This window comes from Epinephelus lanceolatus, chromosome 12, assembly GCF_041903045.1.
Source record: "Epinephelus lanceolatus isolate andai-2023 chromosome 12, ASM4190304v1, whole genome shotgun sequence".
Lineage (NCBI taxonomy): Eukaryota > Metazoa > Chordata > Actinopteri > Perciformes > Serranidae > Epinephelus > Epinephelus lanceolatus.
This window is the reverse complement of record NC_135745.1, coordinates 26,388,599-26,951,940: the sequence shown is the minus strand read 5'-3', so window position 1 is coordinate 26,951,940 and position 563,342 is coordinate 26,388,599. Positions and strand designations below refer to the sequence as shown.

Genomic DNA, 563,342 nt, shown 5'->3' with positions numbered 1-563,342 from the left:
ATTCATGCAGGAACAACTTTCTTTCTGCTTAACTAATAATAACATAACATTTAGCAACTCACATCAAAACAAAGTACACCTGAACTAAAGTTTAAACGCAACACTTTTGTTTTTGCTCACAGTTTTCACAATTTTGAGTTAAAAATCTCAGACTTTTTAATGCACTCAGCAGGTATATTTCTGTCAAACGTCAGTCCCAAATTTGTTAAAATCTGTGTTTGTGAGCACTCCTGTTCCAGAATAATCCATCCACCTGACAGGTGTGGCGTATCAAGGTGCTGATTAAGCAGCAGCATCACTACACAGGTGTGCCTTGAGATGGTCACAGTAAAAGGCGCTAAAATTTATCCCACAACACAAAGCCACAGATTTCGTAAGTTTTGAGGGAGCATGCTGTTGGCATGAAGACTGCAGGAATGTCCATCTGAGCTGTTGCCCCTGAACTGAATATTAATTTTAATACCATAAGACGTCTCCAGTATCATTTTCGCCCACCCAGACAAACAGCCCCACATGTAACCACACCAGCTCAGGACTTCCATATTCAGCATCTTCCCCTGCAAGATCATCTGAGACCAGCCATCTAAACAGCTGATGCAACAACTGGTTTGCACCACCAAAGAATATCAGAAATCTTCTCAGGGAAGCTCATCTGCATGCTCATCATCCTCACCAGGGTCTCGACCTGGCAGCAGTTTGTTATCATAACCAACTTGTGCAGGTGTAAGGATGGTTGGATGCACTGTCAGATCAGGGAAACACCACTGGAGACGTCTTATGGTAGTAAAATGAACATTCAGTTTGAGCCTGGTCTCGCTGGGCAGTGACTTGCGGCATCAGAAGCCAATAGAAAAGGCGTCCTTTAATGTCAGCATGATATACAGCCAGTTGCCGTTATAGCGTAATGGCACGTGGTTGTGTGAGGGGGAAATGCAGTGGAACAAGGACAAAAGTTAGGGCAGCAAAGTCCGACTGGGGCGGACGAGAGGGGTGGTGGATGTGTCCAACAAACACTGACTTTCACCCGAGAGAGCGGTGTTTGTGTCCTGCAAAATTATAAAGCCAAACCCTGTTCTTTTTTCCTAAACCCAACCATGTATGTTTGTTGTTGAAGGGAGAAAACGTCAATTTGTAGTGTTGTACCTACGTAATGCTGTAAACCTTAAGTTTCCTGTGAAAACAGAAGTGTATTTTGAAAGAAGACAATGCATGTAACAGGCAGAATTTGACACAGCGACCCAGAACATCAACAACCAACGCACCCAGGGTACCTTGCACGGCGTATGTGGATGTGGAAAGTCCATGACCAAACGTCGATATGTGACGAGGTCGGAGTGAGGATGTGTTAACAGGAAACAGCTCTGGTGGACATTCCTGCAGTCAGCATGCCAGTGGCACGCTCCCTGAAAACTTGCAGCATCTATAGCATTGTGGATGGATTATCTTGGAAAAGGAGAAGTGCTCACTAACATGGATTTTTAGAGAGATACATCTACTGAGTGCATGAAAAAGTCTTGGATCTTTAACTTAAACCTGTGAAAAATGGGAGCAAAAACAAAAGTGTTTAAATTACAGGTAAGAGGAAAAATGTGTAATTTAGATTTAGTGGCTAACTGTCCCTTTCAGTGCTGAGGAACCAGTAAATTACAGTATAATATCACACTGTAATGTTCCCTGTAACCATGCCAACTGGTTTCAGCTAATTAGCACAAGAAAGCACAACCTTGGGAGTCGTATCTCTTTCCCTTGAAATGAACTAACACAACAAAAGGGCCTGTAGCATGGAGGAGGTTTCATATTGTAATTTGTGAAATGGTGTTAAGTGTATTTTTACCTAAAGGGGTTGTTTTTATCCACTACTACTGAAGGTGCAGTTAATTAGGTTGGGTAGAGGTGGTTTCTGTTTCTGTGCTTAATTACATCAGTGTTTGGTAAAACCACATTTGCAACTGTGATGTAACCCCGTTCCTGCAAACACCAACATGTAATACTGCACATATTTGTCTTTTCTGTTTCTCATTTGGGGAAGAACACAAGTTTCTCTTATCAAATTATTTTTTTGTCATACATTTGTTGACATCTGTGTGCAGAGTTGATCAAATTATTTTGAATGTCACTGATCTACCAACAGTGGTGGAATGTAGCAAAGTACATTTAGTCAAGTACTGTACTCAAGTATAAGTTTGAGGTACTTTTAGGCTACTTTACTGTAGCCTACGCATGTGGCCTACGCTGTTGTGAGCATTCATACCTGTGTGGTGGTGTGTCTGTGTCACTCTGCAGTTACACCTCCAAAACTATTTGGTGGTGTGGTTTCTGTGAAGCGCTGTAAAGTTTAGCTGATGCAAAATTCAAAGTAAACACACATTGAACTATACACATACAACATGCTAATGTTATTAGCACAAGCCTAACATGCAATTTATACTTCTGTGTTGAATCGGCGCCATAGCTACGACGTAGGCTCCACGTCGACTTAGAGCCTATGCCGCAACCTATGCCGTAGCCTCACGTGCACCTCCCCAGAATTGTAACTACGCGTCGCGGTGACGCAGACCTCCTGTCTATTTCTGTAAGCTGAAACTATTTCCCTCAGTGGACATGAAGCTTTTATTTACTTGTATTTCACAGATAAGAAACAATAAATTGTGAAGACAGTAAAGCTTTCACTAGACTAGAATTATAAGTCTTGTGTGTGATTTATACTTCAGGATTTATCCAGGTTTCATATGAGCAGAGGAAATCTTTGTTTGTCGCTAGGCCAATTTATACAATGTAAAATGCCATAGGCTTGTGCTAATAACGTTAGCATGTTATAATTGTTTGGAAAATGTGTTTAGTATATGACAGTTCTTTTGTCGATGAACCTTGTGGGTTGTAATGGAGCCAAATTGTGTGACGTTACCTTTGTTAAATGTAGCTGATTTTACATGAGAGGAGGAAAAGATAGCTAGCTGCTAGGCTAATTTATACAATGTAAAATGCCATAGGCTTGTGCTAATAACATTAGCATGTTGTATTTGTGGGGAAAATGTGTCCAGATAAAGACAAGTGTTTGTCTGTGAAAGCTGCGAGTTATAGTGAAGCTGATTTGTGTACTTGTGTTTGAAATTGTCTCTATTAAGCCACGTTTAATGTGTGTTTAATGTGTGTTTTGAATCAACTAAACTTCACAGTACTTCACAGAAACTCTGCCGCCAACTAGTGTTTTGGAGGTGTAACTACAGAGTGACACAGACACACCACCGCACAAGTAAAAATGCTCACAATGGCGAAGAAGATGTGCATAGGTTCTACGCACAACTATAAATCTGGCTTAAGGTGTTTTACATTGTATAAATTAGCCTTACAACTAGCGGACCTTTTCTCTGCTCTACTCATATGAAGCCAGGATAAATCACACACAAGACTTAAAATGCTATTTTTGTGGAGGCTTTATTGTCTTCACAGTTTATTGTTTCTTATCTGTGAAATTAAAGTAAATAAAAGCTTTGTTTCCACTGAGGGAAATGGTTTCAGCTTACAAAAATAAACAGGAGGTCTGCATTGCCCTGACACGTATTTCTGAGGTGGTGCACATTGGCAAGGCAGAAGTGTGAATGCCCACAAACTATATGAAAATCACAAGCTCATCTGAAACAATTAGCCCTATTTCATGAAGCAGGCTCAACAAACTCTGAGCCTAATCCAGATCTCCAGGTTGACTGAGCCTGAGGTGAGAAACTGAGTTTTCGGTTCCAGAAAAAGCTGATCAGAATTAGTTCAATCAACTCTGAGTATGTTCAGCCCGAGGGAAGCGTGTTTACGCTGAGTACCTAAAGCCATGGTTTTCAGTGGCAGAAAGCAGAGTTAAAAGCAGAGCCATTTACTTCATCCCAACTGATTCTGACATTTTAATGACCGCAAATTTAGACTTTGAACAAAAACAACAAAAAAAAAACAACAACACCTTCCTCCATCACCATCTATCACAGTAACTGGTAGATAATAATAGACTAGAGTGTGGCTACTCTTAATTATGAATTAAATGTAAATGCCAGCAGTTCAAAGTGATTGTGGGAGGATGTGTGCTTGTGAGCAAAGAACAGTCAAACAAGTTAGAGGCAACATGCTTTTTATTTCAGGTCGTTCAGATGAAAAATGTACAGCTGGAGAACTTTGAATAAAAAAAACTGATGTAAATGAACAGAAATGGTTTAGTATAAAAAGAGGGATATTTCAAAAAGAGTTCCTCTAAAAGAACATGTGCAGTTCTTAAAATATGAATGACAATCAAGGCCTCTCTAGTAAAATTCAACTTAATGAACATTTAAAAACACATATAAAAAAAACAGTAATAAAAAGTTGCATCAAACGAACAGCTCCTAATGCAGCTGAGTCTGGACTACAGATTATGACTTAATGTTAAATCAGGCAAAAGCACTGTACAGTTAACTATCAGTTTTGTTTTACAAACAAACAGTAAAGAATAAAACAGGAAAGGCTGCACACACACACGCACTCCCTGAGGCAGAGGTGTAAGAGATACAGGCTGTCAGGCATTTTATTCCCATCCTTCAAAGCACTTTATGTTTCAAAGGTTTTTGGGACAGTACTTTTTCTCAAACCGGGCTACATCAAACTTCCGCAGGCAGCCTTTGTAGTTCATGTAGCGGATCTTTCCGAAAACGGGTCTCTCTGCCCAGCCCTGGTCGTGGATGCCACAAATAGACCACATGCAGCCTGCAGGAGGAACAGACAGTGAGGAGAGCATGAATTTGGGAGGGATGTAAAGTCAATAAATCAGTGTTATACTATGAATTTAATCTACTTCCTCACCGACAAACCCATTGGGGTCCTGGCCGTCCAGCTCGTAGCGATCGTTTAGGTACAGAGCGATTGAGAGCGCCTCCTCTGGTGACGTGGTCCACTCCAGAACCTTTTTGGCCCAGTACATCCTCAAGAAACCGTGCATCTTCCCCTCAGCGACCATCTGGTACTGATGGAGAGAATTCAGTTCAGTTTGTCTCTATTAGTCATATGTAGGTTCACACAGGGTCACTGATACAATAAAATATACTGGATGAGAAAAGAGGTCAGCTCAGTGATAGAAGTACAAATCGCAATAAGGATAAAAAAAATAATGAGGATATAATACAATAAAAAAGATAGTAGATAAAAATTAAAAATAAAACAAGACATGAAGATAAAATAGGTAAAAATAAAGATAAGATAATAAAGAAAGCATGGCTAAAAAATAGAGATAAAATGAATATTAAAAAATAAGTATGAAGATAAAATGGCTAGAAATAAGTATAAAATATATAAAAAAGTATGATAGAAAAGAATAAAGATAAAAATAGCTTAAAAAAAGAGATACATTTAGATAAAAATTAAAGATAAATGAATTAAAAAAATGAAAAGAAGCATGAAGACATAGCTGAAAAAAAGGATAAAATAAGATAAGAATAAAGATAAAATAGCTAGAAATAAAGCTAAAATCAGATAAAAATAAAATATATAAAAATAAGGATTGATAAGAATAAGGATAAAAAAGCTAAAAAAAAAATAGAGATAAAAATACAGATTAAATAAGATTTTTTTTAAAAAGGTACAAATAAAAGTCAAAATAAGATAAAAAAGATTCAATACATCAAAATAAAGATAAGAATAAAGATATAAATAAAAAAACATAATAAAAAACTTTTACTTTTATAGGAAGAATTTAAGTAAACTAGCTAGACATAAAGATAACGAGATAAAAATTAAGATTTAATAAATAAAAATAAAGGTAAAGTTAGATAAAATTAAAGATAAAGTAAGAAGTTCAAAAATAAAAATGATGTAGGACAAGACAGTGTGTAAGATAAGATGTAATGACATAAACAATGATAGGAAATAAAGAGCAGTAAGAATCAAAGCCCAACATGGCCAGGTGAGCACGTGACATCAAATTCACTTGAATAAGAAAAGTACCTGAGCAGCGTTCCAGAGTTTGTCGTGTGTCTTTGCTTTCTCCAGCTGCTCACGCGTGTAGAGATATGGCCTCTTGTCTTTGGCGTGATCTTTCAAGGTCTTCTGAGCCCACTCATACGCACCTGAGAAACACACGACATTTTTAAAATCATAATCAAGACAGAGTAATTCAGCCTGCAAACAGATCTGAATGATGTCACAAGTGGGACTCTTATCACCACAGAGTGAACAGGATGTGATTTAACAAGATGTAAACTGACCCTCCACTCTGTCGTACTTCTCGTTGTAGAAGCAGAAGTTGTCCGTCAGCTCTCTGCGCACCACCAGCTCCTCGATGAAGGAGGAGACAGAGACACCTGAAGACTTCGCGCTGCGCTGAACTTGGCATGCGACGCGCTGGGCTGACAGGTGGCCTGATGGGAGGAAGAGGAGACGAGAGGATGAGAACGGAGGAAGATTAAGATGGACAGATTAAGGAGGCCACAGTAAAAAAGGTCAGAGATGGTTTGAGTAAATTTTATTCATGATGTTTTACTTCTTGGTATCTGACAGGTTTAGGGTTTTGATCTATTTTTAATCCTGCCTCTGGCATTTCCTCGCTGTAAATCCATTACATTTCTGATTGTGTTTCCTCACCTCCTGTTATGTCATTTTAATTTAATGTTGTCATTTTTAAGCCTTTATTAATTATGAAGATTAATTAATTGATTATAAAGACTGATTAAAAGCAATTCATCACTTTGCGGGTGGGTAGAGGTGGGGGTTGTATTGTGTGAAGCACTTTATGTTAAATTTTACTTAAAGCTAACCTATTCTGTGATCTGGCGTCACAGTCATTCGCTTTGACCTCAACAAACAATGTCAAATATCTCAGGTACTAACATAGCAAGCCATTGTGAATGAAAACACAGGTATATAGATGCTTTCTGGACGTCAGTGATGACCATACAACCTTTTCATATGCTCACAGTGGAGAGTTTGATAGCTCTCGAGTTATGAATCAAATGAGACAAAAAGAAACACTTTCTGTTCTGGTATAAGAATCTAATTAGAGTTTGTACTTTTTGAGCCAAGTGTTCAACAAGAGTTTTGTAGGACAATCTGCTATCTCATAAATTTAAATTTGAAAACAGATCAGAGTTGACACACCAAAGCTGTTGTGAAATGTGTAGAGTTTGTCTTTTGAGGCCGAAATGAGTTTCCTCTGTGGGGTGGCTGGGCTCAGCCTTAGAGATAGGGTAAGGAGCTCGGACATCAGGAGGGAGCTCGGAGTAGAGCCGCTGCTCCTTTGCGTCGAAAGGGGTCAGTTGAGGTGATTCAGGCATCTGATCAGGATGCCTCCTGGGCACCTCCTGTAAGAGGTGTTCAAGGCACATCCCACTGGTAGGAGGCCCCGGGGCAGACCCAGAACACACTGGAGGGATTACATATCTCGTCTGGCCTGGGAACACCTTGGGGTCCCCCAGGAGGAACTGGAAAGTGTTGCTGGGCAGAGGGACGTCTGGGGTGCTTTGCTTGGCCTGCTGCCCCAACGACCTAGCTTCAGATAAGCAGTTGAAAATGGATGCATGGAGGTCTGAGGGGCACTAATATTGATCCTTGTGGGACACCAATCAACTATTCTGGGACTTTATTTCTCTTTCAGAAAGTTTGAGCAGTAACTGAACTATGACCCAGCCTAAAGCTTGATTGCTGTGGCTGAAGAACTTTATTTTCCTCCAGAAAGACACAGAAATAGGAGTTATCGACTGATTCTTGCAGTGTAAAATATTGATTTATCAATACATACTGATACTGAATATTTTAAACTGTCTTAATATCCAGTTTTTTGCTACATACGATACAACTTTCTTGATCTCTTTTCTCTCTGACAGTGAGTTCACACACACACACACACACACACACACACACACACACTGCCTTCTTCTTTTTTCATGGTACTACTGACCGAAACGGATCCAGGGGGACAGCTGGCTCAGGGCAGCACTGTTTGGGTCGTTGCGTTTGGTGTCAAACAGTTTAAGGCGGACATCGATGAAGGACTCCAACATGGCCATCCCTCCTTTGGTGCCTGGCTTAGCCCACTCTGGCACTGCTACCGTTCGGTCAACCGGCAGGGAGGCCAGGGTTTTATCCCAGTCTACTGGCTGTGAGGTGAAGGTGGGAGAAAAAAGAAAGAAAAAAAAAATCAGCAGAGGTCACAGCTGACAGTGATGAGCTACAATATACTCTAGTTTTGTACAGAACTTCAAACATCAAAAGCGGTGAAGTTGTGAGTCTTTCACCTTGCTCAGACTAGTGAGGCATATCAATCAGCGCTGCAGTGGATGTGCACACCCCTGCAGCCTTAATATCAAGTGCTGGGAAAGAAATTTTTAACTTTTGTATGGTCTACTGTTTATATTCACTTGGCAATAAATAATGTGCAGAGGAGAGCAGCGGCTGGAGGTTGAAAGGAAGTGCTTTATTGCAGCAATCTGACTTCCAAACTCCTCGTCAATGAGCTCACTGACAGCTTACCTCCCCTCGTACTAAGCTTTAAAAACTCTCCCAAAGCAATAAATATATTGACGAAAGACAAATTATGATCATGCTGTCATAACCAATCCAAAAGTCCTTGAATGTGACATAAAAACATAAACTTCTTTTTTCTCTTTACTAAAGCATATTGACTTTTTTTAATCTGGCTGTGTCCTTCACTGTGACTGCAGCACTTACTTTGGCGGTTCTTGTGGCTGTGTGGGGGTGTTTCTCCACCAGAGGAAAGTCTGTGAGGAACTCCGGCAAAAGCTTTGTGAGTTTCCCTCTGATCGTCCTGGCGGCATACTCAAGTTTAGGTGATGCTACCCAGCAGGGGACAATATTGTGAGCATCAACCTATAAAAAGGAAAATAAGGTTTGTCGCTCATATAACAGATAATGAAGAAAGACTGACAGCACACATGGGCACAGGCAGTACACGTAAAACGAGAGGGAGGTCTATTACATCGTCTTTCATATCCATTTCTGCGTGAGCAAATGTGATGAGGACAACAAATAAAGCAAGGAAACAATCAGTGGATGACTGGGGAGAGATCAAACAGAACTGGAAACAAATAACCAGAATGCAGGGCATCCCATAAACACTCTCTCCCTGCAGAGTTTTTACCTGTATGAGAGGGATGTCCTTTGGAAGAGCCTTTTTCACACCCTCCAACCACTGCAGGGGCTCTCTGAGGGGGGAGAAGTCTGTCACCACTGCGCCCAGGCTGCGGTCTGACACAAAGCCGGGGAGGACGTCAGCCGCTGAACCGTGCAGCAGGTGGAACTGGATGTCTAAGGATTTGCATTCCTGTTTGGTGGGAACAGAAATATAAAGTTGAACTAGTCTGCCCTCTAAGTGCCCCCAAACCTTCACCCATTACACATCTAATGTTATCTGTAATGATAGATATACTTAAAAAGATTATTACCAGCTGTGACAACACCGAGACGGCTGCTATTTCTTTCTCCTTGTGAGTCTGTGAGTGTGTGCCATCATGGCAAAACGTGCTCCTAGTGACACCTATTGTAGCAAAAAAACTACTACAGAAGCCATTTTGAGTATCTTGGTGTTTATACATTTGTCTTTTCACAGAACTTAAGGTGAAATTGGCGTCGCAACTGTGCATGATGCAGTTACAAAACTTTGAGGTTTGTAGTTGAGATCACAATTAAGGCTGAGTTTGAAGATGGTTGTGGACAAAGCAAGAGCGCTGAAGTAGATGGGTACGAGGTAGGGAAGGGGCCACTTTTCTCCGGCATGTATACGCCTTAATCAGAGTAAAACTAGACAATGCATGTGCGCATGCTCCACACCACCTGCGCTATTGTTGTAGCCCTCCAACAGCATACGGCGTTCTTGTCTGCCTCTCAAAATCACCATGATTATTAAGTGATGTAATAGGTCAGCCGGAAAGGGGGCTGTATTAACCTGCTGAAACGACGCATATCGCCACCTAGTGTTGAGGAGGAGGACACGTTCCCGTCAGTAATTCGATTTTCTCAGTTGCATGTAAACTGGGACAAGGACAGAAGTCCGATTAGACGCCAAAATCGAATTTTGAGCATAGCTCGGTTAAGCTGTGCATGTAAACATACTAACTGTCACTCTTGGCCACGCTGTGCCATGCCAAGTCACGCTGGAGATGGACCTTCTCGGGAGTAGGTCCAAAAACCAGGCCGACCGCCGTCATGCTGTGACACCTCGCTGACTGCATTCAACTCCCAGTGTTCCCTGTTCTCCCCCCAAACAAGCTGTGTGTGTTGCAAGACTCTACTCCCCCCTGTCTGCAGAGACAAAGGCATTTTAAAACAATCTGTATGTTCAGCTCTCAGTACTTTTGTAGCTTCTAACTGAATCTCTGTGGTTTGGAGTTTAGTTTCTCTCCTGCGCCCTGTTTTTACTTTAGATATCTGCTTTGTTTTACTGTTTATTTTCGCTATCCCCCGTATTAAAAGTTGCTGCTTGAAAACTCAACATTTCCTTATTTTGCTGCTTCACCATAAAAGTTTTTACATAACAAAATTATAAGAGACTTTTACTGTGAAGAATTTATAGGAAATGAAATGTGTTAAAACTGGCTCAGCGGAATTTAGTTTGCAGCTTTTCATCAATAAAGGCAAGTCTACTCAAACAGCAGGGAGGAAGAGTAAAAGCAGAAACAGCCACAGTGAGATGTTGATGAAGAACTGCAGACAACAGGCTCTTACTGCAAGCCGTTGATCAGCCCACTGCTTTGAAACATCACTCAAAACAAGCCATCATCAGTTAAAGGCACACCTTAAAGATGCAGAAAAATTGGTCCACGCTTTTGTTACCTCTAGGCTGGATTACTGTAACTCTCTATTATCAGGTAGCTCTAGTAAGTCTTTAAAAACTCTCCAGCTAATTCAGAATGCAGCAGCACGTGTACTAACAGGAACTAAGAAACGAGATCATATTTCTCCTGTTTCAGCTTCTCTGCACTGGCTCCCTGTAAAATCCAGAATTGAATTTAAAATCCTACTGTTAACTTATAAAGCTCTAAATGGTCAAGCTCCGTCATATCTTAGTGAGCTCATAGTGCCATATTATCCCACCAGAACACTGCGCTCTGAGAACGCAGGGTTACTCGTGGTCCCTAAAGTCTCCAAAAGTAGATCAGGAGCCAGAGCCTTCAGCTATCAGGCTCCTCTCCTGTGGAATCATCTTCCTGTTACGGTCCGGGAGGCAGACACCGTCTCCACATTTAAGACTAGACTTAAGACTTTCCTCTTTGATACAGCTTATAGTTAGGGCCGGCTCAGGCTTGCCCTGTACCAGCCCCTAGTTAGGCTGACTTAGGCCTAGTCTGCCGGGCACCTTCTCTCCTTCTCTCTCTCTCTCTCGTATTCTATTACTGCATCTTGCTAACTCGGCCATTCTGGATGTCACTAACTCGGCTTCTTCTCCGGAGCCTTTGTGCTCCACTGTCTCTCAGATTAACTCATATCGCAGCGGTGCCTGGACAGCGTGACGTGTGTGGTTGTGCTGCTGCCGTGGTCCTGCCAGATGCCTCCTGCTGCTGCTGCCATCATTAGTCATTAGTCATACTTCTACTGTTATTATACACATATGACTATTGTCACACATGTATACTGCCAGATATTGATACATACTTTCAACATATTGTACCACAGTAGCCAGAACTATAACTATAATATTATTACTTTCAATAACGTTGTTGTAAGCTACTGTTATTACCTGCATCTCTCTCTCTCTCTCTCTCTCTCTCTCTGTCTCTCTCTCTGTCTCTCTCTCTGTCTCATTGTGTCATGCAGATTACTGTTAATTTATTATGCTGATCTGTTCTGTACGACATCTATTGCACGTCTGTCCGTCCTGGAAGAGGGATCCCTCCTCAGTTGCTCTTCCTGAGGTTTCTACCGTTTTTTTTCCCCGTTAAAGGGTTTTTTTTGGGGAGTTTTTCCTTATCCGCTGCGAGGGTCATAAGGACAGAGGGATGTCGTATGCTGTAAAGCCCTGTGAGGCAAATTGTGATTTGTGATATTGGGCTTTATAAATAAAATTGATTGATTGATTGAAAGAAGGTAGCCCTGTTGTAATGGAAATGCAAATCCCTGGGGTGCTAGGCTGATGACCCAAGCCAAACCAAGCCAGCTCATGACTGTTGAAAAGGGGTTTAATTTGCAGATTGCTGTATTGCGTCGGATCTCATCACAAGATGGTCTCTAGTTTATTTTAGTACTTGTTTGCTATGGCTGCAAATACTGATCATTTTAATCACTGGTGATTCTATAAAATGTTTTTCAATTGATCAATAATCATTTGGTTGTTTAAATCTTATGAAATAACTCAACGTATCTGTCTCGATTAACCAAAGCACGTCTCCATATTGTTGTTTTAGCCAACCTACAGTTTTATATGATTAAGTCTGGTCTCTGCCACATTCTTGAGTGTGCTTGATTAAGGGGATGTATTGTATATGAATGCACTCACCCAGTGTTTGCATGCTTTGGACTCTGTGTACCATGGTGCACTGAGATTTATGACCAACTGTAGGCCACTAACTCATCACTGTATCCTGTACACTCAGGTTGGCTGGCTCTCTTTACAATTTCATAGACTTTTTCATTGGCATTTTCTTGTTTACAAAGCTATTCTTGGCCTACTTCCAGCATATGTATGTGTGTGCATTAAGCAAAAAAATTTAAAATGGCTCTGCTCTCCATTCACAAAATATGTTTATATTGTCTCTACCACGTACGTACAGAGTTTGGCAAGCGAGCATTCATGTATGCAGCTCCTTATGTGGAATCTTCTGCAGAAGGACTTAAAAGTTGCTCTCAATGGTTCCTCTCGGCTGTTTTAAAGCTCTGTTGCCAATGCCAGTGTGTCTTAACTGGTCTTTCAGTGTTCTATGTTGTCTGTCTGTAACTTATATTTCTGCCTGTCTTGGCCAGGACACTCTTGAAAACGAGATTTTTAATCTCAAGAGTTTTTTCTGGTTAAATAAAGGTTAAAAAATTAAGGAAATTAAATGTAAAGCAGTGAATCCTCACGTTTGAGAAGTGTGAACCAGAAAATATTTGAATTTTTACTTGTTGATTCACCTTGGCAATCAAAATGTAAAAAAATGTTAGTGATAAATTTGCTGTCATGTAACTAACTAATCACTTCAGCTCTATATTTAACAAATAAAACGAAAAAATGACAAATCTCAAAAGACCAGATGTGGATTCTGGAAGTAACCAGATTCTACCCAACTTAAAAGCCACGGATCTTTGCAGAGCCTGCATGTGTTTGGTGGTACTGTTTGATCTGGTTGACATACAAATAGAATAAATGCCTTACGATGGATTATTTTTCTGTCAGTTATGCTAATATAGACAAAACAAGTGCACTACTGCATTGGATTTTGGATTATTAACTTTTGAAGATTGAGTTTTAACAACTGAAACTTGATCATATGATCAGGTTTCATGGGAGGGAGGATATTTGAACCATGGGCGTGGAGCTGCACAGAGCAGGCTTACATTGAAGGCTGCTTTGGAATAAAGTGTTTTTAGTAAGGTTTTCCTCTGGGATTTTTTTTCATATCATGATTCTTGGCTTGTGCTTTTGAAAACAATATCATAAAAGGCATTACCTTTGCGATTTCTTCCAGGCCTTTCAACATGAAGCTGTAATGTCTCAGAGTAGACAGTTCAGATTTTGGGACATCCAGGCAGAAACAGACGTGCAGAGGAAGGTTCTCCTTCAGAGCCAGCCGCTGGGCATGGATCAGCGCCCAGTTGTCTAAGCCAAAGGGAGAAACACCCAAAACATGTAGCCAATGGAAACATGGGAAAGAAAACTCATGTTCCATATACTGGTAGTTGTTTCAAGTGTTTACCTTGTACTCTGTGGTCTCTTAACATCCAGTACAGGACCCCCTCTGAGCCCTGCTTGATCTTCTGACTGTCTGATATAAAACGAAGGCGCTTTTTGTTGAATTTCATCTCCTTCATCTCAGTCCTCTGCTGCTTCACTTGGTCCTTTAGCCAGCCCCCTGCAGCCTTCTCCTTCACCTCCTTCATCATGGGGGCCACCTTCTGCTGCTTAGCACTGGGCCCGTCAGCTGCAGCAGAGGCTGACTTGCGTTTTTTGTCGGACATGATGGTTTGAGTGGTGATTGACTCGGTGAATACTGAGATGGGTCTCTGATGAATGTGGGCAACGAGCCTCAAGTATCGCCTTGGAGAAATGAAGAAGAATGAGCTGCAGGAAAACAACAGTGATAATGGTGAAAAACTCAAATTAACACTGCGTCCAGTGGCAACACATTACAGAAAACAAGTATTATAAAAACAAGGTTATGTTTGAAACACCAGCCGCATGTTAAATGATAGACAGAAGCCAACAACCAGAAGCTATTCATTTCATACAACCTGGCGCTTGGGAGGTCCAACTTACCTCCTACAGATGCAGCGTAACATGCAAGGAAAAAAACTTTAAAATAAATCTGGCAGAGGTGTTTTAACGCTAGCTTAATAACAGCAGACGAAGCAGCTAGCTTTCTGTGAGCCCAGTTAAGAAAACACGTAAGCGAGCGTCGTATTTCCTTTTATGCAACCAGTTATATGAGCACGCTGGTGTTTAGGTTTTGTAACACTGTTTTGGTGGGCTTCAACTACTTTACCCACAATGCAATGGGGTGTCTCTACAGCGCATGCGTGTGACCGTTTACGCTCGGGGGAGGATCCTGTGGTAGCGTAGCCTCAAAAGGGACGAACAGCTAGCACGACTGTTGCTAAATACTATTGCATTTTTCTTTGCACTCGGGGCAATTTGTTGTTTTAAAGTATGAACGAAGGTGATTTTACAGCAGCTCGGGGGAGAAAACCAGCGGTTCTCGACAAAGTCGACATGTCATTAGGTAAGGTCCTCGATAGTAAACACTAACGTTACTAAAATAGAGTGTAAGCTAATGCTAGCTACTAGCGGGTGGGAGGTTGTCTGTAGCTAGCTAGCTAGCTAAATACATCTCATTTGAGCATTCAGGCGCCCCTGTTTACTCTTACACATGTGATAAATTTAACAGATGACATCATCCGGTTGAACAAAAAAGAGCAACAGTTGAAAAGGAGACAGGGCCCAGCGACCCGCCGACCAGTCAAGAAGAAAGGCCGTTTAACCCAAGCAAAGGGACTTACATCAAGAACTGCTGGAGCTTTCCAGAGAGGTGTGTGTCAGTGCTTTCTCAGTTGTCATTTGCTTGATTTGTATGCAGACAGATAAGTCTAATTATTTGTACGAACAGATAGACAATCCGTGTGTTAATGTGTAATCAGTAACTATAAAGCAACTTCCACAAATACTAAAAAAGATTGTAAACTCTAAAAATGACTTTGCAATTAAGATAAGGTAAACTTTATTGATCCCTCACTGGGGAAATTCACATTAGATAGATCTATTATTAAATGGATTTGCAAACTTCCACAAATAAAGTAAATATCTGTGAATAGGCTTAATAAATGCACAAATAAATTAAAAGCATTTGTGACTATCTTCTTAACATTTACAGCTTTCAACGGATATTTGTGAATCCAGTTTTTATTTGTGAATCTCAATTCTATGCTTGTGTATTTGTGTTTTATGCTCACTGTGTGGTATGTTTGTTTGTTGTTGTTGTTTTATGCGCAGATCTGTGTATATTTGCAAAATATTATGGTGAGTTTACAAACCTTTTTTACATTTGTGGAAGTTGTTTTATATTTACAGATAACGCATTTACACGCAGATTGTCTGCTCACACAAACATTTAGACAAATGGATCTCCGTACGTCGGTAACCTTTTGCGTTTTTCTGATGAAACAACTCTGTATGTTGCTAATGTTATCTTTACCAGGAGGTGGCGTGCCCCGAGGAGGAGCATCTAAATTAAGAAACAGAAGAGTCCCTCCCCCACCTGTACGGCGAAGGGGTCAAGGGGTTATCACAGGACTGGCAGCCAGGCGGCCAGGTGCCCTGCTGAAACGAGTTGGCACACTCAACAGAGCAGCAATCAACCAGGTAATATAATACTGGAGTGCACACAAGACAGGGACACATGTCTGGGCACTGGTGGTAGCCTCTGGTTTTGGCTTGAATCGTCACTGTAGGCTGCTGGCAAATGAGTAAGAGGACATGTGCTCAGATTGTAGGAATCATCATTATAAGTCTTTCCTTTTGGACTGTGTCATTGTAATGATGTGAGGTGTCTGTATTGGAGGGTATCTGATTGTTGGAGCACCACATCAACTTATATTTCTCTATGTAACTTCAGTAGGAAGATGCAGACTCATATACAGTAGTGCTTAAAAAGTTTCTGGCTGCTGAGGCCACATCTACACTAATATGTTTTCATTTTTTATTTTAACAGCATTTTAAAACAAAAATAATCTCTGAACATGTGTTTTAGGACCATTTCAGGAATCCCAGTTTCTGTCTATACAGACACGCAGGAAATATGCAGGTCACCCGGCCATTCATGTACACTAGGTGTGTGGCAGTGTAAACAGGAAGCAGACTATCTACTTTGCATTTGGTTGCGTAGCTTCAGAAAATACTACGTAGATAGTAAAAAGGAAGACCAGAGATTACTTTGCCTAGACCAAGGACGAGGTGGATCTGTTACTGAATATACCATGATGAGTATAAGGTGGTCTAGGTGGTAGAAAACAGGTTGTGAGTCATTGCAAAGCAAATTCAGCAACATATTAAAGGGATGACGGAAGTATTATCTATCACAAGAGGAAGCCATGGCAATGAGAAAGGAGAACCCACCCAAGAAGGGAAACCTACTCTAATTAAGAGTTCTAATATGTTATGTCTATGGAAAGTTTAATTTGTGATCATGAGCAACTCTTTCTCAAAGCCACAAAGCAGAGAAGTAAGTCTCAAACGTGTGATGTCTTAAGCCCTTTTTCTACTGCACAAAAAACCACTAACAGCTGTTGACACCTGGTTTTGTAACGTAATAGGAAAAGTTACAACCAACATTCACTCCCAGGTCAAATGACTGTGCTGTAATCAGCGGTATTCAGCTTTGGCTCTGATTGGCATTAATGGAAACATTACACCGGGTGAACGCGCTAATTTTGGCGATGATGCGGCACCATAAAATACCATCGGTCTCTGCCCAGGCAGCGCTCAAACATTGATCTAAATTAGTCTGTACCAAATTTGAAAGACAGACTGAATAAATATTCATAATATTAAAAGAAGCAACCACCATGAAGTTTTCACAGGCCCCCATGCTGCTGTCTGCTGTTTACTAACCTGCTTTCTGGTCTGTCCGTGACATTGAATGTGACACACGAAAAAAAAAAACACACACAAAGACATACTAGTCTGCTTCAGAGCCGTGCACACAGATCACGTCTACTGGCCATGGGAGAGGAGTCAATCACTTATTTTTAGCGGGTTTATTCATGTTGAAAAACTTGTGTATATGCGCAAATATTGGTGGAAAATGAGTGACAGAGTATAAAGGATGGAGCAGCTCCGTAGACAATGAATTTTGTAGACCCACAGAATGTGTTTTTTTTATGCCCAAATAAGCTTAACTCTATTGTAATGTTCTCAGTTCTGAAATAGAGAACTGACCCATACACTCAGAACATTCCCCTGGGTGCTCTCAGTGTCATCTAAAACATCTTTCCCATTTCATTGTCTATGGAGCTGCTCAAGGGGTGGGGGAAAATTGATACAGCATAGTGCTGAGATATTTTTGTGTGGCAATATTGTATCGTCACACAGTCCCAAGTATGGATTTTTTTTTCTTTATATATATTATTAATATTACAAATACAAGTTAAAGTTTTGGAGGCCTACTTGAATAATATAATCAATTGCTTTTTCGGTCCTCTAGATACATTTTGCTGCAAAAAAAAAAAAAAGAGAGACGAACAGACTGAAAACGTCACCTTCTTAGATAAAACAGATGTTGACAAAGTTTTCCTTTGGGGACATAATTTACAGTTGAAAAATTGTAATAAACATACATATACACATATAGCATTTTGCAACATATTAAAAATCTCAGTAATATTATATTGTGGATCTAATGGTGATTCCTACCCCTAAGCAGCTCTAGACGTTATACCCTATGACATCAGAGATTTGAGTTTAAGCACTCTTGTTTTTAGATTTGGGTGAGAGTTTCTCATTTTTAACATTATTTTTAGACTCACTTAGACTCTAGGATAAACATGTATGAAATTTGAAAATGGTTTAAGCTCCCCTTTAATGTTCTGAATTGATATGTCATGACTGATATAGACTCACAAGTCAGTCTTTAGACGCTTTGCTTAACTAACATTAACATGTTTATCAGAAGGCGGAGATCTCTGATTGTCTGGTGGCGAGACTATGATTGATAAGAATCGGGAAGTGAATGTGGGTGTCTGCGCCATCATTTCCAAAGGTTTCCGTCTCTGCCTGTACAGACTAAAATGCAAACCTGGAGTTTTTATATTCAAACGAAGTCAACTGCATTTTTTAAGGTCTCGAAGTGGACACAAGGCGTAACTGTAGCAATAGGTAAGCATTTTAAACCAAAAACGTATTGGTGTGGTTGTAGCCTGAGACTCCATCTCTTGAATACAAAGTGTGATGGGGAAATAATGTTTAACGTAATGATGTCAATGTTTAGCCTTGTTTAGGTTGACAAACAACCCTCTGTCCTGCTGAAATGAGAGGTATAAAATGCACCAGCCACCACACCAAGGCACACTAAACCTAAAAGAAAGAAAAGGAAATGATGATTGAACATTGAGAGCATAATGATACCTTATCTATGTGCTGCTGATACTGCACTAAAGCTTGACCAGCTTCAGCAAAGACCTTGTACATCACTAGCTGACAAAGACTCAAGAAAGACACAGTTCAAATACTTCTCTAAGATGTCTGCATTTTTATTTGTTGCCTTGGTAACCAACACCAGTCTTGCTCCTCTAGTATACAATCAAACACACCTACAGACCGTACTCCTCCTGCTTTAATGACCTGGATCCACATTGACCTTCATCATGCCCAGAGGCAGAGTTTTCTCCACATCCTATCGCCTGGCAACAGACATCATTGTCTGATATCCGGAACAGCGAATTTGCTGCCCCTCCTGTTGTCTGCTCTAGATGAGTCAACCTTAGAGACTTTTCCATTTGTTTCCCATCATCCCGGAGTTCTTATCTAGTCGAGGCAAGAAGGGTTTGATAAGAATCTCGGCAGATGCAATTGTGACTTTGAACTACCGCAGCACCCCACATCCCTGATTTTCTATTAAACTTCAGTCAGTTATCATTAAAGCCGTGTTTTACATACTTAATATTCAGTTGTGGCGTCTCACTTGGGGAGTCATTACTTTTTTCTTACTCTTATCAAAGTTATCTTTAAATTCTAATTATTTCCAAACCACATACAGAAATTCAAGTCTGATCTCTCACACAGTGAAATTCAGCAGATATAAATGCAGAAGATGATTGTGGTGAATGGGTGCTATTATGGCTCAGACACACCAAACCAACATCAAAGAAGTAGTGGCAACTAAGGCTGAGTGTTGCATTGCCTCACGTCACCTGTGTCTCGGACAAAAAGTTGCACTTAAACGCTTCTAAATAGACAAGTCTTACAATATCACCTGACATGTTTTACTTCGCTCCACTACACTCTTAAAACTCTGGCAAAACCAGTATTTTGGCATGGATACACAGTGTGGACTTAAAATGATGTTAGTTTCAGGTGGATACATTATTCATCCCACCTGGAAATTGCTTAAAGTGGACACAGTTTCAGACTGAAGATGGAAACGGAGTGTAATGAGTTGTCTGATATCTGACAAATGTCTTCCTTTCCTTTTAGTCCCAGACACACCAAAACAACTTAAGAGAACTAGCAGTGAAGGCCCCTGATGTTGCCATGTCTCAGCCAAAAAATTGCACATTTACACACCGTAAAGATTACAGCTGACATACGTTTTGTGCCTGCTTAATAGGAATCACGCTTCCATACCAGCAGGCAGTGGTAGTCTGTATTCGTCATTCAAAAACAGAAACCGGAAGACCGTCTTGATGCTAGTTAGCCAGTTAGCACATTAACAACACAATCCACTGTAGAAAGAACAGAGCATATTTACTGTGCGTCGGTGAACAGTAACACAAACCACCATGAAATGTTTCTGCTGAAGAACTCAATAGCTGTGTCTCAAGGCTGTGTGACCAAGGCTGTCTCATTTCGAAGGCTTCATCAAATGAGGCTGAGAAATGCAGCCTTCTTTCCCGGAATTTGGAAGACGCGTTGGATGAGTCCTTCGTGGCCCAGCCTATCCCAAGATGCATTGCGCGCCGGTGACGATTATATATTAAGTTAACTAACAGTTTTTAACTAACGGTTTACTGTTGTTAACATTTCTGTTAGCTAGTTTACCTGATATTGGTCCTCCGTCAGCCTGAAATATATCAAACGGTGGTGTCTCTGGCAGTGAATCATCCCCTCAAGTACTAAATAAAAAAAAAAAAAAATCTATATATATATATATATATATATATATATATATATATATATATATATATATATATATATATATATATATATATATATATATATATATATATAAATAAAATAATAACAATCTTTGGGTCCATGATTTAGTGCTGCCTAACTTACTAGCTTACTCCTTCTTTCGTCAAGTGCAGCTGGTTGCTAGGTAACAGGAACGCCAACTGGTTGGGGTGAGAACAACTGGTGATGCAACCAGGAATTCATCCACAGACTAGACCGTCTGGTGCTCTGCCATCTCTGACGCCGATTCAAAATGCTGAATTGCCTGAAAAACAGCCGACTAGAGCCAACAGTGTGGCACACAGCAAAAACTTGGGTGGCAGATGCTCACCGATAACAAATCATTGACCAAAGGCCGATCATCTGCTTGATGTGTCCTTAATTTGTATATTAGTTACTCCACCAGTGTTACATTGGATTCATGAAGATTTCTTGCATACTTAGACAGTGAACAAAGAATCCAAAAACTGAGAAAATTCTTGATGAACTGAAGTAAAAGAGGTCTGCGTGTAACAGCAGCAAAACTATATCAAAACATACATTTACATACAGACTTGTTGATCCAGTTGAATGGTCAGTACTTTCCAAACCTAAGCATTTTCACTAAATCCTTATTATTTGAAACACTTGGAACAGCACAAGGGCGCTACTCGTCTTTGTGTCGATGTGTTTTAGAAACTGACATATTAGCAGAAATGTATGTGCTTGGAAAGTACAGAACATATGACTGGATAAATAAGACTCGGATTGTTCTGCACGAGCTGTGCGAGAGTTAGTAAACAGATTTTTTGATGTACTTTTGCTGTTGTTAAACGTGGTCTCCTATGACTTCAGTTCATCAAGAACTCTCTGTTTTTGGATTCTTTGTTCACCAGAGGCATTTTAGAAAAACAAAGTTTTCCTCATGAATTTAGCGTCACCTGGGGTGAGTAATTAAATGATCATTATGGGGTTGATGTGTTCCTCGAAGAGTTTCACGATGAAGCTACTGTTCTCTTCTGTCTCATTACTTTGAGGTTTTTAGTATCAAGCCACATCCCACTTGATTTCAGACAGCAATTCATAGATTCAGCATAGTGCATTTATTTAAATCAAGGCTCAATGGTGGTTCTTAAACATGGTCAGAGCTTAAGTCATCCTCTACCTTAAAATTGGCGTCTGATTGTGCATCACTCATGTTCAAAAGTAGCATGAACTATCAGTGTTGTCTTATTTTTAGAAGTAGTGCAGCTTTTAAAAGTTTTGCCTTTGGTGATACCGAATCCTTCTACAATCCACTGCACCTCTGTTTTCAGAAAGCAAGACAGAAAACAAAGCCCTTCATTCAACGCACTGAAGCCCCATACAGGAAACCAGAGGTACAGAGGCGGCCGTACAGGCAGCCTGATCCACAAAGAGTCCAGAATGCAACAGCGGTCAGGAGACCGTTTCAGCTGCGACGACGGTGAGACCATTTTCTTCTTCTGTACAGTCGTATGGTGTGCTTGTGTGTAGCTCTCTCTGAACACAAGGAGAATTGTGGGATTGGTGTCTTTAACTGTCATCACACACACATACGACTCCAAAATCTGGAGAGTAGTTCCACTTCAAACATGTTTAAAGGAATAAAGAGTGATCTAAATTTGCTGCTTCGTGTGGTGCAGTGTGTACCACATCACACACACACACACACACACACACACACACACACACACAGTACACTTTGATAGATCGACACTGAACGTAGCTGGATTTCAATCCTGTGTTTGTGTTGCTCTCATGCAGACCACTGCCGCCTGTCCAGCAGACTCAGAGGGAAGCACGACAGGCCACGTTTCTTTTCCACAGAGGACTCAAGGTACATGTTGGGTTGTGTGTGTCATTGAGAGTTGCTGAATGTGCTGTATATTTTGATTAAACTAAATGCATCATACATTATCAGCATGTGTAGTATAAAGCGTTTTTCTCAGCATTTTAAGTCTTATGCTGTGTTCCAGTCAAAGTCAGAGGCTGGAATTTACCAGTTGAAATTTCCAACTTTCAACCTCCTGAAGGGGCTCTATCTATGTTCAAGTTCTGAGTTGTCTGGAACGCAGCATTAAATCTGTCTCAGACTAAATCACTCATCAATAGACCATTATGTTTATTCTTTGTATCCACTGCTCTGTGTTACAGGTACAGGCCCAGGTGCAAAAGCCAAGTCCTCGCAGTCCTCCAGTCAGAACTCGGCAGTGAGTATTCTCAGAGTTTATTTTGGCTCTAGTCATAAATGTCTAATTGTCTGTGTTCCTCAGTCGTATGTGCGTGTGTGATGAAAAGGAAATCGCACTGAGGATATGAATCATTTGGAGGGGAAAGAAGACCATTGTTTTCCATTTTTAGAGCCAGTGTCTGTGTTTGCGTAATACAGTGCAGCTCCTCTGTTTGTCCACCAGGTGGCGCACATCGACAACCAGCAATGGGATCTTGACCGTTTCAATTGACAACCCCACAGCCAGGACTCAGCCTGAGTAAATCTCACAATCTTTGCACACTGGTGTCAGATCATGTTTGTTCCCACACATGCATCATTTTATTAATACCTAGTAACAGTTGTAGTCGTGTATTTTACGATATACATAAAGACATTTGAAGATATTCACGTTGGTTTTGACCTTCACACCAAACATCACACACGAGACGCCTGCAGATGAAACTGACTGACTGTTTGACTTCCTCGTAGGCCTCCCACTGCTTGGACTCTGCATCCTCCAGCTGCCATTTCTGCTCCTGTCAAGGTGGAAACAGCGGAGAAGAAAATACCAAAAGGAGTGCCTCTGCAATTTGACATCAACAGTGTTGGAAAACCGGTGAGAGCATGCTGCTTAAATTCTACATACTTAAATCAGGATTCTTGCAAACTCTTAAACTCTTAAAAGGCATTCAAATCATTAATCTAAGAATGAGGCCTTAATTGGTATTAAAATACCCTAAATGAATCTTTAAAAAGTCTTAAAAATGCCAAGATATGGAACGTAGGATTTTATTCATCTTTATTTTTCCCCAAGTTGCATTGTAAAGTTACAAAATAATTGGTAACATCTATTTTTATGCCTCTGTGCCGGTGATAGCTGTGGCCAGAGGCATTATGTGTGCGGGTTGTCAGTTCCACTTTCCCATTCTCATGAACACTTTATCTCAAGAACGTCTCAAGTTCAAATTTAGCACAACTGTCCACATGGACTCAACAATGAACTTTCAAGACTTTGGGGGTCATGGGTCAGAGGTCAAGGTCATTATGACCTCATCTGTCTCATTCTCATGAATGTGATATCTCGGGAGCAGCTTTAGGGATTTTTGTTTTAAATTTTGTGCACAGAGTTCCGGGACTCAATCATAAGCTGATTAGATTTTAGTGGTCATGGGTCCAAAGTCAAGGTCATCATGACCTTGCGTCCATCTCATTTTGTGTTATCTAAAGAAGGCCTTGAGGAGATTTCCTTAAATTTGACACAAACATCCACTTGAACTCAAGAATGAACTGATTAGAATTTGGTGGTTAAAGTCAAAGGTCACTTTGACCTCACATTCAGGACTTAATACGCTAATCATGATGAAGTTTCACACAAATGTTTTATAGAATAAAATGATGGAGTGATGACATTTCATATTCCAAAGGTCAACTTCACTGTGACATCATATTGTTCTGCAGAAACACTTCCTGGCCATTACTCAACGTCCTATCTCAGGAACAGAAGGGGAGACATTTGGTCAGACACTGAACTGGTGACACTAATCTTGAGTGTCCACCTTGAAACTGTGCTGATTGTACAGATCTCCTGTGCTGCCGGGGAAAGATGTGTGTGTGTGAAGCGTCCATGTTTTCACAGACATGGATGTATACTGTAACTGCAAGTTGACGGCAAAGTGGTATTCTAGATTTAAAATAATTTAACGAATGCCTTTTGCATTAACGAGGAGAGGGAGAGACGCTGTGCTGCTGCCAGAGGAACCGCTGAATGAGTTTCCTCTGAGCAGTAACTCACTACAAGAGTCTGAGAAGTCCGGACGCCTCAGTTTATTCCACACTACTGAAGCTGCTCCTCTTTTTGGAACCACTGCAGAGTCAGTAATAATTTCGGTTGAGTAGCATCCACTCTCAATCAAATCCTCCTCCTCTATTGACACTTTTAGGACAATTCTTAAAACGTACATGTTTTCAATGTACTTTGGTTGTTTGTAGTGGTTTTCATATTTTAGTATTTTAAAATCTTTTTTACGTATGTAACTGTTCTTACCGCTTTAATTCTGTTTTATCCACCTTATTCCTGAGGGTACTACTGCAGAAATGATTATGGGCGCAACTTCCAGTGAGATAGCAGAAGTAGCAGTAAGTCAGTTAGTCCCATAGACTGTGGTTAGTCCCAGTAGCTACTCTTGGTGGCTAACCGCCAACGCTGGTTCTTTTCGAAAGTAATTTGCCTTCAGTTTCGCAAATACTGATTTATTTCTTAACAAATATTTAACTAAACTTAGCATGTTCTAAAATGTCTTTACAGAGCTTTGGTACCTGTTGCACTGTCCCTGTCTGTAACAACCAACAACCAGTCTAAACTCAATTTTGTCTTCGACAACTGTGTGTTGAACATATAACCAGAACAAAAAGGGATTGTTCCTTTTGCCAAAGGTACCGTTGATATGAGAAATAAAGCCACAAGAGTTTCACGAGACATAGCAAAGAGAATGACACTGACAGGTCCGTCACTCAACGTCAGTACATGATATCCCTGTCTTTCCCCGTCTGACTTCATTCTCAACCTACATTAGAAAATTGCTTGTTTTAAAATAAACTCAGCAACAAACCTTGAAATATGTATTTAGTCATTAGGGCTGAGAATGTGTTACTGATTTACCGTACTTCCTTTATGTCATAGAAAAAAAACAAACGCCAAAAGTTATTTCTTTTACGACCACTTTATATGACTATTACTGATGACTGCTGCTACATTCAGCTTCATGTTTCACTCAGAACAGTTATAATAAATCAGAAGTTAAAAAAACGTGTAAACTGCGTCGTTAACGCTGGGAAACATCACATTTATTCACTTTACATGGAGCTACAGTTAATACTGAATTATGTTAAATCTTTGCCGAATGTGTTAGTATCTCTTATTATGTCATCATAAATCATCTTTAGAAGGAGCAGATGTTTACCTTAAGCTAGCTCGGGCCATGTTAAAGTGAACAATATTTTAACGAAACAAGGCAAGCCAATTGCTAGCGTGCTCGGTTGATTGAAAAAAAAAAGAGAACAATGCTTTGAGATGGCTGTCAGAGATGGCACAAGTATAGATAAAGCTATGACAGGTGGTGTGTTCCATATTTTATTTCCAAATTGCTCTTGGAAAGAATAATAGAGTACTGTAAACAAACTGTTACCATTGGAAACCGCCAGTTTCGGTTCAACGCTGGACGTAGCGCACATAATTCACGCAAGGTATCACGGGGGCTAGGAATAAGGTGGATATTTGTGTGTCATTCCTTTATTCTGTACAGCACTTTGGTCAACTGCGGTTGTTTTTAAATGTGCTACATAAATAAACTTGATTTGATAAAAGTTAACATGTTTCCGGTGTCCTTTTCTTTCCACAGCAAACATCGATCACCCTCAATGAGCGATTCCGCATCCTAAAAGATCGACGCACCGCCACGGCACACATCAGCAAAGGCAGCCGATTTGTCACTGTGGGTTAGCCGACAAGAAAACAGGCAACGAGTAAATAACACTCCGAAGACCTTTCGTCCTGCTCAGACCCACACAGTGAACCCCACCTTTGTGACGGATGGGACGTGCGGACCCACTGACTGACTTTACTAACAGGAGGGAGGTGACAGTGGGGCGACAGGCACAACGGCTCGACTGTGAGAACTCAAGTGTGCAGGTGTCAGTGGAAGGGTTTGTTTAAAATAAGTTCCCATTCATTGTCGATATCATTGTACTCCGCTGTTTGTATTGTGGATGTCTTTACTGGGAAGGAAGGAGCTTTTTTTCCTCCACTTTGGACTGGAACAGGTGACACTATCATGAAGGCTGCTCGGAAGTATTTCTTTTCAGAGAGGACCGCTATGTATCTGCTCGGGTGGCACGTTTGTCTCTATACCTTTTTTGTTTTTTTGGAATTGTTTTGTAATGTTTCTTCAAATAAATGAGTTTCTCTTTAAAGATTTGGTATACAGCTTCACATCAGTTCGGAGCACACTGTGTGAAATGCTTTGTCTTCTCCTGTAATCAAACAGCGCCATCTGGCTGTCAGATATAAACCAGCCACCTTCTTTCTAGTAGGTAACTCAGCTTTTTTTTTCAACCTGAACTCCTGAAATTAGGGGATCAATCCTGACATTGTTTGTCCTGTTTTTGCAAAACTCCCAGGATATGTGTCGTAACAGTGGTTAAGTACGTGTTTAAAGTTATTGTGAAACAGCTGAATAGAGGTGCCACAAGCTCCAAACAAGCACTCTGGCCTTGTGCAAATTTGGCTGTAAATCAGTCACAGTTTGTCCAAACATCACCACCCAATGGATATTTTTAATAAAGCTGCTGAAACATGCCCTCAAATGTTTCTGCAATTGACCACAAGGGTCGTCAAAGGAGAGCATGGCTCAGCAGAGATTTGGTTGTAGATGAGTAAGCGTCTCTCTGATTGTCAGAGAGCCTGTGGGTTGTTAATGCAAGTGTTGCGAACTGTCAAAAGGTTTTGATAATTCCCAGCTTTCAACTTATAAAGGTCCATGCCGGCTTGAACCCCTGAATCACTGCTTGCGGTCATATATTCTCAGGTATTGTGTTTAATAGTTTTTAAGACTATAAAGCAGCAGGCTGCAGTGGAACCACTCAGGGCACATTCACGCTGTCAGTGTACGTCCTTTTTCTTTCTTATTTCTCTTGGACCCTTACAGAGAGGCCTTTTCTTTAAAGCAGGGGTGTCAAACATATGGCTCAGAGGCCAGAACTGGCCCGTCAAAGGGTCCAATCCAGCCCACTGGGTGACATTGTGTAGGGCTGAGAGGTGCCAGGTTTCAGGAGCAATTTAAACAGCGAGTAGCTTTCGTCATGCTTAATGCTGCTTCAGAGGCTTTTCACCCTGACCAGGAGACAGTTCTTTTCTTTCACTGTAGTTTGGTGTGGTGATGTCGGGATTACTACAAAGGAGTGGAAATGTACAGAAAAATGCACATGTAATAATAAATATAATGAGTAGTCGACTAACTGAATGTGGAAAAACTGAGAAATATTGTTGAAATTGCGTTTATTCCTCTGAAGACCTCACAGGCTGTCTGTCATCCGTTTTGTAAATGATAGGCGTTTTTAAAATGTTTACTGGTTCGGCCAACCTGTGATCAAATCGAAGAACTGAAATGAGTTTGACACCCCTGCTTTAAAGAGTCAGATCCTTTTTGTTAAACCAGAAACAGCCCCAAAATCCCTATTGCCAAACCCACCAGACTCCATTTAAAAAAACTAGTAATTTTACTGTGTATAGAGCCAGCACATTTTCACATCTAAGTCTGTGAACTAAGGGTTATTTTAACCAAACCAGACCTGGTGGTTGTTGGAACAGTGAAAAGACAAATCAAGATGGTTTTTGTGGGATTTATTGGGCTAGATTTATCGACTCTGGATGAAGTGTGTTTTATAGTGATAAAATTACTGATTTTATAAATGGAGTCTGGTGGGGAGCTGTTTCTGGTTCAACAACTACTCTTTAACAAACAGCTCTCTCTGTAGGGATCCTTTCAGTAATGTTGTCAGACACTTATAAAAACAATCTGAGTCTGTCAGTGCCAAAAACAAACACTTATAGGAGACATTAATTGATGGTGTGCAAATGCCTGGTGTTTATATTGCAGCTTTTTTCGCTGCTGGTTGAAAAATGCTTAAGTCCTTTTTAATGTGGCCATGAGAAGTACTTGAGTACCCAGAAAACACACGTACACACTTGGCATCTGTAAGTGTATCCTGGATCTTGTTCTTGTAGAACAGTGGTTCCCAACTTAAGGGTCTCAACCCCCACTAGGGGCCGCCAGAGCATCACAGGGGGGTTGTGAAGCCTTCTCGATTTTATATGCGTAAGAAAACGTTTTAAAAAAATATACATAATAGGCCTATGTATCAGCATTTCATTCATTTCTGTGAGGAAAACTAAATGAAATTGTCTGGGAATAACCTGCAAAAATTAATCCAAATAGCTTGTTTAACAGTTAATTCTACAGTTTATCAGCTGTTTTGTACTGTTACATGAAATATCCATAAAATATGTCACTTAGTCAGGGGTACTGGATGATATGAAGGGGGCCCCTTCAAGATAAGGGTTGGAAACCACTGTTTTAGAGGGTAAAAAGAAGATCCAGCGCTTTATCATGAGCAATTTGAGCTTCCAGATGTTGGCACATATTTCACGTAGTGTTCCAGTCAATTGTAAAAGGTTACAAATGTTCTCAACACTAGACTGTTTTACACTGCATTGTTTTAATAAACCAGTTTATGCAACTTTGTAAGAAAAGAAAACGGACATATTTTGGAATCTGAATATTGCTTTTATTTAAATACATTAAAATTTGCAATGTAACAAAACTATTGGCATATGAAATTCAAACACCATTTAAATGAACAAAACATGGCTCACTTCATTTTTCTGTGACTAGTGTCAGTAACACTAGGTTATTTTTCCTCTCTGCTCCGCATCATTTCACCCCCTCCCTCCCCCTGCCCCCATTTACACTGTTCACAGACTATCTTACAATAAGAGTGCTGAATAAAAATGAGGTAAGAAAGTGGTTTGAAGATTACAGATCATGCAGAACATGCCGAACAGCAACAAAATATTTTGTGAAGAAGGAAGTAACAAAAAAAAAAGAAAAAAAAAAGAAAAATACATGAGTGTGCATTTAAAAAATAATCAATTTACACAGCTTTGCATCTTTGGTTACAAAGTAGGTTGAATGATTTCACAGCTTTTCCCCCCCTGGACCCCTCAGGAAAAACATCGGGAGAAACTAACATGAAGGAGGGGGGTGATGGCAATACTAATTCACTTTGTTTAGTTAAAAACTACTGACAGAATTGACTCTTCATCAAATACCTCCTGCAGGCTCACGTTAAGATTTGATGTCAGCGGGTGAAGAGTCACCCATCAAGGCTCTTAATACTTTATACTATACATTCATACTAGATCTTGTCTTGAGCTATGAATTGGCAACTGCAGCACAGAATTTGAGTTAGTGTTAAACATTTGTCTTTTTTGCCTACATTTTTAACAATCAAACATTAAGCATTGCCCCTGGGAAGTACACAGAGGCGAGGTCCCTCCCCTTCCGGTGGACCGCCATGGGGTCTTATTTCAGACAAAATTATGTACAGTAGTTATTGACATGAGACATAACTTTTTTTTTTTTGGTTAAAAAAAAATCCTGTTTGGATTGTGCCATGACGTTTGTCAATTTAAAAGAAAATTTTGTAAGACAAGTGAGTCACTTTGTCGTAAAGCTGTTAAAAGTGTAACCCTGGAAAATATTTGTGATTACAAAGTCGGGTGGGTGATGTCGTAGCTTTCTCTCTCACTGAAGCTACGATGCCCATGTGTTTTGTACTGGGATATACTCACAGGACAACTTTAATTTACAAAACAGTGTGTAGGTCCCATAGTAAAAATGTACGTACGAACTAAAGTCAAAAATGCCGTGCTCCAAAAAATATTCGACAGTTTCTACAGTCCAGCTTCCACCTCACCATCTGCATCGCCAATTTCCTGTCTCCAAAATGTTCTTAAGTGTGGGTCAAAGTTTCCCCATCAAGGCCTCATTTTGTGTGTACGCAGTGTTCATAAATGAGACCCCACGTCCTGTTTGTTCTTTAGCTTTCTGGCTGATAAATAGATTAGGAGTTGCTGAATAAAACTCATCAGGTAAAGTCAGAGAAATTCAGATACCAATACCAGTATTAGAATCGCCTCCAATACCGCATAAAATGCTGGATCGGGTATTGGCGAGAATGCAAGTCTATGCACTGATCCAATACCACAATGTATTGATAAACTTTAAACTAGTTTTATAAGTGGAAAAGGGCAGATTTTGCGCCGCTCTGAAACACTAGCCTACAAAGCAAGTTGCACTCTGCAGCCACTGGAAACTACTTTTTTAAAGCGACAGGGAAGAATTGACTTCCAATAAACAGCATCATTCAACATTTTTTTTTGTTGCCAGGTCAGAAATGTACTTGCCCAACGTCAAATTTTACTTGCCCCAATAAAAAATAATAAAGACTAAAGTGAATTTTTAGGATCTTTTTCGGAAAACTGACGCACCCTTTGAAAAACGTCCATTTTATCTGCCTTGCTCTCAAACTTTCGACAAACTGCACAATACTTCATTGGAGTTTCGCCCACATCCTCTACCACCACCCAACTACACTCCTGTTTCCAGGATAATTTAAACGCTCGCTTGCGCTTCAGCTCATGAGATTCGTCTTTACTTGCCTCTATTTTCTCGCAAGCTCTTGTGCAACTCTTGGCAGAGATGAGATGGAAGCGAGATGGGTCAGTCCATAGCTATTTCCATCATCAGCTCCAGAAAAAAAAACACCATTTCTTTAAGTCTTATTCACCACTTGCCTGGCTGGGCAGGGAGTAGCACTTTCAGATCGGTACTTGGTATCGGCTGATAAATCGGCAAGTTCAGGTATCAGAATTGTGAAGGAAAAAAATGGTATCGAACATAACTAGGTACAACGTTACAATTGTGGAAGGAACATAGCAACAGGGGTCTTATTTTTAAAACAATGCGTAGGATTCGTAATAAAAAATTATGTATGGACAAAAACCAATATGGTGTGTGCCAAAAAAGTTACACAAGTTACCTAAACAAGATGGCTCACTCCTTAGCTACTTCCATCATCAGCTCCGGGGAAAAAAACAGTTTAAGTCTTATTCACCACTTGCCTGGCTGGGCGAGTGAGATGCTGAATTTACTAGCCCGAAGTAGCATTTTCAGATCGGTCCTCTGAATCGGCTGATACATTGGCAAGTTCAGGCATCGGAATCGGGAAACAAAAAATGGCATCGGAACATCTCTAGGTAAGACAACGTTAGAAAAGTGCAAGGAACATGGCTAAGTTACTTAACTAGCTAGCTAGCTAGCTAGCTGGTGTCAGTAGCGTACATTGTTCGAGATGAGACAGTTCACTGAGCGGTTTCACACAAAACTATATGGTACTATGTAGGGCTGTAGGATATGGAAAACAAATCATATTACAATTAATTTGAAAATGGCAATATGAGTCATGATTTTTAACAAAATAAATGAAAATGTGATTTTTGTTGGGGTCTGTACCAAACAAGCAAGTTCCCTTACATCTGGAATATGAGTTGTATGCCAGGGCATCTCTGCAGCACAACATTAACAATTTATTTATAGTAGTATGTTTTTATTTATTTATTTTAATTCATTTTACATTTATTTAAAAATTGCAACTCCTGCAATTTCAATATATTCTGATTAATTGTGCAGCCATGGTACAACAAACTGCGCCTTTATTGATTTGCAAAATTATCTTCTAAATTGACAAACATTATTTGTCATTCATGGCACAATTTAAATAGGAGCAAAAATATTTGTCTCTTGTTGACTACCATACATATTTTTTTTCTGGAATATGGTCCCATGGGAGACACCGGAAAGGGAGGGACTTTGCCTTTCTATGGCCAATCTGTTGAAACACTGTAGAAGAAAAAGGAAACAAGTCACCGGGCTATTGTTAGATGGGTTTCGTGAAATTGTTCATTTATGAAAATAGCAGCCCTGTAATAAATAAAACACTTAACAGTAGAACTCAAAAGACTGATGCAAGAGTTGATGTAAAAGTAACGGCAGCGGTGTGGCGCTCCGAAAAAACAAAACAAAAAAAAAAAAGACTCTCTCTTTCTCTCTCCCACTTCTTACTTTACAACATGAAACAGCAAGGCTAAAAATACCCCGTTACCCACTCAGTTATCTCATTTAAAAAAATAATCGCTCTCTTTTTGACAATCCCTCCCGTTTGTCCCTTATGTGAGGCAAAGCCCTCCCTTTCCACACCCACGGGTCGAGCAGGTTTCAGGTCAGGTCGTGGGCCGGTCTGGCTCGAGCCTAGTCCAAGAAAAGACATCCTGTTCACGAGCTTGGACGCAGCAGTCAACCACTCTGGGAACGTAGCCAAGATGAAAACAAACACCCCGACCTTCCCTGATACTCTGGCTCTGCACACTTTCTCCGTCTAAGTCTCTCTGTCTTTCTCTCTGATGATTGCATTAACACTGGAAAGGCCCACAGTACAGATGCATACACACTTACATTCCGACACCGATTCACAGTCGCACTTGCTTGCTAACGCACCCTGACACGCACACACACACACACACAAGCACTGTACTTTGTGGTCAAGCTGGTGGCTAAGAAGACAAAGTTTTTTTTTCTTCTTTTTAATTTCACATACACTAATCGTAATAAGTTGTAGAGAAGATGCTCTTCTTTTTTTTTTTTTTTTTTCTTGCCCTAAGCAGAGCAGATGCACTTCAAGCGGAGGTGACGTTGGGTTGCATTTGTTGCTGGCCGGGGTCGAGCTGAGGCTGCGTCTGGATCTGCTGGGGTTTGGGGTGGTGCTGAAGCTGGGGGTGTGACTGCGGCTGAGGCTGAGCTTGAAGCGGAGGCTGGGCCTGTTGCTGAGGCTGGCTGAGTCCTTGCTGCGGGGGCGTGGCGCCAGAGCTGGTGGCCGAGTGGGCGGGCAGCTGAGACAGCTGCTCGCTGTTGGCCAGGGATTTCAGCACGGCGTTCTCCCTCTCCAACACAGAGTTCCTCTCAAACAGCTCCTTGATCTGCTCCTTTAAGACCTCCACCTCTTCGCGCACCGCATACATCAGATGGCTTTTCACCAGGTCCTGCAGGAGACATGAAATGTGCCACTGGGTCAAAAACATAAAAGGACCTGACCGGAGGCAGCAGAGTCACACAGAGGCTGATGTTGTCACACGTAGGACACAAGGACATCACAGTGAAGCCCGAGGCTAAATTTGTTCATGTGTCCATTCTAGCTGTGCGTGTTTATGCTTAAAGGCAAAGACAAACAAATATAAAGACCCTACGGTTCTTACAACCATGAAAATAAGTCAAGACAGGCTTTAGAGCTGGATTAAGTGCTTTCAGACCTAGAGTTGTCTTGCTTCGGTCTGAATCAGGGACTAATTTCGTTGCATAATTGCCTAGAGTTGGTTCGTGTTCTCACGGCAGCATTTACAAGCAGACCACTTCTTCAAGAAGGTCTCGGTCCGGTTGTTTTGGTGCACATCTGAGTGCGATTGCTGTGTTCACACCTGCCCAAATGAACCGCACTTAGGGGGGCAAATGAACTTGAGTTCGACTGAACCGAACCAAACATGGCAGGTGTGAAAGCAGCCTAAAGGTCAACCACAATGACTTGAGTTCAGCATCATAATAGTACAGTTTATTTGTGTATATATTTTGGACCCTGATGTCAGCGTCTTTTCATGTTACTGAATATCTACTGTGTACACTTTAAAAGGCCCAGTGTGTAAGATTTAGGGGGATTTAGTGGCATATAGCGGTGAAGATTTCAGATTGAAACCAGCTGAAACTTCTCCCAGTTAGAATTCTTTCAGTGTTCATTGTTCAGGTTTTTACCAGGAGCCAAATCATCAGCAGAGGTCTCTTTCTCTCCAAAACAAACATACCAGGTTATTTAAATTGGTAAAAGGCATGGAATAAAGCAGTCTCACCTTGCAAATCAGTGTTTCTTACATGCAGTTTGGCAGGTCTGAGACAGCCGCTAACCTAGCACTTGTTAAGCTGCGGTCTCCTTTTTTCTGTGATAACTTAAGATCCAGACGTTCAGAAGGTTTCTACTGGGAGCCGAATTATCCGCAGAGGTCTCTTTCTCATTAAAACAAACGGACTTGGTGATTTAAATAGGTAAAAACACTGGATAAAGCTGTTTTACATTACAAATCAGTGTTTTTCCTATGCTATTTGACTTGTCGGAGATGGGCCACTAACCTGGTGCCTGCTAATGTGTGCTCCCCCTTTCCTCTGATAACTTAAGATCCAGAAATTGAAGTTTTTACCAGGAGCCGAATTATCCAAAGAGGTATTTAAAACGAATGGTGATTTAAACTAGTAAAAAACACTAAATAAAGCAGTTTTATGTTACAAATCAGTGTTTTTCCTATGCTATCTGGCTTTTCAGAGACAGGCCGCTAGCCCAGCACCTGCTAATGTGTGCTCACTTTTTTTCTCTGATAACTTTAGATCCAGAGGTCCAGTAGGTTTTTACCAGGAGCCAAATTATCCACAGAGGTCTCTTCCTCTCCAAAACAAACAGACCCACTGATTTTAACAGGTAAAAACAGTGAATTAACAGCTTCACGTTAAGAAAATGTGTTTCTCCGACAATGCTCGTCGCGAAGGGGCTGCTAACTCTAGTGGTGGCCACGAAAACGCAAATAGCCCTATCTAGAGCCAGTGTTTGGTTTGTCCGTTCTGGGCTACTGTAGAAACATGGCGGTGCAACATGGTGATCTCCAGAAACAAGGACCTGCTCCCTATGTAGATATAAACGTCTCATTCGAAGGCAGGCTTTGCTATCAAAAACGACATTTTGGGCCAAAAAACAAAAAGAAAATCTGTCTGGAGCCACAAAACATATTTGAGCCTCACCCTAAAGGTAACACAGCCTTTTAAGTTGAATTTAGCCTCTCAACATTACTAATCTAAATAAGCATTCACTGATATGTTTCAGCACAAGGTGGCTATTTTTGATTATTTGGTGCTTAAACTTTGCAGCATCCATAGATAGCCTAGGTAGGAAGACTCAAGACTACCTAAGCCATTACTAGTGATGTACATACCTATTATATTATATTCCATTTATGCCAATACATCCCCCTGAATCCTACACACTGGACCTTTAAGCCAAAAAGTGAGAAAAAATTTTACCCAGAGAAGTTCATGATCCGTGTTAAATGGATTACTCACCATTGCCTGTTCTATTTTATTATCAATGGCAGCAACATTGGTTCCCGAGGCCCTGTGAAGAAGAAAAGACAGATAAAGTCATGTTAGGATTAATCTCCAAGGTTCCAGGATTCAAACCTCCTGAGGGGACAGAGTCATTTCTCTACTCTCAGCACATTTCTATACAAATAAATTACAAAAGGAATCTTAACACAGACACACTGGTGCTCAATGAATCCAGGCAGCCGCCGTCAGATCACCACATGAATCTGGGACAGATTATATAAAATGACCTGTCACCATGGTCTGTACATTATAACTCTACCCTATGTAGGTCAGGTCGCAGACTTTGCAGGAGAAATGAGAGAAGCTTGGCTGCAGGCAACACAAGTTAGTGCAAATAATGCATCACTGCCATATTTAGTCTAGGTGTGGCGATGTCTCCACAGGAAGCATTTGATATTAATAATATTAATTAACACAAGCACACACACACACACACTCCCAACTCCCTCTGAATGCACAGCTCTAATGGAGCCATACGCTCGTGGGAAGACCCCTTTAAATTCAGCACAAATTAAATTAAGTTGTATTTCCGGCGCACTTTAAACAGCAGCTGTAGTTACATCCGCGGAGCAGCGTCCGGTGCGTCTCGTTACCTGCAGCGGGTCCGGTATGAGAGCAGCGGGCCGCAGGTGGCGGGTCGGGCCGGGTCTCCGGGGCAGCACGGTGGTTTGTAAGAAAACGTGCACGGCATGGCGCTGACTGCTGCGGCTTAAGCTACATCGGTGGCGGCGGGGGAAAGAAAAGGGCCACCGGAGCGGACCGGAGGCGGTTTAGTGGGGCAACTGTGACCACATTTAGAATAATGAAACATGAACCGACTGGTGGAGAAGTCAGAAGGGCTGACAGGAGGCGGAGAGACACGTCTGACACCTCTGCTCCGCCCGCCCCACAGTGACTGGGAACAGGAGTAACTACACTGTAACTTCAGGGGGATGTATGGAGGGCGACACGTGCCAAGTGATAGCTTTGTTAAATTAGCCCATTCAGAAATGGGCAGATAGATAGATAGACTTAATTGATCGCTAATCAGCAGCAGTTTTTTTTAGGCATTGCAAAGGAGTAGTAAAAAAAAAGTACATTTCACACTAGGAAAAAAAATGTATGTACATCACTAGAAAAATACACCTTAGCACACTCTATAATTATAAGATATATATCTATAGCATATCTATAGAATATGCAATATAGAGATTATACTATAATACACTACAAATATACAATACAGCCATAGATTAACACACTAATGATATATACATTAAACGAATTTGTAAACGGTATATACATTAAACGAATTTGTGAACAATATATACATCAAACAAACGCCTAAACGATATATATACATTAAACTAATTTGTAAACGATACATCATTAAACAAATGTGTAAATAAACACACTTGTAAACGATATATACATTAAACAAATTTGTAAACGATATATACATTAAATAAAACTGTCAACAATATATACATTAAACAAATGTGTAGAAATCCAATAATGGTATTGGTGCAAAGTCTAAAATACCCCTGAAACAAAGTTTTGTGCAGTTGTAGCTCGTTTGTCTTTGTCGGCCACCATATCATTGATATAAAACTCAAACAAATGAGAAACTGCAGTTCGGAGAGAAAAAATATGTTAAAGTTAATTTTGAAACCGTCACCATCGAATATTTTTCCACCAGGGGGCACTGACAAGCTCATTTTTAAAACTAAAATATGTCACTCAGTTAATTAGAGTTTTGACCAAGATATACGAGTATATCTAACAAAACAATTTGTTTTACTGAAATATTAATCGGCCTTTTAATTTGCTGGCATTAAAGAATCCAGTATCAGTCGGGAATCCTAAATGTAGGTTTACATCTGCATAAAGTGTAGGACCAATGCCACCGTGAGGTAGACACCAGGTTGACTGTAGACTCACCCTGAGGACACAATGTTCTGTTCCTTCACACCATCCAATTTATGTGTGTGAGGCCAGAGGAAGCACTCTGTAGATTGTTATCAGCAGTCTGTACCGGGGAAGGAATGTTCCCCATACCTCCGCTGCTATGAAACACTGTCACTCACATCCCTGTCCTACACTGCTGCCTTTGATCCCTGTCAGATACGACAATGTCTAACATGAGCTACAGGCAAGTAGATCACACATTGAACATGTTGAAAAAGATACACATGGTGTCACTCAGCCATAACCAACAGACATCACTAAAGGGAATAAATTACTAACAAGAATGCAGATTTCAGCAGCCAGCACTCAGTCATTAGTGTCTCTTTGTGTCCCTCATAGACCACATTATGTGACCCCCCACGAGTGGTTGCATAACCAAATGTTAGGAAAAAAACTGCCTCAACCTCAGCCTCACCCTGCGCCAAATGTGGGTTCAATTTAGACAAGGCCCTCCTATAGTTTCCCTCCCTGACAGGAGTTTTCAATAGGCCTGGAACCCAGAGGAATCTCACTCTGTGAAATACAGACCCTGGATGGACTCTCTGGGCTACACCCTTGTTGCTTCACCCAGTACAGACAAAAACATGCTTTACTATTAACAGACTCACACTCTGGAGTAGGACTGGATATCATTTAAAAAATTATCATACCAGTACCCTTAAGGCCCAGACACACTAAACAGACATCAGAGAAAAAACAGCAACAAAAAGTTGCACTTGAACACACCACAAAGACTGGCCAATCAGAACGTTCTGTGCCTGCATGGGAGGAAATAACTCTCCAAACCAGCAGGGGGCATTAGTCTGTGTTCCTCATTAAAAATAGAACGACTGATGAATGACAGGATGCACTGACAATGCTAGTTAGCCAGTTAGGACATTAACAGCACATGATGATTAAAGAACAAATGATATTTACTGTGCGCTAGCAAACAATAACAAACAATTACGAACCCTTTGTGCTAACCATGAGTTAGCCATGAGAGCTCAATGGCTAAAAAAAAATCTGACCCAATACAAGGAGTTTATTTTGCTATCATGCCTTCTTGCGTCATTTGTTTGCTTTCCTCTCGCCCGTTTCTCTTCCTGTGCACTGAGTTGAACTGCCAATCAGAGTGATTTCATTTACCGACTGGCTCCGCCGTCTTCAGACGCCGTTTCTATGTGCTAAATCGGCCAGAAAAAAAGCCAACAAGTGCCAACAGAGCGCAAAAACTAGGACGATAGACGCTCCTAGAGGACCCAACGTTGACCAACCACTGACCGTCGCCTTGTTGTGTCGGGCCTTTAAAGTGATAAAAGATACCAATAGAATACTTAATTCAATGCCCAGAATGTGAATGGGGTGGTGTATAGTATAGCTAAACTTTGAAACGTTTTGGTAGTATTCAGGCACAATGAACTCCGTCAAATTCACTGCACTCAACTTCACCACACCACAGACTGTATGAGTTGGAGCTGCTGCTGCAGGAGTGTGAGCTCTTTGCCGGGGACACTTGGAGATAGTCGGTCTGGCCAAATACACAGTGACAGGGCTAATTGTTAACATCACACTGCTAACCTTACCTGAAAGGTACAGGTAGTGATGGGTTTAACGTCAGACCTGAGCCGTTTTGAGTTTGTTGGGACCGTTTCATGGCTCAGTGTTGGATGTTAGCGCTGCTGCAATGTTAGCTCAGGCTAATGCCGCAGACTCGCAGGTAGGAGAGTGGCTCTGGTGACAGCAGCAACAGAAAGTTTGGTGATCTGGACTGGGATCAGACCCCCGGCGCATAAAGAACAGAATGTAGGTATCGTTTGACTGGAGACGTTACAATAACTCTTGATACTGGGTTATTTCGGTTGATACCTTAAGGTATCAAGTACCATATCTAGCCTCCTAGCAGTGCAACATATTTTTTTAATGAAGTAGAGCAGGTAGGCTAATCAAATAAGTAAGGCTAACCTATAGGACTGAGATATGAACAATCTGCCACTCCCACTCTCTTTCTTATCACAACATTAAAGATTAACAGTACACATGAAAAATGAACTCAGCCAACGTTAGCTTGCTAACTACATTTTCACCTACAGTATCTGCAACTTGTGTTTGAAAAGGTCAGAAGTGGAGTTTATCAGTATTATTCGGGAGAAACAGAAGGCACTTTCTCATGTGACTGTTGTCTTTTTTAGATTTTGGTACAAAAAGTTTGGTCAGATGTGGTCTGGGACTTTCGTTGGAGGCTGCCTTTTGTTCTGGGTTTTACTCTGTCATCATCACATCATGGTCAAAAAACAGGTGGTGCTTTTATTTTTTTCTTTCAGGCAGCTGGCAAAATGGCATCTGTGGTAGAAGAGCTTCTTGCACGCCCTCAACCCCAACACGCAATCCCCACATTTACAGCGGACCAGTTTAAACGAATGTAGAAGACGTAAAAAGTGGATTAATGGCTCGACAGTAGTTTTAAAAAGTACTCGTTCATTAAATTTTTTTTTACTTATGTGCGTTACTTGTATTGCCCACCCCTGCTCTAGTGTCATTTAGGCATTTGTTAACCTCTTTTTTTAAGACACGTAAAAGCTTTAAAATTCACAAGTGTGGTATTTACAGACATATTTTATGTCCTAGAACAAAACATAAAAATTTCTTAAGCACATATTAACCACAGACCTTATCTATAACCAAAACCCCATTCAAAAACCCATTCACTTCGAGACGGGAGAACCGGAAAACCAGAGCTTATTCATTTCCTGGTTTTTAGGACTCATTCCTGCAGCACTCTGTATCAGAAACTATTTCCTAGAATGCGATCTGATGTCTTCAATTTGCTTGTTTTGTTGACCCAGAACTCTAAAGCCCCAAATCATTCTGTTTAATACAATAAACAATTATTAGATTATTAGAATTGTTTCATTTTCTGCCAGTAAGCTTCTAAACTAATCATCTCAGCTCCTTGTCATGTCAGCCTGACAGCGATGCTTTGTTGTAGTTCCTCATCCTAATGACTGGGAATTTCCTCTCTGCCATTAACCCTTTGAACTCTGCACTAAAAAAATGACCCGCCGGTGCCTATGTAGGTATTTTTACTTATTGTGATGTCATTTCTGGGAGTATCTTCAAATATTTCATATCTGTACAGCCTTACAGCCCTAAGGTTATGTGAGCAGTGAACCATTATAATTGACAAAAGTATTGAAATTGTGTCATATAGTAAAAGATAGAAAAAAAAAACGGACATGATTTTTCATCAAATTTGACAAAATAAACACAAAACATATTGATCCAAAAGATCTCTGAATGTGGAAACCTGAACAATATATATATTTTTGGACAATAATTTTTGTAACACTCCATAAGTTATTTGAACTGTGTACATTATTTAATTTTAATGATATGCTTATCTTTATGAGCAGAGTGCAAACATGTTTTAATGCAGTAGTTTCATACATCATTCCTTTGGCACCGGTTTTGCACCACAAAACTGCAACATAACGATGTCATCACCAGTGTGTAATATTATGACATGGAAGATAGAAGCCTTAGTCTTCTGCTACGGTTTTTATTTTAGATTGATGAAGTAATTAAGGTTTTATTTAACATCTGTATATACATAATTGTGCAAACGGGGAAAAACCTGCACCACCACGCATTGTAACCATGTTTACACACGTAAGGTAACGTAACACAATGTAATGACATAATAACGCTAAACAGAAGCCTCAGCTTTATGCTGCAAAAAGAATAAATGCTGTAACTATTATGGTTTTTATTTTGGATCAATTCTAATAGGATCATACAAACAATGATCTCCTGTGGTAGTCTGTTTTTATAGTGTTTAAGCAGGGGGGGTATGAAGCATTTCTTGGAGGCAATACTGCAATGACCTGACACTACAGAGATCAAACCAGGGAATAAAAAAAGAAATACAACTCCCATGGGTGCTGTCAGCGGGGCATGTGACGAGCTAGTGATGGGCTGGTAACTAAGGAGACTGGAAAACATCAACAACTCAATAATAGCTGTCAGTGTGTGAGATAGATTTTCACAGTGCCAGCAGTGCAGCAGTTCTGCTTCCTGGAGTCAAAGATGAGTTTGTTAAGTCATGATGGTTTGGGCTGACACTCTTTACTTCACTAGTTGCACTGAAGCGAGCAGGAACAACTATCAAGTCAAAACCATATTAGGACACCATCTGGCGCTCCGAGCAGAACTTCCAAGAACAACTGGCACTGGGGGCAGAATCTGAAAACCACAATATGCCTGGTAGAAGCACCGCTCCCGACACACATGATCTTGTTTAAGCCTCCAGATCTCACGTCAAAGCCGAGAACTTGTTTGAGTGGCCTACTTAAAAACAAAACATGTGAATGCACGGTAAAGCCTCCTCCTGTTTTCCCAGCGTTACAAAGCAAACAGTATATACCTCCTGATGTGAGTAAGGTCAAGCCCCAGAGGGCAAAGGGCCGGGCCGAGATGAAACAGAATGCTAATGAGGGTTTGAACTTGCACCGCTGCTGATTATGCAACCAACGCTTCTGTAATCTTCACCTTCCACATTAACATGACTGACTTTTATAAGCTCTGCGTAGAGTTTGGTGCTCCCCATATGATGTTAGCTATAAAATAGGAATGTCAATAAAAAGTCCATTAGCGGCTGAGCAGTTTACACTCGCACAGAGCGTGGGCAAGTGGAGCAGCGAGGGTGAATAACTCATCTCAACATTGAATAGTTCTCATTCCTTGCCTCTGGCAGAACTGCTGGCAGATTTAAGAGCTGTAGTAGGTTTCCTTCAGCAACACAGGGAACACAAAGCAAAGTCTATTTTACTCCGAGACATGACGAGACAAGTTCCCAGCTTAAGAGGCAGGACCTGATCATATGCCCAAGGACAACAGGTGCACAAGTCAGTCTTGCCTAGACACTTGTGACGCATGGATACCTCAGATTTTAAAGCTTAAAGGGACGGTTTACCCCAAAATCAAAAATACATATTTCTTCTCTTACCTGTAGAGTTATTTATCAGTCTAGATTATTTTGGTGTGAGTTGCGGAGCGTAGAGATATCTGCCTTGACTTCAAATCAATATCATGATTAATTAAACATCTTACCTCGATTACAATTATTGAATGATTATTTTGTTTTTAACACTCCGCAACTCACACCAAAACAATCTAGACTGATAAACAACACTACAGGTAAGAGGAAAAATATGTATTTTATGTATCTAGATCTCAATGTTCTCTTTGAGGTGTGGGTTTGTGATGCAGATGTACAGGGATAGCTGACAGTGGAATCAACGTCACACCTACACATCGCATGTCGGGGCGTCTCCTTCACACTCAGATGTGCATATATTTACTTTCACTTTATCCCAGACCTGCCAACTTCCGATATTTATGTTACAGTATATGACACAGCTGTGCACGTAGCGAGCAGTCAGCCTGCAGAGAATAAATGAGGAAGTGTGAAAGCAACAACCAAGCAGGCATCAAAACTGTTCCAATAATGGCAGGACTCTGGTCCAATTACAGAGTGAGCGCTAGATGAGACGGTCTCATGAAGGATTTATTTTTGAAGTTTACATTTTTGCACAGGAGCAAGTATGATTGACAGGATAAGAGGCAAATTAAAGTAAAACTAAGTACACAAAAAGCTGAATATGGGTTATCCTGTTTCCACAATGATAGTCTTTTTTTCATGGAGGCAAAAACAAATTAATGTTGACCTAAATTTCAATTTAGGACACAAAATTCAATAAATCACACCAATTTTGCTCATCACTGAGATATCAGTGGCTCAATTTTGGTACCATCTGAACATGAATATTCTGAGTTAAGTAATCTTTTAAATAAGACTAAGGGTCTACAGCCATGCTGGCAGGTCTGTGGTTTTCCGTTTCCACTGTGAAAAGTTGTGGATGGTACCAATGGAACCGTTCTGTATCGTCCCCATTTTTGGTCCCCCCTCTGTTGGGGTACCTAGCACACAGATCTGGTACTAAAAGGTGGAGCTGTGAACACTGCAGTCTGTTGATTGGTCAATAGAGGACGCTCACTCTGCTCAGGGCTGAGCTGTGGCTGGTTTTGAGGCTCATGTAACCACTGTTCATACCGTGGAGAGTTTTATTACTGTAACTATAAATGAAAGGATATTTTGCTGCGTCTTACAGCAACTGGAGTCGGAGGAAAAATCAACTTAATTCACTGGGCCGACTGCCGGCGACTTTTAAGGTGGAACGTTAACTTGTAATGTTACTCAATGCATGAGCTGACAACGTGAAACATACATATACAGACATTTTTAGTAATAAATGGATCTTCAGAACACTATATCTTAACTATGTTAATAGGGATGCACTGAAATGAAAATTTGTGGCAGAAGCCGAAGCCAAATAATATTAAACGCTTGGCCGAGTACCGAGTACCGAATATCGTTGTTTAGTTGTTCATTAGTTTTTGCAGATGAACCCCCTCCAGATTAGTGTTGTCATGGTACCAAAATTGGGACCCACTGTGCCATACCAATGAAAATACCATGGTTCTAAGTAGTATCACGATACCACAGCGAAAATGAGGCAGATGTGCCTTTTGTCATTTATGAAAAGATAAATCACTTTTCTATAATACATCAATGATATTTCAATGGAATAAATTACTTATTGACTTATTCATACTTACAAAACTTACAAAAACAGCATCAATCAGTGATTAACATAGGGGGGATCAAAATAAAATAAATAAATAAATAAAATAAGAATCAACCAGCCACCCTCCTCCCCTGACGGTCCCTTCATAAGTAAAGAACAGTCCCTAAAGTGCGGTGAGGTTTGTGGACCGTGAACGGCTCGTTCCTCCTCTGACACATCACATACCTGTGTTCGGCTGGCTCGGCTGTTCAGGTACTTCTGGGCAGTCCACACGCCAAGAAGAGGATATTATTGGAGCTGACTTCTCCTCACCGGTAAGCCAATGGCCACCATATTTGACTGGAATACATTACTGTCTGTGTCTGTGACCCCCGTTCAACCCACAATCGGTGGGATTCGCCTTTCGTTTCTGCTGGTGGTTGAAATCTGTAGGCTGCTCGCACAGCGTGTTGAATGATTAAAGCCTATTTTGCTCGCTCAAAACTATTTTTAGTCGCAAATGCGAGTGCGGTGACGGTGACTGCCGACATTTTACTCCGCCCGTCACGGCACGCTGTTTGATTGCGTTATCAAAACCGCGCCACTATTATTCGGCCTTGCTTTTGACTTATTCCACCGAATACCGAATGTGTGGTTTTTTGCAATATTCGGCCGAATATATTCAGTTACCGAATATTCAGTGCATCCCTATATGTTAATTTTGTCCGGATTATATGGACTGCATATATTATAATCCTCACTTGGAGAAAAAAAAAAAACGTTGCGGAGCGTCGTTCCTGTAGACTATGGCAACACTAAACCCCTGAGCTTGCCTGAGAAGGACTGTTTTATTTTGTTCTGAAAATGTCGGCGTGCAGCCTCGTTCTGTGGACGATAAACAATGCGTACACTTCCATGTGTCACTGGTGATGAAGAAATACAGTGAGTGCTGGACGGAGCAGTGAGTGACAACAACCCCGCCCACATTTAGGAGTACTGTTTGTGGTGGAAACGCCAGGGTCTTGGTACCATTTCTGAAGGGTACTTTTAGTTCCAGGTACCATACCGAAAATGTTTGGTGGAAATGCGGCTTAAGACAATGACGACGATGTTGCTCCGCAGCTGTAGGGGATGTAAATGAAAACACATTTAACATCATCACTCAGATGTGCCGATCATCAGAATACCCACGGTGAATCTAATTGAGAAACTCCCCCTGGTGCAAAACTTTTATGTTTTATTATTCTTTTAATTTTGTATTTTCAGTTCACAGCACAAGAGCTGTTTTCAGTTTTATACCTTTTTGTGACCTGTTGCCTTTTGGGAAAGTGTTTGTTCAGTGTAATACAGGGGAGCTGAAAGGGTTCCTTATTTCTAAAATGAAAATAGCTTACCAAAGTTGCCAGTGGGCAAAATGTTACCTCCGTCCCCAGCAAGAGGATTTTATCTCCCGTTCGCACTTGCACTACTGTCTGCTCAAAATAAATGAAAACAAAGTATCCTTATTTATTTGGGGTTTATTTATCTGCTGTATCTAACCATGATTTCTCTGTAGTGTTACACCCTAATATGTGCATTTTGTTAAAGTTCAAAACATTTATGTACTGTACAGTTTTCTCTTTGAGAGAAAATATGGAGCCCAGATTGATGAGGAGAAAAGAATATAAAAGGAAAGACAGAACAGGATGACACATTACAAAAGGTGCCAGGAACGCGTGCCAAGTGAGCCACGAGGATGACCATATGGGGGACTTTTATTTTGACAACACAGTCTTCAGCAATGCATCTCGCAAAGTTCTACTGTGCAGTCGATGGGGTTTCAAAAACAGAGTATAGATGAGACGGAAGTAGTGAGTATAAAAGTGTGTCTGTATGTCGTTTCCTCTACATTGCAGGAAATGTGCTGTTGTATAGCTGTCATCAAGGTTATCAAGAATTCAATTTCCATATTGGGAGTTATAAACAACCACGAAAGGATCTGTTGGAAATGAAAGGTCAGTGTCTTCTTTTGCCGAAATGTCTGATGTGATCCCGAATAAACCTAAATAAAGTGGGCTGATTAAGGGTCAACACCAAAGGCCATCGCCAAGATCTAGCAAACACACAGTCTCAAACAAAGCCCTGGTTAACTTTGCTTCCATGGAAACAAAAGCAGCCTTTGGCAGAGCAGCGTATCCACAACAGCAACACACACAAAAAAAAAGAAGTGAAGCATGGGGCTCATAACAATCTTACTATTCTTCTGCTGAGAGTGGAAATCACCTTAAATTTGGCAAATGGAGCGATCAGAACACTCAGAGTGGAAAGACGTAAAAACAGATATTGACTCAAAGTAATAAGACTACACACAACATGGCCGTTTAGATAATGCCATCACTATGTCGATTTACCTGTTTGCATCTTTATCTAACAAAGGCAGCCAATGGACTGAAGTTACTGTGTGCATGTTTGTGTGCGTGAGAGTGTGTGTGCAGTTCCTTGGTGGCTGGTGATGGTGTGTCAGTTCTATATTTCTCTAAAAACAGTTTCATTTCCTGTCTCTCAGATATAGTTTCATGTGCTTCCCTTTTCATTTTGGTAAAAGGCCTCATAAAAACGATGAAGGCCTTCTCTCACAGCCACAGGGTAACAGAGTGTCTGTACGAACACAAGGCCAGAGTCTAGTGTCAATTACCAATTCAAGAGCTCAATGATGACTCTGAAACGCAGCCGTGATTAAAAGTCACTTGACAGAAACAGTGACACAGCGGAGAGAGTGTTGCACTGCAAACCAGGCCGTACGAAGACTGTTATTTCAGTCCCGTGTTACAGATAGCATGCACGCACTCTGCAGCCGCTGTCATCCGCTTGAAAGCAACAAGCTGAGAATGTTAAAATGCTTTATTTCTAATAATAGAATCAATTTATTAGTTTGGGACATTCTCTGTAAAGTATAAAAACATTACTAAACAAATTACCCTCTGAGATCTTGGGACGTTGAAACCATAATGAAATCTAATACTGTGAGCAGCATGAGCAGTCAGATGATCAGACAGGTTGTAAATAAACAGTTTACTTACTGGGAAATGAAAATTCACGTGTCTGTTTGAAACATCTGTTAGACTGCAGCACTACTTCCTGCTTCAATCATGATCAGGCTATCTGTAGTTAAAGGGATAGTCTTCAGGTACTTATCCATAGTCAGTGTATTACTACAGTAGATGGCGGTCGGCACGTCCTTAGTTTGGAGAAGCAGGCAGAAGCACTGACACAAAAGCTAAGCAACGTACTGCGGTGGACAGGGGCAGCAGCAACACGTGCCATAAGCGTGGGATCATTTTGAGAAGGTGAAGGACGAACCCAAGGTGATATGTAAACTCATCTTCACTGGTCGACTACAAACATGACGTATCATCTGAAACATGGAAGTAGCTACATGCCCATTAGCCCACAGCGTCATTAACAGGCGGCTCGCTCAGTGTGTGACGTGCACTTGTAGATAAAATATAGGCCTATATTAATGAAGGTTCATTAGTACGGTTTTGTATTTCTCTGTAATGTAGCACAGTGTTAACAATGTTACTGATACTATTCTTTCTCACACCTTCAACTCAAACCATTGTGTTGCCCCGCCCAATATATATCATTTAATAATTAAATTAACATCGTAAACATGTGGGCGACTAGTCGACTAATGGCCATAAATGACGACTATTGGTTGACTAGGAAAATTCTTAGATGGGGGCAGCACTAGATTTTATTTCAAAGCACTTTGTAAATGGATTTCAAAAGGTGCCATATAAATAAAGTTTATTATTTCACCTACAATTAGCTAATATCAGCTGACATATGACCTTGAGCAATTTATATGTCAAAGTCTGAACCATGCCTTTGGTTCTTCCAGGAAACTGTGAAGGATATTTATTATTTTCTGACATTTCATAGACGAAATGATTAAACGCTTAATTGAGAAAAAAATTATAATTTAGTGCTAAACATAATTAAGTTCAGCTGTAATTCAGCTTAACTTGTTTACAATCTGTTTAACAGTCTGCCCACATGTGTTGGTTGCCCTTTTGGATTTTGTCCTATTGTTTCTCTGCACCCCAAGATCTCAGCAATTACGCTGCAAGACAATAGAGATGGTGCCAAACTTGCGGCAGTAAACAAACCAGAATTTTTCAGTGACACCGATAATATATGCAATCACAGAGAGCGTCAGAGAAAGCAGCAGAGACAGAAGTTGTGGGAGAAATTACAGAGGGACGTAGATGTTGTTGAGAAGCCTGTTGGCCAATCCTGCACTTGCTGCCAGGCTTTGTTTCCAAACTCAATCCATGCACGTGGAGAAAGCAAAGCTCGCTGCTACTGAACACTGCACACATGTTGTTAAACTCTTGCACGTCTGTCCAGCCCATTCCAGTATAGTACTGTACCTATCACTGTGGGCCTTTGAGTCCCTTAATCTGCTGCCAGACTGGAAGGCCTGGTAGAAAGCCTTGGAGGGGTTCCTGTGTCAGCAACATTCAGGGGAAGAGAGAAGAGACAGAGATAGCCAAGAGATGAAACAGTGAAAGTAGACGAAAGTTCTGATTCCTAGAAATGCTTCCTTGTGTAACTTCATACCCCCCCCCCAGAAAACTCCTGCGCTCGTGAGTCGTTCGCAGGAGAAGAGGCTCTTAGCTTTCAATGAGACATATGGAACATTTAAACAGAGTAAAGCAAAGGGACTGAGGAAAAGGAGTCTTGACCTCGATGCAGGAATGTGTGTTCAGAGGTGGGACAGCTTCATAAACTTTAAGAGCCACCCTCAGGCCATTTGTCTACAGTGTGTTGGCCATCACTCATGCTCAGGTTGTTTTCCTAAACACACACACACACACACACAAATCAGCCACTCCCTCTGGTTTTCAGCTGAAATATTTAAATCCCTCTCAGCTGTTTCCTTGACAAATTGAAAAGCTTAAATTTGTTGACCTGTCATGTTGTAACATTTAGCTTTAAAGGGACAGTTCACCCTAAAGTCAGTTATTTTTCCCTGTAGCTCTACTTTTCAGTCTACATTGTTTTGGTGTGAGTTGCAGAGTGTTGGAGATATCGGCCATAGAGATGTCTGCCTTCTCTCCAATTTAATGGAACTAGATGGCACTCAGCTTGTGGTGCTCAAAGTGCCAAAAAAGATGCATTTGAAAAACACAACATCAATGTCTCTACAGAAATCATGACCTGCTTACTCAAGATAATCCACAGATCTTGTTTTTGAGCAGCTTCATGTGGGATCTATTTTCTTTCTACCGAACTACACCCGTCATGCGCCCTCCTCGGCTAAGCTGTAACGTTAGCTTGCTCGTTGGTGCTAGGTAAGCTAGCAGTAGATGCCAGCTTCCTTCTGAGTGGTGATGGGGTTGACAGGTGTAGTTCAGTAGAAAGAAAACAGTCCCTAGTAGAAATGTCAGTTTTGGTTAATTTAGCTTTTGATAGCCAAACACCTATTGACCAGTAACTAACCAGTTAATTAAAAAAAATAATTATAATAATGAGAAAAACAAGAGGATTTTTGTTTTCATCTGCTGATTCATTGATTCAGTGAGCTTTAGCAACACATTTCAAAATGCTGTTCATTTTGAGGTGGTGAAATTTTAATGTTTCCTGCCCTAAATATCTTGCCTTTTATTTTATTTTCTGTTGGCTTTGCTGAGAGACAGTCAGCCAGCCACTACCCATGCAGAAACTTAGTGCTCACTCCCAACCCTCTGGTCTCAAAGCTAGCCTTTAGCCGCTCCGCTCTGCGAACTATACCTGGGTCCATGCCCCAGTTAGGTGGGACCTAGCTAGCAAGCAGTGCTCATTTGGTTATTACTGCTGCTGAAACATAGTGGCCCACTTTGCCCTCGGTAGCCTCAGTTAGTAAGCGACTCCATTTTGAGCTGCAAAACCCCTTTAACATTATTAACTATGTTAGCACCACTAGCCGTGCTGACATTGCTAACGATGCTAACAGAGCTAATAGTGCTGATAATGCTAAAGGGGATTTGTGGCTTAAAATTGAGCCACTTACTTATGGGGGGAGACCAGAGGATGGCCACCATGTTTCCACACCAACGTTGTTGGGTCAGGACAGCGTTATTGCTGCTAGCTTACCCGTGTGGTGTGCAGTGCAGTTAACTGAGCAGCAACATTAACGTAAAAAGTGACATGAGTAGCTGGTCAAAAATATTCTCTGCGGTTAACCAATTAACAGTTAGCCCATGACATCCTTAGTTGCTACATGAAACTGCTCACAACAAGGTCTGTGGATTATCTTGAGCAACCAGGTCATGATTTCTGGAAGAGACATTGCTGTTGAGTTTTTCAAATGTATATTTTTGGCACTTTGAGCACCACAAGCTGAGTGCCATCTAGTTCCATTATACTGGAGAGAAGGCAGACATCTCTACGGCTGATATGTCCAACATTCAGCAACTCAAACCAAAACAATCTAGATTGATAAACAGCACTACAGGTGACAGGAAAAATCTATTTTGGCATGAACTGTCCCTTTAACATTACCTCCTCGATTCCTGGTGATTACCTAGTAAGTACACTGTGTTCTATGCCAAGGGATGTATATTCGGGAAAGGGAAAGGAAATCCCCACTGTGACCCTACATACACATACACACACTCACACTCTCACACACACACACACACACACACACTCATTTAATCTACTCCAGGCTTGTGCCTTTCAAAACTAACTGCGTCTCTCCCACATTCACACAAATGTAAATGCACACTGACAAGAGCATATGCACACAATACGCAACTGCGCACACAGAGGAGCAAGCCAGGGCAGGCAGAGTCTCACACACACACACACACACACACACACACAGACACATATACACAGACACATACATATACACATATACATACACATACACATACACACACACACACACACACACACACACACACACACAGGAATGAGGAGTTGATTTACAGCATGTGTGTGAATATTAGAGCAGCCAAGGCTCTTTTCCTAGAAATCCCTGGCACAAACTCCCTTTGTCACATTACCTCATGACCAAACACTCTCACAAACCTCCCCCTATGCTTCTGCTTAATTTTACTTTGCGGGCAGCGGCCCTAGAAAAACCTCCGCAGACACACACGTGTGGCGAGCACACACCTTCACAGAAGACCTCTTTTTTCTGAGCTAGAACTCAAGAGGTCTGTGTGAGCCAGCTATCGACTGAAATCATGGAGGTCAGATGACTTGGAGTCCAGCAACCTCTTCATGAATGAGGTAAGCACTGGAGGAGTCATCATTCCTTGTTTTCAAGTAGCGAACACTCGGCTCTCAATGGCTCTCTTTGTGAGTCTAAAATCTAACATGTCAATATCCATTTATGAAAGCCCCTCTTTGTAAAACAACTAGTCAATGTGTCGAGCAATGGCGAAGCTGCTGTCTCCCCCATAAACCCCGAGTATGGGGTGTGAGGAGGACACAGAGTTAAGGGAGTGACCCACCAGATATGTCCAAACAGAAGCTAAACCCTCTTTTCTTTTTCCACACCTCTCTTAAGACACAAAAGCAAACCTGACACAAAAACAACACTTGCACATGTTCAGACTTTCCCAAAACTGCCCCAAAGCAAAAGTATGACCTGGCGGCAGACTAAAATAACCTTTTGGGCACATTCTTGGCAGTTAATGTCACACATCTAGCTGGAGCACGACACATGGTTTTTCCTTCAATGTGCCTGCGCTGCAAACCAGCGGCCATGTCAAAGGTTAAGTTTCACGGCGCTGAACCTCTTTAATAACCTCGCCCACTCAATGAGCACGAGACAACCCACAGTAGCCTTAAGTGATGAGCAGATGGGGGGTTGATTTCTGTCGGGAAAAATGTGCAAGTAAAACTGCGAGAAGAGAAAACAGGAGAGAGTGAAGAGTGAGAGGAAAGTACACAGAAAAAAGTGTTACAGTAGAGTTTCACTTCTGCGTCTGGGCGTCATGCATTGGCTTGGAGAAAACCAAGGTTGACTTGGGATGTTTCTTTTTTTGGCTTCAGGAACGATGCCAAGTCAAAAATCCAAAACAAATACAACAATGGAAATGTGCTGCGAATAAAAAATGTGCTGCAGAAGGCCAAAACAAAAATATTAATAGCAAACACGCTGCAAATACAGAAATGATGGAAAGTCAAACACACAAACCCCAAAAACAAATGCAACAAAAAAAGCTGCATATCTAGTTAACGCAGCAGAAGTTCTACAGGCTTCTAGGGGGAGCACTGAGTGGGACAGCTTGATTTTTGACCAAAGACAGTGTGTCATAAATCCTTATTACTCTGAGGTGGCAATTTGTCCACAGTCTTTTTAAATATTATGAAGGAGCAACAGACTTGCGTACTGTCATTCAGGTCAGCGCTCCCCCTACAGGGCTGGAGAGCTTTTGTTATGTTGATTGGATGTGCAGTGTTTTTCTGTTGCATTTGTTTCTTAGTTTGTGTATGTTTGTGTGACTTAACATCCATCTGTATTTGCAACATGCACGCTGTTGAGCGGCAACCTTTGCGGCTGAAAAATGAAGCCAACACGGAAGTGCTACAAACTGCAGTTCCTCTAATGGCCACTTGAGGCTGACACCAAAAGCGAGTCAATCCTTATAGACCCCCATGTTAAAATGCAGAAAATAAAGCAGAAATAAACATGTTTACAGTCTGGTAAAATAGCTTAATTTCCCCATTCGTAACAACTGTTTGTGGGGGTGAATTTTTATATAACTAGATTAAATGTTTTTAAGACTTCAAGTTATGCATAATTAAGAGTGTGGCCTCTTTGCATGACAGCTGGGTGCCTTCCATTGACAAGTTGCTGCCACAGCTAAAACATTGGTTAGGTCACATAGTCATGGCGTAATCCCAGATTCACAGAGTGTAGGAGTTAGGGCTGGGCAATATGAAGATATTATATTGTTATCGAGATATGAGACTAATTTGGATATCGTTGTATCATGATAAAGCATAAATGGTGCCCCCCCCCCCATTTTAAAGTATTGCGATGTTTTTGTGTGGCAATATCGTATCATTACACAGTGCCAAGTATCTTTTTTTTTTTTTATTATATAAATCATTGAGTTTACAAATATAAATTCAACTTTAGACAGCCTATTAGACCCCAGATTCACAGAGTATAGGTGTAGCTGTAGCTTTTGCTATTTCAATGTGTTTTCAGTTCACTAAATTTAATTGTAACATTCTGGTCGCCTAAAAAAAGTCTTGTTCAACATTCAGCTGTACTAAAAGACTCTCTAAGGAGTCAGATATTCAGTTTTTCTGGTGAGGACATTTGTTTTCATGGTTTTAAGCCTGTTTTTTGCTAGCAAAAATTAGCATTAGCATTATCACAGTATTAACCATAGCTGTAAATGCACCATGCTAACCAAGCTAGCAGCTAGCATTAGGGTTATCTCCAGCCTCTTGTCCAAATATGGTCATTCCGGCTCCAAAAATCCAAAATGGCGACGGCCAAAATGCCAAACTTAAGGCATTAAAGCATTAATTTTGTACAGTCAGTGGATTTTGCTTTCTGCAGCACATTCCTAATTGTTTTGGAATTTTTAATGTGTTATTGGATTTGGCACAGTGTCTGAAGCTACAGCATGTTTCTGCTAATGGAATTTTTTTGGGCCATTGGAGGCCTCTGTACTTTAGTGTGCTTGGGCAAAGGAAAAAGGGCTGAGAGCTAACTAGCAAAGTGTGGATAGCAGTAGACGGACATGTAGAGTTACTGGTGGTCAGAGGGTGCAAAAGGGGGGAGGTTAGAGAATGGTGTTGAAAGCTCTCACTGTTGTAGCTCATGAGGCTTCAGGTTCTCTACACCATCCATCCATCTGCCATAGAGCAAAAGTAGGTCAAAACTATTTAGATTCCAGCTGCCCTATGGGAGTTTCTTTCAGCAGGTTCTGGGTTGTAGATGAGGGAGATGGCGCACAGGGAGGACCCAGAGCCATTGTATGATTACAGCATGGCCACCAGAGGACACAGGAGCTTTGGATGGTGACAGCTCACTAGCATAGGTTAGTGACAGGACACCCAGAAATGTTATCTTCGTGACGACCGCAGGGACCTAGTTCAACTTTCTGATGCTGGGCCACAGTTCCCCATAAAAGTCCCTTCTGCCAGGGTAGTTTCGAGGTACTTCCAGGAACCATCGGTGTGGAAACTGGTCAAACATTAGCTGCTTTGTGTACAGAGAGCTGTCGGGCTACAGACGAGCACTGTTCGTAGCATCAAAGGATTTTTATTGATATTTTTTATAACAGGATTTCTGTTTTAACAGAAAAGTGAACAGTTAAGCTGCCAACTTCCCAAAACTGAAAAACTAGAGATAATGAGAGAAACTGGGTGAGTAGGACAGGAAGTGAGACACACTAAACTGAAACTTAAAGCTTATTTTGTAATTCTATCATTGCCATGATGTATCAAAGGGGATCTCCAGCAATTTTATATCAAAGTGGGTTTATAGTAGGCCCTAAAAAATATAAAGATAGTTAAGGGTTTTTGTGATAACAATATTCTTGACGATATGACAAATTAGTAAAAAAATAAAAAAAATAAAAAAATATATATATTATTAAATTATATATTATATTATTAATTGTATTAATCTAAGAACACAGAATTACAACAAAATAAGTGATATAGTTTTACATGTCAACCAACAGTTTGCCTTCAAATATTCAGTAAAAACTAAACAAAAATTATTAGTTATATATATATATTATCAATAGTTCAACATAAGGCTGGGCGATAAAACGACTGTGTACGATATACCGATATATTTTCAAGCAAGATATACATTTAGACAACGCCATTTATATCGATATAGGGTCAAGTTGCGTTACATGACGCATGCCAGTGTGCATCTCTCCTCTCTCACACTCTCCGCACAGCCCGCCCCACTCACTCACAAGTTATCCAGCAACACTTTTTAGAGACGTAACCTGACATGCACGTTCCAGAAATGTAATGTGTCACAGTGACGCAGACCTCCAATCTGTTTCTGTTAGCTGAAACCATTTCCCTCAGTGGAAATGAAGCTTTTATTTACTTTAATTTCACAGATAAGAAACAATAAATTGTGACAAGACAATAAAGCCTCCACAAAAATAGCATTTTAAGTCTTGTGTGTGATTTATCCTGGCTTCATATGAGTAGAGGAAAAGTCCACTAGCTGCTAGGCTAATTTATACAATGTAAAATGCCATAGGCTTGTGCTAAAAACATTAGCATGTTGTATTTGTGGGGAAAATGTGTCCAGATAAAGAAAAGTGCTTTGTCAGTGAATGCTGCGAGTTATAATGAAGCTGATTTGTGTACTTGAGTTTGAAACTGTCTCTATTAAGCCACGTTTAATGTGTGTTTTAGGTGTGCTTTGACTTGCAACTAAAAAAATGTAGCCCATTTCGTACAAAATACCGAGATATATATCGTGTATCGCCAGTCAGCCTGTAAATACTGAGATATGGATTTGTCTATATCACTCAGCCCTAGCTGAACAAAATAAAATCTACCACAAATTAAAAATGTAAATAGTTCCCAAATACAAAATAAATGTACCGTGGGATCTGTTTAAATCAACAGGTGATTTTCTTCTCTTTTAGCAAAATCCTAAATGATTGACTTGTGTCACCCTTAAAGCTATTTTAGAAATAGTTAGCTGGCCCATCAAATAAGGAATCTGAGGACATAAATTTGCATTTATATATATTAAAAAAAAAATTAATAAAAACATTCAAATTAATATACCATAAAAATAATTGCCTTTCTGCCCAGCTGGTGAAAACCAGAGGTATCAAACAGCTAAAAAGTGAGTCTTGGTAATCCTTCAAGTTACTCAAGTACCACTTTCCAAAACAAGATAACAAGCACATTCTCAGCAGAGCTTATCTGCAGCACAGTACAGCACATCCCCGGTTAAACAAGCCATTAAAACCTTGGACTGGGTCGGTGACGTTTCTCTGCTTGTCAGAACAATGGAGGGGCCTCCATACCTGGGGGTGGGGTGGAGGTGATGACTGAAGCAAAGCCTACAGACATACTGACTAGTTAACGTCGGCCCCACCAGAACAATACATCTTTCTTTTTGAAAATAGCTCTGAGGGAGAGGAGAGAAGGCAGGGTGACTTGTGTACACAGAAACACATAAAGACACGGCCAGTTCACAGCAGGAGCGGAACATTATTACAGTATTGCTCAATACACAAGGTGCCATTTTATTAGGTTCAATACAGCAGCACTGCAATAATTCTTTGCTTTTAAAAGATTATAATGGTCAGTTTTTGTTCACTGTTTTAGAGAGGTGTTACTTTTTGGAGCGCCGTTGAACAGTGCTGCATTTTACTGAGGAATATTGGAAACAGGGCAGCCCGACAATCCCGATTATTTTTGGTCAATACTGAGATCATGATAATTTAACATGCTTACTCATTAACTTTGGAAACATTGTGTATTTAATGAACTTTAATAAATACAAATATAGTTTAACTGTAGGTGGCTCATCAGCCATTATTTTTTTACTGAAACACTTAAGACAGTGATATACTGGCATATTGTCAATAAGACTGTCAGTCATGCTCCGTGAGATGCTTGCACTCGTTTACAGAGCAGACACAATGGACTAAAATGCACACGTAAAGACACACTGTAGCAGGGCTCAGGCACTTTGACCAGCTCAATAGGCTGCACCTGCAATAGTCGAGGTGGTCGGCAGATATTTTTTGGCATAAAGTCACTATAGGGTCTGAAAAGTTGCTAAATCTAGCAACAAAGTCACCAAGTCGGGAACACTGAGCGCACCATGGAAAGGAAAGGGGTAAGGGTGGGGGAAAAATTGATACAGCATAGTATCAGGATATTTTTGTGTGGCAATATTATAACGTAACGGAGTGCCATGCATCTATTTTTGGCCTAAAAAAGTATTGCTCGGCATTGGGTTTTACTAAAAGACCATCTAAGGAGTCCGATATTCAGTTTTTCCTGTAAGTAAATTTGTTTCAATGGTTTTATTGTCATAATGTTTTAATGGTTCTCCACATGGCTGACAGGTTTTTTAAAATGGTGGTTGCTGGTGCAGCATTGGCTTTGTTCGACCAAGCAACTTACACTTATGTCACTCGTGGTTCCTCTTGTGCTAGGAGAGTACCTACTCTGAGATAGGAGCTAAGAAAGTCTTTCAAAATGGCGTTCTAAGGGTGCTTTCAGACCTAGAGTTGTCTTGCTTTGGTCTGAATCAGGGACTAATTCTGTCACAAAGTTGTATAATTGTCTAGAGTTGGTTTGTGTTCTCACAGCAGCATTTACAAGCAGACCAGATAAAATCTCTTGATTGGTTGATTTTAGCGCTGCTGATTGTGGACTATATTGCTGTCATTGTTCATTTTAGTCAAACCATACAGTTTGAAAACGAGGCGCGGCTCCAACTAGAAAACAATGTTCTGATGCATTGGATGTGCTGAATGTGCATATTAAGGCAGTACAGGAGGAGGTGCACATTAGTAATCCTCCAGGACTGTAACATGCTCATGTTTAACCCAAACAATGTGTCATGTGACTGCAGTTGGAACACGATCTCACCACAAACGAACCGCACCAGAGTTCGTTTGTAACCGGACCGAGACCACCTCTTCAAGAAGGTCTGGTTGTTTTGGTGCGCACCTAAGAACAATTACTGTGTTCACACCTGCCCAAATGAACCACAATAAGGGGGCAAACGAACTTGAGTTCAATGGAACCGAACCAAACAGGGCAGGTGTGAAAGCACCCTAAGAATTATGACTGTTCCTACGCTGCATTCAAACAGGGTGTTGTTTGACGTGTTAATGAGAGAGTCCATATGAACGCCCCCGTTGTGGTATTCAAGACTTTGTAAGCTGAAATTTTCTGAGAGCTCAGAGTTCATGAGTTCATGCTCATGACTTTCCATGTCGTAAACACAAGCTCACAAGTTCCATTTGGTGTGGGCACAACAAAAACAGGGGTTCTCAGAACTGGGTCTCTAGAACTATGAAAACGTTCCTCTATAAACTCCTTTGTCTTCATAATCTTTGGAAGCAAAAACTGTAATTGAGAATAAAACTCTACTGATTGCCCAGCCCTAATTAGAAACACTTTTTAATGCAGTTTCAAAAAAATACTTAACGTTAGAGAGTGACCACTTACAGGTGACTGTATGGCTTGTTTAAAGAGGAGATATGGTGCTGGACAGCTAAAAAAGGTGCAGTATTCCAGCATGGCTTCCAGGTTTAGAACTCTATTACGGAGGCCATAGATGTCCTACAGAAAAAATGTGAGTACTTCTACCTCTGTGAGGCACTCTTGATAAAATGTGCCCACCAAATGTCATGATATGACCAGAGAGCCCCAGTGCGGAAGCAGCGAGAGAGCTGAGGAATATTAAATGAATAGAAGGTGGAGAGCAGTGTGAGAGACTGTGACTGAAAACAGGATACAGCAGTAAACCAGAGGTCAGGGAGGGGAGGGAAAGACCCTGTGCTGCATGTTGTCTCTCTGTGTCACTCTCTCACACATACACCCACACTTCTTCCACTATGACTTAAAAGGAGCGAGCTGTTAATGGCAAATTCGTCAAAAAAGTAAAGCCTCAGTTCCTCTCTGAGTCCCCCCGCCTCCACCCCCTACGTGGTGTACACACACACACACAAGCACACACTGAGTCGGCCCATCCCCTTTTACAGACACACCCCTCGTCCACCCACACACACAGTCTCTCGATTCATGTTGGTTCGCTGCATCCCTCCCCTCTCTGACCTCCTCAGTCCAATTTTACATAAGCTCCCATTACTCCAGGACAATAAGCCATCCCTCCCCAGCACGGGTTCAGTTACACACAGACTACAGATGCAATGCATTTATGCAAATGATCCCGCAAAATAGAAGCAAACTCCTCCGTGAGTGCAACAAAGACGTTAAGACAATCCACCAGTGTTATTTTACGCCTTCAGTTGTTGAAGCCATCTGGGAGACATTAAGCTGAGCGAATCATATTCGAAGTATGAGAGCAACATCAAATCTGTAGTCTATCTCTCCACTGTTTTGCTTTAATTACTTGCAGGGAAAACTACAGGGTGGAGGAAGACGGGGACAAACATTAGGACCTACCAAATGGCCAAGATAGGATTTGCAGGTTGTGCAAGCTGTGGAAAGTCTACACGAGATGGAGTCAAAACTGCGACACATAATATCTTTCTGTGCTGTGCAGATTATAGATATTAGCTCCTGAAGGAGTCCATTCGAGGAGTGTTTTTGCTGTGTGTGTGTGTGGCGGAAAGAGACAAAATAAACAGTGCAGTGTAGAAATTAAGCAATAGACACAAAAAAAAGCTGGGAGAAGGAGGGAGAGGGTGGGTGTGGGGGTGTAGCAGGCATTGCTAAAATGCCTGGTGAAGTGAGGCACAGCAAGTTTCACTTTGCAGCTTCCTCCACCTCTTATAAACATGCCACAGTTGCTGCTGCAAAGGAATGTCATTCAGCACCTCGTGTCGACATGAACAACTGTCGTGCCATGTCTGTCAGTCAATCAGCGGGGTGCTAGGTACAAGGCAGCGATCGCACTGATGCTGCATCGGTGGTTAAAAAACAAACAAACCAGCCATGGCTCTGAGTTGTTGGACGTGCCCGCAGCTCTGACAGGGGGGGCGTGCATGTTGGTTTAAGGTCCCAAACAGAATACACAGGAGTTTTTTTGCCCACATTATTGCAAAAGAAAAGGGCCACGACGTGACAACGAGCACAGTTGGTCGACACACCCCACTGTCATGTCTCTTATCTGCAGAATAGGGGCACAGTGGAAAGACTACTGCTCAATGTCTGATAGGGCTTAGCTGTCGTAAGAGGCTCCTGCTGTTATCAGCCTGGGAGCTAGGTCCTCTCACAGGCAATACATAGGTGCTCCAAAAACACAGCGCCTTCAGTCAGCTGCATTGTCACAAATCAAAATAAGTTTAATTTAAATGGCACAAGGGACATTTATCCAAAGTAATTTGGGTTTACATTATCTGAACCTTCAGCTCAGTCGCCAGAAGGATATGCTGTACTTCTCAAACCACAAATACGTTACATTTGCATGTTTTATAAGCATCATTTCTTTCTAAAGTGACATCTTGTATGTACTGACTTGATTTAATCTGGAGCTGTAGAGCAGTGGTTCCCAACTGGTGTGTCATGGGTCCAATCTGAATGGACTGCAAGTGACTCATGAACGTGTCAAGTTTGTAAAAAACACTTTATTTTGAAGTACAGTGAATTTCCAGCACAGAGGTTTAGTGAATAAGGGACAGCTGCTTCACAGAGACAGTAAACTAACTTGACGACATGGCCAAACCAAGTATGATGCTGAATGTATTTAACTGTGTGGAACTTGAATTAATAGCTTGACCAGTTGGGATCCACTGGTGTAGAGGATAGTGGATGGCGTGACACCTAGGCGAGACGGCTGCCAAGCTGCAGACAACGGTTCGAAACCAACAAACATCAAAACCGGGTATCTTTTCATAAGTCATTGCTGTGTTCCCTGCAACTGCAGTGTGTCTGTGTCACACTGCAGTTACACCTCCAAAACACTAGTCGGCGGTGAGGTTTCTCTGAAGCGCCGTAAAGTTTAGTTGATCCAAAACACACATTAAACACACATTAAACGTGGCTTTATAGCAACAGTTTCAAACACAAGTACACAAATCAGCTTCACTATAACTCACAGCATTCACAAACAAACACTTGTCTTTATCTGGACACATTTTCCCCACAAATACAACATGCTAATGTTATTAGCACAAGCCTATGGCATTTAACATTGTAAAAATTAGCCTAGCAGCTAATAAACTTTTCCTCTACTCATATGAAGCCAGGGACAACAGCAATGTTTAACAAAGGTAACGTTACAAAATTCAGCTCCATTACAGCTCACAAGGTTCACTGACAAAACAACTGTTTTATATTAAACACGTTTTCCAAACAAATGTCGCATGCTAATGTAATTAACACAAGCCTATGGCATTTTACATTGTGTAAATTAGCCTAGCGACGAGCGACGATTCAACGCAGAAGTATAAATTCCACATTAGATGGCAAACTGTAAATCAAAGATACTGTGTGAAGTGAATGTGTTCTAAAAACGACAGGATTTTAGCTACTGTACTTGATGTGAATCTGAACACACCCAAATGACATATTATGATTATCTCCCATTACGAACCTGGATAATATCCAATTATAAATCAGAGAAAAAAGGCGCTCCTTGTCACTGCAGAATTTCCCCGAAAATCACCATGTTACAAGTTTTCTTCACGGTGACGGCCGTCCGTACACCCATGGGTAAACTGCAAACAGGCACTGCTAGAAGCTAATTCAGCAAAGTTTTAAGCAGCCATTGTGCCATAAAGTAAACATAACAGGCTAAAAAACAGTAACATTAACTGTGGATGTTGCACTATCACTATGATTGCACAGTTGTCTTGATTTTGTCTGACGGGGGGCCCATAGTGTCAAACCCCTGCTCTCAAGTGTCAAAGTTGCTTCTGACACTAGCCATGCGTTTTACTGACATCACCCCTTGGTCCTCAAACCACTCACACATCACACTCTCTGTGGGTGCGTAAAGCCACTAAACAATTGAGGTTTGGTGGGTTAATGGCACAGAAAGGACAAAAAATAAAGTTGTGATCATACGCTTTTCCCTTTAGTGCGAGGCACACTCAAACAAACTGTTTAAGTGATTGTCCACCCACACGTGAGGAACAACGTAGTGCCAGCGTTCTGCAGTCTCTATCTCCTGTCTGCTTTGCATTCTGTTATATCTGTGAGACTGTAAAAGGAAACCACCAAGAGATTTCAGGCACTGTATCATTTCCGCTCATGTGTGCCATCTACAAGTGAAACTAAGTGCTAAAACTCGGGATTTAAAGGGACAGTTCACCCCCCCCTCCCCAAAAAAATCAAAAATACATATGTTTCCTCTTACCTGTGGTGTTATTTATCAGCCTAGATTGTTTTGGTGTGAGTTGCTGAGTGTTGGAGCTATCGTCCATTTTTTCCTTTTATGGTGTATGCTTTTCATTTCTGCTGGACTATTATTGTAAAGCGGCAATACTTGTGAAGCTCCTGAGTCCAAGACTAATTTCCCCACGGGGTCAGTAAAGTATATTGACTGTATTGTATCAGACCTAGATGGCACTCAGCTTGTGGTGCTCCAGTGTCGAAAAACTGTATTTGAAAAACTCAACAGCAATGTCTCTTTTCAGAAATCATGACCTGGTTACTCAAGATAATCCACAGACCTTGTTGGGAGCAGTTTCATGTAGACACTATTTTCTTTCTACTTAACTACACCTGTATCACCGCGCAGAGAGAAGCGTACATCTACCGCCAGTTCACCTAGCACGCCAGAGCTCAGCCGTGGAAGACGCCATTAACATCTCATGCTGTCACAAGCAGGAGCCTCTTGTATATGAGTAGATACACAATTCCTTCTGCACGGTGATTCAGTTGAAAAAAATAGTTTCTACATAAACTGCTCACAACAAGGTCTGTGGATTATCTTGAGTAACCAGGTCCCGATTTCTGGAAAGAGACATTGCTCTTGAGTTTTTTAAATGTATTTTTTGGCATGTTGAGCACCATCTAGTTCCATTATATTGGAGAGAAGGAAGACATCTCTATGGCCGATATCGCAAACACTCAGCAACTCACACCGAAAAAATCTAGACTGATAAAAAGCACAACAATTTAGAGTGAAATATGTATTTTTGATTTTGGGGGTGAACTGTCCCTTTAACAGAGAGATTACTTTTGGAAAGGAAGCCATAATAACTCATAAAAAGATGCCACGTGTTCACAAATATTTTGCCCCTTACTGTCCGACACACTAACTTAATTATCCCTAAAGAACAATACCACATTTCAGTTCTTAAACCTCTGCCAAAATGTCTGCTGTGGTTTATATTTATGAGAATGAATTTTTAGATGCAGTGTGACACACACTTTAAGAGGACGTCATCATCTCAGATATCCATTGTGAATAAACGTCTATAACTAGCTAAGAAATCAAAGAACTTGCCTGAGTCTGTCCGAGCTAAACATGATTCAGTAGCATAATATCTGCAGCACAAAGCTAAAACACTTATTTCAGCCAACATGGTAAAAATCCTCTGTAAACACATTCCTGAGGAGAGCCCGACGGGGATGTGAGTGGAAATCGTGATATCATAAATGTGGCAACACAAAATCAAACACTCTCCACAGCGTTTGTATTAGACGGTCTTTTCCGGAGCAGGAACTAACTTATTAAAAGGTCACGCACGCAGCACGTTATAAAGCCAAGTGGCCACAAGTAGTTTAAGGCTAACAGAGAGCTCTGCGAACACATCTCTGATGTTTGTGGCCAAGGCCGTCGCCTCAGATGCCATCCTGCAGGCTGAGAGCTAAAGTGGGAGGAGAAGGAGGCTGGAGACCAGCGACAAAATGCTTCCACACACACAAATTCACACCCTTGCACACAATGAATCACAGTGTTACAGGAGTCATGTGCGCATTTAACAAGTTGTTGCCTGTGCAGTGGAAGCCATGGATGTTTACCGCAAGTGTGCTACGCTTCTCTGGCTTCTCTGGACTCTAATGAGAAACAACAAACATTAAATTTCCTTCCTGTGTGCCACCAAGTTTCCTTGTGTGCCACTTCTCTCTTCCTTCTACGCACCCCCCTCCCTCCAAACCTCCCTGAAACAAAGGGGGAAAACCCTGCTCATCTGACAAACTGGATGACCAACACTGAAACGCTCACTGCCTCTGCTCACAACCTTCTTGTGATCACAGTTAACCGCCAAAAAAACGCCCGTTATGACAAACTTCTCTCCTCCTGGACACTGAAATAGGCATGTTACACTATGTGACTGTTCAAAGTCTGTGTACTATTGTGTGATAATGTTGCACAATCATGGTGATGATGCTCAACAGGGATGAGAATTTTCAAACACTTGGAAAAACTGGAGACTGTTACCTGTCCACATCCCCGTCGACAGGTATGTGGATTCCAAACAGGCTGTTGACAGTCGGCGTGGCAAGCTGCAGGCTCTCAGGCATGAGGGGCTTCACCGGTTCCTTCCCAGAGACGACAGGAGACTGTGCGTTGACGAGACCCTCTGACTTCCCTGCACCTGCACCGCTGCCACCCTCTACATGTCCAAATCCAGCTGCTGGGAGGCCCTGCGCCCCCAAAGCCACTAGAGTCCTGCTGTGGGGTATCTGACCCGGAGGCAAACTGGAGGTTGTCACATTTGGCATGGCTGCACTGGAGGCACTGGGCACAGCAGTGGGCACAGTGGTGGGCACACTGGAGCTCACTGCGCTGGCAGGCACGTTTTGTACACCGGAGGATGCAGGGTGGAGGCTGTGGGGTTGAGGCTGTCCGGCGGCTGTGTAGTGACCCACAGTGGATCCACCGACCAGCATGGAGCCTCCGACGCCTCCCATTCCTCCGGTCTGCTGCTGCAGGAGGACTGCAGCTGGCTGTCCGGGAGGTACAGATCCTCCCCCTGCTCCTGCGACATCTCCAACCTGACTCGGCAGTGACACCGCTCCAGAGGCTGGAGGCAGGACTGGAGCGTGTGCTTGTCCCACAGGCTGAGGCCCTGCAGACTGGCCGGTGGAAAGCCCTGGCTGCTGCTGCTGATAGTACTCCGTCTGGTTCTGTAGCAGTCCAGAAGACTGGCCGGTCAGGTGGTGGCCCATAGGAAGCTGCTGCTGCTGGGGAGGGTAAGTGACGGTCTGGGCTGTAGGCGGCATGATGGGGGACTTTTGTATGTGTACGACAGGTTGAGGCAGGCCGTTTTGTCCTACGGGCAGCACGCCCTGGGGAGCAGAAGGCTGGAGACCCACTGTTGGCTGAGCTGGGACAGCTGCAGGCTTGCTGCTGGAGAACGCACTCTGCGTGGCCGACCCACTGACACCCTGCTGCCGGGCGCTGTAGTGTGGATGCTGGATTTGTTGCTGCTGCTGCGGTGGCGTCTCCACTGAATGCATGCGGGATGAAGGGACAGAAGCGTCCGCCACAGAGCCCAAACCCTGACCTGAGTGTGTTGCCGGGGCAACCACAGATCCTCCCGTTTGCCCGATCCCACTGTCTCTGTCCGCAGCAGGGTCCAGTGCGGTCGCACTGGCATGCCTAATGCTATCTACAGTCCTACTGACAGCAGAGCCCTCAGAGTCCTTCTCGTAAAACTCTGTACACGTCCACCTGCCTCTTCGAAAGGGTTCTCCGGTACCATGATCGAGTTTGATGACCCTGAAGCGTGAAGTGCAACTCACTGTGGAGGTGGCAGGAGCAGGAGCTGAACTGGTCACTGCAGCAGGTTGGGATGTGTTCACTGACACACTGGTTGCAGGAGCAGGCTGTTGCTGCATTGCCCCGGGCTGACTGATGGGGGCTACACCAGTTGCAGCGCTGATCCCCGGCTGCTGCTGCTGCTGCTGCCCACCTTGAGTCGAGCCCGACACTCCCACCTTCCGATACTCCCCCATGGCGCTGCCTGACAGCGCAGACACCTGACCGACTTGAGGTATGTGTGATGGTGCCATAACACTGATCGCCTCTGGCTCCCCGACATTATTCAGGGCTTCTTCGGATGAACTCCTGTCACACGCAGGCTCGTACTCAGCCCGTGACATGTCGTAGATCTCTGACGACACATCTTCAGTCCGCGACTCGTCTGGGTCGTCCAGACTCTCCGTGTCGTCCGCGGCACCTATAGCCGCCACCTGGGCCTGAGTCACACTGGTGATCTGGAAACAGCTCTTCTTCTTGGCCGGCATTTTCGACATATTGACAGCCTGATTCCGAGTCCCGTATGGCTATGTGTATCCTCCGTCAGAAAGGGACGAGCTGGGTGCAGCCTCTAAGAGCTTAGATCATATTAAACAGCACACTGGGGTCTATTTTACTTCTCGCTGTGATCAAGATGAATCTACGCCATCTCTCTTCCTCTCTCGGTCTCCTGTTGCGTTTCATGAGCTCATAACGCAACGCCACACTTTGTGTCGTCTTGTCCAGCAATGCGGCTCTAGACGCTGACACCAGCCGCCCGGAGGATGATCGACCCGGGGCTTTCAGTCGGTCCGGACCGGCCTGCTAATGTCCCGGCTGTGCAGTTGTCAAACGGCCGTTGTCGCAGAGAGTGTTGCCCAGCTGCAGGACCTACTTTAGGCTGAGGAGGGCCCGCAGCCCTCCACTCACCGAGCTAGCTAGCGAGTCAAGCCAACTGGCTGCTGCACACTCCCCCTACGTCGGAACAAGTATGTGAGACATCTTCCCGAAAGCGGTCCTTCGTGTCCACTCACCTCGGCAGCTCACGGTCGGTCGGCGGGGACACTCGGGGTGAAGCTAATGGCGGTCGAGACAGAAACCCGCTGTTTAATATCACGCTTTAAAACAAATGAGAGTCTAAACAGCGCCTACAGTTACCTCCCTCTCTCAGTCACTCTTGACAAGATGGCTATGTTGTATGCAACCGCGCTGCATCGTGGGTAGGTAGAGTGCGTAAGGATGTTTACGTACAAGGCGTTCGAGAATCCCCCGCTCGTGCTGCCTTAAATTACCCTCGCGAAAAGCAGAATCACAAAGCGCGCACAGGAAATTAGACCATAGCTGATACAGTGAACATTTTCTAGAATATTTTTTCAACCAGTAAACAAGTTTCCATCCCAACTAATCTCTCTATAGTTTTTTTTTAAATCATATTCATTATTAGTTTCTCTCTTGGTTTTTTGTTCGGCTCTGGTGCAAAAAAAGCTGCTGCTGGTTATAATTTTTCAGTCAAAATGCCAAATATTCTACTGCGGTGTCAGTATTTGATGCTTTTCTCTGTTTTATTTCACTGTTAATTAAATATTACATATATTATTTATTTTTTAATGTTTAGTTTGGTTTAGTTTAGTGTGTGCAATGACATTAGTCATTTACAAGAAACGAAAACATGGTTGCACCAGATTTAGCGAAACACTTATTTCCATCTGTAGTCCTATACATAACAAGTAGATGCTATGAATAAGAATAGAATTCAAGGTGCAGTGCAGACTACAGTAAATCCACGTGCCTAACATAATAGAAGCAGTATGTACACACTGCACAGTACAAAATACAGTATAAAAAAACACAGCAGCTACCTTGTAAAGTGACCACGTTTCTGGTGCTGATGCCTTACATAATAGAAACAGTAAGTCTGTCTATCCAATGACTGGTCATTTTTTTTTCAAATTAACTTTTGAAAGCAATGCATAAACACCCATCAAATTTCTGTTACACAAACTTCGTCAATAAAACTGATTCTGATAATAATAAAGAGCCTAAATAAACAAATTCAAGACATCATCTTGGATTCTGGGAAATTGTGACTGACACTATCCGGCTATAACCTCACTACTACGTCCTCGTTCTTCACACTTTCTGTGTCATGCCATGTTGGATACAAGAGTCAAGATTCAAGAAGTTAATTATCATATGGACAGGGAAAAAAACAACGGTTGACACTGCACGATGAAATTCTTAATTGCCAGAGCTTCACACAAAACAATAGTAAAACTAGACTAGACTAAAGTTATATTTTAAGAAAAAAAATAAAATAAGATAAACTTAACATAAAATGAAAATAAAATAAATGAATAAGCAGAAACAAAAAAGTTTCAAAAACCAGATTTTAATAGTAAAGATCAAGTTCAACATGTTTTTCTTCAAAAGAAAACTTTAATTCTAATGTTATTGTTTTGTGTGAGGGGAGACTTGCAATTAAGACCCCAGATTTGCTGTTTTGTTGATTTGATTTAAAAACATTCATTTACGAATACGCACCACAGAAGCACAAAACTGATTCGATGAAGGATTTTATGAAAGATTTAATTTTATTTTCAAGGTCAGGGCCCTGAGATCAGGTTATACAGCATAACTTACCTTACAGCTCCTATCAAATCTGGTCATTTTGTCTACTTTATTTATCATATTTAGGGACTAATTTCCAATTAGATAGCACAAACCAGATGCTAGTCATGGCAACAAGTGAGGGAAATAGTAATAGAATTTATTATTATCAAGTATACACATACCGTGAGAATAACTGATGTTACTGAGAATTCTCCCTTGTTGTTTGACTTTGAGTTGTGAAGCAGGTTTTTACGAAAAATCAAAAACAAGACACTGAGCGGTGATACATTTTATATTGCACCTGGGTTACTTTCTTAAACACGACAGCAGCTGTCAGAGTGCTAGGTTGCTGCGTAGCATTCATTTAATTAGGCTGTTACCAAGTTACTCCTTTTAACCATAAATGACAGACTTTATTGGAGTGCACTTGAAGGCATCACTCTGGCTCCCTCTCTATGTATTTGTATGCTGCAGTGTTACTGTATACCAGATATTATCAAAGTTCTCCTCCTACTGGTTGTACAGTAGCCTAATAAAGAGAGATTGCAGGATCCTATAGTTCTCACTCTGTGGAGGAGCTTTGTTAAAAATTCCTTGTGTGCACTTTTATAAAGTCATGGAAAGTATGAGAAGGATAATCACTGCTGCAGGGTTATACTACAACTCAGTAACAGTCCTGCAGACTTTCCAAATGTATTGAGCATGGAAAAGTTGATAAGAGTTCTCCAGTTTTCAACAGTTTCAAGATCATTGATTCAGAGCTGTAATTTAGTGCAGCATTAATTTAGTGTATCTGCATTCACATGACCTTCAACACACCTTTTTTACATTCATTTGAACTGCACCATTGATCTTTTTACAATGGCCCCTAGTGTTTTTTTGGTTGGGGATGCGAATGACAGAGCAAGCAGTAACTCTTGTGATCACCACAGTACTTTGTATTCATTACCAATCGATCAAGTGTGTCTTTGAAGGCAGTGCGTTCTGTAGGAATTGACTAGAGGCTGATTTATCAAGCTGTGGTTAAAGGAATACTATGCATTGTGCATGAGTAAGTCAGCACTGCATTGCATCTGCAGTGTTTGGTGAGGAGAAGGAGCGAGCTCTGTGTGGGCTCTTTGTGATCTCACAAGGTCAACAGGAATTTTTAAAAAAAAATGAATGGTATCAGTTTTGTGTGTTTTTTTCACAGAGGCAATTACAAACCATTTTTTTAATAATATTGATTAAATATCTTTTTTTCTGACTTGTTTTTCATCCCTCTGCACCAGTGAAATATACTGTGGAGGAGTCATGAGTGTTCACACACCATAGGGAACACTGCCCCTGCTGGCCAAGGAGTGAGTGGTTCACTTTGAAGGGTGTCAAGGTTCTTGTTTCCTTTTTTGGTTATCTTCAATGAACCCTGAACTCACCACCAATCACATTGACTTTATTCACCTAAACCTATTATTTATGTCAGTAATTATTTACCAGCACATTAATAGCAAATAGAAACTGTCTGTCATCGTCAAAAACTGTTCTTAAAAGTGATACTACTACTACTACTAATAATAATAGTAGAAATACAGGGTGATAAACATGCTTTGGTGTAGCTGTATAGTTAAAAACATTTACACTCAATTAAATCAAGATCAGACATAAGGCATTTAAACAGCCATAATGTTGGCAGAGCATCTAAGTTTAAAGTATTTTATAGATTATTCCATGTATACAAAGTGCACTGAAAGATAATGACATTCGTGCTAGTCCAGTTCTGATTAAAGGAGTGTGAAGCAACAACCTATTCTGTGGACAAGTACCAAGATTATGTGAGGACAGACTTAAGAGTGATGAAATACAGGGTGGAAGCATCTGCATCAAAGCTTTATAAATGAACAAATACCAATGATGTTCCCGCCTCACAGCCAAATGTGGCCAGCCAACCTTTCAGTAAAGGTGGCTATCCATCTATCTAGGTATCTATCTATTCAATAATTGATCATTATCTTTTCAATTAACTTCTTTTCTTTTATGTTTCAGAGTGGTTCTACAAAAGATCCAAAGTCAAAGACCTGCCACACCATATGTGAGGCCCCCACCTCTCCATGTTGGTGTTGTGGTATGCAGAGACGTAAAGAAGTGCTAACATGGGTCTTCGATGACACTGGCAAGGTGAGGCCAGCTGCCTCAAACACCAACAAGGTGGCTGTCATCAGCGATGGTGCATCAGTTACCAGAACCACCTTATATGAAACGTACGCATCAAAGGTCACCACTGGGATGTTGTACATTATTCGAGGCTCCAACGTAAGGGCAAAATCAGCCTTTTTCCACTGACATAACAAAAGAGACGAAGAAGATGAGCTCATCAGTCCTGGTTCTGTGCTCACACAGCTCAGTAATGTGTGACCGGTGGAGGGGCTTGTGACCATTGAAGGAGATGTGATGTTCATGTTATTGTTGTGTGTGAATAAAATTTGTCATTAATACTAACATATTGTCCTTGTTTTCAGCTGTCCTCCATAAAATGGACACAAGGGAGGACAGTGGTGGCGAAGGAGGTCGGCTATAAATTGCATAAATAGGGTTTAACCCAGCTAATGCCTCGGCAGATCAGTGTGCCGGGTGTTTAGGAACCAAACCAAGTCCTTTATGAGTGGTGGAGGAGGTATTTAGATAATTAACTGTACAAAAAAATGTATGTAGTGTGTTCCTGCATCCCAGATCTTCTTCCGGCTGTTTCTGGGAACCTCCAGTAAACCAGCAGCAGATGATTGCAGTGTTCTTGGAGGCAAATAGCTGACAGTAGCGCACTAGCTATGTTAGCTACATCACTAACATTAGCGAGCCTTTCATTTTCCCTGCCTGGATGCAGATGGGAACCAATCTAAACACACATTATAGTCTCTATTTTAACATTAACAAAGAACATGTTTTCTTGTGTTGACCTTTTTAAAGTGAAGAGTAGGCTACTTTCTTATGATCATGATGTTAATAAGCAGACAGTGTTAGCTAGCTAGCATGCTAGCAAGGTGATAAGCTGTACTTCCAGGTTAAATTATGTTACACAGGGAAGTCTCCACAACTATTAATTAAGGAGTAAGCCAAATAGATGCTTGACAAACTTGTATTTACAGTTCCCCATGATGATATATGTCTTTCACCACGTAAATATTTCAGTCAATATAGGCATAACACGCTCCTTTACAGAGCACTGAGCAGCAGTAATTGGCCTAAATATCCTGATTCCCTTTACTGGAGACAAAACTTTATTTCTACTACACGTAGATCATAAACTCATACAGTCACGTCCATAATTATTTGGACAATGATACAGTTGTCATCATTTTGGCTCTGTACACCACCACAGTGGGTTTTAAATGAAACAATGAATACCTGCTTAAAGTGCAGACTCTCAGCTTTCATTTAAGGCTTTTTTCAAAAATGTAGTATGAACCGTGTAGGAATTACAACCATTTCTTCACACAGTCCCCCGACTTTAAGGGCTCATAAGTATTTGGACAAACTAACATAATCATCAATTAAACAGTCAGTTTTAATACTTGGTTGCAAATCCTTTACAGTCAATGACTGCCTGAAGTGTTGGACCCATAGGCATCATCAGATGCTGGGTTTCTTCCCTGGTGATGCTCTGCCAGCCCTTTACTGCAGCCGTCTGCACTTCCTGCTTGTGTTTTGGGTGTTTTGCCCTCAGTTTTGGCTTCAGCAAGAGAAACGCATGCTCAATTGGATTCAGGTCAGATGATATGACTTGGCCATTGCAGAACATTCCACTTCTTTGCCTTAAAAATGTCTTTGGTTGCTTTTGCTATATGCTTCAGGTCATTGTCCAACTGCACTGTGAAGCATCGTCCAATGAGTTTTGAAGCATTTGGTTGAATCTGAGCAGATAATGGTGCCCCAAACACTTCAGCTTTCATCCTGCTGCTCTTGTCAGCAGTCACATCATCAATAAATACAAGAGAACCAGTTCCACTGGCAGCCATACATGGCCATGACATAACAGTACCTCCACCATGCTTCACTGATGAGGTGGTGTGCTTTGGATCATGAGCAGTTCCTTCCCTTCTTCCTTCTCTTGTCTTCCCATCATTCTGGTAGTTGATCTTTGTTTTATCTGTCCATAGTATGCTGTTCCACAACTGTACAGGCTTTTTAGATGGTTTTTGACAAACTCTAATCTGGCCTTCCATGTTTAAGGCTAACCAATGGTTTGCATCTTGTGATAAACCCTCTGTATTTATTCTAGTGAAGTCTTGTCTTGCTTACAAGAGCAGCAGGATGAAAGCTGAAGTGTTTGGGGCACCATTACTTGCTCAGATTCAACTAAATGCTTCAAAACTCATTGGATGATGCTTCACAGTGCAGATGGACATTGACCTGAAGCATATTGCAAAAGCAACCAAAGACATTTTTAAGGCAAAGAAGTGGAATGTTCTGCAATGGCCAAGTCATATCATCTGACCTGAATCCAACTGAGCATTCGTTTCTCTTGCTGAAGCCAAAACTGAGGGCAAAACACCCAAAACACAAGCAGGAAGTGCAGACGGCTGCAGTAAAGGGCTGGCAGAGCATCACCAGGGAAGAAACCCAGCATCTGATGATGCCTATGGGTCCAACACTTCAGGCAGTCATTGACTGTAAAGGATTTGCAACCAAGTATTAAAACTGACTGTTTAATTGATGATTATGTTAGTTTGTCCAAATACTTATGAGCCCTTAAAGTCGGGGGACTGTGTGAAGAAATGGTTGTAATTCCTACACGGTTCATACTACATTTTTGAAAAAAGCCTTAAATGAAAGCTGAGAGTCTGCACTTTAAGCAGGTATTCATTGTTTCATTTAAAACCCATTGTGGTGGTGTACAGAGCCAAAATGACGACAACTGTATCATTGTCCAAATAATTATGGACCTGACTGTATAAAGCCGACCCATTGCAATCGGTTGAGGGATATTAACGTTATAGTCCTGTTTGTGTTTTTAAAATGTCGGCATCCAATCCTAATTTTCTCGTACAGCAGCTGAGGGCGGTGGGTGTGGGAGGGAGATGCAGCGCTTCTCAATCTCCGTTCTTGCCTGTACTTGTGTTGTTGTGGACTTGTGAAACGTCATCAGTCGCAGCCCAAGTACTGTTCCAATTCAAAGTCCGCATCCAGCCAAGTACAGTGCAAATGCGTGGATGTGAACTTGCTCTGCCTGTTCCATCTGGGATGCATCGGGAGGTAACTTGTGTGGACTTCTGAGTTTTGACAGCCAGGTATCCCAGAATGCATTTCTCACAGACCAGTGGCAATGGCTGTCCTTGGGAGTTTGTACTCCCGAATCGAATTTGCCAAGTCCGAACTCCCAAGTGCACAATTCCAAACTTGGCATACTTGGTATTGAGAAACGGTCATTGTGAGTAAGATGTCTGTATCTGTGTATTTGTAGTGTATGTTTGTTATGTAATGCAGTTTTGTCTGTATGTTTTTGTTCTGTATTTGTGTCTGAGGACCCCCTTGAGAATGAGATGCCCCATCTCAAGGGGCTATCCTTTCAAAAAATTCAAATCCACACACATCATACATACACGTGTCATATAAATCCATCACATGCTACAGGCTGACTTTGACCTGACCTGAATGTCACTGATCTACAGTAATTCTGCAAATGACACTGCTCACAGCAGCCGCTTCATTTTCCACTGTGCTTCAAATCTCTTCTATATTCCTAATCTTTAAATCCATATAAGTCATATCGCATGCATATTATGTTTTTAAAGTGCGCTTATTTTCATTGAGTTTTTATTAAAATTGCAGAGGCATGACACTTGGGGAGAGCTTGAACATTTAAGCAGTGTAGCAGATATTAAAATAACACCTTAATTTGTTTCATTAAGAGATTATTTGTTTCTCAATTTGATTATTTTAACATGTACTTACTTATACAAAGCCAGCTGGTGGAGCTGCCTCTGGTATTATTGAGCCATGTCACAGAAATATCACTTCAAGTCAGTATGAACGTTGTGTTGGTGTGGAGAGCAAATCATCAGGTAAGAAATAAAGTGATCATCTGCACTGTAATCTCCAAGCCATCCATGACACAAAACTTTAATGTGAAGTCTACACAAATGCTCCGGACTGCCAAAGTGATATAAAGCTTTATGTTCACTTCACACAAGTGGATGTCATGACCGTTACTTTTTTTCATATATATTTTCCTCGCCTAAAACCAGGAAATGAGTTAGCATTTTAGCGCTCCCGGTTCCCTCATCTGAAGTCAATAGGGTTTTTTAGTGGGTTTTTGGCAAGGTGCCTGAAATAAGGTCTGTGGTTCACACAAGCTTAAGAGATGTTGGCATTAATTTGTTTTTATTATCTCTCTTGGTTGACATACACTTTTAGTAATGAGTTGATTTCCAAGCGTTTGGGCTACGGCAACACTAAACCTTAGCGCCTGCCTTAGAAGGACTGAATGCACAAACCCACTATTTTTAAGTATCCCATGGAGAGACACTCTCACTGCAGCCTGTTTTATTTTGTTCTGAAAATGTCGGCATGCAACCCTGTTCTGTGGACGATAAACGAGGTGCAGACTTCCATCTGCGTCACCGATAATGAGGAAATACAGAGTGCTGGACGGAGCAGTGAATGACAACAACCCACGTTTAGGAGTACTGTTTGTGGTGGAAACCCTAGGCTCTAGGTACCATGTCTGAAGGGTTGCTTTTGGTTCCAAACGTACCATACTGAAAGTGTTTGGTGGAAACAGGGCCTAAAAAGTAATCTTGCTCAAAACATTTAAGAACTGTGTTGCCATTAACATTTTGCCTTTTGGAAATCAGGTCATCTTTTTCTTGCTTAGCTATTCACAGTTAACAAAACTTCGACCAGGGGTGCCCAAACGTGTGCATGCACCTGTCTATATTTCTGAATATATTGGGGGCATTTTGAGCATAGGCCTCCTTGACTACTGTTGGGATGCGTCCCCCCCAGCTTATGTTATCATTACTGCCCTGTCATGAGTAACACAGACATAGCCAAGGAAACAGGCTTATTATTCACCATCAGTGATATACTTCCAATCAGGCTCCCACCCAGTGGTGTAAGGAAGTTACGATGGGCCCCAGTGGACGCTATTGTGCATGTGCTGTCTTGACACAAATACAGATTTAACATTAGACAACATCAACATACGTATCATCCAGCAATCCTCAGTGCATATGTGACAAAAATATCAAAGAAAGTAAGAAATTAATAATTTCATTGAATAGTTTTTATCGTATATTTAAAGATCTTACATACAATTTTGTTTTAGATAGCTACTGACTATAAAAGAAAATCAAATTTCTGACCAAGTACGTCTGACTCTGCCTCCATAGGCGGTGCTGTGTCCTTTTTAATATAGTGCATATTGAACTAGTTCCGGTTGACCTGAAGATGAAGCTAACGATGCTAGCTGGCAGAGCATGAATGTCGTTTCCTCGTCCGTCCAGAAGTGCGTCTTCTGCTTCTCGGTCGCCATGGTGTTTGTTTGTTTTTCGGGAGTTACTGCACTGCTATGCTGAACTGCTGCCACATCATCTCCTCCTTCTTCTTATGGCTGAAAGCCCGCGAAAGAAAAAGTGGTGCATGCGCAGAACACAGAGTCCATCTCCAGCCAGACTAAGTGGATACATGCAGCAATAGTTTGATTTTCAATTGAATCATCTAGGTGTGTTAGTCGAGCTACGGATAGTCCAATTTCAGTCGGACTAAGCCAATAATTCCATTTTCTAAAGCTGCATGTAAACGTACTGTGAGATCGGGGCCTGGGTCTGAAAAAGGGGCGATTGCTCTGAGACAACAAGGGAGGCTGAACTTCCCCTAAAACTTCACAGAAGAAATGGTCAAATATGCACTATTGAGTTTACTTTAAAATAAGAATTTACATTGCATTAAACGTGTGCTAGGATGCGTTTCACATCATGACTATGATGTTCATATGTCAGCTGTTTATCACCAGTTTTCAAACGCAACCTCCCTGTCATACATTCTCGTGTCAGCACAGTGGACACGGAGCCTCCAAGCATTCCTATGAGACAGCGCTGAGCAGGTTTTTTTCATGCAGCAACGGTCATTTGATAAATGCGACAAAATCGTCACTTCCAGGGAGGCTCAGCTTCCCTGGGACCTAATGGAGCGGTAGGCAGGAGAGGACGCTCGGTGTATGATGATGATTGGAGGAACTGTCTAAAAGGCTGAACCCCTTTGTGATTGACAGCACTTCGCATTTCGAGCTTAGTTCCATCCGGATATTTTTGCGAGTGGAGTCTTCTGACCGAGTGCCGTCCGGAGTTCCTTATTTCCATAAGCGATGTAGCTAATTTTCACCGTTTGTACAGTACAGTTCAGGTGTTTAAACCCATCTGAAAATCTTTGAGGTGTGTTTTACTGTGGTTCTGTGGCATCAGTGTGGTTGAAAAACGGCTTCAGTTAAAGGTTCCTTTTATAAGTTACTGCCTCGCTACAATATGACAAATTTTATGATGTAAACTTAAAGTGAACTTCCCCTGTTTGAAAGACCTCTATGCTAAGCACCCTTGCAAGGGCCCTGCTCTCTCTCTATGGGCCCCTCCACCCCAGGGGCCCCAGCACACTGCCTGCACTGTCTATATTTACGCCCCTGCTCCCACCGTTTAAAAATGCATGCATTAATGTGTTGAAACTGAGATAATTTTGGAATCCATCAGCAACATGCACCTCAGGGCACACTGTCTCCTGCACCCACTGACGGCTACACTAACTAATGTGACAGTCTTTCTACAACATGAATATACACTGAATGAATGAAAGAATGAGCGACTAAACGCTTCAATCAGTAAATCTCCATCCGCCTTTATGAGCACCCCGGCATTCCCTCAGACAGTTGACTCTTGGCTGAGCTGATAAGTCCTTCTTTATTCCGCCGCCTGCTGCCATAAAAGCGCCGGGGAGCTCATTGTGCGGAGTGATCTGATACGGACTACACCCAGCCGCTGCCTCACTGCCCTGGCTTTCTTTGCTGCCCCAGCCTTGACGTTGGTGAACGTCGAAGTGCGGGTTAGATTGGAGACTCTAAATTCGCCTGTAGGGTTTTTCTCCACATTTGGCTGTCTCCTGCTCGGCAACCCGAAGCTGTAGGGATTTTTATATAGCACCAGTTTCTTGAATATGTCTTGGCAAAGCTACGTGGAAAACCTGATGGCCGATGGCAGCTGTCAGGATAGCGCCATTGTTGGATATACGGACGCCAAATATGTTTGGGCAGCACATGCCAGTGGTACTTTCAACAATATCACGGTAAGAAGGGCTAAATGAGGTAATTGAATTTAAAGTGCGGTCCCGTTTGACAGTGTTGTTTATGTATCACCCACGCAGTCGCTCGTCAGACGGAATAGCGTGAAAAACCGCTACCTCTAAATGACTAGCAAGCTAACGGTACCGTGCTAGCTTGTGTGCTAGCTAGTTTACCGTTGGCCTGTCTCGGTTATTTCTTGCTATGCAAACGTTGCGGGATTAGACCTCGTGTTGATCAGATAAGACTTCACTTATTGTGGCTTTCACGTACCATAAAAGCATAAACCAATCAGTTACCATTAACAGGCAGTAATAAAAACGTCCAGGCGCTGCTTTTAATAACCTAACGCCAATTTAAAACCAGCGAGTAGACGGTGTCTGACTTACGAAAACGTGCATGCTTTTGTGTGCACGGCCGCTTTGATTAGCTAACGTTAAGCTGCTGCTTTACCGGCTACCTGTGGTTATAAGGCTAAATAGCTCCGGTGGACGTTTGGTCAGCTTACTATCAGGTTCCCTTATTATTAAAGCAAGTATTCTAGCCGCATATTCATACATGCATTTGTATCTTTGATGGGAATGACAATGTGTTTTTTTTTTTTTCATTCATTGAGAGGGACGGCATGAGAGCTAGTCCGGTGCAAAGACGTCACTTTACTTCCGCTACTTACTGCAGGGATGAGATGTGGTCAGTCCCAGAAACTGAGGGACTTGTATGGAGATAGATTTGTCTCAGTGTTATTTCTGTGAGCAGATCGACAATCTGGGTGCAAGTGTGTAATCTGTTAATATAAAGCAACTTCCTCAAATGCAACAAAGGTTTGTTAACTCAGAAAAATATTCGGTAAATATGAAACAGATTTACAATTAAAACAAAACAGACTTCAAACATAAAAAGACTCTTGCAGAGCATTCTGCAGAGAAATTGCAGAGAAATCTGCAAGACCAGAACTTAGATGCACAAATAAAAACTCGATTCACAAATATCTGTTTTAAAGCTGTATTTATTTGGAAGATATTTACAAATGCATTTAATTTATTTGTAGAAAAAATAAATGTATTGACATATTTTCTTCATTTGTGGGTTTAGTTTGATTCGTTTTTATAACTGCAAAGTAGTTTGTTTATTTTTTTAGTTTACAACCATTTTGGTATTTCTGGAAGTTTGTTTCATATTTACAGATTACACATGGGGATTGTTGATCAGTTCTCACAAACAATCTAGGATCTACTATCAATAGACAGGCGCTGATTTGCACACTTTCTTGAAACAAATGCAGTATCTTAAATATGAACAAGTCATTTTATGATAGATGATTTTACAATGGAATTTTGCTTTTTAATCAGTTGTTTAATGAAGAAGGACTACTATACAACTATTCAGATACAATATACCAATCAGGGACTGTTCTTTATTTATCAGAGGAAGGTGGCTGGGGTCTGACTTTGTTTTTTGTTTTTTGTTTTAATTTTTTTTTTTCCACTTCGACGCTCCCCAAAACTACAAATAATTTTCCTTGAGCTTCCCTGAGTGACTGGCAGAAAATGCACGAACTTCCCTCAACCATAAATTGGTTATTAGATTGTTAAAACATCCCCTTTGGTGTTTGAAAGTTAAAAGTTTAAGACAAAATCCTGGAGTTGAAAACAGCCCATTTTTCACTCTTGTCATCCATGGTGGTTGTAGGGTTCCCACAGTCGTGGACAACTTGGAAGAATCATAGGCTTTCGCAAGCACATTTTAGGCATGGAAACGCCATGGAATTAGTAAAAATAATTTAAACGTTTTAGAAATGTGATGGAAATTCATTGTTGCAGAAATCTTAGGTGGATAACTTTCCAAGTAATGTAGTGTAGCGGCAAGTTTATTTTCTGTAGCTTTTCGATGTAATGTAGCTCTAATATACATATCAGGAACGCCAGGTAAGTGGGGCAAGGCTTTTTTTAAATTTTATTTCGTTTTTTAAAAATAAATCTCACTATTTTAAGCGAAGATTTTTATTGTTTGTTTGTTTGTTTTTCTAATGAAAGCATCCATCACACATGAGGTGTCCAGGGACTGTCGGAAATGAGAACACCAAAAAATTTCTGTTTTTAACAGTTTCTGGCTATGATGAATAGAGTACTTTTGGCCATTATTAAACAACATGTGCCTTCCAAATGTATGTTTTCTCTAAAAAACTTGTGGTAAAATAGAATTATTAAAATTGTAAGCCAAAAAAAGTCCCTCCCCAGTGCTTACAAAATTCTTTGACATGCCTCCTCCTTTTTGCACCACCCCTCCTACCTTACAAATAGTGAACAGTCCCTAACCCCAAAAGAATTTTCTCTACTTTTTGATGCCCTCCCATCTGGTACATATTATTTAGGAATGCAGATCACTCTGCCTTGAACAGTGTCACCCCCTGATCCAGTTCAATCTCCATTAGTCAAGTTTGTGTTTTCTTTAATAGACGTATGAACTCCAGAAAAGGGGCTTTGTTTCAGGACAGCATGGTTTCTATTCCTGTGGCAACATTTTATTGGAGTTATTTCATCAGTGATAATTGATAAGAAGAATGTTTTGGGCATACCACAAAAGTTTCTCCTAACAAAGAAGTTAAAGAAGCTTCATTTAAACTGATACAATAACTCTATCCAGTGAACATTTGCAGATGTAAATTTGCAAACTAAAAACTAAATTCTTTGTATCTGTAAAGGAAATGGAACAATACTTGTCAACGCTTTCTTCCTAACAAAACAAAAAGGCTATTAAAACAATGAATGCTAACTCCTGATGCATGGGTAGATGATGTCACCGAGAGAAGAAAATAAATCCCCTAGATAGTAAAGGTTCACTATTTCATTAAATTATATCATTTATGTTTTTATTATAGTGTAGCTAGTATAATAAAGACTTTTTTTTACCTTAACAGAGCATTGGAGAATTCATGCCCTTTCTTGTGGACATTTTTGTGTCTCTTATACTCTGAGGAATTATGTCATGTCACTGGAAGCATGTTATATGTATCTGAGGGTCTGACTGACATTGTCCCAATCCTGTGGGTTTCTGTGTTTTTCAGTCTCAAGAAATTGACGTCCTTATCGGCAAGGACAGGGAGACCTTTTACACCAACGGTCTCACCCTGGGCTCAAAGAAGTGTTCTGTCCTCAGAGACAGCCTCCATGATGACGGGGACTGGACAATGGACATCAGGACAAAGAGCTCAGGAGGCGAACCTACATACAATGTCTCTGTGGGAAGAGCTGGAAAAGGTAAAAGTGTAGTTTTAAAATGCCATCGTCATAGCTATTAAAGTTCTGTCTTCATGGGTTAAAACATAATGTTTTTAGTGGAGAAACATCACAGGGCTATAACAGCTACATCACATGAGTTTTGTAAGTTAAGGAAGTGCAGACTGACAATCAGGGAGATCATTTAAAATAACTTCCTCTCCTGGCCAACGTTTGCTCGGTCCAGCTTCTTAAATGTTAGAATTTGAAGCTTTCTTTGTCATGCATGAATAGCTTTGGATTTTTGGACTGTTGGTCAGAGAAAACATGACATTTAAAAATGTCACCTCAGGCGTTGGTAAATTATGCAGGGCACTTTCCACTATTTATTTATGTTATATTGACAATATAATTCCTGCAGATTATTAGATCATGACGATAATCCCTAGCTGCAGTTTTATTGCCATTAAATTCTCTGTCATGTCAGATCTAACTGCCAGAATTATTCACCTAAATCGCTTTATTGAAACAGGGCCACGACATCATATGACGCCCTGGGGCTAAGCTTATAGATGCAGACTTGTGAAGTTAGAATATTTCCTACATTTACATAACAGTCAGCTTTTCATTATAAACGTCATGTAAACCAGGGTTTGCCTACTCCAGTCTGTTTGCCTTTGTGATCCTTGACGTCTGAAATTGCTCCAGTGTTTCTCACACGCTCCTCAGCGATCTGACATCCAAGACTCGTGATCATTGGCTACAAAATAGCTCTGTTTTCACAAGCCGTTTTTAGTCTGTACAGTTGTTCATAGCTAACAAAGCTTTGGCAGACTTTATTAAAGGGAATTCTCATTTGACGGTCCAAACTACAGTGTCACATCGTGAGATAGGAAATGTATGGACACTGCATCGTGTCAACTGATATTGTGAAATTCTGGGCCAATACTGAGTTTAAAATAACAATTTGGCAGATAGGTGATAATTATGTTTTTTTTGTTTGTTTTGTCTATTATTTATTTTCATTTTTTGTGCCAGAGAAATCATTATGAAATAATAACTGGACTGCTTTGGAGTCAATTCGCCCCTTGGTACACTGTCAATGAATGAGCATAAACTCTATCATACAAATTTATGAAACAGCCTCCAATGTAACCTTTCACATAAAACATCTTTAAAAAACTGCTTCAAAAGTGTTTTTTACAATATATAATGGATCATAATTCCCTCTGTAATGTCTGTTTTTATATTGCTGTGAAAAAAATTAACAAATTTCCCCTCTTAAAACATCTGTATTTATTCAAGTTTCTCACCAAAACTAAGTTTTACATGATTACATTTGAACACCTCATGATAACTTTATAATTTACCTTCCCCCAATATATTTTTCATACATTTTTTCATACTTTTTTTTTCTTACTACCTGCTGCTAACAGCTAATGTTAAGGCCTCATTTCCACTTGCGTATATGTACGGAGACAAGGCGACTGGAAGTCCATACATTCCTATGGGAGTCTCTGACATCCGATGTGCTTCCCCTCCGCAATATTTCGAGTACGTTAAAAAATTTGAACTCTTGCAGTGGATTTCGGAGAGACCATATGACAGTGTACTAGCTTAGCTAACATGCTGCTAACTGGCTAACAGGCTATTTTCTTCAGTTTAGTTACCTGTGATCGTCAAGTTAGTTTGTCTGTTTTTAAAAAGAACCTGTTGATCTAGTTTTAACACGTTGTGAATCAGACTAATGTTGTTCTGCTAAAATATGGTTAGACACTATACAGTCAGATCGTCATTATCGGTCAATCAATTCAATTTTATGAAGCCCAATATCACAAATAACAGTTTGCCTCAGAGGACATTACAGCATACGAGATCCCTCGGAACTTTGGACCCTCACAGCAGATAAGGAAAAACTCCCCCCAAAAAAACCCTCAACGGGGAAAAAAGACTCATTATTATGACTCATTCAGCTGTTCATACATCTTTTTAATTAGATATCTCATAAAACATGCCACATACCTGGCAGGTGCTGTTTTTGTCCCAGTATTGTTCCAACCACATGTTCCAGACTACTAGATGGCAAAAACCAGACAAAATTAGCCTCCTCCACGGCTACAGGTAGTTTCTATCAGGTTTCTAGTCATCCATAAAGAAATGCACTTCAGTGCGTTGGACACTAGAGGCGTCATCCGTATCTTTACAGATCTACGGACACTAGTCGCATACGTAAGTGGAAATGAGGAGCAAGTAGCTCTCCTCCTGCTGATTTGCAACACGGATTTAGCTAAGAAATTGGTGCATCCCTAGAATCACCTATTGCAGTCTATGGTAACAAAGCAACCCTGTTAGCCCTGTATGGCACACTGTTGAATATCCCTGGACACTTCTGGTGATGATACTTCTTACTAGGAATGCTTTTCCCTTACCTTTTTTTGCTTTTTTTAACTGTCCCTTTTCTATCTCTTCTCTTTCAGTTTTGGTTCTTGTAATGGGCAAGGAAGGGGTCCATGGAGGCGGATTGAATAAGAAGGCTTACTCGATGGCAAAATACTTGAGGGATTCAGGGTTTTAATGTTTTCAAGCTCACTTAGATAAAATTGAGGGACAAAAAGAAGAGAAAAGAAATATTGCTGTTAAGATTTCTCCTGCAAGCAGTCAAAAATGTCTCGGAAACTTTTAATAGCAATGAAGAGTGGTAAGATACTGTGTCACCTTTGTCCCCCCCTTCGTCCTGTAGGGGGAGACTCTTCAATTTTGTTCATTTCTCTTTTGTTCCTTGTGTGCTCCAGTATTGGTTTTAGTCATGGGAAAGGAGGCAGTCCATGGTGGAAATCTTAACAAGAAAGCACATGGAATGGCTGGCTACCTGAGGAAGTCTGGATATTAAGCAACCTCTCCACCCATCCATCAACTTAGCAGCTCACTCCCTCCCAACCGCATTGTGTTAACACTACTACTTCCAGGATTAGATGGCATACGATGTTACTTCCTCCCCAGTCTACTTTTATAAACAGCCTTCTGTTTGCTTATCTCCTTCCACACTCCCTTTTTTTTATATAAACCCTCCCCACTTTAACATTGTACTTCTCATGTTTTTGGCACTACAGTAATGGCATGTTCATTAAAATGTTTATTAACCAAAAGATTGTGCAAAAATAAAAGTGTAAACAAAAAAAAATTGGACTCGCCTTGTTTAACATTCACTTAGCAACTGGCTAATATTCCAAGGGGAAGTACACATGTAATGGTGGTGATAGTTTGCATAGTTTTGCTTTTTGAGCATTACTAAAGATGCCAGTGTTTGTTTCTTTAGCATGTGGGCATTTAAAAGTTGCATGCATACCCTCTTTAGCATACAGATCCCAGCCCTGTCCTCTCTCTGTCCCAGCATAATATTCCAGCCAAAACCATCTTCTCTTCTGCCTCCATCTTTCAAGCCTCCATTAAAGAAAAGACGAATTTCCTCTGACAAAAGTCCTGTATGTGTGTACCACCCTCAAGCACAACGTCCTCTACCCTCCATCACATGCTTTTGCTGTTGTACCTGAATGTGGTCTTAAAAGTTAATGATGTGGTGTTGGGCTATTGTTTGAGTTGTAGTGTAAGGTCAGCATTGCTGAGGTCTCAAAGATATCGTCATGATAACGTCACCACGTCCTGGAGTCTCAGTGGACATTCCACCTCTGTGACAGTCAGTCGGCTTCTGCCATTTGTAAATTTTTCTGTAAATCACAACACATGCCTGTTATGTGGAGTTCTTTCCCCCCCGCCCCGCCCCGCCCCACCCCGCCCCATCCCCTTTGGACCAACTGTCAGTATAAAGAGGATTATCAGAATGACTTCAGTTTATTCTGATGGACGATTGTTGGCATCACCTGTTGACTGTAAATCATTAAGACGACTTCAGATGACTGTAAAACATTTAACTGCTTCCTTAGAGTTTGGCACTACTTAAACTTTTCATCACTAATTGATTTGTCGCTAACTTCATGTCCATTAACCAATGAAACGGCAATGTCATTTTACTACAGTATGAATGCATTTTGACTGTACACCGAGGCTGTTGGGCTCCGACGCCTCGGAAATTATTTGCCTTGTGCTTTAGTCATCAAAGGTGTATTCACAAATTGTCATAGTACGGTACTTAGAAGTATATTTAAAAAAAAAAAAAATGATGCTGTGTACACTAAACATATTGAAAATGGTGTTGGTTGGAATAAGAACATTTGTAAGTTGTCTTGTGAAAAATTTTCTGAGAATAACTGTGTACTCTGTGCCATAAAATCGATCTGATCTGTTGCTACTACAAGTTGAATTTTTAACTGCTGCCCCGGCAAGAAGTAACTTTTAATGGCACTTTCCTAAGGGATATTTTGGCATCAGTAATCTCCAGACTTTGTGGAATATGTACAGAATTAAACGACAGGAAAAAAAAAAGTTTGCAATATTTTGTCTTTTTTTTTTTTTTTTTTGAGTTGGAAATTCCTTCTGCCACAAAATCTGCTATTTAAAATGCCATGAATTGATGAGACATCTTGTTTACAGACAGATCAAATAAAAGTTATTCCAACCAGAGGTAAAGCCAGTATGTCCTGTCTGTTGCCTTGTGAGAACAAACTCATGTTGGCTGATTTAGGAGTTTTAATCCATCTGCACGACGTCCGCAACGATGCATACATCTTTTTGGACAGGTAACAGTGTGGATCTTTTAATATCCTCCGGAGACTTTGTGTCCTCGCGTGGGGACATCACATTTTGGGTTTACTTGACCTTATACTTCATTCTACTTGACTTAGACCTATTGTGCTCGTCTGTGGACACTTTTTTGTGCCATCTAGTGAGAGTAACAGCATAATGCGCTAATCCATGCAAAAACAAGACGTCAGCCCAGGGCTCTAGACTTTATTAGTAGGAGCACTGTTGCCCCTAACTGAAAAATTTTAGGAGCACAAGCAGAAAATTTAGGGGCAGACCTTAAAACAACCTGCAATGCAATTATTCACATTTCTGGCCATTTTTAACTGTATCTTAAACTATTTGTAGTCTATATAACATTGGACAGTGGGAAGTGAGGATTCTTAAAATAACATCTGTACAGATGTGAAGACCTGACTATATCTGACTGATCTTTAATGAAAGCTGTTGTCTTGGGTTTTTTTCCCTCTAAAAATATTAACCTTATAGTTAGACACTGATATGATGCTGATTTACATGACAATTCATATAAAATGGAGGCCGAACCATGGACATATTACAGAAGTCCTTGAAAGCATTTTAAGAAATCAATCTTTCATAATTAAAACAATTGGAGACTGAGAACAAACTGATATACGAGTCTGATAACATTTTAATGTATCGATATCATATCAGACATCATCATCATCATCATCATCATCATCAAGGCTAATGGAAACTGTCAGGAAACTGTCCACCTGAATCCAAATGTCCACACTTGCAGACTCACTAACTGTGTGGGCGTCTGGGATTGCTGAGGGCTGTCCAAATTCACAATTCAACAAGTCCACAAGGGGTTTCAAGACTTCAGCAGACTTGACACTGATTTAATAACCCACAATTCATTGCAATATGGACATGACATGTTTTTTCAATTGCCGAAAACGTATGAATGTGTAAAACAGTTATTGATAGTTAGGCCTATGAAAATGCTACTTGAATTGTGTAGGCCTGAAATAATATTCAACCACATGGTGATTCAGAAATATGTATAAGTCTAATGTGTTGAGGGACTGAAAGTGCATTTTATTATTTCAGCCTATCAGGCTGTGCAGTGTCATAGCCTTCTGCTAATGTCAGTAATGCCCAGTTTATTGAGTTATAGTCCTGACCTTATTTACAAACATTTCTGTTTTTGATCACATGTAGCCTGTTATATAGAGATGAATTAATATTTTTTGTTCAGTCACAAAAAAGGCTATACATGGTTTTTACATCTTGTTATCTGCAGCGACATGAGCAGACACTATTCATCAACTTATATGACATATATATATATATATATATATATATATATATATATATATATATATATATATATATATATATACATATATATGAATATGACAGCAGCTATAGTTGAATGTTTTTGATTATTGTGTTGTTTGAGGACATTGGGACTTAGTTATAGTTGACAGTGTTTTTTTTTATATATACTTATCAGATCCTACTGATCCCAAATATCTAGGAGAAATTAAACATGCATACCAAACCAAAGTTCAGGTCTCAGGAGGACATACACTCTTAGTGAAGCACCACTCATAGACCATTCCTTCTCTGAACTAACAGACTCCACTATTCTCTGATGGGAGAACCTCTGTGCCGGGGGGGGGGATGTAGTTCGTCTCCCTGTGGATCTGACTTTTACTGAACACCAGAAATAACCAGCCTACCAATTGTTTCTTTGCAGAAAGATGGAGGAGGATGAACCACATTTTTAATAGACTGCAGGCTGTCATTGATGGGGAGGTAATTACTCTGAAGGCACTCTGCCTCCTCCAGTAGTGTCAGACATTCAATAAGTTGTGGACATGAGCACTTTTTAAAAAAGTTATAAAACACACTTAGGTTAAAGTTGTCCATAACTCATGGATTCAGAATAAATACAAAAAAAAAAAAAAAATTCCACTATCAAATATAATTTAGGTGCCAGCCTTCTGTATTACACTAAAGGAGAAATGACAATTGACTGGAGGAATAAACTACTGACTTTTCAATTTTATACCTCCGTGCTGGATGTAGCCATAGCTGGAGGCATGTTTTCAGGTTGTCTGTGTGTCCATCCATCTGTCGGGACGCAACTCAGGTATTTCATCAAATTCGGCACAAACGTCCACTTGGACTCAACCATGAACAGATTAGATTCTGGTGGTCAGAGGTGAAGGTCAATGCGACCTTGCATCTTTCTCATTCTTGTGGACCTTATATCTCAAGAACAACTTGAGGGAATTTCTTCAAATTAGGGACAAACGTTCACTTGGACTGAAAATAAGCTAAATAGAATTTGGTGGTAGAAGGTCAAAGGTCAAAGTCAGTGTGACCTAATAAACCTTAATTGTTTTGGGCTATAACTCCTAGGTATTCCTTTGCTAATCTGAAAAAAACACCACACACATATCTAACAAGATAAAATGATGCGATGATTACATTTTATAGCCAGAAGGTCGAAGGTCAACTTCACTGTGACATCATACTGTTCTGCAAAAACACATCCTGTTTACACTTCCTTTTTCCATGGATATGTGACACAGAATGGCATGGTGATCTGAGGGCTCCCAAAGTTGCATAATTGTTCAATATTCAGGAAAAGATTCTTCAAGAAAAAAGAAATACTACCTGGGGTAAGTTAACTTTAAATTTGTAAAATGGTAAAAATTTATATGGCAGTTATATGCGAATAATCAAATGATCTGGTTGTATTTGTGGAGGGAATACTGGGTCAGGTAAGTAAGTAGGTAGATAGAAACAATAATATGAACACCTTTTTTAATCATTAACTTCCCTCCACCACTTCACCTCCTTCAATGGTCACAAGCCCCTCCACCGGTCGCACATTACTGAGCTGTCTGAGGACTGATGAGCTCCTCTGCCTTATCTTGCAGCTGCTGGGGTATTTCTGAGGGGGCTGACCTGAGGAATGATGTTTCTTTTGGGACTTTAATGGAAAACGGTGGTTTTTGCCCTCTTAGGTTGGAACCTTGAATAATGTATGACGTCCCCGTGGTGACCTTTGATGCATATGCTTCATATAAGGTGATTTTGGTAACTGGTGCACCATCGCTGATGACTGCCACCTTGTTGGTGTTTGAGGCAGCTGGCCTCACCTTGCCAGTGTCATCGAAGACCCATGTTAGCACTTCTTTTACGTCTCTGCATGCCAGAACACCAACATGGAGAGATGGGGGCCTCGCATATGATGTGGTAGGTCTTTGACTTCTGATCCTTTGTAGAGCCATTCTGAAAAAAAAAAGTTTATTTGAAAGATAATGATCAATTATTGGATAGATAGATAGATAGATAGATAGATAGATACATAGATACATAGATACATAGATAGATACATACTTAGTAGCTAAGAATAAAAACATGACAGTGAAATGATAGTCTAGTTCCTGGACTACCACAGAGAGCTGTTACTACAGTACAAAGTAGCTGTCCTAGCCCTGGGTCAAGGGAGGGCCCATAAGGCAGGCATGTACACAGACAGACCCCAGGTGGTGCTCAAGCACCTTCCCTTTTAGCCTCTGACTAGAAAAAATGCCTTTTTGCCAGACAGTTCTTCAACTTCTTTTTCTGTTTTTTCTTAATTAAATCACTACTGCATGAGTGTACAAGTACTGAATTAGATATGTAAGTAAGTAAAAGGTGAGTTACTTTGTGTTGTCTTTTTTTTTTTTTTTTTTTTTTTTTTTACAAATAATAGGGCCATCTATAATCTGCTGGAATAATTTGTCAGAACACACATGGAGGCCTTTGGACATCATCTTGTTCTGGGTATTAGCAAGGCACACAGTGGGCCTGGTGATCTCTTCTGGATTCCTGTCAGTCAGACCCCCTTTGATTGAAAAACATGTGAATGAAATGAATGATATTTAATCAAAATTATTTAATGAAATGAAATCTGAAAAACTCGATTTTATGTGACACATGTAAACAGTTTCCTAACAGCTCCCCTTTAATGTATTTTTTTTTTATTATGGTAGCAATTTTAACAAAAAAAAAACCCAAAACAAAAAAACACATGAAAACATTTTATTGGTAATAATTCATGCGATAGACCCCAGAATTAAAAATGAAGTTGGCTGTACAGCATGAGTTTGTGACAACAGGCCCAACAGTGGCTCGTTAAGGTTTTACACCCATATATGACAATAAGTTCAAAGTGTCGCATGTCCATTTGGCACTCAGTTAGGCTTGAAAAAGATAGCCATAGAAACAATAACATGTTAACTGCCTACATTGTTTGTCAGGACAAATTAGCCTATTGCTAGTCATTTTTTAAATGTATTTTTATGACACACTTTTCTATGTGAATTTTTTTTTTTTTTTTTTTTTTTTTTTTTTTTACAGGGTGAAGAAGGCTAAACAGATGTAGGCTTAAGCAAATTCAAATTGTATGACTGAAAACCCCAGGACAAATATGATAAGGGACTGTTTGTTATTTGGGGGGAAGGTAATTTTTAAGCACTGGGGAGAGACTTGTGTTTTTTATTTTGGCTTAGGGGAGGAGCCAACACAGTCTCAGTCTGAAGTCGTCAAAATCTGGTGTTTGGGCAGTGACTTGCGGCGTCAGACAGTGATGAAAAAAGGCGTCCTTTAACGTTGGCACGATACATGGCCGGTCTGGTGGCGTTGCGGAAATGCAGCAGGACAAGAACCAAAGTTAAGGCCGCAAAAGTCCAAGTAGGGTAAGTGGGAGGGGTGATGGATGGGTCCAACAAACACAAACCTTCACGCAGGAGAGCAGTGTTTGCATCCATAAGATTCCAAAGCCAAACCCTGTTTTGGTTTTCCTGAACCTAACCACGTGCGTTACTTTTTGGAGGGAAAAAAAAGGTCAAATGCATTGTTGTACTGTCGCAGTGCTTTTATTTTGAAAGAGAAGGTATGTTAACAGTAAATTTCCCATGAAAACAGAAATTTATCTTGAAAGAAGTAATGCATGTAGCAGGCAGGGGGGCTGGAGCCTATCCCAGCTGACACTGGGTGAGAGACGGGGTACACCCTGGACAGGTCACCAGACTATCACAGGGCTGACACATAGAGACAGACAACCATTCAAACTCAGATTCACACCTACGGACACCACCTCTTTGGACTGTGGGAGGAAGCCAGAGTACCCAGAGAAAACCCACGCTGACACAGGGAGAACATGCAAACTCTGCACAGAAGGGCTCCCCCACCATGGGGTTTGAACAAGGAACTCTCTTGCTGTGAGGTGACAATGCTAACCACTGCACCACCTTGCTGCCACTAGTATGTTCAATATTTAAAGATATAAAATATGTATAATGTGAGTATGTAAAGTGTGTAATGAAAATACAGTCAGGTCCATAATTATTTGGACAATGATACAGTTGTCGTCATTTTGGCTCTGTACACCACCACAATGGGTTTTAAATGAAACAATGAATACCTGCTTAAAGTGCAGACTCTCAGCTTTCATTTAAGGCTTTTTTCAAAAATGTAGTATGAACCGTGTAGGAATTACAACCATTTCTTCACACAGTCCCCCGATTTTAAGGGCTCATAAGTATTTGGACAAACTAACATAATCATCAATTAAACAGTCAGTTTTAATACTTGGTTGCAAATCCTTTACAGTCAATGACTGCCTGAAGTGTTGGACACATAGGCATCATCAGATGCTGGGTTTCTTCCCTGGTGATGCTCTGCCAGCCCTTTACGGCAGCCGTCTGCACTTCCTGCTTGTGTTTTGGGTGTTTTGCCCTCAGTTTTGGCTTCAGCAAGAGAAACGAATGCTCAGTTGGATTCAGGTCAGATGATATGACTTGGCCATTGCAGAACATTCCACTTCTTTGCCTTAAAAATGTCTTTGGTTGCTTTTGCAATATGCTTCAGGTCAATGTCCATCTGCACTGTGAAGCATCATCCAATGAGTTTTGAAGCATTTAGTTGAATCTGAGCAAGTAATGGTGCCCCAAACACTTCAGCTTTTATCCTGCTGCTCTTGTCAGCAAGACAAGACTTCACTAGAATAAATACAGAGGGTTTATCACAAGATGTAAACCATTGGTTAGCCTTAAAAATGGAAGGCCAGATTAGAGTTTGTCAAAAACCATCTAAAAAGCCTGTACAGTTGTGAAACAGCATACTATGGACAGATAAAACAAAGATCAACTACCAGAATGATGGGAAGACAAGAGAAGGAAGAAGGGAAGGAACTGCTCATGATCCAAAGCACACCACCTCATCAGTGAAGCATGGTGGAGGTACTGTTATGTCATGGCCATGTATGGCTGCCAGTGGAACTGGTTCTCTTGTATTTATTGATGATGTGACTGCTGACAAGAGCAGCAGGATGAAAGCTGAAGTGTTTGGGGCACCATTATCTGCTCAGATTCAACCAAATGCTTCAAAACTCATTGGACGATGCTTCACAGTGCAGATGGACAATGACCTGAAGCATACTGCAAAAGCAACCAAAGACATTTTTAAGGCAAAGAAGTGGAATGTCCTGCAACGGCCAAGTCATATCATCTGACCTGAATCCAATTGAGCATGCGTTTCTCTTGCTGAAGCCAAAACTGAGGGCAAAACACCCAAAACACAAGCAGGAAGGGCAGACGGTTACAGTAAAGGGCTGGCAGAGCATCACCAGGGAAGAAACCCAGCATCTGATGATGCCTATGTGTCCAACACTTCAGGCAGTCATTGACTGTAAAGGATTTGCAACCAAGTATTAAAACTGACTGTTTAATTGATGATTATGTTAGTTTGTCCAAATACTTATGAGCCCTTAAAATCGGGGGACTGTGTGAAGAAATGGTTGTAATTCCTACACGGTTCATACTACATTTTTGAAAAAAGCCTTAAATGAAAGCTGAGAGTCTGCACTTTAAGCAGGTATTCATTGTTTCATTTAAAACCCATTGTGGTGGTGTACAGAGCCAAAATGACGACAACTGTATCATTGTCCAAATAATTATGGACCTGACTGTATGTGCCTTATACCACGGTACAATGGATAAAACATAAAACTAGCTTGTAAAGTTAGAAATATAAAAATATGTGTATAATGCTACAATGCACAACACAGCATTTTTGTAGGAAAACATGCCAAAAAAAAAATCACCAATACTACACCATTCATCATAACCAGAAACTGTAAAACAAGAAATTACCATTGGTTTTTCAAATTTCCAACAGTCCCTAAACACAATATGTGGGACAAATGCTTCCATCAGAAAAAACATTCACATATCTGAGCTTAAATTAGTGATATTTCATCAAAATCACTTTCGTCTATAAAAAAAGTACCAAAAAATAAACCGTTAGGACGAACCAAAGAGTGTAAAATGAGGCTTTTTTCAACTCCAGGATTTTGGTTTCAACTTTTAACTTTCAACTTTCAAACATCAAAGGGTACGTTTTTAAAAATCCAACAACTAATTTATGGAGGAGGGAGGGTCATGCATTTTTCTCCAGTCACTCAGGGAGGCTCAAGAAATTTTTTTGTACCTTCAAGGAGGATAAAAAAAAAAAAAAAATATCACACCCCAGCCACCTTGATAAGTAAAGAACAGTCCCTAATTAAGCCTGAGAACCTTGGGAAGACTGTAGTCCTCTACATTTAGTACTACTTGTGGTCAAACTGTGGTAAGTGCTTGGTGTGGGAAGGTGAGGTCCACCAATGAACACCTGGCCCTTAATTGCTGTATTGACAACACCTGCTGTGCTCAGGTGTTTGATTAGGACCAGACCTCACCTTCTGCTCTGTCTCTAAAAGTGCCTGTGACGAGGAGAGTTCAGCATTTGCATCACACTTCTGAGGCTCTCTGCCTGTGTTGTGTGCAGGGCGTTTTCTTTGTTCTAATGGCGTGTGGAGAAAGCGGGGGCAATAAGAATTTACTATGTTTAGGAATTTTAGTGGTTGCTAGTTCATTTTGCCATTGCACAAGACTGACAAGGCTTAAAGCATTGGATAGATTAAGAGGAAACTCGACGCTTAGCAAAAGTCAAGCTGAAGGAGGTGATCTGTGCCATGGAAGACTCTTAATTGGGCAAAATTCATTGCAAGCTGATGAACTCAAAGGAACAAAGGCCACTGAAAACGTTCTGGATGTTGATACAGATTACCAAGAAGACATGGGTATGTAGAAGTGAAATTCTTATTGCAATCCTGCATGATTGCATACTGTTAAATGTGACTTAATATTTTGAAGTCCTATGCATTCATTGAACACCTTTTTCACCTTAAGGCTTGTAGTTGAATGTGTGTATCACTATTTAATGGTGATGTACCTATTTGAATTTTCTGAAAGGTTGGGGGGAGCCCAAGCAACCCAAAGGACAGGTTAGTGGCGTTTCAAGGCCAAATTCAGAGACAGACAGCGCAGTAGTGGAACGACTCCTTAGAATGGAACCAAAGGTTGAATGCACAGGAGACTCCATGAAGCTTCAGGTTCAAGATGCTGCCTCTACCTGTGGATCTCTGTTCTTTGTGGACAGAGGTAAGTCTCATGGAGTCACAAGTGCCTTTATACTGCACACAATACTCGAGAGTTTGCAGAGCAGTTTCATGCACTTTTTTTTAAATTCCTTTCTGTTGCTTTAATTGCTCAGGAAGTCGCATGTCACCCCTGCCTCTGTCCAAGTTGCCATCAAGCTGCGGATACACTATCAAGTCAACACGGAGCGATTTGGTCTTGGTCGCACCTTACAATGGTTGCTTTGTCGCTCTTGAGGTGAGATGCCTTTCTCTGAAAGCACTGCACAACCTGAACCATGTACACTTGTAACATTTTCTTCCTGGTTTTAGGAGGATAGCTACATTCTTCCATTACGTTGGTGTGGGTTACCAGTGAGGATGTCATGCCCTTTGAAGAGGCAGTCTTCACCTAACCCTCCGATGGTCACCTGCCACGCTGAGGGCATGGTTGTGAAAACAACATGGACGGTCTCTGTTGCTGACCTTAACTTAAAATGTAAGTTTGTGTTTTTCTTAACTTTTCAGGATAAGTCAACCTTAAAGGCATAACTGCTGTGAAAGGTGTAACAAATGATGGCTACACCAGTTTGGTTGTGTTCCTTCTACTCAATGTTGGAATGATTACAGTGGGTAAAGTCTCTGAAACTCTTCAGTACAAAGCACACCCCAGGCAATGATGCAGCATAAAATTTTCTGGGCAGTGACATTAAGTTGACCAGGATCAGACACCAACATGGCTGTGCTCAATAGCTAATGCAGTCGTTTCATATTTCCTGCATATTCAGGATGGGTTTGTGGATTTGGAGCTAAATGTTGTGCCTGGGGCATGTCATGTATTAATCATACTTGCTACCTGGAGAGGTTGGAAAAATGTTTTCTCCCTGTTCCAAAATCAAACCCAGAAAAAAGTAGGGTGGTCTAGCTAGCTACTGAAGATGTAGCCTACTGAAAGTATGAATATTGCCTTACCTCCCCCAGAGATCCCTTCTTGTCCAGGTACTCATGCACATGGGTGAAGCTAAACACCATTCTGCACTCAGTGATGCCACACAGCTGGTTCAATATCAGCAAAGTTTCCCTTAATATTCATTATCTTCTGTGTCAATCAGCAGTAATGTGGTGGCTCACTTTTACACTGATCTGTAGCCTATAGTTCGGCTTTAGCTTCTGTCTTTGTCTTTTTAACCTGTAGTTGCTGCTGAGTCACTTTGACATCCTGGATATATTTTTCAAACACAGACTGTAGACCCCTCTGTCTGCTTATCTCTGGAATCACTATTTCATTTTTCCAAAAATATGATTAATTCTTCAGGGACTGTAGTTAGTTACAGTGTGGGCTCCTTACTACTCCGACAACTTGTCGGTGGGGCTTAGCAAAGGATCAATTGGCATATTTTCTGTTTAGTCTTTCAGGAAACTACTTGATTCCATAACTTCTCAGTTTTTCTAAAGTTTGATTTTCTGAGTCTTAAGTGATGGGGCTAAACTTGGATTACTGAGGGTGTTGAAGCTGCTTCAGTTTGTCCAGTGATAGATGGATTAGATGGGCCTCTAATCAGGTTAAGAGTAGCTGCTACAGAAGTTGGAGAACGGCTATCTGCAGCGTAGCAAGTTATGGCAACACGGCTCATTGGCATTTAATTTATTTTGAGGGAAAGAAATTTCTGCCCTGTGACTGTCTGTTTACCTTTTTTGCAAATTGTCCCTTGCTGTAATGTATTGCGCAACAGTGAATGGCAACTGGGAGCCGCTGATGAAGGCATCACCCAGATGTGGGTTCAGTGTGGTTGTACATCCTGAAGGTGTGGTCATCTCTGTTCGCTATGCACCCTGCCTGGAGAAAAAGGTATAGTACAAATTTGAATCTACAGATTCCCCCCTTTTCTTTTGTTTTATTTAAGTAAATGTTAAGTATAATTTCAACTTCTGTGTTTCAGGATGGAATGTACACCCTTGAATTGGCTGGAGATGGAGAAACCCAAATTTCCTGTCCATCACTGTCACCAGCTCAAGCTGAACAGCCCAAAAAGCCTGGCAAAGTGGAGCATCCCTCCACCCCTTCTCTGAAAAATCCAGCACAATCTGTTCTCCAGGTGCCGAAGATTCCAGAAGCACCAAGCAAGAAACCAAATCAAGAGCCAAAGGATGTCTATCCACCTCCATTACATTCCTACCCCAATTTCTTTTACCCCTTTCCTGGAAAACCAAACACAAATCCTGCACCTACTGTACAGCCATCCCCACAAACTGTCCCTCCTGCAAAGGGACAAGTGCCCCAACCATTCATTCCTTCACCATTTTATCCCTGGCCAGCCCAACCAGAAGTGCCTGTTGCGAGAGAGGGCAAAGATAACCCAACTATTGCTCCAATACCTCCTGAGCCCGAAGCCCCACAGGGCCAAGTACACCAGCCATTCTACCCCTACCCCTTCTACCCTCGGCCAGTTCCTGAAAAGCCAACTGCTGCTCCAAAACCTCCACAGCCTGAAGCCCCTCAGGGCCAAGTAAAGCAGCCATTCTACCCTCAGCCAAAGCCAGAAAAGCCAACTGCTGCTCCAAAACCTGAAGCCCCTTGGGGCCAAGTACAGCAGCCATTCTACCCATACCCCTTTCCCTTCTACCCTCAGCCAGAAAAGCCAACTACTGCTCCCAAACCTCCACAGCCTGAAGCCCCTTGGGGCCAAGTACAGCAGCCATTCTACCCATACCCCTTTCCCTTCTACCCTCAGCCAGAAAAGCCAACTACTGCTCCCAAACCTCCACAGCCTGAAGCCCCTCAGGGCCAAGTACAGCAACCATTCTACCCCTTCCCCTTCTACCCTCAGCCAGAAAAGCCAACTACTGCTCCAAAACCTCCACAGCCTGAAGCCCCACAGGGCCAAGTACAGCAGCCATTCTACCCTCAGCCAGAGCCAGAAAAGCCAACTGCTGCTCCCAGACCTCCACAGCCTGAAGCCCCTCAGGGCCAAGTACAGCAACCATTCTACCCCTACCCCTTCTACCCTCAGCCAGAGCCTGAAAAGCCAACTGCTGCTCCAAAACCTCCACAGCCTGAAGCCCCACAGGGCCAAGTACAGCAGCCATTCTACCCTCAGCCAGAGCCAGAAAAGCCAACTGCTGCTCCAAAACCTCCACAGCCTGAAGCTCCTCGGGGCCAAGTACAGCAGCCATTCTACCCCTACCCCTTCTACCCTCAGCCAGAGCCTGAAAAGCCAACTGCTGCTCCAAAACCTCCACAGCCTGAAGCCCCTCAGGGCCAAGTACAGCAGCTATTCTACCCTCAGCCAGAGCCAGAAAAGCCAACTGCTGCTCCCAGACCTCCACAGCCTGAAGCCCCTCAGGGCCAAGTACAGCAACCATTCTACCCCTACCCCTTCTACCCTCAGCCAGAGCCAGAAAAGCCAACTGCTGCTCCCAGACCTCCACAGCCTGAAGCCCCTCAGGGCCAAGTACAGCAACCATTCTACCCCTACCCCTTCTACCCTCAGCCAGAGCCTGAAAAGCCAACTGCTGCTCCAAAACCTCCACAGCCTGAAGCCCCTCAGGGCCAAGTACAGCAGCCATTCTACCCTCAGCCAGAGCCAGAAAAGCCAACTGCTGCTCCAAAACCTCCACAGCCTGAAGCTCCTCGGGGCCAAGTACAGCAGCCATTCTACCCTCAGCCAGAGCCAGAAAAGCCAACTGCTGCTCCCAGACCTCCACAGCCTGAAGCCCCTCAGGGCCAAGTACAGCAACCATTCTACCCCTACCCCTTCCCCTTCTACCCTCAGCCAGAAAAGCCAACTACTGCTCCAAAACCTCCACAGCCTGAAGCTCCTTGGGGCCAAGTACAGCAGCCATTCTACCCTCAGCCAGAGCCAGAAAAGCCAACTGCTACTCCAAAACCTACACAGCCTGAAGCCCCTCAGGGCCAAGTACAGCAGCCATTCTACCCTTGGCCAGAGCCTGAAAAGCCAACTGCTGCACCAGAGCCAGAAAAGTCATCTGCTGCTCCAAAACCTCCACAGCCTGAAGCCCCTCAGGGCCAAGTACAGCAACCATTCTACCCCTACCCCTACCCCTTCCCCTTCTACCCTCAGCCAGAAAAGCCAACTACTGCTCCAAAACCTCCACAGCCTGAAGCTCCTCAGGGCCAAGTACAGCAGCTATTCTACCCTCAGCCAGAGCCTGAAAAGCCAACTGCTGCTCCTGAACCTGAAGCCCCTCAGGGCCAAGTACACAAGCCATTCTACCCCTTCTACCGTCAGCCAGCCCCTGAATATCAGCCAGCTGCTGTTCCAAAGCCCCCAGCAACAGAAACTCCTAAGGGACAAGAACAAAAACCTGCTTATCCACAAGACCCTCAACCAGAGACTCCATATATGCCACCTGTCTACTGCCCTCAGTTTTGCCCACCTGAATTTTCTAATTGCTGTCCACAAATTGCTTTTCATCAACATCTCCATCAAATTGTTCCTGCTGGTATTGGCAGTGAAAATGCACATTTACACTATCCATTACTGCCATTCCTCCCTTCAAAGGTGTATAATGGGTTTGGCAATGGCTTGAGTTCTGCTCCTCCTTCTCAAATGCCAACTAAAGCTACCACAACTTCCACCTCTGCACCTACTTCATCTCAGTCCCTTCCATATGGAAATGAGAAGCAGCCACCAGATGGCAACCCTGCTGTACTCAATATTCTCAGCATGCCTAACAATCCTGAGCAGCCAATTTACCCTTATATTGTCCCAAACTCACTGTATCCTAACTGGCCATATCTGCTGCAAAATTCACCACAACACCAACCACCAGCTCACTACAATATGCCCTCTAAACCACAGACTCCAGGAAGTGAACCAGTAAATCCATTGCTACAGTATGAGCCACATAACCTACAGCCACCAAAGCAGCAAAACGGCCAACTACTGACCAGTTTCATGCCTTATAATGGTCAGTATCTACAACAGCAGCAAAATCAACCGACAGCGAAGGAACTACAACCATCTAACCAAAATCCCAGTGACTCTAAAGAGCCAGTGCCTCCTAAAGTCCAAGGTGAACTTGATCCTTTTCTGATCCCATACTACATGCTTCAAGATGATCAATCAAAAACTCAGGACAAGTCAACAACCCCCAACCCCTTGCAGCCATCTTGGAGTGCCTCAAGGAAATCCCCTAAACCTGAACAGACTGTGCACCCCTATTCTGACCCAAAGAGTTATGTGCTGCTACAGCATGGCCCACCAGGTAGGGAGCCCAACAGGCTAAATGAATCTCCACTCCATTTCAGATACCCAGCTGGTGATGCAGACTTCCTGGCACAAAATCCTGCAAGGCAACACAGTGGTAAACCCCAACATCCTGAGAATTCAAAGCCCCCACATGAAAAACCTCAACACCCCAAACAGCCAGGGAAGGAAATATCCAGTCCCTTCCCTAATGTCAACTACATGCCAAGGTCAGGTAATAACTCGGATGTACCATTTTACTCTTTGAATGGCCCTCATTTTGCACCTTTACCCCAGGACCCCTCTGTCAGCACAACACATTTAAATCCAAAATTCAAAGGCTTCTGGAGGTCTATGACACCCCTGGGCTCTGGCCAAAGGATTCAACCTCTTGCTCCTGGAAAGTCATTTAAACGAAGGAGCTCCACAGCTGACGACCAAGCAAAGGGTATGTTTATGTGATTTTTTTTTTTTTTTTTTTTTTTTTTTTTAATAAAAACTTCTAACCCAATCTTTGGTACGAATGTGTGTCTCTTGCAGGACTGAACCAACCTATTCAGAGAGAGGCTGGAAATTGGAAGTTGCCTTCAATGTGAATAAACAGTTCAAACTTGAGACTATCAAGAGTTTTTTTTTCTTTTCCACAAGTAATCATAGGAAATTTCAGTTTCATCTGAGGATTGCATTTTTTTTTTTGGGGGGGGGGGGGGGGGGGGGCAAAATCTAAAGCTGGTGAGCAGTCAAAGAACTTTTTCTGGCTTGTTTAAAGCTGAAAGTTTACTTTCAGTCCTTGTTGGCATTATATCTGCTTTTTTAGGATCAAAAGGTGCATTGCCCTTGTTGAACTTATTTATCTTGCTTATTTTGCCTTGCCATGAACTGGTCCTTCCTGAACATTGACCCATCCATGTAAATACACTTACTAGAATTTCCATGGTTTAAGTACAATCCTAAAATCTTTGCACTCGTCTCTGAAAAGCTAATTTCCAAGTTCAGTTTGTACTGATACTACTTACATTCATAGTTCAAAAGAAAAGCCTTTACCAAATGTATCTGCAGTTTAAGGTTAATGACTCTGATGTGAAACATTTAACAACCTGTTGTCCCTACAAACTGCCAGACTTTGGATGTCAAAAGAATCTGTAAACACGTTTAAAATATTGATGGGACAAATTAGAGGAATACTTTTTTTGCCACTTTTTTGTATTCGTAGAAATGTCAGCGGGTTCACACAAATGTCATGGATGCGTGTCAACCCAACTGGCAAACAGTGCTTTGTTTCGCAATTGCCCTTAAAGATGTGGCATGAATGATTAAGTGAATTTGGGTAGCAGTACATTCATTCAAAATCTGTTGTGGAGAGTATCGGTGTGTCCTCGTTGAACCTGCAAAAGGCCATGGGTAACTATCTTTCATTGACTGCTGCTATTAAAGGGGAAATCCAATGTTATTTCATTGGCCTAGGAAAATGTATCTGAACATGAGCTACTCTCTCAGAGCCAGAAACTACAGGAGAATGTCTCAAACTTGTGATGTCAACAAATAAAAAGGCTGGAGCTACTCCAGAGACAATGAATGGGAGCCTGATTTTGTAAACCCACAGAATGTTGATCTTTTTTTATACCCAAATAAACTCTTTAAACATGTTTAAATTATGTGCCCGTATTCTCAGAACATTCCCCTGGGTGCTCTCAGTGTCAGGAACATCTTTCCATATTCATTGCCTGTTGACAAAAACTTGACATTACAAATTTGAGTTTTAGCACTCTAGTTTTCGTATTTGAGTGCTGGTTATGCTGAACAATTTTATTGGACTTTCTTAGGCCATAGGAATAACGTATGAATTTGAAAAAGGGTGATGTGCTCAAGCAGAACTGTTTCAACATATTTTAAAGCAGTGGTTTCCATCTGGTCCAGCCACAGGGTCCAGATTTCTCCTTCGTCATAAGGTCCAAACTGTTTAATACATTCGGCATCATACTTGTGTTTGGCCTTGTCATCAAGCTAGCTGGCTGCCTCTGTCAAGTAGCTGTCGATTAGTCACTCCCTTGACAGCAGAAAATGGCACTTCAAAATAAAAGCTCTGTGGTGGAAATTCACTGTACTTAAAAATAAAGTGTTTTTTACAAACATGACGAGTCACCTATGGAATACAGAATGGACCTGTGACCCACCAGTTGGGAACCACAGTTTTAAAGGGTGCATGATGACCAAAAAGTAAGAACACAAAAAGCTTTGACTTGAGAAATTTATTCAGCAGCATTGAATACAATTTTTATCATCCATTTTTACATATATTTCAACAGTTGTTTTGCAGTGCTTAATGCCTGTGCGTGATTTAACAATTACAAATAATGGATATAGCTTAGTGTATCGGCGTTAGACAAGTTCATTTATCTACTATAGTCATAAATTACTCTAGTGCCAGTGTAGCTGAAGGCAGCATGAATAGAGAGTCTATGGGAACCAAATATTTAGAAAAACCTGATCCTTCCCGGACACACTGGCACAAGATTAATGGGGTCTACTTGAGCTGCAGGGTTGTCAGCAGGTGTGACAGGTACATCTCTCTTCATCACAACATGAGGAATCTCAGCACTGACTGAATCTGAGGAAGATCCCAAGTCTACAGGTGGAGCAGGATCTGCAGCAGTTGGATCGGCAGCTGGTGCGGCAGGATCTGCAGCAGGTGCAGCTGGATCGGCAGCAGGTGCAGCAGCTGCACCGGCATCAACCACTGCAGGGACTACAGGCACAGTTTCAGCAGACTCTAAAGATTCTGCAGACAGAAGGCTGCTCAGATGTGGGTTGTGGAGAGCGGTCAGTTTGTGGTGCCTCAGACCGTGCTTGGGAGACAGGCTGTCTTTGTGGACTTGGACCACTGGTGCAGTGCCATTGGCATCTACAGCAGGCATCTGAAAAAGTGTATGCATCAACAGAGGCTTAGGAGAAAACATCTATATAAATGTAAAGTTTGTAATGTATTTTTGTCGATCAAAAACTATTCAGAGAAGTTAAATGAAGTATTTTACCAGATTTACAAACATCTTGCAGCTCACTGTGTGATCATTGCTCAAACCTTTGGCAGTACAAAGACCACGTGACTGGTGGAGAGAAGAAAAACAACTCAGGGCTAAAAAAAAGTGCATATATTAAATTATCTCACTTCTAAAAAGTTTTTCTCCTGGGAAACTATACTGATACTTTGTATACTTACAGCCATGGGGTCCTGCAGGGGCTCGCAGACATCATCCAAGCATATAGCCTCAACTACAACATATTCTGCACTATAGATCGGCCCACCAGACACAACCTGAAACAAGGTATCGACAAGGATTTACACTAATTAAAACACGCACGTGCATTCAATCTTGTAGGAAAAAAATCAGAACTGTATAGATCATGTTTGGGCCCACCTGTGATGTCACCCGTCCAACCTCTGCAAGAGTGTATGTTATGTTCTCAGTCATGTTGTTGAGGGTTACAAGAGAGGTTTGGACAAAGTCCAGCGCCATGGTGTCATTCAGGGGAAGGAGGATAGGACAGCCCGCGCAGAAGTCCTCTGTTGATTCTATGTTATCAGACAAAGACACGTGCAGGTTTTGTGTGTAGGATGACAGTTGTGTGGCATCTTTTGAACATGCGTGTGAGTCAGTGTGCAATCAGGAAGTTTTACCTTCTGTTTTACACTTGAATGCTGTAACAGTCAGAGCTCCGCCGACCTTCTTCAGCACCACGTCACAGTCTCCTTCTACTGCCTGATTGGAGACGAAGAAGGACATTTTATATTTTCATTTCACGTTCTGAAATTATAAGTATGTTGACATTTGGTTGAATTCGCGTATCTCAAGTATGTGAAATTCAGGGTACTGATGGTACGGAGTCTCACCGTCAATATTTTTGGCCTGACTGTGCAATTGGCAAGAGGTGTGGGATCCAACACATGACAGTCTGTCTCCAGCAGGTCAAGTTCCAGCAGATATGTGTTGTCTCCATCAGGCTGAGGAGGGATAAAATAAAATACTTTTATTATTATTATGATCTGAATCTACTGCGTCAGACAGTTATTTGGCAGAATTCAGCTGTGTGTTGTCTGATCGCCACATAGACAAAAAACCCTGAAGTGAAATGTTCTGGTGTCATATTTGCATTTTGTTTCAAATTACAAAACGAAAACAAAAAGAAATAGAGCACAGTTGAAAAGTGGATTTTTAAATCTTTTCTTATGCAAATGTTTGCCTGCAGAGGCAACACACAGCAGCTGGTGTGGAATTTACTTAGAATGGGCCCCTGGGCGCAGATAGGCAAAAGATCTCGCCACCTCACCTACATAGGAACAAGACACACAGACTTTGGGGTGGTTTTATCTCTCTCTTTTATTTTTTTTACTGTTTTGTTTCTCTGTGGTAATTTTGTGCCTTTTTTGGTTGTTTAGTGTCTCTCTGAAGTCATTTAGTGTCTCTTTTGGTCATTTTGTGTGTTTTTGTGGTTATTTATTGTCTCTGAAGTCATTCTGTCTCTTTTTTTGGTCGATTTTTGTCTCTTTATAGTAATTTTGTGTCTTCTTTGGCTTCTTTTTCTATGTATTTTAAGTCATCTGGTGTCGTTTTTGGTTGTTTTGTGTCTCTCTGAAGTCTTTTTGTGTATTTTTGGGGTCTTTTTGTGTCCCTGAAGTCATCTTGTTTCTTCTTGTGGTTCTTTCTTGCCTCTCTGAAGTCATTTTGTCTCTTTTTTGGTTGTTGTTTTTTTGTCTCTTTTTGCAGTACATTTGTGTCATTTTGTTGTGTCTCTCATTTTGTGTCCACTTTTTGTGGTTGTTTTGTGTCTCTGTGAAGTCATTATGTGTCCTCTTTGGTTGTTTTCTGTCTATTTTTAGTCATCTGGTGTCTTTTTTGGTTGTTTTGCATTTGTGTCTTTTGGCAGTTCCCTTGCATGTGTTTGTAGTTGTTTTATTTTCTTCTGTAGTAATTTTGACTCTCACATTGGCCAGTACATGTTAATTTGAGTGACATTTTGCAGGTGAAGTAGGCTCCATTAGTAATCCAACCATGCTTAGGTGGATTGTGTCTTAATTAGGGTGCTAAAAATAACCACACACACAATGTAAGAAAATATGTGCAAAGTTTAAGGAAAGTAAAGAGGCACCTTCACCTAAATGTACTAATTTGTGTATAATGTGCTACCTTATCTGAAATAATGCTCACATTTTACCTCATCTTTAAGCTCGGCAGGTTTTACAGGATGTGTTTTACCTATTCAAAGTCACACACATCACAATTCACAGTTTAATTTTTCAGATTATGTGAACCTGCTATCCAGTAGCCATGAGGAAATAAATGTGACTGTTTTGTTATCTCATGTTCCTTCAAAGTTTAAAAACAGGAGAAGAGAAGTAGAAATCTGTACAAATCTTTCTGCCTGTAACAACACAAACTCTACACCTGCTGACTTACCTGTGTATAGACCTTGATATCCTCGATCCTGTTCAGTACATACTTGTAGCCGTGAGCGTGCTGGCTGTTGAGGTAATCCTGAGCCACCAGAGCTGCCTCCTCTGCCTCAGGGGAGTCGCAGAGAGGTCGCACCACACTGAGCTGAGCCCATACCCCCGCCAGTAGTCCCAGAACCAACGACATGCCGAGGAGCTTCATTTCTGCGAGAGATGCACAGGCGATCAGGACGTATCAGGAACGGTGAGGTAGAGCTGGTGCAGCCTGCAGGTGTTTATATCCTGTACTTTAAACAGGAAAACAGAGCCAAGTTAAACACCACGATCATCCCTCCTGTCTCCTGCGTCACACGTGGGTCATACTCTGTTTTAGGATTGCTGCCAAAACAAATGGAAGCTGACAAAGTCTAGTGGGGGATGAGCAGTCTGAGTTTAAATCAGTGCTGGTTCTATGTGTTTTTTTGGCGAGATATCTAAAAACATCTGACACTACCTGTGATTTCCAGTTTACAGCCGTGCCCACATCTGACACCAATGTTTCCTGAATTAAATATCATACAAAACATGTGAAGAGCTTCACGTTCAAACACCCACAGGGCTATTGTGCAACCTGCTGTCAGCATGGACTCAGTGACTTGCTCGGTGACACTTTACCAAAGAGGATATTTGCCAACAGGAAGGGCATAGTTTGGGGACACTCGAAGCCGCTGCCCACATATTTGCTCGGAACCGTTTGCACAATACGCTACTGTCATTCCAGGTCAGGACGAGACTGCAAACACACTGATGAAAGAATTACTTGTAAAAAGACAGTTTGAATATTTTTGTCTTTATTGTTTTGTTTTACTTTTCTATTTTTTAGATAAAAATGTTTCCAGTCTCTCCAGAATTCTTTCACGACTTTTACAGGAATATACCAAGTTTCATCCTGCCGCAAAAGGGCGAGGTATTCAGACACCTGAAGTGCACCTTTAACATCGATTTCAATGTCCGGTGTCCCCGCGTATTCTTAGTGCTGTGAGGTTTAGCAGACACTTGTAATGTAGTCTGTTACTGAATACAAAATAGGTGGCAGCTTTGTAAATGGCAATCTAATACACTGGATCACAGAAAATTTCATCTTACCTAAATAATTTTGGATTGCTTCAAAATCAAACCTCAAAAATATAACATCCATCTATTCATCCGAGTGAAGCGCCCCAGACGTCCCTCTGCCCAGCAACACTTTCCAGCTCCTCCTGCGGGACCCGAGGCGTTCCCAGGCCAGATGAGATATATAATCCCTCCAGCATGTTCTGGGTCTGCCCCGGGGCCTCCTACCAGTGGGACGTGCACGAAACACCTCCAACGGGAGGATTCTCCTCTGAGAATTGCCACCTTAACGCGGTGGAGGGGTTTGCGTGCCCCTGTGATCCTGGGAGATGTGTTGTCCTGGGCTAATAGCCCCTGGTAGTGGTCTTTTTTTCTGTTCTTTGTTAGTGCACCTGATCTTATTGACTTGTTATTATTCGGTGCTATACTTCTCTAAACAAAACTGTTGCCAAGTAAAATAATTTAGAAACTTTGTTTGGACCTTCAAACACATTGAGAAACCCTACGTCACTCCGATGACGTGTTTAGGTAAAATGGGACATTCATTCAAATCTATTTATCAGTTCAGTCATTAACTCATTCAATCATTCATGTAACCTGTGGCTATTTCTTAAAGTATATTTACCAAATTTTCTGCCATGCTTTACCTGTTCTTTAGCTGACTGTTCCCATGGTGCCATATCTTATCTTACTATATAATGACGAAAACTCTGTCTGTGTGTGTGTCTGTTCCACTTTTTTTCTCCTCACTAATTTGGTCAATCCATGTGAAATTTGGCACAGTGGTAGAAGGTCATGGGAGGATGCGAATGAAGCACTATTACATCAGTTGGCCAAAGGGGGGTGCTATCGCAACTGATTGAAATTGCAAACTTTGAATGGGCATATCTACCGACTGCCGACGACTTTTAAGGTGGAACGTTAACTTGTAATGTTAAGCAATGCATGAGGTGATGACATGAATCCATCAACACACCTTAAATTTCACTGTGACAACTTTGACCATTACTTTAGTTTTTATATGACATACACTTTTAGTAATGAGTGGATCTTCAAGCATTCATATATTAATTTCAGATGGGTTACGTGAACGGCATATATTCTAACCCTCACTCGGAGGGAAAAAAAGCATTGTGGAGTGTTTAGTGTTGGACAACACTAAACCCCTGAGCTTGCCTTAGAAGGACTAAATGCACAAACCCACTCTTTTTAAGTAACCCATGGAGAGAGACTCTCACTGCAGCCTGTTTTATTTTGTTCTGAAAATGTCAGCGCGCAGCCTCGTTCTGTGGATGATAAACAACGTGCAGACTTCCCTCTGTCTCACCGGTGATGAGGAAATACAGTGAGTGATGGACGGAGCAGTGAGTGACAACAACCCCGCCCATATTTAAGAGTACTGTTTGCAGTGGGTCTAGGTACCATGTCTGAAGGGTTCCATAGGTGCTATAGTATACTTAAGTATACTTAAGTGTTCATATCAGTTCTTTTAAAAGTTGTTTTCATCTTTTGTCTGTTTTAATTTTTGACATGTAAGGCACCTTGTAAAGCGCTTTATACATGTAGATTATAATTATTATTATTTTTTTCATCACAAAATCAACATGCCGCATGGCTTTTCTTGCAAGTTCTGGAGCTAGTTCTTTTTTGTTAAACCTTATTTCTCCCATTTTACCTGATGTCCCACCTGACCTCACTTCACCCTACATAGAAATCGCGTTAATGTGAAATATATGAATCTCATTGGTCGGCGCAAGAGTGACGCAATCCACAGGCGACACTCTCAATGTGCAATGGATTGTATACATGTCACGATGCTAACTGCGCTGCAGGTTTAAAGGCTCAGACAGCCAAACGTTGTGTCTTAAATTAAAGGTACATTAATTCTCCAGAAGGCAGACAGGCTGGATTTTATCACACATCAACCCGGAAGTGACATTGATACAGACGAGGCAGTGACGGTAAGAAAAAGTGGTCGTAGCTAACAGCTAGCATCTGTTAGCTTCAGTTGTTGTGTCAGTACCTCACGTTAGCTGTGTTAGCTAAATTAGCAAGGCTGTTTGAGTGGATACACGCGCCGAGAAGAAATCATATCAGTAAAACTTTGAGCTGTGTGTGGTGTTAAAACCTGGGGGGAATTAAATACTAATGTTTACACTGTTAGAGTGAAACGAAGCTCCCAAGCTGCTGTGACTTAACCTAGTTGCATTGGTGGGGAAGTCTTCAGGTCCTTTACTCATGTAAAAGCAGCAATGCAACCATATAAAGGTACTAAGGTTAAAGTAAAAGTCCTGCTGTCCAAGCCTTACTTAAGTTTAAAAATGCATATTATTTGATTGTTATTCAATTCAGTACAGTAGAACTTATTTTATACCAAAGGAAATTCTTGTGCCAGAGAATGTTTAGATTACAGTAACACTAAATACAGTTACCACAATTTAACGTTCACAACCAGAGCAACCAGTGCGTTCCCAGGTCAGGGTCGCTCACTGGGCCCAGTTTTAGAAACAACTGAGCAGTGGTTTTTAAAGGGCCAATGTGTAATACTGAATATTCTACCCATTAATATGTTTATACAAGTGTATAATCGCTATAAGTTTGGTTTTCGTAGCCTTATAATTATGCTTTTATATATACAGTACAGGCCAAAAGTTTGGACACACCTTCTCATTCAATGCGTTTTCTTTATTTTCATGACTATTTACATTGTAGATTCTCACTGAAGGCATCAAAACTATGAATGAACACATGTGGAGTTATGTACTTAACAAAAAAAGGTGAAATAACTGAAAACATGTTTTATATTCTAGTTTCTTCAAAATAGCCACCCTTTGCTCTGATTACTGCTTTGCACACTCTTGGCATTCTCTCCATGAGCTTCAAGAGGTAGTCACCTGAAATGGTTTTCCAACAGTCTTGAAGGAGTTCCCAGAGGTGTTTAGCACTTGTTGGCCCCTTTGCCTTCACTCTGCGGTCCAGCTCACCCCAAACCATCTCGATTGGGTTCAGGTCCGGTGACTGTGGAGGCCAGGTCATCTGCCGCAGCACTCCATCACTCTCCTTCTTGGTCAAATAGCCCTTACACAGCCTGGAGGTGTGTTTGGGGTCATTGTCCTGTTGAAAAATAAATGATCGTCCAACTAAACGCAAACCGGATGGGATGGCATGTCGCTGCAGGATGCTGTGGTAGCCATGCTGGTTCAGTGTGCCTTCAATTTTGAATAAATCCCCAACAGTGTCACCAGCAAAACACCCCCACACCATCACACCTCCTCCTCCATGCTTCACAGTGGGAACCAGGCATGTGGAATCCATCCGTTCACCTTTTCTGCGTCTCACAAAGACACGGCGGTTGGAACCAAAGATCTCAAATTTGGACTCATCAGACCAAAGCACAGATTTCCACTGGTCTAATGTCCATTCCTTGTGTTTCTTGGCCCAAACAAATCTCTTCTGCTTGTTGCCTCTCCTTAGCAGTGGTTTCCTAGCAGCTATTTGACCATGAAGGCCTGATTCGTGCAGTCTCCTCTTAACAGTTGTTCTAGAGATGGGTCTGCTGCTAGAACTCTGTGTGGCATTCATCTGGTCTCTGATCTGAGCTGCTGTTAACTTGCGATTTCTGAGGCTGGTGACTCGGATGAACTTATCCTCAGAAGCAGAGGTGACTCTTGGTCTTCCTTTCCTGGGTCGGTCCTCATGTGTGCCAGTTTGGTTGTAGCGCTTGATGGTTTTTGCGACTCCACTTGGGGACACATTTAAAGTTTTTGCAATTTTCCGGACTGACTGACCTTCATTTCTTAAAGTAATGATGGCCACTCATTTTTCTTTAGTTAGCTGATTGGTTCTTGCCATAATATGAATTTTAACAGCTGTCCAATAGGGCTGTCGGCTGTGTATTAACCTGACTTCTGCACAACACAACTGATGGTCTCAACCCCATTGATAAAGCAAGAAATTCCACTAATTAACCCTGATAAGGCACACCTGTGAAGTGGAAACCATTTCAGGTGACTACCTCTTGAAGCTCATGGAGAGAATGCCAAGAGTGTGCAAAGCAGTAATCAGAGCAAAGGGTGGCTATTTTGAAGAAACTAGAATATAAAACATGTTTTCAGTTATTTCACCTTTTTTTGTTAAGTACATAACTCCACATGTGTTCATTCATAGTTTTGATGCCTTCAGTGAGAATCTACAATGTAAATAGTCATGAAAATAAAGAAAACGCATTGAATGAGAAGGTGTGTCCAAACTTTTGGCCTGTACTGTATATATATAGCAAGGGCCTTGCTTTAGACAGGTCGCCATCTTGCGCCGCCATGTATGTACGGCAGACCGAGCGGACAATCCAGCCAGAGAACGCGTTTCGCGTGTATAAATAAACCAACGAAGACAGCGGAAGGAAAGAAGAAGGAGGAGGAAACAGCAGAGAGTGTTAGTAGTTCGTCGATAGAGAGTAGTGAAAAGTTTTTTAAGTTATAAAGTTTGCGAATGGACCACACTTACCACGCAACAGGAGAGAATGAACGCGAACCGTCATCTGCGAGGAAAAGAAGATGCAACTTCACTCCTTGTGATGCACTCTCTGCGGCGCTTTTCCTCCTGGTGATATATCTCCCCAATGATGGCAGCAGTAGCACCGAATCCCATTCTGTGCATTCAGCCTCTCTTCTCGCCCGCTCAGCATCAAACACATGGAGTTCCTCATCTGTATGCTCTGGCTCAAACAGGTATGGCTCTGGGTCTGTGTCTGCTACAAGAAACTCTTCAAAATCGCGTTCGCGAGCAGAGGTGGGAGGGGGTCCCCACTCGGTATGGTAAACTAGTATGTGTGTATTATGTGTGTGTGTGTTACGCCAGAAGAGTCAGAGTTTGGGACGGAGTCTTTTACCCCCTGGAGTGTTACCAGAGTTTCTGGAGTGCTCAAATAAACGGGCCTTTTTCCCGAACGCTCCTCTGGTCTCCTGTTCGTGAGGGATTCATTACAATATCGTAACATGGTTTAGATTTCTAAATAAATATTCACCTCGTCGCTAGATAGACCTACTCCTGAAAAACTCGTGCGCAAGGCTTTTTGTCCCTACGAGGCCACCGTCATTTACCCGACAGGAGGGGTGAGCGAGTGAGCCCTGCAATCTAGAATTTGACCACTGATGTCACTGTTTTCAACCCATTTTACACACTGGCCCTTTAAACTATTTGTGCCCAAAGCGCTTCAAAGGGCAAGTCGAAATCTCAGGCACATCTGTATTTATATCTGTGTACAGTAGCTTCTATAACATGTGTTATCACTCTTATCAGGACAGAAGATGATAAAAATAAGACAGGTAGCTTAGTGATGCTGTAAATAGACTGCACTTGTACAGCACCTTTCTTGCTTCCGACCACTCAAAGTGCTTTTACACTACTGAGTCACATTCACCCATTCACACACACATTCACACACAGGTGGCCGAGGCTACCGTACATGGTGCCACCTGCTACTCAGTAACCATTCACATGCTCTCACACACCGATGGAACAGCCATCAGGGGCAATTTGGGGTTCAGTATCCTGCCCAAGGATACTTCAACATGCAGACTGGAGGAGTCGGGGTCGAGCAGCCGATCATCCTGCCGATCATCAAGGAAGTGACCGGGTAACACTTTGTCTCAGCAGCTGGAACTCACTGAACTTTTGTGTTTGAATACTTAAATTTTGACACAAAGTGACCTTATTTGTCTAAATTCGAGGTAGGCGACCTTTGGCCCCGGGTGCAGCTCTCCAGTGTCCTCCTTGGCTGAGCTGTAACGCTGGCTGGCTCAGTGATGCTAGGTGACCTAGCAGTCGATGCACTTTTTTTCTGTGCGGTGATGCGATTGGCGGGTGTAGTTCAATAGAGAGAAAATAGCCATGATTTCTGAAAAGAGACATTGTTATTGAGTTTTTTAAATGAATTATTCTGGCACTTTGAGCACCACAAGATGAGTGCCATCTAGTTCCATTATATTGTAGAGAAGGTAGACATCTCTACGGCTGATATCTCAAACACTCAGCAACTCACACCAAAACAATCTAGATTGATAACCAGCACTACAGGCAAGAGGAAAAATATGTACTTACTATTAGGGTACAGGTATGTCACATTTATACTCAAGTGCAGTCATCAACTTTAATAACACATCCATTCTGTATTGCAGCAGGCGTTTGGATTCTGCATCACTCTACTGAGGACGCCGCCAGAAGCAGGAATAAACACAAGGACAGCTGAGTGAATCCTTTCAGCGTGTGGCTGAGCCTACAGCATCCAATAGGAGTACTCTCCCTACACTGGCTCCACTGGTAGCAGCTCACCTGAAGATTCAGAGGAACCTGAATCTAAATCTGAAACAGTCGTTAGAGACTGTGGACCATGACCTAGACAAAATAAAACCCTGTTTCAGCACTGCTGCTTATGAGGCCTCTGACTCTGCTGCTGCTCTTCCAGCAGCTGAAAGGATACCCACACCTCCACCTCACGTGACCCTCCCCTTTTCACTCTAATCAATTTCCCCGAGATGCACCGAACACAGAGCCACTGCAGAAAAGAAAAATACCTCAAGAGGAGAAAGGCATTCATGTCCTCAGTCAAGGGAGTTTCTCATTTCTCCAGGCGAGCCAAGAGACGCTTGTATTGTAAATTACAGCTTTGGATGTGGAGGAAGCGAAAGGAGAAATGCAGTTTAGTTATGTTCAGAGCAAGAAAAAGAGCTTGTGGGATCAGTGCCGGACCCTGCCTCAGCATTAAGACACAATCACAGAAAAATAAAGTCCCAGCACGCCACACGTCAGACCTGGAAAACTCAGTCAGAGCACCAGCTCTTGTGTCACCTCCTGGATGTGATACTGGAGGTTCAGAGGGCACGCTGAGAGAGGAGAATGGCTCGCTGAATTCATGTGAATCTGTAACTCCGTCAGAAATTGCTTCCAGTTCCTCACAGAACCTGGTTACGGACACAAATATTTCTGCGGGCAACGTCAGTCAAACGGTGCCTACAGTGACAATGCCGTCAGAGAAAACGGAAACTTTGGCACAGCTCAGTGAAATTACAGACCCTTTAAAACTTTCTGACACTGTCAAACCCCTGTTGACTTCAGACAGTGATGCACATGGCTTAACTGCACATTTTAAAGAACGAAGGGTGACGGCACCAGCCCAGAGGGTGGAGGCTGACGGCCCATCAGGACAATGCACTGCTGTCACAGACCAGGCTACAAACAGAGACACTGCTGAGAGAATCACCAGTAAAAAGACCTCTCATACTGATTTAAGTCTACTGACGAAAAACATCCATGGTACATCATTTTTCACTTTCATCAGTCTTTCCCATTATTTTTGGTTTTCATGTCTGTGTTTCGCAGCTCTTTGAGACGACACTGTTTCCATGTTTCTTCAGAATTTCTTGACGACTTCTACAGAACACACGGAAGTTTCATCCCATTAAAAAAGAGCGACGTGTTGAGACATCTGAGGAGGAGGTTTAACACTGATTTCAGCGACAGGTAATGCCTACCAAACACTACATGAATTTAAAAATACTTTAAAAGACTCAAGTCTGACACCTTCTCACATCTAAAGACAAGATAAGTTTTTTAGTCACACACTATGAGGTTTTGCTAAGACTGTGGATTTGCAGGGTCACTAAAGCCTGGTTTCCACTGAGAAGTACGGTACAGTTCAGTTCGGGACGCTTTTTTCCCTGTTTCCACTGTGAAAAGTTGTGGATGGTACCAATGGAACCGTTCCGTACAGTCCCAATTTTTGGTCCCCCCTCTGTAGGGGTAACTATCACACAGATCTGGCACTAAAAGGTGGAGCTGTGAACACTGCAGTCCTTTGATTGGTTAATAGCAGATGGTCACTCTGCTCAGGGCTGAGTTTGGCTGGTTTTAACGCTCATGTAACCACTGTTGGTACTTATATGTAGCAGATGTCATTTTGAAAACGTGTTCAGAGGCGGAGCATTAAGAGTGTTTAAACCCCGGACTCATTGCATTGTGTTTTTCTACCTGTGCAGGAAAAATTACATCTTCTCAGAGGTTACCAAATATGGAACTGCGATTGTTCAGACGCCCGTTCCCTCCTTCCAGGTGGTCTACAAGAAGCACACTCTGACACTGGATGACTTGTCCACACTGGCGGATCAGAACTGGCTCAACGACCAGGTCGTCATCTCACGCAGCAACAAGACGTTCAGTTTTTCATGCTTTGAGCGAAAAGATTAACATTTGTACGTTTTGTTTCTATTTAAGGTCATGAATATGTACGGAGAATTGATTATGGAATCTGCCCATCACAAGGTAATCTTTAATTCTGTCTACCTACCTACCTACCTACCTACCTATATACCTTCATACCTACCTACCTATCTGCCTACCTACCTACCTACCTATTTATATACCTTCATTCCTACCTACCTACCTATTTATATACCTTCATTCCTACCTACCTATCTACATAGGACCTACCTACTTATATACCTTCATTCCTACCTACCTACCTACCTACCTACCTATATACTTACCTACCTATATACCTTCATACCTACATACCTACGTACCTACCTACCTACCTACCTACCTATATACCTTCATACCTACCTTCCTATCTACATACCTACATACTCACCTACCTACCTACCTACATACTCACCTACCTACATACCTACCTACTTATATACCTTCATACCTACCTTCCTATCTACATACCTACATACTCACCTACCTACCTACCTACATACTCACCTACCTACATACCTACCTACCTACATACCTACCTACCTATCTACCTACTACCTACCTACTTATATACCTTCATACCTACCTTTCTATCTACATACCTATCTACCTACCTACCTACATACATACATACATACCTTCATACCTACCTACCTACCTACTTATATATCTACATACCTACCTCCCTGCCTATATACCTTCATACCTACCTACCTATCTACCTACCTTCCTATCTACATACCTACCTACATACCTATCTTCATACCTACCTTCCTATCTACCTACCTACATACCTACCTACCTACATACCTATCTACCTACTACCTACCTACTTATATACCTTCATACCTACCTTCATACCTACCTTCCTATCTACATACTTATCTACCTACGTACCTACATACATACATACATACCTTCATACCTACCTACCTACCTACTTATATATCTACATACCTACCTCCCTACCTATATACCTTCATATCTACCTACCTATCTACCTACCTACCTACCTTCATACCTACCTTCCTATCTACATACCTACCTTCCTATCTACATACCTACTTACCTACCTACCTACCTACATACCTACCTTCCTATCTACATACCTACTTACCTACCTACCTACCTACCTACCTACATACCTACCTTCCTATCTACATACCTACTTACCTACCTACCTACCTACCTACCTACCTACATACAGTACAGGCCAAAAGTTTGGACACACCTTCTCATTCAATGCGTTTTCTTTATTTTCATGACTATTTACATTGTAGATTCTCACTGAAGGCATCAAAACTATGAATGAACACATGTGGAGTTATGTACTTAACAAAAAAAGGTGAAATAACCGAAAACATGTTTTATATTCTAGTTTCTTCAAAATAGCCACCCTTTGCTCTGATTACTGCTTTGCACACTCTTGGCATTCTCTCCATGAGCTTCAAGAGGTAGTCACCTGAAATGGTTTCCACTTCACAGGTGTGCCTTATCAGGGTTAATTAGTGGAATTTCTTGCTTTATCAGTGGGGTTGAGACCATCAGTTGTGTTGTGCAGAAGTCAGGTTAATACACAGCCGACAGCCCTATTGGACAACTGTTAAAATTCATATTATGGCAAGAACCAATCAGCTAACTAAAGAAAAATGAGTGGCCATCATTACTTTAAGAAATGAAGGTCAGTCAGTCCGGAAAATTGCAAAAACTTTAAATGTGTCCCCAAGTGGAGTCGCAAAAACCATCAAGTGCTACAACGAAACTGGCACACATGAGGACCGACCCAGGAAAGGAAGACCAAGAGTCACCTCTGCTTCTGAGGATAAGTTCATCCGAGTCACCAGCCTCAGAAATCGCAAGTTAACAGCAGCTCAGATCAGAGACCAGATGAATGCCACACAGAGTTCTAGCAGCAGACCCATCTCTAGAACAACTGTTAAGAGGAGACTGCACGAATCAGGCCTTCATGGTCAAATAGCTGCTAGGAAACCACTGCTAAGGAGAGGCAACAAGCAGAAGAGATTTGTTTGGGCCAAGAAACACAAGGAATGGACATTAGACCAGTGGAAATCTGTGCTTTGGTCTGATGAGTCCAAATTTGAGATCTTTGGTTCCAACCGCCGTGTCTTTGTGAGACGCAGAAAAGGTGAACGGATGGATTCCACATGCCTGGTTCCCACTGTGAAGCATGGAGGAGGAGGTGTGATGGTGTGGGGGTGTTTTGCTGGTGACACTGTTGGGGATTTATTCAAAATTGAAGGCACACTGAACCAGCATGGCTACCACAGCATCCTGCAGCGACATGCCATCCCATCCGGTTTGCGTTTAGTTGGACGATCATTTATTTTTCAACAGGACAATGACCCCAAACACACCTCCAGGCTGTGTAAGGGCTATTTGACCAAGAAGGAGAGTGATGGAGTGCTGCGGCAGATGACCTGGCCCCCACAGTCACCGGACCTGAACCCAATCGAGATGGTTTGGGGTGAGCTGGACCGCAGAGTGAAGGCAAAGGGGCCAACAAGTGCTAAACACCTCTGGGAACTCCTTCAAGACTGTTGGAAAACCATTTCAGGTGACTACCTCTTGAAGCTCATTGAGAGAATGCCAAGAGTGTGCAAAGCAGTAATCAGAGCAAAGGGTGGCTATTTTGAAGAAACTAGAATATAAAACATGTTTTCAGTTATTTCACCTTTTTTTGTTAAGTACATAACTCCACATGTGTTCATTCATAGTTTTGATGCCTTCAGTGAGAATCTACAATGTAAATAGTCATGAAAATAAAGAAAACGCATTGAATGAGAAGGTGTGTCCAAACTTTTGGCCTGTACTGTACCTACCTACCTATCTACCTACTACCTACCTACTTATATACCTTCATACCTACCTTCCTATCTACATACCTATCTACCTACCTACCTACATACATACCTTCATACCTACCTATCTACCTACTTATATACCTACATACCTACCTCCCTACCTATATACCTTCATACCTACCTACCTACCTACCTTCATACCTACCTTCCTGTCTACATACCTACCTTCCTATCTACATACCTACTTACCTACCTACCTACCTACCTTCCTATCTACCTACCTACATACCTACCTACCTATACACCTACCTATTGATAATCATATTTCATTTGTGTAATCTATTTCTCGGTCAGACGCAGTGACTCTCTGGAGACTCCCAGTGGATACAAGGACTTTTCCTAAAATGTTTAACTCTTTCTTTAGTTGGTCGATATACTTAAACATGATAACAATTTTGACCAGGCCTAGGTCTATTTTTTTAAAGCTTACTCAATGTGTTGAGTGTCATAAACTCCAACTGGTCCAGAATTCAACTGCCCATATCACTACTAGATCCCCCTCCCTAGATCACATCACTCCTGCTCTCCAGCAGCTTCACTGGCTTCCTGTTAAATATCACATCGATTTCAAGACTCTGCTTCTTACCTTTAAGGCCATTCATAATCAAGCCCCCTACTACCTGTCTGAACTCCTTCATATCTACACACCCTCCCGTACTCTTAGATCCTCTTCTGCAGTCCAACTCACATCACCATCTGCCCACTTGACCACCATGGTTCAAAAGCCTTCAGCCGTTCTGCTCCCCCACCTCTAGAACTCTCTCCCCCACGACATTCACAATATTGATTCCGTTTCCAGTTTCAAATCTCGTCTGAAAACACACCTGTTCAAGCTGGCATATTCAATCTAAATTTTTGAATTCTAGAAGAGCTGCAGCAGTGTGAAGTGCAAATAGAAAGTATAAGTGTAAAGAGAGTGTCAGACCTGTATCAGGGAAGTCAGAGCTAGTTAAAGGCTAAAATGAACAGATACATTTTTAGCTTTCTGTTAAAAATATTTAGCAAGCTAGCTTCCCTGATATCTATAGGTAGTGTGTTCCATAGCTTTGGAGTGTAACTGTTTTAGTTTAGTTGTTTAGTTTTACATTTTTTTCTCCTTTTGTCCCCACTCTTAGGTCCAATTCCTCAACAGCTTCTTCCACAGACAGCTCATGACTAAAGGATATGATGGTGTTAAGAGATGGACGAAGCAGGTCAAGATGATTTCTCAGTGTTTGTAGTCGGATAAAATCATAATAAGACATGACTGACTCATCAAATGAAAAGAAAGCGGAGTGAGTGGCTTTAACTCCGTCTTTCTTGCACAGGTGGATTTGTTTTCTAAGAGTTTGCTTCTGGTGCCGATCCACCTGGAGGTTCACTGGTGTCTGGTCACAGCTGACATTGTCAAAAAGAAGATCTGCCTCTACGACTCTCAAGGGAACGCACTCCAGAAGGTTGCGAGGGTAATTTCATGTATTTCTTTGTCACTCTAAACAGTGTACACAAACGTTTCAGTTGATTTTCCTGCATGTTGTTCTTAAACTGTTTTTCTTTGTGCTTTTACTTTTGATAGAACATCCTGAAATACTTGATGACAGAAGCAAAGGAGAAGAAGCGAGCAGATTTTGAACGAGGTTGGGCGGTGTCGTTCGATGAGGTATGTTCTGTTGGTGTTACAGCCCATAATGATACAAGCTGGTGACACAAAGGAACAAAACAGATGCTGACGTGATGTCTTGTCTCCCCCTGCTGTCCTTTTACAGAAAATCCCCCAACAGACCAATGAAAATGACTGCGGAGTTTTTGTCTTGGAGGTACCAACATGCGCCTCAAGCTTAAAGGGACAGTTCACCCAAAAATTAAAAATGCTTATTTCTCCTCTTACCTGTAGCACCATTTATCAGACTGGATAGTTTTGGTGTGAATTGCTGAGTGTTGGAGATATCAGCCATAGCGATGTATATTCTTTTAAATATAATGGAACTAGATGGCACTCAGCTTGTGGTGCTCAAAGTGCCAAAAATACATTTGAAAAACTCAACATCAATGTCTCTTTACAGAAATCATGACCTGGTTACTCAAGATAATCCACAGACCTTGTTGTGAGCAGTTTCATGTGGGAACTATTTTCTTTCTACCGAACTACACCTGAAAACCGAATCACTGCTCAGAAGGAAGTGTGCATCTACTCATGGACGAGAGCAGTGTTGGGCAGTAATGCGTTACTAGTAATAATATTAATTTTCCACTAACAAGAAAAATCTTAGTAATATTATAACAGTTAATCACATCACATCAGCAGACTCATTTTAGTAATTGGCACACTGCGCTGGTATGTCACAAAGCAGCAAGATAGTTCAAAAATACTTAGCTTAGTGGCTGGATATATTCCCATCACTTGGATTTTGTTGTGAGGAAAGATGACAAGAACACTGATGCTGAAGGTAGTCGGACTGAAACTCTTTCCACTGTGAAAAACACGTCCTCAGACCTCCAATCTGAAACACCTCGGCTACTACGACAGACCGCACCATAATGTGAAGCTCCAGGAAATACACCCCACCAAAGGTTAGCCGTCCTCTGCCACGGAAGTCGGCTGCAGCTCTACACTGGCTAAACAACCAAAACTGGATTTTAATCATGAACAGCTGCAGGCTACAAAGAAGTAATGAAGCTTGTGGTTGGATATGTTGTATATGAAATGTTGCTCCAGGAGTGAATCTCCGTCTTTCAGGCAGAGCTTTGGGAAAATACCGATCCCAGGCAACCAAAAACCCCAGGTAATGGAAGCTATCTAGCCTTAGCTACATGTAACGGTGATTACCCTGACATTAACAGAGAGGAACACATCTGAATTTGGGGAGATTTGCAATTACCAAGTGTAAAAAATCATCAAAGTAAATGTAATTATTTCCAGCCTCTGAATGTAAGCGTCTCCATCTCCCAAGCTAGCTTGCCAATTTGTAACACACGTGCCCGACAGTTATGAAAATTAATTCAGGGATAATTGATTCATGGATTTTAAATCAGTAGAAGTGTGACAACAAAAGTAAGGTTGTAATGAGTTATTTGTTTTCGGAGTAGCTGCAATTTTATTAGCAAGTGGTCACACTACTCATTACTGAGAAAAGTGAAATTATTACTAGTAATGCGTTACTGTGCTCATCACAAGTCTCAAGCCCATGAGTAGATGCACGCTTCCTTCTGAGCGATGATACGATTGGTGGCTGTAGTTTAGTAAAAAGAAATGTGAAATATGAAACTGCTCACAACAAGGTCTGTGGATTATCTTGAGTAACTGGGTCATGATTTCTGGAAAGAGACATGACTATTGAGTTTCTTAAATGTATGTTTTTGGTGTCTTGAGCACGACAAACCAAGTGCCATCTAGTTTCATTTTACTGGAAAGAAGACGCACCATAACCTAAACAATCTAGACTGATAAATGACAGGTAAGAGGAAAAAATATGTATTTTTGATTTTGGGGTGAACTGTCCCTTTAAGACGCACGACTTCAATCATTATGGCATCTGACTGTTTAAACTGATCACTCTGATTTCTGTCTCCTTCACAGTATTCAAGATGCCTCGCTCTTGGGAAACCTCTGCAGTTTTCACAGAAGGACATACCAAAGATTCGCAAGAGGATCTACAAAGAGCTCTGTGACTGTAAGCTCCACGAATACGGCTGACGACGATCTTACAGTTGTGTGTCTGTACTGTTTATAATTTGTGCTGCTTCTACTTTATGTAGGAAATCAACAGTCTGCACTTGTCTCTGTTCAGGGCCTCAGCAGCAGCTCTAGAGCAGCCACAGCAGACCCCTGTAGGAGTGTCTTATATCAGGTGCACTGTTCATGGTACATCATAATCTTTGTACGATTACTGTATTTATATGATGAATATTTAAACAGGCATGTTATTTAAGAAAACGTTCTTTATATCCCTGTTAGACCTTGACTTGGAGTTTACACATCTACAGTGCCCCAACAGAGCCTTATCGAATGGACTACCTGTGGAAATGGATATGATCTGTCACAGTCCTCGTTGTGTTTAGGTGTTAGAAATTTTCTAATGAATTAACACACTTCATTTGCACATTTTTTACATCTAATTTTGCTTTGTTTGATATTTGGTTGCCTCAGAGTTTACCTGTTAGAATCTACAGAGCCCCCAAAAGGTGATGTTTTTTGTTTTGTGCGACACAAGTTAATTATCTTCTGAGAACAAGATAATTATCTTGTGCACATGAGTTACTATCGTTTGGGAACAAGTTATTATCTTGTGTGCACAAGTTATCTCATGGGAACAAGTTATTATCTTATGCGCACAAGTTAATTATCTTGTATGAACAAGTTATAATCGTGTGGGAACAAGTTAATTATCTTATGGGAACAAGTTATACATTTCTGGTAACAAGTTAATTATCCTGTGCACAGGCGTTACTGTCGTTTGGCAACAAGTTATTATCTTGTGCGCACAAGTTAATTATCTTGTGGGAACAAGTTGGCTATCTTGAGGGAAAGAGTTATTATTTTGTGGGAACAAGTTATTATCTTAAGTGCACAAGTTAATTATCTTGTAGGAACAAGTTACAATCGTGTGGGAACAAGTTAATTATCTTGTAGGAACAAGTTATAATCGTGTGGGAACAAGGTAATTATCTTGTGGGAACAAGTTATACATTTCTGCAAACAAGTTAATTATCTTGTGCACACGTGTTACTATCATCTGGGAGCAGAAGATAATTATCTTGTGGGAACAAGTTACAATTGTTTGGAAGCAAGTTATTTTCTTGTGAGTACAAGATAATTATCTTGTTGGAACAAATTACACTCATTTGGAAACAAGTTTTTATCTAGTGCTTACAAGTTAATTGTCTTGTGGGAACAAGTTGTTATCTGGTGCTCACAATGTAATTATCTTGTGGGAACAAATCATTGTCTTGTGCTCACAATGTAATTATCTTGTGGGAACAAGTTATTATCTTGTACTCACAATGTAGTTGTCTTGTGGGAAAAAGGTTTTTGTATTGTGCTCTCAATGTAATTATCTTGTGGGAACAAGTTATTATCTTGTACTCACAATGTATTTATCGTGTGGGAACAAGTTATTATCTTGTACTCACAATGTAATTATCTTGTGGGAACAAGTTTTTATCTTGTACTCACAATGTAGTTATCTTGTGGGAACAAAATATTATCTTGTACTCACAATGTAGTTATCTTGTGGGAACAGTGTTGTTATCTTGTGGGGTGGGAACAAGTTCTAACTTTCTTTCTACTTTAAGATGTTATTTTGTGTGCATTAATTGTTATTTTGTTCCCACACTATAATAAACTTGTGCGCACAAAAATTAAAAACAAACATTTTTTGGGACTTGAGGGGCTCTGTAAGCACCAGATGACTGAATAGGAGCTATATGTAGTTTGTTTGTAAAGAAAGTTGATACACTGGAATTGGTGTCCAAGTAGTTATTTTTGTTTGCATTATAAATATATATATGTTGAAGTTTTAAATAAAAAACAGACGGTTTCCAAACATGTCACAGACTTTATTTTATGTTTGTATTGTACAGATTAGGTACTGTATGCACCACATGCAGAATAGCCTTCATCAGTTTATATCAGGATACGTGCACATTTGTAAATACATACTTTCCTAGCTACTACTATACTATGACTTTTTTATTACTTATTATCCTATCACTTTATTTATGCCAACCAATACTGTGACTTTTTGTCTGACATACAATACTGTGACTTTTTATTGCATTTTGACTTTTTTTTTTGACACGCTACACTATGACTTTTATTTCATACACTCTATAATATAAAATAGATTTTTATCAGATACTTAGCTATAACTTTTTTTTAATGTACTATACAATGACTTTATGGACATACATTTTTTATGACACTTCATTTCTTTTTTATAACTTACTATGCTTTGACATTTTACATGACATACTACACTATAACCTTTTTTTTGACAATGTCAAAAAAAAATAATGAAAAAGGTCAAAGAATGTATGACATTTTTTCCATCATGCTATACTATGACTTTTTTAATAGTTTTTCAACATGTTATACTATGACTTTTAACGTTTTTATTCTACATGCTATATGTTAACTTTTTTCCATCATGTTGTGCTATGACATTTCGAAGTATTTTCGACATGTTATACTATGACTTTTTTTTTCAACATGCCATACTATGTCTTTTTAATGATTTTTTCAAGATTCTATACTATGACATTTTTTCATCATACTATACTTTGACCTTTTTACCAGTTCTTTCGAGATGCTATACTATGACTTTTTAAACATGTTCTGATCCTGCTATACTGTGACTTTTTTTCATCATTCTGTACAATAACTTTTTTAACGTTTTTTTCTACATGCTATGCTATAACTTTTTTGACACTGTTTTCTTGACATGCTATACTATGACTTTTTGACTTTTTTCATCATACCATACTATGACTTTTTAAACATTTTTTTTCAACATGCTATGCTATGACTTTTTTTCATGATACTACCCTGACTTTATTAACAGTTTTTTCCGACATAGTAACCTAAAAATTCATAGTATAGAATGTCGTCCAAAATCATGAAAAAAGGTCATAGTATAGTATGTCGTCCGAAATGATGAAAAAAAGTCATAGTATAGTATATCATTCGAAATCATGAAAAATTGTCATATTATGATATGTTGTTAAAAATCATGAAAAAAAGTCATAGAATACTATGTCGTCTGAAATCATGAAAAAAAGTCATAGTATACTATGTAGTCTGAAATCATGAAAAAAACATCATAGTAAAGTATGCTGTCCGAAATTATAAAAAAATGTCATAGTATAGTATGTTGTCTGAAATCATGAAAAAAAGTCATAGTATAGTATGTCGCCCGAAAACATGAAAAAATGTCATAGTATAGTATGTTGTCCGAAATCATGAAAAAAAGTCATAGTATAGTATGTCATCCAAAATCATGAAAAAATGTCATAGTATAGTATGTTGTCCAAAATCATTAAAAAAGATCATAGTATAATATGCGATCAAAACTCATGAAAAAATGTCATAGAATAGTAAGTCGCCTGAAATCATGAAAAAAAGTCACAGTATAGTATGTCGTCTGAAATCATGAAAAAAACATCATAGTAAAGTATGCTGTCCGAAATTATAAAAAAATGTCATAGTATAATATGTTGTCTGAAATCACGAAAAAAAGTCATAGTATAGTATGTCGTCCGAAATCATGAAAAAATGTCATAGTATAGTATGTTGTCCGAAATCATGAAAAAATGTCATAGTATAGTATGTTGTCCAAAATCATGAAAAAATGTCATAGTATATAGTATGTCGTCCGAAATCATGAAAAAAAGTCATAGTATAGTATGTAGTCTTAAATTATGAAAAAAAGTCATAGTATAGTATGTCGTCCAAAATCATGAAGAAAAGTCATAGTATAGTATGTCGTCCAAAATCATGAAAAAAAGTCATAGTATAGTATGTAGTCTTAAATTATGAAAAAAAGTCATAGTATAGTATGTCGTCCAAAATCATGAAAAAAAGTCATGAGTATTTTAAGAGATATTTCGACACATTATAGCATGACTTTTCTGTGATAGATAGATTTTTCTTTTTGGATGACTTTCGATGAAATGTGTAACTGACTTTTTATGTCATGCTATAATCTACAGTTCTAACAGAAACATGTCTTCTAAGTTTCAAATAAAATCAGACGATTTTCAAACATTTTACAAAGTTTATTTTAGTTATCATCGTACAGATCAGATACTGTATGCACTGCATGCAGAATAGCCTTCATCACTTCATTCTAGGACACATACACAACTTCTTAACTATAGACAGGTATTTTATTGATATCCAATAAATTATAACTGCATGTAAGTAGTGTCCCTGAACAGTTATAAAATATATACTGATTAGCAATCAGTGCTCCAGAGAAAAAGTGGAGATTTAAGGCACGAGACAAACTCTCTAATGTGTGGTTTTCAGTATGAGAACCAGATCAAACGTACATATATACTGTAACAAATATGGAGCAATATGTAATATTTATTACCAAATAAATCTGTTCACAACAGACACATTTCTATTACTCACCTTGTCAGTACACTAGATATAATTGAATATAGTGTCACACATATTGTATAGTTAGTGCAAGTGCAATTTTTTCCTGTCTCTTCTTGTGAACTCCTTTATAGAGGAGAGATCAGAAAAACAGTCATGGGGTTTCACCAAAAAATCAAAATTCATCCAAATAAATACATGAATAAATAAAATGGTCACAACAATCTCACTCATTTTAAAAGGATAGTTTGAATCTTTTGAAGTTGGGCTGTATGAGGTACTTTTCAATAGTCAGTGTATTACCTACAGTAGATGGCAGTCTCTCCCTTTAAGATGAGTCAGCAGAGAAAGCTGAATTCTCCTTCTTCAATATAAAGCATCACAGACCAGCTGATTTGCTGTGTGCACGTTTTGAAAACACATTACATGATTTTTGGGTACTACATTTAAAAATCTTCTCCAGTGTGACCTCTACTGCGAGCAAGTATAGTCCAGTTTGATCATAATCAACAATCAGGGGCCTAATCGTTGATGTGGAATCCCCACTCAATCTCCGGCTCATCATCGAGGCGTATCACAAGGTAGGACACCAGCTGGAAGAGGTTCTGCCACAGGCCCAAGAAGAGGTACAGGTAGAAGTCACTGACGTCCATTTGGCAGTGTACTCCCGAGTGATTCATATCACACACGCACTCAAAACTGTTCACGTAGTTGACACAGAAGCCTCCATTCATACACGGGTCGGAGGCACATTCATCCACATCTTTCTCACACCTGAAAGGAAACGTAAGGACAGAGGGATTAGAGAACAAAAACAAGAGAGGCACCATGTAAAACATAATTCTAGTAAGTTATGGTTATCTTTGACACTAAATAAATGAGCTCCTAAAGTTCTGAAAGGTGATGTTTTATATTTTGCCCCCAATAAACTGATGTTCAGAGCACAGAACTTTTATCTTTCCCCTAAGTGGCCACTGTGGTGGGACATTACAATAGTTGTGAAGGAAATCTTAAATCAGAGGTGATCTAAGTTTTGATGCCTGAGTGCCTTTTTAGGGAGCCAGCTTAAAATTGACCACTGTGCAGAAACAGTACACACACTACGACTTTTGAAAGACTTTTTGTATGACATATTATACTAAGACTTTTTAATGGCTTTTTAAATGACATCATATAGTCCTACTATGACTTTTTTGATATACTACACTATGACCTTTTTTTTATATATATATACTATAATATGACCTTTTTCATATAGTATGACTTTTTTGATAAACAATACTATGACTTTTTTGATATACTATGACTTTTTTCATATACAGTACTATGACGTTTTTACATACTATACTATGACCTTTTTATGACATACTATATACTACGACTTTTTTCATATACAGTACTATGACTTTTTTGCATCCTGTACTATGACTTTTTATGACATACTATATACTACGACTTTTTCCATATACTATGACGTTTTTTCTTATATTATAATATCACTTCTTTCATATACTATGACTTTTATGACATATTATACTATGACTTTTTGATATACTACACTATGACTTTTTCATGACATACTGTGCATACTATGACGTTTTTGATATACCATACTAAAACTTTCTTATGACATACTATACCCTGACTTTCTTGATATACCATACTATGACTTTTTTTTAATGACATACTATACTATGACCTTTTCACGACACTCTCATTTACTTTTTTCATGATATGCTAAACTATGACTATTTTTACTTTTATAATTATTTGTTACATTGTTATTATCAAAATTGTGATGCTAGCAGCTTTAAGAATGGGCTCAGTTAGGTTTTGTCAACTTTTCCTGGGTGATCACCCTGATTTTAGGTCCCAGGATTCTCATGTGTAGAGGCATTTAAAATGAATTTCATGGAAATTCTGCAATGTTAAAAATCTAACAAATTATTAATTAAATTAATTTAATTTAAAAAATGTATCAAGGACATATCAAACATCAAATCTGAGTGGCCCTGTCTGGATATCTAGTGACCCCATGTGGAGCCAAGAGGTGCTGATCCGCAGGGTTGAGAAACCGTGAGGTCAGCAAAGAGGACTAAATATCATTATGCATGTCCTACCACTGTCCTGTGAAACCAGGCAGGCAGTAACAGGTGTTGTCTGCTTCAGAGCAGTTCCCTCCGTTAAAGCAGCTGTAGTTCCATCTTGTACCAGTGCAGGAGGATACAGGCAACTGAGGAAGTCTTAAGAAATAAAAGAACATGTCAATGCCTTCCAGTTTGGCACTGGTGGATTTAATATTTTCATACTTCAGGGAAACAATGGAAATGTGTTTATTTTGGTGTTTTATGTAAAAAAGCACTTACGGATTTGTCTCAATGTACCATGGGATTTCAGGAATTTTGTCCCTGTAAGAGACCAGTTTGTACATCAGAACAGCTCAGAGCTCATTAACCTGTTACATATGTGTGCTACTGTAAGTTTGGTGTCACAGAGATATTAACTGTCGATGCACTCACTCGCAGTACTGGCCCGTCAGATTCTGAGGGCAGAGGCACGAATAGCTCTGGAGACCTTTGAGGCATGTGGCACCGTCACTGCAATTGCTGTTTTCACACATATCCACCTCCAGCTCACACTGTTTACCGCTGTACCCTGGCTCACACACACACTCAAATCCCCCACGTAGGTCGATGCAGTTGCCGTAGATGCAGGGGCTGGAGATGCAGGTGTCTGTTGGGTCTTGACACAGTGGCCCCGTCCATTCAGAGGGACACGTGCAGTGGTGCAGGTCAAACAGGTCCTCACACACACCCTCGTTCTTGCAGGGGTTAGGCGCACACACACTGGCTCCCCAGCAGCCGTATTGTGGGGTAGCATCTCTGTTTATCCTCATAAACTGCTCCTCCTGAGGTCTGGGCAGGTTCAACTCTGTGTCCAGGTGGAAAGGAAGAGGAAGGCCTCCAATCTCCAATGGGCCCAGACAACCAGACAGGTTCACTCCAGCGTCCAGGCTCAGTCCCCCCAGGAAGATGTCTGCTCCCTCCCTGAGAAAATCCAGGTCCTCTGCAGCTGTTTTGGACATGCTTGGCTCCCTCACGCCTCCGTCCACAGCCATGATCCACTTGGAGGTCGGGAGCGTCTGGTTCTCTATGCTGAGCTCCACAGTGTGCCACTCTCCATCACTGACTGGACCCTGGCTTTGAACTGTCACCCTACGGGGATCCTCGCCAGCCCCAGACTGGAGCTCCATGACCACATGAGAGTCCAGGAGGGAGATGGTGAGGTAGTCTGAGTCCTTCTGTGCATGTAGTAAGGTGGCAGTGGACTGTCTTGTGCGGAAGCTGAGGGTGACAGTGCCAAGGCTGCGCCTAATCTTCCCGTTGCTCCGACAGTGCAAAATGCTGCTGTCAGCCCGAAATGTCACATTAGACAAACCTGAAGGAGAGAAATGGAAGAAGTTCATGAATTGAAATTAAATTTTACTATTCATTTAAGTCATTTCAAGACGTAGTTCCAGTTCTTAACATAATTATCCCTGTTGGACATTAAAGCCTCTGAAAACCTGAAAAAAGTCACTTAATACCACTCTGTAATGCAGATACTGCAAACGTTTCAAGTCTGCTGCATTTCTAACCATGCCCAACGGTGATGTCGTGGTGTCCTAAAGTACACCTGGGGTGCGTTCAGCCCTGATAAAATATAATAAAATGTTTATCTAAATGGAAATGGCAGTGCGTTGAACACCCTTTTGTGTTATGCCAGCACACTGCCTTTTAATATGGCGCCATTTATTCACTTCAATTCAAAAGGGCTTTATCAGTGTGGGAAACAGGTTTACACTGCCAAAGCAAGTGTGAAATAAAAATAAAAAATGTACATAAAAAAAGATCTACCACATAATTATTTTTATTCATCTCAGTGCTCACTGAGTAACACCTCTGACACCCACCAAACAAGAAAAAGCTTATCTTTTTATAGAGGCATGCCCTCTACAAGCCAAAAGATGTACAGCATTAACATGGAAAACTGGAATACTACAGTTCAGACAGGTCACCAGACTATCGCAGGGCTGACACATAGAGACAGACAACTATTCACACTCACATTCACACCTACGGACAATTTAGAGTCACCAATTAACCTGCATGTCTTTGGACTGTGGGAGGAAGCTGGAGTACCCAGAGAAAACCCACACTGACACAGGGAGAGCTGGCAAACTCCACAAAGAAGGGCTCTCCCACCCTGAATCTGAACCAGGAACTCTCTTGCTGTGAGGCGACAATACTAACCACTGGACCACCGTACCACTTCAAACCACTGAGACAAGCATGGACCAAAACATAAATACAGAGATGAAATGAAATGAAAAAGAGGAGAGGAGAAATGGGGCCTTTGAATGCATAGAAGTGAGATTAGTTAATATGCTACATGTGTGTACAAATACAGCCACTCAATGGCATGAAAAACGCACACACAAAAAGACTTTGGCAGCTACTCTGGCTCATCGGCTTCCCTCCTCTTCCCTGTGTGAACATGTGACATCTCCAGGAGGACTTGTCATCATAAACTTCCACAGGCATGTAGACTTAATCTGAGCGGGGATTAGCACGTCTTAGAGGAATCCTGTGCAGGATCCCTGCCTCAACTCTGTTCCCTTCTGTAATCAGCCACGTTGTAATTAATCAGCACTGCACCGGTGAGACCGCACAGAGTCCCTGCAGTGGATACAAACCGAGATCAGAAATGGGCTAATGTAATGAAAGGCTCACACGTTTACTATAGATCCTTTTCTGGGCAAAGTTTTTACATGAAAGTGGCTGCTCACATTAAACTATTAAACTAAATATAGCAGAAATCCTATTTTTGGTCATTCTTCGAGAGTCTCTGTGTGTTTAAAGAAGAAATAGACAAGTGTTTTTATTTAACTTATCATTATGAAGTAAATATTGATTGCACATTGTAATGACTACAGTATAATGACACCATCTGTGTCTAGACTGATCCCTATGAGGCTCACTTTCACTATGCAGTTCTGTTTGTTGCCAGCTACAATCTACCGAGAAAATGTAGGCTTGACTTACGGCACAGAAGAAGTGCATCAACTGGGGCTGCTTGATTATGGCAAAAATCATCATAGGACTTTAGGGGCTCCATAAACTTCAAATATAACTCAACTGACAAACACAGAGACCCTGTGCTGTTGGCAGAGCAGCTGTAGACTGTGATCACTCTGAGCGGCATAAATGGGAATAAATCACAATATAAATATGTTGAAATATATATCTCACTTTTTTTCTGATGGTCTTAATAAGGTTGCTAAATTTGTTGCTCGTCGCGATTAGTGATAAAGTCACTAAGAGGGTCTGAAAAGTCACTAAATACTGCAAGAACGACACCAAACTGGCAACACCGAGCACACCGCTGTGAAGGTAGTGGGTACGCTGGATTTATAACACAAGACGAAACAAGAGCATCGTGAAATGGAAATCTAATAGTCGTTTTATTTTGATTATCTTGTTCTGAGAATTGTTGGAAGCCAAAGTCACAATTGAAAATAAAATCTGATTAACTGCTCAGCCCTGGCATCAACCACTGCACAACCAAAACAGGAAGAGGTAGCTATCGGTAGCTAGCTTGTTCTTTGCAGTTACAATTCCCAGTAGCAGAAATGACATGAGGTGGATAAACTAATGTAACTGGGGAAACTATGGTAGTTGATGAGCTCAAAAGAAAACAGAAAGGGATCCAGTTGTCTCTGCGACAGTGGCGCCAACAATCATATCACTTGGAAATGCTGGGGGGCACACCAAGTCCACCACGTTCAATGTTGGGTTGTCGGTATCGTCCTATTTTTTGTGGTGTGTCCCGCACCGTTGGCACTACTCGGCTTTTGTCAGCTGATTCATTGTGTCGAGTCAGCATTGAACCTAGCAGAGCCTGTCAGTGAGAGAAATCACTCTGATTGGCAGTTCAGCTCAGCGTGCAAAAAGAGAAACTGAAGTGAGGAAAGTAAACAAACAGCATAAGAGCAATGACTCCCAACGGATTCCCAACTGATTCCCGACTGTCACTCGCAAATGTGTCAAGATTGTAAAAAATACATTTGTTTTTCTGGCACAGAGCTTTTATTTTGAAGTGCTATCTCCTGCTGTAGAGTGACTGACTAACGGACAGCTACTTGGCAGAGACAGCAAACTAGCCCGACGACATGGCCAAACGTAAACATGATGCTGAAAATATTAAACTGTGTGGACCTTGATCTGATGACTAAGGAGAAATTAGGACCCTCTGGCTGGACCAGTTGGGAACCACTGACTCAAGAGGGTGTGACATCAAGACTAACTTGTTATATGTTATTTTATTTTTTTTTATTAAGGTTGTTTTTTAGCCATTGAGCCCTTTAGCAGAAATGGCTTGTAAATTTTTGTGTATTGCTGACTGCTTAATCATCGTTTTGAAACCGCCCTGTGGGTCTTCCAATTTCCCTTTTTGATTGTAGACCACCGTCGCCTGATGGTGTGGAGTTATTTCGTCTCTTGCAAATGCAGAGCATATGTGCTAGTTGGCCATCAGCTGGAGTCTTTTTCCAAGGCGGAGGTCACGTGAGGCAATGCAACAGTCTGCCCGCATCGCCACTAGTTCTTAGATGACGCTTTGGTGTGTCTGGATCTTAGGACAGGAATAGTACAACAACAGATCATCATGTCAGGACACTTACACTCAAAGCCCTGAGAGCGGGGTTGACAAACAGCAGTGGCGGGACAGGGAGACAGCTCACACCATTTCACCTCCTCACAGCGCTGCCCTGCTGTGTTGGGGGGGCAGTTACAGATGAAATTGTCCCACATGGAGTAACACACTCCCCCGTTGAGACAGGGTTTGACCTGGTGAGGAGAAAACAACCCAAATAAATCATGTCTATCCTCCTCTAAGTTCTACAGTGTCCTCACTTGTTATGGGTGCAGATAAGCAGTAAAAATGTGTCACTAGCTCATTAAGGACGATGTGCTGAACATGATAGCACTGATATAACTCACAGCACAGGCATTGTCACTGCTGCATCCTTGTGCGACATTGACGAGTTGCTTCAGGCTGTAAGATTCCACAGGACTTGCAATGGGATAAAACTGCAGCCGTTTGCTGTTAATCCTCAGATCCTGAACACATCCTTTAAAGTAGCCACCGAACGAAGCAGAGGCCCTTGACTCTGGAAGCCCCCCAACAAAAACCAGATCCCCAGGATGTACCTGGGTGTACCTGACGGGCATGGATCCCTGGCTCTGGGCTGACTGGAACAACGTGGCTGCCATTCCTTCCAACTTCACAGTCACCAAATGGAAATGCCCGTCACTGACCGCACCCCGACCAACGAGGGTCTCAAAGTTGTTGACCTGAACTGTGACCCTGCCCTCTTCCAGCCACAGACGGAGGTACTGGCTGGTGCTGTTGGCCAGGATAAGGAGCAGGCCGCTGGACTGTCTGGTGCGAATGAACATGGATATAGTCACAGCGTCTCCTGGGTCATCGTCCAGTGAGAAGGAAGCATAACTCTCCATGTCTTTGCTTCCAAACCTTGCTGTGATATACTCTGCACGGGTACAGGGAAGAGACAGAAAAGCAATAAAAGTCAAACAAAACCTGATGAAAATTACATCGTAAAGGAACAGTATGACATTTTGGAAAATATGCTAGAGCAGTGGTTCCCAGCTGGTCCAGCCACAGGGTCCAGATTTCTCCTTAGTCATTAGTTTGAGGTCCAACAGTTTAATATTTTCAGCATCATACTTGTGTTTGGCCATGATGTTGAGGTAGTTTGCTGTCTCTGTCAAGTAGCCGTTGAAAGTCACTCAATCTACAGGAGAAAACAGCTCTAAAAATTCAAATCTCTGTGCTAGAAATTTACTGTACTTAAAAATAATGTGTTTTTTTTTTAACACATTTTTAAATTAAGAATAGACTCGGAACCCACTTTTGGACCTCAACCCACCACGCACAGGTACAGTAAGTAGCACGCCTTGGCAACTTGGGATACAAGAGCTGAGTTTAAGCACACATGCTTACCCAGGCACCAAGGCCAAGTGTTTTAAATAGTAAGGTTTTAGTGGAAAATGCAGGTGTCTGGGAGGTGCTGAGCATGTGACAGGATAAATGAGACTTGGATTATACTGCACGAGTTGTGTGAGAGTTTGTAAACGGATGTTTTGATATAGTTTTGATGTTGTTGAACATGAAACTCTATGACTTAAATTCATCAAGAATTTTCTCTGTTACTGGATTCTCCGTTTACCATGGAGGCATGCAAGAAAAACAACGTTTTCTTCCCGAACTGAATATAACACATGGTGAGTAACTGATGAACACATGGGTGAAGTATTACTTTAAAAGAAAGGCTGTATGAAGGTGCTGCTTGGGATTCTGAAAGGATTATAGGTGACAAGAAATCTATGACAATTAGTGGCTCTTATCCTGCATTCTTTGTTTTTCTCCCCCAATGATCAATCATCAAACTGCTTCCCCTTTAGTTAGTTAATCATTGAAAAGCTGACAAATGGAGTAAGAAATGGTTACAGGATCCACACCTAGTGAAACTGGCAGAGGTGGGGAAAGAGAAGACATTTAAGTTAGACTTCAATTTGATTGTTCTGTTTTCCTGTTGTTAAACACGGTCCCCAATGACCTTCACAAATTCAGTAAAACACAGGATGAGTAGTTAAAATACACATTGCCATTTTGTGGATGAAATATTCCTTTAAGTGAATAAAACTCAATTTTGTATCAGTGTAACTTAATAAAAGCTTGTTTTGATAGACAGGTGTCTCCCAGCATTGTTTCGATGATGAAGAGTGCTCTCTGTTCATTGAAAAGAAGAAGCTGCTGAGGAAACCAGCTGACGAAAATTGCTCTGCGTGGCGTGAGTCAAGGTGAAGTTGTGCCAGGTGAGCTGCTGAAACCCACGTTTTTTTAATCCTCAGCCCAGGTGTTGCTGCATGCCTCCTGATTGCATGACCGCGTGGCTGAACATGGTGCTATTTGTGCTGGCTCTGTAAGCTCCTTTAAAGTCTGCTGGCTAATTTTATCATCCTGCTGGGCGGCTGGCTGACTTTGAGCAAATCACTGAGACTTCTGCACTGAGGAGACTAAAGTTGAACTTGACTTAACCTTTACCTGTTGTTACAGCATTTCTCCTTGTAATTCTGTCTGAAGACGTGCCATTTAAATGCAGGTGATGTAGAAATACTCTACACGCGCAGCATTTCAAAGTCAGTCAAAACATTTCTAGATATATCTGTTCACATATCTGCTCACACAGTTGAGCATTTTGTTGAATGCAAATCTAATCCTCATTTAAAACATATAACACCTTCAGCAATGGGAAGTTAAAGGAAAAACAGCTTGGTATGTTTCGAAAAAGAATGGGTGGCTGGAGAGTTTTGAAAATCTGAGAGGAAAATACAAATTTGGAACGCATGAATTTTATATATACCTGCAATTAAGGGAATATTAAAAAAAGTGAAATCAAATCAGATTCTTCAAAGGAGGTGTATGGTGTTATCTGAATCCTAATTAAAGCACATCAGGAAAGTAACGTAATAATTATTTCAGCATTATATTGTTGAAGAAACAACTCGAATGACTCGAGGTCACTCTCACAGCCTTAGCGGGTTTATTAAAGACACAACTTACAACTTCACACACCGCAACAATGAGACAGCCGCGCAGAACAGTACACCAAACATTGTTATACTCCTCCTTAGATAGACATCATGCCTAACTTTCTGTGTGTGTGTGATTTCCATTCAGGGTTGTTCAATCTAAGTAAACTTGTTTTGCTGACCTTAACCGTCAGACATTTCTGGACCTTATTGCCACCACAATATCAAGGGCTGAACACAAATGACAAACATTTAACTTAGGGCGCATTCACACCAGGATAGTCCGGGGGACTTGGTTCGATTGGGAGGGGAATGCTGAAAAATTTCACACCTTCATTTGGTCCAGTTCACTTTCACACTGGACTTTTTAAACTGCCTGGACAACGTCACGCAGTTACAACAGCTGCTCGTTTGGGGGCGGCATTGCCCCGAAACGACCACTGACTGTCACTTCCTCTCTTTGGTTTGCTGGATAGTCCGTTTGCATTTCACACTGTAAGTGAACCGCACCAGGGTTCACTTGCAAGTGAACTGAGACCCCCAGTTTTCAAGCGGACCAGGGTTCACTGGTTTGGTCCCCACCAGAGTTCGAATGAGCGTTTACACCACTCCAAACGAACCAAACTATCCGTAGAAGCGGACCAGGGTTCGTTTAAAAATTGGCATAACGTGGAAGATACACCACTCAACCACTATTTCGCGAATTCTCATGCAAGAATCTGATTGGTTCCTTTGTTACACCGACATCGAAAAGTTAGCATCTCCATAGTTGCCAGAAATATTTCTAATCTCATGTTTTTTGGAAATCTGAGAAAATAACTGTGTTTTGGGAAACGGTATGTAAAGAGCTTAAGCACATACTAGGATATGTATTATCTCTGAAGAAAATGTTACTGCTAGTGATAGATATTTGATCAAAATATTGCTAGTAACAAGCAAGAAAGCTATGACTAGGAACTGGGGTAAAGACACACCACCAATGAAGGACCAATGGCTAACAACTGTGGAAGAAATCTTTTTAGTGGAGAAACTGACACATACTGAGACTACAAGAAGCGTAACTAGAAAGAAAACAGGGAAAATGGATTCTATACAAGACTCTAAAAGACAACACTGGACTGGAATAATAATCAATAGATGCACTAATCCGTAAGGCTGTAAAAATGTGTATTTACCCAAGCAGTTTTTGTTTATTTTTCCAACTATTTTCCTATTTTCTTAAACTGTTGTAACTGTTGTAACTGACATGTCAATGTCAAAAATTGTATTAATAAGTGAAAAAAACATATAATGCCAATGAGACCAACACTCTCAAAGCAATATGCACATAAGCAGACACATCATAAATCCAATTCATCATCCTTGTTTGTCATAGCCCTGCTATTTGCTAAGGCAATTAAAAGTTAAGCTCTTATTTTGAATAGTAACTTCAAGGAATACTTCACCCCCCAAATGACCATTTGTATTGATTAATTAATATTAATTACTCACCCCATGTTATGTGGAATTCGTCAAGAAAAAGTAGTTATTCATGAACTAAAGTAAACTATATCAAAACATCTATTTACAAACTCTCACACAACTCATTCAGTATAATCCAAGTCTCGTTTATCCAGTCGTATGCTCACTACTTCCCAAACAAACAGTGCTGTCTGACAGGGAACTGAATGGAAGGTGAAACTTATCAATGCTCTCTTCAAAGCCAGACTCCATTGACAAAAACAGTAATTTAACCTTGCTGAACATGAGAGCTGCTGGTCTACCGCTGCCTTAATCTGTCAGTCAGTTTGTGTTATTGTGTGACTTTGGTGTTTTAAAGGGTTAGTTTGGATTCACCAAAGTCATGACAAGTAACACAAAAAACACAAACAAACTTCAGATCAGGGCAGCAGCTCCTGGGTTCACAGCAAAGTAAAATTACTGTTTTTGTCAATGGAGTCTGGCTTGGAAGAGAACATAGATGAGTTTTACTCCCCATTCAGTTTTCCGTCAGAAACAGCTGTCTGTTTGGGAAGTACTGAGCATTTGACTGGATAAATGAGACTTGATTTATACTGCACAAGTTGTGTGAGAGTTTGAAAACAGTTGTTTTGATATAGTTTTGCTGTTGTTAAATGTGGACCCCAATGACTTCAATTCATTTTCTCAGTTTTTGGATTCTTTGTTCACCATGGAAGCATGCAAGAAACATTTTTCTTCACAAACTCAGGGTCACATGAGGCAAGTAACTGATATACAGATGGTCATTTGGGGGGAAGAAGTATTCCTTTAAGTTTGCTCAGGTTTTCTTAGAGGATAGAGGCAAAAAGGAAAAGAAGATTTGGGGAACTGAACCACAGCATTGGTTGCATTTATAATAAATATTTTTGTAATAATAATAATGATAATATTAAATTAGAAAATAGTATGCATTGGTGCTAGTGTGTGTTTATGTCTTACCCTCTGCACAGTTGTTCCCTTCATAAGGCCTGTGGCACTCACACATGTAGCTCCTCCAGCCCTGGGTCACACAGCGCCCTCGGTTCTGACACGGGCTGTTGTCGCACTTGTCTTTGTCACTGCATCCCACAGTGATGTTTTCCTGGGCGTCTGAATCTTCTGACACAGTAGCAGGCAGCACCAAGTGTGAGTCCACAAACACATCTCTGAAGCAGCCCAGAAAAGCAGGCGGGTAGTCTGCTTCATCAGCTGCTCTGCCCGAACCCCAGCTCCCCCCGACTGCCCCTATGAAGAGGCTCTGACGAACTGTTCCTGGCTCTGGGAGAGCAGAAGCATTCTCAAGCAGCTGGACTTCAGCTCTGGAGTCTTTGGTGCAGCTTCCTTCAGTGCAGAGCAGCCTGATGAGGCTGACCACACCGCCCAGTGATGCTTCCACCATGTGCCACATGTTGTTGGACAGATACTCCGGCAGCTCCTGAACCAGTGTGCTGGAGCCTTGACCTCTCAGGCTGCGGAGGCAGAGATGCCCATCCATCAGTCCGATGCTGAGGAGCAGGTCGTCCACTCTGCGCTGCAGAAGAGTGCCGACCGGTCTCGTTGTCCTGAAACTGAATGTCACATTTAGAGGAGCCTCTGGGTCTAGAAGCTTGGTCTCTATGTACATGTAGCCTCTGGACTCAAATGAGAAGACTGTGGGGGTCTGGCATTTAGGGCCTGTGAAGCCAGCAAGGCAGATGCATGTAAAAGTGTGCTGATCATTGATAAGTAAGGGAGAGCATATTCCTCCATTCTCACACTGGTTACCATCACAGCCTAAAAGTGCAGTTGTGCAGTTCTCGCCCCCAAACAGGCGCCCGTTTCGGCTTTGTTGGGAGCAAAGGCATCTGAAACCTCCATTGTGGCTCTCACATAGACCACCATTTTGGCATGGCTGCTGTTCACATCTGCCGATGTCCTCTTCGGAGAACGTGCCTGGAGAGACAAATACAATCCAATATTATTTCTTAAAAACAATCAGAAATGAAGCTGATGCAAATTAAACATATGTCAGTAAGATTCAACACACACAGTTACAAATATGTGTGTAGAAGCAATTAAATACTCAGAATGAAGATGAGAAACCAAAAAAAATCCAACAAAAAATAAAATTCTAAAATCCTAATAACAGTAGCTGAATTTAAAGTTTGGATAAATCCTGAATGTAAATCAAAAAGCATGTTGTACATAACACTTGTTGGACACCTCAGTAAAACATTTGCACATAATCATATCATCTCTGATTACAACATAAATACTGTATCCAAACTTTACCTGCATAAAGCAACCATAACATCCACACATGCACGCTGAATTTCAACATTGTCCTCAACAAGTCCTCCAAATGACTAGATATTTGTCAATATCTTCATTTCAGGTCAAAGACAGGTGTGGAACACTTGTGTGTGCAGCTCCATCCTCAGCTCTGCTCCTCCGTGCATGTATGTGTTCACTGAAATGTTCGGAGCAGCGCAGGCCAGATAGGAGGGATTAGGCTAATGCACTTACAATGTCTTACACATTAAATGTGTTGGTGAAGGGAGGGGCTCATCCAGGAGGCTAATTTGAGCAACTCCAAAAATCCTCCCTAGAAAGAAGTCTGATGTACACTTATATAAGTGACAGTGAGGAACATCTGATGAAAACAATGAGATGTGAGGGTTTTGGAGCAGATGTTGAGCAGAGGCACACACTGGCATTAAATGACTCTTTATCATAACTTCTGTCTTCGGTTGAAGGAAATATTCCCACAATTCAACTGTAAATACGCACCCCAAAACATGGTCACAAACATAAAATACACGTGTGCACATGCACGTACACGTGTACTACACAGCGTGTCTACAGTTGAGTACTATTTGGCTGTGGCAGTCAACTGGACCGAGGCCCAGTCTGTGAAAGAAGTGAACTGGTGTTTCTAATCTGGGAAGTATCTCTGTCATTAAAACGTCCCTGACGTCATCACGAGTAATTTCTCTGAGGAGCCTTAAGAGCATTCAATCAGCTCATTAGTGATACTTAATGTGCTTTTAACTGTTAATTGTTTTGCAGTTGCTCTGGCTCAGGTTTCACAGTGGCAATCACAGTATGTTACAGTCCAGGATTTAAGTCCATGATCTAATGTGTGAAATCGAGACAGAACAACTAAATAAAGTGCAAGTTTATCATATGTTTTTTTTTTTGTAAATATGTCTAAGTATGCAAATAAAGCCATATTTAAATCAACAGATAGACTCATATAATTAACCTCAATTTAATGAAAGACCAGCTGTGGAGTACATTATTAAATATTTTACTTAAGTTAAAGTAGTGACACCACAATTTAAAAATAATATGTTACAAGTCAGAAAAAAAGGAGTCCTGCGTTCAGCATCTTAAGTAAAACTCTGTAAGTACTTTCAACAAAATGCACTTAAAGTTTAAAAGTAAAAGAAGTCAGCCTCAGTCAGTGTTACATTGTTACAGAAGCGTAAGAGGCACATCCACTTGGGAAAAAAATCAGCTTTTTTTTTCCTGAATTAAAGACATTATCATCTCAGAATTTGAAGGAAAAAAAATTGGGGAAAAAATATTTGAGGGAAAAAAATTATACGTACAACATGCAGGTTCAAGGCTGTCCAAAAAACAAACAAAAAAACAAAAACAGGAAAACAAAACAAAACAGTGTAAATGGGGGAAAAGTAACGCCTGTACACTACTCCATGCCACGCAAATTCAATAAAGACAGTGTTTTGGTCCTAGGTAGGACTGAAACGTTTTGTTCGAAACGTAGGATCAAAACAATTTAATTGAAAAGCTGTCTTTATTAAACTTGTGTGGCATGGAGTACAGGCGTTACTTTTTTCCTCAAAAAAATAAATAAATAAAATAAAACAAAAAATTGCCCTGTCTTTCTGGAAAACATGGAAAAACTGCTCTTTCGTCATGGGAAAAAAAGTCAGCTTTTTTAATTAACAAGATAATTATCTTGGTATTTATGAGATTATTTTGGATGAATGACTTTATTTCGAACCAAATATATATAAAAAAAAACATTAAAAAAAAGACAAAGATAACAGTGTCCGAAAAGAAGGTAGACATAAAGTGTATATGTACCTACTCCTTTCCTACATGTCTTCTTTTAACTCATATATTTATTTCAACAAATTCCCAAATTTATTTACAACTAATATACAACTATCCCCAGTCCATTTACCACCCAATTAAGTAAAAAAATTTTTTTAAACTATTACATAAATAGGTAGTAAACCCAGTTTGTTTACAGTCCAAGTACCACCCAGTGTTATATAATATAAATAAATATTCACTCCCCTAACACAACCTTTCCTTATCTATATATCTGCCAAGAATATCTTTTTTGTATAGTTTTTTAAATTGATTTATATTTGTGCTTTGTTTCAACTCATCATAGAGCCCATTCAACAAGTCCACTCCACACTTTTTAAATTAAATTCTCCTCATATATTATAACCACCCCTCCCTGTCACAAAACATTTTTTGAATGTTGCCCAAAAGTGAATTATTTCTCGCTTTAAACATGATTATTGCAGTTTTAACCAAATCCAAAAATGGCTAAAAATGCAAGTGACTTGCAGTAATTACGCAGTAATTGCAAAATAAAAAAATAAAAAAAATGCATGAAAACATTTCTCATAATTATAGGATAATAATCTTGTTAATTCAGAAAAGCAGGGCAAATATTTTTTTCTCAAGTGACTGTGTATCGCTTCCGTACATTACTATATATACTATATTATCATTAGTGATGCATTGACATGTAAAGCAGCATATTAATTTTGTGACTGGCTGGGGTAGAGGTAATTATTATACTCTTTGTAATCAGCAGTGTGTTTTCATTTATGGTATGATCACATAACTGGGGTTAAAACGTTCTGCTGCAATGTAACTTTAGCTGTCAGATAAATATTGTGGAGTAAAAGGTATATTTTCCTTTGTGGAGTAAAAATATAAAGTCACAAAACTTTAAAATATTCTCTTGAGTAGATGTATTTAGTTGCTTTCCGCCACTGTAAAAGATTTAGATCAACTGGTTGGTATAAGCAAATGAAAGAGCGCTGTTAGCCTCCAGACTACATTACCCATGATACCCTCGTGTCATGAACCCTCTCGTGAACCTGAAGATGCTGCTCGACAACACGTCCTCCTCGTTAAATCGCGTTAGACTTTTCATGCGTTACATCGTATATTAATAAATGCATCAAAGCCTGTTCTTCCGTCGTCGTTTATTTAATTTTGACTTCTGTTTACGGCTTTAAACGGGAGCTTTAAAGGACAAAAGCCGAAACAGCCAATGAGCGAGCGGTTTGTTACGGTGTCAGATATTTATGGAGGCCGGGGAGGGTGGGGCGTTACAGATACTCAGGAAATTATTATTCCTCCGTTTATTTTTTCACATTACGTGTGTCCGCTGAAGTGTACCGGGCTTTAAACGCGTCTCGTGTCTCTAAGGTAAGATTTTCTTTTAATTAAAGGTCCCGATATACACGTCGATTTCCGGGGTAGCAGTGAGGGTCGTTTGTCAACACTCTCCTCGGAGGGGGGGCCCGACCGTCAGGCTGATAACATAACGTTAGGGGTCCTTGAGGTGGAGAGCCAATTTGTAAATACGACCGTGTTGACCGTTATAAATGCAGGGTGTCAGTGCGGTTACTAGCTTATTATTACATCTCCCTGAGGCCTGTAGTGTCTGTTGAGTCCAGTGTTGATAACAGTTAGCTACTGTTTGTGCTTTGTTTTAATTAAAGGGAGAAATATACCTCAAACGTTCTCCATAAGTCGTTGTTGTGCGTCTTTTAATGCAACATGTTCATATCAGCTTCAGTGCTAGTTGTGTTATTAAAGGGTAATCTAGGTATTTTCAACCTGGAGCATATTTTCCAATGTTGTGTCTCTAAGTGACGAAGTGACTAACAAACCATGGCACCGGTGACACAGGCTGCAGTGTAACCTATCAGGGCATTTGGCATCATCGCTTTGCGTTCACTAAGGGTGCTTTCACACCTGCCCTGTTTGGTTCGGTTCAGTCAAACTCAAGTTCGTTTGCCCCCTAAGTGCGATTTGTTTAGGCAGGTGTGAACACAGTAATCACACTCAGGTGTGCACCAAAACAACCAGACTAAGACCTTCTTGAAGAGGTGGTCTTAGTCCGGTTACAGACGAACTCTGGTGCGGTTCGTTTGTGGTGAGAACATGTTCCGACCTGGATCTGAACCAACTGCAGTCACATGACACATTGTTTGGGTTAAACATGAGCGTGTTACAGTCCTGGAGGATTATTAATGTGCACCTCCTCCTGTACTGCCTTAATATGCACATTCAGCACATCCAATGCATCAAAACATTGTTTTCTAGTTGGAGCCGCGCCTCGTTTTCAAACTGTATGGTTTGACTAAAATGAACAATGACAGCAATATAGTCCACGATGAGCAGTGCTAAAATCAACCTGCGTAGTTGTCCCTCCATTGTGACATTAGAAAGTGTCACATTTATCTTGCAAGTGTACTCTTCTTCAACGTTTGGTTTACTTCCTGGATTTTTCCCGCATGGGAATTCTGACCAATCAAGAGCAGCTTTCTCACACAAGGCATTTGATCTGGTCCGCTTGTAAATGCTGCCGTGAGAACACGTACCAACTCTAGGCAATTATGCAACTCTGGAACAAAATTAGTCCCTGATTCAGACCAAAGCCATTCTCGGAACCCATCGGCTGTATTCAGCATGTGACTTCCGGCAGACGGCGATACAGCCTCTGGGTGCAGACCCCCGATTTTTTGGCATAACGGTTTGATTTGGGTGGAGGAGGCGAATTTCCCTTTCCGACTTCCGTTTATATGTAAGTAAATATGCTGAACCACTGCGATGGATTCAGAGTCTGCAGTGACGCCAATTATGTTCTGCCTCGTTAGTTCACCACACGGACTGTTTAACCTGGCAACAACTCCAGCTGGCTCAAACGTGATTGGTCAATATCACGCGGACTACAAACAGCCTACAACCGGAAACCAGGGCTCTTCCACTCTTCTTCCGGAGGCAAGATCTCCGGGGTTTGCCTACAGACTCTACATTCACTGAATGTAGAGTCTGTATATAGAGACTAGACCAAAGCAAGACAACTCTGGGCCTGATAGCACCCTAAATGTGCTTGTTTTTGTCACTGGCAGGCTCAGATTGTTTCTGACAACAAATCAGAAGTGTCTGACAACATTATGGAGAGGATCCTTACAGAGATAGACCTCATTGTTAAAGAGTCGGATCCTTTTTGTTTAACCAGAAACAGTCCTAAAATCACCATCACTAAACCCACCAGACTCCATTTAAATAAACAGTAGCCTGATTGTAGTGTGTATAGAGCCAGCATGTTTTCACATCTAACTGGGTGTATTAAGGGTTTACTTAAACCAAACCAGAGCTGGTGATTGTTGCAACAGTGAAAGACGAATCAAGATGGTTTTTGTGAGTTTTATTTTGTTTCTGTTAACTTTAAATGAAGTTTGTTTTACAACGCTGGTTATTTATATGGATTCTGGTTTGTTTGACGATAGAGATTTCAGGGCTGTTTCTCGTTAAACAAAAAGGATCTTACTCTTTCACTAAAAGGTCTATCTGTGTAGGGATCCTTTCTATAATGTTGTCAGACACTTATAATAACAATCTGAGTCTGTCAGTGGCAAAGACAAGCATTTTTGGTTGATGTAAATTGACCATGCCAAACACATAGTGGTTAGATTACAGCCTGTTGCACAGCTGTCAGCTGCAGCGTTCTCTCTCAATACTGGACCGATTTCAAAAGTTGTTTTTCCCATTAGTGACTTAGACAAAAAAACATGGGGAATTAGACCAAATCACAATGTTTACAACAACTTCTGGGTTGAAATGAGCAAACGCTGCCTCACTTTGTTAGATTTCTAGCCACCTAAAAAAAAGGCCCACCTAAAAATTCAATATCAATTTAAGGGTAAGCTATATTTACAATATTTTCACCAGGTAATGTTGCTGTCAGAGTGATTTCAGATGAGGAATTGATGCCGTTATCTCAAAGCTCTCAGACTCCGTTGATAAAAAATAGTAATTTTACTTTATTTTACTTTGGTTTCTGGTCTACTGCTGCCTTGGACACTTTGTGTTTAATGTAAAGCAGTGAAAATATCACAAATTTAGTGAACACTTAAGCTGATATGGATTTTTTTAGGTGGCTGATGTATGTTTTGCAGCAGCCCCTGTCTACAGCAGTACATTGTATAGCTTCCGGTAGACTTGGTTTTTCCAAAGACAATAGCAAAACAAAACAGTACATAAAATAAGCACAGCAGAAACACCAGATAGGTCAGACCTTTGAGTTTAACTATATAAATGTTATGGCTGAAAGTGACAATAGAAATAAACAAGTCTGCTGATTTCACAGATCTCCGCAATTCAAATCAGTTGCTAGTTGTCTACCTGGAAGTTTTATTGCAGCGTCACGATGATTCGATCTATAGGGTCCAGGTTGGAAAATAACTTACCCTTTAAAATCAGGTACATTACGGTTCTAATAATCCTATCAAATCTGAATCAAACCCCAGTCACTGAGAGAGTTATGACTGATGTGTGTTCAATCTAATCGTTGTCTGTATTCCCTTTGGTTTTCAGGAGTGACTCATGGTCACCCAACAGACTCAGTAATGAAGAAAAAGCCTAATAATCCTGTGCGTCCCAAACGCAGCAGGCAGGTTAGTGCCAGCAATGAATGTGCCACAGAGCCGGGTGCTGTGCTTGGCTCCACTGCCCTAGCAAACTCTGAAACTGTCCCAGAATCAACCTCACAGATCAGGCACCTGACTATGCCGCAGCAAAGCCACAACCTCCTCAAGTTCTTGAATGAGGACCGGACCCGACAGAGGTTCTGTGATGTGTCTGTGTCTGTGGGTGGGAAACTCTACAGTGCCCACAAGGTGGTGTTGGCCCATGGGAGCAGCTACTTCCACGCTGAGCTGTCTAAGAACCCTGCTACAGCGCATGTGACTCTGGACCATGTGGAGGACTCTGTGTTCCAGCAGCTGCTTGGCTTTTTGTACACCTCTGAGTGTGTTGTCACAGAGACGGACCTCCCCGCTCTAACTGAAGCAGCTCGATTTCTTGACATGATGGATATACTAAAGCTGCTCTGTAAAGAAGGGGACAACAACCCAGTACGAGCGATCCAAGCACAGGATGAGGTAAGAGGATCTCCTGAAGTTGAAATGACTTCAGGTGACTCGCCAGATGGTGACACAGACACCCAGAGCCCGTGTGATGCTCAGTGTACCATGAGCAGCCGCCCCTTTGGCACTGAAGACCTGCACAACGCCGTGGCTGAGAGTCAAACTGAGGCACAGCAGGAAACCTCGACGGAGAAAGAGAAGACGGCAGCTCAGAGAACGGCTACCACGCGGAGATCAGCTCGGAGGAGGAGAACACCCACCAAGTATCTGAGAGACAACGTGGAGTACACTATCGACACTCCCGAGGAAAAACAAAGCAGCGTGTCACCAAGAGAGCAAGATGAAGTAAGAACGGAAGAAGCAGGAAAAGTGGTTGTGGAAAACCAAGCGCCCAAACTGGACCTGAACGAGACATCTAAAGCATCTCAGGGGGAAGATGTCGCAGACGAGGAGGAGGAGGAGGAGGGAGACATGAATGAGGACGTGGTTCTCCAGAGAAAAGTTGTTGAGGTTTGCGCAGCAGACAAGAGCGCAGGTCAGCAGGGTTCAGATGTAGAGAGGACAGAGCGCCAGGCTGATGGAGAGGTTGAAGTCAATATGCCAGCAGGAAGCTCTACCCAGAGTCCAGTGTACCCTGAAGGTCTGGCTCCAGTCATCATCCAAATTTCCAGCAAGAAGACTCTCAAGTGCCCCAAATGTAACAAGACCTTTGACCGCGCAGGTGGGTCTTAGATTAGAGCTGCAGCGATTAATTGATTATTTGTCAAACATTAAAATAATCGCAAACTAATATGATAATCAATTAATCATTTGGATAATTTTTAAAGGAAAAAACAGTAAGAATTGTCCGATTCACACTTAGTGAATGTGAATATTTCCTGGTTTCTTTACTCCAGTATGACACTAAACTGAATATCTTTTGGTTGGGGACAAAACAAAACATTTAAGGACATCATTTTGGGCTGTAGGAAACACTGATCGACATTTTTCACCATTTTATAGACCAAACATTTAATCCATTAATCCAGAAAATAATCGATAGATTAATCAACAAATAAAATAACAATAAGTAGTAGCCCCAGTGTAGATTATTAGTGTTATAATTCATGTAGTAGAGGTGCAAATAATATTTATTTTCATTACTGATTAATATGTTGTTATTTTTATTCTTTATTTTCAATTAACAGCTTCATCATTTGGTCAATGAAATTTCAGAAACTGGTGAAACATGCTCAACACAATTTACTACAGTGCAAAGATTATTTGCTTCCAATCAAAAAGATATTCAAATTGCAATCATATAAAATAGAAAGAAAAACAACAGCACATTCTCACATAGGCTGTAACAAGCAGATGTTCGGCATTTTTGCTTGATAAATGACAATTTTAAGAAATGTTTATTAGTTTTCTACCTGTTCTTCCTGTCCCCAGTAAAAGGAGGATTAGACTGAATCATTTAAACAGCAAATTTTCATTTTGTCTGTCATCTGTCGCCACTGACAGAAACTCTGAAAGCTGTGGTTGTGTTTGGCGGAGTTAAGGCTCCCCTTCTGTTTTATCATATTTAGAAACACAGCAGATTTCCTTCAACGGGATGGACACTCAGTTAAATTCATAGTCATAGCAGTGCCATGACATTAAAGCAATACTTCAACCCGGAAAAAGATTATTTGTATATCAGTCTCTCACCTCGTGTTACATTGAATTTGTGAAGGAAAATTCTGTCATGACTCCACGGTGAACAAAGAATCCAAAAACAGAGAAAAGTCTTGGTGAATTGCAGTAACAGAGGGCTGCGTTTAACAACAGCAAAACTATGTCAAACATCTGTTAAAAAACTCTCGAACAACTCTTGCAGTATAATCAACACATTCTCATTTGGACCTCGTCACACATTGACGTTTGGTCATAGACTTTCCACGTCCACATGCGACGTGCAATTATATGACAGGAAATTTACGTTGATACAACACTGCGAATTGACGTTTTTTTTCCATCAACGACAAACACACATAAGCCCCTTTTACACTGCCAGATTTTCCACGAATGTTGGGCCGTTTTGTCGGCAAGCTGTGAGCGTTTAGACACACAGAGCCTTTAAGTTTAAACAGAACGAGGCGGCCTTCCGCAACGGGAGGGGCTGTTAAAGACTTGTGGGTCACTGTTTACGTCACACGCTGAGCTACACATTTTGTTACTTGCTGACGCCCCCCATTGCCCCGAAAATGGTGCATTCTGTATAAACAAAAGTAGGTAGGCGGCATTTTGCCGCACTCCCCGATTTTGTTTTTATACCGCCAATGCTGAAAAAAGACTGATTGGGCTTTCCTGCAAATTTGCACAATTCCTATCTAAACAGGGCTTTAGTTGGGTTTAGGAAAGTTGGTGAAAGTCGGTAGTTGTTGGACCCATCCACCACCACTCCCAACGCCCCACTCTGACTTTAAATTCATCAAGAGTTTTCTCCATCTTTTTCTCTGGTTTTTGGATTCTTCGTTCACTGTGAAAGCATGTGAGAAAAGCAAAGTTTTCTTTATGAAATCAAGCTAGCACAGGGTGACGCATTGATACACAAATTATTATTGTGTAGATAAAGCATTCCTTTAATTACATCAATGTCTCGCGTGTTACTGAGACAATACATTAACTGATGCACCGTCCTGTATATTTTAGGGAAGTATGAGAGTCACACCAGAGTTCACACCGGAGAGAAACCATTCCAGTGTGACATCTGCCTTCAGCGCTACTCCACCAAGTCTAACCTGACCGTACACAAGAAGAAGCACGCCAGCAACGCTCCCTTCCAGAAGAAGGAGCACAAATGCCCCTTCTGTAACAAACTCCATGCCAGCAAGAAAACCCTGGCCAAGCATGTGAGGAGGTGAGACGCTGCAGTGACACTATTTTATGCTCGTTTGTTCAGATATTTCATTCTTGACCAAAGTGGTCGGCTGGCTGACATTAGCATCCCTAGAATCATGTTGCTAGCATGGCTGAAAATTTACAGTTTAACCTCCTAACGCATGAGTGGTACTGGGTGTAGTATGAGTAGAAAGTTTCAGTCAGGGGGGAGATTTGTAGTACACTTTCTAGTGTGGTGAAATTTGGAAATATACTGTATGTGTTCATTTTGGTTGCTTTGTGATTCCTAAGTTTGAAAAAACAAATCTAGAGCTAACTCTTCATAACTTCTCTATGATGTGGTTGCTACAGTCATATTATATAATGATGAGGTCATGTATTTTTACTGTCCTGCCAGGCTTCATCCAGACCACATCCAAGAGTTTCTTACCAAAAGGAAGAGGAAGAGTGAAGGCTGGAAATGTGCTGTAAGAATTCGTAACAGTCATAGAATTGCCTGATTATGCAAGTTGATCCTAAGTAGATGATGAATAATGATAAATAAATACATTTTGCAGTTAATACATGTTAATTTGAACTCTGTAACCTTTGACTCTTCTGAATTAGATTTGTCTGAAGACTTTCAGCCGCAGGCCTCATCTGCAGGAGCACATGATCCTGCACACCCAGGAGCGGCCCTTTAAATGCTCCTTCTGTGACGAATACTTCAAGTCCAGGTTTGCCAGGCTGAAGCACCAAGAAAAAAATCACTTAGGTGAGAAATTTACAGAGAATATTAATACTTAAAGGGACAGCTCACCCCAAAATCAAAAATGCTGTTTTTCTTTTTACCTGTGGCGCTATTTATAAATCTAGATTGTTTTGGTGTGAGTGGCAGAGTGTTGGAGATATCAGCCGTAGAGATGTCTGCCTTCTCTCAAAAATAATAAAACTAGATGTCACTCAGCTTGTGGTGCTCAAAGTGCAAAAAATACATTTGAAAAACTCAACGAGATGTCAACATTAAGCGCACTGGCCTCGGCTGAGTTTCAACGTTAGCTAGCTCAGTGGTGCTAGGTGTGCTAACAGTAGAACAGTAGCACACTTCTTCCTGCGCAGTTATATGGTTGGTGGGCGAAGTTTGGTAGAAGGAAAACAGCTCACAACAAGGTCTGTGGATTAACTTGAGTAACCAGGTCATAATATCTGTAAAGAGACATTGCTGCTGAATTTTTAAAATGTAAAGCCCTTAGGTCTTCAGGTGATCTGCTGCTTGAAGTGCCCAGATCAAGGCTTAAAACTAAAGGCGACCGAGCATTTTCAGTGGCTGCTCCCAAGCTCTGGAATAGCTTGCCATTGCATGTTAGACATGCAGAATCCCTGGGAAGATTTAAATCATCGTTAAAAACTCACCTTTTCTCGTTAGCTTTTGAACCCGTTGTGAGCCAGACTTGACTCTGTGCAATATACGTATGCTCTGTCTCAGGTTTTTTTTTTATGTGTAATTGATGTTGTTTCTAACTGTTTGTTGGTTTTTATATTTGTTTCTGTTTTTTTTTGTTTGTTTTTGTATTTTGTATCTGTTTTTATATTTTGGTATTTATCATTCTATTTATGTGGTATTGTAATTTTCACAGTGTTCTTGTAAAGCACTTTGGTGACTTCTGTCTTTTTAAATGTGCTATAGAAATAAATGTGACCTTGACCTAAAGCATTTTTTGAGCACCACAAGCCGAGTGCCATCTAGTTCCATTATATTGGAGAGAAGGCAGACATCTCTACAGCTGATATCTCCAACACTCAGCATCTCACACCAAAACAATCCAGACTGATACATATTAAAACAGAGAAAATTTAAGATGTCATTAAAACCTTTAAATGATGTCACAGCTGTTACTGTGAATCATGTTTCTGTAGCATTCGATGTGTAAAAGTTGATGTAAAAGTTTGTATCCTTTCTCATATTATGTATATCTCAGGTCCTTTTCCATGTGAGATTTGTGGCCGACAGTTTAATGACACAGGCAACAGGAAGAGGCACATTGAGTGCACACATGGAGGCAAAAGAAAATGGACCTGCTTCGTTTGTGGGAAATCTGTAAGAGAAAGGTACGTCTCTCTGTCCCTACACTCCCCCAACTTTTTCCTTATTTCCAGAACTCTTATTTTGTAAAATCATGTCTTACCTGCGCTGCTTTATTGAGAGATGTGTGTTTTTTTCCCCCTCTAGGACCACTTTGAGGGAGCACCTGAGGATCCACAGTGGGGAGAAGCCTCACCTCTGTAGTATCTGTGGCCAAAGTTTCCGTCATGGCAGCTCCTACAGGTAAGGCTGCGGAGATTTGAAAAATATGAATGAATGAATGTTTCAAGCTCTTGATTTTTAGAGCTGCTTTTAATAAGCAAACTGTACCTTTGGACAGGCTCCACCTCAGAGTCCACCATGACGACAAGCGCTACGAGTGTGACGAATGTGGGAAAACCTTCATACGCCATGATCACCTGACCAAACATCAGAAAATACACTCTGGTACGGTATAAGAACGACAACGGTTGCACTACCTTTTCATTCCGCTTTGTCTCATTCACACATTTGATTTTGTTTCTTCTTATAACGCAGTAAAGTCAGAAATACTGTTAACCTTTCACTGTCTGCAGTCTGCATTTACTTTAACTTAAAGGGATAGATTTTTTTAAGTAGGGTTGTATGAAGTACTTATCCATAGTCAGCGTATTACCAACTGTAGATGACAGTCAGCACGCCCCCAGTTTGGAGAAGCAGACAGGAAGACAGCCAAGGAAGCTAAGCGATGAACTGCTGTGGACAGTGGCAGCAGCAAAACATATTTAAGCCACCACAAAATCCACAAAACTGCCTACAAATCAATAACCGTTTAAGTGTACACTGTATTTAAAATATTTTCACTGTTTAACCTTGCTGTTCGACAGCCCTCTCTGACGGGCCACTGGACTGCCTTCAAGCCAGACTCTATTAGCGAAAACAGTAATTTTACCACACTGAACACAGGAACTGCTGGTCTACACCTGCCTGCCTCAATCAGTTAGTTAGTTAGTGTTATTGTATTACTATGGTGTTTCAAAGAGTTAGTTTGGACACACAAAAGTCACACAGTAATGCAAAGAACTGATTGTGGCAGCAGTTGACGACCAGCTCCAGTGTGACAGTGACGTTAAGGGGTGAAGTATAGTGCACACTTAATGGAAAGCTAGAGCACTAAAGCACTGAAAATCTTGTAAATTTAGCAAACACTTAAACTGATTTTGATATTTTTAGGAGGCTCAAATATGTTTTGCTGCTGCTGTCCTCATCCACAGCAGTACATTGCGTAGCTGCTGTGTCAGTACTCCTGCCTTCTTCTCCAAACTGGGGGCATGCCAATTGACATCTACTGTATGTAATACACTGACTATGGATGAGTACCTCGTACAACCCCTCTTCTAAAAATCCAACCCTTGTGTATTACAGGTGAGAAAGCACACCAATGTGAAGAATGTGGGAAGTGCTTCAGGCGCCATGATCACCTGACGGTCCACTACAAAAGCATTCATTTGGGAGAGAAAGTGTGGCAGAAGTATGTTATCATACAAATCAGTTATTCTCTGTTTGGCATAGGTGGTAATATTTCCCTTAGCTGCTCTTGTGTTCTTGCTTTCTGTCCTTACTAATAATGACTTTGTTTACAGATACAAAACGGCTTTGCATCAGTGTGAGGTTTGCAAGAAAGAATTTAAAGGAAAGTCCAGTCTGGAAATGCACTTCAGGACCCACTCGGGTATGGAAACAAAAACGTCAATGGATATATTTGCTTGAAAACACGTATGAGAGCAGAGAGTGAAGTGCTGTAAAGTTTGGTTGATTCAAAACACATTAAACATGGCTTAACAGCGACAATTTCAAACACAAGTACACAAATCAGCTTCACTATAACTCGCAGCATTCACAGACAAACCCTTGTCTTTATCTGGACACATTTTCCCCACAAATACAACATGCTAATGTTTTTAGCACAAGCCTATGGCATTTTACATTATATAAATTAGCCTAGCAGCTAGCAGATTTTTCCTGTTCTCACATGAACCCAGGGACAACAGCAACATTTAACAAAAGTAACGTTACAAAATTCAGCTCCATTAGAGCTCACAAGGTTCACCGACAAAACACCTGTCTTATACTAAACACGTTTTCTAAACAAATATAACATGCCAACATTATTAGCACGCCTTGTGGTATTTATCTAAATGTGTTTTTTTGAGCTTCTCTTTTGTCCACTCGACAGGTGAGAAACCCCACAGATGTCCCGAGTGCAACCAGACATTTCGGATCAAGAAGACCTTGACAAAGCACATGGTGATTCACTCAGACGCTCGTCCTTTTAACTGCCCCCACTGCAGCGCCACTTTTAAACGAAAAGACAAGCTGAAGTACCACGTCGACCACGTGCACAGCAACCGCTTTACTGAGCAGCCCCTCGGCACACTCAGCGAGGTCAAAATAGTCACCATTCCTTTTGAGGAGCCCTCTAAGGTATACCGCGCTGAACCCAAGTCAACCCTCCAGAGCACCCCTCCTCCTACAAACGTCTGCGTGCCCGTCACTTTAGTTCCTGTCCAGATGGCAGCAGGAGCACAGGGTAACCTCAGCACTCACAGAGCCTCATCCATCTCCTCCCAAACTCACAGTGTGGTGAACATGCAGACTCAAGGACAGCAGCAGAACTCTGGCTATCAAGCCGCCACAGAACTGGCGTTCTTAGAAAAGTACACCCTCACTCCCCAGCCTGCCAACATCGTCCACCCAGTGAGGCCCGATCAGATGCTGGACCCCAGAGAGCAGTCGTACCTGGGGACGCTGCTGGGACTGGATTCAGCTTCCTCTGTGCAGAACATCTCCAACTCTGAACACGCACACTGATGCTCCAGCAAAACTCAGCCCTCAAGGCACAGTCCAACAAACTTTAACACTCATTTAATGACAAGAACAGAAGCTCCAGTATTCACCACTAAAATGTGTTCACACTTTAAGAAAGAGGGCGACTATGTTCTCCCTGTAAAATAATGAAATATAATACAAAAACTACACAACAGCTCTAGAGTTATTAAGCTCTGTTACGGCACAGGATGTTCAGACAGGAAACACTGACACCACACAAATAAATGCATTTGTGTGACGTGTTAAAAAAGAGAGAAACTGTGGATTTAAACAGGTTTTTCTGTTGTCATGACTTTTACCTTAACTCCAAAAAAACACAGAGGTAAAACTGAAAAAGACAGGTGGGCTGTTGTTTTTTTTTCAGTGTATGAAATGAATAAGTATATTTTCCACAAATGGATGTTGGATGATTTTATACAGTGTGTTAGACTCCATCTTTTAAACATTACTTCACCACTTGTCAGCAGGTTCCTGTCAACATGAGTCTCTGGTTCTTACTGAATGGTTTGATTTTTGAGTTGCACAGATTAACTTGCTTTAATTGTATTGTATTATATTGTATAGAGACGGAGCGGTTTGTTTTTTAAGGGGTCAGATAAGTTGCAGAAAAGTGACTGACGACAAGTTTGATGAATGAATCACTGAAATCATTTCTCAGTTCTCATGTCTCGATTTTAGTTGTAGTAACTTATGATAAATGGTTGCTCTTTAAAAAAGATGGCCTAAACAATTAATTGGTTTACCAAATAAATGAATAGATATCCACAGGTTAATTGATTCTAAAACAAGTCAGTACCGGCAGCCTTTTAATACTGAGTAAACCTAAAATGTGGCCTTATTGTAATTTGTGTACTGCCTGTACAATGTGTCACTTCAAAATCATTGGTGCGCACAAGTTATTTATTTAATGGGAACGAGTTAATCATCTTGTGCGCACAAGATAAAAAACAGATACTCAGAAAAAGATCACGTTTTGGCTTAAAATGCACAGTTTGGTTGCCACAGACACGGCTGGAAATGTTCAGATATGTTTTTCAAAAAATACCCAGTTGTGTCATGGCAAACGCGGTTGGAAAAATGTCCCAACGTGATGTTGAAAAATACCCGGTTTTGACCTGGAAAATATGACTGGAGATGTCCTGACATGTCATTAAAAAATACCCAGTTTCATCACAGCAAACATGGCTGGAAATGTCCCAACATGATGTTTAAAAATACCACGTTTTGTCCTGGCAGTCACGGCTGGAAATGTCCCAATATTGCGTGAAATAATACCTGGTTTTATCACCGCAAACACAACTGAGAATGTCCCGACTTCTCATTAAAAAATACCTGGTTCTGTTGCAGCGAACACCACTGGAAGTGTCCCAACATACTGTTAAAAAAATACCCGCTTCAATCGCAGCAAACATGACAGGAATTGTATTATTAAAAAATACCCAGTTTTGTTGCAACAAACAAGGCTAGAAATGTGTTGTTAAATAATACCTGGTTTTGTCACAGTAACCGCAGCTAGAAATGTCCCAACCTGTTCTTAAAAAATACCTGGTTCTTTCACAGAAAGAAAAACGCCTGAAATATTTTGTTAAAGAAAGATAACCCGGTTTTGTCGCAACAAACAAGACTAGGAATGTATTTTTAAAAAAAATACCTGGTTGTGTTGTGGCAGTCACAGCTAGAAATGTCTTGACATATCGTTAAAAAATACCCAGTTCTGTCGAAGCAAACATGGCTGGAAATGTGTTTTTAAACAATACCTGATTTCGTTGCAACAAGTAAGGCTAGCAATGTGTTGTGAAATGATACCTGGTTTTGTCGCAGCAACCACAGCTAGAAATGGCCCAACCTGTTTTTGAGAAATACCTGGTTTGTTTGTCTCAAACAGTGGTCTGCTGCTGTCGGCTTCTTACACCATCCCCTGATTTGAAACCCACCTTATATACATGTAATGTGAACTACGTTAATTTTTAAAGATTGATATGTATGAAACATAGAAATGTTCCTGCTGGGATTGTGCACCCCAAACTGGGTATTATAAGACAAAACATGATCTTTTCCTACCCATAACCAAGTGGTTTTTGTGCCTAAACCTAATCACACATTCACCACAGCATAGTAAAGTTTTAACATCTCTGCTACATAATAACATGCAAATGTAACATATCCGTAGTTTACAGAAATGTACAAGCCAGAATTGTATTCTGTCGACTGAGCTGCGGAGGTTTTGGGTTTGTTATTGTGATGCAACAAGGGAAGATTTTTTTTCTTTTGCTGTGTACGTACGAGCACAATGATTAGAGGTCACTGTACTAATGTATGTGCAAGAACCTCTTTTTAAATACACTTGTTAAATCATGTAAAATGTGATTTAAAAGGCATTTTGTTGATCGGAAAATAATCTGTTTTTAGGAACTAAGGAGCAGAAAAAGAGATGGAGATTGTAAAGACAAATGTTAAGATATCACATGTGGTAAAGTAACGGCTGCATCCTGGTGTGGTTTTGCTGGTGGATTTCAGATATGTGACAGCTGCACAGTGGACATTTGTCCACACACTTAATTGTTGGATTTCATCTTCACATTCTGAAACAGTTGTGATGCTCTTCTCAAACTCTGTGTCATGATCAATAAAATCAGTTGTAAAAATATTAATGTTTTTGAGTTATTCGGCCTGTAACAGACTGGCAGCCTGACTAAGATGTACCCTACCTCAGAGAGTCACCAGTCACCTGTAACCTTGAACAGGAGACGCTGATATGGATATTAGATTGACTGATGAATTTGGGGCCCTTTGGACACAAAAACTTCAACACAATTTAGAAAGAACAGCGTTGAAACCTCAGCAGAAGACTTTATTGAGGCCTGCATGTCAATTACACACCATATTTAAATGTTGAGTTAATTTTTGCAGCTTTAAGCACAGCATTGCTTCTAAATGATGTAAGCAGATTAATATAAAAACACAGTGTGTAACAGCATAATCGTAACTTAGTCGTCTCTGAAAGGTTTCCAGGCTGTTTTCAGTCGGTGGTGAGCAAATCCAAAGGTGGCAGTTATCTTCCTCTTGGTGAAACAGCTTTAGCAAATGTCCTGGTGACGGGACAGAAACAATATTGTAAAATATAATATAAATAAATCACTGCATCGCTATAAATGTAAAATGAATAAACAGAAGTACTGTCAGCGTAAATATCTACTGTTTCTTTAACCCATTGAAACCTTCTTTTAAAAACATGGGAAGAAGGAAGAAGAGCAACATAAGGAGGAAAGAAAATTAAAAACAAGAAAATTTAAAAAAAAAAAAAATAAAGTTAAAACAAACTAAAAAGGAAATGACCTTGAAGAATGCTTAAAATTAAATAAATCAATAAATAAATTAATAAACATAGTTTTTTCCCCCTAGTTTGTTTGATTGTTTTTTTTCTACATCTAAAGCTATTAATTTTTTTGCAATTTTGGGACATTTCTGACCAAGTTGCTTATTGCCGATTTTTTATTTATTTATTTTTTTCATGTTTTTGAAAGGAATCGCATCAATTTGCTCAGGGTTCAAAGATTTAAATGCTTGTAAAAGCGATGTCGCCTCAGCTTTCGAATGGTTAAAAAGTAGGACACTACTTTTTACACTCACCCTCTTCAGGTCCCACCAGTCACAACCTGGAAAAAAAAATAGCATTAGCATTAGAGACTCAAGGCTGATGTTCACTTTGAACGATCACTGAACAAGCACCGTTCCCTCGCAGTGAAAGGATCTGAGAGGCTGGGCCACACTGCCTACCTCTACCTGTGCGTGAAGGCTACCTCGCTAAACTGCTGGTGTGTCCACACAGACAGCGTTGCTGCTGCGGCGCTACTCCCTGCCACCCCATCTTTCAATTTAATTTGCCTTTCGTAATTACCATCAATATTCTATAATTAAAGCCTTTTGTCAACAGATGAAGGGACTCTGTCCACAGATACGCAAGAGAGCATTAAATGTGAAACCATTAGGGGTGGGGGGAAAAATAGATACAGTATAGTATCGCGTCATTTTGCATAGCGATATTGTGTCGATACACGGATGCCACGAAGTGTCATCTTTTATTATGTAAATCATTAATCTTTGCAAATACACGTTTTAATACAACTTTTGGTACTAGAATAATAAAATCAACTGCTTTATCAGGCCACTAGATGGTGCTGATATTTTTTTCCTGGTGAGGTCAGCAGAGGTCTCAGTCAGGAGCATTTGGCAGGAGGTTCATCAAAATCTGAACACTTGGATTTTTTAAATGCAGAAGGAAAGAAGGAATTGGATATGACACTTGCGATTTGCAAACAGTGTCATATGAGACTAAAATACTAGAATACTATGAACATGAGGGCTCACCTCACATGCCGCCATCCAGAGATAGCGTTACTCATTGATGGGCAAGCTAATGCTAAACTTGCTCTGCCGAACAATCAACCAATGCTGGACACACTTAGGTCAACAAAACTACCATCCAACTCTGAGAGAGCAACAGAGAAGAACACAGCCAACGCCAACTTCACGTGCAAAGATCTGCGTTCATACAGCGCTGTTGAAAACCAAGGCTTTTGTTACGTGCTAAAAACACGTGAACCCAGGAATGTGACTCTGTCCTGACGGTTTTTCACAGACACAGCTGTACATAAGCTCTGCGTAAAGCTGAGGAATCTTTGAGTACAGCGGGAATGGTGGCATTAACTTGTGACATCTGGACTTCAAGGTCAGTGGATTCATATGTGACTATAACGGCACATTATCTCACAGACTGAAAGTTTATCTTAAGTTTTCCTTTGGGGAAATAATTTTCAGTTAGAAGGTAACAAATTGCATTTTATCGCAATATATTGTATTGCAGTGCTCAATATTGCAATAATATCGTATCGAGAGTCCTCTGGCGATTCCCACCCCTGGAAACCAACCAGTTAAAGGAAAATATTTATATATTTTTTCATGTCTGTGAGTTATTCTGTAGTGAAAGGTGCTGGCATGATGTCAATGTGATTATCAGTGGATCGTTTTTGCTGCTTGTGCTGACATAATTTGTAAAAAAGCTTAAAGTGATACTTACATCTGGAAAGTGTCTTTCTTCCATTATTGCAGCGAGCCACAGAATAATGAGTCGTCCACCATCGCTCCTGATGCACACATTCCAATCTCGCCTTCTCACCCTCTTTTATATATTTAACTCCAGCAGGTATTAATTCAGGATAGTCACCAGTGTCCACAGAACAGAAGGCAGCTGCACAAAAGGAACAATAAAAAAAAAAACTGTTAACTTTTTTCCAGCTACACTCTTTGACATCCTTTAGACTCGATTTGTTTTTACCTTTGCAGGTGGGTGTTTCTGACCATTTCCCGTTGCTGTAACACACCACACTCTGTGGACCCGTTCGTTTGTAAAATGCAGCACACTGGTACCTCAAAAACATTGGATTGTTTTCCACAACATCACCATTAGGAACTACGGGGTGATTTCCACAGGTCCTAACTGAAATAAAAAATAAATAAATAAAAAGGTTTATTGAAACAAATATGTCAAGCCGGTAACTTAAAATTTCGCCTCATATTATGATTCTCTCAGCTTTTTACTGGCTTCCTCGCTGACGGACCTAATCTCTCCCCACATCACACAATACTGTTGCCATGCCACGGCTGTAGATTCATCGCTGTAATTAACTAGTCAGAAATTGTTTTAAAAAATGAACAAACATTTTTGACCAAATAACTCTGAACTGACTCTTTGGTAAGTCCCGCCTCTGGATGCAGATTGGCCAATCATAACGTAGCATTGGGCCGGCTCAGACCAGGGTCAGACAACAACACAGCTGTGCTCCTCTAATGCAGTCGTGTCAGATTTCCTTTATTTTCAGGCTGGTTTTGTGGATTTGGAGCTAAATGTTGTGCCTGGGGCACGTCGTGTATTAATGATACTCATTACCTGGAGAGGTTGGAAAACAATATACGTTTCTTCCCTGTTCCAAAACCAAAATCAAACCCTGAAAAGTGTAGGGTTAGCTAGCTAGCTACTGAAGATATAGCCTACTGAATGTATACACATGCTGCTTTTGCTTTGTAATGATTATAACAGTGAATAAAGACCCACCCTGCTGTACAGGAACCAGTGAAGGGAAGCAGGGAAACTTTGCTGATATTCTACCAGTTGTGTGTCATCGCAGTGTGTTTGACTTCCCCCAGAGATCCACGCCAAACACCGTTCATCGACACACACTGTGATGACACACAGCTGGTTCAATATCAGCAAAGTTTGCCTTTATATTTATTGTGTTGTGTGGCGATCAGCAGTGATGTGGTGGTTCACTTTTACACTGTGATCTGTAGCCTGTAGTTTGTTATTTTAACCTGTAGTTGCTGCTGAGTCAGTTTGACATCCTGGATATATCCTTCAAACACAGACTGTAGACCCCTCTGTCTGCTTCTCTCTGGAATCACTGTTTCATTTTTTCAAAAATATGATCATATGTCTTCAGGGAGTGCAGTTAGTTACAGTGTGGGCTCCATGCTTACATCCATCACAAAGGGGCGGGGCTTAGCAAAGAATGCACCTGCCACATTGCCATTGTGAATGTTATAATCCTGGTTCAGCCATGTAAACCACTTTAGTTTTGAAACCTGGTGTAGAATTGAAGTTTTTTAGATTATGTAAGAGAAAAAATGAATCAACTTATTTACTTGTTGTGATCTGAAGTTGAGTCTCTTTCTCTTCGGAGCTGCTAGCAGACCCTGTAAGATACAGCGGACACACCAGTTAGTATTGTGTTTGTGTGTTAGTGTTTTTATGCAATTCTCTCAGAACGTCTAAACTTTTTTGCCGTCATGATCATGCTTCCCAAAATCTAAACATGTTGTCTTTGACAGAGGAAATGTAATTCTCTTTGATATTTAAGATTATATATTCTTCATTCAATGTAGATGTAGTGTGTCCCCCACCTGCAGATCCACCATGTCCAGTTCCTGGTCTGCTGCCTTAGTGGAAAAGAGAAAACACATTGGATATATGTATGGAGAGAGCCCACATCAATGGATTTATTCATTCATATTTAATACAGATCAATAACCTACCTCCACCCACAGGCTTTGTCCCACCGCCAGTAGATGTAGTGTGTCCCCCAGTTGCAGATCCACCATGTCCAGTACCTGGTCTGCTGCCTTAGTGGAAAAGAGAAAACACATTGGATATATGTATGGAGAGAGCCCACATCAATGGATTTATTCATTCATATTTAATACAGATCAATAACCTACCTCCACCCACAGGCTTTGTCCCACCGCCAGTAGATGTAGTGTGTCCCCCAGTTGCAGATCCACCATGTCCAGTACCTGGTCTGCTGCCTTAGTGGAAAAGAGAAAACACATTGGATATACGTATTCTATGGAGAGAGCCCACATCAATGGATTTACTCATTCATATTTAATACGGATCAATAACCTACCTCCTGTTCCCCCCACTTCAGAGCCACCCTGTCCAGTACCTGGTCTGGTTTCTCTTCCTGCGACTAAAAAGAAATGTCACAAATATATGGAATATTTTTACAGACCAAAAAGGAGGTGGTTTCCTTTAACGGAGCTCTGTACAATATTTGAGCATATCTATGATTCAGAGGTTGACTGCACACAGTTCTCAACATATTTTGGTGAAGGTAAACAGAAACTTTTTCTCGTTTACAAGAAAACTCCACAGGGCACCTTTAATTAAGTCACACTAAAACAATGAGCTGACAGCTGCTGTAAAGCTACGAGTCATACCTTTCACATATACACAAACTCATTTGATCCATTGTTGATTATAGCAGCTTTAAGAGCAACAAAATATTAAACATATATTGAATATAGAAAAATATTGATTAATCTTTAATGACAACTCATACAAAGTATCTTTATCACTTCATGTGTCAACACATTGTCCACTTACTGCACGTTGGGCCTGCACTCCAGTTTCCAGATATGCAATAGACTGACTTTTCGGTGCCTGCTCCATCTAGGGTGTATTCATCTTCACATTCATACTGCACTTCTGAATTTACAGGATACAGCTCCTTGTATGTCTGATGAATGATGACTGCATGGGGGATTTTAGGGGGCTCATCACATGCATGGGTACTTTCTGTAAATGAGAAGATAAATCATGAGCAGGGACAGGAGAAGGTAATTGTTGTCATTGGTGACATGGACATTTTTTAACAACAACATATTGGAGTAAGACATCAGACAGACTTACTCTCACAGACCGGCACAGAGGACCATGTTCCATTTATACATTTGGCTGTGGCGTCCAGGTCTTTGTAATCATATCCTTCGTCGCATGTTATCCTGATTGTTTGTTCGTGCTTATACCAACCATTTGTGTTGGCAGAGTATTTTGCGTTGGGGATAGTTGGTGGTATACAAGCGTTTTCGTCTGAGGAAAGAAGAACAAAACTAAAATCAACATGTTAAGACTTTTTATAATGATGTTTGTGAATTATGTTTTTTTAATTTAATTTTATTTATTTAACCTTTATTTTTAGTGCCTAAAATGACATACCCAAATTAAAATGACTGTAGCTTCTGAACCGCTCTGACTACATACATGCATGAGGTCTTGCCAGACAGAAAACTCTCTGAAGTTTCTTGTGAAAGTGTCAGAAACACTCTAGGTGATACAGAGACAGAGTAATGGGCCTCTGAAGTCAGTAAAAAATTCAAGATTTTGCCTAAAAAAAAAAAAAAAAAAGTTTTTCAGGATGAATAACTGTCTGTGGCTTCATCTGAGCAGGTAAATGACACTATGGGGCTGTAGGCACAAACATTGTACCTTATTGAAATCAGGTGTGATTATGATAGCTGATGTTGTTTTTGACACAGAAACACCATAAAATATCACCAAGTAAAGCCATATGAAACAATGTTATTTTTGAAAAGTCGAGAGCTTCCTGAATCCGGCAATACCAAACATCACATGATTTGATGACGTAGTGCGCCTGGGAGATACCATTTAACAGAGGAGGGGGGAGCGAGGACGTTGGCATCCTGGCGGAGTTAGAGAGGTTAACCAGGAACTCCCATTGAGACTGAAAATCTCTTTTACAAGAGAGACCTGGCCGAGGTAGTAGCCAATCGAAACACATTTAAAATGCAACAAATTTAAAATCTAATGCAAAAATCCACACTAAAACAGCTAGTTGTGATGTGAGTCAACGCACCAACGCAATTTTTGGGTAAACAGAGGTCTTCTCCAGGATGGCTTCGTGACGAAAGGAGGCAGTAAACTCACTATCGATGTGCCAGGGGTGCACACCCTATTTTTTATGTGTGCTTAACTAATATTTACAATACACATGTTGGCTCAGTGCCATGTGAAGTGGCAACACATTACAATCAGGGGGCCCCCTCACCCAATCCTGCTTAGGGCCCCCAAAAGTCTTGGGCCGCCCTGAGCAACAACATTACATTTGTATTTTTATCATGATTCAAAGTCGAGTGAACGAACTTTAATATTTTATTCGTAGGTTTACAGTATTGTATTACATTTGACATACAGGCACCTTTAAAACAGCACCATCATGCAGGTATGTGAAAGCCATTTTCATGGTAGCTGATTCCTATGTTTTCATTAAATCTGTTTACCTTTTGTTTTCATTTTATCTTGTATGCATTCTTTGCAGTGTGCACAACTCTTTACAACCACCTTGAATTTAAAGGTTTCAAAGCCCCTTCAGACAATCAGACATAGTTATGAAACACTCACCTATACATTGTGGCTCATGGGACCATGAACCATTATGACATGTGCTCGTTGCCCACCAACCCTCCACTGCTGGTTTCAGTCCGTCATCACAGCCATAACTGAGCGTCATTCCATGAAAATAAGCTTCTTTTTCAGGGACCAAATAACCACCGTTCAGACGGGGAGCGCGACAAGGCTGAGCTGCACTTTGTGCTGAAACACAACCACAAACAAAAGCACATATTAAACACATTTTCAAATTAAAATGTCTCTATGTGACAGAATTGAATGCTCTTACCATTCAGTACTCCTGGAAACCAAACCAGGAGAAATCCAAGATATCTCACACACATTTTGTCAGGAATTAAATCGCTGAGGACAAAGCAGAGTGAAGAGCCCAGTTCACATATAAACCAGTTAATAATTGTAGAGGAAGTTAGGAAATAGTAAACATTACGCTGGGTTACTGTCATCCTGCTGGACACACAAATGTACAAACAAGCTTTGTGTACTCTGTTCAGATGAGTCAGTGTCTTGATCAAATCAGGTTCCTCACAAATTTTCCTCATCGCCTTAATCTCTTTTTCATGTTCCTCGGGTCATTTCTGAGCAGTTTTTGTGGTGTGGCATGACACATTGTCCTACTGGGGGGGGGGGCACTGCCACTGGGGAGTTATGTTGCCATGAGGAGGTTTGCTTGGTTCGTGGTGTTTGTGTGGGTGGTGCGTGTCAAGTGGTATCCACGTGAATGCCAGGACCACAAGTTTCCCAGCAGAACACTGCATTGCAACAAGATGATCAATATTATTAACTCCACCTGTCAGTGGTTTTAATGTTTTGGCTGATCAGTGTATCTAAGATGAGGGTAAATGATAATCTACAAAACACTGCTCTTGTTATGTGACGTTTGTTGATTTGTTTCAGAACAGCCCCAAATGATTAGTTTTCTAGACAAATCTATGACCCTGTTTACAGTCCAGATTTCAAATTGATTTCCCGGACGGCTGTGATCAGAGGTCAGCATGATGAGATAACGACGCACAGTCTGATGACACGCTTCAGAGACAGAAGGGCAGGCTTCAGAAACAGATGTGAAATTTTGTAAAGATACGTTCAGTCATAAAGCAAACATAAACACGGCATCCTGTCCCATATACGTTCTTCGTCATGTGATATTTACCTTGTGGTCGCACAGTTTGTCTTTGAGTTCCAGCTCAAATGCTGGTTGCCATCTGCTGGATCCCCATGTGCTCTGCATTGTGTTATTCAGTCCTACAAATCGGGCTTTTTAATGGAAGACATTTTGAGATGTCACAGTAAAGCACAGGTACGAATAATAATGGCTGAATTCCATTTAGCAGCTTTAGTTTGCTTGCTCACTGTCCCACTGCCATGGCTTACTGGGACACTTCAATACAACAGAGACATTGTTAAAGTCCCCCTCCACTCAAGAATGTGTTCATGTCTACTGAATGTCTGACTTTGACTATACTGATTTGTTTCCATGCAAAGTTTCTCACCAGAGAGATGTTTTCACATTCCTGTACTGATGGGGGTGATGTCTGTGCACTTCCCTAAAATCTGAGACTCAAACGTCAACACACATATCGATGGTCGATCATAGGGTTTCCGCGTTGAGATGCAACGTGCAAGGTACCCTGAGTGCGTTGGTTGTTGACGTTCTGGGACGCTGTGTCTTCAGCCTGTTACATGCATTGTCGTCTTTCAAAATACACTTTGGTTTTCACAGGAAATGTACAGCTTGCATACAGTCTCTTTCAAAGTAAAACGCAATGTCGGTACAACACGACAAATTACATTTTTTTTCCTTCAGCAACAATCACGCGTGGTTACATTCTGCCAACATGCACATGGTTGGGTTAAAGAAAAAATAATAATAACAGGGTTTGGTCTTACGGGAAGCGAACACCGGCCTCCCGGGTGAAAGTCAATGGTTGTTGGACCCATTCACCACACCTACTGCCCACCCTACTTGGACCTCCACCAGCTTAACTTTCGTTGTTGTCCCACGTTTCCTCCTGATTCCACCAGCTGCTTATCATGCCGATGTGAAAGTATGGCTTTTTTGTCTGTGTCTGACGCTGCGAGTCCCTGCCCGAGTCCCGGTTTTCGACGACTTAAAGAGTGAGACCAGGTTGCAACCATATGCCTATGATGTATAAAAAGGCTTGGATGCAGAGGGGACTTTGATAATTCGTTTGAAGATAGATTAAGGAAATAAAACAATAATTGACAAATGAATCTATCTGTTGAGAATATCCCACAGTGTGTTTCTATTTAGTGACCTGTCACAGTTTTTAGAGCAGGGATAGTGCCAAGATTACAATTGTAAAACAAAAAGTTTCAATAAATCTGTCACATAATAATGTGTGTTTTGTAGAAATGTACGATGCCAACATTTTTTCTGGTCACTAGGTTGGGTCATGAAGCCCAAATTACTTGATGCTGAATTAGATAACGTGCCCTCTTGGTCTGATCTGACTGATAACATTAAATCAAAAATGTTACAAACTTGGCTCACAGTTTGCAACAAAAGAGAGTCTACACAAACAATTTAAGGTAAAAAGGTGATTTATTTAAGTAAACCTACTTCAAAATAAGAAGTAAAGCATGTTGTCGTGTCGTGAGTCAGTGCTGTCAGTGTGTGTGTGTGTGTGTGTGTGTGTGTGTGTGTGTATGTGTATGTAAAACAGAACAAATGAACCAAAGGCAAACCAAACTACACCATGTTGGCCATGTGGCAGCCAGCTGCTCAGTCAGAGGGAGAGAGAGAGCAAGCTGACAACTGAGGCCTTTTATCCACCTTATTTTCACACACGGAAGTAAATAGTGATCACCTTCCGTTTTTTTATGCGTGACTTCCGGTCAGCTGCTTTCCCTCATGCTTTCCCTTACCGGAGCTAACGGTGCAAGCTAATTTTTTTTCAATTTTCAGTTGTTTATGTTAGTCAATCAGTTAGTTAGTTAGTTAGTTAGTTAGTCTGTGTATTTTGTATAACGTTAGATAACTGTGCCCACGTTTCCGTTATAACGGAAATTTATTCCCTCTAAACGCGAATAAATCGCACGTCAATCATAAACTATGAACCAAAAAAGCACAATCTATCCCGAGTGAGACAAACTGCTTGATCCCCGTCTCCAGTGTACCAGCAGAGAACCTGCAGAATCGAATCAGCGAAAAAACACACCGGGCTAAGCCTCTCTACCTGAGCAGCTGAAGCTGCGGCTCGCACCCTCGACACACAGACACACAGACGGTGCTTCTGCATGCCAGCCACACGTGTGCGCAACTGTGAGAAATAAATATGTGAGGTGTACGCTGCTTTTCTATCCTTTTTTTCCCTTTTCTTTCTTTCTTTCTTTCTTTCTGTCAGCGACATACACTCCTAACACAGGACGGGTTGTTTTAATTGACTGAGTTGATCATTAAGCCATAGTGATGCGCGGATCGGCTCTGATAGCACCTGAATCAGCATGTACGCATCAACCATCCAGCCGTTACAACATGATTGAGCTAGCAAAGCAGTTTTGTGTTGCTATGTGTGGTATTTATTCAGTTTTGGGAAATCACGATGTCTAGAAAGCATCAGTGGCTGCAGCTGACAGGGACAGCTAACGTTAACACTAGCAGCAAAGCTAACATCAGGATCGTCATCCATTAAAAGCCTCCTGTTGTCGGATACGACATGAAGCTACTCCAATTAGCTCAATCATGTTGTAACTAAGACATCTGCTGGAGAAAATATTTTTTTCACGGGCCACTTTGTGAGTTTAGTGAGTTATTACAGACACGGCTAACGGCTAACAGCTAACGGTTAGCCCAGCTAATCTACGATAACCATGTTATTAATTACACACAGAGAAAATACTAATGTTTGTTCAGTCATTGTGTTTATAGACTTTACAAACATCAGATTAGTCTAAACGGTGATATAGTGACGTGAAAAATGTGATATATACATACATATAGCTAAACTCAGCAAGGTAAACAACAAGGGGATTCCCATTTACACAGTGGTAAGAGTGCTGGACCAGAAGTGTCGCACAAAAAAACGGAAGCTGGCTGCGTTCTGTTTTGCCTCCGTGTTTCCGTGAAAAATAAGGTGGATAAGGTAAGACCACACCCTCAGGTGTGGCCAGGAAGATTGGACGGCCCACCTCTTCAACCACAAGGAAGAGCTGTGAAGGAACAGACACATTAGTAAGGCCGTCACAAAAATAACTAACTTAAAGTCCTAAAAAAGTTTTTAAAAGGTTACAGTTTAACATTTCGTTAGGGCATGTCCATCAAATATCCACCATATTTATGTGTTCAGTGAAAAGACAATCAACTCCTGCATTATGTGGGATTGTTTGTTTTTATTTGATTTCAAATATCAAAACAAAAAGCCAAAAACTGATTATTAAGAAGTCCAACAAACACTTTGTCGGCATATTTAAATCACATTTTCAAAAGTTTCCAGTTAGTGATACATTGACGTGAATCCAAAGGCTGCTGAATCTTCCCCTACATCAGTGATACTCAATTTACGGCCCTGGTACACTGGTGTGTTGTTTTTAATTAACTGAATTTGATGTCCTCAAATCCTAGAAACACCCCTGCATACATCTGACCAGTGCGGAGCCCCTGCAACCGGCCCAGGCCTCCTGTTATTCTTTTTAAATATGGCTGCTAGGTAAAGCACGTTGAGTTTCCCCCTTACACGATAAAGCCTTAACAATAATTCTGGTTACAAGACATTACAGAGATTAAACAATTGTTATAATGCTAAAAAATATGTGAATGAATTAAAATTAAAATTAAAATTAGAAACAGATATGAAATGTGCTTCTTTGAAAAGTAGATTCAGGACTAACACCCATCCTCTTTAGCTCAAACCAGAAAACTATATAAATTATACACCACATTCAACTTCTTTTCAGCTTTAAACACAGAGAATTTGCTCCCACATTATGCAGGCAGTTATAGATCAAAATTAAAATCAGAATCGTTTTGTTGAACCCAACACGGTGTGTGACAGCATAATCATAACATTACTGTCTCTGAAAAGCTTCCAGGCTGTTTTCAGTCAGTGGTGAGAAAATCCAGAGGTGGCAGTCATCTTCTTCTCGGTGATACAGCCTCAGCAAACATCCTGTTATAAGACAGAGGCTTTAAAACCCAATCGCCAGAAAAAAATTGTCATTTTACGTTTCTGCAAACTAAGGATAAGTGACATTTGCACATTACTATATAGCAGAGACGTTAAAAAAAATGCTGTGGTGAGTGTGTGGATATGTTTAGGCACAAAAACCACCTGGTTATGGTTGGGAAAAGATCAAGGGAGCTTCCTTGGTCCATTATTATTCTCACTTTACATGCTGCCACTTGGTGACATCATTAGAGAACACAATGTCTGTTTCCATAGTTATGCAGATGACACCCAACTGTACATCTCTGCTGAGCCAAACGATGCTGCAGCCATAAACTCCATTAGTAACTGTCTTTTGGCAATAAATAAATGGATGAGCAATAATTTCTTAAAGTTAAATGAAGACAAAACTGAAATCCTGCTTGTCGGCTCTAAAACAAAAAATATGGGGAATTAAACTTCCTGGATTAAATGTGAGGTGACAAGTCTTGGTGTGATCCTTGATTCAGATCTTACTGTGCGTTCACACCAAACGCGATTGACGCGATGTCATCGCCCGTAATGCGAGTATCGCGTCGCTTTATCACAAATGTCACCTTTTTGATCATCGCTTCATCGCTTCAATCGTGATGACGCAACCCTCCTCCCGCAATTTTCTTCACCTCCCGCTATTTTCTCATCAACCATGGCTGAGTTAACTACCGTAGCTGCTCTTTATCTGTTGTGGACATCTGATTTGGATCGGAGACCCAAACGGCACCGTGTCTGGGTTCACAATATCCTCCAGAAATGCACACAGCTGGGTGAATATCATCACCTTCTGCAAGAGCTGCGTCTGGATGACGGTCGTTTCCAGCGGTACTTCAGGCTGACGCTGGCCCAGTTTGAGGACCTGTTGGCCCGTATCGGTGTGAGGATCTCCCGCCTGGACACCAACTACAGGCGCTCCATCCCAGCTGCGGAGCGCCTGTCCATCTGTCTCCGGTTAGTTGCTTATAATTTCTTTATAAAAATGAACGCTGATTGGATGTTGCGGTACAGCATCACGCGATGTCGCTTGAAAAGTTCAAATTTTTCAACTTCATCGCGTCGCTCTTATCGCCTGAAATGCGTCGCCCGAAGCGACATCGCGTGTCATCGCGTCATTTACATTGATTTTGAATGGAAACTTGTGGCATTCATCGCATCCATCGTGTTTGGTGTGAGCGCACAGTTAGCCTCAAGTCCCACATTAACAAGGTGATGACAACACCTCAGAAACATAGCCAAGGTACGACTGTTTCTGGATGAAAAAGACGCAGAGAAATTGATTCATGTCTTTATTTCAAGCCGCCTCGACTACTGTAACGCACTTTTTACTGGCCTCCCAAAAAACACCACTGAGATACTTCAGCTGATTGAAAACTCTGCAACTTGGCTACGAACCAGAACCAAGAGGAGAGAGCACCTCAGGCCAGTCTGAGCTGCTCTGCACTGACTTCCTGTTACATTTAGAATTGATTTTAACGTCCTCCGCCTTGTTTTCAAAGACCTACATGGGCTGAGACCAAGCTACATTGCTAACTGCCTTGTTAACTATTTGCCTCCAAGAACACTGCGATCATCTGCTGCTGGCTTATTGGAGGTTCCCAGCAATAGCCGGAAGAAGATCGAGATGCAGCCTTTGTCAATTATGCCCCCAAACTATGGAACACACTACCTATAGATATCACTAAGTATTTTTGAAAGAAACCTAAAAACATATCTGTTCATTTAGCCTTTAACTAGCTCTGACTTCCTAAAACAGGTCAGAAACTCTTTCTATTTACGCTTCACTGCTGCAACTCTTAAAATCTTACTTGATTTTATGATTTATAGTTTTACAATTTACAATAATTTTGTTTTCTCATAAAATGTCCAGTTTGGGGTGCACAATACCAGCAGGAAAAGCAGCAATGTCTTGATAAAAAAATGACCGCCTTTTGTGCCTGAAAGCTGCTGGAAACACAGCAATGACTCGCTAAATCACAAATAGTTTTGTAGGTTTTTTTTCGTCTCCAGCTGTGGTCTGTTGCTTGGCAGGCGTCTTTACCTTGGTAACACAACATCCCCTACACTTCCAGATGAAAGGTCAGTTCACTACATCACTTTAAAATTGTTGATACTAGCTAGATAGCATGTTAGCTAGTTAAACATTGTTGACTTCCACTTTATTGCCAATGTAATTATTTCCATATTTAAAAGGAACCAGCAAAATATGGAGTGATACTCTAGGTAATTTTGGGGCAATATTGCAACAGCAGATATGGCGACACTCTAGCATTTTTTATATTACGATTTCTTGTTGCATTTTAATTGGCGACTGGCCGTGTATTATGCAGACATGAAAGGACAGCTTTTCTTGTCGGTGCCTGGCACTGGAAGTCACTGACCAAGCGCAGGATTTCAATGACTTCAGAGTAAGAGTGGGTTGCAGTTTCTCTAATGGCCACTTGAGGCTGGCTCCAGAAGCCAGTCAGATTCATTATATGGTATATGAATTCCCTACAACTCACTTATATTTCTGTTAGCAGGTATGTTGCCAGGCCATGTTGCCCTAAAAAGTAACCCAACCTCATGTATGTTCTCAAGTCAACATTGTTGTATTCTGTGTTACATGGTGTTGTCCTCAGACCATCATGTGGGTACTGACCTCCAGTCATCATAGCATTTTATACAACAGTTAGTTCCAGCCCTGCAATCTGATTGGTCGAGAGACAGTAAAACCCTGATGATACTGGAGTACAACATCACGGTTATTTCACTGTGTATGTATCACTCTGCCTCACAGCTGATTGCAATCAACAATCAAATTAAAACTGACGGTTAGTGTTAGTTAGGCCAGCAGTTGCGTTGTAGGCTAATTAATTCATCCACTGTCAAACAGCCCAAAATATGGATTTATTTCCTAAAATAAGTTTTGAATTTAACTATGAATGGTCATCAGAGGAAGATGAGGGAGAGGAGAAGCTGAATCCATCTGAGCACACATCCAGGTTTGTCAGTGTTTCATCAGCGGAGCTCAATGACTTGGAGAAAAACAAGAACGAAGCTAACACTGTGAGGCAGACAAAATGGGCCGTCAACTGCTTTCAAACTTGGCTGCGTGCAAAAGAAATGACCATCGACTTCCAGTCCATTGAGAAAACAGAGCTGAGTGAAGTTTTGAGGGAGTTTTATGGCTCAGCGCGGACAACCAAAGGAGAGCTATATGGGATCAGCAGTTATCTCGGACTTTGCGCTGGTCCAAACCGCTACATCAGAGAGCCTCCTGTCAGCCGTTGGTGGAATTTAATGCAGGATTCAGAATTCACGCCAGTTAATAGCGTTTTCAAAGGAGTGGTCAAGCAGATCAGAAGAGCTGGAAAAGACAGAACAACACATCATCCTGCGATGACACCTGAGGACCAGCTGATTTTAAAGCAAACTCCAGCACTTCAGCCGGACAATCCCAAAAGCCCAATGGAGAAGGACAGGGAAAATAAGAGAGGTGCTATGTGCGAGGAGCCAGGTAACACCATCTGCCCAGTTGCATTCCTGGAAAAGTATTTAAACAAACTTCCACCAGATGCAAATGCCCTTTATTTGAAGCCCAGGATGACAGCAGCTCACACAGACAATATCTGGTACACTAAAGCTCCGCTGGGAATAACGTCACTTGTACAGATGCCGCTGGAGATTTGTAAAGAGGCAGGGACAACAGCTATCTACACCAATCACAGCCTCAGCGCGACTGCCATACAGAAGCTGTCAGATGCGGGTCTTGAAGCGAGGGAGATCATGACAGTGAGTGGGCACAGGTATGATGTTGTTTTAACATAGCCTATGTGTAAAGTTAGTCTTCTAATTAGGAGTCGGGCCCTAAAATATAACTTTTGTCTTGCAGGTCTGAGAGGTCGTTAAAAAGCTACTGGAAGCCATCCATGGAGAGCAGGAAACGATGGAGCAACATACTGTCACATACTGTGCCTGTGAAGCGACAGTCCACCATGCAGTCACCAGAGACTTATTTCACTGGCTGCACAATTAATGGAAATGTGCAGATAAATGTGTATAAAGAGTAAGTGCCTGGCGCACCATGTCTGCGTTACATAGCAATAGTGACAGCGGAGTCCTGAGGGAACTATTTTTGTTGGCGGACGACAAATAAAATGCTTAAATTATCTATTTTGTCCTCATTTTTCAACATTTCTTCATCAGCCTTGCTTATGTAACTGTTGAACTGTTGTATAAAAGCAATATCACACTTGAGCTCGTGATGCTATACTCGTATATCATCAAGGCTGTGATTGTCTTTGGCCTATGACCGAATCACAGCCGTGACGATATACAAGTATAACATCACTCCCACTCGTGTGATATTGCTTAAATAGATGTGGTCTTCATAGAAAGTGTTACCTTTAAAAACAAAAAAAAGCCAGTATTTCTTTAGGGAGTGCAGTCAGTTGGTGTAGGCTCCATGTTAGCTCTGACAGCTTGAGGGACCATCATAAAGGGGCGGGGCTTAGCAAACCACCAAAGAGGACATTCTAGAACTGGACAGAAATCACTGAGTACCAGTGAGTTGGAAAAGTCAGGAGTGACCAGAGGAGCTTCAGGAACACCACAAGTACCAGATGGTTTTAAGAAGTTGCAAGCAACCAGAGGAGCTACCACCATGTTTGGACTGTGTGGTATTCGACTAAAGGTTTGTTTCACAGATGACTGACACCATCCTCTGTAGATTTTTTTTTACTTGTTTTGAGGCCTTGTGAACAGAAAAAACTTTTCTCCCAGGGCACTGTACAGACCAGTGCTTCCAGTTGTGAGACCAAAACCAGACCTTAACATATTTATTTATGAAATATTTCTTCAGATAGTGACAGTGTGGCTCCATGTTTTAGAATCCATGTTAGGAATCCACGGTAACTCTGACAGCTTGTGGAACCATCATAAGGGGCTTAGCGTTCTAGAGCCATTCTGTTCTGACTCACGGAACTGAATCACTACATATACCAGTGAGTTTAGAAAGACGCAAGCAACCACAGGAGCTACTGAATCAGAACAAGTACCAGACAGTTTAGAAAGTCACAAGTGACCAGAGGAGCTACCACCATGTTTAGACTGTGTGGTATTCGACAACAGGTTTGTTTCACAGATGATGGACACCATTTTCTGTAGATTTTTGACTTTCTGTGTGACCTTGTGGACAGAAAAACTTTTCTCCAGTTTGCTGACTTGTACATATTTTGTGTCAACTGTACAGAAACATTATTTTTCCTCTTTTCTGTCGATGTTCAACGTATTTTTCTCTTTTCTCAACAGACAAATAAAACACCTGCAGAGGAACACATGGCAGATACAAGCAAACCCTGCTCCAGCTCTCACATGAGGTAGGAAAACTGATACTTTATGTTCACATAAAATCCCAATATATCACCTTGCTTCGGTATCACAATATATTGAATGATAACCCCTGTATCGTGATACGTATCATATCTCCAGACTCTTATTATTTAGTGTATTGTATGATTTCATATGTTGTAAGTGATTAACCTCTTGAGATCATTCTTGCAAATGATCACTGATTTATTTCTGACTAAAAATGATCTGTTTTTCTCTTTACTAACAGTGATGCTGCCACCTCTGCTCCGGTCTCAGCGAAGCCAGCTAAGACCAGAAAACATAAAAAGACCAGGAGGATAATGAAACGCCTCTTCCGTCAGAGCCAGGTACGAGTGACAGAACATGTCAGAGCATCGTGTTAAACTCATTTTAGTCAACTGTAACATTCATATTTAGACTTTTTAGTTGTAAGTAACCACAAGCTGGAAATGTTTGACATCTTTCACTCATTATTGTTTTCTTTTTACTCAACAGAAGACACAAAGGACACAAAAGGACACCGAAGGACTAAACGAAAGGTAAGAAATTGAATCCTGAAGACTTTTTTTTGTTTCCAAACCTGAAACCAAAACCTGCCAAACTTTGGCAAATAAAAATGAAGTTTACATTGAAATAACAAACCATGTTTCTCTCCTGCACCAGTGACCCCACCTCAGCAGTGACATCAACAGAGGTGAAACTGAAGCCGAAGAAGACTCCTTGGTGGACTCGGCTGTTTGTTCGTGTCAAGGTATGTTTCACAGAAAGAGCCAGAACTCAATGTTAGCCACAGAGTTACGAGTCAGGACTGAATGACAGCGCTGTACAAAACTGTGTGTCTTTGCATCATTGGATCATGAGAGTTTGTTTTTCCTCCAACAGGCTGCTGAGGATGACAACGACGAAGGACAGAAGGAACCTAAGACAAGGTAACAACATTGATTTAATGCTGCTACTTAAAGTACTACCTCTCTGTCTCTACCTGTGACATAATATCATCTTTTTCCTCATGATGATCTCACTTGGCGACAATATGATTGTTTGTATATTTGACATACATGTTTGCCAACAGTTTCTGTGTTTCTTCTTCCTGCAGCAGTCCTGAAACACCAGACGAGACCACCACGGAGCAAGACACCACCGAACAAGACGTGGTCTCAGTTCAGGACATCAATGAGACAAAGGAGGACGAGACCAGTGAGGACGGGACGACCCAGGAGCAAGAGACAACCAACCAAGATGTGGTCTCAGTTCAGGACATCAATGAAAAAGAGGCAAAGGAAGAAGACACCAGTGAGGATGAGACAACCCAGGAGCAAGAGATGAAGACACTTCCTCAACAGGAAGGGGTGGCACCACTTGTCTCGGGGGAGAAGAAACTCTTTTCACTCTCTGGCGGGCAGTCACACCTGTTTGACGATGACTTCTTGCTGCCTGGGTTGCCCGACAACGCCATGACGACAGAGGACATCATCGATGTGCTGATGGAGCGATTCTACAGGTCCTTTAAAAACTACCTCCATGTGTGCTGATCACTTTGAATCAATATCTTAGATTAAACTAAAGGACAGTTCAGTGTTTTGATCATATCAGACTTAAATGCAATATATATATATATATATATATATATATATATATATATATATATGAACACATAGCAACCAGTGTTTGGCAACTGTCGCCGTCCAACATGGAGGTAAAACAGGTGTTCAAGAACATCCTGTGAAATTCATCTGTTGCTAAGAGTTTCTGTCATTTTGTCTACCCTAATTATTTTTCTCCCTGCTGGTTAATTTGCTCAAACCCTTTCAAAAGACTTAGATCAAATGTGTAGCACACTCCCAGCTCATCATTACATCATATCATTTTTGTCTCTCTGCAGCAACACAGCGAGTGGCGTCAGCGTCAGTGGTGGTGTAAAGGGGAGCAACACATCGATCAGCTGCTTCGGGTGAGTACATCTGCATGAGAACCAGCGTGAATCTGAAAATGAGCCCCAGATTGTGACTGGTCAGTGAAGAAATCATGATGTTGATTTGTGTTTTAACTGGTTGTGTTTGTGTGTCAGATTTCCAAACATTGGGCAGAGCTGTTATATGAACTCCAGCCTGCAGAGTCTCCTGACGCTGGAGACGTTGGTCAGGGACATCAGCTGCCAGGAGCCGATCTGGAGTTCAGTTCCTGAGGCCCAACTGATGAGGTACAGCAGCCCTGCCACGTCACACGCCATATGATGTCACCCTCAGGTTGGAAGAACAAAATGTAACACATGTATCTCTTCTTTTTCACCCTCTGCAGAAGATTCACAGCGATCAAAGAGGTCCACACTTCCACAGGCCCCATCATTAAGGTGGCCCTCCTGCGCTCATTTAAGGAGGAGGTCTCGGTTCAGGCGCCCGAGTTCAGCGACTCTGAACAAAAAGTGAGTCCGCTGATTTCCATTTCCATTATTTCACCTCCCCATAGTTTCTCCTCTGTATCTAAACTCCCCTGTGTGTTTCTGTGTTTCTCAGGACGCTCATGAGTTCCTGATATCGGTCCTGAACCAGATGTGGAGCCTGTTCCCTACTCTGCAAAACACTGCAGTCTGCATGGGCAGGAAGTACACCTGCCCTGTGGAGGACCACCTGGTGTTCAAGATGGAGAACACCAGGACATGCAAGCGGTAAAACATCAACATCACAAAAACACTGTCCCCCTAACAAGAGAAGCCCCTGGTCTGGTCCAGCAGGAGGCCTCATCTTGACCTCTGTGACCTTATTTTTATGTGTACTGTTCCTTTAATGTGCAGGTGTGGAGCCGAGTCAAAACGTCAGGAGGTGTACACCAACCTGTCTCTGGATCTGCTTCCTGGAGGGTCTGTGGAAGACATGCTCCAGGAGTACCTGAAGGTAAGATCCACCTGTCCTCCATCAGTCACATCATCACTGACTGAACACACACGGGTTCTGTGTGTGTGTGTGTGTGTGTATGTGTGTTTACCAGTTTATAACACACAGCCTGTTGTCTCTGTTCTGTAGGAGACAGAGTTGAAGTACAGATGCGAGTGCGGGGGAAACACATCGGGCCAGAGGTTGGCCTTTGAGACCCTGCCAAGGTGAGTGACATCATCTCCATCAGACATGATCTAACACCTGAGTGGTTCCCAAACTGCGCTCCAAGAGACCTTTGAAGTTCAAAGCACTGTGATATCTTTCTAACCCTTTTTCTTCTTCTTCTTCTTCTTCTTCTTCTTTTTCCTCTTCTTCTACAGAGTGCTCATCTTCCACCTGAAGCGTTTCCGCTTCACTTCGTACTACGAGGTGGAGAAGGTCAACTATCCTGTCGAGCTGCTCAGAGACCTGGTGGTGTCCTGCAAACAGGATGGCGGCTGCTACAGCTTAGTCAGCGTCATCAGCCATTTGGGCTCCACTGGAGAATCAGGTAAGACCTTCTGTAGCCCTATGAGTAGTTCAGTCATTTAACTCTGCCACTTAGTGGTTTAACCAGGCAATTACTGTGACTTCACCTGTGTTACTGCGTGTTAGAAAGCTCAACCAAATCATTGTTTAAATTGGGAAAGAGGGAAGCACATATAAAAAAATATACAATCACAGTTTCTGGAATCACCTGAAGTAAGTTAACCTTCTCTGCTGCATCTTAAAGTGTTAACAACATTCTCTCTCCTGATAGGACACTACATCAGCGACGGCGTCCATCCAGATGACCGTCCGGACGAGCCCACTGACCGCTGGCTCAACTTCAACGACTCAGTGGTCACTGAAACATCAGGCTGGTCCGTCTGTGAAGAGCGGCAGAAGACAGCTTACATCCTGTTTTACAAGAGACATGTAAGAAGACAACACTGTTGACATCCTTCACTGAGGTCCAGAAATAGAAAGATGGTTTGAAATACATGTATGTACTGTCTGTATTTTCAGGAGTAAAACAGGAGCTGGAAAGGTGGACACTCTTGAAGAACTCGTAGGACTCCAGGAAGGGAACATTGTTGGATGAGAGGAGGTAGTCTAGAGCTGTCCTAAATACCAGTTTTGGGGCATTGAAGTTTCAGTGATAATGTCAGTGATTAATCGAAGCTTCCTCTGCTGCAGGAAGGACATCGCTTCTGTCTCCATGCGAGGAAGGAAGGTAAGTATGTTTTCATTTCTCCAGGTGGTGAACGTGGAGGTTGGCGATAGAGGACCATGACGACCACTGAGGGATGGACAACAACCTAAGGACAGAAGAAGACGCCCCGTGACCAGGAGCAGCTGGATATGTCACAGCCCTCAGGAGGAAGGGCCACCGTCCCCCCAGAGAGCCAGGTTCCTCCCAAGGTTTCTTCCTCCCAAAGGGAGTTTTTCCTTGCCACAGTCGCCCCACAGTTGCTGGACAGCAGAACCAATCCCTCTCTGCTCGTCAGCAGTGACACCATGTTGGAAGTGATCTCTGACAGAACTGTTATTGTCACGCTGCAGAGACGGCTTGGTATTGTTCCAACGCGGCTTGCTCTCTGGGGAGGAGTGTAAGGCCTTGCCTACACTTAGACAGATGTTGTGTTATGTTTTGGCCTGTGGTGGCACGGTGGTGCAGTGGTGAGCACTGTCACCTCACAGCAAGAGGGTCCCAGGTTCACGTCCATCAGGCAGCTGGGCCCTTCTGTGTGGAGTTCACATGTTCTCCCCGTGTAAGCCTGGGTTTTCTCCAGGTGCTCTGATTTCCTTCCACAGTCCAAAGACATGCACATAAGGTTAATTGGCGACACTAGATAAAATATTTTATATACATATATACATATATATGTATTATTTGTGTATATATGTATATATATAAAAACTAAATGAATAAAATATATAAATAAATTAACTCTTTGTATTTTCCTGCCTGTCAGTACCAGTGTAAGTCTTACAGTCTAAATGAGGCTCAGTGAACAGGAACTTTGCTTTAATGGTTCTCTAACAGCCTTTAAGTGTTGTGGTCAAAGTGACTATGTGGTTTATGTACAGGCTGTGTCACATGAAGGTGTTTGCGGCCAATTTATTGAGGGAAAGTGTTTTTTGAGTCATGGTCCCTCTATGTCACAGTTTGAAATACATGTTCTAAAATAACATTCAGTGTTTGTACAGGTCCACACAGGGACTGTTCTGATACTACTATCATAATGTTGTAATAGTTTTTCACGACATATATCGGCCGATAATGGGACATTTTTATTCTTATGCGATAAATAGGGTCGATAATATGAAGCCAGGCTGCTTTCACTTATTTAACAAGGGCAGTGTCAACACACCCGACACAGTGGGTGGAGGGACATGTGCCTTTAAACTTCGTCTGCGAGTCACCAATAAACACAGTTAAGAAGAAGAAGAACAACTGCAGCACGCTGTCTAGAGGCAAAACATGTCGCGATGTGGACGTCTTTTACAGTTCCAGGGAAGGACAACAGGATTGTGGTCTCATCTCCGAAACCCCACCAGATCAACAAACTTCCTGCAGCTGTTAAACAGGTTAGACACAGTGAAGGACCCCTGAGGTCAACATCCATGAGAAGGTCTCAAGACAACATCATATAACAGACAGTAAAGGTATGTTGACTTGAGAACATACATGAGGTTGGGCTACTCTTTAGGGCAAAATGACAACATACTTGCTAAGAGAAATTAAAGTGAGTCATGGGGAATGCATATACCATATAATGAATCTGTATAACAAGAAATGGTGATATAAAAAGAGCTGGAGTGTTGACATATATGCTGTTGCAATATTGCCCAATAATTGCCTGGAGTATCCCTCGTTAGTTTGCTAGTGCCTTTTAAATATGAAACATTTTACATTTGCAGTTAAGTAGAGGTCAACAACAGGGGGCATCTATCATCATTTCTTGTTGATGTGTTCAAATAAGTCTTTTAAACTGCAGGCCCTGTTTTGTTTTTGTTTTTTGTGTCATTTTGACTGTTTGTTTTTTGTGCATTGTTGAATTTTAGGTAGCCTTTTGTATCATCTCAGCCAGGGCATCACAGATGAAAAATATTCTTCTGGCTAATTCTGGCATTTTTTTTTTTACCACGTGTGTTTATTAATTTGCACTAAACTAAACTAAACTAAACCTAAACCTTAACCTTAACCTAAACCACATCTGTGAGTTGGGCTCAGGTGAGTTCAGGACTACCATAAACAGCACACATCCAAGAAGGAGGTGAAACACCAGGCAGGCAAAATTTATTCCAAAGTGAGAGTAAATCAAGGTTTGGCTTTCACTTTCACTCTCACTGGCGAGCACTAAGGGAGAGGATGGGCATGAAAAGTGATGCAGAGTTGACCTGTTGTCTGTTGAACAGGTAGGTGGCGTAGCTTTGGTTGCTTGCAAGGTAGCAAATAAAATTATGTGTAGGTTAAATTACTCATCACTGGTTCAGTAGCTACAGTACCTGTACCTGTACATCTGACACTGATCACACCCTTGAATCCCATGAAATCAATGCTGCGCAGATGAATTGCGTGTATTACAATTATCGTCTAACATCATTGTGTCTGATAAATTGGTCTTCTTTGTCATAACATTATATATGCTACAATAAAGCTTAAAGCTGACGGCACAATTAAATCATATCAACACCAAATTGATAGTCTGAATAAAATCATCCTGATATTGAGCTGTGTTAGAAATTAACAGCTGCGCAAAAATATACCTAGTCTCCCTCTTTAAAAAACAAAAAGGAAAATCCCTCAAACACCATGAAGTGTAGACATGACAGGCTACTTTCCACATTTCCAGCAGCAAAGCTGTCAATTAGGCCCATTATCTTTAACAGGGATCATTTCCTCCAACAACAAAAAATGTTGGCACTAATTAATGGTGCTATTAAGTGTCCGCAAATGATCAGTTTCTTTCTTATGAAGGGGTGGGATGAAATTTCGACTTCTTTCCACTCCTTTTTGAACAATCTTTTCATTGTCTGTTGTTGTTGCTTTCTTTTCTCTTTTAATGTTCAAAATAAACTTTCAAATCAAAATCAATCAAATTAATTAAACTTCCCGTCATGACTGGGTTGCACTTCTGTCAGCTGAGTCATTTTTTTCCGAACAGCTGATTGGCCAGTGGGTGGTGCTTTTTATAGAATCAGGTTCAATCCTGAACTTACCCTGCTCCGGAGCAGGATAGCCGTTCAGAGTAAGTTACCATGGTGATCTACCCCGATAAGAACTGAACCGGCTTTGTGAGACCGAAAACCCAGGGTTAACCCTGAAGTTACCTCGCTAAGACATAATCCTGCTTTGTGATACAGGCCCCAGGTAAGGTGGATGGGGGCTCACGCAACAAACATTTTGTAAGTTACACATGACCATGAATATATTAATTTAATTGAACTAGTCCATACCCGGGGATGTGTTATGTATAGAGGAATAAGAAATCAAAAACAGAAGGCTATATTAGAGGAGATGCAAAATATGTAGGAATGAGAGGCAAAATCTGTTTCATTAAGGGTAAAGGTTTACAGATGCAGCCTACAAACATTACAAACTAAACATTGCACTGTGCACTTTGCACTGTTTCTTTAATTTTTTCTCCGTGTTGCGTGTGTATGTGTGTACCTGTGTGCCCGCACGTGCCCCCGTGCCGTCAGCCAAAACTATGCTGCACGTATTTTGCCATAAAGCATGTTTCTAAATACAGTGTGCATTGGTTTGACACGGCCCACGCACGCACATGCCTCCACGCCATCAGACACACAAACACAGACGCGCGCACACAGACACAGACACGTGAAATTGCATGTCCCAGCCATAAACTGTGGTCTGAGTGCAGTCTCCGCGCATGCGCAACTCGCGCTGCTAATGGTGCTCACAGTATGAATGGGTAGTGGAAGATAAATGCGAATATAAACAGTGGAAATGTGGGAAAAATACAAAAACAGCATTGTGGCTGTCTGCACATGACCAAGATGAAAGCCTATGTGCAGGTTCAGAGAAATAGGTCAAAGCAGTGAGGAAGAAAATGGATGATGACAGAATGACGGTGGGACAGAGGTTTCTCCATTTAATAGTAGGATGACGCGTATAAAACGTGCAAATGTAAATGTAGAATGCCAACGTTTATCACAAAAACAGTAAAACACACAAAATCATAGAAATAAAGTAATGCATAAATGAAAGGAGCAAACAGTAGTGCTTCATGGGAGAAACCCTGGTGTAAATGTCATGTGTTTCTTATAAAGTAGATTTAGGAGTTACACTCACCTGCTTTAGATCCCACCAGCTACAACCTGAAAAACATCACACAGAAGAAACAATAAATATGAGGCACAGCTTACTGACTTCTCACAGCAAGGTGACGGCCAGTTAACTGAATTGATGCTCCTTTTGTTTCTAATAACCTTTCCTCTCCATCATACAGTACACAGTACAGAAGGTTTTAATGAATCAGATTGTGGACCGTTTGTAATGTTCTCCACCAGTTCTTTCTTTTCTTTGGCACAAAGCAAACAACTCATTTCACAGTCCAAGTCTATCTGCAGTTTTTGGGGCACTATCCCCCCCAGATACACAGCAACATCTCAGTAAAAAGAAGTGATATTTGTGGTACTATACCCGCGAGAAACACCTCAATGGGTCGCTAAAAAACAACCTTGTTTTTTGTTTGTCTTTGATACATGTAAACGTAACGTAACTCTGCAGTTACACCTCCAAAACACTAGTCAGCGGTGGGGTTTCTGTGAAGTGCTGTAAAGTTTAGTTCAATCAAAACACACCCAGAACACACAATAAACACACATTAAACACACATTAAACGTGGCTTAATAGAGATAATTTCAAACACAAGTACACAAATCAGCTTCACTATAACTCGCAGCATTCACAGACAAACACTTGTCTTTATCTGGACACATTTTCCCCACAAATACAACATGCTAATGTTATTAGCACAAATCTATGGCATTTTACATTGTAGAAATTGGCCTAGCCGCTAGCTGACTTTTTCTATACTCATATGAAACCATGGACAACAGCAACAGTTAACGAAGGTAACGTCACAAAATTCGGCTCCATTATAACTCACAAGGTTCACCGACAAAAAAAAACGGTCTTGTACTAAACACGTTTTCCCAACAAATACACAAGCTAACGTTATTAGCACAAGCCTATGGCATTTTACATTGTATAAATTGGCCTAGCGATGAGCGGAGATTTCCTCTGCTCATATGAAGCCAGGATAAATCACACAAGACTTAAAACAGCTGTGCGGAACTTTATGTTTTCGTTGATTATAGCGCCCCTTTGGTTGAAGCGGTTTGACACCCACAGCCTGGTGTCGTAAAATTCCGACTGCAGCCGGCATTCAGCTTCATTCGTAAAATCTTGACTGCAATCGGCAATTACCGCATGCATTTGTTTTGGAGAGCGAGAGGCAAATCATACATGTTCTGGTGTAGCTCTGAATTTCTTATAAACTGAGGACAACTGCCTGCTGTATATTTGTGTTCATGGTCACAGTCACAGATAATTTTGTGGCATTTGTTGTAACGTTACTAGACAAAAGCGGTTCACATCAGCTAACGTTACATTTAGCTTGCTTATAACTTCCATGTCGTCATATATTTAAGTGAAACAACGTCTAACAAGTTGCGGTATATTCTCTAAATAAAAACAAAAATGACATACCTTAGGAAAATGGCCAACTTGAGATCAGTTTTAAAACCTTTCAAATTTCTCAGCTCTCTCCACGTGGTGAATGCCCGACCGAGGTTTACACGCGTTTGGGTTCGAGCCCTATCACTGTTCCGTTTAGCCTTCTTCGGTTCTTCTGTTCTTTTTCTTTTAGATGGTGCTCCTTCTTTATCCGACATGACACCGAAGTACAACCAAGTCCTTATAGATACATCTGGTAAAACTGTTATGTGTTCAGCAATGCCTGTTGTGTACCGCTTACTTGAAGAACACTCTCTGTAAACACGGCTCTTCTTCTTCTCTCTCAATTTATTGGCGGATCGCAAACAACTTCCAGATGCATACCGCCACCCACTGTACAAGAGTGTGCAATGTGTCCGAAATCATTCACTACTCCCTACTACATGTTATTTAGCCTATTTCTTAAATCCTACTCGTAAACACGGCTCCTTCTTCTTCTGTGATTTAATGGCTGTGGGCCGCTGCGGGCGTGCAGACTTACTTCCGCCTCCGGGTGGCGTATTCTAGTTTGCTGACTTCCGCTGTGTCCGACCCCTGCCGAGGCTACGCTAAATAGCCATATAGAGAAAGGCTTTTTTGTCGCTGTTGGGTTCAAATAAATATGCAGATCTTCAAGGGGGGGTGATACGAACTAGGGACAGTTTTATAAATGGTAAAAAGTTCTGCACAGCTGCTTTAAAATGCTATTTTTGCAGAGGCTTTAATGTCTTCACAAATGATTGTTTATTATCTGTGAAATTAAAGTAAATAAAGCTTTGTTTCCACTGAGGGAAATGGTTTCAAGTTACAGAAACAGACAGGAGGTCTGCGTCGCCGCGATGTGTAGTTACATTTCTGGGGAGGTGCATGTCAGATTACTGTGTAGGGTACAGCGTTGGCTCTACGTCGACGCAGAGCCAATGCCGTAGGTACAGCATTGATGCGACCCAGAAGTATAAATCCTGCATTAATGTGCAATAAGTTTAAAGTGATACTTACATCTTGAAAGCGTCATTCTTCCATTATTGCAGCGGGCCACAGAATAATGAGTCGTCCACCATTTATCCTGATGCACACATTCCAATCTCGCCTTCTCACCATCTTTTAAGTATTTAACTCCAACATTTATTAACTCAGGGGATTCATCAGTGTCCACAGAACAGAAGGCAGCTGCACAAAGAAACAAGAAGTTTGTCAACCTTATTTTTCCCCCACTTAAACTCTTCAACAGCCTGTAGATTTGACCTGTTTATAGGCCTACCTTCACAGGTGGGTACTTCTGACCACTCGCTGTTGTTGTAACACTCCACTCTCTCTGGACCCACTTGCTTGTAAAAAGCAGCGCATTGGTACCTCAAAAACATTTCATGAGTTTCCACAACATCACCATTAGGAACTATGGGGTGTTCTCCACAGTTGCTGACTGAAAATAAATAAATAAATAAATAAATGAAGAGGTTTCTGGAAACAAAGGCTGTCCTGTTAGAACCTTTTATAAGGGGACTGATGAGTTACCTTCTGTGACTGAAAGTTCAGTCTCACTGTCATTTGAGTGAGAGCTGGCAGATGATCCTGTTACAGGTGCAGAGCAGAAAAAGGTAAACATATTAGTGTCATTACAGATGAATAATGCCTAATAACTAATGTAATAGCCAAACTCACAGCCACACCCACAGACTAGAACAGTGATTGGATCCATGACTGATTTTTACTGACATTTATTTCACCTTGTCTCTCACAATCAGTTCTGCTACAATCACCTCACAACATACCAGCACCTGATGGACTATCACCTGATTCTGCAGTTACCCTCAGCTCTGAAGACCTTTCAAGCTTCTTTCGGCTCACTGTTTTGGTTTTACAGCTCACATCTTGATTATTTCAATTTCATCCTACTTAAGTGCTGTTTTCAGTGGAAAAAACTCTGATAAACCCAACAAATACCACACCAAACCACAGGCAGACAAAGCTACAAATTTAGCAACTAGCTGGTGAACATGGCGGAGCGTTTAGTAGCTAACGAGCCACATATTTACCTCAGGAGTGGGTTGAGACCAAAACAGAGCTTAAAGGAGCAGAAATATAAGCCCAGTATTGCAGTCTTGTTTTAACAACCAGGTCTCACTCGGAAGCCGTTGAAAATCGGCACTTGGTCAGTGACTTTCAGCGTCAGACACTGACAAAAAAAAGCCATCCTTCCACAATGGCATGATATTTTGGGCTGGTTACCTTTATTATTAAACGGTGCCTGGCGGTGTCAGGGGGGAATGCAGTGGTTAGCATTGTTGTCTCACAGCAAGACGGTTCCTGGTTTGAACCCAGGGTGGGGGGGTTCGAACCTAAGGTTGGGCGAGCCCTTCTGTATGGAATTTGCATGTTCTCCCTGTATCAGCGTGGGTTTTCTCCAGGTACTCCGGCTTCCTCCCACAGTCCAAAGACATGTATGTTAACTGGTGACTCTAAATTGTCCGTAGGTGTGAATGTCAGCATGAATGGTCGTCTGACGCTATGTTTCAGCCCTGTGATAGTCTGGTGACTCTCTGCTGTCCAGGGTGTACCACGCCTCTCGCTCAATGTCTGCTGGGATAGGCTCCAGCCCCCCTTGCGACCCCTGACAGGATGACCGGTTACGGAAATTGGATGAATGAATGAATGAATGTATCAATTCAACATTTCTAATTTGGGGAAGGCCAATGACAATCATTAATTTGTCTAGATCTACCAGAAAACCTCAGATCATACAACCCTCTTTCGCAAATGTCACAATTGTTTCCTGGACGTGGGTGTGAATGTGAGCGTGAATGGTGTTCTGTCTACTCTACTACTTCTTCTACTCTGTATTTTCAGCTAGCTAGTTGCTAACTTTGTCTGCCACTCGTGTACAGTAGGTTTATGAGAATCATTCTCTGAAAACAGCTGCCTGCTGCTGCTGGAAGCAACACTGATGAGAGCGTTGAGGAAATAAAAAGTTTGAGGCCCAGAAAACCAAAACAATGGGATGAAAGAAGCTAAAACACTGAACGGAGATGAGGGGAACTACAGAGTTTGGGGGTAATTCTCTATGGTTTTGTTACTACGAGGGACTCCTTTCACATTCAAGTAGGCATGTGATCAATTGTTAGACTAAGAATAATATAGCAGTTTTAAAGATGTGAAAGCAATGTGCTATCAAAATAATAAACGAGGGTCCCACCACAGATCAATCAGGGCTATGAACGCATGATGGGCAGATATATCACTGACAGAAACACAAGGTTGAGAGAATTCTTTAAGCCCCTTCCTAACAATTGTTTTGGTTGCTGGAAACAAATATATTTCATCACTTCAACAACACATATCTCAGCATATTGTCTACTCACTGCACGTTGGGCCTTCAGTCCAGTTTCCAGCGATGCAAATTATGTTTGTTTTGGTGTCTGCTCCTTCTACAGTATATCCATCTTCACATTCATACTGTACTTCTGAATCTGCAACAAACACTTCCTGGTATTCCAAATGAACGATTACAGCATGGGGGATTTTCGGGGGCTCACCGCATGCGTAGATGCTTTCTGTAGATAAGAAAATAAATCATCCATAAACATTAGTAAGAGTACTCAGACAGTCCGGCACAAACTCAAAACATTTAAACTGGTATTGTTCTGGTAATTGTGTCATTTTCCAACTGGTATAAAACATTTCACAGATGTCTTACTCTCACAAACAGGCAGAGAGGACCATGCTCCATCTATACACTCAGATGTGACGTCCCTGTTTTTGGGTTCATATCCGTCATTACATGTTATCCTAATCATGTGTCCTTCGTTGTACCAGCCATTCTGGTTTTCAGTGTATTTCCCATTGGGGATTGTTGGTTGCAAGCAGGATTTTTCATCTAAAAACAAAAGAGAAAACAACACTTTCATAATGACCTTTAATTATTTAGTGGCAACAAAATGGATACTTTCTAAACTACCAGTGTTGAGTTCATATTATCACACATGGTTATACATTATGGAACGTGAGATGTGTGTGGTTGTTGGGTCACTCTTGTTGAGAGTACACAGCAGGATGGAGACGGATATTCTCTTAACTATTCTCCACATTTGAGCTGCTTCACAACAACCCCATTTCCTGGTAACACTTCCTTGTTATGGGTCACATGGCTCTTAATTAACCAATGAGAAGCTACAAGACTTAAGGCCTTTGCACTTTTTCAAAATTGTCACGTCTAAAAATAAATACAACCTCACATTGTGTCAATGTCTGCACACTCAGTCCGTTATTAAAATTTTCTAAACAGGTTTGATTTTCTGCATTTTTTGCAGCCGTGTGCATTTTTTTCTGATGATGGATCAAAAATGGAGCCTATCCCGGCTGACATTGGGCAGGGGGCGGGGTACACCCTGGACAGGTCGCCCGACTGTCACAGGACTGACAACCATTCACACTCACATTTAGAGTCACCAATTAACCTGCATGTCTTTGGAATGTGGGAGGAAGCCGGAGTACCCAGAAAACCCACACTGACATGGGCAGAACATGCATCAGTTTCGAACCATGAACCCTCTTGCTGTGAGGCGACAGTGCTAACCACTGCACCACCACGGTGCCCTGGTGGCCTGTAACCCTACAATTACATCAAATGTCTTGTTCATTAAAGGTCAGTAAAGCATCCTTATTAAAGCAGTATGTGAAAATGGCCTAAAGGATGACAAGTTTGAGTTTTACTGAATGTCTGCTCTCCATTGTTATCAAGTGTAATCCAACTGTCTGTGTTGGCATCTTTTTTCAAGATGTTTTTTGGCTGTACCAACATTCAGAAATGTTTTCTGCCATTTTTATGCAACACATTCTCAATCCTACCTTGTCACATATCACCGCTGGGTCTGTGGGCTTACATGTCTACATATTACATGCAAAAAACACTTTATATTTACATTTATTTCACCATACAACAAAAGCATGTGGTTAGTCATTGGCCTACTTGGGTAACAGGGGCCTCACTGTTATAATAACGTCCACTTTTTAACAATCAAATTCCTCCCAATGTTATATCAATCAATCAATCAATTTTATTTATAAAGCCCAATATCACAAATCACAATTTGCCTCACAGGGCTTTACAGCATACGACATCCCTCTGTCCTTATGACCCTCACAGCGGATAAGGAAAACTCCCCAAAAAAACCCCTTTAACGGGGAAAAAAAACGGTAGAAACCTCAGGAAGAGCAACTGAGGAGGGATCCCTCTTCCAGGACGGACAGACGTGCAATAGATGTCGTACAGAACAGATCAGCATAATAAATTAACAGTAATCCGTATGACACAATGAGACAGAGAGAGAGAGAGAGAGAGAGAGAGAGAGAGAGAGAGAGAGAGAGAGAGAGATGCAGGTAATAACAGTAGCTTACAACAACATTATTGAAAGTAATAATATTATAGTTATAGTTCTGGCTACTGTGGTACAATATGTTGAAAGTATGTATTAATATCTGGCAGTATACATGTGTGACAATAGTCATATGTATATAATAACAGTAGAAGTATGACTAATGACTAATGATGGCAGCAGCAGCAGGAGGCATCTGGCAGGACCACGGCAGCAGCACAACCACACACGTCACGCTGTCCAGGCACCGCTGTGATATGAGTTAATCTGAGAGACAGTGGAGCACAAAGGCTCCGGAGAAGAAGCCGAGTTAGTGACATCCAGAATGGCCGAGTTAGCAAGATGCAGTAATAGAATACGAGAGAGAGAGAGAGAGAGAGAGAGAGTGAGAGAGAGAAAGAGAGAGAAGGAGAGAAGGTGCCCGGTGTATTATAGGGGGTCCTCCAGCAGACTAGGCCTAAGTCAGCCTAACTAGGGGCTGGTACAGGGCAAGCCTGAGCCAGCCCTAACTATAAGCTTTATCAAAGAGGAAAGTCTTAAGTCTAGTCTTAAATGTGGAGACGGTGTCTGCCTCCCGGACCGTAACAGGAAGATGATTCCACAGGAGAGGAGCCTGATAGCTGAAGGCTCTGGCTCCTGATCTACTTTTGGAGACTTTAGGGACCACGAGTAACCCTGCGTTCTCAGAGCGCAGTGTTCTGGTGGGATAATAAGGCACTATGAGCTGTCTAAGATATGACGGAGCTTGACCATTTAGAGCTTTATAAGTTAACAGTAGGATTTTAAATTCAATTCTGGATTTTACAGGGAGCCAGTGCAGAGAAGCTAAAACAGGAGAAATATGATCTCGTTTCTTAGTTCCTGTTAGTACACGTGCTGCTGCATTCTGAATTAGCTGGAGAGTTTTTAAGGACTTACTAGAGCTACCTGATAATAGAGAGTTACAGTAATCCAGCCTTGAGGGAACAAAAGCGTGGACCAATTTTTCTGCATCTTTTCAGGTCAGGATAGGCCTAATTTTCGCAATATTACGCAGATGAAAAAATGCAGTCCATGAGGTTTGTTTTAAATGAGAATTAAAAGACAAATCTTGATCAAATATTACTCCGAGGTTTCTTACGGTAGTGCTAGAGGCCAGAGCAATGCCATCTAGAGAAACTATGTCATCAGATAAAGAGTCTCTGAGTTGTTTGGGGCCAAGAACAGTAACTTCAGTTCTGTCTGAATTTAACATCAGGAAATTGGTGCTCATCCAAGTTTTTATGTCTTTAAGGCAGTTATGGAGTTTAGTTAATTGATTACTTTCTTCTGGCTTCATCGATAAATACAACTGTGTATCATACGCATAACAATGGAAATTTATAGATAGATTTCTAATGATGTTACCTAAAGGAAGCATATATAGAGTAAATAGGATTGGTCTGAGCACAGAACCTTGCAGAACTCCAAAACAAACTTTGGTACGTAAGGATGATTCATTATGAATGTCAACAAACTGAAAACGATCAGATAAATAAGATTTAAACCAGCTTAGTGCAGAACCTTTTAGGTCAATTAAGTGATCCAGTCTCTGCAGTAGAATTTGATGGTCAATTGTGTCAAACGTCACACTAAGATCTAATAAAACAAGAACAGAGACAAGTCCTTTGTCTGAAGCAATCAGAAGGTCATTTGTAATTTTAACTAGAGCTGTCTCAGTGCTATGATGCACTCTAAATCCTGACTGAAATTCCTCAAATAAATTATTATCATGGAGAAAATCACACAGCTGGTCTGCGACTACTTTCTCAAGGATCTTTGACATAAAGGGAAGATTAGATATTGGTCTATAGTTGGCTAACACCTCTGGATCCAGGGTGGGCTTTTTTAGGAGAGGTTTAATTACAGCTACCTTAAAAGACTGTGGTACATAGCCTGTTAACAAGGATATATTGATCATATCTAATATAAGAGTGTTAACTAAAGGAAAGACCTCCTTAAGTAGCCTAGTTGGGATGGGGTCTAAGAGACACGTTGATGATTTAGATGAAGAAATCACTGCGGTCAATTCTTGAAGAGAAATTGGGGAGAAGCAATCTAAATATATATTAGGTCTTACAGCTGTGTTTGAGGTTAGATAGGTACTATCCGAGGACAGGAGGTCATGAATTTTGCCTCTAATAGTTAGAATTTTGTTATTAAAAAAACTCATAAAATCATTACTGCTAAGGGCTAAAGGAATACAAGGCTCAGTAGAGCTTTGACTCTCAGTCAGCCTGGCTACAGTGCTGAAAAGAAACCTGGGGTTGTTCTTATTGTCTTCTATTAATGCTGAGTAATAGTTTGCTCTGGTATTGCGGAGGCCCCTCTTATAAGTTTTGAGACTGTCTGTCCAGATTAAACGAGATTCTTCCAGTTTGGTCAATCGCCAATTCCTTTCAAATTTTCGCGATATTTGTTTTAACTTACGGGTTTGAGAGTTATACCAAGGAGCGAACTTTCTTTGCTTTTTTAACTTGTTTTTAAGAGGAGCTACAGAGTCGAGTGTTGTTCGCAGCAAGCCTACGGCGCTATCGACAAAATGATCAATTCGGGAGAGGTTAAAGTCGGTACAGGAAACCTCTGTTACTGAGGGACTTGGTATTGAATTTAACGACGGAATAATCTTTTCCTTAAATTTTGCGACAGCACTATCTGATAAACATCTAGTATAGTAACTGTTGCTGAGTGGCGTGTAATCAAGTAAAAAGAAATCAAAAGTAATCAGATAATGATCCGATAGCAAGGGATTCTGTGGAAAGACTTTTAGGTTATCAATTTCAATTCCATATGTCAGAACTAGATCGAGGGTATGGTTAAAACAATGAGTGGGTTCATGTACACTCTGACTGAAGCCAATGGAGTCTAATAATGAGATAAACACGGTAACCAGGGAGTCATTATCAACGTCGACATGAATGTTAAAATCGCCTACAATAATAACTTTATCTGATTTAAGAACTAAACTGGATAAAAACTCTGAGAATTCAGATACAAATTCAGAATACGGGCCAGGAGCATGGTACACTATAACAAATAAAAGTGGCTGCGAGGTTTTCCAGGTCGGATGTAAAAGACTAAGAACGAGGCTTTCAAATGAATTATAATCTAGTTTAGGTTTAGGGCTGATTAACAGACTAGAGTTAAAAGTGGCTGCAACTCCCCCTCCTCAGCCACTGCCTCAAGGAATGTGGGTATTATTATGACTGGGAGGAGTGGACTCATTTAGACTAACATACTCATCTTGACACAGCCAGGTTTCGGTGAGACTGAGTAAATCAGTATGATTATCTGATATTAATTTGTTTACTAACACTGCTTTAGACGATAGAGATCTGATATTTAACAGTCCGCATTTAATTCTCCTGTTTTGTCTTTCTGTCACAGAAGAGGTTTTAATTTTTATGAGGTTGTTATGCACAACTCCTCTTTGTTTAATTTTAGATTTAAATAATTTAGGTGGTCAGGGGACAGACACCGTTTGTATAAAACTATGAAAACTATGGCTGGGTAACTGGGAACTAGAAGTTCAGAGAGGCGTATAGGACTGCAACTCTGAGTCCTGATCTCAACTCTGGGTTGTCAGCGATTTAAATTACTAATAAAGTTTGCCAGGTTCCTAGAAATGAGAGCAGCTCCATCCAAAGTGGGATAAATTCCGTCTCTCCTAATAAGACCAGGTTTTCCCCAGAAAGTTTGCCAGTTATTAACGAAACCCACATTGTTTGCTGGACACCACCTGGACAGCCAGCGATTAAATGATGACATGCGGCTAAACATGTCATCACTGGTCAGATTTGGGAGGGGTCCAGAGAAAACTATGGAGTCCGACATCGTTTTTGCGTATTCACACACCGAGGCAATATTAATTTTATCCACCTCCACCTCAGTTTTGTCCTCAGCGGGTGTGTCGCTGAGTGGGGAAAATCGGTTGGAAACGTGAACAGCCTGGTGGTGAGCCGTGGGCTGTCTGTCCTGTTTCAGTAGGAAATATATCTCAACACTGAAGCTAGATACTCTCACAAAAACGTTATCTGAACTTTAAGCAGTTATAATGTTTACCATCTTGTTGCTTCATAGCATGCTAACATAATTAGCATGTAGCACAATGTCCAGCTGAGGCTCATTGGATTATCATTTGTTTTGCAGTTAGACTATTTAGTTATAGACCAGATCTTAGGACAAATTAAATAATGGAGCCCGATATTTGGACCAAAGTAGTGGACTGACAGAGTGACACTACCATTCATGGTGCAACGCTGCAACCATGGGGACAAAAGGAAACAACAGTAGACATATTTAGGAACACTTACCTATACACTGTGGTTCAGGAGACCATTCTCCATTGTGACATGTGCTTGTTGTCCACCAACCCTTCACTGCTGGTTTACGTCCTTCATCACAGGTATAGGTCAGCTTTGTTCCGTCAGAATAAGTCTGTTGTTTTGGGGCAAAGAAACCACCATCCAGTCTGGGAGCACTACACGACTGTGCTGCACTTTGTGCTAAAACACAACGATAAGGAAGATTACTAAACAGTAACTGTATTTGTTGTTAAGAAATTAAAATGATCATATGTTAAAGTATTTGATATCCTCACCATGTAGCGCTCCAGGAAACCAAATCAGAAGAATAAATCCAAGGTATCTGACGCACATTTTGTCAGGAACGAAGTAACAAAGTAGAGCTGAGATCCAAGTCCAGATCAGAGCCAGTTAATTATTGTTGGGGACATTTCCCGAAAATGTTTGTGGAGTAAACACTCGGGCATCATGGTGCTGCTCTGGAGCCAAAAGAAAAGATGGACAAATAGGCTTCATGTTCACACACACTCCCACAGAAAAGGAGAAAAAAACATGCGAAAACAATTCTCGTCTGTTTCCTCTTCTTAAGCGCACACAAAGCTCCTGGATCCACAAAAACATTTCAGGCAGATTTACTTGAGAAATGCAAATGATTCATTAAATGAGAAAGAAACAGGTTGGATCACTGCAGATTTACATCAGTATCTTGTTGAAACGAGGCTTCTTACAAACATTATTTTATAGTTTCCTGTTCGGTGTTGCTCTTTGACCTCAGATGATACTGTTGATTTCATCCATTCATTTACTGTCACATTATGTGCTTCAAAGAGCAGCACAGGTTTTTTGGATTTATTGTTCAGTGAAAAAACAAACAACTACATCATTATATTTAAGTATTTTTTAAATTTTTGTGTTTCAGATCAAGCCAAAAAGCCCAAAATTGATTTTTATGAAATCCAGCACACGTTGTTGGCATATTCAAATTTTATGTATTTATTCAGTAATACATTGACTTGAATCCAAATGCAGCTGCATCTTCAATCTTCAATTAAACAATTGTTGTAATAAAAAAATTAGAAACAGAACTTTGTTTATTTGAAAGGTAGATTTAGGAGTAACACCCACCCTCTTTGGCTCAATCCAGAAATCAATATAAGCAATAAAATATACATTTTACACCACATTTGAATCTTTGTAGCTTTAAGCACACAGAGAATTTGTTGGTACATTATGTAGGCTGTCACAGATCAAAACAAAAAGCGAGAAATCATTTGATAAACAACACAACACAGTGTGTGACAGCATGGTCATAACTTAGCCAGCATAACTTGTTTTCCATCAGTGGTGAGCAAATCCAAAGGCAGCAGTATTCTTCCTCTTGGTGCTGTAGCCTCAGCAAATATCCTGGTTACAAGACAGAGGTTTGACAAACAGAAACAAACAGAGTCAAATATAATGTGAATAAAGTGATGCATAGTTGTCTTTCATGTGAGAAACATCAGCGTTCTTTAAAAAGTAGATCCAGGAGTTACACTCACCCTCTTTAAATCCCACCAGTCACAACCTGAAACAGAAAGAAAAAATAAACAAAACATTTTCTCAGTTTTTCTTGTTACTCTTAAGAAGACAGTCAGATGACTTCATACTTTTCTTGTCATCTTAAAGATTTTCAAGCAAAGCTAACAAAAACTACGGCCACCACCTTAAACTCCTTCACACTGGCTACGGTTACATGATGGCTTCTCCTTCGGAATGAAATAAATCTGAATGAAATCATTCGGAATTAAAGTTTTTCCAGGTAGTTTACATGGGAAATATTCATTCCGAATGAGGGTTTACATGGGAGATCAGTTCAATCGCCTTTATTCAGGTCTGCGCAAGGTTTGGGGCAGGGAAGGTTTCTGATTGGATAGGGGGCGGGGCGGATGTTACGTATTTACGTTTACCAGAAGAAAACACTGTAGTCCTCGCTCCGGATAACAAGATGCTTGACGCCGGCGTTCTTAGTGCCTTTTTCGGGCGTGTTTTGCTTATATTCTTGAAGCAGCAGTACGACAACAACCTTGTTCTGCTAATGCTTCGTCTGTTGAGGAGGAGAAGGGAGGTAGAAGACCGTGCTGTGGCGAATGGAAACCGGTGAGTGCTACGAGTCCGACTGCTCTATCTCAGCCCGTTGCTATGCAGCCCGTTGCTATGCGCGCTATATACGTCATCGCGCCAGAAGGGCAAGGAAACGAGCATGCGCAGAAAGACCGGAATGAATTTAAAGAGGAATGAGTGTATACATGCACACAAAATTCTTTCATTCGGAATGACAAATGGAATAAACCACCCCCTTTAATCGGATTTAATTTTCAATCGGAATGACCATTTTTCAGTCGGAATGACTGTTTACATGACCACTTTTAATCGGAATGGCCTTTCATTCAGATTAAAAGTGGAATTAAACTGTCCATGTAAACGTACTCACTGTGATGGCTATGCCTGCTATCCCGCACACTCACTGTCTCAAGGCCCGCCTTCTACGACTTTATGAATCCTACTTTACAAATACCCTTTTTCCATCGTCACTTTTGGCCACAACGAGTGAAGCCATGCTGCGCCGATCTGTGTTTCCATTGTCAGTTTAGACACGCTGTGCCACGCCAAGCCACACCAGAGATGGACCTTCTCAGGAGTAGGTCCAAAAGCCGGGCAGCCGGCCCTCAAGCAGGTAGCGGTGATGTCTCGCCAAATGCAGCCAACACCCAACGTTCCCCGTTCTCCCCCACGAACAAGCGTGTGTGTAGCAAGACTCTACTCACCTCTGTCTGCAGGAGACCAGAGAAAGGTGTTTTTAAAAGTCTCTGTGTGTGTTCAGCTCTCAGTACTTTTGTAGCTTCTAACTGAATCTCTGTGGTTTGGAGTTTAGTTTCTGTCCTGCGTCCTGTTTTTACTTTAGAGATCTGCTTTATTTTACTGTTTCATGTTCGCTATCTGCCGTGTTAGAAGTTGTGTGAAGTTACTGCTCGAAAACTCAACAACATTTCCTTATTTTGCTGCTTCACAATAAAAGCTTTTAAAACAACAGGGGACTTGTATTGTGAAGAATCGATAGAAAAGTCATTCCTGGCTGTTGGTGACTTTTCAATGTGCTAACTTCTGTGGAAAAAAGAATACATTTTTTGTGTTTTTATTATTATATCAGGTAAATGACATGTTTAACCTTCAGGAGCTTTTATTGATAGAGCTTAAGCATTTAAATAATAATAATTATGGGTGGATTGTTCAGACATGGACTGTGAGAGAGTTCCACCCTGTTAGGGACATATTCATAGGTACTACAAAGTGTTAATTATGTAAATATTTAACAATACTTAGTTTTTATAACACCTTATTGTCCCTGTCCCTTATTCCATCATATAAGTTTGTTTTCTTCTTTGAATAATAATGAAACAAGAATTGTTAAGTAGAACGTGTGTTCGTTGTTTAGGACCATCACAATTTTGTACCCGATTTACCCAAAAGGGTAAATAATAGCAAATTTGCTCAAAAAACATATGTATGCTGTTAATCCCTTTCAGCTCTGCAAATTAACATAAAAACATGCAAAATATTTAACAAGGTTGTTATGTTATTTAAAAAAAAAAAGAAAAAAGTGACTAACAGGGTGGAAAGGACACTTACAGGGTGGAATTATCAACAATGACTCAGTGAGTTTCAACAATGATTTTATTAAACACACATTAACATTAACATTAAACACATTAATTCATTCATTTATTATTATTTAATTCACTAGAGACTTATAAATAATAATAATAATAATACATTTTATTTATATAGCACTTTTCAAACAAAGTACAAAGTGCTTGACAATAAAAGCAGAGTCAAAATTCAAACAAAACAAGGCATATCTGGCTGTAATCCTGCTCCAAGGCCATTTCTCCCTCTCTTTCCTGAGATACTCTGCTCTTCTTTCTGGATCAGCGTCTCTCCTTTCTCTGTAGCAATGCTGCATCTCTGCTGCACTTAGTGCTGGAGCCATTTCCTAACAAATACATAATTTAACTTTATATTATCATGTAAATTGTATAGACCACACAATATTGATCAATTACTGTTTAAATGCATACTGATTACACACAAGGGGGTGTGATCAATTGATAAGACAAGAAAAGCCAAATAAATGTTGAATAACTTATTATAGTTATAAAGTGTAAACCTTTAATACATACTGGTAAATTACATGAACAGTTTAAATGACATTTGAATATGTTTATATCAGCATTAATATGCATTTCTTTACATTTTGTAATAGATTTTCCACCCTGTTAGGTGCATGTTCCACACTGTAACATGGTGGAACATGCACTTAACAGGGTGGAATTTTGTCAACCAAATGAGCTATAGCTCTGTGAGGCAGCCATCTATAGTTAGCTAACTTTGCACACAAACAGTACTTTAGTATATATATCAAACATGTTTGTGATTATTTCAAAATGTTGCTTACTTTCTTCACAATTTAGCATGATAGGGTGGAAAGTTAAGAGTAGGACATAAAGGTTAACATCATAAAACTTGTAAAAAAAAAAAAAAAAGAAGACATACAGAAAGTTGGGACTCACCTCTCTTTGTTCTTTTGAATTCCCGCCAAAAGAGTGATCGCACTTCCTGAATGTGGCTTCATGGGAATTGTAGGTTTTTTTTGTTTAGAAGGTGAAAAACCACAAACTTCGATTTCGAGGACACACAGTAAATTATAAAAATGATAAATAATAACAATTGTTTCCATTGATATATATTTATAAGTAGAGAGATTTTAATTTGATTTATACAATAATAAAGGCACATTTATATTTATTTATAATTATATCGCAAATGTGTCTCATTGAAACTGAAAATTTGCTTTGGAGACCAAAAAAAAAAGTAATTAAAATTAAAATAAATATATTATATATATTTAATAAATATATTTGTGTTAATCTTACAAAGAAGACCTCAATCTATAATAAAAGCTTTTCACCATAAATATTTCATTAATTTTAAATAAAATATTAACATTTATTTCCTGGGGACAGAAAAGTCACCAATATCCAGGAATGACCCTATTACTGAATTAGCGGAACTTTGTTAGCGGCTTTTCTTCAATTAAGACAAATGTAATAAAACTACAGGGAGGAAAGTGAAAGCAGAAACAGCCACAGTGAGATGTTGATGAAGAGCTGCAGACAACAGGCTCTGCAAACAGCTCAGCTCCAACAGGTTAACATCTTTTACCTGCCCTGCTGTGGAAAAACACACAGCAAAAATAACAGGGGACCTTAGCTGTGGATCGAGCCCAGTCTCACTCCGAAGTTGTGGAATTCTGGCGCTTGGGCAGTGATTTGCGGCATCAGACACCAACGAAAGAAGCTGTCCTTTAATGTTGGCATGTTATGCGGCCAGTTGCCGGTATAGTTTAGGGATGCCCGGCGGTGTCAGAGGGAAACGCTGTGGGACAAGGACGAAAGTTAAAGGGATAGTGCACCCAAAAATGAAAATTCAGCCATTATCTACTCACCCATATGCAGAGGGAGGCTCAGGTGAAGTTTTAGAGTCCTCACAACACTTGGGGAGATCCCAGGGGAGAGGGTGTAGCAGCACAACTCCATCTAATGGAGGCTTACGGCGCCCCAGATTCAAACGTCCAAAAACACATAATTGAAAACACAAAATATCTCCATACTGCTCGTCCGTAGTGATCCAAGTGTCCTGAAGCCCCGACATAAAAAGTTATTTGGAAAAATGTCATTTGAACTCTGTTTTTAGCCTCATTGTAGCCTGCAGCTCTAACTGCCTCTAACTTTTTATGTCAGGGCTTCAGGACACTTGGATCACTACGGACGAGCAGTATGGAGATATTTTGTGGTTTCAATTATGTGTTTTTGGACGTTTGAATCTGGGGCACCGTAAGCCATCATTAGGTGGCGTTGTGCTGCTACCCCCTCTGCCCTGGGATCTTCGCAAGGGGTTTGAGGACTCTAAAACTTCACCTGAGCCTCCCTCGGCATATGGGTGAGTAGATAATGGCTGAATTTTCATTTTTGGGTGCGCTATACTTTTAACGCATTGAAAGTCTGAGCGAGGTGGGCGGGAGGGATGATGGATGGGTCCAACAAACACCGACTTTCACCCGTGTTGCTTCCTGTAACATTGTAAAGTCAAATCCTGTTCTTTTTTCCTAACCCTAACCATGTGTTTTTGTTTCAGGAAGGGAAAAAAAACATCAGTTAGCAGTGTTGTACAGATGTAGTGTGTTTATTTTGAAGGAGACTGTATGTAAACGTTAAATTTTCTGTGAAAACAGAAGTGTATTTTGAAAGAAGAAGATGATTATGATGAAACTGGTGATTTACACCCCTAGTCCTGACCTGACAACCCATATTGGTGAACACTACCTAAGCCAGCTAAAGCCTTCATCACGGTATTAGAAGTACAGTGCTAAATCAGTGACATTTTGGGAACTGCGGTTACTAACTGTGGTTAGATGACCAATTCCACTTCATGATTGTATGCTGAATATGTGGCTTGCAGGGGTTTAGCTGAGCTTAGTTGAGCAGGGATTTATTTGTGGATTTTAGTGCAGCTTTTAACTTAATGAAGACACATATACTCCTGAAAAGGCTAATTGATCTTAACACTAACACAGGTAGTTCTCTGGATCAGAGACTTTCTCACCTGGCGTCCACAGAGAATCTGTGTCAGGGGGAACATGTCAAATGTGTCCACAAGGATGTGTTCTTTCCCTTGTGCTATTCTCTGTGTGTTTCCTCATGAATTCATGATAAATGAGGAACATTTTAGATTGTTTAAATATGCTGAAGACAGGACCTTAGTTGATCTTATACAGCAAACAGACCCATCAGGTGAAGCTGCCTACCTGGCCCACACTAAGGTCCTTCAAACATGGTGTCACATCTGTAAGTTAGAAATTACTGTGGCCAAGAATAAAGAATTGATTATCTGCGCAAAACAAGATTTGAAGACAGAGCCGATGCCTTTAGCTTTTTGTCACGTTTCTTGGGCCACTCCTGAGCAGCTTCTGCAGTATGGCATGGTGCATTTTGCTGCTGGGGGGGGGGGGGGGCACTGCCATCAGGGAGTTCCAGTTGCAGTGAGGGGGGGTTACTCAGCCCACAGCAGTGTTTGGGTGGGTGGAGGGCGTCAAGTGGCATCCACATGAATGCCATGACCAAAGGTCTCCCAGCAGAACCTTGCATTGTAATAAAATGATCAGTGTTACTCACTTTAACCCGCCATTGGTTTTAATGTTTTGGCTGATCTGTGTATTTAAGAAGTCCTTCATCCCCAGACTGATGAGTTTTAAACCACAGACAGACAATGAGCTGATTAAATGTGTTAAAGTGTTTTGTAATGACTTGATACGCTTGTCTTACTGACTATTGGTCTGCTTTTACAATGTTGTCTTTTGTGTTTGGTGAGCTGACAAATTTCCACCCATGGTGGACAATAAAGATCTATTCTATTCTATTCTATTCTATTCTATTCTATTCTAGCATGAAGACTATACTATCTGTCAGATAGTTAGTACTCAATCAATCAATCAATCAATCAATTTTATTTATAAAGCCCAATATCACAAATCACAGTTTGCCTCACAGGGCTTTACAGCATATGGTTCCTTAGCTGGCAGTGATTTGGAGAAATCTGTGACCTTATTGTATTTCTTGTTAATCTGTAATGAGTTTAAAGTGATACTTACATCTGGAAAGTCTGATTCTTCCATTATTGCAGCGAGCCACAGAATAATGAGTCGTCCACCATCGCTCCTGATGCACACATTCCAATCTCGCCTTCTCACCCTCTTTTATATATTTAACTCCAGCAGGTATTAATTCAGGATAGTCACCAGTGTCCACAGAACAGAAGGCAGCTGCACAAAAGGAACAATAAAAAGAAAACTGTTAACTTTTTTCCAGCTACACTCTTTGACATCCTTTAGACTCGATTTGTTTTTACCTTTGCAGGTGGGTGTTTCTGACCATTTCCCGTTGCTGTAACACACCACACTCTGTGGACCCGTTCGTTTGTAAAATGGAGCACACTGGTACCTCAAAAACATTGGATTGTTTTCCACAACATCACCATTAGGAACTACGGGGTGATTTCCACAGGTCCTAACTGAAATAAAAAAATAAATCAACAAAGAGGATTCTCTTAACAAATATTTCAAGCTGTCATATCAGAGTAAATGATTCTGTCAGCTTCTTACTGGCTGCCTCACTGATGGAACTAATCTACCCCCAAACCACTCAATACAGATATTGGTAAATGGCTGGAGAATTATTGCTGTAATTTACTGGTTAGAAATGAATGAAATACAATATTTTTGACCAAATAACCCTGAATTGGTGGAGATATTACCCAGTGCATGTGATGTACCTGCCTCATTGCCGTCTCAAATGTCTTAATCCTGGTTCAGCCATATGATCAAATAAAATCAGATTTATTCATAAAGCACATTTAAAAACAACCAGAGTTGACCAAAGAGCTGTAGAGTAAAATAAGTAAAATTACATTACAGCAAAACATGCACAAATAAACAAGTAAAAAAAAGAAAACAAAGCATAGAATAGTGAGATCTGACAATAAAATATAAAAGTTAAAACACAACCTTAAGGACAATCAAAGGCCTTAGAAAACATGTGGGTGTTGAAAAGGGTAAGCTGTTCCAAAGCTTTGGGGCAACTACTGCGAATGGACTATCACCCTTCCCCCTTAGTCTGGATCACGGGACTGCCGGGAGCAACTGGTCTGAGGATCTGAGAGATCTAGTGTTGGAAAGGGGGCAGAGGGGCTCAGCAATGTATCTGGGTGCCAGGCCAGGTAAGGCTGAAGATGAAGATTAGATGCCAAGGGCCCCAGGTGGTATGCTATACCCCGGATGGACAACTTTAGTTTTGAAACCTGCTGTATAAACACAGTTTATCATATCATGTAAAAGAAAAAATGAATCAACTTATTTACTTGTTGTGATCTGAAGTTGAATCTCTTTCTCTTCGGAGCTGCTAGCAGACCCTGTAAGATACAGCGGACGCACCACTGAGTATCACACTGTGATGTTTTTATGAAATTCTCTCAGAACGTCTAAACATCTTTGCCGACAATACTGTTGTCCACACAATTGACACTGAAGATTATATTATATTATATTCTTCATTCAAGTCTCATCCAAATCCAAACCTACCTCCACCCACAGGCTTTGTCCCATTGCCAGTCAATGTAGTGTGTCCCCCACCTGCAGATCCACCATGTCCAGTACCTGGTCTGCTGCCTTAATGGAAAAGAGAAAACACAATGGATATACATATTCTATGGAGAGAGCCCACATCAATGGATTTACTCATTCATATTTAATACGGATCAATAACCAACCTCCACCTTCAGGGTGTATCCCACTCCCAGTAGATGTAGTGTTTACACCAGCTGTTCCCACCTCTGCAGAACCGTTCTGTCCAGCACCTGGTTCAGTTTCCATGCCTAAGTAGAAAACATTATTGTTATACAAAATGTACATATACGTATTCACTAATTTTCCGCAAACGCTTTTCTTGTTGGGGGGCACAAGGATGCTGGAGCCTATCCCAGCTGACATTGGGCGAGAGGCAGGGTTCACCCTGCACAGGTCACCAGACTATCACAGGGCTGACACATAGAGACAGACAACCATTCACACTCACATTCACACCTATGGGAAATTTAGAGTCACCAGTTAACCTGCATGTCTTTGGACTGTGGGAGGAAGCTGGAGAACCCGGAGAAAATCCACGCTGACACAGGGAGAACATGCAAACTCCACACAGAAGGGCTCCCCATCCCCTAGGTTCGAAACCAGGAACCCTTTTGCTGTGAGGCCATGGTGCTAACCACTGCATATACACCGATCAGCCAAAATATTAAAACCACTGACAGGTGAAGTGAATATATTTGATTATTTTGTTCCAATGCATTGTTGTGCTGGGAAATCTTTGGTTCTGGCATTCATGTGTCACCACCTGACATGTTCCACCCAGTCAAACACTGTTGCAGACCAAGTACCCCCCCTCGTGGCAACAGTACTCCCCAATGGCAGTGGCCCCCCAGCAGAAAAAAACAGCCTGCCACACTACAACAACTGTTTAGAAATGGCCTGTGGAGCGTGACAAAAAGCTCAAGGTGTCAACCTGACATCTAAATTTCCCAGGTCCCAATCTGCTCAAGGATTCTTGTGATGTGCTGGTACCCCAGATGTACCGATAATCCAAGGTGGGGCCTCCTTGGATCGGACTTGGCTCTGACCTGTCGAGGCATGGACACAGGATCTCTGGGAGTGTCCTGCGGTGTCTGGCACCAGTGCGTTAGCGGCAGATCCATTTAGTCCAGTGGGTTGTGAGGTGGGTTAATGGCACGTGCCACAGATGCTCATTCAGATTGGGATCTGTAGAATTTGGAGGCCAGGTTGACACTTTGAGGTCTTTGTCACATTCACTGGGCCATTCCTGAGAAATGTTTGCAGTGTGACATGGTTGGTGCATTATCCTGCTGGGGGCCACTGCCACTGGGGAGTACTGTTGCCATGAGGGGGGTACACAGGGCCGCCCCTCCCTAAACGCAGAACACGCACTGTGCATAGAGCCTCATCTTCCATAGGGGGCCACATTTTGCGCAAGGGGACACATTTGCGCAATGGATGCGCATATGCGCTACCGTGAGACGCGCGTAGAATCAGCTCGAGGAAGGAGAGCAGAGACCTGTAATATGACCGTGCATGCGTCGCTGCAATGATTGACAGCACTCGACATCTGACCAATCAGAGGGGTGCGCCGGCAGGCACTTGCAGAGCTGCAGCAGGTGAAGAGTTGTCGACATGTCGTCCAAAAGACAGTCAGGAGCGAGCAAGAGGGGAAAAAAAGGCAAAACGAGAGGAAGCTCGTGCTTCACGTTGAAGGTGGGTGTTGTTGAAATAAAACTTTGTCGCACAAACACCTAAGCTGCTACTCATTAGATAGGAATTTCTGTCTCCAGTCTCTGTCTAGACTGGAGAAATTTTTTTCTTCCAGCGGCCCTGATTAACATTTCTTGAATGTCTTGTTAACGCCCTATGCATTCACCTCTGATGAAAAGGAGTAGTAAAATGACCAGTTGGTGGTCGTATATATTGATAGGCTATAAACTTTAGCCTTTATATAATATATTGGCTAAAGTTTATAGCCTATCAATATATGTTATTAATATAAGTTTTCAACTCCTTTTTGGAGGTAAATGTCGCCATCTGTTGGTGAATTTAATTCATAACAGTCAGCTTTTGAGGAGAGAAATACTGATTGAAATGAGTGTGTAACTGATACATTTGTTGACAGAGGGAACTAAACTTGAATGCAAAGTTTGAAATATCACTCCAAATAAAATTTCGCTTAGGGCCCCAATTTGGTAAGGGGCAGCCCTGAACCTGCATGTCTTTGGATTGTGGGAGGAAGCCAGAGTAAACAGAGAAAACCCACACTGACAAGGGGAGAACATGCAGACTCCACCTGGAGGGGCTCCCCCACCTTGGGCTCGAACCAGGAACCCTCCTCCTGTGAGGTGACAATGCTAACCACTGCACCACTGTGCTGCCAATTAATCAATCATTAACTAATGATTAACAATTATGACATTTGATTGTGAGGTACTTAAATAGTTAGTTCCTCATTTGTTTCCCATTACTTCTAAATTTTGTGTACATTATTTCAAAATGAATCGGCTGAAATTAAAGCATAGTGGCAAATTAAAATGTAAAGAACTAAATTACACACTTACACTGGGTGAAATGTATTTTTCCATTAGTGCACTGAACACGGCTGCTGTAATCCTGCTGAATACACGGAATATGTTTCTCCTCTCCTTCCTTTAAATACTCAACTCCAGATAGTCTAAAATTGGCCCCAACATGTTCAGCAGGATCCAGGACGCAGAACGCCTCTGTACAAAATTACCAGAAAAACACATGTGTATCATTATTTGGGCAACATCTTTCATAAACCTTTGAAATGAAGAATACTGGTATTGACTTGTTTATACCTTTGCAGATGGGTAGTTGTGACCAAGTCCCATCACTGTAACACACCACGGTGCCTAAACCGACTTGTGTGTAAAAAGCATTACATTGGAACTTTATATACGTTCGATACCTTTCCACGACATCACCGTTTGGAACGTTCGGGTATGCTCCACAGTGGTCGACTGAAATACCACAAAATAAAAGAGGTTATTTATTGCTGTCATAGTATCTCAGTGAAATGGTGATCACAACTGGATAATCTCCAAAGGCTGTTTCATTACAGTAACTGGTCAGCATGGGAAGAAGTATTTAAGAAGTTGCATTGAGTAACATAAACTAAGTCTGATACATGTGATGAATCTGAATGAGTCACCTGTTGTGATTTGAGGTCTACTGTTTCTCTCATTCGAGCCAGAGGTGCTAGAAGATTCTGTGAGATACAGAGCAGATAAAGACACATAAGTTAGTTTCACTTTGTCCAGTATCTGGTAATAATAATAAAAAAAAGCATCTTTATCGCTGCATGTCTTAGCACATTGTCCACTTACTGCATGTTGGGCCTTCAGTCCAGTTGCCATAGATGCAAAAGATGGACTTTGTGGTGTCTGCTTCCTCTACAGTATATCCATCTTCACATTCATACTGCACCTCTGAAACTGCAGCAAATACCTCCTGGTATTCCTGATGAATGATGACTGCATGGGGGATTTTAGGGGGCTCGCCACATGCATTAATACTTTCTGTTAAAATTGGTATATTAGTCATGAAAAAGAAGAGTTAATAAAGGAGCTCAGATGAGTGGTTACTTGCTTGGCTCAGTTAGCTGGTGAGAACTTAAACGTAAGAATAACTTGTCTTTGTTTTACAGCTTGTTTGTACAGAACATCAGACTTACTCTCACAGACCGGCAGAGACGTCCATGTTCCGCCATTACATTTGGCTGTGACATGTCTGTATTTAGGTTCATATCCTTCATCACATGTTATCCTGATTATTTGTCCATCCCTATACCAACCACTCCGGTTTCCTGTGTATTTTGCATTGGGTATATCTGGTGGCAGGCAGGCTTTTTCATCTGAGAGGAAAAAAGAAACAGACATATATTTTACCATGGTTTTCTAGAAGGCCATTATTTGCGTGAATGTTATCTCCAAAGATTCACTGATGCTCTGCTGCCTTAAAATCAGGGCAAGGTGACAAGGGACAAGGGTTGCACCTTGTCACTGATTCTGTTTGTGATAGTCATGGACAGGATCTCAAGGCACAGCCTGGGGGAGGAAGGGGTCCGGTTTGGGGACCTCAGAATTACATCTTTGCAGACGATGTAGTTCTGTTGGCTTCATCACACTGTGACCTCCAGCATGCACTGGGGTCAGCACCTTCAAGTCTACCCACTCTGTGAGGGAGAGAGTTACTGCCTCAAGTGAAGGAGTTCAAGTACCTCTGGGTCTTGTTCATGAGCGAGGGTAGAATGGAGCTTACGATGTATATATGGTTTGGCACAACATCTGCAGTGATGCAGGCGCTGCGCCGGACTGTTGTGGTGTAGATGGAGCTAAGCCAGAAGGGCAAAGCTCTTGATTTACTGGTCCATTTACGTCCCAACCCTCACCTAGGGTCATAAGTTTTGGGAAATGACCGAAAGAATGAGATCATGGACAGAAGTGATAGTGCGTTGCTGGGGAGAGGGATGTTTGTAGTACTTTGCTTAACCTGCTGTCCCTTTGACCTGGCCCCAGATATGTGGATAAAACGGATAGATGCTAGCACTCAACATGAAGTCCTGCTGAAGCTGATGAAAATATAAAGTGTTTTGCAGGTATTTAGTTATCATGGAGCCCCAAAGGGTACCTGGGGATGAAAAGATGAATATAACCTTAGATCGGCACATGTGAAAGCTTTACCTCAGGAAATGTCTTGATGGTTCAGAGCATCACAACATGAACACACATCACCACAAATCTGCACCTAAATTTTCACCTTCACCCAGCCCTTTGCATGTTGCACTGCTGCAGCAGGTGGCACGGAGAGCACAAAAGTTTTTGGGGCTGCGTGATAACTAAAAAAACATAATAATTTTATAATAAGCTTGTTGGAAGGAAAGTATGTATCTATTATTTTTATCCATCTATTTTTTTCTCTCCTTTAGTTATAACCAAATTATTTGAGAAATTAAATGATGGTGTTAGATGAGAAGTCAGAGGATCATCAAAGTTATAACAATTCATCCGACAGACTGACAACAACGCTGCAACCATGGGGACAAAAGGAAGCAACAGTAGACATGTTTAGGAACACTTACCTATACACTGTGGTTCAGGAGACCATTTTCCATTGTGACATGTGCTTGTTGCCCACCAACCCTTCACTGCTGGTTTACGTCCTTCAACACAGGTATAGCTCAGCTTTGTTCCGTAAGAATAAGTCTGTTGTTTTGGGGCAAAGAAACCACCATCCAGTCTGGGAGCACTACACGACTGTGCTGCACTTTGTGCTAAAACACAATGATAAGGACGATTACTAAACAGTAACTGTATTTGTTGTTAAGAAATTCAAATGATCGTATGTTAAAGTGTTTGATATTCTCACCATGTAGCGCTCCAGGAAACCAAATCAGAAGAATAAATCCAAGGTATCTGACGCACATTTTGTCAGGAATGAAATCACCCGATAACAAAGTAGAGCTGAGAGCCGAGTCCAGATCAGAGCCAGTTAATTATTGTTGAGGGAATTTCCCGAAAATGTTTGTGGAGTAAACACTCGGGCATCATGGTGCTGCTCTGGAGCCAAAAGAAAAGATGGACAAATAGGCTTCATGTTCACAGACACACCCACAGAAAAGGAGAAAAAACATGCGAAAAAGATTCTCGCCTTTTTCCTCTTCTTAAGCGCACACAAAGCTCCTGGATCCACAAAAACATTTCAGGCAGATTTACTTGAGAAATGCAAATGATTCATTAAATGAGAAAGAAACAGTTTGGATCACTGCAGATTTACATCAGTATCTTGTTGAAACGAGGCTTCTTACAAACATTATTTTATAGTTTCCTGTTCGGTGTTGCTCTTTGACCTCAGATGATACTGTTGATTTCATCCATTCATTTACTGTCACATTATGTGCTTCAAAGAGCAGCACAGGTTTTTTGGATTTATTGTATGAATTCAACATTTAAAATCTGGGAAAGGCCTGTGACAATGATTCATTTGTCGAGAACGACCAGGAAACCTCAGATCAACTGATATATAAAAGTCTCTGCAAAAATGGATTATTTACAGACAAATTTCACAATTGCTTTTTCGACGTGTGTGATCAGAGGTCAGTGTTGTGTCTGATTCAATTATTTATCCAGCTTGACACATAGTCAGAGCTGCTCAGAGTCATTAAAGGTCTGTTACATTTTATATTCAGTAAACCTGCACATTGAATCATCTCATGTACAGTTGCTCCTGGAGTGTGAAACTGAACTCAAGTTGCATTCTTACAAATATCTTACTTGTTCTTTTACTAAACAAATATCTTCAGATAACAACAACATTTTATCATGTAGTTCGTTTATTGTATTTATGAGAAGTCCATAGCTGCAACATCGTACAAGAATACTGGGAATACACATTTCAATAACATTCATCAATTCTGGAAGAAGGAGTCGGTGCCATGTTAAGAATTTTTAACTATTTAATTGAAGTTTGTGTAGAAGAACACTATCAGACACAAATGATTATTTACAGCAGAGTATTTCTAGATGTTATACAACATGTCTAAAGGGACGTTTGAGCAGTAAAATAATTATCTGCTGCAAAGGAGGAATTTAAGTTGAATTCACATTTTTAAAGTCAAGTAGTCACCACATTTCATCCACACAGTCACCACATTTGCAGTCACAAATAACACTATAGTACAATCATTATAACAAAACTTTACATCTGTTTAATTTTCACAACGTGGCATAAACTCCTGTAATATTCCTTTTTAGCCATGTTAGCAGCATGGCTCTACAGATGCATGTCCAATAATTTTTAAGGAGGGACTTGTGTTTGTATTTTGGCTTAGAGGAGGGACATACAACATTAAATGATTGTATGTTGTATTTATGTTAAATACCCTCTGAACCAGATCCCGCTGGCAGGTTTAAAAGGCATGTGTTCTTTAAAAATTGGCAAATTGATCATAGCCAAAAACTGTAAAAACAGAAATTATCGTCTGATGCTTAAAGTTCCTACGGTCCTCGACATATCACGCATGGTGAATCTAATAATGTGCGCCATGCCAGGTTTATGATATTGCCACTGATGTGTACAGTTTATTTGGGGAAGCAGTCATTATATGCACATGTTGCTAATGCCAGCTGTGTGCCCCCGTACATCAAGTAAATGAACCTTCAGGAATTGTTCTGAATCAGGATCAGTGTTGGTGACGCATCCACAGCTCCTCCTGTAGCATTTAAAAATCAGCTGCTAACTTGCCAGACAAAGAGTCAATGAAGCACTGACACAGACAGTGAACTTTGTGAATCTGCCAGCCCATGTGTCTGCGAACTCGCCAGTGATACTGTCTCAAGTACATTTGTATAAGATAAACATTTCCTTTCTGCTATATCCATACTTAGTAAAAGGGCTGTACTAAACAAACTGTAGACAAAATAATACACAGATCTCAGTTAAGATTTTATTCAGATGACTGTAGGTCATATAAACTTTATTTTTTTTCAAAGTATTGATCGTGTCATTAAACTGACTGTTAAAGAACAATCAGCTCCAAAATTGTGTGTATGAATCTTCAATAAAAAAGTAAACAGAAAGGAAAAAAATGGGTGTAGTTGTTCTCTGGTGGAGGAATTTGGAGGACGGAGGAAATTTCCAACTTGGCTTTAGTTGTCAGTCCAGCAGTGATTCCTCTGCTGTGCTTTACCAGCAAACTCCCTGATTACAACACAAAAAATAAGCAATGATGTTAACATGTAATTAATGACCATAAAACTGATCAAAATAAGGTTACATTTTATTACAACGTAATTCTTTGAAAAGTAAATCAAAGACGAACACTCACCCGCTGATGGTCATAAGTAGAACAACCTAAAAATAATCCAATAACAGAACAGCAGTGAATATTTCAGTTGTTATATTCACACACATTTTTGTTATTTTGAAGTTCTGCATGGCTGAACCGACTGAGGAAAATCTGTTCTGCTTTATTACACAGGCTATATATCAGGCTGTCCACAGGCAAATCCTGGTTCTTTTATTGACAACACAAAACCTAATGTCAGGCTTATTCTTTAAATAATATGGTGTATGGATTTAATATGTTTGTTTTCCTTCAGTATTCTTCTTCAAACTGTCTCACTTTAAGTGATTTAGATCTGAATCACTTTAGATCATGGAGAGTTAATATTAACATATTTTATCTGACAATAAAAATGCTGAAACTAAAAGTATTGTGACAAACTAAAATGTTAAGATCTTACTTATATACTTACATGCTGTAAAAGTTATTCTTCCATTAGTGCACTGAAAACGGCTGCTGTAATCTCGCCAAACACATGGAAAATACTTCTGCTCTCCTTCCCTTAGAAATTTAGCTCCAGATACTTGAATAAAGAACCGAACATACTGAGCAGGATCTAAGGTACAGTGTGCCTCTGCACAAAAAAACACAGAAAGGAAATAGTATGTATAGTTATTTGGGAAACATCTTCAATAGACTTTCAGAATGACAAATTGTGGCACTGACTTGTTTATACCTTTGCAGAGGGGTAGTAGTGACCAAATCCTATCACTGTAACACACCACGGTGTCTGAACCAACGAGTGTGTGAAAGGCTTTACATTGGTATTTCAAAAACATTCGATACTTTTTCACCTCAGCGTTTGAAATGTTTGGGGATGCTCCACAGTTGTCGACTGGAATTTAAAAAAGAGGTAACATTCATTACAGTGTTAAACCGGTCAGAAAGGTAGAAAGTATTTGAAAAGTTAAACCAAATAAATAAATCAAGTCTGATACATGTGATGTAAAAGATATGAATCTGAATGATTCACCTGGTATGAGTCGAGGTCGCCTGTCATTTGAGCCCGAGGTGGAAGAGGATCCTGTGAGATGCAGAGCATATAAAGGTTGATATACAGGACAGAACACACAGTTAGTATCACTTTGGGGTGTTCTTTGGCATCACTTTATTTCTAATTCAGAGTAACATTTAAACAATTCATCATTACTACTTTTAGAAAATTTACGACGGAGTATTAGGGCCACACTGAAGAAAAAAAAAATCAGAGATTTCGAGAATAAAGTCGAAATATTACAAGAAAAAACTCGTAGTATTTCGAGAATAAAGTCATAATATTACGAGAATAAAGTCGTAGTTTTTAAGGAAATAACCAACAACAAACAGAATATCAGATTGTCTTTCATGCTGTTGTAAGTAGCCTACTTAATTAGGTTCGGGAACCGGCAGCGTGCCGGTTCTGTGTCAGTCGAAACTCCGGGCCCAGCTCTGCCACTGATTGGCCAGTCTGACATCCTTCATAATACATATAGAACGTTAGTGAAAATGAAGACCAAGACCCAGTCTCAGTCTCCCAGTGGGACAAAGAAGAAGAGGGAGTTTCGAAAAATGAATCTGAGAGAGGAACTCGTGAGCCAGGACCTGAAGGAGTTCCAGAGCAGTCCATCGCTGCTAGCTGCTCTACAGCCCTGTTAGCTGCACTGCTGACACAGACACAGCTCCCTCTGATTTAAGCTAGTCACCTGTTGATAAACCAAGGCGGCCTCTTCTTCGGCGTTATCCAGCCACGAAAGTTGGACAGCAGGATCGCTACTTCAATCGTAGATGGTATGAGGATTACAAATGGCTGGAATATTCATATCAATTATGCATATGGAATAAATACACTTGCTGTCGCATTTTGGATGTATTGTCTGGTTATTGGCAGGCGCATGGGCGCTGTCCGGTTCTGAATCTGTCACCTTTGCACGTGAAACATTTTTGCCATTGCCTTGTGGTCACTTGTATTAGGCTTAACTACTTTGTTGGATATTCTTTGGCCAAATTCAGTTAAAACCACTTTTGTATTGAACATGCTTGTGCTGTGTAGCCTATCATAGCTGCTTTTATTGAAAAAACAAGAACCTTCTTATAAAGTAACTGAAGTCATGAAAATCAATTATTTTCTTAGCACCCCCACGTATCGGTCAAGCTCCCCCTTAGCCCCGGGAGAGAAAAAATCCTGGCGCCGTGCCACAGCAGGCACATTAATATTACACTAGCCTAAGCACCCTGTGTGCGCTCAGAGCTGTGGCAGAAGTTACGCACCAAAATCTGGCGGAAGAAAAATAATAAGACGAAAAATAAGTAGGCTGTGTGTGACTTATGGCTGATGAAGTGGTGGGTGATCGATGTGCCTGACATCGATTGATTTAGTTTCAGCACCGCAGTAGTGGCCAGCTCCTGTTAAGAGTTTCTTAAAGAGCGATCTCAAGTAAAATCTTAAATGGATGCACAAAGTGAAAAGAAAGCAATAGCCTAATTTAAAAAGTTGCCTCTATTGAAAATGCATTTAATCTCTGATTTCTCAAGACAAGTTCTGTAATGACCTTGTCCGCTTTCATTCTGTTTATATCTTAACAGGAGCTGGCCACTACCGCGGTGCTGAAACTCTAAATTAATCGATGTCAGGCACATCGATCACCCACCACTTCATCACTGTCCCCATCACTGTTTCAACATCTCCTTGCTTAGGCTAGTGTAATATTAATGTGCCTGCTGCGGCTGGATCTGTGAGCGTTTGGTGGCTAAGAAGAGTGTTAAGAGTGGGTCAGCTCGATCTTACAACTCCTCCTTAGTGAAAGATCTTCTTAAGCTAAGAGCGATCTGGGAAACGCGGCCATTATCATGTCAACATACAGGGAACATGTGTCCAGAGTTTATGACATTTAGCGGGAGAGCTAGAGCCATTTGACTAAAGCTGACGTTATTACTGCTGTAGCATGATGTTATTAGGCTAAATACTACATTTCTAACAGTGTCTGAGCTGATTTATTGACACAGCATGCTTGTAGGCTGCTGTAATGTTAGGTTTACAGAGGAAATAACGGGATGTGACTTAATGGGGTGAAAATATCGTTAGTGAAACAGAATCAAGCGTTAGTTAGGGGACAAGAGTAAAGAGTCACAAAGACTCATGTATGTTAAAAGTTACTAACAACCGGTGTATTTACTGTAGGCTATGTGTCCGGAGTCCTTCGCCTGTGGAACGAGTAACGTGACCACTAACTTGTCCCCAAACGAAAGCATGTTTCTGTTAGGCCTATGTGTTTCACTAACGTTCTATATGTATTATGAAGGATGTCAGACTGGCCAATCAGTGGCAGAGCTGGGCCCGGAGTTTCGACTGACACAGAACCGGCACGCTGCCGGTTCCCGAACCTAATTAAGTAGGCTACTTACAACAGCATGAAAGACAATCTGATATTCTGTTTGTTGTTGGTTATTTCCTTAAAAACTACGACTTTATTCTCGTAATATTATGACTTTATTCTCGAAATACTACGAGTTTTTTCTTGTAATATTTCGACTTTATTCTCCAATTTTTTTTCTTTAATGTGGCCCTAATACTCCGTCGTAAAAATTAAAGACTGTTAACTGTAAAGTAAATGCCAAAAGGTCCATGACCTACCTCCACCTGCAGGACGTGTCCTGCTGCCAGCAGATGTGGTGTTTCCCCCAGCTGTTGCAGAACCACCCTTTCCAGCAGCTGGTTCATTTTCTCTGCCTAAAAGCATGTACAATTATTTAGGGAACATCTTTCATAGAGTTTAAGAACTAAAAATATTGGTATTTGACCTGTTTATATCTCTGTAGATGGGTGGCTGTGACCAAGTCCCATCACTGTAACACTCCATGGTCTCTGGTCCAACTTGTGTGTAAAAGACATTTGTATTTGTCACTGGATGACAGTTAAGCAGCCTAATGGCCGGTATACACTGTGCGATTCTGGGCTGTCCCAGACAAAAGATGGCCATCGTGGGAAAAACTTGGCGATATCTTTGGTCGTGGCTCTAAAACGGTGGTCTTACGTCGCACTGAGACAGGTTCAAGGACAGCCGTTGTCAATGTCTTGCTACCAAAGATAACCTGAGATAAAATTCTGATGGTGTCAGAAATTTAGGATGACTATCTCACAGTGTGACAGCTGCTACGACCTACGTCTACTAATCAACCAATAGAAATGCAGCACGAAATGACACAATGGTAACCGCGACACCAGCCCTAAACCCAAACAAATGATCGCTTGCCATGGAACTACCAGAAAGAGGAAAGATTGGTGGCGCTGTGGCAGCAACAGCCTTGTTTATTTGGTGTTTCCTCCAGCTGCTATCATGACCGCGAGAAAAAGACGCTGCATGGAAGGAAATTGTGGAGGAACTGTAACTTCCAGGTGAGCAAGCTACCTATGGTGGCGCAGATGGATGACGTAGGCTGATGCGGTGCACGCTGATGATGTTGCATATTGACGTACGTCGTAACCTGCGATTCAGTAGTAAACGGCAATTGTACAATCTGCACACATCAAACTTGACTTGGTACCAAAGTTTATTAGATCCACGTCTCACAGTGTGTCATGCAATGGTCTTATAAGATTGCGAAAATCGCACAGTGTATAGAGGGCATTAAACATGAATACAACACTAATTGGTTTAACTGACTAATATTTCCGGTGCCGACTAGCGAGGGGGCGGACATTTAATAGTTTAGACAACTAATCACACGCATCCCTAATATATAATATGTATGTATGTATATTTGTATTTATTCATGGTTAGTTTTTGTTCTTTTCTTGAGATATATTACAAAACAAAACTGGTTAAGTCGGGCTTATCCTTTGAATACTTAAGCTTTAGTTTCCTTATGTTGTATCAATTTATCTTTCTGTTCTTTTCTATCATAATAATTCTTCTTTAATCCCACTTAAAAAGTGAATATTCATTTATGTTATCTGACCATAAAACAGGCTGAAATTAAAAAAATTTAAAAGCAAATTAAAATGTAAAGAACTAAATTACACACTTACACTGGGTGAAATGTATTTTTCCATTAGTGCACTGAACACGGCTGCTGTAATCCTGCTGAATACACGGAATATGTTTCTCCTCTCCTTCCTTTAAATACTCAACTCCAGATAGTCTAAAATTGGCCCCAACATGTTCAGCAGGATCCAGGACGCAGAACGCCTCTGTACAAAATTACCAGAAAAACACATGTGTATCATTATTTGGGCAACATCTTTCATAAACCTTTGAAATGAAGAATACTGGTATTGACTTGTTTATACCTTTGCAGATGGGTAGTTGTGACCAAGTCCCATCACTGTAACACACCACGGTGCCTAAACCGACTTGTGTGTAAAAAGCATTACATTGGAACTTTATATACGTTCGATACCTTTCCACGACATCACCGTTTGGAACGTTCGGGTATGCTCCACAGTGGTCGACTGAAATACCACAAAATAAAAGAGGTTATTTATTGCTGTCATAGTATCTCAGTGAAATGGTGATCACAACTGGATAATCTCCAAAGGCTGTTTCATTACAGTAACTGGTCAGCATGGGAAGAAGTATTTAAGAAGTCGCATTGAGTAACATAAACTAAGTCTGATACATGTGATGAATCTGAATGAGTCACCTGTTGTGATTTGAGGTCTACTGGTTCTCTCATTCGAGCCAGAGGTGCTAGAAGATTCTGTGAGATACAGAGCAGATAAAGACACATAAGTTAGTTTCACTTTGTCCAGTATCTGGTAATAATAATAAAAAAAGCATCTTTATCGCTGCATGTCTTAGCACATTGTCCACTTACTGCATGTTGGGCCTTCAGTCCAGTTGCCATAGATGCAAAAGATGGACTTTGTGGTGTTTGCTTCCTCTACAGTATATCCATCTTCACATTCATACTGCACCTCTGAATCTGCAGCAAATACCTCCTGGTATTCCTGATGAATGATGACTGCATGGGGGATTTTAGGGGGCTCGCCACATGCATTAATACTTTCTGTGAAAATTGGTATATTAGTCATGAAAAAGAAGAGTTAATAAAGGAGCTCAGATGAGTGGTTACTTGCTTGGCTCAGTTAGCTGGTGAGAACTTAAACGTAAGAATAACTTGTCTTTGTTTTACAGCTTGTTTGTACAGAACATCAGACTTACTCTCACAGACCGGTAGAGACGTCCATGTTCCACCATCACATTTGGCTGTGACATGTCTGTATTTAGGTTCATATCCTTCATCACATGTTATCCTGATTTTGTGTCCATCCCTATACCAACCACTCCGGTTTTCTATGTATTTTGCATTGGGTATATCTGGTGGCAGGCAGGCTTTTTCATCTGAGAGGAAAAAAGAAACAGACATATATTTTACCATGGTTTTCTAGAAGGCCATTATTTGCGTGAATGTTATCTCCAAAGATTCACTGATGCTCTGCTGCCTTAAAATCAGGGCAAGGTGACAAGGGACAAGGGTTGCACCTTGTCACTGATTCTGTTTGTGATAGTCATGGACAGGATCTCAAGGCACAGCCTGGGGGAGGAAGGGGTCCGGTTTGGGGACCTCAGAATTACATCTTTGCAGACGATGTAGTTCTGTTGGCTTCATCACACTGTGACCTCCAGCATGCACTGGGGTCAGCACCTTCAAGTCTACCCACTCTGTGAGGGAGAGAGTTACTGCCTCAAGTGAAGGAGTTCAAGTACCTCTGGGTCTTGTTCATGAGCGAGGGTAGAATGGAGCTTACGATGTATATATGGTTTGGCACAACATCTGCAGTATTGCAGGCGCTGCGCCGGACTGTTGTGGTGTAGATGGAGCTAAGCCAGAAGGGCAAAGCTCTTGATTTACTGGTCCATTTACGTCCCAACCCTCACCTAGGGTCATAAGTTTTGGGAAATGACCGAAAGAATGAGATCATGGACAGAAGTGATAGTAATGAGTTTCCTCTGCGGGGTGGCTGGGCTCAGCCTTAGAGATAGGGTGAGGAGCTTGGACATCCGGAGGGAGTTCGGAGTAGAGCTGCTGCTCCTTCACGACGAAAGGGGTCAATTGAGGTGGTTTGGGCATCTGATCAGGATGCCTCCTGAGCGCCTCCCGTTAGAGGTGTCCCAGGAATGTCCCATTGGTAGGAGGCCCCAGGGCAGACAAAGAACATGCTGGAGGGATGTAATATCTTATCTGACCTGGGAACACCTTGGGGTCCCCAGGAGGAGCTGGAAAGCGTTGCTGGGGAGAGGGATGTTTGTAGTACTTTGCTTAACCTGCTGTCCCTTTGACCTGGCCCCAGATATGCGGATAAAACGGATAGATGCTAGCACTCAACATGAAGTCCTGCTGAAGCTGATGAAAATATAAAGTGTTTTGCAGGTATTTAGTTATCATGGAGCCCCAAAGGGTACCTGGGGATGAAAAGGTGAATATAACCTTAGATCGGCACGTGTGAAAGCTTTACCTCAGGAAATGTCTTGATGGTTCAGAGCATCACAACATGAACACACATCACCACAAATCTGCACCTAAATTTTCACCTTCACCCAGCCCTTTGCATGTTGCACTGCTGCAGCAGGTGGCACGGAGAGCACAAAAGTTTTTGGGGCTGCGTGATAACTAAAAAAACATAATAATTTTATAATAAGCTTGTTGGAAGGAAAGTATGTATCTATTATTTTTATCCATCTATTTTTTTTTTCTGTCCTTTAGTTATAACCAAATTATTTGAGAAATTAAATGATGGTGTTAGATGAGAAGTCAGAGGATCATCAAAGTTATAACAATTCATCCGACAGACTGACAACAACGCTGCAACCATGGGGACAAAAGGAAACAACAGCAGACATGTTTAGGAACACTTACCTATACACTGTGGTTCAGGAGACCATTTTCCATTGTGACATGTGCTTGTTGCCCACCAACCCTTCACTGCTGGTTTACGTCCTTCAACACAGGTATAGCTCAGCTTTGTTCCGTAAGAATAAGTCTGTTGTTTTGGGGCAAAGAAACCACCATCCAGTCTGGGAGCACTACACGACTGTGCTGCACTTTGTGCTAAAACACAACGATAAGGACGATTACTAAACAGTAACTGTATTTGTTGTTAAGAAATTCAAATGATCGTATGTTAAAGTGTTTGATATTCTCACCATGTAGCGCTCCAGGAAACCAAAAAAGAATAATAAATCCAAGGTATCTGATGCACATTTTGTCAGGAATGAAATCACCCGATAACAAAGTAGAGCTGAGAGCCGAGTCCAGATCAGAGCCAGTTAATTATTGTTGAGGGAATTTCCTGAAAATGTTTGTGGAGTAAACACTCGGGCATCATGGTGCTGCTCTGGAGCCAAAAGAAAAGATGAACAAATAGGCTTCATGTTCACAGACACACCCACAGAAAAGGAGAAAAAACATGCGAGAACAATTCTCGTCTTTTTCCTCTTCTTAAGCGCACACAAAGCTCCTGGATCCACAAAAACGATGATGATACTCTTCATCCATCCATTCATTTACTGTCACATTATGTGCTTCAATGAGCAGCACAGGTTTTTTGATTTATTGTATTAATTCAACATTTAAAATCTGGGAAAGGCCTGTGACAATGATTCATTTGTCTACCATGAAACCTCAGATCAACTGATATATAACCCTCTCTAAAAAAAAAAAAATTGATTATTTAGAGACAAATTATACAATTGCTGTTTGGGCCGGTGTGATCAGAGGTCAGTGATGTCAATAACAGTATATCTAAAAACACATATTTAATTTTACATGTTTAAATCTGATGATTTCTAAAATGACAGCTTGACACATTGTCAGCTAAATCTGCTGGCATGCTAACAAGCTAACGCGAGGCCTTTTTGAGGCATCACAGTCCAATATCCACCATATTAATGTGTTCAGTGAAAAAACAAACAACTACAACATTATATTTAAGTATTTTTTTCAATTTTTGTGTTTCAGATCGAGCCAAAAAGCCCAAAATTGATTTTTATGAAATCCAGCACATGTTGTTGGCATATTCAAATTTTATTTTCCAGTCAGTAATACATTGACTTGAATCCAAATGCAGCTGCATCTTCAATCTTCAATTAAACAATTGTTGTAATAAAAAAATTTAGAAACAGAACTTTATTTATTTGAAAGGTAGATTTAGGAGTAACACCCACCCTCTTTGGCTCAATCCAGCAATCAATATAAGCAATAAAGTATAAATTTTAACACCACATTTGAATCTTTGTAGCTTTAAGCACACAGAGAATTTGTTGGTACATTATGTAGGCCGTCACAGATCAAAACAAAAAGCCAGACATCATTTGATGAACAACCCAACACAGTGTGTGACAGCATGATCATAACTTAGCCAGCATAACTTGTTTTCCATCAGTGGTGAGCAAATCCAAAGGCAGCAGTATTCTTCCTCTTGGTGCTGTAGCCTCAGCAAATATCCTGGTTACAAGACAGAGGTTTGACAAACAGAAACAAACAGAGTCAAATATAATGTGAATAAAGTGATGCATGTAAATAAAAAAAGGGAAGAACAGTAGTTGTCTTTCATGTGAGAAACATCAGCGTTCTTTAAAAAGTAGATCCAGGAGTTACACTCACCCTCTTTAAATCCCACCAGTCACAACCTGAAACAGAAAGAAAAAATAAACAAAACATTTTCTCAGTTTTTCTTGTTACTCTTAAGAAGACAGTCAGATGACTTCATACTTTTCTTGTCATCTTAAAGATTTTCAAGCAAAGCTAACAAAAGCTACGGCCACCACCTTAAACTCCTTCACACTGGCTACGGTTACATGATGGCTTCTCCTTCGGAATGAAATAAATCTGAATGAAATCATTCGGAATTAAAGTTTTTCCAGGTAGTTTACATGGGAAATATTCATTCCGAATGAGGGTTTACATGGGAGATCAGTTCAATCGCCTTTATTCAGGTCTGCGCAAGGTTTGGGGCAGGGAAGGTTTCTGACTGGATAGGGGGCGGGGCGGATGTTACGTATTTACGTTTACCAGAAGAAAACACTGTAGTCCTCGCTCCGGATAACAAGATGCTTGACGCCGGCATTCTTAGTGCCTTTTTCGGGCGTGTTTTGCTTATATTCTTGAAGCAGCAGTACGACAACAACCTTGTTCTGCTAATGCTTCGTCTGTTGAGGAGGAGAAGGGAGGTAGAAGACCGTGCTGTGGTGAATGGAAACCGGTGAGTGCTACGAGTCCGACTGCTCTATCTCAGCCCGTTGCTATGCAGCCCGTTGCTATGCGCGCTATATACGTCATCGCGCCAGAAGGGCAAGGAAACGAGCATGCGCAGAAAGACCGGAATGAATTTAAAGAGGAATGAGTGTATACATGCACACAAAATTCTTTCATTCGGAATGACAAATGGAATAAACCACCCCCTTTAATCGGATTTAATTTTCAATCGGAATGACCATTTTTCAGTCGGAATGACTGTTTACATGACCACTTTTAATCGGAATGGCCTTTCATTCAGATTAAAAGTGGAATTAAACTGTCCATGTAAACGTACTCACTGTGATGGCTATGCCTGCTATCCCGCACACTCACTGTCTCAAGGCCCGCCTTCTACGACTTTATGAATCCTACTTTACAAATACCCTTTTTCCATTGTCACTTTTGGCCACAACGAGTGAAGCCATGCTGCGCCGATCTGTGTTTCCATTGTCAGTTTAGACACGCTGTGCCACGCCAAGCCACACCAGAGATGGACCTTCTCAGGAGTAGGTCCAAAAGCCGGGCAGCCGGCCCTCAAGCAGGTAGCGGTGATGTCTCGCCAAATGCAGCCAACACCCAACGTTCCCCGTTCTCCCCCACGAACAAGCGTGTGTGTAGCAAGACTCTACTCACCTCTGTCTGCAGGAGACCAGAGAAAGGTGTTTTTAAAAGTCTCTGTGTGTGTTCAGCTCTCAGTACTTTTGTAGCTTCTAACTGAATCTCTGTGGTTTGGAGTTTAGTTTCTGTCCTGCGTCCTGTTTTTACTTTAGAGATCTGCTTTATTTTACTGTTTCATGTTCGCTATCTGCCGTGTTAGAAGTTGTGTGAAGTTACTGCTCGAAAACTCAACAACATTTCCTTATTTTGCTGCTTCACAATAAAAGCTTTTAAAACAACAGGGGACTTGTATTGTGAAGAATCGATAGAAAAGTCATTCCTGGCTGTTGGTGACTTTTCAATGTGCTAACTTCTGTGGAAAAAAGAATACATTTTTTGTGTTTTTATTATTATATCAGGTAAATGACATGTTTAACCTTCAGGAGCTTTTATTGATAGAGCTTAAGCATTTAAATAATAATAATTATGGGTGGATTGTTCAGACATGGACTGTGAGAGAGTTCCACCCTGTTAGGGACATATTCATAGGTACTACAAAGTGTTAATTATGTAAATATTTAACAATACTTAGTTTTTATAACACCTTATTGTCCCTGTCCCTTATTCCATCATATAAGTTTGTTTTCTTCTTTGAATAATAATGAAACAAGAATTGTTAAGTAGAACGTGTGTTCGTTGTTTAGGACCATCACAATTTTGTACCCGATTTACCCAAAAGGGTAAATAATAGCAAATTTGCTCAAAAAACATATGTATGCTGTTAATCCCTTTCAGCTCTGCAAATTAACATAAAAACATGCAAAATATTTAACAAGGTTGTTATGTTATTTAAAAAAAAAAAGAAAAAAGTGACTAACAGGGTGGAAAGGACACTTACAGGGTGGAATTATCAACAATGACTCAGTGAGTTTCAACAATGATTTTATTAAACACACATTAACATTAACATTAAACACATTAATTCATTCATTTATTATTATTTAATTCACTAGAGACTTATAAATAATAATAATAATAATACATTTTATTTATATAGCACTTTTCAAACGAAGTACAAAGTGCTTGACAATAAAAGCAGAGTCAAAATTCAAACAAAACAAGGCATATCTGGCTGTAATCCTGCTCCAAGGCCATTTCTCCCTCTCTTTCCTGAGATACTCTGCTCTTCTTTCTGGATCAGCGTCTCTCCTTTCTCTGTAGCAATGCTGCATCTCTGCTGCACTTAGTGCTGGAGCCATTTCCTAACAAATACATAATTTAACTTTATATTATCATGTAAATTGTATAGACCACACAATATTGATCAATTACTGTTTAAATGCATACTGATTACACACAAGGGGGTGTGATCAATTGATAAGACAAGAAAAGCCAAATAAATGTTGAATAACTTATTATAGTTATAAAGTGTAAACCTTTAATACATACTGGTAAATTACATGAACAGTTTAAATGACATTTGAATATGTTTATATCAGCATTAATATGCATTTCTTTACATTTTGTAATAGATTTTCCACCCTGTTAGGTGCATGTTCCACACTGTAACATGGTGGAACATGCACTTAACAGGGTGGAATTTTGTCAACCAAATGAGCTATAGCTCTGTGAGGCAGCCATCTATAGTTAGCTAACTTTGCACACAAACAGTACTTTAGTATATATATCAAACATGTTTGTGATTATTTCAAAATGTTGCTTACTTTCTTCATAATTTAGCATGATAGGGTGGAAAGTTAAGAGTAGGACATAAAGGTTAACATCATAAAACTTGTAAAAAAAAAAAAAAAAAGAAGACATACAGAAAGTTGGGACTCACCTCTCTTTGTTCTTTTGAATTCCCGCCAAAAGAGTGATCGCACTTCCTGAATGTGGCTTCATGGGAATTGTAGGTTTTTTTTGTTTAGAAGGTGAAAAACCACAAACTTCGATTTCGAGGACACACAGTAAATTATAAAAATGATAAATAATAACAATTGTTTCCATTGATATATATTTATAAGTAGAGAGATTTTAATTTGATTTATACAATAATAAAGGCACATTTATATTTATTTATAATTATATCGCAAATGTGTCTCATTGAAACTGAAAATTTGCTTTGGAGACCAAAACAAAAAGTAATTAAAATTAAAATAAATATATTTTGCATGCATTATTTTGTGTTAATCTTACAAAGAAGACCTCAATCTATAATAAAAGCTTTTCACCATAAATATTTCATTAATTTTAAATAAAATATTAACATTTATTTCCTGGGGACAGAAAAGTCACCAATATCCAGGAATGACCCTATTACTGAATTAGCGGAACTTTGTTAGCGGCTTTTCTTCAATTAAGACAAATGTAATAAAACTACAGGGAGGAAAGTGAAAGCAGAAACAGCCACAGTGAGATGTTGATGAAGAGCTGCAGACAACAGGCTCTGCAAACAGCTCAGCTCCAACACGTTAACATCTTTTACCTGCCCTGCTGTGGAAAAACACACAGCAAAAATAACAGGGGACCTTAGCTGTGGATCGAGCCCAGTCTCACTCCGAAGTTGTGGAATTCTGGCGCTTGGGCAGTGATTTGCGGCATCAGACACCAACGAAAGAAGCTGTCCTTTAATGTTGGCATGTTATGCGGCCAGTTGCCGGTATAGTTTAGGGATGCCCGGCGGTGTCAGAGGGAAACGCTGTGGGACAAGGACGAAAGTTAAAGGGATAGTGCACCCAAAAATGAAAATTCAGCCATTATCTACTCACCCATATGCAGAGGGAGGCTCAGGTGAAGTTTTAGAGTCCTCACAACACTTGGGGAGATCCCAGGGGAGAGGGTGTAGCAGCACAACTCCATCTAATGGAGGCTTACGGCGCCCCAGATTCAAACGTCCAAAAACACATAATTGAAAACACAAAATATCTCCATACTGCTCGTCCGTAGTGATCCAAGTGTCCTGAAGCCCCGACATAAAAAGTTGTTTGGAAAAATGTCATTTGAACTCTGTTTTTAGCCTCATTGTAGCCTGCAGCTCTAACTGCCTCTAACTTTTTATGTCGGGGCTTCAGGACACTTGGATCACTACGGACGAGCAGTATGGAGATATTTTGTGGTTTCAATTATGTGTTTTTGGACGTTTGAATCTGGGGCACCGTAAGCCATCATTAGGTGGCGTTGTGCTGCTACCCCCTCTGCCCTGGGATCTTCGCAAGGGGTTTGAGGACTCTAAAACTTCACCTGAGCCTCCCTCGGCATATGGGTGAGTAGATAATGGCTGAATTTTCATTTTTGGGTGCGCTATACTTTTAACGCATTGAAAGTCTGAGCGAGGTGGGCGGGAGGGATGATGGATGGGTCCAACAAACACCGACTTTCACCCGTGTTGCTTCCTGTAACATTGTAAAGTCAAATCCTGTTCTTTTTTCCTAACCCTAACCATGTGTTTTTGTTTCAGGAAGGGAAAAAAAACATCAGTTAGCAGTGTTGTACAGATGTAGTGTGTTTATTTTGAAGGAGACTGTATGTAAACGTTAAATTTTCTGTGAAAACAGAAGTGTATTTTGAAAGAAGAAGATGATTATGATGAAACTGGTGATTTACACCCCTAGTCCTGACCTGACAACCCATATTGGTGAACACTACCTAAGCCAGCTAAAGCCTTCATCACGGTATTAGAAGTACAGTGCTAAATCAGTGACATTTTGGGAACTGCGGTTACTAACTGTGGTTAGATGACCAATTCCACTTCATGATTGTATGCTGAATATGTGGCTTGCAGGGGTTTAGCTGAGCTTAGTTGAGCAGGGATTTATTTGTGGATTTTAGTGCAGCTTTTAACTTAATGAAGACACATATACTCCTGAAAAGGCTAATTGATCTTAACACTAACACAGGTAGTTCTCTGGATCAGAGACTTTCTCACCTGGCGTCCACAGAGAATCTGTGTCAGGGGGAACATGTCAAATGTGTCCACAAGGATGTGTTCTTTCCCTTGTGCTATTCTCTGTGTGTTTCCTCATGAATTCATGATAAATGAGGAACATTTTAGATTGTTTAAATATGCTGAAGACAGGACCTTAGTTGATCTTATACAGCAAACAGACCCATCAGGTGAAGCTGCCTACCTGGCCCACACTAAGGTCCTTCAAACATGGTGTCACATCTGTAAGTTAGAAATTACTGTGGCCAAGAATAAAGAATTGATTATCTGCGCAAAACAAGATTTGAAGACAGAGCCGATGCCTTTAGCTTTTTGTCACGTTTCTTGGGCCACTCCTGAGCAGCTTCTGCAGTATGGCATGGTGCATTTTGCTGCTGGGGGGGGGGGGGGCACTGCCATCAGGGAGTTCCAGTTGCAGTGAGGGGGGGTTACTCAGCCCACAGCAGTGTTTGGGTGGGTGGAGGGCGTCAAGTGGCATCCACATGAATGCCATGACCAAAGGTCTCCCAGCAGAACCTTGCATTGTAATAAAATGATCAGTGTTACTCACTTTAACCCGCCATTGGTTTTAATGTTTTGGCTGATCTGTGTATTTAAGAAGTCCTTCATCCCCAGACTGATGAGTTTTAAACCACAGACAGACAATGAGCTGATTAAATGTGTTAAAGTGTTTTGTAATGACTTGATACGCTTGTCTTACTGACTATTGGTCTGCTTTTACAATGTTGTCTTTTGTGTTTGGTGAGCTGACAAATTTCCACCCATGGTGGACAATAAAGATCTATTCTATTCTATTCTATTCTATTCTATTCTATTCTATTCTAGCATGAAGACTATACTATCTGTCAGATAGTTAGTACTCAATCAATCAATCAATCAATCAATTTTATTTATAAAGCCCAATATCACAAATCACAGTTTGCCTCACAGGGCTTTACAGCATATGGTTCCTTAGCTGGCAGTGATTTGGAGAAATCTGTGACCTTATTGTATTTCTTGTTAATCTGTAATGAGTTTAAAGTGATACTTACATCTGGAAAGTCTGATTCTTCCATTATTGCAGCGAGCCACAGAATAATGAGTCGTCCACCATCGCTCCTGATGCACACATTCCAATCTCGCCTTCTCACCCTCTTTTATATATTTAACTCCAGCAGGTATTAATTCAGGATAGTCACCAGTGTCCACAGAACAGAAGGCAGCTGCACAAAAGGAACAATAAAAAGAAAACTGTTAACTTTTTTCCAGCTACACTCTTTGACATCCTTTAGACTCGATTTGTTTTTACCTTTGCAGGTGGGTGTTTCTGACCATTTCCCGTTGCTGTAACACACCACACTCTGTGGACCCGTTCGTTTGTAAAATGGAGCACACTGGTACCTCAAAAACATTGGATTGTTTTCCACAACATCACCATTAGGAACTACGGGGTGATTTCCACAGGTCCTAACTGAAATAAAAAAATAAATCAACAAAGAGGATTCTCTTAACAAATATTTCAAGCTGTCATATCAGAGTAAATGATTCTGTCAGCTTCTTACTGGCTGCCTCACTGATGGAACTAATCTACCCCCAAACCACTCAATACAGATATTGGTAAATGGCTGGAGAATTATTGCTGTAATTTACTGGTTAGAAATGAATGAAATACAATATTTTTGACCAAATAACCCTGAATTGGTGGAGATATTACCCAGTGCATGTGATGTACCTGCCTCATTGCCGTCTCAAATGTCTTAATCCTGGTTCAGCCATATGATCAAATAAAATCAGATTTATTCATAAAGCACATTTAAAAACAACCAGAGTTGACCAAAGAGCTGTAGAGTAAAATAAGTAAAATTACATTACAGCAAAACATGCACAAATAAACAAGTAAAAAAAAGAAAACAAAGCATAGAATAGTGAGATCTGACAATAAAATATAAAAGTTAAAACACAACCTTAAGGACAATCAAAGGCCTTAGAAAACATGTGGGTGTTGAAAAGGGTAAGCTGTTCCAAAGCTTTGGGGCAACTACTGCGAATGGACTATCACCCTTCCCCCTTAGTCTGGATCACGGGACTGCCGGGAGCAACTGGTCTGAGGATCTGAGAGATCTAGTGTTGGAAAGGGGGCAGAGGGGCTCAGCAATGTATCTGGGTGCCAGGCCAGGTAAGGCTGAAGATGAAGATTAGATGCCAAGGGCCCCAGGTGGTATGCTATACCCCGGATGGACAACTTTAGTTTTGAAACCTGCTGTATAAACACAGTTTATCATATCATGTAAAAGAAAAAATGAATCAACTTATTTACTTGTTGTGATCTGAAGTTGAATCTCTTTCTCTTCGGAGCTGCTAGCAGACCCTGTAAGATACAGCGGACGCACCACTGAGTATCACACTGTGATGTTTTTATGAAATTCTCTCAGAACGTCTAAACATCTTTGCCGACAATACTGTTGTCCACACAATTGACACTGAAGATTATATTATATTATATTCTTCATTCAAGTCTCATCCAAATCCAAACCTACCTCCACCCACAGGCTTTGTCCCATTGCCAGTCAATGTAGTGTGTCCCCCACCTGCAGATCCACCATGTCCAGTACCTGGTCTGCTGCCTTAATGGAAAAGAGAAAACACAATGGATATACATATTCTATGGAGAGAGCCCACATCAATGGATTTACTCATTCATATTTAATACGGATCAATAACCAACCTCCACCTTCAGGGTGTATCCCACTCCCAGTAGATGTAGTGTTTACACCAGCTGTTCCCACCTCTGCAGAACCGTTCTGTCCAGCACCTGGTTCAGTTTCCATGCCTAAGTAGAAAACATTATTGTTATACAAAATGTACATATACGTATTCACTAATTTTCCGCAAACGCTTTTCTTGTTGGGGGGCACAAGGATGCTGGAGCCTATCCCAGCTGACATTGGGCGAGAGGCAGGGTTCACCCTGCACAGGTCACCAGACTATCACAGGGCTGACACATAGAGACAGACAACCATTCACACTCACATTCACACCTATGGGAAATTTAGAGTCACCAGTTAACCTGCATGTCTTTGGACTGTGGGAGGAAGCTGGAGAACCCGGAGAAAATCCACGCTGACACAGGGAGAACATGCAAACTCCACACAGAAGGGCTCCCCATCCCCTAGGTTCGAAACCAGGAACCCTTTTGCTGTGAGGCCATGGTGCTAACCACTGCATATACACCGATCAGCCAAAATATTAAAACCACTGACAGGTGAAGTGAATATATTTGATTATTTTGTTCCAATGCATTGTTGTGCTGGGAAATCTTTGGTTCTGGCATTCATGTGTCACCACCTGACATGTTCCACCCAGTCAAACACTGTTGCAGACCAAGTACCCCCCCTCGTAGCAACAGTACTCCCCAATGGCAGTGGCCCCCCAGCAGAAAAAAACAGCCTGCCACACTACAACAACTGTTTAGAAATGGCCTGTGGAGCGTGACAAAAAGCTCAAGGTGTCAACCTGACATCTAAATTTCCCAGGTCCCAATCTGCTCAAGGATTCTTGTGATGTGCTGGTACCCCAGATGTACCGATAATCCAAGGTGGGGCCTCCTTGGATCGGACTTGGCTCTGACCTGTTGAGCCATGGACACAGGATCTCTGGGAGTGTCCTGCGGTGTCTGGCACCAGTGCGTTAGCGGCAGATCCATTTAGTCCAGTGGGTTGTGAGGTGGGTTAATGGCACGTGCCACAGATGCTCATTCAGATTGGGATCTGTAGAATTTGGAGGCCAGGTTGACACTTTGAGGTCTTTGTCACATTCACTGGGCCATTCCTGAGAAATGTTTGCAGTGTGACATGGTTGGTGCATTATCCTGCTGGGGGCCACTGCCACTGGGGAGTACTGTTGCCATGAGGGGGGTACACAGGGCCGCCCCTCCCTAAACGCAGAACACGCACTGTGCATAGAGCCTCATCTTCCATAGGGGGCCACATTTTGCGCAAGGGGACACATTTGCGCAATGGATGCGCATATGCGCTACCGTGAGACGCGCGTAGAATCAGCTCGAGGAAGGAGAGCAGAGACCTGTAATATGACCGTGCATGCGTCGCTGCAATGATTGACAGCACTCGACATCTGACCAATCAGAGGGGTGCGCCGGCAGGCACTTGCAGAGCTGCAGCAGGTGAAGAGTTGTCGACATGTCGTCCAAAAGACAGTCAGGAGCGAGCAAGAGGGGAAAAAAAGGCAAAACGAGAGGAAGCTCGTGCTTCACGTTGAAGGTGGGTGTTGTTGAAATAAAACTTTGTCGCACAAACACCTAAGCTGCTACTCATTAGATAGGAATTTCTGTCTCCAGTCTCTGTCTAGACTGGAGAAATTTTTTTCTTCCAGCGGCCCTGATTAACATTTCTTGAATGTCTTGTTAACGCCCTATGCATTCACCTCTGATGAAAAGGAGTAGTAAAATGACCAGTTGGTGGTCGTATATATTGATAGGCTATAAACTTTAGCCTTTATATAATATATTGGCTAAAGTTTATAGCCTATCAATATATGTTATTAATATAAGTTTTCAACTCCTTTTTGGAGGTAAATGTCGCCATCTGTTGGTGAATTTAATTCATAACAGTCAGCTTTTGAGGAGAGAAATACTGATTGAAATGAGTGTGTAACTGATACATTTGTTGACAGAGGGAACTAAACTTGAATGCAAAGTTTGAAATATCACTCCAAATAAAATTTCGCTTAGGGCCCCAATTTGGTAAGGGGCAGCCCTGAACCTGCATGTCTTTGGATTGTGGGAGGAAGCCAGAGTAAACAGAGAAAACCCACACTGACAAGGGGAGAACATGCAGACTCCACCTGGAGGGGCTCCCCCACCTTGGGCTCGAACCAGGAACCCTCCTCCTGTGAGGTGACAATGCTAACCACTGCACCACTGTGCTGCCAATTAATCAATCATTAACTAATGATTAACAATTATGACATTTGATTGTGAGGTACTTAAATAGTTAGTTCCTCATTTGTTTCCCATTACTTCTAAATTTTGTGTACATTATTTCAAAATGAATCGGCTGAAATTAAAGCATAGTGGCAAATTAAAATGTAAAGAACTAAATTACACACTTACACTGGGTGAAATGTATTTTTCCATTAGTGCACTGAACACGGCTGCTGTAATCCTGCTGAATACACGGAATATGTTTCTCCTCTCCTTCCTTTAAATACTCAACTCCAGATAGTCTAAAATTGGCCCCAACATGTTCAGCAGGATCCAGGACGCAGAACGCCTCTGTACAAAATTACCAGAAAAACACATGTGTATCATTATTTGGGTAACATCTTTCATAAACCTTTGAAATGAAGAATACTGGTATTGACTTGTTTATACCTTTGCAGATGGGTAGTTGTGACCAAGTCCCATCACTGTAACACACCACGGTGCCTAAACCGACTTGTGTGTAAAAAGCATTACATTGGAACTTTATATACGTTCGATACCTTTCCACGACATCACCGTTTGGAACGTTCGGGTATGCTCCACAGTGGTCGACTGAAATACCACAAAATAAAAGAGGTTATTTATTGCTGTCATAGTATCTCAGTGAAATGGTGATCACAACTGGATAATCTCCAAAGGCTGTTTCATTACAGTAACTGGTCAGCATGGGAAGAAGTATTTAAGAAGTCGCATTGAGTAACATAAACTAAGTCTGATACATGTGATGAATCTGAATGAGTCACCTGTTGTGATTTGAGGTCTACTGTTTCTCTCATTCGAGCCAGAGGTGCTAGAAGATTCTGTGAGATACAGAGCAGATAAAGACACATAAGTTAGTTTCACTTTGTCCAGTATCTGGTAATAATAATAAAAAAAAGCATCTTTATCGCTGCATGTCTTAGCACATTGTCCACTTACTGCATGTTGGGCCTTCAGTCCAGTTGCCATAGATGCAAAAGATGGACTTTGTGGTGTCTGCTTCCTCTACAGTATATCCATCTTCACATTCATACTGCACCTCTGAAACTGCAGCAAATACCTCCTGGTATTCCTGATGAATGATGACTGCGTGGGGGATTTTAGGGGGCTCATCACATGCATAGATACTTTCTGTTAAAATTGGTATATTAGTCATGAAAAAGAAGAGTTAATAAAGGAGCTCAGATGAGTGGTTACTTGCTTGGCTCAGTTAGCTGGTGAGAACTTAAACGTAAGAATAACTTGTCTTTGTTTTACAGCTTGTTTGTACAGAACATCAGACTTACTCTCACAGACCGGCAGAGACGTCCATGTTCCGCCATTACATTTGGCTGTGACATGTCTGTATTTAGGTTCATATCCTTCATCACATGTTATCCTGATTATTTGTCCATCCCTATACCAACCACTCCGGTTTCCTGTGTATTTTGCATTGGGTATATCTGGTGGCAGGCAGGCTTTTTCATCTGAGAGGAAAAAAGAAACAGACATATATTTTACCATGGTTTTCTAGAAGGCCATTATTTGCGTGAATGTTATCTCCAAAGATTCACTGATGCTCTGCTGCCTTAAAATCAGGGCAAGGTGACAAGGGACAAGGGTTGCACCTTGTCACTGATTCTGTTTGTGATAGTCATGGACAGGATCTCAAGGCACAGCCTGGGGGAGGAAGGGGTCCGGTTTGGGGACCTCAGAATTACATCTTTGCAGACGATGTAGTTCTGTTGGCTTCATCACACTGTGACCTCCAGCATGCACTGGGGTCAGCACCTTCAAGTCTACCCACTCTGTGAGGGAGAGAGTTACTGCCTCAAGTGAAGGAGTTCAAGTACCTCTGGGTCTTGTTCATGAGCGAGGGTAGAATGGAGCTTACGATGTATATATGGTTTGGCACAACATCTGCAGTGATGCAGGCGCTGCGCCGGACTGTTGTGGTGTAGATGGAGCTAAGCCAGAAGGGCAAAGCTCTTGATTTACTGGTCCATTTACGTCCCAACCCTCACCTAGGGTCATAAGTTTTGGGAAATGACCGAAAGAATGAGATCATGGACAGAAGTGATAGTGCGTTGCTGGGGAGAGGGATGTTTGTAGTACTTTGCTTAACCTGCTGTCCCTTTGACCTGGCCCCAGATATGTGGATAAAACGGATAGATGCTAGCACTCAACATGAAGTCCTGCTGAAGCTGATGAAAATATAAAGTGTTTTGCAGGTATTTAGTTATCATGGAGCCCCAAAGGGTACCTGGGGATGAAAAGGTGAATATAACCTTAGATCGGCACATGTGAAAGCTTTACCTCAGGAAATGTCTTGATGGTTCAGAGCATCACAACATGAACACACATCACCACAAATCTGCACCTAAATTTTCACCTTCACCCAGCCCTTTGCATGTTGCACTGCTGCAGCAGGTGGCACGGAGAGCACAAAAGTTTTTGGGGCTGCGTGATAACTAAAAAAACATAATAATTTTATAATAAGCTTGTTGGAAGGAAAGTATGTATCTATTATTTTTATCCATCTATTTTTTTCTCTCCTTTAGTTATAACCAAATTATTTGAGAAATTAAATGATGGTGTTAGATGAGAAGTCAGAGGATCATCAAAGTTATAACAATTCATCCGACAGAATGACAACAACGCTGCAACCATGGGGACAAAAGGAAGCAACAGTAGACATGTTTAGGAACACTTACCTATACACTGTGGTTCAGGAGACCATTTTCCATTGTGACATGTGCTTGTTGCCCACCAACCCTTCACTGCTGGTTTACGTCCTTCAACACAGGTATAGCTCAGCTTTGTTCCGTAAGAATAAGTCTGTTGTTTTGGGGCAAAGAAACCACCATCCAGTCTGGGAGCACTACACGACTGTGCTGCACTTTGTGCTAAAACACAATGATAAGGACGATTACTAAACAGTAACTGTATTTGTTGTTAAGAAATTCAAATGATCGTATGTTAAAGTGTTTGATATTCTCACCATGTAGCGCTCCAGGAAACCAAATCAGAAGAATAAATCCAAGGTATCTGACGCACATTTTGTCAGGAATGAAATCACCCGATAACAAAGTAGAGCTGAGAGCCGAGTCCAGATCAGAGCCAGTTAATTATTGTTGAGGGAATTTCCCGAAAATGTTTGTGGAGTAAACACTCGGGCATCATGGTGCTGCTCTGGAGCCAAAAGAAAAGATGGACAAATAGGCTTCATGTTCACAGACACACCCACAGAAAAGGAGAAAAAACATGCGAAAAAGATTCTCGCCTTTTTCCTCTTCTTAAGCGCACACAAAGCTCCTGGATCCACAAAAACATTTCAGGCAGATTTACTTGAGAAATGCAAATGATTCATTAAATGAGAAAGAAACAGTTTGGATCACTGCAGATTTACATCAGTATCTTGTTGAAACGAGGCTTCTTACAAACATTATTTTATAGTTTCCTGTTCGGTGTTGCTCTTTGACCTCAGATGATACTGTTGATTTCATCCATTCATTTACTGTCACATTATGTGCTTCAAAGAGCAGCACAGGTTTTTTGGATTTATTGTATGAATTCAACATTTAAAATCTGGGAAAGGCCTGTGACAATGATTCATTTGTCGAGAACGACCAGGAAACCTCAGATCAACTGATATATAAAAGTCTCTGCAAAAATGGATTATTTACAGACAAATTTCACAATTGCTTTTTCGACGTGTGTGATCAGAGGTCAGTGTTGTGTCTGATTCAATTATTTATCCAGCTTGACACATAGTCAGAGCTGCTCAGAGTCATTAAAGGTCTGTTACATTTTATATTCAGTAAACCTGCACATTGAATCATCTCATGTACAGTTGCTCCTGGAGTGTGAAACTGAACTCAAGTTGCATTCTTACAAATATCTTACTTGTTCTTTTACTAAACAAATATCTTCAGATAACAACAACATTTTATCATGTAGTTCGTTTATTGTATTTATGAGAAGTCCATAGCTGCAACATCGTACAAGAATACTGGGAATACACATTTCAATAACATTCATCAATTCTGGAAGAAGGAGTCGGTGCCATGTTAAGAATTTTTAACTATTTAATTGAAGTTTGTGTAGAAGAACACTATCAGACACAAATGATTATTCACAGCAGAGTATTTCTAGATGTTATACAACATGTCTAAAGGGACGTTTGAGCAGTAAAATAATTATCTGCTGCAAAGGAGGAATTTAAGTTGAATTCACATTTTTAAAGTCAAGTAGTCACCACATTTCATCCACACAGTCACCACATTTGCAGTCACAAATAACACTATAGTACAATCATTATAACAAAACTTTACATCTGTTTAATTTTCACAACGTGGCATAAACTCCTGTAATATTCCTTTTTAGCCATGTTAGCAGCATGGCTCTACAGATGCATGTCCAATAATTTTTAAGGAGGGACTTGTGTTTGTATTTTGGCTTAGAGGAGGGACATACAACATTAAATGATTGTATGTTGTATTTATGTTAAATACCCTCTGAACCAGATCCCGCTGGCAGGTTTAAAAGGCATGTGTTCTTTAAAAATTGGCAAATTGATCATAGCCAAAAACTGTAAAAACAGAAATTATCGTCTGATGCTTAAAGTTCCTACGGTCCTCGACATATCACGCATGGTGAATCTAATAATGTGCGCCATGCCAGGTTTATGATATTGCCACTGATGTGTACAGTTTATTTGGGGAAGCAGTCATTATATGCACATGTTGCTAATGCCAGCTGTGTGCCCCCCGTACATCAAGTAAATGAACCTTCAGGAATTGTTCTGAATCAGGATCAGTGTTGGTGACGCATCCACAGCTCCTCCTGTAGCATTTAAAAATCAGCTGCTAACTTGCCAGACAAAGAGTCAATGAAGCACTGACACAGACAGTGAACTTTGTGAATCTGCCAGCCCATGTGTCTGCGAACTCGCCAGTGATACTGTCTCAAGTACATTTATATAAGATAAACATTTCCTTTCTGATATATCCATACTTAGTAAAAGGGCTGTACTAAACAAACTGTAGACAAAATAATACACAGATCTCAGTTAAGATTTTATTCAGATGACTGTAGGTCATATAAACTTTATTTTTTTTCAAAGTATTGATCGTGTCATTAAACTGACTGTTAAAGAACAATCAGCTCCAAAATTGTGTGTATGAATCTTCAATAAAAAAGTAAACAGAAAGGAAAAAAATGGGTGTAGTTGTTCTCTGGTGGAGGAATTTGGAGGACGGAGGAAATTTCCAACTTGGCTTTAGTTGTCAGTCCAGCAGTGATTCCTCTGCTGTGCTTTATCAGCAAATTCTCTGATTACAACACAAAAAATAAGCAATGATGTTAACATGTAATTAATGACCATAAAACTGATCAAAATAAAGTTACATTTTATTACAACGTAATTCTTTGAAAAGTAAATCAAAGACGAACACTCACCCGCTGATGGTCATAAGTAGAACAACCTAAAAATAATCCAATAACAGAAGAGCAGTGAATATTTCAGTTGTTATATTCACACACATTTTTGTTATTTTGAAGTTCTGCATGGCTGAACCGACTGAAGAAAATCTGTTCTGCTTTATTACACAGGCTATATATCAGGCTGTCCACAGGCAAATCCTGGTTCTTTTATTGACAACACAAAACCTAATGTCAGGCTTATTCTTTAAATAATATGGTGTATGGATTTAATATGTTTGTTTTCCTTCAGTATTCTTCTTCAAACTGTCTCACTTTAAGTGATTTAGATCTGAATCACTTAAGATCATGGAGAGTTAATATTAACATATGTTATCTGACAATAAAAATGCTGAAACTAAAAGTATTGTGACAAACTAAAATGTTAAGATCTTACTTATATACTTACATGCTGTAAAAGTTATTCTTCCATTAGTGCACTGAAAACGGCTGCTGTAATCTCGCCAAACACATGGAAAATACTTCTGCTCTCCTTCCCTTAGAAATTTAGCTCCAGATACTTGAATAAAGAACCGAACATACTGAGCAGGATCTAAGGTACAGTGTGCCTCTGCACAAAAAAACATAGAAAGGAAATAGTATGTATAGTTATTTGGGAAACATCTTCAATAGACTTTCAGAATGACAAATTGTGGCACTGACTTGTTTATACCTTTGCAGAGGGGTAGTAGTGACCAAATCCTATCACTGTAACACACCACGGTGTCTGAACCAACGAGTGTGTGAAAGGCTTTACATTGGTATTTCAAAAACATTCGATACTTTTTCACCTCAGCGTTTGAAATGTTTGGGGATGCTCCACAGTTGTCGACTGGAATTTAAAAAAGAGGTAACATTCATTACAGTGTTAAACCGGTCAGAAAGGAAGAAAGTATTTGAAAAGTTAAACCAAATAAATAAATCAAGTCTGATACATGTGATGTAAAAGATATGAATCTGAATGATTCACCTGGTATGAGTCGAGGTCGCCTGTCATTTGAGCCCGAGGTGGAAGAGGATCCTGTGAGATGCAGAGCATATAAAGGTTGATATACAGGACAGAACATACAGTTAGTATCACTTTGGGGTGTTCTTTGGCATCACTTTATTTCTAATTCAGAGTAACATTTAAACAATTCATCATTACTACTTTTAGAAAATTTACGACGGAGTATTAGGGCCACACTGAAGAAAAAAAAAATCAGAGATTTCGAGAATAAAGTCGAAATATTACAAGAAAAAACTCGTAGTATTTCGAGAATAAAGTCATAATATTACGAGAATAAAGTCGTAGTTTTTAAGGAAATAACCAACAACAAACAGAATATCAGATTGTCTTTCATGCCGTTGTAAGTAGCCTACTTAATTAGGTTCGGGAACCAGCAGCGTGCCAGTTCTGTGTCAGTCGAAACTCCGGGCCCAGCTCTGCCACTGATTGGCCAGTCTGACATCCTTCATAATACATATAGAACGTTAGTGAAAATGAAGACCAAGACCCAGTCTCAGTCTCCCAGTGGGACAAAGAAGAAGAGGGAGTTTCGAAAAATGAATCTGAGAGAGGAACTCGTGAGCCAGGACCTGAAGGAGTTCCAGAGCAGTCCATCGCTGCTAGCTGCTCTACAGCCCTGTTAGCTGCACTGCTGACACAGACACAGCTCCCTCTGATTTAAGCTAGTCACCTGTTGATAAACCAAGGCGGCCTCTTCTTCGGCGTTATCCAGCCACGAAAGTTGGACAGCAGGATCGCTACTTCAATCGTAGATGGTATGAGGATTACAAATGGCTGGAATATTCATATCAATTATGCATATGGAATAAATACACTTGCTGTCGCATTTTGGATGTATTGTCTGGTTATTGGCAGGCGCATGGGCGCTGTCCGGTTCTGAATCTGTCACCTTTGCACGTGAAACATTTTTGCCATTGCCTTGTGGTCACTTGTATTAGGCTTAACTACTTTGTTGGATATTCTTTGGCCAAATTCAGTTAAAACCACTTTTGTATTGAACATGCTTGTGCTGTGTAGCCTATCATAGCTGCTTTTATTGAAAAAACAAGAACCTTCTTATAAAGTAACTGAAGTCATGAAAATCAATTATTTTCTTAGCACCCCCACGTATCGGTCAAGCTCCCCCTTAGCCCCGGGAGAGAAAAAATCCTGGCGCCGTGCCTGCACAGCAGGCACATTAATATTACACTAGCCTAAGCACCCTGTGTGCGCTCAGAGCTGTGGCAGAAGTTACGCACCAAAATCTGGCGGAAGAAAAATAATAAGACGAAAAATAAGTAGGCTGTGTGTGACTTATGGCTGATGAAGTGGTGGGTGATCGATGTGCCTGACATCGATTGATTTAGTTTCAGCACCGCAGTAGTGGCCAGCTCCTGTTAAGAGTTTCTTAAAGAGCGATCTCAAGTAAAATCTTAAATGGATGCACAAAGTGAAAAGAAAGCAATAGCCTAATTTAAAAAGTTGCCTCTATTGAAAATGCATTTAATCTCTGATTTCTCAAGACAAGTTCTGTAATGACCTTGTCCGCTTTCATTCTGTTTATATCTTAACAGGAGCTGGCCACTACCGCGGTGCTGAAACTCTAAATTAATCGATGTCAGGCACATCGATCACCCACCACTTCATCACTGTCCCCATCACTGTTTCAACATCTCCTTGCTTAGGCTAGTGTAATATTAATGTGCCTGCTGCGGCTGGATCTGTGAGCATTTGGTGGCTAAGAAGAGTGTTAAGAGTGGGTCAGCTCGATCTTACAACTCCTCCTTAGTGAAAGATCTTCTTAAGCTAAGAGCGATCTGGGAAACGCGGCCATTATCATGTCAACATACAGGGAACATGTGTCCAGAGTTTATGACATTTAGCGGGAGAGCTAGAACCATTTGACTAAAGCTGACGTTATTACTGCTGTAGCATGATGTTATTAGGCTAAATACTACATTTCTAACAGTGTCTGAGCTGATTTATTGACACAGCATGCTTGTAGGCTGCTGTAATGTTAGGTTTACAGAGGAAATAACGGGATGTGACTTAATGGGGTGAAAATATCGTTAGTGAAACAGAATCAAGCGTTAGTTAGGGGACAAGAGTAAAGAGTCACAAAGACTCATGTATGTTAAAAGTTACTAACAACCGGTGTATTTACTGTAGGCTATGTGTCCGGAGTCCTTCGCCTGTGGAACGAGTAACGTGACCACTAACTTGTCCCCAAACGAAAGCATGTTTCTGTTAGGCCTATGTGTTTCACTAACGTTCTATATGTATTATGAAGGATGTCAGACTGGCCAATCAGTGGCAGAGCTGGGCCCGGAGTTTCGACTGACACAGAACCGGCACGCTGCCGGTTCCCGAACCTAATTAAGTAGGCTACTTACAACGGCATGAAAGACAATCTGATATTCTGTTTGTTGTTGGTTATTTCCTTAAAAACTACGACTTTATTCTCGTAATATTATGACTTTTTTCTTGTAATATTTCGACTTTATTCTCCAATTTTTTTTCTTTAATGTGGCCCTAATACTCCGTCGTAAAAATTAAAGACTGTTAACTGTAAAGTAAATGCCAAAAGGTCCATGACCTACCTCCACCTGCAGGACGTGTCCTGCTGCCAGCAGATGTGGTGTTTCCCCCAGCTGTTACAGAACCACCCTTTGCAGCAGCTGGTTCATTTTCTCTGCCTAAAAGCATGTACAATTATTTAGGGAACATCTTTCATAGAGTTTAAGAACTAAAAATATTGGTATTTGACCTGTTTATATCTCTGTAGATGGGTGGCTGTGACCAAGTCCCATCACTGTAACACTCCATGGTCTCTGGTCCAACTTGTGTGTAAAAGACATTTGTATTTGTCACTGGATGACAGTTAAGCAGCCTAATGGCCGGTATACACTGTGCGATTCTGGGCTGTCCCAGACAAAAGATGGCCATCGTGGGAAAAACTTGGCGATATCTTTGGTCGTGGCTCTAAAACGGTGGTCTTACGTCGCACTGAGACAGGTTCAAGGACAGCCGTTGTCAATGTCTTGCTACCAAAGATAACCTGAGATAAAATTCTGATGGTGTCAGAAATTTAGGATGACTATCTCACAGTGTGACAGCTGCTACGACCTACGTCTACTAATCAACCAATAGAAATGCAGCACGAAATGACACAATGGTAACCGCGACACCAGCCCTAAACCCAAACAAATGATCGCTTGCCATGGAACTACCAGAAAGAGGAAAGATTGGTGGCGCTGTGGCAGCAACAGCCTTGTTTATTTGGTGTTTCCTCCAGCTGCTATCATGACCGCGAGAAAAAGACGCTGCATGGAAGGAAATTGTGGAGGAACTGTAACTTCCAGGTGAGCAAGCTACCTATGGTGGCGCAGATGGATGACGTAGGCTGATGCGGTGCACGCTGATGATGTTGCATATTGACGTACGTCGTAACCTGCGATTCAGTAGTAAACGGCAATTGTACAATCTGCACACATCAAACTTGACTTGGTACCAAAGTTTATTAGATTCACGTCTCACAGTGTGTCATGCAATGGTCTTATAAGATTGCAAAAATCGCACAGTGTATAGAGGGCATTAAACATGAATACAACACTAATTGGTTTAACTGACTAATATTTCCGGTGCCGACTAGCGAGGGGGCGGACATTTAATAGTTTAGACAACTAATCACACGCATCCCTAATATATAATATGTATGTATGTATATTTGTATTTATTCATGGTTAGTTTTTGTTCTTTTCTTGAGATATATTACAAAACAAAACTGGTTAAGTCGGGCTTATCCTTTGAATACTTAAGCTTTAGTTTCCTTATGTTGTATCAATTTATCTTTCTGTTCTTTTCTATCATAATAATTCTTCTTTAATCCCACTTAAAAAGTGAATATTCATTTATGTTATCTGACCATAAAACAGGCTGAAATTAAAAAAATTTAAAAGCAAATTAAAATGTAAAGAACTAAATTACACACTTACACTGGGTGAAATGTATTTTTCCATTAGTGCACTGAACACGGCTGCTGTAATCCTGCTGAATACACGGAATATGTTTCTCCTCTCCTTCCTTTAAATACTCAACTCCAGATAGTCTAAAATTGGCCCCAACATGTTCAGCAGGATCCAGGACGCAGAACGCCTCTGTACAAAATTACCAGAAAAACACATGTGTATCATTATTTGGGCAACATCTTTCATAAACCTTTGAAATGAAGAATACTGGTATTGACTTGTTTATACCTTTGCAGATGGGTAGTTGTGACCAAGTCCCATCACTGTAACACACCACGGTGCCTAAACCGACTTGTGTGTAAAAAGCATTACATTGGAACTTTATATACGTTCGATACCTTTCCACGACATCACCGTTTGGAACGTTCGGGTATGCTCCACAGTGGTCGACTGAAATACCACAAAATAAAAGAGGTTATTTATTGCTGTCATAGTATCTCAGTGAAATGGTGATCACAACTGGATAATCTCCAAAGGCTGTTTCATTACAGTAACTGGTCAGCATGGGAAGAAGTATTTAAGAAGTCGCATTGAGTAACATAAACTAAGTCTGATACATGTGATGAATCTGAATGAGTCACCTGTTGTGATTTGAGGTCTACTGGTTCTCTCATTCGAGCCAGAGGTGCTAGAAGATTCTGTGAGATACAGAGCAGATAAAGACACATAAGTTAGTTTCACTTTGTCCAGTATCTGGTAATAATAATAAAAAAAGCATCTTTATCGCTGCATGTCTTAGCACATTGTCCACTTACTGCATGTTGGGCCTTCAGTCCAGTTGCCATAGATGCAAAAGATGGACTTTGTGGTGTTTGCTTCCTCTACAGTATATCCATCTTCACATTCATACTGCACCTCTGAAACTGCAGCAAATACCTCCTGGTATTCCTGATGAATGATGACTGCATGGGGGATTTTAGGGGGCTCGCCACATGCATTAATACTTTCTGTGAAAATTGGTATATTAGTCATGAAAAAGAAGAGTTAATAAAGGAGCTCAGATGAGTGGTTACTTGCTTGGCTCAGTTAGCTGGTGAGAACTTAAACGTAAGAATAACTTGTCTTTGTTTTACAGCTTGTTTGTACAGAACATCAGACTTACTCTCACAGACCGGCAGAGACGTCCATGTTCCACCATCACATTTGGCTGTGACATGTCTGTATTTAGGTTCATATCCTTCATCACATGTTATCCTGATTTTGTGTCCATCCCTATACCAACCACTCCGGTTTTCTATGTATTTTGCATTGGGTATATCTGGTGGCAGGCAGGCTTTTTCATCTGAGAGGAAAAAAGAAACAGACATATATTTTACCATGGTTTTCTAGAAGGCCATTATTTGCGTGAATGTTATCTCCAAAGATTCACTGATGCTCTGCTGCCTTAAAATCAGGGCAAGGTGACAAGGGACAAGGGTTGCACCTTGTCACTGATTCTGTTTGTGATAGTCATGGACAGGATCTCAAGGCACAGCCTGGGGGAGGAAGGGGTCCGGTTTGGGGACCTCAGAATTACATCTTTGCAGACGATGTAGTTCTGTTGGCTTCATCACACTGTGACCTCCAGCATGCACTGGGGTCAGCACCTTCAAGTCTACCCACTCTGTGAGGGAGAGAGTTACTGCCTCAAGTGAAGGAGTTCAAGTACCTCTGGGTCTTGTTCATGAGCGAGGGTAGAATGGAGCTTACGATGTATATATGGTTTGGCACAACATCTGCAGTGATGCAGGCGCTGCGCCGGACTGTTGTGGTGTAGATGGAGCTAAGCCAGAAGGGCAAAGCTCTTGATTTACTGGTCCATTTACGTCCCAACCCTCACCTAGGGTCATAAGTTTTGGGAAATGACCGAAAGAATGAGATCATGGACAGAAGTGATAGTGCGTTGCTGGGGAGAGGGATGTTTGTAGTACTTTGCTTAACCTGCTGTCCCTTTGACCTGGCCCTAGATATGTGGATAAAACGGATAGATGCTAGCACTCAACATGAAGTCCTGCTGAAGCTGATGAAAATATAAAGTGTTTTGCAGGTATTTAGTTATCATGGAGCCCCAAAGGGTACCTGGGGATGAAAAGATGAATATAACCTTAGATCGGCACATGTGAAAGCTTTACCTCAGGAAATGTCTTGATGGTTCAGAGCATCACAACATGAACACACATCACCACAAATCTGCACCTAAATTTTCACCTTCACCCAGCCCTTTGCATGTTGCACTGCTGCAGCAGGTGGCACGGAGAGCACAAAAGTTTTTGGGGCTGCGTGATAACTAAAAAAACATAATAATTTTATAATAAGCTTGTTGGAAGGAAAGTATGTATCTATTATTTTTATCCATCTATTTTTTTCTCTCCTTTAGTTATAACCAAATTATTTGAGAAATTAAATGATGGTGTTAGATGAGAAGTCAGAGGATCATCAAAGTTATAACAATTCATCCGACAGACTGACAACAACGCTGCAACCATGGGGACAAAAGGAAGCAACAGTAGACATGTTTAGGAACACTTACCTATACACTGTGGTTCAGGAGACCATTTTCCATTGTGACATGTGCTTGTTGCCCACCAACCCTTCACTGCTGGTTTACGTCCTTCAACACAGGTATAGCTCAGCTTTGTTCCGTAAGAATAAGTCTGTTGTTTTGGGGCAAAGAAACCACCATCCAGTCTGGGAGCACTACACGACTGTGCTGCACTTTGTGCTAAAACACAACGATAAGGACGATTACTAAACAGTAACTGTATTTGTTGTTAAGAAATTCAAATGATCGTATGTTAAAGTGTTTGATATTCTCACCATGTAGCGCTCCAGGAAACCAAATCAGAAGAATAAATCCAAGGTATCTGATGCACATTTTGTCAGGAATGAAATCACCCGATAACAAAGTAGAGCTGAGAGCCGAGTCCAGATCAGAGCCAGTTAATTATTGTTGAGGGAATTTCCCGAAAATGTTTGTGGAGTAAACACTCGGGCATCATGGTGCTGCTCTGGAGCCAAAAGAAAAGATGGACAAATAGGCTTCATGTTCACAGACACACCCACAGAAAAGGAGAAAAAACATGCGAAAAAGATTCTCGCCTTTTTCCTCTTCTTAAGCGCACACAAAGCTCCTGGATCCACAAAAACATTTCAGGCAGATTTACTTGAGAAATGCAAATGATTCATTAAATGAGAAAGAAACAGTTTGGATCACTGCAGATTTACATCAGTATCTTGTTGAAACGAGGCTTCTTACAAACATTATTTTATAGTTTCCTGTTCGGTGTTGCTCTTTGACCTCAGATGATACTGTTGATTTCATCCATTCATTTACTGTCACATTATGTGCTTCAAAGAGCAGCACAGGTTTTTTGGATTTATTGTATGAATTCAACATTTAAAATCTGGGAAAGGCCTGTGACAATGATTCATTTGTCGAGAACGACCAGGAAACCTCAGATCAACTGATATATAAAAGTCTCTGCAAAAATGGATTATTTACAGACAAATTTCACAATTGCTTTTTCGACGTGTGTGATCAGAGGTCAGTGTTGTGTCTGATTCAATTATTTATCCAGCTTGACACATAGTCAGAGCTGCTCAGAGTCATTAAAGGTCTGTTACATTTTATATTCAGTAAACCTGCACATTGAATCATCTCATGTACAGTTGCTCCTGGAGTGTGAAACTGAACTCAAGTTGCATTCTTACAAATATCTTACTTGTTCTTTTACTAAACAAATATCTTCAGATAACAACAACATTTTATCATGTAGTTCGTTTATTGTATTTATGAGAAGTCCATAGCTGCAACATCGTACAAGAATACTGGGAATACACATTTCAATAACATTCATCAATTCTGGAAGAAGGAGTCGGTGCCATGTTAAGAATTTTTAACTATTTAATTGAAGTTTGTGTAGAAGAACACTATCAGACACAAATGATTATTCACAGCAGAGTATTTCTAGATGTTATACAACATGTCTAAAGGGACGTTTGAGCAGTAAAATAATTATCTGCTGCAAAGGAGGAATTTAAGTTGAATTCACATTTTTAAAGTCAAGTAGTCACCACATTTCATCCACACAGTCACCACATTTGCAGTCACAAATAACACTATAGTACAATCATTATAACAAAACTTTACATCTGTTTAATTTTCACAACGTGGCATAAACTCCTGTAATATTCCTTTTTAGCCATGTTAGCAGCATGGCTCTACAGATGCATGTCCAATAATTTTTAAGGAGGGACTTGTGTTTGTATTTTGGCTTAGAGGAGGGACATACAACATTAAATGATTGTATGTTGTATTTATGTTAAATACCCTCTGAACCAGATCCCGCTGGCAGGTTTAAAAGGCATGTGTTCTTTAAAAATTGGCAAATTGATCATAGCCAAAAACTGTAAAAACAGAAATTATCGTCTGATGCTTAAAGTTCCTACGGTCCTCGACATATCACGCATGGTGAATCTAATAATGTGCGCCATGCCAGGTTTATGATATTGCCACTGATGTGTACAGTTTATTTGGGGAAGCAGTCATTATATGCACATGTTGCTAATGCCAGCTGTGTGCCCCCGTACATCAAGTAAATGAACCTTCAGGAATTGTTCTGAATCAGGATCAGTGTTGGTGACGCATCCACAGCTCCTCCTGTAGCATTTAAAAATCAGCTGCTAACTTGCCAGACAAAGAGTCAATGAAGCACTGACACAGACAGTGAACTTTGCGAATCTGCCAGCCCATGTGTCTGTGAACTCGCCAGTGATACTGTCTCAAGTACATTTATATAAGATAAACATTTCCTTTCTGATATATCCATACTTAGTAAAAGGGCTGTACTAAACAAACTGTAGACAAAATAATACACAGATCTCAGTTAAGATTTTATTCAGATGACTGTAGGTCATATAAACTTTATTTTTTTTCAAAGTATTGATCGTGTCATTAAACTGACTGTTAAAGAACAATCAGCTCCAAAATTGTGTGTATGAATCTTCAATAAAAAAGTAAACAGAAAGGAAAAAAATGGGTGTAGTTGTTCTCTGGTGGAGGAATTTGGAGGACGGAGGAAATTTCCAACTTGGCTTTAGTTGTCAGTCCAGCAGTGATTCCTCTGCTGTGCTTTACCAGCAAACTCCCTGATTACAACACAAAAAATAAGCAATGATGTTAACATGTAATTAATGACCATAAAACTGATCAAAATAAAGTTACATTTTATTACAACGTAATTCTTTGAAAAGTAAATCAAAGACGAACACTCACCCGCTGATGGTCATAAGTATGACAACCTAAAAATAATCCAATAACAGAAGAGCAGTGAATATTTCAGTTGTTATATTCACACACATTTTTGTTATTTTGAAGTTCTGCATGGCTGAACCGACTGAGGAAAATCTGTTCTGCTTTATTACACAGGCTATATATCAGGCTGTCCACAGGCAAATCCTGGTTCTTTTATTGACAACACAAAACCTAATGTCAGGCTTATTCTTTAAATAATATGGTGTATGGATTTAATATGTTCGTTTTCCTTCAGTATTCTTCTTCAAACTGTCTCATTTAAAGTGATTTAGATCTGAATCACTTAAGATCATGGAGAGTTAATATTAACATATGTTATCTGACAATAAAAATGCTGAAACTAAAAGTATTGTGACAAACTAAAATGTTAAGATCTTACTTATATACTTACATCCTGTAGTAGTTATTCTTCTATTAGTGCACTGAGCAAGTCTGCTGTAATCTCGCCAAACACACGGAAAATGCTTCCGCTCTCCTTCCTTTAGATATTCAACTCTTGATAGTTTAACATTGGGCAGAGGATCTTGAGCAGGATCAAGGACACAAAATGTCTCTGCACAAAATTAACAGAAAGGGAAAAAAACATGTAAAATGACTTAGATAACATCTTCAATAGACTTTTGGAAAGGAAATTATTGGATTTGTTTGTACCTTTGCAGACGGGTAGTGGTGACCAAGTCCTATTACTGTGACACACCACGGTGTCTGAACCGACGAGTGTGTGAAAGGCTTCACATTGGTATTTCAAAAACATTCGATCCTTTTGCACAACATCACCATTTGGAATGTTTGGGGATGCTCCACAGTCGTCAACTGAAATTTAAAAAGAGGTAACATTCATTACAGTGTTAAACCGGTCAGAAAGGAAGAAAGTATTTGAAAAGTTAAACCAAATAAATAAATGAAGTCTGATACATGTGATGTAAAAGATATGAATCTGAATGATTCACCTGGTATGAATTGAGGTCGCCTGTCATTTGAGCCCGAGGTGGAAGAGGATCCTGTGAGATGCAGAGCATATAAAGGTTTATATACAGGACAGAACACACAGTTAGTATCACTTTGGGGTGTTCTTTGGCATCACTTTATTTCTAATTCAGAGTAACATTTAAACAATTCATCATTACTACTTTTAGAAAAGTAAAGACTGTTAACTGTAAAGTAAATGCCAAAAGGTCCATGACCTACCTCCACCTGCAGGACGTGTCCTGCTGCCAGCAGATGTGGTGTTTCCCCCAGCTGTTGCAGAACCACCCTTTGCAGCAGCTGGTTCAGTTTCTCTGCCTAAAAGCATGTACAATTATTTAGGGAACATCTTTCATAGAGTTTAAGAACTAAAAATATTGGTATTTGACCTGTTTATATCTCTGTAGATGGGTGGCTGTGACCAAGTCCCATCACTGTAACACTCCATGGTCTCTGGTCCGACTTGTGTGTAAAAGACGTTTGTATTTGTCACTGGATGACAGTTAAGCAGCCTTGTACATGAATACAACACTAATTGGTTTAACCGACTAATATTTCTGGTGCCGACTAGCGAGGGGGTGATATTTAATAGTTTAGACAACTAATCACACGCATCCCTAATATATCATATGTATGTATGTATATTTGTTTTTATTCATGGTTAGTTTTTGTTCTTTTCTCAAGATATATTACAAAAGAAAACTGGTTAAGTCGGGCTTTTTCTTTTGAATTTTTAAGCTTTAGTCTCCTTATGTTTTATCAATTTATCTTTGTACGGAGACCAGGAGGTGACATGCATATGTTATTTTTTTTAAAACGCATGTGCACTTTCTAATTAGCGCGCGTGCGTTTTATAAAAACAATAGTTTAAAAGGCTGTGCGTGCAACATTGGTCCATTTGGAAGAGGGGAAAGCTACGGAGCAGAAGGAAGTGCTTGTTTTAAATGCTCAGGTGGACCTGATTAATGTGAACGATGAGGGAAGAGTGAAGAAATAAAGAAACATCAATATGTCATATGAAAGTTTTTTTTTCAACATATTTACTGAAAAGCTACACTCAAATCTAGGTTACAAAACCTGTACAGATGCTTCTGCCAGAACCACAGTATAAGAACATACAGTACAGGCCAAAAGTTTGGACACACCTTCTCATTCAATGCGTTTTCTTTATTTTCATGACTATTTACATTGTAGATTCTCACTGAAGGCATCAAAACTATGAATGAACACATGTGGAGTTATGTACTTAACAAAAAAAGGTGAAATAACTGAAAACATGTTTTATATTCTAGTTTCTTCAAAATAGCCACCCTTTGCTCTGATTACTGCTTTGCACACTCTTGGCATTCTCTCCATGAGCTTCAAGAGGTAGTCACCTGAAATGGTTTCCACTTCACAGGTGTGCCTTATCAGGGTTAATTAGTGGAATTTCTTGCTTTATCAATGGGGTTGGGACCATCAGTTGTGTTGTGCAGAAGTCAGGTTAATACACAGCCGACAGCCCTATTGGACAACTGTTAAAATTCATATTATGGCAAGAACCAATCAGCTAACTAAAGAAAAACGAGTGGCCATCATTACTTTAAGAAATGAAGGTCAGTCAGTCCGGAAAATTGCAAAAACTTTAAATGTGTCCCCAAGTGGAGTCGCAAAAACCATCAAGCGCTACAGCGAAACTGGCACACATGAGGACCGACCCAGGAAAGGAAGACCAAGAGTCACCTCTGCTTCTGAGGATAAGTTCATCCGAGTCACCAGCCTCAGAAATCGCAAGTTAACAGCAGCTCAGATCAGAGACCAGATGAATGCCACACAGAGTTCTAGCAGCAGACCCATCTCTAGAACAACTGTTAAGAGGAGACTGCGCGAATCAGGCCTTCATGGTCAAATAGCTGCTAGGAAACCACTGCTAAGGAGAGGCAACAAGCAGAAGAGATTTGTTTGGGCCAAGAAACACAAGGAATGGACATTAGACCAGTGGAAATCTGTGCTTTGGTCTGATGAGTCCAAATTTGAGATCTTTGGTTCCAACCGCCGTGTCTTTGTGAGACGCAGAAAAGGTGAACGGATGGATTCCACATGCCTGGTTCCCACTGTGAAGCATGGAGGAGGAGGTGTGATGGTGTGGGGGTGTTTTGCTGGTGACACTGTTGGGGATTTATTCAAAATTGAAGGCACACTGAACCAGCATGGCTACCACAGCATCCTGCAGCGACATGCCATCCCATCCGGTTTGCGTTTAGTTGGACGATCATTTATTTTTCAACAGGACAATGACCCCAAACACACCTCCAGGCTGTGTAAGGGCTATTTGACCAAGAAGGAGAGTGATGGAGTGCTGCGGCAGATGACCTGGCCTCCACAGTCACCGGACCTGAACCCAATCGAGATGGTTTGGGGTGAGCTGGTCCGCAGAGTGAAGGCAAAGGGGCCAACAAGTGCTAAACACCTCTGGGAACTCCTTCAAGACTGTTGGAAAACCATTTCAGGTGACTACCTCTTGAAGCTCATGGAGAGAATGCCAAGAGTGTGCAAAGCAGTAATCAGAGCAAAGGGTGGTTATTTTGAAGAAACTAGAATATAAAACATGTTTTCAGTTATTTCACCTTTTTTTGTTAAGTACATAACTCCACATGTGTTCACTCATAGTTTTGATGCCTTCAGTGAGAATTTACAATGTAAATAGTCATGAAAATAAAGAAAACGCATTGAATGAGAAGGTGTGTCCAAACTTTTGGCCTGTACTGTACATGTCAAACATGTAAAACAATGGACTACACAATGAATTAGAACATGGCACTCTTAAATAGGCCTATTTGATTCTGACTGGTCAATCAACAAAATTCTGCTGTGTTTATTTCTTGAGGTATCACCGCTGCCCTGCTGCTCATTGCTAGGGGCGCCATAGCAACGGCCTTAGACTGAGGAGCATCAAAATCAGTTAATGTTAGTCCACACAGGCCAAATAGGATCGGAGTGGAAACGGAAACGTATCTACTGAATGTATACACATGCTGCTTTTGCTTTTTAATGATTATAACAGTGAAACAAAGACCGACCCTGCTGTACAGGAACCAGTGAAGGGAAGCAGGGAAACTTTGCTGATATTCAACCAGCTGTGTGTCATCACAGTGTGCGCAGATGAACGTTGTTTGACTTCTTCCACAGCCCCCCGACAGTCCAGTTGCCAGTCTGGGTGCTGGGAGCGCCACGGGAGTAAAACTAAACACTGTTCATCTGCACACACTGTGTTACCTTGATTTCGTTGCTGTGTCAGTCTGACATCCTGAATAGGCTATATCCTTCAAATGTCTGAGAGTATTTCTCCAGGGAGTGCAGTTAGCGACAGTGGGAGCACCATGCCAGTCTAGCTCCGAAACCGAAAGTTTGTCGGCCTTAGCAACAGTAACTAAAGGGGGCGGGCCTTAGCGAAGGGTGAATTCAATATTAATTATCATTAGGCTGCTGTTGCCATGGATACAGAGTATAGACACATTTCTTTTTGCGAATTTTGAATCAATAAAACGTGCTTTAATCATTATTTTGTGTCACATCACTGAATGTTTTAGTAGTAAGCCATGTTCTAAGCGGGATAATGTAGGTTATAGTGAGCCGGTGACAGCTGAAAAACCCCCGCTGCGCGTCGGGGTTCCATTCCCCTGTCGGGAGTTATTTTTCAACAGTCACCGGCTCACTATACATTATCCCTTACTTAATGCATTTGTCTATGCGACAGATGGTATCCGTCCTCTTGATGTCCGTCCTCCTGCTGCACTTGGTGGGAGTATGAGGCGCCGATAGCCAAGCGCACCCGCGTTTTAATAAAATGAGCATGCGTTTTGTAAAATGCGCGCGCGAAATAGTAATAAAACGCGCGTGCCTTTCATATATATATATATGTACATAAAACGTGTGCGCGAGTTAAAAAGAGTGCGTGCGTTTTAAAAAAAATAACATATGCATGTCACCTCCCGGTCTCCGTATCTTTGTGTTCTTTTCCATCATAATAATTCTTCTTTAATCCCACTTAAAGTGATTTAGATCATAATCACTTTAGATCCCGAAGCGTGAACATTCATTTATGTTATCTGACCATAAAACAGGCTGAAACTAAAACAAATTTAAGAGCAAATTAAAATGTAAAGAACTAAATTACATACTTACACTGGGTGAAATTTATTTTTCCATTAGTGCACTGAACACGGCTGCTGTAATCCTGCTGAATACACGGAATATGTTTCTCCTCTCCTTCCTTTAAATACTCAACTCCAGATAGTCTAAAATTGGCCCCAACATGTTCAGCAGGATCCAGGACGCAGAACGCCTCTGTACAAAATTACCAGAAAAACACATGTGTATCATTATTTGGGTAACATCTTTCATAAACCTTTGAAATGAAGAATACTGGTATTGACTTGTTTATACCTTTGCAGATGGGTAGTTGTGACCAAGTCCCATCACTGTAACACACCACGGTGCCTAAACCGACTTGTGTGTAAAAAGCACTACATTGGAACTTTAAAAAGGTTTGATCCCTTTCCACGACATCACCGTTTGGAACATTGGGGTATGCTCCACAGTGGTCGACTGAAATAAATGGAGGAGGTTATTTATCATTTTTCATCATATTTTAATGAAACAGTGTTCACAGCAGCAACAACACAACCTGTTGTAATAAATAAACATTTTACAGTCAGCCTGTGTCGAATCGACGCTGTACCCTACTCCGTAGCCTGACGCACACCTCCCCAGAAATATAATTGCACCTCGCAGTGACACAGACCTCCTGTCTATTTTTGTAAGCTGAAACCATTTGCCTCAGTGGAAACAAAGCTTTTATTTACTTTAATTTCACAGATAAGAAACAATAAATTGTGAAGATAATAAATTCTCCACAAAATAGCATTTTAAGTCTTGATTTATCCTGACTTCATATGAGCAGAGGAAATCTCTGCTCATTGCTGGGCTAATTCTAACAATGTAAAATGCCATAGGCTTGTGCTAATAACGTTAGCATGTTATATTTGTTTGGAAAACATGTTTAGTACAAGACAGTTGTTTTGTCGGTGACTCTTGTGAGCCGTAGTGGAGCTGAATTTTGTAACTTTACCTTTGTTAAATGTTGCTATTGTCCCTGGTTTCATATGAGAAGAGAGGAGGAAAAGTCCGCTAGCAGCTAGGCTAATTCATACAATGTAAAATGCCATAGGCTTGTGCTAATAACGTTAGCATGTTGTATTTGTGGGGAAAATGTGTCCAGATAAAGACAAGTGTTTGTCTGTGAATGTTGCGAGTCATAGTGAAGCTGATTTGTGTACTTGAGTTTGAAACTGTCGCTATGAAGCCATGTTTAATGTGTGTTTAATGTGTGATTTGAATCAACTAAACTTTATAGCGCTTCATAGAAACCCCGAGATGTAACTGCAGAGTGACACAGACACACCGCCGCACAGGTATAAATGCTCACAACGGCCATCTTACTATTTTTATTGGGACTCATCCACATCCATAGGGGGGGTTGGGTGGCTTGATTGACTTCTTTGCCAGGGGTCCCCCCAAAGTCTAGGATTGGTAGTGGCTACAAATTCAGCTTTTTCATTACAGTAACTGGTCAGAAAGGGAAGGACTGAAAAGTCCAATTTAGTAAATACAGAAACTAGTAAGTCTGATTCATGTGATGTAAAAGGAGCCATGAATTTAAATGATCTACCTGTTGTGAATAGAGGTTTAGGGTTTCTCTCAAGTGAGCCAGAGGTAGAAGGTCCTGTTTGATACACAGCAGAGAAAAGTAACAAAGACACGCCAGTTAGTGTCACTGCATCGAGTGCCTGATAATAATTAAGAAAAAGGGGGAGGAAAAGTATCTCACTGTATATCTTAGCATATACGTCCACTTACTGCATGTTGGGCCTTCATTCCAGTTTCCAGATATGCAAGTGATGGACTTTGTGGTGTCTGCTCCCTCTACAGTATATCCATCTTTACATTCATACTGCAATTTTGTATCTGCAGGATACACCTCCTGGTATTCCTGATGAATGATGACTGCGTGGGGGATTTTAGGGGGCTCATCACATGCATAGATACTTTCTGTGAAAATTGGTATATTAGTCATGAAAAAGAAGAGTTAATAAAGGAGCTCAGATGAGTGGTTACTTGCTTGGCTCAGTTAGCTGGTGAGAACTTAAACGTAAGAATAACTTGTCTTTGTTTTACAACTTGTTTGTACAGAACATCAGACTTACTCTCACAGACCGGCAGAGACGTCCATGTTCCACCATCACATTTGGCTGTGACATGTCTGTATTTGGGTTCATATCCTTCATCACATGTTATCCTGATTTTGTGTGCATCCCTATACCAACCACTCCGGTTTCCTGTGTATTTTGCATTGGGTATGTCTGGTGGCAGGCAGGCTTTTTCATCTGAGAGGAAAAAAGATACAAAAACACATTTTCACCAAAGTGACAGTGCTTGTATAAAACATCTGACAGACTCTCACAGACTGGCACAGAGGACCATGTCCCATGTACACATTTAGCTGTGGCCTCTTAGTCTTTGGCTTCATATCCTTTATCACATGTTATCCTTGTCATGTATCTGTCCTTATACCAAACGCTTTTTGGCAATTGATATGTCTGAAATGCCATCACGTGCATGAATAGTATCTCCAAGGACTTATCATAGCAACAAATATCTTATAGCAAAAAAGACTTGCTGCTAAAGGAATGCTAAATGCTAGATGAGAAGTCAGGGGATCATCAAAGTTATAACTATCATCCTCAGGGGGACATGAATGTGTGTACCAAATTTCATGGCAATCCATCTGATAGAATATTTGAGTCTGGACCAAAGTAGTGGACCCACAGACTGACAACAACACTGCGACCATGGGGACAAAAGGAAACAACAGTAGACATATTTAGGAACACTTACCTATACACTGTGGTTCAGGAGACCATTTTCCATTGTGACATGTGCTTGTTGCCCACCAACCCTTCACTGCTGGTTTATGTCCTTCATCACAGGTATAGGTCAGCTTTGTTCCATCAGAATAAGTCTGTTGTTTTGGGGCAAAGAAACCACCATCCAGTCTGGGAGCACTACACGACTGTGCTGCACTTTGTGCTAAAACACAACAATAAGGACGATTACTAAACAGTAACTGTATTTGTTGTTAAGAAATTCAAATGATCGTATGTTAAAGTGTTTGATATCCTCACCATGTAGCGCTCTAGGAAACCAAATCAGAAGAATAAATCCAAGGTATCTGATGCACATTTTGTCTGGAACAAAATCACCTGATAACAAAGTAGAGCTGAGAGCCGAGTCCAGATCAGAGCCAGTTAATTATTGTTGAGGGCATTTCCCGAAAATGTTTGTGGAGTAAACACTCGGGCAGCATGGTGCTGCTCCGGAGCCAAAAGAAAAGGTGGACAAATAGGCTTCATGTTCACAGACACACCCACAGAAAAGGAGAAAAAACATGTGAAAAAGATCAGAATAGAAAAAACAGAATATCTAAAAACACATGTCTAACTTTATATGTTTAAATCTGATGATTTCTAAAATGACAGCTTGACACATTGTCAGAGCTGCTCAGAGTAAACCATTAAAGGTGTATTACATGTTATATTCACTAAACCTGCACATTGAATCATCTCTACTGCAAATACATATTTCAATAATATTCATAGATTACAGATTTCCTCGTGAGGAGGAAGGAGTGGCTGCCATTTTAAGAATATTTGAACTATTCAATTGAACTTTTAGTGGAAGAACACTATCAGACACAAATGATTATTTACAACAGAGTGATTTATATGTTGTACAACATGTCTTGAGGGGATCTTTAAACATTCTTTTAGATAGAGTCTTATCTTATCAGACCGATTCTTATCAGAATTTTTTGTAAGCATGGAGGAATTTTCATCAAAACGCTATAAAATAAATTGTGGTGTTCCTCAAGGTTCAATTTTAGGTCCCACACTTTCTAACCTCTACATGTTGCCACTTCCATAGTTATGCCGATGACACACGAATTGATGATAGCGTTTCCCCAGTTATTATAATGTTCTCTCTCTCTCTGTGCCATATAAGCCTATATAAATGTCTGATTGATTGATTAATTTTCCGTAACCGCTTATACTGTTAGGGGTCGAGGGCGGGGCTGGAGCCTATCCCAGCTAACATTGGGCGAGAGGTGAGCTACACCCTGCACAGGTCACCAGACTATCACAGGGCTGACACATAGAGACAGACAACCATTCACACTCACATTCACACCTATGGATAATTTAGAGTCACCAATTAACCTGCATGTCTTTGGACTGTGAGAGGAAGCAGGAGTACCTGGAGAAAACCCACTCTGACACAGGGAGAACATGCAAACTCTGCACAGAACAGCTCCCCCACCCTGGGGTTCGTACCAGGAACTCTCTTGCTGTGAGGCGACAATGCTAACCACTGTATCACCATGCCACCCTGTTATAATAACATCTCACTCTGACCTCGTCACATATAGGCGTTTGGTCATGGAGTTTCCACGTCCACATACGGCATGCAAGGTACCCTGGTGCGTTGGTTGTTGACATTCTGGGACACCGTGTAAAGTTCTGCCTGTTACATGCATTGTCGTCTTTTAAATTACACTTCCATTTTTACAGAAAATAAACGCACTACATTGGTACAACACCGTGAATTGACGTGTTTTTTTCCTCTAACAACAAAAGCACGTGGTCAGGTTTAGGAAAAAGAACAGGGTTTGGCTTTAGAATCTTACGGGATGCGAACCCTGCTCTCTCGGATGAAAGTTGATGTTTGTTGGACACATCCACCACCACTATCGCCCGCCCCACTCAGACTTTCACCTGCCTTAACTTTCGTCCTTGTCCCATCACGTTTCCCCCTGACGCTGCTGGGCGTTGCTAAACTACAACAGCAACTGGCTGTGTATCATGCCGACGTTAAAGGACGACTTTTTTTGTTGGTTTCTGACGCCACAAGTCACTGCCCAAGCACCGGATGTCATCGACTTTGGAGTGAGACCGGGCTCTCAAAGGAGGAATTTAAGTCGAATTCACATTTTTAATCACAATCATCCACACAGTTACCACATTTGCAGTTACAACTAACACTATAGTACAATAATTAACATGACATAAACTCCTGTAATATTCCTTTTTAGCCATGTTAGCAGCACGGCTCTACAGATAGCGATGTTGATTGGTCAGGTGGTCCTCTACTTTGGTCCAGACTGAAATATCTCAGCAGGTGCGATGGATTTCTGATGAACACATTCATGTTCCCCTCAGGATGAACTGTTTGAACTAGTGCCATTATTTAATTTGTGCTATGACTTGGTTCATTTCTAAATATATGCAAAACTTAAGACATTCTCATCAGCCTCAGATGTACTCTGTGCTTTGTGCTAATTAGCACATGCTAGCATGCTAACAAGCTAACATGGCAAACATTGTACCTGCTTAATGTTAGTATTTATCATTGCCATTATTAGCATGCTGATGTTAGCATTTAGCTCAGAGCATGACAGATATAATCGACCATATTTACACAGTATGTGCTATAGTAAGAAACAGACTGAAGGAAAATAAATCTACATATGCGTGTTACACAGATTTTCAGAAAGCCTTTGGTTTTGTCAATAGAGACCTTCTAGCGTACATATTGATCAAAACAGGTGTAGATGGAAAATTTTATCAGGCAATTCGTTCTCCTTATAGTACACCCCAAGCTTGTGTGAAAGAAAATGATAATCTTACCCACTGGTTTCCCACACCATCAGGGGTTAAGCAGGGAGATATGCTGTCCCCCACTTTGTTCGCTGTATATATCAGTGATTAAGCCAATCAAATTAAACAGTTAAACTGTGGAGTCAAATGTGGGAATGAACATGTCTGCATACTGTTGAATGCAGATGATATTGTTCTGATTGCAGAAACAGAAGTGGATTTGCAAAGAATGCTGACGTGCAAGTAATTGGTGCAAAAAAAGGAGACTTTCGATAAACGATCAGAGAACTGAAATTATGCATTTTAGAACCCCAGCCATACAATTTCAATTAGTGACTTTCAATTTCAATTTGGGCAAATAAAATTGAATTATACAAAATATTTTAAGTATCTGGGCCTTTACTTGGATGAATTTATGTATTTTTCAAAAGGAACATCTTTATTGGCTGAATCAGCAAATTGGGAGTCACAGGGAAAACAAAGACCCTGAGGGATATTGGTTTCTCCACTTACTCCAAATTATACCAAACTTGTGCGTGTCCCGTTTTAGATTATGTTGCAGGAGTGTGGGGATCTCACTTGCAATACCCCAAAAGTGAGGCTGTGCGTAATAGAGTGATGCGGTACTTCCTGGATGTACGTGAGTTTGCACCAACCCTGGCTATCATGGGAGATATGGTGTGGGAACCCATTGAAGTACGGTGGAGTGTGCATATGGCACATCTTTGGAACAGAATCATAAGAAAGATTTTTGAGTGGGATATCATGACTAAGGGCGTATGGGCGAGTGACATGTATGATATCCTTGTTAGAGCTGGGTATGAAGACCATTACTATAATAAAGAAAAATTAGATATTAGCTTTGTTAAAGATATTATTTTTCAGCAAGTAAAGGACAGATGGGCACTAGATATACGGTGTAAACCAAACCTTGGTACTTACTGTGAGATAAAGCATGTTCATGGTCCAGAAAATTATATATTGTATAATTTTTCAATAAAGAAACAGTCATTGTGTGCTCAAATTAGAGCTGGGATACTTGCTCTACATATTGAGACAGGCAGATATGTAGGCACTGCTGAAGAGCATGAATATATAGTCTGTGTGATCTCAATGAAATTGAAAATGAAATGCACTTTGTATGGTATTGTCCCATTCTATCATTTTATTAGGCAGAGACTCTTTAATAAGGTAGATCCAGAAAATGAGTTTGTGTGGTTGGATGACTCAGAGAAACTGAAACGTCTTTTTCATCATGATATTTTTTCATTTGTTTCATTTCTTGAAAAGGCCTGATCATTGAGCAGGAGGGCCATGTATATGTAACAGGGAAAGATCTTATTTGTTCATGTATGTACATTCAGCATGTGTATCGGTGTGGCATGTAGTATAAGTTATGCTGTATTACAGACAGGACAGACTCTGTGTGTGTGTGTGTGTGTGTGTGTGTGTGTGTGTGTGTGTGTGTGTGTGTGTGCGTGTGCGTGCGCGTGTGTCGCGGGCCATGTCAAATACATTTTAAGCACTGGGGAGGGACTTGTGTTTTTTATTTTGGCTTAGAGGAGGGAAATACAATATTAAACGGCTGTATTTTGTATTTATGTTATGTGCGCCATGGTTTATGATATTGCCACTGATGTGTACAGTTTATTTGGGGAAGCAGTCATTATATGCACATGTTGCTAATGCCAGCTGTGTGCCCCCCGTACATCAAGTAAATGAACCTTCAGGAATTGTTCTGAATCAGGATCAGTGTTGGTGACGCATCCACAGCTCCTCCTGTAGCATTTAAAAATCAGCTGCTAACTTGCCAGACAAAGAGTCAATGAAGCACTGACACAGACAGTGAACTTTGTGAATCTGCCAGCCCATGTGTCTGTGAACTCGCCAGTGATACTGTCTCAAGTACATTTATATAAGACGAACATTTCCTTTCTGCTATATCCATACTTAGTAAAAGGGCTGTACTAAACAAACTGTAGACAAAATAATACACAGATCTCAGTTAAGATTTATACAGTGAACATTTCATTCAGATGACTGTAGGTCATATGAACTTTATTTTTATTCAGAGAACTGATAATGCTATAAGGAGTTCCAGTCATAAAGACACAAGCTGACTGTCAGAGAACAATCAGCTCCAAAATTGTGTGTATGAATTTTCAATCAAATTGAAACAAAAAGGACAAAAAAATGGGTGTAGCTGTTCTCTGGTGGAGGAATCTGGAGGACGGAGAAAATTTCCAACTTGGCTTTAGTTGTCAGTCCAGCAGTGATTCCTCTGCTGTGCTTTATGGGCAAATTCCCTGATTACAACACAAAAAATAAGCAATGATGTTAACATGTAATTAATGACCATAAAACTGATCAAAATAAAGTTACATTTTTTTACAACGTAATTCTTTGAAAAGTAAATCAAAGACGAACACTCACCCGTCCATGGTCATAAGTAGAACAACCTAAAAATAATCCAATAACAGAACAGCAGTGAATATTTCAGTTGTTATATTCATACACATTTTTGTTACTGAGGTCTGATTCATTGAAGTTCTGCATGGCTGAACCGACTGAGGAAAATCTGTTCTGTTCTTAAAGGACACTTTAATCATAGTAATTATTATAATTTATAGTTTTTAGACAACAATGGAGCTTTATTACACAGGCTATATATCAGGCTTTCCACAGGCAAATCCTGGTTCTTTTATTGACAACACAAAACCTAATGTCAGGCTTATTCTTTAAATAATATGGTGTATGGATTTAATATGTTCGTTTTCCTTCAGTATTCTTCTTCAAACTGTCTCATTTAAAGTGATTTAGATCTGAATCACTTAAGATCATGGAGAGTTAATATTAACATATTTTATCTGACAATAAAAATGCTGAAACTAAAAGTATTGTGACAAACTAAAATGTTAAGATCTTACTTATATACTTACATCCTGTAGTAGTTATTCTTCCATTAGTGCACTGAACACGTCTGCTGTAATCATACCAAATACACGGAAAATGCTTCCGCTCTCCTTCCTTTAGATATTCAACTCTTGATAGTTGAACATTGGGCAGAGGATTTTGAGCAGGATCGAGGACACAAAATGTCTCTGCACAAAATTAACAGAAAGGGTAAAAAAACATGTAAAATGACTTAGATAACATCTTCAATAGACTTTTGGAAAGGAAATTATTGGATTTGTTTGTACCTTTGCAGACGGGTAGTGGTGACCAAGTCCTATCACTGTAACATGCCACGGTGGCTTCACCGACGAGTGTGTGAAAGGCTTTACATTGGTATTTCAAAAACATTCGACCCTTTTGCACAACATCACTATTTGGAATGTATGGGTATGCTCCACAGTCGTCAACTGAAATTTAAAAAAAAAGCTATTTAAGATGTAATAGTATCTCAATGAAACAGTGATCACTGCAGCAACAGGACAACGTATGGTGATAAAAGGAACACTGTATAATCAGCTTGTTATTTTGTTGACCTAAAACCTCGCTGACTGGCTTTTTAAATTTATTAAATCCTTATTTTTCCTATGTCAAATGTGTCATTCCCTGCACTGTGGTCCTTGTCACCAAATCTGACTTCACTGTGGTGCAGCAGCTGCAGCTCACGAAAAATGGGACGTCCGCATAGGGGCCAGTGTTGACCCTCTTTGATATGGGTGGATGACGTAGAAAGGTCACACAGACCAAAGTGGCCACTCGCGGACATGCTGACACAGAAACTGAACTGGCCTCAAGGGGTATAGGGTTTGGTTGGGCACCAGCTGCGTACCAGCCCTGCCAAAAGGTAACGTATAGCGTATAGAGTAGCTTATATGGCACTGCATCACGTTTTCTCTACTGGAGGGGCATTCTAGGGTGGGCACTAAGTTTCCAAGGTAACTCCATCCAGCCACCATGGGTCTGGGTGGTGTTATTAGTGGTAACTGTCATATGTGCAAGGTGCAGAGCGGTGGAGATTAGCCAGCCAGTGGGATACACACAGGGACTCACATGCACATCCACCTGCAGCCGGACCATCAACCACAGCAAAGTCAGAGAGGCTTGGATTACAACACACACACACACACACACACACACACACACACACACACACTTCATTCTCTTTCTGTAGCAAATAGTGGTTTACTACTACATTATTGTTCTGAATGCCCAGTCCTCAGTCTAGCACCAACTAATCAAAACCAATATCTTTTTTCTGAATAACCAGTGGTTATATAAATTCAGCTTTTCATTACCGTCACTGGTCAGCAAGGGAAGAAGTATTTGAAAAGTTAAACTAAGCAAATACATAAACCAAGTCTGATACATGTCATGTACAAGGAGCAATGAATTGGAATAATGAACCTGGTCTGAATGTTGGCCCACTGTCTCTGTCAGTCGAGCCAGAGGTGGTAGATGATCCTGTGAGATACAGAGCAGATATATATGTACAGAATGGAAGACACACCAATTAGTATCACTTTGGGATGTTCTCTGGTATTCATTTATTTCTGATTATGAGTAATTCCGAAACAATTTTCCCATTATTCTTTTTAGATAATTAAAGACTGTAAATTGTAAAGTAAATTAAACTTTCAATGAATGCTCTAAATGTGAATAACTTACCTCCACCTGCAGGTTGTGTCCCTCCACCTTGTCCAGTAGTTGGTCTGGTTTCTCTGCCTGAGAGGAAGAGAGCAAACTCATTAGATATACACACAGTATATATTCTTCTGAGTGACTGGATTATAGAGATAAATTGTTATTCATTCATCTCTAATTTGTGTCAGTAACCTACCTCCACCTTCAGGTTGTGTCCCACTGCCAGCAGATGTGGAGTGGTTGGTTCACATTTACACTGTGATCTGTAGCCTATAGTTCGGCTTTAGCTTCTAACTATCTTTGTCTTTTTAACCTGTTGTTGCTGCTGAGTCAGTTTGACATCCTGGATATATCCTTCAAACACAGACTGTACACCCCTCTGTCTGCTTCACTCTTTAGATTTTTCAAAAAAACATGATAATATGTCTTCAGGGAGTGCAGTTAGTTACAGTGTGGGCTCCATGCTTACTGCGACAGCTTGTTGGACCATCACAAAGGGGCGGGGCTTAGCGAAGGGTCAGTTATTGATCCAAAGTTAATATTTACTTTTCCATCATTATTTCTTATGTGAACGTGTTGTGTTAATTTGTTAACAATGTGTACAATATACATGAAGTATAAATTGTATGAAGTTTACTGAAACTCTTAACACTTAATATATTGCTCAATTTCAAGTTCAAATTTGGAATAAAATATAAGCCTGTCTCTAAATTTTGTTGACTGTTGTTTTGAGTACAGTACTATTTTTATGGGGACTCGTCGACATCCATAGGGGGGTGGGGGGGCTTACAGTAACTGGTCAGAAAGGGAAGTACTGAAAAGTCCCATTTAGTAAGTACAGAAACTAATAAGCCTGATGCATGATGCATCCTACTGCATATCTGAGCACATTGTCCACTTACTGCACGTTGGGCCTTCAGTCCAGTTTCCCGAAAAGCAAAAGATCAACTTTGTGGTGTCTGCTCCCTCAACAGTATATCCATCTTCACATTCATACTGCAGTTTTGTATCTGCAGCAAAAAAGTCCCGGTATTTCTGATGAACGATGACTGCGTGGGGGATTTTAGGGGGCTCACCACATGCATGGATACTTTCTATAAAAATGAGCACAATGGTCATTAAAAAGAAGCATTAAGGTGGTCAGATGAGTGGTTACTTGATTGGTTTGGTTGGTTTTAACACTCATATAATTCTGGTCACTGTTAATTTTACAGCTTGCTTGTATAAAACATCTGACAGACTCTCACAGACCAGCACAGAGGACCGTGTCCCATGTACACATTTAGCTGCAGCCTTTTAGTCTTTGGTTTCATATCCTTTATCACATGTTATCCTTGTCATGTATCTGTCCTTATACCAAACGCTTTTTGGCAATTGATATGTCTGAAATGCCATCACATGCATGAATATTATCTCCAAGGACTTATCATAGCAACAAATGTCTTATAGCAAAAAAGACTTGCTGCTAAAGGAATGCTAAATGCTAGATGAGAAGTCAGGGGATCATCAAAGTTATAACTATCATCCTCAGGGGGACATGAATGTGTGTACCAAATTTCATGGCAATCCATCTGATAGAATATTTGAGTCTGGACCAAAGTAGTGGACCCACAGACTGACAACAACACTGCGACCATGGGGACAAAAGGAAACAACAGTAGACATGTTTAGGAACACTTACCTATACACTGTGGTTCAGGAGACCATTTTCCATTGTGACATGTGCTTGTTGCCCACCAACCCTTCACTGCTGGTTTATGTCCTTCATCACAGGTGTAGCTCAGCTCTGTTCCATCAGAATAAGTCTGTTGTTTTGGGGCAAAGAAACCACCATCCAGTCTGGGAGCACTACACGACTGTGCTGCACTTTGTGCTAAAACACAACAATAAGGACGATTACTAAACAGTAACTGTATTTGTTGTTAAGAAATTCAAATGATCGTATGTTAAAGTGTTTGATATCCTCACCATGTAGCGCTCTAGGAAACCAGATCAGAAGAATAAATCCAAGGTATCTGATGCACATTTTGTCAGGAACAAAATCACCTGATAACAAAGTAGAGCTGAGAGCCAAGTCCAGATCAGAGCCAGTTAATTATTGTTGAGGGCATTTCCCGAAAATGTTTGTGGAGTAAACACTCGGGCATCATGGTGCTGCTCTGGAGCCAAAAGAAAAGGTGGACAAATAGGCTTCATGTTCACAGACACACCCACAGAAAAGGAGAAAAAACATGCGAAAAAGATCAGAATAGAAAAAACAGAATATCTAAAAACACATGTCTAACTTTATATGTTTAAATCTGATGATTTCTAAAATGACAGCTTGACACATTGTCAGAGCTGCTCAGAGTAAACCATTAAAGGTGTATTACATGTTATATTCACTAAACCTGCACATTGAATCATCTCTACTGCAAATACATATTTCAATAATATTCATAGAATACAGATTTCCTCCAACTCCTGCCTGTTACATGTATTGTCTTCTTTCAAATTACGCTTCCATTTTCACAGGAAATAAATGCACTACGTCAGTACAACACCATGAATTACACGTGGTCAGGTTTAGGAAAAAAGAACAGGGTTTGGCTTTAGAATCTCACGGGTCATGAACCCTGCTTTCTCCAGTGAAAGTTGATGTTTGTTGGACCCATCCAGCACCCTTCCCAACCGCCCCCCCCCCCTTGGACTTTCGCCTGCCTTAACTTTCGTCCTTGTCCCATCACGTTTCCCCCTGACGTTGCTGGGCGTTGTTAAACTACAACAGCAACTGGCTGTGTATCATGCTGGTGTTAAAGGATGACTTTTTTTTGTTGGTTTCTGACGCCACAAGTCACTGCCCAAGCACCGGATGTCATCGACTTTGGAGTGAGACCGGGCTCTCAAAGGAGGAATTTAAGTTGAATTCACATTTTTAAAGTCCAGTAGTTGATTTCCAAAAAAGAGGACACTCGGCCCGGCTACGAGATAGCCTACTTAAATGATATTCGCAGTTTACTCAAAGATGCCTTATAATTTTAATATATTTAAAGTTTATATGTATGGATAGAAAATTCAGTTATGTTACAAAATAATATCTCTCAAAGACAGAAATTCAGATAGGCGCCTATAGATAGGGGACATATTCACACACTAGAGGGTCCCGACGGGTTCGGTCAAAAATGTATAAATTGTATTCGGGCACGGGTTGGATTCGGTCAGCTTTCAGTGAAAATGTAGTGTAAAAATAAATAAAATCCTATTGTCTGTCCTGTAAGCCTATAATAGCAAATTAGCTAGCTAATGTTAGTTCAAAGCCAGAGAAACTTCTCTTTTAACTGGAAGGTTAGATAGCTTACTATTCAAGCTAACGTTTTTGTGTTTGTGTATGAATAAGTTGATTCTCGGTGTATATATTCTGGGTCGCTTTTTGGCATCAAAACAATGTTTCTGATAACAATGTTTGATAGCAAATGTTTAATAACAACTAACATTCATTACAGACGCGGTGACGTTTGCTAGCGATATGTTTTTGCATTAATGAATTAACTTACTTAACTTATAGTTTGAGATATGTAGTTTGCTGCAGAGCATAGTAATTTATGTGAGTAAATAAACATATTCCTTTTACATCAACTCCCTATTATGCTCATGAGTTATATGAAACTTCCCCAGGAGCACTGTTAAAGTATTTTGGAGGAGGCACTGACTCAGCCCAGGGGCAGTCCACCTCCTCAGGCTCAGCCAAGGCTAATGAAACAGGTGAGGGAAAAACTGTCACCATATATATTTAATTTCTAGTCAAATTATCTCATTAAGATATACTAATATAACAAGACACAATCATATGACAAGGGACATGTTTTTCGTCTTAAATCCATCTCCATCCTCTGACCCATCCACTGTGCCCACTGCCCCCTCTGTGTCTGCTACAACCTCAGCTCTACCTGGTAAGTTAACAACAAAAGAGCCTTTGTAATTGCTCAGTGTACTGCAGAACATTCTGAGATGAATCATTTTGTCCAAAAATATTCATTTAATTTCCCTATATTTTACTACTTATTTATTTAGAAAATAAGCAGCATAATTTTCAAGTGTAATATGACATCTAACATGGCTAGCTTTTGTTGTTGTTGTTGTTGTTGTTGTTTTTCAGCCTTTGTAATTTTATTTTAATTATAAACCATTTTTGTTACCTTGTTTCAGGTGCCTCTGTTCATTTACATCATTATTTAAGGATTTGTTTGATATATTTTTAATTTTATTTAATACTGTCTGTTTTTGTACATTTGCTGTTGCAGTTTATTTAAAACAAAACAAAACAAAACAAAAAAAAAAAAATAATAATAACGCAGATTGTGTTTACAGTAAAGACTGGTTTATTTTGTTACTTTTAGTTGGCCTAGATGACATTTGGTATCCCACTTAGTACTATATCACTTTGAATATTAAGTGTAAATCAACCCCAGGCTGCTCTTGTAGCTGAATTTGCTACCATTTCAGATTAAAAACCATAGATGGGTAAAACATGCCAGACTGCTCTTTGAGTTTTTATGTATTGATTCTCTGTGTGACCAGTAGGGGGAGTTGCTGACTTTGCCAAATATTAATTGAAAGATTTTTCTGAAAGTTTGCAAATCTGTTGTCTGCTTCCATGGCCTTAATCACTGTGGATTACAATCTAACTACAACAAAAAGTTCTCACCTCTAGTTTTACAAGTGATGACCAAGTAGAACATGATATAACTTATAGTAGGTGTGTGAATGATCAATAATCAGTATTATTGGCAGTAATAGAGGGCCCCAAAATCAAATTTTGCTTAGGGCCCCATGGAGGCTTGGGCTGGCCCTGCTAACATAGTTGGAATGAAATATTAACAACAATTAGGGACTTTCCTAATTTGAGGAAACTTTTCAAAATCTCTGTGACACCAAACGTGACATTACCAAGACATGCAGACATACCTTTATCTTGTTGTCTTTTCTCCTCTTCCTCCTTCTTTCTTTTTCTTTTTTCTGCCCCTGAAGGGTATGTCCTTTGTTGCGACATTATTAGCCACCTGCTCCTAGCTCTGTGGATGCGCAGTGCGTACTGCAGGGCTGGATGCACACCTTACTAGCGGAGCTCTGACATTTAGTCTAGAGCAGAGAGGCAGTAGGAAACTACACTCTGTTAACATAATATTGTCTTTTTGTACAAGAACGTACAATTGATAATATATGAATCATCATCACTCACACATGGAAAAAAATAATAAATTATTATTTTCTTTTTTTGTTTTTGAAGTTAATTGCTCTCGGGGCCCCCCTAGTGGTCACAGGGCCCTAAGCAGGTGCTTAGTTCGCTTATGCCTTGGGCCGGCTCTGTGTATCTGTGTGGCATGGAGTATAAATTATGCTGTATTACAGACAGGACGGACTGTTGATTTCTTTCTTTGTTTTACAGGAGATGTGTCATATAACCCCATATGGGATGGGCCACAAGGGTGGCCTGACACAAAAATAAAATATCATTCATTCATAATCAGTACACTTAGAGACTGTCCGTCTTTAATGTGTGTGTGTGTGTGTGTGTGTGTGTGTGTGTGTGTGTGTGCGCGCGCGCGCGCGCGCGTGTGTCGGGGGCCATGTCAAATACATTTTAAGCACTGGGGAGGGACTTGTGTTTTTTATTTTGGCTTAGAGGAGGGAAATACAATATTAAATGGCTGTATTTTGTATTTATGTTATGTGCGCCATGCCAGGTTTATGATATTGCCACTGATGTGTACAGTTTATTTGGGGAAGCAGTCATTATATGCACATGTTGCTAATGCCAGCTGTGTGCCCCCCGTACATCAAGTAAATGAACCTTCAGGAATTGTTCTGAATCAGGATCAGTGTTGGTGACGCATCCACAGCTCCTCCTGTAGCATTTAAAAATCAGCTGCTAACTTGCCAGACAAAGAGTCAATGAAGCACTGACACAGACAGTGAACTTTGTGAATCTGCCAGCCCATGTGTCTGCGAACTCGCCAGTGATACTGTCTCAAGTACATTTATATAAGATAAACATTTCCTTTCTGATATATCCATACTTAGTAAAAGGGCTGTACTAAACAAACTGTAGACAAAATAATACACAGATCTCAGTTAAGATTTTATTCAGATGACTGTAGGTCATATAAACTTTATTTTTATTCAGAGAACTGATCATGCTATAAGGAGTTCCAGTCATAAAGACACAAGCTGACCAGCTCCAAAATTGTGTGTATGAATTTTCAATCAAAATAAAACAAAAAGTTAAAAAAAAAAAAAAAAACTGGGTGTAGTTGTTCTCTGGTGGAGGAATTTGGAGGACGGAGGAAATTTCCAACTTGGCTTTAGTTGTCAGTCCAGCAGTGATTCCTCTGCTGTGCTTTACCAGCAAACTCCCTGATTACAACACAAAAAATAAGCAATGATGTTAACATGTAATTAATGACCATAAAACTGATCAAAATAAAGTTACATTTTATTACAACGTAATTCTTTGAAAAGTAAATCAAAGATGAACACTCACCCGCTGATGGTCATAAGTATGACAACCTAAAAATAATCCAATAACAGAACAGCAGTGAATATTTCAGTTGTTATATTCACACACATTTTTGTTATTTTGAAGTTCTGCATGGCTGAACCGACTGAGGAAAATCTGTTCTGCTTTATTACACAGGCTATATATCAGGCTGTCCACAGGCAAATCCTGGTTCTTTTATTGACAACACAAAACCTAATGTCAGGCTTATTCTTTAAATAATATGGTGTATGGATTTAATATGTTTGTTTTCCTTCAGTATTCTTCTTCAAACTGTCTCACTTTAAGTGATTTAGATCTGAATCACTTAAGATCATGGAGAGTTAATATTAACATATGTTATCTGACAATAAGAATGCTGAAACTAAAAGTATTGTGACAAACTAAAATGTTAAGATCTTACTTATATACTTACATCCTGTAGTAGTTATTCTTCTATTAGTACACTGAACAAGTCTGCTGTAATCTCGCCAAACACACGGAAAATGCTTCCGCTCTCCTTCCTTTAGATATTCAACTCTTGATAGTTTAACATTGGGCAGAGGATCTTGAGCAGGATCGAGGACACAAAATGTCTCTGCACAAAATTAACAGAAAGGAGAAAAAAACATGTAAAATGACTTAGATAACATCTTCAATAGACTTTTGGAAAGGAAATTATTGGATTTGTTTGTACCTTTGCAGACGGGTAGTGGTGACCAAGTCCTATCACTGTAACATGCCACGGTGGCTTCACCGACGAGTGTGTGAAAGGCTTTACATTGGTATTTCAAAAACATTCGATCCTTTTGCACAACATCACTATTTGGAATGTATGGGTATGCTCCACAGTCGTCAACTGAAATTTAAAAAAAAAAGCTATTTAAGATGTAATAGTATCTCAATGAAACAGTGATCACTGCAGCAACAGGACAACGTATGGTGATAAAAGGAAAACTGTATAATCAGCTTGTTATTTTGTTGACCTAAAACCTCACTGACTGGCTTTTTAAATTTATGAAATCCTTATTTTTTCTATGTCGAATGTGTCATTCCCTGCACTGTGGTCCTTGTCACCACGTTTTCCCCTGCCGACAATGAGCCTCACAGGGAGAGTAACATTTTGGGTGAAACTGAAACTAGAAAGCTGCTGCTGGGTCTGGAGAGAGTGTCTGTCAAATATCCAGCTGAAATCTGACTTTACTGAGGTGCAGCAGCTAAAGCTCATAACAAATAGGCTGCACATGGATGTCCCTCATGGGACATGGGTGGATGACAAAATTAAGGTTGCACAGACCAAAGGGGACCCTCGCGGACATGCTGACACGGAAACTGTGAATTGGTCTTAAGGGGTATAGGGTTTGGTTGGGCACCAGCTGTGTACCAGCCCTGCCAAAAAGTTTGCTAGCTTGTAGAGTAGCTTATATGGCACTGCATCACATTTTCTCTACTGGAGGGGCATTCTAGGGTGGGCGCTATGCTTCCAAGACAACACCATCCAGCCACCATGGGTCTGGGTGGTATTATCAGCAATAACTGTCATATGTGCAAGGTGCAGAGCGGTGGAGATTAACCAGCCAGTGGGATACACACAGGGACTCACATGCACATCCACCTGCAGCCGGACCATCAACCACAACAAAGTCAGAGAGGCTTGGATTACAACACACACACACACACACACACACACACACACACACACACACACACTTCATTCTCTTTCTGTAGCAAATAGTGGTTTACTACTACATTATTGTTCTGAATGCCCAGTCCTCAGTCTAGCACCAACTAATCAAAACCAATATCTTTTTTCTGAATAACCAGTGGTTATATAAATTCAGCTTTTCATTACCGTCACTGGTCAGCAAGGGAAGAAGTATTTGAAAAGTTAAACTAAGTAAATACATAAACCAAGTCTGATACATGTCATGTACAAGGAGCAATGAATTGGAATAATGAACCTGGTCTGAATGTTGGCCCACTGTCTCTGTCAGTCGAGCCAGAGGTGGTAGATGATCCTGTGAGATACAGAGCAGATATATATGTACAGAATGGAAGACACACCAATTAGTATCACTTTGGGATGTTCTCTGGCATTCATTTATTTCTGATTATGAGTAATTCTGAAACAATTTTCCCATTATTCTTTTTAGATAATTAAAGACTGTAAATTGTAAAGTAAATTAAACTTTCAATGAATGCTCTAAATGTGAATAACTTACCTCCACCTACAGGTTGTGTCCCACTCCCAGCAGATGTGGAGTGTCCTCCAGCTGTTCCCACCTCTGCAGAACCACCCTGTCCAGCAACTGGTCTGGTTTCTCTGCCTGAGTGGAAAAACCTTATTATTATACCAACAGTATACTCCAGAGAGGTATTTGATAAAATGGGTTAGGGCTGACTCTTGAAAGTTGGAGATTTAAATCATCAGTTGGAGACGACTGAGTCAACTGAGATTGCTTCAAGTCGAGCAGTTAATCTTTGAGAGAAAGAAAGAAACTGCCTCACGACGTACTTGAGATATCACATTCACAAAAATGAGACAGACAAGGTCACTGTGAACTGTGACCGTTGACTGCAAAAATCAAATCAGTTTATCCTCGAGTCCAGGTGAATGTGCCAAATTTGAAGAAATTCCCTCAAGCTGTTCTTGAGATATTGCCTTCACAAGAACAAGATAGATGCAAGGCCACAGTGACCTTAATCTTTGATCTTCGACCACAAAATTCAAATCAGGTTATTCTTTAGTCCAAGTGGACGTTTGTGTCAAATTTTAAGAAATTCCCTGAACGTGTTTCTGAGGTTTCATGTTCACAAGAATGAAACAGATGCAAGGTCACACTAACCCTGACCTTTGACCACCAAAATGCAATCAGTTCATCACTGAGTCCAAGTGAACATCTGTGCCAGATTTGAAGAAATTCCCCCACGGTGTACTTAAGATACCACATTCACAAAAATGAATCAGTTCATCCTTGAGTCCAAGTGAATGTGCCAAATTTCTTGAAGCTGTTCTTGAGATATTGCGTTCACAAGAACAAGATAATTGCAAGGTCACAGTGACCTTGACCTTTGACCACAAAATTCTAGTTAGTTTATTCCTCAGTTGAAGTGGACATTTGTGTTAAATTTAAAGAAATTCCCTTGACATGTGTTACGTTCACGAGAATAAAACAGATGCAGGGTCACAGTGACCTTGACCTTTGACCACTGAAATCCCATCATTTCATTGTTGAGTCCAAGTCAACATCTGTGCCAAATTTGAAGAAATTCCCTCAAGACCTTCTTGAAAAATCTCGTTCATGAGAATGAGACAGACAAGGTCACACTGACCCTAACCTTTGACCACCACAAACATATCAATTCACAGTTGAGTCCTTGTAGACTTTTGTGCCAAATTTGAAGACATTCCCTTGAGGCGTTCTTAAGATATTGTCTTCATCAAGGATGGGATGGACAGATAGACAACCTGAAAACATAATGCCTCCGGCCACGGCTATCGCTGGTGCAGAGGCATGAAGATGATTTGATATTAACATGAGCTTTGGATGGTTTTGGAAGTTATAGAATAAAATACCTGGACAGTGACACAATGGCTAGATTTATGCTTTAGTTATTTTCTAACAGTGCACTTCAGTTTACAAGAACAAAAGATTTCAGGATGTTGAATAATCGATAACTTTGGGAAACAAACTTTCTACCACAAGTTTAGCTGAAGTTGAAGAAGTTTCCCCAAACCAGATAAATAACAATATAAAGCGGCTATCACCAGTCAAAACTCTGATATAGTAACATCTCGTTATATGTTTAATGACATGCCTCTTGCCTTATAGAAGATAGAGCCATTAGGCTAGTTAGGCGTGTTAAATGTCTGAGTATCAGGGTGCTGCCCAAACGAACTGCACTGAACTAAACAGGGCAGGTGTGAAAACAGCAATCGCACTCAGGTGCGCACCAAAAACTGGACTGAGACCTTCTTGAAGAGGTGGTCTCCGTCTGGTTTCAAACGAACTGTGGTGCGGTTCGTTTGTGGTGAGAACATGTTCTGACCTGGATCTGAACCAACTGCAGTCACATGACACATTGTTTGGGTTAAACATGAGCATGTTACAGTCCTGGAGGATTATTAATGTGCACCTCCTCCTGTACTGCCTTAATATGCACATTCAGCACATCCAATGCATCAAAACATTGTTTTCTAGTTGGAGCCGCGCCTCGTTTTCAAACTGTATGGTTTGACTAAAATGAACAATGACAGCAATATAGTCCACGATGAGCAGCGCTAAAATCAACCTGCGTAGTTGTCCCTCCATTGTGACATTAGAAAGTGTCACATTTATCTTGCAAGTGTACTCTTCTTCAATGTTTGGTTTACTTCCTGGATTTTTCCCACATGGAAATTCTGACCAATCAAGAGCAGCTTTCTCACACAAGGCATTTGATCTGGTCCGCTTGTAAATGCTGCCGTGAGAACACAAACCAACTCTAGGCAATTATGCAACTTTGTAACACAATTAGACCCTGATTCAGACCAAAGTAAGACAACTCTAGATCTGAAAGCATCCTAGGTATGACTACAGGCCCATTCACAGTGTTTGGGAATGTGGAGCGATCCAAAGCTTGACAGGCCTGCCATGCCTATTTATGGGTTCTACACTATGGCTGGACCACTACAGTATAGGCAGGATTAGTGAATGTAAAATCGTTTGCATTCAGTAAAAACAAACTTTATCACTTACTGCACGTTGGGCCTTCAGTCCAGTTTCCAGAAAAGCAAAAGATCAACTTTGTGGTGTCTGCTCCCTCTACAGTATATCCATCTTCACATTCATACTGCAGTTTTGTATCTACAGGATACACCTCCTGGTGCCTCTGATGAATGATGACTGCATGGGGGATTTTAGGGGGCTCGCCACATGAATCGCTACTCTCTGAGAAAATAGCACAAAAAGCACAACTGTCATCAAAAAGAAGAGTTAATGAAGGAGCTCAGGTGAGTGGTTAGTTGGCTGGCTCTGTTAGTGTAGCTGGAGAGAACTCAAACGTAAGGATTTTGTGTGTTATTAGTTTTAAAGCTTGCTGGTGTAAACATCTGACAGACTTACTCTCACAGACCAGCACAGAGGACCATGTTCCATTTATACACTTGGTTGTGATTTGCCGGTCCTTGGGTTCATATCCATTGTCACATGTTATTCTGAGTTTGTTTTCATCCTTATACCAACCATTTTGGCTTGCTGTGTATTTTGCATTGGGTATATCTGGTGGCAGGCAGGCTTTTTCATCTGAGAGGAAAAAAGATACAAAACACATTTTCACCAAAGTGACACTCTATTAAACCCCTATTTTTAGAATGCCATTAACAATAATAATAATAATAATAATAATAATAATAATAAACTTTATTTATAAAGCACCTTTCATATGAGAAATGCAGCACAAAGTGCTTTACAGTAAGGGCAGTATAAGCACAGAAAGCTTCACATGAAAACAGACAGAATGAACATAAAACTGATTCATAAAATCACAGAATTGTAAAACTATAAATTGTAAAATCAAGTAAGATTTTAAAAGAGTTGCAGCAGCATGAAGTGTAAAGTGTCAGAAACAAAACTGGGACACTCTGTTTTCATTGTTGATTTTTTAATTGATAATTGATAAGGATGAATTTGATAGTTATCAATGCATTAGTAAATTAACGTTTTTTAATATTATCTATTAAAGCCTTTGTAAATAATGACGGGTCTTTATCTAACGATGTGCCATATCATCTCGTCCACAATAATACCGGTATCATTTCACAGCAACAACAACCATGTCTGAAAGCGAAAATATCTCAGACTCTGCCGTGGTTCCAAAAAGAGGAGCAGCTTCAGTAGTGTGGAACAAACTGTGGCGTCCTGAATGTTTTATGAACAGCCCTGAACTTCTCAGACTCTTCTAGTGACTTAGCGCTCAGAGGGAACTCATTCAGCGGCTCCTCTGGCAGCAGCACAGCGTCTCTCCCTCTCCTCTCTCACCATGTGCACACATCAAGTGATTCTGTCATAAACCTTTGGTAATGTAAACCTACGTGACGCTCAACAAATACCTACATATATGTGAATGTGTGATAGTTGTGGTATCATAACAGCCTGTCACAGGTTACAGTGTGATGATTAGAGGAGAAATGGCAGATCAATCATTTACAATTTTACTAAAAGAAGGAAATCACCTGTTGATTTATATATATATATATCCCGGGGAACATTTTTTGTATTTGGGAGCTGTTTAAATGTGTAATTTGTGGTAGATTTTATTTTGTTGAACTATTAATATTGTATACAGAATCTGAATCTCACTCTGAGTTACTGTTGTTGTTCACAAACGAAAGAAATGAGAGATCATTTTTGTTTAGCTTTTACTGAATATTTGAAGCAAACTGTAAAACCATCACTTATTTTGTTGCAATGCCATGTCCTTAAATTAATAATAAAATATTTTTTCACTAATCTGTTGTATCGTCAAGAATATCGCTGCCCCCCTGCCACCCCCCTTTAGAACACCACTGTTTGTTACAGCTCAGTGAAACCTGCCTTCAAAGAGTAGCTCAAAACCCTCTGAAACTCCACTGGTTTCACCTTCTGCAGTGACCTCTGTCACAGCAGGGTGAAGGCCGCTGACACTAACAGACTCAATCAGCTCATCAGGAGAGCTGGTTCTGTCCTGGGAGTGGAACTGGAGTCTTCAGTGGAGGCGTCAGAGAGGAGGGCACTGAGAAAGCTACTCAGTATTCTGGACAGCGCCTCTGGAGTCCTACCAGAGCACACTCAGTCATGGATTGAGACACAGGAGATCATTTCTACCTGTGGCCATCAAACTGTATAACTCCTCCCCCTTCTGTAGGGAGCTGATACGAGGACACTCACTGCAATATTCACCTACAGTAGGTGCACTATTACTTTATATAATGTACATTGATACTTTTTAATATCTTGTGCAATATTATTCTTCAATATCATGATCACTTGTCAGAGCAGTGCGATATCATTTCCTCAGTAATGTGCAATACTACTGCTTGTTGTTATATTCAGTATAACACTGATTATCAGGCACAGTCTGTTTTTTCCACCATTTTAGTTGATTTTTAGTAACTTGCACTTATCCTACTCCTACTGTTACTCTGTTGGGCACTGGTTTTGCTTTTGCTCCTTGAAAACACTTCTTATCTTGTATATTTTGCCAGATATTTAATACTCTGTTGTTCTGGTTGTTCTAAAACGGCACAGCTCATCTCAGGAGGAGCCTTTCCTTCCAGTCAGGACATTTACAGCAGCAGGGATATCAGGAGGGCCCACAACATTATAAAGGACTGTACACACCCCAACCACAGTCTTCACTCTTCTGCCATCAGGCAGACGCTACAGGAGTGTGAAATCCAGGACAACAAGACTGACCAACAGCTTCTACCCACAGGCCATCAGACAGCATGAAACACAACTGGTTGTAACTGGTTATGAATCGTTAACGTTGGGATAACTGTACTTAGGGTTACAGTAATATGAAGTATTCTCTGGCACAAGAATTTCCTTTGGGATAATTAAAGTTCTACTGAATTGAATTGAATTAACTGTTGGCTGTATTGTTGGTATTTTAGTAAAAGCAAAACAAGTGGAATTTTCCTTTTAGCTTTAAAACATGCTCGGATTGCTGCATGCTTATTACAGTCAAAGTATTTAACAGTGTCATTCTGATTATTCATTTATTTTTCATTCTTGGATATCAGTATTTAAAGGCTCAACATGAAACAGTATCACCCAGAAATGTAACAGCTACATTTTTTACTCTACGGTGTCACACAGTAACATATGGACGACTTAATTTTAAAGTATTTAAAAAATACAATAAATATAAAGAACATGAAAGGTGACGTGCAGTTTACGCTGAACACCACCTCTGCACACTTTCACCGACTCGTTCAAACAAACTGTGATTATGAAACACTCACCTATACATTGTGGCTCATGGGACCATGAACCATTATGACATGTGCTCGTTGCCCACCAACCCTCCACTGCTGGTTTCAGTCCGTCATCACAGCCATAACTGAGCGTCGTTCCATGAAAATAAGCTTCTTTTTCAGGGACCAAATAACCACCGTTCAGACGGGGAGCGCGACAAGGCTGAGCTGCACTTTGTGCTGAAACAGTGATACGTAACAGAGCACTGTGGTGAGACGCCTCTAAAAAACAAACTAAAATGATAGACAATAGAAATTAATGTTCTTACCGTGCAGTACTCCTGGAAACCAAACCAGAAGAACAAATCCAAGATATCTCACACACATTTTGTCAGGAATTAAAGTCCTGTACGACAAAGCAGAGTGAAGAGCCCAGTTCACATCAGGACCAGTTAATAATTGTCGAGGGCATTTCCCCAAAAAAGTGATGTGGAGTAAACAGTCTCTGTAACTGTGAATGTGACATCATGCCGCTGCTCTGAAGCCAACACACTGATAACATGCAGAGAGCAGATACATTACAAACACACACAAACTGCATATGAATTTCATGTGAGATATATAGTGTTTGTCCAAAAGATGAGAATAAAATCAACATCATAATTATGTGGTCGTAAGTCAGATATGACAAACACAAAGTATGAATTATGATAATACAAGACAGTGCCTTATTATTACGTCAGCACCTTAATCTGATTAAAAAGTCAGCTTTCTAATTTCTAATGAGATCATATAAATTTAAAAATCTGTGTAATGAGATTATAGTTACATTATCAAGGATTACTTGATTACTTATTTGATTACAGCTTTAAAATATGGCAATTTTACAATTATAAACTTTTGTTTTTCATGGTAACCAACGCTCTATTAACTCTTGAGAAGCACGTCTGACATACGGATTTTCTTTGGCAGCTGTAGCTCAGAAGCAGAGTAGGTCATCCACCAATCTAAAGGTTGTCTGTTCGATCCCCAGCTCCTCCAGTCCGCATGTCAAAGTACTGTAAAACGACAATTAAAAGCCTTGTCCTAATTGACCGTTGCCAAACAGTTATACAATTTCTTCAGATGTTTAAAAGCGGGTTGTTGGCTACCTCAAATTATGTCTCCATTCCTCAATTACCCTGTAAGTTATTCATATTTTTTTTAGTCCGTAAAGGTCCTCAGATCAAATTAATCACAAGGGTTTTTTCATAAAAATGAATCCAAGTTATAAGTATTCTTTAAACAGGATGAAATGGTGTTGTGCCCTCTGATGCGCTGTCTGTCGGAGCGAGATCAAATGAATCATTCATATTTTTATATATTATCTGAAGTCTAATTTTTCAACACATAATATTCATACTGGTTTAAATAAACAATTTGATGGTATTTCCTGATCTTTGCTGAGCAACAGTTTTGTGTGAAATGAATATAAGACCTGTCCCAAATATAGGTCTGTTGATTTCATTGAATTAAGCAAATTATAGCCTGGGCTATTATTTGAAGTTTTACGGTATCCTCTGGCAAGATAGTGAACCCCAAATTCCTCCGTATGGCTGTTCCATCGGTGTGTGAGTGTGTGTGAATGGTTACTGAGCAGAAGGTGGCACCATGTACAGCAGCCTCGGCCACCAGGGTGTGATTTTGTGTGTGACATGTAGTGTAAAAGTGCTTTGAGTGGTTGGGAGACTAGAAAAGCCCTATACAGGAGCAGCCAATTCTTAGACAAGTGCTCCACAGTGTTACCACTTTTCCACTAAACTAGCTCCGGCGCTAGAACCGGTTCCATTCAGGATTCTTGGAAACTTGGCGCTATCGAACATCAACAAAGACTGTTGCAGAATGAACAACAGAGGTCAATACAAGTAGCAAAATGGTGGATCGCACTGATGACATGCGACGTTCTTTTGTTCTGCTCTAACAGACATTTGTTTTTATCCAAAAACAAGCATGGATCACTGCACTTTATTTTTTCCAGATGACGTCTCCATAGTTGTGTATTTATGTAACAGTTTCATTAGTGATGGATTAGTATAGTTCTGGGATTGGGCGTAGGACGAGACAAACATGTTGCTTCTTCCTCCTCCTTTTCGGACACGAAATGTTAATTCATGTTTCTCATTGTAAGTCTGTTCAGGTTTGTCTCTGTCTTGTAGGTCTTTTTAGACAATATATTCTATTTTATTATTATTTTTTTTTAAATGGCCAAAATAAATAAATCAAATCAAATAAGGAAAATCCAGGCTGTAGAATATGGCACACCCACAGATGTTGTCATACTTCACATTTTAGGTTAACAAAAACCTGCTATTTTAGGACCAAATTGTTGGACTTCAAACCAATTTATTTTTGATCTAAATGCTCAGAATGGTTCAAATCTAGGTGCAGGAAACAGAATGGAGCCTGTTTCATGTCGGTGTGGTGGACCTGACGGAAGACAGACATAACTGTGTTGGATCGAGATGGACGATTCAAGCAGCAGTAGTCTCAAATTTGTTGTGGCTGCGTCCATTTTTTTGTAGCACAAGGTGCAATATTTTCGGTGTTTCATTCTGACATACTTTAAAAGTAATCCAAAAGTATTCAGATTGGATTACATTTTTTCATAACCCAATGGCGATACTGATTCCTACATTGTCGTGTAATTCGTATTCAGTAACTGACGAAATTTCAAAGTAGTCTGACCCGGCCTTGCTTCCCAGCAAACGTTGCAGCATTCTGGAGTGTTGCCTCCATGTTTGTTTGCACAGAGCAGCGCCTGCAACAGTGATTCATTTGTTTAGAGTCAACATTTCAAAATGATTTCCCGGACTGCTGCGATCAGAGGTCAGCGTTATGAAATACCAAACACAGTCAGGCCAAAGGTCAAACTGAAACCACAGAAAAGAAATAACTCTTTGTGTTCTTTGTATTCGAGTGGAGAACAAAAACAGACAAGGTACCATCCTCTATATAAAGTGCTAACATAACTCATACTGATGATTATAATGTGATCATACAGTTTGTGTTTGACCTCCACATCAGGCTGTGATCGCCATTTGCTGGATCCTCGTGTGCTCTGCACCCCCTCAGAGCAGTAACAGCTCTGCAGTCTTGATGTCTTTCTGTCTGGGGCCAGACGTTGCCATGCAGTGTCTCAGGAAACATCTATGAACCTGAAGACAGAAATATATCTTATAAAAAATGTGTTTATTTGTAAAGTTGATTTACATTTGTTCACACTTTATAAATATTGTTTTTATCTGTAGGTCATGAAACACACAAGACAACAGAAACATGAAATACGCAGCTTTTTCAATTGATTTATGTTGCATTAAAAAACATTTAATAAAATAAAATTGAGTAATTTGTGTCCAAATGTAATTATTTTGACTGCTGCATCATAAGACTCATTGAGTTTGACATATACAATTTGTTATTTAAAGGTCCAGTGTGCAGGATTTAGGGGGATATATTGGCAGAAATGGAATATTATATAGTAAGTATGTTTTCATTTGCGTATAATCACCTGAATCAACCTCATCAGATTCTTGCCCTTCCAGTCCTTTTTTGTCCTTGACCTCTCCTGATTCTTTAAATTTATTTATAAGAGCTTGAATACCACATCTTGTGTATCCAGTTTGTTTGCTGATTTCCCTCTGAGAGTGACCTTGCTGATGCAATATCATGATTTCATGTCTGTCAAATTCTGAGATCTTCGCAAGCTTCCAAAGACTTACACTCTTGCAACATGCGTATGCAATGCTGAAACATGTCTTGTGCAAACCTCCTTGTTTACAGGACAAATATAGAAGTTAACAATGACATTAATTAGGGTTCCATTCCATTTAGGTTTAAGAGAGCCAGGTTCCTGCAATTGTTCAAATGTAAAGACAGGTCACTTTAGCCGATAGAAGCTGCTTTTTCTGATTATTTTTCTGTTTTTTTTAATACTGCATAGTACACATTTTCTGTATTTTCTGGTGGTATTCTAATGAAGAGACCAAGAAATAATTATATACAGTCATTATAGCATTGCTGTCAACGCGTGAATAACAAGTTAACTCAAATTCCTTTTAACGCCACTAGTGTTTTGACTCCTGATTAACGCATGTACCTTCTATAACTATGACCCTTGGCCTATCCATTTGGGAAATCAGGAAGTGATGCAGCAGTAACGTGATGGATGGCGAGCAGAAAAAACCTCCGTGAGCCAAGCTGAATTAAAAAAAGTTGTCTTTCGAACAGTTCAGCTTCAAAGCTCTGCCAGATGTTTTTTAGCAAGACCAAAATTATTTGCATCTACTGTCGATGTGAATTGAGTTGCCGCCGGAGTACATCAAGCTGTTTAAAAAAACAGGGGATGCTTAGTTAACCTTTGTGTGTAAAGTTGGACACTACATTGTGTTAATATTACTAAATGATATTGCATTCAGGTCAATATGTCCATCGTGAGTTTACCATGCTTTCAGCATGCAGTCAATTTGAGGTTATTCTGGAGAATATTCTGGACAGTATTTATCATTGTTTTGGATGGCTGCAATAACATTATAAATAAACTAGTCCATACCCATTAGTAGCTTTGTCACCTTCTACCTATGCCAGTCCTCAATGCCTATGTGCAGTTTAACATAGATTGACCACGTCAGTGAGTAGAAAAACGTGGGACAGACAGAATGACTGACTGACAGTTTCCATGATTATGTACAGCATACCATGACTTAGTCATACCAAAAATTAGAAAAAAACAACAACATTCAGCCACAGGGGGAGCCACAGCGATCGGTCGCATTTTAGCCATTTTTAAGCATTTTTCTGTTGTTATAGCGCCACCCAGTTGCCAATTACAGTTAAATTTCTCCAGTCACCTTGAGGCGTCCTCTTCTACATGTCTACCAAGTTTAGTAAAAATCGATATGGCGGTTAGGCCTAGATAAGAAATTAGCTCTCTAGCGCCCCCATTTTGTTTGATGGGGTCAATAATGGAGGGGTCCCCTCAGATTATGTGTGGTCATATGCCTACAAAGTTGTGTGGTGATCAGTGAAACCCTTGAGATGTTATACACCTTTATGTGATGAGCCACGCCCTCCACAATATTCATTGCCTTATAGAAGCTCAGTTTTAGTAAGTTTTCGAATTTTTGCCAAGAGGGAACTTTAGATATTGGTCCCTAGATTATGTTCACTGAGTTTCATGCAGATCGGTCAAACTTCCTAGGAAGAGATCGATTTTAAGTGTTTTTCAAAAAATTCAAAATGGCAGAAAATCTATATAACCGGAAGTTATGGGTTCTTGAGGCAAATTTGTTCCTCATGAGGAGAGGCATCTCTGTGCAAAGTTTCATGTCTCTACAACATACGGGGCATGAGATATGCCCATTCAAAGTTTGCAATTTCAATCGGTTGCTATAGCGCCTCCCTTTGGCCAATTGATGTAATATTGCTTTATTTGCATCCTCCCATGACCCTCTACCACTGTGCCAAATTTCACATGGATTGACCAAGTCAGTGAGGAGAAAAACGTGGAACAGACACACAGACAGAGTTTTCATCATTATATAGTAAGATATTTGCATATGGCAGGCATATTTGTCCACTACCATGCTCATACGAGTATTAAAAACTTAATATCCCTTTAAGGTACATTTAGAGCAGACAAAAATGGACGATTCATTTGCAATTAATCACAAGGTGACTATGGACAATCATGTGATTACTCACAATTAAATATTTAGATATATAGTATTCTGAATACACATTTTGTGAAGCTATTTTTTAAGGGATCAGGAGTCTGAATGCCTGACTGTAACCACACACGGTTTCAGAAAGATTCGTCTCCTGGTTCAAGCAAGGACAAACCTCAACAACATGCTGATGATCTGCAGTAAATTCTACAATATTAACTGTTTTATTTTCTCCATGCTGAAACTAACACACAGAATTATCTTTGCTTTAAAGGATACTACAGTAATTATATTAATTATAGTAATTGCTAAATGTATGCATTTATGGTGCATGCTAAGAAATGTTGCAACCTCATTGATTTTGATAAACACACACACACACACACACACTCATATTCCCTTTTTTCTTCCTTTTGATAAGTCATTCTCTTTAGGCAAAGTTTCTCTAATGCAGGCTTAAAAAGAAACGCAAAAGTCACTCTCTTTGATCCCCACCCCCCTCCTCAAATGAATCTGTGGCATGTAGACAGTTCTAACAAAAACAGGAAATGTTTACAACCACTTTACTATAGTCAGAGCCATTTTAACACTTTTGAACTTGCAAAGCTGCACCGAGATAACTTCATGGTGAAACTACACCAGCAACACAGCAGCAGTGCTCAGGGACCGAGAAACAGGCTGCAGTGTAACCACATGGGGCATGTTTGCACCATCAGTGTATGTCCATTAAAAGTGTTTGTTTTGGCCACTGACTGGCTCAGATTTTTATTCTAATGTCTGACAGCATTATGGAAAGGATTCCTACAGAGACAGACCTTTTTGTTAAACAATAAGATCCTTTCAGTTTATCCAGAAACAGCCTTGAAGGTGCCACCACCAAACCCACCAGACATTAATTTAATCTTTGTAAAACCCTCTTCATTAAAGTCGACAGAAACGGAATAGAATATACAAAAAACATCTTAATTTTTCTAACTACTATTAAAAATCACCAAGTCTGGTTTGGTTGAAATTAACCCTTAAATCACCCAGTTAGATGTAAAAACATGCTGCCTCTATCTGCGACTGGGCCATTTTGCGGCTGTTTCTGGTTAAACAAAAAGGTCTATCTCTGAAGGGATCCTTTCCATAATGTTGTCAGACACTTGTTTGAGCCTGTCAGTGGCAAACACAAATACTTTTAGTGTGACTGGTTGGTTACATTACAGCCTTTTTTGCCACTGCCTGCTGCAGCCCTCTCGCTCAGTACTAGACCAGTTTTTAAAATTTGTTGTTCCCATAAGTCACAGACACAAAAAAATGGGAAAATAAGGTCCACGTTGAAAAATACTTAACTTAACAGGGTTGTTTCTGGATATTTAAGCCCCGTTTCCACCGAGCAGTACAGTTCAGTTCGGATTGGTACGCTTTTTTTCCATTTCCACTGTGAAAAGTTGTGGATGGTACCAATGGAACTAATCCGTACTGTCCCCATTTTTAGTCCCCCCTCTGTTGGGGTACTAGGCACACAGATCTGGTACTAAAAGGTGGAGCTGTGAACACTGCAGTCTGTTGATTGGTCAATAGAATCAAATCTCAATAGTGCAACTTTGACCATTACTTAAGTTTTTATATGACATACACTTTCAGTGGATCTTCAAGCATTTATCTTATAATGACGAAAACTCTGTCTGTGTGTCTGTTCCATGTTTTTCTCCTCACTGACTTGGTCAATCCATGTGAAATTTGGCACAGTGGTAGAGGGTCATGGGAGGATGCGAATGAAGCAATATTACATCAATTGTCCAAAGGGGGGCGCTATAGCAACCGATTGAAATTGTAAACTTTGAATGGGCATATCTCATGCCCCGTATGTCGTAGAGACATGAAACTTTGCACAGAGATGCCTCTCCTCATGAGGAACAAATTTGCCTCAAGAACCCATAACTTCCGGTTCTACAGATTTTCCGCCATTTTGAATTTTTGGAAAACCACTTAAAATCGATCTCTTCCTAGGAAGTTTGACCGATCTGCATGAAACTCGGTGAACATAATCTAGGGACCAATATCTAAAGTTCCCTCTTGGCAAAAGTTGGAAAACTTACTAAAACTGAGCTTCTATAAGGCAATGAATATTGCGAAGGCATATGACCACACATAATCTGAGGGGACAAAATGGGGGCACTAGAGAGCTAAGTTCTTATCTAGGTCTAACCGCCATATCGATTTCTACTAAACTTGGTAGACATGTAGAAGAGGACGCCTCAAGGTGACTGGAGAAATTTAACTGTAATTGGCAACTGGGTGGCGCTATAACAACAGAAAAATGCTTAAAAATGGCTAAAATGCAACCGATCGCTGTGGCTGCAATCTTACTATCAAATTCACAAAATCTCTGTCTGAATACATTGCTCTTCTTAATGGGTTCAGTTGACTATTTAATCTGCAATTTCCTATGACCTGTATCCCAAACACACACCATGTGAAACTGTACGTGGGCAACTGTGCACTCAATGGGTATGGACTAGGATATATTAATTTCGGCCGGAGCGTTATTCCTGTGGGCTACAGCAACACTAAACCTTAGCGCCTGCCTGAGAAGGACTAAATGCACAAACCCACTATTTTTGAATATCCCATGGAGAGAGACTCTCACTGCAGCCTGTTTCATTTTGTTCTGAGAATGTTGCCGTGCACCCTTGTTCTGTGGGCTATAAACGAGAGTCTGGTACCATGTTTGAAGGGTTACTTTTGGTTCCAAAGGTACCATACTGAAAGGGTTTAGTGGAAATGGTGCTGTAGGGGCTCTATCCACAGTGATGTTGCATTACAGGCCTCTGTACTTGACCTTTGAAAGCTCAATGAGTCAAGTCATTTCTGATCACGTCCTCTGTTTCAGCTGTCAGTTTAAGCATGTTTATCAGCTGAGTTACTCTCGTTATTGTACATATTCAGTACTACAACCCAACATTTCCTGTGGCACTGACAGGATTGCTCAACATGCTTCAATTTGAGCTCCAAGGCCAGAAGGCCTCGCTGGACATCATCATCGAAAACCATCAGAAACCAATTACTGACCCACAAAGAGTACTGTATCTCTGCTGAGGGCGACTTTAGCAAGTGACGCAGGATCGAAGGGTAGGATGTTGTAAAAGAGGGTCTGGATGTAATTTGTCCTCGTCTGTGTGCGAGGGCCCTCAGTCTCCTGAGAGGTCCGTATCGACTTTTCTTTCCATTATCTGCTTTACCAATCTCGTCCTGTCGTTGCTGATTGATGAGGAACCTCACTTGTCTGTTCTCCCTCGCTTGCCATTCGTCTCGCCACGCTACACCTTCCCTCGACCTAGATTCTCTCTGAACACCTTATTCGAAGCATCCAATTCCAATGCAGTGAAGTGAAAACCAGTGAGCTGAAGGAGGATATAATGAAGACACTTCTGTGCCAGTGAGTGGAAAAAAGCTCCTGTTGATATAAAATTAATTTCTCTGGTAGAGCTCGAGAAAACATGAATCATGATATCATGAGATAAATCTTCCATTTTATTTAATGCCTTCTAATTTGTGCAAATTGCCTCCAGATTCTTCATATTTGACTTTTCTGCATGTTTCAGCCTTGAAAGCAGCTCCTTAAACACCCACTGTGTGGACGAGCTGTGCGGATAAAGCGCTCATTACTCTTCATTTAGGAAACATCTCCTACAGACTTCATCTGCCAATACAGCTGCAGAATAATTACTGAGCTTTCAACACTTCATTTGGAGCCAGGATACTGAGGATATTTGCTACAGACGCCTTGCAGCCAGCCTGCATTTTCTGTTAAAGATAGTGGAAGGAATGCATGATGCAAAGCGTATGCTCCATTAAAGCTAAAGTTAATATATCAAAAGTTCATCCTGACCTTACAACAAAAAGCTGCCAGTCGAAGTTAACGGAAAAGTTTTTTTTTTTTTTTTTTTTAGGCTTTTAACGCTTTTTTTCCCTCCGCTAATCTTTGAGCAGCAGAAGGAGCGCTGGCTGTGGGCCCTGGTAAAGTGTAGTTCATCAGATGAGTATTTATTACCACGAGTGTGTCATACACTCTCATCACTCCCCCAAAACACACACACACAGAAGCACAGGGATGTAAAGATGATCACACGGTCTTTCAGAAGTGTGTTGATACCTCTAGCCACACGATGCGAGTCTGGAACCACCGGCTGACGTGCCTGCCTGCCTGCATGGCAGTGCGAAGCAGCAGATGGAGGGAAGGCCGGCGGGGGTGGTGGGGGAGGCAGTTGGTGCTCTCCCTCCGGAGCGGTTGCTGTGAATCTGCACGCCTCTGTGTGGAGCCTGAGAAGCAGAGGGCCATGGGAACGACGCATCTTCCTTCCAAGAGAGCAGCTGATGAATCCCACAACAAAGGCTTCCTGTCAAAGCATCGATGTGAATCAAGCTGCAATCTGTGATCTGTGAAACTCTAAACAGCCTCGAGTTTAACATCCAAGTGTTGGGTTGTTTTCACATATAGTCCTTTTTAAACAAACCGAACTCAGTCCGCTGAAAGAGCACCAAAAAGTGGACCAACAGAAGAGGGACTCTGATAGTTTAGTATTCACATTGTCAGTTCATTTGAAAGACGACTCAGTCCTCCTTCAATTCACACTATAGCCTGTATAATATATATATTGACACAGTGTTGTTTTTACCTTGACTTGGCACTGCAGTGTGGTTTTGAAGCCCCTCGCTTTCAGATGAACTTAAAATTGGAGGAAAACCTATAATCTGGAGACGTGCGGCATCTTCTGTGGACCAAACTACTCCTTGTCCTACGTCCTTACAAGCGTTGCAGGTCAACGCGGTTTTGTCTGTTTTTCAAGCGTCCCAGTACAATAGCATGTGATCTAGAGGGCTAAATACAATGGCAAAGAGCAAAGCGAACCTGGAGCGCTTTGTGTTCACAAAGCATAGTTTTACTGTGTATTCACACCAGGATAGTCCGGGGGACTCAGTTTGATTGGGCAGGGAATGCCAAAAAATTTCACACCTTCATTTGGTTCAGTTCACTTTCACTCTGCACTTTTTAAAGCGGACCAAACCACCTGGACGTCACACAGTTACAGCAGCTGCTCGTTTGGGGGCGGTATTGCCTGAAACGACCACTGACCAGGAAGAAACAAAGCATGAGAAAGAAGAAAACCCTACTCATCGATTGGCCAGGACCGAAAACGGAAATCCATCCCCTTCAGCCAGCTTGGTCACCACAAAAATAATGGAGCAACACCAAATTTATGCAGTCTTGGGATTTCTGTTTTTACTTTGGTGTTCAAACCTAGTTATTTTTTCACAAGAAGCGGCCCAGTATGAGCAGCAGGCGAGGCAGTGAGTTATCCAGCATGTTGCTCTGTACATGAGACGAATGCAGCAGTGCCGAAAAAGTGAACCACACCGCAGACCTGAAGTGAACCATATCCAGCCAAGGAGCAGCCACGACAAATCCTTTGTAACATAGGTCAACATGTCAAAGGAGTTACAAGACTCTGTTTACTGATTGGCTGTGGGTACTCTCAAACTTAAAGCCACAGTGTGTAGGAATTTCTCCCATCTAACGTTGAAATCATATATTGCATTCAAACAGATGGCGCACTCTAGCGCCTCACTGTTACAAATTAGTTGCAATTAGCTGCAATTAGTAGCCCAGGCTATTATTTGCTTAAATCACTGAAATCACAGGCCTATATTTGGGACAGGTCTTTAATTCCTTTTACACAAAACTGTTTCTCAGCAAAGATGGGAAATATAATCAAATTGTTTATTTAAACTAGTATGAATATTGTATAAAAATTAGGCTTCAGATAACATATCGAATATGAATCATTTATTTGATCTCGCTCCGACAGCGCATCAGAGAGTTACAGCACTTGAGGATTTTGACACCTGGCATTCGGACACACCACCATTTTATCCTGTTAAAATAATACTCACAATTTGGATTCATTTTTATGAAAAACCCTTCTGATTCTTTCCATCCGAGGACCCTTACGCACTAAAGTAATATGAATGACTTACAGGGTAATCAAGGAATGGACACATAGTTTGAGGTAGCCAACAACCTGGTTTTCAACGTCCGAAAAACTTCTATGAAGACGATGAACTACTTGGGGATCAGACCAGACCTCTAATTGAGACAGGCCTTTATTTGTCCAAATGTGTAACCACACTGGGCTAGTAAAAGGGACTGGGCCTTTAATTTAGACAAGGCTTTTAACTGACCTATGGCTAAGTCCCGCCTTCAAACGCGATGAGCCAATCACAGTGCATATAGCCATTCATTCTCTGCCTGGACGTTCATCGAAATGCATTACAGAAAGTCAGTTTTGTTCGGTTTTATGAGCTTTTTCGGAAATTTGAAGTTTAGAAATGGTCAAACGGTGTGCATGGGGTACATGCAACTCTGACACAAGGTATCCTGAGAGGCTGGGCGATGAGGTGTAATTTTTACACTTTAAACCACATTTCAACCGAGAAAAGTGTCTCCTTTGGTTAAAGTTGTGTGGTAACGTTAGACCACAACATTAACTCAACATGAATAAGATTAACAATGATGTCTACATCTGTTTTAAGGTAAGTCAACATCGTGTTGAGACAACATATTTTCACTTTGCTGCAAAGAAATATAAAGTTATCTTTCACATCTCTAGCTAACGTTAGCTAAAGTTAGCCTAACGTTAGCTCCTAGCTGCGTTGTTCATCATGTCACCTTGTTTGCTGGGAGTTCATTAGCCTATTTTGTTCTAGTTTTGTACTTTGGTGATTGTACATCATTGTTAGCTCTAGTTAAGCTAACGTTAACTTCTGGAGCTTAGCTTCATTAACTTATCTGTAATGGCAGAGATAACAAAGGTTGGCAAACGTTATGCTGAATGATTCAGTGTAAATACTGTAGCACCAAACTAACGGAGAGACACTCTTGGTAAAGATGGTAAAAAGGCCGTTATCCTTTTCTCATATTCTGAGCCAAAAACCTTCACTTCAGTGGCACTTTAACTGTGGCAATGAGATGCGGTTCACAAGCGTACACTGTGACTTGAAATTTGGTTTGTAATTTAAGCTTTTCATTGACCTTCTCAACAATAAAATGATTAATATATCCCTCCAATGTGTAGTTTAGGCCCTTTTGGTTACTTCTCAATGACATCTGATCGTTATGTCTCCAAAAATCATCAATTGCCTCCTGCGAAATGCCTTGTACTGTGACACCTGCCATAGCGCCGGGTCACTGAATGGTGATAGTTTGTCCAAGTGAGTGGAGGGGGGCGTGGCTTAGCCATAGGTCTATTGAAGTGTTACGGTACTTTAGTGGTGCTAATTCCAAAGCAAATGTGTAAGTAATGAAATTAATAAAAAGCTACTGACCTTGCCCCGTTGGTAATCCAGCCTCGTTTCCTGTTTCCTAAAGAGGAGACTCCTCTTTGTCGGTCGTCTTTAAATGTATTCATTCTTTTACAATCAAATGAAACCCATATGAAACTACATTGAAATATGATTAATAAAGTGAACACTAATCATCTACAATAGGCAAAACACAGATATTCATTTCTCTGAGGCTTTATTGTCTATTTTCATGTGACGACTTAAAGCAATACTTTCCATCATTTCTCTCCTCTAGCACAACACCAACAAAGGAACAGAAAACTTAAACAGGGTCATTGCATGACTGAGAGATGTGCTGATCCATCAGAAACTGAGCTAGGGACCTGACTGCTTGGCTGAGATCATCTGGCTGTTGCAGAGCAGAGTAGAGTAGTATTAACATATCACTTACCTGCATCCTCCTCTCTGCTCAAAGAGCTTTGGATCTGATAGGTTTTATCATATACTGTATGTACATTCAGACCACAAACACCCAAAAGAAAAGTAAAAGTGTAAAGGAAGTCTCTTTCCCCAAACTCAGTGGCCGTTTTGTTTGTACCGAGAGTCATTTTCACGTTTCTCTCAATCTAAACAGTTCTGAGTTCACAATATTTCCCTCTTAACCACTGACAAAAATGAAAACCTCTGACCTCGTCCTGTTACTTAATATCTCGTTTAAACTGTTTCCACAGTATGTTGCCTTTTTTTTGTTTGTTTTTATACAAAACATATTTTGGTATTTTTGTTGAACTACATGAAAACATTAGAAAACAATTACAACAAAAACACACACAAAAAAAAATCCCCCAAATCTCCTCTCCAGTGTCCAGAGTAACATATCCAGCGCATTGCATCAGGAGGAAGTGTCAGAGGAAGTTCACTGGATAACGCGTTAAAATGGGGGATCAAGTTGGAAGATGGCAGCTCGGATGAGAGGGGCTACCTCTGTGAGAGGAGGGCCGAGGAGAGTTGGAGGGCCGAAGAATTCATTTGTAGGATTTTCGGAGATGGACGCTGTGATCTGGGCTCAGAACCTGAGGTGAGATTTGTGTTTCACCATGTATCTGATAAACGAGAAAGAGAAGACAGGTGAGTCAGTGCAATGTCATCATCGTCAAGAATTAAACATAATTCTATTAAACAGCTGAATAATAAGTAACAGAAGCACAGGAGACAAACAATAGCTGGGTTAACATTAGGGATGCACCGATATGGATTTTTTCAGCCTGTACTGATAACTGACAATCACCTGCTTCTCATGGCTGATAACTGCAACAATAACCAATAATTTCACAAGGCTGAGATGTAGTGATAAAATATTGCTGATTTAATATTCCATAGCTCTGACCTGACCAAATCAAACTGTCGCTAACACAACAAAAACAAAGAACAGTTCTGACTCTTCATAGCTGCCGACATTAGGCTGTCACAGAGGGAGACTTTCCGGGGTATAAGTCGTCTAAACAATTAACCGTCAGCCCTCTTGCAAGTCCACACCAGAAATATTAGTCGGTTGAACCAATTACTGTTTTATTCATGTACAAGGCTGCTTAACTGTCATGGAGCCGCCCGCCACTAGTGGATGCTACAGAGCTGTCAGACAGCTGTCCCCCTCCCCGAGGTAATGCACAAGTAGGCTGGAGGTTTAAAACAGCACGGTGGGAAATTGGAGAGATGTCCTCTCACAAAACCAGTGCGGTGTGGCAGTACTTTGATCTAGAAAATGAATTCAGCAGCAAGTTATCTTTTTTGAGATGTGTATTCAAATAAACACAAGAAGTTTGTGCTCTAATTAAAAAAAAAAAAAAAAAAGGGATCAGCACTCAGTGAATAATCCTCCTAAGCCCTACGATAAGCTATTATGGCAAGGCTTAACTATACAGACCCATGAGCAGTGATAACTAACATGTCTTTGGGGTCATCGGGTGGGAACCTCCTTTCACCGGTGTTTCGTCTAGTTAGTCCCACGACACCTCCAGGAGGCTAGACAGTGATCTCTGGCGTCCCAGAGACACTCCCCTAATGCCAGGTCTCACTGCTCCCCACACTAACCGAACAACCTCCTTTACCTTACCTATACTACCACAGAGGAGGTAGACCCAGGGAAGGAAGCCTTGTTAGGCTATCACACTCCCCCGCCGGGTTAGGCTGTACAGTCTACCTCCCCAGGACGAGCCCTCACAACAATGACACCTCCAGGAGGCTAGACAGTGATCTCAGCCCAAACAGCACTGCCACCTTCAACCAAGCCCAGGCTCCGTTTATGCGAGCTCCAGGCAGAAGCAATGCTGATACTACCTTTACTAGCACATTCACCATACTCTATTTCACACGCTACATAGCATAACTACAATGTAAGCTAAAGTTAAAGGAGATAAATGAACTCACAGGATCAGCAAACACACTCACTTTGCAGCATGGTCTCAAACAAAATGGATTCAAATAGGCCACTCCCACACTTAAATAACCTTCCTCTTCCTGGATTTCCTCCTTACTTACACATGGCTTTCTCAGCCCAAACAGCACTGCCATCTTCAACCAAACCCAGGCTCTATACATGCGAGCTCCAGGCAGAAGCAATGCTGATACTAGCTTTCCTGTCACATTCACCATACTCTATTTCACACACTACATAGCATAACTACAATATAAGCTAAAGTTAAAGGAGCTAACTGGACTTACAGGATCAGCAAGCACACTCACCTTGCCGCATGGCCTCAAACAAAATGGATTACAATAGGCCACTCCCACACTTAAATGCTTCCTCTTCCTGGATTTCTCCTGACAGGAAGTGGATCTCGCCACCTGATCTCAAGGAGTTATGTGCCCTGCTTAGTAGTTCCCCCTGCTGGCCCCCAGCTGACATTATTTCTTCTGTAATAGATAAACTGGCTGCATTTAATTGCTTCATCTGACATTTCCCTCACTGTCTTCCTCAAATTCTGTCCCCGCACTCCGAGTTCCCCCAGGATTGAGACATTTGATCTTGCTATGAATCCCCTACACCCCACTTCCACTGGACAAATCCCAGTCTTCCATCCTCGCTGCTCAGCTTCTGCTCCTAAGTCTGCATATCTAAGCTTTTTTCTTTCATAGGCTTCTTCCACTGAGTCTTCCCAAGGAACTGTCAGCTCAATGAAATAAACTATCTGTTGACTCACTGACCACAACACTAAGTCAGGCCTCTGCCTGGTACAGACTATTTCCTGAGGAACAACAAGCTTTCCCCCTAAATCTACTTGCATTTCCCAATCACAAGCACCTTCTAGGCGGCCACACCTTTGCCTCCTCACTAACTTATCCCTTCTGTATTTCTCTCCCTCACGGACAAACTGAATTACTAAGCCCCTATCCTTAACACCTTCTGAATTCACCTGTCTTCGTTTCCCTTCGATGCCTGCAGCTAAACATTTCAACACCTGATTATGTCGCCATGTATATCGGCCTTGTGACAAGCCAACTTTACAGCCTGACAAAATATGCTTTAAAGTTGCGGTACGTGAACACAATGGGCATGATGGGTCCTCATTTACCCACAGTTTTAGGTTCTGGGGGGTTGGTAACACATCGTATGTAGCCCCTACCAGGAATCTAATACGATTCTCCTCCATACTCCACAGGTCCCTCCAACTAAGCTTCCTCTTCTCTACACTTTCCCAATTCAACCACTGTCCCTGTTTAGCCTGTGCCACTACCTTTGCACCCCTTACTATCTCTTCCTGTCTGCGTATCTGTTCTACAACCAGCTTTCTTTTATCTTTGAGGCCTGCTGTATTCCATACCGGTTTACCTGAGCCAAGCCCCAGGCCTCCCCGGCCAAACTGAACATTACCTACAATCTCTGCATGTCTAAGAGCTGCCTCTGCCTCCTGAACTGCCGATCTTGGGTTCCACTTCCTCCCCTTGGTTGGATTTGGAACCACACTCCTAACTACCACGTCCTTACTCCCAGATAACAAGAGCTCTGTCCTGACCTTGGTACATTTAAATTCCTCTGTTAAACTAGATACTGGCAGCTGAAGTATCCCTTTTCCATACAATGCAACACTACTTAGGCACCTAGGAGCGCCCAACCACTTCCTAATGTAGGAGCTAACCGACCTTTCCATTCTCTCCACAACAGATATTGGAATTTCATAAACTGACAATGGCCACATTAACCTAGGATATAGCCCAAATTGCAAACACCACAGAGATGTGATATTATTTGTTAAGTAAATGTTGTCAGATAATGTGCAGGTTTACATTCATACTGCACGGAGCAAAATGCCTCATTTCAGCTGAAATTTAATATAATTTAGATGTTGTTTTATTAACTTTAAAGTGAATTGCTATCATTTCTGTCGTATAATATGCAAGGTTCAATGTGCCCCACATTTCAGAGGCAATTTATTTATTTTAGATGTTATTTTAGTGGTTAACTTTTGATTGAGTTGCTGTCATGTTCACATTCATACCGCATGGTGCAAAGTCTCATACTTCAGCAGCATTTAAAATCTGACATGGTTGTTGGAAGATTGTGATTAAAGGCTTCAAAGGGCTTTCAATGCATACAATATTTTATGGTACCTTCCTTCCTAAGAGTCTTCTTCTGGATCTGTGAAAGACGTCCACACTGCGACATGTTTTGCCCTCCTGACACCATACTGCAGTTCTTCTTCTCTGTGTTTATTGGCGGCTCATAAGCCAAATTTGAAGGCACATGTACTGCCACCCACTGTGTCGGGTGTGCACATGCTAAGTCATTAATGACATGTTAAGTCATTAAAGCAGTCTGGCTTCATATTATCGCCACTTATTATCTGCTATTATTTTAATTATCAGAATATTGCATGATTATAAAACTGTCCATTATTGGCTGATAATTTATCGGCCCAATATATATCGTGCATCCCTAGTCAACATAAACATATGCAAGAATAAAGATGCACCTGTCGAGGGTTTCCCAAAAGCGCAGGAAGACGGGCCGGTCCAGGTGGCGCCTGTGGCGGCTCAGCTCCAGGACGGTAACATCCCACTTCTGCACGTTGGGGTCTGTCTTTGCCTCATCATACTTCAAATGAAAGGCTCGAACTGGTGAGGAAATGTGCATGCACACATTTATATAGATGAATCCAGGTTTAGGTTGGAACAAGCTGCTGTCAGTGCAGTGACACCTCAATTATTTATTTATTCAACCCATATTTAACCAAGTAAGTCCTGTTGAATTCAACAATCTCTTTTACAAGGGAGACCTGGCCAAGACAGCAGCACACAAAAAAGTTACAGCCAAACAACCACACAATGAAAAAAGGTACACAGTAACGTAGAAATATTAGGACACCTACGCACAATGACAAGACCCAACCGACTCATTCATCCTTTTACTTATGAGCTTTAAAGTTGGGTAAAGAGACCAGTTCACGTCTTGAGATCTCAGACTGTAGCTACAGTCAGATCTCTGTTCAAAGTACAAATGTACAAAAAAAATGTTGAAAAATTGCAATAAATCAGAAATGAAAACAATAGTATAATTTCCTATTAGAACAGTCATATGTCTGCCTTTGAACAGTGCCCACACTGATTTGTTTGCTTATAGTTTGCTGGAGGATTTGTTTCATTTTATATGGGCATGCGCAGTAAATTTTAAGTGACACGTAAGCAAAATGGCTTGATCACGTGACTTCCCGTGTAAAGCCAAGACATCATCGGTCACACATCGCTAAAAGGGGATTTCAAAGGTCATTATACTTCTTATTTGACCTCAATTGACCAAGGGGAAGCGGTATAATTGGATATTTTGGATCAGATTTTTGAAAAAAGCATCAAATCTTGCAGCGGTCTCCCTCGCACATCTTACCGGGGAAGCGACGCAGCATTCTTGGGGAGCAGCCTGTCACTGCTTGTCTTTTTGCAAAGGTGCTACAGTGGTATTCTGTAATGATTTTTCAAAAATTGCTCAGAAACCTATATTTTGACTTTCCCTGTTGTGAATTAAGCCATGAAAATAGAGAAATTATCATTCTGGAAAAAATAACCACCAGGTAAAAATGTGTGTTTTTTGCATTTTACAATGGGTTTCAATGGGGCCATCAGGAGGACAGGTGCCAATGTTGTATACAGTGCATTTTAAGGTGTAGACAGGAGATCTTCCATGAGCATGATGTGCCCTGGAAAAGTGACCTAGGAATTTTATAGCATGATCACAGCCAAAATGACAACCAAATGAAACTCTGGAGAGTCCATAAAATGGCCCATCAGGACCTGAGGGTTTTAAATTTACATCAGTTCAAATATTTAGATTTGCATTTTGACCAGCATGCCAACAATAGACAGACCATTGTCCGCTGAGTCATTCTGTCTACATGACCAACCACTCTATGATGACTTGTTAAAGTATGGGCACATTTTTGAAAGAACTTTAAGGTCTGTGTCACTCACTTTTGGCGAAAATGTCAACAGGAGATCCATCAGGCAGCAGCCACGGCCAGCCTTTGAACTGCCAGGCAGGACCCTGCACGAACACAGCCACCACTCGGTCCCTGCAGGAGGACACATTCACTTGAGTTCGGTACCATCCTTATTTGAACCAAAACTGGCACCTGGAATTCACTACCTGTACCCACGGGTACTCCTCCTCTGTACTTTGCTCTCTCTGTTACAACAGAAATAAAATTTAGCCACCGAGCTCTTTAACAGAAACATTTAATGATGGTTTGTCTTGTTTGCTGGCGCACAGTAAATATATTCTGTTCTTTCAACACTGGATTGTGTTGTTAATATGCTAACTGGCTAACATCAAGCATCAAGATGGTCTTCCAGTTTCCCGTTTTGAATGACGAATACAGACGACTGCCTTCTGCTGGTATAAAGGGGTATATCCTCTCACACAGGCGCAGAACATACATGCTTGCTGGCCGTCAGTTTGGTGTGTTAATGTACAACTTTTTGGCCGAGACACAGCGACGAGAGGCGACGCACCATGACGCTCTTATCGGCACTAGTTCTCCCACGTTGGTTTGATGTGTCTGGTCCTTAAAACTAATACATAAGAATACAAAGAGGCCATTATTATTTTGTACTAATTAGATTCTAACACAGATTCTAAAATATCCTTGAAAAACAAAGCTTGTGCATGAAACACAGGCTGCATGTATAATCCTGACTCATATTTGTCAAACACTAATGACTCAGTCCCACAGACGCTGGTGTCAAGAGCTGAGCCATCTGAAGAGTGGACTAATATGTGGCTGTTTCATGATGTCACTGAAGGACACAACCAGCTGTACAACTGTGACTTGTCGTTCCTAGAAAGACATTAAGTATTTTTCCTCAAACATTACAAGCTCATACGTGTAATGAGGACAAAGCATGTTGTAAGCTTCACAGATTGTAAAGCCACCTGAGACAAATTTGTGTCACTGGGCTGTATAAATAAATTGACAAGTAAAAGAAGCAAGTTGAAGTTATGCCAACCCCAGATCCCTCGCTGGTACAATCCATGTACAGCATTTAATTACATACGTGTATGTCTTTGTGTTTGAATGTGTCGGAAAAAGTCCACAAAGGTAGAAAACCATTTAGAGTGTGTATGTGTGTGTGTGTGTCTCAAAACATTGCTGAATAGGCTACACCACCCAAAAGGACATCCCACTCACGGTCCAAAGCACAACAGAAAAGTACAGCCTGCAGTATGAATCGAGCATGGGAATGGCCATCGTATACTTCCATCACAATGTTACCCCCCAAGAAAGGACAAAAATGGATCTATGGTAGAAAGGGATGGTGCTTAAGAGGTTAAACGCTCACCAGTCTTGTGGAGCCAGTTTGAGCGGCTGATCGATGATACGGTACGGCACAGTGACACTCAGCGTTGTGCCTCCGGGCTGGATCTGGTCTTTGCGCCTCTGAAGCAGAACCTCATTATCACGCTGGATGCCCTGCTTCTTCTTCTCCTCTGACGTGACAAACCTGGTGCGGCACAGAAAACAAGACCAGGTCAAACCTAGTATATGGCTGGACCAAGTATGAACAGCTAGAGAGCTTGTAGTTTGAGACAAAGACTTTTAGTTTGAAAGAGGAAGCGGTGGCATATACACAGTCACAGACTACTGTCATGACATTCCCTTACAGCGCCAGTGCCCCAGTTGTCCCTCTCCCCAGCAACACTTTCCAGCTCCTTCTGGGGGACCCCAAGGTGTTCCCAGGTCAGATGAGATATGTAATCCCTCCAGCATGTTCTGGGTCTGCCCCGGGGCCTCCTACCAGTGGGACGTGCATGAAACACCTCAAGCGGGAAGCGCCCAGGAGGCATCCTGATCAGATGCCCGAACCACCTCAACTGACCCCTTTCAATGTGAAGGAGCAGTGGCTCTACTCCGAGCTCCCTGAGGATGTCAGAGCTCCTTACCCTATCTCTAAGGCTGAGCCCAGCCACCCCACAGAGGAAACTTATTTTGGCCGCTTATATCTGCGATCTCATTCTTTCGGTCACTACCCAGAGCTCATGACGATAGGTGAGGGCTGGGACGTAGATGGACCAGTACATTGAAAGTGTCGCCTTCCAGCTCAGCTCCCTCTTCACCACGACGGGCCGGTGCAGTGCCCACGTCACTGCAGAAACTGCACCAAACCGCAGATCCATCTCACGCTCCATTTAACCCTCATTCGTGAAGAAGAAGACCCCGAGATACTTGACATCCCTCGCATGAGGCAGTAACTCTCCCAGCTAAAAGGGGGCAATCCACAGTTTTCCTGCAAAGGCCTCACATTTGGAGGTGCTGACTCTCATCCCAATCACTTCGCACTCGGCTGCAAACCGTTGTGTCTTCTCTCAGACTTTTGGAAAGATAACTTTCAAAATACACATTCACATGTTAATTTTAGTTTTGATTTCTCTTCTGGAAATGTATGGTTTCATGGTGATACCTTTCTCCCCTTAAATGTTCTAACTTATTCACAGGTATGTCCACATACTTTAGATCCTGCAGGAGATCCTTGGCATTGAGCATTGTGATGAGTGAGGTGGTGGCGGCGGGGATGATGACGATGGGTGTCCGGGACCCTGTGAAGAAAGTCATGGAAAAAATGTCTTAAAAACTGGTAGTGACGGATAGACAGTCAAATAAAAAGACAGTTATATGACAAGGAAAAAATTAGGTTGTATAAATGTGTTGCTTTATATAGTATCTAACTAAGTGAAAGCAGTGTACCTTTCTTCTGATTCGGTGGAGGTCTGGCTTGTGAAACTAGAGAAGAAAAAGACAAGAAAAATGTAAAAATGTTTGTATAAATGCAAACATGAAGATGGCATTACAGTAAAAAAAAGGCAAAAAGCTGTTTTACTGTTGCAGGTCTGTTACTCCTGATGATTATTTTTCCAGCAACAACCATAATAAGTATCAGAGGTCGGGCTGAATGACTTTAGTAATTACGATACTGCACTACAAGGTGCAAATATTACATGCTTTAGCCGGAGGTTAAACTACATGATTCTGTGAAATTATTTACTGCAAACTCACTCACTTAAAAAGCTAAAATAAAATCAAAGAAAATAAAAAGAGCCTGAGGCTGCATGTAGACCGTTTAGTCTGCAGGAGGTGCACACCTTTCTTTGAGCTGCCCTAAAGTTTGAATGTCTTTGGAGCAGATGTGTCACAGTCAAACCATCACTGACAACAGACAGACTGACGCTGCTTTGTTTCGCCCTCACATATCCTGCCAAAGAAAGGAAGAAAAGGCTGCAGAGGAGCATCCTGAGCCGAAACAGACATGTGATTCTTCCCTCCGAACAAAAGTCCCTTTCACAGAGGCAGTTTCATCTGGAAATCATGTGCATATTTTTTATGCTATGGTCATGTGTGGCAGAGGTCGCTAACACAGAAACTGTGACCCTGCGGTTTTATGCTCAAGGCCGAATGAAGCTTCCTGTAATTTTCCTCTGCGGCTGAGTGAAAGAAGAAGCACTGCTAAGTCAAGGTCAGCAATATCAAGAGTATGAAATCTGGTGATAGGCAACGACAATATTAAAGGATATTTTGGTCATCTCATGTATCTTACATTTACCATCCCACCTTGGGTAATGATACACGGACACAAGCTTTTCTGCTGACATTGGAGGGGGGGCACATATTAAACGGGAGACTAAGGTTCCTCCCCCTGGGAAATTTTAAGCATCAATTAATTCATTTCCTGCATTCTAGTGAAGTTTATGCACCTATTGACTGTGGAAATGTCTTTATTCATGTAAAGGAAAACACAAAATTCTACTTTTATGGACTTAAAAAGCTCATTCGTGTTTCAGCAAGATTTCTGCCAATGTTCAAAACTTTCTGCACATTCAACAGACATCCTACATATCTGTGTTCTCTGAGATTTCAAGAATAAAGTCGTGACATTTTGAGAAAACAACTACCTGTTCCATAGTCTGCTGTTAATTACGTTACTGCTCGGGTGTGTGCTGCTCTTTAACCGAGATGGAAAGTAAAATAAAGCAAAATAAAGTTTGCTTCACCACCTCTGATAATGTGAAGCTCACAGCTGCTTCCCTGAGCTTTTCAGTGAAGTCGCCACGCTGCAGTCCAAACTTTTTACAAGCCAAATTACTTGCGGGCTGCAGCAGGCTGGACTGTCAGGAAATGCTAAAACATGCACACGTGACTCTAGGCCCTCTCTGTCAGTTAGCACTAGGCCGTTGGTGAGCGTCTGCCGCCCTCCTCGGTGCTAGTTGGCCTTTTTTCCCCATCGGCACAGTGAAGCTCTGACAAATCACTCTATTTGGCAATTCAGCTCGAGCATGGGAAGAAAGACGAAAGTAATGCAACGTAAGAAATGTAAACAAAGAGCTAAAGTCAAAACCAAAACAAACTTGTTCCATAGCTAAGATTATTTTTCTTTAGTCACTGAGCGCTTTAGCAGAAACACTTCCTGATGGTTTGTGTTATGTTCTGTTTTTATAAAATTGGATTGTGTATTTAGTTAATTTGAGAAGGGACAGTGCAAATTAATGATTACACTTGGTATAAAAATGTGATGTTAATATGCTAACTGGCTAACCAGCGTCAAGATGGTTTTCCAGTTTCCCTTTTTTAATAAGGATTACAGACGACCACTGTCGGCTGGTATGGAGGAGTACATTTCACGCAGGCGCAAAACACACGCGCTTGTTGCTCGTTAGTTTGGTGTGTTAATGTTCAACTTATGGCTGACACACAGCGACGAGAGGCGATGAAGCAGGGGCTTTCGTTGCCACTAGTTCTCCGACATCAGTTTGGTGTGTCTGACTCTATTCTTTGAATATTACAACTTTTTTTCTCATAAACACTGAGGCTTTTCTTGTAGTAATATAACTTAATTCTTGAAGCCTTAAATTCTTATTTTTTTTTAAACAGTGGCCCTGATATTCTGTCGTAGTATACAGAGTAGAATTCCACCTTATTTTCCGGCAGATTTGCAGCCATATTAGAGCAGCTATTGCCGTGTTTACTCCTGTCCTTCCTCTTCAGCTGCCGCCAGCTCTAACTGCACTGTCCGTCAGAGCGGAGTCTCAACATCGCTTCTTTCTTGGTGTGTCTGACTCGTGTTCTAGTAATTCTTCAAAATTAAGTCCTGAGGGGGACATATTCACTACTAATAAATATTGAAAGGGCGTGTCCACTGCCAACCTCAAAAACCTACACCTAGGGGTGTCGGTGGCTTAGGCCACAAGGTTGTTGCCGCAGTGGCCCGGGTTCGACTCCAGCCTGTGGCCCTTGGCTGCATGTCAGTACCCCTCTCTCTCTCTCTCCCCCTTCATACTTAAGCTGTCCTATATATAAAGGCAAAAATGCCCCAAAATATCTTTAAAACCTACACCTACGCATGGACATTTTATAAACAGTAGCCACAGATCAAATGAAACCCCCTGGAGCTACCGTCTTTAGAGTGTGACTGATTGGCTGAGGGGTTAATGTGGTGTTTTCCCCTCTCTCTTTGTCCCTGTAGATGCTGGTTGGTCCAAATGATGGATACACGCAGACAGCTGCCTGACATTTACTGACAGCCAATGCTGGGAGGGAAACCTCCCCCAGCCAGGACGGCCAGGAGTTGGTAATCAGGCCCGTGTCAGTCAGGGTCAAGGATACAGAGAATAATGACAGAAAGCCAGGGTGCTACAGGAGACTTTTTCTAATTTTCTGAACAAAATTTATTAAATTAAAATACGTTTTTTTGAAGGGTAACAGAACATTTAACATTTTTTTGACCCTTGAGAAATTTAGCAGAAAAAAGGAACTAACTGAATCTGCTTATTGGAAGAAAAGCTGCTTTGTTGCAGTACATACTGTAGTTATTTTATCCAGCAGAGGGATTTTCCTGCTCTTTCAGAGTGACAACTATTCATGAATGTTAGCAGATGCAGAAGGGAGCAGATGTTGCATGACATTTAGCACACTGAAACCACTTGTGTGTGTCAGTAAAAGTTACTCAGTCGCAAAACACTGTTTCCCTTTTCAATTAAGAGCATTAAGACTAATCGAGTCAACACAGCTAGATTTCTGGAGGAGAAACCCAATTACACGGCAATGCATTTAGCCAGAGTTCCCGACCACATTTTATTATATTTAAACTTAGCAATAGAGCTGGACTATAATCAAATTACTTTGATTCTGCATTATGAGTAAAATGTCAACATCATCAAAGCTGTGTTATTACAAAAAGATGACTTTTACTCAAAAAATAATGGGTGAAAGTTGGCAACATCAGCTGCCAGGGGTCGTGACAGTCCTGTGAACTGTGGTAGGCGTGCATAAAACTCTTGGCATCATGACCTGAAATGTCTCCTGACTCCAGGTGGCCAGCTGGCTCAGGCCATCCCGTAGTGAGTTTAACAGTTGCCTCTACCTGAAGGGCAGACTGAGGAAGGACTCTGCACACTGACCGGCCCTCTCAGCTTTTGCTTGGTAACAAAGTCTCATCTCTGGTTCTGGTGTGTTATTATTCTTGCTCAAATGTCATGCAAATTATGTCCTAAAAAATGGGATGTATCAATCAAGCAAACAGATTTTATTTTTGGGTAGGGCTGCTCCTTGAAAGTCGCAGATTCGAATCTCTCAGTCGGATACTCCTCAGTCGACTGAGATTGCTTCTGGGACTGTGTTAAAATAATTGAGTCATCCGATTCAAATCGATCTGCATTTGAATGACCTGTAATTGATTCATAAAACCAGAGATCGATCTTTAAAAATATATGTTTTTCCCCCACAGATGTGTGACGCTAAGTTATTAACGACTGTAGTATTGAGAAGCTGAGAAGCTCCAACGTCACTGGCTCTTTCTATGTTTTGGTGTCAGCAGCCTCTCCTCCTGCTGTCTGTGCGTCAAGGCTGCTGATGCCGCAGATGAGACAGAGCGGTGAAGATAGAGATACGAGTTGACCACAGACATGCTTGTTCCTGTAAGTGCAATAAATCCTCTACAAGGAAAAAGCCAATACTTACTCAATACAGCTGTTTAGCAACATGTAATCGTTCAATCTGCTCTGTCTGCAGTCTCTCGTCCAGTGCCACTAATATTATATTATAAACAAGTCAGTGTGCTGTGCAGTGTACTTCTAGGGACATTTTGGTCCCCAGATTTTGCTGCAGAGTGAGCGCTCCTTACTTTCACGCTACTCTTTGGTCCAGGCTGCTGAGGATGGATGTGATGGAGCAGCAGAGGAGGAGAAACTTTCCAATATAGGGCCCCAAGACAGTATTATGTCCTCTCTACTGCTTGTTTTACAGCTCATGGTTACTTAATATGATACAGTCTTTGACTTGTGTTTGATACCTAGTGTCGGCATATATGTTGTTACACATTTCCCATCAGCCGTTGGCTTATTTACCAGATTACATGAATGCCGCTTTAACACTGAACGTCCTGCTGAGCCCAATCAACTTAAAAACTTTATACGTAAAAAAAAAAAAAATGTGGAAAAAAAAAAAAAAAAAGTTGAATATTTGGATTAACCAGCCAAATCTGATTCGACTGACATAATTCTGTGTTGGGTACAGCCCAAGGTGGGGCGCTAAAGTCTCTCACCATGCATCCTTTTTTTTTCTGACAAAGAATTCAACCAATTTTCTGTTCTATAATTAAAAAAGTTCCCAAAAATTATTCTCACTTTCTCCCTCTGATACAGACCAACATGTGGACTTCAGGGGCAGTTATGAAAACAAATGAGCAGTGTGTAGCCTTTAAAAAAACAAACAAAAAAAAACAACACTGTAAGTAGACATATGCATGAAAGTACACCACCAACCTGGACGAGGGACAGGCTGCAGCGCTGGGGTCTGGGCCTTCCGAGCAGATGCTCCTTCCTGGAAAACACGACAGCACCCAAAGGTCATAATCAAAAACATACTATCCCTTTGACCAAGTAAACACTGCAGAAACAAAAATGTTGCTAGTTGTGTTGGTGTGCATGTAAAGGCCTGACCCACTGAATGGTGATGATTGATTCAGACTGCTCAGACACACTCACTGACTTAGAGACATATTTGAGAGTTTAAGTCATAAAAACAGTCTGAGAGGAAAATGTAGATTAAGAAAAAATGTGGGAAAAGTTCTGTTTAAAAATGGTGACCCAAACAGTTTTTTTGTTGAGCACTGCTCACTGTCAACTCCCGCCAGGTCACCGTTGATTCCCTGTAGGGAAGCAAGTGTGTGTACACGCGTGCATGTATCTGTGTGTGTGTGTGTGTGTGTGTGTGTGTGTGTGTGTGGTAGGTGGAGAGGCCGGGGCCACACTAGGTGTCACAGTCTAGCAGTAATCCATCATCGTGTGACATGTTTGCAGGCTGGAGCTAACGCTGACGGAGGAGCTACAGAAACATACTGACCTTGTGGAGTTTGTGAAAACCTCACAGAGCGGCGTGAAGCCAATAAATTGCTTGTGTTGTCTGATCAACAGTCTAAAACCTAAAGATACTCAATTTACAATAACACAAAGTGCCAGATAATAAACATTAATGGCGTAGTCCTTGGCTGAGTTGTAATGTTGGTTAGCTCAGTGGTGCTAGGTGAGCTAGCAGTAGGTGGACGCTTCCCTCTGCACGGTGATACAGATGGCGGGTGTAATGTAGCAGAAAGAAAATAGTTCCTACATGAAACTTCTCACAACAAGGTCTGTGGATTATCTTGAGTAACAAGGTCATGATTTCTGGAAAGAGACACTGATGTTGAGTTTTCAAATGTATTTTTTGGTACTTTGGTGCAAACAGTGTGTGGGGTGAGTGAATCAAACGCTACTAAGTGTGTGTGAGAAACTGTCCATTCAACCTGCTGAATAATTTTTAAAAGACAACACGCTGACACCATCAGTAAAGCAGCTGCCAGCTGTCACTTTCTCACATCACACATGATCTTGAGTGAATCTGCAGTTTGACGTGCATGTGCTTGAATTCCAAGTGTCTCACATGTCAGACATCAACCACTGAAAATTAGGGCCAATATCTTTTTTCTTGTCCTTATGTAATCAATCAATATTTCAGTATTTTCATATTCTTCTCCTCACTTTTTGTGTATTTATGCAAAATTCAGTAAGTATTTTGTTCTACATTTTTTTCTTGACGAACGTGCAGGCCAGGCTTTCTTATTATTGTCAAATAATTCATTTATTCATTCCTTTGTTCAAAGAGGAGATTATGTTCCTGTTTCACTATTCTATAGGGGTAAAGGGAAAATACTGTTAATGCTTCATATGACTGAGAGATACGACAAAAAGTTACTTACAAAGATGTTTGAAGCTCTTCTAATGCATACCATACACTAGAAGACTTCGTAAAGACTTTGAAAGACTAAAGTTCTACAAAGCGCATTTATACTTGTGCGACAGCTGTATGCAGAGTCTACGCCGCAGCCTACTCATGTAGCCTACGCCGTTGTGAGCATTTATACTTGTGCAGTGGTGTGTCTGTCACTCTGCAGTTACACCTTCAAAACACTGGACAGTGGTGAGGTTTCTGTGAAGCGCCATAAAGTTAAGTTGATTAAAACACACATTAAACATGGATTAATAGAGACAATTTCAAAAACAAGCACACAAATCAGCTTCACTATAACTCGCAGCTTTCATAGACAAACACTTGTGTTTTGCTGGACACATTTTCCCCATACATACACATGCTAATGTATTTAGCACAAGCCTATGGCATTTTACATTGTATAAATTTGCCTAGCGGCTAGTGGACTATTCCTCTACTCATGAGGCCAGGGACAACAGCAACATTTAACAAAGGTAACATTACAAAATTCAGCTCCATTACAACTCATAAAGGTTCACTGACAAAACCACTGTCTTATACTAAACACGTTTTCCAAACAAATATAATGTGCTAACATTATTAGCACAAGTCTATGGCATTTGACATTGTATAAATAAGCCTAGCAACAAGCGAGATTTCCTCTGTTCATATGAAGCCAGGATAAATCACACGCACAAGACTTAAAATGCTACATTTTTTCTTGACGAACGTGCAGGCCAGGCTTTCTTATTATTGTCAAATAATTCATTTATTCATTCCTTTGTTCAAAGAGGAGATTATGTTCCTGTTTCACTATTCTATAGGGGTAAAGGGAAAATACTGTTAATGCTTCATATGACTGAGAGATACGACAAAAAGTTACTTACAAAGATGTTTGAAGCTCTTCTAATGCATACCATACACTAGAAGACTTCGTAAAGACTTTGAAAGACTTAAAATGCTATTTTTGTGGAGGCTTTATTGTCTTCACTATTTATTGTTTCTTATCTGTGAAATGAAAGTAAATAACAGCTTAGTTTCCACTGAGGGAAATGGTACATTTCTGAGGAAGGTGCACATCAGGCTACTTTGCAGAAGTATAAATCATGCATAAAGACTGAATTTTCAGTGACACACTATAATATTTTGCAAAGACTGGGGATCTTGCAGGGTCACTATTTGCTAGACTACAACTAGATTCCTTTTGAGATCATTTTCTGGTAGAAAATATTACGCCAAACTCTCTTAAAGCAATGTGACATTAATGATCCCTTACATGTCCTTTCTTACATGTAGAGACATCTTATGTTGATGACAGTATTCTTGTTCATCCAGCAACAAAATTATCCATAAATGGCATTTGCGTACAAACCATTCATTTATTTATTTTGTTGCTTCAACTTGCTTCAAGCTTCTGTTGGTTAGCTGTGCCACTTTAGTGGAGGGAACCGTGGGTATGAGAGGTGAACTGTTTAAAAAAATTACGATTTCTCACTAAACTAAGTGCTGGTTGGTGGATCAGATACATGTTTTTGGTATAAAGGCGACATAAAGTGTTAAAAGTGAAAAAATATTTGAGTTGGGTCATGATGTTGCTGAAAAATCTAAAAAGCAAAACTTTTAACTGTTACACATGCTCTGTTATTGTGCTCATGAGCTCCCTTGAAAGACATTATTCAAGCTGTGTTATAGCAAAGAAAAAAAACCTATGAAGGAGCTAAAAGGCGTCGTCCCCATCCTGTCAACTGATGGCAGGACAGTTCATCCCTGCCAGTCAAAGCAGCTCTAATGTCAAAACAGAGCACTGAGAAAGCAAAAGCTCTGCACCAATAAGATAAATGAAATACAAAGATAAATAGCTGTTAGTGGGCCCCAAGGTCTGCTGTATCAAATCTATCTACTCTCCTCCCATCCCCCAAGCTGCAGGGCAGAGTCTATCAGCAGCACTGCACGATCACTGTCAGTTACAGATAAAGTGCTTGTCAGCAGCTCTGCAGCAGCTTTGGTGCATTTATGTCCTTTCCAGTGATGGTAAACGTCGCACCAAGATATGCTTTGCTTTACAATAGAGTATTTAAAGAACTGAAATGTGTAAAGAACCGCCCATCAGGCTCTGGATGAAGGTAAGGCTGTAGTGAGTAGGGCTGGGTATCGAAGTAGGATACTTTTTAGGCACTGACCGGATTGCCTCAATACCATCGAGTGTTGTCGTTCCGTACCAAATTTCGATACCTAAGGGGTTAATCTCATCAACGTCAGTGAGACAGTGATCATGCAGCACGTATGATTTGCTAATATTCAAAAGTGCTGGTGATTGGCTGTACTGAGAAATCCAGGAAAAACACTAGGTTATGTCACGGGTTGCGCCTAGACACGGGGGTTATCACAAGTACGTGTTGTATTTTGAGAGGCTGTGTGTGTCTTCGTTGTCTACGCTCACTTTCTTGTTCACAAAGGAGGCCAAAGCTATTTGCTGAGGAGGACAAGGCGACTGAAGAACAGAGACCGCTGTCAGCAGCAGTACAGAGAAGGGTCAGGCAGAGATAAAGCACTACAGAGGCTCTCCTCCTACGCTGACCTCAGTGAGTCCAGTAACCTGGTAATGGGACATGACGGACATTCTGCCAGTAGTTTCTGACTTGGCACAGCAAACATGTTCTACTGACGGGGACAATATCAGCCAGGAGCGGGCTTGGCGGTTGCCTGAAAAAGCAGACATGTTGATTGATTTTTAAGAATTTCTGAACAATGTAAAGATCTTTCGGTGGATTTATACTCATACAGAGTGGATATGACGCATCAGTATAAATCCTACTTTAAATATGCAGCAGTAAGCCTTATGTACTGACTTGCAACCGTTCATTTTTCACTGTATTGGTCACATTTTGCTCCTTTGTGCTCTTATATACTGTTGGAGCTGCAGTGGCTCAGGATACAAGGCAGTTGTGGTAATCTGACAGTTTGATTTTTGCTCAGTAAAAATGTAATTTAATGATGCTTCATAAAATTGGTATCAAAAAAGTATAGTTCAGGAACCCGTGTCAAAGTCAAGGTATCGAAATTTTAGAATGATACCCATGCCTAGTGGGGAGAGAGGGCGGACCCACCGATCTGAGTGGGTTAGTGACAGTGAGGAGTGTCAGCATTTTACCCAAAGTTGAATATTTTCCAACTTTCAGCGACCATGATGTTGGACAACCACAGCTCCACCCACCTTAGTCTTGGCAAGGTGCTGGAAACATCAGTAAGTCCAAATTGTATGTTCTGAGGGGATATAATAGACTGAAAGCTCCAGAATTAAAGCAACACTTACCTTTCTGGAAATTCTACGCTTTTCTTTGTTTATGTTTAAATGCTACTAGTCCATACCCATTAGTAGCTTTGTCACCTTCTACCTATACCAGTCCTCAATGCCTATGTGCAGTTTCACATAGATTGACCACGTCAGTGAGTAGAAAAACGTGGGACAGACAGAATGACACACTGACAGTTTCTGTGATTATGTACAGCATACCATACCATGACTTAGTCATACCAAAAATTAGAAAAAAACAACAACATTCAGCCACAGGGGGAGCCACAGCGATCGGTCGTATTTTAGCCATTTTTAAGCATTTTTCTGTTGTTATAGCGCCACCCAGTTGCCAATTACAGTTAAATTTCTCCAGTCACCTTGAGGCGTCCTCTTCTACATGTCTACCAAGTTTAGTAAAAATCGATATGGCGGTTAGGCCTAGATAAGAAATTAGCTCTCTAGTGCCCCCATTCTGTTTAATGGGGTCAATAATGGAGGGGTCCCCTCAGATTATGTGTGGTCATATGCCTGCAAACTTGCGTGGTGATCGGTGAAACCCTTGAGATGTTATATACCTTAATGTGATGAGCCACGCCCTCCGCAATATTCATTGCCTTATAGAAGCTCAGTTTTAGTAAGTTTTCCAACTTTTGCCAAGAAGGAACTTTAGATATTGGTCCCTAGATTATGTTCACTGAGTTTCATGCAGATCGGTCAAACTTCCTAGGAAGAGATCGATTTTAAGTGTTTTTCAAAAAATTCAAAATGGCGGAAAATCTATATAACCGGAAGTTATGGGTTCTTGAGGCAAATTTGTTCCTCGTGAGGAGAGGCATCTCTGTGCAAAGTTTCATGTCTCTACAACATACGGGGCATGAGATATGCCCATTCAAAGTTTGCAATTTCAATCGGTTGCTATAACGCCTCCCTTTGGCCAATTGATGTAATATTGCTTCGTTTGCATCCTCCCATGACCCTCTACCACTGTGCCAAATTTCACATGGACTGACCAAGTCAGTGAGGAGAAAAACGTGGAACAGAGACACAGACACACACAGACAGAGTTTTCGGCATTATATAGTAAGATTAATAAGCTGATGGCACACTAAAATGTAAGGGGATTCCACCAGAAATAAAAACTCATAATTATACCATTCTCATATGATTCTAAGAAAACTCCGACCAATCACTGCATTCGGACCAAGCCTCAGTATTATCTTCCTTGTTTGTTGCCAGTCACCAGTACTATCTAACGTTAGCATTTACGTTATATTATAAAACTCATCAGTCATCACTGACCCCGGATAAGTTTCAAAACACCGGGGTTGCGTTTGACTGTGCAGGACAGGTAACGTTATGTTTAGTTTGCTTCTAATATAACATATAACGTTATATGACAACACAACATCCAGTTGCTAATAGCTAACGTTAGCGTACTGTAGCGTAGCCTCTGAAACATTAACTTCCTTATGCGTTTCCACTTACTAGCAACGTTAACACTACTATCTTATGTTAGCACTGTAACCTTATTCTAAAACTCATCAGTCATCACTGACTCCTGTTGAGTTTTAAAAATCTGGGGTTACATTTGACTGTCTTGGTTGTAACGTTACACTCGCTCTCTTCTTCCATGTAACTAACAGTACCTTGCCAACGCCTACGTCTATCATAGACGTAATGGAGGAGGGGGGAGTAGGCCTTTGGAGGGAGGTGGAGTTGTGGGTGTTCAAATTGTTTCTAAGTGCTGTGTGAAATGCAAGAAATGTCAGAGTTGCTTTAATTGAAAGCCTGCATAGGTGTAAGTGTGTGGAAATCTTTTCTACCAGTTTGAACTCTTAGTGCCCCCCACTCAGCACAGACTAGACACTCAGCGCCTCATCACACTGCTAGCAATAGTAGCAGAATGTAAATAAACTGCGCTTCTATTAAGAAGAACACAGCAGTTTTGGTGGTTGCTTGTGGTTGTGGTTGTGCTTATTCCAACAGCCCTAATGAGGGACTTTCCAGGCGAATGGCAGCCATCAGACAAAAAATAGTATGTACAAGACAGTTACTTTTACAGTCAAACAATTAGGGACACTTTATCTTCTGACAAGATCGGTGCGTAAAACGGTAGCAATACATTGTCGACTTCATGAAGCAATCTATCAGGAATGGACTCTTGAACATATCCTAATGGCTAATAGGGCTGCAACTAACGATTATTTTCAATGCTGATTAATCTGTGGATTTTTTTATCGCTTCGGGTTTTTAACGGTGAAAGACACCGCAACTCAAAAGCCCTTTTTAAATAGGAAACTTGGGCACCTCGGATCAACTCGCCAATCCGGCTGTGTGTGTGTATAAATGCTCACAGCTTGCCGAAAATCTGGCAGTGTAAAAGGGGCTAAAGATATTCAGTTTACTGTCACAGAGGAGTAAAAAAAAACAAAAACAAAAAACACAGAATATATTCAAATTTAAGAGGCTGGAATCAGATAATTTTAACTTTTTCTACAAAATTTCTCAAAATGATTATCAAAATGACAGAATAGAAATTAATTTTACAGTTGACAACTAACCGATAATCGATTCGTCTTTGCAGCTCTTTTTGCCAACACAGCGCCTTGCTTGATATCGCTGCACTCGAGTTGAGCCACTTTCAACTTATTTTGCCAAATGACCCAGGGCCATACTGTTTCTATTTATTGACCATGTTAAGAATATAGCTCCCAGGAAATATAAATATGTCTGCTGAGGAAGCTACTTTCTAATTTTCCTGTGAATAGAAGATACTATTTTACCTTTTCCCTTAACTGTCAGCTAATAAAGAGATTAAACTTAAGCCTAATAGATGGTGGACATCTGAAGGGACCATGAAGGCCAATGAGCACACACACAAAAAAAAACAACCCTCCCCTCTTCCCCCACCCTCCTCATGAAAAAAATATTGCTCCGAGTCACAGTGTGGCAGAATTAAAATGACAATGTCTAAATATGAAAATTCAGGCATTGCAGACCACCACGGCTGAATGAGCGTAGCGGAAACATTGGTGTAATTATCTGTGTTCTAATTATCCTCCAATACAAGAGACTGGCAGGAGACACATTAAAGACTGTGACTGAACAGGCTTCTGAGTTGCTCTGTCCATCACTGCACGAGTAAACTCAATCCTGATGTCTAAGCAAACCTTTCAAAATTTGTTTAAGTGCTGACATGAAGGCTTGCTTCTCCCCCTTCTCCTCTTACTTCATAGCAAATTGCGATAATGCTTTATTCCTCTTTCTGGAGAGTGGGTGTGAATACAAATAGGTCAGCAGCCCAACCCCCCCTCCACCACCCCCCTCCCCTTTAACAGGGCAGGCAGCAACAGCAGCAGAGACGGCATGATGTGGTGAGAGAACGTGCTGCCACCAAGCCTGGAGCTGCCTATCAGAACAAAAAACACACTTCCTCCTCCCCCGCTGCTCTCAACCCTCCAGCCCTCTCGCAGACAACACAACGACAGCCCACAGGAGCTGCTGAATGAGGAAGGTGAGAAAAGGAAAGTGGAAAAAAAAGGAAAGCGAGGCACATGGTAGGGGGGAGGGAGGTTAACATGAGAGCATGTGAATTAAAGAGGAAGAGCGAGAGGAAACAAGGATCCGCGAGGAAATAGAGGCTGAACAAACGGAGAGATGCGAGGCTTGTGCATCATCCAGAGATGATCTCGATCTATCCGCTGCTGCTTTGATATACAGAATACGACAGGCGAGGACAGCGAAAGGACCCACAGCTGCAGCTAACTGTCAACCACTGACTCTATACTCCCTTTGGCAAAAGGCAGCAGCAGCAGCACCGTTAGCATCAAGCCTCTGGGGACAATGCGCCAAGGCAGATGGAGAGACTGCAACACTGGAGCTCTGACACATGTTCCGTCCATGCATGCACACGCAGATACACTTGTGCATGCATGTGGTAGTTAGCTTCGAGTGGCAGGAAGAGGACCAAATTTCTCCGTTCTTCTGCGTAACAGCCACATGTGGGCTGGGTTAAAAGAAGAGGATGATTTGTCATACGTTGAGAGGGAAATAAATGAGGACCTGAGTCGTCAAGCTGGAGCTGTATGTGATTTGGCTACAGGGACGAAAGGAGCAGTGACCAAGAGGGCAATTTGTGAGTGAGGATTGTAATTCATCACAGTCAGCAATGATGGATGGATTAAAATGGGTGAGTTTATGCAGTTAAGATGCAAACGCACATCAACACAATGCTGAAAACAAAAATTCATGCTGCAAAATACGAGCCCAGTTTTTATGCACAGTACAGGATGTGAAGGGTGTGCCTTTTTTTAGGAGGAAATGATCACTTCTATTTCTGTTGATGCATGCAAGAGAGCTAACAGAAGTCTTTTCAGTGCTCCTGTGAGCTCTCACAAACCTCTCTTTGTCTTGTTGGGGTCCTTTAAGAGGGTAGTCTGTAATTCAGTAAAAAACTGAGAGACCACACTGCAATTGAGGGTGCTAGCAGCACGCAAACAGACTGTTCTCTCTAAAACCATTTCTCATGTGGATGCTGTTCAAGAGCAAAAGAAAGTTGAGCTGAGAAAGCAAAACATATTCTGTTTATTCTTGTCCTGAGAGCCATGTAAGATATCCCTTCAACAGAATACACAAGGATTATGTAGCCAGAAATAAAGTTCAGTGTACAATCAGTAATCATGAGGCTGTGAAGGGAAACTTCTATAGTGAACAGTATATGGAGTTTATTTTGTTCTGCATTGGCCTGCTGTGCTTCCCCACTGAGTGATAAAAATTTTCGCACTGTCTGAGAGGTTTTTGCTTGGGAGTTTGTAACATGCTGATATCGACACTGACATAGAAAAGCCGGTTGATTCTTCACAATTTGTTACAGCTAGTATTTTACAGTCCCTTTGGGATGTCGCAATGTAGCTATCACAGCGATGAATGTAAATTCAGCGAGTACCCGCGGATTCTGCTGCTGGACCGGAACTCTCACATGCACTGTGACAGGGCTAGCATCACACCTCTAAAAACACCTTAAAAACAAAGGCCAACTGTTCCTATGTGGGTGTGAGATTATGATGCAAATGTTAACTGCTGCAGCGAGGCTTCTGCCCAAGCAGCAACCTATGAAGAGAAGGGATGAGATCACATTGTGCTGTGTTAGCTCATGCTAACCAGGCAGGGAGAGGAGGGCGAGAGTGGCTCACAGAGTCAATGACAGAAATGGCTGATGGTCAGCAATCATCAGCTGCTGCTGATGCTCCACCATGTTCACCAGCTGATCGCTGACATCGCACGTCTGCCATTTACTGCCGGGCTGTGAGTGTGCTGTTTGTTACTGGGGCTGTTGTTACTGAAAACATCTGCCCAATGAGAGCGGTGACAGTGAACCGCTGTAAAACCAAAGTGATGTAACACCCCGTTGAGTTAAGGGGAAGTGCAGATTTGGGTCATTGACCTTTCACGTGTTATTAATTCATCTTTTGCCAATATAAAAATATTGAGTGTAGGGATGCAAACAATTAATCGATTATCGATTAATTGTCGATAAGAAATAAATTCATAAATTAATTGCAATTAATTGCGTTTTTAAACCCGTAATTCCCCGCCACTCCGCGTGAGGGCGCTCTTGACGCCAGACGTACTTGATGCACACATGAGAAGCAGGGCTCTGACGAGAACAACATAAACACGAAGCGGCATGATGAAGCGGACAAGACGGAGTGCAGTGTGGAGCCATTTTAAGTTGGTTAATGACGACAAAGACGCCAAATGCACAATATGTGGTAGTATTTTAAAGTACAACAACTCCACAACTTCGTTGAATTACCACCTGAATACGACACATTCAGTCGTGCTACATGGAGCGAGTGGATCGACGTCACAGCCTACAATCACCACAGCGTTGGGACGGACGGTATGTGACGCTGGGAAAGCGGAGGGCATCACTCAGCAAATATGTAACATGGTTACAACAGACATGCTGCCAATAAACATCGTTGATGGACAGGGATTTCAAGAGGTGATAAACTACATCGAGCCAGGGTATAATATCCCCTCTAGAACGATCATAACTACCCACATGGAAGCAAGTTACGTGAGGAAGAAGGCGGAGTTGAAAACACAACTTGCAACCGCGAATGTGGCCCTCACAACCAACTGTTGGACTTCCTTAAATACAGAAAGCTACATCACAGTTACATTAAAGTAGCCTACATATTATTGCATTCTTCTATTCAGGAATGTATTATTTAATTTTCTATTCAGAATTTAATTTTTTGCTGCTAAGAGACAGTGCACTCATTTATTTTCATGTTAAAGTAGCCTACATATTGTATTCTTCTATTCAGGAATGTATTTTATGCTGCTATTAATGTTTCCCATGTCACAGATGAGAGAATGCCCAATTTATTTTCATGTTAAGTAGCCTGCGTTATATTTTGATATTTACTGTTCAGAATATCTTTGATATGCTACCAAAATGCTATTACCTGCCCTCAAGTGTATCCCAAATATATCCCAAAATAAATCTTTGCTTAAGGAACATGATTTGCATTTTTTCTGTATTTCATAAGGAAGATATAGCTTTTTATGTTATGTATAGATAGAACCTATTGATTCAGAGGGAAATTCAGCTTCTCAGGAAAATCGCCGCTTATCAATTAATCGATGATTGATCAATAAGATGAAACTATCGATTTGCTCACACATGTCCCCTTTTTCCTCTGTCTGATAGGCAATCACCAGCCGTACAGCATTAGAGCGGACTCACATCTTACAACTGGCTTGTTGGACAACACCACTGTCTGTGATGAGAGATCAACATTGGGTCCAAGGCCCTTAAGGAACCCATCACACACACACTTCACATTTTCTCAAGGGATCAAGGACTGGTCAGAAGCTGCTGACAGTAAGCCTTGGGAGCGTGACACCTGTCTGAGTGAATTCCTCCTGCTGAAACCATGCAGTGGAGACGACGCCACTGCTGTACACACACAGCTAAATTTCTCTATCTCCTCACACTGTTGGGTCTGTTGGTCTTTCTGGTCCAACAGGTGTGGCTGCCTAAGCTCACAGGTATGCCACGGTGGAGAGGCCATCCTGTGGTGTACGGAGGGGGTGAACTGCATACCACCAAAGCCAAATGGAACATGAGCGCCCCACATTCAGCGTGGAGGTTTGTCATTGTCCCTCAGTCGACTTTCAAAACTGATACTAACAACAGCTCCCCTGAGAAGGTGGGTGTCTCCTCACTTCAAGGAGACCCAACTTTTGAAAGCACACCAGCAGCCAACACTAGCCAAAGTGTAGAGGGAGACCTTCGTGACAATGTAACCCATGGGCCTTTCACTTATATCATCAACGAGCCAGACAAATGTGTAGACAGCGGACCTGCGCCTTTTCTGGTGTTGCTTATAGCCACTGAGGCTAGGCAGGTGGAGGCAAGAAATGCCATACGGCAGACGTGGGGGAACGAGAGCGTGGCTCCAGCTCTGGGATTCATCCGGTTGTTTCTGCTGGGGAAAAATGAGGGAGAGCTGGGACTTCTACAGCAACGGATGCTAGAAGCAGAGAGCCGGAGGCACCACGATATCATTCAGCAGGACTTTCTGGATTCCTACAAAAACCTGACCATTAAGACATTGATGGGAATGAACTGGGTGGCAATGCACTGCCCAAAAGCCGGCTACGTCATGAAGACTGACAGTGACATGTTCGTCAACACGGAGTACCTCATTTACAAGTTGCTCAGACCAGAACTGCAGCCTAAGAAGAACTACTTTACAGGCAATAACATGAGAGGCTTTGCACCCAACCGAAACAAAAACAGCAAGTGGTACATGCCCCCTGAGCTGTACCCAGGTGAGAAGTATCCCACCTTCTGCTCTGGGACTGGTTATGTCTTCTCTGGAGACTTGGCGAGGAAGATCTATGGCGTATCGCTGAGAGTCAGCCGCCTGCATCTGGAGGATGTGTATGTGGGAATATGCCTGGCCGAGTTACGAATCGAACCCACTCCTCCGCCCAACGAGTTCCTATTCAACCACTGGCGGGTGTCTTATTCCAGCTGCAAATACAGCCATCTCATAACATCGCATGGGTTTCATCCCAACGAGCTACTTAAATACTGGCATCACCTGCAGAGCAACAAACACAACGCCTGCATCAACCCAATGAGAGGAGGCAGGGCACACTCAGGCAGAGTGTACAAAGAGAGACCAGCACAGTAACTGACAGATATCAATGAACTCCACTTGTCACAAGCTCCTTGTTAGATGCAAATAATGTTTTAATCTCAGACCGTTCTATTCTTAACATCAAGGGATTAATCCAAACTTTATCCACATACTCACTAAAATACAAATTCTACATTAATGTTGTGTGAAAACCCTACAGCTATTGCCAATTTTGTATTAAAGAGATTAAAATGTTTCTATGTTTGGGACAAACCACTGGAGATTTTATGTACAGTTATATTTTACAACAGAGTGAGCTGTGTTTCTCTGTGGTGCAAAGGCTACTTTTTTGTAATGATGTGAGATCTACTGTCTGTGTTTTATATATGCTGCCTTACAAGTACGGGCCACTCTAAAACTAGAGTGGACAGGGTACAGTGCCAATAAATGTTTCCACGTGTGTAGCAAAAAGTCAATCAAGTCATTTCAAAAGACATGAAAACATGAAATCAGATACTACAGATTGTTGCATATTGACTTGGGAATTCTTGTGTGTCAAATGACCAGAATGTATTGCCATATAAATTCTGGAAATTACATATAAAAGTGCATTTAAGGTCAAAGCACGAAGTTCCCCTTGTTACTTGAGTGATGTACTGTCTCATGATAAAAAGAGTTACAATGGTAAATGATGACGCACCTCTAGAGATGCTTATCTTAAAAATGATAAGAGAAAAAACTTTCCATTCGGTGGTTTATGCTGATCCTCTTCAAGATACCAAAAAGAATGAGCAATATTTTTTTTTTCATAGACTGAATACTCTATTCCTGACATTTTTAAAATGTGGTCACTTGTACTGACTTCATTTAGAGGGTAACTTGGGTAAAATTTAACCTTGACCATATTTTCCTCTGTATTGGTGTCTAAGTGACTAATGGGAACAACGATTTTCGAAACTGTTGAGCAAGCGCTGCAACCAGCAGCTGTGAAACAGGCTGCAATGTAATGTGAATTGGCAATTGAACGCTGTCAATTTAAGTCCGCTTAAAGTGTTTTTGCCACTGACAGGCTCAGATTGTTATTCTAAGTGTCTGCAAACATTATGGAAAGGATCCCTACAGAGATAGACGTTTTTGCCACAGCCACATAATTGCTCTCGCCAAACATACCAGACTCCATTTAAATAAACAGTTATTCTATCAGTGTGAACACACTTAATTAAAAGTCAACAGAAATAAAATAAAACAATCAGAAGCCACATCTTGGTTTATCTTTCAACTGTTCCAACAATCAGCAATTCTGGTTTGGTTCAAATAAACCCTTAATTCACCCAGTTAGATGTGAAAATATGGTGGCTCTATACACGTTAGAATTACAGTTTATTTAAACAGAGTCTGGTGGGTTTGACCATAGCAATCTCAAGGCTGTTTCTGGTTAAATAAAATGGATCATACTCTTTATAAATAGGCCTATCTCTGTAGGGATTCTTTCCAAAATGTTGATAAAATTACTGTTTACTGAAATGGAGTCTGGTGAGTTTGATGATCGCCATTTCAGGGCTGTTTCCGGTTAAACAAAAAGGATTCTACTCTTTAAAGGGGTTTCACTCACTCACTTTTGTCTAAATGAGTGGTAGGATGTTCAATATGTGACATTTCTCCAATACGAAGCTCGGGCTGACCTGCCTACAGCTCGTGAGCGCGCTCTTTATTTAATAATAGGGCACTCAAACCGCGTCAAACAAAGTCAAAATACGTCCACTAAAAGTGCATTTTTTTTAAACACAGATAGGCTCAGATTGTTAGTATAATTATCCAACAACATAAGGGAAAGGAGAAATGAACGTCTGTGTTTACCTTTAGCTGGAATCGGACATGTTCGTTGTGGCAAGCCAAAACACTTTCACTCTCTGAGTGAGTGTTTTGACTTGCCACAACAAACTTTCTGAATTTTTACCCGATTTTGACCAACTGGATCTGGATGAGCCATTTGTATTTGATGATCGCCCGTATTTATTTGAACACGGAGTACACGGACGCAGAAATCCTCTCTCTCTGAGGAGAGAGAGGGCGCAGCAACAGGCAGAGGAACATGTCTGAATCCAGCTAAAGGTAAACACAGACGGTCATTTCTCCTTTGCGTTATGTTGTCGGATAATTATACTAACAATCCGAGCCTATCTGTGTGGAAAAAAATGCACTTTAAGTGGACGTATTTTGACATTGTTTGACAGTGTCCCAGTGCCCTATTTTTTAATATAGCGCGCACTCACGGGCTGCAGGCAGGTCTGCCCTAGCTTCGTACTGGAGAAATGTCAAATATTGAGCATCCTATCACTCATTTAGACAAAAGTAGATCGGAAAATAGGGCCCAGGTTGAAAAAAACATTAGTTCCCTTTTAACAAAAAGATCTGTATCTTTAAGCGCTTTCCATAATGCATTCAGACACTTGAAATCTTCACTTGAAATCTTCACTTCAACAATCTGAGCCTAAAAACAAACACTTTTAGTAGATGTAGTACATCGAAGGTGCATAATTGCCCCAAGCAGTTACATTGCAGCCTGTTTCACTGCTGCCTCCACACTTGATCAACTTTAAAAACTTCTCATGTAGGCAAAAAAAAAAAAGAGAGGTCACATTGAGGCTTTGATTGGCAGCTGCTCTAACAGATACCAAGAAATATAAATGGGTATTTCCTCCACGTATGCAAAATGAAACTCACATGCAGAGAAGCTCTGGCTTACAACACTAACGGCAAACGGCTTTTGGAGTTTTGTTCTTACCGTCACTGACTTCAGGGTCATGCCGTGGTAGGTGCCCATGGTGTCGATCTTGAAACCCTCCGTTTCTAAGAAAGCAAGTGTATAAAATATAATGATTTTAAATATGTAACAAGTTTGCATCTTTCAATTCTTACACTCGCTCAGGGCATATTGTCATTTAATTTTATTTATAAAGCTCAATACCACAAATCACAATTTGCCCCAAAGGGCTTTACAGCTTACAACATGCCTCTGTGCTTGGACCCTCACATTTGATAAGGATAAACTTCCCCCAAAAAGCAGGATTTATACTTCTGCGTCAAATTGACGCTGTACCTACGGTGTAGGCTATGCGTCGACGTAGAGCCTACGCCATATCCTTCGCCGTAGCCTGACATGCACCTATGGCAAGCCATTTTAACATTTAATCGCTAGACTGGATATTCATTACTGATATCTGCAATATAATTTTGCCTAGTCAAAACTCTTATTCAAGATATCTGTAATTAGATTTTGCCTAGTCTAAACTCTAATTACAGATATCTGTAATTTAGTTTTGACTAGTAAGATTCAAACTATTTTTGCCATTCATGTGTATGGGGTTTGTCATTATAGATATCTCCAATGTAGTTGCGGATATCTACAATTGTTATTTCGGATATCTGCAACTGAATTGTGGATATCCGTAATTCCAGTTTGAGATATCTACAATTTAATTTTAACTAGTCATAATTCAATTTCAAGATATCTTTAATTATCATCAATTGGAGATATCTACATGGTCCTTTCTAGATATCTTGAATTGCGTTTCAGATAGTCAAAATGACGTTGTAGGTATCTTGAATTCGAATTATGACTAGTCAAAATGACGTTGTAGATATCTGTAACTGAATTATGACTAGTCAAAATGACGTTGTAGATATCTCTAACTGGAATTATAGATAGTCATAATGTAATTGTAGATATCTATAATGACAAACCCCATACACATGGCAATGGCAAAAATAGTTTGAATCTTATTAGTCAAAACTGAATTACAGATATCTGTAACTGTAGTTTTGACTAGTCAGAATGACGTTACAGATATCTGTAATTCAGTTTTGACTAGTCAAAATGACGTTATAGATATCTTAAATTAAAATTCATACTAGTCACAATGACATTACTACTAGTCAAAATGGCTGTATTTGAGTAAAGAAAATCTCAGCACGTCGCTAGGCTAAATCATACAATGTAAAACGCCATAGGCTTGTGCTAATAACGTTAGCATGTTACATTTGTTTGGAGAACATGTTTAGCATATGACAGTTGTTTTGTCAGTGAACCTCGTGAGTTGTAATGGAGCCAAATTTTGTAACATCACCTTTATTAAATGTTGCTGTTGTCCCAGGCTTCACCTGAGTAAAGGAAAAGTCCACTAGTTGCTAGGCTAAACTATACAATGTAAAATGCCATAGGCTTGTGCTAAATACATTAGCATGTTGTATTTGTGGGGAAAATGTGTCCAAGCCATATATAATATGTGTTTTTGGTGTGTTTTTGAATCAACGTAACTTAATGGCACGTCACAGAAACCCCACCACTGACTAGTGTTTTGGAGGTGTAACTGCAGAGTGACAGACACACCACCGCACAAGTAGAAATGCTCACGACAGCGTACGCCACCTGTGTAGGTTATGGTGTACGCTCTGCACATAGCTGTCGTACAAGCATAAATCCCGCTTTACTCGAAGCCTGACAAAAAGGATTATCATGTAATCTCATGATTCTCGTATGAACTCGTGACAGCACAAAAATTCAGCTATCGTGAAAGGTAAACGTTTAATACCAGGATTGTACGTCTGGATTCTGAAACCTCTCTTTATTTTTATTTTTTTAAAGAATAGCTTAGAGCATTAAGGTTTTCCAACTCAACACTTAGTCAGACCTGTTTTTTAATTATGATCAGGTGGAACCCACACAATAAGCTGATTACCTTTCATAAAGATATAGGTTTTAATTATGCATGCAAACAAAGCTGTAATTTATATGCTCCAGATTCATTCTGGTTTGGCCTCTCTGTGTATCAGACAAAGGCTCCATTCACCGCCCTTGAGGCATCCTACACCTGATGATGCACAGAGCAAACAGGAGCAACAAGTACTCGTTTCAGCCTTAAAGAGGACCGATTATGCTTTTCCTTATTTTCTCTCATATATCATGTTAATGAGGGACTGGGGAGGTTGTCTGGCAACAATAAAAACGTAGCAGCATTCAATTTAAAGGGGGAAAAAAAAGGCAGTGCGGTGCACCTCATGTTTTGCAACCTGCAAAACACTTCCTGTGTGATCGGGGCCTAAAGCACATAAATATGTTGTGGTAGAAACCCAAAGTACAAGTATGAGCCTGAACATTAATATAAAACTCTGTACTATGGAACCAAGAAAGCTGTGGTTTTCTCTTATTTGCTTGAACCAGCAGGTGTCGGATTTTGCCTGAAGCATACAACCTGCTGATAATGGGTGAGATGGTCTATAGAGAAGCATGTCTATCTTTTACAAACACATAAAGTTGAAAATCACTGGAGTGGTTCTTCCTGAATCCAAGAACTCCACTGCTCCATGTCAACACATTATTCCATTATTGCATTAACACTTCCTGTCTTTGACTGACATGTGTGACCCCCACTTACAGGTGACATGTGATCTGTATCTAGGTAATTATGTAAATGACATCAGATCTTGGGCTTTTAACTTTACACCTAAAATTAATGACTGCTGTTGTTACCTTGATTTTATCTGCACTGTGATCAATATGTAAATTATTTGTGCAGCGAAGCAATGCTGCTGTATGGGCTCTATTCTTTTTCCTGCCTGACATCCAATCACACTTCTGGTTTTGGAGGCGGTCTGATTGATGCAATGTGCTCTGCTTGCGTCACACCTCATCTCTCATTGAAGCACGTTCATTATTTCCACGTGTAAATGGGGTGAATTGAATCTAAATTTCGCACAGACTTATGCTCAGGCAACTCTGTGTATTCCTTAACTGCTCCACACACCTCGTCAAACACACCCCTTTTGTCAATGTTCAGAACTAAAATTAGCTACAGGAGCACAAATCAAACTCACCCTCTTTTCCTTTGAATCGCTCCTGATCGTATCTGTTGTAGGCAGCTGGGACAGGCTGCTTGTTCCTTAGGGACGGGTCCTGGAAACAACACAAAACAAACAATTCATTACTTTACACACCTGCCAGTTCACCGCTAAATCAAAACCTTAGGGGGCGATCACACAGAAATGAGACGCTAGAGACGCGGACGCTTCAAAGACGCTTGAAACGCTTGAAGCGCTTATTCAATGCGTGCTACCTACTGGCATCTGACGCTCAAAAGACGCGTTTCATCTCGGTGTGATCGCTCCCTTAGTAGTCATCTATAGACTTGCTGCACACACACACGCACGCATGCACGCACACCGGCATTTATTTTGACTTGTGTCTGACCAAATTTAAACTTTCTTGAAATATATAAAACGCACATATGTCGTTCTTACCACTTGAGTAGTGTTCTGTGCTGGTCTCTGCTCTGGTGCTCGGCCTTCTTCTCTGGCTTTCACTGACTGAAGGATGGCGAAGATGTTCTTGGAGAAGTTCTGCAAAGGAGCAATATAGATGAGGATATGGTGAGTTCAGCACCGCTGCACAAAAGAATTGATTTTCTCCTCATTTGGGGAGAGGTGGGGGAAATAATTGATTGTTGGATGCATGGCAATAGGGACGAGGACAATTTGACAGCAATTCACAAATGCTGATAATCGATTATCCAAATGTATGTTAATGATGTGAGGCTAAAGCCTAGTTCACATTACACTATTTTCACCGCGATTTTGAGGATCTTGAGAGCCACCTTGGGTCGCAGGTGAGTCGGCAGATAGTCTGCCACGATGAGTCCTCATGTGTGAACAAGCCTACGAGCAAGTCGCCCCCTTGTCTGTGACTGGGACTGGATATCTGGCATGCTAGAAAACTGGAGAAGTCTGACACGACTGACAACTAGCATCAGCCAATGAGAGGCGGGATACATCCCACGTCAGCACGCAGGAGGACGGAGGTAATGTGAGGAGGACAAGCCATAGGGTTGCCAGGTCCGCTTATTAGCCGCGACTTTGGGCTTGTTTTTTTTTTGTAACGTCTTACAAATATTGGTAGTCGCAGGTTGCGTTTTTTTGGGCTTGTTTCTAAAGTGGAGTTGCTCTAAACGTCGTCTTTCTCTCTATATATATATATATCTGTTGCTTCTTTTGGGCTTGTTTCCATAGCCCTGGTTGCTTGTTTCACCCAGAGACAAACATTAACAGAGCAAAGCAGCGATCAGCAGTAACGTTAACAAACAAGACCGGCTGACCAACACACTGCAGCATTTAACAACTTAAACAAAATCTGTGGAGATGAAAATAACTTTGCTCAGTCTTTACCCAGAGGTGACAGTGCAGCAGAGAGGCTGCTCTCCACTGCTCCACTGCTAGAGGCGTGCACACCGCCATCCCCTCATTTTTTCATTTTCATACACTCGAGAGACAGTTACAGGCTCTCAAATTAATTCATCCATCAGCATTAATGCTGTTTACATGTATTATTCAACAGTACTTGAATTGCATACTATTTCCTGTTAAACGATCAGTATGCAATCACTGGACACTACGCCAGCATAAATATCCCACAGTGGGTTAGTGAGCAACCACAGATGGATACAGTCCAACTGAATCCAATCTTCATTGGTCGACTACAAACATGACGTATCATCTGAAACATGGAAGTAGCTACATGCCCATTAGCCACTTAGCACAATCATTACTGCTTTGCCCACAGCGTCATTAACAGGCGGCTCGCTCAGTGTGTGACGTGCACTTGTAGATAAAATATAGGCCTATATTAATGAAGGTTCATTAGTACGGTTTTGTGTTTCTCTGTAATGTAGCACAGTGTTAACAATGTTACTGATACTATTCTTTCTCACACCTTCAACTCAAACCATTGTGTTACCCCGCCCAAAATTCAGAATTTAATAATTAAATTAAAATAGTAAACATGCGGGCGACTAGTCGACTCATGGCCCTAAATGACTATTAGTCGACCAGGAAAATTCTTAGTCAGGGTCAGCCCTTCTTTCAAGGTGTCTATTTAATATCACTAAAGAAGACTGTGAATACACAGTTTAGCCTGATATCATGAAGAAGTTGAAAGTAATATTAATCTTTACCAAGAGATTTCAGTCTTTATTGTATAGGACTGTCTACAACTACAGTGTCTTCTGGCAACACAGTTGACCTTCAGAGCATCATATGCCTGAGCTCTTCAGTGTGTTGACAGCATAATGTCACACATACCAAACACCATGACAGTGGGACACCACACAATCATAAAATGTTATGAGAACAGATTTGAAGTTCCTCTTTGCACAGTGGTTACGACAGATGCCCATCTTAGAAGAATGAACATGAATATGGCAACAACAGAGAGGAAGAGATGAATTATTCAATTCAGCATTCTTGGTGCAGACATTATACGCTGAAAGTGATTTATAGGGTGACACAATAATTACTCTAAGCCTACAGCCATTCAACTCTATAATGGCTTTGAGATGACTGCATCAAAGTTCTTCAGAGGCTCAGCCAAGACACATATTTCAAGAGTACATACACACTGGATGAAAAATATTCTGTTGCTGCCATCTAGTGGTTGAGATTTTCACTTTGTTACACACAGGGTATTTACACAGTTGGGCTGTCTGAAAGTTTTTCCTACATCGAAGGCCATCATCCCTGAGAGTTCAAGGTGTTTGGTAAAATAGGACAGCTGCTTTCAAACTCAAGTGTGTGCAGTAAAGTGGACTGAAGTTAAGCTCAAAATGGAGGTCGGAAATGTGTTTATTTACCCATGAATTCATATAAACCCTTTTTACACAGGGATTCTGCATTAATGCTGCAACAAAAACTCTTCACTAGCCAGCACTACTTTTTTTTTTTTTTATAACACAGAACCAAATAACAACGGCATAGTGCCACCCCAGTGTGTGGGGTTAGATAGCATGCTGTTGTGAAAAGCAAAAGAGGTGAGACAGGAGTTACGTGTAGCACAACAGCATCAGCCTTCAGAAGGGGTGGGTGATTAATCTAATTTTATTTCCAACTATGATTTTGGCTCTTAACAGTTATTAAAACAAAGAAACTGAGATAAAAAAATTAATTTAAAACATAAAAGTGTTGTTTCACAATGCAATTTTTGCCATAACCTAGCAGACCTTGCCTCTTGTGTTACATATACATTAATATAAGCATCTGACGGTACTTTCTAAACAATAACAATGGCATAGCATAACACAGCAATAACAATCATTTACTGCTCGGAGGGTAAGGGGCTCCTGGACCTTATTGTTTTCCCAATATGTGGACATTTTCAGTTATAGTTCTTTTTTGAGTTAGCTGCTAACTGCTTTTAGATCTCCCGGTAGTGGGCTGTACACATAAAGACGTCATCAAAACGTTAATCCCATCCTGCCGACTCAAACTTTTCACACAGACATCAATTTGGCACCGTTACCACCTCCACTGCCGGTCTAAAGGCGAAACAACTCTGTCCCCTCATTTGGTGTTTGTGCCTTTTATACAGAACGACCAGGCAGAATGATGGCGCAACTTTCCCGCCTTGAACAGGCAGTGCAAAAGGCACTACTAGGCCACATCACAGAATCTGTGAGTCTACATGAGTATGAATCTTCTCAAATGAGAGATGTGCCTTGTTTGAGACTTACAGTAAAGTCTTCCTTCCCCCAAATGACTGAATGACAATCTTGGGCATAAATAAAGTATCTGGACCAAGTTTAGACCCAAAACCAAAAGTTATGCAACACTACACTGCAATGCTACAACACTGTTCTGGGTGGAGAGCAACGAAGCAGACACTTTCATCCCACAAAAGGTCAGTGCAACAATGCCTTCCTGACTTATATATTATGTGTGGACTTTGTTTGCTCATCAAATCAATGACCCAATCAGGACAGCAATTAAGGTCCAACATTGAGCCAAAGTGCAGATAAGAAAACAGGAAAATCCAATTTCCACGTTCTGATCGAAAGCTGAATTTTACTAATTTAGACGAGCAGACAGACATTTTAGGAAATAAATTAGATTGCTGTAAAGACAGAAAGCAGACTGTTTCCTGAGCAATATCACTGTGATTGGATATCATTGGCTCAAAGTGGACTCTGACCTTTCCAGTGCTCTGGAGAATGGTTGTCCTAGTCCTCCAGACCCTCTCTCTGCTGACAATATCTCTGGTGACCTCCCCCTCTGCGTCCACAAAGCTTCTCTGCTTCAGGGTGATGTCATCATCCAGATCTGTTTTGATGGTGGAACGTTTCTTGGCCATAATCTTGGCCTTGATGGCTGCAATCTTCTCCACGGACATGGCCTCAGACAGTGATCTGGAGGAGAGGGAGAAGTTAGGATCATTTGAACAGCTCACAGCTCTGATGAACTGGTCTGTGGGTGTCATATTGTGGTAAAGCAAGGCATATGTTGTTGCTTTATCAGAAAGCACATTGTGTTTAAATGCAGCTGGGGCAAATCAGTTCTACCTGATTTGGTCGGTCTGCACGATGCCCTCTTTGTGGCCCTCCAGACGGGCAGCCAGACGCTCCTTGTCCAGACGCACTCGCTCCTCATCCTTCAGAGGAAAGCAGTGTACACACTTTTAGCAAACTACAGAATAAAACAAGACATCATACCTGATGCCTATGATTTACCAGGTAAGCCACGACAAATACGTTTTGTTACTGCAACAAAAAGCATGTAATTCATTACTTAACATAGAAACAGACGGCTTAATTTTGGCTGATTATGTACTTACTAAATGAGCAATCAAATGCTTTAATAAGCAAATTCCATGGGGGTGATGATAAATTCTTTAAACCCTGTTTATTAAGCTGTCTTTAACTTAATTTTAACAGCCATCCTAGACAAAATAGTTCTGTTCTTTTACAGTGTCATAAAAAGTTTGAGTCAATGATATTTTATTGTGGTGAAAAAACATGTCAGGACAAAAGCTCCCCACTCATATTCTGTGTTTGTACACTACAGCAGAACCTATTTATTTCCCACCTGTTACTATTGAGCAACAAAACATCACTGTCAGTAACACACTCTCTATGTACTGGAACTGTTCCTGCTTGTGTAATACAGATAAGGGAGCAAATGCTCCAGAGCTGCACTGACTGACCTGTGAGTACAGTGTTTAAACTAAGCAGCTGTTGGAGTTTACCTCAATCCTTGGCTTTTTGGCTTCAGAAGAGACCTCATCAGCTGCTCTTTTGACTAAAAAAAGCACAACAGTGGTATTGTGTCACTGCACAAAGTCCATTTGGTTTTGTACTAACTTTACCTATTGAGATAATACCCCTTTAATAAAAAACATCTGTGAAAATATGACACGGTTGCAGCAATAGTATGTAACAGACAGCAGCAAGATTCAGTGTATTAAGTTGTATACAGCTCTTCAAACTTAATGCTACAAACATGGTGTGAACTCACCTTGCGTTGGCCTTTGCAAACCTATTTCTATGGGTGCACTTCTGTCAATACTCGTCGATGTTGCTGCGAAAAGACAAAATCAGAAACAGCTTTAATAAGTTACCAATCAGAGCAACTACAACCACGCTCCCCCCTCATAAGGCTCCATTAATGAAAGCTGACATTAATGTATAATGTTTTAGTAAAGGGATAGTTCGGATCTTTTGAGGTGAGGTTGTATGAGGTTATTATCCCTACTATTACATACAGTAGGTGTCAGCCGGCAAGCTCCCAGTATGGAGCAGCAGGCAGGAGTGCCAACACAGAGGTTAAGTGCTGTACTGCTGTGGACGGCAGCAACAAAACATTTTTGTCACCTAGAAAACGTTCCACCTAAAAATATCAATATCAGGCTAAGTGTACGCTACATTTAAAAGATTTTCACTGCTTTATCTTACAGCCAGATTTCTATTTCCGACGAGGAACTAGAGCCTTTCTATCAGTCTTTTCAAAGCCAGACTCATTGAGAAAAACAGTGATTTAACATTGTACAGGAGCAAAAACAGGAAGTACTCGTCTACCGCTGCCTCAAAAGCAGTTTTAAGTCTTACAATGACACAAAATGAAATAAGTGATTGAAGCAGTGGTAGACAATCAGCTTCATGTTCAGAAAACCAAAATTACTGTGTTTGTCAATGGAGTCTGGTATCTTTGACAAGAGCTCAGATGGAGAACTGAAGTCAAAAGACGGGCTGTCTGACAGAAAGGTAATGCAGTGAAAATACTCTCAATATAGCATACGCTGGAAGTGACACAAATGTTTTTCAGGTTGGCCTCAATACATTTTCCTGCAGCAGTACATTGCTTAGCTTCTGTGTCGGCGTCCTGCCTGCTTCTCCAAACTGGGGGTGGACTGACAGACATCTACTGTAGGTGATGAACTAACTATGGATAAGTACCCCATGCTGCCCCACTCCAAAAAAAATCCTACCTCTCTCTTTAATGCAATGGACAATTAACATTCTGCACACAATAGAAACACAACACACAATCCCAGTAGATCTCCCAAACGTTACTTACAGCTCTCCCCGTTGAGATACGACAGCAAGCCTTTTCGATCAGGTCGTCTGACAACAGGGATGTTCTCTGTCTATAAACAACACACAAACATGTCACCCAAAAACACTTTTTAAGAGCATTTGTGATTCTTTTTAATATGCTGCTTATGACAACACAAGAGGCTAAAATAGTGGATTGTTTTAAAATAATACTGGTGCTGACAGGTTAAGGTAGTTTGATAGTTATTTCAAAGTACTTACTGCAGCTCGTCGCACATAGGATGGATGTGGGAGATGCACATTGTTGAGCAGGAACAAGATAGAGTCCAAAGTATAGTACTCTTTGGGCTGGCCCTCTTTACCAGTACTGAAGGTGCAAACACAGCAAAGAAAAATCACTCAAACCTTATTTAACCATGCAAGCATTTGAGTAAACTATACACAGCCTGCTACAGACTTAACATGCAAGTTTGTCAAAAGTGCATTAAGTCTATAACTTGAAGTAAATATAGTTTAATTACTTGTTCAAAGTAACGAAACACTGGTTCTGACACCAAATGAATACGGAACTATCAACAGTTATCCGGTTAGCTAATGTACTAATCCTTCTGCAGCCTAATTTCTGCCTTACATAAGCAAAGTTTGCTTTCCACACGGATAACAAAGCTGCTTGTAGTCATGACTGTTACTGAAAACACCATCTTTCCCCGCTTGATCCACTGGACCCCTGACTCCATGGGAACACAACTTAATGCTAGCTAACGTCGCTAGTTAGTTAGCATCACATCACTGCTGCAAGTTTAGCTGCGGCTACACATCTCTCATAAACACACTTTAAGTTTAAAAAATATAAACTGAAACGCGTAGAGGGTGGAAAAGAGGCCGTGTGGTATATGACACAACACTCAAGTATCACGCCAAAGTAACAGAAGACTGCTTAAAGTTGTAAGGAAGGGTACAACAGCGAGGAGAGGAGTTAGGTTAGCATCTTAGCAGCTAGCCTGCGAGCCTTCCGCCGTCACTAGCACCACAAGGCACCGCTGAGCTCCAGCAGCGGGCCCGCAGGAGCGGTTTAAAGATACTGTAGCAGCGACGTACCCCCAGATTATGTAGTTGGTCTTGACATTTTTCGGCCAGGAGAACTCTCCAAATATAACTTCATCTCCTTTGGCGACGATTTCCTTTTTCTGGATGTTATACTGACGAAGAACACTCAATACATCCGCCATCTTCACTTGTCTTGATGTAGTGTGTTTGTAACGTTAAGGCCCCCAGTTATCAACATCATGTGGCCTCGCAGGATGCCTGATCTTAATCTAAGTTTGAGGCCGAGTGTCAGAGATGGCACTTTACACATTTCCCCATGTTTGTTAGGTCGAATTAAATAAACAGAGTAGAGACAGTTAATTCTTTATTTTAATTTGATGGTTTGTCAGATACCAATACTGGTGCAGTCCCAGTGCCTTGCTCAAGGACACTTCCACAGTATGGACGCTGTAGTCAGTGATATGCCCACTAAAAGTAATGGTAGTTTCAAAGAAGTCACTTACTTGTCATATAGACAGACAGGCAAGTCCCAGGTCAATACTGACAAGTCCCAATTCAAGCCCCATGCCAAGAAAGCAAAGCCCTGAGTCAATTCCGAAGTCAAAACTGACAGGTCTCAAGTCAAAACTGACAGGTCCCAAGTCAAGTACCATGTCAAGACAGGAAAGTCCTGAGTCAAGTCCCATGTCAAGACTGACAAGTCCCAAGTCAAGTCACATGTCAAGAAAGCAAAGCCAGAGTCAAGTCCCAAGACAAGTTTTACAAGGCCAAAGTCAAAATTGACAAGTCCCACGTCAAAACTGACAGGTCCCAAGTGAAAACTGACAGGTCGCTAGTCAAGTCCCAAGTCAAGACTAACAAGTCCCAAGTCAAGTCCCTTGTCAAGAAAGCAAAGCTGTGAGTCAAGTCCCAAGTCAAAACTGACAGGTCCAAAGTTAAAACTGACAGGTCCCAAGTCAAATCCCATATCAAGACAGGAAAGTAATGAGTCAAGTCCCAAGTCAAGACTGACAAGTCCCAAGTCAAGTCCCTTGTCAAGAAAGCAAAGCTGTGAGTCAAGTCCCACGTCAAAACTGACAGGTCCCAAGTGAAAACTGACAGGTCACTAGTCAGGTCCCAAGTCAAGACTAACAAGTCCCAAGTCAAGTCCCTTGTCAAGAAAGCAAAGCCCTGAGTCAAAGTCCCAAGTCAAAACTGACAGGTCCCAAGTCGAGTCCCATGTCAAGACAAGAAACTCCTGAGTCAAGTCCCAAGTCAAGACTGACAGGTCCCAAGTCAAGTCCCATGTCAAGACAGGAAAGTCCTTAGTCAAGTCCCAAGTCAAGATGTACAAGGCCAAAGTCAAAACTGACAGGTCCAAAGTCAAGTCCCATGTTAAGAAAGGAAAGTCCTGAGTCAAGTCCAAAGTCAAGGCTGACTAGTCCCAAGTCAAGTCCAGAGTCAAAACTGACGAGTCCAATGTAAAGTCCCATGTAATAAAGACAGGCAAGTCCTACGTCAAGACTGACAAGTCCAAAGTCAAGTCCCATGTCATTAAGACAGGCAAGTTCCAAGTCCCATGTCAAGACTGACAAGTCCAATGTAAAGCCCCATGTAATAAAGACAGGCAGGCTTTGTACTGACATAGTAAAAAAAACATTTGTTCAAAGTTGTTCCATCTCTGATATTTCCGACCTGCACGTTTTACACTCTTTGAATAACATACTTTTGATCTTTGGGGGACGGTATCAAGTATTTTCAAGTCAAAAACCTCGTCCAAGAGAAGTCACAAGTCATTGGTGTTAAAGTCCAAGTCGAGTAACAAGTCTTTTTTGATTTTGTCGAGTGTCGTCATCAAACTTGTGATTGAAGTCATGTGACTCGAGTCCACACCTCTGAATACAGATAGCCAAACATAGGACGAGATGTAAAGAGCAGCAAAGTGTTTATTAGGGGTTTACAATGCCACTACAGTCAAGTACTTACATGTTAAGCACGATGGATGCAACAGACAATATGATGGAAAAGAAGTTAATCATGGTGGTCAAACACTTGTGTACTACCATACCTCATAACAACTATCTCTTGTGTCAGACTCTCAACTACAAACGCAACAACGATCATATTTTAGCTTTACAGCATTTTGACCAAACAGTGGACATTGTCTTACCATTGAAAACAACAGTATCGGCATGTGTGGACCAAAATCCTTCACAGTAACATGGTCAGGAATTTATTCCTCGACATAAAGAGTGAATTACACCAGAATCGATGAGTGACGTTTAGTGAATGCCGTCAGTAATTACAATTACTCTTGACTGAAACAAGAAGCACCACTGTAGTCGTTTGCTTGCCTTGACCCCCAAACTGAATTGGCCCCTTACCCTAAAACTGTGAGCAGCAGCGTGTGTTTATTCCGTTTGAAGAAATATAAAGCATTGTACTTTAAATCTCTACAGTTACATGTTTTACAAAAGTACATTCAGTTCCTTTTTATTCCGGGAAGGTAGCAATTATCTGTTAGTTTTTGCATAACGGACATTCTTACATCAAAAATACAGAAATATTACAGTGCTAGCAGATTCAGTCTCGGTAAACAGTTGTTAAATAGCTTTCATTTGTCCTTCCTGGACGTAACAAGACAGTAAAATCAAAATCGTGATGCATAGAATCCAGACTCAAATATGAGAAGAAGTCCATTTTCCAATTTACAGTATACTGACTTTGCAGCCCCGAACATTGGTGCTATTTTGTCAAGAAGGAAAATCCCACATAATCACCCCCCCAAAAATGTGTCATCACATTTAAGAGCACCAAGGATTTTTTTTAATAGGATAAATTCACCAAGAGCAGAAGAGTTTTAAAATAAAATTGGCTTAGGGGAAAACAAATGTTAATACAACTAAAAATCGTATCTAAGCTAAAGGCAAGAGTTGTGTTAATGGAATTCTAGACGTTAATATTCCTATAAAATATCATCCGACCAAATAAATCAAAAAATTTGAAAAGCCAACAGAATACACTTCAGTTCTTTCCTGACATTTGGTGCTTTGCTTCAACTCCTCTCTTTTACAGCATATCTGTTAGTCATTTATAATAATGCTACATGAGACGGAGGGACAGGCCTCTACCATCATACCAAACCTGCTAAAAATCATACTATAGATACATACTAGAATCAGTAAATCCTCTTAAAATAAACCTACAGTTGCACTAAGCCTCAAACATTCTGACTCTTACGCTGTTCCTCTCTTATCTAATCTGCCAACGTCTCGCTATAGATGAGTGGAATTCATAGTTCAATGGGTTAGTGTCTCACCAAGAGCCATCAAAGCACTTCACATATTGAGCGCTGTTTGCACTTAAACTCCTGACAGCATGATATGCAACGACATATCATGTCTTATCACTTCCTTTTTTCTCAAATTTCAGAAAAAAAATATATGCACATAACATTTCCAGAGTGTTGTCCAGCCCGCTGGACACTTTGTCAAGTGACTCTTAAGCGACATAATACAAAAAGAGAACTTGGAATTGTAAATGTCAACATCTTTTGGATTAGTGCTGTTTTAGGGCACTCTACATGGTAACTGAGCCGCGTCGGTACACTTTGTGCCTTCCTTTTTGTGCTCTAACAACATGATTCAGAGTCGGTCCCCGATACTTTATCAGATCAGATCCTGGGCTAGGTTACGAATGACGCTCAGGGCTCCGAGGTCAAAGCCGCAGATGCTCAGTAAACCCCTGTCTTCTGTGTCTGCGATGGCGTGTCCAATGGAGGTCAGCCCACACATCACCAACTTGGAATTGGCTCCTGATTTCTGTTGGGAAAACACACATATAGAATTAGTTTAGGTTTGTTTTGGTCATTTTTTAATGCAAATAGCATGTGATGTGTTAACATTTACCCCTTGTCTTGTTTTAAACTCTGCTCACCCTGATTTTAGAAGAACCTGCAAGCCTTTTTAGGGCGCATTCACACCAGGATAGTCTGGGGGACTCGGTTCGATTGGGCGATTCACACCTTCATTTGGTTCAGTTCACTTTGACACTGCACTTTTTAAAGCGGACTAAACAGCCTGGACAACGTCACGCAGTTACAACAGCTGCTCCTTTGGGGGCGGTACTGCCCAAAATGACCTCTGACCAGGAAGAAAAAAAGCATGAGGAAGAAGAAAACCCGGCTCATTGATTGGCCAGGACTGAAAACAGAAATCCATCCCCTTCAGCTGGTAGCCAGCAACTGGGATAAATAGTCCTCTGACCATACATCAATAAGTGCTTGCGCCTCCTCCCTTCTCCACGTCTGCCCACGAGACATTTTCCAACTTTTTCTATTTTTACCTCTCCTTCTCCCAGTTCGCACTGTTGGCTTTGGGGTTTTTTTCTACCCAAAATGCACTGCGCTCTACGTCACTTCTTCTCTTTAGTTTGCTTGATAGTCCCTTTGCGTTTGCATCTACTGTAAGTGAACTGCACCAGGGTTCACTTGCAAGTGAACCGAGACCCCCATTTTTCAAGCGGAGCAGGGTTTGCTCGTTTGGTCCGCACCAGAGTTCAAATGAGCATTCACACCACTCCAAATGAACCGAACTATCCGTGGAAGCGGACCAGGGTTCGTTTCAAGTGGACCAAATAGTGCCAGTGTGAATGCGTCCTTAGAGTCCTAGGGCTATGTAAATCCCTAGGTGGTGTTGTCCTTTAAATTACTTCTCTAACACTTAAAAGCTACTTTTAAATTGCTCTTAATTATTTATCTTGATCATCATCTTCTCAGATTCCTCCAAGCAGGTGGGAGAAGCACATGGAGGAGGCTCATGAGAGGAAGCTCGTAAAATACCAAGAGCTGGTGGAGCAGTGCAGAAGCTGAGGCTGGCAGGCTCTCTGCGAGCTAACCGAAGAGGGCTGGGATTTGCTGGGTGCCCAATCTGTAAAGCCCTGGCAGGGCTAGGAGTAGCCAGAGCAATAAGGAGGGCCATTTGCCCCATTACTGACGCCGCAGAGGAAAGCTACTCGGAGGCTTCAGATAAAGAGGGCAAGCCTGTGGACTGCTGCTGCTGGGAGTTAATATGGGACTTGATCAACACTGGATGGGTCACCTGGGTAAGGGGGTCTGATGTTGAAAGACCCGAAACTCCTATGACCCCATGAACATCAGTGATGATGCATTCCAGCACATCCTAGAGATGTATCTTGAAACCACTGATGCAGAAAGGATCGTTTTGTGGGTGAAGTATTTTTTAAAATTTCTTTGTCACTGATGAATTTGGGCTCAAACTGCTCCACTTTCCTTATTGTGATGAAGACATAATTTCAAAGGGAGCAGATGACTGTTTTTCTAACTCACATATTTACAGAAACGGATGGTTTTCTATCGCTCAGCCCTATTACAACTGTCTATCTATTAGAACAATCCACACATTTATGACAAACTGCGTCCTTTTCAAATGCCATTTCATTCTGGTAATGAAAGCATAAGAACATCAGCATTAATAAAACTGCCTGATTAAGTCTGCACCCATCAAACTGCACATTCATTTTACCTGGTGTTTGTGTAAGCCCATTTTCTAAAACAATATTTATCACAGAAGACATTATTCGATTAAAACACCCTCGCCAAGCAGACACAAAGGAATAAATGTACTTGTCTGTGCTTCTTTAGAGACTCCACTGGGCTGGCTGTAAATGTCCACAAGGGGTTGTTGGTCAGAATGATGAACACGTCTACAGCTTTCCCATTCTCTGTGGCCCATGTGATGGGAAGGGTGCAATCTGTGCTCCCACCTGGGATCTGGAACATACAGTACGGTGGAGAGGTCAGAAGCAGAACTCAAGAGCGAGATATAATCAGTGAAGTCAATATAAACACAAAGCTTATTTGCAACTGGACTGTCCAATATTTGTTAGACGATTTAGCCCCGTTTCCACCACGCAATCTGAAGCTGTTCAGTTTAGTTCGGTACGTGTTGTTTTCATTTCCACTGTGAAAAGTTGTGGATGGTACCAATGGAACAGTACAGTCCCCATTTTTGGTCCCCCCTCTGTTGGGGTACCTAGCACACAGATCTGGTACTAAAAGGTGGAGCTGTGAACACTGCAGTCTGTTGATTGGTCAATAGAGGACGGTCACTCTGCTCAGGGCTGAGTTGTGGCTGGTTTTGAGGCTCATGTAACCACTGTTCATACTGTGGAGAGTTTTATTAGTAGACTGTGACTATAAAATGAAAGGATGTTTTGCTGCCTCTCACAGCAGCTGGAGTCAAAGAAAAAATAACTTAATTCACTGGGCCGACTGCCGGCGACTTTTAAGGTAAAACGTTTACTTATGTTACGCAATGCATGAGTTGACGACATGAATCCATCAGGACACCTTAAATTTCACTGTGACAGCTTAGACCATTAGTGTAGTTTTCATTGTCTCTCTTGTATGACATACAATCTTAATAATGAGTGGATCTTCAAGCGTTTAAAAATTTGTATTAATTTCAACTGGCTAATGTGTCAATATGTGCTAACTGCATATATCCCAATCCTCACTTGGAGAAAAAAAGAGTGTCACTGAGTGTTTTTCCTGTGGGCCAAGGCAGCACTAAACCCCTGAGCTTGCCTGAGAAGGACTAAATGCACAAACCCGCTATTTTTAGATATCCCATGGAGAGAGACTCTCATTGCAGCCTGTTTTATTTTGTTCTGAAAATGTTGGCATGCAACTTTGTTCTGTGGATGATAAATGACGTGCAGACTTCACCTGTGTCACCGGTGATGAGGAAATACAGTGAGTGCAACCCCACCCACATTTAAGAGTACTGTTTGCAATGGTAATGCCTAACGGACCTAGGGTCTACGTACCATGTCTGAAGGGTTACTTTTGGCTCCAAAGGTACCATACTGAAGTGTTTGGTGGAAACAGGGCTTTAGTAACAGATCCTGTGTGGTGGTAAAATTCCTTTATTCTCTAAGCGTACGATTGTGATTTAAACAGAAAATCTATTAAAATGAGCCTTTGATTTCAATAATCAAAATCATAAGCAGAATTTCCTACATTTCCAGTAGCCAGCAGCTGCACTTTTCGAGACATCATGTCCACTGCCAGAATCAGAGATGACATAAAAACAACAACAGAACTGGAAAGTCCTCCTGCTTCACTGACGTCAGCATTAAGGGAACATTTTACCTTCCTTGTGACTTATGTAAACAATAAACACGTGGTTCAGAAAAACTACAGTTTGTAGGCTCTGCTAGTGAGGTGAAAGTAAATGTGAAGTAAGGATCTGGTGGATTTTTACAGGTGAGGAATCAAGCTGTCATTGTAAAGTAGCCTTCTGCAGTCTAGTGGCTCTTCTTTTTGTCCCCAACTGACTGTTGAAATAAGTTATTATATTTTAAATACATTATTAAAATGTGTGACCATATGGCCTTAGTGTGGTACATTCCAAAAAATGCAGTTATGTGTCACTGGAGAACATGTAGCCTATGTTATTAAGAAGACTTCAAAGGTAAATGACAGTTGTCAGGACATAAAACCAATGATCAAATCAAGACGTTATAGCCTAGAGGGCTCAATTGTTTATTATTTAATCGAAAAACGGAATCCAAGAGAATCGTGGCTTTGGAGATTTGTGACACCATTATCAGAACACATGTGTACAGACCCATACATGGAGTCTACTCAGCACATGATCACCCTGCTACTACTTGGATTAGGGATGCACCGAAATGAAAATTTGTGGCTGAAGCCGAAGCCGAATATTATTAAACGCTTGGCCGAATACCGAGTACCGAATATCGAATATCATTGTTTAGTTGTTCATTAGTTTTTGCAGATGAACCCCCTCCAGATTAGTGTTGTCATGGTATCAAAATTGGGACCCACTGTGCCATACCAATGAAAATACCATGGTTCTAAGTAGTATCACGATACCACAGCGAAAATGAGGCAGATGTGCCTTTTGTCATTTATGAAAAGATAAATCACTTTTCTATAATACATCAATGATATTTCAATGGAATAAATTACTTATTGACTTATTCATACTTCAAAAACAGCATCAATAAGTGATGAACATAGGGGGGATCAAAATAAAATAAATAAATGAAATAAGAATCAACCAGCCACCCTCCTCCCCTGACAAGTAAAGAACAGTCCCTTCATAAGTAACGAACAGTCCCTAAAGTGCGGTGAGGTTTGTGGGCCGTTACTGCCAGAAAGAGAGAAATGTGAAAGGCTCGTTTCTCCTCTGACACATCACATACCTGTGTTCGGCTGGCTCGGCTGTTCAGGTACTTCTGGGCAGTCATGACACCAAGAAGAGGATATTATTGGAACCGACTTCTCCGTCGCCCGGTAAGCCGATGGCCGCCGTATTTGACAGGAATACATTACTGTCTGTGTCTGTGACCCCCGTTCAACCCACAATCGGTGGGATTCGCCTTTCGTTTCTGCTGCTGGTTGAAATCTGTAGGCTGCTCGCACAGCGTGCTGAATGATTTAAGCCTATTTTGCTCGCTCAAAACTATTTTTAGTCGCAAATGCGAGTGCCGTGACGGACAGATCGCCACGCTACCGTCATTTTATTCCGCCCGTCACGGCACGCTGTTTGATTGCGTTATCAAAACGCCGCTATTATTCGGCCTTGCTTTTAACTTATTCCACCAAATACCGAATGTGTGTTTTTTGGCAATATTCGGCCGAATATATTCGGTTATCAAATATTCGGTGCATCCCTAACTTGGATTCAGTGCAGCTGCAGCCTTGTTAAAAGCACCTGTGCAGTGTGTGTTACAACAAACCTGGAAGCCATGGACATAACGTGTTGTTTGTTGCATTTCAAAGTAAAGACTCTTGTGTGTGGCGTATCTGCTTATTTGCTACCACTATCAGTAACTGTAATAATTCATTTCTAATTCTTTGTTGCTCTGACTTACCTTAACCAGTTCGAATGTTGCTTGTGCCAGAGTCATGTCACCAGTGACGGAGCATGGAACCAGAGCTCCTTCAGAGTAGGCCAGCACATGTGTGTCTGCCTCTGTCCTTGCAAAAATCTGTGCCAGACACAAGGGTCAAAAGAAAAGCATGACATCAATACTACACACAAAACACACACAACTACAGACGCTTCAAGTATCCTCACGTATTAAAATTGGCATGCCTCTCCGTTAATAACTCCCAGAGGGCCTGTGGATGAAGATAATCGCACTGCGGAAGGTATGTCACAGGAATCCATAGTATGTGTCAACAGACCAATTCCTTGACCCAGGCTTTCCCCGAAAGATGGAGCTGCACGAGCTCTGCTCACAGACGCAGCTGTTCCAACTGGGAGAGCAATTTACCCCCACACTGCGTAGCTATCTCGCTCTATTATTGTCTTACCATGGTAATAGCTGCAGCGGCAACTGCAGTGCTGACAGACGTCCCTGGGACAATGCTGCTCAGCGATGTGCTCACGTCTACTGCCACTACAAAGCATTTACCCACAGGCTCCACATTCTGGGGATAAAATCACAACAGAAGTGTTAGCTCACGCTGTTGATTGCAATCTTCTTTGATGGTTTGTGAGATGCTGTGAAAATACAAAAAGAACCTACCATAAAACTCTTGTAAAAGGCAGCGTCCATTGCTTTGAGGATGCTGCTGTCTGGCTCCCATTTTGTTTTACCCTGATAGCCTTGGCCTCTTTTGTAGTTTTCAGAAGACAAGAGTATGCTGAAAGGGTGGAGCTTTGCCTGGTGATTTCAGGACAGGCATTCAGTACTTCAACACTGACTTAAAAACACAACTGTACATCAGTAAGCAAGATCTATGGGTCCTACCTTCGTGAGTGCCGTCTCACTCTGGATTCTGTCGCATACAGCTTGTGTTTCTGAACTTCCTGGTTCAAGAACTTTGTTTGACGTCATCTTACCCAAGATCCTTAGCAGTGATTGGAGAGGCATTTCCTTCAACAAAGCTCTCCATACCTTCAGAGGGAAAAAAACCCCCACATATCACCCTTCTCAGTTGTGCTGATTAGAAAAAATAATTTCCAAATGACAGACTGCTGTGATTCTAAAGCAGGGGTGTCAAACTCATTTTAGTTCAGGGGCCACATACAGCCCAATTTGATCTCAAGTGGGCCGGACCACTGAAACCACTGCATAACACTTCATTTTTTTCTTTCATTCTGAAAACATTCTTTCATTCACCAAAAAAACAAAGAAAACTTATGTGCAAACTTTACAGTATGTCTTTTTTTTTTCTACTTTCAGCCACTAAAGTAGAAGCTATTGAAGAAGCAGGTTAAGTCATCCCTGCTTAGTTCTGTCTCAGCAGCAGGGTGTCACTAATACTGTTTTAAGACAGAAGTCTGATACAGATTCTTTTGTACTAAAGGTGCTAGTTGACAATATTTTACACAATGTTCAATATCTGTAAATATGACCATAGACAGTACTTATTGTTATGTCAGAGAGCTGTATTCTGGTCAGAGTGGAAAAACCTCCAAGGCAGTATTTTACATTAAGTACGCGCTCACTGTTTAAATTGCTCCTGAAACCTCTCAGCCTTGACATGTGCATCAACATTAAGGTGCAGACACACCAAACCGACATCAAAGGACTAGCGGCGACGAAAGCAAACTGTTGCGTCGTCTACGTCGCTTCACGTTGCCCTGTGTCAGTTGCATTTGAACACACTACATGGACTACATCCGACGGCCAAGTGGCATGTACGTTCGGCACCTGCGTGAGAGAGAGCGGAGTGAGAGAGTGGTACATCCTGACAGCTGAGGGGTTTCCTATCTGTGCAGCCGAGCACCGCAGCACCTCCACGGACTATTACATCCAGACGGTCCCGGTGTTTCCTCTGCAGGCTCAACTTCACTCAGCTGCCTGACAAACCTGCTGCTTCTTCCCACTTTAACCTGAATAACAAACCAGGGCTCGGTGCTCCGGTTGGATCCAAAGCTCAGAGACTAGCGAAGGCTAACTGGCTGCTTCCCTCCAGTCATGCTGCGGCTAACGCTCTGCTAGCCGCTCCCAGCTAGCCGCTCCCAGCTAGCTGCTCCCAGCTAGCTCCACTTTGTTATTCAGGTTAAAGCGGGAAGAAGCAGCGGGTCTGTGGGCAGCTGAGTGAAGTGGAGCCTGAGGAGGAAGCACCGGTTAGTCCTGGTTTCACTACAGGCAGATTCACTCGCTACAGGGGCGAGGAGATAAAACCTTAACAGCCAATCAGAGTGACCTCTCTCACCAACAAGCTCTGCCGGCGATTCAACATGCTCAATCGGCCGAAAAGCTGCCGATGCCTACGCCAAAGTGCCGACAGTGCGGGACACACTGCAAAAACTAGGCCGACAGACGCTCACCGACGGCCCAACTTTGGTCGGCGGCTGACCGTTGGCTTGGTGTGTCAGGGCCTTTAGGTGTGCAAAGTCACATAGATGGCCGGATTGGACCCTTTGGTGGGCTGGTTCTGGCCCCCCGAGATTTATGTTTGACACCCCTGTACTTAAGTGTTGGAGGTTAGAGCTCCACCAGCACGAGCCACCCCACTCACCTGTTTGGACTTCAGGTGGTCTGTGAGCAGCTGTTCCCTCTCCAGTTTGTGTTCCTCTATTAAATTGATGACCTCTGTTTCATCACAACTGTGCTTCACCTTCTCCACCACTTCAAGATACGAAAGCACTTTGACAACCTCTTCTGAGTTCTCTTTGTCAGAGTACGCAAGCTGGACTTCCTTCCATCCTTTTGTTACATATTTACTGATCAAGGCAATGGCTGAAAACACAAGAGGCATGAATACATCAGTCTTACTCAAGTAGTCCATTTTCATCTTAGTCATGATGCAGCGTTAAAACTCACATCTTACAAATTGTTAGGCAGAACAGGTTTACAAATGTTCCACAGCAGCAGCGCAGTAAATAAGAAGCTAGTAAAGGTCATGGTTATGCATACTGATAACTGGTATTTAACTCCGCTGCCTTTCTAATTTGCAGTTGTCGCTGCTCGTTGCTCATCCAGTAGTCACAAACACTGCACAATTTTCAGTGTAATTTTCTGAAAATATCACAGTCAGTTGGTTCTCATTAGACCATCTCTAACGTTGATTTAAAGGGTAACAACCTAATCCCATTATCCTGTGTTTTAAGTGACTAATGGGAACAACAGTTTTTGAAACTGGTCCAGTATTGAGCGTGATCGCTGCAGTCAGCAGCTGTGAAACAAGCTGCAATGTAACAGGGCAATTGACCCTTTGCTAAGTCCCGCTGCTTGTAATGGTCTGTCAAGCTGACAGGGTTAGCATGGAGTCCAACTTGCAACTAACTGCACTCCCTGAAGAAATATTATCAAATTTTTGGAAGCACAAAACAGTGATTCCAGAGAGAAGCAGACAGAGGGGTCTACGGTCTGTGTTTGAAGGATATATCCAGGATGTCAAACTGACTCAGCAGCAACAACAGGTTAAAAAGACAAAGATAGTTAGAAGCTAAAGCCGAACTATAGGCTACAGATCACAGTGTAAAAGTGAACCACCACATCACTGCTAATCGCCACACATGACAATGAATATAAAGGCAAACTTTGCTGATATTGAACCAGCTGTGTGGCATCACAGTGTGTGCAGATGAACGGTGTTTGGTTTCCCCCATCCCACTGCCAACACCTGGAACTCTGCTGGTGGACTTCTGCCATTGGATGGGCAGGGATCTCCAGGGGATGCCACACATTGTTTATCTGCGCACAATGCGATGATACACAGCTGGTTGAATATCAGCAAAGTTTCCCTGCTTCCCTTCACTGGTTCCTGTACAGCAGGGTCGGTCTTTATTCAGTGTTATAATCATTAACAAGCAGAAGCAGCATGTATTCAGTAGGCTATATCTTCAGTAGCTAGCTAACCCTACACTTTTCAGGGTTCAATTTTGGTTTTGGAACAGGGAAGAAACACATGTCTCCTTCCAACTTCTCCAGGTAACGAGTGTCATTAATAAACAGCGTGCCGCAGGCACAACATTTAGCTCAACCGCACAAAACCATCCTGAAAAATAAAGTCAATCTGAAACACTTCTATGGTCTATGGAACACAGTCACGATGTTGTCGGACTGTTTTCGGACTTGGCTGATGCATCACTATGACTGGCAAGTCTGTGTTCGAGGGGCGGGACTTAGCGAAGGGTCAATTATGTACCGTTACCTTACATCTGCTACAAGAGCTTGTTTTTGCCACTGACAGGCTCAGATTGTATTATACGTGCCTGACAGTACAGGAAAGATTCCTACAGAGACAGACCTTTTTCGGAACTTTAAGGATCTTATTTCATATCAAAAAGGTCTATCTCTGTAGGGATCCTTTCCATAATGTTGTCAGACACTTGTAAAAACATTCTGAGTCTGTCAGTGGCAAAAACAAGCACTTTTAGAGGATGTAAACTAACGGTGCACCAATGCCCCCAGTGGTTACGCTGCAGCCTGTATGCTGTTACCGACTGCAGCCCTGTCGCTCAGTAATAGACCAATTTCAAATAAAGGTTTTCCATTTGTCCGTTATACACCAAAAAATACTTCCATAGAAATTCCTAACAACTACCTAACCACTGCATCTTGCTTTTCCAAGAAAACAAAAAATACCATCTTGTGAACTTCACAAGTTATTTACAACAAGGCAGGGATGTCGTAATGAGAAGCAGGCAGATTACATTTTTGCTCATCCCCTGTAAACAGCTGTGAATAATGTTGGTCTGTGTAAACTCACCTTCATTAGCTGGTTTAGTGTGAGAGAGCCTCAGCAGATCCTGATGTGACCATCCCTCTCTCTGTTTACATTTGGTCACAGCCACAGCCAGACTCATGGCATCTTGCTCATTGTACCAGTCAGACACTGCTTTCCTCAGCGCACGTCCCCAAATACCACACTTCATGCCATCTTTCAACTCCTTCTTGTTCTGGATGAAAGAAAACAGGTGGGCGGGGTCCCGACAGACTTCCTTAAGGGCTTTGAAGGCTGCCTGTCTGGTCTTCAGCTCCGAGTGCTGGGAGCACAAAGCCAAGGCAAAAAAGGAGGGGCCGAGTCTGACAGCTTGCCCATCCTGAGTGAACCTTTTTATCTCCTCCACCACCTCGGCACCTCGGCCCTCCTGCAGCAGGGACAACAGAGCTCCGGCGTTTTCCATGCTGGCGTGACCCTCCTCTCTGGCAGTGTATAGATCTCCCTCTGAGCCATAGCAGAGGAAGCGGCACAGTCTGGCCTTGTCGCCGACCTCCCAGGGACAGCCACCACCTGTTAAGTTCAGGGTGTGGTTGTTCGATGAGGATATCGTAGTACTTCCCGATGGCTCCATTGTAACACTAGAGGAGGCCTGGAACAGAAAAAGAGAATTTTATGAACATATATTCACTGGCCACAGTGACTAATAATAATCAGTGGGCTAAATGTGTGTAAATATGTATCAGAAGGGAACAAACAGGAATACAGGGAGGTCATCAAGGACTTTGTCAACTGGTGTGAGCTCAACCTACTTTGCCTCAACACCAGCAAGATGCCCCAGACTACACCAGTGAACATCCAGGGATTGGATATTGAGGAGGTGGGAACGTACAAATATCTCACTGTTCACCTCAACATTAAACTGGACTGGTCAAACAACATGGACATCCTGTACAAAAAGGCCCAAAGTTGTCTTCACTTGCTGAGAAGACTGAGGTCCTTTGGAGAGTACAGCCCACGATTGTGGACATTTTATGACACTGTGGTTTCATCTGCAATAGTTTACGCAGTGGTCTGCTGGGGAGGCGGAGGCACGGAGGTGTTATGTGATCGTACTTCTTGGTTCTGGTTAAAAGTCTAGCAGCTTTGAGAAATTATCTTGATTTCTTTTTTACATGTATGACCTACAATAGAAGGTACAATAAGTAGTACAATAAAGCAATCCATTGTCCCGTCACTGCTTACTCCTTTTAAATGTTATCATCCCTCACACTGACTGCCAATTTGATGTGTCACACACTCATAATTCCTACATGCAAACAGCTAAAAATAGGTTCCCCTAGAAGGTTCATTGATTAAATTTCATTTTTTTAGTAGTTTGCCTCATTATCAGGAAAAGGGTGTGCACAATACACTGATAGAGTCAATTAAATTCATTCAAAAATTCAAATTCATTTATAACTGTTTGTACTGGCCCATTCACTTATATATGTACATATCCATATTCTTTATGTTTATACTGTGCAACATGGCTGAGCACTTTACTACTGTGAAACATCTATCTATCTATCTATAGCTCAGATTTAATAGAGTAATACTAGAGTTAATTTTGCATTGATGTTACTGGTGTGGGGATTAAGCAACATGGGACATCAACTCATGCAACTTTGCAACCTCACCATCATGCCATCAGTTTGAGCTCCAGTAAAGTGCTGTAGAGCTCAGCAGCCAACCAGAGAGCCTCCATGAACACTACATAACGTTAACTCCGCTAGCAACAACACTAGTTGCCTCAGTGCACTGACAAAAATAACTTAAAGCGGATTACAGGACATGATACACATCAGACAGATGCAGGCCACACTGGGCCATTGATAGACGATGCTAGAAAACCCTAACTAACTAACTGGTTTGGCGACACTGGGTAAGCTAACGTTACCAGTTGAGGTTTGCTAACCTAGTTAAGCTACCAGAGGAGGGCAGTCTGGTCAATGCGAAGTTAGCTAACATTAGCCCACTGGATTAGCCCATTTAAAAATGTTATATTCATGATAAATAGGTATCTAGGTAGCTACGTAGTAAAAAATACCCAGCCTACTCCTAACGTCCTTCAGCTGCAGCTACACAGCTGTGTTAGCCACCCGGTTTCCTCTAACCACAAACTATCGGGTCCCACAGCTGAGCTTTTCCGAGCCGGACACCGGAAAGCGGGGCTAGCCGCTGCTTCATGCAGCCCGCCTGGGATGGGCAGCTGGTTCCAGCTCCGCTAACCTCAATTAAATGTGTTAGCATTACTGCGAATATACGATTTTATGTTAACTAAAACATCTCGAGCAACAAATACATGACAGATGACGAACTTACCACAGTATATGTGCACAGTACTCAAGTTTTTGATATGGCTAGATGCAAAGAGGCCTCCCCTCTGACCGACAGTGAGATAATCAGGGATGGTGCCGCGATGGATGCTGGGATACAGTGTGCCTTCACACACCCATCACACAAACACACACACACACACACACACACACACACAGCCACATCTCTCCCTCTCTGAATAGATTTCATTTGGAAGTAGAGAATTGTCATATTTGAAGTACAAATGTTGAAACGGCAGAGTATCTGTTTTATGAGTGTGAAACAGTTCAGAATTTATGGAGATCGCTTCACAACTTGTTGTCCTCCAAATCTATAAATGTGGATTTCTTTTCTTGTGAAAATATTCAGATGGGAGTAACCCTCAAAAAAAAAAAAAAAAAAAGAATTTTTGGTTAACAGTTTGATTATTGCAACAAAATATTACGTACAAGTCCTCCCCCTCATGGTGTGCACTTAAAAATGAACTCTCTCTGCTTCAGAGTTGAATTAATAAGACTGATAATGCCCAGGCTAAGAAACTGTATACACTTATGGAAACACTTCAGCTGTGCTAAACCCCTTGTACTTTTTGTTTTATTTATTTATTTATTTTTATTTCTATTCACTTTATATCTTCTCCCTTGTCATGTATGTCACACAACTTTTATGGCAGTTTTTTTATATATCTGGCACAATGCAGGAGGTGTGATTTTCTTTTTGCTTTGACATGAGTTGGACAGTTGGACAGAAATGAGTATGTCGCTGTTATATACTGTTCTATTGTTCTATTATCTTCAATAAAGAATAAAAAAAAAATCTCTCCCTCTCTGTCTCAGTTCAGTTCAAATGACAGCGAATGAAATTAACAACTGATCACTTGAAAAACAGTACAGTACAGTATTTAAATCAGTAAACAAAACAGGATAATATGTACACACAGTACATATATAAACACACATTTAATACCTGTGGCTGCTGAAAGCTGAAATACATTCAGTCCTTAGCTGAAAATGCAATAGTTCATCGTAGTAGTGTCAGTAGCAGCAGCAGCAGCAGTAGTAGAGGTAGCGGTATCATTAATATAAGTATTAAAAGTACTAGTACTAGTAGAAGTAGTTGTAATAGCTGTAGCAGTAGTCATAGTAATACTAATAGGCCTACTGCTAGCAGTATTAGTATCAGTTAGTAGTATTACTTGTAGTAGAAGTAGTAGTTGTGATAGCTGTAGTAGTAGTAGCAGTAATCATAGTATTACTACTGCCAGTAGTAGCAGTAGTAATACTACTATGATTACTGCTACTACTAGTAGTGCTACTTCTAGAAGTAGTAGTAGCAGTAACAGTAGTACTCCTGGTAGTGGTGACAGTAGTAGTAGTAGCAGCAGGAGTAGTAGTAAAAGTAGTAGCTGTAGTAGTACTTGTAGTAGAAGTTGTGATAGCTATAGTAGTAGTAGCAGTAATCATAGTAGTATTACTACTGCTACTACTGGTAATAGTATTACGAGTGGGTGCTAGTAGGATGTAGTAGTAGTAGTAGTAGTAGAGAAGAGGCGAGATATTTATTGTTAGCAGTATTACTACTACGAATTCTCTTATTATTTAACAAGACCTTATGATATAGGTCTATACAGAAGCTGTGTTTGTGCTTTATAAGCATGCACTACAGGGTCCATTGTAATAGTGTGATCCGGGACCCATCGCAACTGATCCTCCACCCATCACAGTACTTCAATTTTTTTAATATAGTTTCCAGGTAAAATATCTATTCACTGACCCTACTCACCACCACTACCTGGTGGTCACAAGCAGTAAGGTTTATACATTTAATACCTCTGGTCCAGATATATCCTGTGTACTTTATTAAGTAGTACTACTGCCTCTTTGTGTACTCTTTCATTCTTCATCTCATTGTTTCCACCCTCTGTACCTGCTCCTTCTCCTCTCGATGCTGCCAGTTTTGAGCCACTATTTCCATAATCAAATTAGAAATGCCACAGGTAGGTAGGCTACAGGACATGGAGACAGGCACAGAGGAGAGGTCAGTGAAGTCAAGTGCTGACCCACTGCTCAGTATGAGGACTGTCTGGTCTCTGACACCATCCACTCCATGAAGTGCTCATGATTTCAGCAGCCATCCTGTAAATGTAATTTCATTCTTCAAGTATTGTTGAAGCTTTGATAAAGCCAGGCTGTAAAGGCCTATTGGTGGACACAGTTACTATGGGGAACATTTTGACATGTCACAGTAAATGTGCAGGTGTAAACAGTAAAATTACAGATGGCTGAATTCCATTTACAGTAGGTGCTTCAGTTTAAATTTAAAATCAGCTGAAAAGACAAACAGAGATGAAAAGAATTACCAATTTTACTGTTTTCTTACTCTCGTAAATTGAGGACTTCAGACAATCTAAACATTTTTATTTGTCGTGAAACTGACAAGAAAGGATTTCAAACAGACTGAAACTGAATGGATATCTCGCAAACTTATTTAGGAACACCTTTTTACTTTCTTCACTCTGTTGTCATATACACACAGGCTTGAAATACACACACGTGCACAAATAGGACCTATACATGCATGAGGGTTCTGCCCATGGACAGGCGCCCTGAGCAGTTGGGCAACTCAGTGCCTTGCTTAAGGTGCCAGTTCGTGCCCAGGAGGTGAGCTGGCACCTCTCCAGCTGCCAGTCCACACTTCATATTTGGTCCAGACGAGGATTTGAGCCGGCAACCCTGCGGTGCCCAACCCAGGTCCCTGAGGCACTGCCGCCCCAAATTATAAAACGGACATGTATTTTTTTTGTAGGAATTTGTGAGGTTATGTGATATACAACAAACAGAGCAATGCAGTTAATAACAAATATCATCATAACCTATCATTGTCATAAAGGCTCATTGTTGTACACAACCAGTAGCTCAAAATGTAATATTGTTCTCCCAGTCACCACTGGGTGGCAGTAGCACATCAACTGTAAGGAGACAGGATATATTTTTATGACAGCCATGAAGACAGATAAGAGTTTTTGCATTTAACAATTTTATGATTTCACTACAAAATAAAGTCTGTACTTTTGTAATGTCTCATGATGCATACATGGCAAAATCATTCAGATTTCCATAAACATTAAGTGCAAAATCACAAATTACACAACAGCCCTGCAGTCATGTGCATTACTGTTATATAAAACCATAAATATTAAGTTTATTTTTTATACAAGCCAGAAGCACCACATGGTACAGAAAGTTCTGGTACAGTTTAACCTCTGGTGATGTCCACTGCTCACTGTGCACCAGATGGCACTGCCTGCAGTGTGTTATGTGCATTACTCTGGCAGCTTTCAGTCTTGTCAGACACTGTGTTGTTAAGGTGACATTGTTGAGCACAGGGGAAGTGCCACAGTGTCTGTCAACAGCAGTTCCTGAGCCTGTGTCTGTGCAACGCTTTAAACCATCAACTTGCGTGATGTCAGTTCTTGAGCAAGAGCTAGAGCTCACACTGCAAACTGATTGGTTTTGAATCATGCTGCATTAGATCTCTGGTGCTCCTTATCTTCAAGGCCTTTCTGTGCCTCCCAAGGCCTCTGTGCTTAGAAGCTGCATCAGACAGGACTTTGTATTGCTCAGACTGAATGAAGCGTGGGAAGGAGCCGTTCTCCATCAGGCTGTAGATTTTCCTCTGTGCCACAACAAAACATGTTGGAGTTGGCTGCTGGAGATTCTGGCTGATGATCTCTCTTGTGTGGAAATCTAAGTTTACCTGCAAAGATATGGAAAGGAAAACAGCTAGAATAACTGAATGTAGATTTTAATAGTGCAGCACATATGGCTTAGTGTGTGCAGCCACCTGCATCTTTACCACAGTCAGAAAGTAACTATTTAAATGCTGGGTGCTGTGGTTGATGTGCAGTAAATGATACAGGTCAGCCTTTTTTTAGGACTTGAACCTTTTTATCAGAAAATTGCACTTGCCCTGTTCAAGCCAAAAAAGTATGGCCTCACAGTTGTAAAATTACTTGGATATTCTGCGTCACTCCATAGAGCAGGAGTGCGAGAGACTTAGCTGTCAGAGTGGTTTAGCACTTCGCTAGCTTGAATGGGGATAAAATTGTTTAATTGCGTGGTTCTTCTAGACTTTAGAAATGTTACTGGATCAAATGAAATTCTGATGGTAAATAACATTCATTTTATGGCAACAGTGACGCCCCACAAAATATATCCACTGATTTACAGACATCTCTTTCCCAGTAAGTCTGTGAGAGAAAGTCTTTCTGGGCCCAGTGGCATCATGTGACAGATCCCGACATTATAGATCCACAGTTTGGCCACTTTGTCAAATCGGCATCAAAGTCTGGTGCACTTACTGGGGGACTTGCTCGTGACAGGTTGTAAACATAAATGGCGTCCTACTCAGTTGAGTTGTAACTTTAGCTAGCTCAGTGGTGCTACATGAGCTAGCAGTAGATGTATGCTTGGCAGGTATAGTTTGGTAGCAAGAAAACAATTCCTTCATGAAACAGCTCACAACAATGTCTGCAGATTATTTTGAGTAACCGGGTCATGATTTCTGGAAAGAGACATTGCTGTTGAGTTTGCAAATATATGTTTTTGGCACTTTGAGCACCACAAGCTGAGTGCCATCTAGCCTCATTATATCTAAGGGGAACTGCCCATTGGTTCGACAGCCCATTGTTCCGACCATATTAAACTCATTGTTCCGAAGTCCGTTCCGAAATCATCATGATGCCCTGTGGTTAAGGTCTGGTTAGGTTTAGGCACAAAAACCACTTGGTTAGGGTCAGGAAAAGATCATGGTGCGGGTTAAAATGAAAAAGAAAGTGACAAACACATAAGCCGTGAGCCTGCTCCGCCTCAAGCCGGACAGTCGGACTAAAGGGATGTCGAACCAATGGGCTGTCGAACCAATGACATGGACCCATATCTAAGAAAGGGCAGACATCTCTATAGCTGATATCTCCAACACTAAGCAACTCACACCAAAAAAATCTAGACTAGGGTGACCATATTTTGATTTCCAAAAAAGAGGACACTCAGCCAGCCTTGACATAGCCTACTTAAATGATACTCGCAGTTTACTCAAAGATGCCTTATAATTTTAATGTATTTAAAATTTATATGTATGGATAGAAAATTCAGTTATATTACAAAATAATATCTCTCAAAGACAGAAATTCAGATAGGCCCCAATAGGGGACACATACACACACTAGAGTGTGGCGATCTGAGCCCGACAGTCCCCGACAGATCGGCCGGGTTTGGTCAAAAATGTAGCTATAAATTGTATTCGGGCTCGGGTCGGATTCGGTCAGCTTTCAGTGAAAATGTAGTGTAAAAATAAATAAAATCCTATTGTCTGTCCTGTTTATTGCTTGGGCACTGTTATTTACGTGACAACACCTGAACATAACACACACAGACACACATTGGCTGTTTGTTTCTACCTCTCCCCTCTCTGGAAGTCTCGGACCTCCAGCCGCCCGCCTCCGCCTTGATTAAACGCTGAAAATAAAATAAAAGAGGGAGACAGGTTTTTCCTATTTTATCTTATTTTGTTTTATTTCTCCCTCTCCTCTCACTGGAAGCATCGGACCTCCCACCTCCCGCTGCTGTCTTAAACACGAAGGTCTGCCTCTCCGCAGCTGAGCACCCACGGCGCACACCCGGCCTGTTAAATAGCCTGTAACCACTGTGTGACACAAACTCAGTGCTTAGGTCATTAAATAATGTCGGGCTTGGTTCGGATTCAGACAGAAATATGCTGCCCGTGCCGCACTCTAACACACACACACACAAACACATGGAAAACCGGACATTATCATCAGTTTATAAAAAAAAAACCCAGACGCCCCGGACGGGACGTGAAAAGTGGACATGTCTGGGCAAAAGAGGACGTTTGGTCAGCCTAGAATATGTATGTTTGAATTTAGGGTTAACCGTCCCTTTAACTTATGTGTAAACAACGTTTTTCATATGCTATGCTTGTATTTGGGTTTGAACCCATTTTGCTAGACAAAAGTTCTCCCCTTATCATTCTGGCCCCTCATAGAGTTTGATTACCTGTTTGGGAGACTCGGCCTTGACAAACTCTTTATAAATACTCGCTGCTCTCCGTGTCAAATCCTCTTGACTGTCAGAGGTTTTGAACTCTTGACAGGCGAGCCAGAAGTCCAGGTTTTCCTCACAGAACTCTGATTTCAGAAAGTCCCGAAATGCTTTTTGTCCACCTTTTACACAAGAGAACATAACCTCATTATCAGGAAAACAGAAACCAACCATGACATTAGTTTTGTTGCTTGAAAGCAGATGGAAATTACATTTCTTGGAAAGGAGTGTCTCAAGGGATTCTCCCAGTAGGCTTGTTTCATTTGTTTCCTGTCTGCAGACAGGGGAGAAGGACGGCTTTTGTAATTTGTTCACATTTTAAAGAAAATATTAGACAGCACAATATTAATATGCATTATGGCTAACTTAAAAGTATACCTGTTGATTTTCCTCCATGGCATTGGACTCTGGATGAAGTTATGCATTCTGGATTTCCATAAGTTATGTCTACAAGAGAGGAGGAGAGGTTAAAGGAATATTTCCTGCCCTAAAATTGTGATTTGTATATCAATTACTCACCCCATGTTAAATTGAATTTGTAAAGAAAACTTTGTTTTCCTTGTATGCCTCCATGGTGAACAGAAGATCCCAAAACACAGAAAATTCTTGTTGAATGGAAGTCATAGGGGTCCACATTAAAAAACAGCAAAACTATATCAAAACATCTGTTTACAAACTCTCACACAACTTGTGCAGTATAATCCAAGTCTCATTTATCCAGTCTTATGCTCAGTACTTCTCAAACAAACAACTCTTTCTGATGGGGAACTAAACTAAAAGTGAAACTTATCTATACTGCCTTCAAAGCCAGGATCCATTATCAAAAACTGTGATTTTACTTCAACTTGAACACAGGAGCTGCTGGTCTACCGCTGCCTCAATCCATAGTTTGTTTGTGTTACTGTGTGACTTTGCTGAACCAGAGCTTACAATTGAACACACCAAATTCACACAATAACATAAACAAACCAACTGATCAAGGCAGCAGCCAATACTTTTTCTCTCCGACCTTGTCACATATCAGTGCTTGGTCATGGACTTTTCATGTTGAGATATGAGGTGCAAGGTACCCTGGGTGCATTAATTGGTGATGTCCTGGGATGCCGTGTCAACTTCAGCCTGTTACATGCATTGTTTGTTTTTCACAGGAAATGTACACTTTGCATACAGTACATGTGGATATGTTTTGCCAACACATACACGTGGTTTGGTGTAGGGGAAAAAAGAACAGGTTTTGGCTTCACAATCTTACGGGAATTGAACACTAGCCTCCCGGGTGAAAGTTGGTGGTTATTGGACCCCCCCTTAACTTTCACTGTTGTCCTGCTGCGTTTCCCCCTAACATCGCTGGGCATCATTTAATAATAACAGTGACTGGCAGTGTATTATGCTGACGTGAGAGGATTGCTTTTTTTCATTGGTGTCTGATGTCAGAAGTCACTTACCAAGCCTTGGTATTCGATGACTCAAAGACCAGGTTGCCGCAGTAGACCAGCAGCTCCCGTGTTCATCGAAGTAAAATTACTGTTTTTGTTAATGGAGTCTGGCTTCACTTTCAGTTCAGTTCCCTGTTGGAAAAGGGCTGTCTGTTTGGGAAGTACTGGGCATACGACTGGATAAATGAGACTTGGATTATACTGCATGAAATGTGTGAGAGTTTGTAAATAGATGTACTAATATAGTTTTGCTGTTGATAAAAACACAGACCCCTTTCACTTCAATACATAAAAATGTCTCTGTTTTTGGATTATTTGTTAACCAGAGGCATGCAAGAAAGACAAGTTTTCTTCATGAACTCAGTGTAACACAGGGTCAGTAAATGATATGCAGATGATTATTTGGGAGGTTAAGTATTCCTTTAAGAAAGTCCCAAGTGCATAAAACAAAGAGCCTTAAAAAATAAGCCTTATTGCAAATGAGAAATACTGTACTTACATTCTCTTTGTGTCCTGGAGGTCCAGAGATGTATTTGAGAGCCCGTTCATGGTTGATCTTGAATCACACTACCTCCTCTGTGAAAGATAATTTCAGTATGCATGCTGATGCTGCTGAATCCTCAGAAGAATTTTCCTCATAGATTTCACTCAAATTTCCAACCTCACAGCTTCACCACTGGCTCCTGACTGCCTCGTCTTACTGATGAGGGTCAAAGCCAGAGTGGAATCCGACTGTGATGTCATGACACCACATTTCTCTCATAACTACAGGTCTCAGCAGGTCTTCTGTCTTTCTATCTTTAACCTCTGTTGACACACAGCCTGATTGTTGCGTAATTAGATGGAACCACATGAATACTCAACGTGCGTCAAACCTTGTGCTCTTCCTTAATGTTTAATTATAGAACAAAACTATGCTGTGTGCTCCCATTCTCCACAGTTAAATGCCTCACATAGTCTCTATGGTTTTTAGCTCACCAATCAAGTCTGGGCTATTCTTAGTCACAGGTCAAGTAGTCATGAGTTTCTTTTAGCAGTTGAGCTTTTTCTTTTCCTTCTGTGTGTTCTTTTTTCACAGCTTCTGGATTACCTCCCATCCACTATCAGTGCTCGTTCATTATTTTTGACATTTATCAATTTTAGCTGCTTGTAATGCTGTTAATTTCACAACATTACACTAGCAAATTTCAGCAGCAGGGCAATACAATGTGTTTTACATACAACCTGCAAAATAAACATATTATGAAAGGACGTTTAAAAAGAATTAAAATCAGCCATTAAAGAGGCAAGAGAACAGAAAATAAAAAGCTATGATAGAACAAGACAGGTATCAAATACAAGAGTGAAAGTTACGGTGCATCTATGAAATGAATAATTATTTGATTTCATGAAAGGCAGCGGCAAACTGAGAAATGTTCAGCCTTGATTTAAAAAAAAAACATCACAGTTAACATTTTAAAAGGGTTTTCCTTGAAGAATTTGTCATGATTGTATTCAGCCTCAGTTTACTTGGATCACTGATATAATTGTATCTGTGTATTTGAAACTGTGTGTGCTGAAAGTGATATCATTGCCAGGGAGAAGATGTGACAGAGTGAAGGCTGTTTTCTGGGATTTGACAGTTCAATATCAGCAGTAGAAACCTGGGGTCGATTAAAATTGGTATTTACAGTCTTGTGGTTTAAAGGCCTAGTCTGAAATTGTCATCATATAGACCCTTTTAGGGCTGATGTCACATTGACGGCTGGGTTAAGATAAGACTGCGGACATCGCCAAACATGACACAGCTGTGGTGGTACAGGTGCAGCTGGAAAGGCAGCAGTGTGTCCCTAAAAACAACCAGCTTTGAGTCTTTGAGTGGCACAAGTGCCACAACTGGTATTGTTGTTTGTTAGTCCCAAACATGTTCTCCTGGGTCAAGGTCCTGTGTTTGTTTGACCCATTCACCTTAGCAGACTTTCACACTTTTAAAATAGCCAAGTGCATCTCACACAGACACTAAAGGTTGACCCCAGCGTCATTATAGTGACGTCGAAGATACTGCCCAAGTGGTGTATTTTGACACCCTGGGAGTGAGATTTAGCTGTAGTAAGTATTTCCAGGGAAACAAATAAGCTAAAACATGAACGTTATATTCAAGTGCACACTATCTTTGGAGCCAGAGCAATTGCCTACACTTGTTTCTTTCTAACCAATCTGATAAGTAACATGTTAAGAATAGCAGCACTCAAGCAAATTGTCTGAAAGCAGCTTCATCCAGAGATAGGAAAATGGAAGGAGATTATTAATAACAATGACAATTACAAAAGTGAGACACACTTGAGATCCCACAGATAACTCGGAGGATTATGAATTCAGTTAATCTATTTGAATTTAGATGGAATGAGATGAGGTAAACGCTGAGCATCGGAGGTGCACATTGCACATTGAGATGTCATATGAATAAAGAGAGGAAAGAAGAAGATACATAATATGAGCCAAATCTGTTTCTTTGTTTCTGATTAATGCAGTTGGATGATTTCTCAGTTATCATAATTTTTGTGTCCTTGTTGGAAAAAAGAAAAATAAAAGCAAATTCATCTCTCCCTTGTTTTGTCTTACTTACTTGGCACCAAAAGGAACATTAAAAAAATGAAATGACAGATCAGTTTTCATTTTTATTATATAAAAAGCGTCCTTTTATGTGTTGTTTTTGTTATATTTCCTTAGTCTCTGAGCCAGATATTGGACATTCAATCCTGCTTAATTTTGAACTTAATATTGATCTACTGTTAACTCAACAGGCATACAGAATAATTTCATAACACAGACGGCACACGGTCAAATAGTAATATTCAAGTGGATGATGATGACGATGAGGAGGACCGCACACAGAATGTGGAGGACAGTTCCACTGCTTCATGCAGCTGCAGTGCCAAATGAAAGACAGGGAAGGAGTGGTGACAGCCAGATAGGTAACTCCAGTGGAGAGAGGCAAAGGAGGAAATGTGTCTGTCCATTTCATCACGTATTGCAAACTTCAGTGTGCAAGGTTTCTATGTGTAGCCTAATGATTTTTATCGGATGACAGATTAAAAAAACGATTCCGAAAAAACTGACTCAGTGTGCAAAGGTCTTAATATTACTTAAAATATTGTATATTTTATTAAATGGGTGTCAGATTTTCTAAGTATTTCCAGACCAAAATGGAGCATTGACCATACTGAATGATAACTAACAATATAACAAGACGAAGAGTCTATAGCTGGTGGCTCTGTGAGACTAATTTAGCACAGCCCTGCTTTGAGCTAAATGCTCACATCAGAATGTTAAAATGCTTATTGCAACAATGCTAATATGCTGATGCTAAGCAAGTAATGTTTACCATGTTTGCTATCTTAGTTTAGCATATTAGCATGGCACATCCTGATTTTGCCAAGTGGTTATTGTCCTGAGAACAACATTTTTGGATGATAGCAACTACTTTATAATTTTTAGCATCAACTGATACTTTTTAGCTAGCTAGTTAATGCTTTCTACTTATCAGTTGCTTGATCATTTAAGTTAATAAGTTCTGTCACTGCTAATTTAAAAAGGCCACCATAAAATAGGTGTTCTTGACTTATCGTGCGCCTTAGATTGGTTCCCCATAAGCCTCACTTTCATTGTGCAATAGGCCTACTTTCTGTCACTGGGCACAATCCTGGAAAAAAAAATAGGGCTACATATAACGGGCTAGTGTGCAGATTTTAGCATGCTAACATGCCACAGCCCACTAACTCCAGCAGCCAGAAACAAACATCTATGACTCACTGTCCCTTCGACAATCCAAAGAAAAAACACATTGTCTCGTAGTGGCCTTTCTAAAATGAGCAGGAGTGAAAGTTAAGGTTAGAGTATTCTGTTATGATCATGGAGTTAGTACTAAGCTTGCTAACTGTTAGCTAACCTTTGCAAGCTAATGTGAGTTTATTTCCATGGTGGCAAAACACTAACAATCAATCTAAAAAGCAAATATATGTTTTACTGTCTGTAGTAGCAGATGAGTGTAAACTTAAGTAAAACTTTCAGGTTGGGTCTCATCTTGTAATTTGGGCCTCTTTGCACAGCCATTTTGTATTTATTTTGCAGGGCACTGGCGGCAGGGCTCTCTTTGATGACATCACAAATGTTGATTGGCTGAGGCAGTTGTTGTCCCAGGGCTATCGTACAAAATGTTGCTCTCAGGACAACTTGGCAAATTCAGGACGTGTTGTTAGGATGCTGACATTTGCTAATTTGTACTTCACACAAAGTGCAGCTGAGACTGATGGGAATGTCTTCAGGTTGCACATAAATGTCTTCAACAGATTTCACAGTGTTACATTTCTCACAAACATGTTACATAATGTTTATCTGCTGAGGGCATCAGAGGAAAAGTCATTAAGATACATCTTCTGTACAAAACTTCACGTGAATGCATTCAGTGGTTGCGAGACACTCACGTCTAGACCAAAGTGGTGAACCGACAACCCGAAGGACTGACATTTACATCCCAACAGCTACGTCACCAGCAGGGCTGAAAATGTTTCAGTCACAAGCTCAAAAACTGGAAAACTGCGGCTTTAACTGTTGGTAATGACAGTCAGAGCTGTGTCAGAATCTGAAAGTGAGAAGTACTTCCTCTTATTTCTGTCTCTTCATCAGAAAGATATCCCCTCTCACCTGACACTTAATGGGACAGGTTTAACCAGTCACTGGTCTCATTAAAATGTGTACAGATCGTTCTTTTAACAGACAATCTTTGTATCAATGTGTGTTTTACAGTATATGGAATGAATACGACCTGTTGAACAGAAGGTCATTGTTAATGCGATACTTCAAACACCACACAAACCAAAACACAAAACCGGTATAGACGAGATTGAACCTGAAAGCACCACTGACACAAGGTCTTGATGTACGTGAATTAAAATGTGGTTGAGGAACAGGCTGGGCTGTGTGTCAAACAGGAAGTAGCGGTGAGAGTGAAAACCTGCAGCTTCATAAACACGTCCAAAAGTGAGCTGTAAAGTTTTAATAACCTGTACTTTGAATGTGCTAACCCTGTGAGAGCACTGCTGTCTTCAGCTATGTGTCTGCTCCAACACCATCAACAGAGAATGTTTCAATCAGCACGTCATGACCTCAGCGTTGAGGACTATGCTGTAATGTATGACTATACCAAGTAGGTGAGACATTACTAGTATACTCACTTTTAAAGTTATCACTACAGTTCCCATTTTTTATGTGTGACCCCATGTCACAGCTTGTATTTCTACCACTTGTGACCACAGAATGATTTTCACCCTGTAATTATTAAAGGTTTGAAATAATGAAAAAAGAAAAAAAAGAAAATAATGCACAAATATTCGTGTGTATCCAACCCAATAAAACACAGTAACTCTACTTGCCTAAATCTAAAGACACTTAATCATATTTCTTTTCTTAAACTGACCTTCGTAGCTTTACATTAATTACGTAACTTTAAGGATGTAACATCACTCATGGGGTGATAATTTGTAGAATATTAAGCCCCTTTTACATTGCCAGATTTTCCGCGAATGTTGGGCCATTTTGCCGGCAAGCTGAGAGCATTTAGACACACAGAGCTGGATTGGCGAGTTGATCTGAGGTGCCCAATTTTCATAGGGTAGTCATATTGGCGGAACCTTCTTGGTTTAAAAAGACAGAGGCGGCCTTCCGCAACGGGAGGGGCTGTTGATGACTTGTGGGAGGAGCTGTTGATGACGCCACACATGCGACCCACTGGTGATGGATAAACAGGAAACAGCTGATAGCAGCAATTGGGAACTGCCCATTGGCCTGACAGCCCATTGGTCTGACATCCCATTGTTCTGACCATATTAAACCCATTGTTCCAAAGTCCTGTTGTTCCGAAATCATCATGATGCCCTGTGGTTAAGGTCTGGTTAGGTTTAGGCACAAAAACCACTTGGTTAGGGTTAGGAAAAGATCATGGTGTGGGTTAAAATGAAAAAGAAAGTGACAAACACATAAGCCTTGAGCCTGCTTCACCTCAAGCCTTTCCCAGCTGACCCAGAGCTGGTCGCGGCGCACCATCAAGGGAGAAATACGCCCGTCGGGAGCCGTTCAGCACTGCGGAGAGCTCCCCACACAACCCCGACCCCAGAGTTAATAATAGGAGGTTATGGTGTTTCATTCTCTTCTCTCTATGGCACTTGTATCTCGACCAGTAGCCTACTTTTGTTGCGTTTGCTGATCCTCTATGGTACACAAATACAGTATAGCCTAGTATAATCACATATCAATGGGTTGTCGGACCAATGACATGGACCCCAGGAATTAGCGAGCAGCTAGTAGCAAGAGGAAAATGCAAACCTGACAAACACTGTAAAGATGAGCAACTGGGGAGACAAGGAATTGCGCGCCCTCCTTGCCCTCGCAAAAAAAGAGGCCATTAACCATCAAATGACGGGGACGGTGACGAACGGGCCGACTTACGAGAGAATCGCCGAAGGACTGACCAGCCGCGGCTTCCCTCCCACGTCACTGTTTACGTCACACGCTGAGCTACTGATTTTGTTACTTGCTCACGCCCCCCATTGCCCCGAAAAAGGTGCATTCTGTATAAACAAAAGTAGGTAGGCGGCATTTTGCCACACTCCCCGATTTTGTTTTTATACCGCCAATGCTGAAAAAAGACTGATTGGGCTTTCCTGCAAATTTGCACAATTCCTGTTTAAAAAGGGCTTTAGATTAGAACTGTTTTCATATATCATACAAACTGCTGTATCAGGATATGTCACAAACCTAGATCTGCGCTAAGCACAGCACTATCCAGTGTAAAGGCCTTTGCACACAAAGTCCTTATTTTTTTGTATGTCTTTTAATCTGTCGTCCAATAAAAATCGTTAGGCACAGAAACCTTGCACACTGAGTCCTATGCACTTTATTGTTGTAGTTGTTGTATCACTATTGAATACCAGGCAAATGGGCCATTTTTAAACATGCAGTGATTACAAGCAAAAAAAAAGGGGGGGCTTGGTGTGTGTACCAGGGCACACTGGACTAGCATAAGACCAAGTGGCAACCTCCGGGGCAGTTCTTTGAATGGCCACTTGAGGCGGGTTCAAGAAACCAGTCAGTTGCAGTAGACCTCCATGTTAAAATGCACAAATTTACAGCAGAAATAAAAATGTTTACAGCCTGGTACGAAAATAGTTTAGGTCTCTATAGCTAATTCCCCCCTTCATGACAACTGTACAGAGGTGAATTTTAACATAACTCACCCATTTATGTTTTATTAAGGCTTAAAGTTACGCACAATTAAGGGTTGGACATTTTAAGTAACAAACTGTCTCCCAATAGTGTCCTTGGATTCTCAGTCAGATCCATCTCTCACTTCTGGACAGCACAAGCCTCTCACCCAAATACTGTCACATCTAAAACCAAGATGGCGACGACTGAAATGCCGAACTTAAGGCTTCAAAATGGGAGTCCGCAAACCAATGGGTGACATCACGCTGGCTATGTCTATGGTTCATCTTCAACCACTACGGCACTAATTTAATGAGGCAAAACATCTATTGTGATTTTAGCTGCTGCTCTTAAATCAATAAAAAATATACATAACTAGACGTAACTGAAATATTCAGTCTGAAAACTCCATTTTCAAAACAAGAAAATATGATGTTGCAAAATTAGATTAACATATTTCACTCGATACTGCTTACAGATGCCATAATCTATTCTTCTGTCTATTTAAAATCCTGCTTATTTGCTCTTCCTAGTTTAAAGACATAGAAAATGTGCATTGGAAATATGTTGAGAATGAGACCACATGACCATGTTTCTGTAGCTCATATGATCAATTATAAAGGTCATTGCTAAGGAAGTTGTGTAAACACATGCAGAGCAGAGACACAAAACAGAACATCTAGGTCTGTTTTGGCATGAGCATTAAACCATTACCTACATAAAACCAGTGTAATCACACCTTTTTAGGCCACAGGGGATGAGAATATTCAAAACACCTGTCACTGTGTGATGAATGAGTAAAACACAAAGGAGGTCAGGTCATCTTTGATCATCACCATCATTATTTTTAGCTTGTGAAGCCTCCATGACTTTCACGAATGATTCAGCAAATTTTGCAGCACCCAAAACTGTGTTGTTCTAAATCAGGGAGTTATATAACCCCTCTATACTGTCGATGTAAATATAGAGCCTGGATCTGCATCATAGGCTTTGAGCATTGTGGGCACTGGGGTATACTTGTGATCACATATTAGTTTTACATAATACAGCTCTGGCAGCCAAAACCAAGGTTGAAAATAGTTTTACAACCTTTCATTTGCAAGTCAGGGCAGCGTGGCGGCTCAGTGGTTAATGTGTGGACATATTGTTGGGTTTACCATGTTAAAATTAAAGTCAAGTGGATTTTCCCTTTCTCACAGTCTCACAAGACCTGCAGGTTGGGCGGACTGGAGACTCTTTATGTGCCCAGGTTGTTTCCCTGTCTTCCAACTGAGGCATGCTGGGATAGATTTGATAGATTAAAGAGGTTTTTTGAGCTGTAAACCAAATGATATGACTGTACTGTGATGAAACACACAGTAATGCTGGTGTTAATGTTGGTATTTCTCACCTTTCTGTAAAAAATTGGCATTTTATGGGTAAAAATGTCTCAACACAACATCTACTGTTTAAGAGTAACCCTGAACATTGCAAGGCCAAAGCTGACATAAAGGCAACATGTTGGGACTTTGCCATGGCATGAAATTTATATGAAAAAAAAATGTTTAAGTTTGTAATCAACTCCTGCCTCACACATCCATGAAGCAAATGTTTCCAAGTGTTTCCAGCAGCCCCACTGATAGCAAGCGCAACGATTGGCACACAAAGCTTACAATCATGACATCACTAGAGTTGGGTTGATTTTCAGTTTTGCCAGTCGGCAAACCAGCTGAAACGGCATTTGTCATTTGTCAACTTGTACATTGTTTGTTAACGCAAACATTTGTGTATTGTATAGGGTCTAGAGAGGAGACATGGCAGAGTTAGTCTCTCAAGAAAATAAAAACTGTACTAAACATAAGTCCTGTGTTAATGACCCATCCACCATCCCAACCTCCAACCTTTCGGGGCTGCTACATTAGTACACTTCAATGTAATACACTATGTACCTTACATACTTCTTGCGTGGCCGGATGGATGGGTCCAACACTGACTTTCACCCGGGAGAGCGGTGTTTGTGTCCCATAAGATTATAAAGCCAAACCCTGCTCTCCTACTGTGTGTGTTAGTTGTTGGAGAAAAAAAAAATCAAATTGCGTTGCTTTACGTATGTAGTGCATTTATTTTGAAAGAGACTGTATGTAAACGGTAAATTTCCTGTGAAAACTGAAGTGTATTGTGAAAGAAGACGACGCATGTAACCTGACAAGGTGTCCCAGAACATCAACAACCAACGCACCCACGGTACCTTGCATGTCGTTTCTGGACCGTGACCAAACATCGATATGTGACGAGGTTGGAGTGAGAATGTGTTGGTAGTGTTGTCTCAAATAGGGTTGCCACCTTGGATTTGTGAAAAAAAGGGACACTCGACCAAATGTTTGAGGCGGAGGGCTCGGCCATTATTACCAGTTCAGACTGACCAATGAACATGAAATTCGGACATAGGAGACCAGATTTGCCATCATTCCATGTCCTTCTATGTGCCTGTATTTTATATTAATTTTTATATCAATAAAAAAAACAAATCAGTGTGACTAAATTTTTACATTTTTGCATGTATCTCACCATAGCAAGTTGGAAGTTGACATATTCTGCCATATCTGAAGAGGGGAGACTCTCTGGAATCTGGCAATATAAGAACCATGATAGTGGGACATTCTGTCACTTCACAGTTGTCCAAAACATGTGGTTTGTGCCAGGCGGACATGATTGACAGTATTTTTTCATTATTGCAAGAAATTCCATTGACTCATTCACAAGTCAAAAATGTGTTTCATCTGAAAGAAACATGCAATATTTACATCTAAGATCATAGAAAAATAGTCAACCAAGTGCAATGATATCCTCCACGATAATATTTGCCACTTTGATTGCAGTAAAAATAAAAAAAAACAATTGGGCATTGGGGGGGCATGTGTCCCCCTCAATCTATATGGTGACTACGGCCCTGTCATGCATGTATAATTAGGCTGCAGTTGTCGGGGTGCACAAAGGTGAAGTGGCTGGTCTTGTCATACAAAGTTTGATGGAGTGTCAACTGGACAATATGGAGATATTTGCATCTTGAAAGCTGGACTACAAATGTGGATAGACAGGGAGAAACACACGCAAGCCTAAGACGTGGTAAGATACGATATTCCTCACTATATGAAGTGACTGATAACAAGATATGTATAATGGATTGTAAAGAAATTCGTCAGGATTTTATTTGGTAGACAATTGATCTGTATTTATAGCGTGATGGGATGACAGCACAATGATGTGTGTGGTATCATTGGAAAGCTCTGCTCCAGTGCTTTCAGGTGATATGCGTGGCATTTCTGTGCGACCCTGCATTCGCGAGTAATCCATCCAAGAGTAATGTGTGTGCAGAGCTGTATGAATGCTCTGTTATACATAATTTTAGTGTAACTTTATAATTTTTTTTCTCTGTGAAAACATTCGGAAAGCTACGATTCCGCTGTTTCACGTGATATGCGTGGTTTCTCGCTATGACCATCTCAAGGAAATTGAATCGAACGCAACTGGACTTGGTTTTGTCTTGAGGCGGAGGGCTCGGCCATTATTACCATGGCGCACGGTCGCGGAGAAAAACCATAGAGAAGAACAGGTGTGAATTTGGACGCACTATGCGTCATTCTGGATGGACTCCTTGGCCTGCTGCTGCTGCATTTTCCCCAAAAAATGGGACAAATTGTGTCCCGGGAGAGATTTTTTTTTTCCCGGGACAGCTGATGAAAAAAGAGAACAATTCTGGGAAAAACGGGACGGGTGGCAACTCTAGTCTCAAATCACACACTGCACTTTTACACTTAGCAGAAGTGATGCCGTTTTTTTTTTTTAATGTTAGCGATAATGCTCCACTGTCTGTTTGCAATTTGCTGTTTAAAAAAGATGAGGAAAGAAGCGGTTAACCACTATCTCCGCCCACACATAACCAAACTTATGCCACAACATAAATGCTGATTAAAATGTGCTGGCGTAGCTGCGAGCAAGTTAGCTAGTAAGCTAACGTTAGCACTTGCGTTATTGTTTGCAGCACCAAAACATTACAGACCCAACAATCATTACTGATGCCTTCTATTCAACAGCAGTATCAGTACTTAGTGTGAAAAACGTTTAACTAACATCGGTATAATGCAGTGGTGTTTACTGTAGCCAGCTCAGGCTCCTTGTCGTCCCCAGCCGCCTTGTCAAAAGTTGAGAATTTTGTGACATGGTGTAAGCTACATCACAAAGATGGTGACTGCTGAAGAAGAGTGTGCATCATTCTACACTCAACTTTTGGTCCATTTTGAGTGCGCCAGTACCCAGCCAGCATTTGTATGTGGGGCCTATGTTGTAGTGAATGGGCTGAAAAATTGACCCTAAAAGGGACTGTCCACGGGTTCCATATTGGCCCCCATGACATTTCTTCACATGGGTGGGTTTAGCCAAGTATGTCCTGGATAAGATGCCCATTTTGGACCCATAACCACTTTGTAGCCAAGTAGCCCATGTGGGCCCCACCTGGGCAAACCCATCCATGTGGGCAATCGGCATGGGGCCAATATGGAACACATGGACGATTCAATATAGGACCCATTTTTCAGCCCATTTACTACCCACATGAGTCCCGCATACAAATGTTGGATGGGTAATACACTTCATTTTTTCATACTATGCAGTGTGAATGCACTTACTGATTCTACTTCTACTTTCTTCAAATGCTAAAATTGATTCTGTCTTAAATTCATGACGATTTAATGGGTTGAATCACTGTTGGAATTTTTTAAACCACATGTTTGATTGAGGTAGATTTATATCTGGCTATAAATCTCCACATTGGAACATTTTTCACCTTCCTGTGACACAGACCTGAAACAAAGCCTCTCTTGTTAAACTGGCTATCCAGTGACCTCCTGAACACAGCCCATGTGGTTCTTAGAGGATGATCCTGTCTCATGACACTCACTGACTGAGTGGTATCTGTAGAGAATATCCTCAAAGTTTTACATCAGTAATTTGCATTTGTGTCAAACAGTGCGTGACAATCCGAACATCCTGTCTCTCAGTTGTGACCTCATTTTATCAGTCTCAGCTTCTCATGATCATATGACTAATCTATCGCAGGGTTATCATGTTACTAACAAACAGAGCATTGCAAATGAGGAAATGATGACTAGTCAGGCAGCGGTCCATCCGCGTCAGTTTAACACCTCAGTCTGAGTAAAAAAACAGCTAACAACCTTGTGTGAGAAATAAAAAGGATGTTCTCATCCTGCTGAAAGCCCTTTTGGCAAAAACACCAAATTACTGCCTTTATACTGACAATTTGATGCCTATTACTCTTTAAAAGCACAAAGAGTTTCAGTGGCATTATGTGTATGTTCACCTGCCTCAGTCTGTGTGTGCCTGAACAAACACAGGGATGCACAATTGAGATTAAAAGAGGATGTGGTAGAGCAGTTGGGTCTTTATACTTCTTCCATATGTCTGTAACCTTTATCAGAGTGATACTGGATGGTTTGCCATTTAGAAACTTCCCTTTTAGTGGATTTGTTTTTTGTGTGATATAAATGCAGTTTCAGTTTTAAAACTTTCTGCTACATTAGGAACGATTCATGAGGGAGACGCCTGATTGTTGTCCTGATAAATGAAAGACTGGCTTCACAAAAGCTGAATGAGTTGTACAATGTGCTCGAAGCACATTCAAAAGGCCGGTGACGCATCTGATGTAAGCTGCTGCGTAGGTATGCGAGAGCCCGTCTCGCTGCGGCCCCAGCTGTTAACCCTTCAGACCTCACTAATCAGCATAACAGGCTCATACTGAGCTACCAGATTCAGTTTGAACCCACAGCGCTCTGTATTCGATTCTAGTGGAATTTCCCGAAGACACCACGTGTGTGAGGCTGGATTTTGGGGAAATGTGCAAGAAATGATCTATAAAATAACTTTTGTTTTTTTTTTTAGTTGGTGTTTCACTCATAGTAAACAACTTTTACTGTAGTCTAAATACAAAATATAAAGTACATGTGAAAGTGTCACTGTGAAATAGGCCTAAGATGGTTTTTCTAACCTTAAGGGAAACCTTTAAAGGGAAAACAGTTTAAAAGGGCTTTCAGTGTTTTCAGGCCAAGGACCCTTTAGCTCGAAGAAAGTCGGACCAGGACCCCCTACTTAATATTGTATAACACTGAGTTGCGCTTGCCCGTAGCTGCCAAGGGTGCGTTCCATTTGTACTGGGACGTCGCAATTTCCAAGTTCCCAGTCTGAAATTTCAACTGGAATGCCCCCTGTTGTTGAATTTCCAACGTTAAAAGTTGGAGGAACCTCTCCAGCCCCGACCTCAAAATCCCATATGGCTCCTTCGCGCCTTTTTTGGCTTCAAAGCCCACCACACTTCCTCAGGGCCTGGCAAAGTGCCGCACAGTGATTTAGCACTAGCTAGCTCACATGACTGCACGACGAGTCACATTCACCCATTCACACACAGGTGGCCAAGGCTACCATACAAGGTGCCACCTGCTACTCAGTTTTTAACACACTCACACACCGATGAACAGCCATCAGGAGCAATTTGGGGTTCAGTATCTTGCTTAAGGATACTTCGACATGTAGGCTGGAGGAGCCGGGGATCGAACAACCCGCTCTTCCGCTGAGCCACAGTCGCCCCCTAGTTAATATTGTGTCCTGTAAATGAAGTGTATTTTCCAATAATAACCAATACTGGATTCATGTTAATGAGTATTTGCAGACATTTAGATTTTTGGAAGAAAGAAACAACCCAGTAACTTAAAGATCGTAATTTCATCAAAACGAATATTTAAAAAAAAAAAAAAAAAAAACTACATCCATAGAACGTCTAGAAAGTTGTAGAATTAAAGTCTATATTTTCCTAAAAAAAATAATTACAGAAGAGAAATAATTGTTTTAGAAATTTTGACGGTTAATTTCAGGTTAATTTCAGATATTTTAACAAATTCTCTAGAAACAGCGTTTCTGGGACTGTGATTGTTCCGGTTGTAGAGTTGTCAAATAGTGTCGTGAAAAAGTAAATCTACTGAATATATCAAATATCTAGTACAGTCGAACTATCTTGTTATTATTATTATTGGTGGGAAATTATAACAGAGGAATATATTTGCCGTTTTAATATCAAGAACACTTTTGTGTTTTTGTGTGTATACAGGACGTTGTTGAATCAGGGAATCCGGGTGTCCACCACGAAAAAGGATCCTAATTGGCTAATTACGTTAGCATTAGTGACGAGTAGAGCTAAAAATGCTTTACGGAGATTGTTACAATGTGTTACAGGGCACACAAGAGAGGATTCATAATTTATTATTATTATTTTTTAATTACTATACCACAAAAGACTCTTCACTTGACTTCGCTGTCTTCAGTGTCTATTGTTTATGAACCTGGCAACCTGTAGAATTGAAGAGTGGAGCGAGAGCTACTGACCGGGAAGTATGAATCCTATATCTATTACCTTTAATTTAAATGATCAAAATATAATTTGGTGGCCCCCTGCAGTTAATCTGACCCCCTGCTGACCCAGGGGTTAAAGGAATGATTGGGACATTTTGGGAAATACGCTCAATCCTTTTCTTGCTGAGAATTAAGTGAAAATAGGCCTACTGAACACCAGCAGCTGGTTAGCTCAGCATAGAGACTGGAAACAGCTAACTCTGTTCAAAGGTGCTCTGTTTTTGTGCACTTTAAACAAATCAGATGCAAACTGGAATTCCTAACCCTCGGGCTGAGCCAGGTTAGCTGATTTATGCTAAGCTAAGCTAACCAGCGTCATGACTGTAGCTTCATAGTGACTGTACAGACGTGAAAATGGTATCAATCTTTTCATCTGACTCTCAGCAAGATAACAAATAAGCATATTTCCCCAAATGTCGAACTATTCCTTCAGATAAAGTTAGCACAACAAGGACACACAGGCCTAGTTGCAGACGTGTGGGCTGTGTACAGTGTTCAGTATTAGAGAGCACAATGAATATGTCTGGTACACTGTGCTGCTGTAGACATCTCTAAAGTCATAAAAAACACAGGGCAGTAAATATGAGTAAGTATATGAATGAGCAAAAAATGAATGAATTATTGAATGAACTGGTGACTAAGTTGCCTCGTGGATTCTCAAGGTGATGTATCTAAAGCTTTATGGGAACTGGACCTCATTTGTTTATCTGATAAGGACAGATCTTAGTCACTGCAGAGCTAGAGTAAAATATTTTTTTACACAGACTTCAAAGCAAATCCATATATTTTTATTAAATATATACAAATCCACATTAATATTCACATTTACACAACGTTTTTACAAACTGTGGAATACAACACAACATATAGCTTATGACAAATTATTATAAATGCAAGATCTCAGTGTGACAACACTGATGTCAGAATGTAATATTAAAAAATATCAAATGCGGAACGCTGTGCATAAAAACCCACATCTACATAGCATCTACTCAGCCATTGCTTTAGTGAAATAACAATAAACTCAAGATGGTGTGCAAGTGGAGGTAACACACAGCCTGTGCACTTGCATCTTGGGTGGAGCGTGTTGTTTGCGCCACATACACTTCCTGGCGCCTCGCACAGAAAGTCCCTTGCATTTTCACTATAATCGTGACATCTCTGGGAAGTCCTCTGCTTTACCGCGGCTATCACAGCTTCTGCCAATGTAGCCGTTTTTGACCTCAACTCCTCCTTTTCAAACCAGCTGGTTGTGAACGAACTCTTTTAACGACAGAGCTGCCTTCACCCCTCTAACAGTCATATGTGGCCAACCAGAAAGCATGTCTTTTCCATCTAAAGAGAAGCCATGAATGTGTCGAAAATAACATGTCTTTGGTGCTTTTGGTGCTCCCAGGGCGGGCAAACACACACCACAGTGTCTCTCAGGTAGTCCAGCATCAGGCTCAGTTTCACAGTTTCTACAAACACAGTGTCTCTGGTGTCCACTGTCTCTACATCTTCACCGATTCTGATGTGGAGTCCAGTAAAGCCTGATAGAGCTCAGACCTGAGGAAACGTGGGTAAGAGTCCCTCTCCATTAGCCCGTAGACGATCCTTTGGGCATCGCCGAAGCACACTGGGGTGGGCGTCTTTATGTTCCGCCTGATCAGATCTCTGGTCTTGTGATCAATGTTGATCTGGATGTGAAGGAAAGATAATAATGAGGATGATGACAAAAAAAGCAGCAGGGTTTTTTTTTGTAGAAAATAAAAGTGTGAATCTGTCATTAAAAGGCCTCTGGGCTTACCTCTCTGGGAGCCTCAGCTTGAATGTAGCGTTTGAAGATCTTTTTGGCCCTGGAGGACATCCTGAAAGAAGACTTGATCTTCTTATAGTCCTCACACACCAGCCAGAACTCAATGTTTTCATCACTGAACTCTGACTTCAAGAAGGCCTGGAATATCTTCATGCCGTCTAAATGGGTAGGAGAAATGAGCAGTTAGCCAACGTTGAGGAAGACTGTGAGACTATGAAACTTGACTATGGGACTACGTATTGATCAACTTACATTTGGATGATAGAAGTCTGTCTAGAGACTGTGACCACTGAGACATCTCCTCATAACAAAGCCTGCAAAACAGAGCGGCACTGTTACTTACATGTGCAACAGGTATGTTAACAGTTAAAGTGTTTGTAGTGGTAAAGTTGTCTTCACTTACCCCTCAGTGTTAGTGGTTTGAGACGATTTACACTGCAGCCGAGACTTCAGGTTTCCTCGCCTGGTTAACCAAACACAAACCAACAAGACGTATTTACTAACGTGTTCTTCTTATATTAAAAATTTTATCAGCAATGACACAAAAAAATAGAAAAAGTGCTTCAGTTATGATCGAATATTTACCTCTTCTTGTTATCAGCGTCCATGTTGAGTTCCTGCAGCTCCCTCTGAGGTGATGCTTCTAGACTCGGCATGGCAACAATGCCTTTTATGAATGTGACTGTGTGTTGGGCTGCGACTGTGTCAGTTTGATAAAACCGCCTGACTTATATATGTACAACAGAAGTCTGAAGTGAGGTTGGTGAGTAGCGTCACAACATCATGCTGAACTAACCACAGAAAAAGAGGAAGTTGGAGATGACGCAAACATGTGCAGACTGCATCGGCACTCTGTGTGTACTGTACTCAGACCTGCATCGTTAGTTGTTTGTTTTAACGTCTGGGGATGCAAATGGGGCAGTGGAAAATTCAGCAGCAGATAAGCAAATGCTTTAGCTTCTATTCCAGGCTTACACAAGCAACAATGCCCCTGTTTCAGGTTTTGGAAACATTTGGTGAAGTATACGCTGAGGCTGTTTCTCACTCAGTCAAATTAAACTGACACACAGGTAAAGATGTGCTCTTAAGCTTTGTGGAGTATCAGCTTATGAAAAACTTTTTCATGTGACGACAGTCCGAAGAACATTAGAGTAGAGTAGAGAAGCAGTAGCACCTTGACAATAGCAGCTATTCTACTCTTGACATTATTAACGACAGACAATGTTAGTTTGAAAAAGGAAAAACAAGACATTCTTTTTTGTGCAAAAGTTGAACTCATAATAAAATGCATCTTCACACATTTGCAGCCTTAGGGTGTGTTCACACCTGTGGTTCAGTTCATTTGGTCCACACCAGAGGAAAAACCATAACACACTGCTGCATGTTAGTTTTGGTTCAATTCCTGTTCACACTGACCTTTTGCAAACCAACCAAGAGGAGTAAACATGAAGTTCTACCAACTGACCGGTAACTTGCTGATTGGACATCCGACATCATCAGGACCTACAATCTGACAGATGTTTATGCAGCGGCACTTTAATGCTTCTGAAGTGTTTATTATTAATGTTCTTTGATTTCACAAAGAGCTCATAGAGAAATAACTGATGGTGAGCATTGCTAGTAGGCTATCATTTAGGTTCAGGTTACTTTATTTGTACCCGTAGGTAGGTTTGTTCTGCAGTAAGAGCATTTAACATAGAACAGAAGACATAAGGCCACACAAAAACAGGACATAGGAACATAAAACATAAAAGGCAAGTACTCAGAAGGCTTACTGATCAGGATTTGCAAGAGCCAGAAGTAAAACTACTGGAGTGCCACAATAAAAGACCTGATTAAGAACATGATGCAAGGGACAATAAATAGTTAAGACAAATCAAAATTTCCAAAGATGGTTAAGAATAATAAATAGATAAATAAATAAGAAAGACGTGCAAGGGCTGCCCCCTAGTAGTCGACCAAACTTTAGTTAATCAAACAGGTCATAAGTCAGCAAGATTTCTTTGGTCGCTTAGTTGCGAAAAAAACAAATGTGAAACTCTACTAGGAGCTGCGCCTTTTCAAAATAGATCATAACCTATATGACTGGAAGAGGCTACGCTCATCAGTCAGACAGAGGTCACGTTACAAACCAATCACAGCCGACAGATATCTTTCTCTTCTTCTGTAAATATTCAGTCTGATAAATACAGAAAAGTTGATCATGTTAGTGCAGGGCTACCCAGAGCTTTACATCTGTCCCATGGACGATAGGCCTACACACTTATAAACAGCGCCTGGAAGAAGATCAGCTCTGCGCTCAGGATTCAGGTCAATAGGCCATACAATGCTTGTTAAGGTTACTTAGCAACCTCAGACACAACCTTCCACCACACTCTTGAAAGCTGGCACAAAAAAGGCACATGAGTAGAGCCCAGCACCCGACCTCGCATTTTCCAGGCGGTTAAAGACGCAGCATGTGTACGGCCTCTAATTTCCAGGGCTGGTACCTGCAGTTATTCCACACGGGTAGGAAATCAGCTACCTAATATAATCTTACCTAACATAACCAGTTTCTTTCATTTATCACAAGACTCCACAGATTCAACATGCTGAAGTGGCCAAAAAGCCACCGACAAGGGCCAACTGCTGTCAACAGTGCAGGACACATCGCATAAACTAGGGCAACAGACGCTCACCAATGGTCCAAAATTGACCAACGGATGATTGTCAACTTGGTGTGTCCCTCAAATCTGTCTACCAGCATCACTTCTTACGTAACTCTCAGGCGTATCAGTCAGCTAGCTAACATTAGCAAAGTGAATAACTGCATTTATCAAAATGTTAAACTACATCTTTAACTTGTTCACTTGGTTAGTTTAAGCTAGATATTGCTCTATTACTGAGCCACGGACTAAACAGCCTTTTCCTCTTTTACCTCTGTTACACTGTGTTTTAGCATTTAGCACCATCCTGTTCAGCCAGAGTTACATTTTGAAGCTGTTCTCACATTATGGTACAATCAAATTAAACTCAGTGTGTTCTTTGGCCTCATAAGTCCCTAACTGAACCTGTCTACATGACTCAGCCGAGAGTATTTTCAAAGGTAGGCTATGCAGGAAATGTCAACTGTGATGTGAGAGCCAACCCGTTTTGTGTACTTAGCGTTTTGCCTCGCTACTTTTTGTTGACACTGTGTTTGCAATTTTTGAACAGCTTCCTGTTGAATGTGGGCTGCTGGTTTGGCAACTGGTCGCTACCTTGTCAGAGAGTCTCGACCTTACCTGTGTGCTGTTCCCAAGAACTTCCCAAAAAAGGCATGTTAAGAAGACAATAAGAATACAGGCAGAGAGCAGAGGCTCACACCACCACAAACTTCTAGTGGGTCACGAGTGATGATTAGGAGTGAATATTTCTGTATGATTCCATACATTTCTTTTAGGAACGTTCTACATAGTATACCTTTAATAATCAAGCAAATCAATTCGAGTCCTTGCTGTAAGTCAAGGAATTCGAGTCAAGTCATGGGTCAGCTCAAGCAAGTCATATCACACAAACTGCACCCAGTGGTGGAATGTAACTAAACACATTCACTCAGGAACTGTAAGTACAGAGTCTTTTCTTCTCATGCCACTGTCTACCTCTGCCACACTACATTTATCTGACAGCTTTAGTTACTTGTTACTTTACAAATTAAGATTTTGCACTCAAACATATGAACATTTTCAAGTACAGCTGGAACTATGAGTCAGTTATTGAATTCACAGAAAATAAATTTTCCACTCTTTTGATAATCATCTAATTGTGTTACGTTGAGGTTTGAAGTGTTGGCTGGACAAAACAAACATTACAAATGTGTCACTTTGGGCTGTGGGTAAGTGTGACGCTATCTCTCACAATTGATTTCTCGATTAATGGAGAAAATAATAAGCAGATTAACCCATGATGAAAATAATCATGAGTTAATAGTTCATAATAAGCTCCACCTCAACAACAGTAAAATCCTGCTTTCACATTAGTCACAATCATCTAATGAGATCATATGAATATGGGCATGAATATCAGCCGACAGGTCCTCCGCCACTGCGATATATTTGTCTTTATATTTTACAAACAAAACATCTCAACATCTAGATTAAATTTAAAAAGTCAAGTCCTTTCAAGGGGGCGGCACGGTGGTGTGGTGGTTAGCACTGTCGCCTCACAGCAAGAGGGTTGCCGGTTCGATCCTGGGTGTGGGAGCCCTTCTGTGCGGAGTTTGCATGTTCTCCCCATGTCGGCTTCCTCCCACAGTCCAAAGACATGCAGATTGGGGATAACTCTAACTCTAAATTGTCCATAGGTGTGAATGTGAGCATGAATGGTTGTTTGTCTCTATGTGTTACACCTATGTGTCAGCCCTGCGATAGTCTGGCGACCTGTCCAGGGTGTACCCTGCCTCTCGCCCAGTGTCAGCTGGGATAGGCTCCAGCCCCCCCGCGACCCTCAAGAGGATGAAGCAGTTAGAAGATGAATGAATGAATGAAGTCCTTTCAAGTGATCTGCCTCAAGTCAAAATCAAGTCTCGAGTCATGGCATTTATACTTGTGTGGTGGTGTGTTTGTGTCACTCTGCAGTTACACCTCCAAAACACTAGTCGACTGCGGAGGTTTCTGTGAAGTGCTGTAAAGTTCAGTTGATTCAAAACACACATTAAACATGGCTTAATAGTGACAGTTTCAAACACAAGTACACAAATCAGCTTCACTATAACTCGCAGCATTCGCAGACAAACATTTTCCCCACAAATACAACATGCTAATATTATTAGCACAAGCCTATGGCATTTTACATTGTATAAATTAGCCTAGCAGCTAGCAAATTTTCCTCTTCTCATATAAAGCCAGGGACAACAGCAACATTTAACAAAGGTAACGTTACATAATTTGGCTCCATTACAACTCAAAATTTTCACCGACAAAACAACTGTCTTATACTAAACACGTTTTCCAAACAAATACAACATCTTCACAATTTATTGTTTCAGGAGGTCTGTGCCGACACGACGTGTAGTTACATTTCTGGGGAGGTGCATGTCAGTGACCCCACCTTTACCAGTAGTATGTTAAGATCTGAGTTTTAATTAACCTCATTTATTCCTTCAACAAGTTGTTCATAGAAACTTGTATTTCAGGCCTCTCTTGTATCTTTTGCTCTGAATTTTGCTCTGGGTTAATTTGAACCTTCTTATTCTGCTTATGACTTGTCACAAATCATCAACTTTAATATTGTCTTTCATAGGTGTAGATATCAGCAACATGTGTATTTGTCCCCTCGTAACAGAGGACTTCTATTCTGATAAAATTAAAGATATTTACACCTTAAACTGATGCAAAGAAATGCAGACACTGGTGCATAGAAATTCACCAGATGTTAAGTGTTTGATGCTCAAAGTTTCCAGAGGGAGGACCACCAACCCCCTGTTTCACATGAACCCCCCAGTGTTGACACAAACCTTCTCCCTTCCTATCTTTGGTTCCACTTTATAGCTTCTTGCCATCACTTGATCTTTGAGAGAGGAGACAGACAGGAAATATGGGGGGAAACAAAGTGGGGGATGACACAAAACACAAGTCGCCCGCCGGAAACAAACTAAGGACACTGTGGTAATGTGGTGACACAGCCGCCCCAGTGTTTCCATTTTTGGTGTGAGCCTTGTAGACACTTGAAGTATGCAGCCATCTCTATGTCACTGAGGTTAAAATAAGATATCTGTGGCTCAGTGTGCTTTATCTAAAATCTTAGCTCTAGATCAAACCAGTTTGTCAACATCATGAAGTGAAACCGCTAGCACGCTCAGTTCTTTCTCAGTGCTGTGAGCCGTGTCACTGAAGACTGTTTTATTCACTTCCTGTTATCTTAACAGGAAGTTTTAACAAAACAAAAGCTTTCATCTGTCTTGTGGACTTTCCTCTGGATTTTCAAAGAATTTTTAAAGAGAACACAATCAGACATCTGTATTCATGTTTCTAAAAGGTGTAGTCCCTACCTGCTATGGTTCAGTACCAATGATATAAGCAATATGGCACTGAGCAGAAGTTTTTAAGAGGAAATTGTAGCAGTTTTTTATGTTTATATACCCTTCAGTCGGGTTTTACAGCACATCACGGTACTCGAGCTGTCCCCAGTTATCTGCTATTATCAAATTAAATTTGAGAACTTCAGCATCTTGATATGAAAAAGCATCAATCACAAAGCTGCTCACGTCTCCAAACCTGGTACCCTCTATTGGTACTTTAAGAAACACACCACTTTCATCAGTGAATATCTAATACCCTCATGCATCATGTAAGTTCCTGCTCCTCATACATGATGCAGAATATCTGAACATTTTCAGCCAACGTGGTCCAATTTGTTCCCCAGTCGTGCTGTTGCTGTATATAATAACATCCTCGACCTCGGAGAAGGATCAAAACAGTTGGCAAACCTGCTTCTCTCAGCTCATGAAATTTTTAAAGAGGAGTGTTCATCCTTGAGATAAACCTGAAAACTTTCATGCACGCTCCTCTTACATCTCACATGGGCTAATTTAGTGCAATTCTCTCGACTCAGACAACGGGAAGTGTCCCACAGTTGCTCAAAAATACAGTTCAGTTGTTAAGGGTTTTTTAAGCTGTGTTAAAAATGGGTCCAGATCACTCATCCATCACTTCAGCAGTTACCTGCAAATCTTTGGCTCAATTTGAAGCTTTTACTGTGTCATTTTGAAGTGGCACAGAGTTAGATGTTAAAGGGCCAATGTGTTAGGGGGATATATTGGCAGAAATGCAATATAATATAATAAGTTTAAAATTTAAAAATTTCTTCAGTGTAAAATCACCTGAAAATAAAACTTGTTGTGTTTTAATTACCTTAGTATAAGCTATTTATATCTGCATAGGGAGCAGGTGCATCCCCATTTTAATTTGAAACTGCTTTATTCAGTGTTTTACTAGTTTAAATCACAAGATCTGAAGGGAAGAGGCCTTTGCGGATAATTCGGCTCCCAGCAAAAACCTTCTGAATGTCTGTATCTTAAGTTATCAGAAATAAAATGTGAGCACACATTAGCATGTGGATGGCGAGCCGCCTGTCTCTGATGTGCCAAATAGCATCGGTGTGTGTTTTTACCTGTTTTAATCACCTGTATTGTTTCTTCTGGAGAGGAAGAGACTCCGCAGACAGTTTGGCTCCCGGTAAAAACCTCCTGAACAATGAACACTGAAGGAATTCTAACTGGGAGAAGTTTCAGCTGGTTGCAATCTGCAATCCTCACCACTAGATGCCACTAAATCCCCCTATCTTTTACACATAAAACCTTTAATGTCAGCATGTTATTTTGTGACAATCCATACAGCAATTGTCAAAGCTTTTACTAAAAAACACATGTCACAGTGGTTTTAGAAGAAAAGTGAGGGGAGCATCAACGTCCATGAAATTTCATGGCAATCCATCCAGTAGCTGTTGAGATATTTCAACCTGGACCAAAGTGGTGGACCAACTGAATCATCATAATAAATGTTTACATTGTACATTTCCGCAAAACATGGATATGTTACAATTGCACATTATTATGTAGTAGGTATGGGGAAACTTCCAACAACACTGTGGTTAACGTGCGTTTAGGTCCTGTTAGGGATTGTGTTGTGTTTTGCTTATGGTGCGCTGTTGTGTGCTGATGTTATGTGCAACACATAAATGGCTAATGTGCAGTACTGTTATGTTTTTATGTTTTTATGGCATATATATTTCTTCTGAACTATTATTGTAAGACAATAATACTTGTGCAGCTCCTGAGTCCAAGATGAATTTCCCTACAGGTAGACAGTGGAGAATATCATATCATATTCTATCATATCATATCACATCGCATTGTATTGCATCGTATCAAATCGAATTGAATCGAGTCGAATCGAATCCAATCGTATCATATCCATATCCATATTCTATTATATGGTATCGTATTGCATTGCATCGTATCGTATCATATCATATCGTGAATTGAATCGAAGTGAATTGAATCCAGTGGTATCGTATCATATCAAATCAAATTGAATTGAATCCAATCGTATCGTGTCGTATCCAATCGTATCGTATCCATATCCTTATTGTGTCATATCATATCGTATCACATTGCATTCCATCGTACCCTATCATATCATATCGAATTGAATCGAGTTGAATCAAATCCAGTCATATCTCATCCATATCCATATTGTATTATATCATATCGCATTGCATTGCATCGTATCATATCGAATCAAATTGAATTGAATCCAATTGTATCGTACTGTATCGTATCATATCGTATCGTATCGCATCATATTGTATTGTATCAAAAAACACTTGTTTATGGTTAGGAAAAGGATCACAGTTTTGGTGGCTCATTCTCGGCAGGAAAGACAGTGAGGGGTTGCCTAAAAACATCCATGTCTGGTGGCTACATAACCCCAGGAAATGCAGCACTGGCTCACTAAAAACCACCAGTTTTGATGTTTGTTGGTCTTGAACAGCAGTCTGCAGCTTGACAGGCAGTGGTCTCGTCCAGGCGTCACGTCATCCACCATCCCCTCCACCTCCAGATGACAAAGTCAGCTCATATACTATGTCACTTTACAAACATTAATATGATACGTATGAAACTTAGAAATGTAACATCTGTAGTTTGCAGAAACATACAACCTTTTCTTCTGCCGACTGGACTGGGTGGATGGACTGACTAAGTCATGTAACAAAAAGCGAAACACATTTTTGAGGGGAAGTATCTTCAGAAAATGTATTTCCACAGGATAGACTGCAGTCTGACATTCTCTCAACACTTTCGCTTTTCATCTTAAAACCCATAACTTAATTCTGACTTTCATTTCATTTCAATGGTTTCCTGCCTTTGTGCCTCAGTCTACCGTTGCTGTCTGCACCTACAGCTGCATTAAATCATAGAGTAACTCTGACAACAACAGATGCAACCATGATTTTCACAGTGAATATTGACAGTATGTCAAGAGTATCTACAAGCTGTTTTTCATACTATTGTGAAACTACTGAAAACCATGGCAACACTTTTCAGTGTGTTTAAGAATGTAAAACATATTTTGCAAGAAATGCAGAGAACAAAAAGTAAACGTAAAAACTGGAATGGACCTTTCAGAATGGAGACTTAAACGTAGATTTTACATAACATAAACACATCTTAGGAAAGCTTAGAAGTCGAAATATGGTATAGATTGTTTGGTTAACATGCTGCAAGTGATGACATTTGAAATGTGAATAAAAATATACCAAGTGAAGTGTTTTAAGTAAACTTAATGGGTTGCTTTTGAGCCACAGGTAAGTACTGTTTTCACCACATTGTCTATGTTCGTGTTAGTTTGTTCGACAGGAAATGTTTTGTGTCACGAGGCAGCTGTTGAAGGCTTGCGGCGGAGACACAAACTGTTATCGCAGACATTTTCTTTATCGGCTGCAGCACCCATCTGTGAGTTTCCTCCATCAACTGCTCTCACTCTGAGAAATACAGCCTTGCTCACTTTCTGTCATTTTTATGTCTTCCTCACTTCCTGCAAGTGATATCTGCTGCAGTGTCGCTGCAGTTGCTTCATAATAACGATGATGCAGATTAAACACGCGGTTTTGTCAAACGCAATCTTCTTACAGTACCCAACGAACTTAACCCTTCTCCCACAATGAGGTGAGCACAATCAGGCTTGTCTAAACTAGAGGAAGTTGTGGTGAGCTGTCTGCACAACACAGTGTGATGTTCGGCAGCTCTTAAAATAAATCCCCCGTGCGTTTAATGCCACCAACACAAACAGAACAAAATGTGTGTCTGACACCCTGCAGTCACATGGAGAAACCACGTTGTGCCTACTTCCACTTTCCAAACACAAGAAACACATCAGACAATAAACACGTTAGGGTTATACATGCAAAAGGGAACAATGGAGCTGCAGCAATGTTATGCCTCTTTTAATTCAAGTCCTGTGTGCTGAGTTTATCCTCCACTGTGGGTTTGAACATTGTGTCCAAATGTAGGAGCGCTGCTGTGTTGTGCTCTTTTGTATTTGCATGATTTTTACATAGACGATTACATCAGCTTGTGAAATCCAACATGTCCTGGCTTGACGTGACAAAGCAAAAACTAGACTGATAAAACAGCAAATATTATCGTAAACTGTTTGGCACTTTATGAAACTCTGCATGGCGCAACATAATCTTTCTTTGAAAGGAGATTTAGGCCTTCATAAAGGACAATGAGCTTAGTTAGAGAGGATTTTCTCGTCACATTAGATGCAAAGTTTTGATTTGAATCCTCTCAGACACTTTTTTCTAGGTGAATGAACGGAACTCCACTGAAAGTGCACTCCCGCCCACGCCACCCCCCGTGTGTCTGGCAAATTTAACTTGAGACATAGTTGATTCATACAGTTCCTCTTCAAAGTGTACAAACTTCTCCTGTGTGCAGCTGAGATGTCATAGAGGGAGGAAGTGTGAGGTGGGTTTTGCCTTTTTTTTCCAAACTTGTGTCTTCCTGTTTACTGAATGATGCTGCATGCAGGACTCTGTTGCCATCTGGTGTATTTTTTGACCAATGACCATATCACAGTGTACACACAGAGCCTCCTGTGACAACAAGATAAGGTGCATTTGCATTGAATTCAAAAGGACCACACCCAAAAGCCATTCAACTGAGTATATTTAGTTTTTAAGATGTTTCAGAAACTTACACAAGAAAACACAGAACTGAGAGACAGATGCTTAAGAATACACTCACATATTTATTTGCATGTGAAAGTTGAATTCTTAGAGGATATTAAGATTTATATTTGCATAATCAATTAAAGCGTTGATAATACTTCACAATAAAAGAACTCTTTATTATTAACCTCATGGAGCGGAGGGGAGAAAATAGATAATTAAAGCAGAATTATGTGCACAATCTCTTTAAAGACTTCTCTTTTTTACCTTTACATAATTAAAGAGATACAGTATAATACAAGCCGCAAATTCTCTTGAGCTGCAACTGTCTACTGAATCACACAGGCTGAGGAAGAAGCTATTTCTGCTACACTTGGGATCTGGATTGTATGGCGTAAACCTGTTATCCACACTGAAATCAAAGAGTGCTACAGCAGATCAGAGCTGGAGGGGAGATTTCGGGAGTCTCCATCTGAAAGGCTGTCAGTTTTAAAACAGTCACCTTGAATCGGTTCTCCTCAGGAGTCCCTGATAGATGTCAGATTTGAGGAAGCGCGGGTAGCAATCCCTGGCCATCAGACTGTAGATGAGCTTCTGTGCCGTATCAAATGAAGTCAGGGAGGGCTGGGAGATGTTCTTTGTTATGTTTTCTCGGGTACTGCAATCTATGTTGATCTGGAATCAAACAATATTGCCCATGGGTGTCTTAAAGCAACTATTTTTTATCGTCATTCACTTTAATGTTCTGTGGCGGAAACAACTGCTGAGTAAAGTGTAACTCTGGTGTTTTCCAACCTGGATCCTATTTTCTCACATTTTTGTGTCTAAGTGACGACTAGAGCAACAGTTTTCAAAATCGATCCAGTATTGAGTGAGGCTGCAGCGGGCAAACAGGCTGCAGTGTCAACCATGCGGGCAGTTGAGCTCTGTCTATTTATATCAATGAAAAATTCACCCAGTTAGATGTAGAAAAAATGTTGGCTCTATGAATGCTAAAATGACTGTTTATTTATTTGTCTGGTGTGTGTGGCGATGGTAATTTTGGGGCTACAATCCTTTTTGTTTAACCAGAAACAGCCCCGAAATTGCAATTGTCAAACACACCAGACTCCATTTAAATAAACAATAATTTTAGTGTCTATAGAGGCAGCATTTTTTCCACATCTAACTGGGTGGATTAATTCTTTATTTCAGCCAAAACAGAGTTGCTGATTGTTGGAACAGTGGAAAGACAAACTGAGATGGTATTTAGTGAGTTTTATTTTGGTTCTTTTGACTTTGAATTAAGTGTGTTTTACAATGATAAAAATTCTGTTTATGTAAATGGAGTCTGGTGGGTTTGGTGATTGCAATTTTGGGGCTGTTTTTGGTTCACCAAAAAGGATTCGACACTTTAACAAAAAGGTCTATCTCAGATTTTAGGAAGTGCTGGGTGATAGACCTTTTTGTTAAAGAGTAAGATCCTTTTAGTTTAACCAGAAACAGCCGCGAAATTGCTATCACCAAACAGACCAGACTTCATTTAAATAAACAGTAATTTTAGAATGTATAGAACCAGCATTTTTTCCACATCTAACTGGACGGATTAAAGGTTTATTTGAACCAAACCAGAGTTGGTGATTGTTGGAACAGTGGAAAGATGAACTGAGATGGTATTTTATGAGTTTTATTTTGGTTCTTTTGACTTTGAATAAAGTGTGTTTTACAATGATAAAAATTCAGTTTTTTTAAATGGAGTCTGGTGGGTTTGGTGATGGCCATTTCAGGCTGTTTCTGGTCAAACAAAAATGATCATACTCCCTAACAGAGAGGTCTATCTCTTCCATAATGCTGTCAGACACTTAGAATAACAATCTGAATCTGTCCGTGCCAAAACCAAACACTTTTAGTGGACGTAATTTGACAGTGCATAATTGCCCCATGTGTTTACATTGCAGCCTGTTTCACAGCTGCCACCTGCTGCTCTCTCGCTCAGGATTGGACCAATTTAAAAAATATTGTTCTGATCAGTCACTTAGACACATTAACATGGGAAAAGGCTCCAGGTTGAAAAATACCAAAGTGACCCTTTAAATAATAATAATATCTGCGGTTTTACCACCATAAAACACACATCTTTACAGCAGTCACTATATCACTATGGGCCTGGTAAATTCAGATTACAAATAAATGCTCTTTGTGCATTTTTGCAGTTTGAATTCCTAACAAAAGCCTGCAGTTGTTTACCTGTCTGGGCGCTTCTGTTTGGACAAACTCTGAATAGATCCTGTTGGCAGAGGAGATCATCTCTGGCACCGTCTTGATTTTTTTATACTCCTCGCAGGCGAGCCAAAACAGAATATTCTCCTCGCTGTATTCGGACTTCAGGAACTCTCGGAAAGCTATCTGGCCAGCTGGAAATCGCAGACGACAGTGAGCAGGTAGGAGGTGTACATATGATGAAATAAATGCACAATCAGAGGAGACTCTCACCTTTACAACTGAGGACTTTGTCCACGGACTCACTCCAAGTCTCAACATCATCCAGTGGATCCTTGGGAAAGCAACACAATCTACCCTTGAAAAGAGCATCGAGATCTATCACTAGCCCAGTTATCTGTTGACTCCACAGCACATAGCACCTGCAAACCACACTGGCAGGCCAAGTTATTTAGTATTTATAGTATGCAATATGTAAAGATGACTTGTAAACACTGTAATGCATTGAGTGTCTGACAGCAAGCCTCTTCAGGAATAATGGCACAATGCAAAGTGAGACTTACAGTGAGTGAAAACCTCCTCGGTATTTTCCACATGGCTGCTGTAAGCTGTTGCCTGCTGAAAATGGTAAAGGCCCAATAATCAAATATGCAGTAACTCACTTTATCGCCATCTCCTCGTCCTCTACGAAAGGGAGACAGAGATAAGATCCTGCCAGACTGAAGATGGGGTTGTGATTGTTTGGAAACGAGGGAGTCAAGTGACTGAACAAATCTAAATGACCCCCCCCCCCCCCCCCCCCCCCCCAACCACACACCCAACATGAATGGAATATATGGAAATCTGTATGCAAAGTGTTGATGTTGGAAGAGACAAGGCACCCTTCCATGTCTGTCGCACCTCGAGGAGGAGAGAGCTCAGCTGTGATTTAGGCTGATTGCATCTGATGTCCAAAACAGTGGCCATCATTAACATGAATGTGACAGGTAGTTTATATTTCTATATAAATGAACTGAATTAAGATGATTTAAACCCTACAAATTCTAGATTACAGAATATTTCATTGATTCATTCCTTAGTAAGAAGTATATTATAGTTTTTTTATTTTTATTTATGAGTATTATCAGGTATTTAGTGACATGATTACCCGCTGCGGTGGAGCACTACATGTCAAATTCAGAATAAGGTTCAACTAAAGCAGTGAGTGATGATCAGGAAGTGCTGGGAGAGATCCTGACCATAAACAAATAGCCATAAACAAATTCACTATTAAGGAAAACTCTCATCATCCTGTCATTTGCATATCTGCAGTGTTCCTTCATCAAGGTGACAAAAAAGCATAAACAAGCACTGATTCATCAACATGTCTCATACTTCAGTCGCTGGAGGTGATCACGGACCCTTGAAACTGAAAGGTTTTGATTTGAACAGAGATTTTGCACGTTGGTAGATTAGTCTGGGCCTCGGAATACAGAAAAGGGATGATGTGTTAGATGAAAAATGAGTTGTGTGCAACAAATTTCAAAGCAATCCTTTAGCTGTTAAGACGTTTCACTGTAAACGATAGATGTGAATCTCATGGTGGTGGTGGATGAAAAGGCCAAAGTCACCAAAGTCATGTACAAAATTTTGTGCCCATCAGGCGACAACCTCCGGGCCTGAAAAAGGGAGCCAGCATGGAAGTGCCAGAAACAGCAGATCCTTGAATGGTCATGTGAATCCATAGTGTCACCCAGTGGTTTGCGGACTCCCATTCGAAGTCTTTAGTTTGGTAATTTGAACTTTTGGACCCAGAAGTGGCCAGATTTGAAGGCACCAATGTAATTATGAGATGGTGTATCATCTCTATGCAACAACTCTCTGTACTTCTGTTCTGATTTGCAGCTTTTCAGGTTTATTTTGTGGCTGAATACGATTTGTAGCTTCTTAAAATATGAATATGTTCAGTAACTTGCAAACTGCAGCTTCAGCTTAGCGTTAACTTTAATTTGTGCGTTAACTTTTAATTTGTAACTTTAATTTTAATTTGTCTGCACATGAGAACTTCAACACATCTCTTGATTTTTCTCACCGCAACCTTATTTCCGGAGTCTGTCATAAAGCTGCCGTGCTTACTGCAGCATCTATAGCTGCAACCACTGAGGCTCATACACAACACTGTATTCATAATAAATACGCCACTGTAATAAAAATAACCAGCGCCAATTAATCAGTTAATAAGAATGTGTGTGTCGGGGGGCATAAGCACGTACAACAAGCAGCGACCAACTGTCCGATACCAGCACACATGAGGACGGAAACAGAAGGCTCGGTGGGGACGGAGCACCTGCTGCAGCAAGCAAACACGCTGTCTGCGGTCATTTTGACTTGATCAGCAGACTTCACTACAAGCCAATTGGATGTAGAAACAGGTGACATGCTTTACTGTCTAAAAACAGCTGCCGGGGATTTGACCAGTGGAGTTGCAGGTGACAACATCAGCCAAAGTCCGGCCACTTCACACTGCCACAACTTTTCTCTGCAATGTTCTAAAACGGTTTTGTCTCGTCACGAATCATTGGCCTAAACTGGGCTTAAGACGCTAAACAAGACTTATCTTATCTGACCAAAATGTTACCATTAATTTAAATGAACTGAGATAGCGACAGCTACAGCTACACTATACTCTATGAATCTGGGGTTACGGTATGGTTACATTACTTTACCAATGTTGTCGCCATGGTAGTGACTTTATTATGGGTAACTTTAAGTCTTAATAAAATGTTAATAGATGAGTCATATAAAAATTCACCCTCGCACAGTTGTCATTAATGGGTAAATTAGCTATAAAGACTAAAACTTTTTTTGTACCAACCTGTAAACGTGTTTATTTCTGCTGTAAGTTGGACATGTTCAACACGGGGCTCTATAGGGACTAACTTACTTTTGGAGCCAGCCTCAAGTGGCCATTTGAGGAAGTGCAGTTTTTCGCATTTCGACAATGGCTTCATTTTTCAACCCTGGGCGTTGCCTCTTGGTCACTCCCCATAGACTTTTAGGCCTCTAGTTTCGCAGACCGGGCGAGGCGGAGGCGCAGCGCACCTGCGCTTCGCCAACTGGGTGTGGCCAGGCGGATTTTGCAAGTTTGGCACACTGTGCGCGCTGGTGCAGCTACTCCTCTTTCCCACCTCCGTCCCTCCTACCTGCGTAAGTCGGAAAGAGGGAGGAGAGAGGGCGTGGAGTGGGTTTTACACAGCCAATTCACATCAAACCAATCGAATGAGTCCCTCTCCTCGCCCTTAAATGCGCCGCGCAAAGGCATAATGAGAGCTTACTCAATTCGCCATGGCAGAAGACAGCAACAGCGTCAGACAGCCAAACTTCTCCCCGGAGGAAACTGATGTTTTGGTCCGGGAGGTCAAAGCTCGTAGTGTCCGAATATATGGAACTGCGAGCAGACCTCCACAGGGTTCCATTACGTGTGCCAAACATACATCAGATGTGACGGGACAGTCGATATAGAAATACATTTATGTGCTGATTGCAGATAGTTGCATTGAATAGTGGTTTTTGTGGGTATTTACTGCATTGTTAATGTGCCTAACATTCTGGAAGCCTGCCTGTGAGTTTTTGGTGACGTGTGTGCACTTGGCTGTCCACCGGTCAGCCAAAGTTCCGCTACACCGGCTGTGCTCCGCCTGCGCTGACAGTAGACCTGGTTTCAGCTGGCGAGCTTTTTAGCGCACTTTCGGCGAAGCCTTTTGGCACGAAACTGTCACTGTGCCAAGCTGGATCTGTCGACACCTCCCCCTGCTGCGCCGCCACACCCATCTCAGCGCACCTCGGTCTGCCAAACTACCAAACTGAGCGCACCTCGGGTTGCGCTGCTCAAAACTAGCTCTGCGTGGGGTTCGCCACCCTGCGCTACCCTGCGCCGCGCCGGGAAACTGGAGGCCTTAATATAAAAAAAACAACAAAATGTCAATCTACTGGTGTTAGTGGAAAAGCCCAGGGATCACCACAGTTAGTGGGATTCATTCTCTGAGGAACATGAATGTGTAGAGACTTTTATGACAATCCATGCAGTTGAAATATTTCAGTCTGGATCAAAGCAACGGACGACCAAACAACTGAGAGACAGAGGAACATTACCATTCACAGAACCATCCCACTAACAATCTAATTCTTCTCTTAATGACATTTTAGTTTGTTTTACTCTGTGTTTTATTATGTGTAAAGGCTTTTAATTTGTTTCATTCAGGTTTAAATGTGTTTGGTTTTATTGCAAAGCACTTTGTAACCGTGCTTTGAAATATAAATAAGTATTATATACTTATAGTAGTATAATTATTATTATAACATGAATTATTATTATTATTATTATTATTATCATTATTATTATTATTTTAACATAAATAAAAACATCAGGTAAAGAATGAAATTAATTTTTCACCACACATATTCTCAGTGTTGTGATCAGCTACTGCTTCAGATGAGTCAGCAGCAGTATGCACAGTGTCTGCTGTGTGTTTTTAACTCCCGTCAAAGGATGTTTGATTTAGATGATTTAGTCCTCACTAAAATATACTCACTAAGATAAAGCAGAATGCGTAGCAGACATTTCTACATTTTGTCCTTAAGAGCATATATATTCTGTATAATTACATATTTTTGTGATTTGAAATAGGTTAACAAAAGAAAGATATTTCATCATTGCTCAGTGACGTGCAGTGGTGTCCCCAGGATGTTTTTCACAGGGGTGGCCAGAGGGGGCCACTGAAAATCTTAGGATGGCACACCAAAACCAAAAGCCATGACCAGGAAATCTCTGATGCTGTCCCAGTATAGGCTGTAGGCTAACTGGAAACTGTGTCAGTATGAGAGTTAAGGAATAGCGTGCTGATATACTTTGACTCCTTATTTTAAAGTTAACGTTGATGTGCACAGACTAATAACGATACAGTGAACATTTAGATTTCCACAATCCTGTTTAACGTGTTATGTATTTTTCTTATATTTATTTCATATTTCTCTATATTTTTCTTTATTTCTCTGTAATTCTATTATATTCCTTTATATTTCTCGTATGTTTATTGTATTTCTCTATATTCCTCTATATTTCACTTATATTTATGTTATATTTATGTTATATTTCTCTATATATCTCTTATATTTCACTATATTTTTCTTTATTTCTCTATAATTCTCATATATTCCTTTATATTTCTCTTATGTTTAATGTATTTCTCTATATTTCTCTTATATTTCTTTATATTCCTCTCATATTTCTCCAATATTTCTCTATATTTTTCTTAATTTCGCTTATATTTTCTATATTTCTTTATATTCCTCTTATATTTCTCTGGTATATTTCTTCTTCACAAGTGGGTCAGGAATCTGCTTGCCCAAAGTCAGTTATTACTTGCCCCTATACATTTTTTTTAAGTTTATTTATTAATTTATTTTTAAGCGGTTCTCAGATAACAACAAAAGCTCTTTACCCGCTGTCATTTTCTTGCAAGTGCACAACTGGTACTGCACATGTGCAACTTTCAACAGAAATGAGAAGGAAGTGAGATTGCTCAACTTCCATCATCAGCTTCATAAAAAAAAAATATATTTTTGTTTTGTAATTTTTTTTAAAAAAAATTTTGGTTAACCACTTGCCTGATCGGCTAAATAAGTTACGAGATTTACTAGCTCAATGTGACATTTACTCTGCTAGGAGATTTGTTCTTCAACAGGCTTTAATAGACTATAAAACTTTAATTTGAAGGAGCACATTGATTGTGAGGAACCAAACATTTATCAGGAACAAGCCTACAATGGTTAAAAATGCCACACAGAAGCCTCCAACACTTTTTGGCTATTTTTGTGGGAGGGGAGGCACCAGCACCACTGGTCACATGATCATGAACCACATGTGGAGGACCTACCCCACTGCCTTGGGTCAGTTGTGCGTATCCAGGTTGTGTCACACAGTAAATTGTAATACATATATCATGATATGCATTTTATTAACCTGTCTTGACCTTGCTGACCACTGGTGGAGATGCGATGGGCCCAAACAAACCAAGAATGTAAATCACAGCAGGTGATGGAAAACACCCAGGCTGCCCCTATTTGCATGTGTGTAGACGCACCAGCTCGAGGGATTTGTTTTACAAAAAAGGCAGGAAAGATATGAGGACTGTGCTGAGGAGTGTCGTCTCCATGCGCTCAGTGCAGATCATCCGAGGTGCTTTGTCTCACTGTGGTTTTAGGCTTTTATGCTCTTGAATCAAACGCTGAGCGGTCAGTGTGACTGTCTGAAGAGACAAACACAGCAAAGGCTGATTTTGTAAAAGAGATTTGCTTTCATACTCACATCTACAATGAAACATTGTAACAACAAACATTGAGTCTCACTGGTGATACAGCAGAGCGTTCAGTCCAAGTTGCAATTTCCCCACTGTGCACAGGGTGGCACTCTAGTCCTCCCTGGGCTCCATATCTCTACAATTGTATCCACCTTTCTGTTTAACTGACAGCATTGAATTTGTGTGTTTCTCTTTGCTCTAGGTCCTGCTTGTTTTATTCATTCAATCATTAACAGGGTTTTGACCCTTCTCCTGCAGGGTGGGCGTTGGTGTAGAGTGCAGATGTAACCAAAAAAAAAAACGATTTTGAATGAGATTTTAAACCCTGAGAGTAAATCAGTAAGCATGCCTTTGATTTAATTAAAAAGTCTCATCTCTTTCTCTCGACTCGTATTGTGAAAACAGTGAGCACCAGGATCCTGAAGTGACCTTCGTTTCTTTCTTTCTTTACTGTCTTTCACCCTTTCAGCAGTAAATTGTGTCCAATATCTGAAGGCCCTTAAATAATGTATCAAGCCGATAAAAAAACTCTAGGCCAAGCATCTACTCAACCTCAGTGGAAAACACAATGAGGAAAATAGTCGATTTAATAGTAGATTTTTTTTCCTGCTGACAGGCAGTGGTCTTCCTCACAGAATTAATCTGAATGATATTTAGCCTTCAGCCTGCAGAGGTTCTTAAGAGTCCACCACCTATTCATTGATAAACATGCGGGTGCTTTTAGAATTGAGGGAAGTTGTCTATCAGGCATTCAGCTGTATCTCATTTTCCCCACATAATAAACACGTGTCTGTAAATATGCTCCTGATACTTCAGCTGAAACACAGTGTTTAGAGTGGAAGGTACAAAGTCTCACCTTGAGACTTTCATCAGCTGAACGTGGCCCTCTGATTGCAGTCGCACTGAAATTTTATTCGGGTCTGTCAATATCCTGGCAGGCCAGCAGCATTAAGTGCAAACGGGTTTGTAAGGGGAAAATTTCACAACTCAATATCTGAGCCTGGGAGTCAGCAAGTCTGTTACTAAATTTGGCTCACATAGAGTTCGATAAAAGCTTCCGAGATGAGACAAACTGGTTCACAAAATGGGAACTTGTGCTGTAAAAGTTTGGATACTAGAGTCCAGTGGCGGATCTTCCTATGGGCGACAGAGGCAGCTGCCAACAGGGCGCTATCCGGGAGAGAGGGCATAATGGTACAGTGAAGTATATGTACAGAGCTTAAGAGTAATAGAAAATGAAAAGCAAAAAACTTCCAGGGCGCAGTACAAAACAAGAAAATGCGTGTGAATGCTGACAGCTCAAATGAATCCAACAACACTGCTGAAAATGCAGAAATATGAAACAAATTGCCTGAAAGATATTAAAACCCAAAAGCATTGGCTATACTGCTGGAAAACCTGAAAGCTACAATGTAAAACTGGCAGAAATGGAAGCTGAGTTCAATTACATTGGTTTTCATAATGTAAAGGAGCTGAAATACCTTGCTAAAAAAAAAGCTGGGAGCTTAAATGCAATTCTTTTAAATGACTGAAATTGGCCGAAAATGCTGAAATAAGTAATGCATTGTGTTTTAAAGACATAAAAAGCAGAAAGAAGTTGAATAAGACCAAACTGAAAAAGCGGAAATAAGAAATTCATTTCATTTTTAAAGGCATAAAAAGTAGGGGGGAAAGCTGAATAGGTCTAAACTGAAAAAGCTGAAATTCAAAATGCATTGAATTTTAAAGATATTAAAAGTAGAAAAAAGTTGATTAAGACTATAAATGTCTTGAAATGTCTTTAAAGACCTTAACATTATGACATTTGATTGGTTTGGGTAGCTGAAAATATGCACCATTCAAAGTTGAATTACTTCTTGACCTGTTTAAAGCTTAAATGAAGTCTGCAGATAACAGTATGCCGAGTAGTAAATTTTCTAGAGCCCAGTGGTGGATCTTCCTATCGGTGCCAGGAGCAGCTGCCTCTTGTTACTTTGATTTACAAATTCGAAAAGGAGCAGGAGGAAGTAAACTTATTAAATCCAGCCCCTTCTCTATAAGTCATTGAGCGAAATGAAACAAACAGATTCCTAATATAGATAAATTTAGTAAATGAGGATGATATGAAATGACACAAAATCAACAGTATGTATAAATGGATTAAGGCAAGAGGTAACACTTTTGGCAATACTGAGAGAGTATGACTGGGGACGCAGGGATACGCAAAACCATTTATCTAACGAAACCTAAATTAAGATCAAAATAACTAAGTCTCCTATTCAACATAAATTCTTATCACAACACAGCAGCTGCATCAGGTGAGGGACATTTTGCCTACTTTTCAGCAGCGTTGACTCAGGCTGACGGTTCTCAGGGGACCCCGAACTGTTGCTTGTGGCTCCCGGGCTTCATGGCACTGTTTCCCAGCAGAACGAAGCCAACTGGAACACAGTGATGTAGGGCGGTTGAGCCTGACTGCGATGTCCTTCAGGTGGCCCTCAAACATCGGTTATCTTAGGCTGTGGTTTGGCGAATAACTTTGGCAGGTTGCTGGCAGCGCTGGGTCCAATGAATCTTTCATGGACTTCGAGGTGAGACCAGGGGCAAATCCATAAACCTTTGACTCTCAGAGTGGCCCATCTCACCTCTGTCTATTTACTTACAATTTATGTTTTGGGGGAGTTCAGCAGACTGTTCCTCCTACAAAAATAACCGATGTATATGTATATAATAGTGATAACCAAATATCTATCTTACAAAAACCTGTCTTAGTATATAGTTTAAATTACCAATTATCCAATTATAATAATACCAATTATATATGATATATATTTTCTTTGCCTTACAGTTTTTTTTTTAATATCACTTATATATCTTCATCAACTATCTTTTTATACATATATATAAATAAGTATTAAATATGAGTATGACACAAAGGAATTGGAAGGGGAAAAAAAGCAAATTTGCACATACCGTAATCTGTCATTGTTTAATTTTCCACTATTATCGTTTGTTAGCTAGCTATTTATTTATTTTTTATTTTTCTTTCGCTCTTGTTTGTGATAAATGTTAATTATCGGAATTAATTGGAGAGGGGATGGGGGTGCCAAATGTGCTAGGCCCGGCACTGCTAGAGCCCGAAGGTGCAAAACTACTGCCAGACTTTGACAAAGATTGAGGAATGTTTTTTTTTTTTTTTCAAAAAGAAACCCATTCAGTTTGAGAAAATCTGTGTAAAACTCCACCATTAGACACCTTACAATAAGCCTTTTTGTTTTAAACTCCTCTTAGGCTGGTATTCATCTTGTTTTACAAGCCTCATATCTCCAGGCAAAGTGCTTTTTTACTCTTTTGTTTCCCTTCAGCGGCTCCACAATACATCTTTAACTTGTGGATGATTTCAGAGGCTTTTAGCACAGACTGAGTCACAAATTTAAATACCAATGGGAAAGAAACGAGAAATCTGCCAGCAGAATTCTTAGCGGGCAACTAATCTTAAGCTGTGATGAATTTGGCAGGCCAGCTGAGCTCCTACCTTTGTTAACACATCATTACGTTTTCCCCTCTCTTCTCCGACTATTTGTGTGAGAGGACAGCAGGAACTGCAGCACGCGCACGCCGCCGCTGCCGTCTACATAGATGCATAATTAATGTGAACTGTGAGGCATTCAATGCCTTTTTTTTTTTCTTTTTGTAAAATGATAGTAATTTGGGCTGAGATGGACTTTATCCTCTCAAGGCTACTAGAAACCCTGACATCTGTGTTAATGAGATAAACCAACTGTGTGTGTGTGAAGCTTTATGCTGTGCTCATGTGTTTACTGTCATTTCTCTGCATACACACTCAAGAGTTTGGGAGGAACTCAGTGGGATCACAGACAGTTTCCAATTAATGCGTATTTGTCTTTGCAAGAAGTATAGCTTGTGCATACATATACAGTAACATGAATAATTCTGTGCTGGAGTGGTGGGAGTTGATAAGGTCTATTAATTTTTCAGCGATTTGGAATGGGGAGCTACACATGATCACAATTTTCCCACTAGTGTAATATGCACACATTATGTCTCCATTTGTCACACTTGGATGTGATCATTCACACAAATTAATGACACCAAGGGCCTCATTAAAACTGCTCCTATAAGAAAGTGTTTATTTGAGTTCAGTATGTACATTTTACAACAGCAAGGCAACACATGAGCATATATAGTGATACATAAATTATATTAGATGGTAGCAAACTGAAAAACAGTAATCATAATTAATATAATGTCATATTAGTATTCAAATAAGATAAATGCATTGTCTGTGTGAAAATGGGATACATTTGAATTCATAACAGAAATGAGAGATATAGTGTATCCCTCATTAAAAAGTTTCGGTGCTTTGCAGTTGCCGTGGTTGCAGGCTTTCACTGCAAGTTAGTCTGGAGGGGGTTGGATAGCGCGGGGGATAAAAATCATGAATCCACTTTAATGAGATATGGTCAAATTAGCTTGTGTGCCATATCAGCTGAATTAAGGTTGTTTAAGGTGCTACTGCTGGATCGGAAGACAAAGCAACTGAAGTGTACTGTGTCTGAGGTCGGGAGAGTGGCCTCAGCGTGGCTGGCTGTGCAGCTGGCTGGATACTGACAGCATCATGTGGAGGCACTGCAGTTCAGATTCAGTCTCTAAAGCCCCGTTTCCACCGAGCTGTACGGTATGGTTCAGTTTGGTGCACTCGTTTTCCGTTTCCACTGTGAAAAGTTGTGGATGGTACCAATGGAATTGATCTGTATCGTCCCCATTTTTGGTCCCCCCTCTGTTGGGGTACCTAGCACACAGATCTGGTACTAAAAGGTGGAGCTGTGAACACTGCAGTCTGTTGATTGGTCAATAGAGGACGGTCACTCTGCTCAGGACTGAGTTGTGGCTGGTTTTGAGGCTCATGTAACCACTGTTCATACTGTGGAGAGTTTTACATACATTAGTTAACTATAACTATAATCTATAACTATTTTGTTCTGAAAATGTCAGCGGGCAGCCTCGTTCTGTGGACGACAAACAAGGTGCAGACTGATAAAGGAGGAAATACAGCCAGTGCTGGACGGAGCAGCGAGTGACAACAACCCCGCCCACATTTAAGAGTACTGTTTGTGGGGGAAACGCAAGGGTCTAGGTACCATGTCTGAAGGGTTACTTTCGGTCCCAAAGGTACCGTACCAAAAGTGTTTGGTGGAAACGGGGCTTAGCTGTTCCACTTTTGTTCAAGTTCGGCTTCAAGATTTGCGCTTTGCCTCCGAGAAAGAGAATGAATGGATTGGTCCATAAGTGCAAAGTGAATACTCTGGTTTTACACCATGGCCACGGAGAATGCTCAGTTCTGATTGGCCAGAGGATGTCTGTTATTTTCAGATGACCACGTGCCTCTGATGTAGTGGCCCCATAACATTTCTTAACTTGTTGATATAGCTGAAAGGGTAAAGGTGTCAGCTGTTATCCAGCTGTGTAGTATAGTACTTACAGTTTGACATCTTGGGAAATATGCTTGTTCAGTTTATTGCCAAGGCGAGGAGAAGAAGATGATACTGATAGCACTCTCATGTCTATGGTTAATATTAAGCGTAACCTGCCCACCACTGCTCTTTATTTAAACAGTGACTTCCTGAAGTCTCCGTTCACACTGACGACAAGGCCCCAGGAAGTTACTGCACACAGTACAGGAATCCTTCATCCCCCAAATAACAATACACAATCCTCTAAAACACAGCAGTGTTTGTTTTTTCACTCGTAGGTTTTTACACAGAACAAAAATGATATAAAATGTTAATTAGCTATCTTTAGAAGTGTTGATAGGGAGATTTGTATTGTCTTTTATCATTGCACAGAGCCAGGCTAGCTGTTTCCCTCTGTTTCCAGTCTTTATGCTAAGCTAAGCTAACCAGTTGACCAAAGCTGCATTTATCTACAAACATGAGAGTGGTGTCAATCTTCGAATTGAACTCTCAGCAAGAAAGCAAATGAGCCTGTTTCCCAAAATGTCAAACTATTTCTTTGAATTGTTCACCACTGGCAAGCTGCCATGACAATATGTGAGTGACATGATCCACTGTGACATCAGTGGTTATAAAAAATAACACTCACTGCAGAAGCAAACCTGTGGATAATAAGCCTCTGCACCAAACATCAAGTTTCAACAACTGTGCTGCTAATCATGGATCATCTCCTGTGTAATAATATCATCATTCACAGAGTGAGCGACTTTGCAGTTACCACTACCAGGCCGAAGGTTCGTTGGTGGCCTCGCCCCTGTCGTTGAACACACAGGAGCGTGACCTTCTGCGAAACATAGTTGCCCCCGGGCCTTTCCTCCTGGTGAGACGCATATAAATGTCAGAGTGGAGGAACCTGGGGTAGGAGTCCTTTTTCATCAGGCTGTAGACTTTCATCTGGGCCGCTTCAAAACAGGTCTTTGTGGGATGTGCTATGACCTTCTGAATAGCCATCTTGGTGTTGTAGTCAATGTTGACCTGAGTGAGAGGAAATTATAATACAATGAAAATCATGCAGGATAATAATGTGGCACATCGACTGCATACAGGAAATCTAGACTTAAGGAATGCCAGCCCTCACAATGAAAATGGCTGCACATGTTTGTGCAAGCAGCTTATTACAACCCATATTTACGTTTATTGTTAGGCAGCGTCCCCTATTGGCCGTAGTAATTATGACTGTAGCAAAGGAGGAATTCAGGTAATGTAGTATAAGGCGCAACAAAGTCTGGGACAAGGTCGGGGTGGGTCCAACAAACACAGGACTTTCACCCAGGAAACTATTGATTTTTTTTTTTTTAGGTGCTCCATAAATTAGGAGTTTGAAATACGTTTTACTGCTGCTGCCATCCACAGCCACCAGACTCCTTTGACGGAAACAGTAATTATAATTTTAATAGCACCATGTTCCACCTCAAAGCTCAAATTGTCCAGGCTAGCACTTGTCAGCGTGTGTTTGTGTATGTGTGTGTGTGTGTGAGTGTTGTCAGAGCTGTTACCTAAATCATTGCTATCTAATGAAGGCTGAGTTTTCATCTGAAAAACATGGGAAAGAATGTAGGTCGACCTGCACTTTAAGTAACATTACGTACAAGGTAACTTCCATACCCCACTTAAATGACCAAACAAACGTACCTACTTTAACTCACACCGTGATTGATTATCGAAACCTAACCAAGTAGTTTTGTTGCCTTCAAAATAAAAGCTTTGTACTGTTAATTCACTGTACTTAAAAAAAAAAAGTGTGTTTGTACAAATTCAACATGTTTGCGAGTCACTTGCGGTCCATTCAGAATGGACCCATGACCCACTTTTGGACCGCAACCCACCAGTTGGGAACCACTTGCCTAAACCATTTCACAATGTTAACCACGTGTTAAAAACTGTGACAGCAGTTCATGTGCCTGTGGCTGCTGCTCTCCAACAGTCATGGCAAAACAACCTATGGCTTCCTGTAAGTACGAGGATGTGTTTTGTTTTGTTTTAGATCTGAATCCATGATTTAGGTTTTTTGGTTTGTGCTTGAACAAAGATTAGAACAGCACAATAACAGACCATGTGTTGCACATGGGCCTGAGTAGATTTGTTGACAACACATCAAATGGTGACAAGAAGAAAGGGGGAAACCCCGAGGTTCACAGTGAGAGCAGTGTTAAGTACTTGAAATGGGGAAAATCAACATTTGCATGTTTTCAAAGATTACACACACACGGCATCCAGAATGAAGTTTCATATTTCATTACTGCATACTTCATTTATTTGAGATTGTCAGGATGCTTTTCAGTGCTTGTTCTCTTGAGACAAGTATCAACGTGACATTCTTGGATTTGATGTTTTTCTTTTTAAAGGTGGAATCATCTGAACCAGAGCCAACATCTGTGTTATTTATGGCCCTGTTTTTTCTGGTGATAGATAAGACTGAGACCTGATAAGGAGACATTCTGTTTTGTTGGCACCAAGTGACCTACAGCTAATTTGAGTTTATAGCTCATATAATCAATCACTGATACAAATCAGCTCCCTGGATATCATCATGGATATGGATGTTAATTATCTGGCGCAGGCTTTTGTGAATGAGTTGTTTGTTTAAAAATACTAATTAGGACAATGGTAGTTATGGGAGTTACTGGCTGTGAATTGTCTTTCGGAGTTTTTCTTTAAAAGATTAAGAGCGCCGAAGCTTCTTACACAGCAATAAAGATAATCAACAGTAGCACAGCTCTGAAAAATATTCATGTGTGTCAAACTGCGGCTCCCCAGCATCAATATTGAAGGTTACATTCATTTACATTTGGATCTCTCTGCAAATCACTCGAGCTGGTACACGCTTTCATGTTAGTGCAGCATGCCCCATATTTACACAGACATTCATCTTAGACTGAAAGTGTGTGGGTGACACGCTCTCCAGCTCTGCAGAGGAATGTCAAAAACCTCAAACCAGACGCTAAACTCTTAACGGTCAGAGTCAGATCTGCTGCGGGCCATGAAAGCATATCGGTTGGTGGTCGCATCATCCTTGCAAGGGGAATGGAAACCTTTGAATGTGCGACTCTTGCACAGAAATAACCCGAACTGCTTCGCAGCGGTGCATGCACTAGATGCATGACCTCAGCGAGCTGCTGCTCCTAACGATTGTTCACAAAGGTCAACCTGCTGCAGGCTCATGACTATGCAGTGCTTAAGAATTCGCCCACTGTTATTTTTATACAGTGACATAAATATTTCAAACCTCCAACAGCACTCAGTGACAAAAAAACAAAAAGCCAAGGAAAATGTTAAACCGCAGAGGTTGAGTCCTCACAGCTCCATTTTATAGCCCATTATGCAGTGCTACATCTGTGCAGTTTATGAAAAATAAACATGCCACTCCGTACCTCTTTAGGGGCCTCCGATTCAATATACACCGTATAAATATATTTGGCTTTGGACAGCAGCTTTGTCTCAGAATCAATGTTCTTGTATTCTTCACAGGCCAACCAGAATTCAATGTTTTCCTCGCTGAACTCTGTCCTGAGGAACTGAGAGAAGCTTTCCACTCCATCTGATGAAGAAACAGACAGAGACACATTGTTGTTTACCAGAGTGACACAACACAAAGATGGGCCACTCTTCAAAACAGAATCAGTATTTTTCTGAGCCTGTTGGCTAAACACAGCTCAGATTTTACTGTAGCAGGATATGTTGGAGGGACAGTTCACCCCAAAATCAAAAATGCAGATTTTTCCTCTCACCTGTAGTGCTATTTATCAGTCGGTTGTTTTGGTGTGAGTTGCTGAGTGTTGGAGATATAGATATCAACAGTTAACCACTGATCACCAATCCACAGAGAATATTTTTGACTTGTTATGAATGTCGGTCAATAGATTCATTTTTCTACTCTTCAGTTTACTTCACTATGCACATCTGGGGTCTGGTAGGAGCTAAGTAGCGGCGCCGCTCACTCTGCGATTACTGCCAGTAATGCCGTCCTGACCCAAAAGTGTTGCTATGGAAACCAATTTTTGTACCAATCCTCCGGTTTCCCCTCAGGTTGCCCCGGTAAGTAAGCAGCTCAATTTGAAGCCACAAACTCCCTTTAGCATTGTTAACTTGGCCTATGTTATCACTGTTAGCTCTGTTAGCACCCTTAGTAGTGTCAGCATGGCTAGTGGTACTAACATACAACGCTAAAGGGGTTTTGCAGGTTAAAATTGAGCCGCTTGCTCACCAGATGACCAGAGGGGGGCCACCATGGTTCCGCAGCAATGCCGTCCTGATGGCAGTACCAGCAGTAGTCATGAATGAGCAGCGTTGCTTGTTGGCTCCCACCTGACCCAGGTGGTGTGCAGTCCAGAATGGCCAAGGCTAAGGTTAGCTAACCAGCGGAGACGGTAGGCACTGTTTTCATGCTTTGAAATGTGGTGCTAAAGCTCACTGAGTCAATGGAGTGGCGGACTGAAAGGAAAGGCCTCTTGTATTTCACATCATTTTGTCTTGTGTTGTTGTTGTTGTTGTTGTTGTTGTTGTTGTTTTCATAAATATTAGCCGATTAGGTACTGGTTAATGAGTATCAGGCTTTCAAATGCAAAATTAACCAAAGCTGACATCTGGTGTGCTGTTAGTGACAAAAAAATAATTGAAAAACTCAACAGCAATGTCTCTTTCCAGAACTCATGACCTGGTTACTCAAGATAATCCACAGACCTTGTTGTGAGCAGTTTCATGTAGGAACTATGTTCTCTCTACCAAACTACACCCACCAAATGTATCATTGCACATAAGGAAGTGTGCATCTGCTCATGGGCGAGAGGCTGGTGCTCATGACTGCATGAGATGTAAACATAAATGGCGTCCTCCTTGGCTTAGCTGTAACAATAGCTAGCTCAGTGGTGCTGGGTGAGTGAGCAGTAGATGCATGTGTCCTGTAATTTGGTAGAAAGAAAATAGTTCCTACATGAAACTGCTCACAACAAGGTCTGTGGATTATCTTGAGTAACCAGGTCATGATTTCTGGAAAGAGACATTGCTGCTGAGTTTTTCAAATGTATTTTTTGGCACTTTGAGCACCACAAGCTGAGTGCCATCTAGTTCCATTATACTGGAGAGAAGGCAGACATCTCTACAGCTGATATCTCCAACACTCGGCAACTCACACCAAAACAATCTAGATTGATAAACAGCACTACAGGTAAGAGGAATATGTATTTTTAATGTCCCTTTAGTAAGGCATAGACTCTCCATAACTTCATCATCCCATAGTTTCTAAAATGCCCATACTGTACCAATAATTTCATTATGTAGAAACTTAAATATACGTAGACAGTATTATTGTCTTCATAATGTAGCAGTGACTGTATGAACATTCCCAAATGAGCACATACAGTGTAACACAGTGTTTCAGTGAAGTACTAAAGTGCAACTTCTGTGCTCATGAGGAAGTTGCAGTTTCTGTATTGCTATCTGTGCTATAACAAACATTAAAAGATGTAGTGAAACTCTCACTGCTCTCTCCATTAACTATTTATTGCCTCCAGCACTTCTTTACAGTTTACAATTCAAATGGAGCAAATTGTTTGACAGCAGAAGAAACTGCTTTGGACGGCGCTTCGACTCAACGTTCTTGAGAAGTTTTGGGTATTAATCTGACCTGAGTGCTTCAGCAGTTCTTCAAAGGAGTCGCTCCATTGCAAAGCTGCCTCTGCTGTGATGCTGCAAAGAAAAAAAAAAAAAAATCAGAGACACGGTCAAGTCTCGCCTAACGATGCTGCGAGAAATGTTTTGGATTCTCATGACACGTCTAAATGCCATGTTTCTGTATGTGTGCAATGAGTCATGGAGGGTGCTGGAAAGCGAGGTTAAAAATGAATAATGCTTGTCAAACACAACAACGCACGTATATGAAATTAATGGGTTTTGCCTCACTTGCTGGGTGTCGTATTTGTCTTTTTATGGGGACTGACGTTTTCATGAGAGCCTGACTTGGTGAGAAAAAGGCTTAGTCGGCTCTTCCTCTCCTTGTCTTTCTGTCTGCAAACAGAGGAGAAAATACATCAACTTCCACAAACTGTTTGTACATGCAACTGTGGCACGGTTCACCAAATCAGCAGCTTATCAGAGAATTACTGCTCACAGACACAGTTCTAAAGTGGCTTACAAGACATGCTATAAATTACACAATGTCTTTGTGGTCCAACACAACTTGTGAGACAAACTTTGCACGTGTTTAAACAAAGAGACTCATCAGCTATTGAAAGTCAGCGTACATGATGTCAGCTGTAGTGACATTCAAAGTTATATTAAAAAAATACAAAACTATCTATTATAATGGTGTTATGCTGCTTTTGAGAAACATAAGGTGTTTTTTTAAATACAGAAATAAACTGCTGCTTCAGCTCTTTTCTCATGATAAAAGTGGCACTACTCACATTTCTGACATTCACTAACATTTACTAAAACACACTGTGAAATGACTCATTCCCAAATCAAGTAAACACCCCAAAACAACCAAGTTTCACACACCAACCTGCTAGTATCGTCCTTCATCTTTGGTGCATGCAAGTCCTCTGGACCAAGCATTTTGAAATACGCTTCCTCCTTTGGGGCCATGTAGTTGAATTGAGGAAATAGAAAAAGAAGCGTCTCCATGCTGTTCTTTCTGTGGCTGGTTTGCGAAGCGACAGGCCACAAATAGCTCTCTGACTTTTTTTTTTTTTAACCTATCACCCGACGAACCACCTCGTCTTTTATAAACCCTGCTCGCGTTTCATTTCCCATAGCTTTTGCTCTACTTCCTGTAATGGTTGTAACCACTTACTGCTAACAGCTCCATCAGTGATACAGAAACCCCCCTTGGGTTCAACATCCTGTCAACTTTTTACTTAGAAATTTAAAAAAGACAGCTGGTTTACGCTCATTCACAGATTTTTTGGTTTGTTTTTGTTTGAGTTAATATCTTACAGTTGTACAGTAACAAATTCTACTGGAGGTAAAAATGACCTGATGACCCAGGTGACACAAAAACAGCTGGTGGGGGGGTGGGGGTGGGGGGGTGCAGCAGAAATGTCCCTGTCAATATTTTGAACATGTATATTTGTCCCCCCTAATAAAAACATGAAAGTGGCAGAGGACTTTTATTTTGACAAAATTAAAGACATTTCCTTCATTAAAGCTCCAGTAGGCAACACTGTTTTGGTATAATTGAGTAAACATTTTATAATATCCTCTAAGCATAATGTAAATCAAGTGGTCTGAGGCAAACAATAGGTTTCTGCATCTCACCATGGCTCTGTGTTCAGCCTCTAAAGAATCAGTATCGTGCTGATGTACATCAACCAATCAAAGGTCAGCTCAGACCACTGCATTCCTATCGGCTGTTCCACTGCATATGCGCGTGCCCGTGCCGTCGGGAGATTGGGAGAGCAAGCGGCAATGACGAACAGTGCACCAGGTAAAATAGCTATTCCAGCATTGGCTACAACTGCCTACACGGCTAAACAACCCAAAAAAAGGAAGACAGAACTCGGTTCCCCGGAGCCCCGGAGGGAGGGGAAGGGTGAGGTGGGGCCGAGCCCAGCCGGAGGGCGCGAGGGTCGGCCGTGGCAGCGGAGCCGAGGGCTCTCCGCGGAGAGTAATGGGGAGGGCTGCTGCGCGGTGAGGGAGAGCCGAGGCTCCCAGAGAGGGAGAAATAGAACCAAGTAGGATAAAATACTCGCGTGCTCGTCTGGTAGGAGGGGCTCAGGGCGGAGACGAACGAAACCGAACTCAGATGAGACTCAAAAATCAACTGTTTTCAGGCTTTCTGCCTACTGCAGCTTTAATTGATGCAGGAACATTCACCAGAAGGCAGGAAATTAAACCCACTAACACCCACTAACATTTGCACCTTTTGTATTTAATGGGAAAGATTACAATCAGCAGTCACTCACACTTCAAATGACTCTGCAATAGTCATGGGGATATATCAACACCAGCTCTGACTGGCTTTGATCGGCAGTGATGACATAAATAGAAATTAAACTGCATAAAAAAAGCACCTTTCCAGTCTCCAGTCCGACCACTCAAAGCGCTTTTACACTACGTCACATTCACCCATTCACACACACATTCACACACTGGTGGCTGAGGCTACCATACAAGGTGACACCTGCTACTCAGTAAGCATTCACATGCACTCACACACTGATGGAACAGCCATTGGGAGCAATCTAGGCTTCAGTATCTTGCCCAAGGATACTTCGACATGCAGACTGGAGGAGCTGGGGATCTTACCGCCAATCTTCCAATTTGTGGACGACGCACTCTAACTCCACAGCCGCCACAGACATGATGAAAAGACGACACCCATGATGACGCGCTAATTTTAGCCTCTTTGCCCTTCCTTTGTGTCAAAGTGTGTCGCTTGAACATCGTTTGTTTAGTCGGCACCAAGTTTGCAATGCATTTGTATCCCAACTTGTCAAAATATCGCCACTAAATATGACGCACTAGGTACCCTGTTGTTGATGCTCTGGAAAAGTGTGTGAACGTACACTTCAAAATACACTTCCATTTTCACAGGAAATGCACAGTTTCTGCTCGTTAAATGCATACAGTCTTTACAGTCTAGTTGCAGGCGGCATTACAACCTGACGCCACCTGGTGGGGTTACAAACTGTCGCCTCCTAGCAGTGTGTCATATCACCGCGAAAGGTGCTGAGATCACTGACAAAGCAGTGGTATTTGACAAGCTGGGAACGGGATGGAGTTTGAGAAAGAGACTGAATAAGCAAGTCATATAAAAAAGAAGTAACCTCAGTAACATTTTCACTGGCCTCCATGCTGCTTTCTACTGTTTACTAACCTGTTTTCTGGCCTGTCCGTGACATCAAATATGACACACGTGGAATAAATTAATACAAACAGACAGGCATATTTATCTGTTGCAGACCTGTGTACAGTTTTTCACTTATTTTTTTCTTGTGTTTAAAAAAACCTGTATACATGCGCTAATTTTGGTGCTGAAACAAAACCTATTCAGTGGTGTTTATACACGCTCCTCGCTGCAGTGGTATTATATGATTGACACTATTTAATGAATCAAGCTTGCTGATAAACGTGGTCTTTAAATGTGGATCCTGGGCATTATGAGACAGATCAAGCTTATTCTGTGATTCCACCTGCACCACCAGCAAGGACAGACACTGCAGAGATGGAAAGAATGAAATGTAATGAATAATAAAAAGTGTCTGCGCAGAGTCCAGGCTTAGCTCTTTCCACAGCATCAGAGCCTTAATGGAGAAAGACAAACTCACGGTGACACAGTGGAAAGCAAAAGGGAATATGTGCGCTGTGGGGCAGACGGAGACAAATGTGATGTCTCTGTTAGAGAGAGACTGAAACTGTCTTTGAGGATACCAGCAGAGGGTCTTGACAGTGTTTATTTAGGTCTGACAACCAATGAATAAAGTGCTGACAGAAAAACAGCAGGTGTACCATAATGAAAAAGTCATGGTTAGCTCAAAGGTCCAGTGTGCAGGATTTAAGGGGGTGTATTGGCAGAAATTGAATATAATATGAATAACTATGTTTTCATTAGTGTATAATCACCTGAAACTAAGAATTGTTGTGTTTCCTTACTACAGAATGAGATGTTTATATCTACATATGGAGCAGGTCCTCTTTGATGGAGTCCACTGTGTTTCTATGGTAGCCCAGAACCGAAAACCAAGCTTTATATAGGACCACTCTCTTTTTCACGTTTTTGTCTCTACCACCCTTGTTCTTTTAATCTGCTATTTCACCACTAGATCTTTAATGTATATATCTTCATCAAAGTTCACCTCAGCTCAAAAATGTGTGTTTTGCTTATCGTTAACATGTACCAGAGTCCTGCACCGGGTCAGATACCCACTGATTCCCGACTGCGTAATGAGTTAAAATACGCGGGTAAAAGATGAGGTGGCAGCCAATGTTGAGTTCACGACACCCAATGAGGATCATTTAGGTTTTATGGTGGTGGAAGGAGCATGCTAAAATGTTTCCTTATCTGGGAGTGATTGCGCAGAATGTGATACCGTGAGGACAGAAACAGAGGGTTCAGCGGGGACAAAGCACCTGCAGCAACAAGTGAACCCGCCGTCTTCGGCCATTTTGACTTGACCAGCGGACTTCACTACAAGACGATTGGCTGTTGGAACATGTGACGAGCTTTACGTTCTAAAACCATCTGCTGGAGATTTGACCAGCTGAGCTGCAGGTGACACTATCAGCCGGCTTGAGTCGAGCTCAGAGCGGCCTGTTCACACTGCTGCAACTTTTCTTTGCAACGTTCTAAAACAGTTTCATCTTGCCACTAATCTTTGGCCTGTACTGGGCTGTAGATCACCAACAACAGCCAGGTTTGCTTCATATTTCTGTGGTAATGTTCACAAAATTTGGAAAAAGTACAAAAAGGTTGGTTTCTGACATAATTTTACGATAACATGAACAATCGTTAGCCACGAAAGATAAAGGCTAATATTTCTTTGTTTATATTATCTCTGTAAAGTTGTGTTCACACCAAACATGATGCAAATTTTCACGTCACATTAGTCGCAAGTCTGAACACTAGAATATTTTGTGTTTACTTGCTCAATATGTGTGAAAAACTTGCATCATACGTGGGTAAAATCAGTGAATTGATTAATAAACTTCTGCCTGTATATCCTTGGTGTCATACGTCTCTGGAGGATCTCAATGCTGATTGGCTATAGCGGAGCGAATTGATCGTTGAAGTTCAGAATTTTCTAAATTGCAATACTAGCTTAATTCATGCCACTTGATTTGCTTATTTCATGTCATTTGCATCGCATCCATTGCACCGCCGATGGGAATTTGCATCTAATTGCATCTTTACGTTGTATTTACATGTAATTCACTTGCGCCAATTGTTTTATTTGCATGTGGTATGAACACAACATAAGCGAGCTGCCTTTAAGTAACTTTTTGATGTTATTTATCTGGATATGTAAACAATGTCTAACATCCCATTGGGAATGTATCCTTCTATCACACACTGCAGTCCTCGTGTCTACTTCTTGAGGCTATCTAATACACACTGTGGTACCCAGAACCAGCATTGCCATGTTTGTTTCTGTTAATCTTGTCCGACCTAGCAACAGTACAATTACAATTGGCTTTGCAGCAAACGTTGTTGGGAGTAAATGTCAAAACCCCAAGATCAAGAAGAAGAAGAATCTCGGCTATAGCGTTGCTCTTGATGACCAGCCATTGTCGCTTGTTGATGGATTTTGTCCTCTTCCTGGAAACTTGGTTTCAAAGTATGAGATTCCCAACTGTCACCATATCACAGAGAATGTCACACCAAAGGTAAACAGCAACAAATTAGAAGTGGCAGAGGAGGCTGGGATTTAATCTGTACAAATTTCAAAGCGAAGCAATATCATATAAAGTAAATATCAAGATGTAATGGATGCAAATAGATGCAAATGAACCTGCAGTGGCGCAAACTGAGGCGAAGATGAGTCCACACAAGTTGAAAATGCCTCGACTTGATTAAAGTTTTTGGCCATGTGTTAAACTTTGTGAGTGCAATTCATGAACTATGCAGACGAGAGAAAAGGAAATAAGGGTCTGGAGGTAAACTGTGGAAAGAACTTAGTTCCTGTTAAGTTTTGAGCTGTCACACACCCGCAGCACAGACACACTCTGCACACACACAATTAGTGCACAGGTCACTCCTCAGCTAGCAACCTAGCTGCACAGTCCAGCAGTCAAAGTCAAAAGAGCACAGCAAGGTGAAAAGTCTCTTTACTTGTCATACACTCATGTAACTTCAGGCTAGCGAGCCTTCCTCCACATTAGAAACAACACCCACTGATTAAAAGAGACAAATTCTGTTCTGCACAGGCATGTGTGCAGCTACAGCCCAGTGGGCCGATAAACTGAAGCTGCAGTATCCTTTCCCTTCAGGTAAACAGCGGGCTGCTGAATCACTAAAACCAAATTAAATAGCAGTCATTTAGCTTCGCGGTATGTATTTGCCTCTTGTCAACATACCAGATGAGAGAACCAAGAAAATCAATACACACACACAGAGCCAAGGAGGTTCTCCCGCCAGCTGGGCACAAAAGATTAGCATTGTGTTATTTGATCATTTTGAAATAATATTCCCATTTACAGTTTTAATTATGTAACTACCAGCACCGAGCCCTATGTTTGGTTCTGCGTGCAATGCGATTATACATTGTTAGCAAAGACTGAAGGAAAAACAGCTGTGCTTCTGCATTTATTGCCAGAGAAGAGGTTTGTCTAAAAGCAATTTAGCTCAGGGATAAACAGTTTGTCTGAAGTGCCACTGAACTAAGCATTAAATATTGTCAGTTACGCTAATAGGAAATCACATGGTGTCTGGTTAACTGTGTGTCCAGCACCGCACAACGGTCCCCATTGTTTGTTCCTGTATTATGGCATCACTAAACACAACTGTACATGTGTAGGTAGCGATAATATGCAAATATGTCTTTATTATTTTGTTTTGGATGTTGTTTGGTGAAAGGGGAAGTGATAGAGTTGAAACTGCTGACGCGAGTTAAGGGGGAAGGAGGGTGTTGTTACTTCCTGTCTGTAAACATCTGTTCACGTAGGTCTAGTCTGCCTGCCTGGCAAGTCTGCACAAAAGAAAAAAAAAGATACAGACTCCAGAGAGCCAGCATGACACACACACACACACACACACACACAGAAAAAAAACAGAAACACAAAAACAAAGTTAAGGTTTGAAATTTCTTTAAAATAATTTGCAATATTCCATTTGCCTTCATGCATTCAAATGCCAAATGAACACTACGCCTCGGTGGGATTGCTTTCATCTAAAAATGGGACACTGCAAGTGTGATGAAGAGAAAGGCATTTGGGTGCTGAGCGGAGAGGCTGGGCATCGATAAGGCCTTGATCTTTCCCGAGAGGGTACAGTATGTCAAACCGGGATGGATGAATGAAGAACGTCTTCTATTTCCGTTCATCATTTGCCACATTAGATATTCTATTTAATGACATCAGCTTTGAATTATTATAAGCTTCTATCCCATTTTTGATATCAAAAGTGTTTTATCCACTCGTTCATTTATTGAATGATTTAAAAAGAAAAAAAGTTTTGACTCAAGAAATGTATGTCAGCCTGGATGTGTCAATTCACCGTTCACTCAAGCGTTATTTCAGACTGCATCGTAATTATGGGTGAAAGTGTGTCATAGACCAAACAGGCTGGGCGTGTTGAGCCACTGTAACAGGTTAAAAATGTTTTTATGGTTAGGTCTGGGTATAAATATGATGTGGGTATGAGGTTGGTGTGGTTAAGGTCTGAGTGAGAGGGGCATTCTGCACCTCATGATTTACGTCTGGTGTAAATATTCAGAAAACAGTGTGCCTTTAATGGTAGATGGGCGTGTATCACATCTGACCTTTATATAGTAGACTAGAGATTGTGTCCTGGGTCATCACAGAACTGAAATCAGTCTTTTCCCCTCTACCCAACAACCAACCACAATCTTCTTGTATCCTTAAATCTATAGTATGCAGGCATTGTCCGTTAATGTCTTAAAACGCAACATTCAAACTGGCCCCCCCACCCTAAATTGCTTGAACGTACACTGCAAGCTACTATCGTAGCCTGAACTCAAGATCTGAACTCACGTTAAAAAAATGCCTCTTTTTGTTGCTACAAACATAGCTGGACATGCTCCAAACTCATATTAAAAAAATTCCTGGGTTTGCCACTACAAAGACGGCTGGACAGATCGCAAACTTCTCTTTAACAATACTCGCTTCGGTCGCTACAAACAAGGCTGGACAAATACCCACTTGTACCGCCACAAATGTGGCTGGAAATGTCTTAAACTTTAGTTAAAAAATAACTGCTTTTGTTGCCACAAACACATTTGTAAATGTCCCAATCTCATTAAGAAAATACCCGGTTTTATTGTTAGAAAGATGGCCAGACAGGTCCCAATAATTTTGTTAAAAATATACCCGGTTTTGTCGCTACAAACACAGTTGGAAATGTCCCAAACTCACGTTAAAAAATACCTGCCTTTGTCGCTGCAAAAATCGCTGGATATGTCCCAAACTCTTGTTGGAAAAAAAAAAAACCTGGTTGTGCCGCTACAAACATGGCTGAAAATGTCCCAAACTCTTGTTAGAAAAATTCTTGGTTTTAATGCTACATAAACAAGTCCCAAACTTTTGTCAAAAAAAACCCATCTTTTGTCCATATAAATTAAGCTGGAAGTGTCTCAAACACTGATTAAATATACCTGCCTTTGTTGCAACAAACACAGTTGAAAATGTCCCGATCTCTCATTTAAAAAATACCTGGTTTTATTACTGCAAAAAGTTTTGTTAAAAAACACTCAGTGCAGTCGCTACAAACAAGGCTGGACATGTCCTGAACTCCTGTTAAAAAATACCAACTTTTGCTGCTACAAATAAAGCTGGAAATGTCCCAATCTCTCGTTAAAAAAGTACCTGGTTTTAATGCTACAAAGATGGCTGGACATGTCCCAAACTTTTGTCAAGAAAATAACACTTTTATCACTACAGATACGGCTGGAAATGTCGCGAACTCTTGTTAAACAGTACCCGCTTTTGTTGCCACAGACGTGCTTGGAAATGTCCCAGTCTCTCGTGAAAAAAACTCTGGTTTTATTACAACAAAGACAGCTGGACAGGTCTCAAAATTTTGTTGAAAAATACCCAGTTCGGTTGCTACAAACACAGCAGGAAATGTCCCAAACTCACGTTAAGAAATATTTGACTTTGTTGCTACAAACAAGGCTGGACATGTCCCGACCACAGGTTCTGTTTTTGTCTCCAACAATGGTCTGCTGCTTGCCATCTACCATCCCCTCCACCACCTGAAACACAGCTCATATACACGTAATCTCAACTGCATCACACATATGAAACATATAAATGTAACATATCTGTGGTTTGCAGAAATATACACAAAGCCAATATCTTAGTCTGCCGTCTGAGCTGGTGGGCCCCTAATGAGATGAAGCAAGCAGGACTGTTGTGACAAAGACGGCCCATGAGTGAGAATTCACTTGGTTACCTTGAGGGCTGAACATGAGTTGGCGTACAGTCAACTAGAGTGGAAATCTAAATTGTAAATAAAACTTCATCTGCAATGCCCTCCCACTCCTAGCCGAGATTTCAATTCTGACTGCTTGCACAAGTAAAACTCCGTATCATGGCTGTGCAAAGGAACAACATTTGCCCACCACGCAGTACCCACTTGAGGTGCTTCTCAGCTTCAGTCTTGCAGTTTGTGCAGATGGTTTTGCCACACTAATGACTCCTGCTGGGTTGCTTGTGCAGCGAATGCAAAACAAAAAGTAACATATAATATGTAACCTGATGGGTATTACTGGGCTTAACTGGTTTCAAACATGAGTCCAATTAAAATGGAGGCATGAGCAGGCCATGTGAGGCCTGGGGTTCATTGAAGCTCCTTGGCTACATTAGCAAATCACATGTGCAAACTGTTACGGAGTCAGTGGACAGATGGAACTAGGCATTGTGACATGAATTATATAGTATGTTATAAATTATATAAGTGATTTTATCCCTGTTATTTTTAATTCAAATCACATACATGTATCTATAGGGGTGGACTATCTGCTAACACTATTAGTTTATATATATAATGAAAGGTGACAAGCTGAGTTACACAGGTGGATGCTGAATGTATACTCCATCAGAAACCCTCTAGTTCCACAATGGGCACAGCCAATGTATCGCTTACACATCAAATCAATACATGTATTAACAGTGGGGACACAGAAAGTGCTGAGAACGAGGGAGCAGCAGGCACATCCAGAGACAACAGAGACAAAAGCAACGAGAGCCACATCGAGATATAATGTTAAACCTGTGATAAATATTAATGCTGTTTTTCTCCAATCTGTCCAGAATGTTATATTGACAATCTCACAGGCTGTGTGCAAATAAGAGTGCATAGATCCCTCTGAAAACTGGTGAAACCTTTTTATTTTCACAGAAATACATCTGAATAATACAACCTGACCACTAACCACTAAAACCTGTGACAGCATTTGTTTGTTTCTTATCTATTCTGGGTTAAATGAATATGCATCATGCTCGCTTTAAGGTTCGAATCTGCTTGAGTACGCTGTGAAAATGTTTTCACAGGTTTGTCTGGTTCACAGCTTTGCGATCAAGCGTGGGATCTCCCTCATTAGACTTTACAAGAAGGTTGAGAGCTTCCAGGAAACGGGCTCCACGTTTAGCTGATGTGTCTGAGAAACAGACTGTGCACACGGCAACATGGCTGCTAAAAACCGGTGACATCATTTCCCTGTCTGTGAGTCACACAGGTGCTCCCTCCAGAGATGAAAGGCGCGTCGTGTTTCAGTGCAAATTGTCGCTCACAGCATGAAGTGAACGGGGAATGTACAGGAAGGGACCAAAAAAAAGTGTTTGCAGGGGTTTAATGTGAAATGGCTGTGATATGGGAAATGACTCGACACATATTCAGAATGTGTTGATTCTCTTGTACTGAAACAGCAACATCCGATTCAGGAACTGTAGTATTTCTTTTAAATATTGTTGTAAATATTGTAAAAACATTTGATTGACGTTACAAGGTGGGGTTTACAGCATCAGATTATCTCACGATAGTGTCAGATAAGTCACTTACAGTAATCTACAGTAAAATTATAAATGTTAATTTTGTCCAAAAAAAGTCCTGTGACACGTTTGTGTTTTTACTGGTGGGGACAAATGCACATGCTCTAAATACTGAGGGGACGAAATCTATAACTAATGCATGACCACTTATCCTGGTGGGGGTCACGGGGGGCTGGAGCCTATCCCAGCTGACAATGGACGAGAGGCAGGGTACACCCTGGACAGGACACCAGACTGTCACAGGGCTGACACATAAGCCCCTTTCACACTGCCAGATTTTCCGCGAATGTTGGGCCGTTTTGCCAGCCAGCTGCGAGCGTTTAGACACACAGAGCCGGAATGGCGAGTTGATCCAAGGCGCCCAATTTTCCGCCTCGTAGGGTAGACATAATGGCGGAATCCTTTCAGTTTAAACAGACAGAGGCGGCCTTCCGCAACAGGAGGGGCTGTTGAAGACTTGTGGGAGGAGCTGTTGATGACGCCGCACGTGCAACCCACTGGCGGTGGATAAACAGGAAACAGTTGATAGCAGGAATTAGCAAGCAGCTAGTAGCAAGAGGGAAACACAAACCTGACGGACACAGTAAAGATGAGCAACTGGGGAGACAAGGCATTGTGCACCCTCCTTGCCCTCGCAAACGAAGACGCCATTAACCGTCAGATGACGGGGACGGTGAAGGACGGGCCAACTTATGAGAGAATCGCCGAAGGACTGACCAGCCGCGGCTTCCCTCCCACGTCACTGTTTACGTCACACGCTGAGCTACACGTTTTGTTACTTGCTGACACCCCCCATTGCCCCGAAAAAGGCACATTCTTTATGAACAAAAGTAGGCAGGCGGCATTTTGCCACACTCCCCGATTTTGTTTTTATACTGCCAATGCTGAAAAAAGACTGATTAGGCTTTCCTGCAAATTTGCACATTCCTACCTAAAAAGGGCTATTGAGACATCCATGCTCACACCTACAGCCAATTTAGAGTCATCAGTTAACCTAATCTGCATATCTTTGGTTTGTGGGACCCAGATAAAGCCCACCCTGAGTCCGACCCATCAACCCTCTTGCTGTGAGGCGACAATGCTAACCACTGCCCTGCCGTGCTGCCCTTATGCATATATGGATATTGCAATACTTTTGATTGCAGGGTTCTAAATTTGAATTCTTATCTCCAATCTCTACTTCTGGGGGGATATATTGGATGGTTTACCTCTCTGGACCTTGATAATGTATTAAAATAAGAAGATTAGAGGTCAAAATTTGTAATTTACAGACTTCTGAAAGCTGCAATGAGGTGTCACAAGAAGACACGGCTTTATTTCAAGAGGTCACAAGCCAAAAAGGTTGGCAAACACTATCTTATGTAATTAAAGACATGAATATCTTTAGGTTAGGGGTCTTACATGTTTTTCAGGCCAAGGATCTGTTCGCTGAGAGTGAGATGGAGCAGAGACCCCCTGCTACATATACTGTATCAAACTGAGGTGCATGTTCAACTGGACCATATGTTGGATGTAACACACCTTTTTATGGTGCATACAATATAAAGCTATTAAAATAATATTTGGCAGTTTCACATTCACGTCAGCCACTGTAGTTAGAGGCCCAACTGCGACAAGCAGCGTTGGGAAAACACTGATTTGTAACATGAAATTGCTTTATTCAGTGTTTTTACTGGTTTAAATCACCAGGTCTGTTTGTTCTGAAGAGGAGGAGAACTCTGCAGATAATTCAGCTCCCTGTAAAAAACCTCCTGAACATCTGGATAAGAAATAAGGTGAGCACACACTAACGCTGGGTTCACAGTGGACACAGACACAGCCATCTGTCAGCAGCTGCCTGGCCGTTCACACCAGAAGTGCATTTCTCTGCGCTGGTCAGCAAGAGATTCTGCTCCTCTGCTGTTTAAATCACATGTAGAGCTCTGTCTCCAGAAGCTTGTGTGTGCATCTGTGTGTGATTGTGTGTGTGGGTGTTTTGGCTCTGCTCGTCTCTTTCGCTCTCTGTTTAGACACAGTTGACACATGTGGAACCTGGGTACATATTCTATCATTGTCATAGTCAGATCATTTATATTATATTCAATATATATCGTTTAGACCAGTGGTTCCAAACTGGTCCAGCCACAAGATCCAGATTTGTCCTTAGTCATTAGTTCAAGGTCCACACAATTTAATATACTTAGTGTCATACTTGCATTTGGCCATATCCTTCAGCTAGTTTGCTGTCTCTGTCTGTTAGTCACTCACTCTACAACAAGAAAAGGCACTTCAAAATAAAAACTCTGCACCAGAAATTCACTGTACTCAAAAATAAAGTGTGTGTGTGTGTGTTTTTTTCCATCCAGAATGGACCCGCAATCCATTTTTGGACCCCAACCCACCAGGTGGGAACCACTGGTTTAGAAAACATTTTCAGCATGTTTTCTTGTCAGATTGGCTTGCAGTCTGTGGAAAAACCAGATCAGATGCCTAACTATCAGTCCAGTGTGAACGGCCCAGTTAGTTGAAGTGGGCGCTAAAAGCAAGCGGGCAGCGCTCCATGGAAAATCATGGCGCCTTCGCCTCCAGTATCTCGTCCAATTCTCACCACTAGATGCCACTAAATCTCCCCAAATCTTAACACAGCTGACCTTTAAATTAAATTATCAAGCCAAGGGCAAAAGTTAAGGTGGTGAAAGTCTGAGTGGGGCGGATGGGAGGGGTGGTGGATGGGTCCAACAGACACTGACTTTCACCCAAGAGAGCAATGTTCACGCTGTGTAAGATTCTAAAACCTAAAATCTGTTCTCTTTTCCTAAACCTAACTACGTGTGTTTGTTGTTGAAGGAAACAAAACATTGATTTGCAGTGTTGTACCGGCATTTATTTTGAAAGAGACAGTATATAAACATTAAATTTCCTGTGAAAACAGAAGTGTATTTTGAAAGAAGACAATGCATGCAACAGGCAAAAAATGACACGGCGTCCCAGAACGTCAACAACAAACACACCCAGGGTACCTTGCACGTCGTATGTGGACGTGGAAAGTCCATGACCAAACGTGGATATGTAACGAGGTCAGAGTGAGAATGTGTTGGTTAAAGTCCAAGGCTTTAGATTTTGGAGAGTTAGTCGTATGATCGTCTTGGCCTTCAGGAAATTGTCCCCAAACAATTAATTGATTAACCAAGAAAATCATCGCCAGATTTACCAGTGATGAACATCATGAACCAAACTGATTGCAGCTCTGATTTTACACTAATATAAATGTGTCCTATCCATCAGTGGTCATCTACTTACACTGGAAGCTGATTTATATAGCACATTAAAAAACAACCACAGTTGACCAAAGAGGTGTAAAAATTAAAGAATGACACACAAATACACAGCAATATAACATGAACACAAATATAAAACAGAATAAAACTGGTAAGAACGCTTACGTACATTAAAAAAAGGCTATAAAATATAATTGAAAACATGTACATTGTAAGATTTCTCTCAAAAGTGTCAGTGGAAAGGGAGGATCTTATAGAAAGCTGGAGATTATTCCTGAGCTTTGGAGCAGCTACCACAAAGGGACAATCTCCCTTATCCACCAGCCTCAATCGTGGGACAGTTAAAACACATTGTTCTGAGGAACTAAGAGGTCGGGAGTTCAGCAATGTACTGGGGTGCCAGCCCATGTGACTTTAACACAGCCCAGCAGGTGTTGTTTACAACAGTGAGCTTTACATGAGATGCTTTGACAGGCCAAACAGACTCAATGCCGCCACCTCATGACATGATGAGGCATCATACTATGACAAAAACCTAAACATCACCAAGACAAATGTAAAACCAGGTTTCTATGAGTAATACCGTTTCATGCAGCTGAGGAACATGAATAGATATTTTCCTCAGCTGGACAACTGGGTAGAGACTCTACATAGGATGATGTATTTCTATGTCTGCTAACAGTTACACATACAAGATGTACTGTCTGTACCTGCTCTGTGAGCCAGGAGCTTAGTCAGACCAGGCTTTTCTGCCTGCAGTTGCAAAATGCTAACTCCGTCCTGATTACCATACCCGCTGCTGGAAAGATCGTTTTTCACATTTTATTTTTCTCCTTTGCCAGCGTGGTGTTTCAAATCAAAATGGACCACCCTTCCTACTCTCGTGAACAAATTGGCTCCGCCGCTGCATCTTACTTCCATTTCAAATGAGAATCAAATGCAAGTCAGATTCCACCACTCTGCCTCCCCATGAATATTACATCTGTTTTCGCACACATTCGTCAAGACATTTATGTTTTAAAGTGATCTTAAGTTTAGGTTCTTATCCAATTCGAGTTTATTTTTCCTCCTTAAATTATTCCCTTCTGAGATGTGTTCCTGCAGGCCAGACACAAGAATCTCTGCTGGGAAGGAGCCGAGTTAAGGCGATTGTGCCAAGACGAGGTCTGTAACGAGAGGTGGTTTTTTGTTGCTGTTGTTGTTGAAATGCACTGTTCCTTTTTGCAGACACCCTGAGTGATGTGGTTGTAAAGAGGCCTGGACAGAGTTCTTTATCATAGGTCTATGAGACTTTCAGAGTCTCTCCAGTAATCAGGTCCACATGCCAATAGTGATGGATTCCACTCTGTAGCCCAGACAACACACACATACAAATCAGAATTTACATGCCCAAGTCTTTCTTGATCAATAAACATTTACTCCTGGGGAGAGACTGCATCTGCAGGCCTGTCTTTGTAATCAAATCAAACTTTCTGTTGATGCATGAGAAAATGTATAAACGGGATGACCTCACAGATTCTTTCTGTCAATGCACATAAACAAAATCTCCATTTCTCACATCAGCATGTATTGTTTTTAATTTTAGCGCAGACTCTTACAAGGATCGACTGCTCTCGCTGTCAGACACCGAGCAAAATGCAGGTAGTCACACAGTCGCTGCAGCTGCCAAAATCATAAGGATGCCGATGACATCAGTGTAAAATACAGAGATCATTTTAATCAATTAGCTGAGAGCATTTGCGTCGCTGATGAAGCCAGACAGGAAAGCAACAAATAGCTTTGCTCCTCAGGTTGGATGAGGAGGAAGTCGCCCTATTTCAGCCGTGAAGGATGTTGGAGCACGCCTGCACGCTGCTGGACTGCTAAAACTTAGCTTAACTTATTTCACATTCGACCTCAGTGCGGCTCCATAGCAAGAAATGTAATACATGTTTGACTGCCGGACTATGAGAGAACAGGCTCACGCTGTGACACAGATTGGAGTTCGAATTGTGAAGAGCCTTTCTGCAGGACCAGCAGTTTGAGCGATCTCCTGCTGTCCTATTTTATATCAGTAATATTTGTTTTTTTATGTAAAACATATTCATCCCCTGCCATGCTTCCTAGAGTAATCATTTTAACACTAAGGTGAACGGATTACAGCCAGAAATGGACTCTGGGAAATGGACTTGATTATTTTTCTGTCATTATTATTTTAGGTATGAATACTAATGTGTGTCAATTTAGCCTCTCCAAATAGAAAAAGTTTAGCCTTTTTTTATAATCCCTCACATGCTCAAAATTCTTGGATAATTCTGAGCGCTGCTGCCTTTCACTGAATCTGTTTGACCAGTGCTGCTATCTCATCCGTGCAGCCAGGGGAAAAGTAGATAGAGTATCACACCTAAAAGCAGGGAGATTTTTTTGATTCACTTACTCCTCTCCATCTGTGGGGAGGTCAGAGGTCGGAGTCAGCTACAGGCCAGTAGTCCTGGAGATGGTGGGGATTCAGTGTCACTCTGAAGGACATTTTGGTGAGAGTGTCTCTTGCTGAGTCCTCTGGTATTAAGGTCGATAACCCTGCTCAGTGTGCCACCCTGCTGCCACAGAGTCACCTCTGGAACATTTCTTCTTCTTCTTCTAAATATACTCGAGCAATGTTTTGCATTAATTACTTTTCTTTCATTGACTGAGTTTCCGTTGTTTGTAAATTGTATTTTAGAACAGATGGTTATAGCTCTAAAGAACGCTTGTGTCATAATCCAAATAAAATTCAAAAGATTATGTTCAGCACATATCCATAGCAGTGCTGTACCAAATCAGCTGCCAGGAAAAAATGTTATAATTATACGTTTCTGCAAACCATGCACGGATATGTTACATTTGCATATTATCTACAGTGCATTGAAAATTTAGGTTTCAATAATGCTGTTGTTAACGTCATATGTTTAGGCATAAAAAACACTTGGTTATGTTTAGGAAAAGATCATATTTTGACTTAAAATACTTGCTATTTGGGGCATTACGCCCGCTGGAAAAACAAAAATAGGGTGCAAAAAATGGGGTGAAAAGCAGCTGGAAAAAAGAGCCATGGGTTTCCAAAAAATTCCAACATTTGGGGGCTAAAAAAGTTGCAGGAAAAAGAGCCTAGGGTCCCTATAATGCACCAGTGTTTGAGAGCTAAAAAGCTACAAGAAAAACAACACTCACATTTGAAATAACACCAAAAACTAAATAGCCACAGGAAAAACTAATGGTCCCAGAAAAATATCCACGTTTGGGGGCTAAAACTTGACTAGAAAAAGTGCCATTGCTCACTAAAAAACACCCATGTTTGAGAGCTAAAAAGCTACGAAAAAAAACACGAGTCACTAAACAACACTCACATTTTAAAGCTAAAGAGCTACAGGAAAAAACAGCGATGGGTTTCGAAAAAACATCTATGTTTTGGGGCTGAAAAGCAGCTTGAAAAAGACCAAAACACCCACATGTGGAAGCTAAAAAGCTGCAGGAAAAATTGTGCTGGCTCCTTAAATAACACCAAAAACTAAATAGCCACAGGAAAAACTGTGAATGGTCCCAGAAAAATATCCACGTTTGGGGGCTAAAACTTGACGAGAAAAAGCACCATTGCTTGCTAAAAAAAACACCCATGTTTGAGAGCTAAAAAGCCAGTACAAAAAAAGCCGTGGGTCACTAAAAAACACTCCCATTCGGAAACTAAAAAGCTGCAGATAAAACAGTGATGTCTTCCAAAACAACACCAACATTAAGGGGTGGAAAAACACCTGGAAAAGAACCATGGGTCGCTAAAAAACACTAGAGTTTGGGAACTTATAAGCCACACAAAAAACTGCGACAGGTCCCAGAAAAACACACGTTTAAAAAGTCACTAGAAAAAGAGCCATAGCTGGCTAAAAAACACCCATGTTTTGGGGGCTAATAAGCCCCAGGAAAAATAGCCATATGACCCTAAAACACCTGTGTGTGTGGGGGCTTAAAAGCTGCTAAAAAAGGAGCTATGGGACCCAGAAAACATTTATGTCTGGGGGCTATAAAGCCACAGGAAAAGGGTCACGGGTCACTTAAAACACCCACATTTGGGGGTTGAAAAGCCTCGGGACAAAAGAGCCATGGGTCCCTAAAAACACCTATGTTTGGGGGCTTAAAAGCTGTTGTAAAAGAAGCTATGAGTCCCAGAAAGCATTTAGGTTTGGGAGCTAAAAAGCCACTGGAAAAAGGGCCACAGGTTGCTCAAAACACCCATGTTTGGGGGTGAAAAGCCGTGGACAAAGAGCCATGGTTGCTAAAAAAAACACCCACATTTGAGGGCTGAAAACCCTCAGGAAAATGAGCCGGGGGTCCCTCAAAGACACCTACATGTGGAAGTTACAAAGCTGCGGGAAAAACAGATACAGGTTGCTATAAACACCCACATTTGGGGAATGAAAACCTCAGGGAAAAAAAGCCATGGGTCTTTAAAAACACCTGTTTTTGGGGGGCTTAAAAGCTGCTAGAAAAGGAGCCATGTGTCCCAGAAAACATTCAGGTTTGGGGGCTGAAAAGCCACAGGAAAAAGGGCAACAGGTCACAAAAACAGCCATGTTTAGTGGTTGAAAAGCCCTGGAAAAGGAGCCTGTCCCTGGGGGTTAAAAACCCTCAGGAAACATGACACCTCCACCCCCAGTTTGTCGGTCTTGAACTGTGGTCCGCAGTGGTCTGCAGCTTGGCAGCCATCTCGCCTTGGTCTCATGCCATCCACCATCCCTTCCACCTCCAGCTGACAAAGCCAGATCATACACTACATCACTTCAGGAACATTGATGTGATACATATGAAATGTTCAAGTGAAACATATTTGTGGTTTTCAGAAATGCCAACATTTTCCTCTGGCGACTGGGCTGAATCAATACAAGTCCAAATTGAACAATATTGCTGTGCAGAAATCTCCCATGTGACGCCTGTCTGTTCTCTGCCATGTAGGAGAAAGTGAGTCACATTCATCCCACTGCATGCTATTGTGTCTCTAATTACAGACGGTACATCCTCATATTTTCATTTGGACTATTTATGGTAAATCATGAAATGCTGCCACAGTGCCACCTGCTTTCTGTCCTTCCTCTCTCCCCCTTGTCTTTCTCTGAATTGTTGTGAAGGTTTGAATGTTTTGTGACTCATCATTGAGGTCGCTCTCTCTCCCTACGACCCCCCCCCCCCCCCCCCCCACACCCCCCACCCCCCCCTTCCCTCTCGATCTCTCATCCCAGTAGCCCACAATCTCTGAAAGTTCAGTTCTCCTGCTCTCACTTTGTATGAGGCAAGTCTAATTAGAGTGAATTATTTGGCTGATGGTCTGTGAAACACATTGCAGCAATTATCAGTGTACTATAAACAGACTGTTATCTGTGAAATCCCTCTGCCTGGGAGCGGACGAGGATGGAGGCGTGATTAATATGCAAAGAAACCAGGTCACAGATAAAACTATTCATCGGTCAAACTGGAGACTCCTACAGGGGAGGGGGGACAACTGTGGTCCCTGCGTTTGATTCTGAGCAGGGTGTTTTGTCCCAACATGAGGAATGTCTCAGTTGGAGGTGAAGAAAATCATTAACATCATACAGTTTTACTGAATACATGTCAAAACATTTAAGAATAGACTTTTTATACAAAGTCTGTATACTGCTGTGAACAGGCTGCACATGTTTATTTCAGGATTATGTCAGCACTCATCCTGTAAAAGTTATTAATTTATTTAATAATTAAGTTTGTTTTAGTAATGGTGAACATCTGTTTTGAACGATACACATCAACGACCACATTAATCATCTGTCACTGAAGGATAAAATTAGTCAGAGTGACTCAGACACGTCTCTGTTGCCACTGCAGAACTGAAAGAAATAAACAGTGTATTTACAAACACTTCAGTGAGTCATCAGGTCACATTGTTTTAGGAGTTAGTCCACTGCAACGTATCTCGCACTTGGTTTCACATGGGACACAAACACCTTGGAGAAAAGTCCTGTGCTTGTTTGACCCCTGCACCACTCAATGGCACCACACAGGGGGACACAAGTTTGGACACATGGGGCTCAGCTACACTGACACAGCCTCTTTGTCTTGTCTTGTTCTTTTTTTGGGGGGGGGGGGATAGCTAAGCATTCAGGGAGCCTCGGTATTGCCCCCTCCCCCCTCCAATTTCATGTAATGGTTCGGTCCTGACGGAGTGTCAGTGGAGCTGAGCTTCATGTGTCAGCTTCCACAGGAAATATCTGGGTAGCAAAAATGAAAAGAACGACAGTATGGGGGAGCAGTTGATGGGTCTAACAAACCCAGGACTTTCACCCAGGAACCCGGTGTTGGCCTCCAGTGTGAACGTAGAGCCAAACCATGATGTTTTTTTCTAAACCTAACAACGTGCTTTTGTTGACATCCAGGTATTGGTTGCGGTGCCCTGCAACGTCAACAGCAGATGCAGGAGGATACGTAGCACGAAAAGAGATGTTTAAGTCCACTGACAAAGCAGCAATATGTGATGACTTGGGATGAGAACATGTTGCTCATTCCCAGATTGTCAATTACCGATGTTTTATCATGCCCCATCGCCATCTCATACCGATGCTCAACTGTCTCCTGGGTGAAACATGTTGTAACATGTTGTTAACGTTGTCAGTGTGTGAATATGCGGGTGAATGTGATTCTGTAGTGTAAAGAGCTTTGAGTGGTCAGACGACTAGAAAGTTGTTATACAATTGCAAGTCCATTCAGCAAGTCCAGCCCAGAGTGTTATTTTCCCCTACAGCAGAATGAAATGTGTACTTCCAGACTTTTCTCTAACGCTGACAGAGCACTGTAGAGATAGTTCTAGCTACACTTGACTAACTGGGCAGAGACTGGCTGGAACTAACAAATCAAAGTGATCTACCTTGATCCCAGTGGCACCTTTGGCTCCAATAAGCTTCTTCAGTGTGTCAAGGTCTTGTGCCTTAAGTGATGCTTGACGCCACAACAGACTCATCTCCTCTAGCTCAGCCAAAACCATATTATCTTTGGTCTGTCCCTCTTGCCAGATGGGGTCCATCTTAGAGCAGCTTTAGGTATCCTTCCACCGAACATCCCCAGGACATGACTGAGCCAACTAATGCTTCTCATCTTGATCTCTTGGGACATGTTCTCATAGCCTGCCTTCTTGTGCAGGTCCTCATTGGATATTTTGTTCGGCTAATAGATGTTGCAGATCTTTCAAGAAAGCAGCTGTTGTAGAAGGCATTGACAGTGTTCATGTCTTTCAGCACCACCCTCCAGCCATAAAGGAGCACTGATTATCTCTTATATAGCCTGATCTTTGATTTGATGCTGTTTGGACTTCTAGATGTTAAGGATTCATTTGTAAGCACCTCTGGCTGTGTTGAGCTGGGCCTTGAGGTCCTTTTGGGCACCGTTGTCACTGTGTATTAGGCTACCAAGGTATGTGAAGTCCTCAACATTCTCCAGTGCCTCACTATTGTTGGTAATTGGTGGGTCAACTGGTGCATTTACACACATCACTCCAGCCCTCTTCTTGTTAAAGTGGAAGCCAGTTTTCTTGGCAAAGCTAGAGTCTGTCAGTCTCCATTTAGAGGTGGCCATGTGTTGATGAAATAACAGCAAAATCAGGTTCCTCCAGCTGTGCAAACATACTCCACTGAATGCCATGTGGACAGTCAGATGTTGTTTGTCACATAATCCAGTCGATGGTTATCAGGAAAAAGACAGAAAAAAGAATAAACCCTGGTTGCCACGGTTCCTGCAGTTTCTCAAAAAGTCTTCAATGGCATTGGATTCATTATTCTAAAAATAACGCCTTAATTGGTATCAAAATGTCTTATATTAATCTTCTGAAAATCTTAAATATAGTAAGACATGGGAATTAAGATTAAATGAAACGTGTTTTCTGACGTGGCATTTTAAAATCTCATCTCTACCAAATGCTTCTTGCATCACTGTCACATATATCAGGATAGCGGAACAACACCTATATTTTGTTAGCTAGCCACCTGTCACTGTACCCTGGACAACATGGGAAAATACTGTCAAATTCAGCAAAAATTGGCTATTTGACCAAGATTTCAGCATGTTGGAAACCAGTACAAGACAATGCATACCTGGCTCTGTGTATTTTAGGAAAAATGTTTTTCAAATTTGGCACAGAGGGAATCAAGGCAGTGAAATCCCACATGTGGATTTAACAAGGATGTGGATGTAAAGAATTACTGTTAACAGGAAGTCATAAGCAAAGCAATATTATTACTTTTGAAAAGAGTAACAAGTAATGAGTAATATATTACATTTTTAGAGTAATGAGCCCAACACTGATATACAGTAAGCACATTCCATTCCAGGCACAACAAATCAGAACTGAATTATAAGGTACACTCACTGGCCACTTTATTAGGTACACCTGTTCAACTGCTTGTTAACACAAATAGCTAATCAGCCAATCACGTGGCAGCAACTCAATGCATTTATGCACATAGACATGGTCATGACGGCCTGCTGAAGTTCAAACCGAGCATCAGAATGGGGAAGAAAGGTGATTTAAGTGACTTTGAATGTGCCATGGTTGTTGGTGCCAGACGGGCTGGTCTGTCAGAAACTGTTGATCTACTGGGATTTTCACACACAACCGTCTCTAGGGTTTACAGAGGATGGTCTGAACAAGAGAAAATATCCAGAGAGGGGAAATGCCTTGTTGATGCCAGAGGTCAGAGGAGAATGGCCACACTGGTTCAAGATGATAGAAAGGCAACAGTAACTCAAATAACCACTGGTTACAACCAAGGTCTGCAGAAGACCATCTCTGAACCAACAACACGTCCAACCTTGAAGCAGATGGGCTACAGCAGCAGAAGACCACCCCAGGTGCCACTCCTGTCAGCTAACAACAGGAAACTGAGGCTACAGTTCACACAGGCTCACCAAAACTGGACAATAGAAGATTGGAAAAATGTTGCCTGGTCTGATGAGTCTGGATTTCTGCTGCCACATTCAGATGGTAGGGTCAGAATTTGGTGTGAACAACATGAAAGCATGGATCCATCCTGCTTTGTATCAACGGTTCAGGCTGCTGGTGGTGGTGTAATGGTGTGGGGGAGATTTTCTTGGCACACTTTGGGCCCCTTAGTTACTGTGAGAATCTTATTTGGGAAAACTTCAAAGCCAGAGTTTGATGAAACAACTTTATCAACTGTTTTATTTAACTTTATAGGTTACATTTGTGAACAAACACTAACAACAGGCATAGAAAACGATGCACATATTTACAGTCGGCAAACAAGTGTAGCGGCAGTAAGAGCTCGGCACGTTGGTGAATCTCTACAAGAGAGGGAAAGGAAACTTGCAGCAGGAGTCCAGCTTCACTGACTGGAAGACAAGAGGAGTTTGAGTTAGACTCGACAGCAGAAAACAAACCTACCAACAGTCAAAAAATCCAAAGCTTGGTGGTGTAATGGTGTGGGGGAGATTTTCTTGGCACACTTTGGGCCCCTTAGTACCAACTGAGCATGGTTTAAACACCACAGCCTACCGGAGTATTGTTGCTGACCGTGTCCATCCCTTTATGACCACAGTGTACCCATCTTCTGATGGCTACTTCCAGCAGGATAACGCACCATGTCACAAAGCTCAAATCATCTCAAACTGGTTTCTTGAACATGACAATGAGTTCACTGTACTCCAATGGCCTCCACAGTCACCAGATCTCAATCCAATAGAGCAACCTGGTCCAACCTGGTACCTAATAAAGTGGCCGGTGAGTGTACTGTAGAAATGAACATGCAACTTTGATTTTGGGGCGTACTTTCCCTTTAATGTGGGTTAAATAGAGGTGAGCACTTAAAGCTCTTTGACTCGTTATTAGTGTTTATATTGAGTTTGTAATCCTTAATGTCCGACCTGCAGAGACACCTTAGACACCAGGAACCCCAATCCTCTTACAGCAGCTAATCACAGCTAACCTCATTATGTTATAGAATAATAACAATAATGTTTACACTGCAGTTTCCAGCATTGCCAGCTCACGATACAGCACTTAATCTTATTAGTGATTCTGAATAGTTCGTGCTCTAGTTAACACAATTCATTTGGGTCTCATTAAAGTGTTTATAATGAATAAAGAAGCAACTTAATGTGCCGCTGTAGTGACCTGTGATGGTTGAGAACATCATTAGAATCACCAGCCGTTAAAGTGTAGGCTGATCCTGGCTGATTACCATGAACGCGCACAGAGCAGTACTGGAAACTTAATGAACATCAAGTAAAATGTGGTTTGTTTACACTGTGCTTCTTATTGTAATTACATCTCATATAAAGCCAACAGCTGCACACATTATGTAGTTTCATTTACTGTGATCAGACATCAAGTACAGTACAAAAAAAGACAGTGTAGGTGGGTGCACATTTATGGATTCAACTACTCATTATACCAAACTGACCCTATGCGTTTGTGTGTCGTTACTCTTAATGACTTGTGCTATTTCAATAAAAGAACTGACAAAATACCATGGATACCACGTGTACATATCAGCAGCCTTGTCAAGTTTTAATAAAAATTATATACGCAATTTGCATTATGGGAATTAAACCATTACTGACCTGACACTAATTTAGTTATGATTCTATTTCATTTATTTAAATGACCAAGTTCCAGAAATACAACACAGGATGTGCGACCCTGTCATTTACTGTAAGCCATGTTAGATATACAAATGATCTGCTCAGTTGTGATTTGGTGGCTCATGCTAATTACGTGTTCTCGTAGTCTGGAAACAAGTCTAAAAATAGACCGTCTATTAAGTGCTGACTGCAAAATCAAAGAAAGGTTAACTAAGTTCAGCGGATAATGATGCGAGTGCTGCGGCAGGAGGAGCAACTTTCTGTATCCATCACCTCTAAAGTCCACAGCTCACACAGCTTCAAACGACCTAAAGTACGTCTGCATTACGTTGATGTTTGATTATGAGGCAATGGGCCCCTGGGCACAGATACTGTATGCAAGGCCCCACCACCTCTCCTACAGAGGAGCAAGACACACAGACTGGGTGGTCTCTTTGTGGATGTTTTGTGCCTCTTTGAAGTAATTTTGTGTCCATTTGTAGTCATTTTGTGTCTCTTTGTAGTAATGTTGTGTCTCCTTGTGGTTGTTTTGTGCCTCTGTGTGGTAGTTTTGTGCATCTTTGTGGTTGTTTTGTGCCTCTTTGAAGTAATTTTGTGTCTTTTGTCATTTTGTGTCTCTTTGTGGTAGTTTTGTGTCTCTTTGGGGTAGTTCTGTGTCTCCCTGTGGTTGTTTTGTGAATTTTTGTAGTCGTTTTGTGTCTCCTTATGGATGTTTTCTGCCTCTTTGAGCTAATTTTATGCCTCTTTGAGGTAGTTTTGTGTTCCTTTGTAGTCATTTTGTGTCTCCCTGTGGTTGTTTTGTGCCTCTTTGAAGTAATTTTGTGCTTCTTTGAGGTAGTTTTATGTTCCTTTGTTGTCATTTTGTGATTCCCTGTGGTTGTTTTATGAATTTTGGGAGTAGTTTTGTGTCTTTTCGTAGTTGTTTTGTGTCTTTTAATGGATGTTTTATGCCTCTTTGAGGTTGTTTTGTGTCACTTTGCAGTCGTTGTGTGTCTCTTTGTAGATGTTTTGTGCCTCTTTGAAATACTTTTGTGTCTTTTGTCATTTTGTGTCTCTTTGTAGTAATGTTGTGTCTCCCTGTGGTTGTTTTATGGATTTGCGGGGTAGTTTAATGTCCCTTTGTCGTTGTTGAGTGTCTCTTTGTGGCTGTTTTGTGTCTCTTTGGGGTAGTTCTGTGTCTCCCTGTGGTTGTTTTGTGAATTTTTGTAGTCGTTTTGTGTCTCCTTATGGATGTTTTCTGCCTCTTTGAGCTAGTTTTATGCCTCTTTGAGGTAGTTTTGTGTTCCTTTGTAGTCGTTTTGTGTCTCTTTGTGGATGTTTTCTGCCTCTTTGAAGTAATATTCTGTCTTTTGTTATTGTGTGTCTCTTTGTAGTAATGTTGTGTCTCCTTGTGGTTGTTTTGTGCCTCTTTGAGGCTGTTTTGTGTCCTTTTGTTGTTGTTTTGTGTCTCCCTGTGGTTGTTTTGTGAATTTTTGGAGTAGTTTTGTGTCCTTTTGTAGTTGTTTGGTGTCTTTTAATGGATGTTTTATGCCTCTTTCAGGTTGTTTTGTGTCCCTTTGTAGTCTTTGTGTGTCTCCCTGTGGTTGTTTTGTGCATCTTTGAAGTAATTTTGTGTCTTCTGTCATTTCGTGTCTCTTTGAAGTTATGTTGTGGCTGTTTTGTGCCTCTTTGAAGTTGTTTTGTGTCTCCCTGTGGTTGTTTTGTGCCACTTTGAGGTAGTTTTGTGTCCCTCTGTAGTCTTTGTGCGTCTCCCTGTGGTTGTTTTGTGCCTCTTTGAGCTAGTTATGTCTCCCTTTGTAGTTGCTTTGCGTCTCCTTTTGGATGTTTTGTGCCTCTTTGAAGTAATTTTGTATCTTTTTGTTTTGTTTTGTGTCTCTTCTTTGTGTCTACTTGTGGTTATTTTGTGTCTCCTATTGTTGGTTTTGTGTCCCTTTGTATTAATTTTGTGTCTCCTTGTGGTTGATTTGTGCCTCTTTTAAGTAATTCAGTGTCTTTTGTCGTGATGTGTCTCTTTGTATTAATTTTGTCTCCTTGTGTTTTTTTTTTTGTCTTTTGGCAAGTGAAGGCAGCTTTATTTGTACAGAACATTTCAAAAGTGCTTTACAGAGCAATAAAATATAAAGCCTAATAAAGGATACAGATTTACAATAAAAGAGTAAAGAAAAAAAAATACAAAGGGTAAAATTAATAACTGAATGATTAGCAATTAAAAGAAATCACCACTGAAATTAGCAAAAGAGCAAAAAAATAAATAAAAAAAATACCAGAATAAAGCTGCAGTGCAGTTAAAATCAATATAAGTATTTGAAAAATAAAAATTACAGTGCTGTACAAGAATTGAATAAATATTTGATTTGATAAAAGGCAGTGGCGAACAGGTAAGTCTTCGACCTTGATTGAAAAGAGATGAGAGGTTGTGCAGCCCTGCAGTTTTCTGGGAGTATGTTCCAGATATGTGGTACATAAAAACTGAATGCTGCCTCTCCATGTTAAGGTTTGGCTCTTGGGACACAAAGCAGGTCTAGATGGTTCATAGTGTAGCAGAGGGTCAGAAATGTATTTGGGCCCTATGCTATTCAGTGCTTTGTAAACCAACAGCTGTATTTTGAAGTTGATTCACTGATTGCAGCCATTTGGGTCTATTTGAGGTAATTTTGTGCCTTTTTTGTCATTTTAAACACAAACATAGCTGATCCAAAGTGCTCTTACAGCACACAGAAGAACAAAACAAGAGAAAGAAGAGAAACGTAAAAGTTTGTAGTCATTTTGAATCCTCCTGTGGTTATTTTGTGTCTTTTTGCAGTTGTTGGGGTCTCTTTAAAGTAATTTTGTGTCTTTTTTGGTCGTTTTCTGTCGCTTTGAAGTCATTTTGTGTCTCTTTGCAGTTCCTTTGCATCTCTCTGTGGTCTTTGTATATCTCTTTGTGGTCATTTTGAGTCTGTCCTGACTGTTAAGCAAGCAAACAAGCATTTCTCACTAGAGTATTCCGTGGTGTGTCTGACTGCAAGTAGCTGCGACTTGGGTGCGTTTTTTGGCCGTGAACAACTGCCAGTCTATCTAGTAGATGTTTCCAGCTGGTGGCACTGAATGAAAAGTGGGGGGGATCACCGAAGTCATTATGGATCACCTTCTGGGCATCATGAATGTCTGTACAGATTTAACGGCAATCAGTCTAAGTGTTGTGGAGACATTTCACAAAACACTGTTCACCTCATGGTGGAGCTAAGGGTAAAGTCACCAAAGAGGTTCATCCTCTGGGGATCATAAAGCCCCATTTCCATCGAACACTAGGTTCGTTCGAGATGAGCCAGTCCTGCGCAGATTCGATCACCGGCGATCGGCGCACAATGCATGCCGGTTAGTTTTGTGTCCAACTTCATCCCGACTTGCTTTGACGTTTTACAAAAGTGGACGGCGATAAAGCTGCGAGAGCGAGGCGGCCGCAGTTTGTAGAACCAGGCGCTGCAGTTGCTCTCCACCGACTGCACCGCCTGGCTCTCACCTGATCTAACAGCTGATTGGTTCAGATGTCGACTCAACAAGATGACGTTTTAGATAAACTACTCATTTTTGTTGAATTCTAGAGATTAAGATTGTATTTGTCTGATCTGAAGGTTTATTCTGTGAACAGAAAACATGTTGTGTGACTGATGGTGAAAACAAACTGATATATGGGTCTGATCACTTTTTTAATGAACTGACATCATTCCAGACAGGATGTAAGTGTGTCTGTGACTTCCTGTACGGACTGAAGGCTGCTGGAAGCTGTCGGGAAACTGTCCGACTTCACTGCGGCTTTTTGTCACTGCCCCCCGCTGCGGCCGCCTGCTCTCGTCTACTTTCCAGGCGAGGCGCAGTTCATCTCGAACGAGCCTACTTTCAGTATGGTACCTTTGGAACCAAAAGTAACCCTTCAGACATGGTACCTAGACCCTAGCATTTCCACCGCAAACAGTACCCTTAAATGTGGGCGGAGTTGCTCCGTCCAGCACTCACTGTATTTCCTCATTACTGGTGACACAGATGAAGTCTGCACAGAACAGGGTTGCACGCTGACATTTTCAGAACAAAATAAAACAGGCTGCAGTGAGAGTCTCTCTCCATGGGATATTTAAAAATAGCAGGTTTGTGCATTTAGTCCTTCTCCGGCAAGTTCGGGGGTTTAGTGTTGCCGTAGCCCACAGGAGTGACGTTCTGCGACGCTTTTTTTTTCTCTGAATGAGGACTAGAATTTATGCAGTTCACATAATCCAGTCAAAATTAACATATATATAAACTTCTGAAGATCCACTCATTACTAAAAGTGTATGTCATATAAAAACTAAAGTAATGATCAAAGTTGTCACATTGAAATTTAAGGTGTGCTGATTGATTCACGTCGTCAGCACGTACATTGAGTAACATTACAAGTTAACGTTCCACCTTAAAAGTTGTCGGCGTCGGCCCAGTGAATTAAGTTATTTTTCTCCGACTCCAGCTGCTGCAAGAGGCAGCAAAACATCCTTTAATTTATAGTTACAGTTTACTAATAAAACTCTTCACAGTATGAACAGTGGTTACATGAGCCTCAAAACCAGCCACAACTCAGCCCTGAGCAGAGTGACTGTGCGCTATTGACCAATCAACAGACTGCAGTGTTCACAGCTCCACCTTTTAGTACCAGATCTGTGCGCTAGGTACCCCAACAGAGGGGGGACCAGAAATGAAAATGGGAAAAAGGGTGTCAGATTGAACTGATTTGTACCTCATTGCTTGGTGGAAACGGGGCTTAACTGTCTGTAAAAAATATATCATAGCAATTCATGCAGGAGTTGTTGAGATATTTTAGTCCATCGGACCAACAGATTGTTATTTCCATCAGCACAGCTATGCTAGTGTGGCTAAAGACTGGGCACACCAGTGTGACATACCTCAGTATCACATTGTAGAAGTCAGGGAGAGAGATGTCAAATTCAAGCAGAACTACTGTTTAATATCTGGACTTCTGCTATTAGGTAAAAGTTTCTTGTCTGAAGCTACTTTTTAGTAAACGTGGGCTGATTCCTCGCCCACCGTGAACTGGACAGGAGCAGAGGGATCCTCACAGGTCAACAGTAAACACAAACACACACACATACACACACATTAGCATTCACACTCATTTTTGTAAATTAGAGTCTTCGGTTTACAGACCCTGCCTTGCAAGACTTTGGTATGTGGGAGAAAACTGCAGCACCTACACAAAAGAAACCCACATGAATACAGACAGAATATGGATTTTCTTAAGGCTGGACGTGCTGCATCCATGTTGCAGTGACCTTTGTCATTGTGAACACACAGTGAACACACAATGTAAAGATAGCTGGTAGTGATTTGTGTGAGTATGTGGGAGTAAAAAGTACAGTTTGCCAGTGTCCTTTGGCCCCTCATGTTCATGGCTATGAATCACCAGGTGCAGTATGTTGCTGCTGTTTTCTGGTTACAAAATACAACACAACATCATTCATCTTGATACACTGCAAAAGAGTAACTACATTAGAGACATATTATTGGAAACGTGAGGTATACTTCTTTAATTTGACATTAAAAACACCAAATATCATTTTTGACATCAGAGCGAGACTCTGGCTTGAATTCAACTTTTCATGTGTGAGAGGAAGTTTAGTCTTACTTTAATGTGCTTTCACTCTGTTACTCCCAGAGAGAGTTAGCCGAGTACGCTGCATGCTGGGAATGCATATCCATTCATTTTCTACACTTTCTTATCCTATGCAGGTTTGCAGAGGGGCTGCTGGAGTCTGTCCCAGCATGCATTGATCCGGTACACCCCCAATAGGTCGCCAGTCTATCATAAGGCTAACACATACAGCACAGGTAGAAAACCATGTACGCTCATTTTCATACCTACAGGCATGTCCAGTCCAGCCACCAGAAGAAGATCTAGCAATGAAAAACCACAGATACGTTACATCTGTATGTTTCCTATGTATCATATTGTTGTTTCTGCAGTGACGTAGTTCTGATTACATGTTTATGAGCTGAGCTGCAGACCAGAAATAATTTTGTCTATTTTGTCCAGCTAAGGCATTTCAATTACATATAAAATTTCCATCCAGTTGAGTTACGCAAATTTAACTTTCACCTAAAAGGTAACATTTATGCAAGGTGGGGGTGGCAAGGAGTCCAGTCTCATTCCAAAGTTGTTGAAACCCGGCGCTTGTTCAGTGATTTGCAGTATCAGAAACCAACGAAAGTAGGCGTCCTTTAACGCCAGCATTATACGTGGCCGGTTGTGGTTATAGTTTAAAAGTGCCCGGCGGCATTGGGGGAAACGTGACACGACAAGAATCAAAGTTAAGGTAGTGAAAGTCCAAGTAGGGTGGGCGGGAGCAGTGGTGGATGGGTCTAACAGACACAGTGGTGTTCACGTCCCGTAAGATTCTAAAAGCAAACCTTTTTTCCTAAACCTAACCAAGAGTTTTTGTTGTTGAAGGAATAAAAAACTAAAATTTGTGGTGTTGTACCGACATAGTGCTTTTATTTTGAAAGAGACTGTATGTAAATGTTAAATCTCCTGTGAAAACGGAAGTGTATTTTGAAAGAAGACAATGCATGTAACAGGCAGAACTTGACACGGTGTCCCAGAACGTCAACAACCAATCCACCCAGGGTACCTTGCACGTCACGTGGACGTAGAAAGCCCATGAGCAAATGTCAATATGTGACGAGGTCGGAGTGTGAATGTGTTGGTCCAAGGCAGTCCCCTCGCTCTGACCTCTCTCCATTTAATGCATGTATAGGTCCTGTTTGTGCACGTGTGTGTATTTTGGGCCTGTGTGTATATGACAACAGAGTGAAAATTTTGAATTTCACCATCAGAGATTAGTGAAGTATATCTTCCTCTTCTTCTTCTTTGACAATTTATATAACTATAGCTACTAGAATTCATCTACTTTAATAAAGTTTATGTAATTACTGTTAATAAATTTTGTACTTTTCAAATGTGTTTATACAAACTTTATTAAAGTAAATTAATTACTGTTATTAACAATAATTACAAGTAAATTCGAGCCAAATACAGACTCTGCATATCCCATGTGAATGCCCTACATGAAACAAAGACGTGGGGGGTAATGTCTTCATCACATGAGATCCCCTGGTAATACTAGTCCCGTGCGAATAGGGCTTTAGTCTTGTTTTGTTCACTGTGGTACCTCCTGCTGTGTGTGACTGAAGAAAAGCACAAGGTAGATTTACAAGCATCATTTCAAGAGCAAAGCATAATGTACATTTTTAATGATTTATCATTGAGGTACTGCTCAATATAACATATTAACTTTTCACTTTAGAGATTTACGGTAATACAAATTTCAATAGGCTATAGTCGAAAGTTTCTCTGAATTCTTTGGAAGTCTCTTCTCTCTTTCATGGTAGAGCAGGAGGCAGGGAGGTGGATGGGTCAAACAAACCTGGACTTTCACCCGTGAGCCCCCTGTTTGCTTCCCATGTGAATGTTGAGCCAACCTGTGATGTCCTTTTTTAAACCTGACCGCATGCTTTTGTTGCACAAGGAGATTAATGTAAAAAATTGCTGTTTTACCTACATCGTAAGTGTATTTTGAAAAAGACTGTATATATGTAACAAATGTAAATTGTAGGGCTGCCCCCTAATAGTCAACCAAATGTTAGTCGACCAGAAAGGTCATTGGTCGAGAAGATTTCATTGGACACTTAGTCTCAGGAAAAAAATAAAAAATAAATGTGAAACTCTTTCAGGAGCTGCGCCTTGTCAAAACAAATCAAAACCTATATGACTGGACCATGTGGGAATTTAATTTGAAAGGACAGACACAGGAAGTGGCCACGTTCAGCAGTCAGACAGGAGTCAGGTTTATTCCACAGGCTAGTTAATAACATGTCGGGCAGGAAATCCAAAGTGTGGGATCATTTTGAGAAGGTGAAGGACGAACCCAAGGTGATATGTAAACTCATCTTCATTGGTCGACTACAAACATGACGTATCATCTGAAACATGGAAGTAGCTACATGCCCATTAGCCACTTAGCACAATCATTACTGCTTTGCTGACAGCATCATTAACAGGCGGCTCGCTCAGTGTGTGACGTGCGCTTGTAGATAAAATATAGGCCTATATTAATGAAGGTTCATTAGTACGGTTTTGTGTTTCTCTGTAATGTAGCACAGTGTTAACAATGTTACTGATACTATTCTTTCTCACACCTTCAACTCAAACCATTGTGTTGCCCCACCCAAAATATATAATTTAATAATTGGGTGAAGGTAGGTGGTTGTGGGACGTATCCCAATCCCCTCCCACCTGCCCTACTCAGACTTTTGCCCCCTTAACTTACGTTGTTGTCCGGCTGCGTTTCCCCCTGACGCCGCCAGGTGCTGTTACACAATAACGGCAACTGGCCACGAATCATGATGAGAGCTTTTTTGTCAGTGTCTGACACTGGAACCCACTGCCCAAGCGCAGGTATTCGACGACTTCGCAGCGAGTCCAGTTTGGACACAAACAGCAGTTTCCTAGTTAAAAGTCCTGTGTTTGTTGGACCCACCTGTCCACCTCAACCATGTCCCAACACAGATTTGTCGCGCTTTATACCACGTCACCTAACTTCCGTCTTTGCTACAGTCATAATTACTACAGCCAGTAGAGGATGCTGCCTAACAATAAATGGAATTTATTGTCAGCATACTGTATGCAGTCGATGTGCTATGTTATCATCCTGCATGATTTTCATTGTAGACCAGTTTGCCCATTCACGGAACTGTAGTTTTTTGGTACTTCATTTTTCAGCCCTGGAGGCTGCTGCTTGGTTAGAATCTGTTTTCAAGTCTTTGGTCATTTGTTCCTGTACATCTTCTATCTGAGCAAAGTTGGGCAAGTCAGACATCGGTTCAACCACATCACATGTGTAAGTTGGGGGATCACAAACCTCAATGAATGATGCCTCCGCTTTCTATTTTTCAGATTAAATTTCAGACTTGAAAAACATCTATGCTAATCATCCCTATAACCATGCATTTCAAATGGTGCCCTTGTTGAGATGTATCAACACAACATCTTCCCTGTGGTGGAAGGAGTGGTGTTTTGCCCTAATTAACCCACTTAGATTGTATCCGAGGCCAAGATTAAACGATACCTTTCATTCTGTGCCAGCAGTCAGCCTCATTTGTCTTCAGGACACAATCTTCCCCGTTTTAAGTCAAGGGTAAAAGAACAACTCACTGGGTGGTTTACCAATTGTATAACTCAGAGACTGGCCAACTGAGGCGACACAGGACAGAAGCACGTCAGCGCTCGCTTATGAATCAACGACTTGTGCATCAGTCTGCCAGTTTCTTTCTGTTCTTTTTGTTTCTTTGTCTCTGCGTGTGGAGAGAGCGGAGGGGGGAGAGCATCATATGATGTGATTTACTTTCAATGGAGAAAAACGCTATCACAAAAAACAGGAAATTAGATAGGTGAGGCATTCTTCTCCTCTTCAAAAAAAGTCCATCTTTGGTATTCATGTGAGCCCGTGAGGGGGCCGTCGACGTACCTCCCTTCTTATATTCAGGAGGATTAACTCTGGGTGTGATAGAGGACACCCTTCATTTCCCACATTCCTGTTATAAGAACTAATTAACAGGCAGCAAAAACATTCAGCCTCAAATATTCATTCTATTCAATTCAAAAGACTTGCAGAGACCACTCATCCTGAAAATGTCAGTTTGTGCCCAATAGATTTTTTTTTGGCAAAGTGAATTAGTCAGTACTTCAAACTGTGTGTCAGTCAAGCACTTGAGTAATGAATAAGTAATTCAGGTGTTTGCTATCTAAAGGAGGAATAGATCAGTTGGAGAGATCTTCAAAATGCAGCCATATCGCTCACTGACAGAAGAAAGGAGAGCAATCGATGGATCAGCTTTAAACCTTTAATCAGAATGTCTTTTTTTTTTCCAGCAAGGACTTTCTGACAACTGATAAACAAGACGCGTTTTGCATGCAATCGTTAATGTTTGCGGGGCCGTTAGACTCAGTCGGACCGATTTAACAATTAACTTTTCACCCCGCACCAAAGGCTATACTTAGAGCTTGTCAGCTTTTGACCACACACTTATACGAATTAAAGCAATCCAGATATATCGTTAAGCTTTCAACATGAATCTTTCCTGCTGTTTCCCAGACTTCTATCACACATGGCTGTTTTAGATTCCACTCACAGAAAACCAAGGGTAGATAACAAGCTGAGACTGATCCTCTGTAAGTTAACTGATTAAGAAAACCGGCCTCTGAGTCCAAACAAAAACAGATATAAAGTTTCCATATTAAACCTTATAAAACTTGGTTTTCCTCTGCAAGAAGTTTGTGCTCCGAGCTCTACTAAAGTAATTTTTATTCTATTTGCGTGAAAACTGTATGGTGTCCTGATAGTGAGACATTACAAATGACTGTAATGCAGAAAACGATAGAAATGGATGTGTGGGTGCTGTCATTTAATGGATGCAACTTGAAAATAATTAAGCTTAAGAACTTTATCTCATATACAAGATAATGTGGGACTATTGAATCTTAAGTGGAAATAGGATGTCCAGAACACTTCTGAGATTCCTTAAAGGTCAAATCTGTGATCACAGCTTTATTTATACAGAGATTTATTGGACCGAATATATAATCCATCAATCAGAAAATTATTAATTGAGCTTTTCTAATACAAGGCCTGTCATTATATGACAGAGAGAATTTATGATGTGTTATACAACAGCCAAAAATAGCTTGATTAATTACAGTATAGGACTATTGTACTACATATCACTGGAGTTGCCACGAAACAGGACTTTGAATTACAATGAATGCTAATGGGTTAAGTTTCTAAAATCTTACTTTTTTATAAAAGTCAAGCTCCTCTTTGGCTTTTTTCCAACAGAATTCTCAAAATGAGTTTAAACTGCATCTGTAAGGGTTCAGCTACTGGATGAAAGAAGCTGTGAACACAGCGTTGCCATGTCATATCAAGTTGATATGACAAATTTGTTAGTGAACATGTGCTTACTTACACATTCAGCCGACATGGAGCAACATTGCATTTATTTGGAGTCATGTTTCTGTCAACCTAATGAATGTAAATATTCACTCTCTTTGAACTCTGTTTTTGGTCACTACCAACTCCTGAGCAGAATATTTGCCTCTTTAGCTGCTAAATACTTCCCTGTTCATTGCTAACTGTGTGGGTCTGCTGAGCAGGTAATGTACAGTGGGGTTTTGGGAACTGTTTTGCTAAAAAAAAAAAAGGACCTACACTAAAGCCCCGTTTCCACCGAGCAGTGCGGTACAGTATAGTTTGGTATGTTTTTGTCTGTAAAGTCAAGAGTTAGTAGATACTTTTGTAGGTCAGCAGAATCATTTTATTGTTCCAGGCTTCTTTTTTCACTCTGGTATTAAAATAGCTTCTGACAAACGCAGAGATTGTTTATGACGCTGAACACATGATGGTGATCTTAGCTGCAGCTTAATAGTGCAAAGTTTATTTTATATCTGGAGTGATATCTGACAGTGTGGCTGATTTTACACTCTGATTCCATCACTGCAGCTCAGAATAACATCAGACACCTGTGTGATGAGAACTGGATATAAAAACAAAATATTGACTTTCATTAGATCTGATCCTTACGGTCCCCATTTTGGTCCCCCCTCTGTTGGGGTACCTAGCACACAGATCTGGTACTAAAAGGTGAAGCTGTGAACACTGCAGTCTGTTGATTGGTCAATAGAGGACGGTCACTCTGCTCAGGGCTGAGTCATGGCTGGTTTTGAAGCCTGTGTAACCACTGTTACCACATCTCCACCAAACTCCTGAGGGAATCTGACTCTTTAGCGGCGCAATGCTCTTCTGTGTTTACAGTTAGCTAACTGGGTCTGTCTGCTATTTTGTTTTTATGCCTCTGCACCAGTGACGGCTGTGGCCTGAGACATTGTGTTTTTTGGGGTTGTCCGTCCATCTATCCCATTCTTGTGAACACCATAACTTGAGAAGAACACCTTGAGGGATTTTTCTCAAATTTGGCACAAACTTCCACCTAGACTCAACAATGAATACTGGTAATATTTGGGTGATAATTTTCTCTACATGCATCCCCTTTCACATTACTCATGGTCACTTTATCTGTTTATCTATAAAAATATTACATAGTGCAGCTTTAAATATAACTGAGGAAAATTAGGCCAAAAAATTAATGCTGATATGGCGAACAGCACCAGGTTGTATTGTATCTGAGAGCAGGTTGCTTATTAAAAGGTAACAGTCTTTAATCTGTCCCCTGAAGAGAAATAAGCCTGTATGAAAAATTAATGAAACTAAAAGAATCTGAAGTATACTACAAGTAAAACTAGCCTTAACTCAGCTAGAAATAAATAATGTTTCCATGGATGTTGGTGCACATCGAGCAGATGGACTTTTTAGTTTGATCCTGTTTGAAATTTAAACTGGGTGCTCGGGGATTTTAAAGAATATAGTAAGGAAAAACGTCCTATGTTTAGTCAGAGATTTTGTCGTCCTTCATTTGAAGGTTAGACACATTATTACTCTTCAAAGAAGAATAAAAGTGCACATAAAACATGTTCACTTTAGTGAATCTTAAGTAAAAGAAGTTCAAATAACAACCGATGAGAAAACTACAGATATAAAATGCATAATTGCTCTGTGAAAAATGTTTAAAGGGCTAAATTTGGAATTATGCCCCGCTTGTTTTTTGTCCTTTGTTCATCATGAGGGAAAAGTTGAAACAAAAGTGTTTTCCATGCTATAGGGCCAAATCGTTGCTGTAGTCTTTTTGATCTAGGAAGGAGTGCGCGTCCTAGAAAGGATCTCCACTGGGAGCATCATGAATGCCTCGCGCCGGAATGTGAAACCGTGAATAGAAAACACGCCGTAGATGAGTGACGGCTGCCTAAAGGTGAGAGAAGATGCTCAGAGACTCAGAGGTTGTCTGTTCAAACCCTCAGACTGGATGGGAAAATGTGGGCAGGGTAAGTGAAGGAGTTACACTCTCCCCACCCTCAACTCATGGCACTGATCATCAAGAACAGATCCCTTCACTGCTAAAAAAAAATCCCATTTCATATTACAGGCTCGTGTCACTGCTGTACTCAGTGGCAGCGTGTTCTTGCCAGTCAAATGATGAAGCCTTTGAGCTGTTTTGAGGAAGTTAAGTGATGCAACCTTCTATCTCATATGCTGAAATGTGGCAAGTCATGTAGATGAAGCACACATATTCTCTCAGATGTCGGGGCGGGGGGCGAGGGTCTCTGCTGACATTATTGTTTCAACAACACAGGATAAAAGGCTGCGAATGTGTCTTAAATATTCACTGAGTTTCACTGACCGGCGTCGACACCGGCGCTCCTCATTCCATTCTGACGTGCCTCAGACAGATGAGAGAGGGAAACATTTGCACACCTGTCACTCCTTCAGTCATAAAAAGGGTGAGCCTGCTGTTGTGCATCAAAGGAGGGCGCAGCATCCGAAAGCTCTGAAAATAAGTTTACGTGATGAAGCTGGAGATATTTGAGATTCAGGGGCAGAGATAGGGCTTGTGTGCCGAGACAAAAAATGTGTGTGTGTGGCTGGAAGAAGTCTTCAAGTGCTGGGAATAACATAGTCATCAACATGATTTCCACAGCAGATAACACACACAATCCAACCAGCAAATGCAGCATATATCAAGGATTTAAATATGTAAGAGTTTTGATTTGACTAAACTCTCTTTCAAAGGAACTTACGAATAAAACTTTCAGTGCCACTAATCGCTGAATGCATAACTCATACACTCACTGGCCATTTTATTAGGTACGCCTGTCCAACAGTTTATTAATGCAAGTAGCTAAGCACCCAATCACGTGGCAGTATCTCAATGCATTTATGCATGTAGACATGGTGAAGATGACCTGCTGAAGTTCAAACCGAGCATCAGAACGTAGGAGAAAGGTGATTTAAGTGACTTTGAACATGCCATGGTTGTTGGTGTCAGACAGGCTGGTCTGGTCTACTGGGATTTTCACACACAACCATCTCTAGGGTTTACAGAGGATGGTCCGAAAAATAGAAAATATCCAGTGAGCAGCAGTTCTCTGAGTGAAAATGCCTTGTTAATGCCAGAGGTCAGAGGAGAATGGCCAGACTGGTTCAAGATGATAGAAAGGCAACAGTAACTCAAATAACCACTGGTTACAACCAAGATCTGCAGAAGACCATCTCTGAACCAACAACACGTCCAACCTTGAAGCAGATGGGCTACAGCAGCAGAAGACCACACCAAGTGCCACTCCTGTCAGCTAATAACAGGAAACTGAGGCTACAGTTCACACAGGCTCACCAAAACTGGACAATAGAAGATTGGAAAAACGTTGCCTGGTCTGATGAGTCTGGATTTCTGCTGCCACATTCAGATGGTAGGGTCAGAATTTGGTGTGAACAACATGAAAGCATGGATCCATCCTGCCTTGTATCAACGGTTCAGGCTGCTGGTGGTGGTGTAATGGTGTGGGGGATATTTTCTTGGCACACTTTGGGCCCCTTAGTACCAACTGAGCATGGTTTAAACACCACAGCCTACCTGAGTATTGTAGCTGACCGTGTCCGTCCCTTTATGACCACAGTGTACCCATCTTCTGATGGATACTTCCAGCAGGATAATGCACCATGTCACAAAGCTCAAATCATCTCAAACTGGTTTCTTGAACATGACAATGAGTTCACTGTACTCCAATGGCCTCCACAGTCACCAGGTCTCAGTCCAATAGAGCACCTTTGGGATGTGGCAGAACAGGAGATTCACATCATGTATGTGCAGCCGACAAATCTGCAGCAACTGTGTGATGCTATCATGTCATCAGGTTTAAGGCCTATGCACAGTACCATATCTACAACTCCCCTGGTTCTAAATGACATTGCACTAGCCCTGGAGTGCAAGATGTCTTTTGCTGCTCTGTTAATACACTTGTCTAAGGCATTTGACATAGTTTTACAGTAGTTGTATTGGTTTTGATTCTGACAGCTGCCTGCGGTTTAAAAACTACCTCTCTAATATACTGCAATGTGTCAAGATGAATGATGTTCGTTCCAATTTTTTAAATATTGCAAAAGGTGTCCTACAGGGCTCAGTGATAGGGGCAATATTGTTTTCAATTTACATAAATGATATCAACTTCAAGTCTAACAAAATTTAAATTGGTTAGTTATATAAAAATTCACCCCCCTGCAGGAACTGCAGTTTTTGGCATTTCAGCCAACATGGAGGTTGCCACTTGGTCTAGCACTGCCTCAACCAGTTAATCTGTTTGTGTCGTTAAACTGAGCTAACCCCTTAGGCCCAATCTCACAGAAGGCATTTTAGTGGCCGGAGGCACCTTTTTGTGATTGTTTTTTAATGAGAATGAAGGTTTTTTTGCTGCCTGGCATATTTACTAAAGTGTTCTGAACTCCTTGAGTTGAAAAAACTTCAGCGCAGAGTAGGAAAAACGCCTCACATCATCCTTTTTCCCATTGTACGATTGGATGATTTGAGAGGCGGGCATTCTGTGGTGGTAACGACAACAAGTTACAGTTGTAAACACTGGAGGAGAAACTGATGGTAGTGGTTGCTGGATACCCAGAGCTATATGGCCCAACGATAGACAGCAGGTTGTCAAACTGCCCCTGAGTCATCCTAAAATCTGCCTGGAAACAGCCATCATGGAGGTGAAGTTCCTGGACCAACTGGTGGTACTCCCCATGATCCACCCTCTTTTTTAGGGTCTCATGTACCCACACAGATCTCTGTTTTTCTCAAAGGAGTCTGGCTTTGAAGAGAGCGATACAACGGCTTCAGTTCCCCACAGGAAATCGCTCTCTGACGTGGTGAAATTATTCCCAACATAGCGTTCATTTAAAGTGTTATAGATTTGTTTTAGTAGTACTTTTTTTAGGTGGCTACAATATGATTTGCTGCAGCCCCCGTCCACAGCAGTACATTGCTTAGCTTCAGTGGCAGTCCTCCTGTCTGTTTCTCCAAACTGAGGGCGTGCCAACTCCACTTCAGAACCACCAAACATTAATCATAGCTGTTCATCATTTGACAAAGATGTTCTTATTTATGCTTGACCTCTGTATGATGGGCATTCAAGTGCGAGACTGTCATGAAAAATCATAAATCTATTTAGTCTTTAATTGGAAACTCTGTCAGGTGGGTGGTTTCTCTGATATATGAAAAACATGTTTTTTTTCCCTCCTCTAATTGCATGTAATTTTTGTGTCATTGTCAGTGTAATTTCTTCCAAATTAATTATTACTTCCATCAAAGAGCTCCTGTTATTAGGCGCATATATTCATCACAGACAATCCATTCCTGCACAACTCTTTATATTCAACGGATTTAGATATTCTCTATTCTTCTCATGGAGCCAGTGTGGGTATTTTGATGCAAATCTGAATCCAAACGCTTGAAAGTTCATTTTTTTATAATGCTCAACTTAGGAAACTGTGCAGCCTTGGCAGAGGTATGCCCTCTCTAGTTCAGTGGTTTCACAGCACCTCTTCAAAGGTAATTTTTTTGTAATGGCACACCAAGCCACTGAACCCTCAATAAACTGTAACATGCATATATATGAATATATGCTCATGGTTTTTAATACATTTAGATTATAAAGTTTAACAATATATTTCTCAATCAGAATACAAGCCAACAGATGCTCTGCAGATTTACAGATAAATATTTAACTTAAAATAAACAATGAATACAATTCAATATGCTAATATGTCAAATGTATTTCTTTTATTTCTTTAGAATCAAAACTGGCTCTAACAGAACAAAACAAAAGGTTGCAGGCATTTTAATGAGACATGTGAGCCTGCTGTTGATGTGAGGAGAGGGAGCACAACACACAGGTCTGATTCCACTGACAGTTTCTTGCCTTGTTTTCATGTGAACCAGAGATGAAAGAGCCAGAGCACATATATATATGCTCACATATATGATGTTAGAAATACACAACACAGTGAATGTGATATCAGTAATGATGGATATCCATCTTTCACAAGCAGTCAAAGCCTATCCATTAAAGGAATACTTTACCCCCTACATTACTCACCCTGTGTTCAGGCCATCTGCTGTAAATATGGTCAGGGGGACAAAATCACTATATAAAATGTTATACTTCCTGCAGTTAAAGTAATGATGTATTTAATAATGCTTGCAAATGAAGGTGGGATTACATCATGACCTCAAATCATGACCGAAAAAATACTACTTTAGTCAAATACTGGTCAAATCGTGTGAAGAACTGAAACAGTTTTGTTGTTTGTCGGTCTCAAATCATGGTGTGCAGCTTGGCAGGTGTCTCCCCTCCACCTCCTGATGATAAGGTCAGTTCATATGCTACGTCACTTTAGTAACAGTTATATATGTAAAACATGCAAAATGTAATGTGGGTACAATGCCAACATTTTCTTCTGGTGACACATTCCACTTAAGTCAAAAGCCCAGTTTCCACCAAGCAGCACAGTACGGTTTAGTTTAGTTGTGTACGCATTTTTTCCATTTCCACTGTGAAAAGTTGTGGATGGTACCAATGGATCTGTTCTGTACTGTTCCCATTTTTGGTCCGGGAACTGCCCACTGGTCCGACATCCCATTGTTCTGACCATATTAAACCCATTGTTCTGAAGTCCCGTTGTTCCGAAATCATCATGATGCCCTGTGGTTAAGGTCTGGTTAGGTTTAGGCACAAAAACCACTTGGTTAGGGTCAGGAAAAGATCATGGTGTGGGTTAAAATGAAAAAGAAAGTGACAAACACATAAGCTATGAGCCTGCTCCGCCTCAAGCCTTTCCCAGCTGACCCAGAGCTGGTCGCGGCGCACCATCAAAGCAAAAATACGCCTGCCGGGAGCCGTTCAGCACCTCAGAGAGCTCCCCACACAACCCCGACCCCAGAGCTAATAACAGGAGATTATGGTGTTTCATTCTCTCCTCTCTATGACACTTGTATCACCAGTAGCCTACTTTTGTTGCGTTTGCTGATCCTCTATGGTACACAAATACAGTATAGCCTAGTATAATCACATATCGGAACAACAGGACGTCGGACTAATGAGAGGTCGGCACCTTTTGGTCCCCCCTCTGTTGGGGTACCTAGCACACAGATCTGGTACTAAAAGGTGGAGCTGTGAACACTGCAGTCTGTTGATTCAAACTAAGAGCCTCTGAACTAAAATGCCATAGTGTGAAGAATTCATAACACCAATTCAACATGATGAAAGAGCCTGGTCTCATTCCAAAGTTGTCGAAATCCGACACTTGGGCAGTGACTTACAGAGTCAGAAACCAATGAAAAAAAGGCTTCCTTTAATGTTGGCATGATACGCAGCTGGTCGCCTCTATAGTTTAATGGCGCCCGGCGGCATCAAGGGGAAATGGGGCGGGACAAGGACAAAAGTTAAGGTGGCAAAAGTCTAAGTGGGCTGGGCAGGAGGGGTTGTGGATGGGTCCAACACTGACTTTCACCCGAGAGACCATGTGTGTTTGTTGAAGGAAAGAAAACATAGATTCTGAAGTGTATCTTGAAACAAGAGAACTTGACACAGTGTCCCCACAAGTCAACGACCAACACACCCAGGGTACCTTGCACATCTAATCTGGACGTGGAAAGTCCATGACCAAAACGTCAATATGTGACGAGGTCGGAGAGAGAATGTGTTGGCTGAATCGGCGGAAAAAAGGCCAACTGGATGGATGAGTAAAGGGCCAACAGTGCAGGACACACCACACCAACGAGGGCGGCAGACACTCACCAACGGCCAAACTTTGACCTTCAGCCGACCATTGGCTTGTCATGTCCAGGCCTTTACGGTTACTATTTTTCTAAGCTCCTAAAATATGTGTGAGCGAATTGTTAGATAATTAGCTGCATCATCAGCTGCAGTGTTTAAATAAGAGTTCCTTTTGTCTTTAGTCAATGTAAAGATGAACAATAGAGTGCTAAATCTCGTGGGACCCTTGCATCGTCCTCAAGGCAGCCCTGTCCAGCCCAGTCCAGTTAACCTTGGATTGAAAATGCTCAACAGCGGTTGAAATAAATCTAAAAGATATCAAAGAATTGGACGGCCTCTGGAGCCTGTCTTGGTACAGTATACTGTACCACGGGACACCAGATGGCCACAAAAACCTCTCTCTTTTATTGCCTGTGCCTTTTATCTCCGCTCATTAAAAAAGACCCTTTTGAGAGAGGAAAGCCCTGAACACAACCTCAGACCTCAATACACAAACTCCCTTATCTAACTCTGCCTGTAACAAGCCTGGGTATTGAAATTTATTGAATGAAAAATCTCACCCATCCACGCAGACCAATTATGACTGTGTTTATTCAGGTATGAATCACTGACCCTAAAAACATGAACAATAATGACCTTCAGTCCTTTAAGTGGTAAGTATTGAGCAGCCTGGAGAGTCATTGGCCTCTAATGCCCTGACTGAGAGGGGTAAGAGATGAAGGGGAAAGAGACGAGGGACAGAAAGCTCTCTGGGCTGCAGCTGCCAGCCCAGCACCTCTCATGGAATAAAAATGCACCTCTTATCTCTGATTCTGTGGCCTCGGCTTGATCCACACTGATCTAAAATGACTTTGTAGTTCCAGAACATTATCCTGCCTCTCCGCAGCCATCAGTGGCATCGGCCAACACACAAGCATTAATTATAAATCCATTAAAAGGGCTGGTTCGTCCGCAATGCAGCCATTATCAGATGACATGTCATTATTTTCCCTCCTCACTGCAGCAGTGAGCGGCGGCGGCTCCTGGCGGGTTCACAGGAACAAACATCTCATCTGTTTAAGGGCGCTGGTTTGGGAACATATAATGCACGATGAGCAGGTGAGGGGTCTCCGGGGGTAATGTGGTGTCAGGTCTGACAGCATGATGACAGTGGTTCCAACACTAATTGAATACATTTATTTACCAATCCTAAAATAACGTGGACGCCGGCCAAGACACTTTAATGCACTGCAATGTGAGAAAAAAAAATGCACGCCATAAAAAAGTCTTCACCTCTTTGCAAACACACACATATATATAATGCATCGAGAGGAAATGCTGAAAAAAGAAAAGCTAATTACAGCTGCTGTGATCAATATTAACAAGTGTATGTGGAGGCGGACACTTGCAGCAACAAACCCACAGAGAATTATCCCCCAATTCTGCAGTTCAGCTCAACTCTACAGAGTGTAAGTGCCTATCCATCCATCTGCTTTAAGCACATTTTCAATTTGCGCATAACATAACCTGAGTAGACACACCAAAAATGTTTTAAATATCGCAAAAAAACAAAACAAAAACGTTTTTATGCTTGAGGGAGTTGGAGAAGTTGGGGTACCAATAAAAGGTAAATAGATTTATCAAATAGAGGATGACATCATCTGATAGGCCAGAGAATGGTCTCTTTGTCATCTCTGGATGGCTTTTAGAACTCTTATGGGACTTATGGGGTAACTCTGCCTTCAGTCATCTCAATGAGGGGAAGGAGGCAGAGAGGTAGTGGTTTCAAACATGAAAGTACAGGTATGACGTGGTTGCTGCCCACTTGAAGGCACTGAGTTGACTGTGTTGCCCTGGCCATTGCCAAATAGCAGGCATAATGAGAACACAAAGAAAACAAGATAGAGAAGCTGATAATGTTGGTGTGTATGAATACCTGGAAATACATCACTAGCAACTTATGAGGACAACCAGAAGAAAAACTGGGCCTGTAATAACATTTCCACCAAACTTTAGGTTGAATGATAAATTGCCCACATACGTAGAAATCTTTGGTGATTTCAGTTATTATCATTGTCTTGTTAAAGTACCGTCAAACTTAAATTAAAAACCTTGTCCCTTCTAAACACCCAATCCCTTTTAGGAGCCTGGTTTGACCACACATTTTGACAATACATGCCTGTCTGGCTGCCAAGCAGTTCTTTTTCTAGAAGTTCTTCAGATGTATAAAACTGGTTTGCTGGCCACCTCAAATTAGGTATTCAGTCCTCGATTACCTTGTAAGTTAGCACGCACTTCTTCATGCTAGCTTCAGTCGCACAACCCTCATTGCAGTTGCTTTCACAGAAAAAGCTACTGCACTGAGCACCAAACAGCTACAGATTTAGCTGTCAGCGACAAACTGTTGAATATGGGTAAGCTTTTATCAGCTAAAGAGCCAAATATCCCTCAGCTGTTGGTGGAGACCAAAGACAGAGCTAAAAGGAAAGTATTGGACTTAACTTTTGTAAGATAGCCAGGAACATGGCTAATGCTAAATGCTAATGTTACGCCCCTTATTTGCTAAATGTGTAATCAATCAATCAATCAATCAATCAATTTTATTTATAAAGCCCAATATCACAAATCACAATTTGCCTCACAGGGCTTTACAGCATACGACATCCCTCTGTCCTTATGACCCTCGCAGCAGATAAGGAAAAACTCACCAAAAAAACCCTTTAACGGGGAAAAAAAACCTCAGGAAACCTCAGGAAGAGCAACTGAGGAGGGATCCCTCTTCCAGGACGGACAGACGTGCAATAGATGTCGTACAGAACAGATCAACATAATAAATTAACAGTAATCCGTATGACACAATGAGACAGACAGAGAGAGAGAGAGAGACAGAGAGAGAGATGCAGGTAATAACAGTAGCTTACAACAACATTATTGAAAGTAATAATATTATAGTTATAGTTCTGGCTACTGTGGTACAATATGTTGAAAGTATGTATTAATATCTGGCAGTATACATGTGTGACAATAGTCATATGTGTATAATAACAGTAGAAGTATGACTAATGACTAATGATGGCAGCAGCAGCAGGAGGCATCTGGCAGGACCACGGCAGCAGCACAACCACACACGTCACGCTGTCCAGGCACCGCTGCGATATGAGTTAATCTGAGAGACAGTGGAGCACAAAGGCTCCGGAGAAGAAGCCGAGTTAGTGACATCCAGAATGGCCGAGTTAGCAAGATGCAGTAATAGAATACGAGAGAGAGAGAGAGAGAGAGAGAGAGAGAGTGAGAGAGAGAGAAGGAGAGAAGGTGCCCGGTGTATTATAGGGGGGTCCCCCGGCTGACTAGGCCTAAGTCAGCCTAACTAGGGGCTGGTACAGGGCAAGCCTGAGCCAGCCCTAACTAGCTTATAAGCTTATAAGCCTAACTAATAAGCTTTATCAAAGAGGAAAGTCTTAAGTCTAGTCTTAAATGTGGAGACGGTGTCTAATAGGCAACTGCAAACTTATGTGTTTACGGCTTGTTCTGCTGCCCCCATGTGGCCAAAAATAAAATCAGTTAATGCAGGATTAAGAGATGGGACCCTAAAAACTTGTTTTTCACCTAGATGGGTGTGGTTTTGCAGGGCGAAGCAGTACACACTTTGTCGAGCTCAGTGACCATCTCAGCCTGTGCTCTGAGTGCACGTTCACAAGTTTTCTGCCTTATATGATAACCTGTGTGCACCTTTGTACGAAGGCAGAACAAAAATACTGAATACTTTTGGTTTGATGAAAATGACACGTTGGACAGGGAGACTAATTTAAAAAGTAGTGATTCACTGAGGGTTAACGCTGGGTGAATAGTCAGTAACTAATACTATCATAAAAATATCATGCTGTTTACAAATGTCTTCTACTAGAGCTGTCTCAGTACATCACATCTCTTCCTAAATTTAAAACTACTGCTCATCAGAATAGATCCCAGGACTGCGTAACTGTCAGACCCCACAAGTAAATTCTGAACTTAGGACGACTGCCTTCCAGTACTTTGCTCTATATAAGTGGAATTAACTTCAAAGAACATTGAAAGTTTCATCCCACTGCAAGTATTCAATCTTTTAATTTTGAACATTTTTAGAGACGTGTTTGATGCTGTGTGTAACTGGGTGTGTTTTATTGTGTCGTGTCTCATCTCTGTTCTAGTTATCCTGCTGTACTCAGGTCTCTCTTGCAAAAGAAATCTCGATTTCAATAAGACTCCCTAGTCAAACAAAGTTGGAAAAAAGTCTGAATCTTGCAATCACTTTATCAAAACTAAAATAAGCTTCAGCTCCCACGCCAACAATCCCAACTGAAGATCCACTTACTAGCTTTTTGTGTTGCTTTAAGCTGTGTCACATAGTTTTAATTTAGAAATCAGTGATGAAGGCCATGTGATGCTTTATTTATCTGTCCTTTAATTAGTCAGGAAGGTCCCACTGAGATATAGGATCTTGTCCTCCAGGGAGTCCTGGTCAGAACAGCAGCATAATGGGTTTCACATAAAAAAATAACTTCACATAATAGAACACGTGCGATACATAAAGGCAACATAAGGCAAATAGTAAAAGAGGAGAAGCATCCAGGCTCCACCAGCGATATCCAGAACACATTCCCAGCCAAATCACCAGGAAAAACGTTGGCACTGTACATTTCTGCAAATCATGAATACCTGATATTTGCACACTTTTATGTAGCAGACACGTTGAGACTTTACATTTGAGACAACACTGTGGTTAATGTGTGGCAAGGTTTAGGCATAAAAAACACTCTCCTCACTAGAAAACAGTTACGGGTTGTTATATAACACCCACGTTTGGTGCCCAAATAGCTGCGAAAAATACAGCAATGACTCGCTAAATCACAACTGATTTTGTTATTTGTTAGTCAACAGTGGTCAGCAGCTTGGTAGGTGTCTCCCCTCCATATCCTAATGACAAAGTCAGCTCATATACTACGTCACTTTAGGGTGCTTTCAGACCTAGAGTTGTCTCGCTTTGGTCTGAATCAGGGACTCATTTTGTCACAAAGTTGCATAATTGCCTAGAGTTGGTTCGTGTTCTCACGGCAGCATTTACAAGCAGACCAGATCAAATGCCTTGTGTGAGAAAGCTGCTCTTGATTGGTCAGAATTTCCATGTGGGAAAAATCCAGGAAGTAAACAAAACGTTGAAGAAGAGTACACTTGCAAGATAAATGTGACACTTTCTAATGTCACAATGGAGGGACAACTACGCAGGTTGATTTTAGCGCTGGTCATCGTGGACTATATTGCTGTCATTGTTCATTTTAGTCAAAGCATACAGTTTGAAAACGAGGCGCGGCTCCAACTAGAAAACAATGTTTTGATGCATTGGATGTGCTGAATGTGCATATTAAGGCAGTACAGGAGGAGGTGCACATTAATAATCCTCCAGGACTGTAACATGCTCATGTTTAACCCAAACAATGTGTCATGTGACTGCAGTTGGTTCAGATCCAGGTCGGAACACGTTCTCACTACAAACGAACTGCACCAGAGTTTGTTTGTAACCGGACCGAGACCACCTCTTCAAGTGAGTGCGATTGCTGTGTTCACACTTGCCTAAACGAACTGCACTTAGGTGGCAAATTAACTTGAGTTTGACTGAACCGAACCAAACAGGGCAGGTGTGAAAGCACCCTTAGAAATGTTTTTATAATGTAAAAATAAACATACAAAATGTAATGCATGGTTTGCAGAAAGGTACAAATGCCACCACTTTCCTCTGGTGACTGAGCTGCACATTCCTCCTTAGATAAAGCTTATGTAAAGCAGCAACAAGTTTCTTTCAAGGCAATTTGTAAAAGACCTTTAAAGGTATTCAAAGGAAAGAGAACTTCTAAGGTAATGACATTTAGGAGCTCATTCCATGCCCATGGTGCATAAAAAGAGAAAGCCGTTTTAACAAGTTCTGAGCGCACCCTGGCAAGATTTTAAAGAATCCAATTTGTAGATCGAGTGCAATAGTTGGTGGTATGAAAAGATAAAAGACTGGAGATGTTAATAGCTAGTTTACCAAAAAAAAGCATCAGCAATAAATAGCAGTATGTGTATTTTTCTCCTCTGGTATATGAGGACCAGGGATGGATAACTGAATGGGCCCACTGGGCACAGGCACCCAAACACTCAAGGGGCTCCCTGGCTGTCACCTGCAAAATGTCACTCAAATTAATATATACTCAAATATATGCACTACAAGAGACACAAAACTTTCTTAAAGTCTGTGTGTCTTACTCCTATGTAGCAGAGGAGGTGGGTCCCGCTGCATATCTGTGCCCAGGGGCCCATTGTGTATCCATCCGCCCACGATGAGGGCCGTCCAAAAGATTCATAAAAAATGCAGTGGAGAGTGTATGAGCCTGTCTTTGTAACAACACATAATGTAGCTAGCAATCATTTATTTGTCACATTAAATCCAACAATGTACCACTCCAGTGGAATGTGATCCTGTCAGCTCCGTGAACTTGTGCATTGCAATTTAATCCTTTTTTGCTTCTTCTTACATTGTAAGCTGCTGCTTTATAATTTTCCACGTTTCCACATGGTAATTCATGGGTTCTGGTAGTGGAATGATTTGACTGTAGTGTTGAGTGAAGTCGATTCTGTCGTTAAACAAATCAAATCCAACCTAGACTCAGTGAATTCAGGCCTTGACGGCCTGGGACGTGCTCCATACTCTGATTGGCTCCATCTCTCGCATCACTGGAGGCATGCATCGTAGTTTGTTTACATATCTTGACCTTAACAAGGTGGCTGCATGGTCACTGCTCCTGAACACGGGCAGCGATTCCACTCTGTAGTCACCTCTGAACGCTTCATAGCAGTGATTCAGTGTTTATTCCCTTTGTGGTGCAGGCGAGCAGGAACAGGACAGCACCTCACCTTCCCACCCTCACACCAGAGTCCTCTGCTCTCTCTCTATTTTTTAGAGGACGTACACGTCAAAATACGATGTGCTACATACCCTCTTGCATCAGTTTTGGATGTTCAGGGACAGTGTGTCAGTTTATGCCTGTTACATTTATTGTCAGTTAAATAAATACAGCTGTAACTTAATGTCACGTCATGCGACATACATCAAGTAACATAGTTCAATAGCGTAGCATGCTACACATACTAGCGCTCTACATTGTTATTAAAATAAAATAAACTTTTAACTTTACACAGGAAGTGAACAGCGGGCTCGTGGGTGAAGATTTAGAGTTTGTTTGACCCCTCCCAGCTCCCAGCCACCCAGTGCAGATTTCTTGGTCTTTGTACTACGCTATTTGCCATCGGTGTCAATAACAGTTGCTGTCCGGTACTATCATACCACTAAGGCTGCCTCTGTGTGTCAGTTAGGGGTGGGGGAAATAATCGATTCTTAGATACACCGTGATGCAGATGTGGACAATCCTGCATCAGTTCACAAATGTCAATAATCGATTGTCGAAAAATTTATTAATAAGCTGATTTTGATGAAAGAAAGACGCAGAACTTGAAATTAACTTGGAATTCATCTTTACAGAAGGCAGTGATTGCAAGTTTGTTTTAATTTAGTGTCTAAATAATTACATTAGTGAGGCAAACATGAAGTATATTGTAGATACTTTGTACGCCATCACCAAGACTGACATAACAGAGCAGAGCAGCAATCAGCATTTACATTTTAACCTTAATGAATCAAATTATTTATCCCTGAATTAATTCAACTTGGCTGTGCATCATGCACATTTTAAACTAAACATTTTTAATAAGCACTTAGAGTCCTAATCCTGAAAACCAACTGGCAACCACACGCCGCCAACCACCATCCAATACCACCCACAAAAAGCACCAATGTTTGCAAATTTAAAGCATTAATTTAACTGAAATTTAACGGAGCTTGCTGAAAAATGGCTGCTGCTACGTTATGGCTAAAGCCCAGTTCAGACAAAAGATTCGCAACGAGACGAAACCATCTCAGAACATTGCAGAGAAAAGTTGCAGTGGTGTGAACTGGCCGCCTGAGCTCAACTCAAGCCGGCTGATGGAGTCACCTGCAACTCAACCGGTCAAATTGCCAGCGGCTGGTATTAGAACATAAAGCACGTCACCTCTTTCAACAGCAGTAAGCTTGTATTGAAGTCTGCTGGGCAAGTCAAAATGGCCGCAGGCAGCGTGTTTGCTTGCTGCAGCAGGCGCTGAGCCCTCTGTTTCTGTCCTCACGATGTGCCGATGTCAGACGGTGGGTCGCTGCTGCTGCTGCTGCTCGCTGTGTCACTGGCTCACCATTCTCCCTTTTAAGAGCTGTGGCCATGTGGGTAACCTGTGAGGATGTGATGTGTACTTCACTGTGTGCTTCAGTGTACGTGGAGGGAAGCTGCTATCTCGGGGTGTCAGAGTGAAGACGACAGGCGGCAAAGAGTGATGATAGACAGCAGAATTAGGTAAGCTCAGGGCTACTTTTAAAAAGAAGGCCACATTTGTTGCATGTTTCAACTCATCTCATCATGAATCTTTGGTCTGAACTGGGCTTAAAAGCTCTGGAAAAAGCTGGCAAACTGACCTTGAGTTGAGATTACTATTTCAAGGTCAATTCCTGAAACCAAGAATTAACCTTCCCACTGTTTTTGTCTTTTTGTTTTGCTGTTCTATGTACAAATTTGTAGCATTTTATGTGCTCCGTCTGTGTTGTCAAAATGGTGAAAATCTTTTATTTGCTTATATTTTGTCTTTCTGGAAATGTTTTCTTAAGTTGCAATGCGTTGATCTCTGTCAGCCACTGATTTCTTTGCAAGCAAATGTTAATACAAAACCCAAAATACTGTACGGCAAAATAAGCTCAATGCTTTTCATTCTTTTTTAACTTTTGGGGGGGATTTCTTTAGATCAGAGATGAATCTGTTCTTCCCAGAGCACTGAGGCGTATCATGTTAAAAGTTTTCTAAAGTTGGAGCTGCTCAAACACACGGGCTCAGATGTTCACTCAATCAACTGGGAAAGGGATCATATGTCTGTGCCAAATCATACTGTAGTTTGTTTGTGTAGCAGGTGGACTGTGTGCAAACAATAAAACCCAACCCAATCCAATTTGATTTTTGCTATGTTGTGCAGGGAAGATAAGCTATAATCAAATTATGGTGCAGCTCTAGAATAGGGAAATCACGCCTTGGGAGTACGTTCAGAAGGCTTTTCTGTAGATAGATTGTTGTCCTCTGTGGGGTAAACAGCTTTCTGATGTTTACATTTGAAGGACCTAAAGGACGGATTCGCAAGCGTAAAAAATGCATGCAAAATCACTTTGACCCAAGATGACTCAATCGGTGTCTTCCTTCAACAAGATAAAATGAAAGGGCTAATTAGCGCTGTGCAGATGGCCACCTAAAATTAAGTCCAGCCTGATAATAAAAATGAACAACTATTGAAAGGAATTCAAATCCCCCTATCTTCAGCACCACAATTTCTCTCATTCTATAAAAATCCCAGCATAAAGCCACAATGAGACAGGAAAAATCTGCATGTACAAAATTAGCCCCGGGCTTATCATAATTTGCCCTGATTCAGACTCAAACATCTGAGCCTCGGGGCCCGAACGCAGGCCTGAAGGCACAGTGAGAGAGAGACCGAGCTGAGTGCACCTGAACCTTAACCTTTCTCTATTTATAGACGTTTGTTCTATCAATAGTTCTCCGAGGCTCAGATGACTAGATGCCACTCTCTGCTTTTACATACTTTCACTTCCCTGGTGGTGCTTCGGGAAGGACTAATGATACCAACGGTACATGTTGGTTTCTCCTCTGTTATCCTCTATACGAGACGTGCTCATTATCTCCAACCGCGCTCTCCAAACGCAGAACACCTGAGCTGTAATTCTTCTCCTTGTTAACTCCTGCAGGCTGGAGCTGATCGTCATTACGCGTTGCTCGTGTTATCTTGGGCGGCATGCTGATTTTAAATGATGCTAACACAGCTGGAACGATAAAAACGCTGACAACCTACTTTAGACTTTATTTGTGCCTTTGTGTGTCAAATCTGTGGGACTGTAAACAACCATTTGTCCTTTTTTACCGCAGTTGATGTGATTGTTGAAGCTGCTGGCACACCACATGTTGAATTATGTTATGCAACATAATTACCACACCAGGGTACTCTGATGTAAAGTAGACCCTCATGTGCTTTGAGATATTATTTTAAGTATGATAAAACGGACAACATTTGCAGAAGAACTCCTGTTCACTGTCTCACTTGCAAAAATATATATATATTCAATATGTTATTTCAGTGCTAGACCTTATCATTTTTTATGATATATTCTTATTTTGTATTATTTTTGCAGGTTAGACACCGTGCAGGTGTTTGTCTGCAAATTTTGTCTCACTCCTCTCTCTCCGCACCAGTTAAAAAAATAGATTGTCAAAGTCTTCTTCGATTCTGGAATATGATGACACCCCGGGGAAGTAGAGAAGTAGAAAATAAAGGTAATCAAACACAGAGTGTCTGCAATACTTTCCATTACAGCCCACAAGCTACAGTGTCATTATTCAGTTTGTATGTTGTATCATCAAAGCAGCATACAAGTACAATGCAATCAGACAAGAGACAGGGTAATGAGGGGATAGCATCTTTATATATAAATGACACTGTTTTGCTTTAATTACTGAGCACCTACTTAATAATTACATAGCAATTAGACATATTGTGGGATGTGCTGTGTTGTTTGCATTGTCGTGTGTAGAATGTGGTTTATGTATTTAATTGTGCCGTCCATGTTTATAGTGAATTGTGGTTGTGTGATGTTTTAAATTGTATGTTGTATAACATTTTAGGCCTACATGTAAAAGCCAAACTAGGGACAAGAGTTTAAAATTAGCAATAGCTATAAACTCTCTGTGCAACACATCAGTCCCATACTCTGTATTAGAACTATGTTAAATTGTATCGTCCCTATCAAATAAAAATAAATATATATATAACAATGTAGGAGAAAGAGGAAACAGAATAGAAGTGTAAGTTACAGCAATGAAATATGTTGTATTATCATTTATGTTAAAATTATGATATGCTGGCAAAACATTGTCATTGGAAAATTACGTTGTTAAAGGGACAGTTCACCCAAAAATCAAAAATTCACATTTTCCCTCTTACCTGTAGAGCTATTACTTAGTATAGATAGTTTTGGTGTGAGTTGCTGAGTGTTGGAGATATCAGCTGTAGAGATGTCTGTCTTCTCTCCAATATAATGGAACTAGATGGCACTCAGCTTGTGGTGCTCAAAGCGCAAACAAAAATACATTTGAAAAACTCAACAGCAATGTCTGTTTCCATAAATCATGACCCAGTTACTCAAGATAATCCACAGACCTTGCTGTGAGCAGTTTCATGTAGGAACTATTTTCTTTCTACCGAACTAAAACTGGGTGATATGGCATTTAAATGATGTTGTGATATTTTTAGGCTATATTGCGATACAATATATATCTTGATATTTTTAAATATTCTTTAAACCACTGTAGACTACTAAAATACTAAACTACGACTGTAAATAAAGTGAAAAAAAATAGGCCTACTGTTATAGTACAGTGAAATACAGTGCTCCTATAATAAAAGTTAAATAAAATACTGTCTAATACTTATATTTCGGCCTTGAGATCCCTACCCAGATGGCTTAACACCCATTTATACATGGGCTCGTCTAACATAATGACACGCATGATGGCCAGGTGAGTCGCCTACTCACATGTGATCTTAACGACTCAGCACCAGTCTGTTTAGAACTGAAGATAAGAGGGGAAACATCTTCAAGAAACTCAAGCAAGTCCAGTTGTCTGTAGCACCTAAGATTACTGTTAAAATAAAGTACTGTTATAATGAAATAAATCAAAGTGGAACCACTGAAGCACCCGGCTCATCTCAGGCCGGAAGGTCAAACTAAGAGAGAGAGTTGAACATGGTGCTTTATTCACTGTGAGCTGATAACAAACAGACACCTCTTCAGTTCATGTAAAAATAATATTTGCAATTCATATCGGTGCTCCATGGTCACAAAATGGGGCCAAATAGCAGCACTCTGTAGCCCTACAGATACAAAACCACACGCCTCGCTTGCTCAAACTATCACCCAGGAGAAAGAGGTCTGCATGGGTGGGAGTGTGTGTGACGTATCGTATTTGTGTGCCTTTTGTGTCTGTGAGAGTGAGAGAACCAAAACGCCAAAGCAAGTCTCATGCTGGTGAAAAACAAAAAATGACGAACTACACCTACCAACCATATTGCTGCGCAGAAGGAAGCGTGTATCTACTCATGGACGAGAGGGTCACGCTCGTGACAGGGCGAGATGCAAACATTGATGGCATCCACTTTGGCTGAGCTGTAACGTTAGCTACCTGAGTGGTGCTAGGTGAGCTAGCAGTAGATGCACATTTCCTTCAGCGTAGTGATACATTTGGCAGGTGTAGCTCAGTAGAAAGAAAATAGTTCCTACATGAAACTGCTCACAACAAGGTCTGTGGATTATCTTTAGTAACTTGGTCATGATTTATGGAAACAGACATTGCTGTTGAGTTTTTCAAATGTATTTTTGTTTGCGCTTTGAGCACCACAAGCTGAGTGCCATCTACTTCCATTATATTGGAGAGAAGGCAGACATCTCTACGGCTGATATCTCCAACACTCTGCAACTCACATCAAAAAATTTGTATTATTTTGGGGTGAACTGTCCCTTTAATGGTTTTTAAATATGAAGTCATGCAATGTCCATTAATATTACAGTTGGTGAACAAAGCAATCAGCTAGGGAGTATGTACAGTATGTTTGAATTTTCTAAGGAACTGTTCAGGGTTTATTTGGGAGGAGTACTGACTGTATGTGACTTTGAAAGATGGATGAAATTACGCCTTTCAAAAATCTGGCTAGAACGACGCACACCATCTCCCAAAGGAGGTTTTAGCTATCAAATTTCAATCCTTCTCGAAGCTTCTCGGATGCATTTACACTTAGCTTTTTTTGAGATGAGATTGCTACTCGAAGGTGTATGAAGTGTTATTAGGTTATGAGTGTCGAACTCATAGCCCTGCTGCGTTTTTCATACACACACACAAAAAAACTGCACTGCTTTCCTCTCTGCCTGGTTTGTATTTTCCTCTCACATTTCATAATTACACTACTCTCTGGTGACTTCTGTGAGTAAGAGATGATTAGCTGTGCCTCGTGTCAGCACACTTTGGCATTAAGGTCGGGAAAATGAACACCTACAAAAACAGCATCTCAACAAACAGAGGTACACATGGAATATTTCATGTGCTCCGATCTCCTTATCTTTGCACCCTGAGCTGACAGCACTGCAGGGAAGGTTAAAGATTTAAGCTCATGCGGACTGCGAAACTGGCAGCTTGGGTCAAGGTTGCTCTTCGGCTTGAACTCTGAACATCCGGGTGAACATCATGGCCAACCCATGCAGCACAATAAGAAAATTAAAATATGGCTGTTTGGCCACCGATCTAACTCTCATCACTGGAGTCCGTCTGTATTTGACAGTGTCTCCAGATGGCGGGAGGCAAGGGGACATGGCCACATGACCATATCTTTCTCTGCAGTCCATGCTGCGAGGAAGATGGCAGTACTGTTGCTGTCTGCAGTGACAGATTGCCAGAGAGGAAGCCTGTCTAAATAAAGCACAGATATCTCTAATGAACTCGATCCTGTGTTTGGGATACAGAAAACATTCTGCTTCTGTTCTACATGTTAAATTATAATTTTTAAAGGAACACTTCACCTCCCTAATGAATATTTGTGTATCAGTTACTCACCTCATGTTACACTGTATTCATGAAGAAGACTGTTTTTCTCACAAGCCTTCACGCTGAACCAAGAATCTAAAAACTGAGAAAATTAATGATGAACTGAAGTAAAAGGGGGCCATGTTTAACAACTGCAAAACTACATGAAAACATCAGTGTATAAACTCTCACACAACTCATGCAGTATAATCCAGGTCTCATTCATCCAGTCGTAAGCTCAGTGCTTGTCAAACAGACATCCCTTTCAAACGGGGAGCTGAAAGAGAAATTTACCTATGCCAGACTTGATTGACAAAAATATTAATGGCACCTCACTGAACACAGGAGCTGCTAGTCAACTGCTGCCTTGCTCCGATTTAAGTCACAACTGCATATATAAGACTTGGTTTAAACTCAATGAGTTGTTTGAGAGTTTATAAATGCATGTTTTTATGTAGTGTTGCTGTTGTTGAACACAGTTGACTATGACTTCAATTCTCCGTTTTACGAACCTTCAAAGAAAAATAAATTCAACGTACCATGCAACACATTCTCACTCTGACCTCGTCACATACTGACATTGGGTCATGGACTTTCTAAGTGGAGATATGGCGTGCAAGGTACCCTGGAAATGTACAGTTTACATATAGTCACTGACCAAGCGCTTAGGTCTCACACCAACAACTTGTGAGTGAGAACGGGTTGTAACATGGGGTGAGTGATATTAAGGGTGCTTTCACACCTGCCCTGTTTGGTTTGGTTCAGTCAAACTCAAGTTTGTTTGCCACCTAAGTGCGGTTTGTTTAGGCAGGTGTGAACACAGCAATCACACTCAGGTGTGCACCAGAACAACAGGACCAAGACCTTCTTGAAGAGGTGGTCTCAGTCTGGTTACAAACAAACTCTGGTGCAGTTCGTTTGTAGTGAGAACATGTTCCGACCTGGATCTGAACCAACTGCAGTCACATGACACATTGTTTGGGTTAAACATGAGCATGTTACAGTCCTGGAGGATTATTAATGTGCACTTCCTCCTGTACTGCCTTAATATGCAGAGAATTCTCTGAATCTTTTGATGATGTTATAGATTGTTGATGGTGAAATCCCTAAATGCTCTGTAATTGTGCATTGAGAATAGTTGTTCTCAAACTGTTTGCCCCCACAGTTTTTCAAAAAGTCCATCCTTGCTTGTGAACACCTGAGCCTTTTTAAGATGCCCCCTGTACCTGTTGGTAAATGATACTATCATTTACCAATTAGCCTTATTACCTGTGGAATGTTCCAACAGGTGTTTTTTGAGCATTCAACAACTTCCCCGGTCTTTAGTTGCTCCTGTCCCAACTTTTTTGGAACGTGTGCAGGCATTAACATCAGAATAAGTGTGTATTTTACAAAAACCAATACGTTTATCATTTTGAACATTACATATCTTGTCTTTGGACTTTATTCATTTTGAATATAAGTCAAAAAGGATTTGATTGTTATTATTTACATTTTACACAATGTTCCAACTTTTTTGGAATTGGCGCTGTATTATGGAGCTATAAAAACTCCCACTGACAAATACATTAAAATACAACCAACAAAATCCTAAAGTCCAATAGTATTTATTTTCTTTGATTTTCTTTTTGTAGTTCTCCCCAGAGAGCAAGCCATACTCTGGCACAATGCAGGACCATCTCCACAACTGTGGTGTCAATGTTGATGAGATGAGTTGGGTCTGTCCTGCTGTCCAGTGACTGTGAGGCGACAGTGGCAAGGAAAAACTCCCCACAAGAGGAAGAAACCTTGGGAGGAACCAGGCTCTCTGGGGGGGCCCATCCTCCTAAGGGCAAGGGAACCGTCAGCTGCTCCTGGCCACGGGACATCTTCTTCGTTCATCCTCCAGTCGTCTTTCCTGGTCATCTGTTGTCCACCGTCACGTTGAACAACTGCACCAAGAAAACAGACAAGATTAGGAACTCACTTACCTTCCTTGTCCCGCGGCGGGTCTCCTGGCTCCATGATGGTCATCCTGTCTCCGTGTGGTGTATCCAGGTCCCTTAGTCCGACATCACGTCTTGACTGTGGCAGGTCCCTTAGTCCGACATCACATCTTGACTGTGTCCAGGTCCCTTAGTCTGACATCACGTCTTGACTGTGTCCAGGTGTCTTAGTCCGACATCACGTCGTCAGTTGGGTTACACTACTGAGAATGAAGGCAACACACTTTATATAAACACTATGTTGGCGCATTTAAAAATCTCTCTCTTCTTCAGGACTTGAGTTAAGGATGTGACGGTGTTGTCCTCTTACTTCTCTTGTAGAACAGGATGTAAGCACCCCTCTTCCGCTGCTCACAGACTAACTTGCCGGACGTCTTAAAGACCATTGAATCATTGTAGGTGAGCCAATGATCACCTGGTTTGTCTGGATTGTGGTCTGGGTGGATGCCTTGGCTGATGTAGTGTCCTATGAAGAGAGAGATCTTGATTAATATCTTGAAACATAGTGGAGGTTATGAAGGTTAACTGATAACAGACAAAGGGGAATTTTTCAGAATCACGACAGCTCGGCGTATAACTCACCTTTAACGCATTATTATTTATTTCTTAACCATTCATAAAACCATTAGTTACAACTTAGAGAGTGGTATCAAAAAGATTCTGAATATGACATGATGTTTAAAACTTTTATGGTTTTCTACATAAAACATAAGAAGGTAGCAGAAAAGAGTTCCAAATAAAGCAGAGTGCTAATAACTAAATTCATCAATCAAAATAGGAAAAAATAACCATCAATTTCACACATAAAAGGATAAAGTTCCACTAAAACTACTCAGAATAAATAAAGTGAATAATTATAATTGGTTAATTCCATCAGGACCTGAAACGTTTCTATCTACAGCATGACAGAGGACAACAGACGGTCACATTCAGCCTTCAGTGTGTGCTTCTCTTACCCATTTCTGTGGAGCCAAAATGGCTGATGGTGCTGACCAAGCTGTAGCAGCCTCCATCCTGTGAAGGAACACAGTTCATAAGAGTTAGTTTCACATGTACACACAAAACAACAGCACGCACTGTACACATGTTTACTTTCACGTGAGCCTGATTTTTGTGTTTCTGTTGTTCTTTACCTGTGTGGAGGAGACCAGCAGGTCCCTTGTCAGCCTGACAGGGTCATGAACCTTCTCAAGCTCAAAGAAGGGAGAGTAGCGAAACCTCTTCAGCTGCAGGATGAGCACTCTGAGGGAGAAGGTATGAAAATATGAAAGGATTAATGTTGAGCCTAAAGACAAAGTGGAGCAACACATTCTCATCCTAACTCGTCAGATACTGACGCTTTGTCAGTGGACCTACACCAAAATATGACACCCTAGGTACCCCCCTGCGTCAGCTTTGGATATTCACACTTGAAACGTAGGTAAAAGACTTCCTTTTTATGTTTACTTCCTTTCTATTTCAGGTTTAGGCAACTAAAGTTAGATGTAGACAAAAACCAACATGGTTTGGCTTAAAATAGGTTCAGTCGTTACCAATGTCGTTATGTTACATACGTCACGTGACATACTTCAGTAGCGTAGTGTGCTGCACCCGCTAGCACACTATGTTATTATCAAAATAACTCCACTGATTTTGGTTTCACACTGAAAGTGAACAGTTGGCTCAGAGCTGAAAGTCCAGAGTCTGTTTGACCCATTCACCTCCCTTCCTGTCTGCCCTATACAGACTTTCTTTCCCTTTACACTACAGTTGTTGCAGGCAGCGTCACAAACTGCTGCTGCCCGCTGCGTGTCATACTGCTACAAAGAGTGCCTCTGTGCGGCGGTGTCTGACGCTGAGATCATCTGACTCTCAAGGGTCCCTCAGGGTCAGTGGACCCCAGTTTGGGAACCACCCAGGTCAGGTGATCATTTATGTCAGATGTGATGTCACTTACTGTGGCAGAGTGAGGAAGGATGATCTGCAGCTCGACTTGTTCCCTCCGCAGTCACACCTGAACTCCACCTCCGTCTCCTGCAGAGCAGCACAGAGAAACAGGCTGTGTGTTATGAACACAACTACAACACGTCCACATGCTCAGACAGAGGCGGTGTGTGTGTGTGTGTTTTTGTGTGTGTGTGTGTCTGTAGTGTTTGTTTAGATCAGTCAGTGATCATGTGACTGAAGGAGGATTTGTGGATCTTACCTTAAGGTACTCCTGGAGCATCTCCTCCACAGAGCCTCCAGGGAGGAGGTCTAGAGACAGGTTTGTGGATTCCTGCTGTCTCACTGACTGTGCTCCACAGCTGCACATTAAAGTGACAATACACATTAATATTGGCTGCAGTGATCACAACACAATTTTGTTTCATAACAGGACAAGAGCAGGGCTTATTCAAGACCAGATCATTAAGGTGGCACCATTAAAAATTGACTGTGTGTGACCCTGAACTGTGGCGTCTCACCTTTTGCATGTCCTGGTGTTCTCCATTGTGATCACCAGGTGATCCTCTACAGGGCAGGTATAATGTGTGCCCATGAAAGCTGCTGTCTCCTGCAGCAGAGGGGCCAGACCTCTCATCTGTTCCAGGACTGTAGTCAGGAACTCATGAGCGTCCTGAATACACAGAGAAGAGTTTAAACACAGAGCCCAGACAGTCAGGAGGTGAAACAACAGAATGTAAAGGCTGCTGACTCACCTTTTGCAGAGTGTCCCAGAACTCAGGTGCCTGGGCAGAGACCACAGCCTTAAAGGACTTCAGGAGGGAGATTTTAAGTCGTGCGTCTATGGACGAATGAACGTCCCTGACATCCATCAAGCTTCTGCAGAAGGCGAGAGGAAAAAAGGAGACATTTTTGCATGTGTTTCATTTTGGTACTCAGGTTTGTGGAAAAACTTGAGAATGACGTAAGTGTGAATGTGTGTGTGTGGCTGCTGTACCTCATCAGTTGAGCCTCAGGTACTGAGCTCCAGACCTGCTCCATGCGACTGATGCCCCCAGTGAAGTCCTTTAATGTTAGGAGACTCTGCAGGCTTGCGTTCATATAGCAGGTCTGCCCAATGTTTGGAAATCTGATACAGAAACACAGCGAGTCAAAACACACGTCAGTATTCATTCTTCACTGACCAATCACAAACAGGTATTTCAGTTTGATTTGATGGATTCATCTCTCATTACAACTTTGATTAATGTGCAAATGTACTCACCCGAAGCACTTGATGTTGTTTGTTTTATTGCTATGGAGATAAAACAAAAAAACACAAACACATGGTTAATAAACAACCAAGAGGCTGACAGAACAGAGTGTGTGTTTATAAGTTGACCAAAAAACTGGGAGAACATGATTTCATTAAGGTTACTTATAGTTAAAAATATGATATGTTAGGAAAAGTTTATCTATGTGAGAATATTAGTCAGTGAATATAAGAGGAATTAAGAAAAATGATCAACTCTTTATGTTCCTGACAGACACTGAAAGCAGCATGGAATGAATGTCACTACCTCCTCTCAGGGTTTGGCGAGTCCGTCTTTTTGTCGTTGGTGATGTTGACTGGTGAGACGCGATGTTTTCTCTGTTGGAGGAAAAACAAACTTGAATTGTTCAATAATGCAAACATAACAATTAACTATATCAGTACTCTCACTGAGTCCTGGCTGGTGAATATCTGGTGACATTGGCTCCAATGGCTTTTCTGTGAAACATACCCCGCCGTTGATCGACAGCCAACGCCAAAAATTCTTCATGGCTTGCTTTTGTGACGCAGTTTGAGCGTCTGAGGTGGTGACAGTAGATCTAAAGAGAAACATGGTTGGTTATTTTACAGAGATAAATCATACAGACACTCTGTGTCCTTGTGCTCATCTCTGGAGTATTGTGGGGAAAATTAAAGAGTTAGCAAACAACATGTCTGTAGAAACAAAAACGCACTCTGAATGAGCATCTTACCTTTCCTGTGGGGCTGAAGGCCTCCTACCAGGAACACTTTTCTTCTGTAGAGTGAAAACCAAAGCAACATTATGAGGAAACTGTTTTAAACTTCTTTTTTCGCAGCCATTTCCAACTAAAATGTTTAAATATAAATGTTACAGTCTACTAAAATGAGATTAATGTGAAGCTCTGACACTCTGATGTCAAACATACGTCAAGGTAACCGAAGAGGCGATTCCACCAGCTCTTCTTCTTTGGCTGTCGGTCCTCCCAAGCTGGCTTTGCTGAGACTGGAGCAGCAGGTACATCCTGGACACCGCCACTGGTGGTTAAGAGAGACACAGTTAGTTTTTCTACTTTCGAGGCCAGATAAATGAATCATAAATCATTTGCAAGAATTGTTTCCAGAAAAAAATCACTCTCACAGTTAACACAATCAGAAACAATTTGCGTCAAACTTAAATACTTGACACTAAAAACACTAATCTCAGACAGTTTGTACATGTTGCCTGTACATGTATTATTTTATTTTTTAGCGCTCCAAGATTTTACCAGTTAAAAAACAATGAGAATTTTGCTTTCAAATCTCAGGTCTGCAGCTCTGGCACTAACTCTTAAAGGTTTGGATTACTACCAAGAAACTACATACTAGAAAATGTAAATATTTGTATTAATACTACTTTATTTCTGGTAAAATCCTTCTAAACCCTTAATAAAGACTGCGAATGAAACAGACCACTGAAGTGTATTTTGTATTTAAGTGTATGTCCTTACCTTGTCTGATGGCTGGAGTGCTGTTTCTTCTCATCAGCCACAGTCTTCTTATGAGATCCTTGTTTCTTCTGTTAAGAATAAAGAAAAATAAGATGAACACTGACTGAAAATTAAAATGCCTTTATAGAGTAGTCCAGGAATGAGTCCTAAACCCCGAAAATGAGTTTACATTTTTGCACACTTGGTTTCCTTGTTTTGAAGTCAGTGAGTTTTTTGAATCTGGTTTTGCACCAAAGACTTCCACATTTTGTTCTAGGACATAAGATATGTCAGTAAGTATCCCACTTGTGAAATTTTAAGCCTTTAGGTGTCTTACAAAGGTGGTTGCTAACGAGTGATTAAATGAGACTACAGAGCGCCATCATGTTGACAGCTTCACAGCCTTGTTGGGGTAGTGAATGAAGTAATTTAGATAACATTAGCTTTTTAATTCCGCTGATTACATTTACACTTCAAAAATCATAAGAGTGGTGTAAATATTTGAAGATTATTTGCTGTACAAAACACACAAGTATCATAAACTGTTGTTTTCCTGCAATAATCGAATATAACGGGAAAATCCCCTCTGCTTTTGTCGAGGGAATCAGGGTAACACTAGCATCTGAGCTGAACTACAAAAAAACCTCTAGATAGACTATAATTTGACTGCAAGTATCGAAAAACACACTGAAGTCATGGAAACTTTTTCATTTCACAAGGTCACGTTAAAAGCCATGGATCTGCAGAAAGAGAGATAGAGACAAACCTTTCGGCCAAAAATACGTTGTCCGAGCATCTTCGCGGTGTTGTGGATCTCTTTTGAAATTCGAGTCAAGTTGTGATGTCCGTCTGCACTGTTTGACTGCTGTAGTCAAACTGTCTGTTGCAACATTCCACTTGTACTTACCAACTTTTGGCCTCACAAAGAGGTTCTACAGAACATGACACTACGTTCTGTTCCGGAACACATTCTGCATCTTTTAATTTTCATAATGTCAGCATCTCTGTAATATATTCAAACAAAAACAAACCACAAGCTACAACAGTTTCAGTCTTCTTCACACTGACACAAGGAGTTGGCGACATGGAGTTTAAACAACGTACAAAAAATGTCAGGTATAAACCAGAACACAACAACACATGAGATACACGTCAAATATGTTGATACCATTCAAAATTATTAAAATTAATTATTATTTAATTAAATTAATTATTATTAATTATTAAAATTCAAAATACCATTGTCGCTCAGACCTCGTCACATATCCACGTTTGGTCATGGACTTTCCACGCCCACATACAATGTGAAAGGTACCCTGGGTGCATCGGTTGTTGATGTTCTGGGACACCGTGTCAAGTTCTGCCTGTTACATGCATTGTCTTCTTTCAAAATAAACACACTACATCAGTACAACACAATGACAAACACACGTGGTTAGGTTTAGGAAAAACAAACAGGGTATAATCTCACAGGACACGAACACTGCTCTCCCTATGGGGTCAGATCAGTCTCATAATGAATGAACTCACGCATGGTTTTTCACGAATGCACATGCTCTGGTTCGCAGTTGTATTTCAGACTCACTAATGCACAGGATCTGTTTCGCAAATGCACACGCTCTGGTTCACAAATATAATGTTTATGCAAACTTGTAATATAAGTTTGGAAATGCACACGGTTTCGGAATGGAGGGCTGTCCCCAATATGGGGAATAGTGGGGCTTTAGAAAAAATGGGAAACCCTGCCTTTAAGAAGAATGGACGTCAATTTTCAGAAAGGCGGGAAGGCTGTATTCATAGTTTATGTTCATTCAAACTTGTTACTTGGCTAAGCAGAATGCTTCAACTCATTATAATTCAATAACATTGCATGATTTACAACGAGGGGATAATATGTTAAATGTGCTACTTACAGGTTGAGATTGATCCATGTCTCTTCCACCGTTTCAGTCTAGCACGTCTTGTTTGAACACTGCAAACAGTAACTCAGCAGCTCTGCGATTGGTTTAAAAGTGTGGAGAAAATGTAAGGAGCAATAGGATTGGCTGAAAGCGAACACACCTGATTAACTGATGAATCTGTCAAGCAGAATCATAAATTTGATTGATAGATTTATCAGCCAATGGTGACGTTCATTGACCTGCGACGTCAGGGGAGTCTCAAAATTCACCACACAGATTTCTCTCACAAATGTAGAGAGGTTCACAAATGAGAAGCAGTTTGTAAATGCACATTCAGCGATTCGCATGATCTGTGAATTTATATTACAAGTGTGCCTCAAAATGATATTTGTTGTTGTGCCTTTAACTATATAATATATATAATAATGGTAACCAGCTGCGTATCATGCCATCGTTAAACAACAGGTTTTTTTGATGGTGTCTGACGCTGCAAGTCACTGCCCAAAATTCAAAATTTCAACGACCTCGGAGTGAGAGTATCAATCAATCAATTTCAATCAATCAATCAATTTTATTTATACAGCCCAATATCACAAATCCCAATTTGCCTCACAGGGCTTTACAGCATACGACATCCCTCTGTCCTTAGGACCCTTGCAGTTGATAAGGAAAAACTCCCCCAAAAAAACCCTTTAATGGGGAAAACAAACAAACAAAAAAAAAAAATTAGGTTGGTCAACAACAAATGCAGCAGGATACCTAGCGTGCAATATGCAGACGTAAAAGGCACTGATCAAGTGGCAATAGGATATAATGAATCTACTTCCTCTACTCATCCAGATCATCAGCATCTTCTTCTCGTCATCTTCACCACCTCTACCACCACCAGTGTCTAGACCCCGTGGGGTGTTCCCTATTTGACTATGGACTCATCACCCTCCTTAAATCACACTATCTCGATGTGGTCTAATTGCCAAAGACGTTTCACATTTTTCATTCTTATGTGCACATGCTAATAAATATTCTTTTTACAATAAAAAGCGAGCCTCTGAAGAGCATGTTATCCACAAAGGATCTCCATGAATAACTCCTATGATGTCTCAGGAACATAGAGGACTTAACACAAATAGGCTTTCAGCTGCACTGCTCCCAGGCTCTGGAGCTTCCTGCCCCTATACATTCAACAGTCTGACAGCATAAATTCCTTCAAATCCCATCACAAACCCCCCTTTTAAACAGTCTTACTGATTTTATCACAGCAACAATATGTGTCTGCCCACACATCTCTTGTTCTGTGTGTTATGTTACGCTCTGTAACGTGACCTTGGGTGTTTTGACAGGCGCCTTTTAAATGAAATGTATTATTTTACAATTATTATATTAATTGTTTTCAATGTAGACACAGGACAGGCACGCTCAAAAGTTAGAGCAATGCTGTCGCAATGTGCAAAAATTCTCAAACATGATGCAAGGTGCAACAGATAGGCCTTGAGATAAACAGAGTTCAACTTGTGGAACGCAACAGTGCACACCGCACATCATGTGACAGGTACAACCAGTCACAGCAGGCAGATATCTCTCCCTTCTTCTGTAAATATCAGTCAGTATGCGTTTCTCAATACTCAAGTTCAGCAGTTCGGACTTGTGGACTTGGCAAGTTTGGACTTGTCAAGTCCATGCAAGAGTCTGGACTTCCCAAGAACACGAGGATGGTAGGACGGGAGTACAGTCATTTCTGCTTTTGGAACAGCAGCGAACTTGATGATGTCACCACCTCCGCTCGCCTTTGCTGTTGTACTGTGTTGTATACATGCATTTAGAATAAAACAATATAAACACAGCCCAGCCCTGCGTCTCTTCATACACATTGTAAGAAATTAATATGTATATGTTTTAACGTTTCAACATATATAACTGACACACAAAAACATATAAATAACCAAAATATTTCCATAAAATGTCTTTTAAAAACCTTTTCCCCACAGCTGGCTTTTGATCATATTTATATAGTCCGTATATATATAGATATATAGATAGATTATAATCAAAAGTCAGGTGCGGGGGGAAAGTTTGTAGAGAGTTGGTGGTTATTGTGATCATGAGCATTGGCGAGTTGGAAATCAAAAATCAATAATTGACATGGATCGGAGAATTGGTGCAGTTATTGCAGCAGGATTGCTGTACCTGCAGGCTGAGGAGGAGGCTGCCCAGCTGAGGAGGCAGATCCGAGAAAGACAGCGGAGAATGAGGTGGAGGATGAGGATGAGACGTGCTATGCTTGCATGTCTCTATTGTTTATGTTTGTCCAGTTGTGGACAAAGTACCCAGAAAAAGTAGTAATATCACAACAAAGAACAAAAACTCAGTCACACGTAAAAGTGCTGCAAATCTGACTTGAGTAACAGGTATTGTCAGCAAAATGCAGGCCTACTTAAAATGAAAAGTTAAAAGTACCCATTATGCAGAGTGACCCAATTTCAAGTGTTGTAATCATCATATACACAAATATGTATTGAGTATTAATTGATCAATTTACATGAAGGCTACATGTAAGCAGCATTTAAATGTTGTCATGGTAGAACTAATTTTAACACCTTTCACTGGTGTACTAGTCTAATGTATCAACTTGTAAATATGAAACTTACAACATATAAAAACAAACTACTGTTTAACAAAATCCCACTTCTGACACATACTTTGTGGCGGCAGTAGGTCAGTCCATAGGGACTTGGGTTGGGAACCGGAGGGTCGCTTGTTCAAGTCCCCGTCCGGACCAAATATGGAGTGTGGACTGGTGGCTGGAGAGGTGCCAGTTCCTCTCCTGGGCACTGCCGAGGTGCCCTTGAGCGACCGCTTGGGGCGGCTGACCAAGGCCCTCACTCTGACATACATGTTTGTGCATGTGTGTGTCTTTCGGACCTGTGTGTTAATGACAAAAAGAGTGAAAAAATTTAATTTCCCCTCAGGGGGATTAATAAAGTATATAAAATTAAATTTAAAAAACTATCTGAAAAGTAACTATAGCTATCAAATAAATGTAGCTTGAGTAGAATGTACTGTATTTCCCTCTAAGTATAAGATAGCACAAAATGGAAATACCCAAAGTACAAGTACATCAAATTTGTACTTAAGTACAGCAGCTACTTACCTGGTACACCTAGAAAAAACAAAAGCAGTTTAATATTGTATTACTATTACTACTACTACTGTGCTAACATTTTATTGAAGTGTTGAGTTGTAGACTGTGGTGCTGTTGAACTGTACTGGATTAGACTGACGGCAGTTTCTCATTTAGTCTGTCCTCACCAATATAAATGGGATCAAACAGGTCAGATGTTAAGAGGAAAATTTTATTCAGCCACACTTCAGACATCAGGTATACAATTCATATCAGAAAATCAATATTTAAAATACTACAATAAATACAATTAATCTTTAAATACAATAAATAAATTACAATAAATTCTTAAATTAAAATCCCGGGTGTGGGAGCCCTTCTGTGTGGAGTTTGCACGTTCTCCCCGTGTCAGCGTGGGTTCTCTCCGGGCACTCCGGCTTCCTCCCACAGTCCAAAGACATGCAGGTTAATTGGTAACTCTAAATTGTCCATAGGTGTGAATGTGAGTGTGAATGGTTGTTTGTCTCTATGTGTCAGCCCTGTGATAGTCTGGCATCCTGTCCAGGGTGTACCCTGCCTCTCGCCCGATGTCAGCTGGGATAGGCTCCAGCCCCCCCGCGACCCTCAAGAGGATGAAGTGGTTAGAAGATGAATGAATGAATGAATTAAAATCATTATTGAATGGTAAAAACACATAAATAAGCAAAAGACTACATACAAAGAACAACAATTAAATTAACAATGTTCCAACATTTAATCATATAATTATATATCTGACTGAATGTTGCCCATTAGACATACCCCAAACGAATTAAATTTCATATTTAACCACTACAGAGATATCAGCAACGAATTTCAAAAGGACTACCCGAGAGAGGCTGCTCTCAGTGGGGCAGCCTGAGCGCTCACACACATGTTTATTATCATTGAGCACTGACACTGCTGTCATCTAGTGGGACCTTACATTTATGGGTGCAGATCTGATGACAAGTTTGGGGGGGGGACACAATCAGTTGTGATTTTTTTTTTTTAATTGCACGTGTGCAAATCATGCCCACAGAGCGATTGAGATTGCCAGCATATTTCACGATTTCATAGAGGCTCATCACCATCACCAAGTCATTCAAAAAGCACTACACAGAGAATCATATGCTTACCTTTACTATTTATTTCTCTTAAACAGCCAATAGTACATGGAGCCAGCCATCACCCTCCTTTTCACTGCTTCGCTGTTAGTTAATGCTACTTCTAGTTTCAGGGTCTCAGGCATGTTATGTCCACTCACGTTCTCATCTCTCGCCTCTCACAGATTCTGATTCTCTTCCTAGGAAGTTTGACCGATCTGCTTGAAACTCGGAGAACATAATCTAGGGACCAATATCTAAAGTTCCCTCTTGGCAAAAGTTGGAAAACTTACTAAAACTGAGCTTCTATAAGGCAATGAATATTGCGGAGGGCGTGGCAATATGTGTTTTTCAGAAATTAGTCCCCCCCCAGGATCTGCATCCATGCTTACATTCAAGTGGTCTCTATATTAATACATCGACCACAGGTTTTAAGTTTAATATACACATTCAGCACATTCAATGCATCAAAACATTGTTTTCTAGTTGGAGCCGCGCCTCGTTTTCAAACTGTATGGTTTGAGTAAAATGAACAATGACAGCAATATAGTCCACGATGAGCAGCGCTAAAATCAACCTGCGTAGTTGTCCCTCCATTGTGACATTAGAAAGTGTCACATTTATCTTGCAAGTGTACTCTTCTTCAATGTTTTGTTTACTTCCTGGATTTTTCCCACATGGAAATTCTGACCAATCAAGAGCAGCTTTCTCACACAAGGCATTTGATCTGGTCCACTTGTAAATGCTGTCATGAGAACATGAACCAACTCTAGGCAGTTATGCAACTTTGTAACAAAATGAGTCCCTGATTCAGACCAAAGCAAGACAACTCTAGGTCTGAAAGCACCCTAAAATGATCATTTGAGGGGCTGAAGTATTCCTTTAAGCAGTGCTGGAGTTACAGGCATGCGTATCAGGCAATTGCATCATCATCAATCATAATCATATGTATTACATTAACTCTCTCAGACCCTTCCAGACGAACCTGGTTTAAGCTGCGCTGCCGCTGGTCCAGTGAACACAATGCAACTGTAGTGTGAGCTCACTGAGCGGGGCCCTCCCTTTTAGATTACTAATGCATTTATTAATACAGTCAGTTGCCTTTGCTGAGCCTTTCTTTTTTTTTTTATTTTAGCTCAGGGAAAAAATACTGGTGTTCAACAATGGTGTGTCATTAACATCAATGCAGAACTTGCTCAGAAGCATTCATATAATGACCTAATTAATAACCATGCAGGTACAAAATGTGATCGTGTGTGCCAGAGCCTCCTGCAACTGATGAAAAATGCCCGTTTTCTTATTTGTAACATTGATAATAAAAATATATTTTTTCAGATTAGCTTATTTAAGATTTCACTCCTAATTTAGCAAAAAAACCCAAAAAAAAACCATGCATTTTTCACCACAAAACAATAATGCTCAGGCCCCCCACATGGCAAACAGCGGCCCTGCCTTTCAGTTTCCTGATCCCTGCAGTGAATACCATTTGTGCTGCAGCAGGCTGTAATGAACAGATACTGTACTTGCGGGGTGTTTTACGTCATATATAATAATAATCACACATTGACGACGCTTCTACTGCTCTGTATAAATTATGCCAACAGGGGGTCTGGAAGGAAATTGCTCCTTTGCATCCTCTAATATTTAATTCCACATTTTTTCCCGGCCTTTGAATTGATGAATTTGATTCGTTGCTGATCAGTAATTTTCAAGACTTTTCTCCACCGCTGTCATTACGACAGTGAACTCAGCCAAGCAGCCGCATGACTCCACATGTGAAAAGAAAAGCTTTTGGAAGAAATTACAGGGTAAAAGCGTGCTTGAAAGCACAGCAGCCACTCTGCCATTCAAGTGTGTGTTTTTTAAAGGACAGTCTCTATAGGGTCTCCTCTAGGAAACAAGTCCTGGAGGGCTCCAGCACTCCTACCATAACCCACTGGGGTTGTTGCATTCATTTCGAAAGGAAATCATGAATTTCCTGACATAGGAAATGACTGCTCTTAGTACCAACAGCACAGTGTAATATGTGCACATATTTTTATTAGAGCACCAGAGTAAAAACAAGGTTTGATTCGGACCAGCAGAATAGGGGGACATACTGTAATAAGGTTGCAAACAACATGTCAAAAAAAAAAACATATTGAGAACTGTACTGCATCTCATCCGTGTGATTACAATAGATAGAAAAAACTCTGGGACGGGGATGAGAGAGCTCCTGTTATAATGGAGAGGGAGCCATCTGGTGAAACATGGTCTGGAAAGAGCACAAGCAATCAAGACCTTGTTCTCAGCTGCTTTGGCAGACTGGAAGTAAAAGGTTTACATGGACACAGATCAGTCCGCCAGCTTGAAGGTGAGCATCACACGGGACACGGAGTGACAAGACGGAAGCTGACACAGAAAACAGATGCCGACACCAACGCCAAGACACGCAGCAGGAGAAGATCAATTGTGTCTCCTTGGCTTTCATCAAAGTTTGTCAGGAAAGAAAATGTGTCTGTGCTTTCTCGCAGCCCCCAGAGGTTTGTTTGTAAATGTCACACTTGTCAAATCGTCAGCGACTGTCGATGCCACATTTTCCCTGAAACAGAGAGAACCAGCAGATGCAAATTACAAAATAACCATCTGATATTTACTCTAATTGATTTTTTGGGATGATTTTTCTGGTCATCTACAGGCAAAGGGTTCCTAAAATTGGATTTTCCACTTAATTTTTTCATGTAAATTAACACTCCAGCACCACAAACACACACACACACACACACACACACACACACACACACGTACAGTATATACATGCACAGATGAGCACAGATGTTACAAGACGCTTCCTGCTGCACATCGGCAGACAGTCACCTCTCAACCACATCTCAGTTTGTATCTCATTAAAAATGTTTGCCTGGATGACACCGTTCTGTCTGTAACCATCTGTGACCATGTCATCTGTCCCAAGAATCTGTAAATAATCTGTGACAGTCCATTGTCTTTTTTTCTCTCGTCTTAGCTGCGCTGTAGATAAAGTTAAATCACTTCAAATTATCTGGAATAAACCAAGAAATCACGTCTTTCTAAATCTGAAAGTACATCTGTGTTATCTGCCAAAATTACAGAAATGAAGACAGAAAGCAACTAAACGGATCTGCCAAAACAAAAACACTTCCTCTGTGGTAAAAACTGTTATTGGATTAGTTCGATCAAAAGACATCAAAATGTGTCAGATCTGAGTATGTGAGAATAATTTTGCTTTGTGTTTAATTAATAAAATTACAGCCAAAGATTACAGATTTTCAAATTTACAAGTATTTAGTGTTCAGATGTATCCAATGCTCAAATGAGTGAGAACTGCACACTCACCAAATTGATTTAATCCACAACATGGGTGTCCTCTAGAGGTGTAATGGTTCACAAAATTCACAGTTCAGTTCAGTTTGATACGATACGAAATGATTCTGTGGTGTCACGGTTTGATACATTTTTACTCAAATCTTTTTTTTTTTTCTTAAAGATATTTTTTAGGGCATTTTGCCTTTATTGGACAGGACAGGTAAGTGTGGGGAGGGGGGGAGGGGGGGGTGACATGCAGCAAAGGGCCACAGGCTGGATTCGAACCCGGGCTGCTGCGGCAACAGCCTTGTACATGGGGCGCCTGCTCTACCACTAAGCGACCAACGTCCCTACTCATATCTTTTTTAATTGTGATTTTTCAGTATATATACATCAGTATATACCAGTGGTGGCTGCTGGTCTTTCAAACAGGAGAAGCTCACTTTAAGTTTACATCATAAAATTTGTCATATTGTAGCGAGGCAGTAACTTATAAAAGGAACATTTAATTGAAGCCGTTTTTCAACCACACTGATGCCATAGAGCCACAGCAAAACACACCTCAAAGATTTTCAGATGGGTTTAAACACCTGAACTGTACTGTACACACAGTGAAAATGAGCTATATCGCTTAGAAGACTCCACTCGCAAATATCCGGATGAAACTAAGCTCAAAATGCAAAGTGCTGTCAATCACAAAGGGGTTCAGCCTTTTAGACAATTCCTCCAATCATCATGCATACACCGAGCGTCCTCTTCCACCTACCGCTCCATTAGGTCCCAGGGAAGCTGAGCCTCCCTGGAAGTGACGATTTTGTCGCATTTATCCAGTGACCGTCTCACTTTGCTGCATGAAAAAAACCTGCTCAGCGCTGTCTCATAGGAATGCTTGGAGGCTCCGTGTCCACTGTGCTGACACGAGAATGTATGACAGGGAGGGCGCATTTTAAAACAGGTGATAAAGAGCTGACATTTGAACATCATAGTCATGATGTGAAACGCATCCTAGCACACGTTTAATGCAATGTAAATTCTTATTTTAAAGTAAACTCAGTAGTGCATATTTGACCATTTCTTCTGTGAAATTTTAGGGGAAGTTCAGCCTCCCTTGTTGTCTCAGAGCAATCGCCCCTGGTATATATTCACAGTGCAGTGCTGAATCTGTGACAGTCCATTGTCTTCTTCGTGCCAAGTTCTGCCTGTTACATGCGTTGCCTTCCTTCAAAATACACTTAAATGTTTACATACAGTCTCTTTCAAAATAAAGGCACTATGTCGGTATAACGCCACAAATTGACCTTTTTTTTTTTCTTCAACAAACACATGTGGTTGGATTCTAAGCAACAAAAACGTGGTTAGTTTTAGGAAAAAAGAATAGAGGTTGGCTTTATAATCTTACAGGATGCGAACACCGCTCTCTCAGGTCAAAGTCGGTGTTTGTCTTTCACTGCCTTAACTTTCACTGCTGTCCAGCCATGTTAGGTGCTGTTGAACAATAACAGCAACCGGCCACGTGTCATGCTGATGGGAAAGGACGGCTTTTTTCATTGGTGTCTTATGCCAGAAGTCACTAAGTGGCGGTTTTCGACAACTTCGCAGTGGAACCGAGTTGGTGCTGCTGGCGTTGCTGGTTACGAGAGTCTGTTGATTCTAAGGCAGCAGTTTTAATGAAGCAGGCTACTCACTGCTTAACTTGACACGAAGAAGACAATGGACTGAACTCTGGCACCTCTGAGCCTTCACAATTGTATAAATATTAGGCGTGCAAGGTCATGTATTGGGGCAAATTGGACCCTTAGGCCATATGTTCGACATCCCTGTTGACAGAGTTCAACAGGTTAATACTTATTCACTTTTTCGTAGAGCAATAGATGAGACGATCGATACCACTCTTCTCATTTAACTCTCAGTAATTATATTTCCAAAATGTTGTATCCCTATAAAGGAAATGGAACCTGTGAAACCCCCAAAACTGATTTTACCACGTGTACATGAACACCTTATAAGAAAGTGCACAAAGAAGTTTCTGGAGGAAGGACCAAAAAATAAACAATAATATGAAAATACAGGAATTTAAGAGACTCTACACTGGTTCACAACATCCACTTCCTCGCCGTACACAGCTCGGAGGTGGATGTTGTGAACCAGTATCAATATTTCAGTACCATCTTTTATAACACCTTGAGCAAAACACAGACGCTATAATTAAGAAAGCACAACAATGTCAATACTTCCTCGGGAAACTGAATTCATGTCATGTGCAAAAACCCATCCTGACAACTTTCTACATTTTCTTCATGGAGAGTATTTATTGTTTCTCCTTCCCATCCCTCACAGTCAAAAACAGAAAGCATTTCCAAACCATAGTGAACACCTGTTCCAGAGTCACTGGAGTGCCCCTCCAGAGTTTAGCCTCATTCTGTGAGGAGCAGGTCAGAGCAAAGGCCCCTGACATCATGTGCAGTGTTGGGAGAGTTATTTTTAAACATATCCCTCTATAGATTACTGAATGCATGCCCCAAAGTATCACCTGTAACATATTCCTTTAGATTACTCAAACTAAGCAACATAGTTTGAATATTTAGGATTACTTTTAGAATAACTCAAACTCATCTCACTGAGCTCATTTGTCTGGCTTTTATATTTTTAAAAATGTACAACAGTGTCCTGGCTGTGCAGCTCCTCTGCCATTGTCGTGTGGCAGGTGCACTGTGCACATTTCCTCATATGAATTTCAAACCATGTCCTAACAGCAACTGAGTGGCACGCTGTCCATGCTGAATACAGTCAGTATGCACCTCTGTTACAACCAAACAAACCACGTCTGCTTCCTATCAGCTTTGTGCCTGACTGAAGAGGTAACTACTCCTCATCTTTCTTCGTTTGTACTTTTTCAAAAGAAAACACATAATTTGTATTGTGATATACTGGTAATGAGATGAAATACAGCCAACTGGAAGTAACTTGTTAATAGCGATGGTCAATTTCCGAAACTATCAGCCCCCTGGTGATCTCTCTGCAGCCAGCTGCCACCTTATTTAGGTTTGTGTTATTAAACGAGGAGGTCATGTGAAGATAACTCATTTCAACTTCATCAATTGACCGTTCTTCGTAAATTGTGGAGCTTTCAAAGGAAGAGACAGGAATAATTAGAATCAGGGAGTCTGTGAAAAGCTCATGGCCAGTTGGAGCATTTCAATAGAGAACAATGCGATCAAACTGACCCTCGCTCACCTTGCATTTAGTCAGGACATTTGGTTTATCAAAGATGCTGCTAAAGCACCACGGTACATAGAATAAGCACAGCAGAAATGTCAGATAGGTCGGACCACTATAAAAAGAGAGAGACGAGTGGTTGCTCTGTACTTGTGGAACAGGGTCAGTTATACAGCAATACATGTAACAAAGTTAAATGTAGTTTTGTAATACTAAGTATTATAATTCCACAAAATTTGTTTCAGTTGTTATTACCTGACACGCTTAGGCCTCCGCACACAATATGTGGAACGTTTGATAACCAGTTTCTGTACCCCTACGATCACCTTTAGGGGTACCCCACCTATAAAGGGGTGTCCCGCTCCGTGGGAGAGGTAAGCGACATTGCTTTTGTGGTAATTTTTGTGTGTTAGTGCTGTAAAGATGTATGATTTTAAGTTAATTTTACACTAACATAATCTTATGTCACTTAATCTGTGTAGGGGGTTTTGATTTTGTTTTTACTACCTGTTGTCAGGAATAAACGGAGATTGCCTCCAAAGACATCCACAACATCTATCTACACAACGCAGGCATCATTAAATCCAACGTGTCGGGTGCTTGTGGAGAACAGGAAACAACAGGATCGAAGGAACGCAAACCAGGCTCTCCAAAAAAATATAGAAAAACAAGATAGGAAATATAAAAAAGCTAAAAAAAAATAATAAAAAGCTACAATAAAGGCTTTTTATTATGTCCTTCCTCATTTTTCTATATTTTTTCAGAGTGCCTGGATTGCCTCCCTTGGTCATGCATTTGTTCTGTATATTAGCACGGCTGTGACTCAGCCGGTGGCCTTGCGCCAAAGATAGTCACAGCCGTGCTGATATACAGAACAACAGCATGACCTCGAGTGTGACATTGCTTTAACGCAACTTCAAGCGTCAGTTATCAGCAGTAACAAGCTGCAACGGGTGATTTGTTCATTTATTTAATTATTTATTTGGCTCCACCAACACAAATAGTTCGGCAACTGGACTGAACTGTCGCCAAGCAACGTAGTGAACACTCCTGCACTTGCTGCTTTGTGTAGGTCAACACGTTACCACAGGCTGCTCTTACATCTGCGTCTTTACTTTTATTTTGCCACCAGTGAAATACGAGTCTGCTGACATTTGCTTTGGTGGCGTACGTGTGCTGCTGACGAGTTAACAGCTTAATTAGTACGTTGCTTTGTCTTCTGATGTCGTGTACGTGTCCCTGGAGATTTGCAGTGAAGTATTCAGGCTTCTTTCCGTCCCTTCCTCCTCCCTGATCATTCATTATTTAACATAAATGTTATTTGTGGTAATATGTTTCATTTCACGGTGCAAAGTTTGTTACGATGACTCTTAATGTCAGCTAATTAACGATTAAGATAATTAACTGCTCATAACACCTGTAAAGCGGATTGACAGATGCATAGTTAAAGTCCCAGTGCTGTTATACTGTATAACAGCGCTCATGTAATGCCTCCTGTCCAATCAAATTGCTTGGTCGGAACAAACTGTTGCATAATTAACAATATATCTTTTTACAGCTGAAAATGACAACAGAAATAACCTTGTTTGCACATTTCACAGATCTCTGAAATTTAAATTAATTGCTGGTTGTCTACCTGGAAGTGATTGTTGTTGTTAAGGCAACGCCACAGTGATTCAGTCACCTCTGTGACACATGACATGAAACACTTAAATGCCTCCCTGCCGTGTGGACTACTTCTATATTAACTTATTTTATCATTTTATTATGAATTTTATTATATTTTAAAAGCAACCGCATCATCAGCCCAACACAGTCTTAAAGAGCTGCTTGTAAATGTCTTCCTGTCTGTTTTTATTCGCCCCAAATTAAATTGCCTCCACAGATTAATAAAGTTGTATTGAACTGAATTAAAACGTCATCATAAAGCAATTAAAACATCGTAAAGAAAACAGCTGAGGTGGCAGTTCCACACTGATTAACTCGTGCTCACACTTCAACCCTCGGGCTGTTTGTAGTTTTATGCTGGTGATCAGATCACAGGATCACAGAACAGGATCTGTGAGCAGCAGGGAGCCAGACATCCAGACTGATCCGCCATGTCAAGCCGCCGTCCCCGCTTTGACAGGTGCCACTTTTAACAGGCCCATAAGTCGTCTGCACCAGCACAGGCAGAACAACTGTATAAATCATAAATCAAACAGTTCATTGTGTCTGTGACATCACTGTTTTTAACAGGGATGAGTCAGACAGAAAGAAAGGCAGCGAGAGACCGGGACACTTTCGCCACTGCAGTCCATCACGACATGTGATTACATTCAGGTTCAGCAGGAGTCAATCAAACATGCTTGGTAATCCTGAACTTACAGCCCGTGACCCAAAAGAGGGTCTGAGCCCATTTCTCCTCCTCTGTCCATCACATAGAAATCTCTGAAGCTGCTGGTTTAATATTCTAGAAACATGAGGAAATGAGGCTTTTCATGACTGCATTATGGCTGTGGGAAATGATGCAACACATTATTATTACATTATAGCATTTTGTCAAAATCATAACAATGGATCCCAGGAGAGCTTTAATTTCCTTCTGGGTTTTTTTAGATTGTTGGTCAAACAAAATGCACCATTTGGAGGTATCGCTTGACTCTGAAGAATGCTGAAGGAAATTTGTCATTCTGGTTGAAAGCTCTCATAATGAAAATACTTTATTGCCCAACATGGCTGGCCTTGCTTTATCTGACAACAATCAAACAACCAAATCTGCAGCCTGTAACATTTATTTAAGTGCCTAAAGATGAGATTGTTCCTGACAATAAAAAACATTTCAAAACCACACATTACTGTAACATTGTAGTGTAGTTAGAATATATATTTCCTGAGTTTTCATACTATTTCACTTGTGAATTTTGTGTCTGTGATGTTCTACGTTGCCACAATGCCAAAGTAAAATCTAGAGTTCAATGGAAATGTAAGAAAAAATATACATTGCTGACTTTTATAAGAGCTCAGATGGTCTGTTTCTATCAGACGCTCACAATTGAGGTTAAATTAAAGGTGAAGCCGTTTATCATCATATGCACAGTTAAAAACAGGTTTCCCTATTCAATGAAATAGCTTTCTTGGCCTTCTACTCTGGCGTTTTCAAACAGAAGGTATAAAAAGTGAAAGATATAAATACAAGAACATAAGAAAATGAGATACAAGCGAGAGAGAGAAAAATGAAGAATCCAAAGAACATGATGTAGAATATACAAAAATACAGTATCTGCAGATGTATGCAGTATGAATATATTCACAGTGTCAGATGAAATATCTGTGCAGAGTCTATTTATATGCATTAAGTGGGTGCATGTGTTTGTGTATGACACTGCCAAAAATGTAAAATTTAACAAATATGTTATGGCAAAACACTAAAAAAAATCGTCCGTCGTCTGCATTCTGGCCGTGGGAAATGATGTGACATTATCATTTAAAAATCACAAAAACTGATCCCAGGGCAGGTGTACATTAACATGAGCCACCTGTGTGAGCTCCTGTATGTTTGACTGATCCCGATATGCTTCCATTTCCTTTGTTTAACCTTGTTTTACAAACTGAAACTGATTAAAATGTAATATTGTAATCCATGTCAGAGAACTCACTGCATGAGCAGCTGATGGATATCAGTGTCAAACTGTTACATTAACAGGATGAGTGATGACAGTTTTGCCCTTCAACTTCACAGCATCATTTGTCATTTGCGAGTGGCTTTACCTGCCACTGTGTCAACATGACCACATGCTGTAACACTGTGCAGTGTCATTGAGAATACATGGCACAAGACCTTGTTTTCTGGTCCACAACCATCCATCACAGCTCCTTTAGTGCACTTCCAGCTGGACCACTCGTGGCTTGCAGCCCTGTCGCCAGAAGAAGATGTTGGCATTTTATGTTTCTGCAAACCCCGATACCTTACATTTGTATGTGTTACACGTATGAATCATTCAGATTATATGTGCTGATTGTTTGATTGTAATCAGGAGGTGGAAGGGGATGGTGGATGGTGCGAGACAGCTGGTAAACTGTGGACCACTGCAGACCACTGTTCAAAACCAATAAACAAAACCAGTTGTTTTTTTAGCAAAACATTACTGGATTTTCAGTGGAAAGTTTGTGCCAAGTATGAATGTTTCATAGTGAGACATTACTGCATTTTTAGCAGCAATTGTGACACCAGAACTGGGCATTTTTTAGTGAGATATCACAGAATTTCCAGCCATGATTATGGCTGTTGGAAATCTTTGCATTTCTAACAGTGATTGTGGCACAAAGACTGGGTGTTTTGTAATGAGGCATCACAGCATTTCAAGCCAAGTTTGTGATACCAAAAGCAAGTATGTTTTGTGATAAATCACTACATTTCCATCTTATTGTGACACCAAGACTAGGTGTTTTTTAGCAAGATATCACTGCATTTCCAGCAGAGATTGTGGCATCAAGACTGGGTGATGTAGTAGGACATCACTGGCATTTTCAGCCGTCATTGTGGTACACAAATGTGCTTATGTTTCCAGCGCTGATTGTGGCACCAGGACTGGGTGTTTTTTAGTGTGACATCAAAACATTTCCAGCCACGAATTTGGTACCAGTAGTAGATATTTTTAGCAAGACATCACTGCATTTCCAACGGATATTGTGGCACCAAGACTGGGTGTTTTGGGATGAGATATCACTGCATTTCCAGTGGCAATTGTGGCACCAGGATTGGGTGTTTTTAGTGCGACATCAAAACATTTCCACCCACGATATTGGTACCAAAAGTGTTTTTTTTTTTTTTTTAGCAAGAAATCACTGCATTTCCAGCTGCTATTGTGGGTGTTTTTAGTGAGACATTATTGGAATTTCCAGCTGTGATTGTGGCACAACACCTGGGTGTATTTTCTCGAGACATTGTTGCATTTCCGTCTGTGATTATGGCACCAAAGCTGTGAATTTTAAGCCAAAACATGATCTTCTTCTGACCATCACCAAGTGGTTTTTGTGCCAAAACATGGCAAAAACATGTGAAAAATGTTCACGTCACATCCACTACATAATAATGTACAAATGTTACATATCTGTGGCTTGCAGAAACATACAATGCCAACAATTATTCTGCCGAGTGGGTTGAACCAAATACACAGTTTGCTGTCACTTGATTTTGGGAATATCTGAGGGGAATTTGTAATTATATTTGAAGGCTTTCATGATGAAACTATTTTATTGCCTGGCATGTGTGCCCTTGCTTTATCGGACAGCTATCACACAACAAAATCTTTATGCTGTAACCTTTATTGAAGTGCTTCAAGAAGTGAGTTGAGTTTTGTGTGTGTGATGTTCCTCTACAATGCTAAAGTAAAATCGAGACACAATCAACAACGCTGTTGAAATGCAACGTTTCAACATATCTGCTACATGATACTGTACAAATGTTCCACATCCATGGTATGCAGAAATGTACAATGACAACATTTATTCTGGTGGCTGTGTTGTGCAGAAAGCAGCCTTAACCTCACTTTAACTTTATCCCCAACAAGTGACAAATAGTGAGGCTTATGATCCCAATACAAACCCATTTCCCCTCAATGTCCACAAGTTATGTGTGTTTTTTCCAATTTCCAATCTCTGTTTGGCCTAAAATGGCAACATGAGCCAATTGATGAATGCAGGGTTTATGTGGGCAGTGGCCTACTTGAATGTTAGCGTGTGACTGATGGCTGCATCCATCACTTCAATGTCATTATTCAAAAGACATCAAGTAACTATCGGGGAAAGTGGGTCAAAAAGAAGGAGAAGTTGTTGAGTGGACTGATTTGATATATGGGAGGGTTGCATCAGAGCATTTGAAGTTTAGTTTTGGCTCTCCACCCCTGTGACAAATCACAGCAGCACTGGAGTTAATGTCAGCGCAGTAACTAAATTAACATTAAATGGGTGAACCCATGAGCAGAGACGGCAAAGGTGGAATTTACCTCGAGGTCTAGAAAGTTAACACATAATCCTGTATCGGAGGAATACCTGATGAGGACATGTTTATATGTATGAAGGCTGCTGCCACTTTTTATATGCCCATGAAATGGTGTAGCAGATGGTAATAAAATTCACACGCCTACATGTTAATGTTGTGTGTGTGTTCATGCATGTGTGAGAGAACAGGAAATGTCTTGTCAAGTCATACTGTTTCCTTTTCTTGACAGCAATGCTAAAAAAAAATATGGTAATGACCGAAAAAGTGGTTTTACTTTTTATAATCCTTTTGTGGCTAATTTTAAATTATACCACAGATGCTTGAAATGCCAGAACAACGGCACAGATATGCAAACTAACTCTGGAGTTAATGACTACTTTTACATGTGCACATAAAATCATGTTACTGGGAGAAATCAGGTTAAGGCAAGAAATCAGAAATGGCATTTACATGCACTGCAATAACCTGGTTACAATAAAACTTCCCCACATAGTGCCAAAATTTTGAACCGAGATTGGCATATTTCAAGTGAAGAGGGACTACAGATGAAAAATAGCCTTTTGGCTAATTCTGGCATTTTTATACTGTGTATTTATTAATTTGCACTGTCCCTTCTTAAATTAACTAAACTAAACTAAACTAAACTAAGCTGTATAAGTCTCCGTCAAGCCCCCAGGAACACACCAGGCTTTAAAGCCAATTTTACAGTGGCCATAGTGTGTAATTACAACTTCTGGGTCTGTCACATGATGCCATGTGGCCCAAAAGCCTTTTTCCCAGAGACTTGCATTGTAAAAGAAACATCCGTAAATTAGTGGATACATTTCTTTGAGCATCACAAACCCTGCAAATTGACTCATTTCACTGTAGGGATTTGATCCCTTTGGTCCAATTAGGGACACTTGGTTGTTTATGAACGTGGAGGGGGTGGTGCACAAAGGGGGAAGCATGTCAAATCATATTTTAACACCAGGGAGGGATTTATGTTTTTTATTTTGGCTTAGGAGAGGGACCTACAACTTTAAATGGTTGTATTTTGTTTTTATTTTACCGCTTATCACTAAAGACAACAGGCAAGATTCTTTTTTTTTTTTTTTTACATATATATAAATCGCCAATATCATACCATTTATCATGGTATCACACTTCAACAGGAATCATTAGATTTTCAAATTTCTAACAAGCCTTGGACATATCATGTGTAACGAACACTTCCATCAGAAAAAAAAGTCAAATCTGATTCTTAAATAGTGATACTTAATCAAAATCACTTTACTCTACGTCTGATTTTAAAATTTGTCTAAAATAAAAATCCAAGGCTTTTTTCAACCCCGTCTCACTCTGAAGTCATCAAAAGCCGGTGCATGGTAAGTAATTTCCGGCATCAGACACCAATGAAAAAAAGCCGTCCTTTCACCTTGACATGATACGTAGCCGGTCGCTGTTATTGTTTAACAGCATCTGGCGGTGTCAGGGGGAAACATGGCGGGACAACAACAAAACTTAAGGTGGCAGAAGTCTGAGTAGGGCAGGTAGGAGGGGTGTTGGATGGGGCCAGCAACCACCGACTTTTACCTGAGAGAGCGGTGTTTGCCTCTTGTAAGATTCTAAAGGTCAACAACCAACGCACCCAGGGTAACCAGTCACTCACAGAGGCTCAAGAAAAACATTGGTGGCTTTGGGGAGCATCAAAAGTCACACTCCAGCCACCTTCCTCCACTGATAAGTAAAGAACAGTCCCTAACATTTTATCCTCATTCACGTTTGCACAGGGCTACACTAGAAGTGCTGCTCAGCCAGTGGAAGACTCTGGTGCATACGCTCTATGGGCCCAACAATGCGAAAGATCTGGATATTTCTGAACCCAGTTAAGTCAAACTTTTTGGCTTCATGCGCCACTGAGCAACTTCAATGAACGGGGACCCCGCCTCCAACGCTGTATCTAGTTCTCTTTATACATCCATGGTCTCCGTGGGTACATTCTTCCTCTGTATGTGACTCATCCTGAGGTTCAATAAGGTTACAAGGTTCATTTATTGTCATTCTACAATGCAGGGTTGCACAAGAACATCTCTTTACAATACTCAGGATAAAACAAAACAGTCACATTGCAGCACTCAAGGGCAATGATTTGCTCAAGGGCACCTGTGTTCCCAATACTTAAGGAGATGTGTGTGGAAGTTGAATAGAGAAATAGCCACCCAAACACATAGAGAATATGCTAACTCTGCACAAAAGGAACACTATGACCCCACAGTAGTCATAATGTTCTTGCAGTTTGCCCTGACGTAATGTAGATTAAAGTAAATTTAAGTTACTTATTATCAAAAGTTTGACAAAATGAAATAAGGAGACAGAAGTCATAAAGCAGTGAAAAGAAAACCATTTGAGAAGTGAGAAGCTCTTTACTTCTCAAAGGAAGACATTTCTTTATTCAAAATATTTCTTTATCCAGTTATATTCAGAAGAATAATGACTCAGCTGGCGGAGGGGAAGGGAACAGAGCAAATGGGACTGCTCCTATAAGGCAAGAGAGTGTACAGATATAACAGAGAGTGCGTGTGTGTGTGTGTGTGTGTGTGTGTGTGTGTGTGTGTGCGTGTGTGTGTGCATGCGCAATCAAAGCAGAGTAGAATAATGCTTTTGAATTCAAAGTCTGTCACTGCGAAGGTCTCCAAACAGACAATTGAATTTATTGGGTCAGTTTGAGCTTCTGTTGGGCAGGTTTAAAACACACTTTGGTTTTTGGAATTTTGCTGAACCTGGCAGCATCCAGGTGATAACACAGACATAGCTACTTTGTTTGTTCCACCATCTGCCATTTCTGCTGCTGGGGATAGTTACTGCAAAGAATTCACAGTGATTGGTAACTGGGGATATCTGACAGCTACTGGGGAAAACAAAAGTGCTATCCTGTTAGTGTTTGGTTTGCACAATGGTTGAAGTGCTTAATTGTATCTCCATTCATGGAAATCGTACATTGGCAGACAGAGTTGCACAGTGAAAGGCTACAGGGAACCAATCTTAACACCAATGGTATTTCTTCATAGTGACAAGTTAAAGCAAAAATCTGTACATTTCCAATTTGAGAAAATTAATTATATAAAAGTGGATACTGTTACAATAAAGTTTTAATACAATTAATTTAGGTGGTTGATCAAGTTTGTATTTGTAGCCTCACTACCACACTGGCAGATGCTGAACATTTCAGCCATTATTCCATCTGTCTAGTCCTCTTAATTCATTAATTTTACCTAATTGAAAATAGCTAACTAACTCAACTGTTTATCCATGATTATTAGCTTACTATTTTAACTGTTTTGACTTTCGGCTAACTATTTTTACTGTTTTGACTTTCGGCTAACTATTTCAACTGTTTATCCATGACTTTTGGCTAACTAACTATTTAAGCCGTTTTGACTTTTGGCTAACTATTTTAAGTGTTTTGACTTTTGGCTAACTATTTTAACTGTTTAGACATTTGGCTAACTATTTTAAGTGTTTTGACATTTGGCTAACTATTTTAACTGTTTAGACATTTGGCTAACTATTTTTAACTGTTTTGACATTTGGCTAACTATTTTAAGTGTTTTGACATTTGGCTAACTATTTTAACTGTTTAGACATTTGGCTAACTATTTTAACTGTTTTGACATTTGGCTAACTATTTTAACTGTTTAGACATTTGGCTAACTATTTTAACTGTTTTGACTTTTGGCTAACTATTTTAAGTGTTTTGACATTTGGCTAACTATTTATTAATGACTTTTAACCAACTGTTTTATCCATTACTTTTAGCTAAGTGTTGAGACCTCTCTGCGCATTTGCTAACTATCTCGTGCACTTTCAGGAAGAGCTTGTATTCAGGTGTTACTTCTGACTTAATAAAACAATTCCATCAAATCTGAATGTCCATTTTCTTTTTAAATTAGTTCGAAAATTAGTTCAAATTATTTGCACTGTTCTACAATCTTTCCATGTCCCCCTGGGAACTACATGTACCCTCTGGGGTTGATATACTTGTTTGGAACAACACTGGTTTAGGGTTTGGGGGTTTTTCAGATTCACAGAATCATCTATTTTTTTCTTAGAAAAGGACTTGCGTGGTTAGTAGTCTGTGTTTTTAAGCAACAGTGATAGTAACAGAGCAAGGTGAAACTGTTTTCTTGTGAATACTTACAAATATTAAGACTTTTTTGTAACTATGTCTTTGTGTAACCCAGTGCTGTGCTCATTAATACAAAGGTGTCATTCTTAAACAGCTTCAAGGGGGGAAAAAACATCAGCACATCCTTTCTGATGAAGTCCTTCCAGGCGGATGTTGCTCTTCAAATCTAAAAAGTAAAATAATTGAAAAAGCATTGCTACAGGTTGGTTGAACAATAATCTCCTTCAGTCTCGGTGAAGGACTAACATGCAGCACTATGGGGAAAGTTCAAGTTTTTTCTACCTGCTTGAGTACCAGCAATGTATTCCACAAATTCTTTCATGCAACTATTTTGTATAATCAAAATACATCCTAGTGCGCAAATCAGTGAATGGTATGACAAAACCTTCCTCATCTATAGACAAAACTGAGATGCCCTCGGTTCAAAAGAAGAGAGTCTACAATGCACTCATCTCCACTTTCTGTCTTCGAAAACCAAAATCCAACTCAAAACTCTTGCTGTTTTCATGGATAACTGTATCAAATCAATAACAAAGTGCAGTCAGTATTGTCTGAAAATGTAGCAGTAACCACAGGATTCATGTCCTGACATAACTCCAAAAATTGTTGTTGGAACAATGTTTTTTCAGAATGCTTCAGCTTTTCATAATGCTGCTCTTAGGGTCCACAAAGTTTAAGAAACTTAATTCCATGGTCTCTAAAAATATGTCTGATAATAGGCTTTTCCAAACTAACATACATAGCAACACCATTCACAACATTCAATTTATGTACATACCAAACACATTCTCACTCCCAGCCATAGACTGTATTAAAATGATGGACATGACTTCTGGTTTGTGGACTCCTGTTTTGAAGCCTTAATTCTGACATTTCGGGTATCACCATCTTGGATTTTTGGAGCCAGAAGTGACCATATTTTGATGAGAGAGTGGATCCAACTTGAGAACACTATTCGTGGTCATATTGTTAATTATGCCTAACTTGAAGTCTTGATAAAATTCAAAACGGTGAGTTGTATAAAAATTCAACCTTTGTACAGTTGTACAGATCAAAACCGTTTTTTGTACCAGGCTGTAAACATGATCATTTCTGCTGTTAAGATGAGCATTTTAACATGGGGGGTCTACGAGGACTCACTCGCTCTTGGGGCCAGCCTCAAGTGGCCACTCGAGGAATTGCAGTTTTTGGCATTTCCGCATTGGCTTCATTTAACGGCAGCTTGGTCAGTGGGCCCACACTTACAAATTATGACTCTGTAGATACCCCTCTAGCATCAGTTTTGGCCACTCAGGGACGCTGTGTCAATTTCTGCTCATAAGCTAAGCTAAGCTATGCTTAGCTAAGATAAGACAAGATAATCCTTTATTTGTCCCACAATGGGAAAATTTGCAAATATCATGCATTGTGTCTTTTCAAAATAAATTTTCATGTTAACAGGAAACACAGGTTTCGTTACTAAACTACTTTAGGTTTAGGCAATAAAATGTGATGTGACATATATGTGACATTAACTACAAAAACAACCAACATTTCACATGAGACGGGTTGAATGAAATGATGAATGAAGGTCCTGTGTTTGTTTGACCCATCCCCAACCCTTGCCTCCTACCCTCGGGCTTACTTGCTCATATTACATCATTGCAAACCGCGGATGGCGGTTAGTTGAAAGCCCTTTATGTCTCATACAGATGCTAAGGCTGCATTCACACCAAATCAGGCATTGTGGGGAAAACGCCACTCCTCCTATTTATATAAATGTGGGTAGCATGTTAAGACTACGGCAGTGGGGCCACAGGGTAAGGGTGAAAAAATACGCAGCAGCCTAGTCGAAAACAGATTAAACTTTTAAAGAAACACAACTTGAATCACGCTGCAGTGGCCAATCACTAAGCAGCAATCTCCAGGGCTGGAAAATGAAGCCAACCTAAATGTGCCAAGAACTGCAATCTCTTGTATGGCCACTTGGGGCTGGCTTCAAAAAAGAGTCAAACCATACAGACCCCCATGCTCAAATGCCCAACTTTACAGCAGAAATAGTAATGTTTACAGCCTGGTACAAAAAACAGTTCTGGTCTCTATACCTAATTTCAACATTTATGACAACTGTACAGGGGGTAGATTTTTACATAACTCAACCATTTAAATGCAATGTTATGGTGGGTACATCTTTTATTTTTATACAGTCTGTGGTTGGAAGTGGGAACTTGTTGTGTATGTGCATAAATAATAAGGTCACGTCTGGCTCCATAAAAGCAATGTGGTGATGTCTGAAATGCCAAAATCAAGGCCTCAAAAAGCAACTCTGCAAAACAGTAGGTGATGTCACTTTATTCATTATTTTATACATATATGCTGATCGTGTATCCAGCAATCAGATCGGAAAGATGTCCACAGTCAACAGGGACAAGTAATGCAGTATCTTTCTATCATCATTGCAGTCACTAAAGGAAATAATGTTAGCAGATTGTGTACACTATCCTCCAAAGGACAGCATTTGCTTGGTTTGTGTGTGTGCTCACATGTCTTTCATGGCAGTAAAGATACTACAGTAATGAAAATCAAAAGGAACTCCACAGATCTTTCAAGCCAATATAAACAAACTAACCAAAGACAGATTCTCAGTTGCTGAGATAGAAAGATTGGCTTCCTCCACCCTCCACTCCCCCACAAATGGACCATTTAAGTGACACTCCCACACCACCACACAACCCTGTGGCTAATTGCAGCCAAGCCTGATGTGGTTTAAATGCAGCCTAAAGGGTGCCTTTGTAGGTCAGAATCAAATGCCAACAGCCACGGACAGACCATGGACAAGCCCCAATATTGAGGACAGGCTGACAAACAGACATACTGTTGACTTGTTGCTTTCGAAACACAGCAGCAGTCTATTTTCATTAAGACTACACTGAAGCTAACACTGACCCTGAATCTTAACAGCTTCGGAGCAAATGTTGACTCAAACTTTTCAGTTTTGGTGTCAATAACTTTATGACCTCTAAGTAATCACTCAAACAGCAGTCGATCGTTCTGTCTGTCAGAGGAGAAAAATACCTTTTCTGGCGATGCTTTGTCTGTGACAAATCCACTGACCAAACCAGTGACACAGGAGTACTTCACTGTTTATTTCCAAGGCACTTCAACCATTTACTACATAATAATTATTCCAGGTTGTTGCACACTCAGAGCTATAAAGTCATCATGAGATCTCAGTGCTGAACATATGGTGCTATGTGTTGCCAAGCCACTAAAGCTATAAAATCCAAATACATTAATTAATGGTGAAACTTTGACATTAATCACTTTAAAAGCGTGCTTTTCTCTTCCCACAGAACACAAGTCACACGAAGAGCTGACTTCTGCAGTCATTATAATTGTACGGTAGCTGCATTTATGATTTCTGAAAAAACAAATGCAAATTGCAAGAGACAAACATAATTGCATGCTCTCGCATCCTTTATCCTAATAGTCACTTCTGTATAAAATGCACTTTGTTACCCTGTAAACAGGTAAATTATCCTATGTGAAGGGTTGTAATGGCCAAGCTAAGTCTAATTTGTAAGAATGACACACAGAATATTTTGACGATGATCTAAGGAGAGGATACTGCATTATTTTTTTGGTCTTTGTTATAGTTGAGCTTCTTTGTCTCTTCCTTTACTGCGCATGGTTTATAATCGCTGCCATCAGGTTGTTATCTCTGCCTTTGTTGCTAGCAGTGAGCCAGAACTGAGATGGGATTTTCTTTTAGTTTAAATGAATTATTTGCAGCTATTTCTTTCTTATCCCTGCAGGCTATTGTTTCATAATGAATTGCAAAGGACAGTTGAGGTGTCTTATTTGCTCGGCAAATAAACATTCATAAAAGACAAAAAAGAAACAAGATGTTTTTCAAGGTGAAATAGCTTTTTCGGCCTTAAGGCATCCAAGCTATGAACAATTTTACAATGGGTACTCATCATGTATGCCATTGTACCCAGCTTTCTGAAAACGTAATTAATGTGCGAGTGACATTTGTTGCTGTTTAATTAGTTAAAATGCCAGTGGACAAGGCCAAAATTGTTTCTCTGAAAGGAACAAAGGAGTCTGTGTTTTGGAAAAACAGAGGATATTTCCTCTGAATATACCATGAAGCATTCAATTTCAAATCCATGTTCATCAGGGCTTGTTTTGTTAATCAAAATCACTGTAAGCAGAAGCGTTTGTATGCGAGACAACAGACAAATCTGAACCGAGTTCAATCAGCAGAGACTGAGAGCCGAGATGATCTGAAACAACGCTTTGTGCTCTGATAACTACCTCCCGCTGGCAGCGACAGTCACAAAATGTAAAGAAAGAGACCTGAGTGGAGCGGCCTTGCTTCAAGTGATGACTCTTGAAAGGATTTGTTTACCCACTGCACTTGTTGAGATTCTTGGACCTTGATGCCATCTGCCACACAATGTAAAGATCAACCGATAAAGCGTTGATTCAAGAGACAGTGGGTTCTGATCAGTGAAAATGATGAGTTATGTTTACATGCAGATCAAGGTCATTCACAATCATCTACCACAAGTCATTCACAGAAGGTGTAAGAAGTATTCAAATCCCTTACGTACATTAAAGTACCGAAACAACAATAGAAATTCTTATGTACAAGTAATATTCAAAATACTGCTTGAATAATAGAGATATTATAAACTAAACGTACTGTAAATACAAAGAGTAAGATAAGTTGTTCATTTAGACTCATGGCCCCTCTGAGTGTTTTCATACCAATATAATACATTACTGGATTGTCCCATCCAGCATTTGTATGTGGGGCCCATGTGGGTAATAAATGAGGTGGAAAATGGGCCCTATATGGAACTGTCCAAGGGTTCCTTGATGGTGCTATGCCAGATGCCCACATGGGCGAGTTTACTCAAGGGGGCACAAGATGAGATGCCCATTTGGTGCCCGGGTACCCATAGTATAACCCATGTGGGGCCCACTTGGGTAAATCCACCCATGCCGGCATCTGGCATGGGCCCATTATGGAACCCATTGACAATCCCATATAGGGCCCATTTTTAAGCTCATTTACCAACCACATGGGGCCCACATACAAATGTTGACTGGGGTTATTGATGCATTAATGTTTAAGTAGCTCTTTACTGTTGTAGCTGGTTGAGTAGGAGCTAATTCTTACTTTATTATACGATAAAGTTGTGACGTAGGAGGAGCTGCTGGTCCCTGAAGGGTTTGTCGTCATTCTGAATTCCAATTCAAAAAAGTCTGTTAATGATTTACTCATTAATGATTAATGATTAATAGTTACTCAACACAGTAACACAGCAGTCTCCTGGGTAATGTAAAGATTCTATAGGTTTATGATCAGTTTGAATTATTTCAGCGTTGTTTCTGGGAAATCATGTTTTGTCCGATATGCTCTGAATATACACTACCCATGAGCCTCTGGCAGCCGTTGCTCGGGAGAAGAAGCCAGTAGGAGGCGCCAATCAGAATGGGAGCAAATTCAAAATGTTTCGTCACTAAATTTGTGAACAAAACATGACGTGCCAGAATCACTAAATCTGAAAAATTGCCCAAGAATCCAAGAGAGTAGATTATAAAATGGACAATATCAGTCCTTGATTATGATTGGCTGAGCCCCATTTGAAGCCATTTTAAAATACTCTACAAACACACATCTGTGACTGCATTATAGTGTCAGTATTACTGTGCCAATTAGTCACCTATTGTCATATGGGGTACAGATCTAAGAAGGGCAACCGCCAACTGAAGCCCAAATCATTTATCACCCACCAGGACAGGAGCAGTCAGAGGTACGCGACGCTTCAATAAATGCATAGAAAACCAGAAGGAAATTGCAAAAGAATCAGAGAGAGCCTACATAGATTTATGTTTCAACAGTCAGGGAACCCACTGTGCAAGGAAAATTTAAAACAAGGAACAGTCATGACGACAGTGAAAGCGTTCGAGGAGCCAGAGTTGGTGTCAGTTCCGGTAGAGTCAATGGGGCAGGCATCAGATCTGAGTATAAGATGCAGCTCAACTTCTCCTGCAATTGTTGTACTTAGTTGGACTTTCAGTTCCTATGAAAAAGCCAGATATCTGCTGGCAAACTTGTTAATATTTTGTACTGGTGACTCAACCAGTGTTCAGAGTTTCATTACCATCCAAGCCGTGAAGTACTCCAACTATACCACCTCCCACCCATGGGTGGAATAGGCGAGAAGGGGCCCCTGGGTACAAACATACAGTGGGCCTCACCACCTCTCATACATAGAGCAAGACTCTCTTTGTAGTCATTACGCATCTCTCTGTGGTTTTGTGTCTCGAGGCATTTGTTTGCCATCTCTTTGTAGTCATCTTGAGTGTCTCATCTTCACATGGAATTCCAGAGCTCGTGATTACTGCCTGGATATGTATGTACATGATATGCTTGGAGTTCAAGTGGTTACGTTGTGGAATCTAGAAGCTATTGAGGGCTAACAATTTGGCAACCGACAAATTGCAGGAAATGCATTACCACACCAGAGGAGCATTTATATGGACTTTTCTCAATAACACAGGAAACATAGTTGTAGTTGCATTGTTTTTCTTTGCTGTCATTTTGATTCTCTTTGTAGTTGCTTTGTCTCTTTGTATTTAATTTGCGTTTCTTTAACAGTAAGTTTGTGTCTCTGTGGTTGTTGTGAGTATCTTAGGGTGCTTTCAGATCTAGAGTTGTCTCGCTTTGGTCTGAATCAGGGACTCATTTTGTTACAAAGTTGTATAATTGCCTAGAGTTGGTTCGTGTTCTCACGGCAGCATTTACAAGCAGACCAGATCAAATGCCTTGTGTGAGAAAGCTGCTCTTGATTGGTCAGAATTTCCACGTGGGAAAAATCCAGGAAGTAAACAAAATGTTGAAGAAGAGTACACTTGCAAGATAAATGTGACACTTTCTAATGTCACAATGGAGGGACAACTACGCAGGTTGATTTTAGCGCTGGTCATCGTGGACTATATTGCTGTCATTGTTCATTTTAGTCAAACCATACAGTTTGAAAACGAGGCGCGGTTCCAACTAGAAAACAATGTTTTGATGCATTGGATGTGCTGAATGTGCATATTAAGGCAGTACAGGAGGAGGTGCACATTAATAATCCTCCAGGACTGTAACATGCTCATGTTTAACCCAAACAATGTGTCATGGGACTGCAGTTGGTTCAGATCCAGAGACCACCTCTTCAAGAAGGTCTCAGTCTGGTTGTTTTGGTGCGCACCTGAGTGTGATCACTGTGTTCACACCTGCCTAAACAAACCGCACTTAGGTGCCAAATGGACTTGAGTTCGATTGAACCAAACCAAACAGGGAAGGTGTGAAAGCACCCTTAGTGTCTTTTTGCAGCTGTTTTTTTTATCTCGTTGTGGTCATTTTGTTTCTCTTTGTAGTTGTTTTAAGTCTTTTGGTTGGTACCTGTTTCTTCGAATGACATTTTTCAAGTGAAGGCCACAAGGGCCCCTGACACTCTGGGCCCCTGTGCCTGTACCTGGTAGACCTGTTCAGTAATCCATCCATGTTCCAACCTGCAACTTTATGAGATAGTTTAGTGAAGTATTTGCCAACCAAGATGTCAGACACCCTCCAGAGGATCAAAAGATAAATCCTGCGGGTCATCGGATGATTATTGCAGTAGGATAGAAAAAAAAGGAAAAAGTTTTGCTACACAAATCTGTATAAGACACATATTTATTTATTTATTTCTCTGTTTTTGGAAATTATTGGATCGTTTTACCTCTTTCAGCCTCAAACTATTGATCACATAAAACTAACTGAGAAGTTTATGGGAAAATCAATCTTTTGTACTAACAATTCATAGATACCACTGATAAAGAAACTGTGCAGTCGCCCAGAGTCAGTGGCTGCAGTCAGATCTGTTGCTTCCAGGTATCTTTTGGCCAATGGACTAAATAATTAATGTGATGAGAACTCACAAGATATGAAGCCTGAATGATTACAGCTATGATCAATACTGTGATGTGAGAGATAGATAAACAGATTCATGCCACACCAAAGCTGTCAATAGAGTTGGAAAAAAAAAAAAAATCATAAAAACACCCACTCCTCCTCTGAAATGCATTCTTCTTTATTTTCTCGTAGTTTTACGCTCCACCACTTTCGATATTGATCGTGACTCTTCCATGGCTATAAGAAATATTTTGATGGGTTTCTTTTTAAGCTGCAGACAAAACGCCAGTGTGCATTCATGTTTGGGGGTGGGGGTGCTTTTGTACGTGCCACATATGTGTGTGTGTGTGCATGTGTGTGTGTACAAAAACATTTCTTTAATTCAGCTTAGCGAAGCATGGGGACTCACGCCTTGTGCTGGTGTTCATTTCATACTCCCATTTGTATTGCACATTTGGAATGCAGATGAGCTTCACTGCTGGTGTTTTAGCACTTGCTGTTTGGCTTTGTCTTAATGAGGTATCAGTAAATGGGTTTCTATTACAACGGATATGGTGCTCAAAGGCAAGACAGAAATATGTTGACACAGACCAGTTGGATAACCTTAATGAGCTCAGACTGGAGAATCCCCGATACAGATATGCAGATAGAAATCTTGTCATTAGGTGTGATAACTTGCAAAGTCCTGTGATAAGTGGACCTCTGTTTCCTTCAGGGCAATGTTGCTTTAACGTAAACTGCTGCTTCACTTACACATTAAAATCGCAGCTGAGCAGCTGAGTGTCACATCTCTCTGAACTAATATTTGTTCTAACGCCCCAGAAGGAAATTCACTCTATTTTGAGGCACTGCTATGAGACTGCACCCACCTACTCCTCATGATACTCGCACACACATATGCACAGGCATGCATATTGTAGGAGCACACACACACACACACACACACACACACACGCATGCTCCCCTCAGATGTACTCTCAGACTCCAGAGCTCCCGGGGATTCAGTTAAGAGGGATCGATGATGGTGTCCACACCTTGTGACCTGTGCTCCAAGTCCCTGCCACCTCTCCTCCAGCCTCCAACAGCCAAGAGGCAAAGGAAAAAAAACCACACACACCACAAACTCACCGTGAAATGAGATACTCGCTCTGAAAAATGTCTGCGGCTTTATGCACTCAATGCCACGAAAGGCCCTTGAAATCCACTTATGCTTACAAGAGTGCCATCTTAGACAAAAGGTTGAAAGTGAGGTGGAAATTTACCTTAAAGTGCCGCTGAACTTTGTCAGGTTTCAGCTGTGTGGGATGATCTGTCACATCAGTGCTGCTGAAGAGTGCTCCACCAAGGTTAACAAGTTTAGTTCATTTTAACGCAACAGGGACAAAGTTAGAGGAAAAACACGATTAGAATACAGTGGCAAAAAAAAGAAAAGAAAAGAAAACACACAGAGGGGAAATAGAGTGAAACTAGTGCAGGTGATATTAAAAACCCAAGGGGCTCATGAAAGCATTCCACTTCAAAACAAAAAACAAAAAAAAAGAAACAACACTTTGATCCCCTTCTATTTATACCCTCACTTACATTTTAATATTAAGTTTGTTAATCTTAATGATTAAAGCTGTAAAAATTAGAATCCTTTTGATCAGAGAGTCGCTGTAAACAGGCCATCACATGCTATCAGATGCTATTGTTACGATTCAAAAGTCCTCTTTAATGTGGAAGTCTGTGTTTAATCTCCTCAGAACCTCAAGTGCTTAATTCAGTTCAGATTCCAGTATTCAGCTTAAGAGCAGAAATACCACCAATGTGCCATTCTGTGTAATCCCTGATAATATTTGTGATGATGGTTTCTCATTTCATTTCCACAAGTGCCACGTCGGCACTCTCACACCTGCAGCACTGTAACCTCCAGCAGACCAGGACTCTGATCTGTATGCTGGTCACCGCTAAGTAAACATCAGCAGTAATAACTGACAACTAGCAGTCAAAGAGACCTTTGGTGAGACCGACATTACACCTGAAAGCGTAAATAAATCAAAATACCATGTGACTGCACTCTTTTAGAAGCATGAAGATGTGTTAGTGTGTGCCCTTGGGAAATCAGTGATCTCAGGTCAGCTATTAACAACACAGCAGCAGCTGAAGATCTTCCTCCTCTCTGATAAAAAGTGACTAATAACCTGAATTAATGTGGCACCGGCTGCTTTTAAGAGGACGTGTTGTGCTTTTCTATATTTTCTGACATATATATAATGTTACTGTGTTGGATGTTCACATTAAACGTGGCCAAAGTTTTAAATAATGAGGTACACATATGTAAGAGCCATCCCTGTGAGCATAAACCTCAAGCCTCAGGGCATTCTGAATACTCTGTTACTCATGTTTTTTGACTTTGGCTCCAAGCTCGTGATGCATTTTTAATATGGTCATCTGTTCCAGGCACATTACTGCAAGTGTTTACATTAGCTTACCTACACTGCTACATGTAGCTACATGCAAACATCAGGGAAACTTGTAATGTTGGTTGCGGACATTGTTAATTTCTGTCCAATGTTTGATCACATTCCTGCTGTAACCTGGCCAGGTGTCTTTAGGAACTTTTACTGCGATTTTTAATGGGAGAAAGTGACGCTATACACAGTCATTGCCTGGCTGCAATTACCCTGCTGATGTTAGCTAGATGCTAACATCGGGAAAACATTAATTTTGGTCTCTAAAGTGATTAATTTCTCCCCAATATTGGCTAATATTCCTGCTGGAACATGTTTGGTTGTGTGTTCAAAGCTTTTACTGGTGATTCCTACAGTAGAAAGGGCTGCTATTCTCTGTTACAGTCATTCTCAAAATGCAAGTACACTGCTACATGTAGCCACATGCCAACTTCATGGAAACAAGCACTCTTGGTTGCTGATGTTAAATTTCTCCCTGATTTCAGTTTGTCCATTTGTGTTTAGAAGTTGTTATTGGCAATTTTTAACAGGAGAAAGTCTGTCATTTCCCAGCTGCGATTACACTGCTACATGTAGCTACATGCTAATATCAGGGAAACATGTAATTCTGGTTGCTGATGTTGTTAATTTTTGCCTGATTTTGGATCACATTCCTGCTGTAACATGGCCAGTTGTGTTGAGGAGCTTTGACTGTGATTTTTAAAGGGAGAAAGTGACGCTATACACCATCATTCCCTGGCTGCAAGTACCCTGCTATATGTAACGACATGCTAATGTCAGAGAAACATGTAATCTTGATAGCTTTCGGTTGTTCATTTCTCCCTAATTTCAAAACATATTCCTGCTTTAACATGTCCAGTTGTGTTTTTGAAGGGAGAAAGTGGCACTATTCTACATTACAGTCATTTCTTGGCTGCACATACCCTGCTCCATGTAGCTACATGCTAACATTGGAGAAACATGTACTCTTAGCTGCTGGATTTGGTGAAATTTCTCCCTGATTTCAGATCACATTCTTGCTGTAACGTGTCATGTGTGGAAGCTTCTATTGGCAATTTTTACCAGGAGAAAGTGTCATTATACACAGTCATTTCCCAGCTGCAATTTAACTGCTACATGTACATACTAATGTCAGGGAAACATGCAATTTTGGTTGCTGATGTTCCCTGATTTTTGTCATATTTCTGCTGGAACATGTCAGGTTTTTGGGGGGGCTTTTACTGGTGATTTTTCTTGGTAAAAAGTGCCACCATACTCCATTACAGTCATTGTCCAGCTGCAGTAACAATGAAGAAGACCTGGAATCACTGACCAATCAGAGAAAATTGGGCATTTTCAGGATGGGGGACTTGAAAAGGCACTAAAATGGAGTGTTGCAGAATCAGGTGTTCCAGCACAGATGAAGGCAAAAATGTGTCTTTTTTTTACACTTGTTCTAGTTGAAAACCAAACATACAAGTATGAACCTGAAAATGAGCATAGGTCCTCTTTAAACACTCGTCGCTGTGCCCCATAATTCAGACAGGTACATAGACTCTCGAGTTTCTTTATTTGTGTTTGTGTGCTGAAGTACATCAAACGCTGTCCTACAGTGAACCTGTATTTTAAAATGCAGAGGCTGCAGAGCGGACACAGTCCAGCTGATGCAGATCCAGACTCTGCTGCTGGGACTATCATGACTCATTAACCCAAACAGAGTGTGCAGCTCAGAGGCCCGTGGGCCAGATAGGCTTCTCACACATAACAACTGTCTCTTACAAAATATGTTAATATACTGCTTATTTCATTTTGTACATGCATTTTGGAGTGAAGTTAATTTCTGCTTTGTGTTGATTTTTTTTGTACTGTGCAGGACCTGGGGTTCACATTGTGTGTGGTTAGGTTTAGGCAGCTTAAATTCTTAGTTGACATTTTTAACATTTAATCCATTCCACAGGCTTGTTCAAACAAGCACTCAGTTTTTAAAAATACTAGAATAATGAGTCGGAAATTCCACCCAGAAGAACTTCACCCATTCGCAGAATTTTGTGACTAGCCACCAACCAAACAGTAAAAATGATGAAGAAACTCTGAATATTTTATTTACTATTTAAGTGTTGAATTATTGAATGTAATTCTGGTGGAAAATACTAAATAAATGATGTATTTTTATTTTGAGCCCAGTAAGGCTGCATTTAGGCACAGGAGTGCTTTGAGCTAAATGCTAAAACATCAGCGTGATTGCATGCTCACAGTGATGATGCTAACATGCTGATGTTTCACATGTATAATGTTCACCCTGCTCACCCTCCTGTGACAAAGTGCACCTGAGGACGATGGGAATGTCTCTAGTTTTGCAGGTATTTGGTTTTAAACGGGACGTCTTATGCTCATCGTCAGAGTCATACTTGTATTTTGCCGTTGTACTAGAACACGTTTACAAACTTTAAATGGTGAGAAAACACTTCATTTTCCTCAGACTGTCTGTGCTGGAACACTTGTTTTCACCCTCTGTCTGAGATGCTCCGTTTTAGCACTTGTGTCTTTAAAGCCCAGTCTCAAAAAAGCCCAGTCTGCTCTGATTCATCAGCATGTCTGGGTCTTCCATATTTTGGCATCTCTGCACCATCACTACAGCGAGGGAATGACTGTAATGGAGAATAGCAGCACTTTCTACCATGAATAGGTGGGATCGAGTCATTGTTTTTCAAGTCACAAGTAAGTCTCAAGAGTTTGCACTCAAGTCCCAAGTCAAGACAGATAAGTCATGAGCTAAGTCCCAAGGCTGTGACGGGAGAAGCTGTGCTAGACTTTCTGTCAGGACGTCGTGAGGAGTCCAAGACACGACATCAGTTGTCATCTACTATGACACACTACACGAGATGAAACGATGGATTATCAAGTACGACACTCATTGTTGTTCACAGTCCGAGCCAACACCATAACACTCAGGCTATTAGTGGGCTGATATCGTGTAGTGTGAACCTGGCATTAGTCATCTTTCACATGGGACAGCCTAAAATCGTACAGTGTCATCAAATTTGTGACTCAGTCTGACTTTTATTCCAAATCATGTGACTCAAGTCCACACCTTTGAAAATCACCAATTAAAGCCTCTAAACCAAAATCTGACATGTTTCCACAGGAATATCATCCGACATCGGGAAGAAATTAACAACATCAGCAAACAAGATGACATGTTTTCCTGACGTTAGCGTGTCGCTAAATGTAGCAGCATCTTATGTAAAATAAACACTTGCAGTAGCGTGCCTGGAGCAGATGACCATATGAAGAAATCTGTCAAGTCAGCTTGTCTCAAAAGTAGAAAAAAACATTAGAAAAGAGTATCTGACATTTTTATTGATGTTTCTCTTCCAGTAATGTATAACTACATATAAAAAATTGAATAATCCAGACATGTTGTAAAAACCAACATGCTCTCATTTTCTGCTTAATCTAACAAAACCAGAGCGAGTGGAATTGAGGACATCTACTGATGTATGTAAACTATCTCGATGAGCAGGTGTTAAACATGACTTCTGAGTTTATTCTTGCCTTGAATTCTTACTCTGAGCAAAACCTAATTTCAAAATTAATCCTTAATCCAAAAATCCTAATCCCCCACTACCAACTGGACCGGGTGAAGCGAGGACTGGCCAAAATGACCTCACTTCCCCCAAAAGTCCAAAGCTCAAAATAACACTCACAAGCAAAACAAAACTAGTCCCCACACACACACACACACACGCACACGCGCACACACGCACACACACACACACACACACACACACACACACACACAGTCGCTCTCTGTCCTGATCTCTTTTCCAGGATTGGACACACTTCATCCACTGGACGGCGTAATCTCAAACCCGCTGTCTCCAACTCCCTAAGAACTTAGTACATGAAAGCACGGGTGTCAAGCATGCTATGTAAGGAGCAAGTGTTGTCATGACAAACGGACGACTGCAGCTGAAGAGGTTAATGAGGACCAGCGGCTCCTACACAGGTGACAGGGAGGGAGTGATTTCCATATAATGAGAGGTGAGCTGCAGACAAGAGGAGCACTGAGTGACAGAAAACATTGCATATGTGCACAGATGCTTTCAGATTTTTAACTAACCTCTGGAAAGTGGCGCAGGGGTGTTTGCAACAAATTTGCTTCCTCCTCAAACAAGTTTGAGACAGGTTTAAGTGTGAGAGGCTGCAGGGCAGAGATTAATAGATAAGTAGACAGACAGATATACACAGAGACGGGGAATGGGAGAGGAAAAGCACATGAAAAGAGCAAAGGCTTAAAATTCAAGTAAGAGGCTTAGTTTTAGTCAAAAGACTCTTTTTAGTGTCCTTTGGTTCTTTATGAAAGCTGACAGGGCAGATTATCCTGACAGCAAGGGGGTCAGAGTGAATGTCGTGTCTGTCTTTCAGCACAAAACCCAACAATTCCTCACGTCAGTAACACTGTGGCATAACCAACAAGTCTTCCAACCCACATAAGTTGTTTGTTCCACCACAATACCACCCACAGGAGGGTTTCATAAAATTTAGGACTCATACTGGTACCAGGAGATCAACACAAAAACAAATAGACACATGATTAATGTCGTTAAATGGTCATGGTTATGTTTAGGCTTTTTAAGTTTAAAAAAAAAAAGATTATGGTTTGGATTAAAGTAACTGCATTTGTACTTAACTTTAGTTACGTAACAACGTAACCTCATGTTACATACTTCACGTTACGCAGCCTACGTGATGTAAGTGTGACGGTCAAAAATTCATGTCCATGCAATGTTTTGCACAGGAGAAGCAGGAAGAGAGCACGCAGTTCGCAGCAGATGCTAAACCAAGCAGCTGAGAGAGAAGCGGTCCTCCCAAGAGCTACTAGTCACATCCACGAGAAGTGCAGCAAGGAGTGCAGCAAGGAGTCATGCAGGCAACAGTGTCCCCCAACGCCGTTCTGCTCAGGCCTGGGTCAGCAGCGGGAAGTCTGTTGCCCAGGAAGACATGCCCTTTGTATAAAACTAGGCAGACACAGTGAGGCAGGCCAGGGAACCCAGTCTCACTTCGAAGTCGTCGAAATCTGGTGCTTGGGCAGTGACTTGCAGCGTCAGAAACCAATGAAAAAAGGCGTCCTTTAACGTCGGCATGATACGCAGCCGGTTGCCGTTATAGTTTAACAGCATCTGGTGTCCGGGGGGGGCATGGCAAGACAATGACCGGACCTCTTGATAGGGTTTTAGCGGACTGCGGAACACATTTTTAGTATTTTAGCGAGTCCGAACTGTATTTTATTGTTTTTAGTATTTTATTAATAGTGTTGATTTTATCATTTAACACTAGTGATTAATGGTATCATCATTGTTTATTTCTAATTGTAAAAAATTCCCTTTTAATTGACTTTTATTCTCCTGCTTGGTTTTCAACTCTGTTTCCTTTGTTCAGGATCCTGGGCTCTGTAAATTCCCAGGTGGCGTTGTTGGCTTTTAATTCCTTCGAAATTTCTAAATTAATTTTAAGTAGCAAGGCCACGCCACATCAGCTATATATGTTAGTTAAAATAACTAAACGATGATTTTGGTTTCACAGGGGACACGTACAGTCTTGGTTTAACTCATTGAACTCATTAAAATGCACCATGATGTCCTAGTGTAAATGTGTCCTACTTATTGCAAACACATATACAGCCCTGTCACTCACAAAACATAAATCTCTGTATTATAAATAGCAAAAAATATATATTAAACTGCTGTATGTTGCCATGGAAATGCATGTAAAAACAATGTTCTGTCCTAAGTGTTAATCACTGAACGCTGACATTTACACTGCTTCTCTGTGTGATCATTCCTTCAAATACCAGCACTGAGGCACAAATATCAAATGTAGCTCTGCAACACTAAACCATAGGAACAGCTTTTTCTAGTATACTGTTACTCTACTACAATTTAATAATGAACAGAAATAGTGAATCACGCTTTAGCACGTACACACATTCACCAAACACACATATAAATACCAGAAAAAGCTGGTGGAATTGTGCCTCCCGGTTCCCAAACAGTCAAGACAGGTCGTTCTTATTCTGTACTCGTCAAATACTGCCGCTTTGTCAGTGATTTCGGTGTCAGACACTGACGCAAATAAGCTGTAAGGAGCTGTAAAGACCTTACAGGGTGGGTGGGACAGGAAGTTGATGGGTCCAACAAATTCTAGATTTTTTTCTGGGAGCCCGCTGTTGACTTCCTGACTGAATGTTGAGCCAAACCATGACGTTTTCTTCCAAACCTAGCCCCATGCTTTTGTCATACAAGGAAGTAAACAGAAATAAGGTGTTTTACCAACGCTGTACGTTTATTTTGAAAAGATTGTATTCCCCCAAAAGCCCAGTTCAGACCAAAGATTTGCAACGAGACGAGTTGAAACAGGCAACTACTTGCAATGCACCGTTTTGCAATGTTCTAAAAACCTGCCAGTTCACACCAATGCAACTAGAGGAGAGGGTGTATCATCTCTATGCAACAACTCTCTGTACTTCTGTGCTGATTTCCAGCTTTTCAGGTTTATTTTGTGGCTGAATATAATTTGTAGCTTCTTAAAATATGAATGAGGATAGTGATAGTGAGATACTGGCTACAGCTGTATTTCTATTAGTGATGAAACGGCGAAAACCATAAAACGAGCATCAGATGGACTATATTCATAATAAATACGCCACAATATCATAATTAACTATCACCATTTAATCAATCAATGAGAATGTGTGTGTGAGGGGGCATAAGAACACAGAGCGAGCAGCAGCAGTGACCGACCATCCAACACCAGCATACAGTGATGACAGAAACAGAGGGCTTGGTGGGGACAGAGCGCCTGCCGCAACAAGCGAACAAACCATCTGCGGTCATTTTGACTTGACCAGCGGACTTCACTACAAGCCGAATGACTGTTGAAACAGGTGACGTGCTTTATGTTCTAAAACAAGCCACTGGGGAATTGACTCCTGAGTTGCAGGTGACACCATCTGCCGACTTGCGCCGAGCTCAGACGGCCAGTTCACACTGCTGCAACTTTTCTCTGCAGCATTCCAAAATGGTTTCGTCTTGTTGCGAATCTTTGGTCTGAACTGGGCTTAACAAGCAGAAACTGTACATTTACTGTGAAAACAAAAGTGTATTTTGAAAAGACAAAATGCATGTAACAAGCGTAAATTCACATGCTGTCCTGGAATGTCAACAACAGACGCAGGAGGGGACCAATCGCGTCATATGTAGACATGAAAGTGCATAAACATGTGATACTTGACGAGCTGGGATGAGAACATGTTGGCTGTGAAAATAACAAAAATAGGGACTGGTTCTCATATCTTGAGTCTAACTTTGGTGGATCATAACAAACAGGGTATGGAATCAATCTGCAGATGCTCCAGTTCCACATGGGACCAAGCTTTTCTATGAATGTCGGTTTTTGAGCTGTGACGGAGGCGCCTCCATTTGGCCTATTTTACCACTGATCACATTGTTTCATGGACGGCATTATTTCTACTGGGGTGGCAGACTCTGACATCCCTCCATTTAATTCATGTATAGGTCCTGTTTGTGCATGTGTATGTGTTTCTGGCCTGTGTGTGTATGAAAACAGCGTGAAAAAAATTGAATTTCCCCTCAGGGATTAATAACATATATCTTCTAATCTGTTACATTGGCACGTTAGCATATTTACCAGTAAGCCCAAGGTACAGCTGAGGTCGATGGGAATGTCATTAGTTTTCTAGCTTAGAAAGCATAAAGAATAGGAGAAAATTTAAACCTTGCATGAAAAATTGAGGGATCACTAAAGTTGTTCAAATTCATCCTGAGGAGGACATGACTGCCTGTGCCAAATGTCATGGCAATCCATCCAATAGTTCTGGAGACATTTCACTAAAAACCACAAATGTGAATTTCATGGTGGTGCTGGTGGAAACCTCAGCAGATCCCCAAAGTCACTGGGTTTCGTTCTCTGGGTACCATGAATGTATAAACAAAAGGTCCTGACAATCTGAGCTATTTCAGCATTGCCATCCCTACAGCTGTGCCTTTAACTCTGACAAACAACGGTTCTTGCACTCTGTTTAGCAACTTTGACAAAACAAACAAAGCATCACAACATCATTAAAATCACACTAAGAAGACATTATGAAACTATGATAAGAGGAAAAAATGTTTATCTGTCTCTTCTGACCAGAGGGTACACAGTAAGTCTGACCTTGCCGCTAGAATGCATCATTATATATTCTTTTGGTGTAATGAGCCAGTGGGTGTCTTTTGCAGAAGAGTTTTTGGCAACTGAGTTTCCCATCTCGAGCAAATTACTAACACAACCTAATATAATGAGAGCTGAAGGTCACACTTTGTTTCAAAAAAATGTCACCTGTACAGTTTGAAAAAAGTTTGGAAGTGCTCGGGAGAGCCAGCAAACTGGTTTATTTGGAAACAGTGCGACAGGTTCCAGAGTATGTACACAGCTTTGCCCATAGTGAGGATGGATATATTAGCAATTGTTTGGATTAGACGTGATGTGATGTATTCAAATGGCACCGCCCTGGAAAAAAAATGCTCATGATGTTTTCTTTCCACGTGTTAATGCGCCACTGACCGGGGAATCATTACATATTCACTGCCAAGCTTTTCCTGTGCTAAGGCTCACAAAAATACATTATGCGCAATTATGATGCATGAGGAGCATTGCGAGGCTGTCAGATAGAGCACTCGTAACATTCATCTTATATAATAATCAAATGATGACTTTGTTCTTCTGTATAGTACGCAATAGTCCATCAAATAATCCTCTGTGGCTCTCTTTGTGTCTCTGAGCGGCCGGCTGTCTGACTCAAACACCCAGCAAGCTCAGTCCTGATTCCGAGGTCAACTGTGTCGATCAATGGAGTGGCCCAGCATGGGAAGTGCGAGTTCATTAGTGTTTCACAGTTGCAGCTGAGAAAAGTAATGATCTGAAATGATTCAAAGTAAAAAAGAATCAGCAAGAGTTCTAATGGCAAAGGGCTGTCAAAACAATTACAGGACTGCGCCAGTGTTTTTGCATGTTTTATCTTATTAACAAATCAGGTGTGTTGGTGCATGTTCACCTTCTTCCACACAGCCACCTGATTCCACTCTTTTCACTTTGATATAAAACCTTGCAGAGACGCAGAACCTGCTTCAGGATCGATAATCCATCAGCGGGAACATCATACTGTATGTGCTGTTGTTTTTGCCAAGGTTAAGTCAACGTTGTAATGCAGTGCAGAGCTTTTAAATCAAGCTGCACTTACAGCTGCGTTATCTCATGATGATAATGCATCAGAGACAAAAGGCACACGCGATGTTTGCTGTCATGGGTTATTGATCTCAAGCATGTTGAACTTTAGGAGGAAAACAAGTGTTGTCGCTTGAGAGGAATGCAGGAGGAGCAATTTAAAATGACAGCTATGAAGCTTAAAGACTTTATTCCATAAGCTGACATGTCTGCAACAGAGTGCCTTCTTCACAGCTCAAAGTGGAGAGCATGACAACATTGTATTTATAGCTTCTGGGGCAACCGGATGCACTGGGAGAAATGACTGGATTAGATAATCAACAGAAATGAAACAATTTTTACAAAACATTTGATAAGCCCTATTCTTAAATCATTCAATTCTGCAAAAGCTTACCTATAAAATGTAGATAAAGGGATTCAGGGATAGCATACCCAAGCCATTCTTATTCCTTATTAAGTACCAACCCTTTGAGACGCCCCTCTGCATCTCATAACGATGCACAGGGCACCCTTTAGCTTCTTTATGTGAAGCACAGTTATACATTGTAATGGAACTGAAATGGTCGCAATTAGTTTTCAGGCTGTTCGTAAATTTTCTGATGAAAATTGGACTGCGGGGGGGGCTGGAGCCTATCCCAGCTGACATGGGGTGAGAGGCAGGGTACACCCTGGACAGGTCACCAGACCATCACAGGGCTGATAGATAGAGACAGAAAGCCATTCACACTCACATTCACACCTACGCACAATTTAGATTCACCAATTAACCTACATGTCTTTGGACTGTGGGAGGAAGCTGGAGTACCCAGAGAAAACCCACGCTGACGCAGGGAGAACATGCAGACTCCACACAGAAGGGCTCCCCCACCCTGGGATTCGAATCCCCCAACCCTAGCCGAACGAACCACGAACCGCAAACTGGGAACAAACTGCGAACCCTCCAGGAACATGTTCAAACTGGGAGCCCTCTAGCTGTGAGGTGACAATGCTAACCACCGCACTACTGCACTGCCTCCCATGAAAAGTAATGCACCAAAATTTGTACATATCTCACGCAATGATGAGCCAGTAATTTGTGCATAACCCACACATCTTCATGAGGCTGTAATCAACCCAACTATGTTTCTTTTCCAAAACCTAACCACAGGTATTTTACTTCCTTAAACCTAACCTCCATAACTTTAAATACAAAACTTTACATTAAGGACAGAACGCCTTTCGTGGGGCGCTAATTCGTAGGATATCATATGAACTGTTGAATAAGTCTGCATAAATATGCACAATATTTTTTTAAAGTAGCCATAATATATTTTTATTAACAATAGCTCACATGACTACAGTGACAACCCCAACTCTGCAGTTATGGAGCTTTAAAGCATCTTTTAACTCTTTTTTCTTTTAGGTTTTCCAGCCAACAACTTTACTGTTTTGGTTGACTCCTACAGCTCTCATCAGCACTGTTTTCAGCTGCAACAAGCACCATGTTTTCAGAAAACAATCCAAACCAGGCAAGAGGGAGGAGGACAAAAGTTGGTAAGGAGAGGAGGAAAGTAAATATCGGACATCATCAGGTGGCTACAAATACAACTCCAAATGGATGCTAATGTTGTTTCCAGCCTGTCTTTATTCCCAGGTTATGGAAAACATAACATATTCTCACTCCCAACTCGTCGGATATCGTCACTTGCTCAGTGGACAGTCTTTTTCAACATAAACTTAAAAGTGCATATATATTTATTCCTTGTGCCACAAAAGCACATGGTTAGGTTGACAAAAATACATCATGGTTTAGCTTAACAGTCTGGGGCTTCCTGGAGAAGGTCCAGGATTTGTTGGACCCATCCACCACCCCCTCCCATCTGCCCTAGAGGGACTTTCCAGCTCCGTTAATTACATTGTGTTTTGGCAGCGTTCCAAACTGACGCTGTCTGTTGGCGTAATAATCTGACGCTGCCCAACAGCGTATCATACTGGCGCAAAAGGTTGGCCTTTCTTGTCTATGTCTGATACAGAAATTACTGACGAAGTGGCAGTATTTGAGTTGAATAAGAATAGGTTGCAAAAACAAAAAAAAAAACAACTTTGTCACACCCCTTGACATGTGATATTAACGCCAAGGCACCCTTTGGCATCTCTATGTGATGCACCAGGCTTTTAGCTTACTCTAATGTGAAACCATCTATGTCAGAATTTGACACTCAGAGCAACTGACGTAGTATAAAAGGGGGAGAAAGTCAGTACAGGGTGGGTGGAAGGGGTCAAACAAACACAGACTTTCACCCAGGACACTGCTGTTTGTGTCCCATGTGAAACAAAGAGTCAGTACTGTTTCGACATTAAGTCAGTTTGAGGTCACATAACCTGCGTCAGCCTATAAAGCGTGGGTGTCACTCAGGTGGTACATTTACATCACATTACGTACTTATTTTAACCCAAAACATAATATTTTTCAAACCTAACCAAGTGGTTTTGTTGCCCTAAACCTAACCACAACCGTCTGAAGACTTTAACCACCTGTGAAACTCACTCTCTGTATGTGTCAGCAGCTGTCTCCTGGGTGAAACAGCTGCATGACACATACAGAGAGAGAGTTTCTTAGCTCTTAACATTGATTTTCATGCTGTGTAAAAATGAAAGGAAACAAGTGGCACACTGGAATGTAATGTAGAAAAGAAAAAATGTAAAATGCACATTTGTCAGTTAAAACGTGCAAAAACTGTGACTGAAGCTAAGCGTGTCTGCGATGAGACCTGACATGGCGAAGGACAGATCTTTGTTCCTGATCGTAGCAATAATAGAAGACTTATTATGCACAATTATGGTTATTATTCAGCACTATTTTTTAATCTTTTGTATTGACAGAAAGTGAAAAGAGCAGAATTTGTGTTAACTAATTAACATCAATTGCTGATTTCCTTCAGTGCCTCCCTGTCGGCGATGATCTCTGCCTGAGAAGAAACAGATAAATAGATATTTTTTCCTCCTAACCCAAGACTGAAATCCACACATTCTGAGTTTCCTTTGTAAGGGGAACAACAAAACAACCTCTACATGGGTCTGAGGTCATGGTGACTGTACGTATTCTCATAAGAATAGAGCTTTAATTTATTCTTTCAAACTGATTTTGAAGCGACACAGTAATATAATAAAATATGCCAATAGGTGGCTCACAAGGATCCGGCTGTTTTGTGTGTACCTTCAACAAAATGTGACGTGTTAAAACTTTCCCCGTAAAATAGGCTCTTGGTGCAAAGCAACATGCAGAATTTTCTCTCTTAGAAAACTTGCAAATTACTTTACATTCATTCTGTCCAAGTAGGTTTCAGTTATAAAGCGAAACAGGAAAGGAAGAATTAAGTGGCTTTTTAAGAGCTGTTCATTATTCTTTAAATGCAGCAAATTACCAGCCAATTTCCCAATAATGATCACATTAAAAGAGGTATAAGGAACAGAGGGCAAAGAAACACTTCTGCGAACACCAAAGTGACTTACAGTTACTCTATTGTCCTCTCTTGAACTCTGGTGACTGCATGGACGTCCCATTGAGAGAGAATTTACATAATGGCAAAGTAAGAAGTTCAGTTTCTTTTTATTCGTTTTCCTGCCAAACCTAATGCTCTTATTGCATTAAATTCTTTTTTTTTTTCAGTGCACAGTAACTTCAACTTCCTCATAAGTGACTTTGAACGCAAAAGTTTGGCAGTAATTTAAAGCTCTCACATTAGAAAAGGTTACCTCTGCATGAATTGATTATACTCCTCCGAACGAAAAGCTAAACCAACATACAAACAGATGAGATAATAAAAAAAATGTCAGTAGAATAGTTTGACATTTGGGAAATTCACTTTGTCTTTGAGAGTTAGATGAGAAAATCCATATCACTCTGAGTATTCAGCATATGTCTGTAGGCTACTCTAAATATTAGGGTATATAACGGTACATCAATCTGGATCAATATATCACTCAATGATCAACAATTCATTATCACTGATGCAAAGTACAAAAAAATCATATATTGTATATATAATTTTTAGAACTTTATTTTGAAATTCCCATGGCTTTTCTTTCTCACTATTTCCATTCAAGCATACCTCATTCCTAAATATTCAAACAGTGCTAGCGGCCTAGCACCCGCTGTTAATTTTGACAGTTATTTTAGATTCAGTCTTAGTCTTGAGACGAAAATGTTTAATAATTTTAGTCACATTTTAGTCATTTTTATCCTTCATAGTTTTAGTCTAGATTTAGTCGGCGAAAATTCATGACATTTTAGTCGTTAATGTTAGTTATCCATGTTAGTCTGGAGATTTAAAGTCACCTCTCACAGAGTCTCTGATTGAAACTAAACTTTCATCTCTGCCTGAGAAAACTGATCTGAGATCAGACTGCTCACTTACAGCACCTACACTCACAGATAACTGAGCCTCCTACCTGCATGTCAAACAGCATTAACTTAAACCTTCCTGAAATAATCCGGACTAAGTGGAGTCCAAAGGGGATTAGCTCAGTGGCGGTGGCTGCTTGCTCTGCTGCCATTTAGCTTCTAATGAGCGGAGTCACCGCTGCAACTAACGGACTCCACAAATCCATTCAGCAGCTCTATTGTCAACAGTCAGACACACATAGCTGATTATCTACTGCTGAATTATAGCACACAACTTGCACCAACGGCTGATGCTGCTCCGGTGTAAGTGTTTTTGCTGGCTAGCGAAGCATCCTGGCACAGACTGTTTGCTGGAGTTTACCAGCCTGGTGCTCATGCGGCATTTGAAGATAATTATAAGCACGGCTATTCTCACCTTTCAGTGTCTGATAGTTGACCACAAACATTTTTGTCAAGTCTCGTCAATGAAAATGAAGCATAGATTTCATCTTAAATTTTATCATCAAGATCTATTTTTAGCTTGTCATTGTCTCATTTTCATCATGGAAAAAGGGTCGTTGACGAAAAGTTTTTGTCGCTAGCCCCTGGCTGATAATGGCAAGCAGCCAAGAAAAAGACAATGAGGATATTTACTGATATCTAACTACAGTATAGGCCAAAAGTTTGGACACACCTTCTCATTCAATGCGTTTTCTTTATTTTCATGACTATTTACATTGTAGATTCTCAATGAAGGCATCAAAACTATGAATGAACACATGTGGAGTTATGTACTTAACAAAAAAAAGGTGAAATAACTGAAAACATGTTTTATATTCTAGTTTCTTCAAAATAACCACCCTTTGCTCTGATTACTGCTTTGCACACTCTTGGCATTCTCTCCATGAGCTTCAAGAGGTAGTCACCTGAAATGGTTTTCCAACAGTCTTGAAGGAGTTCCCAGAGGTGTTTAGCACTTGTTGGCCCCTTTGCCTTCACTCTGCGGTCCAGCTCACCCCAAACCATCTCGACTGGGTTCAGGTCCGGTGACTGTGGAGGCCAGGTCATCTGCCGCAGCACTCCATCACTCTCCTTCTTGGTCAAATAGCCCTTACATAGCCTGGAGGTGTGTTTGGGGTCATTGTCCTGTTGAAAAATAAATGATCGTCCAACTAAACGCAAACCGGATGGGATGGCATGTCGCTGCAGGATGCTGTGGTGGCCATGCTGGTTCAGTGTGCCTTCAATTTTGAATAAATCCCCAACAGTGTCACCAGCAAAACACCCCCACACCATCACACCTCCTCCTCCATGCTTCACAGTGGGAACCAGGCATGTGGAATCCATCCGTTCACCTTTTCTGCGTCTCACAAAGACACGGCGGTTGGAACCAAAGATCTCAAATTTGGACTCATCAGACCAAAGCACAGATTTCCACTGGTCTAATGTCCATTCATTGTGTTTCTTGGCCCAAACAAATCTCTTCTGCTTGTTGCCTCTCCTTAGCAGTGGTTTCCTAGCAGCTATTTGACCATGAAGGCCTGATTGGCGCAGTCTCCTCTTAACAGTTGTTCTAGAGATGGGTCTGCTGCTAGAACTCTGTGTGGCATTCATCTGGTCTCTGATCTGAGCTGCTGTTAACTTGCGATTTCTGAGGCTGGTGACTCGGATGAACTTATCCTCAGAAGCAGAGGTGACTCTTGGTCTTCCTTTCCTGGGTCGGTCCTCATGTGTGCCAGTTTCGTTGTAGCGCTTGATGGTTTTTGCGACTCCACTTGGGGACACATTTAAAGTTTTTGCAATTTTCCGGACTGACTGACCTTCATTTCTTAAAGTAATGATGGCTACTCGTTTTTCTTTAGTTAGCTGATTGGTTCTTGCCATAATATGAATTTTAACAGTTGTCCAATAGGGCTGTCGGCTGTGTATTAACCTGACTTCTGCACAACACAACTGATGGTCCCAACCCCATTGATAAAGCAAGAAATTCCACTAATTAACCCTGATAAGGCACACCTGTGAAGTGGAAACCATTTCAGGTGACTACCTCTTGAAGCTCATGGAGAGAATGCCAAGAGTGTGCAAAGCAGTAATCAGAGCAAAGGGTGGCTATTTTGAAGAAACTAGAATATAAAACATGTTTTCAGTTATTTCACCTTTTTTTGTTAAGTACATAACTCCACATGTGTTCATTCATAGTTTTGATGCCTTCAGTGAGAATCTACAATGTAAGTAGTCATGAAAATAAAGAAAACGCATTGAATGAGAAGGTGTGTCCAAACTTTTGGCCTGTACTGTACATCAAATCAAAATCATATCCTGGCAGACATTGTGATATCAGCAAATATTGCATCGTGATCCAAAGATTAGACATAATATTGAATCATGTTGAAGCTTGATATTTACCCCTGCTAAATATGGAGCTACAGCTGGTTAACTTAGATAAGCATAAATGGTACACGGACTTGCACTTGTTTACTTGCCTTTACACTTGCCGTTTTTGTATTCCGACATCTCAAAGCGCTTTTACACCACATGGCACATTTACCCATTCACACACGCATTCATACTCTGGTGGCCAAGGCTACCATAAGGGTAGTTTAAACATTCACATGTGCTCACGCACCTATGGCACAGCCATCAGAAGCAATTTGAGGTTCACTGTATTTTCCAAGGACACTTCGGCACAGAGACTAGAGGAGTTAGAGATCCAATGGCCAATCACTCGATTTTTGGACGACCCCCTCTACTTCCTGAGCCACAGCTGACTTAGACTGGGAACAGGATTAAACAGCTAACCTGGCCCCATCCGAAGGTAACAAAAGCCTACAAGCACTTCTAAAGCTCACTAATTAACACGTCCTGCCTTCTTTGTTTACGTTTAAAAAGTTTTCAGTGGGTTATGTGTAGGGTTGCAAAATTCAAAGAATATTCAAGAAACTTTCCATGGGGATTAACGGGAAATAACAGGTTTAAAAGGGAAATATACTGTAGGGGTCATTTGCTCCGACTGTACTTACCATGTCATATGCAGATCAAAAACAAATCTTTTAATCTATATTGGTCAAACACATACAACTTGAAATGTGCCACGTGGTGAATAAATTAGCTTGAAATTTGAGTCGACAGTGTTGACCATGTGCAAACTTGGGGTCTAAAGTGAACGACTCATTTATAAAATAATTTTTTCCAAATAAACAATGACTGGAAATAGATTAATTAACCTTCCTCAATTACCATGTTCAATCAAGCTACATCCCACGTGGTGATAGCTGGCAGAAAACTGCTAAAAAGTTGGAAATGGTGTACTTTGCTACTATCTGCTGGTAAACTGAAATGGGTCTATTTATCATGAAACATATAAAATACATTCACTTTACAAGTATTAACCAAAATTTAAATGAAAGCATGTAGTCCTTTGGCTCAGACAGTGCAGCAGTGTTAGCAGTAGGGTAATATGGGCTGTACATGTGATGGGAGAATGCACTGTGCATGCAGGGGGTTGTAATTGTACTGAATCTCTATTTAATGAGATGCTGGCAAATTATCTGTCCATGTGTTGGAAAAATGCGCTGGTGATGTGGTTGCAATTCAACTAAATTGGCATACTTTTAACCAAAACATGCTGTGAGACGTTGTAGCCCATAGAGTGCTCCAGGTATGATGTTTCACTGGAGGCCAACGTGGAAGTTAGTATTGCCCTGTTCTCCATTAAAAAGCCAAAGACATTTTTCCACTGGATTATGCACTGTTGCAGAAAATAAGCTCTGTGGCAAACAAGCATTTATGATACTAACACATTTTGTTCAGCAAGATAATCTTCACAAATTAACACCACTTTTATGATTTCTTTAAGCCTAAATGCAGTCGCCAGAAGTAAAATGCTAATAAACACTTAAAACGAATTGCGAACGAATTTACATTATTTAAAACCCCTACCACAACAAAGCTGCAAAGCTGTGTGCAGCATTATAATGTTCTTTAGTCTCATTTAGACACTTGTCAGCGACCAACTTTTTAAGACACAACCGCCTTTTTTTACACATAAAAGCTTCAAAATTTACGAGTGGGGTAGTTAATGACATATTTTATATTGTTGAAAAAAACATCTCTTAAAGTCTGTTCAGCATTTGTGAACCTTAATTTAGGCATCCAACCAAAAACCTATTCAAGGAATCCACTGATTTTGAGATGAGGGAGCCAGGAGTGCAAAAATGCTAACTCATCTCCACTTACATATGTGTGCAGAGACGAGGCAACTGGAAGTCCATTAATTCCTATGGGAATTTTCGTAATATCTGATGTGCCTGCGAAACTCCTCCCTTTCGTAATATTTTGGTCCGGAATTTTCTGTGAGTATGTTAAAAAACCTGAACTTTGGATTTGGTGGATTTTGGAGAGACCGTATGACAGTGTGCTAGCTTAGCTAACAGGCTGCTAAGTGGCTAACAGGCTATTTACTCCAGTTCAGTTGCCTGCTGATTGTCAGGTTAGTTTGTACGATTGAAAAGAACTTACCTGAAACTACCTGTAGCCCCCACGGGTACAGGTATTTTTTATCAGGTTTCTATTCATCCATAAAGAAATACATTTCCGTGCGGTGGACACTAGAGGAATAAAGGCAGTATATTTACGAATCTATGGACACAAATCACACAGGTAACTGGAATCGAGGCATTAGGACTTGCTCCTGGGACACTCTATTGCCCTCACCAATAAGGTATAGGTCCGAACTTTATATTTCAAAAATCCCAAAATTCCTGAGCTTAATTCCTACAGGAAATTTTTCTGAAATTCATCAGGAATTTCTCAACCCTTTGCAACACCAATTATGTGCCATAACCTCAGAGACTTCAGTTTATTCAGCATTAAAAGGAGTGTGTAAATAAACATGTTGCCTCTGAAGTTAAATTGATTTACATATGCAGATTTTAGCGGGTTTGTTCGTTTTTTTTACTGCATTACCTGAAAAACACAAGTTCAAATAATAATATCAAAGGTTTATGAGAAGTGGCACCACTTACTTAGAGTCCTCACAAGCGATAGATTGAACTCTAGCACTCAATAAATAATTACCCATTGAGGCCATGGGTTGCATTTTTGCACGTATGTGCAATGTCATTCAAAGGCACCAATCATCCTCAAGTGCATATATCAGCGCTGCTATTGAATCATGAGGCTATTTAATGGAAAGAAAAGCAGTTTAATTTCCTGAGTGGTTTTACTGTTTAGTTACCTTTTCTGTGCACATATGTTCCTGTCCTGTTGTGTGACAGGCTTTCAGTATTCTAGGTCAGCCCTCCAATGCTCCAGTGTGACTCAAGAATGAAAGGGCATGTACAGGGAAGAAGCAAAAATAGCAGCTGGGCCACAGAAGCCAAAGCTTTGACAAAGCTCGGACATGTGTGTTCCCTGACCTGAATAACCAAGAGAGCTGCGGAGCGCTCAACCAGGTAGGCCCTGGACGCGTTCGGAAAATAACTATTTTTCTTTTCACATCCATCGGCACTTTTCATTTGTTGTTTGCTCCCTCAACTTTCAGCAAGAGCAGCAGCAGAGCTGACACACCGTTTTGTTCACTCAAAAAAAAACAAAAAAAAAAACAACAGAGTGTAGAGGAAAGCTAATCAAACCTGAATTCATTTATTTTAATAAATCTCAGCATTGAGATCATGTTTAATGTGCTGAGACGATTGCTAATGTGCCTCGGCCCCCCTTGCGCTCGCACGAAAGCACGGGGGGCATTTGCAGTTTCGCCTCCAAACATCTTTTCTGCAATGCTTGTCCAATTACTCACACCAGAGAGGTTTCGGTCCAATCGCTGTCTTCACTCCGGGGTTAAATGAAATTAGCAAAGCCGAGACCTCATCATCATCCGTTCCGTTTTGTTCGCACTTTCACATTCACCACCTGCCAAGTTGCGTAGCCTTTCCATTTTGGAGAGACTTTCAAAGAACAATGGGCAAGTGGCACACAGTGTGTCCATGATCTGTTTCACACTGCGCTCATCAACTACAATTCATTCTTTCACAATAAAAGGTGCAGGAGAAGTAATTACTCAGTAAAAACACGGTTTTAGTCGAGGGGGAGCTACGGTGTGTTATCAGTCGAAACAGAAAAGTGTCTCTGGGAGATGCCAGAGCTCTTGAGAGAAATTAGTCATTTTTATGTCATGTCAACAGAGACGGCGCCAGCCTTCACATGCACACAGTCACAGACAGTCCTGTCTCATGCCAAAGCCTTCATGTCATAAGGTGCAGCCGAACCTCTTTCCCCTGTCTTCCTCACGTGGGAAGAAATCACAATGTCATTCTTGACTTGTGATTACTTTGGCACATTGCATGTTACCGGGCTAGAGGCGTTTGTGTTGAGGCATATTGACACCACCACCGCGTCAAGCCCTTTCACATCATCTTTCTTCCTGGAAAATTCTGAGTTTCCCCGCCCTTTTCTCATCCGCCACGAGAGGTTGATTCAGCGGGACGGTCGGGGCGCAAATGATCAAAATCGGCTGCGTTCGTCCTAAAGCTCAGCAGGCGGCTGAGGAGCGGAGGGAAGAGGAACGGGGGAGGGAATGAGTCAAACGAGAGATGACAGAGAATTCAAATAGAGAGGAGAAGCAAAGATGCCGAAAGAAAAGGAGAGACTGCTGGTTTCGGGGTGGTGGAAGGGAAGTGAGGGATGTCAGGGTGGGAAACTAGGATAGAGAGAGGAAAGCAAGGCAGGAAGAGAGGAACGGAGGGGGGCTGGAACTTTTCAATTACAGCACACACAGACAACAAAGACCCAGATTTCAAGAGACTATAACAGTCTGCAGCCCGGAGGGAAAAGCTCATTTAGCCTCCTTCATTTCTCCTATCCTTTCTCCACACAAATTACAAGTTAGAATATTTAATGCGTTCCTTTTGTTGCACAAGCAAAACGCAGACTTCTGTATCATTACAGATGTCCCGAGTTCAGCTACCTGGGGAGGCAGATCCTCCTGTTGGAAGATTACAAGGAAAAACTAACCACCCCCCCTGCTTTAAATTTCAAAGTGTTTCAGGTGATTGAGGCCGGTCAGCAGCTCAGACAGTGACTACAGCTATTTAGGCTTTGAAGATGAGATCCCTGGTTATTGAACTGACTGTCTTAATTTGTGCTTGAAAAAAAAAAGGAGAAAAAACAAGACGTCCCCTGGCATCCTGGGGGGAGCTTGCCAAATAACATTAAAGCAAAAGGGAATCAATGGAAGCAGGCTATTGATTCAACCCCATCATGGATAACAGACACTCTCCTCGTAGCCCATTTAACACAGGGAGGCCTTTGTCAATCCGGTTTTCAGTGTGAATGACAAGCATAATGACAAGATGTCTAGAAAGAGTGAGACAAAAGACTCTCCTGGCAAACATAAACTATAATTGCCCCAACATCAAATAACTTTTGGCTGAGGAATTTAGCTTCTTTAACGTTGTTGTATAGTCCCTGAAGAGCAGACACAGGAGTCTAATTAGAGATTCATCTGCTGTACCTGTCGACCCCCAAACACACACACACACACACACACACACACACAGATCTACATACCAGCTACCTCCTTCACCTTAATTTGAAGGCTTGTGGCAGCTAACTTCCCTCTAACGTCATTCAGCTCTCTCACGTCTGAGAGATTTGTCGACTGCGCGTCAAGTAGTTGTGATGTTGCTGCGAGGAAAGGCAGGTGGGGAAAAAATAATCCACATCAGCATCTGTTCCTACACCTGTCTCGCCCATCACTGTCTGAGAAACACCATTAGCGATGTGAATCCGCACTAAAAAGGTTTGGAGCGTTCGGAGTTTACAAGTTGCAGGTTAAACGTTTCTTTCTGTGTAATTATGAATTTCCTTTTACACTCAGGTTTCTTCTTTTTTTTCGAAATGCAAATTATAATGCGTGGAGATGGCAAAATGACGATGCACTCTTGAACTTGAATCATCCAAGAAACCCGTTTCCTGATAATGGCCTGTAATTATTCTCACTGGTAAATCCAGCATGTCACCATAGGAAAGGTGGACCATTTAGTCATGCAAAGCTGCAGGCTCTGAAGCAGTGGCACAGGACAATAAAGGCAGAAAAAAAAACAACACTGGGGGATAATTAGCCTATTATCAAGCTCATTTGAACACTTTTAATGTGGCACGTTCACACAGAGAGGAACACGCTGTGATGGCAAATAATGAGGATGAATTATAGGAAGGTGTAATGGTGGTGGTGAGCGATGGAGGAGGCAGATGGACTACTATCATCATCATCATCACCTCAGAACTTGAATACACTCTGACTGTATGTTCACCCTCATCATGATGCACTTGCTCGCCCTCTTGCTTTCTCACTTGTAAAAAAAAAAAACCTGGGGAAGAAAAAGCTCTCTGTGTGGAAGCAGGCGCTCATTCATCCAGCAGCTCACTCTGCAGCGGAGGAGGAAGAGGAGGAGGAGGAGGAGGAGGGGGGGACCAGCTCACACGCAACGTTTAGCAAGAATTTAGCAGCAACTTTAAGGATCATACGGTGCGTAAAAGGGATTTCTGCACAGGATGGAGAAATTTTGCATTCTGGAAATATGTGTGACCGCGCGGACGGGATGAACTCCTCTGTGCTCGTGCCTCCTCCACTGCTGCTGCTGCTGCTGCTGCTGCAACTTCGGGAGCGGATGGATGGTGCACGGATGCGGGAGGATCGTCTCCAGAAATAAAGTTGAGCGAGAGCCGAAATCAAGTTGGAGTAGCCCTTCAAAGAAAGCACTCATCACGACTTAATGAATTTGGCCGGATCACTCAGCTGGAGAGGTTTTATTCGCAGCTCTCGCAAGACAGAGTTCACTTATTGCTGAGAGCGCATCGTTTGATCTCTATTGCAAAATCAGGTAAGTGTTTACAAAAAATATTGGCACTGTTTTACTCTTTCATATTGGGTTATTTTGTGCGCGTCCTGCGCTCCAAAATATGCGCGACGCACTACTTTCTCCATCCATTAAAATGTGTGAAACTGTTCTGTCCTCTCATCCACAGTCCGGAGAGAATGAGGTGTCGCTGGGTGAAGCATGAGCTGTCAGAGAATCAGTCATAAGCGGCTGTCTCTGCTATGGGAGGGGGCGGCTCTCAGCCTCTGGCTCTGCTGCTGCTGCTGCTGGACCTCCGGGGCCGCTGGAGCCGCATCCACCGCCGGACAAGGCGACGGCGCCCCGGGCACCCTGGGCTGGCTGCTGTCCGATAAAGGGCCCTTCCACCAGTCACTGGAGTTCACGGAGGCTGCGGAGAGGTACCAGCAGGGCTTCACCACCAGATACAAGATCTACAGGTGAGGCAGATAGAGAGCTTTCTCTCTCTGTGTGTGCGCTCTATGTATTTATGTTTCTTTCAGGTGTTTCGAGCTGCGAGTGTTTTTGCAGGTTTTCATTTCACCCAACATGCCACCGGATAATTTCACTGATGAGCACTTTGAGCCGGAGAGGAACTAATCAGTGAAAGCAGCTGCTGTAGTGTTTGGATTGAAAACCTGCGCACTCTCAGGATTGCCCTCACAGGTATCAACACCTGCACCGAATTAGTTGCAGGCTGATGAGCAAATCTGAAGAATCACTGTAGCGATGCAGAGCGCGCCCTTTGCTCCTGCCTTTAAGTATTCGGACTGAAAAAAATCTGACTTTCTGCTTCAGGGTTTGACATTTGATTATCAGGCAGGAGTTAATTCCCTGACACCGTGTGAACAGTTCCATGCTTTCAGTGACTTCCTGCAGTGTCCCTGAGCTGCACTTTGCTGCTGCCTTTGTCTAAATGTTCCTCACCAGCATTCTTAAGAGGCAGTGAACTGTATCTTTGCTTTTGTGCAGCTGTTAGTAATCTATTATGTAGACGGATGCATCACTGTCTGTGGTTAAATTACACACACATGCAATAAGATGGGTCTGAATTAGATATATTATTACATACATGTTTTTCTTTCAGATGGCTTTGTTGATATTTTGTAGTCTAATACAGTTTTTAGGGTGTATATACGTTTAAATGTTGTTGTTTTTTTAGATCTTGCTGAGAAAAGGACATTATATGGTTATTATCTCTGCCAGCTGTTCCTGTGGAACAAGGCCCTCCTGTGGCCTTGAGGGAATCATGTGTTTGGCCGTGTGTGTCTGTCTGTCCGCAGCTAGAGCTGCAAACTACTGGAGCTATCTGCCTAATATTTTGCGTGCACTTGTATGACTGTGTGCTCAGGAATCTCTTGAGTTTGCAGTGATTAAAGTCGTCATTAAAGAAGTATTTCACTGCTGGAAAGATGGCCTTTTAATAATAAAACTGGGATGTCTATGCAGAAGACAGACGCAAATACTTTTGCAATTGGTGCTACGTGACCAGAGAAAAGGACGCTTTTGCTCAAGAGGGAGAAAACATAGGCTACACCTATCAGAATGCACTGCGCTATACTACACTGATAAATGCACCTGCTGGTGGGTGATGTAATGCGAACATGTCGGTCTGAAACAATGGTGGCCAGCTGGTAAGACACAATCTCGAATTACAGTTTAACAGTAGTCTCAAATATGTTTCTGAAATCATTTTAGGTGAGAAAAAGGCAACACAGTAACAGAGTCTTAGTTCAAATTTGATCATACCGTTTGATCTCAGTTTTTTCAGCCTCTGTTTTCAGGAAACAGTATGGTGCCCACTTCCTGCTCCCAAACTCTTGCTATTACAGCTGAAAATTAAACACCATAGGCGAGAAAAGGCAATGCAGTAACACACAATCTTGATATATATTCCATCAGCACTAGTTTTACCGTTTGATTGGATTTCGGTCTGAGTTTGGGATCTTTTAAGATATTTTTGGGGGCTTTTCTTCCTTTATTTGATACGACAGCTATAGCGTAAAAGAGTGAGAAAGAGGGGGGATGACATGCATTAAGGTACCGTCGCACCACTGCATCAAGGACATAGCCTTTTGTACTTGTGGCGCCTGCTATACCAGGTGAGCTAATTGGTGTCCCATGCAGACTTGTCTCTTGATCTGCTTCTATACTCTTTGTGTCCACGTTAGCGGCATCGGTGGCGGGCAATACAAACATGCAGAGGTGCAGCCTGTAGTTCCAGCAACATCCTCAAGAGACAACAAAGCTCTGCTGGAGGATGTAAAAAAAATTATGCTGAAAACTGGCAAAGTATCCCTTTAACTGCTGACTCTAGGCTTGGGCAGTATCTATTTTTTCATACCTTTCTGAAGTTTCAAGCTCTCTTGGATTTTCATTCTTATAAATAAACAATACAGTCACAAAATATTGAGAAAAGTAACATTCTTACACCTATTTCCTTATTCAACATAGAAATACAACCACTGACCATCTGAATTCATGTTCCTCTCTTTTACCGATCTAAGACGAGCTAACTTATCACAAAACATACTTCACTCAAATGCAACAAAATACAAAATATAACTCACCAAAACAGTCTTAGTTACTCTTGTTATTTGTTTAGTTAGTCCACTATTCCAACAGTCACTACCTCTGGTTTGTTCTCAATAAAACTTTAATTCACCAAGTTAGATAGTTACGACCTCTCCACTGTTGCGAGAAGGCGTCTGCATTTTCGAAAGTATTGTAAATCATACTGTAAGGGTTTCTAAATACTATCCAAGCCTAGCTGACCCGCCACTCCTCTTAACCATCCGGTAGGGGCCGCTAGTTTTGTGAAAATCATCTCGGCTAAAAACTACAAGCCACATTTTGGCCTTCGTCATGCCTCAAAACTGACATCTATTGAAAAGCTTGGTCTCATTTTGAGCTGAAGCGTCTGCAGATTAACTCCATACTCAATATGTTATGATCTACTTAAGTTAGGCTTGATATGAAATTAATAAATCCCTTCTATTTTGTTATCTTCGCCGTCATCCTAACTGTAAGGGAGCCGGGAGGGACAAATCCACCGGGCGTAGCTCTACACTGTCAGCCTGCAATCCAGTTTTGCTTCGTCCTTTGCACAGCATCATACCACACTGTGAATGTTTCAGAGGTGGGGCTTTTGCCTGTCCAGTTGTAGACTTGCAGATTTTGCAGAGTAAGTAGGCTATGTAGTTCAATGAGGGTTTTTTTTTGTCTTTCATTTTGTTTATTGTTGTCATTTCCCACTTGTGCTGCAGCCTACAAACAAAGTTAATATCCTTAAGATTCCAGTCATGAACAACTTGGATCAAAGATTTGCGGCTGTGTTTAAGATGTTCATCCTCATAATGATACTGTATCTATGTTTCAAACAGAGTGCCTGTTAGCAGGAGAATTTGATCTGCTCTGTGCAACACACTGCAGCTCCGTCAAAAACAGACAAGCATGTATTTTTATTAGTTTCTGGAACGCTTCTGAAATGTGCTGTGCCACGTCTGCTGGAATTACAAGAACTGTCTAGAGTTGCAGCAATCAGCTCAGGTGGTGGAGATCTGTAATCTACTAAGCGCACTATTGTCGTTACATATTTGGGTCTATTATTTTGTTCGTCTTTGTTGATATTTGCAGTTGTTAGGCTGTACATATTTGAGGTTTTCAGGTCTTGCTGTGAAGAAGACATTCTTGTGAAGTCTGTTTATTGGGGCAGTTTTCATTATATTTAGCATTTAGGTGACTTATCAGTGCCTCGAGGCCCAAGTTTCCTCTTTCGAAAAAATATACTTTGTGTGCATCTGTAGGTGCATGAATCAACTGGTCTGTTATCTCCTCTCAGGAATCTTATAGGCTATGGTGTTTATCTCTCAGTGACAGCTGCATTTTTTTTTTCAATAGACCTGCTGCATAAATGTCCCAATAGCCCCCCTCCCTGAATTGAGGCTGCTTCTCTTCCAAACCTCTTCCATATTTAGTGAAAATCATTGAAAGTGACAAAGGATGGGACAGCTCTGATTGTCAAAGGCGGGCCACCGTCTGTACTGGCTGGCTTACAGCTCGAGGGTCTTTTACCCTGAAGCAGTTGATCCTTCAACCTGTAAGGTACCTGCTCGCATTTCGAACCAAAGGCTGTTTTAAAGGTTCAGTGTGTAGGATTAAGGGGGATATGTTGTCAGAAATGGAATACAATATAACAAGCGTGTTTTCTTTGGTGTATAACCACCTGAAAATAAGAACCTTTGTGTTTTTGTTACCTTCAAAAAAGCCGTTTATTAGGCTTGAGCTGTACGCTTGGATGAACACTGAGGACGAGTATCATCCGAGTAAAATGTGTCAATGTCCATACTTGTGATGAAGGAAAATCTTCATTTGGGCAGCTGTGTTCAATCTCTTACTCTTGTGATGGAAAATAATCTGAAGCCTAATTCTGAGATTGTTCTGTAAATAGTTTTCTGATAATTAACCATAAATATAGCAAGTTCTAATCAGCCTATCAATCATAACAACAACTCCTGGTTAGGCGCCCACCCACACTCCCCCGATTGCAGATGCGGATACAAATTATGTAGTTGAGTGAACACATACAGATAATGGTGTACTTGCTCAGTCCTACAATTTACATCTACTACTGCCATGTTGCACAACCATATTTCTATAGTAACCCAAAAAAGACAAACCAATCACTGGCTGTAGACAGGGCCATTCACGTTTTCGCTTCAGCCACTGTAGTTTGCAGCACCTCTGTGATGAGCCAAACAGCGTCGGCAAAACATCAACTTTTAACATGAAAATGCTTCACTCAGTGTGGGTACCCACAAAATGAGGCCTGAAAGAGGCGTACGCCACTTCCCATGCAAAAGTTCTGATCTATAAAAAAAAAAAATAACTTGATGGGTGAAACTTTGACCCATGCTCACGAACATTTTGGAGACAAGTTATTGGCGATGCAGATGGTGAGGTGGAAGCCCGATTGTAGAAGTTGTCGACTACTTTTTGGTGCACGCCATTTTTGGCTTTTGTTTGTGTTTTTAGTATGGATCCTACGCATTTTTTTATAAACAAGGCCCCAGATCAGTTTGTTTTGGCAAGGAGGAGACCTCTATGGATAATTCAGCTCCTGGTTAAAACCTCCTAAATGTCTGGATCTTAATGTATCAGAGGTGAAAAAAAGGGGGAGCATACAGCGCAGGAGCTGAGCTAGCGGTACAACTGTGATGAGCCAAACAGCATCGGAGAAACACTGATTGGCAACGTGAAACTGCTTTAAGGCACATTTATACTCCCTTTACGTGTGTAAATAGATGCACTTTTTCAAATGTTGTAAACGTCACTGCCCTCATAGATACGGCCAATAGATGGTGCTGGAGTTTCTGACAACAACAAATGAGGTGACGGTGGAGAATGTCTTAATAATACACCTGTTAATGGAGACAGCATTGTAGACTCCGTCCACATTGTGACATGGATGAAGAATTATTTTCACTATATTGCCAATTTGTCCCGCTCTGCCATTTTTAAAATCTTCGGCATCTCCTAAAGTCGTATCTCGCTTAAACTATGCTTCACTGCCCCCATGATCTCTGGGGAATGAAATATCATTCATATACATATGAAATGAATGCAGAGTATGGACAGACAGGTCCGTCCGTGTCCATATACATATCTAATGTTAAAGCATAAATGAGCCCTTTTCAGTGTTTTAGCAGTTTTCATCACCCAGTCTGTTTGCACTGGAGAGAAAGAGACCTCTGTGTATAATTCTGCTCCTGGTAACAGGGCTCCTGAACGATGAACACTATATGGAATTCTAACCTGGAGTTCACGCTTGGCACACGTGAGAAGTTTCAGCTGGTTGCAATCTGCAGTTATCATCACTAGATGCCACTAAATCCTGCACACAGCTCCTTTAATAATTAGGGATTAAGGGTTTCAAGCAAGACTCCAAAATTAGACCAGATTTTGGCTGAACAACCACTGCAACAAGATGTCAATTTGTCAGTCAATTTTAATCTGTTCATTTGCCCCTTTTGCCCTATCATATAATGTCTTGTGGAGATGGTATCAGGTAAATAATAAGAAGGCATTTACTCCTAGAAATATGTCCTAAATATAATTTCCACACACCCAGAGTTGCAGATGCTCAGTATTTTTCTACATAGCCTGGAGTCTAAACTCCTATTCTGCCTCTGACCTCTGTAATAACTGAAACACCACCATGAGCGTCACATGGCTGTCACTCATGAAGCAGCAGCATGTGATTAAGCTGTCCATTTGCTCCTCTCATATTGTTTTCAATCATAGTAGATGTTTTTATCACTATTGATTGCTTCCAGTACGTACAGTAAGCCTTCGTATTTGAATTGCTGAGTGCAGTCCTACGGCAAACACCCTTGTGATTGTCATATGTGAATGCTGATGGAATAGCTGTAGGCTAAACCCTGGGCTGGAACCACAACGCCCATCTGTCCACCGGGGACGGACACTGAGCCTGTCCCCTCATTATAATGATTGGCTGTAATGACACACTCCACACTGTCCCGGTTCCCCAATTATTTCGCTGCCGATCATTTTTCTCGTGGCAGTGATTTGATTGCCTCCCAGAAGGAAAAGGAGGTACACAGAGCAGCAGGCAGCACGGTGGGAGAGGTAGACATTAACTGATGCTATGGAGGGAGGCAGGGATAGACAGAGTGAGGAGCAGCGATATCTCCCAGACGGTTTGTGAATAGCTAGAGTTCAGTGAGACTTGTGTCCAAAGGGCACAAGATAACAAATGATGGCAGCTGATGATGTGAGACTATATTTTGGTTTTACGTCTTTCTGTTGCTGTGGGAGTTGCAGCACTGCATTACAATAAGTTCTGTTTTATCTGTGCAGGAGTTATTTAAAGCTGTGACAAGCTTGTTCAGACAACGGTGACAGATAACAAGAGGTTCCCAACCAGGGGGTACGTGGAGGTATTGAGGAGTAGCTCAGCTAATTTGAAAACGAAGGAATTATAATTTGGTTGAAAAGTATATATATCCGCATATGTGTCTGGCTATGACAGGCAGCCCAAGTCAGTTTTAACACCAGAGCACCACTAGTCTTATTTAACGAGGAGCTCTTCAAATTGACATTTGATATTTTGGGAAATTTTCTCATTTGTCTTGCGTTAGATCATTAATTCATAAAGAGAACTGAATAAGCTGAGTGGATTAAAGCCTGATATTAAAACAAGTTATTTAGCAGGGGTTGTTATGAAAGAAATGTATCCCCTGATTTTATACTTGCTCTTTTACAGTGTAAGTCTATAAGAAAAAAGTCTTTTTGGACCCAAAGGCATCATATGATGGAAGTTAAATTAAGGCCAAAACACACCGCCGGTGAGCGGAGTGTCAAAAACTACACCACTGTTATTTTCATTGTATTATGCCACACCTGCAGCTAGACACGCTCGGCGCTCTTAGATGCACCGCCCTGCTGCACTTCACGCCACTGTCGTATTTCCAACCTTACTGCCCCTAGAATTAAATGCATTGTACATACCACAGCTCTTTTTCTCTGCTCCTATGGCAGCTCTACTCTTTTTTGTTTTTAATGAAGATTGGATGAGGAGAGACTTGTTGAGATCGAGAAATATCCTGAGCTTAAACGATTCAATCCCGTCAGTATAAAGGTGGAAGAGGTATAGATCTTTCAGTAACAATCATTTTGTGTGGTTGTCCCTTGACGAGCTGCAGCGCGACGTGTCTGGGGTGCGCTGGGGGCCGCACTTGATGCATGCTAACTGATATTATGTGTGGAGGCGGTGCCAGTGTGTTTTCAGCTTTATGGTTGAAATACATGTGTGAACCCTAAATGGTCTGGCTTGTTCCGGCTGGTTGGCGGTGCTTGGTTTTGGCTCAACTGTTTTCAAAATGGCAGCCGCTGCACAAACTTTCTCATTTTACAGCTAAACAGTGCACTTAAACATTTCATAATAACATTAATATTTGAGGTTAGAAAAAGACAGTGCAGTTTCTGTGCTCTAGGCCCCTGGGGTTTTTGCCAGAGTGCTCTGAACTCCTCAAAAATAACTTCAACTCTAAGTGGCCCATATGATCTTACTTCTTTTACGCTCTTTAAACTACATCTGCTGCTCTCAGTGTCTAATAATGACACGGATGGGTTTACATTTGAGTTGGCGGAAAGCCCTGTGCATCTCACACAGATGGCAGCCAAGCGGTGAATTCTGACATCCTGGGAGCGACTGAGAATGTGGATCTGCATGATACATGGACCTACACTTGTAGCACCTTTCTAGTCTTCCGACCATTCAAGGTGCTTCTTACACTACGAGTCACATTCACCCATTCACACACACATTCATACATTGGTGGCCGAAGCTACCATACAAGGTGCCACCTGCAACTCAGTTTAAACACATTTACACACCAATGAAACAGGCATCGGGAGCAAATTGGGGTTCAGTATCTTGCTCAAGAATACTTCGACATGCATGCTGGAGCTTCCTGAGCCACAGTGTCCCTCAGGAATGTAACACTCCCTCCAGGTTGCTATAAAACCCCCAAATTTTCTGACAAAATAACGAGGACATGACCTCAGTGCCTTAGCTATGGTTAAGAGTGCATCAAAAAGAGTTATCAAGTGAACAGACAATTGAAATGAAAAGATAAAGTGCTGGATAAATGACTAAAATGCTGAGCTTCTGCTCCGAGTCGTAGCAGTACAAAAGCAGATTTGAGTGCACCAAAGCAAACGATGTCAAGCCTCAACAACAACAACAACCCACTTGTATAATGTATCAACGGTGTTAAATAACTTCCAATATCGATCAATGCGAATGAACACATCGTTGCCTTAATAGACTTAATGTGATTCTCAGGGGAAAAATAAAAATCTAACAGTGGATAAAAAAACTGGCCACAACCTGTTTGCCAACACTTATCTTGTACTCCCTCTGGTAAAGAAAAAATACAAGAAGGTAGTTGTTGTCTTATACATAGGCATTTTCAAAGGCATGTTATTAGAGCTCCCCGGGGGAAACATTACAGCTTCACCGCGTGTTAATGATTTATGTGCATGTGTGTGTGGTCAATAGACTGTACAGGATTATATATAATGTTGTGATGTATGTAACACAGACCCACCTCATCCTTTGCTTTCTACACAGCTTGTTAAAAAGCCACCTGGGGCCTCATACACCACTAAAGGCTGAAAACCAAGTGAGCAAATGTCTCTGTGCATGTGTGTGTGTTGTTGTGTCTCCAGGGAGTTTGGTCGATGGAAGGTCAACAGCCTGGCGGTGGAGAAGCGGGACGGTTTTGGTGGCAGCGGCGGTCTGGCTCTGCCCCTCGACCCCGACTTCATGCACACCATCCGCCAGCTGGGGAGGCGGCCAACCCTCCAGACGATTACAGAGAGTCTAATCAAGAAATATGGCACCCACCTCCTCCTCTCTGCCACTCTGGGAGGTACAGTGGAGTACGCAGAGCTTCAAAGCAAGCCTGATTCACACTGTTTTTAATGTGATTTTTTTTATTTTCCTTCAGCACATGGGGCACCGTTTTTACCGTCTGTTGCTTTCTAAACAACAAAGCATATAATAATTTTTCTGGATCAGTGTTTTTTTGGCTCAGGGAAAACATCAAATTGCTCTGGTTTATCGTACAAAAAATAAATTGGAGAAGGCAGTGAAAGGCAGATTTTATATTTATGTTTGGCTTTAAAAATTGCATGTTTCCCTTTACGGAGCTTCAACACTTTTGTGCAGCACTATCATTTGTATTCATCTGTCTTATCTTTCCTTTCTTTAATAAATCAATATTAGAAATTATCCCTTATTAGGCAAGGTGAAAATGTGGGTGTGAGAAGTGTCTGCTTGAAGAAAATATGAGGGAGCTATCCAAATGCAGATTTTGTCAAGAACAGCTATTGGCGATGTACCTTGAAATCCAGGATTATTTTTGATGTTTCGAATCGCTTTTATCATATTCCCACAAATACAGCAACTGGCCAAAAAAAAATCAACAGTAAACATACGGTTTGGCTGTCAGTATCTCAGAACTGAGGACAAAAAACAATTCTTTATAGTTTAAACATTTCATACCAGTGTTCAAAAATCTCTCAGGCAGAAATCCATCATAGGAAAGACAAAGATACAATTGGCTCCTCTGACAGTGGACTCAGCACACAACAGAGAAATTTTTTAATAACTCTTGTGTTCCACCTGAAACAGCTCTTGATACAAGACGTTCAGACTTTGACTGACAGATAGCTGATGCTGTAGGTGGTAAAACTTGATCCACTTGAAGGAGAAGTCTACCGCAAGCAAAAGTTTTGAGCAGTCAGTTCAAGTGTTTGGGGGAATTTGGTATCACTTTATCACTTTTAAGAAAGCTGTTTGCTCAAATGTCTGATATGACCTGTATTAAAGTTTACCTGACAAGAACCTCCAGCAGCCCTGAGAATCATGACTTCTGTCTGCCTGAGACGAAGGCAAAAGTCAGGTGACTGATTTATAAAGCAGTGAAACATCATAGGGAGCGAGTTGAGGTGGATGGATACTTCAACAAAGGGTGTAACTTCTGTGTGCCCACATATAAATCACACTTTGTTTCTGGTTGGTTGAAGCTGTTTCCAGTAAGTAGTTATCAAAATCATTTTTGTAAGCCTCTTTTGTTTTTCAAAGGCACCGACAAGTAAGCCCCGTTTCCACCAAGCAGTGCATTTCCACTGTGAAAAGTTGTGGATGGTACCAATGGGACCATTCCGTATTGTCCCCATTTTTGGTCCCCCCTCTGTTGGGGTACCTAGCACACAGATCTGGTACTAAAAGGTGGAGCTGTGAACGCTGCAGTCTGTTGATTGGTCAATAGAGGACGGTCACTCTGCTCAGGGCTGAGTTGTGGCTGGTTTTGAGGCTCATGTAACCACTGTTCATACCTTGGCAAGTTCTACATTGGCAAACTATAGCTATAAATATATGAAATGATGTTTTGCTGCCTCTCACAGCAGCTGTAGACAGAGAAAAAAACTCAATTCAGTGGGCCGACTGCCGGCAACTTTTAAGGTAGGACGTTAACTTGTAACGTTACTCAATTCGTAAAATAACGACGTGAATCCATCGGCACACTTCAAATTTCAATATAACAACCTTGACCATTACGTTAGTTTTTATTCTCTCTTGGATGAGATATACTTTTAGTAATGAGTGGATCTTCAAGCGTTTAAAATATATACATTAGCTTCGATGTGAAATGCATATATTCTTATCCTCACATGAAAAAAGAAAAGCATCGTGGAGCATCAGTCCTGTGGGCTCCAGCCGGCTGCGCTTGCCTGAGAAGGACTAAATGCACAAACCCGCTATTTTTAAATATCCCATAGAAAGAGACTCTCACTGCAGCCTGTTCTATTTTGTTCTGAAAATGTCGGCATGCAGCCGAGTTCTGTGGACGATAAACGAGGTGCAGACTTCCCTCTGTGTCACCAGTAATGACGAAATACAGTGAGTGCTAGACGGAGCAGTGAGTGACAACAACACCGCCCACATTTAAGGGTACTGTTTGCAGTGGAAACACTTAACGGACCTAGGATCTAGGTAACATGTCTGAAGTGTTTGGTGGAAACGGGGCTGTAGAGCTCTTAATCTCATCCCAAGCCCAAGGTGTCCCAAAAAGCCTGAAAGGTCAGACCGTGTTCGGGCCGAAAATGTGCGGGTGGGTTGGTGAGGGAGCACTTTACTACCCTTAATGTATTTTATTAATATTTATGTAAAATGTAAATTCAACATATATTATAGATATTATATATTGATTGTTTTATATCTCTTGTTTCTTTTGCTGTAGCCTGGTGGCTTTTGACCAATGATCGGCCTAGTCAGACAAACGGAGGGGATGGCGTTAGAGAGCTGTCAATGTCAGTGTTACTGTTAACCAGGTCAGAGAGAAGAAAATGTGAGAAGATGGAGGTGGTGATAATTAAGTTGAAGTTAGCCAAAGGTGGATATAAGGTCATCTCCCAGGTAGCAGCTCCCTCTCCTTCTCTCTTTGCAGGAAGAGAAGGAGAGGGAGCCTGAGGGGGGGCTCAGGCTCAGTTTTTCATGTGATGATCTCAGATAGGCCGGTTTCAGGCTACAACTTACTCGGGTCAGCTCAGTTCAGATTTTAGTTTTTTTGATCTGTGGATAACTCTACTGACAAGTAATGTCATCTTGCCAATAGGCAAACATTTTCATGTGAATGTTTTATGATCTGCCATCACCATAATCAAGGTCTGGATTGGTTTAGGCCGGGCTCAGACTGTCAGAGTTTTAAAATCCTACCTGATTTTGAAGTTGGGTTGCGTCACGCACATAAGGAGAAACTTTACAAAAGTTTGCAAGGGGACAAAAACAGATTTTAATGACTCAGAGAGTCAGTTTTAATATCTGTCATCAGTAGTATGCTAGCTAACGTTAGCCTCAAGGGCTAGAATGTTTACTGTTGCTTGGTAACAACATCAGTTGCTCTGTGCTGACATGATCATGACCGATCTGATTTCCCAGAGAGAAGCACGACTAATTATTACGCAGGATGATGTCTCCCAATCTTCGTATTATGGCATGATCCGCCCTACTCTGCCTCTGATTGGCTTACCATAATATTCTTATCCTAACCTTAACCAATTGCAGTCCTCATGCCTAAACCTGACCAACCCAACCAACAAAGAACAGCAGCGCTCTCTGAAGCAGAATAAGGCCCTGCAGCACTCTGAACTCCTTTAGTTGAAATAACTTCAACTCGGGGCAGAAAAGTGCCCCACGTAATCTCTTTTATCATCATCTTTTTCCCATTGTTCAGTTGGATGATTTGAGAGGTGGGTCTTCTGTGGCTGTAACAACAACAAGTTTACAGGTGGTAAACAATGGAGGAGAAACTGGTGGTAGCGGCTGCTCGATACCCAGAGCTATACAGCCCGACAATAGACAGCAGGTTGTCAAACTGCCCCTGTGCATCCTAAAATCGGGGTGAAGCTCCTGGACCAACTGGTGGTACTCCCCATGATCCACCCTCTTTATTAGGGTCTCATGTACCCACACAGATCTCTGTTTCACTGTGCCCAACAAACTATTTGCCGACAGCCTCTCACCCTCAACCAGAGCTACAGCGAGTACCCTCTGCCTCAACATTTTAGGAACTAGCCACTAATCAGCGTGAAAAACAAAACAAAACAAAAAAGCAGTATATTGATTACACGGGGAGGTTAGTTTAAGGACATGATGGGATGGTTGCCTGGCAACAATAAAAAGGCACAGTGGTATTCAATTTTTTAAAATAAGGCAGTGCAATGCACCTTGCGTGTTGCAACCTCCAAAATTCTGTCTGTGTGATCAGAGCCTAGGGCAGGTCATGCCTTCACCTTAGTCAAAGGTCAGATGAGTCATTCTGCATAATAACCAGCCTTATGTTTCTGTCTGGGAGAGTGCTGTTGGAGGAACAGACTTTCGGAGGGTAGCATGTTGTTGGACAAATGGGCTTTTGGTCCAGTGGCACATATTTTGGACTACTGGGGCTTCGGGATTACGACCCCTCAGAACAAAGGGCAGTCCCCCATAAAACAACAGAATTCATGGTTAAAAATGTTGCCAGTTAGTAGGACTCCACATCTCTCTCCACATCAAAGTCACACAGTGTTCTTACCCGAAAATCAGTGTTGTTTTCCTGTAACCATGACTAACCATGACTGTGATTTTTTTTCCTGCATGCTGTTTTAGTGACTCAGCCTAAGCAACATCAGCCAAAGCAGTAGCAGAACAGAACAGTCATATGAGTCATTTCTGTAATCGTCACATGTAACAGTTATAAAAAGCATTGACAACCAATGGCATGGGTCAGTAAGTGCTTATGCTTTACTTTGGAAGGAAACTTTATTTTAGTTTCATTTAGTTTGAGGAACTTTTCATAATGACGCACCATCGAGCAATGGGTCATATATTTATTTGTGTGGTCAAATTTGGAAGCTTTGGATGAGTCAGATCTGGGCACTTCCTAGTTAGAATTTTTGCTAATTAAACTAACATATGAAGAAAACCAGAAACCTTCGGCTTATTGACAGCTTATTACAACACAGGATTTCAGGTATTGACCCTTGTTTGATTGATTGGAACATGTCTGCAAGTGGATATTACTGTTAATTCCTTGAATCAATTAAATAGAGAGCATTAGCATGAGCATTGCAGCTACAACTGTCACCTTATATGGAGTGACATTCTGTAAATGTGGCAGGGGACTAGTTTGGGAAAAGGGCCAATGAAACTTGTATTGACTAAATGGCCTCGACACGCTGTTGGAGTTAAGAGAGGATTTAATGTTGTTAAGGTTTTCTAAAGAGCACCCACTGTGAACACACTCTGTAATTCAAACTGCACTCAACACTGTGTTCACTGAAATCCAAGATACTGGCTGTATTTTCCCGAAAAAACAGCCGTTAAAAAACAAACATTGCTCTTATTAATGACCTGTTAGTTATGTAGGTCATAGAGTAAACACTACGCTTTTGCTTTTTACCTGCAAATGTAATAACCCACAGCTGAATGTAGCAATTTCACACAATTTCTCCAGGGCACACATTGAAAGTTACACTAAGAAATGTGAAGAAATCAACTATTGCAATAGAGGCACAGTAGATGAGGCAGTTTGAGAAGAAATGTCAGCAACAACACCAAACAAAAAAAAGTAAATTGCATCACTTCATCACAAAAACGTCCCGGGGCCAGCTACATAAAACTTATGACAAAAACTTGGTGCACTCACAAAGACAAAAATGTGCATACACATTCTTTTCAATATACAAGTAGCATGTTCACCTGATTCTGTTTTATGAATCCTACTTCTTGAGAGCAGGCACATGTCAATTTCCTGTCAACAGCACGATCATGTCCCCCTTTGGGTGAAAACAAGCGCTTTAAGTGCCAGTGCCAATTTGACAAAAGGAGTGTCACCATGCCTAAAAGCTGAGTGTTGTGTTTTGCACATCAAAAAACACAAAAAAAAAATACAGTTAATGGTTTCCTTTAATTCCCCAAAGAGTGAAGGACAGTAAAAGAAGAGACACATGGCTTTAAGCCATTTGCAGAGAAGATGAAAATGGTAAACTGTGGGATAGAGGACTGCACTGGGATTGGGATCCAGCAGGTCCTAACACAAATCTCACAGGAACAGGCAGTTTTGTCTTTGCCATGGGAGCAGGCGGTCACAAAATAAATAAACATGCAGGTCCCAGAGATTAATTAACATGAAGTGCAGCTACTTTCACTCCTGTCTCTCTGAAGCATCTCCTTCTTCTCACATGGTGAAAACTATTTTTAAGAACATAACAGAAAATGCATCAATACAGTGTACAAAGTGTAGCATGACAGAAATGAAGACAAAATGGCTGTCAGCGCGAAAATAAGAAACACAGTTAAATAAAATACCTCGTTGGCTGCTTGTCATGAAAAGAGTTTCCCAAAGCTCTTAAAGTCCTTCATACGTCTCTCAGACCGTCTTAACGACCACCAGCTTCAGCCTCAGACACTTACGAAACAAAAGTCGAGCCTAGCGAGATCGCCACAGAAATACCGACGAGGAAACAGTGAAGTAATTGCACATCAACTCGATCACATGGTCCATCCCAATACTCACACTTCCCCTCAAAATTGGCCCTAGCCCTTGTTTTTGCACATTCCCGCAAAGGGCTAGGGCGTCCCAAACTTTAGGGAAGTGCTTTTCAGCCCTTAAAATCCCCACTTAATTTGAAGGGCTTACGAACCCATCTCAAATGAGGGGAAGACTGAATTTCACAGGATGCATTGCAAAACTATCCAGCCAGGTGAGTTTTCCAGGAAGATGGCAGCCTTAATAAGAAAGCCAATGCACAATTATAAGTACCATTTTCGCAAATAAACATGCAAAAATTCCAAAATATGTCGGAACATGTTTGGTTTCTGCATATGCATTGTTAACTGTAAGCGTTGAGTTAGAATACGAATGCTTGGAAATCGCTAATTCACGATGTAGCCAACATGAATATCTACAGAGTTCTCCTTGAAGCCTACGTTGACGATACGCGTGACGTAGGTGAACACATCTGTTACGCTAATTTCCATGAAGTGGCGTCCCAATTCCTGGGTAAAATTCCCTACCCCTTCATTGTTGAGGGGAATCTATCTGGCGAGTGCACTTGAAACCAAGGGGTAAGGTAAAGGGAAGAGAATTGGGACTGACCCTTACATTTTATCCTTGATGAGCTAAATTATTTATCCATGTATTTATTGAGTTAGGAACTAGGTTTTGCGTCGTGCACATTTTAAACTAAACATTTTTAAGCAGCACTTACATGAAGGATAGAGACGTCAACATGTGAAGCAGAAAGAAGATAAGACATCACAATAAAAAAGAAAAGGAAGGCAAGTTGGATATTTGGAGGAATATCTCAAGATTATTACACTGAATCTCAGAGATAGCACAATAACTAATTTTAAATGTAATTATGCACAATTAAATTCTCTTTACTGACAGGTATTCATATATCACTTAATGCTACAGTAAATCATGTGTTCTCTCTGCAGGATAGGAGGAGACTCACTCTACTGATTATCAATCTATTGTGTGGGCATGTATGGTCAGACTGTTCGGGGGCTGACACATATCCTACGGGAATGGGCGGGAAAAGATAACACACTCTTCAGGAGCAGGCAATAATGGTCAGAAATCCAGCGGGAGCAGGATTAGGAAAACAGTCCTACAAAGGTCTATACTGTTGGACGCAGCCAGTCCATACATGTACATGTGTGGTAAACACTTCATCACAGGTTAGTTAATAATGTTAAAGTCAACATTTATGATGTTAAAAGTCACAGGCTGTATAAAATAATGCACGTAGCTACCGTGACATCATCCACAGGTTTGTGGTCTCCCGTTTTGAAGCCTTGAGTTTGGCATTTTGGTTGTGTTTTTTTGGAACCAAAAGTGACCATTTGTGAGTGAGAGGGTGGCGCTGTCGAGGAGCGAGGAGTGGATCTGACTGATTAGCCGAGGACACTATCAGCAGACAGCCTCTAACTCAAAGCAGTCCACCCTTAAATATGCGGAACTTTAAAGGAGCAATAAGCGAAATTCATCATTTCTAGATTGAAGGAATTAAAAAAATGCTATGTGAAGAACTAGAGGCGTAATTTCATCTGGAGTATAGCATGACCTCACACTCCCTCTCTGTATTGATCTCCAGCCCATTGTTTACAAGCCGGTCCGGCTGCGCGCTCATGTGAAACCCCCCCTCCTCTCGGAGCCCTTGGCCCTCCCTCCCTATAAATGGCAGAGAGCGGAACGTCCACCTGAAGACGACCAGGATCTGACATTACCTCTAAAGAAACAACGGTTGTTGGCGAAGAAGTTGTCGGATAAAGAAAGGGACAGAACTCGGATTAACATTGGCCTTGCATTTCCAAGGTGGAGAGCACTGCAAGAGCTAAAGGGGCTACAATCTGACTCGGAGCTAGCTCTTCTTCTCCTGGACAGGTACAACATAAAGTCAACATAACGTTAAGCACATGTCGCTATGTCGATTCAATTAAATTTAATGTTACAATCGTAGCATGGGTTAATGTCCGGAGCTTGAGTTATTAGCGACTCGGTCCCAGCAATGGGTCAGGCATTTCGGTTGTGTTAGGTGAGTAGCCCGGCAGCCCAGCTAACATTTGCAGTTAGCATTGTAAAATGTAGCCTGGCGGGCAGCCTGGCGGCTGTGTTTAGCTATTCCCCTGCCTACTTCAATGATGATGGTACCTGTAATAAATGTAATATATTTGCTGAGATGGAGGCGAGGCTCAGTGACTAGAAGAGCTGGTAGAAGCGCTCCATAGCTGCAAGCTACTCCAGTAGCCGTAGTAGCTCTAGTGCTAACTCTGGGAGCTAACGCTAACATTCCTCTCTTCTCCATGAGCCGAGAAGAGTTGGAACGTTAGCATGGCAGCTGACTAGTGCTAACGCTAACGTCCCCACGCTTAAGCAGGCTCCCGGAACGTTAGCATGGCAGCCAACTAGTGCTAACGCTAATGTCCCCACGCTAGAGCTCACTGAAGCCGAGAAGCAGGCTCCTGGAACGTTAGCATGGCAGCCGACTAGTGCTAACGCTAACGTCCCCACGCTTCTCAGCTCTGATTCACTGAGCCTGGCGGAGAAGCGTGGGGACGTTAGCACTAATGGGCTGACATGCTAACGTTCCAACTCTTCTCTGTGAGACCGTGAGCCCGGCTCCCGGCTCAGTTGGAGTTGGAGCGTTAGCGTGGCAGCCGAGTAGTGCTAACGCTAACAGGAAAGCAGGGAAATAGCTAAACACAGCAGAGACCGAGAGTGAGTGAAAGACATCGCTAACTGCTAAACTAAGGTGGCTGTTTAGGTTTTATTTCCTCGCCCCTGTGGCGAGTGAATCTGCCTGCAGTGAAAGCGGGGGCTAACCGGTGCTTCCTCCTCATGCTCCACTTCACTCAGCTGCTAACACAGCCAGTTAGCCTCCGCTAGCTTCCCAGCTAGCGGCTCACCGAGCCCTGGTCTGTTATTCAGGTTAATGTGGGAAGAAGCAGCGGGTATATCGGGCAGCTGAGTGAAGCTGAGTGAAGCGGAGCCTGCGGAAGAAACACCGGGACCGTCTGGATGTGATAGTCCGTGGAGATGCGGTGGAACTTGCCGGCACAAACGAGGCGGGGTGGGGGGGGGGTTGGAGAGCAGAGGTATAGGGAGGAGTGGCTCGTGACACACGTTGTTTTGCTCTACAGGCAGTGCACAACAGCGAACCTAGCGGTGAAACGATTTCGCTTATTGCTCCTTTAAGCCTCATTAAAATGCAAACAGGTGACGCTCGTTATAAGGCAACAGAGGATTTACAGCACCTGGCATGAAACAATACACAACACAGCCATGGCTTGTGCTAGAGTTCCTTCAGACAACAAAACTACCTGTGCTGCTGAAGCCAGTTCATAACTTCTTTTGGATATTTGAGGACTTTTATGAAAAATCTGAACAGATTCCAACGGAAAACAAATCTCACATTTTTATGCAAATTCTGCCAGTTCTGAAAAACTACAATGTCAGCCACATCCACAATGAATTTGAAAAAACACATTGAGTTGAAGCATCCAACTGGTATTGGGAAATATTTGCAAGTGAATGATGAAAAAAGGAAGGCACACACACTCGGCACAGGAGGGAAGAAGTCATCAGACATAGCTACTCAAATGTAGCCTACATTATTGACATTACAAATAACTTCACCAACCTATTAAACAAAAACAATTTTTAAGCAGTACGCTGAAAATATATGGTCACACTTAGGTTGCAAAAATTTAAGATGTTTTCAGGCTGTCCATGTGTTTCTTGACACAGGATCTTAAGAATATCTGGAAGGAATTCCTTCAACTTTGGCACAAACGTTCACTTCTCAAATAAGAACTGATTACAATTTGGGGTCAAACATCAAGGTCACTTTGACCATCTCATTCTCGTGAACATGTATCTCAAGAAGGCCTTGAGGGAGTTTCCTCAAAATTTGGTACAAACATCCGCTTGGGCTCAAGAATTAACTGATTAGAATGTGATGGCTGAAGGTCAAAAGGTAAAGGTCACTACGACCTCCCAAACACATTTTTTGGCCAAAACTTAAAGCCATAGTTGGCAATCCTGTTCAGAAACACTTTTTGTTATAATGGGTGAAATGGCCCTTCCATCCTGAGAGTAGTCAATACATAATGTGATCAGAAAAAGGAATGAAAAAAATGCGACCTCTGTGGCAGCTGCAGGCCTGTAAAAACTATTCGGTGCGAATGGAAAGAACCAATCAGATGCCTTCATGTCTCGTATTGCCTGAGCCCCCCTCCGTCCCTCCCTCCTCCCTGCGTGCACTCATCACATGTCACCGTTGCCGGAAATATTCAGCAGACTCAGCAGAAATACAGAGTTAGCAGGAGTTTGCTGCACAATGGCAGAGAAAATGCAGCCAAAAGTACCACTTCCAGCATTACTTGTAACGGCTCACCCCACTAAACAGGCTGAGAAAAGAAAGTCGGAGGCAGAAAAGGCTGCGACGAAAAAGGCTTTGGATAAAGTGAGAGGACAAACCAGACATCAACAGCAGTCCAGCTTTTGAACGGTGGAGACCACTGAGGGAGCTGAAGGGCCTGAAAAGTCATGCAGAGGTTGCTGTCTTTCTGTTGGACAGGTAATTATTTGTTAGCTTTGGGGGGATTTGTTATTTTACTCGGCTCTCCTCTGCTCTGCTGACTGCAGGATGCGCGTTCAGGCATGCGGCTTTGGACCGAGCACTGACGGGAGGGGGAGCAGGGGGTGAAGCTTTGAGGAGGTGCCGCTTTCAGATCTTGCTAGCTCTCCAACATTACCAACTATGGCTTTAAGAATTCTCACACTAATTATGACAAAATTTCACACAAATTGGACAAACTGATGAAGTGATGACAGTTTAGATTATAAAAGTCAAAGGTCAACTTCATTGTGACATCATTATGTTCTGCAAAAACACTTTTCTGGCCATTACTCAGCATCATAACTCAGAAACAGTCAGATACTAAATTGGTGACACTAATCTGATTGTATAGCTCTTCTTTGCTGATGAGGGTAAGGTGTGTGTGAAGCATCCATGTTTTCACCAAAATGGATAAAAACTGTAAGCACAACTTGACTGGTTCGTGGAGGTATACAACCACAAAGAGGTAATTCTAGTTGGTTCTGTAATATTAGTTCAAAATTCCACTTGCAATCTATGATGGTGAACGAGTTCATTTTAATCTCTATGAACTGACCTTTAAGGTATCTAACAATCTGTGAACGCACACAGCACTGGTTGTACCTGCTGCTCCACTCACGAGTCCTGTCAGTGTGAAGAACAGCAAAGAAGCAGTGCTGTTTCACCAGTTCTGACTCATCGGCCAAGTTCTCCAACAGCACCAGAACAGCTGTCATTACGTACAGCCATTACACACAGCTGTGGCTATTTATAGCGCCCATACCACTTATTCATCACATGAGCCTGTAAACCAGCTCAATCATCATTATTAAGCGTCAGAGAGAAGATCAGTGGTTAATATATCGAGCTCATGTCAAGACAAACTTTACAAAGTGTTTTAAGATACAGGAGAAAAGAAAGAAATCATGGCACTAATGTAAATAAAAAGAATGATCAAATTAAATTGGTAAACAACCTAAACACTTCTCACCACTCACATCTTATTATATAGCTATTTTAAAAACTGTGAGTACGCTGGTCTGAAGTCTCACACTCTCACAGCACATTCTTCTTTTATAAATGCCAGGTTATGTGTGGGGAAATGGTGTATGCAGAGTTTTTGTGCCTTTGTGAAAAGACTTAATGAATCTGTTGTATAAGTTTAGTTTTACTGGCTGCTTTGTATATACCTACAATATCTGTAATTGTTAGAGATGTTATCAAGTGTATTATATACTTATTTACCAGAGAAGACCTGAGATCTGATTTGTCTATAAAGTAATTTTTGGCCGATGTAATTAAGATAATTAGAACAATTAGGGGAAGCTGATCAATGATCTTGGATAAGCTCTGCGTTCCTGATGAGTTTAATAGATGCAGAGACCTTGCCTGTGCCTTTTCCTCCAATCATCCAAACCATCAGTTCCCCCACAGCACTTAATCACTACTGTGCTTTTTTATCCGATCTGAAAAGATACTAATGAAAGGTGATTAGTGCTGCTCTGTCAGAGCTAATGAAGCTCTCCTTCCCTCTGCCTGACTGTTACCAGGGGAGGAGTCTTTGACAATATTTGTGGACAAACGGAAGCTCAGCCAGGAGTCTTCGCCCGCGGGGGCCGATGGCAGCCATAGCGGCAGCAGCAAGAGCTCAAACACTACGGGGATGGTGACCCTGGAGGCCCTCCACCAGCTGGCTGCTTCCTACTTCACTGACAGAGAGAGCACCCTGCGCAGGCTGCACCACCTCCAGATTGCATCAACCGCCATACGGGTATGTGGAAGTCAAGGGAAACTGTAAATACAGCAGCAATCTGTTGGTAGATGAAACACTGTGCAGCGTCTGCCCGAAGGCAGCTGTGTAGTTTCCCTGGCTTGGGGTTTTTTAGCCTCCAGCATTTATACATGGGGAGATATGAAGCAGCAAGGTGGAATGGCTCGTTTTTGGGTTCAGCTGAAGTTACTGAACATGTTTTTAATAACTTATTCAGTCGTCAGGGGAGGAAGTTATTTCATTCCTGACCAATAAATGCAGACACATATCACAAAGTTGAATGTGGCTCAATATGAGTCAGTACAGCACCCCAATGACGTACTGGGTTATTTTAAGTATGAACATATGTACATGCCCACATAACTTTAGAGATAAGCAAAATGTATGTATTTATTAGAGCTGTCAAAATAATGCTTTAACTTCAATTAATTAATCACAGAAAAATAACGTGTTAAATAATTAACGCTGATCAATCGCGTTCTGTGGTGCCCTTTGACCTGGTGTGTTATTGAAGGCCACAGTGGCTTTGTCACATGATGGAGGCAGATGAGAAGATGCTGCTTGACCCCATGAATCGAACATTTACATTTACAAAAAGGCCCAGATTTAACCGTTGATAGGAGCACCGTTCTCTGCAATTTCTGCAGTAAGGAATTTTCATACTATCAGAGTACTTCGAGCCTGAAATATCACCTCAACACAAAAACGTTTAGCAGCAATCCCTGAGGTCTGAGTTAGCACAACCTCTGATGTTAGAGCTAGCAGCCAGACTCATCAAGCCCCACTCGAGCAGGCATTCAGACGCAAACTGAGAAAGGCCCCGATCAGACGGAAAGCGTTTTGCAAGTTACAAATCACTGGGCATGCCGTACTGCCTTTTTTTGTTTTATTAAATGCCACTAGGTTCAGATTCAGGTTACTTTATTTATACCCGTAGGTAGATTTGGACGAGTTTTTTTAAAATTCTTTTTAATGAGATCACTAATGGGAGTGCTACTGCGCCTTTTTTATTGTTGCCAGGCAACCTCAGACAAACCTCCTTATAATAACCTTCCCGTGTAATCGATCTACCTTTTATTTATTTTAGTTATTGATAGTAATTAGTATCTAGTTCCTAAAATGGTGAGGCAAAGGGTACTTGCTGTAGCTCTGGTTAATTAAATAGTTTGCTGGGCACAGGCAAACAGAGATCTGTGTGGGTATATGAGACCCTACAATAGAGGTTGGATCATGGAGAGTACCACCAGTCGGTCCAGGAGCTTCTCCTCGATGACGTCCGTTTCCAGGCATATTTAGGATGACTCAGAGGCAGTTTGACAACCTGCTGTCTATCGTCGGGCCGTATAGCTCAGGGTATCCAACAACCGCTTCCACTATCTCCTCTATTGATTCAAACTGTTAACTTATTGTCGTGACCACAGAAGGCCCGCCTCTCAAATCATTCGATTGGACAATGGGAAAAAAGACGATGAAAAAAGAGCTGACATGGGATGTTTCTCCGCTTTGAGTTGAAGTTTTTTCAATTGGAGGAGTTCAGAGCGCTCCAGCAAAAATGCCACTAGCCTAGAGCGCAGAAACACAAGGGGCATCGCAACACAAAAATTACGAGCAAAAGCTTCATTCACCAAAGTGTGTTCAAGCACTACACACTGACATAACGACCCTTCCTTCTTTTTTAGTTTCCTAGCCGATACGAGTGGTTCCCAACTGGTCCAGCCACAGAGTCCACATTTCTCCTTGTAATTAGGTACACACAGTTTAATATCTTCAGCGTCATACTTGCGTTTGGCCATGTCGTCGAGCTAGTTTGCTGTCTCTGTCAAGTAGCTGTCCATTAGTCATTCACCCTTTCGCAGGAACTTAGACTTCAAAATAAAAGCTACGCACCAGAAATTCACTTACTTAAAAATAAAGTGTGTTTTTTTTACAAACTTGACACGTTCACGAGTCACTTGCAGTCCATTCAGAGTGGAAACGCGACACACTTTTGGACCGCAACCCACTAGTTTGGAACCACTGCACTATACCACACTACACCACAGTTTCATTGCTTATGTTGTAAATGTTACATGTTTGGCATCAAAATATAGTTTAAAATATTATAAAATTATAAAATATAATTATAACTGAGGCGGCGCTAGCTAGCTCCAACCCAACCCAAGTGATGTGCAGTACAGTAAACATACATATATGCATAACCAGTCAAAAATATTCTCCAGGATTGACCATTCATTGATTAGCCGTTGACATCCGTGCTAGTAGGGCCTGATTGTAGCTTTAGAATAAATGTAATGGAGTGCTCCAGGAATGAGTCCTAAAACCCAGACATGAGTTAGCATGTTAGCACTCTCTGTTCCCTAATCTTGAAGTCAATGGGTTTATTGAATGGTTAGATGCCTGAAATAAGGTCTGTGGTTTCACTGAGATTTTCACATTTTGTCCTGCAACATAAAATACATCAGTAAATACCCCACTCCTTAGTTTTGAAGCTTTCATGTGTCTTAAAAAGGCGGATGCTAACAAGTAGCTAAATGAGACTGAGCTTTACAGCCTCATTGTGCGACGGATTTTAAGTCATGCAACTGTAGTGTAGTTCGTTTATAGCCTAAGGTTAGCTTTTCATTTCTGGCAATTGCATTAAGGCTTAAAAACTCATAGAGTGGTGGTCATTTCTGAAGATGATCTTGCTGAACAAAACAAATAAGTATCATAAGCGTTTGTTGCCACAGAGCTTATTTTCTACACTAATTTGAAATCTAATGAAAAATCCCATTGGCATTTGGACTTGGGAACTGCTAACTTCCATGTCGGCCAACAGAAAAACATCATCCCTTAAGCACTCTATGGAGCAAACGTGCAACATTTCTCCCAGAAAGTGGGTAGAAGAGTATAAAATATATATACTTAAGGAAAGTACATGTACCTCAAAGTAATGGTGAGGTTCAGTGCTTCTTTCCACCACTTCCTGAGATTCAGTCACAGCACGTTAGCCGAGCAAAGTTTAAATTCATGACACTTTGGTAGCTCGACTTTAAGATAACATGCACTAATAAATCCTTTAATTCCAGCTCAGGGAATTTACTTCCATAACTTCTTTAATCAGGTGGGATTAAGAACAAATGCTTATTTGCAGAATTGGCCTGACACCAGGAGATTCACCTGTTGTAGCTGCAGGGGTGCCGCACATCAAGCTCTCCTGTTTTGCTCTCTTCCTCTCGCAGCTTATTGTTGCATAAAACTCATGTGTGCAGAAGGACCAGGGACCATTTGATCTGCATCAGACTGATAAATGTATTTGTTGAAGCAAATACATTTATCAGTCTGATGCAAATGTATTTGTTGAAGCAAGATGGTCAAACATGTCTTTGCCAATCACCCATTACAGACTAATTGACTGACTGTTTTAAAGCAGTGGAAAACAATATTACAAGATACAAGGTCTCCGAGCCACCGCCTCCCCGGTGTCAAGCTTTAAAGAGGAGAGTGAAGAAGCAGAGCGGAGCAGCAGCCGTGCGTCCTGTACTATAAAACACCAATCATCCATTTTATCATCTGAAGTGGCCATTAGAGTGTACACATTAATCAGCCTGAGGGGCAAACGTAGATGCTAAAGTGAGTAGCCGCTGATGAAGACAAGTGCCCCATACCCCCCCTCTTCTTCCAGAACTGAGAACGTGCTCCTCTGGTTATGCATCAGCTTGATGGATTAGAAATATCATTCCATTAATTTCCAGCAAGGCGGACTTCCATTCGTTTGCCACTTTGCGGTGTGTGTAGAGTTCAGGCAGATTGAACATAAGAGAGAGAGAAAGAGAGGGAGAGATGAATCCTACGTTTTATGAGAGATGTAAAGCAGCACCTGCGATACACAGCCATTCATTAAAATCACACACAATATTGAGGGTTCAGTGAGAAATGGAACGGGATGCTGAGCACAAACTTATGCTAATATGCAGTAAGTTATGTGTTTTTGTGTTTGTCAGAATTTCAAAGTTTAACATCAAAATAAATTACTGTTCGAAATAAGCCGAGGAGCGAATCAGTTTCAAGTTTTCTAGTCGCAGGGAGGTTGATTTCTTCTCTCAGATCAGAGCAAATTTATCTGTCTGAGAAAGCTTTCTAATTGAAGACCTTTTTAATATTACCTCGGTGACTCGCTGCATTCAAATTTCATTTGAGGCATAAAAAGCCTTTGATGAGTCTTTTTATGTTCTACTGTCCTTCTCTATTTGAAAATACACAAGAGAGATGAGTCAATATAGGTCATGTCAATGTGGCATGACGGATGACTGTCCCCACAGACTAAAATAATGCCTACCAAACACTACAAGACTTTGGAAAGACCTTTAAAAGACAAAAGTCTGACACCCGCTTACATCTAAGGACAAAGTAAATTTTAGTCACAGACAAAGATTTTGTAAAGACTGGAGATCTTGCGGCGTCAATATTTTCAAGACTACAATTCCTTTTGAGATTATTTCCTTTTCTTCTCCTGGTGGAAAATATTACACCAATCTCCCTTCAGGAAATATGACATATTAACAGTTCCTCTGCAAAAACACATAACTCATGAAACACAGATAAAAGACATCATATGTCGACAGTATTCTTGACAATTCACCATCAGTACAATCCATAAAGATAAACTTTTGGATTTTGTCGCCTCAACTTACTACCAGCCTCTGTTGTTTAGGTGCACTATTTTAGTTGGAGGAGATTTTGGGAATGGGAGGCAATTAAGATTAAGATTCCTCACTAAAATAAGTTCTGATTGGTGGATCCAGATACACGCCAAATGAAACACTGACTCCACCAGTTCTCCCCATTTTCCATAGTCCAAGAGAACCAAGATGGTCTTGTTCATGGTCTTGTGCCTCCCCAGAGTCCCGTCCATGTTTACAGAGGACCTACAATACGATATTATCCCGATACTTAGGTCACGATACGATATTATCACAGTATGTTGAGTGTTGCGATACAATATATTGCAATTTATTACCTTTTTTTCCAACTGCGATTTCCCCAAGGAAAACTTTGTCAACGTTTTACCTCATAAGAACAGTTTTCAGTCTGTTCATCTGACTTCAGTCATTTTTATTGCAGCAAAATGTGACACAAAGCAGACAGACTGACCAACACCATCATAAAACCTGTCAGAAATGCTGCATACACCTGACAAACTGAACTGTTGGCAGATTTAACGCCATCTGCGAGACCAGATTAAGCACGAGCGAAACATTTTACATGCATGTATCCTGCTAACTCAATGGCAACATCCATGTTAAAAGTGTTGTCTGTTACATTCTCGTGCTGCATTTTGCAGGAGGTCGGTGATGTGTGCTCCAGTGTGACTTTCGTGTACTGCTCTAGTTTGAACAACGTGAGACAGCGGTCGGCAGTTACTCTGTGAGATAATGTGCCGTTATAGTCACGTATGAATCCAGTGACCTTGAAGCCCAGGCGTCACAAGTTAATGCCACCCGTCCTGCTGTACTCAGATTCTTTAAGTTTATGCTTCACTTCTCTGTAGAGCTTGGGTACGGCTGTCGGTGAAAAACCATTGGGACGGAGTCGCATACCTAGGCTCCAGTGTTTTTAGCATGTAACAAAAGCCTTTGTTTTCAACAGCTCTGTATAGACGCAGATCTTTGCACATGAAGTAGATGATAGACTGTGTTATTTTCTTCACTCTCTCAGAGTTGGATGGTAGGTTGATTTTCAGCAAAGCGGGTTTAGCATTAGCTTGGCCATCAGCAGCTAACACTATCTCTGGATGGTGGAGTGTGAGGTGAGCCCTCAGTATTCCCAGAGTATTTTAGTCTCATATGACACAGCTTGCAAACGGTGTGCGTAATATCCAAGTCCTCCTTTCCTCCCATGTCAAAATCCATTATATGTAAGTCCAGATGTTTGATTTAAACAAATATTCTGATTTCTTTCTCCAGTTCCTCCATCTTTGTTTTGATGAACTTCCTGCCAAATGCCACTGACTGAGACGTCTGCTGACCTCACCAGGAAAAAAACATTAGCACCATCTAGTGGACTGATAAAGCAACTTAAAAATACAAAAGTTCTATTAAAACGTGTTTGCAAAAATTAATAATGTATACAATAAAAGTATCGAAATGTATCGATACAATATCCCCACACAAAATATCGCGATACAATGCTGTATCGATTTTTCCCCCACCCATAATGTTTTCTGTCTACCCAGTTTGCTGCTTCTTGTTTGATGCTAGAGAGAGCGCAGCTATTCAGTTTCACTATTTGCATGAGTCAATACTAAAACTTTGTTGTCATATCAAGACGAGATAAAGACTGACTTCAGAAAGCTCAGATCAATTTTATAACCACCTTACACCAACAGTAGAGTCAAGGGTTGGCGCACCAACTTAAGTAAAACTCACATTATTTTATTCCAGAGTTGGAAATATGTCTGTGACAGTGAAATCACTTGAAAGGTGGTTTGGTGTAAGGCTGGCTGTCTTGTTCTGTGTATTTAAAGAGCGGAGGCATCCAAACTCAAGAGCTGACAATTAAAAAAAAAAAAACATTGACATTCTGTTGATTTCCTCGCAGGTGACTGAAACCAGAACTGGGCCGCTTGGATGCAGCAACTATGACAATCTGGACACAGTCAGCTCCGTACTGGTTCACAGTCCAGAAAACAAGGTTCAGCTACAAGGTAAAACTGGCTAATAATTTCACAAAATTTATTTTCACAGGATCTCAGCCCATCTTCATTCAGTGTGTACTCCCTTCCCAGGGCTGCAGGTCATCCTACCTGGCTACTTGCAGAGCCGCTTCATTCAGGCAGCTCTCGACTACATCGGCTGTAAATCTGAGGGCCAGTTTGTGTGCCAGAGCAGGGACTGCTGGTGTGAGTGCAGCACGGACTTCCCTCAGTGTAACTGTCCTCTCTCTGACCTGGACACTCTGGAAAGCAACCTGCTGCGCATCAGAGACACCTGGAGGCTGACCAACCAGGAGTTTGAGGAATCCGGTGAGTCAGGGATTTTAATTCACTGTGACACACCAAAATGGAGCCTGAAAATGTCAGCTTGAATGGCGCTTTCAAAAACCCACGCTTCTAAAATTCTCAGAATGCTGGACTTCAGAATTCAGGGGTATTTCTGAATAAAAAAAAAGAATAAATTCAAACTTGGATTTAAGAGCCAGCGTGAAGAAAAACATGTTTTGTTTTTGTTCTAAATGCATTCTTGGCTGTTAAACACTGCCAGCTGCCAGGCGCTGAATCCAGAGACCTGTCAGTCATTGTGTCAAATCAAATGAGGCTTCTGGTGTTCTCTAGGTGCTCAGGGCTGCAGAGTGTGAAAATACACAGATATTTTTAAAGAATCCATCTGTTCTCACCAAAGTGGTGTGAATAATCACAATAGAAAGTGGAATTAAAGGCATAGTTCAACATTATCCAAAAATACATATATTTGCCTCATCTCACTCGAATATGGGATTTATTCCCCAGAATCCTAGACTGTTACTTTGAAGTATTGTCAGTAATTTAAAGGTATACTATGCAGGAATTGTTGGTAACTGTTTGCAATCACAACATTCATACTTGGACCCCCCTGCCTACACTGCTTGTACATATCAATGAAAAGCCAATACTTTAGGAGGCTGACAACAGCCCCTCTCCCACTGCACAAAAAAACCCACTGACACTCGCAAAAATCTGGCTTTTGTATGTAGTAGGAAAGGTTACGATCGGTATTCACACACAAGTCAAATGACTCTGCTGTAGTCACGTGTATTTATCAGCTCTGGCTCCAACTGGCAATGATGGAAATACAACACCTGGGTGAAGGCACTAATTTTAGCCCCTTTACTGGTTAGATGCAATGACACACCACCACAAAATACCATCTGTCTCCACCCAAGCAGCGCTCAAACATTGTTTCAAATAGGGATGCACGGTATTGGATTTCGCCGATATCCAATATGCTGATATGTAACAACTCATTTGACCGATAACTGTTATCGTGATGGCCCAACAGCAGATGGAGACCTGAAATACAATACTTTTCAGTGTATGTAATACTCAGCCATTGTGCAAATTAAGAAATACCATTTTGGCCAATACTGATGGTTAATTTTAAAGCAGATACCAGCCAATAACGATGACGTGCCGATATTCTCATGCATTCCAAGTTTCAAATATTGAAGGAAAAAATGAACTTCAGGCATTTATAGATGGAGCAGGAACAAATGCATTTGAATTAAGTTAAAAAGCCTTTATTCAAAAACATGGTGCTTATATTAAAAAACAGGTTTTCATCAGGGTGCTTTTCAATGGCTTTTTAACTTAATTCAAGTGCATTTGTTCCTGCTCCATGCATGAGTGCCTGAAGTTCATTTGTCCTTCCCATATGCTGACACTTTTCTTCAAGAGCACTTGTGTTTTTCTTGAGTTTCATATGACACAAACAGCCCTCGAGTACACCACTACCTCGTTCTCCATTGTTTCAAATTAGTTTGCACTGAGTTTGAAGGAGAGACTGGATAAATAAAAGATATATTAAAAAAGTAACCAGCGTAACATTTTCCTTGGCCTCCATGCTACTTTCTACTGTTTATTAACCTGTTTTCTGGTCTGTATGTGACACAGCCAAGCATGCTTGTCTACTGCAGAGCCATGTGCATTACTCTAGTCTATTGGCAATGAAAAAGGAGTCTGTAGCCTATTTTTAGTGAGTTTTTCTGTATTTAAAAACCTGCATATGCGCGCTAATTTGGATGTAAAAGGGTTATAAGCAAACCACTGGCACCTACAGCCTTGTTTCCACCCAGGAGTCTGGTTCAGTTCAGGTCATTACACATTAGAACAGTTATTTTGGTGTTTCAATTGTTAAAAGTTGTGGATGATATCAACAGAACTGCTCTGTTTCATTCCATTTTTGCGTTACCCCTCTGTTAAGAGTCAAACAGAGAACAAACGTTGCTCTTTGTCTTCTCCTTTTTGTTAATGTGCTAACTGGCTAACTAGCATCTTGAATTTATCCTGTCTGTTTCCCTTGACAAACCAATTAGTACAGACTACCGCCACCTGCTGGTATGGAGAGTTATTTCCTCTCATACAGGCGCAAAATGTACATGCGAGTTGGGTGTTGGCTGTCTTTGCGGTGTGTTCTAAGTGCAACATTTTGGCTGAGACTTATATTGTGTTGTTATATTGTGTTCACACCAGGCGCGAATAAGACACTTTGCGTGAGTGGACTGCATGTAAAGTCAATGTAAAGATGTGAGTAGACCCAAATTCCTGCCAGGCAGCGCTATGGACACAATGAGAATGACGCAAAATACATGAATTAAATGGTCTAAATGAAACAAGTAGTGCCATTTCGCGTCATACACTTATTCGCGAGAGTTAAAAAATCTGAACTTCAGCGATGAATTTGCGCTGCAATAGCCAATCAGCGTGGTGTGAACACAACATTAGGGGATGTGAAACGTTGCAACAGTCAGCCTTTGTCGTCACTAGTTCTGTAATGTTGGTTTGTTGTGGCAGAGGGCAGAGTCTGTGCAGCTAAATACACCACCAGACACTTGATGGTCATATCTGATAATTGATTACTTTTGTATGAGTCTATACATTGTTTTTTTGTATCTTGCATCGTATATCTCTAAAATAATATCTTTAATATATACTTATAATAATGTATTCTGCAAATATGCTGTCTACATAAAAGGGTATGAAACATACAAAAAATAAATGAAAAAAGATGATAAAAAGGAAAAAATATGAATATGAAATCATAATGATGTTGAACTACTCCACTTCAGTATTGAGCTAACCACTACAGCTGGAGCACCACTGAACTTATCATCATGGATGGTGAATGTAACTCTGCACCACTGTGGAGCTCTTTCATTGATTGTATGTCATTGATTGAGAGGCCTGGTGTATAAGAGCACACTGTATTCCCCTCATTCATGGCTCTTATAGTCATTTCAGCTCTGTGCTCTTGAAAAGGGCATCTACACACTTAAATGGACCAACAGTTACACAAAGGCTGGCCTGCATCCAAGCATCTAATAATACATTATTGCATTAATTTTGAGACAGTGCTATAATTACCATAAACACACCATACCAGGAGATTAGTCGCCCCGACTGGCATTTACACAGCAATTTACGCAGATATTTGCAGCTCTGATTGATTGTTTGTGGCACAAATCGGGAAGAGGAACCTGCTGTTAGAAGAGGCAAAGTTTATATGGCTATACTATTACAGCATCATGGCAGGATGTATTGATGTTTGTAGAAAGCTCCTGTGACACAAACCCCCTGTGGTGCTCATACTGAGTGTTTCAGGTTTGTGTCAGTTTTTTATTTTAAAGGGGCAGTTCACCCCAAACTCAAAACTACAGATTTTCCTCTCTTACCTGTAGTGCTGATTATCAATCTAGATTATTTTAGTGTGAGTTGCAGAGTGTTGGAAATATCAGCTGTAGAGATGTCTGCCTTCTCTACAATATAATGGAACTACATGGCACTCAGCTTGTTGTGCTCAAAGTGCCAAAAAATACATTTGAAAAACTCATCATCAATGTCTCTTTCCAGAAATCATGACCTGGTTTCTCAAGATAATCCACAGACCTAGTTGTGAGCAGTTTCATGTAGGAACTATTTTCTGTCTACCAAACTATACCTGCCAACTGTATCACCACGTAGAAGAAAGTGTGCATCTATTCACAGATGAAAAGCTCCTGCCTGTGACAGAATGAGATGTTATCATTAATGGCGTCCTCCTCAGCTGAACTGTTACCTTAGCTAGTTGCATACTTGCTTCTGCACATATTAATATGGTTGTGTTAGACTTCCTCGCTGCCCATCATTTTGATGGACAGGGTTGTATAATTGCATCATAGTCTATCATTACCCGTCACTTTAATTTCCATTTTTAATGATAATGAGACATATTTAACAGCATTTAATTATCAATCATTCATTTTTAATTTGTAATAATTAATATGTAGAACAAGCTATTAAATTGTGCATTTATATGGAGTGGTGTGATTTGTTTGAATACTGGAGCTCACCTATGAGGCATGTGCATGCATGCAAGTTGTGGCTCATTCCGAAGGTTATGTAACAACGGTTCCTGATATAGGAACGACTCTGATTCCTGTCCCTGCGGGTGGTGGGCCCATAGGCCAGTGGCAACAGGTAACTTGTTCTGGCTAAGCCCGGCCCGGCCCGGCCCGGCCTGGCCACCAGTCACTCGCTGGCAAGTTCCACCCCCAGATCTGGCTCCAGGGTGGCGCCCCGGTGTCCCCACACCGGGCAAGGTACTCAGTGTCCGAAAGTCATCAAGGTCTTAATGAATCGCTCAATGTCTGGCCCTTCCCCTGGGACCATTTTGCCTTAGGAGACCCTACCAGAGGATATTAGCCCTGGACAACACATCTCCCATGGGGACTTGCAAACCCCTCCACCAGGTTAAGGTGGCGATTCTCTCAGGAGGGCTCTCCTACCAGTGTGGCACGTCCCACTGGTAGGAGGGATGAGGGTCTAGTTACTGAAATGTCGCAATGAATTTATTGTTTTTGCAATTCAGACAATTAGCGGGAGTTTGTCAACAAGTTGCAACAAAATGTTTTTCGTCGTTGACTTAATTTCTTTTAATAGCAGATAGAACAGGCATCCCTTATGCGAAGGTTATGCCCTTGCCACAGCGGCCGCAGGTTTATTTCCAGGTTGTGGCCCTTTGCTGCATGTCATCCCCCCTCTCTCCCCCCATCACACTTAGACTATCATATCAAATCCAATGAAGGCAAAAAAAGGCCAAAATATGAGCTAAAAAAATAAATAAATACATAATGACAAAAACATCGGAAGGCCATCCCTCATCCCTCTCCTATGCACCTGTTATGAAATAGATGTGTGAAGTACTCTTTTGTTCTGGAAAATATTTGGTTAACATGAACTCTGGTTCCTATAGATTATCTTGAGTAACTGGGTCATGATTTCTGCAAAGAGACATTGCTGTTAAGTGTGTTTTTGGTGCTTTGAGCACCACAAGCCATGTGGCATCTCGTTTCATTATATTCGAAGGAAGGCTTTTCCCTTTAATTCAGCCTGTTCAAATTAAAAGGAATGTATGAAGAGAGTGACAGAGACTGGAATGCTTTAATGTGTGCACGTATGTGAAATAATTTGTACCGGATGAAACACAGATGTGTCACCGTTAGAAAAGTTTCCTCTTGTATCAGAAAATGTCAGGCAACTTTTCAGACTCACATCATTTTTTGTTATGTTTGACACATGTGATTTAAGTCACTGTGCCTATCCCTCCCTACTTCACATTTTTGAAAGCAGGAATAGCAATTTTGCTTTCAGTGTCACTCATGCCTAATTAGAGACCAGTTGCTTTGATGGTGTATAGTACTGCAAGCAGGTAACAGGTGGTGATTAACATATATATCTTTTCACAGAAACAAAATATGAAAGGAGTTTGTTCTCTGACATGCTCATGAGATCAGCATTCCTTCCTCCAAAGAAAATCAAAACACGCTTTCTTGGCATGTTGCAGCTGTTATTTCTCCTCTTGAGCTGTTTGCTTTTCTGGGACAAACAATGAGGAGTCGACAGTTTTTTGGGATATTGTTACCCTGCGGCTCATAGCCACAGGCAGAGTTTACTTATTCATGTTCTTTTTCCCTACCAGAGGAGTTCCAAAGCTTTGTTGGGAAACTGCCAACCCATTACGCTGTAAACACATCTGTCGTGGAACACATGTGGAGGACGGATGCCAGCCTGCTCCAGCGCTACAAGCAGCTTGAGACCAGTAGCGCCCAGCTTTTCACCAAAGCTCGCCGCACCGCTAACAAGCTCTTTGGCCTCAGCAAGAGGTGCCGGAAACAGCCCAAAATAGTCCTGCAGAGGCCGAGGTAAGAGGCAAGGCGAGAACAAGAGAGGAGAATATTTATACTGCAGCCTGTTAACCCAAGGTGCTCCCCAAAACTTATAATTATGAAAATGATTTATGCGTCGGGCGCTGGGAGAAAGCAGCAGAGCGGGACGGTACTTATTAGAAGGCACTTGAGGAAAAGTAGTTGTGGAGTGAGGTGAAAAGTGCTGACAGGAGCAAAGCTGCTCCTCTGTTCCACCCGGGGGCAAAGACAAACGGGATCATGTTTGGCCAAACAGACACGTTTCACTGTCTGCAGGTTTAAACAGCATCACAATCAATCCAGCGCCTTAAAAATCCTCATATAATAATCCATTTATTTTAACCGAATCACATCCAGGAATTTAAGCTGCCGTGGCCAGTAATACATGACGACTTTGCTTATATTTATGACTGTATTTTTTTTACTGTTACAGCTGCTGCTTCAGCAGCACTCCCACCTGGATACTCTATTTTAGCAGTCTATCAGAGACCACTGTGGTCATAACTTCACTCAGATTTATGTCTCTCTCATGTGCACTCTATGTTGATAGCTATTTCTGGCAGGGAAATTAACTAAATGACACAATCCATCAGCTCACTAGTCAAGTGCAGGCACTGCCTCCTCAGTCCACAATCCAATTACACGTCTTTATCACACCCCCTCTGCTTGTAAAAAAGAATTCAATAGTGGTTTAGGGTCAGTGGTTAAGTCTGTTTTTTTGTTTGTTTTTTTTGTCCATATAAAACTGAGTATTTGTGGTGTTCATTTTCACATCGTAATTGTATTTTTAAAGTGTGGCTTCATGTGCCACTGAGCAACTTTCAGAAGAATGAACAAGGCCCACCGCCAATGCTGTATCCAGGTCTCTTATTACATCAATGGCAACAACATCTTTTGCCAACACTAGATATCAAACAAAAGCCAGGGGCGGTATCTGTGAGGTGTAAATTCATCACTTCTACACAGAAGGCAGAAGATAACCTCTCCTCCTACGGGCAGCTGCCTCTGTGTCTGCAGCTGTCTGTATCAAAGAGCAGTGTGAAAGCGAGGAGCACTCACTCTGCAGCTAAATTTGGGGACCAAAGTGTCTCCAGAAGTACACTGCACACTAAATGATCAAAAAATAAATTAAAAAAAAAGGGAAAGGACTGCTCAACTTGAAGGAATCTCAGTTGACTGAGGGGTCTTCGCCTGATGTTTCAAATCTTTCACTTAGTGGGGACAGCCCTAGTTGTCATGTTACGTACTTAACATAAAGTTACATACTTGGCGTAAAGTTATGTAGGTTAGGTTTAGGCAAGTAAAGTTACTTAGGTTAGGTTTAGATGGTTTAGGTTGGGTGTTGTTGCGTTATGTACTTCACATAAAGTTACACACGTTACGTACAGTAAGGTTTAGGCAAATAAAGATATGTGGGTTAGGTTCAGGAAAAGAAAATGGGTCCCTTAAAATAACTCAGTTCACTTGGTTTCACATGGTTATTGAGCACTGATTTCCTGGGAAAAATTGTCTGTTTTTCATATGATATCCTTACAAATAAGCATCCCACGAATTACCATCCCAAGAATGGCGTCATCACGTCAACGTATGAACTGAAGGTTTCATAGGTTAGGTCTAGGCAAGTAAGGTTACGTAGGCTGGGTTTAAAGTTAAGTTGTGTATGTTGGGTTAAGGAAAAGAAACATGGTGACAATGTAGCCTAAAATAACTCAAAGGTTTCACATGGCACATGAACACTAGTCTCCTGGGGCAAAGTCATGTTCTTGTTTGACCCATCCACCCCAACCTGCCTCATTAGGAAGACTTTTGCTCTTTATATTACTTTCCTCTTTACTCCTGCCAGTACATTGGTCATGTGATCACAGCCTTCCCAATTAGTGGGTTATACACACATTACTGGCTCATGATTACATGGGTTATTTACAAATTGTGGTGCATTACTTTTCATAGTTATATATGCAAATAGTGCATGAGAACAACCTGACCCAAAGCACCGGTATTTGACAACATGAGAATGAAACTCCAGAGTTACATACAGCACCTTTACTATGATTTCATTGGGCTGTATCTGCTGTAAAATTAGTATAAACCTGAAACAAAAGAAGACAGAGTAAGAAGAAAATAAGTATGTATGTGCATCTTTTTGTATGTATGTCATCCCCACCCATCTGCACTACAGAGGGGGAATTCAATAGATTAAAATATTCATTTTGATCTGATTTTTTTCTTCTGGAACTCCAGCTGAGTCGGAGTTTGACTAAAATTGTTTTTGCCGCACATCAAAACAACACATATTTTTTGTGAAAGACAGGATTAATCTTCATGGTCAAAATATTTCCTTCATTGCATATTCACAAAACAACAATGACAAACACGCAAAGAAACAAATATGAATCACTCTGTAATAGCCAATACAGAAGCGTTGTGTCTGTAAACCTGAAGTGTTTAACACAGCTGTGATCTCGTCCTCAGGCCTCTGCACTTCTGGCTGAGCTACGCCCTCTCCATTTTATACTGCAGTGAGAACAACCAGGTTGGTGCTTACAGTGATGAGAGCCGCAGCTGCTCCTGCCCCTACAACCATCCACCTTGTCAAGGCCTCATTCCCTGCTCTGTGGGCGACGGTGTCCGCTGCGCCTCCTGTTCCACAGAGAACAGGACACGATGCTCCAGCTGCAACCTTGGTTTCACCCTGACCCAGGGAGCCTGTCGGCCCGCTGTTCCGGACCCCACGGACCCCTACCTGGGCTTAGAGAGTGACCGAGACCTGCAGGATCTGGAGCTGCGCTACCTGCTTCAGCGGCGAGACCCACGCATCGCTCTGCATGCTGTGTTTGTGAGCAATGATGTGCGTGTAAACACTTGGTTTGACCCGTCCTGGAGGAAAAGAATGCTGCTCACCCTCAAGAGCAATCGAGTGAAGTCCAACCGCGTTCATATGCTCCTCGGACTCGCCCTTCAGTTTTGCCTCACCAGAAACAGCACTTTGGAGCCGGCATTGTCTCTGTTTGTGAATCCCTTCGGGGGCAGCCATTCAGAGAGCTGGACCATGCCTATAGGTCAGCACGGATACCCAGACTGGGAGCGAACCAAGCTGGATATCCCCCTGGACTGCTATAATTGGACTTTAACTCTAGGAAACAGATGGAAAAGCTTTTTTGAGACAGTTCATTTCTACCTGAGGAGTCGTATCAGGGACCCCATGGGAGTGACAGGAGGAAACAAGAACATGACGGTGTACTATGAGCCTCTGGAGGCAACAGAGCCGTCTAACAACATCGGCTACATGAAAGTGAACAGCATGCAGCTGTTCGGATACAGCGTGCACTTTGACCCCGAGGCGATCCAGGACCTGATTCTGCAGATAGACTACCCGTACACTCAGGGATCACAGGACTCGGCCCTGCTGCAGCTGGTGGAGCTGCGCTACAGGGTCAACCGCCTCTCACCTCCAGGGGCCCCTCACGTGGATCTGTTCGCCTGTCTGCTGCGCCACAGACTCAAACTGTCCAGTGCAGACGTGACCAGGATACTCACTGCCCTGCAAGCTTTCAGTGCCAGACAACCAAACTACGTGGAGTACGAGGCAAACAAACTGTGTAGTTAAAGGCCACTATTTGATGTTTTGTACTATTTCCTTGCCACAGACAGGCCTGTATCCTTTGTCAGCTGGATCCATTTGTGTCAAGTGTGTGGTTTGTTGTTCAAGGCTTTGTTGTACATACACTATGTGCAATTAAATTTGATGTTTTCATAATTTCAGTGTAGTTTTATGGATTAAAGCCCCTAAAAACTTGGTTTCTGATCTTAAGTATTTCACTTTAATATTAAAAATTTGTGACAAAATAAGCAACACTGAAATTGTCACTTCATACACACAGTAGTACATGAGACAGATAGAAAAAAACAAGAAATTTCCCTCCTCCTCCTATTGCCTCTAGTGGCATTTTTTAGATCTACCATGGCCCAGGGAAAAGGGATGCACAACACTGGATTTTTTTTTCCAATATGTAACTTATTTGTCCAATAACCAATACCAATATTGATATATCTACTTTTTCACCACCTAATTTTAGTGATCATCAAGTCTCTTCTGTAGTGGAATTAACATCATATTATGCATGATGGTCCACCAGCAGATGAAGACATGAAATACAATGCTTTAGAATGTATGTAATATTCATTCATTGTGCAAAATAAGACAAAGCATGTTGGCTGATTCCAATAGTTAATTTTAAAGCCAGTATCGGCCAATACTGATGACGTGCCGGTATTATCGTGTTATTTAATGTCAATCACTGCTCGTGAACTGCGGTCAATCTAGGCAAAAAAAAAAAAAAAAACAGAAAATCGAACCTGTTCCTAAAATTTTTTATGACAGATAAAAGTTCCGGACTCAATGTGCAAACATGACTGACACAATGTGAGATTCTACTTATTTTTAGCCATTTAAGACTCAGGGCCGAATTCACAAAAGGATTGCGTGGCTTTTGCGGCCGCTAAACCGGTAAAAATGGAGCAAACAGATACCGTCTAATTCACAAAGCACGCGCAGAGGGTGAAATGCTCCACTAACTGCGCTGCCAAGCAGATTGCGTCTCGGTGCTCCGGTGTTATTTGCACGTATTTAAATGAGGTAATATGCATATATTTGGCGCAAAAATTGCCCCTCTCTATGCAAATGAGCCTCATTGATAAACAACGTCTAATTCACTAACACCAGCGCTAATAGCCACACGCAGTTTGAGTGAAGTAAATAACATCTTTAGAAAGCTGTTGCAAACTCGGCGCTCCTCTGTGGAAGCCTCTCGCCCAGACTTTCCAGTGATCGTGGCAGCAGTGATCATCTGTTAAATCAGTCTGTAAATAATATTTTGACATTATTATTATTATAATCATTGATATTGATGCGTTTAACAGGTGAAAGTCTGCGGTCGTTCTCAAGACGCACTTCTGTCACGCACTTCAAAAGCAACTTTCAATAATTTATTTTACGAAACGGGGGAAACAAACGTGAACAAAAACGGTTCCATAATTCATATTAAATTCAAAAGATAATGAAAAAAATAGCTACAAGTGAGAGGGAATAGTGATGAAGTGGTCAAACTTGATCAAATCCACAGCCTCAACCCATCCGACACTGTTAGACTGACTCACCAGCAGACATCACTACATGAGGGTATTCAGTACTTTGCCGAACACTTAACATGCCATGCCATGCCATGTGGCTAAGTGCAATCAGGGGCAAATCAGGGGCAAACTGCACTCAGCTGCCAAACTTTGTGGGCGTGTTTGCGCTGGTATAACATTAGCGCAATATACTTTGTGAATAGGACGTTAAAATGAAGCAAACAGCGGGTGCAAGCGAAGTGCAATTCAAGGTGCTATCAGTGGCTGCAGTTCATTCTTTGTGAATTAGGCCCTCAGTGTGCAAAGGCCTTTAGACAAGGCCAGGGACCCACAGTCTACTGTAGATGCCTGAGCGAGGCAAATGGGAGGCCCAGCTCTGGAAGACAGCTGGGTACCCCACTTTGGAGGGCAAAGCAGGATCCTCCCAACCCCTAAGACACCCTTCAAAGCCCCTGAAAAAGTGCCCCGCCCCTTATGCGTAACACAGTCAACACAAAGACGAGGTGTCCACTGGCAGCCCTCCTGGAGGGCCAAAGAAGGAGGTAGAGAGGGGGGAGCGCCAAAGGGGCAGAAACAGTAGACTTTTAGAGTCGTAGGGCTTATACATTCTGTACAGTGTCAAAAACAGGTTGTGATATCATTGAGGAAAAAAGGTGAGAAAATTTGCCAAATCAGGAGAAATATGGGAGAACTGTGACCCCAGGAGCAAACCGGGAAAGGGCAATGACAAACAGGATTCTCCCGGGAAAAATGGTAGGGTTGGCTGGAAACCGCACCGCCCACCGCCCAGACCAACGTCCTCATTTTACAGCTAAACAGTACACTAAAATTTGTTTTCGAAAACATCTGAGGCAATGCAGTTACAGAATCTGAATTCATATTTGATCAGCACTGCCTAGTTTAACAGTTTGACTGCAGTTTACGAGCAGTGAGTACCATGATAAATGCTACATTATAAACGACTCTGCTCTGAATGGCTGTTTTCATTAACATGTAATAATACCATGAGAAACAATTCTAGAGGGCAGAAGAATAGGATTTTTTCCAAGAGCAACTTTGATATGTACCTTGTGATTACAGTAACAGTTTCAGCAGAAAGCTATTTTCATAAAGGTTACCAACTACAGCTTTAACGGCAAAAACACACATAGCAGTAGCAAGATGTGACCTACAGCGAGCTGTTGTGCAATTGCCTGTATGCTATCAAACTTTAAGTTGGGATACAGTAAACAGGGTCCTACGACTTCTGTGACACATTGACCTATGTGACAGAATTTCTTCCTGCCTGAGAGACATTGACACACCACCCAGCCACAGCAAAATATGAGTATTGCCACTGCTTGGCATGTTTTCTGCCTCATAGTTCAACATATGATAATCTGCTTCATCACGACAGTGTGGGTGTGTTTTGATCAGATCTGACTGACAGTGGCCTGACAACACAAGCAAACAACCTGCCAACTGTCACTGTGTTCTGATACAAGTATTGCTCATCTCTGAGTGGGGCACAGAAATGCGTGACATCATCCTTTCCAAATTTGCCAACTTCAAATCAGCGAGGGAAACAATGACAAATCCAGAGATCTCTCATGTGAGATAACCAAAACTGTTCCAGAAAATATTGCACTCATGTACGAGTCCATTGCTCCGAGTAAGTAGCAGAAAGAGAAAAATAACTTGTTATTATTATCACGTTACAATTTAATCATTTTCACACAAAACGGTAGCACACACAATATCCTCCCAGCCTTCCTAGTTATCTCACTGGAAAGTCTCAGTGCTGTGTGCTGTGTTGTTTTTGCCCATCTGGAGCCTCAGAACACAAGGTCTCCATTCTCCATTGAGGGAATAGCCTCGGCACAGATTACTAAGTATATAGTGAGAGAAGGGAGGGTCGGAGCAGCCTGCCTCTGTTCCTTTGCCGTCCCCGTCCGCCATTCACAGTTACTGTGATAGATGAGCTGGGGCACCGCAGAGACATGCCCAGCATCAAACAACAGTAAGCTAGGTATCAGTGGCAAGGATAGTGCTCTCGCCCTGCACCGGAGTGAGTTGGACCCTCACAAGAGCGACTCTGACCAAAAGGGAAATCAACTTTAATCCCCCAGGGGTTTTCGACAGCAGAGCCGCGGGCTAGCAGCACGGTGCGGCTTTGATTAGACGAGCATCTAAAGAGCTTGTAGCAAAGACGTAGCTTCATCAAGATTCACCTGACATGTTTCTCCTGAGATTAAAGCCAGACACAATTTGCTCTGATGCTATCATTCAGAATGAATACGAAGAGGTTGTTGATGCCGCTGTTTTTGTGAGATGAGGTGCTGAGCATACTACCACTACCACCGCCCCTGCTGTCATTCAGGTTACTGTATGATGCACCATGCTGCAGTGTTACAGTAAAAAATCTGTTTAATCAGTATATGTGGCACAGGCTACATTTTCAAAGTTTAAAATGGTGCTCAAGGCATTAATTTCAATACAAGCATCTTCTACAGGGCTGCCTTTGAGCTTAAATATTGATTTTACAATGTTATTGAACAATTTTAAGACACAGCTGCGCCGTCTCTAGGCTGTAACACAAGTCTTTTACTGAGCCGAGACATCACAAGAGCATAGTATTAACAAGTTATCATGTTAGCATCACCCTTTAAATTCCCTTTATGCAACCCTGCCTTTTCATTTTTTTCTAATGCTCTCATTTTATAAGTTATTCCACTTCATAGCAGTTTATGCACTGGAGGCAGTTGCTGTAGTAATATTTAACATGCCAAAAATCTACAAACCTGCACTGGTTTTTTTTAATGACTGCAGGGGAAAGGTTGTATTTGAGAAAGATATTGAATCTGGATCCCATCCCAGAAAGGGTTAATTCTAGTGGTTAAACAGTGAGCATCTGGTGCGATTTTAAAATCTTTTTAACAAGCAAATATTCTGCATCTGGGTCTGAAACTGTGGTGCAGTGTAATTGGAAGCAGTCCAGTGTACCTCTGGGGTGAGACACAGGGAAGAGAAGGAAGGAGATTGTTGTTATGAGCAGAACTGGTTTAGAAGACAGGGTTTGGTTTGGCATGCTCCTCCTCAAGATCAGCTTGAAAAGAATTTTTAATATAAAGAAGACATCATCCTAGACTGCATTTCTGTCAGAGGTTAATGGACTTAACACTTTAAAGAGAGGTGTCTTTATTTCTTTATTTTCAATTGATTTGGATAAAACATGGAAGCCACATTAGCGAAAGTAATTACATAGAAAGTAAGTACCTTAAAACTAAAGTTTTAGTGTCACTTAAGGGTTACCATTAATTAGGGCCAAAAAGCATCTGAAACAAACCTTTTGAAAGCTTCACTAAAACCTCAAGGATTAAGTGCACAAAGAAAAAAGTTACGACCAAGGTTAAAAAATAAGCTTCACCATCATTAAAGCAATAGTTTTAGTCCAACATTTTAGGAAGCACACTTATTCACTTCCTTGCCAAGAGAAGACTTACCATAATGTCTGTATGCTGAATATAAAGCTAGGGAGTGCTGATAGGGCTGCAACTAACGATTATTATCAGCTGTTGATTAGTGTCTTGATTATTCGATTAGTTGTTTGGTCAATAAAATGTCAAAAAAACAATAATGTGAAAATGTCAATCAGTGTTTACCAAAGCCCAAGACGACAATCCTTAAATGTTTGTTTTGTCCACAACCCAGAGATACTCATTTTACTGTCATATAGGAATAAAAAAAATCACATTTCAGAAGCTGGAGTCAAAATTTTTCACTTTTTTTTTGCTTAGGAATTGCTTAAACCAGTTAATCATACATGAAATTAGTTGCCGATTAATTTAATAGTTGACAACTGTTGCAGCTTTAGCGGTTCGCTCAGTGTTGCACAAAGATTAAGCTAACTTGTCATTATAAGATTTTTTTTTTTTTTTTAGCAATCAAACAATTACAATGTACAACATGTTAATTAGTGAGCTTTAGACTTGTTAGCAGGCAAATTTGGTGACATTTAGAAAGTCATTGTAGCTTTTGTTATCCCTGTTTCAAGTCTTTAAGCTAAAGTTAGCCAAGGGGCTGCTAGGGTTAGCAGACAAGGCATTTAACAGGCAGAACTTGACATGGCATGCCAGAACGTCAACAACCAACGCACCAAGGGTACCTTGTAGGGGTGGGCCACGATTAAATCAATTTATCCCCAGTCAAGTTAGCGGAGCGCTAACCATAAGCTAGCTGCTCAGCCAGCAGAAGTCTCTGGTACGCTTCCTTTGTGAGCCCCACAGAGTGAAAGGCAATTTTACACACGGGAAGTCAAACTTTTCTGGCTACATGCATTACTGGGCAACTTCCGTAGGAATAAATTAGTTCCCATCTAAAGTGCTGTATCCAGTTTTCTTTTTACATCCAAATAGACAGCACAAACCCTATAGCTTAAATGAATGATTTTTAGATTG

The 563,342-nt window shown here is 41.1% G+C and overlaps 23 protein-coding genes and 2 long non-coding RNA genes across 41 annotated transcripts; 7 read left to right on the top strand and 18 right to left on the bottom strand.

Moving 5' to 3' along the window:
* Nucleotides 1–4,097: 4,097 nt before the first annotated feature.
* Nucleotides 4,098–14,610, bottom strand: cpdp (CPD photolyase). The gene is made up of 10 exons (XM_033649549.2): nt 14,411–14,610; nt 13,851–14,215; nt 13,605–13,753; nt 9,104–9,286; nt 8,674–8,832; nt 7,904–8,102; nt 6,216–6,368; nt 5,956–6,077; nt 4,819–4,978; nt 4,098–4,722 (listed from the first exon to the last, which is right to left on the bottom strand). Exons 1-10 carry the CDS (start codon nt 14,431–14,433, stop codon nt 4,574–4,576), a joined length of 1,662 nt encoding a protein of 553 aa, XP_033505440.1. The 5' UTR covers nt 14,434–14,610; the 3' UTR covers nt 4,098–4,573.
* Nucleotides 14,611–14,683: 73 nt separating this feature from the next.
* On the top strand, nt 14,684–26,712 carry LOC117271452 (UAP56-interacting factor-like). The gene is made up of 9 exons (XM_033649603.2): nt 14,684–14,873; nt 15,039–15,179; nt 15,846–16,009; nt 21,832–21,980; nt 22,301–22,373; nt 22,691–22,746; nt 22,951–23,025; nt 23,238–23,364; nt 26,147–26,712. Exons 1-9 carry the CDS (start codon nt 14,801–14,803, stop codon nt 26,246–26,248), a joined length of 960 nt encoding a protein of 319 aa, XP_033505494.1. The 5' UTR covers nt 14,684–14,800; the 3' UTR covers nt 26,249–26,712.
* Nucleotides 26,713–33,016: 6,304 nt separating this feature from the next.
* Nucleotides 33,017–66,679, bottom strand: LOC117271451 (TSC22 domain family protein 2-like). Of its 2 annotated transcripts, XM_033649601.2 has the most exons (4): nt 64,208–66,481; nt 48,585–48,659; nt 35,573–35,624; nt 33,017–33,462 (listed from the first exon to the last, which is right to left on the bottom strand). In XM_033649601.2, exons 1-4 carry the CDS (start codon nt 66,025–66,027, stop codon nt 33,100–33,102), a joined length of 2,310 nt encoding a protein of 769 aa, XP_033505492.2. In that variant the 5' UTR covers nt 66,028–66,481; the 3' UTR covers nt 33,017–33,099. The 2 variants fall into 2 exon arrangements, with proteins under 2 accessions (XP_033505492.2, XP_033505493.2); XM_033649602.2 differs by lacking the exon at nt 48,585–48,659 and having other exon boundaries at nt 64,208–66,679.
* A 10,397-nt stretch (nt 66,680–77,076) lies between these two features.
* Nucleotides 77,077–83,813, top strand: LOC117272369 (profilin-2-like). 3 transcript variants are annotated; one of them, XM_078173190.1, is made up of 4 exons: nt 77,091–77,422; nt 80,482–80,674; nt 83,110–83,213; nt 83,433–83,813. In XM_078173190.1, the coding sequence occupies exons 1-3, from the start codon at nt 77,294–77,296 to the stop codon at nt 83,205–83,207; spliced, it is 420 nt and encodes a 139-aa protein (XP_078029316.1). In that variant the 5' UTR covers nt 77,091–77,293; the 3' UTR covers nt 83,208–83,213; nt 83,433–83,813. The 3 variants fall into 3 exon arrangements, with proteins under 3 accessions (XP_033507154.1, XP_033507155.1, XP_078029316.1); XM_033651263.2 differs by having other exon boundaries at nt 77,077–77,422; nt 83,110–83,813; XM_033651264.2 differs by lacking the exon at nt 83,110–83,213 and having other exon boundaries at nt 77,085–77,422; nt 83,425–83,813.
* A 9,287-nt stretch (nt 83,814–93,100) lies between these two features.
* On the top strand, nt 93,101–99,643 carry LOC117272128 (uncharacterized). The gene is made up of 7 exons (XM_078173189.1): nt 93,101–93,482; nt 93,655–93,843; nt 93,956–94,077; nt 94,152–94,317; nt 95,552–95,667; nt 95,759–99,476; nt 99,569–99,643. The coding sequence occupies exons 1-7, from the start codon at nt 93,206–93,208 to the stop codon at nt 99,622–99,624; spliced, it is 4,644 nt and encodes a 1,547-aa protein (XP_078029315.1). The 5' UTR covers nt 93,101–93,205; the 3' UTR covers nt 99,625–99,643.
* A 1,619-nt stretch (nt 99,644–101,262) lies between these two features.
* Nucleotides 101,263–104,738, bottom strand: ahsg2 (alpha-2-HS-glycoprotein 2). Its single transcript, XM_033649849.2, has 7 exons — nt 104,482–104,738; nt 102,918–103,028; nt 102,705–102,786; nt 102,445–102,599; nt 102,246–102,341; nt 102,061–102,132; nt 101,263–101,943 (listed from the first exon to the last, which is right to left on the bottom strand). Exons 1-7 carry the CDS (start codon nt 104,677–104,679, stop codon nt 101,503–101,505), a joined length of 1,155 nt encoding a protein of 384 aa, XP_033505740.1. The 5' UTR covers nt 104,680–104,738; the 3' UTR covers nt 101,263–101,502.
* A 2,607-nt stretch (nt 104,739–107,345) lies between these two features.
* LOC117271525 (sentrin-specific protease 5-like) lies at nt 107,346–122,226 on the top strand. Of its 6 annotated transcripts, none has more exons than XR_013492440.1 (12): nt 107,346–107,530; nt 111,746–112,880; nt 112,982–113,087; nt 113,603–113,750; nt 113,838–113,885; nt 117,820–117,897; nt 118,012–118,149; nt 118,260–118,343; nt 118,450–118,500; nt 120,261–120,354; nt 120,440–120,531; nt 120,639–122,226. XR_013492440.1 is itself a non-coding variant. In XM_078173179.1 (12 exons), the coding sequence occupies exons 2-11, from the start codon at nt 112,103–112,105 to the stop codon at nt 120,489–120,491; spliced, it is 1,545 nt and encodes a 514-aa protein (XP_078029305.1). In that variant the 5' UTR covers nt 107,346–107,530; nt 111,746–112,102; the 3' UTR covers nt 120,492–120,531; nt 120,639–122,226. The 6 variants fall into 6 exon arrangements, 4 of the variants coding, with proteins under 4 accessions (XP_078029305.1, XP_033505631.2, XP_033505632.2 ...); XM_078173179.1 differs by having other exon boundaries at nt 120,472–120,531; XR_013492439.1 differs by having other exon boundaries at nt 120,261–120,531.
* Nucleotides 122,227–124,475: 2,249 nt separating this feature from the next.
* Nucleotides 124,476–141,047, bottom strand: LOC117271727 (protein crumbs homolog 1-like). The gene is made up of 8 exons (XM_033650080.2): nt 138,191–141,047; nt 136,880–137,851; nt 131,825–132,375; nt 131,506–131,671; nt 127,304–128,222; nt 127,151–127,192; nt 126,905–127,027; nt 124,476–125,558 (listed from the first exon to the last, which is right to left on the bottom strand). The coding sequence occupies exons 1-8, from the start codon at nt 138,237–138,239 to the stop codon at nt 125,306–125,308; spliced, it is 3,075 nt and encodes a 1,024-aa protein (XP_033505971.1). The 5' UTR covers nt 138,240–141,047; the 3' UTR covers nt 124,476–125,305.
* Nucleotides 141,048–141,244: 197 nt separating this feature from the next.
* Nucleotides 141,245–155,555, top strand: zbtb41 (zinc finger and BTB domain containing 41). 2 transcript variants are annotated; one of them, XM_033651413.2, is made up of 11 exons: nt 141,245–141,385; nt 144,566–145,837; nt 147,790–147,997; nt 148,376–148,445; nt 148,585–148,732; nt 149,937–150,066; nt 150,188–150,283; nt 150,381–150,487; nt 151,445–151,550; nt 151,663–151,751; nt 152,256–155,555. In XM_033651413.2, exons 2-11 carry the CDS (start codon nt 144,598–144,600, stop codon nt 152,888–152,890), a joined length of 2,829 nt encoding a protein of 942 aa, XP_033507304.1. In that variant the 5' UTR covers nt 141,245–141,385; nt 144,566–144,597; the 3' UTR covers nt 152,891–155,555. The 2 variants fall into 2 exon arrangements, with proteins under 2 accessions (XP_033507304.1, XP_033507305.1); XM_033651414.2 differs by lacking the exon at nt 141,245–141,385 and adding an exon at nt 143,585–144,451.
* Nucleotides 155,556–155,738: 183 nt separating this feature from the next.
* On the bottom strand, nt 155,739–207,355 carry LOC117249459 (complement factor H-related protein 1-like). 5 transcript variants are annotated; one of them, XM_078173180.1, is made up of 17 exons: nt 207,166–207,338; nt 206,879–207,070; nt 205,472–205,651; nt 205,125–205,316; nt 204,950–205,006; nt 204,597–204,758; nt 204,336–204,497; nt 201,933–202,037; nt 201,745–201,831; nt 160,181–160,267; nt 159,998–160,084; nt 159,866–159,901; nt 159,608–159,658; nt 158,244–158,405; nt 157,986–158,156; nt 156,539–156,564; nt 155,739–155,997 (listed from the first exon to the last, which is right to left on the bottom strand). In XM_078173180.1, the coding sequence occupies exons 1-17, from the start codon at nt 207,221–207,223 to the stop codon at nt 155,986–155,988; spliced, it is 1,827 nt and encodes a 608-aa protein (XP_078029306.1). In that variant the 5' UTR covers nt 207,224–207,338; the 3' UTR covers nt 155,739–155,985. The 5 variants fall into 5 exon arrangements, with proteins under 5 accessions (XP_078029306.1, XP_078029308.1, XP_033471024.2 ...); XM_078173182.1 differs by lacking the exon at nt 205,472–205,651 and having other exon boundaries at nt 207,166–207,337; XM_033615133.2 differs by lacking the exons at nt 201,745–201,831; nt 201,933–202,037; nt 204,336–204,497; ... (4 more) ...; nt 206,879–207,070; nt 207,166–207,338 and adding exons at nt 160,369–160,431; nt 160,848–161,039; nt 161,154–161,333; ... (1 more) ...; nt 162,940–163,013; nt 163,154–163,268.
* LOC117272430 (complement factor H-related protein 1-like) lies at nt 167,002–192,975 on the bottom strand. The gene is made up of 9 exons (XM_033651358.2): nt 192,812–192,975; nt 192,525–192,716; nt 186,516–186,695; nt 186,181–186,372; nt 184,337–184,393; nt 184,083–184,244; nt 183,821–183,991; nt 181,394–181,419; nt 167,002–167,797 (listed from the first exon to the last, which is right to left on the bottom strand). Exons 1-9 carry the CDS (start codon nt 192,867–192,869, stop codon nt 167,786–167,788), a joined length of 1,050 nt encoding a protein of 349 aa, XP_033507249.2. The 5' UTR covers nt 192,870–192,975; the 3' UTR covers nt 167,002–167,785.
* On the bottom strand, nt 176,410–181,383 carry LOC144465093 (uncharacterized). Its single transcript, XR_013492442.1, has 2 exons — nt 177,082–181,383; nt 176,410–176,957 (listed from the first exon to the last, which is right to left on the bottom strand). It is a non-coding gene; the product is annotated as an uncharacterized LOC144465093 (long non-coding RNA).
* LOC144465092 (uncharacterized) lies at nt 196,181–197,436 on the bottom strand. Its single transcript, XR_013492441.1, has 2 exons — nt 197,123–197,436; nt 196,181–196,545 (listed from the first exon to the last, which is right to left on the bottom strand). It is a non-coding gene; the product is annotated as an uncharacterized LOC144465092 (long non-coding RNA).
* A 1,877-nt stretch (nt 207,356–209,232) lies between the features above and the next one.
* On the bottom strand, nt 209,233–242,823 carry LOC144465050 (complement factor H-like). Its single transcript, XM_078172853.1, has 40 exons — nt 242,626–242,823; nt 242,339–242,530; nt 240,932–241,111; nt 240,585–240,776; nt 240,411–240,467; nt 240,058–240,219; nt 239,797–239,958; nt 238,402–238,497; nt 235,784–235,834; nt 235,487–235,645; nt 235,223–235,384; nt 234,793–234,818; nt 232,334–232,457; nt 232,047–232,238; nt 230,640–230,819; nt 230,293–230,484; nt 230,118–230,174; nt 229,765–229,926; nt 229,504–229,665; nt 227,101–227,205; nt 226,913–226,999; nt 226,693–226,743; nt 226,446–226,598; nt 225,685–225,846; nt 225,428–225,598; nt 222,294–222,349; nt 221,512–221,715; nt 217,765–217,891; nt 217,478–217,669; nt 215,782–215,961; nt 215,435–215,626; nt 215,261–215,317; nt 214,908–215,069; nt 214,647–214,808; nt 213,252–213,347; nt 210,615–210,665; nt 210,318–210,476; nt 210,054–210,215; nt 209,624–209,649; nt 209,233–209,496 (listed from the first exon to the last, which is right to left on the bottom strand). Exons 1-40 carry the CDS (start codon nt 242,681–242,683, stop codon nt 209,482–209,484), a joined length of 5,136 nt encoding a protein of 1,711 aa, XP_078028979.1. The 5' UTR covers nt 242,684–242,823; the 3' UTR covers nt 209,233–209,481.
* Nucleotides 242,824–244,692: 1,869 nt separating this feature from the next.
* LOC117272012 (complement factor H-related protein 1-like) lies at nt 244,693–253,469 on the bottom strand. Its single transcript, XM_078173184.1, has 13 exons — nt 253,312–253,469; nt 253,025–253,216; nt 252,334–252,513; nt 251,987–252,178; nt 251,799–251,852; nt 250,514–250,675; nt 250,253–250,414; nt 246,311–246,406; nt 246,073–246,123; nt 245,774–245,935; nt 245,514–245,675; nt 245,084–245,109; nt 244,693–244,956 (listed from the first exon to the last, which is right to left on the bottom strand). Exons 1-13 carry the CDS (start codon nt 253,367–253,369, stop codon nt 244,942–244,944), a joined length of 1,512 nt encoding a protein of 503 aa, XP_078029310.1. The 5' UTR covers nt 253,370–253,469; the 3' UTR covers nt 244,693–244,941.
* Nucleotides 253,470–257,845: 4,376 nt separating this feature from the next.
* LOC117272015 (complement factor H-like) lies at nt 257,846–262,560 on the bottom strand. Of its 2 annotated transcripts, XM_078173186.1 has the most exons (9): nt 262,402–262,560; nt 262,115–262,306; nt 261,336–261,527; nt 260,458–260,514; nt 260,197–260,253; nt 259,041–259,202; nt 258,780–258,941; nt 258,274–258,299; nt 257,846–258,146 (listed from the first exon to the last, which is right to left on the bottom strand). In XM_078173186.1, exons 1-9 carry the CDS (start codon nt 262,457–262,459, stop codon nt 258,132–258,134), a joined length of 921 nt encoding a protein of 306 aa, XP_078029312.1. In that variant the 5' UTR covers nt 262,460–262,560; the 3' UTR covers nt 257,846–258,131. The 2 variants fall into 2 exon arrangements, with proteins under 2 accessions (XP_078029312.1, XP_078029313.1); XM_078173187.1 differs by lacking the exon at nt 261,336–261,527.
* Nucleotides 262,561–266,550: 3,990 nt separating this feature from the next.
* Nucleotides 266,551–275,379, bottom strand: LOC117272013 (coagulation factor XIII B chain-like). The gene is made up of 10 exons (XM_078173185.1): nt 275,216–275,379; nt 274,935–275,126; nt 272,053–272,232; nt 271,687–271,878; nt 269,170–269,274; nt 268,909–268,965; nt 267,645–267,806; nt 267,384–267,545; nt 266,954–266,979; nt 266,551–266,826 (listed from the first exon to the last, which is right to left on the bottom strand). Exons 1-10 carry the CDS (start codon nt 275,271–275,273, stop codon nt 266,812–266,814), a joined length of 1,149 nt encoding a protein of 382 aa, XP_078029311.1. The 5' UTR covers nt 275,274–275,379; the 3' UTR covers nt 266,551–266,811.
* Nucleotides 275,380–288,135: 12,756 nt separating this feature from the next.
* cdc73 (cell division cycle 73, Paf1/RNA polymerase II complex component, homolog (S. cerevisiae)) lies at nt 288,136–328,783 on the bottom strand. Its single transcript, XM_033650465.2, has 17 exons — nt 328,620–328,783; nt 327,783–327,888; nt 327,544–327,613; nt 326,485–326,547; nt 326,216–326,268; nt 325,533–325,621; nt 325,166–325,379; nt 321,451–321,549; nt 321,028–321,106; nt 317,939–318,003; nt 302,214–302,271; nt 297,148–297,183; nt 296,912–296,999; nt 295,745–295,906; nt 294,377–294,477; nt 292,888–293,029; nt 288,136–289,020 (listed from the first exon to the last, which is right to left on the bottom strand). The coding sequence occupies exons 1-17, from the start codon at nt 328,748–328,750 to the stop codon at nt 288,984–288,986; spliced, it is 1,593 nt and encodes a 530-aa protein (XP_033506356.1). The 5' UTR covers nt 328,751–328,783; the 3' UTR covers nt 288,136–288,983.
* LOC117271923 (beta-1,3-galactosyltransferase 2-like) lies at nt 310,545–315,624 on the top strand. Its single transcript, XM_033650467.2, has 2 exons — nt 310,545–311,180; nt 313,713–315,624. The coding sequence occupies exon 2, from the start codon at nt 313,939–313,941 to the stop codon at nt 315,205–315,207; it is 1,269 nt and encodes a 422-aa protein (XP_033506358.1). The 5' UTR covers nt 310,545–311,180; nt 313,713–313,938; the 3' UTR covers nt 315,208–315,624.
* Nucleotides 328,784–330,475: 1,692 nt separating the features above from the next.
* Nucleotides 330,476–344,694, bottom strand: ro60 (Ro60, Y RNA binding protein). The gene is made up of 9 exons (XM_033651209.2): nt 344,590–344,694; nt 342,274–342,877; nt 340,078–340,298; nt 338,358–338,504; nt 338,133–338,270; nt 337,918–338,034; nt 337,473–337,589; nt 334,192–334,338; nt 330,476–332,368 (listed from the first exon to the last, which is right to left on the bottom strand). The coding sequence occupies exons 2-9, from the start codon at nt 342,857–342,859 to the stop codon at nt 332,216–332,218; spliced, it is 1,626 nt and encodes a 541-aa protein (XP_033507100.1). The 5' UTR covers nt 342,860–342,877; nt 344,590–344,694; the 3' UTR covers nt 330,476–332,215.
* A 2,289-nt stretch (nt 344,695–346,983) lies between these two features.
* LOC117271775 (regulator of G-protein signaling 21-like) lies at nt 346,984–352,830 on the bottom strand. Of its 2 annotated transcripts, none has more exons than XM_033650154.2 (5): nt 352,638–352,830; nt 351,081–351,149; nt 350,915–350,976; nt 350,658–350,824; nt 346,984–348,339 (listed from the first exon to the last, which is right to left on the bottom strand). In XM_033650154.2, the coding sequence occupies exons 1-5, from the start codon at nt 352,685–352,687 to the stop codon at nt 348,067–348,069; spliced, it is 621 nt and encodes a 206-aa protein (XP_033506045.1). In that variant the 5' UTR covers nt 352,688–352,830; the 3' UTR covers nt 346,984–348,066. The 2 variants fall into 2 exon arrangements, with proteins under 2 accessions (XP_033506045.1, XP_078029303.1); XM_078173177.1 differs by lacking the exon at nt 352,638–352,830 and adding an exon at nt 352,148–352,225.
* A 14,768-nt stretch (nt 352,831–367,598) lies between these two features.
* rgs13a (regulator of G protein signaling 13a) lies at nt 367,599–369,374 on the bottom strand. Its single transcript, XM_033650064.2, has 5 exons — nt 369,216–369,374; nt 369,034–369,093; nt 368,883–368,944; nt 368,622–368,788; nt 367,599–368,511 (listed from the first exon to the last, which is right to left on the bottom strand). Exons 1-5 carry the CDS (start codon nt 369,284–369,286, stop codon nt 368,326–368,328), a joined length of 546 nt encoding a protein of 181 aa, XP_033505955.1. The 5' UTR covers nt 369,287–369,374; the 3' UTR covers nt 367,599–368,325.
* A 9,929-nt stretch (nt 369,375–379,303) lies between these two features.
* Nucleotides 379,304–382,267, bottom strand: rgs1 (regulator of G protein signaling 1). Of its 2 annotated transcripts, none has more exons than XM_033651327.2 (4): nt 382,085–382,267; nt 381,795–381,879; nt 381,549–381,715; nt 379,304–379,997 (listed from the first exon to the last, which is right to left on the bottom strand). In XM_033651327.2, exons 1-4 carry the CDS (start codon nt 382,115–382,117, stop codon nt 379,821–379,823), a joined length of 462 nt encoding a protein of 153 aa, XP_033507218.1. In that variant the 5' UTR covers nt 382,118–382,267; the 3' UTR covers nt 379,304–379,820. The 2 variants fall into 2 exon arrangements, with proteins under 2 accessions (XP_033507218.1, XP_033507219.1); XM_033651328.2 differs by having other exon boundaries at nt 381,795–381,874; nt 382,184–382,244.
* Nucleotides 382,268–391,962: 9,695 nt separating this feature from the next.
* On the bottom strand, nt 391,963–400,101 carry rgs18 (regulator of G protein signaling 18). Its single transcript, XM_033650020.2, has 5 exons — nt 399,872–400,101; nt 399,271–399,375; nt 398,996–399,057; nt 396,744–396,910; nt 391,963–394,347 (listed from the first exon to the last, which is right to left on the bottom strand). Exons 1-5 carry the CDS (start codon nt 399,991–399,993, stop codon nt 394,093–394,095), a joined length of 711 nt encoding a protein of 236 aa, XP_033505911.1. The 5' UTR covers nt 399,994–400,101; the 3' UTR covers nt 391,963–394,092.
* Nucleotides 400,102–518,661: 118,560 nt separating this feature from the next.
* LOC117271592 (BMP/retinoic acid-inducible neural-specific protein 3-like) lies at nt 518,662–557,533 on the top strand. Its single transcript, XM_033649872.2, has 8 exons — nt 518,662–518,855; nt 519,001–519,289; nt 528,105–528,307; nt 540,641–540,861; nt 547,441–547,546; nt 547,628–547,864; nt 553,551–553,773; nt 556,249–557,533. Exons 2-8 carry the CDS (start codon nt 519,033–519,035, stop codon nt 557,381–557,383), a joined length of 2,382 nt encoding a protein of 793 aa, XP_033505763.1. The 5' UTR covers nt 518,662–518,855; nt 519,001–519,032; the 3' UTR covers nt 557,384–557,533.
* Nucleotides 557,534–563,342: the final 5,809 nt, after the last annotated feature.

Bases quoted from the DNA above. Each gene is read 5' to 3' on its own strand.
- cpdp (XM_033649549.2), bottom strand. From the start codon at position 14,433: ATGTTACGCTGCATCTGTAGGAG. The intron at 14,216-14,410 runs GTAAGTTGGACC...GTTTTCCTGCAG, and splicing joins TTACGCTGCATCTGTAGGAG to CTCATTCTTCTTCATTTCTC. The intron at 9,287-13,604 runs GTAATGCCTTTT...CCCACCAAACAG, and splicing joins GCCTGGAAGAAATCGCAAAG to GAATGCAAATCCTTAGACAT.
- LOC117271452 (XM_033649603.2), top strand. From the start codon at position 14,801: ATGAACGAAGGTGATTTTACAGCAGCTCGGGGGAGAAAACCAGCGGTT. The intron at 16,010-21,831 runs GTAATATAATAC...CTCTGTTTTCAG, and splicing joins ACAGAGCAGCAATCAACCAG to AAAGCAAGACAGAAAACAAA. The intron at 22,374-22,690 runs GTACATGTTGGG...TCTGTGTTACAG, and splicing joins TTTTCCACAGAGGACTCAAG to GTACAGGCCCAGGTGCAAAA.
- LOC117271451 (XM_033649601.2), bottom strand. From the start codon at position 66,027: ATGTCGAAAATGCCGGCCAAGAAGAAGAGCTGTTTCCAGATCACCAGT. The intron at 35,625-48,584 runs GTACAGTACTAT...TCTTCTTCACAG, and splicing joins TCAAAGGCCCACAGTGATAG to GGCCTCGGGAACCAATGTTG. The intron at 33,463-35,572 runs GTGAGTAATCCA...TGTCTCCTGCAG, and splicing joins ATAAAATAGAACAGGCAATG to GACCTGGTGAAAAGCCATCT.
- LOC117272369 (XM_033651263.2), top strand. From the start codon at position 77,294: ATGTCTTGGCAAAGCTACGTGGAAAACCTGATGGCCGATGGCAGCTGT. The intron at 77,423-80,481 runs GTAAGAAGGGCT...TGTGTTTTTCAG, and splicing joins GTACTTTCAACAATATCACG to TCTCAAGAAATTGACGTCCT. The intron at 80,675-83,109 runs GTAAAAGTGTAG...CTTCTCTTTCAG, and splicing joins TGTGGGAAGAGCTGGAAAAG to TTTTGGTTCTTGTAATGGGC.
- LOC117272128 (XM_078173189.1), top strand. From the start codon at position 93,206: ATGGCGTGTGGAGAAAGCGGGGGCAATAAGAATTTACTATGTTTAGGA. The intron at 94,078-94,151 runs GTGAGATGCCTT...TCCTGGTTTTAG, and splicing joins GTTGCTTTGTCGCTCTTGAG to GAGGATAGCTACATTCTTCC. The intron at 99,477-99,568 runs GTATGTTTATGT...TGTCTCTTGCAG, and splicing joins AGCTGACGACCAAGCAAAGG to GACTGAACCAACCTATTCAG.
- ahsg2 (XM_033649849.2), bottom strand. From the start codon at position 104,679: ATGAAGCTCCTCGGCATGTCGTTGGTTCTGGGACTACTGGCGGGGGTA. The intron at 103,029-104,481 runs GTAAGTCAGCAG...ATCCCTCCTCAG, and splicing joins ATATCAAGGTCTATACACAG to CCTGATGGAGACAACACATA. The intron at 102,600-102,704 runs GTAAAACTTCCT...CTGATAACATAG, and splicing joins ATTCAAGTGTAAAACAGAAG to AATCAACAGAGGACTTCTGC.
- LOC117271525 (XM_033649739.2), top strand. From the start codon at position 112,103: ATGCACCGAACACAGAGCCACTGCAGAAAAGAAAAATACCTCAAGAGG. The intron at 112,881-112,981 runs GTACATCATTTT...ATGTTTCTTCAG, and splicing joins ACTGACGAAAAACATCCATG to AATTTCTTGACGACTTCTAC. The intron at 113,751-113,837 runs GTCGTCATCTCA...TTTCTATTTAAG, and splicing joins AGAACTGGCTCAACGACCAG to GTCATGAATATGTACGGAGA.
- LOC117271727 (XM_033650080.2), bottom strand. From the start codon at position 138,239: ATGTTGAAATTCAGCGTGCATGTGTGGATGTTATGGTTGCTTTATGCA. The intron at 132,376-136,879 runs GTAAGACATAAA...GTACCCGTGCAG, and splicing joins AGGGAACAACTGTGCAGAGG to AGTATATCACAGCAAGGTTT. The intron at 127,193-127,303 runs GTGAGTGCATCG...GGTCTCTTACAG, and splicing joins CTGACGGGCCAGTACTGCGA to GGACAAAATTCCTGAAATCC.
- zbtb41 (XM_033651413.2), top strand. From the start codon at position 144,598: ATGAAGAAAAAGCCTAATAATCCTGTGCGTCCCAAACGCAGCAGGCAG. The intron at 148,733-149,936 runs GTGAGAAATTTA...TGTATATCTCAG, and splicing joins CCAAGAAAAAAATCACTTAG to GTCCTTTTCCATGTGAGATT. The intron at 151,551-151,662 runs GTATGTTATCAT...CTTTGTTTACAG, and splicing joins GGAGAGAAAGTGTGGCAGAA to ATACAAAACGGCTTTGCATC.
- LOC117272430 (XM_033651358.2), bottom strand. From the start codon at position 192,869: ATGTGCGTCAGATACCTTGGATTTATTCTTCTGATTTGGTTTCCTGGA. The intron at 192,717-192,811 runs GTGAGGATATCA...GTTGTGTTTTAG, and splicing joins GTTTCCTGGAGCGCTACATG to CACAAAGTGCAGCACAGTCG. The intron at 183,992-184,082 runs GTAGGCCTATAA...TTCTTTGTGCAG, and splicing joins AGAAGTACCCACCTGTGAAG to CTGCCTTCTGTTCTGTGGAC.
- LOC117249459 (XM_078173180.1), bottom strand. From the start codon at position 207,223: ATGTGCGTCAGATACCTTGGATTTATTCTTCTGATTTGGTTTCCTGGA. The intron at 205,007-205,124 runs GTAAGTGGACAA...TGTATCTCACAG, and splicing joins GACTGAAGGCCCAACATGCA to AATCTTCTAGCACCTCTGGC. The intron at 204,498-204,596 runs GTATAAACAAGT...AATTTTGTACAG, and splicing joins ACAACTACCCATCTGCAAAG to AGGCGTTCTGCGTCCTGGAT.
- LOC144465050 (XM_078172853.1), bottom strand. From the start codon at position 242,683: ATGTGCATCAGATACCTTGGATTTATTCTTCTGATTTGGTTTCCTGGA. The intron at 235,385-235,486 runs GTATAAACAAGT...TTTTTTGTGCAG, and splicing joins ACTACTACCCCTCTGCAAAG to AGGCACACTGTACCTTAGAT. The intron at 229,927-230,117 runs GTGACTCATTCA...GTGGTATTTCAG, and splicing joins TAGACCTCAAATCACAACAG to TCGACCACTGTGGAGCATAC.
- LOC117272012 (XM_078173184.1), bottom strand. From the start codon at position 253,369: ATGTGCATCAGATACCTTGGATTTATTCTTCTGATTTGGTTTCCTAGA. The intron at 245,936-246,072 runs GTGAATCATTCA...TTTAAATTTCAG, and splicing joins GCGACCTCAATTCATACCAG to TTGACGACTGTGGAGCATCC. The intron at 245,676-245,773 runs GTACAAACAAAT...AATTTTGTGCAG, and splicing joins ACCACTACCCGTCTGCAAAG to AGACATTTTGTGTCCTTGAT.
- LOC117272015 (XM_078173186.1), bottom strand. From the start codon at position 262,459: ATGTGCATCAGATACCTTGGATTTATTCTTCTGATCTGGTTTCCTAGA. The intron at 262,307-262,401 runs GTGAGGATATCA...GTTGTGTTTTAG, and splicing joins GTTTCCTAGAGCGCTACATG to CACAAAGTGCAGCACAGTCG. The intron at 258,300-258,779 runs GTAAGTATATAA...GATTATTTTTAG, and splicing joins AAGAATAACTACTACAGGAT to GTTGTTCTACTTATGACCAT.
- LOC117272013 (XM_078173185.1), bottom strand. From the start codon at position 275,273: ATGTGTGTGAGATATCTTGGATTTGTTCTTCTGGTTTGGTTTCCAGGA. The intron at 271,879-272,052 runs GTAAGTCTGTCA...CTATTTTCTCAG, and splicing joins CTCTGTGCTGGTCTGTGAGA to AGAGTAGCGATTCATGTGGC. The intron at 267,546-267,644 runs GTACAAACAAAT...AATTTTGTGCAG, and splicing joins ACCACTACCCGTCTGCAAAG to AGACATTTTGTGTCCTCGAT.
- LOC117271923 (XM_033650467.2), top strand. From the start codon at position 313,939: ATGCAGTGGAGACGACGCCACTGCTGTACACACACAGCTAAATTTCTC.
- cdc73 (XM_033650465.2), bottom strand. From the start codon at position 328,750: ATGGCGGATGTATTGAGTGTTCTTCGTCAGTATAACATCCAGAAAAAG. The intron at 302,272-317,938 runs GTAAGAACAAAA...CGTGTTTTCCAG, and splicing joins TGACCCTGAAGTCAGTGACG to GAAGGAGCATCTGCTCGGAA. The intron at 289,021-292,887 runs GTGCATCTTTAT...CTCGTTTATCAG, and splicing joins TTTTGGGAAACCCTCGACAG to ATACATGGTGAAACACAAAT.
- ro60 (XM_033651209.2), bottom strand. From the start codon at position 342,859: ATGGAGCCATCGGGAAGTACTACGATATCCTCATCGAACAACCACACC. The intron at 338,271-338,357 runs GTAGGACCCATA...TGAAATCACCAG, and splicing joins GTGAGACGGCACTCACGAAG to GCAAAGCTCCACCCTTTCAG. The intron at 332,369-334,191 runs GTACATTTATTC...TTTTCCCAACAG, and splicing joins CTCTAAAGAAGCACAGACAA to AAATCAGGAGCCAATTCCAA.
- LOC117271775 (XM_033650154.2), bottom strand. From the start codon at position 352,687: ATGAACGGGCTCTCAAATACATCTCTGGACCTCCAGGACACAAAGAGA. The intron at 351,150-352,637 runs GTAAGTACAGTA...CCTCTCTTGTAG, and splicing joins CTCCAGGACACAAAGAGAAT to ACATAACTTATGGAAATCCA. The intron at 350,977-351,080 runs GTATACTTTTAA...CCCTGTCTGCAG, and splicing joins CCATGGAGGAAAATCAACAG to ACAGGAAACAAATGAAACAA.
- rgs13a (XM_033650064.2), bottom strand. From the start codon at position 369,286: ATGCCGAGTCTAGAAGCATCACCTCAGAGGGAGCTGCAGGAACTCAAC. The intron at 369,094-369,215 runs GTAAATATTCGA...TTGGTTAACCAG, and splicing joins GACGCTGATAACAAGAAGAG to GCGAGGAAACCTGAAGTCTC. The intron at 368,789-368,882 runs GTAAGTTGATCA...CTACCCATTTAG, and splicing joins CAGACTTCTATCATCCAAAT to ACGGCATGAAGATATTCCAG.
- rgs1 (XM_033651327.2), bottom strand. From the start codon at position 382,117: ATGTGGAAAATACCGAGGAGGTTTTCACTCACT. The intron at 381,716-381,794 runs GTGAGAGTCTCC...TGCGATTTCCAG, and splicing joins CAAAGTCCTCAGTTGTAAAG to CTGGCCAGATAGCTTTCCGA. The intron at 379,998-381,548 runs GTAAACAACTGC...GTTTGATTCCAG, and splicing joins AAACAGAAGCGCCCAGACAG to ATCAACATAGATTGCAGTAC.
- rgs18 (XM_033650020.2), bottom strand. From the start codon at position 399,993: ATGGAGACGCTTCTTTTTCTATTTCCTCAATTCAACTACATGGCCCCA. The intron at 399,376-399,871 runs GTTGGTGTGTGA...CTCTGTTTGCAG, and splicing joins ATGAAGGACGATACTAGCAG to ACAGAAAGACAAGGAGAGGA. The intron at 396,911-398,995 runs GTCAGATTAATA...TTTCTTCATCAG, and splicing joins AGAACTGCTGAAGCACTCAG to ATGGAGTGGAAAGCTTCTCT.
- LOC117271592 (XM_033649872.2), top strand. From the start codon at position 519,033: ATGAGCTGTCAGAGAATCAGTCATAAGCGGCTGTCTCTGCTATGGGAG. The intron at 528,308-540,640 runs GTACAGTGGAGT...GACTGTTACCAG, and splicing joins CCTCTCTGCCACTCTGGGAG to GGGAGGAGTCTTTGACAATA. The intron at 553,774-556,248 runs GTAAGAGGCAAG...TCTCGTCCTCAG, and splicing joins ATAGTCCTGCAGAGGCCGAG to GCCTCTGCACTTCTGGCTGA.